The sequence below is a fragment of the Falco punctatus genome (genome assembly GCF_963210335.1).
Source record: "Falco punctatus genome assembly, chromosome: 6".
Classification (NCBI taxonomy): domain Eukaryota; kingdom Metazoa; phylum Chordata; class Aves; order Falconiformes; family Falconidae; genus Falco; species Falco punctatus.
Genome location: NC_137585.1, coordinates 72734799 through 73264222, shown reverse-complemented (window position 1 = coordinate 73264222; position 529424 = coordinate 72734799). Strand labels below are relative to the sequence as shown.

Genomic DNA, 529424 nt, shown 5'->3' with positions numbered 1-529424 from the left:
GAAGCTTTTTAAGAAAGTAAAGGAATAATATCTTGAAATGTTCTATCATTTACATCAGTTCATCCATCTAGTATAGATAAATTACTGGCCCAGTAAATAACAGCCTATTAAATCTTTATATCCAAGGCTCTCCTGTTACAGGGAAGTTAAAAGGTGGAGGTTAACAGTGGTGACCAGCTTTTACACTGATCACAGAGATCACAACTGAAGGTGTTACAGCTGGGAGCAGGCATTACAGAGGGACCCATCAGGAATATTACCCCGAGCCCATGATATTGTATAAGCTCTGTAGCATCCTGTGGACCAAAGAGTAGTAATTGTAACAACTGTTGTAACTCCAAAGTTTTCTAGATTTTGCTTTTAGCCATTCTCTCCTCTACATAAAAGCTTAGCTTCAGAAAAGCATGTAAAAGTCTACCTGACATCCTGATTCTCATGAATGTTCACGCCACTGCTATGTTTTAGAAAAAGTATAACGCAAGTGAAGTTTCGATTTGCCCTAAACTTCATCCTTCATCATCAATAATATAAACTAGCTGTTGTTCTGTGTGACACATTTCAAGGGATAATAAAACATGCTTACAAATTTAAATCCTTGCCTATCTCCCATTAATGTCTATTGGACTACTCATGCTTTTAGTCAAGTATTTAAAAGAACTTTCTTGGGTCTAGGCAGATGGGATTGTTTTTTATGAAAATGGAGAAGCTACTTCAAAGGAGTTTGACTCCGAAACATCTTACAAACTATTGATCAGAAACTCATAGAGTGTAGTGGAAAGCCTATTTATTTATCCTGAGCCAAAACACAACAAAATTGATTAAATACAAATCTCACTCTTGTAAAATCAAGTCTGAATCAACATCTAGCTTTTGTGATGTAATTCAAAGAAGAGAATGTTAGGACAGTAAAATACACATTGAAACTAAGAATCATAGGTCTTCTGGCCAGCAGAATTCCAGGGAAATTGCAACCATGGTGAAATGAGTATTCAAACAATCCTGCCATAACTGCAACAGGAAGGAAAAGCATTTTTCAGCAGTGCATCACACTGTTTAAGCCAAGACTGATCACATGCTTGGTGAACAACGAGGCAATGACACAGCCTTCTTTGTAGGTAAAATCTTTGCAGGCAAGAAGGCTGTGGAATAGCAACTGCAGTAAAGGGATAAAGCAGTTCATTCATTTTTTTAAAAAATATAGGTAATAAATCACAAATGTTCTATTTTAAATAAAAGAGTCACTGTATCATATCCAAATTTAGTAAGCCAGAGAGAACAAAGAAAAAATTACAATAGGTTGTAAAAAAGTGTTCCACTTAGCATGCCTAAATAATAAATGCAGTTGTACCATCAGTGTTTGGAATGGAAGGTTGCCTACCCACAAATCTATTTTAAAAGGCATTTTTATATACGCACCAGGGAACCAAAAATGAAAATAAGGAACATAAGAAAACTTTCAGATATATTCTAGTCCAGAAAGTCTGTAAAAATATTACAAGGGAGGCAAACCATTGACAGCAATGATTCTATCATAAATAGATGGGAAAACATATTTCTGCTTGAGTTACACTGTATTTCTGCCATGTTATACCCCATATTTCAAACATATTTCTTTCTTGTAGTCCTCCAGCGGTACAAAGGAAGCTTTCCTTCCTGGGTGCACATGCCTCCTCCTGAGTGTACACCTGTTTGTCCCTGTGCTGCCTTCAGCTACCTTTCGCACAGCAGCCAGCTGGGCTGGAAGCGACTGGTTCAGCACTGAACTCCAAAAAGCACACACCCCGTTTTGCCGTGGTAAATGACATATGCATATTAACTGGTCACTAACAAACTTAGAATATATAATGACTCAATACTACAGGCTCTTTTCGCAATGGAAATGTTTACATGGGCCTCTCGCTTCTACCTACCTATGAATTTTGGGTGGTATTCATTTTATCTAAAGCTAGATATCTATGTTTTTGGAAATTCTGTCTGAGGTAATCACTTAGCTTTCATTGTAGCATTGCCAGAAATAAATAGGCATTTTGGGGCACAATTAATCTGACTGGATAGAATAAACTTTCAGGGCAACTTTCAGGCTGCTCTCAAGGTATCCTGAAAGTATTTACATCCTCCTGGTCAGATGCCTACCTTTCTTTAGGTATGATCTTCAGATGCCTGCCTATGAATTCAACATAACTCCTTTTAGCTGAAATTTATTCATTGATTTTGGTTGCAAGAACATGATGAAATTAACGGTTGAAGAGAGTAGGAAAAAGTTCTAAGAATTAAGGAAATGCATCCAATGCAGCAAGAAGCAGGTAAACGGTAGAAATTATGTTGTTCTAGCACAGCAGAAGAGTTCTAATGAATTAGAAAACCATTCTGAAACCAGTGGTTTCACATGTAACTGCCATTTTCATATATTTATGATGTATTACAGAATTCTCGGGAATTTGTAAAAAATTTACTGTGGACTTCAGATTTTGGTTTGAAAGATAGATAACACAATGGCTCAGTAGAGGACTCAGGCTTGAGTCCATCCTGCAACTCTACAAGCTGAAATGAAGATTTCTTAAGTCTTAGTTAATCACAATTTTGGGGGAATATGAGATGTTAACTCACATTTTCTCAGTGTTCTTCTATGTACACCACAGCAAAACAAAAGGAGGACCTCAGCTGCAGTTTTTCAATACTTGTTTTAAATGTCTACTGTTTCACTTAATGGTTCTAATTCCCTGACACTGAAAACATGAATCAAGAATTTAACTCTGGAAAAAAAAAAACCAACATGGCTTAATCACCATACTTAAGCTTTTCTAGTTTTCTTCTTGGTTTAACACCCAGGTTTGATATATCTTTATTGATATACGCAAAGATATCTCCAAAATTGCACCTGTTTGTTTCTAGAACTAGAAGTAAAAGAGGCACAACATTCCTGTGTTGGATTTGAGCTAATTACACTGTCTGAGATTAAGTTAAACCTGTCAGGTATACCATGCTAGTATGCATATATTTCTTCAGGAGCCAAAGGCAGAACTCTGAATTGTTCTACTCTGTTATGTGAATGTACTGATGTGATCAAGGGTAGCTAAGGGATTATTTTCAACTTGGAACATTAAGCAACTTCTTAAAATCTAAGTAGCTCAGGTGTACAGCTCTGTCATAGATTCCTTTAAGGGGACTAGTTCCCTAGTTTTAAAAAATCCTACAGGCCTTGCCTTTTACATTCTTTGTTGAATTTATCACAACTGATGAAAACAAAGGTTAATGGAGCTCCAAAAACAGAATGAAAAAATCCACCTGGAGATTTGCAACATTTATATGACAAATTGTGAATGTTATTTTGAACGAATTAAACTTCCAGAGCATGATCAATAATGAAATTATCTGTATTGCTAATATACATAGTGTATATAGAAGTTACATCAAACTGCTTACAGAATACTTAATATGAATTAAAACTGACTGGGAATTTGCAGGTCAGATATTTTAAAATCAGAATGCAATCAAACCAAAACTGAAAAACCAGTACCTTCCACAAGTCTCTTTATTCTGTTTTTAAGGAACCTTGAAATTACAAAACAATCTGAACTTTTTGACAGATATCAGAATTTAAAATGACATTTTCCAGTTTGAAAAAGTTTCTAGATATTTGAAATTAAAATCAGAATTGTGACAGAACTATAAAATAGAATAGAATTAAAACAGAATGAATCATTTTAATTGCTGCAATTCAATAGATTTTTATTATCAGTTCCCCAAATGATCAGATATTGATATTTCACCAAGGAGAGGAAAAACCTAGAAAAGTAAAAAGGGAAAAAATCTTATGCTGATAAAAAGTAATTTCCTGTGTAGCCATGGTTCTGATTAGATAAGTCATGACTCAAGAGCTCAAAAGGTCAATGAAACCAGTGTTCTGGTCAGGAGGACACCGCACCAAAATAATAAATGAATCCACAATCCTACGTTACCTAATGTTTATGTATTTATTGTCTCTCTGATGTTCTTGATTTGTGTTGCTAGTGTAGGAATCCACATAGGAACATGTGGATGTAATATGTAAATCTGGGTATACGTTATGTCCATGAATAAATTTCTTAGTCTCACTCACTTCAGCTACTGGTTGCAATTCTTACCCATAATATCCAGAAGGTGTTTTAAGGCTCTGTTCATTCATTAAAAGCAGGAAATCTGCTGTGCTAGAAGTGCTAGAAGTCTCTAACAAAAAAAAAAAAAAAAAAAAAAATGTTATGAGGATTACAACCCATACAGAAAAAGGGTATTTCTTCTATATAATTTCAAAATCCTGTTTAATAGACTTAAAACATAATTAGGTAAATTGGGAACTTCCTTATCAACATTTTAAACTATTACAGCTATTAATGTTTGTTGCGGTAGTATTATAACTGGCAGCCATCATCATAATTTATTCTTTAACTGAATTATTGATTTTATTGATCAAAATCAAGTAATTAGAAGATACAAGAAGTACATTGTTTCTTAGTTCTTTGGAGCCAGAATTTCATCCAGAATATTTTATTTGGCTTATTTTGTTAAGATTAAAAAATATTTCTTCCTCAGTTTTCCACTGTCTTTCATTTTCCTCAGATTATTTTATTAATTTTTGGGTTTAGGGCTTTTTATTTGGTTTTGTCGCAAGTTTTCTGCAGAAGATCCTTCTGGGAAAAAATAAAACAAAAATAAACCAATAAAAAAACGCTGGGATTCAAAATAAACACTTCCCAGCTAAACCACCCTCAGCAGAGTAGCAAACTCCTCCCTTAAACATTCAGATATATGACTGTACATGAAAATCAGATGGGCATGAGGAAATTATTCCATCTGCCAAATGCAGTTTTGATCCATGTGGCAAACAGCTGCTATTCAGATGAGCAAATTTCTGAGAAGCTAATTTGCTATATCCAGAGGACCTTGCAGTCAAAGGTAAATACATTGTAGCACCTTGCACTTTTTATTTGCTATCGTCACCACTGATAATGTATAGTCTCTTATGACATACTGTTTCTTTCTCTGAGAGTAACCTACCAGGAGAGAGATAACAAGTACACAAAATATAGGATCTGAGTGGCTGCAGTTGCTGAAACATGCAGTGAGTGGGAACACAATTCCTCATAGTCACAGCAAATTACCACAGATATTTTCAGGAATGTGTGATAATCCAGGGTTTGCACAGAGGGCTGTTCCAGGAAGATTTCTTTTTGGTTTATGATGTTATCACTGCCACTCAGTGCTAACCTCTTTCTGCCTCAATGTATCTAGGGTGAAACCTGCCAATTGATTTTATCACGAACAGCTGCAAAGGCTATTAAAAATCCCACCTTTAACAATTTAGAGTATATATGAGAGGTGAGGTCTGCACTGTGTCACTGTCTGCAGCTTTTTCTTTCCTTTGAAGCCCTAAATTCTTTCTGAGTCTATAGTGATTTTTGCAAATTTCCTAAGGAGCACTTCTACAGGAAAAGCGTGCATATTTCTTACCCTCCACAAAGCTGCCTCGTGGAGGGCCTGGCTGGACATGGCCAGCAGCAGCAGGTTGTGGATCTTCCTGAGGTAGGAGGCTTGGAGTTCTGAACTGAGACACCTTCCAAACATACCTGAAACCATGACTCCAAGCCAACATGCTGCATGTCTTGTCTCAGGACAATGCTCTTGATTGTCCTTCACAACACAGGTTTATGCAATGTCTTGCTTATGTAACTTATATAAACACATATAGAAAGCTATCCTTTGTAGGTATAAATCTGGTGACTTCACTGTAGCATACAGAGCAACATCACTTGAAAACAGCAACTGGTCTTACTTGTATGTCTTTTTCATATTATTGTCTTGTGTTTAGTTTGGTGTGCAGTTTCTCTCGTGAACTTAAGATCACTCACAGAGATCAGCTCTGACATTAATTATAAAATTCAATAATAGCACATTCTTTCTTTTATTTCCACAGGTGGGCTGTGAGTATCTTAAGTGGGGAAGTCACAGGCTGGGTGAAAAAAAAAGTTTATTGCCAAATTGTTTCTGAAATAGGACTATAAAAACTAAAGGAGGGAGAAAAACAAAGAAGAATGAAGCCAGATGGTCCATTGGAAGGCAGTGAAGAAGAACGCTTACCAGTTCCAGTCTGAGCAAGGCAAAGTCTGAGAAAATGGCTGCTATGTGGGTACTTAAATAGTTAGGAAAATTTCAGTTCATTTTCTCTGTGGTACTTTTCATAAGAAAGACAAGGTGAGATGATAAGATTAATTATATTTAATGTACATATTTGTCGAGCATATTTAAAAGTCAAGTTAGATGCCTATTTAGTTTTGATTACAGATCTGATGTGACTTAATTGCTTAAATATATTCCATTATCTTTCACTCTTCAACCGGACTTAAATGAGAAGACCAATTTTTAACCTTACATAACATAATATTTTATGGAGGCTTAAATGTAAAGGGAAACCTGACTGTATTTTTGTGTTTGTAATTTTTGTCTGTTGTGAGAAGACATTGTTCCATGTCTTTTCCTATTACTACTTTCTTAATTTTATTTTTTTTTCCTCTCAGCCTTTTCTTCTTGATTGGAACCACTCACTAATGATTATGGGATTATTATATGCATGTGTTCTTTGTGGTCATTTGATTTGTGGCACTACATCATTTATCTCCTCTTTCAAAGTCCCTAAATTTGGCTACTTAAGGTCAAATTGTAGTTCTTGAAAAAATCCAGAAGGCTTTACTTTGAACTTCAGGACTTATCTTGTTTTCAGAAAAGGAATCTAGATCTTCTTATGCTCTGCCTCGGAGATTTCCCTGACAATTGTTTTCTTCAGAAGAGAAGCACATCAGGTAAAATTGTAGAACATTTATTATTTAAATAGTCCTTGACTATGAATGGGAGCCTTGAAAATGTTTAAGTTGGCATTTGTGGGTCCTTTTTTGGGGGGGAGGGTTTAGTTGACTTACTTAAAATGTATTCAGTGTAAATTCTAGAACGTACTTACTTTTAAAAGTCTCAGTTAGTGCTCTTAAATGAAGAGTAAGGTTAGTCATCTGCATTAAGGAGTTCTGAAACTCATATTTTCAAGAATATTGAAAAAAACCCCAAAGCATTAAATGGACAGCATATAACATTATGATTAATATATTTGGATTACTCTGCTTGCCATAGTATTCTTATTTAGAGAGGATTTTCAGTCTTCTTTACAAACATTATCTTGGCTTCAAAATTTTTTGGTTGGTTCTTCTGGTTACTGTTCTGTAAAGGAAGACACTATATCAAAGAGATTATGAGACTGAAAATTGTAATTTTCATGGAACCCCACAGAATGGTTGAGGTTGAAAGGGACCTATGGATGTCTAAGTAGGGCCCCTTAGACCAGATTGTCCAGAAGGCTTTTGAATATATCCAAGGGTGAAGACTCCACAACTTCTCTGGGCAACTTATGCTGCTGCTTAGTGACCCTGACTGTAAAAAAAAAAAACCTGTTTCCTTAAGTTCAGACAGAACTTCCTGTGTTTCAGTTTGCGGTTATTACCTCTTTCCCTGTCACTGGGTAGCACTAAAAAGAGCCTAGCTCTGTCTTCTTCCTTGTATTTATATAGATTGGTAAGATCTCCCCTGAGCCTTCCCTTCTCCAGGCTAAACAGTCCTAACTCTATCAGCCTTTCCTCATATGAGAGATGCTCCAGTTCTTTGATCATCTTTGTGGCATCTGTGTGGACTCTCTGCAGTATGTCCATGTCTCTCTTGTACTGAGGAACCCAGAACTGGACAAAGTGCTCCAGGTGTGGACTCACCAGTGCTGAGTAGAGGGAAAGGATCATCTCCTTTAACCTGCCGGCAACACTCTTCCTAATGCAGCTGGGGATACTCTCTTTTTTTTTTTTTTTTTTTTTGCCACAAGGGCCCATTGCTGGCTCATGTTTATCTAAGTGTCCAGCAGGATTTGCAGGTCTTTTTTTGCAAAGCTGTTTTCCAGCTAGGTGGAGTTGGATTCTAATTCAGACTAGACAGGACAATTAGACACATGAATTTGTATGTGTCTCCTTGTATCTGCATGTGACTAAACTCATTATAATCTCTGCAAATGTAGGGGACAAATTACATAATCTTTGCAAATACAGGTAGATACCCTGGGAATCTCAACTAATGTGGTAACATACCTGACCTCCCACCGTTGTGGATCTCCCATAAATCCTTTATGATATCTTCTAATCCTGTGCAATGGTCTTGGATGCTCTGCAGCATCTCAGATTGAACTAATCACCTATGTGTATGCAATTGAATCCAGTTCTTAGGTAGCATAGTCAAGAGAGTCAAAAGAACCTAGTCAGCTAATCTAATTTAGTGCCTGCATTTAATTGATGTGAATTTAGACCTCCAGTGATGGTAATAGGATCTTATATATCTAGCTTATACACATCTACATCACGGACAACTAAATTTGGGTTCAGTTTCTCTGTAAACATCAAACTTTCATTATAAAAAATGCTAGCAAACGTTTGGGCTATTGCATGTTACACAGTAAACACATCACAGTATTTTTTTAAAAAAAAGACATTTAAAATTACTTTTAAAAAGTTTTTCTTTTCAAATACATAACAAATATTTTAGAAAATAGAAATAAACACCATGTTCTTAATGAATTTTTGGATGAAATGGAGGGGGAAACTCACAGAGAAAATATGACTTACAGGTAATTAATAAAACTAGATGCTGGCCAAATAATGAAACACTTGCTTCCTTCAGTTCCATTAGCATTCATTCCATAACAGGTACAAATGATATGCCCTTCTCCTCTCAGCTCCTAGTTTGCTGACAGTAGCACCCAGGAAATTGGAACAGATCAGAGCAACTGTCCAGTCCTGCTCCCTAATCTGAATTACTAGGTATAAAGGTTTTGACTCACATTGCATTCACACCTACAGATCAGTTTGGACCAACTTTGAGACCACTATAACCAGTCAATGTGACCTGCTAATACTGTAAAGAGAAGGGGGAGGGAAGAAGAAGAAATGAGATATAAATGCCACTCATCAATACATGGCACAGAAAACCTGTGCTAGCTCATGATAGGACAGTATGTCTACTATGGGTAGGTTTAATTAATCCTTCTCAGAAGAACAGGAAGCAGAAAGGAAAACTGAAATGCAGAATGTGGCTCTCAAAGTTACATGATCTATATTAGGCCTAATCAGATGTCAGGCTACTCAGCTAGGCATTGCCTCAAAGTTAGGCTTGTGACATAGGTTTTATATCTAAATAACAGGAGTTTTTTATTGTAAAGCCTTTGTGTCCTTCTAAGTAATATTTGTCCCTTATAGAGTTTCCAACTTGGGGTCAATGACTCCAAATCACTTTTTATTTTGCCAGCTAGCAGATTTTAATTCTTGCTTCTTTCTTAGTAATTTAATCTTTTTAGGCATGCATTTTACACTTGAATTCTTTCACGCTGCTATCATTTTACTGCTGCCAAAACCAACAGACTGAATCCATGATTATTTTCATTTCCATTAATACTTCAGGGAGATTAAAAGAATCCTATGAGTTTTACCAAGATTTATCATGCATAAATACTAAACAATCTACCTATTATATCTGCTGTGGGTTTCTTCTTCTTCCCAAAGAGTGATACAATCTAGTTTTCATCTTCAGATAATCTACCTCTACATTACTTTTCATATCAAAAGCATAGTAAAGAATGACAATGCAAAGGATGTCCATCATTCTCTTCAGAGAAGTGACCTGCCTACTGAAGAAATAAAAGGGTTCCTTTGGCACATCCTGAGGGCACCTATTTCAATGTACAGAAAAAATGGTTGAAGTATGGGCATCACTCTACAAAATTCATCACTACAAAACATACAGAAAGTCTATGTTCTTGAAGTTCTTAGGAAGTTATATCTGAATGTCTTTCAATATAAGAATGATGAAAAAAATGAAAATATGAAAAAATACATTAAAAATTGATTAATAAATCAATCTTCACCTTATGAATGTGAAAAAATTAGAAAGATTTTTTCCAAAATTCTGCTGCTCTGATGCTTAGAAATCTTTATATTGTTAGTGTTTAATTTTCATGCTAAAGGTGCTCATGGCCAATTTCTTGTGCTTAAAATGCAACCTATCTTAAAATACTTTTCTGCCTTTCTGTTATTAATAGATATGCATTCCCAGAGAATAGTAATATTTATCTTTTACCGGGGCAAATGGACCGAGTTCTTTCAAGTAGTATTCATAGAGCCTAAATTTAGGTACCTGATCTTCCTCTGCTTCTGTGTTTATGACTGATGAACTATAGGGTAATTCTCTGTTATGAGATTCCCATGTAGCCTGGGCACATTGTACTGTTGAATTTCAATCTATTCCTAGCACTTCAGTCCTCTAAGTCATCATTCTTACAATGACAATGTTTATATTTAACCTGCTTGATGTCAAGAGTTCTCCTAACCCTACCTCAGGGCAAGATCCAGGCACACAGCAGTCTCATCTCTGCCAAGTTTCAATTTACAAAAGAAAGTCAGATATCTGGACCAGAAAGGAACTATGATATGTTCCAGGTAGGCCATCAATGCAAACAATTCAAGAACTGGGACTTTTGGTGGCTGTGTACTATAATGTGACCCCAGTCTAAACACACCCAGCATCTCCTAGTTAACCTACCATTAACAAGCTCTATGGAAATGTGTCTACATCTTGTTCTGTGACCACTAATTAGAAATACTAAACAACATTAGCTCCAAAGAATTGCACTTTCTCTGCCCTGATAGTTACCTTCATCAAAATCTATTGTTATCTTACCTTCACAAATTCATAATCTGTTTTATTGTAGTAAAATTAAGTTTCCTACATGAAATTATATCAAATGCTCCTTGGATAAATGCACACTCTAGCAAACAGTGGTAGCAAAAGGTTCCCGTAGGCATGTCATGATTAACTTTATAAACTTATTGTGTATTATGTAATTTTCTGTTTATTGTAAAATTTTCAGTTACTCGTTGTTCCGTGTTACAAAGGTTAAACAATTGCTCCTCAGCCACCCAAGATCTCATTTTTCTTCTTCTAAATACAAATTCTGCATTGTATAGCTTCTAGCTATAAAAGACAATCTTAAACTTGACAATTTTTTTATTATTCTTTGCACATTTTATGGCTCAGTTTTCTTAAAGGTCTGAAGTGATGCTTACCAGCCTTCCCAGATTCAGCATATAACTTTATAAGACACAGATGCAGGCACTGCCCAAAGACCTCCTACTCATCAATGGAGAAACTGGAATTTTCAGACATCAGTTTAGATCTCAAGGAGTTTGAATTGCTATTTATAGACTTTTTTTCCACTGATTTTAAAGGTGTGTGGGAAAACTAGTCTTCTGGTTGCTTTGCTTAAGTGCTTAACACTGGGGAAACCACGAAGGGCTTTAATGGGATCAGGAGCCCTAATGCCCCTGCCCACATATGGTGCTCCCCATTCCAGCCCCCAGGACTCTCAGTGCCTGCCCCAGAAAGGCTGTAGGATGCTGTCTCCAGCCCTGTCCTGCCTGTCCATAGGCTCTGCTGAGCTGGGTCCAACCACAGGATGAAGTCCAAGCCTGGCCTCAACCCATGCCTGTCCCCACAGCCCTGCCCAGCCATCCTGGACTGGGTCTGACCCTGGTTCCCTACATTGGCCTGGATCCTGCACTCCAAAGCCATGGCTTGGTGTCAGCCTGTCACTGTCCCCAATGAGGTACCCGAGGCTTGGGGCTGGGGCTGCCTCAGCTGCCACCTTGGCCTGGCCTGCCCTGGCTGCAAGGAATGGAACATGGCAGTCAGGCCTGACCTGCTGCCCTGGGGAGCCCCTGACAGACCCAGGCCCAGGGAGCCACCAGCCCCGGCCCACCCAGTGCCCTGACCGACATTGGATCTGGGTTTTACTTCCATTGTATATGACTACAGATATCGATCTCCTCATTCTGACAGTTCCTCTGTTGAATGTTGGGGTTTGGTGCCACACGAGATTGTCTTTTATCTGTACCCTTCACTGAATAGGAGTCAGACTTGCAAGTTGTAGACGTTCTTGCTCACTTATTTTCCATTGTGAAGGCCAACAAAACTTGGCTTTTTGAAATTGTCACTTTGTGCTTGCACTTTTTGACCTTTAAAGTACAGCTTCCCTTAATGATCAGTCCTTTCCCCATTCCAGATAAGCTCCCTGTTTACTTCTAATATCCTTTTTATGAGATGGTTGTTTATCCAGTTAGGCCTTTAAAAAGCTTTCTTAAAAGATTTTTTTCTCTCTGGATGAGATGTGAGTCCCAGATAATTTTTGTACCTTTGACGTACTTAGATAAATTCCACTCTTGTTGCCCATTGAAATTTTTGAGCTACTTAAGTTAACTTCATTAATTAATTTTCTTAGTTGTCAAAGTTTGTACTTTGGAAGCAAAACCCAAAAACAAATCCTTAGCTCCTGACCCATTCTGCTGAAGTCATTTAGAGGGGAATGAGCCCAGGATGGTAATACTTCCCCCTGTTTGCACAATGTATTTGCAAAGTGATTTATACTAGTCCAGTCAAAATGCAAGCACTTCTGTTGATATTGAGTTTAATTGGGCACAGTAATGACTAAAGGCTTTTAAAGGTCACTGCATCCAGATGTTCCACTATTAGTCACCATCACCCAACAAACTTTTTACAGTAAATAAAGATAAAATAAAGAGACAGTGCAACCTTCAACAAAATTAGTGTGTGGGACTGGTAGGATTATATACTTCTGCTTTCTGGTCAGCTATGTTCAATTCCCCAGAACACAAAATCTTACTGAAAATAAGTTTTACCCTATAAGGAAGAGCCATCCTTTGCTTTATTCAGGCAAGTAGGCTTTACTTTCATGAGTAACACAATTACGGTTTGAAACTTATAGTCTTTATAACAATTCTGATGTTTTACTCATTGAATAAGCAGGGTCTTTCTGAACACTGCAATTTGTGTAAGCTCTTTTCTCTGAAAGTTTAGGCAACTCACAGCAGCTTCCTCAGTGCAGTTTAGGAACCAACATTGAAAATATTTTTTTCTTAGGTTTCAAAAATTCATCATTTTAATTAAGGTTTGTGTTAATTATCTTTTGCCTTATTAATACCTAATTTCTTGATCTTTTAAAAAACAATCTTCCAGAAATTGAATAATTAATTACCATAAAACGTTTTTTATAAACTGACTTTCTCCGATATTTCATACTGTCATACAGTATTTTCAATTTTCTTCTTAGTTAATCTAAAATAATTTTTCAAAATTTTTTCTTCTCTCATCTGAAAGATGCACGTAGGCCTTTTAGATTTCTGTAAGAGCTCTATATTTACAGCTTCTCATATTACTCCAGGTTTGAATAATTACAAAGAAATTTTCACTGCTTAGAAGCTAGTGCAGGATTTAGTTTTTTGATAAATCAAAAAAATTCGATTGAAGTTATTTTAATTTTAGTGGAGCTTAAAATCAAATTATTTAAAATGTCAGTGTTCAATCTTCTCTTCTAGACATAAACTGGTGAAATTTATTAAGTCAGAGTGAATGGAAACATAACTAGGAATTGCAGCTACTACCAAAAAACCATTCATCATTGAATCCTGTGCAAATGCTTTTCAGATGCAATTAGAATTAACATAATCCAAATGTTATGAGAAGGTAACATTTCTTCGATACTTTTGTTTATCATGTCAAAACTTGCAGAAGTGCTATGAGAAATCTCTCATTTTAATCAGATATATACCACAGAACATTCCTACACTGAAGAAGGAAAGCAATGCTATTGAATCTTCTTTCCAATCCATCTTTACCATGTTTCATCCAAAAGGCTATGCTCCTTATTTATCAGCACTCTCCTTCCCCAGTGAGATAAACAGCATTCTTTAAAAGATATATTGCCATGCTTTACAGTAGAATTCATTTGCTGGAGTGATAAATCTAAAGCTAAGCCAGAATACAGTCTCATTTAATCTGAGAACATTGTCACAATTTATGTAATGGGCTGCTCTAAAGGTTAACAAGAAAACATCCTATCTTTTTTCAAATGTCAGCCAAATATTTTATAGATTTCTCTCCATCCCCACTTGTAGCCCCTTTAGTTAAATTAGCGCAGCTGTCTGAGAGATCAGATTTAAGGCCTTTCAATGTTCCCTTGATTTGAGAACAGATGCCTCAGGAGTATTGCCAGGGAAAAGGTAGAGTAGACTAGCGCAGCACATTTCCTAAGCACATTATATATACAGAATTGATAGGTGGGTAGGTAAGGGTACACTCTATCTATTAAGAGACCTTTAAAATCCTGGAAACAAGCTTACAGCACCCAAAAGCAGATCCAGATAAAATACACAGGGTGAGTGCTGTCCTTTATTTATAGAAATACCTGGTAGATTTTTGGTTGGTTAAAAAGCCAGTAAAAAATTAGTTTAACAGGATGACTCCAATTTAGCATTGATATTGAATGGCAATAAGTGTACTTTACGAAAGGAAAAATTGAGACTTTGGAGAGCTCAGCTGAAAACATGACTTCTAGGCATACAGCAAGGAAAGTCTTTTCCATATTCTTGTTATTTTACCTTTGCTAGCTGTTGTAATTTTCTAAAATTACTCTTGTGGTCTAAAATGGAATCCAGTTTTGTGCTTTGGGCATGATGATCAGAGGTTGCCTGTCTTCTGCATTTCCACAAATGGAACCCTTCAGCCATAGACACCACCACCAACACATTTAAAACAACCTAGCACTGAAATAAAGGAGCACAAACTTCCTTTTCTTGTGCTTTTTTCCTATAAAGGGTAGCTGTACTCCAAGTAGGCTGCTTGGCTTAGGGAGCAAATCACCCAAATAGGAAATAAGGCTTCTGACTGTATGACTGCTCATGTTGATGCACCAAGTGAAATTAAAACACTGTAATGTGAGCACCACTGATACCACCTCCTACAGGGAAAAGGAAATCTGTCCTCAAATCTCTGACCATTAAACAGAAGAAGAATAGCATAATTTTCAAATAAGAGTGATCCTTTTCCTACTCCTCCAAAGAACAGCCATGATTTTTCTCAAGGCTGTCTTCCATGCAAGGATGCTCGATATGTAGACCAACAATGTTCTTGGTTGTGCTTTAGTCCCTAAAGGGAGAGTTCAGAAAGTTGTCAGATAACTTCTTTCCATATCTAATCCTCTTATGGAAAATATGTCTACAGAGACAGGACATGTAATTATAAAAAATAAAGAACCATATTTTGTATGTTAATTAACCCTATCATGGCCAACTCTTGTTTTGAAAACACCTGAAGAAATGGGCTAGTGGAAGGACTGGAATAGCTAAACCGTACATTCAGCCTTTGAACTGGCAGCACCATAGCATTTCTGAGTATGTTATAGCTGTAAAACAGAAGAAAATTTAAATCTTACTGGGGATTTTATAGAATCTAAGGTTTATTTAGCACATTGTCCATTTTTACCTGACCACGGTAACTCAAGGACCAGCAGAGTGTCTGCATTAAAAAATTATATACTGTCTGTTTTTCAGCTTTTATATTGCAATACTTTCCATGTCTGAATCATCAGTAAAGATGTCATCTTTAAGGATGACAACCAGCGTTTTATAAATTAATGTCATAGTGTGGTCAACTATAGGCACAGAAATGTGTTTTATGCAAACATAAGACATTTATAAAGAGGAGACGATCATACCTAAGTGATTGAGAAAAGCTCAATATATAGCTGGAGCAGAGACACAATGTATGTTACAGGTATACACTGAAGCACCTAAAAAGTGTTACAAATAATGCAGTTTAAAGTGTTATCCTATAGTGCTGCTGTTGGCATCTGCCAAAATAAATGGAACCTACTTTACTAGATATTGTCTTCAGTTTTTCATTTGTGCTGTAAAATTAGCAACTCCAGCATTGTTGGGAACAGGGAGGAGAAAACACACTACAGTTTAAAATTTTCTGAGCTTTAAAAATGTTTTTTCAAACACTTGGTGTTTTACTACATTAGCTTAAGCATTGTGAAACATCCCATCCACCCTTGTAATTAAGCTACTGTTTATTTGTTTTTATGGAGTTTAAATTAAAACCATGATTTTTCCTACCTAAAGGGAAGCCAGGGTTGAGCAAACATCAAGAAAATCATAAAAGAGAAACTTCTGTATGATGTTGCTTGTTTTTTCCTATAAAATATAAAGGGTGAAATCCTAGCCTATTGAAGTCATTGGGAGATTTGTAATTGACTTTGAAGGGCTGAGATTTCACCCTTAAGAAACAAGGCTAAATTTTCCAAAAGCAGTCTCTGATTTGGAGTTGCCTGTATGTGCCTTCTTGATCCTTTGACTGTGCTGAGCTTTAATGCTCTAGAACTCAGAGTTGCTGACGCTCAGCACTTCTAAAATAGGCTCTCACTTGTCTTAATTTGGATGCTTAAATCATCACTGCACCAGCAATTAAAAGCTGCCTTTGGAAATTTTTACCCTACTTCTTTAAAAAGGGTTTAAAAAAAAAAAAACATACTGTGCATATCAAAAACTTTGTTATTGTTATTAAAATAAGCTGTGTGGATTAAATTGAGAGCAGCAGTGAAAACTGGCAACAGATACAATCATGAAAATAGAAGTTTTTCAGTTTGCCCTGGTTTTTGTAACCCTAATTCACTGAACATGTTTAAAAGGGTAAAAGAGCTAGTGGGATACTTCCATGAGGCTCTTAATAGATAAGAAGAGTCTGAAACTATGAAAACAGAAGTGACACGTTTACAGCGCTTGCAAAGGAGAGGTAGAGAAAATGGGTTTGTTTAAAGGGCACATTTAAATTTAGATTAGCAGTTTCATATTGTTTAATCAATTTCCTCATCACTAACTGTAGTTTTTTTCTTCCTGAAGTCATGTGCTTACCACGTTGCTATCAATCATTAGTAACAGAAACCTGTAAGAGGAATCATATGGAATTGGAAATAAAAATCCTTAGACGGTATGGGTTGAATTTTTGAAGTTGTTATACAAAAGATACAAAATTATCTCTGCTTTGCTGTCTCCAGCAGGTGTTACAAGTTTTTTCTTATGCTTATTTCTTATCCTTTATTGTAACTACAAGGCACGGCAGAAGAGAAAAAGAAAGAATTCTCTAAGAAGGAACAAAAGAGAAAGTAAGTTCATAGTCCAACTGACTTCTTACTGGGACGAATTTAAATGAAGGAATTTAGCATATCTCCATATTGGTGGAAGCATAAGAGTTCAAGGGCTGTTTGAGTACATTTTGCTTCCACTGGAAGTATGGACTATTTGGGAAACAAAGAAGTAGCCAATGTGGCTCCTTATTATAGTGCACTGTATCAAATACCTACAGAGAAATCTGAAACATCTATGAGAATGTTTCACACTTTATCCAAAATCCAACTCCTTCCTTTTTGCCACATCAGAAAGAAGGCGAAGACCATATGGTAGAATAAGTCACCTAACAGGCCAGGATAGTTATAGGGCACCAGATCCTACATCCTTGGGAAGAAAAAGGTTAGTGTGGTTAGCATCACCTTTGATTCCTTCCCAATAACCTTATACAGCTGAGATTTAGGTGCAAGTCCGGGGTAAAGCTTGAACTCCTATCTTCAGCACCTTAGCAGATGGAACTACTAACTCTGCCACTAGACCTTTACCTCAATGGCTATTCTACACCCCAAATGCAAAGAAAGGGTGTTTTTGGCAAAAAAAAAATGAGATTAATTAATGGCATGTCAGAGACAGAATACATCTAGGATACAAAATATATGAGTCAGGGATAGCCTTATTTGATGGGTGATTCTTCATCTGAAGTATTATCTAAAGTAGACCAGAAGTATTTTTTGGGAGGGGGAAGAAAAAAAAAAGAAACAACCAAGCTGATGTCACTTTTCTTTTCTCAAACACACTGTAGCAAGTAATTAGTTTCAAAATTGTGTAAAAATTGTGTCAGTTATGAAGTTTGCTGTTCAGACCATCTTAGCTTAGTGGAACATCCTCCTCTTGGATATAATTTCCCACCTCCTACACTATAATTGTTTTGAGCTCCAAAAGGCAAGTTTTTATAGTCGGTACAAATGAGGTCTTGATTAGAATGAAAATGCATATACATACTTTTTTTTTTTCCTGTTTAAAAAAAAATTCCACATCTTGTGCCTTTTTTAAAAAAGGCCAGCCCAAGAAATAGCTGAGGTTTAAAAGTTTCAACATGACATGGAAATAGTTGACACTGTACTGCAATGTACAGTCTTGTTCCAGACAAAACCAGATACATGATTTGAAAATTGCCTGATGAGCACTCTTAGGACTGAAGTTCTCTTTTTTTTTTTTTTTTTTTTATTATTATTAACTTGTTTAGGACTTTATTCTGTTTCCAGATCATTTTACACAGTGTTAGATATACTTGTGCAGAATGAAATTAAACTGGGACATAATAAACCAGTGTGGTTTCAGCGAACTTTGTAAGCAAAGGAACCAAATCATAGCATTAACTCTAAATTAATTAATCACTAAGACTTATATTTTAGTAATATATAAACTATGAACATTCTTACAATTGCAACTTTTTATTGGGTAATGTCCATTTTTACACAATACAATGAGGAAAAAAACAGTTTGAAATGTCCTTATCTTGAAAATCTTTCATATCTGTTGTGTAGAACTGCAGTTCCTAAAAGTAAATTCTAACTTATTTCCTCCTGAAAATATATACTGTTTTTCAAAAGGTAATATTGTTTTAGAGGAAGAACATCCCAACAAGAACTAGCAATAATGAATATTAAAAAATATTTTCCAGTGTGTAACACAGGTAGATGTAGACCTTTTATATAATCTGGAAAACTGTAAAGACTATAATCTGCACAGTCAAATACATGCAGATAGTACATGTTCTTATGTGTAAGGGAAATGCTATGTAGGATCATTAAAAATGTCTGCAAATGGAACATCAGCTAAATTGGACCTAACCACATTACACACTCTGATATACTAATGTCAGAAAGACCAAAAATTCTACAATAAATCCTCCATATTACTGGAAACACAATGAAAATGAAATTAGAGTAAGAATACAAAAAAACACAAGTAACAAAATGCTATGCATATATGATATAAGAAGCATTAAAGACAAAAATGTTCTGTTATAGCAGAGGACATTTTAATAGGAAAGAAGACTATAAGCTTGCAAGGCAACTGTCAAAGAATAATCTTTTATTTATTTACATATTATCTATATTCCGATTGTTGTACATGTATGCTTGTATCTACATTTTAATATGGAATTTTCAAAAAGCAAAAGGAAAATAGATAGTAATAGTCAAATAACACTCCTTTACCTTTGACTCCTTTGAAAACCCAAAGGAAAATATGCAGTCTGCTACCCTCATTAGCCTGCTAATTAGTCTTGTGAAGACAGACAGGAATGCTAAGTTGTACTGGTTTTCCATAAAGGTATGAGAAGATGACACATTTGTGACTACTTTTGCATTACCAGAAAGTGTTTTTCCAACTCAGTTATCCCACTGATTTGCCAAACAAAAAACTGTGTCAACAGTTCATGTCCCCAAAAAGACACGTTATTATGGTTGAATTTTTTTTAACAGCTTCTCCCCAAAATCTGAACAACAGGGCCGAATTTGAGTCTCCATTATATTGTGGAATACTTAATCAAGAGAAAAAGCTCATTCAACAAGGCCTTCTCAGGCAGAGAATAGACCATACAAGCATCTCTGCTTTACTAATTAACATATACTCACATGTTGAATCTTGACAACTTTGATGATTTTGAGGAAGAATAACATTCCCAAATGGATAAACAAAGTGGCACTAAGATTTGTGTCAACATTATGCAAGAGTGAAGGAAAGCACAATTAAGGTTTTTCCATAGCTGGGGTTGGCTGTTGCTAGAAAATGAGTTGTTTTGGAGGTGGACAGAGTTTCACTGATATCTTATTTGTATATTTATAAAAAAATAGGTAGGTGGATATTCTCCTAAGGCCACTACATGTGTCATTAATCAAACTTGTAATTGCATTATTAAAAAATAAAAATAATTCACAATGTCAAGGATCATTGAAGGTGAAGATTACATTTTTTTCTGTGATCTCCCTTTCTAACATTAGAGTTTAAATTCACTTTCTCATAGCGCTAAATATACAACACTTATAAACCTAATTGATCAATAAATAAATAATACTTAAACCAAGATTAAAATGGCACTAAAAAGAGACATTTTTATTGCAGGCATGCTATGCAAATTTTTTGTGTCTGTTAAAAAAAAAATATTAAATTGCTAGGACTGTATTCACAGTTATGTACAGTTGTGTAGAAATAGTAATGCCCCACATACTTTTAAGGGCACAGTTTCACTACACTTAAGAAAACAGACCTTTTTTGTTCAGTGGCATAAAAAAGCAGCATACAATTAAATAATATGAATTAGTAGAGTTATTGTACAGATATTCTGAATGGCATAGGAGATTATACTTGCTTTGAAAGCCAACTGTTCTAATTAAACATTGTATTCTGGCCTGTCATTATATTTCCACTCTAGGCATTGTTTCACAACCCAAAAAATTCTTCTTTGTTTAAACACATCTGTATATTCTATGGTTTGATCTAAAATTAGCCACAGTGATGTGTTACAATAGCTGTGACAACGTGGCACATTAGCTGTTTGTGCTTTGTTCATAGGCAATATTTGCTCAAGTTTGGCATCATTCTTCACTCTTCCAGGAAAGCCATGGTTGTGATATTTCTGAGTGAAACTGAAGTAGTATTTTAGCTCTTCTGATTATTTTTCCCTTTTCAAGGATTGTGCCACTACTTTATTGTAAGAACACAAAGATCAGCAGAAAGCATAAAAACAGATAGAGAACTTGTAAAAGGCCACCCATTAAAAAAAAAAAAAAAAAAAGCCAACAGAGAAATAAAAGTAATAGGATTCAGGGTGCCCTTTTACCCTTTAATTTTCCCCATGACATGTTATCTCATGAATCATCTCTCTAAGGGACTCTGCTGATGTCAAACAAGAACATTCAGTCACTTGTTTTTAAGGGGGACAACAAAAAAAAAGGGGGTCACACATTTCGTTTTTAGATTTGGAAAGTACTGCAGATCTGACCCAAACAAAGCAATAAAGCGGTACAAGCCATCAATCCAAGTACAAGCTTCACAGGAAGAGTACCAAAAGAGAAGGGCGGCCTTGGTGTTCTAATTTCCCTGAGCAGCATTTTCCTTTCCTTTTTCATACACACTATGAGATTATAATTCTTGTAATTGAATTGTATTATAAATGTTTTATACAGAATTGGTGAATAAAAGAGAAAAGCAATTAAACAGAGGCCTAACTCAGATATTATTAAAATATTTGCCTGATGTTTAAGCATGTGAGCAGTTCCATCAAAATTTACTCAGGTATCTCTTTGAGTATTGTGAACAACTCGGACAGAGAAGTCAGGCTCTGAAGTCTCAGGGAAAGATGAGCTGAACTTCCACCACTGTGTGATGGGAGCACACTTGTGAATATTACAATGTCCTAAATACACCTCAGAAAGTCAAGCAGCACCATCCTGGAGACAGTAGAAATACAGAGTGGGTGACAGTACCTGTTTTATAAAGTTTGCACACAGTATATTCATGAAAGAATGGAGGATGAGATTGCACAGCTAGTAGTAGCAATACATACCAAGAATAGAAATTGACTTTGTGAGCACCAGGTTACTGCCATATTAACTGTCTAGCTTTGCTCTTAGGTTGCTACACGCTAGATGCTGCAAGCTTGTTTTCACGTAGTAATACCATTGAACTTCAAATATAAGACTCTGGACAATAAATAAAAGTGCCTACTAATACCAATTAGCCCTTATGACATGTTCACCGTTCCATACAAACTTTAGTTCTATAAAAAAACAGTAACCTGAGTATTAAGTGAAACAAGTACTCTGTGTACTCCTTCACTAATAATCTGCCTGTTTAGAGCAATTAACAATTAGTACTGGTGCTTGTTGAAGATGAGAATAGGACTACTAAATTTATATTAATCTTCTCTGGGTTCTTTCCTTGTGTGTATTTTAAAATTTATTGTTTTGTTTCTGTTTCTTGGCATGGTGCACAGAGCGCATCAGTATTTTTAGACTGAGTCACCATTACAAGAAATCCTTTCAAGGATTTTCACATCTAAAAGAAAGAAGTCTTTGAAATCTGTTAGGCCTAGGAGACACCTTCCACATGACTCATTATTAAATATAGACCAGGTCCAGAGATACATCAAAACTGACAATAAAATTTCATTAGTGTGGATGCAGCTTTTTTTTGTGAAAAAAAAAAAAAAAAAAAAAATAAATCATCCAACATCTTCATGTGTCCAGAGTTCTCTAGGGTCATAATATGGATGCAGATTACTTACCTGGTAGTGAAGGAGTGCCAGAGGCACCTAACTCTACACATGCTAAAAATTAATGCAGATCAAGACTTCTGAAATTAGGTGAGGTTAAGACCACCCACTATTCCTTGACTTGTAAGACCAGCAGATGAAAAAGCAGGAAAAAACCCTTCACTTTTCATTCTTCTCTTTTTACTTTTTTAAGGGTGATTGGAACAACACAGTTTTCTTTTCCCAGGAAGGTTATTAATTTCTTCCTCAGTAGCCATCTCTCTGACCTTTCAGGTATATTCCTGGCTTTCTGTCAAAGATTACAAGTACAAGAAGGTTTCACCTTCTGTGCATCAAATTTGCATCTTTTTCATTCTCTCATGTTTCCTTTCCCAGAGTGTTCTCTTCACTTTAGTGTGTCTTTAAGAGCTTCACAGAATTGCCATGGCCTTGATGAGCTCTCTTTTCCATCTGCTGAACCAGCTGCCTTATTCTTCCTTCCTCCTCATTCTGCTGTTTCTTCTTTGTCACCATCTCTGAGTGACTATACTTGTTTTGCCTCCTTACTATATTAATTCCTTTTACTTTTCACTTACTTTCCAGAACAAATGAATTTAAGCAACATTTCAGAAGAAAATAGCTACATATTCCGGTGAATTGGAGAGGAGCCTATAACTTCCTGAAGACCGTCCAGCACATCAGTAGAAAAATTGAAGCCCATACTTGAAGTATTATGTTAAATTGGCCTGTGATTTGGATTATCTATTTACAACAAAGGTGGAGAACCGTAAGAACGGACAGGGAATGCTTATAGCTTTCAACCACTGACCTTGACCTACTGTGTTGCATTATCCTGTAAAAAGATCCTGGCTTAAGGTCTGTTTTAAAATTTGTAAATTGCTGTGCGTTAACTAATTTAGGAGTCTCAAGCTTATCATTATTTGTAAATTTACAGCTGTTCCATCCATCATCAACTTGCTAATAGGCAGTTGTGTAACTCTCAGGAGCCCACCATAAGAAGTAAAAGCAGTAGATAGCTGCTACAGCTGGGTTCCCATTCCACCTCAGGAGCTTCTTAACAACATTCTCAGATGTGTAAATGATCCATTAGCAACCCGAGGGAATTGCTACAGGCTTAAAAAGCTACCATTGTGGAATGAGATGAACCTTTCACATTTTGATGAGAAACTGCTGGAACAGAGAATCCCTGTACAACAAACCAGTAGAGCACAGGTCAGGAGAAGAAAATTTGTGAACAAATACCAAAGATAATGATGAAAAGCTGCTGAAATTTGATGAGGTCTGTTCTCCTATATAAGAACTTTTATGGGACCTGTTTTATCTCTCTTTTCTTCTAAATCTTAGAGTACTTATAACATCTCAGTTCTTGACTTCACTGCAGAATAACCACTCAATCCAGCACGAGCCATAGTAGCTTCCCTCTGACTTTCTTTTTCTGGCCTGGCTCAAAGCTTATTTGATCTTCCTGTTGTCCTTAATGCATTTAGTCATTTCCCTTCTTCTTGGCAGTCAGTTTCTCCCTGGCCCCCATGATTGTTCTTTGCCGTTCATTTCTCTAACTGCTCTGTCAGCAGCCCCACTGGCAGCTCTGTTTCCTCATTATCAGCCATTACATCAGGACTCCCCCTTTTCCATGTTTACTTTCTTGTTTATTTATGTGGATTTTTGTCTGCCATGCCTAGACTAACTACTTAGAATTTATACTTCTATGCTCCTGAACTTTTAGAGTTATGACCTCACTCATACCCTGCCCATCTAGAATATCTCATCTAGAATAATTTGTCTGTTAAGGCCAATATAATCAGGGCAAGTTGTCTATACTACTTCCTTTAATAGTCCCAGCTAACCATGCTCTTGTGTCATTCGACCAGTAGCTTCAAATAATTTAAGACCTTTTTCTAAATCCACCACCACCCACTGGAGCAAATTCAACCCTTTCTTTCTCCACAGTACTCTAACCCATTCTTTTTCTACCATCTCTATGCATTTTAATGCACATCTTTTAGGTTTAATATGCCCTCCCCCCCCCCCCCCCCAAGTTTCTGCATTAACCAATTCTTCTGCTGATGCATCATATCATTCCAGCATCTTTTCCTACTTTCCAGTCCACATATGACACAGCCATTGCCAACCTTTCAAATGGTATATTCCTTGTTGATATCTTATCAGTCTTTATATTTTTTCACCCCTATTCACTGTCCTCATGCTTGTTCCTTGATTTCATAGATCTATTGTTGGCAAACCAGACTAGCTGCCTGGTTTCACCCAAAAATTTCACTTCTAAAATTCTCACCTACAAAGAAAAAGAAAAAAAACAAACCAAACCAAAAGCCAAAGAAAGAAGAAAGAAGGCAAGAAATTGTGAAGAAAAAAAGTGAGAAAATCCAGGATCATATTAGTAAGTTCCTTCACTGGGTAATTGTATGATCTCATTGTCACGTTTTCTTCTCTCCTCGTGAGTTTCTGGCTTGTGACACATTGAGTGTAAGTGACATATTCTTTTAACATTTTTTTGTGAAAATCCCAGCAAATTCCTGGCCACACAGATAACAATTATAAATGGCAATTTGTTTGTTTTTAATATTAAAAAACAAAATTCTTTCTAGACACTCAAGTGAAAGTTCAGAATAAATTGGTAGACTTATTGACTGAGGTTGCATCTCTACTATGTAGTGGGGATACCTCCACAGATCAATCTTAAGTAGTTATAAATTCTTAAGGACAATCACTATAGGGAGAAAACAAAACAAAACCAAACCCACTCTCTTTTGAAAAGACACAGACATAGTCAGATCATATCACTTGATCTTGTCTGGTTGTTATTCTGGATGGCTGCAATACCCAAGACTGCACTTTCACTTCCTAAACATTCTTCCAGGGGCAGAATGCTGTTGATGACTCAACATCACCTTCAGAAACTACAACTATTGTTCTCTAAGGAGTTTAGTTCCCGTTCTTTTTCTTTTGGTTAGATAATTGTAAAGTGTTGTGTTTTTTTTTTTTTCCCCCTGTCTAACTGATCCAACAGCTATGTTAGCAAATACTGCTTTTCAAGCATGAAGAGTAAACACCTCTGATAAAATAAGAAATTTCTGCTATCTAGACAGTTTAAAGGGACATTGTTTTACATGCATCCACTTATTTTGTTGCTCTTCTTTTATTTATGGAGTGCGTAAATTACAGAGGGTGCTTTACCACTGAGTAAGATTACAAAGTGTTAAGAAATCCAGGAATTATCGATCTGACTAAATGATGATGACTGCAGCTAAGCTAGTTATTAAGACTCTTGTCACAGTCAGTGGAAAGAAGCAGTCATGTCAGAGTCACTATTCATTTCATTATAAGTGGGATATCTAAAACAGATATCCCTTTTTCCTGTATTTATAAAAGCAGCATGGAGTGGTTATTTTTGAAGTAGTAAGCTACTCTATACACATGTAACATTTACTAATTAAAATATTATCTTTATAATTTAACTCTTTAATGACATTGTGGGTCTAACTGTTCACTAGCAACAGATATACAGATATAGGTAACTGTTGCTTCCTCCAAGACCTTATTTTCTCATTAGTAATCTTTCAAGAAAATCAAATGACTGATCAAGTGAAAGAGGGTCAGCAATAGTTTAGCCTCTCTTTGCCCTAAATTCAGTTGGTAACTCTGACAGAAAATGTAACCAGACTGTGCAGGAGTGTCCAAAAGCCACTAATAAGCAGCCATAGGACAACTCATTATCAGATAAGAGGACTGAGGGAGAGCTAGATGTTCTTATTTTCTTTTTATTTAAAAAACCCTGCCTTTCTGCTTCACAATGTAGTGACTCAGATCTTAGAAATACATGCTAGCCAGGAAGGAAGACTGTTCTTTCTCCTCTCTCATCTGTTAAGTAGTTGCCAAAGATGAATTCCCAGTAGCCTCATAAGTATGAAATGTAAATGAATCTCTTATTTGCTGGTTGCACTCTATATATTCACCCAAAACCCAGGTTAGCTCTGAGACTGAAGAAAAAAAAAAAAAAATTGCTCGTGGAAGAATACAGAACACATTCTTGTGGTAGGCCTTACTGGATTGATGTCCAGGCTGCTTAGAAGTCCAGTATTGGATAAGAGGATAAAGCAGGCTTTTTTATTCTATGGCCATGGAAAGTTCACCTATAGCAGACTCCAAAAGCTGAGAGCTACCAAAAATAAAAATATATTTCTCAAGGTGATTTGCCACTGCACATACTTAAATCCCTTATCTTTAAATTCCTAAAATATCTATATGTTCTGATTTTCTTTCCATCTCTACATTCACCTTGACATCAAATATATTGGTGATTTAATGTAGACTTAGTCTGAGTTGAAAATGCAGTAAATCATGGTACTGCTCTGAAACCTGTTCCATAAAGCGTGTCTGTTCCACAGACATAGGGGATTTCTAAAAGAATTTAAAAGAAAATTCTTCTTTTCCATGTTTTATTTCATTCAGCTTACCAGAGTAGCAAGGTTCATGATGTCTTCCTGAAATGGGGAACAGACGGAGATAGACTGCCCATGCCATGCCAGTTGGCCAAAAAAAACCCCAACAAAACAAGGTTCAATTGTAAAAGTAAGCAGCCTAATTTGCTTCCTCTGGTTGAAGGAAGATACTGAGCATTACCCAGCTACAGGAAGAAAAGGTGAAAGGGGAATGTGAAGCTTAAAAACATAATAGTGCATTATGGCACACCCAATTTGATGTTTGTGCTCCAAAACTAAAAATGTCTGAACTTCGCTGAGAAACCACTTCCTTCTGAAGAGATCTTTTGTTCAATATTTTTCAATTTATTTCCTATTATACATTCTGTAAACTTATAACATTTGCAATTCTCTCTATGTTCATGCTTCATTCCATTGTCTCAGTTTCATCCATATTTGTTTATATGTATCCCTCCTCCCAACATAGTTAAACTAATTACAAATATGACTGGAAAGAAACAAAACAACTACCCAACTTTTTTATTTTAATGAAGATGAATTAGCAGTTGGGGGTGGGTGGGTGGGGAGGGAGTGGTGGGGGAGTGGAGAAAGAGAGAGAGACCTTTAGCCTCTGGTCTATCTGTATCAGGAGCAACCAGCTTCATGATTAATTCCTTCTTTTCGTAAGTGTAAGAAAGCTGATTAATTCCATCAATACAATGCAAAACAGAAGAGGATTTTGAGTGAAAACCAATGAGAAGTATAATGTAACACAAAATTGAAGGTTTTACATTAATATTAAGGAATTCTGCCTATGATGCTAAGGACCTTGCTATTCAGAATTCAGAGGCATAGATACTTCTGAATGCTTTGCTTTTTAAAGTCTGCTTATCAACTTCTCCCATGTTACTGAAGCCGCCATTTAAAAAGCTTGCGCTTCTGAAAAGTAACCCAAGTAAGTGTCTAAATGGGAATCTAAGAATCTAGTTCTAGCCATCTGGTTTTGAAAATGCTGGTTCAAAAGTTTCACACTTGTTGATTGGTGTCTAACTCAGAGGGAGATTTATTTGTCAACACAACACACATTCTCTGAACTTCCTGTTCAGTTTTCAAGCAGCAAAACATGTTTTCAAAATTATCATTGTAATTGGGCATGTAATTTCCATTAAGATGAATAGGAGTGGCATGTCCAAACCATGGGGCATAATGCTACAAGGCACTTACTTCCTTGATCATCGAGCCCAGAACTTTTTTTATTACAGGCAACAATATCATACAGTTCTTTCCACCAACATATTAAAAACAGGCACGTTTCATGCCACCACAATCTTATTAAAGTTATCATAAAATCTCGCTGTTCTAGTAGTTGAAAACTCTCTTCTGATGACTGGCCTAACTGTTTTATATTCACCTATTCTGTGTTCTGTCCACCTCTCTTTATAACATGTTTCTGCTCTCTTGATGTTCTTAAATAAGAATATCTATTTAGACATATTCAAACAAATTTTAGACAAATAAAAAAAAATATTTGGAAAAAAAAATCACTGTTTTGGGGGCCTGAATCATTGCTTGGAAACACTGATTTTGGCAGCTGAGAGCTTCTGACATTATCCAGGAAAAAAGAGAGTGTGAGTGAAGCCACTCAAAAAAATTATTTCCATTGTTTTGATCAAAAGCCAATTTGCTCTCCTCTCTACCAGCACAGTGTCCTCAGGTAATGAAACGCAAAGCCCTTCTTCAGCCATCGCCTATACTGCTTACAGAGATTCAGCACATTAGGCAACCACTGTGTCATTGTTTGCAGTCATTATGACGTCTGGTTTTGTAGTCCTAAAGAACAAGAAAACTTGATTCTTGAAAATGCTCGTTTAACTTGAGTCATAATCACACAGGTCACACTGATGACCATCTACAGTGAAATACTTTATACTCTATGTACGCATGCAAGAGGGAGAAAGAGGCCTGAAGAAATACCGAATTACGTGGCACATTTTGTGTGCCTCTTGGAAAACACTTGAAGTTATGGATGTAAAACACTTAGCATTATGATTATCACAAGATGATTTACTTAGTAATTTATAACCTCATGAAATAAGACATATGCAACCAGGTAATCTATCAAATTGCTTGTCTTTTAAGTACTGAACACCATCCAATTCCAACCACATGGCCTCGTTTCAATCTTGAAAAAGGGCAGAAGATTCAAAACCAGTTACATTTCTGGAAGTTTTGTGAAGATTTGGAGCACATTAGAAACAAGAAGGAGAGACTCCCCATGAAGAAAAGGCAGACAGAAGTTCACTGCACATGCATGCTTGTAGGTCAGGGCTAATTCCTCTATGTATATAAGTCTGGAACAGTCTATGCTAGGTGAGGACTAACCCCTACATGTGCCTCTTGGCTGACTGGGGGGGTTCATATTCCATATGAATGGTATCATCCCTATCTTGGGGAAGGATGTAAATCCATAGCGGGGTATAAGCCTTCTACTGCCTATGGAGTAACAAAAGAATCCTACTATGAGGTCTGAAATACATGAATCACTCGTACTAATGAGCAAAACTAGGTGACCAGATGGACTACATGATCTAATGGTATTTCCCAGCCTTAAGTAATAGAATTATGATAAAGCAACTGTATTGGGTTGGGATACAATATACTAGAGAGGACAAAAGAAATATCTCAAGTTTTCAGAACTTTCCTAATTTTGAATTACTCAGCATCACAAATAGATTCAAGTTATAAATGGCAGCTGAGGAACCCAGATTACCTCCTGAATTTGTCACATAAAGGCATTTCAAAATCAAACTTGAGTTTTCCACTCTCAAGTGTTGTCCCATTCAGTGTTACATCGTTAGGTGAAAGATCCTTTACATGTAGGTATTGAACTATCATTGATGGTCCTAGAAGACTTGCTTTCTTATGGCCTTCTTGAAGGCTAACACCCTATAAATAGCTAAGAAAAAGTAACCCTATTTACTAATTATTCTTTTTCAAATAAGAAATCCTGGAAGGATGTTTTGTAAATAAGGCATCAAAAGAAAGTAAACCTGCACTTTATTGACAGTGTCAGCAACTGCTGTAAGTTATGATCTCAAGATATGTTTCATAATATGATGAAGACTGAAAACATTCAGATTTAAATGACTGCCAGAAATCTTTTAGGAAAATATTGCATAGAGAAATCAAATAGCTACAGCTGCAAGTTTGCCAGTTTACTTTTCAAAAAATATAGGAACTTTTGAAAGCATACCTCTACCTACCTACTCCCCAGCTTTCAAGTGATCCCAGATTTCAAAGTTTCACCTTCTACAGTATGGGACAGTTTCCCAGCAGTGCCCATCATACCTGTATCTGGTCCCCCAAAAGACCGTCATGGTATAAAGATAACTAAGTTTAGCTAGTTTGAATTTGGCTTATAACTATTGGGCATTTTTTTTAATTTGCCCTTTCACACCATTGTGCAGCATGAAAAGAGAAAGCAAATTGCACTATATTGGGCTGAGTTATCATTCAGATAAAAACACTAAGGAAATTCACCGGAAACATTTTTGTATGCGGTTACATCGTTGACGTCAATTCAGAAGTTCTGTGTATCTCAAGAACAGATGTCAGTTTTCAAATGTTTTGTATTATAAATAAATTGGCTTTTGACCCGAGTAATGAGATAGCTGTACTTTGGCTGTAAATATGATTACTTATGGCTAAACAACTGCAAATTTCCAGCTCTGAGACATGTCGACTTATGGAAAAACATGACTCAAAAAAACCCCAAAAAACAACAACAACAAAAAAACCCAAAACCAACCAACCAAACAAAAAAAAAAAGAAAATAAGGAAAAGGTAGAGACAAAATATTCTGAAGGTACAACACGTATTACTGAGAATTAGAGTAAATAGGTTTGAAGAATCCTTTTTAATCAACAGTGAGAAGTATGAATGAAGATATGTTGAGATATAATGAATGAAATCTTAGTGGTTTCTCATTTTACTTTACAGTTTTTAGTTCTTTAGCGTCTGATCAGTAGGCTAAGAAAAAATAATAATGAAAAACCAAAACCCAAGCAAAACAAAACTCCCAAACTTCAAACCTGAAATGAAATGATCCAGTCTAGAAATATTGTTCTCTGACAAAATTCCTTCTTTGTCTTGAAAGCTGAAGCAATGCTGCATCACTGTCTCTTATTCAGGTGAGTGAGTTCCCCTTTTTCACAGATTGTAAAGAAGGGTTTAGTTGGCATGGGAAGCCACAGTTGCCACAACAGAAGGGGCTATGATCAGTTCAGTCAAGAGCTTGGGATCAGTCCCACAAAGTCTCACTGAAATATATCAGTCCAATCTTCTAGTCTGACAAGGTAAAATCTGAATTAAAGTGAAGGACAAAATCCAAAACTGATATAAAGCAAGCCACTACTTAATCAGTGTCTAAATCTGAATGGGGTCAAAACTGGCCTAACTCCATGCCTGTCATCTCAAAACCAAGTGATACTAAAAAACTATTACCATAATATCATTTTAAGGTATAAGTGACACTAATACCTCACTACCAACTGGCAGTCTTTCAAAAATGACCTGTTTAGTTCTTTCACCTATTTCTGTCTTGAAACCTTAGAGGATAAACTATCTGTTCTCAGATTTGATGATGCTGATGACAAAACTGTCTCAGTTCATTTTCCTTACATTCATTATACCAGTTCTGAAGACTTGTAAGGATGGAAACAAAACACAGTGAGTGAATTTGCACCCTCCTGCTGAGGTATTGCTTTTCCACAGCAGACTTGGCTTTTGCAAAAAGTTTATCCTGGAAGATGATGAATCTGTTGGCTTTGGGTGCTTTGATGTCCTCCTTTTTTCTCTTTTCAATGACTTCACAAGGGACTATCAGAGAAATGAACTAAATGTCTGCTGAGAAAAGACATTAGTCTTAAAACAATTACCTATCTAGAGGAAATACTCTAATTATAATAAGTACAGATACTAGAAATATTTCAATAAAAATTATTTTCTTTGAAAATAGCTGTTTCAAGAAGATATGTCTATGGACCTCTCCTTTACTATTCTTTGTGTGTGTGTGTGTGTTTTGTTTTTGTATCGAAGATCCAAAGCAAAAAGACTGAAAAACTGAAAACAGATAAATCACAACATGAAAAATAGTCGTAAGAATAGGAAAATCTTTGTACCTCTGCCTAAAATGTGGAATTGGAGCTTTTTAGTTAAATGTGAACATTTTTTAAAGAAAATTAAAGCACTTTCAGCCTTGCTTCCTTCCTCCACCCCCACCCCCCACCCCACCCCACCCCGCCTTAAAAAATGCTTTTTAAGACCAGTTCCCAAACATCTCTCCGTTATGGATTTAAGCCAAGGCTGCAGTGGTGGCCATTCAGGAAAGTGGAAGCTGGCTCAGCAAATTGTGTTGGCACAGGATTTGAGAGATTTTCTGTCTCTTTCTTGTCCTGGAGACAATTAGCTTCTCATTGCTTCAGTTCCACTTCTGGAAGAAAAGTGGAGATTTCCTAAACTCAAGAAGGTATTGATAGGACTGATAGCTTGAGAATTGCAACAAGCTTACCTAATAATGCAGTCTGCTAAGAGCATCAATTGATCGTTACTGGGTATCTCAGTCCAAACTCTAAATCTAAAACCATCATCTGCTGATGATTATTTACTATGATTAATTTTGGAGGAGCTGCAACTGTTGAGGTGCTCAAGGACCCAGCTGAATTCCAAAGTATCCTGAACACCTTGCACTACATCCTCATTATGTTCAGTACCTGAACAACTCAGCAACGGAGTAACACTTGATAGAGGCAGAGACTACACATACCATCTCATGCATAAGCAGAAAGGAGTTTTAAATACACCACAGATTTTGGCTATGTACATAAGAGAAGCCGCTTTAGTATACAACTGACTGTGAAATGTACTAAGGAAATGGAGTGTAGGGTTTGTTGCCCAAACGAGAGTTACAACATTTCAGCTTGCCACAGTATTATTGGCTCTGCATTATGCTCCATCACACAGTGTGAACTTCCCTAACGGCTGTATAGATTTTATCCATGGGGTCCTCCTCACACAGAACAGAAGGATATATAAACTATGAGGCATTTGTCAGCAGCTCCATTAGTGGCACTCTTTATAACTGAATTAATAGAAAGCAGTAAAGGGAAAGTTCAGTGTTCTTTTGTTTTGTTTGGAAGTTTCTGTTTGATTTTGCAAACTCTGCAGCCTAGTCTTCATAGGCTTTTACTAAAAGTGCTAGGAAAACTTAAGGGGAAAAAACTGTTGGAAGTTCCATCTGGACCTTACTTCAATAGAAATGTTATCTTATTTATATAGAGAAGAAATTGATAATGACAATGCATAATATATATGAATCCCCAGAAAATCCTTTTGCAGAGTATAGGGAACTGACATTTATTAAAGCAGAAATCCCAGATGTGTTTTTGTCGTGTTCTAAATTATTCTAGCAAGACAGTGCTACGTGCACATCCAAAAACAAATAAATCTTTGACAAACCAATCAGGTTTTGAATGCTGTATTCTGAAGAAGAAAAAGAGAAATTATATGCTCATCCCCATAAATTAGAAAAATTAATTTATTGTTGGTTGGGAGAAGATTTGTTCCTTTCTGGAAAACAGAAGGATTTGTTATATTAATAAATTCCAAACGTTTGGAAACATCAGAACCACAGAAGGCTGTACTCTTTTTTTTTTTTTTTTTTTAGTCTGTTTTAGCTTTTGCTGGGACTACCTTTACAGAATTTAATAATTCATATTTTTAAGCACCCACTCGTTTCCATTGAGGAAAGAAAAAGATCCTTAGGAGGCTGACACTAGATAGACCTAAAGCTACTTACCATAAAGCTTGACTAAAGATTATACTTCTTTGATTACAAAACTGCACAAGTGCTGGCCTGCACTTCCCCACTTGCAGTTCTCTCACCCTTTCTGTACAAGAGATGTCTTTGCTTTTCCTCATTATTTTAACTGCATTCTCAGCACTTCACTTCTTCAAGGTGTTTTGAAAAATATTAAAGAACTAATAGTATGACATTATAAATTAGTGTAACCAGTGTAACACTTCATAGCTCCAAATAGGATTGTGATTCTACTTAATGGAAGGCAATCATCTGACCTGGCCAACCTCCAGTCTAATAAAGGGGTCAGGCAGAGGGTAGCACTACAATTGTGTGATGAATAAATGATTTATGTGTGATGAATGGACATGAAATGATGGAATGTTTTGCCAAAGATCCTAAAGGATACCTGTGGCTGAACCAGGCATACTGCATGGGATTAGTCTAACCGCACAGTGAAACCTGCAATGTGAAAGCATATACCTGTCTCTTACAGTCAGTAGACAGAAGTGGGCATCGGCAGGGTGAATGACAGCTCATCCTAAAAGGAGACTTCTGAATGTTATAAAGTGTTTAAACCCACTTCTTTCATCAGTCATAGACAGAAAGCCAAGTACGGAGCTCAACAGCAGACATCTAGAATATCGACACAAAAAGAAAGGCGAGGTGGGTCATATCTTATGCTTTTATATTACAAGACTGCTCAGCTTTTCTTTGGCACTCCTTTGAAAGAAAAAAAAAAAAAGATGAGGAATTGGAGAGACAAAGAAAAGAATAAAAAAGGCAATAAAAGAAATACATATGGGCGCTACTGTAACTTCTTTGCAGACAGCAAACCATTTGAATGAGATACAGAACCCTGAATGAGCAGTGGAAATGCAGAATTAGACACTTCAGGAATAAGTCTAAACAGCTATATGGAATTGGAACCCTTTCCAGAAAGTAGTCACCTCTTCTCCTTTTTTGTAGAAAATTAGCAAGGACCGATCTGTTCTTAGAATATCTTGAACTTTAGAAAGAAACCCCTACGTTGTCAGTGCCTCAGTCATCTGTACAAGGCTCAGGCTCTCTCAGATGCCATTTCCTTGCACTTTCCTTGGAAAGTAAATGTTATATTTATAATGGCATCAGTCTTGACCCATGCTCCAAATATTTTGCAAGCATTCAGAGGTTGAGATCTCTTGCATAAAATCTCTGCAACAGTATAACACCTGCCTTTTAACAAGTCCCTTCAAGGAAAGAAAAGGCTTAAATCCTACAAAAACCTACCATCTCCATTACCTTTAACCCTCCCTTGCTCCACAGCTCCCTGCTAGCAACACAATCATGTTCTGTCTCATAAAGCTGCTGTTTATTTTTGCTATTTTCTATCTCTTTTTTCTGTGTATTTACATAAAGTTGACATCTTTGGACTGCAGGCGATTGAGGACAAGGCATCTAACTAAAGCATTGTGTTACACTAGCTGTGACATTCCAGAATACCCGTTTATGACTGATTTCACAGAGCAGAAGTGTTATTGCCTGCAACATCTTCATTTTCTTTTTTCAAACATGAAGGAATAGGTTGTGATAGCAGCTGATAGCAAGAGACAAGGAGGTAAATCCCCAAGTATTTCACACACAACCAGCGCCCCTTGCTGCTCAGAATAGTTCTGATATAGGTGTTGTCAGGTTGTTGGCGAGAAGGCTCTGCAAAACATCTCACAGGACTCCTAATCTGACAGCCTGACACTGACTAGTGCTTCACTCTGGGAATGCTCATATTAATGGAGGATGTGAGTTCAGCTTGAGAAAAGGAGATGGAAATTGGCCCTATAAAAGAGTGATCTAGCCTCCCGGACATGAGTTACCCTGATCCTAAGGGAACCCCGATCTTGTTCCCTGCCATGGATACCTGTCCTTCTCAGTTTCTTGCTACAAGGGAATCTGTTACAGGATTTCCACAGTTTTGCTGTTTCAACGGGAGGTTATCACCAAGAAACTGATCAGTGGGACCAGTGTCATCTCTTTGAGACATCTTCTTAAAAGCTGATATTTTCCCTGTGTATTTAGAGGAGCAGAGAATCATCAAACAAAAGGTGATGGTGACTTTTTTGTTTTGTTTCTGTGATAATTTTCTAAGACAAATTCTTCACACAGTATATTATTTAGAAAGTACAAATCTCCCAATGTAACAAAATTCTCAGTGCTTTGTATTGTCTTATTTTACAGGCATGTAAGAAAACCTTCAGTCCTCTACTCAGATCAGCTTTGGACTGTGTATATGACTATGGAATATGGTCAAAAAAAAAAGAATTTTTACTTTGAGTAAAAAGCAGCTGTAAGCAACTTCCAGACATGTGAACAGTGTAGCTACACATGGAGTCCTAATGACCGAATATTCAGGATTCTCAAGGTTTTGCTTTACTTAGCTTTTAATTAAGTAATTAATTTGAAGAATAAACATGAAAAAGCACTTTTTCTAATGGTCATTCAATTTTGGAAGACATCGCAGAGCAAATTTTTTTCTTAAAAAAAATATTTTAAAATTCAATAGAAACTTGCATGGTTCCTGGCAGAGAAAGAAGGCTCAGAGCTTGGCTTCACTCACCACTGAAATCAAACCAAATGCTTGGCCTTTCTAACTTTCAGAAAACTTTGGCTAAGTTTCTATTATGTGCCTCAATTTTGCCAGAGGTGTAGATATCTAAATATATTTAACTAAAGTTATTTTTCCAAGGCAACAGAAGCCAAATTTCTGTTCATATATCATGGCTGAACATCACCCAGCTTGCCTTTCACAGCTTAATACTATTTACAGGATAAACAGTTAACATTAGAAGCCACTGTAAATTACACTGGGTGTATCTAAGCACTGGTTTATTGAATTTGCATTTTAAAAGCTTGCAGTCAATTTGAATTCAATATATGCAGGAAAGTATTCAAATTATCCTTTTAGCTTTCTTTTTCTCAGTCAAAAATATACACACATAGGAAAACCAATGGCCTAGCACTAAAAACCTAAATGTTTTTCTAGACCTTATAGGAAGTTTCAATGGCTTTATAGCCTGGTAATCAGAAATGAGAAAGGCCAAAGACTGGTGAGTCATTAGTTCAAAATCAAATTGATGAATAAGAGTCATAAGTCCTCATGCAGCTAATCCTGGGCTTCAACAAAACTACAACAATTTATACCAAGAGGGACTGTCTTCCTTTTAAACTGGATCATTGACAGATAAGCTGTCAAACCCTTTTTTGCCTTTCCTATCCATGCAGACTTCTTTCCTTTTATACTCTCTGCCATAAACTTCCAACCCCCAGAGTGGCTGGGACACTGTTTTCCTGTGAGGGATTGTTTCCATTTTTAATGACTGACACTGCCTGTCTTGATACAGGTACTATGCTGACACTGCTGGAAGATTAAAGCAGAAATTGTTAGGCTGGATTTACCTTATTAACAGCTTCTGGCTTTTACATCAATAACAAAGTACTTAGAGCCAATTAGATGCCACTCACAATTTTGAGACTTGCATTCACTTCCAGGAGTGCTACCTCCAGCAGCTAGGTTGCCAAGATGCCGGTTTCCAAACCCTGCCTTTGGGCAATCCATGTCAGTGATCTGCAAAAACACAAACCTGCTTGTGAGGCTGCACTCACCGTCTCCCTGGGATGCGGCTTGTCACTCGTGCAGCATCCCAGCCTGTACCAGGCTGGCAGCAGCCTCACTCCTGGTGTGCTCCTGCTTTCACCAGGCACGCAAATGCGAAAGGATTTCCTGAGCCTCTCTACCTGACCAAGCTCCTGTGGGTGAGAGAAGCCCCATTTGTGCAGCTCCTGCCTGCAAGGAAGATAGTCTTCCCATTTCTGGAGGGCAGAAAGAGTGTGAACACTTCTCATCCATTTTATCTGCTCCTGTACTTCCCAGGGCAAATTGCTTTGTCTGAAGGTGTGGAGGCTGGCTGGCTTTTAATCAGGATTCTTAGCAGATGAAAATAACACTCCCAGACCAAGCTGCATAATAAATGTTCCCATTTGTAGGTCAGGTGTATGGCGGTTGTTTATATGAAAGAAAATATTTAATATGGTCATATATACACAGCTCTCAAAGTCACGCTACGGTTTGCTTCAAGCCAACAACATATCAGTATGGATGTCACACCACAAGCATTTATTCCTACTATACACATCAGAAGTGACTTAGCTGAGCTGCCTGCTTAACCTTTTCCCTTCAAAATACCTGAGGGAGGTGAATGGACTTAGTTCGTGCCACAATGTTTTAATATCATCTCCCACCTCCTCTTGTTAAGTTTAGGCAGACTCTAAGTTCAACCTCAGGCCCAAACAGCGCTATTAGGAAGATTTTTGTGAGTGTAGTTCACAATTGCTGTACATGTTGTCGGCACAAAGATAAACTGACAGGAGGCACTGTGCCTCCTGTCAGTCCAATGGAAGTAGGCAAGCCCTGTGGGCAGGGAGTTCCTTGTCTCAGCATTGAGTGTGAAACTGGAGAGAAGGTACACTCCTATGCAAAATGTGAGAAAAAAAAGGAATAATTAATCCTGTGGAAATGCCAGCAAATTCTCAGAGATACACATTTTACCCCAGAGGAGTTGTGAGTATGAGCTGAGAGTGTGACCCAGACATTTCAAAGCCAGAGAGCATATTACATTCTTTTGGGCCAGTCACCTGCATTACATGGGTTGCATTTGTGCAACACGGTCATGTATGTTCACATGGTTGTGTTTTGGCCCATTTCTCTGTTTTCTTCCCTTAGGCTGATTGTAACTAGAGATGGGATCAAAACTGTGAAGTACAGAGTTATGTCTAATCTACCCCACATCCAAGGGGGTTTTGTGATTAGCATTTGCAGCTTGATCCATCCACCAGCCTCATTTTTTAATTCATTCTAATGTCACAAAATAACTAGAGAATTGTTCCATATTAGGGATTTGGCTGATGCTTATACATGCCTGGTGAAACAGCTTTATCCATGCAGTCTCACTGTGGAGGTGTGCCTTTAGTTAAGGCTGTAGCCTGTGGTGAGCCAAAACTAATGTCTTGGGGAAATTTGCCTCTAATCTAGGACAATGATTTTTTTATTATTTATTTTACTGTGTAAGCTCTTTGCTTGAATTAGTCTTACCATTGAATTCCTACTTCCCATTAAACACAATTAAAAGAGAAAAATGTTTGTGGTTGTGAGTCCCAGACTAACTGCTTCTGACCTACTGCAGCCCTGTGGTGATTTGGATTCTATTAGGAGAATGTTGAAGTTACTGAGACCACCTCTGCTGCTCTACACAGATGGCATTTTGGTTACAGGTGGGAAGTGACCATCAGGTAGGAGAATTTTACCACTTTCTAATCTCCATAAATCAGTCCTCTTCTGATATACCCTGCAGCAAACACTCCAGTCAAAACTGTAATTACAAAGGCTGTTTTTATGAGACTGCAGGAGTTGTTGGTGTTATGGACATGAGCAGCATCTAATAAACACAAAATTGTTGTTGGCAATTGCTTGTGAGAGCTCAGCGTTCACAGATCTCACACCCATCATTTGTAAGTCCTACACCAGTATCTTTCCACTGCTAGGAGCAGTTTGCTATACTGTTACAGTTAGGAAAACACAGCAGCAACATCGTAAACATCAGCACGGATATAGAACATGAAGAAGATAAAGACCTCATCCAAAACTGAAGAGAAAAAATAACAATTCAATTTTGCAGAAGTTGGATTAAACAATTAGTATTATTTTGAAAAGGCATACAAAAGCACTAACTTAGTGCAAGGATAATAAACACTTTTTGTTACATGCATACATGTGCTTTTTTTCCCTGTCAGCAGGAGAAATTCTGAGGACAGGGCTGGAAGTGAAAGTGAAGGTCCACCCTACACAACACTTTCCTAAGCAGTCTAACGGGAATAAGGTCTTAACCAAGAAAGACACAAGTTACAGCCTGGCCTGGGAAGAAAAGAAGAGAGTTAAAAGTATCAACAAATCCCACAAGAGGTAGGTTGCTTGTACCTGCCTCAGTACCATCATCTAACAGATTAGCAATAACTGTCCTGAAAAGATGCCCAGCCAAGTTATTACAGACTCATAACTCCAATGTCACAGTCCTTTCTGGCTTAAATAACATAATATTATGTTGGAGTTTTCAGGTTTGTTTTTTGGTTTTGGGTGTTTTGGGTTTTGGGTTTTTTTTTGCTGTTCTTGGTTTTTGGTTTTGTTTTGGGTTATGGTGGGTATTTGGCTTGTGTTTAGTTTTGGGGGTTTGTTGGTTTTTTGTTTTTTGGGGTTTTTTTTTGGCAGGCTTAAGGGTTTTGTTGTTTTTTGTTTTTAACAGAGAATGTCCCTTCTCTAGTGTGTGGTGGAAACAGTGAGAAGAAAAACTTATCCTGATCTTTGGTGATTTCTGCAAGAAGAGAGGAGACACACTAAAGTTGCCATACTGAGTATGAACATATTTACTCTGTTATTCACCATAGGCAGAATCGTCAGCAAGCTGGTATTTAAAACACTGCATCTCCAAACTGATGAGATACTAGATTCCACACTTTACCTAACTCTGGCATTTACAAGGAAATGAAAAGGAATCGCTACCAAAGGAATGATTAAATGCAGGTACCTGAATGTGGAGCAGTGATCTCAGAAGTGTTCAAAAGAAATGAGAGTTTTGGGGTTTTGTATTATTATCTAAGTGCATGAACTTTTCAGAAGGGGAATGCCCTGACCTTAAATCCAACCTCTATTTCTTTTATTCAAGCACATGCATTACTCAAAGAGAAAGAAGCAAATTATGTACTTTAAAGCTATTCCTGGGCCTATTGCAAGAATTCTTATTTAGATAATACAAGTCACACAAGCTTTCCACTGAAGTCAGCAGGACAGCTCACACGAGATGCTCATGTGCTCTACGTCTGCAAGATACTGAGCTCATATATCCATGATTTATTTATATACTGTTATGACATTCTTGCTTCCATCTCATATTTGTATCTTCCTTGCACTTTAAACAAAGCCTCTGTTCATTTTATAAGTACGATTTTGTATTGAGGGCAAGATAGGTATTGAGTTTCAACGTTGACTAGAGTAAGAAAAATCTATCATTAATCCATTTTCACAGGATTCACAATAAAAAAAAAAAAAGTCACATATGTCTTATATTACGCCACATTCATCTTTCTAGCACTGATTGCAATTGCTGCCTTGTGGTTATGAAATACATTAATTTATTTGCTAGAAAAGTGTTCTGAGAAACTTCATGAGTCACTGAACAGCTTATAGTTTCTTGTGATTGGTGGGGCATATGATTTTGTAACAGGCAACACACTACCAAACACATCTGTTTAAAAAGGACAGTGTAAAATGTGCAGGTGCACAAGGGATGAAAAAGAAAAAAAAATAAAAGAAGTCCCCCTCCCCCCATCCCTGAAACAACTTTGCCAATTTTTGTCATTTTCTACCAGAATTCTCTCAATTTTCCTTGATTTTAAAAACCTGCATCTGGGGTCTAAGAAGCTTAGTTTTCTGTTTTTTTTTTAAAAAAAAAACTTTTTCTTCATAGAAAAATAGAAAGAAATTGGATTTGCATAAACAATAAAGGTCCAAACATGATTTCAAGTTTAATATATGGGTTGGTTTGAGCTGATTAACTGCTATTAAAACAATTGTGCTTGGTATTAGTCTGCAGTGATTCTGTCCAACAGTGGTTTAACACCATAAATTGCTTATTTACGAATGTGATAGTTTACATTTCAGAAGTAAAGTTTTCTCCTCTGGAGGTAGGGGTCAGACCCACATTTACGGCTTGATATGCAACTGATACTATCATCAGTTAGTAACTCCAAGATGTGCTGATGCTCTTAAACAACATGCTCCACATCCACAGCAGGGTCTGAGTGTGTATGCTCAGGAGGCTCACACAGGGTGCAACAGACCTTTTACCTGTGGATTAACTTCACTGGATTTATTGCATGTGAAATGTTAAAACGTGCAGTTGTATAAGAGTCTCTTTTCTAGAGACAAACAAACAAACTAGAAGAGTTATTTCATAGCCTCTACATAGCAAGTGACAAATGTGACTGACCTCTTCGGAAAGAGCCTGGCTTCACGGTGGAGTTGTTAGATACACCATCAGCTTTCCTTACACTATACTCTAATTTCACAAATTATTCATCAGCCTTCATTTGTGGATTACCTCTGACATCTGTACTTCATACAAACTGAAATACCTGTACTTCCTCAGACATATTAGAGACAAATGATTTGCTTTGGAAAGAGGTAGGAATATGGCTGCAGGATTTTCTTTACAATCTTTGCAATAGGGATATGAAATTGCTATAAAGAACAAAGCTCTTTTAGTACACTTTTAGTACATATTTCCTTTCCTAGTGAATGTTTGATGTGTCATCAAGTGTCACATAAGTCCTGACATGTCATAGTTATTCCAATAGGAGTTTACTGACAATTTTACCATTTGATGAAATACCTTTTTCTTCTTTTTTTGGTACGAGGAAAATTGTAATAGTTTGTACTGAGAGTTTAAGGTATCATTACTAAAGATGGTATGTTTTATCTTTTTTTTAAAAAGCATTAATATATACAACCCCAAAATAGTAAAACACAAAATAGTGTTATCTTGAGCATAAAGTAGCTTTGAAAAGGAGCATAACACAACCCACTGCAGACATCAATGTATTAGCTGTTAAATACTTCTATTCAGTGAGAGTATTTAAACACATACTTGGCTTTATGCATGTGCAATGTTCCCCCCAGCAATACAGTGAAACAAGTGCTAAATTTAAAGCAAGTGCTTTAGTACTATGGTTTTCAGACAATTGACTGCAACGATTGTTTGGTGGAGCAAGCAGATGGCACTACTAGAAACCTCAGAAAGCTTTTCCATAAATACCATTTGTACTTTCAGAACAAATGTTTTTTGAATTCCCACAACCAGAAGTGAAAATGAGGCTTGTGTCCTTTAACTGTTATAACCTACTATTAGTAACACAAAAGAGGTAGAGAGAGAGCCTGCTACATATATTCTACATCTATCAATCACAATCTGAGTCAAAAGGACAATCAGTTGTTAATCCACTCTGCTATCATCCACAGCACTATAATAAAAAGACAACAATTCTTCAGCTTTGCTCTGCTTAGGAGAAAACAAGAAAAAGAAGATAAACCCCATTCACATAATTTTCTTCTAATATCCATAATTTATAACTGTACAGACTTTAATTCATGTTTTACTAATTGAAATATATAAAAAAATATTACATTCAGCAAACATTCTTTCTTCTCAAGCTCTATCATGTTTTTTTAAGGTTAGGTCACCAATAGTGGAACCCAAGATGAAAGATAAATCACCTTTTAAAATATTAATCATGAATCGTAAGAAAACACGAGACAAAATATCAGTGAAGTAATTTAAAAAACATTTAGATGTTTCTATACTCTGTTTCCCAACAGCTGCATCTGGTTCTATTTCATATAAATGCAAGCTGGACATCTATAACCTCTGGGTTCGTAACAGATGTTGTCATGAAGTTGAACATTTTTACATAAGCAAAAACTAAACAAATTAATTTCAGGCCACCCAATGTTTCCAAAAGGCAATTGCCTGGCACTGCCAAAGATTGTATTACTCCATGCAAAACTACATCCAGACACTCTAGACATACTTTTCAAATTTTATTTGTGGCTTTAATTATGAATTTCATCTGTCATGTTTTCCTCTGACCAGTGGTGAGTAATGCCGTTAGATACAGAGACTGAGGCTAGTTCTGCTGTGTGTTTGTGTGTAGAAATGTTTGAAAGATGCCTGCAGCCACTGCAAGCAGCACCACGGGGGCTGCACTGCTGAGCACAGGGGCTGAAGCCCGCTAGCAGCCTGCATGGGCTAGGATGGCAGAGAAATGAGTCAGAAGTGTTGGTGGCAGAGAATAATTACCGTTCCAAATGACAAGATGTGAACAGGGTAGATACCACCTCACTGAGTATCAGCATGAACTTCAAAGACTCTCCTCGAGCCCTGCACATCATCCATGCAGAGTCTGGCATCTCTTAGTTTTATACTCTCATATGGATCACTGGCTTCAAGCTTTTTGCTGCCATTAGCCTAGAGAAACAGCAACTACCTTCACTAGGCTGGTTAAGATCCCCTCAAAGAATGGTTGCTTTCCTTAATAAAATATGTCTGCTTTTCAAAAGTGGCTAATCCTTTAATCTTCTCTTCCAGTTTTTGCTCTGAGAGGCAAATGTTTGGCAGTTTGGAAAATTCAAGCTCTTCCTTAAGCACATTATGATGCCTAACAGTGTCAGAAAAAAAAAGGAACAGGACAAAGTTTTTAACTTAAGACAAACAGACCTTTAAGTCTTCTTCTTAAAATGACTTCTTAAGTCATCTATCATGAACAACACTGTAGCAAGAAATTGAGTATCTACTTACAATCTCAATATAATGTCATATATACTACTGATTGAACCACTTTGCATTTCTGATTTCCTCAGAATTGAAACTAGCTATTTGCTTCAGCAGCTGTGAATTTAATTTTACTAAGAATTAAAGCTATGTATGTGTGATAACCTATAAAACTATAGCTATTAAATTCCCTGTAGTTTTAATAAGAGATTCTGTATGTATTGGAGAAAGGTTATGTCCAGTATAGCACTCATTCTATGTTGCACTTAAAAATGAACTAGCTTGGCTTTATTTTTGATACAGGTTCATTACACATTTTATAAACTACAGGAAAAAACCCTCAGTGCAGAAAGACGCTAACATGAAGCAATGAAAAATACCATGTTTCCTTATGACAATCGAGTCATGTGTATTTTTTGTTACTTTTAAAAGGAATTATAATCTCAGTGTTTTGGGTGGGTGGGTGGGTTTAGTGGGAAAAAAAAACACTCAAAAAAGTATTCCACTGTTGCTACTATCATCATCATCTGCACTGTTTTGGAACTTGATTCTGGGATCCACTGGTCTGTGTAAATCAGCTGAACTATAAATTGCAGGGAAAAGCTTCAGCTAAGATGAAGGCAGGCCAGAGTCTTAGTTACAGCAGGATGAATACAGCTGGGCTATAAAATACAGCATTGCACACTATTCTGTAATTTTTAAATGGCTATTTAAGCTATTAAAATAATAATAAAGCCCTCTTGTAACAGAGTATCTATTTACATGAGACAACTTCTTCCGGAAACAATAAAGGTGCCTCTCTCTGCACTGCCCAGGACAGGTTTTCATTCAGAACAAGGCCAGTTTCTATTTAAGACATTCCACTTGACTACAGATTCTAAAAGATCAAGTGTCACAGACTGTAGTTTCTCCTTCATGTCCTGCAAAGGCAGCCTTACATGCAGGCTGCTTTAAAGCACAGTTTGACTCATGTCATGTGCCACAGAAAAGCGCAGCAGGGCTGTTTGACCTTGTGAAAGCAAAGCATACAGGCAGATTGTTAGAAGTCCATGGGTAGTTTCTAAAAGGCAGAAAAATATTCATATCCACATAATTATTCCCAAATATCCCCCCAAAAATCTTAATACCTCAATCTTAGCTTAACACCTACATTCTGTAAGAGACGTGTAAGCAATTGAAAGCTATTCTCTCTGACTTACCATTTTTCTTAGGGAAATTTGAGGCATTTGAAAGCTCAGATATGATGTAGCTCATTGAATTCCCTGCTGTTAAGAGGGAGACAGAGAGACAGATACACCAGTTTGCTTCCCTTAGGTGTACAGCTCTTCCCATCACTCCTGGAGAAGCCCCAGGCAGCGCTAGCATTGCCCAGCAGTCCCCTAGCCTGGCAGGTCCACCTGGGGGAGAACAGCAGGCGCTCCTGCGGTGCCAAACCTGCCTCCTCTGCAAGCTGTGACAACTAGTTCCAACTGTTGCAAGCATGGCCCAGCTGATCCTCAAAATATGCAGTCTGTCACCACTGTTCTTCCCTGCTGCTGCCTCAGCTACTGGAGGATGCAAAGTTGGATACAATCACAAGTGGCTATGGAATTTTTGGTTGAATCTATTAGTAATATATTTTCCAAGCAATAAAATAGTCTGCTAAAACCAAAGCTGGTGCTCGATCTTACTTCCAAGCACTTTCCTTGCGGATAGGGAGACTTTTCATTCATTGAAAATTAAGAATGTGTTTTAAAACTTGACAGGGTGTGACTTGCTAGATTGGAATCGGACAGAAATATAAAAAAATCAACCAAAGAAAAACTCCAGTGATTAATAGTATAAATACCATTCTCAGAAACATCGTCTAATTTCAGAATTCCAAATCATAGCACCTAAGATCTAAAATGTGACTCGGTCAAAATTTGGGACCCCAAACACACAAATCTGTGATGCTGAATATCCTGCACAGCACCACCATCTACATAGGTAGAAATACCTAAACCTTCCAGAACTCTCAAGATTTTCAAGTTTTACCTATCTCTCCATTTATTCTCATGCCATAAGGAAGCGATAATTTCTTAAAAAAAAAAAAAAAAAAAAGTCAATAAAAGTTTAAAGCTTCTTACTTTTCTGCTTATTGCAGACCTTTTTTCAACAGTCTGACAGCAAGACCGTTCAAGGTAACCATCTCACTTGCAGGATGTTTGCAAGTGGTCAGATTCCCTGTCCCATAGATACCCTCAGACTAAAGACAGATTTAGAAAGAGATTTTACACTTTTGAGACAAGTCCTTTAAGTGGAAGCACATGGTACAAAAGATGAGTAACATCCCCTTCGCCACCACCACTACCTCCCCTCTACTTTGGAAGGAATTTAGCATTGGCCCAGACTGTGCTCCAACCACAGCCACCAAAACAAGCTTCTCCCAGGACCTGGAGTTTGGCATCTCTTCCACTATGTCTGCACAGCAATGGCTGTTACAGCAGCCGTAAGTCTGTATCATTCTCTGGTAGCTAAGTGCCTAAATTCCACATCTGTCTTCCCTTAGGTGGAATTTACTGAGCCCAGGCCTTAATCCTAGGAACGAGGAACTTGATCCAGCAAAGCAGAAGAATCAACTTTTGAATTAATATATCTCCACTCCTTGGTCTGTCTTTCTCTGAATTGAGCATCATCATGCCTCAGTTTCAAGAGAAAGGTTGTGTGTGCAACGGCAATCAAACCCTCAGGGGTTAGTCATGGGAACAGTGCTCCCTGCTGCACTGACTGTGCTGGGTGGATCTCCACCGGTCAGCCCAGGAACACAGACACCGAACGAACCACCTAGTGAATCCTGCCGTCTGTCATTTTGCCCCAAGTTCTCAAAGTTCTCATGCCTGTTATTTCCCATACTGGAATTCCCAGAAGATGCCAAGAGCAAATCCTGCCATCATAGGGAGCACCTGTATCCTTTGTGCCGGCTACAGGTAAGCAGGACAGATGGATGGTCACAACTTCCAGAGCATTTTAAGTTAGGTATTAGAGTACCTTTCAGCTGGAGCTGAACCTCAGTTGCCTGCTATTTTATCTTAGAGCTAATTGATTCCTGAAGATATAAGAGTTTATATGGCAACTGACTAACCCTTACCATAGTGAGTACTAATTGCCTGGACTGTCACAATAGCTTACAAGAATAATACATGCTAACCACACATAGCAAAACATAGCACTATTAGTCAGTGTTCCAAGCATGTTAATTACCCTTGCCATGGTGTGTGTGCGTGTGTATTACAATGCTTCAAAAATTTATGTTTAAATAATGAAGCCACAGAATGGAGGCTGAGATCACAAGAGTCTGGGTTACGAGAAGGGTCTGGGTTAAAGCAGCAAAAGTTGAAATGGAAATTCTGAGGCAGCTTCCATTCCCAATTCCCCACATTTTATTTTGTTTATAAAATAACTAATTCAGTGACAGAAAAAAAAAATAATTGAAAGATTTTCTTGAAAAGGAAGAGTAAATACCACCAAAGCTCTATACTTCATATTTTCTTTCTCAAAACAGCTGTTGGAGACTAGCAGCACTAAGATCCCATTAAAAAAAAAACAAAAACAAAAAAAACCAAAAACCAAACCAAAAACAAACAAACAAAAAAAAACCCAACACATGAAAGTAACGGATAGAGTAGCAGATGCAGCTTTTACTTACTGTGATGATTTTTCTCTTTGAAAAGGTGTACTACTACAACAGCAGCAGAAAATTCTTGTTTTAAGAATCCACCTTCTGATCATTAAAGGCAGATGGCCAAAGCCTAGGTAGAACCAGCAGCTTGTAAAGCAAACTCCTAAACTCCTCACGCTGCAGAATGAACTCATGACTAATTGCAAACTACAGTTAGGTGAGACAAATCACAAACATGTTTACCATTCCCCATGGGAAACACTTACTACTAAGTTCAAGTATCTGTTCTATAAAACATGAGAGGTACACCGGAGATCTAGTCAAGAAAGTGCTTGTGAGATCCTAAGAAAAAGTGATTCAAACCCCAAAAGAAACAGGTGTGGGTGTTCTATTTAAAGGAGAGACTTTACTAAAAAGCTTCTGGGTTTCTGAACAAGGCTTCAAAAGGAACAGTCAGCTTCTGAGGATATGATCTTCTCAATCAGGAAAAGAGAAATAAATATACATATAAAACATTTAGAAGAAATACAGTTAGAACTTAGATAAAATCATTCTCTGAAAAAAGTCTCATTTTCCTTCCCTCCTTCCCCATATACACTTTGGGAACAAAAAGCTCCTAATAGCCTTTTGGAAAAGGAGACACTGTGTTCAATGTCTTTTGCAACAGGCAGAGGAGATGTTGTACAATTCAGGGTGTGCATTTTGTTCAGTCGAGCACTACAAAGAGCAGTTGTCTAATAGATGTGACAGTGAAGGGCTTTTATAACATCAGTGTTATATAACATCTTGATTTTTTTTTTTTTTTTGGTAGATGGTTAGCAGCAATAGAGCTGCATTGGACAACGCGAAATCATCTCTCAAAATAATACAATATGACAGGGCAAGTGTATTCTGGCTTGATTTGAACCAGGGACTAGTACAGAATATCTCACTGCAGTGCAGCCATTCCCAAATCGAACTGATAAATTCAAAGATGCCTGTAAGTTCCAGAAATGGGGGAAGAAACCCTGTGTTTTCTGAGTGTCAGCTCCTGGTACATAACGATTAGTGTATTCTAGTATGGAATTTAAATTGAACGTGTACCAGGGAGGGATTTGGAGGTTTTATTTAATTCTACATCTCAATGGCCCTCAGCATACAGAAATCATGATACAATGAGTTCAGCATGTGGGGTAATCATGTAGTTAGGCAGCAATGTTTAATCTAGTTGAGGCCAGTAGTCTCTGGATGTTGATGCAGTGTCATGCGCTGCTTTGTAGCATTTCCACATGGGCGATCTGTTACTTTGCTGCATTAGAATCTGCATTTGATTTCTTACTGTCTTATCTGACTCCTGGGGGATTCAGTAAATCCAGCAGTACTTTACGACTGCCATTCTCTCTGTGCTTTGACACATTCACAGCCATGGATTAAAATCAGGCTTCTAAGGGAGTTACCACTTGCAGCCATCTGCCCTGCCCTCCTGACAGAGATCGCCAGCACCACGGTGGTACGTCTGAACACCCAGTGAAGCAACTCCTGAACATCTCAAGCCTGTTTAAGGTACATAGATCCACTTTGAGTCTAATGCTCAGCTGAGAATGGCAGCAGTACAGAAGCTGATTCATAAATCATGCAGCAATCCTTGTCAGAGGTGGGGCAACAACTTGGGCAGCACCCATCTGAGCCATCCAATTTTATTCTGCTTCTCCATGTGAATGAACCCTTGGACTGCATCAATGTTTATAACTCAGTAAATGACTATCCTTCCAAAAGCAATTGTTTCAGAACAGGGCTACTTCAGATGCTTTGGAGACTATTATTTTACTGAGTGCTTTACAGACTCTTAGTTTTTGTTGGTTACAATTTTTTTTTTTTTTTTTTACTTTTTTGAAATTTTCACAGCCACAAATGAAGCAGAAATGAGGGTTTGCTTTGCTGCACATCCTCCTTTGAACCCAAATAAGAACTGTGTTAGATCATTGTCTCCACATTGGAAAACATCTCTCTTTCAGACACTTGGATGCAATTAATATAGCAAATTCAAAAGTATTATATAGCAAATCATGTGGGCTCTTATTTACATGTTTTTATTTTACAAAGTGAACAATCAAAGTAGCTGTTGATTTTAAATGATAAACTTTTATTCTGAATATACTGTTTTTGCACAAGAATTAACACAACAGTTCTAGGATTATAAACTTTTTTATAACATTATTGTACAAATTTTTACAAAAAAATTATTTTTCCAGGCTTGTCAAGTTCCACAAAAGTGTCAAGAGAACACAAGAAAAGGGAGAAAGACCTGTTTGCCTTGTAAAAGCAACCAAGTCTTTTTTTGCAGAAACACACACTGAGCATTTCAATAAAAATACCCCAGAAAGCATGATCCAGACATTCCATACAACACAAGAAGAGAAGACAGCTTTGTCAGATCACAATCGCAATTTCATGGCATCCGAACAAGACAGTATCCCTTTAGCCTCAGTGAAGTTATTTCTTCAAGATGATGTTTTTCTTTTAAACCATAAACAGGACAGATGCAAGTAGCTGGGAAGAGGGTGAGGCTAACTTTTCAAAACTCTTGAATTGTTTTCAGACACTTTGTTTTAATCTTTTTACAATAGTGTACAACGTGTATTAACAATATTAACATCGTGGTATGAAAAAAAAAAAAAAAAAGTCTGGCCTTTGTTAAAGGCTTGGATGTTTGATGAAGCTCGGGTAAAATTTATACTAAGGAAGGAGTTAGTAAGATTTCACCTTCAGCTGACCTTCCAAAAACACCCAAGCGTGTTGCAGTGCCTTTTAGGCATTAATATACTTCTTAATAACCAGCGTGCTAACATCTGAATTTTTAGGACCAGTGGGACTGAGGTTTTGTTTTGAAATTAAGACATCCTAAGCACATTTTCTGAGCTTAAGTGTTAATGGGAACAAAAGGTCTTAATGTCTCTTCAGTGATGTCGAAAAACTCTCAACCGCAGCAAGTAACACTTGGGTTGCAAAGGTCACTTAAAAGGGATACTGCCTATTTGAACCCCGTAAGGCCAGTTTTGAAGTTAGTAAAAGGAATATTATAGGAAAACTTACAAATGGCAGCAACACTGTTTTTTGTCAAGTTAAGCAGTAAAGCCTCAAGCATTAGAAACATGAAAAAGATCATACTAAAGTCTTAAAGGTACAGGACTACAGGACCTAAAAAATCTTGTTGATCAAACCTGCTATGTCATGTTAAAAACCTGTTACAAATATGGACCACGGTCAGTGTTTTGGCAGTAATGCTGGTTGTTTAAATGAAAAACTAGAAAGAAACCTTTCATGTTAAGTCTTCAGATCATGTTTTGCACAGCACCATGCTCTAACAACTTTAATGGTGGTTATTTGTCAGACATACAATAGGCTGCATGACTTCTGTGTAAACTGAAACAGTCTCAACAGTTCCCTTAGTGCTATTTAAAGGATCTGAGCAAATATCAACAGAGCTTTTTATCTGGCTTAAAAAACCAAAACTTTTTACAACATCTTGTTATTTGAAAATGTCTCAATTTAAAGCCTAGGATCAAGTTTCTTCTCTCACAGACAAGAGGACTATTATGCATTATATGAGATTAAGGATACACTTCTGCATGAGAATACACAATTTATCCATGCAAGTTATTTCTAACAGATTGGTATCCACATTTTGAGATAGCTGAAGTTGACATTGTATTTTCTATCTGTGTTTTGTGATTTGCAGATATCTAGGCAGTGCGTTCTAAAAAATCTTGACCGTCACCTGGATATAATCAAAATATATATTGCTTTCTGCATAAACAAGCCAATTTTTTTTTTCCCTTTTAAAGTATTGAGTTCTATGGGGACAGTACTAAGCCCTTCCAGGAGGGCCAGATCCTGAGTTTTCTATCAGACAGCTATAACAGCTGGAAGGCTAAGATGTGTTTCTTCAGGTCTTATGGAGGGGCAGAGGAGAGGAACAAAAGACATTTCCCTCTCTGGATAACCCAAGAAGGCTAATGTGTCTGCATGGCACCGGCTGCTCCCTCCTTTTGTATTTGAGCACTCTAAGGGAAGTGGAGTGAGAGCAAAAGCCACAGTTGTTTCCTGTGGCAGCATGGCTTTGTGCCATCTTTATTTCTGCCTACAGACACTCATCAAATGTTTTTTAAGGAACTCAAAATATGGTCTACCAGCATAAGCAAATTGTTCCAAAATGTTAAATAATGCGACTTTTCCATGAAGGGTTTCTTTTGGGAAGCTGAGTGAAAAGTATAGTGAACTTAATATACTGACAATCTTTCAAGGAATTAAAAGAGCAAAATGCAAACTAATATGCGTTTTAAATAATCTTACAGTAAAAGCTATGAGTGCGGTATTGGCCTAATCCTACAAAACTCCCATAGAATTTCAATTGAGCACATTAAGGAAAAAAGCAGTTGCAGTCTTAGCATTAGAAAGACTCAAATCGATTTTTTATCAGGTGATAACTGGTGATAGGGTGAAGAGAAGCACAGTAATATGACTGGAAGGAAGAGCTCCAAAATTATCTTCACCTATATTATCATAATTAGCTCACCTTCCCTGAGGAGGATCTGAAGTCATCCAACACAGTTAACTGTACTTTTAACCCCATTACTTTACTAGAGATATTTTTTTAAAAAGCTAGATCTGATTACCAAACAAAAGGTCAGGTTTTATTTTTTCACTCACTGTATTCCCAAACATGAGAAAATACATAGTTGGAGCCAAGGTACATGAGAAAAACAACAAACCAGCCACGGGTACAACTACAGTAGACATCTGATCTTTTAAGCCATGCCATGGCTTTGAGTAGCTTCTTCAGTTTTCATAGGATATTAATGCATGCCCAATTATTTCTTTAAGTTTTTGGCATGATCAAAATTATATCAATCAATTGCCAGCATATACATACCAATGCTTTGCATTTTCTTATTTTTTTTAAAGAGCTAGTGTACTGTGCCATGTTAGTATTTGCATATTGCAGTTGTTAGCGGAATTGTACAATAACAGCAGAGTTGCACATTCATTGGTTTAGCTGTCTTGCAATACTGTTTAATTCTGAAAACTAGAAAAAAGCGCAAATCATATTTTGCATCAACACTGTGCTACACTGTAATATTGTAATTTACTGCACCAATCTGTATCACCAATGAGGTTGTAAAAAAACAACTTTTAAAATTATTATTCACAATCAAGTATCAATGTGCATACATATAGATTCAAGGCTCCCCATTTGTTTGGATGTCTTCTAATCTCAGCAACCAGGACGTTTTGCTGTTAAATATGCTATTTTCAATAACAAATAGCACAAAGGAGGTTTCACTCTTATGGGTGGTTTTATATGAAGGGAACAAAGGGGGAACCTGATATGAATCTTAGAGAACATATACTTCCAAAAATAAATGTGTTAAATCTGATTTTTATATACCTAAAATATCTGTACACAGGTATTCATGTGAGATCACTATTCAGTAAAAATTCCAACTCAACCCTTTTGTTATGATAGCTAAATTTACCCTATTTTCTCAGCTTTTTCATTGCACAGTATATTCAGAGCTCTGTTTCATAATATAATTTAATATGATTTGATTGCAGCTTGCAATGTTCAGTTTCTCACACAATAAAAGAATCACTCAGTTATCTTTTCAATGAACTATACTCTACCATCAAAGAAAACAAACTGAAAAACAATAATATAGCATCATCATCATCATGCAAAATACCCTTGGAAACCAACGTTCAAATATCACAAAGACATTTTTCATTCACAAGCATTTTTGTTTGAGCCTTTGAAGGATTCTACTAGCTTTATATATAACTGCATTGTGAAAAGGAGGTGAATATTACACTGAAATTAACATTTTTTCTGACAGAAGATGACACCAAGTTTAAGATGATAATTACTTTTTAGTTAAACCCTCAAGCACCTTCATATTTTTAAAAAGAGAAGTTTTCCTCCTTCCTTCCTTTAAACTGACAATTTATCGACCTACCAAAACTTAGCTGGCTACATGACTCATTTTGGAAGAGTAAACCACTCATCATAAAGCATTTCAATCATGCTGAACTTCTGATGAAGACTCGCCAGTATTTCCATTTTACTCAAATAGTTTGGACAAAACTGATGTTCAGCCATCAAGCTAAACATGATGTTCAGCCATCATGGTGCTAGTAATCTATATCGGGGAGTACGTTTTCTTTTTTCTTTTTTCCTTTTTTTTTTTTTTTTAAATAACTGTTCATGTAAAAGAATATAAATCTCCAAGATATCCAAAGCTTGAAAGAAATTAAAATCATATACATAAGCTATTGTCAGGGGAGCCCTTTTACATGAAGTCATCAACATTACCACAACAAACAAACAAACAAAAAAAAAATTAATATTCTTAGATTCCCCAATGGAGCACGTACAGAATTCTGTTTGGATGGCATAGATGATGCAGCATTCACACACGTTTAAGGATCCGACATGCAGCCACTGTGGGTGCCTTTATGAGTCTCACAACGAGTGATAACCAGACACGAGCACTGTTGTTCTGCTGCTGTCTGAATAGCTGACCCTTTTAAAAATGAAACTGAGGCTATCGTTTTGGCCGGGTCTTGATTAAGTTATGCAGGTTTTGGTTTAGCAAGGTCATAACTGGCAGTATCTGCTGCCAGATAACAGCCAAAGCAGGACCAACTGAATTCCTACCATAGACCACAGTGATGGACTCAGACCAGAGACACCACCGCAGTCGGCTGAATCTTCCTGTTGACAAGAAAAGAAAAAATCATTTAATATTCATTACAATTAAATTTCCTGAGCAGTAAACTATATTTTAGTCTTCAACATGTTGAACTATCCTTGAGGCATCCTTTTTGGTCATATACATGTTATTTTGCCTAAAATAACAACAAAATAGTTCCTGGAAGTTTGTCTGATTTTTGATACAAAGAGTGGCATTACTACATTAACTATAAGCATGGGAGGATTAAATACTTACAAAGCTTACTGCAGTCATTTATGAACTAGATGGGATACTTGCACAATCAAACATGAAATGCTATGGGGTATACCTGGAGGGCCCAATAAACCACATACATATTCCTTAAAATTACATCAATTTGGATATTTTGAGTACCACTTTATTGCAAGGCAGGATGGGAGAACAGTTAACTTCTCAAGATTAGAAAACAAATACCAGAATATGTTCATGCCCATTTTATCAACACGATTGCACATTAAGACAAATAAGCTCTGCAGGTGAAGATATGATCAAAGAGAATGAAAATCCTTTCTTTGTCTCTGATGCTGTATTCAAGTACAAGAACCAAATTTTCCATGGGCTTTTTGTACGCATTTGACGCAGTCCATAGAGAAGACACCCTCCAGTTTGAGGGCTCACTCGTAGCTGCACTGCTCTGTCACACACCCACAGACCTAACTTAATTATGCCATACAGCAGTCACTCCTCTTTTCCCCATTCCCCGTGCTGTTATTTGGTCCTACTTTGCCTATAATGCATAATATCTTCCACACTATAGACTAATTTGTTAGTCTGGCTGAAATACATTCAGCACCTGTTCTGGAGTCTGTAATATCTTTATACTTTCTTGTTTCTCAGGACTGACATAATCTATGCTTTAGCTGCCTAAAGCACCAGGACAATGTTCCAGCCACCCCCTGCACTGCTCTGTCCACTGAGTCTGAGATTCATGGGTAGCTCTGATGGCTGAAAATAATTGGTCTTCCTCTTGTTTGCACGGTATTCTCTACCCATAGTATAAAAAGACACTTTCTATTTTCCAAGAGATCCCAAGCCTCCAAGGACAAGACAGCAGTGTAGGGAGGAGTGACTCTAGGTATAGTGGGAATGGAGAAAACTTCTTGAACAGGAGGAACGTGTGCAGGGAAGGACAGACTGCACCTTGACAGTAACAGAGCCCAGCTGATGGCACAGAGTTTAACAAGTTTTTAGAACAGAAAGCAGAGGAAAGCCAACGAGCACGGAACAGCTCCTGATTCAGACTGACATGCCACTGGGGCATGTGTAACTAATTTTCAGCGTGCTTCAGGAAAGGCTGGGGTGCGGGTGGAGGTCAAAAGTACAATCAGGATACATACGGAAGGGTCATTAAAACACCATTAATTCATTGGTATACATCCTTAAGCAAAACTTCCAAGTGTTTCTACACCAATGCTAGGAAAGTAAAATTACGATGGGGGAATGAAGGCAAATTATCAATAAGCCATCCCAAAATAATACACATATCAGAAATCTGGTGGAAGGAGAATAATCAGGAGGACAGAACATTGTCAGGCTATCAACTCTGTAAGAATGACAGTGTAGGACATACAGCAGAAGGGTGGTACGTGAAGGATAATACAAAGTGTAATAGCATAAAAGTCTTACAGGAAAAGGAAAGTGTGATGGATCTCTGTGGGTAAAAAAATTCACAGTCTAGAAATAAAAATGTAATACTGGGATCGCACTGCTGCCCACCTGATCAAAGTGACAATATCACTCATGAAATGTGATGTGAGATTAGAGAAGTCACATATAAACTGGATCAATGCCTTATCAAAAAGAGATGTAGAGAACACTTTTTTGGGTGTGACAAATGACGGCCTTTTGGATCAGTCTTTCAATCTTTAGTGCTTCCCAGGGCCCTTCTCAAAATTACTAGTAGAGAGCCACTCTGTATAGCTCTAGTATAGCTAAAGTAGCTCTGTAGACCACAATGCAATAGGATTTAGCATTGTTGTGTGAGACATGAGGCCAAACAAATCCAAAACAAAAGATACCAATTTCAAGAAAGGGAAATACATGAAAATTACCAAAAGCAGTTAAAAAAATCCAAACAGCTCCAATTCCAAGAAAATAGAAAAAACTTATCAAACAGAAAAAAAAAACCACAAACCAAACCAGAAATCAGGGAAGAAAACTAGAAGCAGCATCTTAAAAAACAAGCTCCTTACAAGGATCCAGAAGAGTATTTAGCAATTTTGCATTAGATATCCAGGTAAAATGAATGTCACAATTAGAACAAGCAACCACTTCCTACACCCATCACCCCAAACCACAACTCCTATATAAATTAAAAAACAACCCCACATCCTCCACCACCACCAAAAAAAAGACCAAAACCAAACCCCAAAGAAACACCCCTGCATGAATCCGTAGGGACATTTAGTACACTGTCTCAGCGAAAAGGTCAGTATTTAAGAAAGTAATATTACTGAAATGGGCAAGAACAGGAAAGCACATTAAAATGGCAGATCAGCTATAAACAAGAAATTAGGAGGTCTGATAAAGAAATTTTATGGTCATTGTGAAAAATACGCTGAAAATTATAGTATAAAGTTTTGAATAAAAAGTACAAAGTGAAATATGGTGTTAGGGCAACTGCTTGGTAACAGAGGTGCAGAGAGGGGACTTGGGTATTACAGGGCACAGCATAGAACTTCGGTTTTGAGGGTGAAGACTTTAACAGGATTCCCACCACACATAATGCATTGTTTAAAGCAGAGAAGTCAGAGGAATCAGAAGTTTGGCATAACTATACAGAAAATCAAATAAAGCAGACAAATTAGATACAATATGTCATCAGGAATTACAGCATTCACCAACAGTCTCCTTTAGAAACTGAGATGTAAAAAAAAAGCCAAACAACAAAACAGCATCCAAATTCTTCAGGGGAAAAAAAAAAAAAAAAACCAACAAAAAAACAAGAGAAAAATTTTCTTTTCATTCTTTCCTGAAGCAAATAGCTCACGTTAGCTGCTGCTCTTTATCAATAAGAGCCATTTCCAGATGTGTCTTTGCCATCTGTTAGCCTTATAATTTAGTTGTATAATTCTGGCTAAAGTTTGTTTTTTTGGTTTTTTTTTTTTTTTTTTTTTTTTTTTTTTTGTAGTTGACTGCACTCTACAAGTTCAAAATTCCTAAGGTTTCCGGTCAACAAAAAAGTCATAAGTGAACTCTGCTGCACCAGATTTGGAGTAGGATGCTAAGATTTGAAGATGCACTGAACTTTCTGGTTTATTTAGTTTAGCTCTGTCACTTTTTGCATCTGCATTGTGTCCTGTCATGTAGCTTTATTTCTATTCAGAGTACCTATAAATAACCCTGTTGTTTCTTCCTCACAGCAAGTACCATCAGAAACAGAATTATCAGTAAAGGTTCCTTCTCACATGAATTCAATGAACAACACTGCGTTACCTCTTGGTATTTAAGATTCTTATCACTGAAATTACTTAGAAGTGTTATCTTTGAAGAAATAGCCTAAAGTAAAGCATAAGGTTTAAAATTTTCCAACAGAGGGGAGATGCCTGGAGAGTTAGAAAGGTCTTCAACAAAATTGTGCATAATAGGAAGGGGAAAATATCAGTGTAGTGAAAATGACATCCAGTATGTATACAGAGTAGATGGTCCTGTGCATATAGAATTATACAGTATTCAGCTTTCATGTCACCTCTGCATTAGACAAAATATTGGGTAAATGATGTTAATTAATTCATCCCACTACTATATGTTTTAGAAAAAAAAAACCAAAAACCAACCCATTCTGTTGCCCTTTTCTATTTGCTTTTTGAGATATATTTTTTTTTAAAACTACCATCACAATTTATGGGCACTGCTTTTCCATTCAGCAGTTATACTATGTAATGTTCCTACTGGATGGAAAAGAAGTATTTTAATATCTTTTGCTCTCTCACTAAGACTACCCAGAACAGTTTGTAAAGGATTCACAACTTCACAGCAGTGGAGAATGTCTTGGGAGCCTAATGCAGGAGAGGCATCTTCATATTATGAATGACAGAGTTAAACTATACTAGACAAAAGCATACAAGGTTTATGCACATATTTCAGTGTTGGTGAGATTTTAACCTCGTATTGATCAAAGTCATATTGCATTTCTGAGGTTTGTAGACCAATTTACAGTGGTAAACCAGCAGTTCAGCAAAGAACAATTTCTAAATATTCTCTCTGGAATCAGTTATTCTTTTGTGTCCTAAGCCAAAACAAAAATAGTAGTGGCAAAGAAGGTACAGTAAATCCTACCTAAATTAAATTTTCCTCCCCAGAACTGCATATTGTAATTTTCTTGTGTACTTTAACTGTCGTGAAAATCACAAGAAGGGGGGGGGGGGGGGGGGGGGGGAAGGAGAAAGTGTGATTACAAGCTGATTTACATAAATTCAAAAAATCAACTGTTTTATGGAAATGAAAAGGACCCTGTCATTAATTTGCAACCAGATTGAGCAAAACATCAATTTTGAATGATCTTCAAAATGTCTTATTTGAAAATACTTCCCTATTCCTGAACATTAAGAAAGCTTCTCAACTGTTTTTTGTAAGTGTTATTTTTAAGATTTTTAAAAAATTTGTTGTAACAAATGGCATAGCATCATTTTATCTTATCTTTACCTCATCTTTACCTCTGCCACTGCAGTTACACACTGAACTATTTTTAAGCAGTTTCACTGACATTTTCCAGCCCATTACATTAGTCACAGAGAAAACCTGAATAACGAACAGATCAGTTGGGGAAGTCCTCTCTTTGTTGTCTTCAAAATAATGTTCTCTATATTATTTCTCTTTGAAGAGAGAAAGAGTTGGAAAAGAAATTGGAAAGAATCCTCTTTAGATAGTTCCATTTCATCAGAGGTGTATCAGAAATTTCTTGCATTACTGTCACATGTCAAATTTGCTTGCATGCTTGAGGTAGAAAAGCGTCAAATCCAAATGTCATCTCCTTCATGTCATGCCTTACTATGATAACTCTAGAGAGGGTTATTTTACAGCATCGCACACCGTGAAAATTATTCAGCATTTGCAGAATGGAAATGAATGCTTTTATAAAACCACATCTTAATTGTTAATATCAAACCTGTATATTCATTGCTATAAATCAACATTTCCTTGAAGGCAGTGCCAGTCCAAAATTTTAAAGACACACACAGAAATATAAATACAAATATATACACATACATGTCTAAGCCTATAAACATACTAGGTACTCCTTTAGAAGTACAGTATAACTATTTAATGTACTAAAACTTTGTCTTGCAACCTTTATCATGTATCAGAACCCACTGTGCTACACTGACTATAAAAAGGATAAAGCAACAATATATACCAAAGAGCTTCTGATCTGGCCTTTGATATCAACTGATTACCTCAAAATTACACTTTTCATAAGCATATGTTTTAAATGCTTCATATTGCATGGAGAACACCTTTGCTTTTTTGTCAAGAGTATTTCAAGTCCCAATGCATGGTCTTTCAAAAATTTTGTGTTACTATCCTTTGTCTGGGCTACCACACAAAGCAAAGCTGTACAGGTACCCACATGTAGATCAGGGATACAGCCCACCCCATCACAATGTATACAGTTGTCTGGGCTGCTAAGCCCCCTCAAAGCTCCCACCAACATCCCTGCAAACTGACAGAAATAAGGCATTTCCAGAAGCAGCTAAAAGCTTGTAGACTTCTCTTCATGGCATGATTAACAAAACCAATGTACAAAGTAAAAGCAAGCTACTCAAGGGGGTGAAAAAGACGATTTTGTTATCCTTGATGAAAGAAAAAAACCCAGCTGCTGTTATTGAACCTGATCAGCTGGTTTGTATCTGTGTTGGCTTCAGTGATTTTAATAAAGCTACACAGACTAATGTCCAATAAGAAGCCATTTCCCAAATCACAGTGTTATTAAAAACAGGATGGATGAACAAAATTACCTTATAACTTTCTGCTGCCAAAAGTCTGTCAGCTAAAACTATATTTTGTGTGTTTCCCTTTTGTATTTTGGTTTGCCTTCTTGAGCAGAAAGACCAGTTTGGACGTAAAGAATTCAGCTCAAGGTGAGTCCCTGCTGCTTTATGTACATGGGACAGTAGCTTTTTAATTAAAATAAGGTTACTTGCAGACCAAAATGCATGAGTAAGAACATGAGATGTTTAATCTTCTAGATGTTAATGTGAAATACCACTGGCTTGGGGGAGGGGACCTCCACCCTTCCTTACAACCTTCAGCCACGTCTGTGCAACTTCCTAGGTTTGCTAGACATTAGATCATTTAAATACAGAATAGGAAACTTCAAAATTACTCAACTACAGCTGTTAAGCAGAACTTCAAGCTTTTTTTCCACTGATGGTTCAAGTCATATTAATTGAACCTTCCCCCAGGTATAAAGAAAACACAAAATATTGAGAAAATGAGTGTTCTGAATTGTTACAATTTTCTATCTTTTACTACACTAACTGAAAAATTACCTCCGAGTTTCCATTTCTGCCTCTGCTGGCTTTACTTTGATAGATAAGTTAGTATCTCCCTCTAGTGGTTTTCTGAGTAATAATATTGATCAGAAACCCCTCCAGTGTGCAAGGTGATGAATTTTATTCTCTTTAGATCAGCAGTTCCCTCGCACACATGTCACTAGCACAGCAGTGCACACACTCACACCATTAAGTGCCACACAGTCTGAAACGCCAAGGCTTTCACTAGGAACCTGACTCTGCACTGGGTCAACATGCAGGACTTCATGTATCCATGTATTTCATCAGAAGAAAAAATCCCACTTTCTCCTGTAATTAGGCAATGAATATGTGTAGGTTGCAAAAAATTTAAAAATAAATAAATAAATATGATTTGACTGAATTCACAGTTTAACCAAATTGATGCACACTATTGCTTACCATCATTAACATGTATTAACTTGAATGCTGTGAAAACTCATTACTTTCCTTGATAGTAACTCTTACTCGCACACAGATCGCTCACCCTTGCTATCCCCAGTATAGCTTTATTTTCACAGGTATTATAGTATCTTCTAATTACTTTGTACCTTTGCTTGTTTCTGTGGAGAAAACTTTCTTGTTCTGTTCATTTTAACAGGAACATGGGGAAAATTTTTTGCCAGGAATGTCACTGACTCAGTTGGTACATGTGCAATCTCAAACCATATAAATCCAACAGGTTCCCGTGTCTTTGTATTTGCTGTGGGAGAGGCCCTTGTGTTCTGTAATTGTGATTTATAAGGCTCCAGACAGGGTTTTTCATATTTAATTTCCCTTAATATTGCAATAGTAATTTGCTCCAGATTGTTGCTTTTGGGACTCGTTTCATTCTGTTTTCTTTTGTATGCTTAGTAAGTAAAAAAAGTCTGCTAATTTTTTAAGCCATGAACAAAACAAAAAATTAGAGAAAGTAACTGACCATCCACACCACATGAAAACTTGCAGAAAAATGAAGATAGGAGCAGACGTCATGGCAGAGGCACGACTCGTTGTGCATATAGGCTGATCCTATTAATAACGGGCAAAGTAGCAAGTAGAGGAAAGGAAAGAAAACACAGAAAAAAAGACATACAAGATGAGATATCATGCAGATTGCTGGCAGTTAGCAGAGTTAATGTGAAAGCATCCACCCAAGAGCAAGAGATTCACAGCAAATTTTGCAAATAAACTTAACTAAAACAGTCCACTGTTACAAAACACGTGACTTACACACTGATTAGCACATCATGCTAGTAAGCAAGAGTTGTACTTTCACACACAATCATATCAGGAGGATTTAGAATATTTACAATGGTAAAATAGCTTTTGGATGTTTTTTGCAACTTCATTTAACCTTTGTTGGCCAGTAAGACTTTATATTTAAAATAAAATCTGGTTACTAGAAAAATGCATTGAATACCAACTCTGTGGGCTTTTATAACACTACTGACATCTCAGTAATTGTGCCTTATTAAAGAAAAACAGATAATATACTGGAATAAAACTTGTTACACAGCAGTTATAGCCAACTAACTGCTCTAGTCTGGACAATCTTTCCTTTGCAAAAATGAGATGAGGTGTTACAAAATCATTTTAAAAATATTTTCTATAATGGCAGGTACTTCCCTGTTCAGTATTTTTTGTCTTGACATTTATGCTGAACAATTTGAATTCAATATATTTGCTTTCATACAGCATTTTGAAAGGTAAGACAGAGAGTATATTCTGGCACAGCTATAATTTTTCTTCTTAAAAAAATTAATATATACAGTACAGGGAGTACTAAACAGCATAGTTCTGCTGATTGCAGTAAAGCAATGCACTTTCATACCTGTTAAGAATGTCACCTGTTAAGAATGTCACCTAAGGTCAATACACATTTACAGAATTTCTAAAAGGAACAACATCCTAATCAAATATAATGTTTTTAATCATTTAACAACATCTTTAATGTTTGGTAACACTAACATAAAAATACTACTTCTAAGCCAGGTTTCTCATGTATTTGAGAAAGCTACTGAACTGAATTTCATAGCATTGTAGACAGACCACCAGTTTTATGCTCACTGCTGGGTTATTTTTCCTAGTGGGAATCATGTGTGAAAGTGCAATGGTTATAGAGGAAAGGCAGATAAAAAAGCAGCTGTTAATTTTATGTTAATTATGGGATACTTGAAATAGAGTGGCCATGGTCCAGAGTGAACAGTATGTGTTTAGTGATAGATAGGTTACCAGGCACCGAGGTACATTTAAACATAGTTTTTTACAGCTCTTCTAAAACAACTCTACAATTGTTTTTAAACATAGTCCTAAAGTCTTATAAGTTCAAATTTACCTGTTTGGCTTCATCAAAACAGACATCAGGACCCTTTCTGTATCTAGGTTGTTTGACCATTTCACAAGGATTTGGCCCTTCATCTGTTTCCCTGGTTAAGGAGCGTGACTCTTTTTCATGCATTGTGCATTAGCAGGATTAACGTTCTGTTTTTACTTTAGTGGGCAAAGAGAAGATTTATGATAATTCAGATAGTATTAAAATAAACATCAATAATCACAGTTCCGTGTTTAAATTAAACAAAATCAAACCAACCCTCCAGATAAATCAAAATCAAATACTCTTTTTTTAACACTGTTCTAATCAAGAAAAGAAACATACTGCATGACTTTTTAGAACCAGTACTTCCAGAACTGTAACAAAATAAAAGCTGAGGGTTTTTTAAAGATTTTTTGTATAGCCTTTATTACCATTCCATAAATATTACAGAAAATATTTGATAAAGTAGTAAACTTTCAATGGTGCTGAGTGGTTATAGCATATGTTACCACTGAGTTATTCTGCTAAAATGAAGATATACAGTAAAAGTGAAGAAGCCTGTTTGGAAGAGTAATGCTATATATTGCAGTGAAGGCCTGGTAAGAACTACTGGTTTTATTATGTATACACCTATCTTACCCCAAATATCATAGACAAGATCACCCCACTGTAGGCTTTGATAGTAAACGACAAAATCTAATCAGATCTCATTAGCATGTCAGTGATGCAGACAGAGAAAATGCTGTCCGAGCAGTGCAACAGCAGGATAGAAATGGAAGCAGTGACATGCTATTAATTAGATAACTGTAAATGTGAGGTAATACTTTAGCTTATGTCTCTGAAATCTGTAATTGCTGATATTGAAATGTTAATACTATACTCCACATTTGCCACAGGCTAACAAGGGACACAAATCATTGCGGCATAGTTGAAAAGCATGGATAGGGTAAACTGCAGAACTGTCTTACGTTGAAACCTGCTTATGTTACCATTCAGTAAGTTAAGCTGTTTTTATTCCACAGTTGGTAGTACACAAATTTAAAGCTAAGCTGGTGTTTTTAAAAAAAATGACCACCGATTCTTCATTTCTCTTAGTAGCTCTAACTTGTACTTGAAGCAATCCTATACATGCACTGTTGTGTACTACAGCAGCTTCATTGCAATAAGTGGAGATACCCAATGAAAGAGAAGGCAAGAGGACTGGGAATTTAGTTCTACAGATCTACATCTGTCTTCATTCAGATGTTATCAGACCCACCTCCCCTTTCCTTTGCCAGGCCCCAGCTGAAAGGGGAGTGAGTCAAATCGCAGAAATATTCAAAAAGACAATGTGCACAAGCAAAGCTGTACCAGCAAAAAGGAAGCAGAGTCTAATAATAACCATCTGAATAGCACCCAAAGGTCATTCTGTCTGCTTGTGTGAGGTTATGCTACATCTGCATTTCACAATGTACCTTAGTTATAGAAAATAGAGAATGGCTTACTACTGCATAGTTGGAACAAAAATAAAATAGTTCATTTAGTCAACATAAGCCCACCCAGCTGCTCTGGCTGCCATTTGAGGTCATTTATTGCTTTCTAGAATGTTTGGGCCCCACAGGGAAATGCACGTTATGTGCCCATTTCCCATCCAACGTGCTTCATTTTCTATAGCGAGTCCTGACTAGGAATTCAGACAGTGACTACAGTTAATCAACCTGTCAGGGACTGGAGTGAATTAGAATATTAGGATATGTTTACACAGCTCTGTGATGACATGGATATTGCTTCCACCCCAACCTAGCTTCCTTTTCAGCCAAAGTGTAGATGGAATTCCAGTTTTATTGATGTGGCAATGAAGGCATTGCTTGTGCCAAAGAAACTCGGTCATCTCTACCATCATCTGCTTTTCTTTCAGGAATGGGAGAGGCTGTCTCAACTAACTTCCTGACATGGACAAAGGTATTGCTAATTGTTTTCCATATTCTGTCACAATAATCCAAATTATGATTTGATTTACCATCTCTGGCGTGCTATCCTCAGGCACATATAACAGAGAAAAACTGAGGTTGAATTTCTCCTTGCCTAGAGTATGTATATGTTGGGTTTATGTATTTCCATCACCATCACCTACAGGTATCTACTGGACCGAACAGGCTAAAGGCATAGAGATTGGCATGAAGGTGGTTGCAAATTAGAACTACTTTTTACATGTTTTTAATTTTAATGCATGGTTGCAAGGACTCTGCTTAGCATGTATACCACCTATGTCTCCAGCCAGCTCTGAAGAAATTCTGTGCTAACAGCTGGATAAACTTTAGCTTTTGATGGTTAAAGCAGTTTCCACAAAACGCAGTTCTCACTGGCACTGAGCACACACTAAAGCACTTTCATCACTTCACCTCAGTGTTGTAGGCATCAGTGCAGTATTCAGACTTTTCAGGACCAAACACTCTCATGTTGGTGTTGCCCTTTTTTTTTATTTCTCTAGACAGACATACCCTTGCCTTTCCTAAAGGCTGAACAAACCCAGGAGTCTCAGACTCCCCTTGCCTGTCCTGTGCTCCAGATGCCAACCACCTTGGTGGCCCTTCACTGGACTTCCCCCAGGATGGCAGTGTGGTACTGGGAAGCCCCAAACTGTACACAGCACTTCAGATGTGGTCTTATCAGTGCTGAAAAGCTGGATGGATCAATTCTTCCAGCCTGCTGGCTACACTCTTGCTAACATAGCCCAGGATGTGACTGGTAAGGCATAGTGGCAACTGATGCTCAATTTCTTGTCCATCGTGATCTTCAAGTCCTTTCCTGCAAAGCTATTTCCAGTAACTCCACCCCCAGTGTGTCCAGCTGCATGTCACTATTCTGTCCTGGATCCAAGACTTTGCATCTGCTTTTTGGAAACTTCATTAAGTTCCTGCGAGCCCTTTTCTGTTTAGGTCCTCACAGCTTTGCTCTCTACCTCAGTGACTGCTGCCTCAGACGATTTGTGATATCATCCACAAATATCTGCTGCTACAAGTACTCCAATGGCAACCACGCTACTGATATGTACACAAACAGGCCGTTTTCTCCAAATATATTCCAGTATATCATAGTAAAAAATCAATCTGCATTACTAAATAACATGATTTTAAAGGATACCCGGCTTCTCAGCTTGCATAAGTGGCTTTGGGTCACAGGAGCGGCACAGCAGTTGGCTGTCACTAATAATGAATACTAGATTGGTGTTGGAAATCTTCTCTGCATGATAAAGTCTGTAAAAAAAGCCAACAAAAACCTATGTTTAAATGAAGCAAAGAAATCCATGTTTGAGAAGGACACACAGTATTGGAACAAAAGTAATCTGACTTCACAGATTCAGTCTGCCTGCTACTGTTTATCTTTCCCATTAATGAACAGCGAGAAACATTTATAATAAATTTTGTAATCTTTTTGACATTTCTATGGCTTCCCCTTTCAACTAGACTTATTAGTAGAAAAAATGGAAAAGAGCATAAAATTACTTTAATTGAGTTAATAGCTAGCTCTGTACTGCTGCAACAGTAGCTGTACTGAGAAATAACATCAGTTCAGCATCATTTCTTCCTCTAACAACACCGAGAAAACCCCCAACCACAAAAAGAAAGAAATAAACAAAACCCCAACACATAAACCTGTCTGTAAGAAGGGTGAGAAAGAGGTTTAGGGAATGTTTGTTCTGTATTGGATTTATATTTTTTGTATTTTTATGTACATACAATTCCAAGAAAGGCCTTTAAGTTAGTACAGTAACTTTCAATTTATAGATAATTGAATAGGCAGTATTATATCTTTAAACTAAAGATAATACGCTTCATGCCTCAGATACTAAAGGATTTTTTTTCAAGGATAATTTTCACGTACAATTGAAATTTATTAGAAAGGAAGACAGGCCTTCAAAAAAGCAGAGAAAAAAATCTTAAGATTTCTTCGTCATTAATAAAATATATTCCATCTGTCAAACAGAGGTAAATTCAGTACAGTCTAATAGGTTAATTGCTTTTAGTGGATTCTAAATACATTTTCATACACATAAACTAGTAAGTAAGACTTTTCATATGGGTTGTTACCACTCTATACAGGCAAATTTTATTACCTAGGTGTGAATTGATCAGATTATTTCTGAAATCTCACAGATGTTCATACCACTGATTAAGTACAGTAAGAGGATAAAATACCTGTTAATTAAATAACTGATGATGTGATTACATATCTGGTTTGTTTTAACCAGCTTAAATTGTCCTTTCATACTCATTCACACACTGTGGCGCTATTTTTGCAATATTAGCATAATAATTTCTGTAGTCTTTTAGTAAATTGAACTAAAGAATGCTTCTGTAAACTCTCCAGATTAAGAAAAAACCCAAAAACAAAAAAGAACAAACCACACAATCAAAACACAAATGAAAAAACTACAAAAACCAAAACCAAATCCCAAAATCCCAGCTTATGAGTTCTCTGTGCAACCAGGTACCATGCAGATACAAACTAGCAACATGGAGGAGGAAGTATGGAAGTGGGAAAAAAAGGTCTGAATGTTTTCGCTGTATCCACCATTCTCCAGTGTCCTGTCTTTCTTTCCTGGCTTGAAATATTGTCTTCAAGAAGTGTGAAACCCCACTGTTAATTTCTAAGACATTCTCAGAAATCCTAATGTATGCAAACTTTCAACCCAGCAGGCTTTTGCATGAAACACAGATCTAGGTCCAAGTCACTATGTTTCTGAAGTATCTGATTTTTTTAACATTAAATATCATTTTGAATGGGCATATGGAGTCTGAAGAGTAATTCTTTTAATCACAAAACAAAACAGCATGGTTTGCTTATTAAGACCCACAGCTCTTAAATCATGAGTGCTACTGAACAGAAGGTAAATTTGAAGATAAATTGCATCATCTTCTTGACCATCAAAAATTCCAATACATAACCAGATTAAAGAAAATTATCTCGTTCTGAATATTGCAGCATGCTTTTAAGTTTATGTAATAAATTAAAAGAAAACAAAATGTAACAGGGATAGAAATACTACTCTCATGGAGCATATACAGGCCACAAACCAAAAATTTTAATAAAATGTTTCTATAATTCTTTAATTATTACACTTAAAATATACTCTAAAAAATACAAAAAGAATGCAATTTATCGTTTTACTGCCTAGATACTTCCCTGTCTTGCTTATGTAAGGTTGGTGTAACGAATGCAAAATATATTCTTTATTCTTCTAATAGTGTCATTTTCTTTTGTAAAATAAATGAATATCCAAAAATTATTATTTATAGTTAAGAAATTTTACCTGGAGCAGTTTATACAATCTACAATCCCACCAAAGGATTTATCATCATTTTCAAAGAAATACTGAGTTTGCTCAGTGATACAGCTTGTTTTAGGCAGGGCAGCACTGAAATCATCATCTTCCATGTCAGCTGATGAAAATAAAAAAAATAAATAAATAAACAATGACATTTTTTAAGTCACAGGTGCAATGGGGAGACCCAACTATGGCAGGACTTACCTGCTTCAAGGAAACGTGGAAAAGTCAAGCTCAAAAACAGCTGCTGTAAGATAGACCTGAACACAGAAAGACAAGATACATCTGTATGTTAAAGACTCCGTCTTCTTGGTATTTTAACAGATGCTTAAAAACTCCTGAAATAAGATCTATTAACAATGACATTATCATGGCTTATTATCCTTTTGCCAGTTATTAAAGCTGTGTTTCTTTAAGCCTTACAGTTTTGACTCTGGTTTTCTTTTCACACTTTCTCCCATGTCTTCTTTCACACTCATATTTTATTCTGCTAGCATTTGTGCCCATAATTCACATAATGGAAATGTTGTCATGCCATCCATGTCCTCCTCTTACACCTCTGTGGGAAATGGAAGAGGCACGTTGGCATTCCTCTGACACTTAAACCAGCCGGAACTCCTTTTGAGCATACTTGGGGAAAATGCTTCTGAATTAGATACTTTACACTGATTAAAGTTCATTAAATTGCTCAGAAGGAGACAAACACTGGAATATTGCAAGTGTATTATAAAAATCATTACTGTAGCAGCTGGCTTTTAAAATCATCCCTATTCCTGCTCTCAAGGTACAGAATATGTTTTTTCTCCTAGATGCTACTAAAATGCTTAGGCTTAGAGAGCTCCACTTCTTTCAAATTATTTTTCTTCACTCATGATCATATTTTCCCTATTTTCTTTACTTGAAGCAAGTACCAGCTTGCCACATACATGGCCCTTTCTCCTCTACCAACTTGTTAAAACAGCAGTTGCACCAGTTACATTCCTTGACTCATTGCGTCTGCTTAAACCTTCCCAAGCTGTATTTCCCTGTCATCACATTTTAGGTTTGCTTCTACCTGATGTCTCCTCATCTCATTCTGTTCTAATGCCTACCCTGCAGAGAGAAGGGACTGTATAACTTTACTCAACCTCAAAGATTCTTTCCTTTTCTCCTTATCCAGTGTGATCCATGTGTAAAGAAACTGAATCTGCCTGTCACCTTTCCAGCGGAGGCATTGCCTGAGGGAGCTCTGGATTCACATCCACAGCTTTGCGCCTCCAATCATCAGACAGTACACTGACCATCATGGATGAGAAGAGACCCGATGCCACGCAGGTGATGCAATTTGCTGACAGAAAATAGTAATCCTTCACAAAGGCTTACCACAGAATTTACTGGGTACTGACTGAAAAGGGCAGCCTGGGAAAACTTAAACCTTCTGAGTTAAAAAAGCATGAAGGAGAAATGACACATACTCTCTGAACTAAATGCTGATGGATCCCACAGAAATTTTGAAGATTATCACTCACACCTTTATCCCACATTGTTGCTTGAAACACTATAGTTTTCTTTAACAACCTGCTTTCTCCTATTTCCCTGCATTTGCTTTTGCCAGGTGCCTCACCGAGTCCATTTTTGGTCAGCTTTTTTCACTCTGCTCGCTTAATGGCCTTCTCTGCCTGCTTCTGATCTAGATTCCATTAAAAACATGTCCATAGAACATACTTTCATGCGGTGCTTTCAAGTTAAACATCATACAAAATAAACCTTAGGTCTAAATTGAGTCCAGACCACTGAGTCTGATTTGAAAACTGATAAACGAAAGTCTCTCTGCTTGAGAAGAGCTCAAGTTTCTCTTCTGGATTATTGCCCATCGCCAGTTTTTGAGGTCTGCTGTTTTCCAAGAAAACTGAGATTTTTGCTGTTGCTCTTAACCAAATGTAACCAGCAATAAAAACCAATATACAATTTTCATAGTGCTATCTGTGAGAACATTACTGTGTTTGTTCATCTGCTATATACTTTAACTCATAAAGTAAGTAATTTATTCCATCTTGATAATTTGACAAAAAAAGTAAGCATCATTACTTTAGAAAAGGGAACAGTCTCCAAGGGGGCAATTCACACCAATGCAAAAGTATCACATCAGTCCCAATTACTTATCCCAATGTGGTGCTGAAGAAGCAGCTGACAGAGGTGTCTATCTACGTGGCTCTCAAATAGGTAAAGTTATTTCTTGGCTATTATTAATAATGCCATATTATTAATGGTAATAACCAAGCCAAAATTGATAAAGTGAAAGATAAACCTAAGTAGCGGTGCAACCCTGCCTCTCTCAAGGTCAATCCCAAAACTCCACAGCAGTCCAAATATAAAAAACTTTTCCCCTCAGCTACAGAAAACGCTAGGACAATGACTATAGACTTATCCCACATGCTTTATATGTATTTGCTTCCTTGAAATAGTTCAGTGGTGCTTTTTAATTCCATTTCAAAGAACGAACAAATAATTATCATGAAAACTTTTAACTGAACTGTGCCGCCAGATAACATATTGGTTATCCTGCAGTCTAAGCAAGACTTCTATACATTTTGTAGTAGAGAAGGTTCATTGCCCACAAATTAGCGGGTCTCATTGACAGAGCTTTAAACAAGACCTACAGGGCTTCTACTCCAGAAAATGAAGGCCAAAGAAACTGTACCTCCCCCCCAACAAATGAGCAAGAACGGCAAACTGGTAACAATGAGTGAGGAGAAGGCTGAGGCACTCAACAACTCTTTTGCCTCAGTCTCGCCTGGCAACCTCTCTTACTGCACCTCCCAAGTGGATGGACCATAAGGTGGGGACTGGAGGAGCAAAGTCCTTCCCACTGTAAGGAAGATCAGGTTCATGACCATCTGGGGAACCTGAATATACATGTCTATGGGACCTGACACAGTGCATCCCAGAATCTCAAGGGAACTGGCTGATGTAATTGCCAAGCCATGATACTTGAAAAATCACAGCAGTCAGGTGAAATCCCTGGTGACTGGAAAAAGGCAAAAATTGCACCCATTTTTAAAAAGGGTAGAAAGGAGGACCCTGGGCTACTGACCTGTCAGCCTAACCTTTGTGCCTGAGAAGATCATGGAACAGATTCTCTTAGAAGCTACGGTAAGGCACACAGAGGACAGAGAGGTGACGATACAACTAGAATGGCTTCATCAAGGGCAAGTCCTGCCTGAACAATGTAGTGCCCTTCTCTGGTGGAGTGACTACATCAGTGGACCAATGAAGAGATATGGATGTCACTTGTCTGGACTTTGAAGGGCCTCTGACTTGGTGCCCCACAACATCCTTCTCTCTAAATCAGAGAGATATGGATTTGATGGGTGGACTGTTCGGTGGATAAGGAATTGGCTGGATGGTTGCATCCAGAGGGCAGTGGTCAATGGTTTAATGTCCAGATGCAGACTGGGGACAAGTAGTGTCCCTCAGGGAACCGTACTGGGACCAGTACTCTTCACCAATGACATAGTGGGATTGAGTGCACCGTCAGCACGTTTGCAGATGACACTGAGATGAGTGGTGCGGTTGACACAACTGAGGGATGGGATGCCATTCAGAAGGACCTGGACAAGCTGAAAAAGTGGACCTGTGTAAACCTCATGTGAACCTCACGGATTTCAACAAGGCCAAGTGCAAGGTTATGCACCTGGTTGTGCAACTCCACATATCATTACAGGCTGGCACATGAAGGGATTGAGAGCAGCCCTGCGAAGAAGGACTTGAGAGTACTGGTGGATGAAAATTTGGAAATGAGTTGGCAATGTGTACTTGCAGCCCAGAAAACCAACCATGTCCTGGGCTGCATCAAAAGAAGCGGGGCCAGAAGTTTGAGGGAGGTGATTCTGCCCCTCTGCTCTGCTCTTGTGCAACCCCACCTGGAGTACCAGCGTCCAGTTCTGGAGCCCTCAGCACAGGAAAGACATGGACTTGTTGGACAGGTCCAGAGGGTGACGACAAAAATGATCAGAGGGATGGAACATCTCTCCTATAAGAGAAGTCTGAGAGAATTGGTGTTGTTCAGCCCAGAGCAGTCTCCAGGGAGACTTATTGTGGCCTTTCAGTACTTACAATGTGCTTATAAGAAAGATGAGGACAGACTTTTTCACAGGGCCTGTTGCAATAGGACATAGAGTAATGGTTTTAAATTAAAAGAGGGTAGATTCAGACTAGATAGGAGGAAGACATTTTTTACAATGAAGGTGGTGAGACACTGGAACAGGTTGCCCAGAGAGGTGGTAGATGCCTTATCACTGGAAACACTCAAGACCAGGTTGGACAGAGCTCTGAGCAACCTGATCTAGTTGAAGATGCCCCTGTTCATTGCAGAGGTGGTTGGACTAGATGACCTTTTAAGGTCCATTTCAACTCAAATTATTCTGATTCATGTGGTTTTGTAAAATGATTCATTGAAAAGCAAACATTGATTTCCTTACGGCTTCTTGCTAGAAAAAGGGAAAGACAATATTTTGAAACAGGCAGCCAAGTGATCAATAATTCTAAAAGTAATAATTTAACCTGAACCTTCACACCTGTCAATCAGGCTTAGACTATTAATTCCAACTCTGTTTCCTGAAGCTGATTTTGTAGAGTCAGAACACACAACCACAAAACCTAGCAAGAGTAGTTTCAAATTCAACTGTTGTCAGAACACAGAATTTTTCCAAGGAGTTTGGAGACATAGTTAAAAATTTTCACCATAAGAAACAGCAGAAACAAAAGGTTCACAGCAGTTCTGCAGAGGGAAGAAAAAGACTAACACAGTTTCAACCCATCAAATAATTGTAGTTTGGACATACAGAACTCCTACATACTTGTACTTACCAGGCAGCTGCTGAAGCCCACCATCCTAGATGCAAAATATCTGTTATCGTAGGCTGGGGGAAAAAAAAACAAACAAACAAACAACAACAACAACAGAGATTATGCTATTTGTATAAACACATGCAGACTTTTATGGGGATATCTGTCACCACACAAGGCTCTACTGACCACATAAGCAGAACGAAGTCCAGCTCCTTGCTTTGGTTCTTCTTCGGGATCGCAGACTGATTGATAGTCATACGATTTGTTAAAGGCATACAGGGACATGTTAATCAGGTTTCGCATCAGGCCAGGATCAATCTCACCAAAGAATCTTCCAATCTGATGAGGGAGAATATACAGAGATAAGTTAAAGTATTTCCAAGTATTTTTCTCATAAAAAAGTGAACAGTTCTGATTCACTCCCCCCGCCCCCCCCCCCCCCCCCCCCCCAATTCATCCAGTTGTGCTACTCATGTTTTTATTTCTTTCTTTGACTACTTCTCTCCCAAAAGCTTGGTTGGAGAGCTCAGTTAGACAGTAATTTTAAAGGCATTATTAGTGAGACCACCCTGCTTGGGGAAGAGCAAGAGGAATATGAGAAAGAAGGTGTGCAGATACCATACTACCTGCCCTCACCATCACAGCTACATTGGCAGCCTACTAGACCAAAGGCAGAGCACAAAGAATGCAACTTGCTAGAAGTATGGCATCTTGAACCATAAACAAGGCTGTGAAAAAGACTAACAAAATAACTGGAATTTCTGAAACAGCAAAACTTTTATGATTCAGAAATGTTATTCTTAGGGTAAGCTGAAAGTGAAATGCTGGCTTTTTTCTCTTAAAACTTCTTCCTATTGTTTTCTATGTGCTGTCCTTAAAAATATACATACCTGTTGTGTATATTCATCCCGATTTGACATCAAAAGAAATCCACCATCATCAAGGATAACACAGTCCACATGCTATTGTAAGAAAGTGAAATATTTTTGCAGTAAGGATTTGTCAAGAGAACTGTAAGAAACTATTTTTTATTCAGCACTTTGGAAGCATCTTCAAATCTATGTGGCTCATGCTAAATCACGACCCCATAGTCAAGGACCAACATTAAGTTATAACAAGTAACATCAGTGTTATATCAGTGTTTCTATCAGTGTTATAAAAGTCTGTACAGATCTAAGACTTCCTTGTGGCTTAATTATTAAAAGTTGCTTTGTAAATTCTTATTTGCGTAATACTTTTTTAGGTCTAAGAGTGCTATATCCTTATTAAATCTGATTATAACTTAATCTCAACTCATAATAAGGGACTACAACTTCACATGTGCTTCAGCCATGCTTAAAGTCCTTTTCCATTTGCACCTTTCAGTGGTAAGAATTTTAAGGACAGACTCTCAGCTGGCTAGTCATGATTATTTTCACTTGTCAAGGATTGTAGTGGGTTTCTTCCAGGTGTCAGGTGCAGGAATGGAAAGCCCACTGGTTCCCTATACTCCGCACTTTGTGAAAGATCCTTGCAGTCAGAGATTGGAGAAATAGCAATGAGACCAAACAGAGAACCTTCCAGAGTACCATTTTTGCTGTAACTTTTGCATTTAATGATCTTCACACTCCACAGAAGAATTTACAGAAGACCTGAGCAGAGAAAGCTTTGAAGCACGTGGCAGAACCTGATACTGTGATAGCCCCTGAAGCTATGCTCTCCTGCATGCTAGCAGAGCTATGGGATTCCCAAATCCTGAATGGTCTGAAAGCAGAGGAGAGGAGGATGACTAATGACTGTTGAAGGGCACATTATGTACTCTGATGCTTTTCAGTTTGCATTTACCCTTCTCTAGGATACTTCTAGTGTTCATTTTCTCCAGTTTTTTATTTTTAATACATTCCCTTGCCTCAGGATTGGGTTCTTGCTTTGAAAATTACCATTATATTTTTCTCACATTTTCTTCACATCATTCTTTATTGCTTTTACTTTATTTTAATTCATCCCTCTAGTTCTTGTAACCTCATTGCAATGATTCTTGCAACAACCACTTCATCTGACTTTTATACCCTCTTTCACCCCCTCCCCTCCTAATCTTAACCTTTTTCAAGACACAAATAACTAAGTCCTGTTTTCTGTAAAATTAATCCTTAAATAATAATGATAGAAATGTTGTCTTAGATAAATCCTGAGAGAATCAGTGAATTTTTGTAATTTGCCATATATTCATAAACTGAATATATTCTTACCATACTGTTTCTCTCACAGCCACAGATTTCACTGTTGCACTAAAAAAGAGAAGTACAGTAATCTTCACAAAAATGTTTCAGAAGAAACTGCATTTTACAGTTATATTAATCAATCAAGACAAGAACAAGTGATATGATTTTCAATACCACTAGATCAATTTAAATTAATTTTGACTGTGTGTCATTTATCACACATATCCGTGTGAACAACCCATATTCAGTAATTATCAACAGCACAATCTCTACTGTCTTTCACAAAGTCCCTCATACATCTCCCTTTTAAAGTATACTCAATATATTAGAAATAAATAGTTTGGAGGACTTGTCAGATGTCAGTGTTGTAAGTATAAAGCAAAAGAGAAAGAACATGTACATTTCCATGTGTTTGAGGTATGGAAAGAAAGACTAGAAAATATGCTGCAAAGTATCTTTTTCGACCATGAAATTTTTGCCAGTATCAAAGCATGTGATAAAGGAAGCCCACCATCTCCAGTAAGCTTTTATGGCTTTGACTACTAATTTTTTTTTTTCTCTTTTTCTTGCATTAAGTATATACATACACATGTAACTGTCCCCTTGCATCATATCCCGAGCAAAACAACTACCAGATAATGCTGCAGTCATCTCCAATTAATTCTGAGATATTCCTTTCTTTCTCTTTTTCAGTTATGTATTTTTGCCCTTAACTGTTCTGACATTTAGGCAATGCATTTGCCTACCCATTGAACTACAGCTCTAATACCTACAACGGCCAGACACTGTTATCGATTCCCTTAATATACAACTAACCAAGCAATGTTGCATCACACAATTGTTCCATAATTGCCCTTATTTTGTGCCTCTCCTTTCCCAGTGTTCCATTAATTACTTTTTTTTTTCCTTCCATTTAGCCTTTCCCCCTTCCCATTTTCACCTAAGTTTTAGATATAAGGAATGAAAGGATTAAGCACCTATTTCATTAAGTTCTGCTAAAATGCTGTGATGTTGGTTGCGATATAAATCCTTACTGTTGACTGCTTACCTATCTTTCATATTAAATAAATATAGACTCACCAAATCTTTTGCAGATCTTATTCACTGCTACAGCATAATCTTATTAGGGAGTCTATTGGCTGGAATATGTCATTTTTCTTTGTCTTTACCCATGTTCTATAATTATGAAAGCAAGACACGTACAAAATACAGCCTATTTCAACATAGATTTATTTTGTGCATTTGGATGATTTAAATACCACAACTACTTGGCAACTATGCATCAGTGTGACTCCGGCACAAAGAGCTATTAGACCTATTTGTATCTGAAGCTTTGAGAAATGCAAATAAAGTTCAAAAAAAGACTCGGTCAATTGCTTACCAGGCTCTTGATTGTGGTTTTTGTGAAATTTTCCATCCAGCTGGTTGCGTCAATTTTTATCCCAACAACTAACAAGAAATACATGAAAGTCTTTTTTAGTAAAATGAAAAAAAAAAAGTAAAAGAAAAAAGGTAACTGTAGAATCCTAAAAAAAAAAAAAAGGGTGTGTTTTATAATAACATCTAAATTATTAAACTGGAAAAGGAGAAAATATGATTTTTGCTCTGTTGTCTGACCACCAATATCCTTCATGAGACTAATAAATTAAGCACTCTTACTCAAACACAACCAGATCTTTGGCTTGATTTCCACCAGAAAGATTAAAACAGTCTCAGAGAAAAGAATGTTATATAAAGTGAAGTTCCTTTGAAATCTCAATTAAATTTCTAATTCACTGTTAAGCAACAACCAAGTAACTACTGTATTTAGAGTTTCAGCACCACTCTGTCTTACCTGCTGGTTTCAGAAGCTTCCCATTAATTGTTATTTCCACAGCCTTGCTTACCATAATACCTGTTTCATAGCTATTGGCACCACTTTCTGTGAGTATAGAAAGGGGGGAAAAAGTTAGGGTGTAACAAAAGCCTCTTCCTCTGAAACTGAAATTAATGATTATTCAAATACCCAGCATGATTAAAAAAAAAAATCCTTTTTCAAAAGCACTGATCCAGCTGTACTATGCATTTATCATCTGTAATAGCTCAGATCACAAACATCTGGATGACTAAAAGGAATAGTTTTGTTTACTTTTCTCCATTCATGTTTTGTACATGGTTTCACTGCTTCAAAAAGTTACTGTAGCCTTTTTTTCCCCTGCAAAAAGAGCCATGAATAGCTTAACACATGTGAGCAGCTCTGTTAAAACCAGGATCAGAGCCAAAGATTTTATCCTTCTGTCGTCTGTGTATTTTTCAATGCAGGGTATACTGACACCACTCACTAACCAACAATTACTTCTCTGACGAACTTCAGCCTGTTTTCAACACCGCTCAGTATGAGCAAGTTAAAAAAATGAGAAAAAGCAAGTTAAAAGTACATTCCCTGGAGCTCTTTGAGGAACAACAAAGGCTTCAGGGAATTTAGTTAATAACCTTCCTAATATTTTATTGAGAAAAGATGCAGTAAGTAAGTATGACATAAGAGCAATAAAAGATCCCATATGTTTAAGAAGGAGTATGTCATTTGTCGTAGCATCTGCTTTTAAATGAGCTTGGCAAGGTTAATGCTGCTCACATTAGTAACAAGCACTTACTATTGTGCATATATAGGTTTTAAATATCAGAGTATTCCAGGCAAGCTGGTTTTGGTGAATAACCGCCACTTGAAATCAAATTCAGAAGCAAAGTTTAAATTAAGCAGTGGTGCAGTGGACAGAGTTGTGGTCTCTGGGTCCTTATACCTGCTCCCCCAAGTTAGGTTTGGTGCTGAGGAACTATATAGAACTCAGCTCAAATAAGTTTTTTTTTAGTAGTGTTATTGTCCCTGAGTGCATTTTTCTTTCACTTCCTTTTAAAATAATTCTGCCAACACATGTCTGTAAAACACTGTTTCAGTATAATAAATGAACACCAGTACTCTGCATGTTTTCAGCTTTGTTAATTCTGAGCGTACACGGCCACCCGAGTCAATGACAAATTATGATGCCCCTTGTTTAGTGCCTTCCTAGCTACCTTTTCCTTAATAATGGATGATGTCCCAAGATATTTTTCCTTATGAAGTGTCCCACTTGCATCCTTTGTCAGTGACCTCAACTGCTATGGGAAACTTCCACAACTACACTTATATTGGACTAGCCAGCTCTGACATTTCTAAACAGCGATGACTTACTGTTGTAGTACGGAGCTGTGAAAATATAGTTGTCATTATCTAAACTCCGTTTATAGAAGCTGACTTCATAGGTTTCAGCATTTTCCAACCAATCTTCTCCTGCCCTAATCACAAAAAAATAGAGATCAAAAGAAAGACAGAATCTCATTAAAGTTCTGCTGCAGGTTTTTTCATTGCTTTTTGTTGTTGTAGTTGGTTTTTTCCTTCCCATGTTTCACACTTGTAAATGTGAGATTCATTCATATAGTCCTCAGACTTTGTCAGCTTTCACTGGTTAACTGCCAGGTATAATTAGAATTAAAAAAAAAAAAAAAAAAGAAAAAAAAAAAAAAGAAAAAAAGAATTCTTGGACCAACACAGATCTTGTCCCATAATTTTTAGATATATTGAGACAAATATAAATGCAATACTACTCACAACAAAATATAAACAAAACTTCATAGAACATGCTATCTCTTGAGAAATCACCCCAAAAGATTTTCAATAATTAATAACACCAAAACAGAAAAGAAACAGAGTAAAATTAATTGCTTTTTTTCCCTTTTTGAAGAAACACAGAATAACCTAAGAAAATAGATAAATTTGCCATTTACCAGTATATTTGTACTGGTGTCCTCATTATCCCCGGTCATTGATGTGGGCATCGAGTTCATTACACAACCATTTTCACATTCCTTTTTTGCCCTTTGGTAAAATACATTTTTCTCTCTTGAGGTCCCTGGACCATTTGGTCTGCTCTTATTAGTCTAAAAAAAAATTGCCTACAGCTTTACAGTATTTGCAGCCTTCCAGCCTGCCAAATAAATGAGTGCTTAGGACTAATTAGGGATTAGCATGGCCCCACTACTGCTGCAAGGGCACTGGTTTTACTGCTGCTTTACAGTGATTTGAAACTTGGATTACAAGGACCTGTTATGGAAATAATATTACAGATCAGTTTCAAGCAGTGACACAGGTAAAATCAAAGAAAAACAAGACTTCCCATTCATTTCATAGTTATCAGTACAGATGATTTTCATTCAATAAATCCAATATTTAACATTCCACCCTTTCAAGTTTCAAAACTGCCATAGTATACTACTTTATAATAAATATTACCTTTTGGGGAACACTCTAGTAATTCCACCATCTGTAACAACAAATTGCGCAACAACTCCATCACTGTAAACAAAAATAAGATTTAAAATGAAAACTGGCTGAAATCCTTACAAGTTCCTACATCAAGGGTTGCCATTTAACTGCATAACTGTGAACTAAATATCTATCTTGTGTAAATGTTAACTGTGTATCTAGATATACACACATGTATTTTATTATCAAACTTTGAAATGAATCAAAAAATCAGTCAATAAAAAGAATACTTACAGAGACAATTTACTCCAGTAACGTTGGGCAAGTTCATTTGTAAATCCTGCATCCAGCAAAACTCTAATAACCATATCAGTATTACCTATCGAAAGAGTTAAGACACTCATCTGAAACCATATGACATGGAGTTTCATTAAATGGCTAAAATTTAATTCTTACTTTTCAAGATGCTACGGTCACAAAAATCAGGCTATTTCTATTAGACATACTGTCTACTTCAAATAACATTAAGTATGTGATGTTAAAAAGATTGCTGTCACATTGTCGACTTCATTTAAACTTTTCCTTCAGTGTATCCTAAGAAACTATCATTGTGTTATAGGAATAAGCAAGGTGATAAGGGCACAGGTCCCAGCTTTGCAAAGCTCCTATGTTGAATTTGAAATTAACCTACTTTTAAAGCATGTTTTCATTCAAATGCTTTTTATCTCAAGTTATGCAATGAAACAACACTAAATTCTTTGTTATACTTACTCTTACATGCTACAAATTTTAAGTCAAAGCCTCTCAAAAAACCCTGTCTGCCATCTGAAAATGGGTACAAGGAAATAAACTGATTTTGAATTAGTAGCTTAGATGGATATGCCATTTTAAAAATATCTTTGAAAAGATGGTTCAGTGCTTCCCAAGCATCTTTTTCAGTAGCACTTTGCAGGAGAAACTTCTACGAATAGTAAACAGAAGTAAGCACACACTTTAATACAGGTTTTGACACTATAGAAAATAAAGCAGGGCTAAATTTGAGCTGAATAATGTAAAGGGCTCTTGGTCTTCAATGTCACACAGTAAATCGGCGGTAAATCAGTTGTTCCATGACTAGAACCTGCACCTCTGAATTTTGCCAAACCCCAGCTGCTCAGCCTTGATGAGGAGGCTGAGAACTCCTGGGGAAAAATAAAGATAAAAACCCAACTTTTCTTCAGTTGTTCAATAGAAAGCCATGACATGCCCTGTGCTTCACCCTAAGTTTCAGATTCCAGAAGACTGATATTGACCTTTTTTTTTAAAAATGCCCTAATTTAATCTGTTTTCACAAAACAGATCAGTAAGGACATGGATTTGGGTTTTGAAAAGCTTCATAAGCTTTAGCTAAAAGGCTTTTTCATAAAATCCACTGAAACCTGGATGTGTGAGAACGCTATGCGCAAAGCTAGCAGCTCTGATTTACCAGCAGGAAGCACTGTCTCATATCACCTTAATACATTAATTTAATTCTCTTCAGATATATTTACATAGCTTAGCTAGGTAAACTTGTAAAACTGCATTGAATGTCACAGACTCACCTTCCCTATTCACAAGCACAATGTCATAATGCAGTATGCAATATAAATTAGGGTACTGCTTTAAAAATATTTCTTCAGCTAGAAGTAATGACAAACCTCGACTAATTGACATGAGGATGAAATTTGGAGGGCCTTGTTGCCTCCACATTTTCCTAGAAATTAAACTGATATTCTACCCGAATATAAGCATCAAAATATGTCTCTCTCAGAGTGGTATTTATCTCTGCTGACACCGACTCCTTATATTTTACTGGATGCATTTTTTTGTTTAGGACTCCCTTGTACTGCAGGCACAGCCCCAAAGTGGGACTTGCTTACTTACCTAAAGCAGATGTTGAAGACAAGTCGGGTGAATTTCTCCTACTGTCCCCTTAATAACAACAGCAGTAGCTGTTGCACTTTCTGGCTAACTTCCGTCAGGTTGAGTTGGATGGGGTGAGTCAAAATATAACAGACATTACACTTATAGTATATAGATTATTTCAGTTTGAGGATTTGACTAGTTATTCCTTTAGGAAAGCATTTTTAGCAGAGAGAATTTCTATAGCCAGTGTTTCTTTTAGTTAATGCTGTCTATTTATTCTGGAGACTATTTTTCAAGTAACTTAGTTATTAGAAAAAAAGAAGAAGAAAAAAAGAAGAAGAAAAAGTGAATTTTGTTGTGGATTCCAAAGTGAAATATAGTGATAATTTGATAATATTTTGGTGTACTTACTTGCTAAGCCCTAGTGTATACTGCAATATCACTAAATGTGTCCTCAATATTTGCTTACAGAACTAGTGAATATAAACCTAGATTTTTCAAATTTTAACTGGTTTAATCATTTGAGGTGAGTGCTTTCATTTCCAAGATTGAGTCAAGGGACTCAAGTAAAATTTCAGTCAGTCAGCAAAGTGTCAGTGAATAAGATCATCCTGTTACAAACAACAAACACCCCCCCACCCCCACCCCCAGTAGCCTTTTGTGAGATCTCCTAAGTGGACATTCCTTCAGTTACATAGTCTAGCAGAAAGATTTTTACTGAACTGATCAGTGTTCTCTGACAGCAAAATGTTTAAAAGACTCAGGGAATGTAAGGCAAAAAAAAAGTTTATTCCAACTGTTTATGAATTATTAACAATGCTAAACAGACTTGTACAGATAAACAAATCTATACATTGAATTTTTCATGAGAACAAGACTTTAACATGATACTGATGGTTTGTTCAAAAGCATAACTCCTTATTTATTCTAAATGGAGTTTAAGGCCCAATTTCAAAATGTGAATACCTTCCCAAAGCCCAGTGCGCACCCCTGCAGCAGTTATATGAATCTGGGATCTTAAAAAACTCAAGCTCAAGCAAGATCTCTTTAACCAAATTGTGAACCAGCAATAGAACCTCCTTATCCTCTATGCTGGTTATTGGTTATTTAGGTGGTTGTGCTCCTTTTCTTTACTTCTTTGGGTTATATAAACTGACAAGAAAGAAGACTGAAGATTTCATTACAAGATTTTGCAGTCTATTTGAGAGTCACTTTGGCTGATATCCTTAAGAGAATGAACTATGTATTTAAATTACTTGGGAGTGTATTAACATGAACAGGTAGTTATTTGCTGCTAGAACAGAGTGCTGAGAGGAATGTAGAAAACCCTGGCTGCAGTGTTCTGCGAACTTCCTCAAAGAAACCCAGAAAACTGCAAACTACTTTTACATTCTCTACCTTGGGTAGAAAATTCCAACACTACATGTATTTCTACTAAAAAATAATCAGTGAAGATAAAAACCAAACTCACATGATTTGGCCATGAAAGCTGCCATTTATTGCTAATTCTCATTTATAAGTATTTTCCCAAGGAAAAAAATTCAGTTAATTGAGAATAATACTTACATGATGGACTGCTTGGAGTATTTCTGTCAATAAATTCATTGAAATTTAATAGAAATTCAGTGTTGTTTTCTGATTTTTTTACATCATTACAGTATTCTCTGAAAAACAACAAAACATCAGTCTTCTCAGATGTTTCCTTTGCTACTAAAGCAGATAAATATGGCTCAGCAGTTATGAAGTCCAAAGAGGATTGTGCAACTACAATGAGGTGAATGCCACTGCTATATCCATTGACTACCATAGTCAATATTGAATGCTGACCGTATCAAATATTTCAGGCATCTACAGGAAATAAAGTGTCTGCCTAAATCTGAATTACAAGACAACTCCATATATGAGATAAGGCATAGATTCCCAGAAAAAATGTAGAGGAAAGAAGCTGGGTTAATTAACATTGATAATATACAGCTGTGGGCTGGCTTCAGAGGCGGTGGCTTGGCTGATAAGGTGCAGCCGTGGCTGGTTGCTGCTAAGTAGTTAAATAGCTCTAAGGGGTATGGAAGAGGAGCAGCCAATAGAGAGAGATCTGGAAAGGGAGGAAAGAGAGTGTACCAGGGCTGAGAAGGGACAAGGAGAGAAGCAAAAAGCAGTGGGACTGGCCTGAAGCATATGAAGAAACAGCACGAACAGTAGATGGACCTTTGAGACCTTGCAGGGGATTGATGACTGTACTGGGGCAAGACATGCTAACTACTTATTGACATTAACTTGGTATGTGATGGTGAAAGACCTTGTTGCAGCTGGCTAGTTTTGGGAGTGCTGTGACAAAAAAAGCACTCAGGGCTAGTGTAGGCCGTGAAATTAGGAGATCATAGTCTGTAAACTAAACAAGAAGATGCCCAGTAAATTTAGATGGCTCCTGGGTTAAACTGTACTGAAAAGTATGTGAGCTGCTGATTAAAACATAGTCACATCATGCTCAACTAAGGCCAGATTTATGGGATGAGGTCCTATCCTCTGAGAAGTCTTAAAGGCAATTTTAATAGGGTACATAGCAGATAAGCATAGAAACACTCTTTTGACATATGCAGAACAGATAAACAGTAGACTACTGTCCTTTACATAATGTAATAAAATAAAGCAATATATCATTGGGTAATTCACTGAATGCAAGCAAGCATAATGAAAGTCACTGGGCATCTTGAAGGCAAATATTAGGTGGTGAGTGGCATTAAACAACTTTAATTAAAATGTAGAGCATATTCAGCAGTAAAGCAGGGAGCTCTCTTTTTAAATGAGCTTTTTATATTAAATTAATATTATGAACAAAAGAAGTCTGTTCAAGTATTTCATACCAATAAGCTATCTTATTACCCTTTACCGTGATCCTGAAAGACTACATGCAGAATCTGCCTTATTGTACCAATGCTCACGTTTAAACCAAGTTCCATATAAAGCAGGCTTTGCTCATGTAGAATAGCATAACAACTAAGGACTTGCTGGAAACTGCTACTTGGTACCATTGATTATCAATAACATCAGCCCTTCAGGAAAAATTAAATTATACAGTTAAGCTGAGAATACATTTGAAGATAGAAGACTGGTTTACATACCAATCAATTTATTCAGTGAAATCAATCTATTCATTGAAATTTAAAAGGATATTTATATGATAAATAAGAAATTAAACACTTCTTAATTGATATCGATGGTACAGTATTTCCTTTATCATAACTACCTTTTCAAGGAACTTAATTTTTAAGAACTATTTATCATACCATGTTTCCCTTGCAAATCTACATTTACAAGGGCAACAAGGACATCACACTTTCACATGAAAAAAACAGGGGACTAATGAACTTACTTGGTCAATTTTCAATGACTCAATCTTTTTATGTTCATTGATTCAAAAATTAATTAATTCTTAAGTGACAGAGAGCTTTGAAACACTATCTTGAAGTTTGGAAATATCTCGAGGTAAGTATTATTGTACCTATTTCACAAATGACAAGCTAAAGTACAAAGTTGTAAAACCTTAAAAGTCACAACCACAAGAAATGAACAGACGTGTATAAGATTTCCATTAAAACATCAATATCAGATTTTAGAGCTCTCCTTGATTAATATAAACAGGAATTAGAGCCTGAAGATGTTATATACACTCCAACAAGAAAAGACTGATCTTGTAAAACAAGAATTTAATAAGTAGTCTTTTACTTAATATTTTTTTCCCCCAAATGAGGCTTTATTGGTCAAGTCTGTATTTTGTAAATGTCATTAATTTGATCAAATGCCTATTTACTGCTGAAATAATATTTATTACTGGGAAATTAACCAACCTGGGTGCTATAAACGTATAGCCAGCTTCATCAAAATGATCAAGCTTCAGTGTTTCTGAATCTACAAAGATGAAGAGTAAATATCAAGTAAGTAAATTGGGCTTTTTGCCACCATTTTTCTTCTCAAAACATGTGATGAGCTTTTGCATGCATCCACGAACTTAGAAATGTTTATTTTTATACACTTTCTTACTAATATACTGTATATTTCTCAGTATAGGACAAAATTACTTGATTATTATATACAACATACTCCTGGCAACAATAATGTATTTAACAACTTAGCGAAGACATTTCATTAGCATGTCAACATGAAAACATATGAGATGTTTTCATTAGAATTACAATTCAATACAAAGAAATATTTGGGACACTGAGTTGTCAGAACATGAAGGAAAATGCTTGTAGTATTTTCTGCAATAAAGTCTAAAATATTTATCCATATAAGCATCACTGTCAATGCTACTGATAATAATGGCTTTAAAAGCTGGTATCACTGAACACTGATAAGACCAGACAAAAAAGGATTAGAGATTAGCAACATATTGAAATGTGCATGAAAACATAAAGAAACCTTCACATCTTGTTTTTGGTTTAGTTTTTTTTTTTTTTTTTTTTCTCCTTTCTATTGCTATGGTACCCAATGATCATGGGGAAAATCCTGAGATGAGGAATACAGAGGAGAATATCCAGTAGGAATAGAAATATAAGTGAAAAATATCAACTGCAGTAAAACAGAAGGAAATTGAGCAACAAGAATATACTTGCCCTTTTTGATTGCCACTATCCATCAGAAAGAGAAAGCAGGGAAACAGAAAAAAACAGGGTAAAGCAAAAGGGGTCACAAACCAATATTTTATTCAAACAGACCCTTGAATAAAAATATTGTACATAGATCAAAGGTTCAATTTACATACAGCTGTAGTCTGGAAAAAAGACAAACATCTTTGAACACCGAAGAATATGTCCTCCTCAATTATTTCTCAAGTACCTTCTATATACTGTGGCTATTTCAAGGGTCTGTTTTGCAGGTTATATTGATATGAGTGCAAAACCAGATGATCTAATCCATCAAAAGAACTATATTTACTCACTAAAACTTCAGTTTTAAACTATTTATTATTTGACAAAGTTACAAAATAAAACACTGATTATTAAAACTTGCCATATTCTACTTCATGTGCAGGAGCCGATGGTAGAGGACAGTGATTTAGTGCTAACCAAGTTTTCCCTAAACTAACAGTATCTATGCCTGTCAGAGAGATTCTTAGTGCTTTTCTAACATTCTATTTAACTGCAGATTTGTTCAAGTTTATCGTAACACTTGGATAAAGTTAAAAGGATGTGATGGGTCCTATTTTGTCTACTATCTAAATTAAAATTCAGCTACACCTAACAAACAATAAGCATTGGAATACTCACAAGTATAATTTCCAATTATCTCTCCAGAATCTGTAAATAGCTTAAAATTAGTCTAATCCAAAAATACATTACAAACATCCACTAAAAGATTGCAAAATGCAAAATAAAAGCCTAGCTGCAAGCCAAACCAAGCAGCGTTTTCACATTAATCTATTCCTATGGGCAGCAGAGGTAATTTGCTAAATATTATTCTGTAACTACTGTAAAAATAATGAAAAAATGCTTTACTATTATAGGCTATATCATGACACTTAGCTAAAAGAATGAAAAGAAACAGCATACAGACCCTTAAAATGACAGCAACAGAGGATACACAAAGCAATGATTCTATAGGCACAGAGCAAAGGGGAAGGGATTGTCAGTGGAGCTGGGGTACCTGCACATATTCTATTTTTATAGAATATTTCTTGTACCTTGGGTGTTGCAATGGGTTAGAATCATTGCTGCAGATTTGGGGTGCATCATGATAACATCAGCAAATTCCACAAAATTTATGAATTCTAAACATTGCTTTTTTAAGTGAATCTGAGACTTGGCAATACTGGACAAAACCAGGGAACCTTCATAGTACTTACATCTGGCTTGAGTTATTGGTTCTTCTATTTTGGCTTTAATATAATAAAAGCTGTATGATGGTAACACCAATGCCAAACTGCAATAGAAAAGACACAAGTAACACAATTATCTTATTTAAAGCAGTTTTCCAGTTTAAGCTTCTATGTGTTTTGAAAGCAATTAACAAGTTTGGGTGTTGGATCATCATGAAACGAGATTATAGTGACATACCAGCCTCACACTTCGTAATAGGCACAAGCAGGTTCATGAAGTTCCCCTGTGTTTGTTTTCATTCATTTCATTTTATCATTTTACGCCCTTAAGCATAAATGCACATTTTAATAGATAGGCAAGGAATTTCCAAATAATTGCAAATAATAAAATACATTTTTTCTTTAACACATTTAGTATCCCTACTAATTTAGTATTTGTGTAACACAAGCCAGAGTGATCATTGCCTGCAAAAACCACCACATACTACCGCACTGATATGCCATGCATGGCATAATGACAGACTTTTTGTACTAATAAACCAACTAATGATCGGATGTTTGTTAGGACAAATCGGTGTTCATTAAGAAACATATCTGTCAATATCTGAATTCATATTACGTTCAAGATGAAAAATATTTTCTTGAATCATGCAGTCACCACTAAAACCTTTGAACATCATTGTGTAATAACATTTTAAGATTGGCAAAGCATTTGCAATGTATTTTCTTTTCAATTATAGTTAGTTTTGTTCAAAAAATATAGGATTTCTTTCTGCAACTAAATTCAATACGTGTAGAGAGTTCAGTTCTAAAAAAGTTAGTAAAGGACAGGAGGTATGAGTAATCATTAAAGTGGTACCATCTCCCGTATTGCATCCTTAATTTTAGCACTCTGATTTCATCACTGTAGAGCTGCAATGCTTTCTAATGGATAGCTGCAGAAATTAACATTTAAAAAGTTGTACAATTGAGCCATAAATGAGATGACCTTTAATGATACTTTTGCCACTTAAACAGAATGTAAATGAGATGCTGAATATTTAGTGATAGCCTTCTACCAATTCTCCTCTAGGGAAATCAGTAGCGGTTTACCTGTCATTAACAGTTACTGCTAGTAGAAATTGCTAATTAAAATCTATAATTTTATGTTTAATAGGTTTTCTGCAATGTGACTCCATGGATTTATTGCTGTGTCTCATGCCAGGGAGCGCAGTAAGAATTAAGAAGTTGTATAAATCAAATGTATTTTTTTACTGATTGCTAGATGGCATAGTCTGATAAAAAAACTTTCTTTTCTTACAGAGTACAAAGATCGAGGCAGTTCATTATAAAAACAGGATGCTGAAGAAAAGATCCTACATTTGCATTCTCTTGCTAAAATGGATTTATTTTGTTTTATGTACAACTTAACATTTGCATTCTCATTGGCTGTACACCTGTGTAGAACATAACAGAAAATGGGAACCGGCTTCCAGAGGACTACTGTAATTCACCACAATAAAGATACTGTTTTGGTAGAAAAATGACTCAATATTTATACCATGTAGTTTTGAACTAGAGTAGTTTAACTTTTCTGGAACTTGGTAAACCTTAACTTGTTTTGGGTAACATCCAGTTTCTACATTCCTTCTAATGGTACAGAGCTGTATGCTTAAATGAATTTGGAATAGTATAAACACCAACATTGCGTTCAAGGGGGGACGTGCTTTCACCCATTACTCCATTTGTTCCTGCCACCATTCACTATTTAGTTTTTACATACAAAGCAGTGTCAGTGCTAAATAGTTTAAACTTGTCACAAAAAGATACAGATTTCAGAGGTAATCAGTAGCACGGTTCCTGGCCCTAAGATCTGACATGAAGGTTAGCAAAGTCGTGATATAAGCAATGGCTGTGCCTGAAAAACATTTGCACAAAATGTGTCACATTTTTCATTTAGACCAAAATATAGCATCTTCATTTTTAATATTAAACATATTAAGCATATTAAAACAAGAACATGGAGACAAAAATCCAAAGAAAAGATGAAACAAGAGGAGAAAGCATACAGTTAAGAATCAAAGTATATGGTGACATCAATTAATCATAGAAAGCATTTTTTTTCCTGCATGCTGAAATACCCTAGTGATAAATCTCAACAGCTGAATGAAAGACTGAGTTTCTGGTCCTTACACAGAGCCACAATTCTGAACTGTAAAGCTGTAAAGGAACCCAGAAAATCCTAGAGGCCTGGACAAAACATGATCTGGTCCTGACTAAGCTATTATAGAAAATGTAATGCTAAATCTATTAATCAAAATGAACAAAAAGGACATTTAACTACACAGAAGTCAGAGAACATGAATTACCTGTAATCAGTGCCATTCACAGCTGTCCATGTATATGTTCTGTTTCCTTTATCAATGTATCGCTACAAAGAGATATGGTTAAAAAATAAATTAACAACTCTGGAGCTTCAACAAGCATGGCCTTGTCTTGAGAAATACAGTGTAAAATCAAATACAAATCTGCTGAAATTCTATTTATTGTTTTGCTAAAAGCGTGAGTTGAGCTGCAACTCCTTTTCTTAAACATTTTCCAAACACATTATGCAAAAGAATCACCTATATCCTTTTTACTGAACATTAATGAAATGCAAATTTAAATAAAATGAGTCAAACATGACCTAGCATTTTCCCTTTTAAATTCATTAGCCAGGCCTATGCAAACTTTTTTCTATGTAATTTCAATTTGGTAAATCATGCTGTCTCCTTTATGGACCATTTTGCAGTTAAACTATGAAAAGGAAAAAAACTTCAAATATAAAAAGACTTTGTAGGTAACTCTTTAACAACAGAAACACCCCATGCCTGTCCTTTCAGGTCACAGTACCACTGGCTAAATGCATTTAAATTTGAGACATATATACAGAAACAGACAGGCAATTCTCATGGTATAGGCACCCCATGCTAAATTTACATGTGTTTCTAATCTTATTAGGGGGGTCTTGAATTTGTGAAAAAATGTAAATGAAGTAAATGTTTATTTTTATATAACTTAATACAGGAGGATAACCTTTACCATTTGTTTTCTTTTGGTATGAAAAATAATGTGATAGACACAGTTCCCTATAGATTTAATCATTAGTGCACCTGGCTGACATTGTTTTACTCAGTTTTCCTCTTTGAAAACTACAAGTTTATGCCAGCTGCAACATATTACTATTTGACAAACAGATATTTGTAAGTATGCCAGCAATGAAGTCTGGGAAACTGTTGCAGTACAACATTACAAACATTGGTGAAAGGTACCACAAGTATACCACAGATGTATACTAAACGCCTATATCTACATTCTCCCTTTCCCTGTGGTAAAACAAAAGCGTGAAAATGAGTGTGGTTATGAAAAAGAGGTGTCTTCCTTGACATTTATAATTTGAAACCTTTGCATTACCCAGCTTCTGATTTTCAGTACAGCACGACAGTGTAAATAATTTAATAATCACTTTGGAAAAAAAAAGAAAAATAGAAAAAAAAGGAAAAGGTAGGAAAAAAAAAAAAAGGTGCACATTTCAGTGTCTAATGCCCTGATATATTTCATATTCAAGGTAAAAAGGTGGCTGAAGAGATCCTTATGCAAGCCTATTTATATTTAATAATGTGCCTATACTATTACTTCAGCTCAAGAATAAGTAATGCTTGAACGTAGCACTGGCAGTCCCTGCAAATCAGGCAGAGCACCAAGGGTTGCACTCCGTGTACGCTGGCAAGAGAAAAGCAGTGCCCAAGGTGGAAGGGAAGGAAGAGAAGATGAGAAAATCTGGGTTCTTGTTAAATCCTGTTGCCACCATGCGGCAGTGTGCTCACTCCCCTGTCTCCCCATCCTGACCTTTATTTCCCTAACAATGAACCACCGAGGGTGGTGATGGCGCATGCCTCTGGTCCAGATGGCTGTATTCACTCGAAGTGGCTTCAGGGGGTCGACTTGGGCAACATGCTTATCTCACAAAACATAACTGATGCCGCCTAACAATCAATCCAACTGAGTGATGCCCAGGGTGAGGTGGGGGCCTCACAGCCCCTTGCTTCAGTAAAAGCCAGGAAGACCCATGTATGCCTGTACCAAATCCCCCACCCTATGCTGAGCTGTCGGGCCTCGCTTGCCTTCCAGAACTGACAATCCTTGCTAAGGACCCCTGGAACACAGTATTTGACTTGGTCCCACCTCACCATGGTATTTAGAATCCTCTGTTTTGAGGAAGAGAACTCCAACTATTGGATGGGTTGATGGGCTTGGATCTCTTCTCCCCAAGAAGGGACCTCTTTGGTAAGACTTGTGCCTCTGAACACCTGGTGAAGTATTGCTAATAAAAGTGCTAAACTCTCAAGTTGCACTTGATTGTTGAAGTAACTGCATTTCTCAGCAGCAATTCTGAATTTGTTATATCTGTCACTTTAATAAATCATCTTTTTTTTTTTTTTCAACTTTGCGAAACTCTTTCTGGGAAAGTCCTTGAGAGGGCTCTGGGAGGCAAACGTTGACTGATGAATGGACGTATCCTTTAGGCCTAAACCACTGACTAAGTCTGAGACTAGGATTGGATCTAGCTGCATCTAGACTCCTCTCTGAGGAGTTTACAAAGAAAGAAGATCCCTTCTGAACCTTTTGACTCAGTGGGAGGGCTCTTCTGATCCCTGGCCACACTCATACCCATTATGCGACACATCAGCACTGTAAACATGCTCAAAAGCAAATTGGCTGAAACCTCTCTTCAAAGATAACTCAGCAGATCACATGTCCTCATATGTCACACCCCATTTACCTTTGTCTACTTCATTACTGAGTGGTTTGAGACCACCTCATCCCCAGCTGGTCACTGCCAAAGAAACTACACATATTACTGCACTTTTTGTGACCCTTCAGTTTTCACTATTGCCCACTCCAGCTGCCCAAATGTGGCAATGCTTTTGTTCCTATGGCATCTTCTCTGTTAGTTGGAAAGCCCCTGAGGCCTTGGGAGACTCCAGCGCACCCCACCCATGCTTGCTATGAGTCCAGTCTCTATGCTGTAGTATGAGGTCATCTCCCAAGACACTGCTGGGGCCAGCTGCAATACAAAAGGAAAGCAATGCAAACTTAAACCAAAAAGTAAAACAAAAAGGACATCAATTTTAAGCCTCAAGATTACAACTGTCAGTTCAGAGCGACCGACAACATCAGCCCTTTTAATAAGAAAATATATGAAGCTATCAAGTCCTAAGTGATACATGGCTCATGCACGGACTGTGGTCTAAAGCAGCTTTGTTCTGGGTCTAGCAGCCTGGAGCTGGGAGGCTGCAATGGCCTGAAGCAGTCACCATCACTAACCATCTCTGGCTGCTCCCTTCTTCTCCCAGAGAGGTCTGAGTAGTGGAAGAAATCTTGGGCCATGATGCAAAGGAAGGTGAGGGAAATTAATTTCTTTGGGCACTTGAAGCATCTGGGATCACAAGGCTTGGGATATTCTATTCAAATAGACTGTGGTCTGGGCCATATATAACTGACATACTGTCATGCACACAGGGATGCTACATTTCCCTCTGCCTTGATGCCATAGCTGACTCCAGCATTTGCAAGTGTAACTGCTTATTCTCCCTCCCTCTTTGGGCAAACAGTTGCAGGACCAACTGCTTCATGTCTTTTTTATCACACAAACTGAGAAATTCAAGCACAGCTTGAGATCTCTTCAACAACATTGCCATGAATGCAATTTCTTGTATAACCCCAATAGTGTTACTGTAGTTTTATGACCTTCTAATTCTCCTTTTTTCTAACAACCTACACAAAGACCTTTTCACCCATAGGCTTGGAAAGGCACTCCTTAAACAAAACAATTACATAAATCTGAAAAAGTCCAAGTGAGTCTCTCCCTTCAGGAGCAGTTTATCCCCAGCTGAGATGCCAGCGGGACTTTGGACTCACTTGGCAGCAGGTCAGGAACGACCCAGTCTCCCATCAAAAGAGGGGAACAGGCTGGTGGCTTCCTAGACAGGATGAGATCCTGACACAGGTGAGGTAGCAGAACTGAAATCAGATGGGCTTTACCCTCACTGTCCCAGGAACGCCCTATTCATTCACCACCCTCCAACAATGGAACCATCGAGGAAAAGGCACATTGTTTTTGCACAGCAGGATTTCTCCATAGATGGTAAAGCAGCATTGTAAAGCCTTACTCAGGAGGCCTGGGGTGGGGGCTTCATTGTGAGAAAGCACAAAAGACAATCCTGGCAGAAGGCAAGGAGATGCTGGTGCAGGTGTCTGCTTTAGAAAAACATGGGAAGAGGTGAAAGGCAGCAGGAAGAGGGATACAGAGAAGTAGTGTGGGCACATTTAATGAGATCGTAGGACTCCACAGCTTCTAGGACCATAACTCAGAGGCACATTTTGCACCTGGACAATGTAAGTGCATAAGGCTTGAGCTAAGTTGACCTCCCTCACAGAGACTAAAGTAGGGAAGTACGACTGCTGCCTACATGATTACATGATCATCATTATCATCATTTTAGCTAAGATCATCTACAGTTACATTTGTCCACCCCCACTGTACCTGAGGTTCTGTACTCAAGAAAAGAGTCTGCACTTTCTGAAAAGGGCATCACAAGGAAGGCAGACAGTGCCCAACACAGAGTCAAAATCCCCTAGACCCTTCAATACAACAAAATACTATGACAATCTTTCTGCAACAAAGTCACAATCTTGTTAGCACAGAGTTAAATGAATATACAGATTTTAATCTGTCTCCTCACAGGTGGACACACATGCAAGTAAAGCCACTGATCTCCTCAATGACACCCACAGCTCAGGTATAAAAAATGCCTCCGATGGATTTGCAGTCAAGAAGATCTTGAGTATGGCTTGAGCACATCCTTATTTACACTTCTTTTAAAATACAGCATGAGAACCAGCACATTTTTTCAAATCCAGTGTAGATACTAAGAGGCTGAGAAACAGTCATAAGATGTCCAGCTCTGGAGTCCTCAGTACAGGAAAGGCATGGACTTGTTGGAGCAGGTCCAGAGGAGGGCCATAAAAATGATCAGAGGGATGGAACATCTCTCCCATGAGGAAAGTCTGAGATAACTGGGGTTGTTCAGCCTGGAGAAGTCTCCAGGGAGACCTTATTGCAGCCTTTCAGTACTTACAACGTGCTTATAAGAAAGAGGAGGACAGACTTTTTAGCCTGTTGTGACAGGACAAGGGGTTTTTACACTAAAAGAAGGTAGATTCAGACTAAGTATAAGGAAGACATTGTTTACGGTGAGGGTGGTGAAACCCTGGCACAGGTTACCCAGAGAGGTAGTGGATGCCCCAGCCCTGAAAATATTCAAGGCCAGGTTGGATGGGACTCTGAGTAACCTGGTCTAGTTGAAGATGTCACTGCTCACTGCAGGGAGGTTAGACTAGATTATCTTTTAATGTACTTTTCAATCCAAACTATTCTATAACTTTATGATTCTAAGTTTGTTCCCAAAGGTCTGTTGCAGAACCAAGTGACCATGAACTTGACATTGTGAAATCACAGCATGGATGAACAACTGAGGCATGTTTCAGAAAATCCAGCTCCATTTTCAGCCTCATCTAACAAAGAAAACATGTGCATTGCCACAGATTTTCACCCACAAAGACAAGTAAGTTTCTACCTTGTTTAATGCAAAAATAGACTAGGACTATGAAATATTATTTTTTTCTGTATCAGAATGAGTATAAGAATAAAAGAATCTTCTCTCAATGCAGAATTGAGTCAGAGGACTACTGGTAATGGGAACTTCCCATCATTGGATGTTGCTTGGTGTAATCTGACCAAAATTTAAAACAGAGTTTAAAAATTGTGACCATCTATTAGACATTAAATAGAATATGTGCTGGTTTTAACAGAATAAACACCCTTAAACTCTGAGGCCTGATTTCCTATCAATTTAACCTGATTAAATACTATAGCATGTGCCTTGTGAGAAGGAGAAACCTTTAATTGGAAGATTCTGCCATTTAAGTACAAAGAGCAGAGGCACTGGAGATATCAAAGTTACAGAAGATCAACAAGACAGGACAGCTAATACTACACATGAACAAATAACTGCACAGTTCCAAGCAGTTCTGCTGAGTATTGTTATGGTGTGCTTATATATAGAAGTGTTGTGCAGCGTCTGCTTGATGTTATATTTGCTTCACATTCTTCTGCCAAGTCATTAAACTATCTATCTTCATGTTGTTTTACATTCAGAGTAAAACAGTTTTTAAAAGCTGTTGTGGAACTGTAACTGTGGGGCACACCCTGGACAGAACTGCTCCTTTGGCACACCAGTCATGATTTCTTCTCATTAAGGTCCCCAAGAAGTAAAGCATACATGTAAGGATCCATATTAAATCTGAGTATTTCCTACTGCTAGGAAATGTGTCTGTCTTATTAAAGAAACCAGGAATCTTTATCAGGAATGAGCATTTTGGACAAGAAAATAAAGAAATCAAAAATCTGTTCAGAAAGCAAAAGGACATAATATAACTGTAAGATTAATTCGCTTATCCCAAAGATTCTTCATTTATGGCATATAAATATTATATTTTTTTCTCACTACTTTCTTGCCATTCAACCACAGTATAAACTACCAAACCCATCCTCACACATCTCCACAAGCAAATTAAGTCCTTTGTTTTAGGATTCATACACAGAAGTAGGCTGGGTCCATTTTCTGGTGAACAGAGTGTAAGACCTCATCAACAACTGCCTGACTAATGATGTACCAAAGCAACCAAGAAACAAAACAATTCTTCTTTTCATAAGTACATAATTTCTCTTACTATAAGCCAATACAACTAGCAAATCTAGATGGATAAATGATACAAACTGACATTACAAAATGAACATCTTTTCATCATTTCACAGTACTTTTCTTCTTTTGTTTGTTCCTGTACATGTAGTAATTGCCTGTGTTCCTATCTTACCTCATCTTGGGACTTGACCAGTGTTTCAAATGTTTTTTCTCCGCTTTCTCCATCTATCATTTTTTTCCGAATCTATTGTCAAGGAAGAAAAAGGAAAGAACAGAAAGATCTAGGGGTTGCATGTAAACATGAATAATCTTCTCAGCAACCCAAAATATTTCATAAAGACAGAAAATGGTAATGCATACGAAAGTCATAGCTCTTAAAAAGTAAGTTAAGTTTATGGTTTTCAGATTTTTCTGATTTGAAGTTGCTCTATCCAAATATATACTGAAACAGTATAGAGTTATGAAGCAGCAGTTCTGGTAGACTTTGCACAGCAAGACTGTCCCATAAAACCCCTTGATGTTGGGCACTAGAGAGAATTTGAATTCTGTGTGGATGAGAAGGATTTTTGTCTAGCATTTCTTGTGCTTCCCAGCACATCTACGTGATTCTGGTAGCAGCAGTGATTCACAAATCATTTTTACACCAGTTTGACAGTAATTTCTCTCTGAAGCAGGTGTTTCAAAGAAACTTAAGGAAGAATTTAACAGATACCAAGGAATGCTGATTAGTGTAATTATAAAAGAACAATTTCAGACAAAGCAGAAAAAAATGTTTAAAAATGTAAAATGTTTTAAAAGCCTCCATTTTATTTGACAAAACAGCAAACTATTTTTTTTAATATTCTCATTTCTGAATGTATTACAAAATTAGTAACTGAAAAAAATACAAAGGAATTAATTTGCTGTCAACACAACTTTATTGCTCGGTTCTCTCACCACAGCAATATCCTTGTGTTAGTAAGAGAAAGGGAAATACTTATAAAGTATTTCAGGTAATATATTAATATCCCATTAAGAAGTGTTCTGTTCTAAAAACTTTTACAAGCCCCCTCCCCAGGAATTGCCACTAAATGAAGAAGAATTAAATGGAAATCATGGTGTCTTTAAAAATGAGTGGAATATAACGCATTGCCCTTGCCTACGAATGATACCAGGCCCCAATTTGCTTCATTAAAACTTCACCTCTCTATAAAGTCATCATCTTGACAAATTTAACATTGAAATTTATAGCAAAATATATACCTATTCAAAATCTAGAACATAAATTGCTTTTCAGTTATTGTACAGTGAAACACAAGTTGCAACAGGTACTGAGAAACCAGGTACTCTCACCTCAACTTTAATATCATTTTCCAATTCAGCATCTAGAAAATCCAGCGTAACAGGCTCCTGGGATTTAGGATTCTGAAGCAGAAGATATTGAATGATTAAATAATAAAGACATAGTACCATAATGTTACAAATCATTCTAATCCCTTAATTTCAAAGTAAGCTACTTAACTAGGCTTACTTACCCATCTATTTCAATCTCTTATAACATGAAGTACAAGTGGCCCTTTCTCATTTATTTTATTTCATTGGGCAGAGAGGTTAATTAGGTAAGTAAAAATCGAATTAACACTAACAGCCAGTGTCCGTCTACAGTCTGTCATGTATAGGGCTCATGCTGGGAAGCTGCTTCCCCTGTTGCTGGTATGTCACACACTAAGTGGGAGAAGACGCATCAGAGGAAGCATCAGATGTGAATTTTGCATTAGGTGCCCTGCCTCCGAGAAGGGAGAGAGAAATCTGGGGGAGTTTTCCAGCTGACCGGTAAGATGGGGTAACTGTATTCTTCTGCAACGTTGCCAAAAGCAGAGTAGACTTGCTGTTATGAGGTGGGAATGAACTGTGGTTCAAGACTCAAAGCAGCAGCAATTACAGCAACCATTTTTTTTTTTTCATTGTTATAAAAAAATAAAATTCACTTTTATTGTCAGCTTTACAGGTTTTCCCTGAACACCTTGCAGCTTTGAATGTGTTTCTCTTGACAACAGTACTGTTGCCTCAATTTAAGAGATGGAAACCTGTAGCACAGAAATACTGCAACCCAGAAGCTTCAAGACCTAAGAAACATGATGTTCCTTACAACATGATGTTGACCCTCGACTATGGAGCACAGAGAAGTTTGGTGGTCTGCATCTGTAGTAACCCTGGTCCCGTAGTGGTGTGGGAAGACCACTGTAGCTCTGCTGAAGTAGCTCAGATCACCCTCCAGCCTCTGCTCCTGTCTCAGTTGTAGTCTGCATTTACTTGGACAGAGCCATCTTCCATATGAGTTCTTAGGAATCCAATGTTGTTGGTTTTTTGAGTAATTCTGGCTAAGCCCCATTGACTTTGTATCACCTGAGGTGTAAAAATCCTCAACTCTTATCACTCAGCACCCACCTAATGAAGTATCTTTAGAAAAAAGATATGGAGATATATTATTTAACCATTTACATCTGATAGTTTAGAGTAGAAGATGAAAAAAGTCCTTTTCTTTTTTTAATTGATAATAATTTACTTTGTGTAACAGGACAGTGCATACATGAAAGTATCGCAGGGCACAGTTTTCTCAGTAACTGTTTCTCATACAAATATCAACACAAAAATTGTCATCAGCTAATTTATTTCAAGACTAGTGTAATTTCTGATAGTGACATTTTTAGAGGATTTCAGTGATTCAGCTATAATAATTTATTTACAGAGTAGACTAAAGTCCCTTCTTTCAAAATGGTGATTATATTTCTCCCATCCTAACATTCCTTGGCAAAGTTACATGATAAAAGTACATGTGAATACTATATCAAAGAATGAAAGCATGTTTTGTCAAAATATCTGTAGGTATTTCCAGTTTTTACTGGAAAAAAGTAACACTGAACAGCTGCTAAAAGATATGTTTGTATCAGGGGGACTATTGAGGAACAAATATACATGTTTCTGGGTGTATGGAATCATTCCTGTTCTTAGCAATTAAGGCTTAATGTCTGCTAAGAGAACAGCCAATAATTTTTTTCTCAGAAAGACAATATGCACTAGAGAGACTGCAGACAAAGATTCCGGATATTTCTTTTAAATGTCTACTGATAACTTCAAATAAATTTTTATGTTCCTATTTATGTAAGATAGATAAAACTAGCAACTTTAATATAATATCATTAACATATGCTCTCTATTAATTCAAAACAATTTAGTTACTGTTATGCAGTTGCCTTTCCCCCCCCCAACAAATCCACACTCTTAAAATAAATACCAAAAGGAAAAATGTAAAAATAAATTTAAAAAAAACCATTTTCTTACATGCAATGGATAATGAATAGCATGGTCAAACCCAAACAGCATGCATGAAGGCATTGGCATGGCAGAGGAGGCATTTATGAAGTTCACATTCCATTCCAACACACAAAGGAACAGAGAAGAAAAGAAATGGTAAAAAAAAGAAAAGAAAAAAAAAGCCATCACATCAAATCAAGGTCAATTTTCATTTCAAATGATAACCTGGGCTAGCCATAGCTGAGGAGTCCCAAAGACAAAATAGTCAACTTTAAAAGGCTGTCAAAATTCAAGTATACATTAACTGTTTGTTCTTATTTTTTTAAGATGCTATATCACCACACATTCTTTAAAAGATACTTACTGACTTTTAATAGATGAAGAAACTAAGCATGTACAGATACATTATATGATGTGCCTGAGGCACAAAGAAATCCATTATAAATTAGCATAGAAAATTCCTAGCCCCGTACTTTAAATGGAAGAGTATTTTCCCCGCTATGTGTTTTTCCCCGAATGTGTTTTTCCCCGTATTTGGGCTCCATATTTTTTTCTTCCAAGGTTGCCATTTCATGGGGTTTATTCCAAGCCATGAAGAAACAAACTTACTGTTCAGTTTGCTCTTCTTATCCAGTCATGCATGTGACATGACCAGAATAAGCGCAACACCACCACATTCACCAGCACAACTTAATAAAACAAAACAGAAGTAAATCACTAGCAATGAAGCATGCAAATAAAGGGAGTGCAATCCATTTTCAGCATGACAACTAAAGGCAAAGATCTATTATTTCAGTGGCAAATCAAGAAGGAAACAAAGAAAGAACTGGTGCAGCAACATAAAAAAATGTTCATTGAAGTCATTGTCGTGTGTTTTGGGAGGTCAGTATTCTCACAAATTCTATGGAAGGCCTTCTTTGTGAGTTGCAGGAGTCTAGTTCCTACTCATACCTGCAGTACTAATGAAGACACAGGCTGTTAGGCTTTTAAAATAAATGACGGTAAGAAGGCAGCGAAATTTTGGGCCCCAGAGGGAGACCCAGGAGCATCTGGAGTGGATGGGAGCCCAGAGCTTCTGCTTTCTCCAGTGCACAAACAAAAAATCCAGCAAAGAGGTGGTTTTCTACATGTGGTATAAGTGCAGCCAGTTGATGCTCAGTAGAATCACTGACTTGAATTAGATCAGGATTTTACACCATGTTTTTCACTGATGGTGTTTTGCAAGCCACCAGTTTTGCATTATATATTCCCATATGTGTAAGAAATTAACACAGTGTACTGCACCTCATTTTGCTATTTTGATAATTACATAGTTAATCTATTCCTTTAATGATTTTTAAGTTTTCATTAAGTGTTTTCTGCTCAGGGATTGCAGATAACGTAAAAAAATGTTAGTAATTTTCTTTTCCCTGTTCAGGTTAATGGTGGTTAATTGTCTTGGAGTTGGGTCTGCTGAACTGAAAAACCTGATGTAAACAGTAGATAAAACGTATGCCCTACTCTGACTTCCCCAGTGAAAAATTGAACAGCTCATTCAAATTGTGTGATGTTATACAGCGTACACTGTACAATAAAACTTGGCAATAAAGTGGTAAGAATTATCTTCTCTTGACTTTTGATTTATGCAAGCAAAGCTAGCACAAGTAGTCTCTTTTTTTTTTTCCCCAGTTTTCAAATTCATTTCAAAATCTGAAGAATAATTTTTAAAGCACGGCTCTAATTAGCACCTATTAGTAAAGCACCATAATTTAATGGAATGCCCTTCACTACAGCCAATAACATGTTTTCTATTATTTAAACAAGGAAGGATGCAAGCTTCATGCTTTGGAAGCTGTCAAAGTAAACAATTCTCTAGTTAGATTTTTCCTAGTAAGCAGGGCAGAAGCTTTCTAATTGTATTTCCAGGTCTACGCATTGTAATGCACTAATCACCTCCATCCAAAGTTACCTGTACATTGGGTCTCCTTTTTCTCAAATTAACTTTTGGTATGCCCACACCAATTTGCTGAAGTAACAAAAAAGCAGTAATTTATATTTTTACACTATTAGTAAACAGTCTACTTATAGAACTGAAGTCTTCCCTCAACATCTAAACTCTCCATTGCACGTTTACTGGAAGCAGAGACTAGCCCTCATTCTGATCAAGAGTTCTGAGCTCTCTGTCAGAATTACACACGGGTTTTGTCTAGGGAAACAAAAAACAGACATACGTTAAATGGTGTGAATTAAATTAACACAGAGCTCTCCCTCCCACATACTCTGCCAGAATTAAAATACAGAATTAGAAGAATTTCACTTTTTGTTTACTGTTGTATCTGCTCTTAAAACCATCTCCTCTTACATTTCTTTCAAAACCATAAACCATAAGACAAAACACTGGACTCTACTGAATGCATCTGAAGTTTTAGAACTACCATTAAAAGGATTTTGAATAGAACCATAATGAAAATTTAGAAAAGAATAGTAATCTTTAGACCAGATTAAGAAATTGAATTATTTAATGTTTTCAAATCTTATCTAATTAAGACCAATCTTGTTAACACATGCTTAAGGCACTCACTTCAGTGACTGTTTATTTGGTGGACTATCTACCTGTTCTCTCCCAGGACAATGGGAAAAATACATGCACATATGCACCAACACACACAGAAAACTGGCAGTAAAACATAAATTAAGCACATGTTTAAAAATATAACTAACTACACAGACTTGAAAAATGGTATTTCAAGTAGTTTAAAATTACATTAAACTGAAAGTTAAAAAAAAAAAAAAAAAAGGTCTCCTGTGTTATGCTTTGACATAGTTTTCATGTGCAAATAAGAACATGTCGGGAAATTTCTTAATGATTTTAATATGCTTTTCAACCTGCCTTTTTTTGAATTTTCTCATTTGTGCAAACAACTTTACAAGTTCTAACTTTCTACTTGCTTCTTCTTATGAGATGATCATGCAAGACAATTTCCCAAAATATTGTGTTGAACCAGTTGTGATTTGAGGTAATAGAGTTCAGAAGGAAAGCAGAAGACATTCAGAAGAAGGGACCATTGGAAGTTTAATACACCCTCACCTCTTCAAAGGTAAAGACGTAGTTATGGTTTAGTTTACATCTATTGAAAAATTGCTGGCAAAGAGGGTTAAGATGTTGTTTGTTAATAAGTTAACAGCTACCAGGAGGTTCAACTAAAATTAATATGACAAGTTAAAGAAAGTCCATGAGTTCTAAATAAATCTGTCTTTGTAGTGTACCTTTGTTTTAAAACGTAGTTCTTGTATCAGTCTGAATAGCATGCACCACCCCAAACAAACTGGGAGTGAAAATGTCTAGTCTGTGTAACTGTTAATAACAACAACAATAATAATAACGCATATGCTTAATATTACATTTAGACATTATTCTACAACTTAAAACATATCACTTATAAAATACCCTTTTTTAAATGTACTCTAAATCAAACATTGGAGCAGTATGTAAAAGCATCTCTGGACTTCCATACCCTTTTAAATGACACAGAGGAACCATGACAATTAGTAACCTCATCACCCATCTCAGCCTGCCTAGGTTTAGTAGGGATGAGGTGAGTTTTTCACTCTCTAAAAAAGGTTCTTTAATCTCCGGTGTTGTGAGTTTGCACTGCAGTATAACAGCACATGAGATGCACAGAACCCATAATCATCAGTTCCTCACCAGATTGTGCCTAAAATGAGAATACTACATTGCTTCATTTTATATTCTTTCTATTAACAAAAATATACTTTCATTTGCATATAAGGAAAAGGTAAATAGACAACTTGCCATCATGTGAATTTCTAATAGTCCCTAATAAAGAAAAGATTCAGTCAGTGATGATGCATATATCAGTCTCGGAATAATTCATCAAGTAAAATCACCAAATCAAAACATTCATGTTTTAACACATGAAAACCTAATGCTTATATCCAGAAACTGGAGTCCTTCTGAATTATGAAGGCTATATAATAACTTTATTTTTCTTTTTTCTTTTATTTTTAAAAGGTTCCTTTCAAAATATGTCAAAAGGCATCTTTCTTCAATAGTTAAAATCAAGTTATTCTTTCTTCTCTTAAAAAGTATTTTTTTTTCTTTCTTCTTTTGTTACACACTTGGCAAAAGATTTCAAACATATTCATTACTTCACCAGCAAACTAATTCAAATATTCACAATGCTGCCTTCCCCCAGCTTAAGAATTAAATGAATCATTAAGATATGTAGATGAATTCTTAATTTCTTTTTCTGTCTTTGACAGTTAAAGATGGTGAAGTACTGAACAGGGGTGTGTGCTATCCCTTGTAGCTATGACAGGACTTTCTGGTGAAGAAACAAGGCAGGACAGTCACACAGTCAAGAGAGATCAAGGACTTGCTGCTGTTCTGCCACAGTAATATGGCTGGAAGGAATAAAGGCTGACGGATATGCATCCAATTTACAAAAAACCCAGTATTTCCATGCCTAAAGGCAGCAAATACAGGTCTCCATTACTTCAGAAGTTTCTCTGAAGTGTGCTAAGTCCTAAAAATTAAATTAAGAGTAAGGTGCCATTAAAGTTTAAAAGCCTTATTAACCTTATTTGCCTGTGTACTGACAATTGCATTTATCTTGGCCATATATTGCTCAAACCATCTTAATGAGAAATTTTAATACTGACAACTGAACTACATGGATATAGTTTGGTCTTCAGTACAGTAATTGGTTATTATTTCTAATTTTTATCTGTAAATAATCCATATGTTTCAATCAAGAGTGAGTTTTTAAAACTATTTTTAGTTAATTAAATTTTAACTTTGTCTTTTATATAATGCTGCATTTTTGCACTGTGAACTGAATAGACAAAATTTGCTGAAAGTATGTATCTAATGGAATTAAAATATAAGCATTTTTAAATACACCACTAAACAGAAGACTGATATGGAGAAACTCTTCACTAAAACAAAGATTAAAGTTCTGATTTCAGAAAAAGAATTATCCATTCATGTAGAATTATCTCATCAAAGCCAGGTATGCAAGTTATTTAAGAAGATACGGGTAATGTAGCAGTCCCTACAGGGTCAGGACTACAGTTAATGGATATAAAGCCAGACTGAAATCTTGGGTTTAAACTTTCTGAAATTTGAGGCAAGTTGTGTTCTAATCATATTTAGATAAAGATTTCATCTTTAAAGATGAAAGAGTTTTCTCAAGTTGAACTACTAAAATATCTGGCATTCTGGGAAGGAGTGCTCGGCTAGATTCATCCCAAATCTGCAGCTCACATTTCAGCTCTGCTAACCAGGAAATAAGCAAATAAAAGATACAAAACTACAAGTCAAATACGTTGCATTTGCCCCTGATATCTGTTGTTTTGCAAGTATGCAAGTTTCAATTTCTGAAATGAGAAAGCATCACAAAATAAGCATGTGCGTGAGTAAACTCCTCAGTTTACTTCAAGAGCATCTTGTAACACACTGCAAGTTCTTCACAATGACCTTACAGCTATACCACTAGTTGCATTGATATTAATACGAATATTAAAAACTTATTTCATATATATCTAACTGTGCATGCAAATATACATATTTTTAGATTTTTGATAACCAAATTAAATACAAGTCATTGCTGGCCTTTGTTTTCACTAAAGTGGATTTGGATGAAGCCATACATGGACCACAGATTTTCCTGATGCCTCCACAACTGGGAACTCTTTACTATTGCTCTCTAACACTTTCAACAGACCTTAGTTACTGTCATTTCTGACAATGTCCACTTATTATAGAGAAATAAATTAGAAGGTTTTGCCTACCTTTGGTTGGAGATTTGGATGAAGTAGCACATACCCATTAGGATCAATTGCAAAATAGTATCCATTTGGACAAAGCTGAAAGAAAGAAGTGAAGTTTAGCATTTTAAGGTTTTAAGTAATAAAGAAACATTAGTTAATGGTTTTCAAGCAATAGTCACATTGAGGAAAACGTATTGCCTCAGGCGTCATCAAAAATGTGAATTATTAACATGGAGAAAATAATTTCTTAATGTCTACTCTCTCAGAATCATAAACTTAGAGAATAAGTTAAGTTGATCGGACCTCTGGAGGTCACCTGGTACAACCTTTCACTGAAAGCTGAGCTAACTTCAAAATAAGATCCAACTTCAAAGTTGAACTAAGTTTCACAGGGTCTTTGCATATCTCCGATGGCAAATGTGTAGCCTCTCTGGGCAACCTGCTCCAGTGTCTAACCACCCTCATAATGACATTTTTTTCCTTCTTTCCAGTTGGAATGTCCACTGCCACAACTACTTTGGTTGCCTCTTGTCTTTCACTCTTAACCTTCAAGAAATATTGAGGCCATCTTCTCTATAATTCCCGTTAGGTAATCCATTAGGTTCCTTCTACAGTCTGAACAAACTCATCTCTCTCAGCTTCTCCATACGTACCATGTACTCCAGGCCCTTGGCCAATCTAGTGGCTGTGGGCTGGACTCTGCTGAGTGTCTCAGGGTATTTCTTACACTGTGTAGATCAAACTTGGACACAGTACTGCTGATGCAGGTGTTCTCTGCACAGTTGGTCTTCCTTACTGCAAGGGCATGCTGCTGACTTATGTTCAGCTTGTCCTCCACCATGACCCCCAGGCCCTTCCCTGCCTTTTGAGGCAGTCTGCCCCAGCCTGTACTGTGGCATGGGAATATTCCATTCTACATGCAGGACTTTGCATTTGCCTTCAGTCAAAATTGTGATGTTCCTTTGCTTCCTCAGCTGTTTTTTTCCACAGTACTAGTTATTTTCTTAGAAATTCTTCAGTCAGATGTCTAAACATATAAATCAATCATACTGAGTACAGTACAGACAGATGTATATTAAAGAACTTTTCTATAAAGAACTGCATTATTATTAGCTGAAATTATCGTGCTTTAAGCTACGTGAAAATAATTACTTGGAATATATCCCCCAATGTAAAAGCTGGCTTTTACAGATGCATCCTGATGGACAATTCACACAGAAACACATATATGGCTGGAGAGAAAACCATCAAAAAATCTGCAACAATGGAAAAGGATATATGAAAAGAAGCCTGCTGGTATTTTGACTTGCGTCCAGTCATTGCTGTATAACTTAGGAAAGAGCATGCACAGGAATCATACATAAATCATACATAAAAAGAAACCACCAAACACAAGCAACTTACCGTAAATCGGGGTGTCAGTTTCTTTATGTCCTCCAAAGAGACATCAACCCCCATTACTCCAAGAATCAGCTGATTCTGGTAAGATTCCAAAATGTTAGAATATGTTTGACATATTTACACTGCAGAATAACTGCAACAGTCAGTGAATTTTGATTTTGCCTTCATCTCTTGTTTAACAGATACAATTTGAAAAGTTGCCTATTTACTCATGTCTGTTCTAAATATTTTAAATAATATCCAAGACATTCAAAATAACACTCAATATATTCAGAATTTAGTATAAAATATGAAAATTGTTTATGAAGATGAATATGAATGCCTTCCTGGATGAATAAATAATAAATGCAAGAACAAAACAAGTGAAAGCCAAAGTGACACATTAATATTGCCATTGATGTAGTTACTAAATTACTGGCACCAACAGAGAGCTACTATTGCATGCTTAGGCTGGCAATTGATAAGTGAGACCCCAAAACAATTAACCTATTTTGGCTATGGTATATTGATGATTGAAAAAAACACCCAACAGAACAAAATAAAAACACTGACTATAACAATCAGTTCCCATCATTTGAAACTGGGGACTCAGGTACTACATTTACTTCACTTGTAATTTATTTTACTACCACAGAAAAGGAGGGCTGTCATTTAGATGGTATCACCTGAGTCCCTTCTCCATATTAAATAAAAATGGAATAGATATTGGAAGATGCATCTTTCAGTCTGTAACCTAAAATTCAGGCAGAGACATAAGTTAAGCAGATTCAAGTTCTCCTTTTGTTCCTCTGTAGTAGACAACGGCTGCTTTACATCTCAGAAAGACACCCTTTGATAATCAGTAGTCTCTCACTTTGCAACCAGACTCAGTGAATTCCAAGCATTATCTTGTAGATAAGATTATGAAACTTTTCTTTTTTTTGTTTTGTTTTTAAAGGGAAAATAAGTCAACTATTCTGAAAGTAAATTAAATAAATGGCAGTTATCTAATTTGTATTTATCTATTCTAAGTCTAGGTAATATCTGAAAAAACAAATGAAAGAATATCTTGCCTAAACTTCTGTATATTTTGACCTGAATGAACACAAGTATTACACCAAGTGTAGAGTATTTTACAACACACTGTAAAGGATATTTTAAATCTGATTTTTTAAAAGCAGAATTTGGATTTTGTGACGAGGACATAAATTGATTCCATATCAGCGAGTAATAGGGATGGGTAATTTTATTTATTTGATACTTAGATTTTAATCTAAGTACACTGTGCTATTTTCTGTTATCATTACAAACAATTTAAACTTTCTACATCATTGCTTTTTACCCTGAAATGTCATAGCTTCATAGAGTTGTTGTAAGTTCATGTGTATGTTCCTTTCTTGGCAAGGCCTAAATAATATAATCATCTACTTCCCATGTATTGAGCACTTAACACATTCCCACTGCCACCAGGTCACAGAGATGGATAAGGGAATGTCATACCCTGAAACTGAGAACGGAAAAAGGGTGATGTGCATTTTCTTGTTCCCAGGAGGTTATCAGGTAACTAGTGACGACCCCTTTGTGTCTGACATACAAGACAATTAAACTGTAGAAAGCTCTATGGAAAGACATGTTTTTCAGGGAGTTCAGCATTAAATTTAATTCAGATAACTTTTGGGGTTTGGGTTGGTTTTTTTGGGTAGTTTTGTTTGTTTGTTTGCTTGTTTTCTTTAAGTAACAGCTTACTATTTTCCCATTTTGTTCCTTTGTCAGGTTGAAGACAGGTAGAGTTCCTGTGATCACAAGGCCCAGCTCCTAGGAAATAACCACATACAGAGAGAAGAATAATGACTGTTGAGTTAAATAACAAATATTGGAGTATAATATATTAGAACAAACAAGGAGTTACTGTAGTTAAACACTAGAGTATTGAATTTTAGTTCGTAAAAAAAGAAAAAAAAAGTAATACTTCATTGATTTATACAAAAAATAATTTTTTTGGTGCCCATGTGTTAGTAAGAATAATAAATTACTTTTTAAAAAGAGACGGTGTGCAACAATTCAGGATATAATAGTTTTAAAACCCCTAAATGTTATGAAAACATGTTTACAGCTACAGTACCCACTATGCTAAAAAACCCAGATAGCTAGAGTAAAAATACAGAAAAGAAAAAGGAAAAAAAAGGAAAAAGCCAAAACAAACTTAAAAATGCTAAATAGGTTTGCAACAGATACATACAGGCAAAATCAACAGAAAAATCCAACAGGTAATGCTACTAGCTTCCATACCATCACTACTTTTCAATGGCTTGCAATAATGTCTATCATCAGTTTTGCAAAATCACATAGTCTCTTCTGGTACTGAAGCAAAGAATTTGCACTTACTTGGGATGATACAAGAAATTTCTTTTTCTTTTATTAACAGTCACAACTCATACTTAATATAGGATCCAGAAAACCATACATTTAGATAGCTCAAAAAGTTTGGCTTTCCCCACCCCACCCCCCACCCCCACCCCCCCCATTCTAAATTGTCCACAGGGAGATTTCTACCTTTATTTTTGCTAATGTTTGGGGTTTATTTCAATCTTTTTTTCCCCTCACTGATGCTTACTCTTTCCATGTATTTTCTTGAGGAACTGTATAACTTTTGCCCCTTTGTTTCATTAGAAAAAAATAAGCGAGAAAACTTTCTTAATCCACCCTGATGAAATCCATTCCCCATTTGCCCAGTCCAGTAGTGCCTTTTCGAGTTTTAAACCATCCTTCGTGAACTTAAGTTTGTGTATCAAATGAAAGGTGATGAACTCAAATGAAAGGTGATGAACTTAGAGTTAGCAGTGTTACAAACAAGGTGAAGAGAGGGAGAAGTGAACTTTTTAGGAGTATTCTAAGAAGCAAGAAATGGAGATCAATCAGAAGGAGAGGTGGGTATCTTTTAGAAAGAGCATTGATGAGATATATAATGAAACAGGAGCGGTACGTATGGGGGACAACACCCTTCCCCTGCCTCAAAATGCACAGTCAGAGAGGACAATAAGTGTGAACAAATTGTGACTAACTAGTAAACCTAAAACTATCTGAAAATTCTGGGATTATCCTGCAGAAAGTGAGGGCACAGCAACACTGTAACAGAACCTGAAGAAACAGGGCAAGAAAAGTGGTGTGAATTGCCACAAATACATCAAATTATTACAGTCTTGAAAGAGAGCCTCAAATGAAAGTACCACTTTAGGATTTCATAACCTGAACAACTGAAATACGGCCTCATGTAATATACTTCCCATTATTTTAGTCTTAGCCCCAAAACAGCTGCTGGACAGTATAAGAAAAAGGATAAGAAAATGTCCAGTGAGGCACAAGCAGATTTGCTTTAGGAATTTTAAGATAAAGAACCAGTGCAACAACTTAGGTCCCAGTCCCTCCTAAAACCAAGAATCAGGAAAAGGCTCCAGAGTGGATAAGATATACCTGTGCCTCATCTGTGCCTCTCATCTGTGATGTAAAAGTCCACAAATTTCAGTCTTTATCTCAACAGTTTAGCTTGGGTTGTCCTACTTTTTATAAATATCTATGTATGCACACACACAAATACATATATATATATATAATTCCATATCCACAAACACACATATATAACACATGAATCAAGAAAAGGTTGAAGGAAAGACTGAAAGTACAAAGTAACACAACAGAAGCCTGCAGGTATCACTCGTTTTACTTCACAAAACAGATCCCTTTCTATCCTCAGCTACAAATTTAGCTTTGGCTTTACAACAGGATATGTACAGAACATATGAACTTTCGTCATAACATCCTTTATGTTTCCAGTAAGTACCTCAACAGTAACCAAGAAAACATGGTTAATGAACTTCTGGCCATTGAAATTCCAAAGAAAAACTAGTTCCTCCGTGTCACGCTCAGTTCCATGATGTGTTGATAAAAAATTTACAGTAATGCTGAATGACAGGAAGAAGTGGATTTTGACATGACATTAGATGACCATGCGAACTTGGATAAATACATGGCTCCAGATGACCATTTTGCAGTAATTTTTTGCCTAGTTAGAGTTACTCAGAAGAAGGTTATCTAGAGCAACAGATTAGATTGCTGCTAATAATACTTAGCATTTCGTAGTTTCCTGAATATGTTTGTTTTACAAGACCAAAGTGATAAATTCAGCGGTAAGAAAAGCATTTCATATATCTTTTTGTTTATTTCCTCATTATATACACTGCCCAATTAAAGAAATCATTACCTTGAGCAAGCAAGTAATTACAACCGTGATAGTTTAAAGATCCAAGTTCAAAATCTGTACAAATTCCCAGTAACATTGACAGGTTTCATTCTGCCTGGAAACTGAGTCCTCAGAACTTTGGAAAAAGGACCTTTATAGTTCTGATTTGCTAAGATTCTTCCTTTACTAGAGCTAAACACAGATCATACCAGAGCATCCAGATAGACATTTGTCCATTGGACTTGTTTGGCTTTCTCTCCAGCTAAAACCATCGGTCTTCCCAAAACATCCAGATATTCCTGCCAAAAAGTGTAATAAACCCATCAGAAGGCAGTTATTATATCAAAGTTCAGAAACAGTATAAAAAATAATAATGAATTAAAAACAATTAAAAGATCAGAAAAAGAAAAAAAGGTCAGAATTCACCACTAATACAGGAGTTGTATTTAATTACGTCTTTAAAATTATACTACCCAATAATCAATTTTCAGTTTGAGGTATTTACTGCCAAGGCAATTCCTGTGTTTCAGTCTCAGTCACATGGACCTTACACATCCATAACCACTGCTCTCTTTCCACCAAGTGAGAACTACAACTATTTTTGTTCCAAAATTAATTGCTAATGACATAATGAAATTACAAGCAGATCGCTGAACCCAGAAGAGAGAGTGGGCGATGGAGGATGCAACAGCTAGGTATGTTAAGCTCCTACAGCAACTTGCATAACTTCTATTGAAACAAAAAAAAAATCAGACTTATAAAACCTCATAGTCCCTGTGTTCCTTCAGTTCAGGAGTATGGGTAAAGCTGGTGATCTTAGGAGATGTCAGACTTCTGGTCTGGTTCGGGAGTGGATGCCATCAAACTTGTTTCAGTCTTCAACTTTTTCTATTTGTCTGATCATATTAGGGATATTTCTTGCCAGACACTATCTGGAAAAGCTTAACAGAATCAAAGGATTCTTATTCAAGCCAAAAAAAGGACTTATTTTCTGCCAAAAAATGTCATGCCTGGCCTTGGAAGGACAAAGAACTGTTATGATATTTCTCCGCTTTTCTGGACATGTGAATGCAGGGACTTTCAGACAAAACTGAAAAGAATATCTGCTCATCTACACTGTCAGCTTGGATCACATCATATAATGCCAGGGTCCTCCGCCCTTAATTCTCCACACACATCTGCTAAAATATTCCTGCATCCTTTCTGAAGGAAAAAAGCTGTGTCTCTCCCAGACTGGTTGGATCAGTCCAGGAATCTCTCCTACAAGCAGGATGGTACCAGGTCACACTCTTCCTGTTCAGACACTCTAGCAAGAGCTATATGCCCTCCCACACATCCATGGCCTTTTCCACATAATATAAACCCTTAGGATCATGCTAAAAGCATGGCAGGAGGCAGACTATGAATGTTTAGGCACATCATAAAAAATTACTGGGTTTATAGAACTTTATAAAAACATTGCTGTCATGTCTCAGGATCCAAAAGGGACCATGAAAGGCCAGAAGGAAAAATGAGCCCCAAACAGTCTTTGTGCAGAGGTCTGCAAGATACAGATCTCATCAAATGCTACGTTGTGTGCACATAGCCTGCTTTAGAGGATGCTAGTGTGACTAGTCTATGTGCAAGCTGCCATGGGACAGCTGGCTGGGGAAACAGGGATCATATTTTAAATTGGCTTACTGCAACCAGTAAAAAGAGAAAAGAAAAAAATCACAAAACTTTAACAGAATAATTCTTCATATATAAAAGAAAGCCTTATTTTTTACTGTGGTCTTAATGTAGTGTATCGTAAAATTTAACTGATTCAAACAGAGGTGAAATGTAAGAGAGTTAAGAACAGGAATTAATCCACTTCTTTGTATTATAACTGCACCTGGATTTGGCCAACACACTTACCTGGGTGTTTATTCTTATGGCTCCAATGGATGGAATTTCATAGTAATAGCCTAAAATTTGGAACAGAAATAATGCCATCTTACTACAATATATTGCTAGTCTCTTAATCTTGAAGAATTTAATTTAGCTTGTAATTTCTAAGTTAATTTTTATAGAAATGATCACGTATAAATGGAATACTTTTTTAGTTGATGTCACCACAACACGTAGCCATATATGATGGGTCCCCATGCCATACGGGCCAAGCTAGTTACTCTTAAGCAGTGAGAGTATATAGTGTGTTTCTACTCAGATAACATACTTCTGAATTCCTAGTTATTCTCATGTGCAAGTATATTTAATGGCCATTTAATAGGCAGTGACAGCAACATAATTATATGTGGAATGCATACAGGAATACAAGTATAGCTACAGTCTGCCACAATGGTGAAGTTCATAGTACAAAAAATATAAGGCATTCTGTGGAAAGGATGAAACAATGTAATGGGTGTTTCTTCTAACTAAACATCAAAAATGTCTTTAGTCAGCGTTGATTCTATAATTTATTTGTTTTAATTAAAAATATTGCCTGTATGCACTGATAATACTGAAGACAGGCACTGAGATCCAGCTGCAGACCAAGTAAGCTGTAAGTCAAATTGAAAGGAAAGGGGACAGGACTGGAGAGGTAAGAGTACCGAGGTTAGTCATTTACTTTGCCATAAACAATGCATGACTTGATAATAAATTAAAAATTTTAAATAACGAAAAATGAAATAAAAACGTTGCTTCTTTGGATGTGCAAACAAATAAACACATCAACTTTGGACAGAATATCATGATCATTTTGCCTCAATAATAAGATGGCATAGGTGGGTCTGCCTTAAGCCAGCTGGTCCTCATTTGTTTTAGAACAAAGGAGTTCACACGCACCCAGTATTTTGAGATACAAAGACGTTGGTCAAAAAATCCCTATTCAAAAAAACAAATGTTGGTTTTCTGTAATTATCTGACAATACAATCTGCTCTTCATGAAGCTGTAGTATCTTGCACATAACTTGCCAGCGTATTGAGGGATTCATGAAGCTATGATACATAGGCTATGTATACAGGCTATGGATTCTTCTATATATTTTTTTTCTCTACCTATATATTTCTCTTAGCTTTGGTTTACATTATTCTCATGCCTGAGAATTGTATCTTAATCTTCTTCCCTGTCAGCCTTATTTTTCAAAACCCTTTGTAATTTATCCCACCTCTCACCTCGTGCTTCTCACCGATTTGTAAAATACTTTCACATTTTCAGTCATGTCTGAAATTGCTCTATTTAGAATATTGTTTGATAATTTGTCTATTTTCCATTTATCTGTATTTATCTCATATCTCTTCTTCCATAATTATGTTGTAAGTTTTTTTAAGAGACATCTTTCTCACACTCTTTTTAAATGATTCTGACCACATTTTTCATGTAGAAATTCTAGGAGAAAGCATTTTACTTCCTTACCTACACCTTTTTTACTTTTTTTTTTTTCCTACATAAAGAGATCAGGGTAAAAATAAAAAAATGTAAGATGCTCTTAGAAGCTGAAATCACAGCAAGAAAAATTTTGATATTTCCATCAAAAAAGGGAAAAATAATGCAAGTCATCTGGTCCCTTTTAAGTTTAGGAGAAAAACAGAAAGAAATCCAACCAGCCAACCAACCAAACAAAAAGTCCCTTTGTCCAGATCCCCTTAATATAAAACAGCTTTGCTTCATTTCTTATCTGTCATCAGTTCCATCTTTTCATAGATGGCTATTACAACAAGCATTCTAAAAAACTGAAACATAATATTATTATTTAAAAAAATTGATATTTTTCTTGCAATATAAACTTTTAAATAAAATTATCAGAAATAAATATACAAGCTTATTCTTTTATATATATAATTTCATATACACATTGTTTTGTCAAGTAACTTTTTGGAACTTTTATTAAAAAATTCAATAAAGCTAAAAATCAGGCTGAAGAAAAATCTGTAATTTTTAGAGATTAATAAAGATATCACCTATCCAAAGATTTAGCAAAGAACAGTCTCAAAAAACCAATCAGTACCTTTATTTTCACAGGCCATCCACTGTATGGGTCCTTTGTCATAATTATGTTGACCAACAGAAAACGTGAACACACGTACCTACGCAAGTTAAAAAACAATGGAAATAACTACATGTAATTAATTAGCTGTGACTCTCAAGTTAATGGTATTTGATTTTTTATACATTTGAACACAAAAAGAAAATGGGGAATTTTCCATTTTTTATCACCACAATAGGTACACTGTTTTATGATATTTTATGTATTCTTATTATTTGGTCCATGAGGTAGAACTCAAGAAGATTCTTCCATATATCTTTCATACTTTAAAGCTCTTACATTTGTTACCATCCATGAACTATTTAAATTTCTTTTTCCTTTTCTTAGGGTGGTGATTATAACTCTTCGTGTTTTGTTATATTAGCTGACATGACCTCCTATCAATATTAGACACTCACCAATTAATCAAAATGAACATATTTACTGCAGTAGAATTCAAAACAATGCAAAACTGGATTTTTTAGGATATAAAATAATTTCAGGGAAAGAAATACAAAATTTTCAGATACTACAGAAAATAAATTCTTGTGTTCAGACTTTCAGTCTTTTTCATATAAAACCACTAAATAAGAACAACAGAGTTTCATAGAAGGGTCAAGCTTCTGATACTCCACTTTAAGCTCTTGATATTTATTAAAGCTATCTGTTTTATAAAGAAAATTTTATTCTGTTTAGTTAATGCAATTCCAATCTATCTCAGCAACTGAGGGGAGTCATAGTTTCAGAAGAATTCACCAAGTTCTATCCAGGTGTTGGACTGAAGACAGGCTTTTCAGCTGAAATTATTTTCCATCCAAATTGTCTGATTCCAAAGAAAAAATAAAACCAAAAGCTGATATTGCTGTATAAATATTAAAAATCCTACAAGACACACAGAAAAATTACGAATAGTATGCTTCAGCTTCTGGCTGAATATTTTGCTCCAAAACTGAGCATTTCTTTAAAATGAGGGGAAAATATTTTCCCTACGGTTTTAATAAGTCGCTCATTATTATCAAGTCCCTCTGAGGAAATGTCCAAGGACCAGATTGCCTTTTCTTTTCAGGCACCTATTTCTTTATGGACCTTTAATTTACCTATTCACTTCACACATCACAGCTCACAACATGAAATCAGAATATTAATTCCTTTCTATGGAACTTCATAACTATGTTTAAAATTAAAACGTAATACAACTAATTTGCATGCAGGCTATAACTGAGTAATATGCTAATGCTTTATTTAAATAACATTCATAGCATAAATTTCAGACACTCCTTGTAAATTACTGATCATGGCTAAATTTTGAAATTATTATTTATACAAATTTTCATCACATATTTATCATGTGTAATTACTACCTAAACCTTCATTTGTCAAATGAGCAACAAAAAATAGTGTGACATAATCAGAGCTTATGTATTAACCAAAAGCGGTAGAAATAGCTCCAAATCATCAATCAGCAGCTAGCAAACAGTGAAACTTTATTAGTGTTGACCCCTGTATGCAAGGAGGGCAAACCAAGCTTTGTGCTAGTTGTCATATTTAATTAACAATATGTTTTGATTTGTTTTATCCATACAAGCCCTTTGTTTCTGCAGTTACAAGAAGATTTAAAGCAACTAGCCTGCTGCACTGCATGCTGATTCAGGTGCTTGTTTTTTTAAAATACAGGAAAAATGTGAAGTTTTTCAATAAAACTAGTAAGACTATCCCAAACAGGGTCATTTCTCAATAATGAGTAAAGCCAATTACATTTCTGGTTATGTACGCAAGTACGGGAATGAACATACATGTGTGACAGCAAAATTTTTCTCTCATAGCTCATATGGATAGAGACAGATGAAAAATGCCTTCTATTACCTTGAACATATCAGTATCAATAGTGCGAACCTGAATTCACCTGGTAAGTCTACATTTCTTTTATATTTTTAATACTGTATCACATTGTAAACTGAAGCTCCATTTGCCATCCTCATTTGTTCTTGACCTCTTTTACAAAACGTCAGCTATAACTCTTCTAATGGATCTTTCTGTGTCTACTCAATTACTGTCTATTTTTCCTAAGCTGAATATCACGATGTTATTTTCTATTGGTATCTCTGCGCTCACAAGGTCTCTGCCTCCTCTGTACTCCTGTTATTTTTTGTGGACTCACCTCTCCTCCTAGTTCAGTGTCCACTAAACACTCGATTCAGAACATAGTCTCAAAAATTATGGTACAATAAGAAAAAAACCACTGAAGGCCACTAGGTAGATAGATGAGTGACTTGATGTCTCTTTTGGATTAAAAGTAACTAAGTTAAGACAGAGTCGTGTGGATTGCTTGTGTGTGTATAAAACACGAGTCAATTAGACTAGGCTGTCTAGCATTTGATCTCAAACGTAAAAATGAAACACTGAACTGGATTCAAGTTGCGAAATGATATGTAATTTAGGGAAAAGAAGCAGCATGTTAAATCTGCAACAAATCTATAAAGAATTTAGAATTTAAATTATTGACAACAAGCAGAGGACAATATATTTGATTTACTGTTCCTTGGGTAATTAACAGAGATAAAGAACTGCAATGAAAATTGGAGTTTTTAATTGTTACTCGGTTTGGCAAGAGGGTGGAACATTCAAAAGAGTTTTCTTTTTCCTATTGCCTCATCTGGAATTGAGTAGAATGACAGACCAGCTGGAAAAATGAGTCAGCAAGTCAAATTAAACAAGCCAATTTTAGCAAAAAAACATGCTCTGTACTAACATTTTCTGTGAAAGGACCCAGAGTCAGCCAAAGGACTGAGATACATCTGTCTATACCTTTTCCTTATAGACATCTCTCCAAAGAAGACAAAAGGCTTTTAAACTAAAAAAGACAGATTTAATTCATTTTAATAGGGGATTTAGGACTGAGAACATTTGGAGCAACTAGATCAGACACAACGGCTGTGAACACCTCTCCCTTTGCCTGTCCTTCCTTTAAAGTTTAGTTTCAACCAACTAAATGGATTTCTGAGTTGAAGAAAACTGCTAAGTACTCTTTGATCCCTAGAAGTTGTCTTCCATCACCATCAAGGCCTGGTTATTTCTTCTCTGTGCTTCTCTACAGCCTCTTATGTTCTGCATAAACTACAGGTTCCTGGGTCCTTTTGCTATGACTCTTGCTCTCCACCATCCGCACCAGTGGATGGACACTTCTGTCCCCCGAACCATCTCCAAGGGAAAGTGCAATCTTGCCTCCATACAGGGGAGATCCATTTATTGTCTTCAAAAAGAAACATAACTTTCAAATCAATGAAAAATAATTGAACAACCAGAAAAATATAGGAGCTGTATACTTTCTGATTTTCAATGGGACTGTTCAAAGCAAAATACTTCTAGAAAACTCATACCTTTAGAATGGAGAAGAACTAGAGACAAGCACCTGCCAGCCATTTCTGCCAGCCCAGTCAGCTACAGCCGTGAAACTGATTTGAAATATGTCCTAATTTCTACCACCGAGAGTTCAAGAACAGAGCTGTGTTAGTTCTATCAGGAATATATTGTGCTGATAATGGGTAGCAAATTCTCTGTATTTTTCTCACTCTGAAACTAATCATGGAACAAAATACAAATCTTTTATACTTTGCATTATTCATTTAAAGTATATAGTAAAGCAATATACTTTAAAGTATATAGTAAAGCAATATACTTATTAACAAACAAAACAAGTGTAGAGTTAATGTAAGGATAGCCAATGAGTGAGTGTCACAATACGCCCAGGGAGATTGTACATTCTGCCTGCTTTGAGGTTTTAAAGACCAGACTAGGTAAAGCCCTGAGCAACCTGGCTTGGTCTTACTCCTGATGTTGGACTAGAGACCTCGGAGGTCGCTTGCAACCTACTTATCCTAGGACAAAGGACATCAAAGGAAAACAAGCAAAAAGTAGATTAAAAGGAAAGCTACAAAAAATAGAGGAAGAAGTACTGTACTGAAGAAAATACAATTGCCTAATTATATAATTAATTTGCTTTTAATTTTGTATTTCTTGCTAGCAGGAAAAGCTCATAAGCCCCAAGGTGAATAGAAGGATTCTGACTGCTACAGATATTAGGGGACAGTGGCGCTCAAGAGAGTTGTGATGGAGACAGAAATTGTGAACTACCCATGAAAATGCTGTTTTCCCTACAGATCTCAGTTGCTTTTTACCCATCTCATTTGTCCGGTTCGCTATTGGAATAAAATAAAGATTAAATTAGACTCTTCCTTTGGATGTATCATGTTATGAGTATTACAGGAAATTAACAGCCTGAGTGACGTTAATTTGAAGTGTTAACCAAGCACAAAAATCACACTTGCTATTTAGACCACTGCATATACGTGTAGGCTATATGTGTAGGCCTACAAGAGTTTGAGAAACTGCAACCACTCTGCAAGCAATTCAGAGTGGATGAACCTGCATATTTTTTGGCAAGCGTATTATTTGTCTTTAATTCTGTGCTGCCTCAGTGACAGAACTCTCAATAATCATTTATGTGCATCTCTCCATTTCTCTGCTTAGGAGGAGATTAACTGGCCTTTGGAGAGATGTGTATCACTTTGCCAGATATCAAGAGAGTTGCACGATCAATTTACTCAACTAGATCTAGGCAAGATGAACCTCATCATCTTATGTCTATCTGGTAAAAATAGCAAGCATGCATCTTCCTCTACCACTAGATAAACAAACTGACTGAGTCAAAAACTGATCTCATCAAATCATGCAACTTCAGTTTTCATGAAGACAGTATGACTTCAGAATTATTTTAATCTGGCCTTTATAATTGCAGATAAAGCTTCACAGGCAATCTCTTTTACTATAGACCAAGAGAAGCTGTGGTAAAGAAGAATAATTACAATTCTTATGAGGAGTGGCTGAGTCTGGAGAAGAGAAGACTTGGGTGATCTTATTGCTCTGTACAACTCCCTGACAGGAGGCTGTAGGCAGATGGCGGTAGGTCTCTTCTCCCAGATAACAAGTGACAGGACAAGGAAATGGTCTCAAGTTGTGCCAGTGGAGGTTTAGGTTGGATATTAGGAAAAAATCATCACTGAAGTGATGGTGAAGCACTGGAACAGGCTGCCCAGGGAGGTGGTGGAATCACCATCCCTGGAGGCATTTAAAAACTGTGTTGATGCGGTGCTTAGGGACATGGTTTGGTGGTGGGCTTGGCAGTGCTGGGTTAACAGTTGGACCTGACAATCTCAAAGGTCTTTTCAACCTAAATTATGCTATGATTCTATGAATAAATATTTCCACAATTCCAGCATGGTCCAGGAAATTATTTTTCCCACTAATGTGTTTATAGGTTAACAGATGAAAAATTGTTTGTGGTTTGAATTTAATACATACATTTCTGAAATAAAAGGACAACATACCAAGCCTATTTTTCTAAGTAAAATCATAAAACTGCTTTTGTATATTCCATTATGCACTCCATCACCTTGTAAGTATAGCTTTTAAACTACTTAACCATTTTGGTACTTTTCTGGTGAAGATCAGGGAAATGTTAATGTGGTTTTCAAGCTGCCACAGTTAAAACTGTGAATGCATTTTTTCTTTACTGTCTTTACATCCATGGCAGAAATCTAAAGACAATTTTGGATTCCACTATGAACTGAGGCTAGAAGACATTTATGACCAATTTGAAATGAGAACAGAACTTCAGAAGATGATCTAAAAACCCTATATAGTAATTAGGAAACCACCTAGGGTTAGCCAATAGGAAGCACCAAACACAGAGTTTCACATAAATTCTGGTCCGTAATCTGTCATGTTGAACGCTCAGTTCAGGACTTCCAGGGATGCAGTCCTGAACTATTTGGGTTATACCTATAAAAATAAAGCAGCTTTTTTCTTTTTTTTTTCTTTTTTTTTTTTTTTTTCCTAGGAAGCACAGGGAGAAGAGAAATAAAAGTTCTGTGTTTAACAGCAGGGGTAAGACTCACAATGATGTGCTTGAGGGAGGTTTTAGGATCCCTCAGGCTATATTGATGCAGTAAATAAAATAGGACATAACCCATAACCCATTTTCTTTCTCAGGCCACGAGGGCAAGTGACACAGCCTGGCTCACATCTCTACAGCTAAATTATACTGCCATCCTCCCTCCCTGTCCCCCCTCACCATACTGGGTGATCTCATTATAAAACCTTTTGGGAACAGGCCCTGGCTCACGCAACCCCCTGAACCAAAACCAGACGTTGTTCAAAAGAGTTGGCTGCCACAGGCCAAGAACATTACTGTTGGATGTGTTAACAATTAAACAATATGGATAGCTGTGGATATTTTACCAGCCTACACCCTGGCCTGGGTTCATTGATTAGTATGTGGTCTGATTCACTCAGATGAGTAAAATTGGGGTTTTATATGATAGACCTAGCAAGTCTCACCCTTTTCAGACTGATAGTAGCAGTGGTGCCACTAATCTTTTAAGTGAGAGTTCAATACTCATATAAAAAAAGGTCTGAGTTCACTTTTCTCAATTTGAGCGAATTCACAACTTCTATTGCTCTCAATACCAGGCTCAAAAAAGTTCAGATCTACGGTTTTTCTATGTGCCTCTCAGACTGCTTCCACTTTTTGCCCTTAACAGCAATTGGGAAAAACACAGAGATGACCTAAGCAGCTGGGTATGAAAACTAGTCAGGTGCTAAGGTTGTGAAGATTTAAAGGTCTAACTCAGAATGCAGAATAAACAATCCTATGTCAAATTAGGAAATACCAAGAATGGTATGATATGCCAACAGAAATGTATCAAGGTGTATCTTTTATATTTATGACTACATTAGGATCTGCCCCTTGCTGTAGGTACTCTCTGAAAATATGTGTAGACTTGGGGAAATTGGGGAGAAAAAGTCCATATGGGAATCAATAAGAATTTAGGTCTCAAATATTTACATGTAAAGATAATTGCAGGCTAGACTTCTTTGAATTTATAGACATGAATAAAGTATGAATACATTTGGCAAAACATCTATTCAAGCGTTTCCATAATCGACCCTCTATGCTCTGATTCAGCAAGGAATTTAACTATGCAGGTAAGCCCCTTGACATCAATGGAAAATGCTTTAACTGAGGCACATATTTAAAGACTAATAAAGCAGATCCTTAGAGCTATTTTTCTAGATGTTTATCCACAGTCAATTACTTCTCCCAGACCTTCGATGTGTATTTGCAGTATTTTCTATCAATATCTTTCATTCACTAAAATTCAACCTCAGAGTTCAAGCTGCAATGCTAACTTATGAGTTCTTAGTCTAATTATATCCTGTGTAATGACAGTCTCATAAAGAAAAGAAATAATGACACTAAAAACTAGCTCACATTACAATCTAATGTTAATTCTTCTATCTTAAAATAAAAAGAAAAAATAAGTTTGTTACATATGAGGAGATTATTGGAGAATCTCACTTGCTTTGGATATGGTTCTAGACTGATAAAATAGGCCCAAACCCATTTATTGGGAAAATAGTTCCAAGAACACTGATCTGCAGTGTATTTATATACAATTACACATCAAAAGGAAATAAACTGAAAATTACACCTGAAGTTTTCATAACACATGCACACAATGAAAGATTCATGTTCACTGAAGAAGTCTTTAAAGTGAATACAGTGAATCCCCAAAATGTTTATCCGGAATTGCAGTGTTTCAAAAACTAAAAAAATTGTATTCTCTGGCTTTCTTTGTTTCCTTACAAAGAAAACATATCTGCATGAAAATGGGGATATTTTCTAGTGCAGAGGTTGAAAACACTATTATGGTTAACATACTGGAAAGTTTCAGAATTAACACTCTCACAGAACTGAAAAATACTAATTCAGTTACGCTGTTCTACATCTTCTCAGTGCCATCTTGTGGAACTACAGCAACTCATTCCTTACTCTCTAATGGGCTAGCATGGTGTGCCCCTTCTGTTCTGCCATACAGCTAAATGTATGAAGGTATAAATACCCTGCTGATACCTACCAAGCTACCTCTGCTACATTGACTATAATTAGATATGGTTACATGATCCTTTAAGTCTTTACCTAGTTTAGACATAATCTTTGATGAGCCAGAAGTATCACAGATGTACAAGCAGAATTATTCAATTGTGTATGCTCACAATAACTTAATGTAGGAATACTACACAACAATGAGGAGGCTATGTCCTCTGCACTACACTGTCTCCACAGGTAAGTTTTTAATCTCAACATTTTCTAGGTGTAGGTATGAAACAGCTCGGTTTTATTAGATTTTTACATTAGTCTCAAGAACAGCAGTAAGGAAGAGAAAAGCTGTGCTTTCAAAAACACTGGTAGGACTTCACAATGATGTGCTTGAGTTTAAGTTTGAGAGTCAGTTTGGCTATGTTAACCTTACAAAAATTGGGCCTTGGTCCACTCTCAAGCCTTAAGAGCAACTGTGGCAGCAGAGCCTACATACATGCACAGCAGCTGAACCACTGCTCATTCCCTCTTCCCATTCCCTTGCTGCGCAAGGAGCAGTCCCAGCACCTTCTGTGTGAGTGTGCCAGCTGGCAGAGGCTGAAAAACTCCCAGGTTTAACTAACAGTTAAAACATATAAAGGATTGCAGGACACTCTCCATGCCCATGTCTTAGCCCCATGTAAATTACTAATATAAATGGTGCCTCAAGACATTTAGATTAATATGATGTTTCCAACAGTGTAATGCAGTTGCTGTATGCTTAGCTCATCCTGCTGAAAGGCAGGGATGGATTTTAGCTGGAAAACCCCAAAATAGTACTCAAGTGGTCTTCTCTGATGCAGGCTTGTGGCTGTGGCTCCAGCTCAAAGAACGCCAACATGCTGGTTGCTTTTCCTGTGATTTCTAGCAGAAGTGCTGTCCTCACCAGATCATCCCATACCACCTCAGAAATAAGCATCAAGCACTCAGTTTGGATCAGGTGGTTTTCTAGCCACTCATCCTGTCTCCCCGTCTTCAGATGAAGAAATTACACTGTCACCTTTTTTAGCAATTCAGCTGTTTAATGTTTTACTTTGATTACCCGGGTTCTATTTAGTCAGTTGATCTGTTTCCTGCCTTGGTTATGTTAATATCAAAGCCTCTTTGCTGCAATTAAAAACAATTAAATTCCTCCTTTCCCCAAGCTACTTCTCCCTGACACTCCACATTTAGCATTCCCTGGAGAAAAAGTCATTTTTTATGAGATTTCCTTGAAAATTTTGTGGCCTATATCAGGAACCAGACAAAGGGGTTGATAAAGTAATTCCCCCCATACCCAGGATTAAAAGCATATTAGGCATTTCTTTGATAGTCAAAACAACATTTGGTGGCAGCTGAGCAGCTGGAAAGGACCATATTAATTAGAGAGATATTTACAGTTCATATTGTGACACTAAGCCATCTCTTTTTTTCCTTTTTTTTTTTTTTTTTTTTCCTTTGGCCTTATAAGCCCTGGGGAAGAAATATTACAAATATGAGCTAAGCATTTAAAGGAATATTTAATTTGTCGTTGAATATTACAAACACTAATTTTTATCAGGTACTCTGCTTTTTCTTTTCATGCAAATAGTCTTTGTTTGAAAATACTGCATTAATTATCCCCTTTGTATAGTTACTCTCTCTGTTTTTTACTCCCATTACTCCAGTTCTTGTACAGCATGGAAAACAGTGACTGAAACTAAACGGTTGCAAACGCCAAACAGTCATATTAGAAGGAGGAAAATGACAGGGGGAAAGGGAAGGGCCATCGGAAATTCTCATTTCCAGCAGAACCCATTTACAGGAAATCTTACTCTCTGGAATTATCAGTTATACAAAGTTCACGTCTAATTTTACAATGGCCTCATCTTCACGGGAACATGACAATTCTAAATGAAAATAATATAGCGCGCTTGAAAAAGGGTACACCAACTAAGTGGGTGAAGGGACTTTTCTCCACGTTCACATGTTGTATCTTGGAGATTGAGCTGGGAACAGTATCTTCAGATCACCTTACAAGAGGGAGATTTAGGGATGAAAAAGCTTCAGGTTTAGTTCCCCTTCCTTTTTTTTTGGGGGGGGGGGCGGAAATTAGTAACTACTGTATAGCAATGGAAACTCACCACTGCCATATAGGACTGTGCTCAGGGCAACCTGACCTTGCCTCTGCTTGCAGGTAAGACGTTCCATTACTGACACAAGCAGGCGCTGACGATGCCTGCTGTCAGCAACTGGCAAATGTCCTAGTGTGGCTGAAAGACTGAGTCTCATGCACAATCATGTAATAGAGAACATCCTTCACAGCTAGCAATTAATGGAATCGCTATGCATGCTCGCTCATTGTACTTCTTGCCAAACCGCACTTGAAATCTCAGGATTGTCTCTGAGAAACGTTGCATATATACAGATTTATAGATAACATCTATCCTAGGGATGGTTTAATAATAAAAGAACTAATCATGACACAGTTCACTCTTACATGGAATGATGTGCATTTTCATTTTTTTTGCAATCAACTAAATAAATTGCATTTTCAGGAAAAAATAATAGAACTGATCCTATACGCAATCCACAGGTAAAAGAACCTTGGGAGTTGCCTGTGGCCCTGGTTCAACTGTAACAAAGTGTTCTGAGTGTTCTTAGTAAACTTAGATGTAAATTTTGCATTCACAAGAGCTGAAAGAGCAGAGACAATGTATTTTAGTTAAATCACACTTCAGGTGACAAGATATAAGCTGTTTTTCAGTCTATGATGTGAGATAAATGAATATTAATCATCTCTCACAAAGTCTGTCTTTTTATTGAAAAAAAAAGGTCTTCAGCCTTCTTTATAAATATGCTTTATAGAGAGAAATTTACTATAGACAAAATATTGCCTTAGAGGATTTTGGTTTTGTCTTTATTTTTGTTTTCAAATAAAATTGCATCTACAGACTAAGTCTGCAACAGAAAGCATTGAGGTTATTGTTTTTCTTGTCTACACTGCAGGATCGAGAATATAATACGGCCAGTTTGCATTACAGAATGCATTGCCTGCAAAGAGGCGGCTTCATAAAATCATTCGTAAATCAAAGTCTTTCTTGTTAAAAAGATCCATTTTTAAAAAGTCAGAATTATAAAAAAGAATAAACATTTGCAGTTTGCGATCAAGGTTCTTTGGTCAGTATGGATTAAATGTCTTCTTTTGTATGTGACTAACAATGAGATTATGAAGCACAGAATTCCCATCTACTGACTTCAAATCGAAGCTGAATATAGAATCAAGAATGGAGACACATAATAGGCTAAGAGTTCAAAGACTGCATATGGGGGCTGATACTGTTCTGAAAAATAATAGATTTGTTTTTCATTTTGTTGTGTTTTTTTTTTTTTCTCTCTATTTTTTAGGAATAAGACCTATAAAAAATTTTTGTGAAAAACTCAAGAGAAATTAATTTAAAGCTCATACTTGAATGTCATTTTCCATGACCACACAAGTAAAAGACTGCAAAGTGAGTTTCTCATTCTAGTAAAAACAATTTATTCTGTATAGCACATTAAATTCTGTGTATTAAATTATATCATGATAGTGCAAAAGATTAAAGAATGTGACTTATTTCCTGGAGATATGACAGAGCAGGATTTGGTCTTTTCTTTGAGACTAATCAGGATTTTGAATGCATATCACTTTCTAAGTAGAGGCTGGAGTATTTTCTGTTTGTTTCTCACCAGAATATTAATCCATTACTTGAAAGATTTTTTTTTTCCTTTTTGTCAAAACTGAAATATTTTCTGCAAAATACTATACAAAAAGGCCTTCTTAATGACATATCATAATTCTTACTCTTGGTAAGATTTCTCAAATAGTGTTCCTCCATCTCAGGTTGATGTTGTTCTCTCCTGGTGAGATCAGTTGTGAAGTTCTCTCTTAAAAATCAACTCTTCCTTAAAATGTCTGCAGAAATCTCTAATACTTTACATTTAAGTTGCACAGCGTTTCTCCTTCCTTAAGTGAAATGTACAGCATACCTACACTTTAGCTATCTCATTTCCCATTTATATCCTTTTCCTCTGTTATGCTTCTTGAATATATAAACACACATTTCTTGTTATCTGAATGGACCAAAATGTTGTTTCTTGAAATTTTAATTTCCTCCTTAACCTGTCATCTGTTTAGGCTGCTGCACACATACATCTTGTGCTACCATCTGTTTGTTTCAGCTGTTCCCTCATTCACTTGCTGACTACAGAGATTCCCATTCTGTAACTTCTCCCTCTGAACCCCAGCGTAAAGTCTCCTACATACTTCTGTCGGCTTTTTCCACCAGCGCATTGGCAAATCTTTTCATTCAAACATGTCCCGTCCCATTTGAAACACTTCCATCTACTAACGGACTAATGATCAACACCTGTCTACCAGCTGGCCTAAGCAGCATTTAGAAATTAAGACTTTTATCAAGTTTTAGAGTAATTTAATTCTTTTTAAAAATATTTTCAGTTGTGCTAGCTTAGTTATGTTACCTATTCTATTAAGTGAACAACTTTTGCAGTTTCTTCCCAGGAAGCTGCACTTTTAAATCAATGTTGTAAAGTAAACCTTTGGAAAACTCTAGACTTTGGGAATACACAAATGTCAGAATGGTAACTATATAATTGATAATTTTATAGAAAAACAGCTCTTAATCTTCATAACCATATTAATAATTTATTGTGTCCAGTTTTGATTCTCTATCTGCAGAAATCAATTCTTAATTTTGAAACTTTATCACTCTTAGGTTTTTCAGTTGATGGGATTTTAAAAGTCTCTCTTACATGGCACTTGAAGCAGAACAATTTATACCTTCTCTGTCTACAGCTGCACTCCTTACACTCAGGTCTTGTTTAATTATGGCACTTACTTCAATAAACACCAGAAGCATACAAAATTTTTTTTCTAACTTTAATCATATAGGTTCATGCAGATAAAACAATGTGATGTGAGCCACAATTCCTGAACATCTTGTAGCGTATCAGGAAAAAATCTTATTCTCGAACATGCCAAGAACAGTTGGATTTATTTCTTAATTTTGAGGAGGAATTAACTGAAAATCTAGAAGAAAGATCTTCTGAGTGAAAGATCAAGATGGGATTTTTATTTCAAGGAACAAAAGGTATGACAGCAGTAAAACAAAGATAAAGGCACAGAATTCAAGAAACTCAGAGAAATAGCTAGCTGAATATTGTGTGAAGATAATGTAAAGAATAAAGAATTACAAGAAAACTGGCAGTTCATGAAGAGGAATACATTAAACATACAAGAAGAAACTGCCTAATGCAATTTAAGGTTAAAAATACTTAAAAAATCAAACACAGAAACTTAAATTGAAGATTAACTGTAAAAAACAGCAGTTTGGGGAAAAACCAGTACAGAGCAAAGGAAAAAAAATAATCATTAATATGCAGTTCAAAACCAGAAATTTATATTCTGAGACATATTTACCTGAGTGCTGCATGAAAAAAAAGTCATAGAAAATACACTGTTCTTTTGATACCACTGAAGTTTCTCCAGCTGTTCCAGAGAATGTTTTAAGAAATTAAATTGCTATTATCCACAATAGGGGTGATCAGTAAGAATGAGAAGAATTTAATATATAACTAAGGAGAATTTGAGAGGAATTATTTTGTTACAGCTGAAAAGACAAAAGCTGAAAAGAAGAGTCAGATGAGGGTGATAACATAAAAATTGTTTCCTAAAATGTAAGAGGAAATTCTGGCGAGAATTAGTTGTTCTCTGTAATAAATGTAAAATGAAAAGAAAAAACGTTCTAAGCTTATTTTGCTTTAAGGAAATTTGGAGAAACCTTTCTAAACAGGTAGGTGTTGAAACAGAAAGATGTAAATACCTAAGAAAGCTGTGGAATTGAATACTTTAAAGAAGAGGTTACATAAACATCATTAGGCATGGTTTAGGCATTAAATTGCTCACTGCAGAAAGTCCCAGTCCTCAAACTCCTAAATTACACAAAAGTACAATCAACTCACATGTCATTTCTCCTCAATCCCAAATTCATAAGAACAAATGTACAGTAAATACATGGAGAGACTGAAACACAAGGAACCTTCTGATGTCTAACCTCAACCAGTTATGCCATATGTGGCATTTTGTTTGTATAAATAAGTAAAATGCCGTTTGACTGTCTTGCTTTCATCCCAAAATAAACATAATGTGCTTTCTATATTAAGTGATATCATGTCCTTGTTGCCTTGATTAATCATGTTATGCCATCTGCAGCACCAACCTCTATGTGATACCCCGAATCAATCACTACTAATGTAGTGGTTTGGAACTGAAGATCAACAAAAATAAAAATATCAAATAGCCCCCTCCGTGCCAAATTTGAAGGAAAAAAGCTGCCACTTGGGTTTTATGTAACAGATACACATGATTCTAATATGACCGATAAGGTTACTTTTCAACAAAGCTATATTAAAACTTTCATTAGCCCTCTGCAGCTCTCAACACCATCACATGGATTTTTATCTTGCACAGTAGATAAAAATGCCATGTGGTGACCCAGACAGATCCATACTCATAATGAAACAGCAGCCTAAAGAGAAACAGTATCAACACATCTCTGTGTGTGGACACATGCATGAAAAGGCTCTTCTGCATGCAGATCTTCTTCCTAAAATAAACCCCTCTCTGCCCCACTGCACTTTCTGCTGCATCTGCAAAGTCTGCAGCAATCTTACCCAGAAAACTTGTGTACATGCATGGAATGTATGTATGTATGTACAGGGGATGTGATGGTTGAATGAAAAAAAGCAGGTGAAAAAGGGAGAAGAAATATGATGGATATGACTTCCTTATTGAAGCCTTTAAGAAAAACCCTAGAGGTGATGTTATATAGTCTAAAGGTAAAGGGGTCAGTGAAAGACAGTGGACATTTTTTAAAAAAGTTATCCCCAAAAAATCACTATTTTTAATGGGGGACTTCACACACCATCAGGTAACTGGTTCAAAATTTAGATTAATGGGGAAAAATGTGTGCCTAATATCATACTGAGAAAAAAACATTAAAAAAAAAAAGAAGTTATTGCATGGATCTACACACTTACAACCTCAAATAGCTCAGTATTGTGCAACTTGACTATTACTGAAGCATATGTCAATAGTGAGTGTCACAGGAGGAAAACTGCTGATATGGAATATTTAAATTCATTATCATAGTGCATTAATCTATGTTAGAACCCAGAAGTGGGGACAGTAGCTATGTTGCAAGCCTTTCATTAATAAGTGGAGCTAAGGAAGAAGTAAAATATAGATGATTTGCCTTAAGAATAAGATATTTCTTTGATGAGCATTCTAATAACTTGATTTCTACTTTTACTTTGAAAGGAAAAGGAATTGATTGTGGTATTTATAAGTACTGACCCAAGTTTCACCCAGAATACTTTAGCTTTACCAGTTGTGCGTGTCACAGTCCATACAATAAATTAAAATTAATACCTGGAAGATAACACACTCTTAAGACAGAAGTGATTAGGGAAGGAGCCAGGGAGCCAGTCTAACCAGCTAGCTGGAGATTTCTTCTATATGGGATTTCCTGTACCATCACTCCAACAAAATTCACAGGGAGACTATCAGGAGGAATTAGAAATATCTTAACATCTGGTTGTCTAAAGATCACAGAAGGCTAATGCAGAGAAGGCCAGAAAAATATCTACAATCCAGAAAGCTTAATAAAATGGCTTAAATTTTATCTATCAAACTATGCCACATGCCGGTCAGATATAAACCAGAATTTTTCTCAATTCAACCCTTAATGTAATTACTTTATGTTACATCCTGTGTCACAAGTCTATCACATACTCAGAAATGTACACTTTGACAGCTGTTAAGCTCTATTCAAAGCTGCTATCAGTGTTGAGAAAGATGTTTCTATTTTCGGCTCTATAAGTAACCCTAGAAAGTTACATTCGTTCAGTCTGACATCTGATGAGAATCCCATGGCTACCCCAAGTGGTAATGTCACAGTCTTTTTCAAGGGTCATTTGTAGTCAGGACTAACACTTTTAGCCTTGTCTAGAATGATTCATACACCATCGCCTAGATTAACACAATTTTCTTTTGAGTTTTACTGACTTGCAGTTGCACAATAATAGATGCAAACCGATGAAGAAAAGACAGTAGGAGGGGTTTTTCTTTTAGAAGAAAGTTTTGCAAGTGCTTTCCCATAGATATTTCATTTTATCATTCTATTGCCAAACTGAATGTGTCCCATTTGGAAGAAGTCACAGCCAGCTGTACGTTTCCCAGTGGAATTACAGCAAGCTGAAGCCTTCTCCCATAGGACCTGTATCACTGTAGCAATTCTGTGCCCACCACATAGAGATATTTTTAATGCAACAGAGTTGTTGGAAAACTTCTTACATACCATTTCCTCTCAAATGATATTGTCAGAAAAATCTACATAAATGAGGTTGTATTAATAATGAGAGGTAATTCTGTGGGAATAAGACATGAGACCAAACTTACTATTCCACTCCCACCTGAGGGGTCAGATGAATCCCTCTGACCTCTATTATGCTAGGAAACTTCAAACAACTGAAAGTGCACAAGGCATGTTTAAGGTCTTTTTCTAGTCACTTGAGTTGAGCAATCCTTCAAAACACAGATTTCAGGGTGCACAATTTGCCCTGAAGAGCTGTAGCTGGTTTTCTATTTTCAACCTGAATTCAAAATTCTCAGGATGAAGAACGCCTACTGGGCCAACGTTTCAATTAAATTTATATTGCTATCTTCAGTGAAGCCATCTGTAGTATGAGTGCAAATAAAACAAAAATTTACCACCCCCATTCCTGAAATGTAGTGCGTGTGTGGTATTTCATACATCTAATGTGAGTACCCCAAATGTCACTGTAAAAGTAAACATGCTAGTTTTTAAATATCAGGCACTGCATGTAGTTGCAATCTGTGACAATAAAATCTGGCTTTATAAAGGGAAAAAGGCATGCAAAGGTGAAACACAATGTGATTTTTCACTTCAAATAGATGAAAACTAGGAATGTTCCTCCTCAAAATTGTGAGACAGAAAAATATTTCAAATATATCTATATGTTATTTCAAACGGATTAAACCCCCTTAATTTAATGGGGCAATTTTCCAGCTGCTAGTTTCTAGGCTGCTCTTTTAGTAGTTTCTAATTGTATATTGCATTCTTTCACTTCTTAACTTGAAGGTTGCACTATGGGCACTGCAAAAAAGTGTACTAAGTCATGTCATCTGATGGGCCAAAACTTATTGAAGCTTCTTGCATGCCACAGAATTGCAAAGTAACTGACATGAAGAAGAAAATACTCGTAGAGCTGAAGCGATTTTACATCAGGAGGATGAAAACAAGGATGAATAGATTTGAACAAATGGTCTTTTGTTTGTAGAGGAAAAGGAAAAAAAAAAAGTAAGTTTACAACAAAGTGTACCCAAGATGGGAAAAGACTGACTGTGATCTAAGACAATAAAGATTCATCTTTTATATACTGTATGCAAAACACACAGAAAAATGTTTAAAAAAATGCAGAGCAGGCAAGAAAAGACATCAGCTGATAAATATTTATACTATGAGTTGCTACTGTGGTAAAAAATGGAAAAAATTTTGACACTTCATTCTGAATAGTCTCTCTACAACTGATAATTATAAAATTGGTCTTACATTCAATGGACTATTTGTGAAATACATTATAAATTAACTGCAGTAAAGACAACAGAATCTAGCTTCGCATATCTTTAAATATGTCATCATTGAATATATGAAAGCAGGCTACTGAGCAATATAAGAAGGTAACACTATGTTTGTGATTATGACTTTACAAAATTAAAAGTATATGTTAGAATTATTAAATAATTAAAAATTTATATATTTATATTTAATAAAATTTATATTTAAATTTATATTTAATAAAAATAAAATTTATATTTAAATTTATATTTAATAAAAAAAATTATTAAATAAAAAAAATATATTCATGTTAGAATGTGTCTGTCAATTATCTTATTATGCCCTAGTGGATTAAGATTAATATTAAATTACACAAAGACAGAATAACAAGAGAGCTCACATGTCATCATTCCAGAATCAAGTGTAGTCTTACTAAGGAGAGCATGACCATAAATACATTTTGTATTAGTCTCATTTTTAAAAATATTAGAATGTTACGAAAGATTGTAGGGGTGGAGGTAGGGGGTTGGGGGTGGGCAGGGTCGTTCATTATGATTCCTAAAAATTAATTTACTAGTTCAGTCTCATTACAAGTTTTTCAATCATAAATTTCCCTTCAACACCACAAGGATTGCTACTGATTGAAAACTGTGAGGAGAAAGCAAATGATTTGTCAAATTATACCTGCAAAAACTTTCTTAGTATTTCTTGTACTTCCAATGTCACCTTGGAGAAAACCTATAAGGAATGGCATCTAGCAACCCAGTATTTTATTAGACAAGTAATAAAATGTAAGTGCTTACTAAAATTTTAACATTTACATGCATAGAACTTAATCAAGTGTAGGAAGTTTACCTTGCAGTGCATCTGCACTTCATTTAATTATATAAGAAAATATGCTTAAATAATCAGAAATCCATACAGTGACCATTATACCTTTGCTGTATATAATAAAAGCCAAAAACTCTCATCCACTAAAGCGAACATGAACACGAGAGTGTATTGTACTATATACAACAGTGTCTATATAAAACCAACCCAGAGCTTGGCAGAGAAAATTTACAGTATTAAAGGATGCAGAAAAATAACCACTTTAAATTGGTAAATCCTACATTTTGTCTATTATACTTCACAAAATAATCAATTTTCAGGCATGATGTGAGTAAGACTACAAATCTCAGCACTGTAAATCTGCTTTGTTGTTTGGACTGGACATTTAACTATACTTTCCTCCTAACACAGCAAATGAAATAGAAAATAATAAGAAATGAATCATACAACTTCCCCCTTATGCACGTGTTCCCTTTAGCCGATGTTTTTTGTTGTAACACTATAAAAGCTACCAAGTCCAAATTTGAAGAGGAATCTCTGCATATATTTTCAGAACAGAGCCATGCATGTCACACAAGTTGCTACAATTTCAGTTCTTCCTTTTAATTGTCAGTTTATAAAACACTTTCAGCTCAGACATGAAGATTAACTAAACCCTACCACATCATTCTATGTGAAACACTGTTATAAAGCAGACACAAAATGACTATTCAAGGTCACTGAGTGTATCACTATTTGGTGTCTTGCATTTCTAGTTCCTGTTTTGAAGGGACTGATTCAAACATAGGATTTCCAACAAAATACTTCCACTGCTTTATAGACGAGCATCCGTGGCAACTGTTAAAGTGTCTTGGTGAATTGTAACCTAACTACTAGATGATTTTTTTTGAAAACAAAACAAAACAAAAATACAAAAAACCTAAGCACTAGAAAAGGTAAATTCCTAGTTGTTGCATGAATCCAGCTCATACTTATTTAGAAAGTGATTAATCTTCTAAATATAACGACTTGCACTGAAACTTAGGAAAGAATTTAGAAAGCTGTTTTATTTTACACGCACACACACATGCACACACACTCATTAATTTTTACATCTATAAGTATGCAAAAGCCAGATCAGAAATTTGATTAAATTAAAAACTTCAACCTAAAACCAGCACAGCTAATAATCCAGTCTAATCTGAACACAAATCATCCAGTGATTCTCATGTCAAGCCCATAATGTTGGTTGACCAGCTGATCAAATTTTATCAGTAGAAAGCCATCCCACTCTTAGTTAATACATGCAAAGGTATAATTAGCCTCACTGTGAAAAACATGTGGGTTTGTTCCAGCTCAAATCTTTTCAGATTCAGATTCTAACACTGAGTTGTGGTTTTGCCTTTGCCTGATGAACAACAAAAACCACACAAAAAATATGCACAGTGAGGAGATCTGGATATATCTCGTATCATTTAACTGTGTTCTGCTTCATAATGCAAGTTTTACACTAATACAAGAAAAATATCAACAAAAAGTTTAATTCTTTATGGTTTATGGTATACTTTTGTACTGCTTGACATGAACGAGTCAAAAGGTATAAAATATTAAATATATTTAATGTTTTTTAATAAATATTATAGATTAAGAAAGATTTAAGTGCTCTAAGGTTCAATACTAATAGGTTTTTTAAAAGTATCTCATACACATACCAAAAATATTTTCATTTCCATACTTAAATGTTCCTCTCTGTGCTGTTGTACTTTATGTAGTGAAATCTTACTTATATCACTTACTTTTTTGTCTTCATTATATTTGTGGAAAATCTCTTGTGCTCTTTCTTCACCACCATCCGTAAACAGCATAATAATCTTATTGCAGTTAGCTCTAGAGACACTGTGCTGTAGAAGACACAAAGAAAAGTGTGGGTTTTTTTTAATTTCAGGCTATAAATAATAACAACTGTTGTATTTGATGGCTTTCATATCAACATGCTTACTACTTAAACATGGATTTTAGGACTTCATTCGATAACCACTTCTGAATGAAAAATAAGATAAAATAAAATAAAATTAAAATAAAATAAACCCAAAACAAACTGGGGTTTTTTGTTCCATGAGACTTAAATATGACTCATTTCATATCTAGTATAACCCAGAGGAATGAGGATCTGGTGGTTCCTCTCACCTCCCCCAACACAAGCAAAACTCTTCAGCTCACACCCATCACATCCACCCCACAGCATTCCCATACAGATATTCTGCAAGAGGCTTGTACAGTGACGGCCTCTAAATACTTTTACTCTTTTCTCATCTTTACTTTTTTTCTTATCCTTACTGTCCTTGTGGAAATTTGGGAACAATGACCCTCTAATGAGTTACTGAATAGTCTTTTTTTTTTTTTTTTTTTTTTTTTCCTGCTGGATTCCTTCCTACTCGCAGAAACTATCAAGCTCACTGACAACATAAATGAAAAATCTGGTAACTTAGGCATCCTATAGGTACATCTAAAAACCTGTACCTTATAAAATTAAAAATAATTTTGCATTTTCTATTTTTGTCATATCGCTTAAAATAAGCTCCATCTTCCACTTCTTTAGTTCTTCCCTGATTTTTTTTACTATTTTTAATACACTGAAATTAATAGCTAAATTTTAGAAAAGTACTTTAGAACTGGGTTTACATAATATATTGCAGCCAAGATACAGTGCCTAGAATATTAATATCTCTCCACCACCTACTTTTCTAATTAGGTTGAAACTCAGAGGTGATGAACTGAGCATGTTCCACTATTTCTGAAGAGCAAGCCTGGAACAGAAAGAATTGAGAAGCTGTCTCTGACTCTTAATTCAGCAGTCAGTTACTAGTAAAGTTACCGAGAAAAAAACAGTGTGTTGTGCAAAGGAAGAAAAACATCATTCCACAGCCAGAACAATAGAGATGAATATGAATTTTGGCTCCTTATGAAAGGAGCCAAAGGCTTCTCCTTTGGCATTCATCTTCTTTCCTGATTCCCTAAAAGTTAAGAAACTAATCTAAGCAAATTGCTCATTAATTTTACAGCCAGCAGTCCTTGTCCTCTGTGTTGCATACAAATGGTCCTAGCCAGACACTTCTTGGTACTTCTGAGTAGTTGGATGTGACAGAGTAAAACCCTTAGAGATTCATTGAAAGAAATTCCACTTCCCCTTCCACAAGCCTGAATTTTGCTATATGAATTTACTGTGCAGTCAGAAAAATAAATAGGAGAGTCATCCTTGCAAGGTACCCAGTTCCTCCTTGCTATAGTCTTTGTGACTGGATAGTGACTAACTTTCACTTGCTGGTAAGGTGAGGTGATCCCACTCCCCTTTGTCACTTTTTATCCTACTCTCTGATCTGATTTCTTGTTCTTCTGTAATAAAAAGACCAAAACACCAAAGCCAGCCCTCAAACATCAGCCCATAATCCTCAATATTGCAGCTCCACAGTTCTACAATGCTCCCAGAAAACTAAAATACAAAACCTTCACTTCCCATCACCATATTAAGAGATGAATAATTGTTCCTCAGAGATGATTTGTACTGGTAGTTCAATATTCAGTGAATAACTACTTATTTAATCATTTGGAAAAAAAACCAACCAAACAAACAAACAAAAAACAACCAAAAACAAAAAACAAGCCCAAAGATTTTCTTACATCTAACAACATATAAAATCCATTTGAAATCAATACATTCTCTCCAATTGCATCAGCTCACTGTGTTTCATTTGGAATTAAATAATTTATGACCATCTGCTTGTGAAACGTAACCTACAAGATATAGCTTTGGGCTGCAATCTTTTCAATATTAAAAAAGTAATAAAAGTTGAGCTGGATACTTCATAAATAAACTCACCTACATTTACAGTGATTTAATATACAGACCAAAATAAAATCAGGGGGAAACCAAAGAGATGACAAGGAAGGTGACCAAAGCCTCCTCATATTCTAAAGCTTTCCTATTGATTTTGAAATGAACACTGCTATGGGCAAATGTGAACCTGCACAAGTAAAATGTGAACTTTGAACTGAATAAAGCAGATTTTTTAAAAAATTATTTTTTTTAACTATATCAGTTACTTTTCTAGTAACTGACTGCTGAATTAAGAGTCAGAGACAGTTCTCAATTCTCTCTATTCCAGGGTTGCTCTCCAGAAATAATAGAACATGTTCAGTTTGTAACCTCTGAGTTTCAACCTAAAATTCTAGTGGCTTGCTTAGCATATGCTTATATAGTGTGAGAAAAATGCAGTGTTTTCTCTTTATCTCCTAGTACTTACAGAAAAGCATTTACTTACACTACACCATTTAGATATTGAAGTCATGCCATGGAAAAAAAATATTCAAGATTTTAGCCTCCAAACAATATTGGAAATATGAACATGAATAACAAATCATATGATATTTTCCCACCATAAAAACTTTACATCCTGATGAATGAACTTAACACATCAGTCTCTTACAAAGGATCAGGAGGAAGGCAGTATTGCCTTTACAACACGCCTTTTTTTTTTTTTTTTTTTTCTGCCATTTGCACAAAGATGGCTCAGGGAGTAAATAGAAGTGATTTTGCAAAGCTGTTAAAGTAATTTCATCATTTTTCTGAAGAGTTTGCCTCAGCAGTCCCATGGATGGCTCTGCCCTCCCATCGGAGACCAGAGCTGAAAAGGAATGTGTTGCCTATACAGCAGCTTCGCCAGGACAAAAAAACACGGAAGAATAGACGTTGGAACTGAGTCTCCATATTCATGTTTAGCTTGCTCTTGCACTTGATTGAGGCCTTTTTTTTTTCTTTCTTTCAAAACAGCAAACAGGACATGATCCATTTTATACTGTGCATATTTCACATCCCTAAAATTAACTCATTAATTGTCAGGTGGGGCTTATATCTTATGACATAACACTTTAGGAATGCTTTTTTCATCATGCGTTTCATGCCACTGACAAAGGAAAAGCTAAACCAAACCAAAAATTAACCACTCAAGAAGAGATGATTTCAAGATCATTTTTTTGGACAACTTGTAGGTATTACGGTATCGGATAAAAAAAACCCTCCTGAATTGCTGAAGCTAAAGTATTATTATTTTCAATGAAATAGCAACTTTATATAACACTAAATAACGGAAAAATATCGCATATAAATTATGGAATAAAGATTATTGATAAACACTTCAATTAGTATGTTGAAAAAAACCTTAAGTGTCTATTTCCATCAGACACTAAGTTTTTTATGGCACAAGTGAAATATTACTTTGGTATTCAGCAAAATTGTTTGCAATAACTGTGACCCAGAAGCAGTACCCACAAAACTGTTATGAAAATTTGAGCTGTTAAAAAATATTCCATTTCCATGGACCTTAAAGCAATTGGTGTGTTTGAATTCATAAATACACAACTGGAAACTATCCCAAAGCATATTTTTTATTATTTGTCTAAGCCTGTATTATATCATCCTATTATATTGTCTTGTCACCAGAGTCTGGCACTAACTCCATCACCAGCCCTTTACTCTTCCTGCCAAATGGATTTGTCAATATCTGGAGAGGACAACTATATTTCTATAACCTACTGAAATCTTTTAATTTCCCTTGATATAAACATCTACAATGTCCAGCCATAATTTACAGGATTATGTGAGGCTAATCACACCTCTGCCTCCAGTTACACGAGAGATGATCCCTTTATGAGACTGATCTCCAACCATTTTTTTAAGCATATTTTAATTTTACAAACAAGTACGCTTTGAGGTTTCCCATGTGTTCAAGTCTTCTTAATACTGCGTGTTCACAAAGTATGTATCTGGTGCTGCATCAAATGTAATACTTAATGTTAATCAAATATAAATGTTATTAGGAACATATTTGGCAAAATTTCATGTGTCTTCCTAGTTGCCTCTGCATGAGATGGGAACAGATGCATAAAAAGGGGAAATACCTTCCAGCCTGGTCCAAAACCATCCAGCAGCCTTTAAAATACTGTTCACGGTTTTACACAATCATCAGCAGAGGGAACCCAATCATTTCCCCACCAAACCTGGATGCCCCATCCCTGGAAGTGTTCAAGGCCACGTTGGACAGGTCTTGGAGCAACCTGGTCTAGTGGAAGGTGTCCCTGTCCCTGGCAGGGGGTTGGATTAGATGATCCTTAAGGTCCATCCAACCCAAACCATTCTATGACTATGAAACCCCTCTGCTAACCTAAATAGTGATCTACTGAGAAAATATACTTGGAAACATTGTATTTTTTTTCCTCCATCAAAATTTGACAAGGTTAGAAAATTTTCAGTCAGCTCCAGCCCTACACCTGCATGGCATGAAAGCACTTTGAAGTCCAGAATCTGAAAGGTTAGGGGGAAAAATTAAAATTTGTATACTGATAGATATATCACTGATATATTAAAAAAATAGTAATAAAAAGAATAGATTTCATATTTGTTAAGCTAGATCCTTAACTGCTGTAAATTGGTATAGTTTTATTTACACTAAGGTCAAGACTCAATACGCAGTCTTTATGAAGGTCAAAAGTAGATTATTTTTTTTTTAAACAGCTATGCAAACTGTTTAAAAAATTACTAATAAAACTCAACATTTGTGGTGAATGAGAAACAGTACTACTTCAGAAAGCTACTGCTTGGGTGCAAATTAGAAAGTACAATGTAATTTAAAAATGGAAACAATACATTTGATTTTTGAGGAAATTATGCTTTTTATACATGAGAAAGTAAAAGGAATTAGAATACTCTCAAGGTGCCTAATATTCCTCTATTAACTAAGTCATTTGCTCCCCTCTGTCCTGCTTAAACCATGGCCAACTATTTATGACTTGTAATAAGTTTGAAATTGTAGATTAACTAAACAGTGCTAGGAGATACTGTAGTAAAATTGAAATAATAACACTATAACATAGAGCCTTCCATTTTAAAACTACCTGCAAATCAACCACTACCGCACCTATATGCCAACTGAGAATCACAAGTTAAATAAAAACTAGCTGAATGAATGAAGTAAAAGCAGTACAGCACATTGAAAATGAAATTTATTCCCGAATCTTAGCAACCTGGTGGGTGATCTGCAAAGAAAAAAAAATATTGTTGCGATAAATTTACTTGCTAAATAAAGGTTTGCATTTCTACACCTTAGTTACACAATGGAAGAGCATGCAGTGGCCATCTAAACATTGAAATTCTCCTTCACTTTACAGCAAAGAGAAATTACTTTCATACTTACATTTAACAGCTGTTCAAAAGCATAGCTAAAGCCTTTTTTGTAGTCTGTAATTCCTTTCGCAGAGATTTTATAGACTGCTTCTTTCAGCTTCTTCTTGTTCCTCACATTAGCTTGGACAAGATGATTAAAGCAACTGACGTTCTGAGCATTATTGTTAAACTGTAAAATAAATAGAAATAGTATTAAAGACAGTTAATTCTCTTTTCTAGGTACTGCACTAGTAAAGGCTAATGTTTTCTTGATCCATAAGATAAGGCATGTCACACCTGGGGTTTAATTTCCACTACACTGAGAATGTCCAACAGTGTCTGGACGTTTCAAAATTAAAAATACTTATATTTAAAAATAAAAAAGTATTTGGTGTTGCTCTTTATCACAATCAAAAACCCTGTACTATAGTGGAAAAATTCCCTCAAATTTTGTTTCAAGCTCATGTAATGAAGACTGAGAAATGCAGACTTAGGGAAATAAAAAAAAAAACATGGGGAAGTATTTATTTCACTTTTGTTAATCACTGAAAAATATTGGCTGAATTACCAGGTGACTTCCATATTGCACGTATTAGTCAGCAGTTTTACAGTGAAACTTGCAGATCATAACCAATTACTACATACACCTTACAGAAAATGAAATACACCTCTGGGACAAAGAAACCACTTGATGGTATAGTTGTAAGAGGAGAACACATATTTGTGCTCTCTTACTCACATATCCGCAAAGACTACTCCCTGAAAAATTCATTTATACAAGATTCTGACATTAATTAAAAACATACATAGAAAATTTGTGTGCAAAATACTCCTCTGGTCAAGTAAAAATCAGTTTATGATCCCTTTAAAATCTGTCTCTCTACAAATATACATACGTACACGTATAAGTACAAATATACATACATCCCAGTAGAGAGTGATGCAGAAATACATCTCGTTTTTTAGCTACCTCTGTATTTATCTATTTGAAGTCAAAGACAAAACTCCTTTTGAAAAAAGCTGCAGCATGCACAATTCTAATTGGAGCTTTGAATGAATGTGCATATTCTTGCACATAATCTCTGCTTAACTCTATTTGAATGAAAATCTCCTTTTAACTACAACAAAGTGATTTTTTTAAGATATTCTTGACTAATATTACTAAAACTGTTGTCTTGGCCACATTTTAAACTCTTTTATCTATCCAGATTTCTTGTGTTAGCTTTTTTTTTTTTTTTATCACTAGCAAATAAGATGTTCAAAAAACTCTGTAAAACTCCACCTCAGCAAAGGCACTAAAATCCAGACTTTCTAATTTATGTTTCAGCTGAAAACAGATTATTATGCCTCTTCCTGATTAAGGGTCTTCAGTGAAAGTAAATGTAAATGTAATTTTATGCTGTCAACCTGGTGCAAAGCCTCAAAACAACTTAAAAGTCAGGCCTTGTTGGCTTAAGTCTCAATACTGTTAATTAGTTCAATAGTACAGTATAGAAGATAAGGTAAATAAGGTCACAGATTTCAGTAACTGCTCAGACTACTTATGTCTAAAATGAATCACTAAGTACCAGGCACAAAGTACAGAAAGAGAACTGTTACCAGCAGCAAACATCAACTTGCACTGTAATTGTAGGATGCCTACAATGAACAGAACTTAAAAGGATGATGGGATTAATAATATCGAACAATTTTTAATTCAGTTCAATAGGATGTTTAGGAGGTATGCAGACTTTTCCATGTCCTGGAATCAGATGCGTACAGATGCAAGCTCCTTGCTCTAAGGACCAACCAAAATATGAACTACCAGTACTTTTTATGAAATGTTCACTCTAATCAATGAGACTTTTGCTATCAAATTAGTAGGAGCAAATGCATAACAGCAAATGTAGTACAGCTTGTGGCAGAGATGACTGACAGAGAAAAGCATCATCCTCAGGCTTAGGCTTAGCCTAATTTGTTCCAGATCCTTCAAAATAGCCACAGAGCAGCAACTGTGGGGTTTTTGGCTGTAAGTGAGCAAATCCAGAGACTATTATGAGAGTGTTTGCTATGCTGGATTCTTATTTACAGTTCCACATGTAATTCCTTATTCTCACAAAAAGGATGTGTCAAAGTGCCCCATAAACTAGAGACTTTAAAGCATGAATTTGCCTCATGTTCTAATATCATTATTGTACCACAAACCACTCCTGCATGTATGTAGAACCTAAACAAGAAACCCCACTGTTTTCATTTTGAGCATTAAACAAGAAACCCCACTGTTTTCATTTTGAGCATTAAGTAATTCACAACTAACCTAATACCTTGTCATCTTCATATTGTATTCATTTTTCTAGGGAGCTTATTTTTGCTCATGGGATTCCTTGTGAGCTAATACTGTCTTTTGGCGAGATACTGATATTTTTATGGTATAGTTGCTGTTTTCCTGAGGATCGTATCAGCTAAAAAATTGTATTGATTGTTGCCAGGCAGAATATACTATGACAATACCCATATAGGAATCTTCATACATCTTTTTAATGAATAAGGACAGTTATTACTCTGTCCCAATTTTATAGCTCAAGTCTCCAGATGATTAGAATCTGTGGGAGCAAGTTATTCTCAAAGGACTCTATGCAAAGTTTTCTGTGGCCCTTTCAATCAATACGCAGTTCCCAATGTGTCACAAGGGGACAACTGTTTCCAAAAACATGCAAAAGCATGAACAAGTGCTTTAACTTTGAAAAATGCACTGTTATATTTGATCAAGTATTCTACAGAAGTCAGTTGTATACAATAATACTACAAAGATTGCTTATTTACTTTTGTTATTTATCAGGGCTTTAGTTTTCATAATACCACAACTATAAACATAGGATCACGTATCTAAATTCTTTACAGTAACAGAAGTATGAAACCAGCGTGAGATAATGATGATTGAAAATATTTTCCAATTCTCCCAGTGTCACTATGCAAACTTCACCTTTAAAAAAAATTAATGGAATTGGACTACATATAATCAAATTTTCAACTTTAATTCCTTTAGTGTATGCCATATTTCCAAGAAAAGAATATTTTGGTAAGAGCAACCTTCCATTGTGATTAATATGTAAGACTTCCAGCTGAACCCTAACATTTCCATTGTGCGATTTTAAAAGATAGTTGTTTTATAAAAGTTCTTTCCCCAGACACAAACAAATTATGGTAATTAATTTAGTTTTGTTTCCTCTCAATATCATGTGAAGATTTTTATTTGCTGTGTAAAAGCAGTATGAGATGTTCACACAACTGTAATCGATTTACTTTGATGCAAAACACTGACACACTCAATGGTGCTTCTTACAGAAGTTTCTTACAGAAGTAACCAATAAATCAACCAATGATTATTATGTACAATAACCATGTGGGAGTGAAAAACATACCATGCTCTGGAATTATTTCAGCTTGTCTTGACCTAATTTTGTAGCCATGACGGGAAAATTACTGATGTAAAGTAATTTTAAAAAGACAAGATCTGAAAATTGACTCTAATCGTGAGATGGGATGAAAGAGCAGATCTTGTACTTGGAAACTAGAAGAAAACCACTATCTGGTAGGTAGCTCTGCTCTACACAAGTCAATTTCATCTGAAAACTTAAGAGTGAAAACACTGTTCTGCTTCACCAGCAACATTATACGCAAATTTTTAATGACCTAATATAAAAGTAACCATACATTAAGTCTTATGGTCAGTGCCTGCCTTGTCTTGGTCTGTAGCAAACAGCAGTTTACATGTTCAAGTGAAAATCTAGTGACAAGTGAAAATTTCTTCCTGAAATGCCACTAACGTTAAACTGCAAATGTAAATTGCTTGCTAGCAGTCCTGCAAATGTATCAGGGTAATTATTTCTATGAAGGTCAGGTATCTAGCATATGGATCAGTAATTACAGATACAAAAATGACATTTTAAAAATACTGGCTCAAACTGTTTAAGCAGCTAACAAGTAAACTGTACTGTACTTACACACGATGTAAAGTGAACAAACGGTCAAGGTCAAAACATCTGCATCTATAGATTGACAAATACTGATGTAAAATGAAGGAGAGAAATAACACATTTGTAGAATGGAGAGCTACATTAACCAAAGCCTGCAAATTCTGTAATTTAATTGAGAAAATATATGACCCAGCTGTTTTCAAATACATCAGTCAACATTATTGTTAACGCCAGTCGACAAAGAAGATGAGAAGAGTTTTTGATTAGATAAAGGAATTAGTAGATGGAACAACAATCCTCCAAAATGAACATTTACCTGTTTGCAAGGGGGTGAAGGCAAGTCTGAAGATTGAAATATGGCTAATAAGAATGTCCAAAGGGGGCAAGAAAATTCAAGGCTACATTCAATTAATTTGAACTCCAGCAAAATACTGAAATAAATGATTTCAAGTGTAAAAGGCTTCAGATCACCCTTAAAGCTGGCTTTTCATAATACTAAAATACTTTTACTCTTTAACCAGCTGACCATGTGACAAATACCAGGACTATCCATAACTTAACCAAACTTTCAGTTTGAGTCAGCTTTCAGTTACACTCATCTGAAATATATTAGCAATAGTAGCATTAAAATTTTTCACACATTAGGATACCAAAAGCCAAAATACCTGCAACAAGCCTTTAACAATTGCTAGTCACATTATCTGTCTCCTAAAGTACCATAATAAGCTTACTTAACTTTAGATGAATTTTTGAAAACCAGTTAACAACATAATCACTTAGTATTTAACTGGAAGAAAGAACATGCAAGATTTCAAAAACCAGTTGCCTTTTCAGAAAGTCCATGTTTTTACAAAATCAAAACCTATCAAAGAGGCAAAATTGAAGTAACTACAATTCATACTTTAATGAATAAAATACTCTCTACGTACCTATATGAAATATGTCAGTTGGGTATTTATCAGGCCAGCATTTTCTACCAATTATTGCAATGAAGACAAATATATGTCACAAAAATACCATTGTGGTAGAAAGAAAATAAATGGAATTTGTGTGCAAGGTTGAGGGCTTAGTAAGTCACTTAGAAAACAACCAATGACATTTGGAGGCAAATCATTCAGTTGTTAAAATCTAAAGCCACTCTATACAGTATGCCACCACCAGGGACAACTTCTAAACTATATAAAAAACATATTCACTATCTAAGCTAAAATAAGGGGCTTGCAGCAAAACCCTTGGAAATCATGGGAAACAGGATAACCTTAGCTTTTTTTTTTTTTTTTTGAAGTATCATTTAGTATTACGGTAATTAAATTTTTCTTGTAATTATATAGCAAGGTATAGAATCTAGACATATTTTAAACTAGATTATTTCTCACTATCCAATTTATTTATATCCTTTTGGAGTCTCCCAGAACAATCGTCAGGTTAGAGGAAATGACCTATTCACAGGTTTGGGCTAGAATACCCAAGCCTGTTACTGGGGCACTAAGAGTGTTAGAGAACTTCATCCAGTTGACCTCAAACCACCAGTATAATTTTGGCCATATAAGGGGCAACTCAATAACATGAAAGATAAGAAAATAATTCAATTTAACATGAAACTCTGAACAAAAGGGTTTGAGTTTAATGCTGCTTGAACGTTGTCATTCCAGAGAGGGTCAGAAAGAGAAATACTAATCAGATGATTTTACAAGGACCTTGTCTTTATCCTTCGATTCAGAGAAGGATCAACTTGAAAAGCAATGGAAAATTATACAGAACTGCAGCAAAATACCTAAATGCTTGAGACCTTTCCCCTCCCTTGGGTACTTCCATTGAGCCGTGGGCTCCTCCAGACACACGAACCTCTCCAATTCATAGTGCCCCAAGAGTTAAACTGATGGACAAGAGAAGCGGTTGTCATTCTGAAATCCTCTTATGATTCCAGAACAGTTACTTCTGCATTGCTAAAAGCCTCCTCTTATCCAGCATCTCAGCCTGCAAATCCTTTTTTAAAATTATCAAACCTCCTTCCCCAACACCAGGATATTAGAGGATTCAAGGGAAGTGAAACAGAGATGTTGAATTATTTCTTATGTGTTCCCCCCCTAAGCACTCTGTGGATATAATGGCAGATCAAAAAATGAATAACCCTACAGGCAAAGGTTTTCATTAAGAGGTCAGTATAACACAAAAGAAAGGGGATCTGGGGTGTAACCCCTCATGGAAAAAGTCTGCAAAATGAAGAAATAAAGGATCAGTGTTAAGAAGTGGGGTATACAGGGACTGAAAAACTTCAGACAGCTAAGTAGCAAGATCGCTATCAAGCAGTCTGGGGGAAAAAAAAAAAATCAGGTGAGTTTTTTCTCTAAAAACAGAAAAAAAGGTATAATCTTAAAAAAAAAAAAAACCAAACAAAAAACAAAACAACAAACAACTGCATTTGGTTCTATAAATTACCTGCTGAACAGGTACAAACTGGCTTTTCTATTGGGAATTTTTTTTATAAATCTGCCTTTTGTGGATACCTGCCAACTTCTCCCCAGTTGACAGGTATAGCAAGTAACACATAGCATATAACTCCCAGGGATATCCGCACTTTGGCATCACAACATTGTCAAACATTACTGAGTGTCTTGGACATCTTGTGAAATAGCTCAGAACTGGTTTCATTTTATCGGTGAGAAAAGTGAAGCAACAGGGAAGAAAACAAGTAAATTGAGGCAAAGAAATGACCAGGTTTTTTTCCCCTTTCCTTTGTGCAACCAACTCCCAGACCTCAGATTTGCCCTTTAACCTAGTATTAGTTATTTTGCTATATGCCATTTAAAACACAAAGTCAAACAGGGCACAAATTCTTAAAGCATGAATTCTCATAAACAGCTTATTACTCAACCTTATTCAAAATGCACACACCGCTAATGCGGTTCATTCTGAAGGCTACAGCGCTGGAAGAGAAAGATCTGATTTCACAGGCAATGTATAAATTGATGAATGTTTCAAATTCTCTTCTCTCTATCCATCTATCCCTCTCTATATATCTAAACATATCTCTATATCCTGAGAGGTATAAGGGATATAAATCCAAAATCCAATGTCAGTAATTCTTTTGGAAAGTGTAGAAGGTTATTTAAATACAAATAAAACATTTCAATTGATTCTGCTTCTTTTATGAAAGGAAACCCAAAGCAACCCCTTCATTGCACTGTCTTAGCATTCACATTATGTGTAATGCTAACAAAACAAGCTGGCACCAGAAACAGCAGCATAAGAAGGAATGGTATGAACAATTAAAGAGTAATATCTCGAGGCATTGATTTATCTTGATCAGAAAATGCTCATTACTGTTTCTGACAGTCAACGACTTCTTTTCTGCTCTATATGATGTCTTCATACATATGTGTGTATATATATTTATGAGAAATGTTTATGTATAGGTATGTGCTTCATTGTTTTTATGACATGATCAAGAGAGCAAGCTACAATCAACATTTATCAGATGCTATGTGGACAAAGCAGTAATCCACTGAGGAAAGCCACAGTTCTCAAAAACGATAGCAATAACTTTATGTAAATCCTCAGGAAAAGAAATTGGAGAAAGCAGCACTAGCTCTGCGATTCAAATTGAAAAGCACAAAAACTTTTGTAAATCATCTCATTACCGGAAAATGCAACAACATAAACAAACCAAAACCAATAAATCAATGAAACCTTAAAAAACTTTTTCCAGTTTTAGTCACTAGGTGGCACTAAAACAAAAAAAGTTGAACTGGTCTTACAAACGTTACCTTGAAATGGGAAATTTTACACTTTGGTGTAGGTTGCTGGTGCTTTCTGTGACTGGAATCCATTTTTCATTTCAACTAAAACAATAACATATTCTTGTATGCCAAATGGGCGAAGAAACAGGAATATTAAAATCAAAACTTCCTTCTCAAAAAAAAAATTAAAAAAATCCCACATTGAACACAAGAGGTCCCAGCTCCAAAAGGATGAAAATCTATTTTTCTATACAAAGGATCCACATTACCAAACCAGGCATCTTAATTTCCAGCAGCTTTACCAGCTGTGTTTACAATACTCATAGTGGAAAAGCTGTTAAACAATTTCTTGTCTAAATGTCTTTATCTCCAAAATCTGTAAAAGTGATAACATTCTTACTGAATATTATTTAACACCAAATCTATGTAAAAGCTCAGACTTTCCCAACCATCCTTACTTGCTGCCTCCCTATTCTTTACACATCCTGGTTAGTTTACTAACATCTACTGATTCAACTTAGCATGTTTCTTTTACCATAACTTCCTGAAACTATACTTCTAAGCAACAAATAAAAATCAAGCAAAAAACTAAAACAACTTTAAAAACCACCCTTCCCAAACTTCCGACATTAAATGAGCCCCTGCCTTAATCTTTATGTAAATTGTGTATCTTTAAACATTCATAAAGTTTTATCTTTTATATAAAATCATATAAACTTGAACAAAGCAGTAATTCAGAAACTTGCTACAGAGACAAAACTTAACTATTTAAAATACCATGATCATGATAGCTGAATAAAACAGAAACATCATTCTGGGAATTGTGAAAATTGAGAAAAATATAGTCAGCTTGCTGAAGACCTAATCAGATCCTACTGCTGCTGACTTTCAATCTGCTGAGGTTTGTTGCTATGCTACTTCTACCTCATGGCTAAATCAGCTTGGTGACCCAGTTGTATCTATACGTATTAAATGAGCAATAGTGAAATAGATCTGATTTCATCAGGCTTTTCTCTTGTAGCTAAATCCAGCCTTGCTGGTTTTCTTTTCCTTTTTTTCCTGCTGCTTTAGGCTTGGTAATAGGATTTTAAGGTTAATCCCAAGAACAACTGAATCTTGAATAAGGCCTGTTAGAATCTATATTTCAGGAGTGAGAAGATATTATAAATATTTATCAGAACCCATTTAGAGAATAGTAAGAAAGCAATTTGCAAAGTTCTATTCCCATGTAGATCTCAGTACACAGAAAATTTGAGGCAGTTCAAGCAATAAAGGCTTTGTAATTTGACATGCCAAAAAATATGTGGTGTTAAACTTTAGGATTCATATCTTGCTACAGAATAATTGTTTTCTCCTATCCTGTGATTTGCACACATAGTCTTCAGGTATGCAGTACAACCCTACATATATATTGTAGAGAAAATCTAAAAAAACTTACTCTAGTACAAGAAGGAGCACACTTGCATTTCTTAAATTGTATTGGATGAAACAAAATTAGGATTATATACCAGTTCACACTATTGGCGATTCCTGAAATTTAAAGTGTATCACATTTCATTGTGAAATGTATATACAGTGTATTATAGACCAGAGGTAGCAGCTTTCAATGACAATAAAACTTTTAGATCACGAAATACCTGCTGAAAAAATTATTGTAGCATAATACGAGACAAGTGTTTTGAAAAAGACCAAATACTAGGACAAAATCTGCTCTCAGTGAGCTTTGTTAATCTTTCTAACCAATATAATTACCTGCACATAAATCAATGCGAAGATCCCACTGAGTACAAAAGGATTAATGTTCAGACCATGAAGTATGATGCTGTGCTGTGAATCTGAGTTACAACAAAGGATGTCAGTGTAGGCTGAAAGATTAATTAGCTTAGCAAGATGAGCTCATTTGTGGTCATTCCATGATGCTATGGCAAAGTTAGCATGTATTATTTACTTACAATCCTGTGTTTCTGACTGCTATTGAAAATTTCAGTACTGTAAACTTCAGTGCCTCCCAGAGAAAGCTGGCTGATCTAGCTACTGCACTACGGTAGTGCTGCAGTCCTGCAGCCTGCACTGTGTGGCACTGCTACCCAGAGGCACTCTAGAGAAGGGCTATAAGAAGAAGGCACTTTCTAGAAAATTATTTTATTGTCACCAGAAAAGTATTTTATTGTCATTCTGACTGAGGAAATATTCATGCAGTCAAATTCAAGTTGTTTAGAACACAACACACCATTGGCCAAAAAGATGAATCATAGAATCATAGAATATCTCAAGTTGGAAGGGATCCATAAGGATCAAGTCCAACTCCCTGCTCCTTGCAGAACTACCTAAAACTAAACCATATGACTAAGAGCGTCGAGCAGACATTCCTTGAACTCTGACAGTTTTGGTGCTGTGACTACTTCCCTGGGGAGCCTGTTCCAGTGACCATCTACCCTCTTGGTGAAGAACCTTTTCCTAATATCCAAACTGAACTTCCCTGGCACAGTTTCATTCCATTTCCTTGTGTCCTATCACTGGCCCACAGAGATAAATATTTGAGTGCTTAACCATTATCTATAAATTCACTGGATATATGGGGTTGCTACTCAGGGCATCAAAAGCAAGATGAACGTTTAGTCAGTGCAGCAAATTACAAGTAGACATACATGTCAGCATCAGGCCACATAACTGGGGTGTGGCAGGGGGCTGCAATGTCATCTCCATATTCCCACAGCTTGACTTAAATGTGCCTGTCACCCTTGCAGGGCAGAGCCATGTGCCTGGCTGCACACGGTGCCTGGGGCTCGCGAGCAGTAAGGAGGCTGCAGCAGCACACTGCTGATGTGTGAGATGCTGCTGCTAAGGCAGGGAAGCATGAGACAGGGGAAATTGTCTTGAAATAAGACTTGAGAAGTTGATGAGTATTTCATTCATGATTTGTCTAAGTTAACAGTTCCTTTAGACTCACACTAAACCAACACATTGCCACATATGGCTTAAAATGTTCACCTACCAAATAGATAAGTTTTATAGAAAATACATTTAAAAAACCCGACCCTAGAACAAATTGCCCCCATCCTATCCCAAATTTATGGACAGACTGCATTTTTTTCTTTTTTCATTAAGATGGTGAGTCATCTTTCCCCAGAAGAATCATCAAAGCTGGCCCAGCCCAGCCTTTTCAGAACTGGTAAGGAATGAGTTCATTGTTCGAGACACCATTCACCCACCATAAATTTTTAATTATACTCACGATGCCCCCAGTAATTGTCTGCTAGTTGTAAAGCTGACTCAGAAATGCACTTTTGGTCCAGGATATGACATGCCATAAAAAATCACAGGATCAATGATACAGCTAATGAAGCAGGGGTCACTTTAGTAAGACTTGTGCTGTATTAAAAATTAAGAAACTGGAAATAGCCAACAAGATTTATTAACCAGTGGAACCATGAGGTAGAGCTATAACCTCACTTTATATACTACTAAACTACTCATTTTAAATACTACTAATATACAACAAAGATAGGATTTATTCTGGAAACTGCAGAAGCTCATGCCATGTGCTGTTGGAAAGCCTGACTTCCTGACATTTGACAAGTATAAGAGGAGACAATAAAAATCTGTATTGATGCCCAAAGCAATTCCTCAAAGTGAGAATGGAGGTGACTTTTCTAGTCATGTGGAATCGTCAGCTCTACGGTACAGTAATAAATGTAGTTTCCAGCAACATCTCTGCTCCTGACATCCTTATACAGAATTTCAGCTTCCAATTTCCATGCACTCAAGTACTCTATTCCCGAGAATTAATACTTTGTGACAGATCTAAAATGAAACATATCTAGGTTTAAGATTTTCCCCATTCCTTTGCCAACTCTTTCCACTTTTTTTTTCTCTCTTACATACCTTTTGAACATTTTTTTCCACAGCAAACCAAAGTTACAGTTAATAACACACCAGTAAAAAAAATGCTGATATGTTAAAAGAAACAGTAACACACAAGAAGAAAAATAAAGGTGTAAAAAGCCCCAAAAGCATCTGTGGTTTTTATTCCCACTGACTCCCTTTTGCATTCTTAGGTGAGCAGAGGGAGTATGATTCAGCTCATCTCATTTCAGTGATCTTTTAATTGGGAGTCCAGCCCAAGAGTGTGGCCCAGGTTCTCCCTACAGCCAGTGGAGACAGACTGGCATTTCCTGACAGTAATTTGCCCTCAATATAGTCAGGATGACTTATATTCTGGAGGCATTTTTCATTTCCCACAACTAACTAGGGCCTATGCAATAATTATAATACAGTAACCCCCCTTTTTGACTGAGGGAGGTTGTATGTGAGACATGGGATGCAGGGGAAGAACATTTCAGGACTGCACAGAACTTACTATGGAATATGTAAGGGGAGAACCAGGGTGAGGAAAGGGATGGATTTAGGTAACTTGGGGATAAACAAGTGGAGAGAAATAGAAGCATAAGGGGGAAAATTGTTGCTCCTGTGTAAATGGCTTGCTGGTAGGTATGTTTGCCTGGCCATGTCCTGCATCACATCAGCACAGTCTGTTCTGCCTTCTTATTAAATTTCATTTCTATCTCTTTTCCTGGGTGAGGGACTATCTATTCTGCATGTGTACCTGTGTGTGGATGTGCGAGCCCAGCAACTGGAGTGAGACCATGAGTCTCAGGGCTGGTTGTGCTGCTCCATGGGGCAGCTAGAGAGACTGGAGTGTCTTCTGTCAGCAACTGGAGTGGGCCTGTGGGTCACAGGGACACATGTGTCCATGATACCACCACCTGGAATGAGTACCAGGTGCTGGTCCTGGGGGTCTTTAGGAGTGAAACGTGTGTGTGTGTGTGTCTGTTGTGTCTCTGTTGTGTCTCTAAGGGTGAGATCACAGTTGGGGGTTGCCAACTGGGACAAAGGGAGACCTTAACAGCTCTGCCTGTGTATATGGGATGGTCTCTGCCAGCAACTGGAGTGGGGTTATAGCCACGGGGGCTTGTATGTCTAGGTGGGAGCAACAGGGCAGACTGCAATCTAGGGGCAGCTGCTGGGCAAATGGAGTGTCTGAGCCCAGCTGCTGGAGGGATCCACACAGTATCTATCTAATCAATCAATCAATCAATCAAATCTATCTATCTATCTAATATATCTAATCTATCTATCTATCTATTGATACCTATCTATAGATAGATAGATATTCCCACCAGCAGCCTTCCATCCAGCTCAGCCAGCAAGGGGAGCAGGAAGAGGCTGTTGGCACTCTCTGTATTCACTTGAGTGCTCTGCATTTGTCTGTTACCTGTGTGGCTGGCCTGATATGTATGTATCTACATGAATATATGTTATGTGGTATATACATGTGCTCCATGTGCATGTGCCCACTGAGAATGCATTTTCAGCCTCACTACTAGTTGGATATGTGGCATGGAGCTGTGGCAACCTCACCTCTCTTGGGGTGTTGAATCCGGCATGATATGCTTTCCCTTAACAGGTAAAGTAATATGTAATAACAAACAAATCCCTGAATTCAGATGGCTTGGTTATTATTTAGTAACTCTAAAAGAAAAATAACTTCATCCACTAAAGGTTTCTCAAGTTTATTTGTAGCTATGTAAGGCTCAGTTTAAACGAGAAATCAGGAAAAAACTATTGAAACTTCTGATTTCTTCCTAAATTCTCTAGCAATTTATTAGGTATGGCTAGATGGCCTTTGAATACAAAGATGAGCAGTTTCTGTGTGGGATCTGTCTGTACTTTTAAGAAGGCTTACTAGCTTGAGCACAGTCCTGAGCTGAACATGGCAACTTGGCTTTTGTAGATTGTCCCGGTGCTACTTCTCAGAGAGAGACTTGACCCTTCACTAACATTGCCATGGGTTTTATGTTATATTACTTTCACATACTGGCATATTATTTGAACCCAGATAGTAAACAAAAACTGTAAACATATACCATAAGTAGTGCTGTCTGGTGGGAAAGGGTATGTTGGTGCTGGCTGACCACCAACTGAACGTGAGTCAGCAGTGTGCCCAGGTGGCCAAGAAGGACAAGAGCATCCTGGTTTGTAACTGAAACAGTGTGGCCAGCAGGACCAGGGCAGTGACCGTCCCCCTGTACTGGGCACTGGTGAGGCTGCACCTCGAACACGGGGTTCAGGTTTGGGCCCCTCACTGCAACAGGGATGTTGAGGTGCTGGAGTGTGTCCAGAGAGGGGCAACAAAGCTGGTGAAGGGTCTAGAGAACAAGTCTGATGAGGAGCGGCTGAGGGAACTGGGTTTGTTTAGCCTGGAGGAGACTCAGGAGAGACCTTATTGCTCTCTACAAGTACCTGAAAGGAGGTTGTAGGCAAGTGGGAGTAGGTCTCCCATATGACAAGTGACAGGACAAGAGGAAACGGCCTCAAGTTGCACCAGGGGAGGTTTAGATTGGATATTAGGAAAAATTTCTTCACTGAAAGGGTGGTGAAGCGTTGGAACAGGCTGCCCAGGGAGGTGGTTGAATCACCAATCCTGAAGATACTTAAAAAAATGCATAGATGCAGTGCTAATAGTTGGAGTTGATGATCTAAAAGGTCTTTTCCAACCTAAATGATTCTATGATTATACTATTATTACAGGACAGCAATGTAACACTTCATCTTAATTTCTTTATCATGGCCTATTTTGTATATGTTCGTTTTATAGAGGTACTTGCTGTGCTGTCTTATTGCACAGGCAATATTGTAGGGCTGGTTAAACTGAAGATTAGCAAGGACATTTTAAGTACACTAGGGATAAGAGAGAGCCTAACTATTGGACACATTTCTTGCTAGGTAGGGCTAAACTCTTAGAGTATACACAGAAAACAAATAAATACTCAGTAAAAATTCGCTATTTACAAAGATAAAGGCACCACACAAGGATGATTAAGTACTTTCCAGTCCATTAATAACTAAGGTGTATGATGAACAGCTGCTTGGGTTAAACACTTAAGTCAGCAGGACAAAACAAAAAGAAAAAAACAATCAACCAACCAACCAAAATCTTTATGTATTCTTAAGGCCAAAAGGGGCAATGAGATACTCTAATCTGACCTCTTGCACATTGTCTCACCACCCACATACCACTGGTTCTTAAAATTCCCTTGGTTACTTTTGTAATAGACCTTAACAATTACATTTAGTGGTATATGTTTGCTTAAAGTGCATCTTCCAGGAAAGCATTAAATATTGATATGAAGACAACAATATTTTTCCTTGAAATTTGTTGAGACATATTAACTATTCATGTGCCATTCAAATTTATTTGGCTTCAACTAGTGATTCTTGCAGTGTGTTTCTCTGACAGTTTTGCGAGTCTATGGATGCAAGAGTTTTCCCCAGTGACAGCACTTCTCAACTGTGATCAAATCCATTATCAGCATATTTATTTACGGACCCCAGAACAGCCCCCCAAAAGGTCAAATACTGGAGTTTGAGAGCATGTATGAATTCCAGCTTCTCAGATGACTCACTCAGGACTCTGAGGAGATGCTTTCAAGAACCAAGCAATCAACCATAAACCACTTCTGGTCCTCAGAGAATATACCTACAATCTTTTTTTGTAAAATCTGAGCCAACACTTTTTGTGTTAAATTAATCTTATGATCCACATTTATGTAATGCTATTCAGCCAGAACAAAGGAGATATACAGTCAGAATCTCAGTTCAAATACTCACCGTTTGCCTCCCAGAAGAGAAAGTGAACCATCAAACCATATGGTATTTAGATGAAAAGTTATCTCTAGCCATGTCACTGAAGCTGTACAAACACTTCTAGTTAATCATGTGTGATGAAGAATGCAAGAAGATTGCAAGAAGTTTGACTGCTAGTGGTCCCTCACTTTTTCTTGATACAAACTGTGTAATTTTCTTTCCTGAGGATCAGGTTCCTACTGAAGTCAATTAACCTCATGTCAAAAAAGCCACGTAATACAACATCCTCTCAACTCTAGCCCCATGTGAAATACTTTAACATAGCATCGAGTCTCTTCTCAACTTTCTTTTCAGAGGGGAAGCAAAATTAAACTGTAATTCTGCAGACAGACAAACATTTCATGGTGTTCTTTATACTACACATTTCTTGCTTCCACTTCTAGTCTCATTAATCCATTAAAAAAATTCTTTCTAACTTTTCAACAGTTGCTGGGTTTCCATAGTTCCCAGATTTTCTTCATTGTTATTTGCAAAATACTCATCTTCATTACATTTGCTAAACACATCCTCCAGATACACTTCCCATATATTTCCATAGATACATAACCTAGATCTACCTGCAATTATTAGCAATGCAGAAATTGAATACTAGATTTTCATCTTAACTTCTCTGAGTTTTGTTTAACCCAGCATCTACAGTGCTTACTAAACACAACTGTATGAATATACATATAACAATTCACTTCGTTCCTGAATAGGGGAAGTGCAAGATAAATGACCTTCCATTAAGGAATGCTAATGATTTTCCATTAAGGAATGCTCTTATGAAGCTTCTCTGTAGCTATCATTTTCTTGAAAATGAGCCATTCAATTTAAGAAAAACTGCAAGGTCATGATACAATTAGATGGACTGCTGTTAAGAGAATCATGAAGCTCAAGACTCAACTCTGAACCTGCCTTGATATCACTTTTCACTGACTATGAAAAAAAAAAACAACCAAACACCACCCACGCCCCCTGCAAAACAGTAATATATATTTGTTTACTGCCTCACATAGCTGTGAAGCTGAGGAGACTGTATACTCAACTGGAGCTACTGTGATTCGTTATCTGAAATGTTCCAGGATTAAAATACTAAGAGAGATTATGCAAACCTACAGCGGGAACTTGAGTCTCTATCTTTTTTTAATTTGTCAAATAATGAAAAAGATGGCAGGCGTCTTTATATTTTCTCCGTAATATTGTCCATCGTGGAGAATGAGAAAGTAAGGACTGAATTACATTAGCATGTCTGCTGGTGAGCCCCTTCATACAGGAGTCCTTTTCATACCCTCTTCTAGATCCACCAATAGAACTACTTCAGCGCCAGTATCTCACACTGATATCATGATTAATTTTGATTTCTTCCTCAAATAGTGATTTTATTTAGAAAAACTAACCACCACTGAAATTTTCTGGGTTAAAATAAAAAAAAAATCACATACAAAAAAAATATAGCTTACGCTATTTGAGTATGCAATTTATTTTACAGTTCACTAAAACCCCACTAAATGGAAGTAATAAAGGAAACCAACTTTAAGTCATTTTTTTAAAAATTCTGGAAGTTTTTGCTGATTTAACAGAAGTACATTCATACAAATCTAAAACTTCTAGCAAAGAAAGCATAAGCATGACAGGCTACCTGGCTGCAAAATCTAGACTCTGCCTCTATTCAATAGGACTTCAGGCTAAGATTTCCACCCATGGCATGTTCATTACATTTTTAAACAAGCTTAAGTTATTTCCCAGAAGGAAGGAATGTCTCCCTGTACCTAAGAGAATATAGGTGCAATCTGAACTGCAGAACACAGGAAGGAACATGGCAGCAGAAAGGGAAAGGAGCCCTTTGATAAACTGAGAAGCTCTTTACATAACTGTCTTTTTTCTCTGTATTATCATATTTAAATATTTTAATTAGGAAGGCATAAAATAGTATCAACTTGGCAGTAAGGGGGCAAATTAAACAGGTTTTCAACCACTGAGCTGTGGGAATTACATCATAAACTGCTATTAAAAATCAGTGGGAAAAGGGGTGTATCATCCACAGATTGCTTTTATCCCCAACGATAATTTCATAGGCTGCGTAGATAGTGTTTTCTTTGAAATCAATTAATTCAGATATCTCCTTCCCTCTGATTTTAGTTGATATGCAGAACTGCACAAGAGCAGATGAGCTTTCAATATTCCCAGAACATGATTCTCTTATCCCTAGCATGCTCATAACATTTAATTTCCAGTTCCTAAACAGTAAACACTAGTTTGGATTTTTACAAAGGCTGTATTATTTTAAACAGTCCTACAGCTCCTGACCTTTAACATGTTTGTGTAAGATGGGTTTTTCCTTTGCATGGTTCTCCGCACCTCTACAGATTTGAAGTTGAAACGCATTTCCCCTGCAAACTGCAGCCTACCCACAATCATAAACAAATTATACTCTCTGTGTCAACATTTGAAACCAAGTCACTAAATCATAACGTGCTGGGATGGAATTGCTGCCTCTATCATCTACCACTTACTGCTATCAAAGCATATAACCAGATTAGTGGGAAAACAGCTGTATTACTCATACATTTAAGCTCTTTCAAACAGCAGTTTTTCTTTCTTCAACAAAGCACAGCACTTCAGATAAGAAAAATGCAAATCCCAGAGGAAATCATGACATATTAACCCCTGGCAATCTTTACATGACTTAATACTTCATTCAACCTTTTTTCACTGGAAATAAATGCAACTATATTAAATCAGTAGAACTAATGTATTTTAACACACCTACTGTTCAGCTTTTTGTTCCCTAGGATTTCTCCATATACCAGGCACGGTTCATTAAATCATCCTGTCACTTTCTAGAAGTGATTTGCATGAGTTTAAATCCACGTCTTTCAGTTATAGGCATGAATCATCACACACATGGGTTTTGTGGGACAACATCTTGGCAGAGGTTAGCAGTAAAACAGCTCTCTAGTTAACTCAAAACCTCATTACAAAACACTCTATGGTTATTAAAGCTAACAAGCCATAAAACAACTGTTGCTTTCTTGGCTGAAAGACCTAGGAGGAAAAGAAAAATTGTAGATAAATTCTAGTTATTGCTAGTGTTCATATATCTATCGCTAATATTGTATTAACTGATTTTTTTTTACCTAGCTTTTTGGAATTTTAATTAGTCAATGATAATACCAGAATGCTTAAAGGGAAAATGTGCTTAAGCAGTAACATGAAATGTATTGAATAAGAAATAAATAAAACTGAATAAGAAAAATATAGAAATTGAAAAAGAAATAAAATTTATTTCACCTAGAACAAAATGTTTAAGATGATACCTTGGGGTTTGGATTTATTAGGAAAGCACTGGAGTTTGATTTGATTTAGACATGCCTTTATCATTATGGGTTGTGAAGAATAATGATATAGGTAATGATAAGAATCATAGAATCATTTAGGTTGGAAAAGATCTTTAATATCGTCAAGACCAACCTTTAAACCAGGACCATCAAGTCTACCACTAAACCATGTCTTTAAGTACCACATCTACATGTCTTTTCAATACTTCCAGGGATGGTGACTCAACCACCTCCCTGGGCAGCCTGTTCCAATACCTGACAACCCTTTCGGTGAAGAACTTTTTTCCTATTATCCAATCTAAATCTCCCCTTGTGCAACTTCAGGCCATTTCCTCTTGTCCTGTCACTTGTTACTTGGGAGAAGAGACCAACACCCACCTCACTACAAACTCCTTTCAGATAGTTGTAGAGAATGGTAAGGTCCCCCCTGAGCCTCCTTTTCTCCAGGCTAAACAACTGGTTTCCTCAGCTGTTCCCCATCAGACTTGTGCCCCAGACCCTTCACCAGCTGCGTTGCCCCTCTCTGGACACGCTCCAGCCCCTCAACGTCCCTCCTGAAGTGAGGGGCCCAAAGCTGAACCCCGTGTCCGAGGTGCGGCCTCACCAGTGCCCAGTGCAGGGGGACGGTCACTGCCCTGGCCCTGCTGGCCACACTGTTTTGGATACAAGCCAGGATGCTCTTGGTCTTTGGGCACACGGCTGGCTCCTGCCCAGGGCTGTCACCCAGCCCCCCCAGGCCCTTTCCCCAGGCAGTTCCCAGCCCCCTGCCCCAGCCCGTCACACTGCATGGGGCTGGTGTGACCCAGGGGCAGGACCCGGCACTGAGCCCTGTTGAACCTCCTACAAGTGGCCTCGGCCCATCGGCCCGGCCTGCCCAGCCCCCTCTGCAGAGCCCCCTGCCCTCCCGCAGGTCAGCACTGCCCCCAGCTCGGTGTCACCTGCAAACTGACTGAGGGTGCACTCGGTCCCCCCATACAGATCCCTGGTAAAGATATATAATCAGAACAGAACTGGCCGCTGTTCCCATACTGAGCCCTGGGGAACACCACTTGTGACCAGAGTATCTTTTGTGTAACACCATATCTCTAGACAGTCCTCAGATCACTTAGAAAAAAGAAAAATGAGATTATTTTCAAATTAGACAAGAATTAAAGAATCATCTGCCTTTTAACACAGTACAAAAACCTAAAAAAACATGAAGGTTTTCAGCAAAGGTATACAAGGAAGAATAAGTGGGAAAAGAGTAAACAGTAAAATGAAGAACTTAAAATTTGAATAAAGATGAGATCTCAGACCTCCTAAATGAAAGCCATGTATGTAATTTTCAAAGATCAAAACAAATGATCATTCTAATGCAATATGTTTTACTTGAAGTGTCAGGATACTCAGATAAAAAAGAAGAAACATACATGAAAAGAGTGCAGCAATTAATACCACCTTTGTAGTGGATGAATACTGTATAAAAACTAGTCCTGTGTATATGCTTTTGTGAATAATCTTAAGAACACATATTACTGAGTGTGATAATATATCATCATCTTCAGCAATGTGACCTCTGGTGCTTAACTTTGAGGCTTTGGTTGGACTGTGGAAAAACTGAGAAAGAAAAAAAAATAAAAAAGGAAAACTGAAAAAAAAAGGGAAAAATCCTAAAAAAACCACCATAATTCTGTGCTCACTGTTCTTGCTTTAAGAATGCCTTGTAGTAGTACTACAATCATTTGTTTCCCATCTATAGTTTATGATTCCCTTTCTGTTAAGAGAAATAAAATGTCAGAACACGACGACTCACAATTCCAATATGCAAGTCATACAAATATATGAAAACGTAGGTTACACAAAAGTAATTGCAATACTGAAAGAAACTTACATCAGCTTTTAAATGACAAGTGCACAACACCAAATAGTACTTTATAAAAGATTTAGAGACACCATGTTCTGTTATTTATATTTCTGTGAGTGTTGCCTTACTCTGAGGATGAGTGCAGCATGACCAAAAAGTCCTCTTTGGTTCTGCAAATAGCTGATGTGTGCCTCTAAGGTTAATTCAAAGAAAAAACGTCCTTACATATTGTAAGTTACAAACCACTGCTAAAATGCACTGTAGAAAATATTAAAAGATTGCTAGTCCTTCTTTGATACAAATCCCAGCCTTGGGTACCCACTAGAATAACACTGAACCTTAGCTAATAAAATAACCTGAGCCTAAGGAAGTCTTAGCACTAAGATACACTGTTTCTGGTCAGCTGTGAGCAAATGAAGGAAGGAGTCGGAAAGTTGTGAAATCAGGAGGTAGTGGGGGTCCAGATTTTCCAGCGGCAAAAACTGGCACAGCTCCAATGAACACAGTAATCAACTTCCAGCAGTTTAGGATTATAATCTTCTTTCTTTTTGTTTTAAACCAGTGAACCTAACAATGAGATTTCAGCTCTCTAATGTCATTACAGAAAAGCTTATTTCCTATAATAACAATAACAATAATAATAATAATAATGAACATTAGCACTTTTTCCACTGCTATTTAGACTTAAAAAAATGGTCTAATCCACTATTAAAAAACTTTAACAAAGGAAATGCCACTGCAAATAAAAGCTTCTTTCTACTACTTGGAGAGAGGTCTAGCTAGACTGACAGCAAATGATGCAGCAATAAGCAGTGTTCAAAGAGATTTCTGATAGTGATATTTCAGCCCTGCAGGCTGGCTACAACACATCTGTAGAAGTTGAAAATGGTCTCCAAAATCATTCCAGTTCCTCACCATGCAGGCTGTCTCTTGTCATTAAGACTATGTCAATGTCCCCATCCTAAAGCCTTAGAATCAAAGCTCTACAGTTCAGCAGTTTAATAAAAAAACAAAAAAGCCTTGCCCAAGGCTAGATCATGACATCCAAGGTATCAGCCTGAAAACTGCAAGTTGCCCATACCATTTTCCCCCTCCCCAAATCTATTTTATTCTGCCTTCAGCTTTCTTGAAAACCAGGAATTTGTACTTCAAATTCCAGGGAAGTGTCAGAAAGACTAAAATACCATTAAAAAAAGCAAATCCAAACTATTTTAGAGAACTACTTTGAAACTCTATTATACAGAAACAGATTTTTTAAGTATTGCAGTCAAGTTTGAAGTGTAGTAATCATAGGTCCTACTAAACTTTCAGATCATGTTCTTGAAGATCTCAGCTGCTGAAAAGCCAGCCCTGAAAAAGCCAGCATCACCTTCATCTGAAAATCCTTACAATCCTACCCTTCTCTTAACAATCCTCTGACCTGCACATCACATATGCTCTCCCCTATGTATAAATATGTGCATTTTAAAGTTCCTTCATGGATTCTCCCCTCTAATATGTTACTTATTATGGGAAAAAAGCTTTTTGCTACCCATCAGGTTCCTAAGTGTAGAACTTCCCCAGCAACACCCCTTTGGCAGGTCAGATGTATGGCTGTATATGTTCCATCATCATGCATCAATTAACACAAGCAACCCAAGTATCTGCTGTGTAGAAGAAGGAACTTCCCCTTATCTCCTCTGTATCATTTTATCTCATACCACAGTATAAAACCCGGGAACCACCAATTATTTCAAGATAATTTGCATATACCAGTCAAATAGAAGATGTGTTACAGAGACCAGAATAATATACTAGAAAGGAGAATTTGGCTACAGAGCTTTTTTAATTTACTTTTGCCCTTCACTCAAATGTATAGGTAGCAACAAATCTAGGACTTTCATTATATTTACAAGAAAACAGTAAGCCAAATGTTGTATTTTGCAATATATTTTAAGTCTCTTAGCAGCTTAACATTCAAGCACCTCATATGTGGCAATAAAACCAGTTTGCTTATGGCTTTGTTGACAATCCAAATTTTGTGGAAAGAACAGATACTCACTGAAACTACATTCACAAAGTCATCGTCAGACAAGGTCTCTAACATCTCAATGACTGAGGTGCGGATCAGCTTCAATGTCAATCCACTGACACTCCCACTCCTAAAAGAAATCCACAAGATAATAGAAAAAATGATTTAAACAAATTTTATTTTAAATGTACAAAGAAAATACAGGACACCAACCAGCACTGTCACTGATTTCACACTAAAATTGTCAATAATTGTCCTGAATTCTCCAACTCATCATGAGTATTGTTATAAAAATTAAGTCCAAAACTGCCATTCAAAGCCCCAGTCTTCTGGCTCAGATGAAGTCATAATGATTCATTATTTCCTCATTTTCATTTCAAGAAATCTGTGTTTATCACCTTCAACCAATGCATTATCTAAACATTTTATACCCCTACACACAGATTTAGAGCTTTAGATTTTCAAATACTCAAATGACAGCTTGTTTGATTCAAGGCAAAACCTAAGCCGAAGTGAAGAGATAGCAAATGTTGATAAAACTCACTGATTATATGAAAGCACTTCACTACATTTAAAAGCACTAAGTGCAAATTCTCTTACTGAGAATTTTTTCAGCATAAAGCAATCTGTTTGACACATTAGGTTCAGTGCTTCCTTGGGTCCCTCAATATTAGCAAAACAAAGGAAGCTCTGCCAAGGCAAAGAGATAATTTTTATTAATTTCTTTGCTCACTTTCTATTAATGTTTTATAGTAACCAAATTTGGCAATTTTTAAATATGTACAGTAAAGCATGTGAAGTCTGCACACATTCTCACCCTTCAGGATCATGAAATGTACTGTTATGCTTCTAGTCATTTGGGTTTAGGTTTGTGTTTTACAATGAATCTTGGCAAGCATATGATTTTTTTTAATTGATTATTTCAGTAATTAAGAAGATGAAAGCAGAATAATATTAAAGTGATTAAAACCCACTTTTTTGTCCACCATTTAAATAATTTGCAGATTTGGTTTGGGCCTTCTGGAACTATTTTTCCTGTGTATTTATTTTCTTCATACCAACATTTTTGATCCTTGCATGTAAGGACTTCTTAATCCTCTCTCCATTTCTCTGCGTACAGAGATTTGTTCAATATATCTAAGTACTTTTACCCCTCTAATATCAATACCCAGACATTAAACACTTACGCATCAACTAAAATAAGCATGTCTTTGGGAGATGCAGCTCCTTGGATATACCTGAAATAAATAAAGGTTGTGAATGACACAAACGTGAAAACACATTTGCTAGTGATGGAATACATTCTGTGATCTCTACGCTAAATCTAACTGAACCAATTAAATTCTTCTATTGTGGCTAGTAGAAAAGCATGTGCTATCATTTTCTTTCTTGCTCTGTCCCACTAAGTAAACCAAAGCATAAACTACACTAGGAAAGTCAGGAAGTAGGCATACTATTCAAAATTCACTATTTTCAGATGTTGATAACTGAAAAACATGAATGCTATTGCAAGAGCATAAAGATCTTGATGACAGATGAGTTATTAAGTAATAAAATGAGTCAGCCCAGCTTAGAGTAAAATACTTTGCCCTTTGAAAAAGTATATTCAACCAGTATGACTTCATGTATTAATACACACTACTATGACTCCAGACGCTTACAGAAAAAAATTATGAGAAACAATCCCCTGTTCTCTTGGCTTTACCAATTTAGTGATTTTTTTGCTGGTCTAAACCACTGAGACATATTTTTAAACTCTTACAAAAGTCTGGAAGAATGGCTCAGTCTAATAATCTGAATTACATTTGATTTTGGCACAAAATTGAAGTTTTTAATTGCCTTATACCTATTTGTTAACCTCTCACGAAAAAATCCATGTAATGCAACCGTACAAGACACTCTAGTGGATATTGCGTAATAAGTAGTATGATTTGAAAACTGTTTATTTAGAAGAATTAACTGATTTTTTAAAAAAGAAAATAGCAATAGGTGAAAGTAAGGACTACTAGATATAAATAATTTGAGAAATTTGTCTTTACAGTCATATGCATAAAGTAAGTGATGTGTATACATAAGTCCTTTAAAGAAAGCTTACCATGGTCTTCTGCGAACATCATACAGATCTATCTTGTTTGGAGTTCGACTTTTATCTACCCATGGGGAAGCTAAAAAGGTAAAAAAAAATACGTATAGAATAAATCAAAAACTTAATCTTAAGTATTCAAAATACAACAATATGATTCAATATCAGAGACTTTGCACTATATAAATATAAACATTTGGTATGGATAAAAATTGTCTGTATTTGTGTAATCTGTTTTTGAAATACCTACATACCCCTATATGTATGAGCATATAATACAATCTGATAAATATATATATAATTAAGACTTTAAAGCACCAAGTTGTGTTGAAGAAACAGTTACTGACTATAATTGTCCTCTGACTTCAATGGAACCAGAATTTCAACCAAAGTGCTTTAGAATATGAAATATTTTTTTTTTTATTTTTTAACAAGAAAGCACTTAATTTTGAAAACAGTTATGTTAATTACGTTGTATACAATAATACTGCATTGATCTAAAGCTCAGTTATGCATCTACACACTGACTTAAGAAAGCTTTACCTAAAAATGGAAATTAGAAAAGTAATATGAAAATATAATATCTTCTGGAAATAAAATGAGGTTGAAATATTTGTGTCACTGTTAAGAAAATGCTAAGATTAGTAACCATTTGCAAGCATTTAATCTAAGCTTTACTTCAATTTTCTGCAAGGGTAGGAAACTTTTCCTTACTAAAAACAAAATAACCCTTTCAAAACCCTTTGATATCTTAACAAACACAAATAAAAATGTGAAAAGTTACATGAAATGAAATAATGTTCTGCAAATTGTTCTCTTACTGTATGCCAACAACATTGGAGGAGCTATTTCCTGATGTTAATAATTTTCCTGTCTAGGAAATAAAGAAAGATATAGGCAGCTCCAGGATTCTTCCCAAAAAAGCATTCATCAAAGACAAATGGGAAGAATTATGATAACTCTATCCATTTAATATAAAAGAAGCCATCAGCTCAGAATAGCTGTCTATTTTTGATTTTACTAAATGTACTCTTTCCTAAGTGATCATAACCTGATCTGGTACATCAGTTACCAGAACATTTAAATCAAACATAACCGACAGTATATATATATCAGTATACAATTATCAGCCACTGAAAACACTGTATATTGATGCACAGCACAAGAACCTCAGACTCTATACCGTTATTTTCTATGATCTCGGACTAAACCACCTGATGGGTCCTTTGCAATCTAAAGGTATAAGGGTCTTTGAAATTTCTGAAAATGAGGGAACAGAATTTTTGGGAATGTTATATGTCAATTTTGTAACTTAAGTATCATTATTTAGGTACACACAGGCTAAACTCAGCAGTATTTTATGAGTCTGAAGCCATGGTTAGCACGTTTGATCATGGACTTTTTGTGTCCGTCCAGACTAATGTATCCATTGGAATTCCATCCAAAACCCCATCCTTGACATACATTCCCTAAGACCTGCAAAATCTGCATCCAATGAACTCACTTCAGTTTGTATTATAAGTGGTTTAGGTAAAATAGCAAATATAAATCAAGGTACTGACCAACACTGCTGTATCTTCACCCAAACTTTCAACCTTTCCACAAAAAGTTATTCCATCCAATAACAGCTTATGCCCTATCATATATGTCCCTCTTAATCGGCGCATATCTTGGACAGTCTTAATTAGCAGAGAATTATCTGAGCATATGCATCTGGATTTATTTCAAAACAACAGATAAAAGGTAATTTATACTGCTACCTCTTAGTCATTTCCACTAAGTCAATTAAAAATTTTCTTTTTTAGTTATTTTTCCGTATAAATGGTAAGTCCAACTCCTTAACTGCATTCTCCAAAGCAAATGGATGGTGGTTCAAAGAGACTTTGAATGCAGGAGCTGATGGACCGTGCTTCTAACATCAACCTCCTCTGCTGTCACAGTGGATACTTACATAGGTATTAATTCAAAATTGAATCCATTTTCTAAAGGCTCACAAAATAACAGATTAGCTCCTTTGCTAACATAAATTATCTACTGAAAATCGTCACATGAACATTTAGCTACAATTTATCTTTTATAACCTTCAAGAAGATGGTAGTGTAACTTCACATACTATTTTGAACTACAATCTAACTTTTCTAAGTTCTGAATGAAAATTTACTGAAACACGGGTTAAGATTACATTTTGTCTGTGTAACAGAAGACAATCTGAGAAATAATTCAGCTACATTGTTCTTCAGAATTTGCAAGCTACAAAGATATGTTAATGTACCTGACAAAGTATCGCTTCCTTGAGGTCAACACCAGTTGCCTGGACAGAACATACTTCAGAATCGGGCCCTTTAGACCAAACATAGTGTGGCAAATCTTTCAGAAATATGAAGAGGCAAAAAAATGTTAACTTAACCTTGCGAGGAAACACCAAATAATAAAATTTGAAATGCCTGTAACTTTCCCTAATATTTCCAAAAGCACCAAAAGGTTCTGTATAACAAAAGTTGGGGCTCTTTTAACTGTAATAAAAACCAGAAAATCACTTCTTGAAATTATGTTATTTTTCTTTCCTTCTCTTTATGGAGAGAATGCTCAGAAATTCTGGTTGAGACAGAGAAAAATGAAGGTTCTGAAGACATAGCTTTCCAAATCACTCTTCGGAGGAAGTCCTTCTGGCAACTAAGCCTTGCATTCAGTTCTACCATAGTTTTTCAGTAATTTCCTGGATTGCAACAAAATTCAAACTGTCCTGTTCTGGCTACATATGTGTTATTAAGCTAAAAAGTACAACGGAAGGGAAGACGTTCACCAGAACGAGAGTAAGAACTATTGAAATGGTCCAGTTATACACAAAAGAAACCATGAATAAACCACTTGGCACACTACTTACAGCCTGTCTAATCCTTTCAGAGATTACTGTGAGTGGTAACACTTGTAGTTTTTCATATTGGAGAAAGACTGAATGGTGAACACAACTGTTAAATTCTACTTATCTTTCACTAGCTTGGCCCTTTCAGTACACGCAGCCTGTAAAGATCGTCAGCAGCTTCACAGAGATCTGGAGAAGGTCTTCAGAAACATTACTTCTTACCATACCACGAAACTGGTATGTTCTGTACCACATGTCAATAAGTTTCTTTTTCCTAATTAATATATTACCTTCTGCAGGACAAATATTATAACAAACGCCTACATGCTTACATTTCCATGTGAGGAATTTTTTTCTGGATTTATGGTGTGACTGCAAAATTTGTCATCAGATATTACTGGGTGCTGGATCATATAAATATTAATTAAGGAATTACAATGTTTACTGAGAAAACTAGTTCTATTGATTTTGTGATGTACTCTACAACAGTTTATATAATCTAGTAGTAAGTCTCTGCATAGTGAAACATAAATAAGAACTCAGCCCCTAGTATCTAAAATTTCATTCACACCAAAGAAGTGCTGAATTCCCTCTTCAACCTCAAGAATTAATATGATTAAATTACTCATTCATCCTAAGCTCTCTCTGGACTAACGCCTTTAATTTTAGATGGCTTTGAATGGTCTCAAATCTATTCACTGGTTTTGGTAACGTTCCAAGTATTTAAGGATCTTATTGAAATTGCTATTACTAGGAAACTGAAATTCCCCTAAAACGTTTATCTCCAATGATCTAATTTTGTATCCTGATTTCATCTTTTAAAAAATCATTTTTTAAAAAGATAATAAATGCTCTCTATGCAAAAATAAGTTATTATGCACTTTATGATTATACAGGAAATAATCAGAAGGGATAGAGACCACTGAAAAAGACATGTATTCCTTGGTCCATATACAGATCACACTATAAAGCCATTGGGGGAAACTGGCTTACATCTTACTGACAAAAGCCATTATGTGGTCTAAGATGAAAGCAAAATGAAATACCTCAAAAGATGATTACACGTTTTCCTAAAAAAATATATAAATAAATAAAATTGAAGATCAAGGATTTAGAGATTTACAGTTTTATTTATATAACTTATTGTTTAAAACATGCATTTTAATCAGATGCCTTGAACCTGGCTCACCAAACGCCTTGAAGAAGTCAGCCTCACTGTGTTTCATTGCTGCATACTAATATCTTTGAACTATTTCAACACTACACAGTTGTCTGTTGCATACATTAGGCTTTAGTCATGTTCTCCTTTGATGATTTTCTTGTTTGGCATATGGTTAGACTTGATATTTTATACATTATTCATTGGATTTGTTATCCCTCCCACTTCTGCTGTTTGTATTATGGAGATACAGGCCTGGCTACATTTCAAGCAAGAGTAAGGCATACTCTTCTGTTATTTCTGCACATGTAGAGTGGAAATCCTCAGTTTTGTTGATAAATGCAAAAACGATTAATGCAGGACAGAGGCTGTCACAGGATAAAGCCTAAATTAAAGTATTCTACAGGAAAGGCAGATCTTGGTTACATTTGCCCATTTTTAATTCATGAGATGATTCCAGAGGCATAGGTGATTGTCATGGGGGAGGCCTTCCTGAAAGTCCTGCCAAGTAAGACCCGTTACATCTGTCCTACTCTGCTAGTTAGGTATGCATGTGCAAGGAACAGAGACACACAGATGAATTATTAACAGTTTTACATCCCTGTAATGCATTTGGGGAGAGGCCTCATCTCAGAGGGTTACTAGGTAGTCAACCTCAACATAGCATGTACCAGGTTAGTCAAACAAGTATTTGTTAAAGTTGAATTTTACCTTGTTACTTCTCAAATAAACATTCATATGGTTATTCAAAACATCCATAAACACAGATAATGCAATTCCCTGTGCCAGATTTAGTAAAGTTTTCCTCAGATGGAGCAAAGATACAACCTACAGCCTGTAGTTTCCCTTTAGTTTCATTTCATACCTCTTCTCACCTTTTAGTGAATTTACATGAACAAACCTGCATTCAAGTACATGATAACCCACACTAGCTCGGAAACATGGTGTTACTCAGCTTGCAGCTCAGAAAGAAGTCATGGAATTATTTTTCAGTAAAAGGTGGAAAGTGGTGAGACATGATAGCTAAAAATAATAAACTGATATAACTTCAACATCCCCTAACATTAACCATCATAAAGCATTTTGCACCACTATATTTAGGACTCAGGATATTTCTATCATATGATCCTAGATTGTTTACATTGGAAAAGACCTTAATATCATCAAGTCCAACCATTAACATAGCACTTTTCAATACCACCAGAGATGGTGACTCAACCACCTCCTTGGGCAGCCTGTTCCAACACTTGACAACCCTTTTGGTGAAGAAATTTTTCCTAATATCCAATCTAAACCTCCCCTTGTGCAACTTCAGGCCATTTCCTCTTGTCCTGTCACTTGTTACTTGGGAGAAGAGAACAACACCCACCTCACTGCAACCTCCTGTCAGGTAGTTGTAGAGAGCAATAAGGTCTCCCCTCAGCCTCCTTTTCTCCTGCTAAACAACCCCAGTTCCCTCAGCTGTTCCTCATCAGATCTGTGCTCCAGATACTTCACCAGCTTCCTTGCTTTTCTCTGGACACACTCCAGCACCTCAATGTCCCTCTTGTAGCAAGGGGCCGAAAACTGAACACAGTGCTCCAGGACAACCACAGAATCACAGACAGAATGGTCAGGGTTGGAAGGGAGCTCTGGAGATCACTTAGTCCAGCCTCCTGCTAAAACAGGGTCTCCCAAAACATGTTGCGCAGAGTCACATCCAGGTGGGGTTTGAATGCCCCCAGAGAAGGAGACCCCACAGCCTTTCCGGGCAGCCTGTTCCAGGGCTCTGTCACCCTCACAGTAAAGAAGTTTTTCCTCATATTCATATTACACCCCTAGTGGATCTGCATGGCAAGGTTTTGGTAGCAGAGAGGCTACAGGGGTGGCTTCTGTGAGAAGCTGCCAGAAGCTTCTCCTATGACAAATGGAACCAATGCCAGCCATCTCCAGGATGCTGGCCAAAGTCAAACCAATCATTGATGGTGGTAGCGCCCTTGTGATAACATATTTAAGAAAGGGAAACAAAAAAAAAATCCATGCAACAATCGCCGCAGAAGAGAGGAATGAGAATATGTGAGAGCAACAACTCTGCAGACACCCAGGGCAGTGCAGGAGATGCTCCAGGTGCTGGAGCAGAGAGTTCTCTGTAGCCCATGGTGAGGACCATGGTGAGGCAGGCTGTCCCTCTGCAGCCCACAGAGGACCCCACACTGGAGCAGCTGGAAGCCCAAAGGAGACTGTGACCCTGTGGGAAGCCCACGCTGAGGCAGGTTTGCTGGAAGAACTTGTGACCCCACAGGGCACTATGCTGGAGCAGCCCATTCCTGAAGGACTGCACCCCATGGAAGGGATCCACGCTGGAGCAGCTCATGAAGAACTGCAGCCTATGGGAAGGACTCACATCGGAGAACTTTCTCCAACAGGAGGGACCCCATGCTGGAGCAGGGGAAGAGTATGAGGAGGAAGGAGCAGCACAAGCAACATGTGATGAATTGACCATGAGCTCTATTCCCCGTCCCCCTGCACTGCTGGAGCAGAGGAGGTAGAGAAATTGAGAGTGAATTTGAGCCTGGGGAGCAAGGAAGGGTGGGTGGAAGGTGCTTTTAAGTTTTGAGTTTTAGTTCTCATTACCCTACTCTGAATTGAATGGCAATAAATTGAACTAATTTCCCCAACTTGAGTCTGTTTTGCCCATGACAGTAACTGCTGAGCGATCCCCCTGTCCTGATCTCAACGCACAAGCCTTTCGTAACATTTTCTCTCTTCTGTCCAGTTGAGGAGAGGAGTGATAGAGTGATTTTTGTGGGTACCTGGGTACCACCTGGGTATCCAGCCAGGGTCAAACAGTCCTGCTGGCCATGCTATTTCTGATAAAAGCCAGGATACTATTGGCCTTCTTGGCCACCTGGACACACTGCTGGCTCATATTCAGCCAGCTGTTGACCAACACCCCCAGGTCCTCTTCTAGCAGGCTGTTTCCAGCCACTGTTCCTCAAGCCTGAAGTGTTGCATTGGGTTATTGTGATCTAAGTGCAGAACTTAGCCTTTTGAATCCCATATTATTTGCCTCAGCCCATCAATCCTGCCTGTCCAGATTCCTTTGCAGAGATTTCCCACCCTCAAGCAGATCAATACCCCCGCCCAACTTCCTGTCACCAACTTACTAAGGGTGCACTTGATCCCTTTGTCTACATCATTGATAAAGACATTCAACAGCACTCACAGCAATACTGAGCCCTGGGGAACACCACTTGTGACTGGCTACCAAGTGGATTTAAATCCATTCACTACAACTCTGGGCCTGGCTTCATAATGACACCTTGGATTAATAACTGATCAGTACCATCCCCCCCAAACAGAGATTGTTCCTGACTAGCTCTGTGCTACCACAGAATATGTTCAGTCAAGAATGAATGCAGCCGTTTCCTAACTATTTTACTTAGATAATGACTTCAAATTGTCAAAAGGTCAAATTATCTCCAAGTAAAACCTCATCTAACATAAACAGCTCTGTGGAATGTCCTCTGTAATTTTTACAGCACCATCACCATAAAAAAAAAAAAAAAAAAAGAAAGGTAATCATCTCATAAAGTTTTGTTCAGAATATATTACTTATGTGGTTATGGGCAATGCAGTTTCATCCCAAATCAGTTCAGCAATGATTTTTATATGGGAACAGTCCATACACAAACACATGCATTGCTTTATTGGTCCCAATATGCCAAAATAAACAAAAGCAATTTGAATGTGTAACAAACACTGCTGTCCGCAACCTAAAATTAACCTCTCAAATGTATCTGTGTTGTCTCCATTCAGAAGCAAGTATTTCTGCTTCTGCTGATGTTACAGAAGGGTTAAGGTTTAATCTTAAGAACTCAGAAGTAGTCATGCATCCTAAGTTCGAACAGCTAGTGTTAAGGTACCTTGTTTGTTTGAAAGTAATCTTTGTATACTTGTATGCAATAAATCCAGACTGATATGGTTTAAGACCATATATGCGGACTACAAAGGAGAACTCTAGCCAACTGAATAGAGGAAAGGGCAGATTTACAGACCCTTGAGACCACTGAAGACCTCCGCTCTGGACAGCTGAGCATGCATGAGGGAGAGGGCGAATATTGTAATTAGTATTGGGCAATCTCATGAATATGTGTGCCTTTTACAGGAAATGTTTTGAATATGTATACATGTACTGCATAAAAAGAGCTACCTGAGAGAAGGAAGCTATGCACATTAGGTGGAGCGAACCCCTGTGCATCCAGCACTGCAATAAAGAATGGCTGCTTCTTAATGCAACATTGGTGTTAAGGAGTCATATTCCCTATTTCAGTGACACACATATAAACTGAATTTCATCCTCAATACATGTGTTGTTTGCATTGGTTTCACCCGGACTAGCTACAATCCCCGCAAAGGAGGATGGAATATCAGAGCTTGGTGGATCTGTTTGCACAGAACAACAACATTCAGCACATCAGATTTGAAAAATAAGCCAGAATTAAACATATTGTAAGATTTTCCATATCATGAGTATGGTTAGATCCAGACATGTCAGCCCATGTCCTTTCCTCCCAGATTTCAACAATAAAAAAAAGAAAAAGAAAAGAAAGAAAAGAAAAAAAAATGTGAACAATGCTCAAAGAGGCTTATTTCAATGTAAAAAGTAGAACTATCAATTTATACACTAATTGCACTACTTGATAATTTATAAGATGGATTACTGAGCAAGTGTTTTGGGTTTGGTTTGGTTATTTTACTTTAAAGGTTCCTTTAAATGTTAAGTTGTTAACAGGAACTAACAGCTATTAAATACAAAACCTTTTGCAAAAAAAAGAAGGTGAAGTTCTCAGTTTTTCAAGGCTTTTCATTCATTTTGTATAGATTTTTTAGGCTTTTTACTCTCTTAGTATCTGCTTCAGTAATGACTTTCTTTGGAAAGTTCAATATTATGGCCGCAACACTATTGCTTACCATTAATGCTTAACACAAGAGCAGCTGTGCACAGCAAGTCCTTCATCTGGAGATACACCATTTTATTTTATACGAAATTGATTTCTAAAGCTCTTCCATTATTAATTTGTCTAAGCAGGGAATGCTCCAGTAGCTGAATGAGACCTGCTCCACTGACATCTGGAAATAGGTTCAAGATTTCTTTATTTTTTACAAAGGGAAAGCAATAATACTAGCTCTTCTCTATCCTTATTTTAATCTAAGAATCTCAAGAGCTTAAGGAAAAAAATATTTTTCTGGATAATTAGCACCACAGAATTATATTTTCTTTATCTATGAATTCCTTTATTTAACACCTTTAAGCCCCAATTACATAGGAATATCCTAGTAAAATACTGGCATGAGGGATCTAAAGAGATTTTTTCTCTAATTAATTGAAGTTCCTATCATAGTGTACTTATTTATTATATAGATAAACAAAGTAAGGCTAAATATAAGCCAAATCTAGAATAAAAAAGGGAAAGAATACAATCTAGAGTAAAAAATGGGAAAGAATACAATGGCTCTTATCACTGTACTCTTCAGCACTGATATTACAAAGATCCTGAGAAGATTAACACATCTGCTGATGTCTAAACAATGCTATGAATTTAGGTATGGGTTAATAAATATAATAATAGCACACTGAATCTTATAGAAACTTGGTGTTACCCATATTCCTGGCTTGAATCCCTAACCTGTGGAGGATCACTGAAAAAGTCATTTTACCTCTCGACACCTGTTTCTTTAATCTGCAAAATGAAGACAGTGATATTTTTACTACCTTTAAACCAGAACGGGTTTTGGGGATGAAAATTAAGCTGTGTGTTATATTCTATGGAGTTTATATATGCCCTGCAGTAATAGCACAAAATAATGTCGGGGTGTTTGAGAACATGAAGCCTCCTAGAACAGGACTGGAGAACCTTGTAGTCCAGAAGAAAGAAAACAGCATCCAGAGCTGTCCTTTGGGAATGGCTGCCAGCATGTGTTGCCCCTTCAGTCACACTGTGGGGCTGCCTAGAGGATTCTAATAAAACTCTGACTTGTTCTGTTTACTAGTACAGATATATCTTTGAAGCCGAGGGAGCAGATGAGCTTAAGAAATACCTTTATGAATGATTAAGACATGCTCAGATATACTTAAATTAAGATTATGTAGGCACTCAATTCCAACACTGCAATCTTGTTCGGTATCTACTAATTTCGCTAAGAATGATTTTAACTTCACAGATACTTTGCCACTTGAATTCAATACTTCTCGAGTAAACAGTCATATCTCCATAAATAACAGGACTGCAAACATTCTGAAATGCTACTTCATGGCTAGTTCACCTGGAAGTCTGCCAAAGAGTCAGTCTCCTTAGGAAATACTATTTCTCTTCATTAGTATGAAGTTCCCAATGTTCACCTAAGAATTCAATATTGTAGCACCTCTTACTGGCTTTCTTGTAGTTATATGCATCTGGGCTGTCCTCTACCCATTTTATTTCTTCTGCTACCATTTTTCTGTAACACAGGTAAGGTCAAACGAAAATGACAAATACGTTTTTAAGTTATGTGATAAGAAAAGGGCCACAGAACTGCAGGCTGGAGGCTACTTTTTCCTCTATGGAAAAAAAAAAAAAAAAAAGAACAAAAACCAAACCCCACAAAAACCAACAGAGAGAAGTCACAGAGCTATGCAGAACTTTGGGAGAGTGGAAGTCGACAAACATACCGTATTGGGAAAGCAAGTTTTAAATGTAATTTCCCATATGCCTTTGTTAAATGCCCAGATGGAAGTGGGAAAATTTGGAACATCTGGGGACAGGGTAGTATTTCTTTTTCAGTTTTATTTTTGTTACGAATTGCCTCAGCTTTTCATACCTTGACCAAGTGTGGCAGATTTCCACCTTCAGCACACTGCAAACCAAATACTGTCACACTGACTTTATGTTCAACATTTCCTCATAAAAAATCCTGAATCTATAAATGTATCATCATACTACTGTTATTGCTATATAAACCCCACTAACTGGAATCTGAAACCATCCATATCAGTACTACTCTTTCAAGTACTACCTTTGACAAATTTTATTTAGCATACTTCATTTACGGAAGTTGGTGTTGCTGATAAAAGAGTTTTCTTACTAAACATTCATCTAAATCAAGGTTGTGTTTTTGTGTGAGTAATCCTTTGCAAACTTTCTTAAGTGTATTTATTGCTATAACTAGAAAGCCTCCTATATCATAGTTAACCACAAATAAATGTCAGCTGTCTGCAGTCCAAAACAAAATGCATTCTTTACTGAGGGTATTAGCCTATAAAAAAACTAAACAACCCCACCCCCACCCCCCCAACAACAAAACAGAGAAAGGTGGTATCAGGCAAAAGTACATCAATACATAAAATGTTTTTAAAATTTGTTTAAGTAGTAATTGCTACAGTGAAAATAATATGCTTCCTATTGCAGTATTTTAGTGAAACATTGATTAACAATTATAATCCTCATTACCTCTATAATTAAGAAGGATTTCAGGTTTAAAAAGAGGAACTCATTTGTTTGTACCTACACTTCCAAGTATCCTGCCAAAAAAATGATATTACATTGTACTTTGAGATAACTGCTTTCTAAAACCCAGCAGTATAATTAGCTAGGTAGATACCTCACAAAAGGTAAGTAACTTAATAACTGTCAAACCATATTAAACTATTTAAATTACATTTATTTGTTTTTGTGTAACAGATTTGTTCACTGCTCTGTGGTTAATTATAAATGAAATCTGCAGTTTGATCTATATTAAAGCACCTTTCTGTCTACATGGAGTCAACAAAGTTCTACATGTGCAAGCCCACAGGGAATGAATTCAAGATTTAAAAAAAAAAAAAAAAAAAAAAAAAAAAAGAAAAAGTTTCATTTTTCAATTTCCTGCCACCAAAGAAAAAATCTCTTTGGAAACAATATCATTAAAAAAACAAACAAACAACCAAAACCTGACCTACATTATAGATTCTAGGTGGACCTGCTTGAGCAGGAGGGTTAGTCCAGGTTACTTCTCTGATTCTATGATTATTGCCACTTATGCTTAGCTTTAAAAAAGGCATCATCTATTCTGTATTAGACAGTCCATATCTGATGAATGAGATCCATCCTTCCAGAATATTAATCCATTTCAAGTGTCTATTTGAAGTATCTTATCCTCTGAGGATGACCATATTTTCCCTTTTCTTTTAAAGCATTCCAGAAAAGAAACTTTTGGTTATTAAAATACCATGTTGTGATATTTGCTGGTTTATGTCTTTGCAAGTTTCAATGGGATTGGAACAAATTGGTAATTTCAATGATCTTGCTGAAATGCTGTAGGATTACTGCTTTCACTTTGAGTCAAAAACTACTGAAGCACTATGTCTGGACTAGAATTAGGCAAGTGTCATCTTAAAATGACATCTTAAAAGCTAATATGAGTTTCTACAATTAGAAGTATAAACTCAAAAATTAGGCAGAAAGATGTATATCTACTATCTACTACTGAAAAAGTGCTTCAACATTTATAATAAATTGTGCTCTCTTGCCATTTCACAGAGAACTGAAATTTTAAAATTGGTGGCTAACAGTTTTCCCACTGAAACTCTTCTGGTTTTGTTTACTGTTTCCAAAAAATTTGCCTTTCAGAATTCCATATCAAATTTCAGGAGGGTTTGCTTTAAAAACCCCACAAAATACATTTCAGCTTTCTTTCATTTAGAGGTGAAAAGCGAGTCTTATTTATGAGTTATACATAAATAGTGGAAAACGGTTCCCTTGCACAACAAAGGCTAGTAACTTCTACAAATATTTTTAAACCTGGTGGATTTTAAAACAACTAGAATTGAAAACATGAATTCAACACAACTGAGCCTTAAAACAAAAACAAAAAGGAAAGAAAAGTTATTTATATGACCAGTCCTGTCTTGCCATCTGCAGATAACTCGGCTAAAATTCTGTTTGCAACTTGAATGTTAAGAAACAGGAAGGGTTTTCTCATACAGGTCATGTGGGACATGTTCAGAAAAGCTGATTGTAACTTCCTATTTAACAGAAAAAAAGAAGATGTAACTAATTCCCCAAAATGCTACCAAGTAAATCAAGATCCTTTGTTTTCTGAGATGAATCAAAATAGCCCCTGAGTATGCACTGGACAGTAGTGCAGGATAATGACCTCAAGGTCCCTGTGGCTGCAAGTCAGACAGAACCATACAGATAACAGTATCATGTCTAACAGGATGCAACACATATTCACTACACGCCTTTACATCTGGGTCTGGCTTTTCTGGTCAGACTTGTCAATGTAAAATGTAACTGAAATTCTGATTTCAGTTACATACTGGCACATGGATATTTAAAACTGCTGATATCTTTTTCTTTTTTTTTTTTTTTTTTTTTTTTTTTAATTCCCAGATTTCAATGCAACTTGAATTTAATTTTACTGAATCTAATCTCATCCATCACGTCGTATCTTCTTGCTATGGAAATTAAGTTTAGCAACAAAACCTTAAACAACAGAAATCCCTCCTGTATAGCTTTATGAGAATGTTTTATTTACCTACATATCAGTCACAAAGGATTTTGTGCATACTGATTACAAGGATAAATCTATCTGCAAAAATGCCTCTTGTATGATATGCTTGTAACATGAAGACATTACAGTTGGCTGTGAAAAAACTGTGCCTGAGCCATTTGATTTCAATGACTTCACAATTCAACCAGTCTGTTAACTTGTTTTAACAATTTTAACATACTTTAACTGTTGCTATGAATTATTAAATATATATATAAACAAAGAAGAAAATAAAATAAATGCTCAGAAAATATCCAAATTTTGGCCAACAGTATATTAAACCTGTAACATTTCACATTTTTAATGTGTTAGTAGTAGGTCTGTGTTAATGACAGATGAAATGGCCAGTTGCAACTTGAATAGAACCATAAAATCATGCAGAATCCAAAGTACTTGCAAGCTAACTTCATTACATCCGGTGTAATAAATTGAGATTGTTTGCAAACTAGCACTGCATGGCCTGTGCCTAGTTTTTGCACTGATGGATAAACATGAACAGAAAACATATGGAGTCTTCTTTTCATCCTCCATCAATAAGGCAGCAAATGCAATTTAGTTTCTGAGCAGAAGGAAGTTGTCTGGTGCTACTTTCACATTTTTTCCCCTTTAAGCAAGAGGGAAATTTTTAAGCGAAGGCAGAAAAGATTATGGAATCAATTGTAGTCTCATGCAAACATGATGAAATCATTCTGTTCCTTAAAAATGAAGGGCCTTACATGCACTAGCAGGCTCTGCAGGCTCCTAGGCGATTGCTGCCTGCGTTCAAGCCCATGTTTATAAGGTGCAGATGTGTAACCTGGGAGTGCTGGTGTGGGAAGAGGGAAGGGACAAAAAGCTGCAAGAAATCTCCTGGAAACCTCTGTCTCTTTGTTTCAGAGCTTCATTTAAGCTCAGGCCCTTGCTCCTTGCCCAGCCTACACTGTATGGATGTCTGTGTACCGTGCTGTATTTTGCTTATCCTGACGCTGTGTCTTGTCAGTGTGGACTTGTTGGGCTGACATGTGAAGCTGACCCCAGGACAAGCACTGCATGCACCAAGAGGTCTCAGTATGTCCAACATTTTTAACATTGTCTTTGCCACACATTAGTATGTGTGTTGAAGAAAAATTAATAAACAACTCCCTACTTCCTAAAACAAGCACCGAGTACACTGTTACTTCTGAACTGACAGTAATTCTAAAAAATAGAGTAAGACTGGAATTAAGTTGAAAAGCTTTCTCCATGTGGATGAGTACCTTTGCCGTGGCTAATCCATCAGCTGTGCACTTCCATACTGGCCCAGCAGTGCTGGTACTCCTTGATACTCTCTGATACCATGGACAGATACTGAAACACAACTAGACATTTTATGAAAACAATTACACATGATGTTGTTTCTGTTGTTCTGAATGACAGTATTTAAGATTTATGTGAGAATTTCTAAATTTTCTTTCAGAAGTGGAAGAAAATACAGAGTGAAAAGGAAAACTGCTGTGATGAAAACTGCTCGCCCTCTCCATCTTCTATTTATACACATTTGTAAGATTCCTCTAAGCCTCATCTTCTCCAGGCTGAAAGCTAGCTCTCTCAGCCTCTACTCCAAGTCCTTTATCATCTTCGCTGGTTTTCAGTAAGTCCCTGTCTCTCTTCTACTACAGACTCTAGAACTGGATCTTCCACTCCATAAATGTCTCACCAGTGCTAAGTCAAGGGAATCACCTCTTTCACCTGCAAGAAATTACTTGCCTAATGCATCCCAGGCTGTTGTTGGCCATGTACAACTTGTTTGTCAGGGCCTCCGTTTTTTGTTTGGTTGTTTTTTGTGGTGGTTTTTTTTTTTTGTTTTTCTTTTTTTTTTTTCTGTAAAGCTGCTTTTCAGCTAGGCAATCCCATGCAGGTACTGGTGCCTGTAGTTGTTCTTCTACCAGATGCAGAACTTTGCATTTCCCTATGTTGAACTCTGTGATTCCCGTCAGCTCAGTTCTCCAGCCTGTCGAGATCCCTCTGAATGGCAGTAAAGCTATCTTACGTATCAGACACTCTCAGTTTTGAATCACCTACAGACTTGCTGAGGGTGAACCCTGCCCCATCATCCAGGTGACTAATGAAGGTGTTGAATAGCACTGGCCCCAGTATTGAATCCTGGGGTACACAAATTTTGACTGGCCTCTGGCTGAACTTCATGTCACTTCTCATAACCCTTTGAGATCAGCAATTCAGACAGTTATCAGTCCACCTCACTGTCCATTTATCTAAGCTGTACTTCATCAGTTTGTCTATGAGAATATTAAGGGAAACCATGTCAAAAGACTTCCTTTTGAAGTCAAGACAAATAACATCACTGCTTTTCCCTCATCCACCAAGTCTGTCATCTCCTTGCAGACAGTCATCAGGTTGATCAGGCATGATTCCCCCTTTCACCTATGTTGACCAGTCTCAATCACCTTGTCCTCACTATGCTTTAAAATAGTTTCCAGGGGACTTGTTTCATTGCTTTCCTAGGGACTAATGTGAGTCTGACACATTGTAGTTCCCCAGATCCTCTTCTTGCCCTTCTTGAAGATACAAGCAACACTTGTTTCCTCAGGAAAGAAGGAACCTCAGGAACTTCTCCCAGTTTCTGTGATCTTTCAGTGATTAAGCAAGGATGGTCTTGCAATGACGTCCAGCAGTCCCCTCAGTATTCATGGGTGCATCCCATCAGGTCACAAGGACTTGTACATGTCTAGTTTGTTTAAATGTTCCCTAACCTGATCCTCCTTCACTGAGGGTAAGTCAACCTTGCTCTAGAATTTCCTTCTGACCACAGAGGCCTGCAATTACTAAGGGCTGGTCTGATGACTAAGGACTGAGGTGAATAATGTAATGAGTAACTTGGCCTTTCCCATGCCTTTTGTCAACAATTTCCCTGCTCCAGCATGGAGCAGCCAGACCACATTCTGCAGCAAGTCCTTATTTTCCTTAGTCTTTCTTTTGCTGCTAGTGTTCCTGTAGACCAGGGGTCCTCAAACTATGGCCCCCAGGCCAGATACAGCCCCCCAGGGTCCTCAATCCGGCCCCCAGTATTTACAGACCCCCCCACCCCACCGGGGGTTGGGGGGGGGCGTGAAACCAAGCAGCCGCAGATGACTGCCTGCCACTTCATCCGCATGCCGCCCCCCTGGTTAAAAAGTTTGAGGACCCCTGCTGTAGAAGCTCTTCTTGTTGCCCTTCATACCCCTCACCAGGTTCAACTCCAGGGGGCTTTGGCTTTTCTAACCATGTTTCTACATGCTTGGACAGTGTCTTTATATTCCTCCCAGGTCATCCGTCCTTGCTTCCACCTTTTGTACATCTCCCTTTTAAACTATGAATTTTATCAGGTATCTTCCTCACCTGAAGATAAGAGATTCTTGTCTTGATTCTGGTACAACTCCATAAATGTATGCAAAAAGGACAATGCATTACAATGCTGAAACCATCTTTTGAAAGAAAGACTGATATGTGATATATAACTTTAAATATAAGAATGAGTATCTATTACATCCTTCTCAAAAGTTCCATTCACTTTATTTGTTTATACTTTTGAGCTCTTCTATCAAAATACCATTTACTTACTCTTGAGTTGTTCTGAGCTCATAGAACAGCTAATAGAAATCTTAAAATTGCTATTGGCATCTTCATATCAAAATGGATGGTTGCCAGCACAGTAACAGAGCTTAGCATTTTGCTGCATAAATATGCTGCCACTGAAAATAATGAAAATGTTGATACTAAGTACTGTCAGTAATATTTAAAAGTATTTGAGGCAAGACACACATTCTTAAATAATCTAAAGAAGAAAAAGTTCTGTATGAGGAAACTCATAGTGATTCTTTAAATCAAGCTGATTAAAGACCTAACTGAAAGAGGTGAAAAAAGAGGTTTGAGGCCCATGGAGGTCTCCTGCACCTTTGGGTTTTCTCCGCCATTTCTGGTTTGATATTTGAGAGTGAGAGCTGAACAGAGTATACCCTAGGGGAAAATAGTTAATAAACAAAAAGAAGTAATGTATTAATCTATCAAGAGAGACGCTGAGCTCAGTGCAGTCTCTGATGTTTCTATTGGGGCACCTTGTATGGTAAACATAGGAAGAAGCTGTACAGTTAGTTCCCTTCTATGCCTGGCATAGGTTCTGCCATCACTGCATGTATCGACATGTATGTGTGTTTATGTATATATATCTAATACTCAGCTTCTTGCATATCATTATCTACCTAATATCTTCCTAAATCTGGCTTGCCTAGATATATTTTCTTCTCCTTCAAAAAAACCACAAAGGTAACACTACATAGAATATGGTTTTCTCCTCAGTAAAAAAGACATTTTGCATAAGGAACATTTGATGGACGAATGAAGTTGTAACATTTAAGGAAGCAAACACTTTGGTACCATTACTTCCTCTACCTGATGCTGTTAGTTATTTTTGGTAAATTAAGTTTCTTATTCTATTGCAACTAATTACTATTGTATCTAACCCTAATAACATATAGGGTATAAAGAAGGTCTGAGGAAAGGAACTGCCACATGTCTCAGTCTAGGTCACTGTCAGAAGGAAATTGTCCCCTGTCTTGTCCTCTCGATAGAGACAAGGGAACACAAATGTACCAGAGGCAAATAAGCACAGCTGAAAAGTATGTGAAATCATATATGTGATGCTAGAGGAGTGTACTACAGTGCCAAAAATAGAATATATGTAGAAAACAATGGGATATATGTAATAAAAAAATAATCTTATATTTCACACATACTTTCCACCCATAGGTTCACTCAGAAAGATCCCTTCATGCTGCTGGTTACTATGGTGACAAGGACAGCCCAGGTGCCTACTCAGGGCAGAAGTGATGTAACATCTAGCCCATTACTCAAGGCAGTGGGATACTATCAGATAAAAACATTAGTTCCAAGAAACCTGTGGCTGAAGACACCCTCTATAGCTTAGAAGTACCAAAGATTAATTTTTTTAAAGAACAAAAACTGAGTTGATATATTTCAAATAATAATGAGCAGATTTATCTATGCATTTTGATTTTGATTTTTTATACTTCCAAATTCTTTCAGAAATATAATCACTATGGAGAAATTAATCAACTTTGAAGCAGGGTTACCTAAGGCAAATATAAGGAAGCAATGTTTTACAATTTATAATATCATTTTCAAAAAGCAAATGTGAAAAACCCATTCCAGCATATGAAACTTAATTTCGTTTTCAGAACATTTGTGTGTGTCAGCAAATTGAGAGAAAGAGTTCACAAAACAAGAAAGATGGACAACCTTGCACAAAGACCAGTTCTAAAAATCTAAAACTCAAACAGCTTACCAATTTGAGCTATAAATAGAAGGAAATGGGAAGAAGGCGGCACACAGAACAACACACACACAATTTAAGGACTGTCAGACTTCTCCAGGTTACTGTGTGTGTAAGTGCAGAATTTAAGAATTGGGGAATTACCCAGAATTTTATTATTTCAAATTCTGACAGGACTAGACAGCTAATAAGAACTTAGGCATTTAGGTATGGAATAAGCAGGAGGTATGAGGATTTGAGTTTTATACTAAATTTAAATTTGTGTTTAGACAGATTATACACAAGCAACATATCTACCTTCAAAATAGGGACAGCAAGCCTCTCTCATTTTATAGAGGTGCTCTACGGAAGAACACATAGAGATTCTGAAGCTCCTGTGCTGTGCTGGTAAACAACTGGACTTGACAATTTAGCTAGATATACAAAATTGTTCAATATATGAGATAATCTTGCACTTGAAAATTAATTTCCTAGATATTGGCACAGAGATGCATTTAAGAAACACTTCTTTCTCAGCACTTGGAAAACATCACTATACAGTAAGCAGTGAAAAATGGTGACCCCAAACAGAGTACTAATATATCCCAAAAGCATTGAAACCGAACACTTGGAAATAAAAGAGATATGAAATTAGCATTTTCAATGTTATTTTTTCTGCAACATCTCACTGTATTTATTTCGTGAGCATCTAGCATGACAAAACAAACAGGATTCGATGCTATGCTATGAAATAGTCTTCCTGTAAACTAGCCTAAGGCAGTTTTTCTGTCTGTGCTAGCAGTTGTGCTAATGATATGGTAACAGCTTCAGAATAATCCCTTTCACCCTCAGAAACACAATCAATCCTGTATAAAGAGAAGAGAAAGGTTCTTAGAGTTCTTCCTTAGCCTGTTGTAGGCAAGAGACAAGACAATTGTGTGTAGTGGACTCATTATTCTGTCACTGATAACAGCCTCACTTAAGAACATCAGGAGCACAGCCAGTACGCCTCATCACAAAGAAAAAAAAAAAAAAAAAAAAAAAAAAAAAGGCGCCTTTCCATTAGTTAGGACACATCAAGTATCAAATTAAGGCTAATGATGATCTAAATACAGTAAAATAAACATCTATTTTAATTAATTACTGTGATCCAGTAATGGGATTCTTCAACAGGTGGAACAGATCCTGGCTGCATTCATTGACCTCAGGGAAGACATAATTGTCAGAGACCCTAGATTCTGCAGGACATAAAGACAGCATGGTGCAATTGCATTTTCACTGACTTTAACCATAAGATTACCTGTCTAATCTCCAAGCTATTATTTTTAAAAATAGAAGGCACAAATATCTCACTCGCAAATATTCAACTGATTATTTATACATAACAGGAAAAAAAAAGCAAAAATAAAATTTAACTTTTCACTTTTCCAGAAGACATCTTTTGTTCCTCTTACTGTAAGAAATACTAGTTACATATTTCAGCCCCAGTCTCTTCCCCCTCATACTAGTTTTATGCCAGAATAATTTCACACTCCTTGAGTTACTTCTAATACACAGAAGTTGCATCTATGTAAGAAAGCAAGTTTTAGTTATTCAGAGTATTTTAAAAAGGCAATATGTGGCATAGGACAGCTCTTCAGGAGACTTAAGTTACCTGGGTAATACCTAGCGAGGCCTGTTGCGCTACCAAAAACCTGCCATAATAAAGTGGGGTCTTCCTCTCTGTTCCGCTTGAACACATCATCCAAAGCAGCAGTCCAGTTGAGTTCATTTAACACTATCGTAGCTGTCAAAGACAAAACATAATTCGAATTACAAAGTTACATCTTGACACAAGCAGCAATGACTATGAAAAGGAAATTGAACTGTGGCAGAAAGTAATAACATTTCATTTAACTAATTCACACAGTAAATTTAAAGCAGCACACTCTTCCATAGGAATTTTCTTCATGTTTCTTCAAATTCCTCACGCTCTCTTCTTCCTGTTGCATTATGTGTATGCAATGACTGTTGGCTTATTTGCTTAGCCAATGTTTTCTACAAATACTTCATTTCTGACACGTCACTCTAGTTGCACTTCCCAGTTATAGGAAAACAAATGCAAGCATATAAAGCTGGTGTTCACTGATTATAACACACTGCAATAAGAACAACTAGAATGCTGTCAACAAAGATAGGTATGCACCTCTTATAAAGATAACAAAGATGTCCCTTTCCAAATGGAAACTCTAAGAGGATTATATGGGAAAAGTACAATGATGAGTTATTTGGATTGTAATATTAAGGTAGGACTGCATGCACAACAGTATTCGTTATCGCATGCTTACAAGATTTTAATGATCATAGATGTGATCACTTACAGAAAGATCACCAATAAGACCGTTAATATTTTGAGCTGGGTCAGTTCCACCAAGAAGATAAAATACAAGAAAATTCGTATTTCAGCTAAACACTATGTGGCCAATTATACAGAAATTTACACTCACAAAATTGTCCTGGACTAATGCTTTTTTTAATCAATAAAATATATTATAAAATCAGTCAAATAAATAATACATTAACATGTCCTATGCCTTTTTGAAAAGCTGGGAAACTTACTCTAAAACTGATGAACACTGCTACACTAATAGTCAATTGACTACAGTCAATAGTCAATTAATTTTTTTTGTGATACAGAATACTTTATAACTTATGATAAATCATGTTTTTTACTTCATTTAATCAGCCATGAATATCTCATTAATTTTAAAAAAAATCTTAAGAATGTTACAAAGTATCAAGTATTCAGTTAATTAGAAAACGCAAGGACTTTTTGTTGGTTTGGTCACTAATTCTTTCTTTTGTGTCAACTAATGGCATTGTAAATAATGTTTCTAGAACTGAAACACCTAGATTAGCAATCCAGGAGTGGAACGGGAACTCAAGGGGAAAAAACATTTGAAAACAGCTAAAGATGTAGGTAGAAATCCTACAAAAGTTAACACTGTAATACAGATTCTGCTTACACTATAGTATTGCACATGGAAAGAAAATTCAGCTGCTCTTGAAAAGGGGCAAGTCAAACTGAAATAGAAACATTTCATGTTTAAGGCACCTGAGTGGCATCACAGTAAAAACTGGTATGTAAGTCTACATTCTAGCCCTCTGCTACCCTGAGAGAAAGAAACAATAAAAATAAGGACAGATGGAAAGTTAACATTTGCCAACCCATTTCCAAAGTGAGGTTATTAACAGTTACTAGAGAAATGAGATCACAACATTAAATTTTATAGGCTTGTTTTTAAAGGTTAAGGAGAAAGTTGCTACACCATGTGTTTTGCAGAAAGGTTTACCTGGCATTTTTGAAGTAGTTTCAAGATGATATTACTCTCTCAAGATACAGCTTTTTATAGAAATATCAAATAAAATTTCCAACTCTTGAGATTCCCTGTAAGCAATAAGCTTGTACTATATACCTTCCCTTTGTTAAGTAGATAATTATAAATACATACATGTTTACTTAAGAAAGAGGAATAATTCCCTGATGAACCATAAGAAGTTAATTATAATTTTAAAATGGTTACTGTTCAATTATCTCTTTTAGATCTTGTTTGAACTACTGTGTAATTAAGCATTGTGTACAGACTTTCTAAACTTGACTTTGTGTCAAATCTTACTTCCAGAAGTAGCTCCACGAAGTCATTAGAAGCTCTGTCATTTACTTAAAAAAGTTTCTTTTCAGCTTGATTTTTTTGGGGTGTGGGTTTTTTTGGTTTTTTGGTTTTTTGGGTTTTTTTTTTTTTTGGGGGGGGGGTTGGTTGATTTTTTTTTTGGTTTTATGTCACCATTTCTCATCTGATGTATAGAGTACTTGGACCAGTGGAAGTCTATGGTGGCATTTAGAACACTGGACCTTAGGACACTTACACATGGGAGTCAATAATTCTTATCTTTTTGCCAGCTGACAAAGCATTTAGGTTTCAGGGTCATCTATGAATTCCCAAGTCCCATAACAATATGAACTAACACATTTCTTTGGCCTTGTGACCTGACTTAAAATTGCTGCAGCCTCTTCCCCAGATCTGTTGGTGACCTCAGCACCCTAGTCAGGCCACCGATACCCCTATTCAGAAAAATCAAGAAAAAAAATGCTTTTCTAAATTGGTGACTGTGCACCCCGTGTAAAAAACTCTTTACGCATGAAACTTCATACAATATTCTGACTTAAAATTTCTGCAGCCTCTACCCCCAGATCCGTTGGTGACCTCAGCAGCCTGGTCAGACCACCGATACTGCTATTCAGAAAAATCAAGAAAAAAATATTTTTAAGTTAATCATGCTCATAAATGCTTTTCTAAATTGGTGGCTGTGCACCCTGTGAAAAAAACTCTTCAGGCATGAAATTTTATACAATATTCCTAAAGAAAGAATTTCCTTCAGACTGTAAACTCACTAATGAAAAAACTATATTCAATGAAGATAAACATCTTACTATACATTTACATATAATGTTGCAGAGTGTCCACATAACATCACTCAAACATGTATAGGAGTTATATATACATATATGAACTTATATGTTTACACACACCTCAGCACATGCACAGTCATACATATATGCTTGTCTAAAATACATACATATACCAAAAAAAGGGGAAACTAAGGAGACAATCTAAAAATAGTAAAATAATTACATAGCAAAGTACTGAATTAATATACTGAAACTGATAATTTCAGCATTTTATTAGAATTGTTGAAATTAGGCTATAAAGTAAGAAAAATAGCTTACTAGGTATTATTTTTAATATTTGTGGTGAAGTGATGCTTTATAGTCAGACTCAAGAGTTTTATAATCTTATTTACAACCCATTTTCCCCTTCCTCCTCCTCTATAACTTTCTCCCAGAGAGAGATACGACACTCTAAAAAATTCCAAGAACTTGCAGCAAAGGAAAAAAAACCCAACCCAATAATACATGAGGTTGAAATTAAAAAAATAAACAAGGTGGAATCATGATGAGCAACCAGAACGGAGCATCTTAATAGAAGTAAAACAAAATAAATCTGGGAAAAGGCTACTAACAGCAGGTAACATATCCGTTATATACTAAAAAACGTATCTTCCCGCACTCCAGAAATTCATAATTAAGTGTACAAGTCTCATTTCAGAAATAAACTTTAACAGCACACATATAAGGTTCAACATACATCACCTTCTTTTCATTCACTTTCTGATTATGACAACTGCAATTTGTGCTTGGAACAGACACACAGAGTTTATTTGTTGGACCGATATGTAAATAGTTGATTGTACAATCATTAAAACGATTCTTCCTGGAGCAGTTTGCTATTTGCAATTCAAACTTACTCCCTTCATTCAGGGTTTTTTTTCCTGGAGCAGTTTGCTATTTGCAATTCAAACTTACTCCCTTCATTCAGGGGTTTTTGTCTGCTTTTTTCCATTCTGTCTACAAGTACACTTGATGTAGAATGCACCCACATTTGTGTTAACTAATCCATTAATGGGTAAATAAGGGAAAGGGTGCAGGCAATTTTAGCTTTAATCATTTATTTCTCTAAGTGTTTTTCCACAACTTATATACACTCTTTTGCTTCTGCTGAGGAATACACCCTGGACTTCAAAAGACAAACTGTAAATCAAGTTCCCTACTTTTTTTCTTTCTTTTTTTTTTTTTTTAATGTAATACCTCTGGTAATAGGCAATTTCAAACCAATACCTCTAGGTTCTGGTTTAAAGCCTACAGCAATGGATTTTAAACTCACTGACCAAAAAAAAACAAGCAAAAATGCTCATAAACAGCAACAAAACTATTTTTCAAATGGTTACCGCTAAAATATTATGATTCTCAATTTGCACATAAAAATCAATGCAGTGCTATTTTCACTAGCTCATAGTAGAGACCATAGCACCTCTCAGAATACCCTAATTTGAGAGATATGTATATATATTGATTTCATTAATATAGTAAGAATTTGATTTTTTTGTTACTATAAAAAATTATGCATTTTTCTAAAAGAAAATGTTTAAAGGTGTTCTAGCCACAGCTACTGAGATGCTGTATATCCTAGAAACACTTGCCTCTCCTTTTATTAACAACCATATGTGAAAGAGCTTTTGACTGATAATTGGCAGAAAATCTAGTTGGAGATAACTCTTCAATAAGCTTATTTCCAATTCTGCTAAAAGAAGTCTTTGAAGATTAGCACTTCAAAGTACTTCAGCTGCTACCTTTTACTTGATATGGGCAAGATGAAAAAATAAAATTTATCATCCCACAATAGGAAACATCATTCTTTCTGGCTAATTCCACTGAACTCCATCCATCTTTTCCTCTTTTCTCTCTTCTTTATGACATGGGGTTTAGGAGCCTTGACAAGGAATGGACTCAATTTTCCTCTGCAAATGCAATCAATAAAAAATAGAGAGCACTACCATGCCCTCTTTAAAAGAACTGGAATACACTTCTGATGATTTATTCAATATATAGGCCCTGGCCTGCATACAAGGCAGAGCACAACTTTATTTGAAAAGCCTGAGAGCTATTTACTATAGCTGAAAATACGTGAACTGCTGTTCCCTGATGCAGCAGCTACACATACACTGGGGAGAACACAAGGGAGCTCCTCAGCGGTTCATTAATCTTCTAGTGTGTAGAATGTATTACCCTTCTATGTCCTCTTAAATGAAGTGGACTCATTTATTTCTTTAAAGATAACACTGACTAGTTATTGTTATGAATGAAATATACATTTGCAATCAAATATTATGGTATTTGAAAGTGGGCACAGAGGGACAATACACTTGCAAGTGCGTGGTTTTGTATGTATGTGTGCAGACACAGACACTTCCATCTGTAGCCATGCTAATGAGATATTATAGAAACTTCAGTTATACCTATTGAAGGTATAAACTAGTCTTCTTCATGATTTATGTGTTTCATTATTTTTTTCAAGATTACACTCCTTCCAGCTTATGTTAAATTACATAGATTGTTATGCTTTCTCAGCTGTCACTGGAAAGTTGCACTCCCATCTCATTTCACATTGGAATAAGAGGGATTTAGACTTTTGCACTGGCTAACAGATATGTGTATGTATATATATAGGTCTATAAATATACACACAGACACACAGGTTTTCTACATAATTCCCAAATACAGTAATTTGAAGAACTATTCTGGTAGTCACTTGGAACTTCAACCCTTCAAATTATACGCATGTTTTAAGTCTACTTCTCTCATGCAAAGTTCAACATAAGCAAAAGGCCAGAGCAAAGGAACAATATAGTGGCTCCAAACTGAACACTGTCTCCAAGGCAACTGGTCTTCCGAGTGGAAATGGAAATCTGAATTTAAATACTTAGGGTTTCCACAGAAAACCACAGGAAAGCATCCAACTCTCAGTTATCCGAAACCACTTCACAGCTAATTAGAAAACAGCTAAAAAAGAGTAATAGGAAAATTCTGAGAGCTAGGGGAACTGGGAAGTGTTTTATCCAACCCCTCTACAGAGGTTAAGCAAATAAACTGGAGCACAGTGTGAGATACACATGTGGGTTGTAGGAGTGTGTATCTACAAACTGTGTGACTTAAATATAGTTTGCACACATAGTACAGAGTACCAAATTTATCAGATTAGGTACATACATTGTAATAACTTGTATTTAGTGTGAACACATCCACCAGCTGATTTGAAGGTGGTCTATGTATTTATTTATTTAACTACATACTTTGAAAGGTAAAGAATTACAAATGGGAAAAATATTACAAATTGAACCGGCTTCATTCATTTTTATCAAAACAAGGATTTACGAATGCAAAGGAAATGTATTCTTTTTATTCAAAGCATGAGAGAAAAAGACAAAAAAGTCTTAAAATTTAATATACAATAGGTATTATGTAGTAGTATTTCCAATTGGATAGGTCATAACTTTAAGTGATGCTCTGATAGACCTATATATATAAATTAGTTACAAAATCTTGCTTTGAAAGGAGCATTTGTATATTTTATCATAACAGAATTTAAAATGAAAGGATAATCAGAACTGTTTGGGTAATACACATTCAATGGTGCATGAAAAGCAAAGTATTAAAATACAATCTTTAGCATAAGGAACAACAATGAAATCAAATAATTTCCACATCTAAGACTGCTGAAAGAAAATTTAATATAGATATTTGACAGTCTTAATTAAAAGCATAAATGATAAAATGTCATGCACTTTTTTCTTTAAATGAACACATTCCCTACTCCCCATTAGATATCTGACATTATGTTCCAGACACTTCTATAAATAATTCTCTGAAGAAGTCACAGAAGTCTAGCATACTGTTGTGTCTGTGTCAAATCAAGTAAATTAATTGGCAATGCCATATGCTGTCTGCTGACTGGCTTAGCTGCCACACGCTGATTGCTAGAGAAGCACAGTAAAAGCTCATTAAAATAAGAAACGCCCAGGAGAAGGAAATAAGAATAAAAATGTCAAAAAGAGAAGATGGAATTAAGCTTCTATTATAGCTCAAAAAAAAAAAAAAAAAAAAAAGTTAATACAATACAGAGCCATAGACTCTTCAATAAACACTCATAACTTTTCAACAAGTTATTTAACCCTATAAAACACAAAACACACCCATATTATATACTGCAACCTATTGCTGATAACATTATTTGCACATCTTACAATTTGGGAAAAATGAACAAAGGATTTTGCCTTGCTTCCTCTAGTATCAAAATACACCTGCATGTATTCTAGAATGGGATAATACCCAATGTAAACAACCATACAGTACTGGGAAGATGGCAAGAAGACAAAATATATGAAAGATACCATTGATTAGAGTGGTTCTGGAGGAATTTTAGATTTTGTAAAGTTATGTACATTGTAAGAACATAAGTAAAAAAAAACAGAATTAACTTATTAGCATAATTACAGCACCTCCTGATTTTTTTACTATTTAGTATGTTTTCACAGGTGACTTCAACATAGGCCCTCTAATTTGAAATAATTTCTTCTTTAAAAAAAACAGATAAAGTATTATTTTTAAATGAGTATGCTGTATGTATGTAAATATCAGCCATTAAATATCAAGAAAACACCCACTTAGAAAGTAATGATGACTATATTAGACATATTAACCCTGGTCTTCCTTCACTTTGCTCTAATTTTTTGTTAGCAGTTCAAAGGATATCATAGTGACACTCAAATTAAACTTCCTATAGACATATGCTTGATCTTTAATGAAGATTTCTCTCTATGAAAAAAATTAATTAGGTGTTAACAAAAACAAACAAAACCAGTCAAAAGTCTGTCTAGAAATGCTGTTCCAGAATAATTTATTAAACTTTGTCTTCAGTCTGCCAGGGCACCACAACTTCAATAACTTTCCAGTCAGTAAAACACCTTACAAGATCAGTAAATCCTAAGCAGCAGCTGGGTTAAGTGAAAAGGAAAACTAGAAACAGACCAACTCAGGCAAAAATGTTCTCTCTCCTACCTCATGCTTTCTGTATTTTTAAAATTATTTTGTTGATTCCCATTATAATTTATATTACTTATAATCTGAAAACTCAATTAATTCAGAAATGGATACTATCACATGTTAGTTTTATGTAAATCACCTATTAAAAAGTTGTTACAAATTTTCTTACAACACATACATTGTCAATCAACAGCAATTCATTCTGTCCTCTCCCCAGTCACACTAAATTGGAAAGCACAATCTCAGTGAAAAATAGAGATATGTTAATACAATAATAAAAGATCACTTGACACATTGTCAGGAATACTGTGTTTGTTTTGTCCATCATGCTGAAGAGATGAATTGCAAAGTGCTGGAAATGGCCACAAGATACGTGGTGAAGAACACAATCTGTCTTCTGAAAGGAGACAGTGGTTGAGTAATATAACCCAGAAAAAGGAGGAAAAGCCCACCCTGGAAAAGGTTATGTAAGTGTAAGGATGGCGCCAGCACAATAATAAATGGGTATAAAGTATTTAAGAATAAATTAGAACAGGTATTTACAAGGTCTCTTTAAGAGCAGAAGGGTCTTAGAATGGTCTACTGCTAGAAGACATGAGCAAGTAGCCCAGACCTGTTAAGCCAGAGCTTGAACAATTTATTAAAGGAATGACATAGACTAGCTGGATTAAGAATTGGGTTTGTCAAGCAAAAAGCTGCCCTATTCTGATATATCACCCTTTGTTACAGATAAAGAAAAGGTCCTTTTAGAAGCTGAGGTTAGTAACTGTAAACAATGCAGTTTTATGCAGTATTAAAGGCAGCACAAGGTTTTCTTATTGATTTTTATTTAATTAATATTAAATGTTTGCAAATAAACTATGGATCATTTTCTACTACATTAATATGTATCTGTGTAGTTCAGACAGGCATGTTCTATATATTATAAAATCTGTATTTTACGTATAATATTAATAATTATATATTATAAAATTATTTTCTCTATATTCTATAGATCATATATGGAGAACATACATATATATCATAGACAATATTTCTTCCTGTGGTTTAGGGCATTTTAATAAATATTAAAATAGTACAGTGGATTTGGGTAATGAATTCTAATCTAATCCCCATATAAATGAAATATTAATGAATAGCAGGCTGGTTTAATCTATCTAAATATATCTGTGGCAACAGAAATCCAAGACACACCAAGTGTGAGGGGAATACAATGCACAAGTGGGAAACGTGAGAAAAATGATGATGAGACAAGGTCCGTTTCATCACCTGAGCTGGTACAGATGTGACAGCTTCTGCTCCTTGTTTAATATTGTAAACATCTCACGGATTAGTCTTGCAGACTAAAAATAACGAAACTTCCACAACCTTTCTTTTTGTTGTTTTTGGTGGTGGTGGTTTTTGCCAAAGGTTGCGCCAAAGAGAAAGAGGACAGATATCTTCTAAAATTCAGCTTCCCCAGGAAGAAGTGTTTCTCCAACAGATGAAACATCTGTCCCACATGTAACTGTGTTCTGCCTTCTCAGAAGCAGAACATTAAAATAAAACAGAAATTATCATTCTATAGCCTGGCATCATCATAGATACACCCTGACTGTTAATTAAGCTTGGTTTGCTGTTTCCCAGGTTATATAAAAGGAATATGCTCTCTTTAAGATCAAAGGCCTATAGGGTACTTGAAAGGTGAAATCCCATAGCTTGCTGCCTGCACAGAGGTTCTCCTCTCTCTGAAGGTGCTGCTCTTTCTTGCTATAAACAAAGACTTTGCCTGTATCCTTACAAGAGGAAAAATATACCATTTTAATTTCATCTATAGCATCCGATCTATGAGGAATGAAACAGCAACCCCCACTTCTGCGCTTCTGAGATGCCAAGATGAATTCCACTCTTGGGGTGAATCCTGGCCCCCCTGAGGTTAATGGCAAAACTCCTCTACTGCACAGGGAACTGATTTCATCCTTCATCTTCAGAACACTGTAACCCTGCAGCGTTCAGCTGTTCTCTCTGTCCATAGCGTTTTGTTGGTCTGATGCAATAAGCAGATCACAGAATTAGGATCCAGGACTTACTACTTCAGACTTTTTAAGCAAATGAAAAAAACCCACCACCCTTAAAAATCATGTCATAAGAAAGACCCAAGGATCTTTATGAATGCAGTGAAATTAAGCTGCTTTGTAGTTTTTTCGTCTGTTTCTGTGCCATGAGTGCTCTCTTAGGTTTCATCTGAATTTTCTGTATTCACTGTTTTACTTACTCAGTATAGCAGTTCTTTGTTCTACAAGGTCCAAGCAGAAATACATTTTTCTAATTCCATGCTTGCTGAAGGTCTTGTTCTTAATTTACTTTGTGATTACATAAAACCATAGGAAGAGGCAGTAAAGTTGCAGAAAAAAAAGTGGAAAGGGGTGAACAAAGAAATCTTACTGCCTTATATATACCTACCTTATTGTTTATGAAGAAATCTTACCACCTTATATATATGTAATGGTTTAAACTTTACTAAATTTTAGCTTCTTCAGCTTCCCATATTTAACGAAGGGCCATAAACATTCCTGAATGAGTAAATACTACATAAATAGAGCTTTTAAAATCAGAGAAGCTGCTGCATTTAAGGTCTATAAAGAGCATTCCCAATAACAGGAGGAGAGCAATGTACTAAGGAAATACAAACACAGAGAGAACAACTGCTATAGAGTTAAAAAATGCATAAGGAACCAAAACTCTTAAGAATACTTTATAAAGACCTCTGACACCATACAGTGTTTTAAGCAGCTACTTGCAACCAAAGTCAGGGAGCAAGGATACAGAGTACCACATTTTCTAGGATAAGGAGGAGGATATAAAAATACAAATCTGGATTTAAAAATAAGACTTTAAGGAGTCATATCACATAGTAAAATACAACAAACCAGCCGCAGTCTTACAGGCATTTCTACACATATTTAACTTTCATATTTGATAAATGAAGGAACAAAACTGAATGCCAAGAGTTTAGCACTAGCTAAATCCCATTGTGCTCTGACAACCTGTATCAATTCAGAATGTACTCCAGGGAAATAAGGGTCCAAATCTGTTAACAACCCATTGCAGCAATTATTTCAAAAAAAGAAAATGACAGACCTAGTGGTGTGGGTTTTTTCATATCACTCAAAAAAAAAAAAAAAAAAAAGACTGTATGAAGCAAGACATATCATGAGAAACTCACTACTTTGCTTTTCTAACAGCATACTGGTTTCAGTTTATCAGCCTATATAGTTTCACCTATATCAGTCAGTAGTGCAGTGCAGTGGAAGCAGGTCTGTATATTGAAACAGTTGGTGCTGTTACGTGACATTCATCTTAAACAGGATTTGGAGATTTTATTTTCTGCTATACCTAATCTGTGCTGTAGCCTGAATGCCCATTAACACTTGATGCAGACCAGGTGCACCGTGAGAGTGCACCTTCTCTCTGGTTAACTGCATCAGAAGGGAATCCAGCTTTGAGATGTCAAGTGCAGTATCTTGGGCCAAACATTTTTTTCTTCCAAAGGGCATTTCTGATCCAAACTAAAATGCTAACATAGACAGATTCAGCTCTCATCAAGCAACAATGAAGAGTCAAATAAATTAGATAGTTGAGAATGAGAACAATTTGCTTTTTACTGATAAAGAAGTTTACAGTCAACAGAAAATACATAGCTTCATATCGGGTGTCATTCTGTCTCAAGCACAATGTCACCTCACAATTTCAGCACCCTAGTCACCTTTAGGGCAGATGTGTTTGGAACCAACTATAGCTGTATCTTCTGTTATAACTGAAAGGAGTGGACACTTAACTTTAGCTTACAAGTTGGTCCTAAGCATGATAAACAAAAACAAAATACTTACATACATACGAAAAAAAATACACATTTACCAATACAGCTTCTGATATAAAAAAAATATTTCTTTTATTGGGACAAATACCCTTTAGACTAATGGCCAGATTCCCACCTGTTGCAAGTGGACATATTTTCACTAAAGCTGCTAATATGGTAGTACATACTAACTGAAAATCTGACCGTGTTTTTCTAAATATTTGTTTCACCATTACAACTTGCAGCCCAAAGGAAAAGTTAGAAAAATTGGCACTTTAAGGATCCAGCAACACTCTACAAAATAGTTGTATCTTACTTTTGTCAGTTCCTCTAAGTGCTTTATGCATATAACAATGGTTCAGAAAATAAGACACCAGTAGTAAAGAAACCAGAGCTGGGGCCTTGGCTTATGAAAACAGATGTAACAATATTGAAGGTATTGGTGCTAAGCCAATTTGATGCAGATACATTTAACTTTGATTTTAATACTGACTTTCAGAAGAATCTTTGGCATATCATAATCTTACTAAGCATCTTCCTCAGCTATGGAACCACAACAATTTATTTATTCTAAATGTCATTTTCAGGTCAAGTCTTTCATATCTTCAAGGTGTTTTGAGTGATTTCTTGACATTATCTGCCACTTTGGCACAAATGCAGCTTTATGATGTATGTAGTTTCTGTATTGCTTATGAGTCAACATCTGACTGCCATTTTGCAGTTGCGAACTCATATCAGAAGAGTCCTATGCAAAAAAATCTACTTCATGAATTTTTTTCAAAGCATCAATCCAACAACTGGAACATCAACTGGTGATGTTCACCATTTCATCCAGTAACTGTATTCACTGATTTAATTAGCATTACATTACCCTCAGTGTTGCAAATAATGCAATCTTCAGTGAGATCTCCAAGTAAGAACTGAATTAGCAAAGGCATCAGCAGAATAAAAATACAAATTTACTGATGAGAGCAGTCTTACTGATACTAATGTACATTTGAAGAGCTCTCAAATAAAATTCAATTTTTCACGTCAATATATATATATACTTTTTTTTATTATTTCACATCTTCAGGCTTCTGATCAACAGCAGAATTTTTTAAAGATTTTTTTAGAGTAAAGAAATAAAAAATACTAAATTTAAAAAAACTTTTCTTGTTTTAAGGAAGACATATCTATTTTTGCAAAAACAAGCAAAAATATTTTATTCCCTCAGTTATCTACAAGATAGAACAAAGAAACTGGCAAGATACAAACATTCTGGGTGACAGACACCTACAAACCTACTTCAGGGACAACATTTAAAGAAACATTCTAGGAGTAACAAAAAACTTTTTTTTTTTTTTTTTTTTTTTTTTTTTTAACCAATTGAGATTTCAGGTGTATGACCTGGTGAGTAATCATCCGGTACTTCTCCCCTTCGGCCCCCCTTCTTGACAACTCATGCCATAGCAAAGCATAAAATACTGTCAAAACAATCCAGTTCACACTTCGTGACAGCATAGAACAAGTAGAAAAAGCAGACAAGCTATCCATCATCGGCTCAGAAGACTATAACCCCTAAGGCAAGGAAATGGAAAACAGAAATGCTGTAGCTATGTAATTTGTCATGATTAATTAGTTATTTATTAATGTATTATGATTTCATTTTGCTAAGTACAATCTAATCACATAAGCAGGAATCTTTCATGCCTTGAAAATTTTAAAATGAGAATTAAGACCTGATGTATTAAGACAAACATGAGCAGGGGATTAAGGGAAGAACTGTCTCAGCAACAGAAAAAGAACAGAGGCTACAGCAGAGCTCTGCCATACCCTTTGTGAAAATACAAAAAATAAAATAAAATAGCAGAGCTTATCACTACATTTTTTAGAATTCCCTGAGTCTGAAATCAGGACATAATTTGCCATTTCATCCAGTGACTGTATTCATTCATTAAATTAGCATTACATTACCCTCAGTGTTGCAAATAATGCAATCTTCAGTGAGATCTCCAAGTAAGAACTGAATCGGCAGAGGCATCAGCAGCCTAAACCTAAAATTTACCGATACTAACATACATTTGTATGCTAGATTGAGGGGTTTTTCCTTCCAATGTGAATAGCAAAACTGAATACCAACACTGACAGTCACTATATCAGCATATATTACGTTGTCAGATTTTAATATTATTTTTTTAGGTAGGCAGTGTATATCTAATAGGAAAACAGAGCAATGTTCTAGTGTAGGAACTCCGGCTTGCTCTTCTTTAGACCACTACATAATAAGAATGGTCATCCACCTCATCGTTCAGTTCAGTGACTTCAAAATGACCTCAAGTACTGAAATTAAACACTCAAGTAGTATTTCTGTCTTTGGAAAGCTTAACTACCAGAATGCATGAAAGATGCTAATGGATCATTCATGAAATATCATAAATCAAACAATATATCTGAGTAAGCAGCAAAGAAATCTCAGTGCTATTACAATTCTAATCTCAAGAGATAAAAGATGAATTTAGCTCAGTGACAATCAGCCCGTCATTGAAAGTTCAACAGCATTTACTGCATTATCTTTTTCTTTTTCTTTCCCATATCTCTATCTGTACATATTGATAGCATTTGAAGTATTTTTCAGTAGTCAATACTAGTGTTAAGAAGTCAAAACAACCTTCAGAGAAGTGAGCTTGAAACATCAGTAATATTTACCAGTGCCATAAAGCAAAATTTATATACAACTCCTGAAAAAGTTGTGTCATTACAACTATTCTCCAAAACCCCCACACAACAATCCTTCTCCACAGAGTCACGCTGTATCTGCTAATAGGAAATTTCTAGAGCATTCTTATAAAAACCTCAGTGGCGGGGGCAGGATAGGGGAGTGCAAGAAAGGCAAACTTTCATTTTAGTCAATATTGACTATTTACTTCAATAATGTGGAACATCTTTATTTTCTTCAAGACTACTGAAACACAAGGCCTAGAAAGCTTTCTTGTGTGTTTCTTACTCTCAATTCAGTACTATCAGTGTACTCTTGGAAGACAAGGGACTCAATAATTTATAAACAAAACTGAAAGAACCATCTAGGAAAGATTTTTAACATTAAAGCTGTGCTCAATCCATGCAGATACCCAAAACCCATCTGGACATGGCTCTGAGCAACTTGCTCTAGTTGACTCTGCTTTGAAAAGGGGCTTGGACTAGATGGTCTCCACAGGTTCCTTCCAGCGTCATCCATACATACTGTCATTCTGCAATGCCATCGTTACATGTATGTACAGAAGACCTCATTGTTGTGAAGGCTCTGCCAGAGCTGGTAAATAAGAACTGTGTACTCAACGTATAGGTAGAAACAAGAAGAGCAGACACTGACCGTACGCACATTTGATGGTATGTTGTGTCTGTTTATTAAGTGCCCATCAACTTGGAATTCAGCCTTTGCTGGACGTTATTAGTGGGAAGGAGAGGAAAGATGTTTAACTCCCTCTCTGATTCTGTGGCCTTGTCCTATCTGAAATAATTCAGGAGGAAGAGGAGGAAGAAAATAAGCTCATCAGAAAGCCAAATATTTACCACTTCATGATTAAAAAAAAAAAAGAGTAAGGGGAGAAAATGATTGCAGAAAAACTCCTACAAATGGGAAATTAAATCCACCACCCACAGACACAGAGACCAGACTTTGAGCTTAGTCCAGCATTTCTTGAATATGGTGGCTGGGACTTTCTGCAGTAAACACACAAAGAAGAAAGTACAAGCCACTGAAAAGAGATAATGTAGAAAATTTGAATTTGAAACTACCCCTTCCAAAGATGCAGACAATATTCTTTAAAATTCTGTACCAAAATGATTCCTTTACTTTCCTAGCACCTTCCTGTGATTTGCAGTAATTTGCAAAACCTACTAAAGAAAAAGAACTAAACATTTTTTTGCCATAAGGAGACCAAATAAAGCATATTTCAAGTAACTTTAAAAAATTAAAAGCATAACAAAAGCAGCAAGTACACTAGAGTAATAATATTCTTTAAATACCTTACCACATGCCCTGATCTTACTGATGCAAAGATCTGCATTTTCCTATTCTACATATTTTCATATTAATCTTATTTTTTTTGCAAACATCCTCAGCTTTTTTGGTTTTGTTAGTTTGTACTGCATTTCTTTTTATATTGACCACATGCATACAGGAACCATTCACTTACTGGTCAGATTCTATTCCTCCCTATTTTATATTCATCTTATTCAAGCAAAGAGCCTTCACTTCACTTGTCAGCTTCTCTTGACTTTTTTTGTATTGATATTTTCAAAGTAACAGCTTTCTGCTTATCATTTCATAGGTATCACGTTCACTTTTATGTTGAAGTAATCATTTTGATACTTCATTGTCTTTCTCCACATTATAGCATTTTTGCTAAAAGCATTTTAAAGACTTTACTTCAACACTGTTAACTGCTCAGAAGGACCATCCTAAAGCCCAGTGATGACTTTGTTCAGTGTCTTTTACAGTTCTAAATTCATCACACTTTTGGATGATATCCTTCTGTCCTTACACTAAACACTGTCCACCCTTCATATTATCCCACTGATTTTGATGAGAGTAAAAATAAGTAAAACTTCATCGTCGTGTACCTTCTCTCACACACACACACAAAGCCACACATCTGTATCCAAAACAATGTGGCCAGCAGGGCCAGGGCAGTGATGGTCCCCCTGCACTGGGCACTGGTGGGGCCGCACCTCGGATCCCGTGTGCGGTGTTGGGCCCCTCACTGCAGGACAGACACTGAGGGGCTGGAGCGTGTCCAGAGCCGGGCAGGGGCTGGGGCAGGGGCACAGGGCTGGTGGGGGGGCAGTGGGGGGAGCTAGGGGGGTTCAGCCTGGAGAAAAAGAGATTCGGGGGGCCCTTGAAAACTACCTGAAAGAAGGCTGTAGGCAGGTGGGGGTAGGTTTTGACTCCCAGACAACAAGCAACAGGACAAGAAGAAACGATCTCAAGGGGCACCAGGGGAAGTTTAGATAGGATATTAGGAAAAATTTCTTCACAGATAGGTGCAAGCACTGGAACAGGCTGCCCAGGGAGGTGGTTGCATCACCATCCCTGGACGTATGTAAAAAACACGTAGATGTGGTACTCAGGGTCATGGTTTAGTGATTGACTTTGCGTTGCTGGTTGCGTTGATGATCTCTGAGGTCTTTTCCAACCTAAATGATTCTATAATTCTATGATTTTATAATTCTATGATCTGTGTTATGGTACAAGTAGGCCAATTGACTATTTTTACTTAGTTATGAAGACTGTGAAAATCTTCAGAAAAGCAAAACTTTCCACCATGGTCAGGAATTATTTCTCAAAAAATAACTAAACAACTATAATTCTCATCCATGATTTCGTCTCCACTTAATTACACTTCTGTTAAGCTCAGTGAAACCCATTCCTCTGGTGGCCTGAAAATGCTGGTTGCTATTAGGTCACAGAACTGACCCTTGAAACAATCTATTTGCCCACACACATTATCTCAACTCCACTTAAAGCTAAAACAGACAAAAATGTGTCCTAGAGTAAAAGTGCACAGAGCTTGAAACTTCCACTCTGCAAGCAACACAGCAGCTGTAAGAAGGATGGAGCAGGTGCCATCCTCTCCGGGCTATGACTAATATGGCAAGGCAGCTTTGAGTGACAGTCAAAAAGCTCAGTCTGGCCAGATATCATTATGGTGGAATTTAATTTTTAGCCATATAATACTGGCAAACAAACTGGCAGCTGGAAGTTGCTTTGTTGAAAAGTTCTAGCTTAAGACTTAACTCCTTGTTTCATTGTTTTCTCAGTAGAGTACGTACATAACCAAACCCTGCAAGTGAACGTTGAATGACTGAGAAGCCTATATTGTTTGGTAATAAGTTATTTCAAAATTACAAAAGCACGCAGTCTGACAAGTCAAATACAATATTCTTGGTATATATTTACTGAAAGATTAGTAAATAAATTTTTAATTTTGGAAAAAGAAAACCCAACCAAAACCCGCACCTTCCAACAGCAACAAATTTGGTAACAATTGTTTAACACGCATAGTGTGACTCTTGGTAGCACACAGGATCTCAAGATCAGCCCACTAGTTTATTTTTTTAATGCATAATTATTCAGATCTTTTCAGTAATAGTCAGAATAGCAGATAATAAACAAAAAAACAGTAGAAGCACTTTAAAAGAAAGGAAAGACTTTGATAAAATTGGAATACTAAAGGAACAAGCAGACAACTCTTTCAGGTCATGCAGAATTTCAGAACAGCCAAGCATCAGGGAGCAACCAATTTTCAAGAACAGAACACATTTCTGAGTCTTGCTGATGGCCAAAAATGCCTTCCTTTAACCAGAAGTTATCTATACAAATAAAATGAAACCCACAATTAATCTTAGCAATTTTGGTAATCAATATTTGCCCTAGCTAATGTATTCAAAAATCATAGAAAGTGATTTATTAACAGTGAAACAATTTCAATAATGGCTTACTGGGCTACATTAAAAACATATTTATTAGCAAAAATGCCACAGAGAGAACTACCCTGACTGAAGAGTCATGAAAAATATTTTTCTCATGGTGAAGCCACAGCATCTGCATGGCTAACTTTAAAAGGATTCTTTATCAATGCAGTCATCATGGTTGGTGACATATATACAGATGTATTTCCAAATGTTTTTTATTTCATACTTGGATGCTATGAAATGACATACTAAAGCAAACATTCCTCATTTTACAGCAAAGCTAACCTCACTGTCACGGTGCTGAGAGAACTGGTCCCAGTCCTCCAAAGCATCCATCTATTTATAGCTCAGACTGCAAATGGCACCTTAAATTGACTTTATATAGTAACATAAGGGTTAGATGCAGGTATGCAGATTCTAAATCCTGTACCTGCACATGGAAATAACCAGGGGCAGAACTTTTCCAAGGGAACATAACAATGAAGCCATTTTAATCACCATTCTTTTAGAATAAAATCAGAAATTTATCAAAACTAGAAAAAAGAAACACAGACCCCAGAAAAATAAAATGGGACTTGACAATACTTCTGAATGATCAAGACTTGGCCTAAAGGTATCTAAAGAAGATGATGCTTTTTTATTTTTTTATTTTTTAAAGGTGATAAATACACTACTGTAAGAATATTCAGTTACTTTTATTCTAAATGGAGAACCGTTATCTTGTTTGATGGTGCATTCCACTGATTTGATGTATTAGGAAGCACTCTGTATGGCTCACCTGATTCATCTATAGTGGAACCTGAAAACATTAATTTCTATACTGAAGCCAGCACCAGAATGCTATTTGGCCCAATTTTCTGCCTACTTGCAGTGAACAAAGTATGTTATTTATTGTAATGTGTCTGTCATTACTATTACATATACATTAGACAATAAAAGATAATTACTGTTCTGTGATAAAGTTAAACTGTTTCTAAGTCACTGCATTTCCAGTTACTGTAAGTGGAATCTTATTCCTTCATAAACAATCTGCATAACTGTAATTTGTAGAGAAAATAAACCATGGCATCACCTTTTGAAACAACTGCATACATTCACAGTGGAGAGTGTAAGAGATTGTAACAGAAATTATAAGCATTTCAACCACAGAAAACTCAAAACGAAATGGTTTTCTTCTAAAATTTGTTTCTGATAGAAATTAAATATGTCTAACCTATATGTACATATGTGTGAAGAAGGCAGAACTCCTGGCTGAGAAAACCCGAAGATCAGAAATATCAGTGAGAAAAGGCAGGAATCAGAGGGTGTGATAGAAGGAAGGAAGAACAAGACTGGACATAAGCCTGCTTGTATCAGAGCAGCTAAATCAAGGAACTGAGTGATGCATAGATAATCAGTGGAAGAAGGCAACTGCAAAAGCAAGGCACAGAGCAGCTAGTGAAAAAGCAACAAATAAATTTGCTGTCTTCAAAGACACAGAGGAAAAACAAGCAGTAGCAAATTATGGAAACTGGAGAGAACCGGGTAGCTAATTCAAAAGGAAGAGATGATACTATAATTCCTCAGAGACTGCCTAAACCAGTTTTTCAGGATTTGAGAAAGAGATGTCAGGATGATATGTATATTAAGTTGAAAGAACGGGAGATGGGAGACTGGAAAAATCACACTACCACTACCAAAAGTCTTCAGAAAACAGTACTAAGGATAATAGGCTTATTATAAGAAAAGTTCCAGAAATCAGACAAGTATCCTGTCTCCTGGGAACTAAAATATACAAAGGCAGAGAAGATCCAGCAAGAGAGAGGATACTGGTTCTTTTTCATGCTGGAATAAATAATTCATTTTGAACCTCCTTCGTGCATATCAGAAGCAAGCATGTCAGGTAACAAAAGTTGTTCAAAGTGGAGGCTCAGATAATCCTCAGAAAGGAATCTTCTTGTCCACAGAGTTAAAAACAATGGCTCAGAAACCAGTGTCATCACAGTTCAGCTGACCACAATAAGCACAAAAAGTATGTGGGTGAGTAAAGCTCTCAAGAGTTTCCAAAGAATTAGTGAGGAAAGTTGGCACAATTTTTCACCTAACTCCACACTTCATGCAAAAAAAACAAAGAAGGAAATTATATAACTGCAGCAATGTTAAAAAAACATTTCAGAGTACCAAATGGTACAGTACAGTCAAAATACCAGTTGTGCCATATCCACAGGAAATTTGCTTTGGCTATAAGGAAAGAAAATGTTAAACTGTGTGTCCTAATTACAGTATTTTGGACAAATCCTGGAAGAAGTAGAGCTTTTAGTGAAGGATACAGAATTGAATATGGAAAGGATCAAACACAATGAAAATTATGACGGGAGCAGAGGAATGTTCTCTATATATAGAATATATATATAATGCTATAATGTAGTAGCATTATATCTTTGGTGAAAAAACTAAAAATGTTTATTCTTATCATGAGATTTTTTTCAGTCAGCTGAGTGAAAACATTGTCAGATGATATGGTAAAAAAGTCTCAAAAAGAATTACTGGTGTCTGTTAAAAGCACTTAGTCCCACACTTTTATAAGAAGATTGATAAATGAAACAGGATACAGTGAAAATCTTACTATCATGGCATATAAATAATCCCAATAAAACTACAAGTAAGGAAAAAGATTCAGATATTTTCAATCAGAAGATAGATTTCTTTGTGAAATGGTGATTAAGAAAAAAGGAGATGTTATTTTTAGGCTTATGTGACAGATTGTTTTGTCACAGTTCCTAAGTACACATCAGCTGCTACACATGGCGTAGCTGAAAAGGAAAGAGGAAGGTGTCTCCTAACCACTGCATATGAGCTCCAGACCAAAGTTCTCGAAGACAGTAAAGATTGTTCTTTTGCATCTCACAGTATTAGAATGGAATAGAATAAAATGGAATATTTCAGTTGGAAGGGACCTACAACAACCATCTAGTCCAGCTGCCTGACCACTTCAGGACAGACCAAAAGTTAACACACATCATTAAAGTCCAATTGCCTCTTAAAACACTGACAGTCTTGGGGCATCGACCACCTCTCTAGGGAGCCTGTTCCAGTGTTTGACAACCTTCTCTGTAAAGAAATGTTTCCCAATGTCCAGTCTGAACCTCCCCTGAACCATTCTCATGTGTCCTATCACTGAATACAAGGAAGAGCTCAGCACCTCCCTCTCCACTTCCCCTCCTCAGGAAGCTGTAAGGGAGTAGCTATTGCTACTCATGGGAATGTTTTTGGGGAGAATGATCACAGAAAAAAATCATTTTATGTTAAAATCTCAAGAGGAAAAAAAAAAAAAAAAGAAACAAAATAAGGAGAAACAGCTGAATCGAAAACTTAAAAGACTAGATAAGAAATACTGAATCAGCTTAACAGAATACCATAAATACCATTTACTATTGGTATTTCAAGAGGAAAATAAGGAGATGAATATGACACATTATCCATAGATAAATCACCATGTTAAACAACATAACAAGAATGAGGGTATGGCTGAGGGAGGAACAGATCAATGAGGAAAATTACATCTTAGAAGATATCAGAAAACAGCATGGTGGTGTTTATTTTGCCTCCTTTTTTTTTCTACTTCTCTTTGACTCATTAAAAACTCTCAACCAACCAAATGAAAAAAGCTAAAAGCAAGGATAAGAGGTATAAAATATATTTCATATAATGAAGAATCGATTCAATAAGGATTCTTTCAGCCTACAGGGAGGAAGCCTTAAAACCCCTGGTTTTACGTACAAGAGGCTATAAAATGACTGGTATTCTGGAAAATGTAAACATGGAAGAAGCACTTACTGTGTCTTTTAATACAAGAATTAGGAGAAAATAACAACTAGGAAAAAAATATATACTTCTTTGTGCAATGCTAATCCTTTGACACACTATACTGAAGAGAGTGACTTAATATGGCTTCAAAAACCTACTGGCAGAGGAAAAAAAAGTTCCTGCTGAGGAACATGAAATACAAAGACATTAACCTTGACCAGGAAGACCTTCAGCCACAAATTTCAGCAGATTGGAAGTATATGAAGGGTATGTGCTTGTCCTACTTTGAACTTTTCCCTGGAAGTCTTTCAGTAGCTACTGATACTAATGAGATGTTTAAATAAATTGGCAAATTTTCCCATTTCGTATTTTGACAGCAATGTACTGCTAGTGTGGGAATAAAATACACACGATTTCTCCTGTGTTTTTTCCTGTGACACACTTTAATGATGGCATTGATATTCTACTTAGTACTTAAGTTTACTAGACGTGGAAAGCAACTGGAAAGTATTTTGTGACTCATATCTCACAGTGCCAAAGGAATCGATGATTTGTAGGATGTGGACTTTTTAACTGGACATCTACTCCCCTTGGTGAGATCAGCATGGGTGACATAGAGCTACGGCTGCAGGAATCTGAACTGAATCATGCTTATTGTCCCTTTCAGCACTGTGCAAAGCACACAAATTATTTCTGCATACACCAATAATTTTTATAGAAGCTTTAAGTACTTGGTTTTTTGAAAAAAGAAATCTAAGCTATTAGGTCAATAATTATTGACCTATTATAGCTCAGAAATAGCTATAATAAAGTATCACATTTAAAATATCAAAATCCCTTAATCTTCAGAATTTTTTGCATACTTGCTTCTACCTTGCTAGAAAAATTATTAAAATAAAAAGGAATAGCTGTCCATTATCAATTTGTACCTTCATTCATGGTAGCTCTAAACAACTACACTGAATGACTAAGGGATCAATAATTATTGACCTAATAGCAATAAAAATACTGGATTGACTGTAGAAATAACAGGAAGAACTTTATTACTAAAAAGTGTTCAACACGCAAAGCTGTTTAAACAATAACTTCAGATGAGGATCTTCTGCAATGCAGTTAAGTGTTTCATGAACCACCCCGCAACAATTATATCAAGTGGGCAGTGAATTATTCTGCCCTCAGGAATTTCAAGTGATTTTTCTCATTTCTAAATTGTAGAAAAATACATCTCATCCAAGTGGAATATACAAAATATGAAATACATTCTTGCCAAGAATTCCTCTTTTTAGTTATACTTTTTACACAATGCGGTTTTGGTACCGTGATACTGTGCCTGAGCAAAATTACATCCCAGAGCAAGAACCAGATGTTTTCACAGTGGCTCTAGATATACAAACTAATCCAGCTCATTAAAGACTACTCCCCTGCTTACTGAGAAAAAAAATTGTATTCTACTTCCTAAAGGGAACTACAAGCTGTCCATTAGTGGTCATCAGTCTTTTGATTAGCATCTTCCAGAATGCAGTTCAAAGCTCAGGATAACGTATTGTTTTATTCTGTGAAGCTTACTATCAAACATGTTCTCTGTCAGTGCCATCTAAAATACAGTTGGCTTTCTGGTTGTTTTTAAAAAAATAATAAAAACAAAACCAAAACAAAAAAAAAACAGAAATGAGGGAGGTAATTAAAAACAAAAAAAAATTATATTAGAGTTTGCAACTATGTAGTGTCCTACTAGTTATTAAAGCACAGAAAGCAGAAAGAACAAAGCCATTGATAGGATAAGTATGCATGTAGCTTTATACAACACAAAGTAACAACCTGCTTGAGAAATGTACACTGATAAATTGCCTCTCTGTGAATAAATACATGCTTTAAGATAATGCTTAGTTAGCACATTGGCAAAACCAAGCTATCAGAAAGCAAGTTGCAATATAAACCTAACTAAAAATGCTATGTATGTTCTCCCCTACGGTCAAATCAATGGTGCTTAGTGCTGTCTGCAAAAGGTGAATTAGCTCATTTTTATAGTGGAAAGCATGCATTAGTATAGTTGCATTCAATAGACGCATTTGATAGTCTCACCATAGCTTGACTTCTTTCTAATGCATTTGCATGGTGTTACGCTTATTTCACAAGTATGGATGTAGCCATCTCAAAAGGGAGAGCAAACAATGCAGTTGCTTGGCATAGGGAAGAAGATATTTGGGTATGATCGATGTTTCAAAGGCTATTAAGTCAAAATAAAAATAAAAGCTGGCAAATATACCACAACTGAAGTCTTCCTTTCTGCTAGTAACCCTATTTCCAACAGCAACTATTTTTTTTTCTCTTTTCAGAAACCCATGGATACAGATTCTTAGCTATTGTAAAAGAGGATGCAGAAACTGAAATTACAACACTGAATAGAGGTAAAATCTGCCTGAAACATCTCTTAGAAAGTGCATCTTCCAACAGTTCAAAAAAATTGGAAGAAGAAAGGTCCAGATGTACTTCAGTAGTAGTGCCACTGCACAAGACATGCAAGCTAACACAGTCATTGATGTTCAAAGATGATGCTTGTACCAGAAGTAGAGCTGGTGAGTACATCTACAGGGATTACACACACACAAAAAAACCCCACCAAAACCAACCAAAAAAAAACCCCACACAAACAAGAAAAAAAAACCCACACAAAACAAAACACCGAAGACAGAGGGAGGTTTAAAGCAATTTCACTTTTTTAGTCTAGCAAGATGTATAGGAGTAGGAGAAGGGACTGCTGGTCATAAATATATCAGGGTAAAGAAAGTTCCTTATTGCATGGCACCAGCTTATATCCTGGACTTTTTTTCCTTTGAAATACTTATAGTCCAAGTTAAATGTACTTCACTGAACTCTATGTTAATTATAGTTTAACTAGACTATTTCTTAAAGTTTTTCTGCAACATATGCTGTCACACTGTGCAGTTTACCAGCTGTGTTGACACTATAGTTTCAACAGTCCAATATGTAAACCCTTCCTGCTTCTCTTCAAAGCTAATAGCAGAGAGCACTTTTCAACACAACAGCTAATAAATCCCCACGTGTTAGAAAACCAACCATAATATGTATTTCTAATTATTGCATAGTGACCACACAGTCTACGTATGACCCAAAGGAATCATTTACATTTGCAATTACATCTTATTCTTGACAAAAAATGTTACAAATACATGGAGCTGTCACAGTTGTGGCACACACTTTATTTGCAAGAAAAAAATCATGATGTTTTAAACTCTGACAAAGAAGTTCAATATGCATCACAACAGCAAGAGGCATTCATCAAGTCAGAAATGCAAGTGCTGTGGGAAACAGGCAGAGCCTGACCTCATTAACTGAGATGTGGCGTTGGGCTGCTGTGACTAACTGTATCTCAACCTGCACAGGATCATTACAGTAATCCAGCCTGATGCACTGAAACTCAGGAATAAAACACCTCAACTTGAACAAAGCAGCTGCACTGAACAAGTAGGCAATCACCTCAAAGATCCTGAAACCGTTCTAAACTTCAGAACGCTCTAAACTTCAGAAGATGTAAAAAAATAATGTTACTACTACTAAATACACCCAAATTAAGGGTTTTGGGGTTGGGAAAGGAGTTCTGTGTTTTTCTGAGATAAATAAACCCTCAAATTTTAAGGGGGTATTATGACTTCTAAGTTTTTATTTAAAAAAAAAAAAATGGAATTTGATTTTTTAAAAGGTTTGTGTTAACAATATATAATGCTTTATACTTCACAAGTTTTTTAGGGCTCCTCCCAACTGTCTCAGAGCTTTCTCCTTATATTAGTTGCATCATGAACAGGTTTTGGACTTTATTTGTTGTTGTTCGGCTTTTGGCATAATCACCCTAAGCATCATCTCCAGAGGCCTGAAAATGAAGTCATCAAGACCAATCATCCTCTCAATGACATAGACATTCTCATTCAGTTTCTGGCAATGGAACTATGATACAAACTGTTATGATCAAAATTAAGCTTTTTCTAATCTGCTAAAATGGTGTAATTTAAAAGCAACCTCTTCCTTCCTTTTGAAAAACTAAACATCCCTATTCCTAAGAAGCACTCCATATAAATTGGTTCTCTCAAAAATATTATACCGATGACCAGAAACCAATAATACACTGAAATGAATTAATGTGCACCATGTAATAATCATGGAGGAAAAGTCTATGGCACTGGAAAACTGAATTTTCTCTCAAGTACATAATGAAAGATATTTTTAAATGTGGCATTCCCACCCTCAAAATAACAGAAGTATTCATTTGAAGGATTTAGGGAAAGAAATAAACATGATTCATAAACATGAATCTTCTCTTCATGATGAACAATATTGCTTAATTGGTATACACTAATATACATAGAGTATCGCCCATTCTAGAGTAAGATAGAAGTAAAGTGATAGTCTTAAATCACAATGTCAGATTTAAAGCTGCCCAGAATCAGGGTGTAACTTTTTCTAAAATATGAATATTGCTGGAGGGAACTTCTAACTCTATGCTGCCTTAGAAGGACTGTTCAAGTTTTGTTTTAATATTTAATGAGTTCTCTATGATATTTCAAAAGAATGACTAGAAAGAGACCATTATAGAAGTAGTCTCTCTTTTATGGATGACATGAAAGGGATACGGATAGTTAAATTAACAGTTAATCAGGGCTTCTGAGAGAATTTGACTAATGCATTTATCATTAACTTTACAAACATGTTCTTGCAAATCAATGACGGGGTTTTTTTCTTTTCTCTTTTAAAATAGGATTTTACTCCATTTTTTCACTCATCAAAGCAAAAGGTTCATGATATTTGTTGAGAACCCTTATACTGTGAAAAGAGAAGCCAGTATTCGATCCTTTTCTTTTTCTGTGAGAAATGTTCCTATTTTTCTCAAGTTATTCTTATGTAATTTAAATAATATTTTATAGCAGTTAAATGAAAAAAAATATTAATTTTCATGTTCTCAGATATAATCTATGACTGTATTTAAAGATACTCAAAAGTGATGGCATAGAAGTAGTGGATGCGGGAATGAATCACCTTATCTCTTAATGGATTTCATAAATTAACTAAAATCAGATTTTGTTTCTTCCCCTGTCTTTCTTCAGAAGCTCTATGAACACTAACTTCTCAGATAGATAACTATCTGAGATCAAAAGTGTTTCTGTGAGGCCAGATCTCAAAAAAACCCCAACAAAACACTAGGAGAGAAATACTTCAGAACCTGCCACATGATGAAAACAAACAGACTTCTGATACTTCAAATCCCATTACTAATTTAAAAAGCAGACAGAAATCCATACTCTTGAAGTGCATTTGAAGAATGCTTCCTGATGCATTGCTAAGTGACTGGGAGATTGACTATGTGCTTTTTACTTTGAAGGATGCAATTTCCCCACTTACTTATGCGGGTGCACAAAGTTTCTAATAGCTAGTCATAAATCCCGCTTTAAAAAGAGAAAAGGTATAATATGTTTTAACATAATAAACTCAAGCCAGACTTCAAAAATAAAGTCTTCTATTTGTCTTAATCATTTAAGTGCTACACAAAAATATGAAATGATTAACATACAAAAATGCACACAGTTGCATTTTCTATAAACCTGAATAAATTTATATAAACTAGTTCTTTAAAAATAGCACCAACAGTTTTGACTTGTGTACTGTATAGAATTTTAATTATCATTATGCTATCATAATGCTATCAGGGAATTATTAGAATAGAAAATTCTGAAAGTGAAATATTTCTTAGCTGAGTAGACATGAAATAAAATTCCAAAATCCAGCATAGAAGAGAACCACCCCAAAAGCTGTTTTATAGAAAACATTCTCTCTAACAAAGAAATATATGTATATGAAAGAGCCAGATCTTTTATTATACAATTACTCATTAAACATTTTGCACCACAGAAAGTCTCTCTCTGCTGCTGTTATAAGGAGTAAGGGAACCTTTAGCCTTTCGGGGCTCTGTGTTAAGCGGGTCTATAGGGCTTTACATGTATGTTGAGTAGGTAGAAGAGGGTGCCTCCACTTTTTCAAGATTAGATAAATTAACAAATTAATGAAAACATGTTATCTTCTACATCAAAAAGCTACATTGTTTCAGGAATATTAAAAAAAAAAAACACAACCAACCCAAAAAAACCTTTTTTCATAGTTGATGTCATAATTTTGCTCAAATTTCAAGTTGAATCTGATAATGGCTTATTACCAGCACAAAGAAGTTACAGTTTATGTGATGCACAACATGGTTTTATTGTCTCTGATTTACTTTCTCTTTGCTTCTGTTATGATCACAATCCTGTTACCGTATATCTTACCCTCCTATTTGCCTAATGGTGATGTTAAATTCCAATATTCTGATGCTGAACAAAACATGCAAAGAATTTGTCAGAGATCACAGAGAAAAACTACATGAACAAAAGAAGTTACTTGCTGGATTATATGTAAGGAATATATATTACTATATGCAAGCAATATATGATATATTACTTTTCTTATATTCCTTAGATTTTCAGAGCAGTTTACTATGTATTTATGTTTATTTATGTACTGTGTATTTTATCACACCTCAGTATGGCTGTTCCAAACAATCCAAGATACTCCAGGAAGTTACCAGTCTCTGTGGAACAGTACTACAAGCTTGATGCTGCTCTTTGCCTTTCTAAGCTCCTACAGAATAGGATCATTTCAAAGGGAAAGAAAAGCATAAAATACCTTCAAATAAATATTAGAACATGAAGAAAAATAATCTCATCATATCTAAAATGAAGCAATGGTGGTTTTGCTATAACATACAATAAATACTCTTGTTAAAGCACCAATAATAAGTGTTGATGAGATCAGGCGTACTAGAAAATCATAAAGAAACACATCTGTTTTGTTTAACATTTCCAGAGTGTGCATGTTCCCTGCATATCAAAGAAAACGAGAGAAGGGGAGGGAAGGAATAAAGGAAACAAGCACACTCCTTAAAAATAATAACTGTGGTTTTCTATTTCCTCTAAGTGTGGTCCATGTTTTGGACAACAAACCTGGTTTTGGAGCCAAACAGCTTTTAGCTATGTGAAGCTGCTAGAGCATGTAATTCATTCTGAACACAGCAGACTGCTTCAAAGAGGGGGAAATGCTAACCTCTGTATCAGTAATTTGCAGTAATAGAAAGCTGTTACTAAATCAATGTCTCATCTGGAAAATAAATGTTTCCATTTCACCTTGCACTCAAGCAAGTGGCAAGAGGCTATTACTCTGTGACTTTCTATTAGATCAGCACAACCTCAGACATCCATGTACAGCAAACACTGCCTGAAACAGTAAAGACTCTTTTCTGGGTTCATCCTCAAAAAAAACCCAGTGCAAAGAGATTTTTTGCAGGTGATCAAGACTTTTACCACAGTCATCTTTGCAACCTGTCAGCCTGGTAATCCATAGATAAATCAATATCCAATTTGTTTGAGACAATCTGGACAACTTCTGCTTTCCTAGAATTCTTAACCATGTAATTAAATCCCTATATTACAAATATTTAATCTAAGAACAGATGCCACCTAATTGCCAGATAACTTTTTGATTTCATGGCATGTTTTCACAAAATAAGGGGCAACAACTATCATCTTAAAGATAAACAAGAGATGCACAGTGACTCCTCAACATCATGCAGCTTGTTGAGGGCAGACAGGTAATTCAGATGCAGATTTCTCAAGGACTGTTAGGGAGGTTTAAGTTTAAAAAGAAAACAAACAACAAAACAAAACCTCAGAGAAATAACTCAAACTCTGAAAAACTTTCCCAGTTCTTTTCCTTTTTCAAAACCAGAACACAGAGAACAAGCTAAAGCGAATAAAGTAGTACAGAATTGGAGTCAGCCTTTTAATTGTTGTATAATACAATTAATTAGACAGAAAATACTACTAATTTAATTCAAGAAAAATTAATCAATTATTTTCCATGGATACACTGTTGGGAGAATGAGTTCCAAGACCCCTGGAATTTGAGGTGTCAGGCTTTCATAATGGAGCTGTAAGGTAGGAAGACCCATACAGCTGAGCTCCACAGGAAAGCAATTTTCAAAATAGCAAGTCTGAAGTAAGCTGTCAGGTTTCTGAACTCCCTGACTTTAAACTTATGTCAAATATCAGTATGGAACTCCTTTTATAATCAGATACTACTAATATTAAATGGATTCAAAGAAGATTGTAAAAAGATGTCTCATAGAGGAGACTGTCACTCATAAATTGTCTCTGAGAAACATTTTACCGAGATGTGAACAGTATTTGTATACAAATATTCATAACTCATAACATACTCTAAAGAATGCAGAGAAATTACAAGATACAGTAAGCAGAATAGAATATATTGACACAGCATTTTTTATGCTTAATGCCTAAATGCAACCAGTCACATCTATTTTATACTACAGGAATACTGAAAGCTGTTGTTTGATCTGTTATAGTTATAAAGAGCTTTTGTTCCTTTGTTCAGGTAACATTGCCCAGGGAACAATAAAGCTGTGACATGTACCTAAACCTGTGTCCCCTGAGCTGCATGTAGCTGCTATTAGTTGAAGTGACTGAGTGTTCTCCCTCTCCATGCTTGCCAGGGGGTTACCCAGGGCTTGGGCTGGTGCTATGTTCAAACACAGAACAGCTGAGATTGGAAGGGACCTCTAAGACTACCTAGTCCAAGCTTCTGCTCAAGAAGGGACAGCTAGGGCAGCTTGTCCAGGATTGTGTCCGAATGTGTTTTGAAACCTCCAAGGATGGAGAGTCCAAAACTGGCAGCTTGTCCAGGATTGTGTCCAGATGTGTTTTGAATATCTCCAAGGATGGAGAGTCCAAAATCTCTCAAAGCAACCCATGGCAGTGATTGACAACACTCACACTGAAGTTTTTTTGTCTGTTGAGATAGAATTTAATGTATTTTAATTTATACCCTTTGCCTCTTGTCTTGCCACTAGGCCCTACTGAGAAGAGTCTGGCTCCATCTTCTTGAGTCCTTCTCAGCTGGTAATTATACCGATGGACAAAATCCCCTTGAGCCTTCTCATCTCCAGGCTGAACTACCCCAGCTCTCTCAGCCTCTCCTTATCTGAAATATATCTGCTTAAGACCCTTAACAATCTTTGTGGCCCTGCTCTGTACTCAGTCCAATATGTCCACGTCTTTCTTGTACTGGGGTGTCCAGAACTGGACACAGTACTCAAGGTGTGGCCTCACCAGTGCTAAGGACCTCCAGATTCTTCTCAGCAAAGCTGCTTCGTAACCAACCAGTCAGCCTCCAGCGTGGACTGGTGTCTGGGTTATTCCTACCCAGATGCAAAATTTTGCATTTCCCCTTTTTCTATTTTCAGGAGGTTCCTGTCAGGCCATTTCTCCAGCCTGTTGAGATCCCTCTGAATGGTGACACAACTCTCTGATGTATAAGCCTCTCTTCCCATTAAATTCCTGACTGTGGGAGAGAGCGACCCATTCGCAACATCACTAATTCAGTTCTGCCCTATGCAGTAATAAGTACCTGCCATCTCCCACTTGTGATTTTTTCCTGGGGCACTCTTTCTTGATTATCCAGGCATATCCAGTACATTGCGACTTTTGGACACATGAAGAACTTCTCTATAGATCTACAAGGGCTTGCACCTCGCTACCTATTCACTATTGTAATGCTCTTCACACAAATGCTTCTTTAATATCTCAAAGAGATATGGATGATGTTTGGGATAAAAGAGACTTAAATTCTGTGACCCACACAGTTGCTTGGAACATTTGGCTCTTCAGTATTATTGAATCTTAGTCTTACCACACAAGCCCCAGCAACAACTTTTTTAGAAATACATGCTTGAAATTAAACTTTGCCCACTTTTGACATCAAAACATTCCATATTAATTTCAAATAACTTATTTTATATAGAATCAAAACTTTTTGTGAAAGTATAGTCTGTACACTGTAATCTTCCTACAAGACAGAAAAAAAGCTAGGCACCATCCAAAATGCTATTACTCTCAGAGAACTGACTAAGAGCATGCAGATATTATATCAAAGTAACTGCAATGTTATTTTAACGACTATTTTAGTATTTTTTATTTTTTCTGCTCTATTTTAACTACAAATGTGACTATCTTAAAGTTCTCAGTATATCAAATGATCATTGGAAAAGTAGAAAATATGTTAATATGAAAATATTAGCATCTTTTTATTATTTAAATGCTTCAGTTGAAATCCTAGTCCAACTGAAATCAATACACTGGGTTCCAACAAGATAAAGGGACTTTGAGCTAATTGATAATCTTACTGTATCGACATCTTTAGGTTTCTTTACAAAATTAGACTTAATGTTACACCCATGTTAAGATAAACTATTCACTTGACCTGCAGTTACCGATGAGCAAAATACTGTCAAAATCCAAATTTAGATCAAGCCAAAAATACTGTGTAAGAAGGCAAGGAAGCATGTCACTTGATTAGGAAGTTGAAAAAACAGTAAAGATGTGCTACAAGTCTTGCAAGATATGCAACAATCTGAGAGATTTAGTGTGATATAGTGACATCAGATTTGCAGATGAGGACCCTGCAAGACTGATATTTGATGCTACTTTTTTAATTTATTTTCATTGCGTCTGTGAATGCATTACACTAAAATGTATAGGTAATCTATACATCTAAATTTTAATTAAAGTTATTGTTTAAATATGACTTGTAGTTATTAAATAATAAACTATGTTTTCAAGAATTTGTGTAGAAATCTAGTGCTACTTTATAACTAACAATGATAGACATAACTTTCTAATGTGTTGATATTGTTACTTTGTAATTCAGTCACCACATAGTGATGTAAGAGTGTCACAGGCAGTACCACAGACAGTATTTCTCTGCATAATTATTAAATGCAAAAAAACATAGCCACAAAGAAATTCTGGCAAACATCATTGGTATCAAAGACTGCTGATGTCAGACTGATATACCATTTACATCCAAACAAGTGACTGGCTCTTTTCTGAGAAATAACACGACACAATTCTCCTAGCGACTGTATTTCAGTGTTACAGTATCAGAAATATCAGTCACAGGGACAACTGCGCTGTGTCTCCTGGGTCTGATTCATCACTAAATCATTTCTACATTACGTATGTATCATTCAGATATAATAAGTTTGGAGTACCTTCATTTAGAGAAGCAGAAGGCAAAAACCTATGTCTTCTGAACTACAGGGAGCAAAACTCAGAGACAAATGTAGACGTACTTTTATTTGGACCCCTGGCAAATTAGCAACAAAACCGACAATATTTAATATTCAGTACATTGTCCAACAAGCTGAGCACTCCTCTTCAGATTCAACAAAATGACACTGATGCAATGTAAAAAAAAAAAAGCACATTTGTTGCGTCCAGGTTGACTGTGCAGAAACTTCATTTAGGTGCACAGTAAAATGCTCATTCCTGAGATTTGTATTTCAAATAAAACAACAGCCCAATCAAGGCTTCTCTCATCCCCAGAATAAAAATGACAAGGAAAGACCAAAGCAACATCATCTGGCACTGCGCACCCCACCAGCTAAGTAGCCCCTATGCTACTTCCTTCTTACTTCATTTATTTTCTACTGTCCCAAGAAAGTGTTTTAACTGTGAATGAGGCTAACATAATCCTATTCAGTAATTTTCTAACAAGGATTATCAATACTGCTCTTCCATAAAAAACACAGGAATATAAATAATCTGCAAACATCTGTTACTGGTATAGCATTGCCACAAAAATCTGTTTTCATCCTTCTGGGTATATGCAAAACAGAAGATACCAGCTGACACTACAGTCTCTTTGGACCTTCACGTAGTGAACCAGCACAATTGCAGGCATGTCGGGAAAGAAGTTCACATGGTAAAGTATCAATGTTTAAATCATAAGGCTCATAAGATGCACTTGCCTTTCTGCATTCTCAACCTTCATTACTTCTTCCTTTTTGCCAAGCTCTATATGATTTTTTTTTTTTAATTTGTTTTGAGTCATCTTGTCAGCCTGTTTTGGAATATTTTCTAATTAAGATTTCATTACCTTCTTTCCTTCATCTCTGAATGGTCTGTCACTTGCTATACCTATCAGGCTGAGCTACCCAAGTGCACTTTTGATTTTCAGCTGCCAACTGAGAAGGCCAAGGTCTAGATTTGTTGCCCCCACCCTGCCTTCCCATTCTTTTTCCTGTGGTCAGCAACTATTTATTCTTTTTCCACATCATAAAGTAAGGTGGTGACCTGAATGGGCCTGAATGTTTTCAAATGCTACTAGAAATAAATGGGTACCAAGGGCACGCAGCCCTTCACAGCAACAGGCCAAAAGGTTAAAAATTGTAAATAACTTACCATGAAATACTCTACAGAATGAACAGTTATACAGATAATTGTTTTAAAGAGTGGTGTGTCTAACTGTATATATATAAAAAAATCATTTAAATAAACAACTTGTAAGCTGAAGGATGACTTGCAATGAGATGCATGACCTTGTTTATTAGAGGTGACTAACATTATCATGTTGATTAATGGAAAAGACCTAGTCTCATTTTAAAATAGGTGCCTAGGTTAATTGGTTTTGTACAGGTTGAAAAATTGTGCATTTAATTGAAGGAGGTCTGCCAGGCAAGACCTGGCTCCAATAGAAAGAGCAGATAATGGTCTCAATGAAATGTCCTGTCTGAGCTTAGAAGTCCTGCTAAGAGACAGATATTTCAAGCACAAATGCACTTTAACACATACATAGCTTATTCAATTTCATCAACTAACTCAGAATGCAGCGTAAATCCATGTAAAAAATCTACTAGATAATGTTCAGGGGGTTTTCTCAGTACATTTGTTCATTGAAAATTATCCTAAGGAGACAAAACTGATACATATTTATACATAAAAGGACAGAAAGGAATATTGTTTTAAAATTGTTGGTATTTATTTTCAAAGATAAAATAACCAACTATTAAAGAAATTCAAAAAAGAAGACAAGAAGGGAGAGGGGACTCAAGGGGCAAAGGACACACTGAAGATGACAAGATGACAAGGCTGCAAGATGTCCATTATCTTAAGCAAAAGTATGACAAAAGATACTTGTTTATGCAATATTACCCAATAAGAATATAAACAATTACTAGAAATGCATTTAGAGAAAATAGAGAAATCCTAAAGGCAATATAGCAAGACAGAGGACAGACAACTGACGATAAACAGATGTTTGCTGAACCAGAGGATCAGAAGAATGAGCTGTGAATCATAGATGCCTAAAAGTTAACAAAACATGACTGAGGTAAAAGCAGAGGGTCATAGTGACTCCTGGGAGAGGAAGAGAGCTAAGGAATACAGAATCTTCACAGTGGACTGAGAAAAATATTCATAAACTACATGCAAGTGGGAAAAAAATGGAGGAAATGCAAACTCAAGCAGAAAAGAGGAAAAGGTGGCAAAGAAAACAGAACCCATGAAAAATGAGACTAAGCAGATAAAAAATGGAAAAGAGAGGACAAAATTTTCTTCAGAAAGAAAAAGACAGGAAGAATTTTAGATTTTTATCATAAGTAGAAAAAAAAAGATATTATGAGTGCAGATTTCTTGGTAGAATGCAATATGAAGTAATCCAAAGAACTGAAGTTTGCATCACATGCCAGTTAGCAAATATCCATATTTCAGGGTTAAAAAGATCTCAAAGGGAGTTACTGGCATGTGATTGTACAACTACAGCTCAGTTTCTCAGTGGTAACTGGCTGTCCACACGTGCTTAACCTGCAGTAAATGAGAATTAATTTTTATCTTCCCCATCAGCAAAAAAGAAAGGAAAAAAGGTGTGAAAAATCATGAAGATAAATGGTTATTTTATGAATAAGATTTGTGAGGTGCATTTTGGAATCTTCTGTTTAGGAAGAATACACACTAGAAGTTAAAACTGAGTTTGACTCAGTGTTGGACACCATTTTTAAATCAATACTTGCAGAATTGTAACAGAGCTAAATCACTTCTAGGGCAGAGCTTCATGCAAAAGTAGAGGGAAAGTAGATGGACAGACCACAGGCCAGGCAAGATGGAAAACCAATGAAACCAATGTGTTATCATAGATAGAAATAGCAATCTGAAAGGAACTAGCATCAGACAGATAAATAACTATATCCAATTTGGCATAAAACAACTTTTGACACAGAGAAGCAACTAAGATATTTGTATGCAAGACCATAAGAACATAGTAATCTAACCTGAATTCCAAAGTTACTGATGTAATATATTCAAATTATGCACAAAAGATAATGTAATGACTTGAAAGTAGTTCAATAGTACTATTTAAATATCTTTACACATATATATACACCTAGATAAATACACACATAAAGAAATCCCTACATTCAAAATATACTGTCCAGACTCCACAAGATACTACCCCCACCTCGAATAATGGGGGGTGGGGGAAATATCTGTGATTTATGTATTGCCAGAGAAAGACCTTGTTATTAAATTACACATTATTCCTTCCTAATAGTTATGACTGGAAATGAACTCATATGGCAGAAAGAAGGGGACCAACCAAATCAATGAGTCAGGTAGTGATAAATAAAGAACCAGTGGCCGTGTCCCTAAGTTACATTCCACATGTAACTTTTACCTTAAAGTAACCTTTAAGGGCTGTGATTTTGGACATACCCACAAAAAGCCATTCTCTAGGGATATCCAAACCCACATATGACTACATAATTGTTCCCAGTCTTTCCTTTCATTATCTGTCTTCCTCACTTCAAAACCAAAGCTAAGCATATAATTTGGGAAGGTGATGCTCCTTTAACAGTAATAACAACTACAATGCTGGATAATATGGTAATGCAGATGCTAAAATTATAGTAGAGAGATATATTCCCATCCATTCATCCACTGTTGCAGTGTCTTAGTAAACACCACAGCTAAATTTATCAATAGGGATATTTCAAATAGTATCCATATTTATTATCTTTCCTTTTTTAATGTATTATTCACCATGGTTAGTATTTTTCAGAACTAAATACTTTGAATCTTAAATTTTATCTCCTGCATATCTATAACAGCTTTATGTCATTTTGTTCTGAAAGAATCAAATGAATTAAATGTTTTTAGAGTTTGGGATTATAAGGATTTATCATGTAAGTCTAGTAAAGTCCAATAAACCAGGGATATAATTTTTAACTCATAGCTAGGCTGCCATCAACAGAGCAAAATTTGCAGCTATAGTATCACAGGTTGGAAATACAAAACTTCTGAAATGTGAGGACAAACTATTTAGTAAAGAGTTTTACAAATTTAAACATTTTTTATACTGCAAAGCTGAAAACTGGATTTCTTTCCAGGAGAAAATCTTTCAGCACTATGTTGATAATAAGTGTATTAAACTGTTTCAATATTAAGACCAAAACAAACCACCAAGACATTTCTAAAAATCTTAATGAGCAGAGAGATGGTTCTATAGGAAATATTTCACACTTCCAGAACAAAAAAAAGAAAATCACAGTACAAAGATACTATTTTTAGTTTTCTTCCTCATAGATACAAACTCTTCTTATTCTAATATATTATTTCTGTATGTATAGAAGTTTTATCTATGCATGCATCAAGGCACTTAGTAATGTATTTTTGTTATTTTATGCATCTTACAATATATTACTGAGTTTAAAACATCTTGTCCTCATCCTTAAGGATATGTACAAGTTTGCGCTATGCATGTGCACGTTCAGCCCAGACACCACCAGTGGATACTGCAGGGACACTGGGGTAGAGGCAGACATTGCCTGCACAGTCACTTTAGCTCTTCTACAGCTCTGCACAGGGTCACAGAGGGTGACCACAGCTCAGAGCATAGTTGGCAGCTTGTGTGAGAACAGAGAAAGAACAAAAAAGGTGGTAGGCCAGAGTTCTTCCCTTCTCCTCTCCTTCCTCTTTCCTTACCTCACATCTCAGAATACTGAAAATAACTGAGTGTAAAAAAGGAAGGGAAACTTGTTTGAGAAGAGAGGAAAAAAGAATTGACAGGCACTCGGAGTAACCAAGGAACACTCCCAAAACCCTCACACTTCCATTTGAAGCAGGTTTTAAGCTCCTTTATACAGAAATCTTTTTATTGTTTTCCCATGAAATGCTTCACACAAATTGGTATTTTCTTGTACGACATTAATTACTTCAAGCAATTTAGCACATTTTTCCTAGTAGTCAACTCATCATATCTACTTGGCATACTGAAAAACATTTAAACCTTTATTTTCATTTTGAGTTTGCAAATGTAACAAATATTTCTTCCCACACTCCCTCATATTTGTCTGGAAACATTTTTGAAAAAGTGATTATACAGAAATTCCTATAAATCCTAAAAGACTTATATGTGCTGTGAATTTACACTGATAGAAAACTTGAGTAACTTTCTGATGCTCTTCCCTTACTGCAGAGCAGGTTTGAGAACACAATCACCATCCCTGGCATTGACAGAGGCTTTTAGGTGATGTAGCTGAACAAAGGATTGAAGTGGCTTTTCCCCTTCCATGAGGACTAATTTAAGGCTTGGACAATGCATACACCCCATATCAACCTATTTTGCAGAGCTAAGCCAAGTCTGTAACATAAAGAATCCTTGCATTGGCTTCCTTATAGGAATTCCACCCCCCAGCATCAATCAGTATTTCAAGATCTTTGTTAACATTGTCATCTTCTTCTTTAACATGTCCACTAATAAAGATCTACCAATATTCAGTGTTCTGCTTTGCAGTTTGCATTGCAAAATGCAAATGCCACCATTAGCTATTTTTACCAGAAGATTGCCAATATTACTGTACAGCCAACTTTCCCCTCTTGGTACAAGAGGATTCAACACTAATTGTTATTCCAAGCTGTGCATTAGAGAGAAAATATTGCAGAAGGAATGGAAAGGAATCTGAGAGCAGCAGTAATCATCTGGCCTCCAGAACATATTTTGGCAGTTTGCACAACTTAAACATTTATTCAGTCAAGCAGCCTAACAGATGCTGGAATCTCAGGACCTGCTATGATGTCCAAAATAACACTGGATACACAACACATTTGATATTCAAGAAATCTGTAGTGAAAGGCAACTATGCTGCATGATAATCAGCCTTGTTGAACCTCCTACAACTGGCCTCAGCCCATTGCTCCAGTCTGTCCAGACCCCTCTGCAGAGCCTCCTGCCTTCCAGCAGATCAACACTTTCCCCAGCTCCGTGTCACCTGCAAACTGACTGAAGGTGCACTCGATCTCCTTGCCCAGATCATCAATAAAGACACCAGACAGGGCTGGCCCCAGCACAGAGCCCTGGGGAACACCATTTGTGACTGGCCACCAGCAGGATGTAACTCCATTCCCCACCACTCTTTGGGCTCTGCTGTTCAGCCAGCTTTTAACCCAGCTAATAGATACCAAATAAGAAATAAAATCCCTCATATTGCTTTTAAATGGCAAACCCTTGATTAATTTCAAATAAACTTCTCTAAGTTTAGAGTTATAATATTACAAAAGACACACTTTCAGTAGAAATTAATGTTTAGAAAACTTCATCTCTATGAAATTCTATGGTATTTAAGTTCCAAATTTACTTCTGAAAATGGGAATTCTGCTATTTTATTTTTACAGAAACATTTGAAAATTGAACTCAAAATTATTAAGGTAAGACAAAGTCTGGAAGAGTACCTAGAATTACAACATAAATACATTTTATTTCAGATGTGCCGCTACTTCTTTTCATATTAAGAACATTATGTTACATTTAATGATATGTTAGTCTTGTATAAACTTTCCAGGCCTACATATATTTGCAAATATTCAGATTGAGAATATGGTATTGTAATATTTTGGTGATGCATCATTATCAGGCAGATTACTTTAAATCTACATTGATAAATCCTACTACAACTGGTACCTTCAAAACAGCAAGCACCTAACCAATTTCTTGACAATTCTCCTTGTCTTTCAGGACAGCCAGCCTTTCCTTATCCTACCTTACGATCTTAAATTTTGATAATTTAAGACAAAAGTCATGCTAAACTAGGTGGCAGGCAAATACACTAGACCACCCATCCAATAAAACTAACGTAATCACAGCACCAAAATACAAGTACCTCCTCATGATGCAAGATACCGTTCAAGTTGTTTGGCCTCCTGAATTCTGACAGAAACAAACTTTTTCATCATGTTAGAAAAGCCATTTATTTTTGCTGCTTCTTTAAAAAGAACTTAATTCAGTGAGCTTCAGTAAGCCACTTGGGGGAAAAGAAAATCATAACTGTCAGAATATAAAAAGCAATACTAACCCTAGAGTTCTTTGCTTAAGCTTCTGCATCAGTGTTTTCCTTCCAGATTTAATATTGAACTAACCAGGCAGTACTTAGGGACTTAACAGCAACTAACATTTGCTTTATACTTACCCCAAGCCATAGTGTTTGGTATTTACAACAGGATGACACTGAAAATTCATTTAAAGGTCCACTTCACTCATTACATTGTTTTCACAAATAACTCACCAATTAAAATAATGGAAAATATTATTAAAAAAAATTAGAAGAAGCAGTCATCTCATATACCATCTGCATGAGACATACAGAGCAATATAATCCAATTTCTATTTCCAGATTTAGAAGGTATGAACACACACACAAAATCAGACTTGAAGCAATCATTTTTCAATCTCAGCTGTAGTAAAACTGCACAATTAGTTTATCCCTTAGAAGAAACCATGAGAAAAGCAGTTCTGAATACCTTGTTTCTCAGCTGTAACCAAAATATATCAATAACATTAATTTTAACATATTTCAAACAAAGCAATTTAATTAATAAAACTGTCTTGCCTGTCTGTTTTTGCAGTTTAAACTAAAAATATAAAAAACCCAAACATTAAAAAAACCAAAAAAAAATGTATTGTTCCTTTAGCCATTTAAGGAATGCTGATGTAGCATGCCAAAATATTTACACAACACTTTACTTATACCTTGATTCCTGAATAAATCTCATTTATTATCTACATGTAAGATCTTCCAAGAATAAACGACAGTGCACTTTTTCACGTTTTTGTTTGGAGTTGTTTGGGTTTTGTGGGTTTTTTTGAAAGGGAATATTCTTGCTGCCATAGTTTAATTTCCCAGCATTTCTAGTTTCTTCCCAAAGAATATTTTTTCTTTTCAAGCCTGTATACCTTTGAGATACCAAAGATATGCAGATATTGTTCAAGAGTACAAAAATTCTAGTTACACTGATAATATTCCAATGAAGATAAAGATCACTAGAGTATGAAAACAGAATTTTTCAAGTTATTCATAAATGTTTTGACTGCCCCCTAGTACTAAGCACGATTATGTCAAAATATCAATAACTGAATATTTCCATATATGATGTATTACTGCAGGTAAAATTGATGTCCACTAACAAACTTGCTATCAAAAAAATAATATACATCTTTGAAGATTTTAAAGAGCAGCAAAATTTTGACTGCCATCCCAATAAAAGGAGGGTATGAACAAAGAGTATGCATATTTAATGATTATTAAGCTAAAAGAACCATCAATTAATTGTAACTCTAGTTATGACTGTTTTAATGGGTTCTGAGCAGGGGAAGCCTTTTTTCTTGCTAGTAGTTGTCCAAACATATTTAAAGTGATGTCATCACGTTCAAGATGCATTACTGTGAACTTGACATTTTAATCAACTCTTCAATCCTAATCAAGTAGTGACATGTGGAAGCAGCATTTCAATTTCTGATTTAGAGGAAGTAAAGCAGGTGTAACTACACACACAAAAAAGCAATCCTTGTTTGTGTGCTTTGCTTAACACCTTTCATAAAACTGTAACACCAATACAGGCTGAAACCTAGAGCAACCATTGCAGCAGATGGTACATTATGCATCTCAAAAGCAAGGGCAATGTGTGATGGTATCCACTAGACAAATTAACCTCACTCGCCTTGTGCTGAGGATTTCCTCTTACTTGTAGCCCACAGTTCCCATATTCTGCTTAGGGATAAGCAGGTTACAGTTTTAACAGGGATTTAGAAATAAGATTTCTGTTATTACTAACAGGAGATGCATGACAAATTCCCAGTGCATGTGGCAGAAAGACAGCCTGAGGGTCTGTTCTGTTTTCCCCAGCAGGCTGATTTTATTTCAAAACCTAAATGAAACTCTTGAAAAATAGTGAATTGAAACCATGATTCGAGTCTATTTTATTGGGATTGCGTCTCCTGTGGTGGGACTGTAATCCTCAAACAGGTAAATAAATTAATTCCCTAGACTTTCCCCTTAGGTTTTGGCACCAGATAGAGGGAAAAGCAAGCATAATTTTTGTAATATTTCTTTCTGCAGTTAAATAAGCCACAAAGTAATAACCTGGCTATAGTGCATGGATATTTTGTAATGATGTACCATGCATTTCTATAGTGAAATAAAGGGGACTGCTTCCCAAGAAGCTCATCACTATATTTCTAAATAAGCAAATCACTACTATATATAGGAAGCCAAATAATATTATTTTATAGCACATACTAGTTTCTCAGGTTTAAATAGGTGGTGCACCACTGGAGAATTACTGGCTAAACAAGTTTCAAAGGGCTAAATAGGGAATGTATCCACACATTCAGAATTTCGTATGACAAATTCAATATTTGAATCATATTTTTAAAATCACAAATAATAACTGCAATAAAAATTAAACCTGAATAGGGAAGAAAGATTGTAACACATAACATATTGCTTAAGAGTCAGTGATTCTCAAATTCCCAGCTCCATACAGAAAAAAAAAAATCATTAACATGACGAAGTGTGATCAACAGATCCAAGTGAAAATCCAGATTTAGGAATGCATGTGGCTTTACCTGTAATTGTCCCTCTCCCCTAAAGACAGCAACCTGCTACTGTAAGAGGCAATTGAACAGAAAACCTATCACAAGGAAGCGTAGGCAAGTCATTGAAAGCCTGTTCTGTGAGATCCAGAAAGCAATTCTTTGTTTCTCTTGGCATCCTACAAGACATATACAATAAGGGAGGAAAAAATGAAATCTGCTTTCCAAGGTGTTATTCAGCCCCCAAAAAATTGGCTTCCAAGCAATAAAAGTTGTAAACTGTGTCTCATCCACTGTTTCTCAGAAGGATTTGTTGTAATATCTGTTTTGTAAATGTTCAGTATCGGACTGTGATGTAGACAGGGAATTGCAGATTTATTACAAACTATTTTCCAAGTGTACAGCTGTTCCCTGCTATAGTGGGCACAGAAACCTCTATCAAGAAATGACAGGTTAGCTCATGCGAACAAGAAGAAAAATGACAACAGTGCTCAAGATACTTTATCAGTCTTTCTAGGGTTATAAAAATTGCCTGAGAATAATATTGCTTGTGAAAAGAAAATTAAACTCTAGTTTTGGAAATCTGTTGGTGAATGACTACACGCCAGTTGATCACCTTGTCTCAGATGACACGTGAACTTTGTTACCGTAAATAAAACCCAGTGACAGTTTTGTGTTTATTGATATGAAATATGTGGGATTTAGGTATTCTCAGGCTGTTAACTCTGAAAACCAAGTTACCCAGCTACTCAACAAGGTGATTTTGCTAACACAGAATTAGTCTTCCTGGTCATTTTCTAGGTTTCCACATCTCTGGTAATTGACATGATAGCCAGACCCGAGGAATCATTAATTTCTCACGAACCACATATCTTGCACATGCAGTTACCTCTATCAAAAAATGTATGTTTCTGTCTGTTATTGTCATTTCATTAGATACTAAAGTTGTACCTTTCCTACGGAAGTTACAGCCTGTTTTTATTTTTAGGTTACTGTACCGTACAGTAACATTACCTAGCATGCATTTTTAAGGGAAGTAAGCATCCTTAGAAATACCATCTAAAACATTCAATTCAACACAACATTTTACATACTGTTATGATGACAATCTTATAGAAAAGTTCACATGGTGTTTACAAATATCCTAATAATTGGAGGTAGGTTATTATAACATTTTAACAGCGAAGTATCAATCCTCTTAAAACAAAACCAAAGGAAATGGCCTGTCTTTTCCCTGTAATCCTGCAATTAAGGTGCTCTTTACCACTTATTAAGCAAGAATCACAGAATAATCCTCTAGGTCTGTCAGTCAAGCACACCATATAAGATTACGAGCTACTATGATTCTTTCCCTCATCATACTGACATTTCCATTTTCATCCCTCTGTCATTTATATAAGCTGCACACAACTGTGGCCATGAATTTTAAAGACCTTAGGTCACATTAGGGTCTCTCTCTTCTTGATGAGATTTTGAAAGACAGGAAAGACTTGAAATTAGGACCCTAAATAAAATATAAAAACAATATGGATCTTATTTAATTTTCTTCCCTTTTTTAATAAAATGTGCAGCCATTTTAAATGCTGAAATGTCTTTTTATTGGATAATGATTTCTTCTTGATGACAAGCACAGAAAAGGGAAATTATTTTGATCTTGAAAGATAATTTAAATACTTAATTTTGAAATACAAACAAAGAATCCTCAACTGTATATGCATATATATATGTACTTTTTTACATTTTTGAAAGAATTTATTGAAATTCTCAGGTAGTCTGTTACTGCAATTCTAGAAACACACTGCATGCAATATAAGTACTACCATCTCACACAGCATGTGATTTGCCTGAACTGTATATGCTTTTGGGATACTCAGAAATGTTTTCATTACTTATCTCTGCCTGAGGAAAAAACCATGTAAAGAAGAGTACAGAATATAGAATTGTTGTACTAAATGAGAACACACCATAAAGAAAGAATGGATAAGAAAATTAGGATATGTTAAAGAGTTTTGTTTCACCTCCAGTTCCATTTCTGAAACTTAGATCCAATCCTAATGGATCTCTTTTAACTATGTGTCCTACTAATTCATAAGATTAATCATATGCCTAACACAACACATCTCCAAAGTACTATTGATAGAAGAAAAAAGACAATAACAGCAAATCGGTACTGAAAATGGAGAAGAAAATTCTTTTAGAGGTTGCTTGTTTTTAAGAATGGGGCATAAATAATAAGCTTAGCATTAAAATAAAATAACTTTCTTCAAATGCTACTTACAGCCTTCATAAATATCTGTTGGTATGTGGACAGCTGCATGCTGGTAAGACGTTTGCCGTCGGAAAACAGGATCTTCTTCAAATACTGGTCTGATTCTCTGGCTGCCAGATTCAGTGTCATTCTTTTCAGGCTTTTCAAAAGAAAGACATGTAAAGGGAAAAATATTACAAAGTATGCTAGCATTTGCCTCTATTTACATAAAAGACTCATAGCCTTTCTTCTGTAACTGTTTTGCATTTGTGTATTAACACACTCATCTGCTCCAGGTCCAGAAACATTTGTGTATACTTTAAGTTATAACTTATCCAATGCAACTTAGTGAAATGAAGAGCTGCAAAAGAAAAGTAACACCCTAACACCTTACACAACTGAATTTCCTAAGTGCATGAAATCTTTACACCCATAATACAAGACAAATACATCACCTTTTATTACTTATAATAATTTGTACTGAATCTTAAATATAGATGCTGTATCTCTCATTATTTCCTTCAGTAGATTATATAGTAAATCACAAATCTTGAAATGATACCACTAATACACATTTCATAAATATGGTTTTGAGAAACCGTGTGCACATCCAGACAAAGAAAGGAAATTAAGCCTTCTTAGGACTGCTGATTGAAACAGGTTTTGTTCATTTGCTTATTTTAATAATAAGTCTTGATGAAATCTCACGTACTCCCCTGGCTATAGCTGTCTGGGCAAAAAGGTCCCAAAATAACCAGGTGCTCACCACCACATGCCTGTCTTGGGTTCCCATCCTCTCTCACCTGTCTGCACCCCAGTTTCTTGATTCCTTCCAATTCACTTAGTCATTTGGACTGTTTTTTTTAAATTTTGAAAAGTGAAGGCTATTACTAACTAGCTACAAAAACTGCATGAAGTGTGGAAACCAAGGAGGTGGTAAAGACCAAAGGGGAGGTGGTAATGTCTTTAATTGGCTCAGCTGCAGCTGGAATAGGAGGCATGAACAGACTGCCACTTAAATCAATACTGAATCAACTATGATACCAAATGATTACTCAGGCCAGCAACTGTAAGTAATTATAAGCTATTTTTAATACTATAGTCACCAGTTTTTGAAAGTGTGCTATGCTTGAAAAATAGTGCTGACAAAGAAACACCTGCTTCTGTCAATCAAGCAGCGTGTGCTGAGGTTATTCTTTATACACTACCACTGTGTCTACTACCCCCTGTCAAAGTATAGACAGCTAAATTTTACCTTACCCACAAAGTAATCTAATTAAACCATTATGTTTCCTCATCTGCATCATCACAGGGTTACAAACAAATGTCATACTAAATGTAGGTTCAAATGTTGCCTGAAGTAAGCAGCAGTCTCAGATGGGGTTTGAGGAGGTGGTTTCTTTTGGAAACACGAAAGGCAGAACTCATCTAACCAGTGACATCCATTGATTTCAACAACATAGCAGTGTTGAGCTCATCACCCCAGGCTGCCTTCATAGTCAATGTAGAGAAATGGGCATTGTTAGAATGCAATTCATCTCATCTCAATTAGACACCTATTTTTTGCATAACATGAATCATGCCCTAGAAGAACTTCTTACTTTCCATTGACTATAAAGGTAGCCCTTGGGCATCTAGATATAGAAACCTGCAACACAGCTCTCTAGAATTGGGTGAGATGATCTCACAATACAAGTCTATTAAACCTGGAATTAAAAAAAGGTCAGTACTAGTTTTATGCAGCATAGCTACTATATCTTATGCCAAAAAGTTAAACTTGTTACCAGGTACTTAACCCCACTCTGGTGGATAAGACAAAAGGGAAAGCCTAACAGTACTCAAAGTAAGGGATGGTCTCTTTTCTTTAAGCAATCTGTTACTAGTTAAAGTCCAGGTATATTGTGGCATTAAGTAATCTAAATAAAATGTTATCTAAAAACATTATTTTCTTTGGAATACCTAGGATCACATGTTGCCTTTTATTTTCACGTGTACGGTATTATTTTCATTAACAGTTCTAGTGGACACAACAACCTCTGTTTCTGGAGGTTGCCAGAGGTCTTCTGGATATGTTACATTTGCATTTAGATGCTTCTAAGACAGTAACATTTCGGTTTTGTAATGTGAATTAGAAAAGCAGGAAATACTTGTACAATGCAGTTTGAAATACTTTGATTCAGTGTGCCACTCTCTTAAATCTGCCAGACAGTAAAATCACATATTGGGTCTGGCTGAGCCCGGTAGCAGACCTCATAGTGCTGTGCTTTCATTTGTAGCTAGAAAGGTGGTGCTAACACACCAGCGTTTTGGCTGCCGCTGAGCGGGGCTCCCACAGCATCAAGACTGCCTCTCCAAACCCCCTCACCAAAGGGCAGTAGGCTGGCGGTGGGCAAGAGGCTGGGAGGGGACACAGACAGTACAACTGACCCAAACTGAGCAAAGAGTTATTCCATACCATATGATGTCATGCTCAGCAATATAAGCTAGGAGAAAGGGAAAAGGGAGGGAGGGTATTTGCTTGTTATGGCATCTGTCTTCTGGAGCAATCACATGTACTGAGGTCTTGCTTCCCAGGAAGCAGCTGGACATTGCCTGCTGACGGGAAGTAGAGAAATAAATCTTTCCATTTTCCTGTGCTTCTGGGTGTGACCTTTGCTTTTTATTATAAAACTGCCATTATCTTGACCCATGAGTCTTTTTTCATCTTATTTTCTCCTTCCTGTTGTGCCAGGGAGGGGAGTGATAGAGTGGCTTGGTGAGCACCTGGCATTCAGCCAAGGTCAGTGCACCACAAACCATTATAACTTACTTTGAAGTGTGCAAACTGGAGCCAAGATCAGTAATAGTTTATGCATTCTATGATTTGAAATGACATGACATTATGATAGCTTCAGATAATGTAATTTGGCTCAATTTTAACATAGGTTTTTAGTGGGTTTGGGGTTTTTTTGTTTTGTTTTGGTTTTTTTTGTTTTTTCTACTTAATCACACAGGATTTTTTCACCTCCAGAACTGGAATGCTATACATTAAGCAAATTCTGGAGTTCTTTTCGTAAGTTACCTTTTGGCTTCATGCTGCTCAAAATAATGAGTTTGTCTAATTCTGGAAATGCAATCTCAACAATCCTTCACGTGAGAATATTTCTCCCTTGCTTGAAAGCCATTTGATTTAGAAAAACCCTAACACTCTTGTTCCTGAAATTAGTACCAATGACTACAAATTCTCAATGCTTTCATAGAACACCTCAGAAAACAACCTGGGACCATCAAGCCACATTATTACAATAAAACACCAGAATGAGTGGGTGTTGAAAGATTTCTCCAAGTAATTTTCCACAAGAAATATTTGGAAGTGAGCAGAGATGCTAAAAGGGAAAGGGGGTGAACCCAAAGGACCAATCTAGCAGGTCTTCCACAGAAGTTTTCATGCTGCAGTATATTTAGATTTTTTGATTGAAATTCCTGAAGCATCCGAACATAAAGTTATCATGTTTCTTCTTGGTATTTCAATTTCATTCCAAGTAATAGATACTAGCTTTCAGCTTCTCCTATCACTCATCCCACGGAAGAAGCTTTATGCCTTCTGCCAAAATCCAATTAAATTTTGTTGAAACAGAGGGTTTAAACAATTATTGTGGTTTAACCCTGGCCGGCAACCAAGCACCACACAGCCAGTTGCTCACTCCCCCTCACTCAGAGGGATGGAAAGGAGAATCAGAAAAGGAATGCAAAAGTCAAGGGTTGAGGTAAGAACAATTTAATAATTTAAACAGAATAAAGAGGTAAGAACAACAATAATAATAACAATAATACTAACAATAACAATAGCAGCAAAATGGAAAGGTGGGGGAAAAAAAGAGTAAAGCAAAAGCTGTGCACACAAGGAAACCAAAGCAGAGCAAGGAATTCATTCACCACTTCCCACAGGCAGGCAGGTGTCCAACCATCCCCAGGGAAGCAGGGCTCCATCACGCCTAACAGTTACTTGGGAAGACAAACGCCATCATGCCAAATGTCCCCCCCTTCCTCCTTCTTCCCCCAGTTTATATACTCAGCATGATGTCATATGGTATGGAATACCTCTTTGGCCAGTTCGGGTCAGCTGTCCTGGCTGTGTCCCACCCCAATTTCCCGTGCCCCTCCAGCCCTCTCGCTGGCCAGGCCCAAGGAACCAAAGAGTCCTTGATTTAGTATAAACATCACCCAGCAATAACATCAGTGTCCTTATCAACATTGTTCTCACATCATAGCCAAAATACAGCACTGTACTAACTACTAAGAAGAAAATTAACTCTATCCCAGCTGAAACCTGGACAACAATCCACCTGAATGCCTTAAACTTTCAAACACAAAGTCTACTTCCCACATTTCTATTACAGCACCCACCAAAAAATTACCGAGATAAAGACCCAGTCTGTTATTCTTCCTACCAATATTCCATGATATCAAAACAAGAATATGAATTTTAAAAACTCTTCCCAGTTTAATTTATGCAGGTTAGCAGATCTACCGGAGCTACATAAAGTAACATCGAAGCTTTTTCATCACTGTTATTGAGTTTTCCCGGGCATATTTTGTGACGTACAACTCTGATTTTGAGAAAATATATCTATGTGCCCCAAAAAACCCAGACACACCAAATAACAAAACCCTTTAGAAGTTCCGTGGTTTCCTTCACATGGGATTAATTTTGCTATTAAATCTGATGATGTCTAAACTCGTTCTGCATACGACAGGCAAGGGTTACAGGCAAATTAGCATGGCACTCAGTTGGGTCACCACCTCCTGACCAGCCAGCCTGATGCTGTGCCAGGACTCACACATCCAATGTTTATAGTGAATCCTTACTGTAGAACATAAAAATTGTTTGGTTTTCATTTGCCAAATTTATGAATTTCAAGTAACCTACGTGTAAATGGGGGGGTGGGGGGGGGGGTGGGGGGGAAGATAAAAAAAGATTAAAAAGGGAAAACATTATTATGAAGTATTTTACTCTGCTATTTCTATGAAAAGCCTGACAGATTGCAGCATTGGTTGGTACAGTTTTAATACCCAGCTAAACTTTGTTTTCAGGAAAGTAGCAAAGCACATATTTTGAAGCATGTGAATACAATTAATATCCAACTCCAACCAATTTCTCTCTCAAGTCAGTAGCTGAAATGCAATCAATACTGGCACGGGGAAATCCCACAGGGGACAGTGGCTGAAGATTAATTTTCTATCTATTCAAACCTGGCCTTCACTTATCGAATTATATTGTTACCTACCACTGACAGTCAGCAAAATAACACGCTCATTTCTCTGCAATGAGTCTCTAGACCAATTTCTCCCTCTCTTGTGAGGTGGATGAAATCCATTTCTCTTTTCACTTCACATTTGTGGCATTTTAAGGCTTCTTTTTTTTAATAATAATAAATAGAGTATTTTTTTCATGTGTCTACCATTCACCATCAGAATAAAGGGAAATTGATATAGCAGCTAAAATTCAGGTAAAGTGGCTTCTGTACCTGTTCTTTGTGATCTTGGCTAAATCACTTTTGGCATGACCTAAAATAAACTGGAGATTACTTCGTCATTCTGTAAGCCAAATATATAGCAGAAATAATGCAACTTCTCTTTCAAGGGCTTCATGAACATAAATTAATGTATGCACATGAGGTAACTGGCAGCTTTATGCCAAGAGGTATCACTACCAGATGCATATAGAAAAGCAAACAGCCATTAAAATAAAATGAAACAAGGTCATTTCAAGAAACACGGACAGTTTAGCAGCCTGTTTCACTACAGCTGAACGTATCCTGACTCCTTTCCACAGCATTCAGTTACTTATCATCATAGCCATAGGAAGACAAGCCGATTTTGTATCTCTGCTAGTAAGTTTTCATCTAGTTGAAAAGCACTGCTTACTGTAGAAATGAAAAATATTTTTTCCAGAAATATAAAACTTACTGGATTTTGCTTCTTGCAGCTGTTGAAAACTGAAGATCAGAAAACTGGTATTAATTTTAAAAATATCATCAGTGAAACACACACAAGAAACCCCCACAACCAAACTAAAGCAAGCTTCAGTTGTTTTCTGAAAGCAGACTCTTTTCAGGAACAATATTGAAATTGCTCAACAGCATCAGGACAAAAGAATAGAAGGTAGCTTTCTTTTAATTCCTGAACCAATAACCAGCAAGAAACAATGTCACTTGCCTGCTTTCATACTTGCATAAAATAGAAAGGAATCAGTTACTAGTATTTTCCATTGCCCTAGTATCTAGGGACTGTGCTTTGCATAAAACTTTGCTGTCTCTATCAAAGCCATTTTAGAGAATGAATGCAGAGATGGAATTATAATTGTTATGGTTTTAGGGGCATCAAAATCCTTGCTCTGTCATTTGTCTTTCCTTGCAGATATGCAAAAGTTTTATATTTTCATCTCTAGCATTCTGCCCTTTGTTGATCTCTGAATATCTGTTGAAATTTCTGAATGTAAAATTTTAAGCATTTGAGTCTCACTTGACTATGCTTCTTTTAGTCTACTCCCAGATCTACTCTGTACAAATGAATGATATCATATATAAAATAAGCATAGAATTTTTCCTATGCTCAGTTCCTTACTCAAAATCAATTTTGCTGTTTTGCTGGGTTTTCTTCTTCCCTAAGGAAAGTAATCCAATAGAACTACGTATGCAGCCCCTCCAGCACTACCTGTGGCCCCATTAAAAAGTTAAAGCTGGACCTGATGGGAAGAGTAAAATGAGACGTTACTTGAAGCACACGGCTCAACATGCCTGCAGCAAGCAAAAGGATGGTAACAGCTTTTCTAAGGACAAGATAGAAGTTAATTTTGAAAGGGCAGCTAGAAAGCACTTCTAATAGCCATAGCACATTCATTACATTTCAGATAATGCCATAAGTGCATTGCCTTCTGATAACTGTTTTTATTTCCTTGTCAATAGATGTGATTTTCCAGCTGTGGGAAAACTGCCAAGTGTGTTTACATGGTTCTGACAGAACTGCAAACAGTTTACTTTGTTTCTGTATGTATTGGTGGGAGATTCTGTCTTCATTCGGCTACACAACATTTTTAAGCAACATCCTTCTGTCTACTCTTAGGGACAAAATTCAACCAAAGGAGTTACAAATGAAGTAAGAATATAGCTGGCTCAGAACATAAATATGCTTGCTTTATCTGTTAGAAAACAGAGAGATGTTTAACAAAAATATATAAATATGTTCATATATTTAAAGATATGAATACATATATATAGGGTCTGGGTAGCTTCAGATGTAGGGAGAGAGTTTTGTATTTGCAACTGTCAGTGTGTCATGCTCAAGGGCTATTTATTTAAAATACATACAAGCTGTTGTGCTTTTAGTGTTTCCATATGCTTCTAACATATCAGTCGGTTACTGTATGTCAGTAAGAAAATGAATGGAAATCCGGATTGAATATTTACATTAAAAAAAATAATTTCTTTTATAGCAGTTATTTCCAGCATTCGGCCAACTGAATTACTTTAGTATGTGTCAAATATAGAGTCAAATTAATTAAAAAGCATTTATTTGCCTCTTAATCCATTTTTATGAATGCAAACTATCTTTTGTTGAAAACCATTTCTATACATCTAGTTACAGACTTGTCCCCATCTACTGTATACACAACTACATTATTTTTCATGGATGGTTTGAAACCTGCTTTATGCATTCATTTATCTGACTGACCTTCATGTCAGAAGGTTCACAGCTTTGATCAGAACTTCTAGATACCCACAAAATTATTATATATCCTAAACATAATACTGTTTTCTTCTTCTTTGGATCCCAACCTATTCACAAAATTCACTGAATCATTAGTTTGGTTTCATGAATAAATGAATCCTTGATGTAATTAATTTATCAAATGTAAGGACTTGGAAGCCTGGTGACAGACTTTAGCAGGGCCTGCAGCGTTAGGACAAGAGGTAATGGTTTTAAACTAAAAGAGAGTAGATTCAGACTAGATATAAGGAAGACATTGTTTACAATGAGGGTAGTGAAACACTGGCATAGGTTGCCCATGCCCCATCCCTGGAAACATTCAGGGTCAGGTTGGACAGGGCTTTGAATGACCTGATCAAGTGGAAGGTGTCCCTGCTCATGGCAAGGGGGCCGAACTACATGACCTTTATAGGTCCGCTCCAACCCGAACTATTCTACGATTCTGTGAAAATCTGGCTGTCTTGTAGCATTTCAGGGAATTACATTTTAGAGAAACAGATGAAAAGGATTGGGTTTTCCTTATTTCTTCAGGTGGAGAGAGTTTCAAAACAGAATACCAATCTTGTGGAAATCATCCTGTTTGAAAGAGTTGACATTTCATCTATAAGTAAGGGAATTATAGTTTCTTGTAAATAATAAAAGTATTTTCTTAATTTTTAACAAAAAGGAACATTATCAAATTATAAGAGATCATTTGGCAAGAAGCTAAAAAAAACTATTAAAAAATAGTAATAAAGGAATTAATGAAAACTATAACAACAACTATTTTGAATTTCTAATGACACCACCAATATTTTATTATCCATGTTGTGAGGAAAAACACTAAAAGGATGGATACTATTTTAGTTTTGAATCATATCCACAGGACCTATCCTTGTATTTTATAGCTATGGCTTACAAATCATTAAATGAAACTTCTATACAATTCTGCAGGTAGAAAACAAAGACACAGCCTGTTTTTAAGAACATGATGAATAATTATGCAGTTAGAAAAGGTAGTCACCATATGACTGATCAAGTATTAAAGGAATTCTGTGGTAGGCTAGTGGTCCAAATGGGACAGAACATGGCAATATATCATATTAAAAATTCAAACCTGTTTAACTAATACTTTCCCCAGTGGAGCTGAACTACACACCTGCTCAGTTTTTCTCTTTTAAACTGAAGATAAGAATTCAAATTTCGACAGGATTTACCAAATGGAATTTGTTCCACTTTGTAAGCCAAGATAATTCCTCCGTCTCCTTGATGTTTACTTGAAAACTAGAAGTATAAATTGCCTCAGTCAGTCTATTCCTGCAGCTAATGCCCACTGAGCTCAGGGAAACCACCTTCTTGCAATCACAGGCCCAAGGCAAACAAGCCACAATACGTGTGCCCCTGATTTGAGGTGGCAGAGACACTGTTCTGCAAGTATAAGGCTAAGGAAGTTAGATCAGGCAGCAGGGTGAGGCTGAAAATCAGTCACCTAATGGTATTAGTAGTTAACGCAATTTCTTTTAGAAACCTGTGCAATCAGCTTGTCTTTTTTAAAACCGACATGACATTGTAGTGAGTTAGAATTAGTATCTGTTGAAACCTTGATTTCTTATTTAATAATCAGAAAATAATTGAAGGTTATAGTTTTTTCTCATTACTACAGCTGACTTTCACAACAAAGCTGTGTAAAGTCTGCTGTAGTAACATCAGTAGGCAAAAAAAAAAAAAAAAATCATTTATCATTAACTACAAAGTCAGGTAAAATGAAATATGTATTTTAAATATTTAAGCATGTAAGACATATAAGACAAATTTATCTTCCTAAAGATCCATGTGACACTTCCCCACCCCCAAGTCATCAAGAACCTCTCCCAGTCCCCACAGTGTTTCAAGGATGATGGAGAGCTACCTCTACATGACATCAGCACCCTTGGATCCATCCCATCTGCCTCCATGGACTTGTTATTTGTCTGACTAGCTTCAGTGGTCCATAATTCTATCCCCTCCATTCCTGAAGGTTCAGACAACATTCTCCATACCCCCCTGGGTTGTACATCCTGGTCATGAGTTCAGGATTCATGATGCGTAACCCCATCTTGAACATCCAAATTTGGTTCTCTTCTATAAGGGGCGATGGCCTGGGAAAACCCAGGGGTTCAGGACCAAGGTGTTCACCAAGAGTGATTTTCCTACCCACGCTTAGGTTATCATGTGTTGCAAAGAAATGCCTACGTCAGTACCGACTTTAATAGTGGCTTTACTGGGTAAGATGATATCATTAGCCAACACTAGGAATACAGGGTCACATTAGAATAAAAGCATATCTTACTCAGATTTAAATGTTGTGAGCAATTCAGAAAAGCCCAACCTGTTATTGAAACAAACAAAAGCCTTTAAAATTCATAGCCTCCTTCAAATCACTGACCATTCACATGCTATTAGAGTATTCAAACATATATAATACAAATATATATATATATATTTTCATTGTTTACAAAAGTCCCACAGAATATTTGGTCATCTACAATTTCAAGACCAAAATGCACTCTAGATAATTTAGATTTTTCATACATCACCCAATTAAATTTCAAACTAGGAACTGTTCTACTATTCTTGAATAAATTACACTACCTACCTTTTACCACTCCCATATCTGATTAAAGATCATATCCCTCGAGAACAAGAAGTGTTAAATCATCTTAATGCTTCATTGGGAGTTAGTTATAATACCAACGGAATGTGAACATTTAATTAATTTGATTTTTTCGTCTCATGCAGTTGTCTTTGCCATGCTTTGCTAAGCCATCAACTGATCCTGTTTCACAGCACATTCTTATCTTCAGTCACACAGGTTAGGACCAGATTTCGTACATCCTGCAGCATACTAATTGGTCATTGCTCTTTCTTCTTAATTTTTACCATCTTCTGTGTCAATAACAATATTAATAACAGTAAAGCCTTGCTTTGAAAAGAAGGTTGGACTACATGACCTTCAGAAGCCATCCTAATCCACTTTTTTTCTGTGATTCTCTGAGTTAACACTAACAGGGCTCAAAACACTATACAAGCATCACTCATTAATTCATGCTCACAAATATAATGCAGCTTTTCACTAATTAAATGCCAAATGTATCTAGATAGATAAAAGTGGTAGGTAACACTAACCATGCACTGACCTCTGGGATACGTATGGACCATAGACTTTCCCTGCAGAATAAATACCATATAATTCAAGTAAACTGCCATAACAATATGTAACTGGGTTTTTTTTAAAAAAATCCTAGTGTGGCGAAATCCTAACAGTGCAGTAAATTAGAAGAATACAATTCACAGAGACTGAAAGAAATTTTAGGAGGCTGTTCTGCCCAAGAAGAGAAGCACACCAGAAGGAAAAAAAAAGAAAAAAATGGTTTTAGGGTCTGAACAATATAGTTACACACTGGCTTAAAAGTTATTTGCAATATACACCATAACGACAGCTGCAAGAGTAGCTTTAATTCACCTATTCATATACCAACAGTAAAACCTCTGAAAGACTTCAGTCACAAGACAAAAGCAGAAGCAGAGATGACCTTTCACATCCATGTGGGTAAGAAATGTTTCTGAAACTAAACCCCAGATTGCTTCCTACCCAGCCCTACTGAATGCATGACTCCGGTGCAGAACTACAGCGTAAATGACCTTGCATAAAGTGAGAGGCTTCAGTTCTAAAGCTCTGCTGCTTTGCCATATTTATGGCAAGTACTGGAAACGATATGTTACTGAAGAGCACTGCAGGAAAGGATAACACTACATACAGTAAGGAAGCCTTATACTTCACAGAACAGACCGATCATCCACTTTACTGACAAACACCTACAAATGAAATTAGATATGGTTGTATTCTTCAGTCTTTTTTTTCATCTATTCTAAAAAAAAAAAAAAAAAAAAACAAAAAACCAAAACCAAACCAAAAAAAAACCACCAAAGCAAAACAAAAAACAGGGACAGAGCTGGTTGAGAATGGGTATGCAGAAAGGCCAGGGAAAGCGATCTGGCCCTTTGCAGACTGCATTGGGCAGTTCAGAAATGCTCTCATTTGCAGAGTCAGGGGTAGGGCAGGAACAGGCAAGGAAATGCATTTCAGATCATTTATACTGCAGGCAACTCCCTGAAAATCCCAAAACAGGGCAATGCATAGATTATTTCCTGTTTGGGGATATATTCAGAATCATAAACCACTCTGAAAGCATCTCCAGGAAAGCCGTTACGGTACTACATCTCTGAGTAAAGCAGCATTTTATGTAATCTGAGGAAAGCAAACCTACATATTAATATCCCAACCACCTAATGATAATTGTATACACTTCCCAGAATGCCTCCTTTCCCCCATATACAAATTGAATATTCAAGAAAATTTTGTAATTATGATATTTACTGGTCTCAGCCATACTTAGATTAAGGGTTCATTTGGTCATTTACCTCAGCTGGTATATGAGTAAGCAGTAGATCAGAACCACAAAGGATACACTTATCAGCCCACTGTCTTTATATTTATTTTTTTTTACTTGAAAAATATCACTCAAAGGTTTTGGTGATTTAGCTATCAAGTCTAAATATAATATTTTCATAAGATTTAGTAAGTACTCCATTCAGGATTCTTGATATGTGCCTACTTTCACCTTCAATCAATCACATGAAAACATCAAATTTAGTCATTCACTTTGGTTTGTACCACTTAAAAATCTCAATGTGACCCACACGTTTCAAAGTGACATCAAAACTCTCGTACAACATTGCTAACTGCAACTGGGCAACAAAGAGCTCACTGAAAATCACTACTTGAACATTCTATAACACGTTCAGTTTTTGGAGCTGCTTTCATTTACCAATAATCAATTACACTGCATTCACTGCAATTGTTGCCACTTTTGCATTTGATATTAGTAGGAAATATCCTGAAGGAAGAAATTTTCCATTAAATTGGTGAATCACTAGCTTTAGGGCTGAATTCTGATCTTTGATGTGGCATAAACTTAGTCTCCATTGGGAGACTTCAAGCGCTGCTCTTTTGTGCAAATTTGCCTTCAAGGTAGGATTCTCTGCATTAAGAACATCCTCATCTTTTTTAGGACACTGACAAGTACAGTTATCACTCTTGCCATTATTATTTCATAACTCGGTTTCACAGGTAGGAGATAGCTTTGAGGCAGTTATATATTTCATTATCATGTATTTTTCATTGCAGCCTTGAACGTATATTCATTTGGGAGAAGACTTGCACAAATTTGAATAAAGGAATAGAAATCTGACACCTAGGTTTTTTTAATGGAAATAGTAACACACACACACAAAAAAAAAAAAAAAAGGCCAAGAAGCCCTGCTCCCTGTGGCAACAGATCATTATAATTTCAATAAGAAGCTCAAAGGAATGCCTTTTTTCCCTACAGGTTGGACTCAAACTTGCCTATAATGCCTTGAAATGGAAAGACCTGACATGTTTCCCAGTGATATTTTGTAAAAGGCACACATTCCTCAGTGAAAAATGCAAAAAGTCTTGCTACTAAAACAGACAATGTCAATCATGCCCTCACTATCAGTTCCAATGCTCATTTTCCAAACAATGGCATCCAAGTCACACTGTTTGAAATTGTAACACTGGATTCCAGACATGAGAGACGTAAGTGCACAGCAAAAACATTGGAGTACACATTTTCTTAAAAGACCTAGAAGTCAAGGTACCATGAAATTACAATAAATAAGAACAGTAAGTCCTCTTGTATAAAAAGGGTGAACAAGAGATGCAAGAAAAAACACACTTTTCCTTCTCCTCCCCATATACTAAAAATAAGATGCTTTCTGCTGTCTTATAACAGGAATTTTCTACATCTTCACTGCAGCAAGTATATATTTTAACCATAAAAGTTTTTCTTGTTATACACTGCAGTGTGAGAGATACAAGTCCTCGAAGCATAATTAAATTTGTCACATAAAACATAAAAAACAAATCTACAATTTAAAGGCAATTCATTTTCAAACCTATCAATTCAAATGAAATTTTGCCAACATATGTACTGAAGTAAGTATGTTGTATGATATCTAAAACATAGCAACTTCAAAGGTTAAGATATCTGAATATATTATATACTTGAGAAACACAGGACAGAGGCTTGGAATACTCTCAGGAATCAAAACGTGCAACAAGCAGGAAGCATTTTCTGAAAACACAAATAGGTTAGGACTTCTATGGGAATCTAATTTTTCCCCCTTCATTTCACAAAATTTTAAATGTGTTATAGACTTAATTATTAATGCCATGTACTATGGGCCAGTACCAAAAGGTGTAGGTTAATATTCAAGATATTTAAATTAAAATTATTTTTTAATTAAGAAAAATTATAATATAGCTGAAAATATGACATTTATTACAGATTAGAAATTAGTGTTCTAATGAAACTTCTCTAAGGCTTTAATAACGTTCCCTCTATAGGTGTGTCAACAGTCCTTCTTTAACAGTCTTTCATAAAGTAAGATAAAATTCATGCTAGCACAAGTGTTCTTTTCCCCTTATAGCTTAGTTCAGTCTAGTAGTGAAATACCCTAGCAAAATGTCACCCCTGTTGTTGTAAATTAAAAAAAAAAAAAAGAAAAGAAAAGAAAGGCTGGAATCAGGCATTCATTTGTATAGCTAATACCCAATAAGGGGGGGGGGGGGGGGGGGGGGCGGGGTAAGAAGGAAGAAACAAAACCTCAGTAAAATGTTGTATTGTCAAGAATCAGAATAACTGGCACAGGTGCAGCCTAAGTCAAAGAGTTCAATTTCAAAATATCTCCATCTAACATAAGGCAACTAATATTTCAGTCTATTATACAAATTTAGCCATTAGCCCATTTTGGTACCATGATTCTCCAAGAACGTACAAAATATCCTCTAAAAGAAGTGTGAACTGGTGTTTTCCAGTGAAATTTTCCCATTTCCAATTCTACCACACACCATCAGGAGATGTGACATTAAACAGAAAATACGAGAACTAGGTATGTAAATACATGTAAATATTATTTAATCTGATATCTGCAATATCGTGGCCTGCTGAAAAACCCTAGTAGGTTCAGAAGGAGAAGAAAATTAATCTTAAAAAAATAGCTGTAATTTACACACACGAAGAGCAGCAACAATAAAAATAATCCCTAAAGAGACCTGCTAAATACAAAAGCTACTTGTTCATGTCAACTTGAGTGCAGGGGTGTACAAATCACAGTTATTGTCAAGTTATCTAACTAAATTTTCCAATCTCTATGAAACACACTTTGCCCACTTACTCATCACAAATGAGAATAGCTGGGGCAAATTCTTTATGACTCATTTTAACAATTTTTTTTTTTTCATCTTCGAAGTAAAGAACAAAGAGAAGATAAAATGAAACACTGCACATCATAACTGTGATTGTAACATCACAGGTAACTATGTGAAATGGATGCAATGTCAAACCATATTGGTTGTTGTACCATGAAAGCAGAGGGAGTAAGAGCACCACACTACTTTAGATAAAGAAGTTAGCTGGAAACTATTGCTAGGCTGCCCTACTGCAAAAGTAGACTACGTCTTCTCCAGCCTAGCACTTAAGCTCATCCTAAATTATTTGAGACTAATTTCTCACTGGAAATGCCTATCCTTCACTGTCTATGAAATGCCAAAAAATTAGTAGCTTCAGCTCAGGATGCTTTGAAATCCACCTGTAGCTAAAACCAGATTGTAGGACATTGATTTTGTTATTTGTATTCTGGCATCCAGAGCCAATCGAAGCACTGAGGTAGAACTCTTCTTACACATGCAGATACAAGGGAGATTTCTAAAGGTGTGTATTATCAGAATAACATTTAAAAGACCTTCCAAAACCAGAGGAAATTTGTATCTGCTGGATGACACATAATAGGTAAAGCAATCCCTGCCCCAGCTTTCTCAGGGCTGGTCTTTACAATCAGTCTCACTTTTCAGCCCAGCAACTGGCAGGTGTTGGACTTGCCGAACCCGGCATCACCATTCCAGTCTCTAGAAAAGTCTCTTTATACCTTTGAGACTTGATCCCTGGAGGACCCCATCTGCCCTGCCCCAGCTCCAGACCTTCCTCCCAACTAACAATGTTCAGGTGCAATCTCCCCCTTAAGGGCTCTACCTGACCCAACAGGCAGCAGCTCGGACACTGGCTTATAAAGAAAACTCTTCTTTTCTGCTGGCCAGCTGTAAAATACCTTCAATACTACACTTGTTTGCTGAATAAATCTTATCATTCTGCCATTTTTCTATGTATGTAATGAGGAAAAAAAGCCAGAAAATTCCTGAATTCTTCTGGCAGCAGGAGAAAAAAAATCAGCATGTCTTTGATCAAATCTAGAGTAGCTTCAGACTTGGTTTCAGGTAAACCCGGGCTAATTCACTATCAGGTTTTCTTTCACTAAATTAATCATAGCTGCAAATCACAGCCAGTTTAAGCCAATTTTGCAACACCTGATACCATAAATAGCAGAACTGTAAATGTGCCTCCTGGATAACAATTCTGTTCTCTGGTGCCTCTGCCCAGCATATAATTTGGCCATATATTCATATTGAAAAATAATAAGAAAAAGTTTGGGGAGTGGGAATTATTTTTGTCTTCTAAAAAGCATAGGATGTGTACTTTCTGAATGAAGCAAGTGGCAGGATGTGTCCTGTATGAAAATTTTTTTCAGCTCTCCATTTTAAAATGGGAGATGGATTCAGCAGATGGAAAGGGAACAGGTTATAGCTTAGCAGGCAAAAGATTATTACAATCAATTCCTATGTTCTCCATCTATGCATTCCACCTGATATGCCCACAACTGTTGTATATATAAAACCCACCAGGATTTTTTTTGAAATTATGTTTAAATTTACACCTAATCATCCTTTCTTAGTTTTACAACATTTTTCAGCTTGATGTAGATATATATTTTTTCATCATTACTATTTACAAAAAAACCTCCTCAATAGCTGCATTTATGCTGCAGTTTTAAACTCAGAGAGCACGAATGTTTCACATATTATTCCAAAATAGCAAAGCAACACTGAATTAGGAATACTACTATGTGGCAAAAACAGTTTATCAGTCTTAAAAGATTTCTCCCTGCAATTTTTATAAAATAAAAAATGTTGTCGTATTTAAACCAGCCATAGGCATGCTCCAGATTGCTTCCCTTCCCCCCCCACACACACACACACACTGACCCTAATTAGTCACAGAGTGTATTCACATTTTGTGCAGATACTTACTCTGCAAAAAGACCCATAACTTCCACAGCTTTAATGTTAATTAAGTAAAATCCAATAAAAAATTCTATTATCACTTAATACATGATCAATAACTGCACAAGAAGTACTGCTCTGTTAGTGGTGACTGCAATCCAACATGGGACTGCACGAAGGGAATCTCTAATAAATCACTTGTGTTAACTGGGGACACTACTTTTACCACCAGATGCAACTGGCTGGTCCCAATTAAAGCCTAATGAGTAGAAGCTGCAAACTTCCAGGGGGTGTGGCTTGTTTCATTTTAAAGAAACATTTATTTGTTCATTTGTAATACTTAAGTCCTTTCCATTCAAGCACTGAAAAAAATCAGTCTTCCTTTCTTTAGGCTGTTGTACCTTGTGCAGGAAGGAGTTTATAAAACTTCGACAGGAAACTACACTTTAAAAAAGTAGAAAAGGAGCAAGATGCAAAGAGAAGATCAGAGAAACATTAAGGAAGAATGAAAACTAAGCCATTGAGCAATTCAGTGCATAGTGGAGAGATGGATTACCTGAACACATGGAAACACTAAAAATAGATTTAGAAATAATCTATAAAAGAGATGTGGAATCAATAGAAATAAAATGGAGATCAGTACAAAAAAAGAGGAAAGAACTGAACTGTAAAGCAAAAATTACTATAAACAGGGTGGGGTACAAAGGACAAGAAAAGAAAACAGGCAAAGCCATATTAAAATTTATGGGAAAGGGCATCTGAATGTGGTACCACTCAGTTGTCCAATAAAAGCACCGCAGCATTTGTCCAAATACTATACAAATTCTTGACACCTGCAAATTAAAGTGCGTGACACAGACTCCAATATATCAAACTGAAAGGGTTCTAGGAGAAAGGACAGTGAATGAAAACCTGAGAGACAGGTATTAAATTACAAGTTTGGCCATTATCTTCCTATGAGAGATGAAAAATGGGAATATAATGCCTCCTACCTTGTTGTGAGGATAAAACTCATTAATTATCATGAAGTGTTCACACATTACATACAGTGCTGGGGGGGCAATGAGCAAGTAGAATCTAATTGCTGTTGTAGGATAAAGAGTACAAAAGATATATTACTGATTGATGGACTAAGGGGTTACAAATTGATTGTTTTATCCGAAAGGCTGAGAAATCCAAAGGCCAAAGAACAATTGATATTCACATGCCTTTTTAAAAAAAAAAAAGTCCAAGCAAACACAGTCATTAGATTCAAAAAGGCCCATAAAGATGACAGATGAAAAATGAGAGGGAAGGAACTCCTGAACACAGCACATAAACAGAAAGAAGGAAATAAAACTATACTGCAGCATATTAACATACACCAGAAAAAATACACAGAATTTAAGTTAGAAGATTGTTCTTCTGATAAATCTATAATTTTAAAAGGATGAGTGGAGACAAATAAGATCTGGCAGGCAGGACCTGTGAGATTAATTACTTCTAATTCTTCAACATCTAAAGGTTAAGATCTAAAAAGGTCTGTTATAGGAACCTGGTCACCAGAGGGAAACACACTCCTAGAAGTGATTCTGCTGACCTTAGACGCCTATCTCAGATTAAACTGAACAACTCTCTAGAGATATGCACAGTGACTCACTTAGATACCTAATTTTTAAAAAATACATTACTGCTACTAATTATTCCTACTTACACTGAAAAAGAAATATAATATCATGTCCTGGGATTAAATGAAGGCTCACAGCAAAGAAAAAAAAATATGAATGTTAGAGACAACAAAGAATGGATGGCAAAAGCAGTTTTACTAGGCAGTGCTTTAAGGATGATTCTATTAGGATCTTTCTTTAAAAAGATACCACCCAGGTACTCTCAAGTATTTTTTCAGGCAGGACTGGGGAGAAGTGTCTGTGGTGTTTGCATACATACTTGAGACTTGGATGTAGATTTTCTCAGAAAAATTCAGATCACTGACCATTTTATGCTTACTGCTTTTTCTTTCAGGTTAGATTACTGATCACAGTGAACAGACACTAATACAGCTATTTCCACACTTAATGTGCTTTATCAAAGAGTATTTAACTGATTATTACCACCTTAATGAGATGCAAATAATCCATAAGCATACCCACAGCTTTTTATTCCCAACAAAGTGCTACAATTTGAATAATTTTTCTTTTCTTGGATTCCTAATCTGCTTTATCTAATCATCCTCAACTTTCCTGACGAAGGAAGAGAATTCTTACATTTCAAATTTTTAAAGAAATATTTGCATAATAATTTTAACACTAAAAAACTCAAGACACAGAAGAGCTTTTTTTAGGAGGTGAATGTTAGTGATTCCTGAAATACAGGGCCTTTTAAAAAGATATAAATCTGCATGTATAAATTACATCTCTAAAATAATTGGGCTTTCTCTATATTATAAATAAAATTTATTTTGTTTATTAATAATTAATACTGATATTGCAGCTGAAGGAGGATAATGTTTAGCATCATTATGAAACATTCACCTTTTCTAAATAGTAAGAATTATAGAATCATTTAAGTTGGAAAAGATCTGTAAGATCATCAAGTCAAACCATTAACCTAGGACAGCCAAGTCTACCATTGAACCATGTCCCCACATGTCACATCTCCATGTCTTTTAAATACCTCCAGGAACGGTGACTCAATAAGTATCCTGGGCAGCCTGTTCCAATGCTTTACAGCCCTTTTGGGGAAGAAATTTTTCCTAATGTCCAATCTAAACCTCCCCTGGCACAACTTGAGGCTGTTTCCTCTTGTTCTGCAGTTTGTTACTTGGGAGAAGAGATGGACACCCACCTTGCTGCAACCTCCTTTCAGGTAGTTGTAGAGAATGATAAGGTCTCCCCCACCCTCCTTTTCTCCAGGCTAAACAACCCCAGATCCCTCAGCCGCTCCTCACTGGACTTTCTCTCTAGACCTTTCACCAGCTTCATTGCTCTTCTTTGCATGTGAGGAGGCAGAAATTGAGTATGTATCTGTAGGCTGAACAAATCCAGCCCTTAGCAAATATGCTAAACCAATTTATCAGTGGCTGAGATATCTGAGACTGACCTCTCTTTTCATGGTGTAATTGGAACTCAGGGGAAACTTGTTAATGGTATCTCCTTAAGTGAAAACATTTGTTCTGATCAGCTAGCCAAGAAATCTTCAATGATTAACAGAAAGCACACGCTCTCAAACAACCAGAGTTTATAAATACTGTACTTTCTAGGTATCTTTTCCCTTTGTATTATTTTCTAAACTTAAAATTTAATAAAGAGATTAAAAGCAAAAAAAAAAATATCACAAAACCTCCTTTTTTTTTTCCTTCTCCCTCTTTACCCTTTTGTTTTGAGGACTGTTATGAGGGAAATATAAATACCTACTTCAACAAATATAGCCCTAAAAACATACTGCCAAGTCAAACAGAACCACAGTCTCTATGCTATATTTTTATATTTCACACAGTCTAGACAGCACAGATCTGCAAAACATTTTAGCCCCACTAAGCTGAAATTTGTAGGGCTTAAGATTTGTCATTGTGATTCAAAACATTTCAAAATAATCTAAGCTGGTGTTGGGTTTTGTTATTGCACTCTGTTTTGCTGATGCCATGTTACAGTGTAACTTGACTTTTAACAGATTGGCCTTGACCCACAAGGAACTATTCTTAACTTGACAATAGAGGTTATTATAAACTTCATTCCAAGAGTTCAAAAAGACATAAAAACTAATAAAACTGAAACAGAAATACAAATAGGACACCTGGTGGTATAAAGGGGGGGGGGGGGCTTGTTTTTTGTGGGGGCGTGTCTGAGGAAAGTCAGAAAATGAGAGTAAACTCTGGAATGGTATTTCCTTTCCTGCCTTGCCTAACAGACTTGGAATTATGTTTTATAAGCAGTCACTTCCAAGACCTTTCCCAAGATTATTATTTAATCATAAGAGATACAGCAGGGTCTTCTACTTCACACCATAATCTACCATCGCTATACGGTACATTTACATTAAAAATCCAACATTTAAGCTTTCTAAATCTGTTTCCAGAAGTGATTAGCACCTGCAGTCCCAGTGAATTTAATGAGAAAAGACCAATGTATTTCAAATTTAGGTTACTTTTAATGAATTTTACTGAAAACATGCACATTTTAAAACTCGGCACAGTAGAATTTGTTGCATCACAACTCCAATACCCGTAACTCTATATAAGCATATCAAATAGTTCTGCTTGACATGATCTATGTACCTTATTTAATTGCCTTACAGCAGAAGCATCAATTACAATAGTGATGCCATCAATCTCTAAAGATTACTTGATTAAAAAGTGCAAATGAAGCATGCTGACAATTCTGATTAATGTATTTACAAATATTTTTTCTATGGTTTTATAAATTAAAGCTGTAATGAAGACAAGCAGTTGTATTATCTCAAGTGAAGGTGAGGATAACTTGTCTTCTCCCTAGAAGACATTAAGATTTCTAATAGTTAAAGCTAGCCGGGAAACTTCAAGATGAGTTTTAGTAGAAACAGAAACTGAAATATCATACATTTTGTCTAAATATTGGGACTGGATTTTCAATTTCCCCAAAGCTTATTACATTCATAGGGGTTATCAGAAAGGGCATGAGAATAGTTACTCAGCAATATTTTACATTTGCTTTCCTTTCATGTAAAAAACATGTAAAAAATTTCTTACAAAGAATACAGAACAAGATCATGTGAGCGTGGAAAACAGGGCCAAAAGATGGTTCCTTCAAAGCAAACTATTTACATTTATCATTTTGATTCTCCAGTCCTGTAATTATGATTTTATTATATTTCAAAAAGGGAATGATGATGCTGTCTGGATCTTTTTTCTCCCAGTATATTCCCTGCCTGATCAGTAACTCAGACTGTATGAGGGAAGGCAGACTTTGAGAATTAGAACATAAAATATTATCTAACTCTTGAAACTTTTGAAGACATTTCTAAGTTTCTTGGTTTATTGCTTCCACAAAATATTTAAATGATAGTCTTAGAGTTTCATTAATATTTTCAATCCCTTAATTTTCTGAGTTTACAGGTAATGAAACAAAAAGAAACATATTACTTTTACTTACATCATTCTGATCATCTTTTGCATTGTAATAGATTATATCATTATTCTGTAAGAGAAACAAAAGTAATTGTTAGTTTGAAAGTAGAGAATAAAGTTTGCTAGCAATTTTTATTAATATCCATTTTAAAATAAAACCACGTTTATTTATACATTCTCCTTGAAATATGATGGAATCAGACTTTTGTTGCTCTCTTGTTGCATGTAATATTTCACATGCTTGTGTTGAACTTCATTCATTTAATGCTTCTTCCCTGATAAGCAATGTAAGTCACTGAAAAAGCCAGCTAGAAAAATATAGACAATGCTGGACAAAATCCAAAGCTCATAAAAGACTTTAGTAAACTGTTTCTTTTACAGACATTTGACTTCTTCACTCCTCTGTTATGTGATTTATGCACCATGACGTCTAGCAGGCAATAGATACAACACATGGGCACTGCTAAGTGGGTTAAGTATTTCTTGCACACACATTTATTGTTATGTTCACCTCCCACAGTGAAAATAAAGTCTGGGAAAATACATCACTGGAGAGTCTGACTATTGCATAGAGCGGATCCTGGCAGCTCCGTGGAACCACTGTATGATGTAATTCAAGCAAAGCAATGAAGGAGAAGATTACTAGTTTCCATGAAAAAATCAGTCAGAAGCTCCACACAGTGCAATGTCTACAGCTGTTTGAAAACTGGGTATTTCCTATGGAATATGGTTTTGCTCTCTCTTGACATATTTATGAACCATTTAAACCCTTAAAGATTAAGGCTCACTGTAGCAGCTTTCCACTAAATAGAATTGATGTAATGTGCCCTATACAATTTTGAATGAAAGTAAGCAATTTTTGTGTGCATTTCTATATGAAAGACAAATATGTACATAGTATTTTTAAGTCCCATTACAGATTTTGAATAAAGAAAGAGAAAAAGTTACATTTCTCCATGTCCAGAACCTTGTTTAAAAGAGGCAATTGGCAGTTAACCTCCAAAAATAGCCTTAATTTATAGTTTCAGTTCTGTTTACAGTAATACCTTTGGATTTATGTTTCTAAATAAAAAGCGGACTAGAAAAATTGTTTTTCTGTTATAGATTCCAACAGGAAGGATTGATTTCAGTAATCTTTTTTCAAGTGGGTAAGCCAACAACAATTACTACTTGCACTAAAAAAGTACCATGACATGTGCTACAAGGTAATGCAGTTCATCTTTATAAATCGTTTTCCTTACTCCATAAATAATGACATCATTCATTCTATCCTTTTTAACCTTTTTGAGATCCTAACATGAAATATATTACAGATGAGCTAAGTGCCAGTTTGAGGTAAATGCTATTAAAACAGAATCATAGAATCATTGAATCGTTTAGGTCAGAAAAGACCTTTAAAATCATTCAGTCCAATTGTTAACCCAGCACTGCCAAGTCCACCACTGAACCATGTCCCTAAGTGCCATATCTACATGTCTCTTAAATACCTCCAGGGATGGTGACTCAACCACTTCCTGGGGCAGCCTGTTCCAACACTTAACAGCCCTTTCAGTGAAGAATTTTTTCCTAGTATCGGATCTAAACCTCCCCTGGCACAACTTGAGGCTGTTTCCTGTTGTACTGTCGCTTGTTACTTGGGAGAAGAGGCTGACCGCCACCTCACTGCAGCCTCCTTTCAAGTAGTTGCAGAAAGCAAGTTATCCCCCAAGCATGCTTTTCTCCAGGCTAAACAATCCCAGATCCCTCTGCCGCTCCTCATAAGACTTGTGCTCTAGATCCTTCACCAGTTTCATTGCCCTTCTCTAGACATGCTCCAGCACCTCAATGTCTTTCTTGAAGTGAGAGGCGCAAAACTGAACACAGTAAGTTGAAGTCCCCCACGAGAACAAGGACTACCGATTGTGAGACTTCTCTCAGCTGTGTACATAGTATTTCAGCTGCCTCTTCATCCTGGTTGGGCGGTCTATAACAGACTCCTACCAGGATATCTGCCTTGTTGACTTTCCCTTGGTTCTTACCCATAAACTCTCAGCCCTATCATCACCATTATTACGCTGTAGAGAATCAAAACACTCCCCAACATTCAGGGCTACCCCACCACCTGTCCTTCCTTGCCTATCCCTTCTGAAGAGTTTATAGCCATCCATTGCAGCACTCCAGTTGTGCAAGTCATCCCACCACGTTTCCATGATGGCACAATTCTATTAGGCCTTCTTTTGTATTGACCCTTATCTAGATATCAGTCTATTTCTCCACCTCCTCCCCATTTCTCGGGTTTACCGTAACAGCATATGTTGTCATAGAATCATTTAATGTGTAGGATTTTAACACTGTCCTCTAAGTATACACCTTTGTTCAACTAGTTAAAGAAAATTATTCTTTGTTGTCACAACTATGTTTTCCCCTATCTTTTATGTTCATATTTATTTGTTTAAATTGGTCAAAGCTGGCATAGCTTTGCTGTCTACTTCTGCTGGACTAAACAGTATTTTTTAAATTACCTATTAAAGAATTATGTTTCAGAAACACGATACATTTACAAGTTAATTAAAATAGCTGCCCACCCCACCCAACCCCAGTGAATTAGGTATTTTCTTAGGCTATTTATATCTTGTAGTTCATTACCCTGCCTGGAAATATTACCTATTTAATGCATAAACTAACACTGACATTGGTCATAGCTCACTACTCTTAATATAGAAAATATGAGATAGACATTCCTACAACACACTGAATGCTGTACAGTTCACAAATTAGATTTACGGATCAGTTAGATCTTTAGAGGACAATTTTTCATAATTTAACCACTTCTAGATGACAAGAATAAATTGCTTTGTTGCTGGTTCTCGAGTCAGTAGTTTAGTTATTTATTAACTTCTTGACACAGAATTTGAATCTTCCCATTGTTACACACTTCTGCCACCAGGTAATACTGCACACTTATTCAGCAAGCCTAAGATACAATGTAAATATCCTAGAAATTTACTTTTGTTCTTCATCCAGTAATGCTATGAGAAAGAGGGGCAAATACTGTTACTTCTGTTCATGAATGAAGGGATTTAGTAAGACAGTTCTGAAGATGAATTTATGGAAGAATGACTTTAGGAGACCATATGCACAAATTAGAAACTTCAGCATAGCATCAGTATACAAGTTTACAAAATTTACAGTTGGAAATTTGAAGGGTAATTTTCACTGTCATTAATTTCCCTTTCAAAGCAACAGTTTCAGTACCTGACAAGGACAGTCCAGGTCATAAACATTTTATTTGTGACTCTTACTATTTTCTTTTATTTTATCCTAATAATCTTTTGTTGTTGTTCCACACTTTCATTAATATTATTTCCTGCTGAAGTTAGATTGTTCAATTGTCTCTATATTGCTTTTTATTTCATTTGTACTTTGTTTCCCACTTCGGGTATAAAACAATTCCAATGAGAAACACTACATATTGGGTAGTATTAATGGCTTCCTAAATTTTACCACACAGAATCCAAAGTTTCTGGTCTCTGTGAGGTTTGTAGCTGGAGATTTAAAGAAAAACACAGATTCATCAAACTGAAGAAAAGCATGGGAAAATACAGTCTTTTAGAATATCTGCAGAGGAAATTTGGATTCACACCAACACTAACACTTGTATTTTGATTCTCTATGGAGCAAGTTTATATACACAGCCTATTGATTCAACTAGTTAAATGCCTAATCTCAGTTCATGATTATGTGAATGGAGCTGAAACTGGCTTGTCATCACAGGAAATAATACTTTTTTTCTACCAAATTCTTTTAAGAACAACACAAAGGGATTGCATTGCAACAAGACATACCTGACTCTACAGATAATTATGTAAAGTAACTAGTAATAATATATGTTTGTAATTTTGTTGGTAAAAGCTGTACATTCTCCTTTACCCAGTGACAAAGATGAAAACTCTTTGTCATCACTGCCACGTAATGGCTTCTGTAGGAAAACTTGCTCTGTATCTCCTATGCTACAATTCCAAGAATTTCCATGAAATATGCACCCCATTAACTGGTCAAACCTCTTTTTCAGTGGAAACTTTGTATGTGTGAATTTTGAAGTATCTGCTTTTCCACAAGAGATGTTTGTATTTCATTCAGGAAAGAAAAAACAACCCAAAACCTGGAGATCTTAGGATCTTAACAAACATTCAGCACTATCTATTCAGAAATGCTGTTTTCACTGAAGCTGTGATTAAGATTATTTATGCCCTCAGGTATGTACATAAGGATTCCTAGATACTCTGTGTAACCTAGATCCTGTGATGTGGCCCAAAATGGTGTTAGGCACACAGGGGAGACTGAAGGCCTGAAATGAATTCTAGAACTTTGTGAGACACTATAATGAACTACCTGAAAATAAATAAATTATATTAAAAAATAGGGTGAGAGTGAGAAACCAGTTTTCTGCAGCTTTTCATATATGAAGAAATTAATGTAATATGTTCAGACAGACATCACAAATACCATTTTTTTCTAAAAGTAGCAGTTCCAAAACAATTGTAAATAAAGAAGACAATGAACTCCCTCAGAAAGGAAAACAGAAGACTTTTTAAAGGTCTCCATACTTCAGACATTTTTTTCAATGAACCACTGGCGGCAAACCTAAAAGTAGTATAGTAGATTATACTGCAAATATATATTACTGAAAAATATGATTATTTGAATTTCGGTTTTAAATAGCATACTTCCCATGACCTCTAAGTATATTATACAAAATGTGTTAAGGCATCCAAGAGGCAACATATAAAAGCTCCTTTATATTGCAGTTGACCTTCTAGTAGTGATACCTAAGAGGATTATTTTGTTCTGCAGGTAATGAGGTAGAGTAAGAAATCAAAAAATGAGAAAAAAACCAAGCCATATTACAAATATATGTCTGATTTTGACTGTTCTGTTAAGTTTAAAAATAAGTTCTTAGAAATACAGATACAAATTTGGAGAACATTTTAAAATCATATCAATCCCACACAGTTTTTAAAACACATAGAACACTAATGAAAGAACTGGGAGTTCTGTTGCTCAGCATGCAGCAATAAAAATACTAATAATACCGAATAATTTCATATTTCATAAACATACTGGATGAAATTACTGTCAATGCCTATAAATGCTAAAAAAAAAATTCATTAACTGTTGTAAAATCTATCTGCATTAATTTTAAAAAACATTTTCTTGTATCTTCTTGGATAAAGATGTGCATTAAAAAAAGTCCACTCTAATACCTTTAGGTTAATTAAGGTTTAAACCCAACCTAATAAATCCTATGACAAATAAACCAGGTAGTTTTAGTTTAATCCCTTATACAGCCTGACATGCAGTTTAAGGCACAATCAGACTCTTCAGAAAAGAAAGCTAAATACGGCCTACCGCAAATGAAAAATGACAGCTATTTCGAAAAAGAGTAACTTTAGGGAATGAAAGTCTGCAAATAGGGGAAAAAAGGAAAGAATGTTAAGTATTAACAACCTCTTTTGTTATAGCTTTGTAATTTTACGTAAGTGAAATGGCACAGGTAAAATAAGGGGATTACCAGGTAATAACTTTATTTTTTCCCTTCAATATCCATGATTAGAAATACTGATTTACCTTCTGGCTTTAAAGTGAACACAAAGTCAGGCAATATAGTAAATTAGTTGCAATTACTTTGAACATGGGCTTTAAGAAATGGATTATAAAGTGCATTTCCAACAGGATCTTGAAATAGGACTTAGAAACAAGATCTTTTAAAAATCAAAGTATTTTTAATTAAAAAATTACAAATATCAAACAGTTCAATAACATCCCAGTCTAGATATATTTCCCCATATTACCCATAATATGGGGAAATGCATCACTTGGGTTAGACATTTTTCCCCAAAACATAATCTGATCAAAGAACTACTTTCTCAGAATATTAAATTCTATACACTAATTAAATCTTCCAGATATGCACCATAATTTATGATAAGCCTTTTTCATCAGATCTGTGTAAAGCATTTTTCTCAAGATTCTACTGAGACTAATAATTGGAATGAAAAGATGAAGGTGAAGATTACAGGACATAACATAAAGGGGAATTAAAGGTACTGCATACTCTTTGTCATGGAATACAGTTTCTTTTAAAAGGTGAGAAAGATCAACTCATTCAGCATCCATTTACAGGTTATTCCTTCACTGAAATTATCAATTTGGAAACCTTCAAATTTATTGACAGTTTTCATGAGATGGTCACTTGTCCATTCACAGATACATCAGGGTGATAAACGAGTAATATATTAATCATCTGTAAGCTATACAGGGGGACTATAACATAAACCCTCACATAAACAGATAATTTATCAGACAAGTAATGTACAGATACATCCAGAAAAATATACACTATAAAAAAAAAAAAAAAAAATGCATTTTCAAGCCCTTGACATCAGTTCTGTGGGGTTTTGATCCAAAGATTGCAGTGCTGACAGTGGACAGAATTGAGGTATTAATTGAGTTAAAAACTGAGATCGTGAAAAAGTTCATTGAAATCTGAACTTGGAAGAACCTAAACCTCTGGAAGTACTTGAGTTTCAAACATTAATATTCTCTAGGTATCTTAATATCTTATTTCTATAAGGACCTTTACAGAACCTGAGGCTTCACATCTCGCAGAAATTTAGACCCTGCTTCATACCTTCACAGTCAGGACCCATAAACTGAAGCCTCTCACCCCTGTAACTTGAGGTGATTCCCATTATTGAATACATCATTCTTTTCAATATGTAATAATCAATGACATCCAAATACATTAGGTCAATAAAGTCACAATTAGTAAATGGAATGGACACTTGCTCTGCTATTATCTCCTCTTCCCCTTTCTTTCCTTTCTTCTGACCACGTGAATAGTATAGTTACAGGGCAGGAGTTTCCTATTTAGAAAAATTACTATGAACGTTATTCTGAACTCTGAATTCTGCATTAGAGCATACCATATAGCAAAACCAGTATTTGCTGCCTTTAATTTGACTGATGATATATTTTGTAAAATACATTTGACACAAGTGGTCCGGTTAAAACTTTGAAACCTATACAGTGAAAATAAAACTGAAAAATTAAACCCACAATGTTTGTGAAGAAATATATTAAGATAGCATGTATTTAAAAAATACAAAATCTATTTAAATGCATATCCTGTATTCACTGGACTCTTGTTGAAAGGTAAGTTATTTTACCAAATCATGGTATATTTGATGGTTTATGGAAGGCACAATATGAAAATACTTGTAACAGTAAATATGTGTTACAAATAGGAGATCATACATTATGCTATTATAGCTTTTGAATACTTAACAGCTCACAGGAGCATCACGTCCTTGCCTTGATCAAGAGCCAAGTGCAACGAGCCATGGCCAAAGGCACAAGGCTTTGTGTACACACAGCAGTGCAAACAAGGTGTGAATTTAATGAGCCTTGGTACAGACTGCGCATCAGTGAATGACAAGGAACACCTGAAATGCTGGAAAAACATAATTTTAGGGACTGACTTGACTGGTATCCTGTGACACTTTCCTATAAACCCCCCAGTAACAGACACTGTAGGGAAACACTGCCACGTGGATGTCTGACATGCCAGGAAAGTCAGTCATCAAGGTGGAACCAGCCCGCATTGGTGGCAAACCACTGCCCGGAGCCCAGAACTGAGCCTGGCCAGAGCAAGCATCCCACGTACCCCAGGCTGGGTTCTGCCAACTCATTGGCGCTGTGACCAGTGCAGGTCTCTGCTAACATTGTGCATGGTTGTGTGTGTGTGTGCAAAGGTTGCACTGCCACAGCCCATCCATCACTCAGTCCACTTAATAACATGACCTTCACAGTGACATGTTATCTCGTGTTTTTTTCCTCACTGTGACAACATCCAATTACATGCTGATTTTAACCATGCCTGATTTAATTTGTCTTGTGCAAATTACAATTAGTAAAGCTGAGTAAGAAGGTTTTTATACCATGTTCAAAGCTCAGGAGAAAACCCTGCTATTTTACACAGAGTAAAAAGAGTTGGGGTTTTCTTTTATTTTCTCCTCCCAGTGTCCATATCATGCTACATTATACATTACTTAGAAAAACCAGAAGTAGTTAAAAGCATTACGTTTGCATGCACAGCCTCAAAAAGAAGCATAAAATATACTAGAAAGAGTACTCCTGCCTTCAAATCTCTAGAACTGTTCATAGAAACTGTAAAGAATAGGAAAAAAAATTCCATGTCAAATAGAACTCATCAATTTTCAGCTAATTTTCACCGTAAGATTGTTACAAGAAACTGCCATTGGATTACTTAAGCTGTCAGAATGATACTTAACTTCCTGAAAAAGATTAAGAATGCATTTTAAGTACTAACTGCAATTTAACTGTAGAATGAAAAAACAAAAGCGGTTGAATGAATCAGTTTAAATGTAATTCAGCCCACAAGGTGATGAGAAATACCTGTCAGACAACCTGAAACAGATTTGTCTGTTCTTCTGAAATAACACAACCTATTCCATTAATAATTTCTGCATAAAGACATACTATATACTTAATGGCCAGTGATCAGCAGACAATCTTTGTTGGACATGCAGATAATTAGTAACACAGCAATGGAATTTTGTTAATTTGCCTACTGGTAAGGATAGTCTTTGTCTTAATGAATTGTTTTTAACGCTAGGGATTTTATATTATGCTTTTAGTGCAACTAGTGGACTAAACAAATCAAATGTCGCAACCAATTAAGTTGCTGGGGTTTTTTAACTGAATTATCAAAGGCCAAATACTTCATGCAGGAAGGAAGAACTAGTGGCTGAAGATTTAATAATGCAAAACCATATTGATACTACACTCTGGTATAGTTGATTATAACAAAGAATTACTGTTTCAATTAGTCAAACTGAAAAATTCTCCTCAAGGTTAATATTTTGATGTACAGTAAAACCACAAGCATCACTATGCAAGACTATATGCAAACATTAACCATGTACTAAAATACAGCTACAATTCAGCACATCATACTGACATGGGGACAGATGCCAAAAGAACATAACTTTAAACTTCTAGCCTTTCAGAATTCTGCTGCAACATTCCTGCAGTGGAATACTTTATTCTTGTTATATTCATCAATCATTTTCATATTGGTACGACATTTGGTGAATGGAAACTTGTACATACCTAGAAAATGGAAAAATAACTTTCAAGCTGGTACCGTCTTCAAACTTACCAAGACTAATTTAAATGGAAGACTTAGTTCTTAGGAAAAACGTTGTTAGAGTATATTCCTTTTTCTAATAAATACTGGACATGTTAATATAAGGTTCTCTGTACCTAAGACTATCAAGCTATCTGTCCCCACGTGGCTATGCAGCCTTTTACCTTCTGTTACTGCTCAGTTTTCCTGATAAAACAGATACCAATAGTAACAGGTACAGAACAGAAGAGTACTTTAATTAAACATAAACATCTTAGAAAATAATTAGACATGTCTATAAAGAACCATTCTGTTCATTTTTTAGAAAAGAGGTAAGTTTAGTAAGGCGAGTACCACAAGTCTACAAGCACTTGGGAAGAAGTATCAGGGCACCCATTAGTAGCAAGACTTACGTGTCAAAGCTATTAGAATTTATATTTTTTTATTTATTTTCAGCAGATGAAAAGTTGTCTGCATTGAGCAGATGGAGAAATCTGTCATTTCTGAAAATATAATTTCCCCCACAGACTTTAATGGGAGAAAAGAAAAACAGGCTTCTATCAGGAAATTTCTGTTTTTCTGGCAGTCTGCAATCTATTTGTGTGGGTTTGTTTTGGATTTCTCTCAAATAAAAAGTACCAATTAATTTTAGAAACATTGTGCATTATTTGTTTTCTTCCATCCTATGTGTACCCAGCAGCTAAACTACCAGCCAGGAGCTCCATATGTAAGGTAGGACTATGGAGAATAACTCTTGGGATAGGAAATTCATTCCATCTTTGAATGGCATTATTCAGTAGAACAGCTCTATATGACAAAAATAAGGCTAAAGGCATTAACAAAGCTTCAGCTCCGAATTTCTACATTGAGGATTCAAAGGACCAGTGGCAGGATCCCTGATGCAAACCGTATCACTAGTAACCAGCGGGGCAGGATAAGAAGCTCTTGCTCTTATATCATCCCCATTATTTTAAGAGTCAATTACTTGATTGTCTAGACCTGCATCCATTTGAAAACAGTCCTGAAATGGTTTTAATCTTATTTACCAAATTTTTTAAATTACTATTTTGAAATTGAAAATATTGTGGATGGTTTATTTTTGAAGAAAAATATGATATAGAAGTAGCATAGCAAATACCATCCACTTTGCACACAACTCACTTCACACTATGTTCCCAAGACTTTTTCAAATAATTTTATTTCAGTCTGAGCCAAAATTCGTTGAAGTCAATCAAACAGACTCTGGAACAAGCCCAGTATTGGACATATGTTTTATATTATGAATAGGAAGTCACATAATATTACTACAGTCCCAATGGACACAAACAGCAAAAATCAATATACACTCCCATTCAAGTAGAAGAAAAATATATAATATGCATCTGGCCTATCCTAGCAGGGGGATAACAAACTGTAATGATTCAAAAAGTTATTCTCTCTTTCTCCTACCAGCCAAATGTCCCTTATTATTCTTACTGTCTCCGCAAAGAATGACAAAAAAAATCTAGGATTTTATGTATTTGCATGTGTCAAAATTGAACAGGAAAGAAAACGAAAAGGAGACTCTTCTGGACTTACTGTGTTTAAAAAAAATGGCTACATATATAACGAGATACAAATAACCATTTTCCATATTCTTCTTCCAGTCATCTAAGTCAAAAGCAAAGTAGTCAGGGACAGCCCTGAGACAAAAAAAATCTTTTAAATCCTTTTTAATTTTGGTAAATACAGTCTTTCAAAGGGTTCAGGAAACCACTAACCTTCTCATCACAGTAACTTCCTCAAAGTATAAGCATCTGTGAATAGCTTCTTTTCATATGGCAAAATGCAATCCATTACAAAGGAGATTTCCAGGTGGGAAAATGAAATTAATTTGTTAGCAGCTAATTAACCTCTATATCACACTATCTAATCTGTTTAATTAAAGCAGCAAAGTACGTTTATTTTAATTCATTCAGCATTGCTTTCTATAGCTGATGAAAGGACATAAAAATAAAATAATAAAGAAAAAAATGTCTAATCTGATTGCATATTATCTAGATTGTAAATACTGGGACTAGTATAGTACAGGAGCCTAGTTAAAAAATTTGGACATAAGCTTAAATCAAATTCATAGGAAATTGGCATTCTGAATTCATACTTATGTAAGCGCTAGGATGCAATGAACTAGGCTACATCTTTTGCACGATCATAACTGAACATTGAAAACATGCCAGGTCTCCATCTCCAAAAAATCCTCAAAAAATCTTTCAGGAAATTATGTTTCACTAAGTAATGGGTAAACCTGTAATACAATTTGTCCCAAAGAAAATTAGTTTACATTTGTCACATTGCTATTCTATTAATTATAGCCAAAAATAGGATCATGTTTAGGAATGTTTCAATTAGCAGTTACAAAATATTTACAAGGAATTAAAATTTAGGCATATAACACTACAGCGGAGTAAAAACTCAAAGAGTACAGCTTCTCAGTGATCCATAATGGTGACTGAAGACAGAAGGAATATTCCAAAGCTTATCAAACCCAGCTGTGCACAGAGGTCAGCAGTTCCTAAGATATTTCTCTGGACCTTCATCATCTCAAACTCCAGAACCTAGAACCTGAGGATAAATGCTCATGCCTGCATTTAAAATGACCTTTCTATCACTTTTTGCATGCAAATTCATATTCATATTAATTTAGCCCACATTTGGAGTCAGTCAGCTTATAAAACTATTTAGTGCTGAGCAGAGCCACAAGTAATGAAAAATGCTGATAGATCACAACAGTAGGTGAGGATATTCAGTGAAGAAACCTTGACTCACTGCTTACGTTTTTATCAGACAACAGCCAGGTAAGGTAAAATGTATAAAGAACAGACTACACAAAAGTGAACTACACAAGCCATGACTGCCAGTATTACATAAGTACATTTATACTCTCCTAATCCCTCTGACTTTGTAATGTGTTAAGCAATTGTTGGCCATAAGTAGATGAATTATAACTTTTCTATTTCAGTAATTATGAACAAATATATAAAATGCAAAGCACATTCTTAATGAGGGTTTTTCTTGCTTTTGGCAATAAAATGGAAACTATCATCCTATAAACAAGGTTATTCTCCTTCCAGTTCCACACTTGTACTCTCAAAATAACCTAAATGTATCCAACGTAAGTCTAAAAAACTTGCTCACAAGCAATGTCATGAAGCATGCACTGAAGCTATGGAAATCCATTGGTACAATAGGTCAGATACAAAAAGCCCATATTTTTAGACTAGAATGCCTTCCTTGAACACTCAAACATTCAAACATTCAAAGTTTGCACACTGAGTTTTAAATCCATCATTTACGCTCATACTTCCTTGGGAACTGCACAACAGTTAATGACATTAAATCAACAAATAATATGAGGGGAAAAAAATAGGTCATGGGCTTTTGTAGAATGTTACAGGAATATTGAATTATCAGTGCTGGTAATTATTTTTAAACTTGACCAGGAACCACCATGTGATCTTAAAGACTATGAAGGCAAGGCATTTAAACACAAAAGCAGAATTTGCTTATAAATATGGCCATTTTAGCAAGAAATTAAGTTTAAAAAAAAAAAAGCAACCACATTATTTCAGTATATGTTTGGGTCCAAACAAATTCATTTGAATTTGTGGTTCAATCCCTTCAATATTTTATTAAGCTAGTGAATATAATATATAGCAATCTATATATAATATACATTAATAAAATGTAAAAATACTTTCCCTACTGAAATGATACCAAACAAAACCAAATAAGCATTATCAAAACAATGCTTCTTTCATCCTCCTCTTTACATTTTCACAGAAAACTGAGATTTAATTCTGATAAACATTGAAACATCAATTACTACAAAATACGTGTCTTCATCTTACTTTATAAAAAATGCTTTGAAATGAAAGATGAAAATGTGTAATTCAATTTTGTATTTACATACACACATTTGCTTTGAGAATATATCCAATGGTTGAAAGAATTCCACAGAAACAGAAATTTCCTCCTCTATTTAATTTTCTTCTCTATTTCTCTCTTCACAAAGAAATCATACATGGAAAGGAATATATTACACAAAGTCACTGCAACTAAATTCTAAGCAAAAATACCCAGACAACATTAGTTTTTTAAGAATCTCACTGGAACAGAAAAAATGCCTACATTTTGCATAGTTTTCCTTAAACTGCAGCTGTAGAGGGTTTTATATATCTTTCTATCCTCTTCTTTTCCATATGTAAAAACTAAAATACAAAGTGATTATAAATAGTATTTCTGCAGGAAAATTAAACACACACTTTTTATTAAGCACACACCTTTTTTTTTTTTTTTCTTAGTATTAAAATACTCTGTAACACAAGAACAATGAGTTTTCATATATAAATTCTTAAAGTCTGATCCAAACTTTGGATCACATCTTACACAGCTGAGACTGACCTGCAAAGTTAATGATATCAAATATTTTTTTTTAAAGCATTTGATTTCTTTCCCTGTCTGTATCAATTCTTTGTTTGGTTTACTCAATCACTTAAAGTGTGTCCGCAAAAAAATACAGTTACAACATACAAAAAAGTAATTGCTATAACATATCTTATACAATTTGCATGAAAATTAAAAAGAAACACCAAATCTCTTCATTTCCTCCTAAATGTGAAAAGTACCTTTCCAAAAGGTAATAAAGTTCAAAATATGTCAGGCCATGTCTTCTTTTCAGACAGCTTTGGTTCATGCACATAAAAAATACGTCTGGCATATTGGTTGTTAATTATTTTAATGGGCCTCTTAGAAAGACAAATGTTACCTACTTTGTTAAGAATTTGTTTTAAATAATTTTGCTAGATCTCTAATGTCTTAGAAGGCAAGTAACTGTGGACAGCAGTTAGCAGGCTTTAAGAAATATCCCATGCTCACCTAATTAATAAAGAACATAAGGAATCATAATTTAATTATTCAGCTTTGACATCCGTTTTGTGCATGTCTTGCACTCCATCACTGCAATAAAGTAAATGTACATGAGTACACCTTTTTTCAGAAATAGTTCAGTAGCATGAGACAAGCCAGAAGCTGGAAAATGTCATTCATTTTATTATTTAACATAAAATGATGAAGATTTTTCCAATTAATCACTACAAGCAAAAGGACTATATAAAAATAATTAAATTATAATTACTTTTCTACTTAATTATTGGATATGTTACACTGGTAGGCTGGAATTCATGCAGAAGAGTAGTAAGATTTAAAAGCTGTAACAATATCTTGCTGTTATGTTTTCATTCTCTATCTTAAGAACCGCACTAAATGAAAAGTTATTTGTGTTTCTTCCACAGATAGCAACAGGGGTTTTCACTTGCCATGTATCTGGTGCTCATGCCACAAACTGCAAAGAAATACAGATACACAAACTTCTGAATAAGCTGGTTCAGATATGAGAGCAGGCTGAGGTGCTTGGATGAGCATTTGCACTGATGTGACCACAACCTGTTCAATTTCAGGGAATCCCACACATCTCTTGACAGCAAACTCTGCAATTTAAAAAGATTTCATATTCTTTTTTTTTTATATATACATAGTGAAAGCATATGACTTCTTTTCAGCACCCAGACCTCTCATTTTCTAGAGCCAGTAGAGGGGATCTTTTTTTGGTTTGCTTTTTTCCTTTGTACTGTGAAACATAGGTAAATAGGACCCAAACAAGTGTTCTTTGAAAACAGAGAACAAACAAAAATAAAGGAAACCAGATGCTAGCTACATCCTGCAATGCTTTGGTGAGAGATGCTCCAACAGTTCAGTACTAAGCAAAACAGAACGGTCCAGGATACAAGTAGGAGGGGAAAAATAAACAGAACCAAAAGCAGATTCTTCTTTAATTGTCTTGTGTTTTCATATAACTTAGGTAAACTAACTTCTACCAGTAAAAATTGAGAAATAGTAAAAGTAGTAATAGTAAAAAGCAAGATGCTCAAACACAAAGTTATATAAAGAAAAGCAAGCAAGATTAGAAATTGATGTCTAAAATGCATTATGGTTTATTTCATGGTTTTATTTGGCAATTAATCTGGAATTGTGCATACAACCAGAAAAAAGGATTGCATATTTTTAAACCTGGCTGTAGTCTTTTCTTTTTCTTCCCCTTTGGAGAAATTCCTTTTTCTTTTGGGGTTTCTTGGGGGTTGTTTTTTGTTTGTTTGTTTGTTTGTTTGTGTTAATCTTTTCTCTTAGTAAAATAGGGATAAGAGCTAATGGCATCCTATATACAACTTGCAACAGTAAGAGCAGTTAGAACCCAACATTTGCTAACATTGACGTAGGGACAGGTAGTCTCACTGGGCCCAGAAGGCCTTCAGCGTGGCACCTGGGGCCTCCTGGCTGCCCAGGAGCCCTGTTTCAGCTCAGCCCAAGTCTCTCAGTCCCCGCCTCGGGGTCGCATTAGCAAGGCCTGTCTCCAGGCCCTGCCTTGGCCCCATCTCCTAGATGGACCTCTGCCCAGTGACAGGCCCCTTGGGCGTACACTGCAGCTCAACTGCAGCTCATCACTTTCCCTATCCCCATCCCTTTTTCCTTCTGATGGTAACTCCTAGATGGACCATGAATTTGGTCCTTCACTCATCATGGCTGGAACCACCAGTGGACCCCGTTATCAGCACACAGCTTTCAATCAGGCTGCCTGCAGCTCCGGCTGCCCAGCTTTAGGAGGCCGTCCCTCGGCCCTCACTGCTGCCCGCATGTGAGCATCTCCTCTACTTCCCAGCTTTTTCCAGCCCTGCTGTAGCCACCTTCCAAACTTCTTTTCTGAGCCTAACCCAAATTTTAAGTAAATAATGGTACTTATCATCGCTTACTATAGTTTCACCCAAAGTTCAGCCATCACTCAAACCATAATCTCTGGCGTAACAGAAGATTAATATTAGGTAATGGGAACTTTGCAGATGAACTAGAACAAAGACGTTTCAAATACATAAAATAACCATTTTCTGTCTCAAAGAACTGAAGTAAGCCAGTATCACCACCTTGATACCTCATTTGCTCTCTACCATTTTATTTTACTTACAAAACTGACAATGTTATTTTGTAAGCTCAGATCTTAAGTCGATGGCTGCTTTACCTGACTCCACCTGCACCCCCGTGATGAAGAACGGAAGCTGTAGGGGTTTTGTTTGCATCTTTCTTTGTTTTCCAGTTTTGTACTTTTTTTCTTTTTAATTGGAAAGAGGCTTTGGAATATCTGTGCCAGCATTTTTCCCCGACTAATTTCCATACTTATAAAAGAAAGGCCACCACATTGCCTGTTTCCACTCACTGCTGGATAAGAAGCTTTAAAAATTGAGTTGTAATAATATCAGATATTATTTCCCTTTTATTTAAATGTAGTCATTTCTACCAAAAATGCCCCCATACCCTCAGAGCCAGACTAAGCACAGGCAAAGCTGCCAGCTCTACAGTGCATCCTATTGCAAGGGCAGTGAAACATAGCCAAAGGATGCTTTGACTATACCAAAATCATGGAAAGCCAATCTGGTGGCTGCTGTCTGTCAGTAGGATGGAGAGAACAGCAATCTCTCTTTGGAAGAATGCTCTTTTACTTAAAACCAGTTTCAGCCCAAGCCTGCACACATGCTCCCAGCGGCATGAGCAGCAAGCCTGGCTCCTGGGAGATCACTTCTGATGTTCCAGTTTTGCCTGTTTCTTCTGACTCCCCCTAATCCTGCCCAGAGGCAGAAGTCAGAACAGTCCTGCTTTTAATAACTCAGAGAAGGAGTCAGCTGGTTCTGAATTTGTAGAACTTCCTAGTTCAGAGATTGCACACAATTTCAAAAATACTTTAAATCTAAAGTATATAGCTCTTATTTTAGACAAAGAATTATTGAAGTTCACAGCATCCTAGCATTCCTATCAGAATCTGTGTTAACACATGTAGGCTTGGGCCCTTATACTTTGTATAATTCACTTTAAAATTCTTGTACTGCTCAGCACTTCTTTGAAATTCATCTCTTTTCTGGAATTCGGCTTGGACATAGGGACAAATAACAGAAGATGTGAGGAAAGGCCAGTGAGAGAAATTCTGAGCAAGAGAAAAAGCTAGCTATTGTGAAAGGTGAAAATAAGGCAGGTATTTGATGAAAAAGATGGGCAGTCAGAAAGGTTCCGGCTTACTTAACCAAAAAGGTTACTGAAAAAAAGAGCTTAATACTGGAATAACATAATGAAGAAAAGAATAGAAGTACATTGGAAAGAATATATTACACTGATTTGAGTTTAAAGAAATGCATCATTTTTTCTCAAAATTTATCCTGTAATGCCTGAGGGCTATTTCATCTCAGCTCTCAACAGCACCATTACACAGTATTACAGAAACATGAACTGAGATTTCAGAAAGCCAAAGGAATGAACTCTTAAAACACTACAGGTGCTTAAGAAGGGATAATTGAAGATGGGAAACTTGGGCTGAAGAGCAAAGAAGAAGGGATGCTGCAAAAAAAGGGTGAAGTGTCTTGTCAAGGATGATACCATGGTTATATCCAGAAAAGACACAGATGTAAAAACTGAGAAGAAAGGCAGAAAGCAATTGCAGCAAAGAAGTCATTCCTAAACCTTTCCCATCAATGGGCTTCTTTCCTCTCACTTCCCTTTCCCCTTCTTTTCACACAGTTCAGGGTAAAAACTTTGCTATCTGCCTTGCCAAAGATTGATTTGTTTTGTTTTTACTTTAGGAACTTCACTGAATGTGATGGGCTGATAACTCTCACAGCTCCAGAAAACTATATAAGCAGAAACCATCCTAACTTACCTACTCTTTACCTGGGGAAAGTCCTCGAAAACTATTTCAGCAGATCTTGTACTGCAAATACCTCTAAACACTTACACCATGTTCTAAGATGCATTATCAGCATTATGATAAAAACCACTATTCTGATGAGACCAGCAGTCTGTATGCTATTCAGACACAATGCACTGGAAATAACAGACATGCACAAACCATAGATACTGGTGCAGAGTAAGCATCAGCCAATTGTGCAAAGTGAGCCCAAGGGCCAGAACACCTTTCCTGCTGTGCTCCACAATGATGCTATTCATACTGAACTCAGTGAAACCACCTATTATATTTTCTGTGCTTGTATGTTCATTTCTGCTCAAATATTCCTGGTCTTTAAAACATGACAGAGGTAAAAATTCAAAAGCATAGGCACATACTAGTTTAACTGCTTGTATTCTCAAAGTATCTGAACCCACCAGCTTTAGTCCCTTGCAACCTGCAAAACAGAGACTCACCTAACACTGTGCACCTGCTTATATACATAAATACAAACGTACTATTAGATGTCATTTTTGTGCATATGTACATGTAGATACATACATAAACATATGTACAAGTATACAGCTGAAAATTTATACAATTGATATATGGATATACATACCTCCCTCCTATTTATGTAGGACTAGTTTAAGACTATACCTTGCCTGATTCTTATAATATCATCTCAACCTTGTTTAAAAACACTGGGAAATAGGAAAAAACATATTAATATCTGAGAAATGTGTAAGCTTTAACTCTTGTTACCTTGAAGTAATAAAGAAAACCATTCAATCTTTTTCATATTAAAGCATTTAAAACTCCTGCAAATATAGTACTGCAGAGGTCTCATGCAGATAAAAGGTTTTGACATACTCAGTTGTATTTCTTTTAACATCTGCTTATCAATGTATAGATGACATGAAGAGATGAATAAATTAAAGTGCATCCTATTCCTCACAAACATAGCCCAAGTTGAATTGGATGTATGGATTTGCACTGCTCTACTCTTACTAGTACACATAACCACTTTAGTGAACTATTCTTGTGTCAGCAAAACCTACTGATATGAGTCTGTAAATAAAATCCAGTCTTGCTGTCCATGTCATAGTTCTTTTTCATAAAAGCAGTAGTCATAATTCATAATCATAGCACAACTCATAATATCATAATTATTTTAATAAAAATAGTAGGATATTTGCCCTACTCTGTTGGCAGAATATTTGAGAAACTCATTAAACTGATGGAATTTTCCTTCAACATTCCTTCTTCCAATTTTCAAGCTAAATTTATCCATAACTGCTATATATCTACTGCTCCAAAGAAAATTTGTTTTCTCTTGAACAGTATTTCCTCTTGGAGTTTATTCTTGACACAGAGTGTTTGCTGATCTGTAACCACGGTACTTTTTAGGATGGAGCACACTTTATTCTCCATAGAGAGCATGATGTCTGCATTTCAAAATAAAACAGATCAGTCCTGAACACAGACTGCTGTTCACCCACATTGTGCTTGTTACAGCTGCCCCCGAGACACCTAAGAAATGTCCATACTCATTCTGCGGCATAGCGTGCAGCAGGAACAATTCTCAACTGACTATGCAGGCAAGCCTATACAAGGTTATACCCTGTGTCACTCTCTATATGTCTCCAATGTTATCTCAATGAGTTTTATACCCTCAAATACTCTTGCATGCCTTGATGTAACTGATGTAACAACTGAAGCATGCAAACTCCCTCGCTTCATGCTTTGATAATATTATTTTCTACGCTGCATCACTTTTTTCACATTATTTCAGCAACTTTGAGAAGAAAAGTACAAATGCACACACATATGACTTTAAGCCTCCTAGATACTGTCAAGAGAAGTCAAAACAACAAACCTAGTTTGAACACTGACAATCTATGCCACTTGGTCCAAAAGTCAGGTCCATAGATTTGTTTTATTCAACAGCATTTATAGATGTAAGTTTTAGAAATGTGGTTCCATCCCAGTCTTGAACGTTTTTTCTTAAAGAAATGCGTCAAGGAGCCCAAATTAAAACTCTCTCCCCTTCTGTGCATGAAATACACTAACAAGAATGGGTTAAGCACAGGAAAATACACAAATTTGAGATTGCTTCTGCTACTCTACAGTGACTTCACCCACAAAAGCCTTTCATAGTAGTCAGGCTGGCATTGCTGAACCTCTGCCTTTTGCTTCCTACCCTACACTTTTTAGGAGTTATAAAGTGCCAAATGAGCTATGGCTTTAAGCAAGTGCCAGGCTCTACTTAAAAACTGTCTATGATCCTCATCTCCTGCATTATCCACCAATTTTCCGTTTTACCATTTGTACATTTAAACAGCAGCTCTCCACCTTGAATGCAGAATCTCAAAACATGGTCTAAATTAGCCTTATGCAGCAATGTACTGATATACTTTACAGATATGTTTCATAAATGTCTTACCCAAAGAAGACTGTACATAAGAGTGTTGCTTTGTAGTCTCATAGATATGTTGTGCCAGGCCTTACTATGTTCTCCCTAATATTAAACTTTATGAATGATATCCAGTTTAAGGAGAGCTTTGAGGCAGAATTGCATTGTGGTGGAGAGAAAAGAGAGATCAAGAGGGACTGGAAGTGTCTGGAATTCAATCGCCTATATCCTGTGCTCCTCTGTAATAAGAAAAATAATCTCTTTCCAAGTCAGCTATCAGCAGAAGAAATGGAAACAATCATCACTTGAGATTAACAAATGTACTGATATTTTTTAAAAGACTTCAGTCTTAGTCCAGCCTGTGGTTTTTCCTTGTTATCCCCCATCAAAAGAAAAAAAAATAAATTTCAAAACACCCTCTGCTGCAGTAAGACAAGCCTAGCACACTACTACCTGCATATGCTAGTAAAACAAAACTAAAATATTCTATCCAAAAGGTAGGGAAATGCTATGGCAAGACTACGTACTTCTTCAATTAGTATATTAGAATACTTTAAGTTTAGAAGTCATTTAAACTACTATACATATAGCAATCCAGATGAAATTAATCTTGCCTTTATAGAGATCATTCGGTCTGGTAGAAAACTTTTGCTGGAAGTCTTCATTCACTTTTTAGGTGGAAAAAAATCACATACAAAGCATAAAAAGTTTTAAGATGGGAAAACACCAGAATTTTGTACAAGCAAGAAAAATAGCAAGAGAGCCAAGTTCCTTAGTTTTACTGTTTTCATGTGTAACTTAAAAAATGCAACCTGAAGTTGCTCTCTTGAGAACTTGTAATGCCCAAAGGAGTAAGAACAGAATCCTATCTGAATTAATTATTTATCAAGGATTATTCATCCATTTTTAAAAGCAAAGATCTGTTCTGGATTTGCATAGTCATATTTATATTTATTCTTCATATTTTCAAGACAGTTACAGTACACTGCTTCAGTGCAGTATAATTTGGGACTACCAACTGGGAAAATGAAAATAGAATGAGTGTTTTCCGTAAACACATAAATTACAGGCAGTCATAGAGTTGGCCTAGAGCTCTCAAGACTTGCTAAATCCTTATGTCTCTCCAATGAGACCTAGAGTTGTTTGTGTATTTATTTACAGTTCTGATTTGCTCATAGCTGATAGCAAAAATGAACTGAAAAAAAGTAAACAAATGGTTAAAAACTCACATTTCTGGTCAAATCAAGTAGAGTTTTTTAATGTTTCTTTGCATGATGTAGAGGCATATCAGCATATTGCTAATTTTGAAGAGTTTCTCTCCTCTGTTATATATATCTCTTGCCTTGTGGCCACTCATCGTCATTTTCAGGACATAAAAGAGCCACAACTTCACCTGTTGTTTAAATACTAATGAGAATTACACTCTACTCAGTGGATGGAAGGATAAGAATTCCCAAATCCCTTGAGCAAAACACAGCTCTTAATAATAGGATTGTTGAGTACGCCTAGGCATTTTAAAGTCTACGCAGAATGAAACTCCCATTAAAATGTCTATTGTATTTCAACTGGAAAATAGTACAGACATCAAACTTTTTCTATCTTCTGTTTTCTGTTTTGAACGACTGCACAAGCCACTGTTCTTGGACCATCGCTTCTTGGTAGTGTATTTTAAAATACATAAAGTTTGGAAAATGAGGTAATTTTTTATTTTCTAAAGTCATTAGGCTTTGTCTCTCTCTTTTTTTTTTTTCTTTATTTGCATGGTATTTCATGTGACATCTGAGGCCTACAAACTTTTAAATACACAAACTTTCAAACTTCCATGTCAGCTCTTTTTTCTAAAGATGATGATTTGTGACAAAAACAAGCTGAATTTTCATCTAATATCTTACAGGAATCCTGTGGCAAAAGAATAAGGTAAGTTATCAAGGCCTTCATGACTCCTGTGTTTCTGTCATTAGAAAAAACAGAAGGAAACGGAGTGAGCTAGAGATCATTTAGGCAAACTCGACACCCACAAATCCATGGAACCCGATGGGATGCACCCCAGAGTGCTGAGGGAGCTGGCAGATGTTATTTAAGACACTCTCCACCATCTTTGAAAAGCCATGGCAGACAGGAGAGGTGCCTGAGGAGTGGAGAAAAGCCAATGTAATTGCAGTCTTCAAAAAAGGCAGGAAGGAGAACCCAGGAAACTATAGGCCAGTCAGCCTCACCTCCATCTGTGGAAAGGTGATAAACATTTAATCCCAGAGCTCATTGTGAAGCATGTGGAGGAAAAGAAGGTTATCGGTAATAGTCAGAATGGATTCACCAAGGGGAAGTCATGCCTGGCCAACCTGATAGCTTTCTGTGATGGAATACCTGCCTGGGTAGACAAGGGGAGAGCAGTGGATGTTTCTGCCTTGACCTCAGCAAGGCTTTTGACACTCTCCCACAAGACCCTCGGAGGGGAGCTCAGGCAGTGCGGGTTGGACGAGTGGGCGCTGAGGTGGGTTGAGAACTGGCTGAACGGCAGAGCTCAGGGGGCTGAGATCAACGCGCAGAGTCTGGCTGCGGGCCTGTAGCTCATGATGTTCCCCGGGGGTCAGTGCTGGGTCCAGTCCTGTTCAACTTGCTCATCAGTGACCTGGATGAAGGGACAGAGGCACCCTCAGCGAGTTTGCTGGTGATACCAAACTGGGAGGAGCGGCTGACGCACCAGAGGCTGCGCTGCCATTCAGCCAGACCTGGGCAGGCTGGAGAGATGGCGGAGAGGGACCTCATGGAGTTCAGCAAAGGCACGTGTAGGGTCCTGGCCCTGGGCAGGGACAGCCCCGTGCACCAGCACAGGCTGGGGCTGACCTGCTGGGAGGCAGCTCTGCGGGGAAGGGCCTGGGGGGCCTTGTGGGCAGCACGTTGCCGCTGGGCCAGCAGTGTGCCCGTGTGGCCAAGAAGGCCCCTGGGACCCTGGGGGGCATCAGGAGGAGCGTGGCCAGCAGGGCAAAGGAGGGGATCCTCCCTAGTGAGGTTTCATCTGGAGTGGTGTGTCCAGTGCTGGGCTCCCCAGTTCCAGAGAGACAGGGAGCTGCTGGAGAGGGGCCAGCAAAGGCTACGGAGATGATAAGGGGACTGGAACATCTCCCTTCTGAAGAAAGGCTGAGAGAGCTGGGCATGTTTTGCATGAAGAAAACTGAGAGGGGATCTTATCGATGCATACAAATATCTTAAGGGTACGTGCCAAGAGGACGGGGCCAGGCTCTTTTCAGGGGTGCCCAGTGACAGGACAAGGGGCAACGGGCAAAAACTGCAGCACAGGGAGCTCCACCTGAATATGAGGGAGAACTTCTTTACTGTGAGGGTGACAGAAAATATGAACAGGCTTCCCAGAGAGGCTGTGGGGTCTCCTTTGCTGGGGACAGTCAAAACCTGCCTGAACATTGTTCTGCACAATCTGCTCTAGGCGAACCTGCTCTACCAGGGGTTTGGACTAGGTGATCTCCAGAGGTCACTGCCAACACCAAGCATTCCGTGATTCTGTGAAGAAAATTACAAGTATCTCTATCTCCAAATACCTAACCCACTCATCTTAGAATTTCAGAAAGGCTCTATTTTTAATATGCAATAATGTTCGTAGTCCTAAGCCCCTATCTATATATTCCCAGCATTTGCCCCTTCTGACAGGAAACATTTAAAAAATATTTTGGGACAAATATGCTTTTTTAAAAAAAAAAATCTCTAAGGTTTGCTAATATGAATGGCATTCCTTCTATAAGAATCAAAACTTTGTAATATTTTCTGAATTTCTCAGTCTTTTAGAAGTCTGACTCCATTATGAAAAGAACGTTACTGCCTTAGTCCATTGATTTAACTTTTTTGTGCATATTCAGTCATATCTTTTTCTTTGTTTAATTAAAAGAAAAAAAAAAAAACCCTTCTCTCCTCTTATTAGTAATTTAAGACCAGCAGAATTAAGTATGTTTATATTCCTTTTTTTCAAAATATTGGCACATTTCCTGAATTCAGTGTAAAAAGGGGTCAGGATAATATGAATGTGATGGCCAGTGCGGGAAATGTGTTTGCCTCGGAGATGATGGAAACAAAGGAAACTAGTTAGATATCAGTTATACTGGCAAGAAAGAATCAAGGAGAAAGATAGATAGTTAGGAACTGAAAATATTTTGTAAAGCTTACAGACAAAATAAACAGCATCTTTGAAGTCCATTTCTAATTGATTTCACTGATTTACCAAAGGTAGTAAAGCACTGCTAAAGAATTTTATCACAGATTTACATTAGCAACTGAATCTGAAGGTGAAAACTAAAATAAAAAAAAAAACTAGTCAGCTTCATCTGTTTTATGAATTCAATGAACTCAGAAAATATGTACTACTGCAGCCTGTAGAAAGCTTTTCTTAACACTTCTCTATTGCAAAATAAAGAACCTACAGGGTGTTAATAAATTGAGTACAATAGTACATCTTGCTTTTAATAAGATCTTTGTTCAGAAAGCACATTAAAGACTCATTCAAAATGAAGGTGATAACGCATATGTATGGTGCCTTAATGATGAGAAATCACACCTTCCTTTCTTTTTTTCTTTCCCAGCTCCTTCCCACTACACCTTTTTCTGAAGCTGCACATTTGTTTTTTAAATGAGTTGCCTGGTCAATAAGTAAAAAGTGTATTAGATGTCTTTTAACATATTTGATTTTTCAGATAAAATGGAATGCTTGAAAGATTCAACAATGATTGAAGGTGTTCACTTTACTCTAAAAGCTTTTTTGGCAAGTTCCCTATGAAGGAAGCACTTCACTGCCCAGATGAGATCCTTGCAGAGATTTATGTTATAAAGTTATACTCCTATACTCAGTGTAAGCATATTAAAAGATGATAAATAACCAAAATCTAAAGACCAAGACACAGCAGAAAAGGTAGCTCCTCTACAGTTACACATTTTAAATCCCTGCTTATATATAATCTCAATTACAATTGTAAAGCTTCGGTATCAACTTCCTAATTGGTTTAAAATTACTAAAGTGTAAAAAAATAAATAAATCAAGGATTAAAACTGTGATTACAAATGTGTTCAAATGATGAATCACACTAACACTTATAGTGGGGTTATCCTTATACAAGATCACATTAGATCTTATATAATGGAACAAAGGTATGGAAAAGCTCTCCAATGGCAATCCAGATTTTGAAGGAAGTCAATGATTTCCAGAGAGCCTAGGAAGTTCTAAAATTCCAGGCAAGCTAGCAAGAGGCATTACCCTTAGAAAGTTTTCTAATAAACTAGTTTTATTTTTGCCTTTAAGACATATTTCTCATATCTAACTAGTGCCTCCTAGAAATTTTGAAACCAGAATGCATCATAGAGACTTTGGGAAAATAAGAATTTGAATATTATGGACAGGATGCTGTGGAAAAACAAGTGGGCAGTGTCAGGGAATTTCCTGGCAGTGAATGACAGACAAATCCTGCACTCATCTAGTAATGCCTATGTCACATGTCTCCAGTCTTCAGCATGGGTATGTTCACAGTAAATACCTACATTAAGATGAATCTCTTCTTTTTAATTATGGAGATCCTAGGAAAGTACGGTGAGAGTGCTTTAAATGATGTAACTGCAGTATCTCCCATCTCGTTTTGAGAAAGCACTATTGAAAAACTTGCAGAAATGCCTGTTCCTGCAATACTCACAGTGCATTTTTTATGACTCTAAAAGGTTCGAGTGATTTGATAAGCACCAAATAAACATTAGAACAACCCCTAAAACTACCCAGTTTCAGCAAATCGGATTCATTCTTATTTCCTCTGCACCTCACCTTCCTACCACTCCCAGTGCACACGGAGCTCTGTCCTCTGAATAGAAAGATGCCAAAGTGCAAACAATCACTGACAGGAAAAAAAGGTGACTTCAACCCTTTCAGTGAGATGGACCACATTTAATTTAAATTATACACAAATTAAAGCTATATGTCACAGAAGAGAACGTGCACACAGCCCTTCAGAGAATAAAAAATTATCCTCCCTAAAACCTTCACCATCTGCCTGTCAATTTAAATCAATCATTTGCATACTTTTTTCCAAATCACAGAGGCTTCAGAAGTGTGAGGCCTTACCCAAAATGAATCAAAATCAATGGAAGATATATTTCATTGGGTTTTGGATTAGAGCATTCTGCGAAGACACAGACAGCTATGACACTTTGCCCATGTTTAGTATTGTTAAAAATTCCACAAAATTATGAAGTATATCTGACTTTACTGGGAAAGGATTGCACACACACTTTGTGCCTGCAGGGACCAGTTCCCTGTACCCCAGGTCTGGAGCCAAATATAAACAGTTTCATTTCCCATTGAGGCTCTTTGCATCCAAGAGGACTATCAGAGGTACAAGCCATAAAAGAGCTGTATCCTCTCTCTGATAGCCTGAGAGAAAAAGTATTCTAGTTTTTCTCCACAGAGTTTTCCCCTCTTTCAAGAGACAAAGTATGTTTACTAAACTGCCTCTTTAGAATGAAGAAGTATTAAAGCTGAAAGTTTGGTGTTCTGTTTGTTTTCCACTTGAGGCTTTTAAGATGAAATGTTTTAGTGTTGTTATGACAACTACAATAAATTACAGACAGTCCTGAAAATCTTCAATCTGCAAGACACATCAAGCACAGAGAGATGTCTACTACGCTCTGCTCTTGCAGGTCACCTCTTAGCTCAGATCCTGTGATGCCAGACTTGTTTTATCTGTTATCGTTTTTATCTTCCATTTCTTTGCTGTGCAACTTTTCACTACAGTTTTATGCAGTCAATATTTTTACTAGAAAAAAAAATCATAAATCCAAACTAACATTTCCATGACCTTTTGTCTTTACTTTTAAACCCAGTTGATACTTAAACACCAGCCTACACATTACCATCACAGCAAATGCTGTCTCAGAAATACCAGGACTCAGAAAATCATCATTTACACAGAATATGAAATGGCACTATCAGTTAAAAGATAAGGCATATTGAAAGTATTTTTCATGTAGCACTTCAATGTGATAATTAATCCCTAAAAGTCTGAATATCAGTCTTCATATAAGTAAGTGGATGCTAATAGGCCATCCATAAAGATTTCTCTTATTAAAATACAGATGAGATATTCCTTATGTTTATACATGTGTAAGTACAATTAATATTGCAACCCAACTGGAAACAAAATTGCATTAGTTAACCAACCATTGCAAGGCAATCAAATGTAGTATCAAATGTAATTGTAAAAGAACCATTTGGGGAATAACAGCAATTATTTCATACAGAATTCTCCCCTCCTTCCGATCCTTGTAGAATATTTTTCATGCATCTCTATGCCAGAAAAATAATTGGACCATCACAAGTGTCAAAACCAACCCCCTTTCATTCTGCAGCATACAAGAAAATTCAAACAGACAAGGCTGTTTCATTTAGAAATATTGGTTTGTATCTCTGATTTGTAAATGTATTAATCTAAAAGCATTTAAGTAGATTTTATTTCTCCACCTGTACATGCAGCTAGGGAATTAGGCAATATCGTTGGAGCAGGGAGCAGAGAACGGCATTTCTTTATTTGCCTGAAGCTAAGTGCTTCGGACTTGCCTTCATAAACTTCACAAATATTCTCTAAAGACTTACTAGTTTTCTATCAGGTAAGTATTATTTTAGGGCTGTAGATGTAAACTGCAGTTCAGATATTTCAATTGACTTTGTGCTTAATCAGGAAACAACATGTTACAATCCAGTATTTATTTTTTTCCTTTTAAATTCAGAAGATACTCAGTATTATTTATTATTCTTAATTAATATTCCTTTGAATAATTTTGCACTGTTTAGTAAATTAATGAGTATTGCCAAAATTATTTTGATATTTAATTATCAATGTAAAATACCAAAATCCATTATGATCTTTAATTCTGTCAGCTGAAAACTAATGGTAAATATGCAAAATACATGCTCTTAACTCATTTTAGCTTTTTATTTTTGCTCTTGAGACATTCAATATACACCTGAGAAGTGTTCATTTATTAATAACAAGAATATATATAGCCCCCAGTGTCAATCTGTGTTTTTAGAAAGTTATGCAAGGTAACAGCAGGATAGAAATATGAAAATACTTTAACACCAGATATTCACTATTCAGTAAGTTGCTGGGTCACAGCTTCCCAGGTTCATATTAATATCAGTCTGAGATTTCTATTAGCACAGCTATTTTTGCTTTTGGTAAACATGAACAGATTATCTCAGATAAAACCAAAATAAAATTTAGTAATTCTTAAACTTTGGTAAAGATTCCTTTAACTGTTGATCCTGGCAAGATCATGGAGCAGATCCTCCTGGAAACTATGCTAAGGAACATGGAGGACAGGGAGGTGATTCAAGACAGCTGACATGGCTTCATTAAGGGCAAATTGTGCCTGGCAAATTTGGTAGCCTTCTATGATGGGGTTATAGCATCGGTGGAGAAGGGAAGAGTGACTAACAGCATCTATCCGGACTTCTGCAAAGCTTTTGATACTGTCCCACACAATATCCCTGTCTCTAAAATGGTGAGCCACAGATGGACCGCTCAGCAGATAAGGAATTGGCTGGATGGTCACACCTAAAGAGTTATAGTCAATGGCTCAATGTCTGGGTTGACACCAGTGGTGAGTGATGTCCCTCAAGGGTATGTATTGGGACCAGTATTAATTCACATTTGTCAGGAACACAGACAGTGGGATTGAGTGCACCCTCAGAAAGATTGTGGATGACACCAAGCTAAGTAGTGCGGTTGATACTACAGGGGGATGAGACACCAGCCAGAGGGACCTTGGCAGGTTAGATAGGTGGGCCTGTAAGAACCTCATCAGGTTTAACAAGGTCAAGTGAAAATTCCCACACCTGGGTTGGGGCAATCCCAAACATGGATGCAGGCTGGGCAATGAGTGGATTGAGAGCAGCCCTGTGGAGAAGGACTTTGGGGTACTGGTGAAGAAAAAGCTGGACATTAGCTGGCAATATGTAATCATAGCCCAGAAAGCCAAACATATCCCATGCTGCGTCACAAGCAGCATGGCCAGCAGGTCAAGGGAGGTGATTTGGCCTCTCTACTCCACTCTGCTGAGACCCCACCCGGTGTACTATGTCCAGTTCCAGAGCCCTCAGCACAAGAAAGACATGGGCCTCTTGGAGCAGGCCCAGAGAAGGGCCACAAAGATGATCAGAGGGTTGGAGTACCTCTGCTATGAAGACAGGCAGAGACAGTTGGGGTTCTTCAGCCTGGAGAAGAGAAGGCTCTTGGGAGACCTTATAGCAGCCATCCAATACTTAAAGGGAGCCTACAGAAAAGATGAGTGTAGGACAAGGGGTAAGGTTTTAAACTGAAAGAGGGTAGATTTAGATTAAATATTAGGAAGAAATTCTTTATTGTGAGGGTGGAAAGACACTGGCACAGGTTGCCCAGAGAATCTGTGGATGTCCCATCCCTGGAAGTGTTCAAGGCCAGGTTGGATGGAGCTTTGAGAAATCTGGTCTAGTGGAAGGTGTCCCTGCCCCTGGCAGGGGGGGTGGAACTAGATGGTCTTTAAGGTCCCCTCCAACCATTCTATGACTCTACGAATCTATGATTTACCAAAAAGACCAAACTTAAATTATTACTTTTGTTTTTCTTTGCTTTGACTTCTTGAACTAGCTGGAATTTAATATACTACAGCACTGGAAACATTGGAAGAAAATTACTCTCAATCAACAACAAACAGTAGGGAACAGGGATTGTAGCAGATGTGGATTTCTGTTTCTATCAATGGTTTAGTCTCAACTTTTTTTCTAAAAGGCAAGCAAATTCTCTCCTTTAGACAATTTGACAGTCTTTACATGAAATCATTAGCCGAGATAACAAAAGCGGGGCTGTGGGACCAAATCTCAATCTTCAAAGGTTTTTCCCTGTACTAGCTAATTTCAAAAGACCTATCTGAGGATGCTGAACTTTTATTATACTGCAACATTAACATACAAATAAACTTTTAAAAAATCTTTAAAGCTTACACACTTTTTTTGCTGTGAACTGTGCAATAAACACTAATATTTTGAATAAGGTGCTAGAAGAAGCACTTTGGCAGTCTTGATTGACATATACCTTCTAGTTCTGTATAGACCTTGGTATTATGGCCATCCCTCTTTGCCCTTTCACTTTTGGATTCATTCCACTGAAGTCAGCCCATATATACTTCCCCAGAAAGCAATGGTTGTGATATTTTCTTCTTTAAAGTCCATACATAGGTCATTGTTCAGCTGCAATCTGACTGTCAATGACATTGCTGATTGAGAGCTCATTAGAAGCAGAAATAGATTGTCCCAGAGAGTTTCTTTCTACAGTGACTCATGTGCAATGCTGCTGGAAGGGCTTTTATCTCCCCAAATCTAATCCTGGATGAGAAATGAACCTCATACAGCATGATGTCCACTGTTCATAATGCTATCAGAAGTACTTTAAGAACCACCATCTGCAGAAAGTTTTATAGTATATCTTCTGTTTTCCATCACAGCCATTACGAGAATGAATCTTCCAGTGAAAATTAAGTTTATCAGAAAGATATGTGTGCAAACTAATTTGAGCAGGCATTTTCTAAAAAGTAGGCCAGAAGAGAAGAAAGATTACTTCTGGCAAAAATGGAACAAATTAAATTATAAGAGGCTTAATACATTTATTTGAAATTTAATTGCATAACCTAATGTCAAGGTTATTATATGGTGCACACTGTTCTCATTCAAATTCAAAACAGAAAGCACAAGCTCAGTTTGCAGTTACTTTATTATAAATCCAACTGCATTTTTTATTTTATTCTGACCATAGTCTTTACCTAAGCCACAACATTATTATAAAATCACATTTCAAAATTACTTTGAGATCTCTCCTTGGCAATGAATTCTGATAAGACCAGAAGCCTCTCTGGTAAGACTGACTTCTACTGCAAGTAAAGGGTAAAGAGAAAACCAAAAGCTGTTGACAGTGTTGTTGATGTCATGCTGGTTGTGTACAGTAAGAAGCAAAACGATTAGAGCATCTGATTGTATTCACACTTTTCTGCATTGAGTCCATCAAACCTGCAGGTTTTGTGTTCTATTCAAAACAGAGACACATTATCAGAAAAGGTCTCTGTAGCATTCTCAGTATTGTATCCCTATGGAATATGCAATCTGTGTTTTACTGGGTTAATACTTTCATTCTAATGAAGGTGTGCCTGTGCAGAGAGCATGCTTAAAAGCATTCAGGCTATGTCCAGACCCTCATTGCACCCCTAAAAGTCAGTCACTCTTATCTGAATTATTTTGCCTGACCTTAGGGTGTTTTTTTTTGTCTGTTTGTTTTCAGATCTCCAAGTGTCTGAGGAACATTGGATCAGAAAAGACATTATAGAAAAGCATTGTGTATTTAAATGTGTGCCACTGTGATACTAGTCAATGTGTAAATACAGTCTAGGTTTGTAGCAGCATCGCATAAAAGCACCATCTGCTTTTATTTCTGAAGGAACAGGAAATGAAGGCATAAAAAATGACTTTGACCCTTAGCAGGGAACTGTAGCCTAAAATTAACAGTCTTATAATCATGCCGCACTATATTAATTTGGCTTCATCGGTAATAAAGAATTAATGTACGTTTTACAATCATCACACTTGTTATTCAGTAAGTTTGAAATGACTGAAGAAGACAATTTAGTGTTTGACCAAGCTAGGGCCTCTCTCAGTAGTACTAGAATACTGAAGAGATGCAATTATTAAGTATAGAAAGGGATTAAAAAAATAGTCTATGACTCCCAATATAGCATGTAGAAAACCAAATCCTTCTCTATTAAGCTTTTTCCTGCTTTTTTCTACCACATCAGGAAAAAAAACAACTTATAAAAATATTTTCTACGATTCTGTGTTTCACACACTTTTAACTGATAGTAACCATCACTTAGAGGTCTTCTCTGTAATCATTCCTTGTATGTCAAAACAAACAGATGGTCTTGTGCACACCTCAGAGCCACGTCACAGTTCTCTAAAGCTGCCTATGAGCTTCTGAAGTGAAAAGTCCACTTTATTCTCTAGACACCTGGACTGTGACTCTGTTTACTCAATAAAATAAGATGCCCATTCATAGTCAATGACTCCTTCTGTCATGGCTATATAAACATGTTTGTAAGAAAGTAGTTAACATTTCAAAGAGAAAAAATACAAGGTTAAAAGGAGAAAAACTGAAACTTACCCCAAATTCATCCCTCCACTGATGTGATGCTTGGTACTTTTCTGCTTCTTTAGCAAGGCGCTGAAAACCAAAGAGACAGAGGACATACAGTTTAGTCTTCACTGATTCTTCATATAGCAAAGTCTTTCTTTTTTTAGTTTCTTCATATACATGTTTTCTCTGTATAAGTTTCTATATAGCTATGCTTTTTTGCACTTTGTTTTTCTGAAATTTGTTTTACTGAAAATATGTGTATTTCAGTAAATATGTGCCCTCTCATTTCAAAAGTGCTATTCTGTTTATTATTGCTTATTTAAGTACTCTAATCATGCATTAGAAAACTCAATGCTCATTCCAATGTCGTTTAAGAAGTTCTAATTAAGTTCAAAATCCACCAATATCCTTCTGAAAAGACTTTTTCTTTACATATATCACCTTGCCTTATATGCATTACCATCCAATGACAAGTATTTATTAGAATCTTAAAACCCAGTATTATGGACATTTATTTCTCCATTAAATTATTTAGCCTCACTTACAGGAAGTACTGGCATCCCCTGTGATTATTAGGGACCCATAAAACTCAGTAATTCGGACCAGCTGTAGTCTGGTCCCATGGACTGAATACACATCAGCAGTTGCACAGTAACAGACATGCTCCTAGAGGGAATTTTTCTTGTTTAAATTAAATTTGAAAGAAATCCGTTTTGTCCACTTAGCCCCATGGGAAGCAAAGCACAGTGCACAGGAATGATGCTGTTTCAAATCAAAATCTTGTACAGACACATCCACTGGGTTGGTGACATGTCCCTCCTTATATAAAATCATAAGCCTTCAAAAAAAAATCTATTTGTACATGCTTATGAGAAGTTTATTACAAGTTTGCACATCAAAATTGCCGAGTGTAATGCAGGCTCTCCAGTTGAGCTGCACGCCACATCCCCAGTGCCACAGCCCTGGAAGTAAGCAACCATCCTGAAAGCAAGCAAGCCCACTCTGAAGAGGCAGCTACCTTATACAAATATTTGTAGTTCATGTGGACACAGCCATGTTCTAATTGTTGAGTGCCCACCCTCCAAACTAAATTATTATATAGCCCAACAGAAAATTTAGCAACAGTTTCTGGAGATTCACAGTCCTTTTATAACAGAAAGAGTCTGGAAATATCTACCAGATAACTAGGGATGAAAACGGTTTACTGTGTAACGATATGTGCACAGTGAACCTGATGATCCTTTTAATATCCAGACCAATTCTACAAAAAATGAACTGGTAGTCTAAGTCATATTTTCAGATGAGTCAACTGTTAGTTCTCACTAACAACCAGCAGGAGTATGACCAGAAAGTTCACATGAGCTGGAATCACAGAGACGGTGCTGCCAGAACCTCACCCCAGCCACATCCAGGATAGCAACCCCTATGTTACCTTATCCCATGACAGCAGTCCCTCTCCCCTCTCTAACAACTATCAGGATGATAAATTTTACAAAGCAAAACTTAGGATCTTTTCCTTTTACATTTGCAATCATTCTCTATAAACAAAAAACACCAACAAACCTGTGTGCTCTGCTGCCAGAAAATAAGTGTCCCCACACACTTGTCTTATGGTCAATGCCCATGAGTTTTAGCTAACACAAAGCTACTAACATCTTACAGGCATTGCCAGCTGGAGGTACCCTCCAGAGTAGGCAAGTACCACATGTACAGAAGAAAAATTAATTTGATGCACTACACTGTGAAAAAGCACAGTACATCTCTCCCTTGACTGCACTGGACAAACTCCTCAGAAACCTACAGTATTTTGAGTTTTCTGGTAATTTCCTAGAACAATTCTGTCTGTCTAATTTCCTCACTCAATATAGCCAGTCCTGCATATAAATTTACATATCCTCTGGTGAGTTCAAGCCAATTAAGTGATGTTTCACCAGTCTGTAGCAAAGCAAAATATGACACTTACTACACATGCAAACAGCTGCAGTCAACACTGTGCTTGGATTTCCTTCACAGTCTCCTTCATTGCCTTAAGGTACCCAGAGAACTGCAATTGTTTTCCACAAAAGACAGTAGAACCCAAATGCACAAGCTGATAAATGGATTATGAAAAGAAATATAAAGAGCATTAACATTACTAGGAATTTTGCATTGAAAGAACTGCAGCTGCACTTCAAATTCCCCAGTTCCATGAAAAAGTGGTAGATTCCTCAGCTAATTCACACTATAAAGCATAAACACTAAAAGCAAATAAAACCAATATAGTTGTTTGGGGTTTGATGTTTGGGTTGTGGTTTTTTTTGTTTCAGATGGGGTGGGAGGGAAAAGAGTATTTCCCACCACAGAGATACTGTACTCTTACCCTCCTTGATAAATTTTTCAGTCAGGTTTAAGTTAGAATCCATCTTAACTGTCTAAGTAACTTGCTAAAATAACACTACATTTCATTTCTACAGCTCTTTATACCTTGAAGTAGTTTCCAAAATGAGAAGTTGTCATTTGGGGTACATGTACCTCTGCTAAAGGTAACGAAGCCCATACAAAAGCACAAACAACCAGCAACAGAGATACCGTAATGAACAATGAGAAAATGGCTGTTCCTTGACTCCAAAAAACTAAACCCCGACACCTCATTGGAAGTACACATGACCACGAGCTACGCCTATACACACTGGCTCCAGCAACAGGCTGAGACACCTTTTGGATGTCTTTTTGACTGCTTAACTGAAGAATCTCTGCAGTTTGCTGTACTGCATAACAATCAATTTAATTTTTGCATCAGTTATTAGATCAATTTTCCAAATTGGATCCAAAACTTTAGCTGGAATGTATCCAAAAGTTTAGCTGGAATGTATATTTAGAATTTATTTCCTAGTATCCTATGTCAGAGATAGAATTAAAGCCTAGCCAACTTAATATCAACCCAGCATTGTTTTCCCTGAAACAGATCATCTTTCATCAACGATTCCTATAAATGCTACACAAATTACTCATAGTCAGTGTAGTAGCTGTTCGCCAGGACTAAAATAAATCTGTAAGTTGAGTGGTCACAAGAATAAGTCATTTGATCTCTCAAAATGGGGATAAATATTGTATTTTTACATTCTATTACTTCAACAAAACAATCCTGTGATGGACATCTATGTAAGTTACATGTGCAAAAAACATAGAGAGGCATTTCCCAAAGACCATTCTACTACAGTATTCAGGCTACCCTGCTCACCTCCAGCAGAAGACTTTATCAATGTTTATGTGCAGGCTACCACAAGGGCATGGATAATGCAAGGCCTCAATTTTCAAGAAGTGGGTATTTTAAAATATATGGGTTGACTCATAGTAAGTCTGCATGCACAAACCAGTATCATTCTCTCCTATGTAACAACTTATGTTTTTAGGAAAGATAAGGGAAGAGTACTAAATTTAAGGAAAAAAAACTATATTGTGAATCTAAGGTGTTCTGAGAAGTGTTTGATTTCTATGCAAGGAGAACCTTGTTGCTACAACATGGAGTCTAATAACTGAGACATTCACCCTTTCACAGAGAGAGCCTTGTTATGAGCCAGAGTAAGAAGTCGAAACTCCTGGCTCAAAAATATCTAGATTGTGAAGCCAAGTCATTACCTATGCCCTTTATTTTGACACAAGAGGAGACTAATTTTTCATTTTTCTCAAAGAAATCATGCCTGCTTCCTTTTGAGGTATGCAAACGTCAGGTCTTGCCTTCCCTGTTTTGATGGAAGAGCCTCTGGAGAAGGCCAAGAGGAGTAACACAACAGCAGGCTGACACCTGGCACTTCCCATTTTCCCTCTCGTTACAATGAGGGTTTAATAAGGTAACACCCTCTTTAACACCATGATCCATGGTGGTTCTCTACAGGTTTCTCTAGAAAATACTAAAATGTTGGGATTTTTTTTTTTTTTAAATGTAGGAAAACAAGCAGAAATGGTTCTAAAACAAACATGCACAATCATATTTCTGCATTTGGGTTTTAACAATTTCTTACTCCATGTCTCTATATGCATGCTGTGAGGACAAAAGGTGTGAGATGTTCCCAGACCCTGAATGAAGCTCTGCTTAACATCATATTTTTACATAGAGAGGATGAAAAAAGAGTCATCAATAAAAAGGGGAAAAGGAACAAAGCTAACATGTAACAGAAACATTCTGGCTTACTTGAAGGTACTTAAAAAGCCCTACACCGAACAACCTGTTGGAGAACAAGGATTCTCAGACTATGGCAACGAAACTCAAATTACTCTAAAATAGTACATAAATTGAAAAACCATGACCAGAAAGAAAGCACTGCAAAAGCTAACAAAACGTAGTAGCATCTCTTATGCTTTTGGAGGATGCCCGGCAGCTGTGAGATGGTGCTTCTAAGTAAGAGACCAAAAGGGATGATGCCAGATTTAGCCAGTGCGAATAACACAGTAGCTGACATCAAATTTAAGGTGCTTGAACACAGTGATTAAACAAGCATTTGTTTAATGAATGTTCCTAGATTAAACAATTATTTCTACCTTATTTTTAATTTTATTTTAACTTTTTTTAGTGAATGAGAACTTTTCTCTCCCTTGCTATTTTCTAAATAGCGTGCAGGATGCATTATTTTTAGAATACTTAGCTCATCAATAAAAAAACAATCATCTCTTGAAAGACAGCCACTGCCCAAAAATAAGATTTTTATTCAAACTTTCAAAGAAGTCAATAGTTATCTTCTACTATATTTCCTTAAATCTTTCAGAGAATGATTACCTTTAAAGCAAAATAGCTATTGGGAAAGATAGATGAGATGCAAGTGTTATTTACTTCACCAGCCTATCAACTTTTCTTTAATTTTTAAAGGGATTACAAAAGATGACACCAAAAAAAAAAAAAAAAACCAAAAACCACAGGGGGAAAAAAAAAAAGGAAATGTAAACCAACAACTAAAAACCCAAAGCCCAGCTGCCAGTCAATCTCAAAACTATCAATTTTCGAAGGTCTTGTCTCCAGGTTCCAAGTGCATCCTCCTATCTCTGAAAGACAGCCTTTGATGTAGCACGAACTGCAAGAGAGCTGAAGAATCTTTATCTGATCTGTAAAGATCAACTCCCTAGAAGGCCTATTCATCTTCCAGCCTTCATTTTTGTGAGCATATGTCATATCTTTATCTCCTCCTAGACAGCACAGAATTCTGTCAGCTAATGGCCTAATTACAATTATATTCAATACAATGAAATAAACTTTTTTTTGTGCTTCTTACTCTCCTTTAAGTATTTTGTCTTTAAAATAATACTTGACTACCCCCTGATATATTAAGCTATTAAAAAATGTGTAAGCTTAGAGTTATTAGATATAAATAGCCTCGCAAAGCTTTCTAAAATACCAAATCTATGGATTTTTTAGGTCATTTTAAGAATATAAATACCTAGGAAGAAAATACCAATATCAAGCTTAAATAGAATGAGGTAAAAAAATACAATGAACTTCTAATCCTGATTTCAAAATATGATCCAAATATCCAACCCTGTTCTGGCATAAACACTGTAAAAGCCACAAGGAGTAAGTGTAAAAGCAGTTTCAAACATGGTTTTCATTTATGTATCTGAAATACACATATTGTTATTCTGTGGATGATTATGAATTACACATAAATTGCAAGAGAGAAATATGAGGAAAAGATTCAGTATGACTAGAATAAGGTGTCGGAAGTGCCAATGGAGGACTGATACTGTTATTTTACTACAGCTTTAATACAGACTGACAAAGTTTTAAAGAAATCCATTTTCACCTCAGTAAGCTGTTACATTTGTGTGTTAAACCGAATTAGAATTTTTTCCACCTTGATTCTACTGGCTTTACTCGCATGGAGTATGTTACATTTTCATAGTAATTCTTGGTAATTAATTACCCAAATACCCATGAATTACACTATTCATTAGTTTCCTGTTACCCTATTGTATAAAAAGATCACCCGATTTGGCTCAAGGGGGTGTGATTTCAACAAGCGACACTCGCAAACTGGAAAGTCAGTAGCCAAAAAACGAGCGTGGGAGCGCTAATGATAGCAAGACCATAACCCCCATATAAACACATGTGAATTTGCTTTTCTTTGTCTTTATTTCCATTCCCCCAGTGGGACATGGGAGGGGTTCACAGGGACTGACTACCTTTTTACATGTAACTCTTCAGAGGATTTGCTATATGACCTTTCTTACAAGTGGACATTCATAATAATTGTCAGCATAAAAGATGATCTGGCTTTGATCTGGTGATCTGGCATATTTTTTTGTGTCGTGGTTAAACCCCAGCCAGCAACCAAGCATCACGCAGATAAGACGGTCACAACTGTGAAACAATGTCTTAGACTAAACTAAAAACATACCTAATTTTGATGATTTAAATTGTAACCACAAGGTTTAATATCTCCTCTTACAAGTAATTTTTTTTGCTTTTAAAAATCTTTTGATTGCTAACACTGTAGCACGTTTCTATAATAACTCCTATTTCCCTACCTCAAATAAGAACTGTTTTCCTGTGCAGTGCTCTATTCCATTATGTAAATAACATCATCCTCAGTATAAGTGTAACCAGATTTTTAATACTTACACAGATATTTTTTTACGGTGACCAACAGCAAGATTTCATTTCATGCTGATCCGCAGTGTAGGTTTGTATCATTTATTTACACTGCAGAGTCACAGCCTCTTTCCTACTCTGGCATCTGCTGTGCCACGTGATGGCAATCTGGTCTGTTAATGAGGACATCTGAAGCATATAAGGTCACAGACAAAGAGTATGTTTGTAACTGGCCCCCCATACTCAACATAGACCTGGTCTGATGTATTCCTTAGCTGCTCTCTGGATCCAGTTTCACTTTTGTTATCTGAGGCAGTAGATGAGTCATATTCATAAGGAAAAAGGGTTTATTAGAGGTCTGCTGACATGGTGAGACTTACCAAAGCACTCTTCATATAAATTACTGGCCTAAATTTACACATAATCTAACACAATCAGCAATAAGCACAATCTTTGAAAATGGTGATATTATTATACACTGGACCACAATTCAAAATACCACCTCAAATGTTGTCTTCCACTATTAACCATTACCCACAACCTAAAATGCCAGATATTTTTTTTCTAATCCAGCTGTAGATTACAAAACTGAACTTTAATTAAACAATAAACAGAAAATTACATATTTTGTGTGCTTGTCTAATTGGTTTCAAGCCATTTCTGCTTTATGCACATGAACAGTAATTCTATTTCAGACCTTCTTAATCAGTTTTTCTAACAAGATGACTCATATCCAACACAAGGCTGTCATGTTGGCTAAAAAGAAATCAAATAGAAAAAATTTATTATCACCTTCTATATATTTAGAAGACAGGGCTTTAAAGAGTTTCTCTATCTGTTAACAACTACAGCAACAATCATCCTTTATGATTCAAGACAACCTTTATCCCTATTGTTTAATTAAATGAGTGAAGGAAGAATCAGGCTGATTCTCCACAAAGAAATTTTACTCTTCTAGTGGTTTTCCAATTCCAAAGCAGAAGACTTAAAATAAATGAAGCCACTCATCTAAATAAGATCAGAAATCAATGTCAAGCCAAATCTGAACTAAAGCACTTGAGATTACAATATTGCAGGTGAAGTTAATGCTTTCTGACATCAATAATCATATTGATTTTAATAGGGAAAACTGAAATAGGGACACCCTAAATGAGTCCATCACACATGTGGCTTCTGACATTTAAAATGTCATGTGCAATCACCTGTCTATGACAAAACTGTCATATAAGAAAAGTCAAAAAGGATAAAACCAAAAGACCATTTGTAACATAACACTTCTCCACTACAGAAAAGCAGCCCTTCTCTAAAAATGAACTGGAAAGAGCTCTTGTCTTCTATTTCTTCCTTTCTCTTATTGTGTGGATTTAAGAATTTACCTAGTAGTAGCAAATTATCAAACACAGAAGGCAAAAGTGACATAGTACCAGTACTTCTTCTACTCCTAAAGGAGTGCTGAGTCTTTTAAATATATTACACTATAGTATGATTCTCAGTTACATTTTAATAAAAATCTAAAATTTTTCAGAAGCAGTCAAATGTGCAGTTAATGTCAGTCTTTGATTCTGTCCTGAAAAGAAATCACAGAACAGCTGGAACTATATACACCATTGAAAATCATCACTGGAGAAAAAAAAATAATAAATAAGCTAAAAATCATATATTCAAACTTCTGGAAAAGCAGGATAGCTGGATATAAACCTAGGTGAGTGCACAACTTATGGAAGTTGCAGGGGGGGTGCTGCTAAGTACCAGTCAGTAGCTGTCTGAAAACTTACTGGTTTCCACCTCAGCTTGGTCTCTAATGTTCGTAACCCTGCTAAGCAGTAAGGCCATCCATCGGTACCAGATGGAGAGAAAACTTACGTGAGCAGGCAATGGGATACATGAAATGCAGGTGCAAGATCAGTGCTGGAAGGCACCTCACTGAGCACCAGAGAATAGGACAAGTCAAGTACAGCCACAATGAAAAACAGGGGGAGCACAATATTGCCTTCTGTGAATGGGGCACTGGGTCCAGTCCATGAGGTGTGAAATATGGTTTGTATAAAATACCTTACAAACTTAACATGCTGCAAAATGAGTGTATAAAATATATCTGTTTAACTATTGTTAAACAGCTACAAGGAATGTAGAAAATTCTCTTCAGAAGTAGAGAAGCAGCACTTTTTTTAAATTCTACACTCTCCACGTTTATGGGGGGACAAAGGGAGAAGGGAGATTTGAGAAGCTGGACAATATTGTGGGAGCTTGGTATTGCCAAAATGTTTCAGTAGACAAGAAAGTAAGATAGAGAGAACTGTAGATAAAGGCATGAAGAAAAATGATCAGAAAAGAAGAGTAAAAAATAGTCTGACAAATGCATCTTGACATCCAGCAGTGAAATTTTGCTAGTGATGTACAGAAACAGCAAAAGACCACTTCTTTTAACATATAATTTATCCTTCTCATTTGCAGAGGTTTCAAACCCTTAGAGCTTATTACATTTTCACTCTAATAATTCATATGCCTTAAATGCAAGTCACATTAGTGTTACATTTTTAAACAACCTCGAAGTGAAGGACACATGCTGAAACCATTAGACCGAAATTGCCAACTGCTCTGACAAGTCACAAACTGCATACCACCACCAGCTCCAGTTCACTGCCTGCCTTAGGAAACTCTTTTAAGCTTCACAGCTGAGCTAGTAACTTCACAGGCATTGATTAGAAGATGACACATACATTAAGTAGGCATGCCTTGTTACCCTGCTTTTTCAGCTGTAGCGTATGTGTAGTTTTTAGCTACCCAGGCAGACAGGCAGAGATCAGGACTACGTAAATTAATTTTAGAAATATCAAAATTAACCTGCTCCAAAACAAGTGTTTTAAAATGTCAACAGTGTAATTTTCCTTTAACTTAAAAAAACACTAACTTGGATGCAGTTCAGCTTGCTTCACAGCTCCTTTAACATCTCCATATGAAATATCCAGTAAAAAAAAAAAAAACAAACACAAAATACAACCTTTAACTGTTTAAAAATTATGTTGCAAGTTCCATTAAAATCTGGCTAAGATCCAAATGGGAACAGACACAACTGAAATACACATGCAACTGCTTTATTTCAAAGGGAAAAGTAGGAAAAGGAACAAATCAAGCAAATACCTCCTTACTAAGGACGAGGAGAAGGAAATATTGATATAGGCTTGCATCATTTACACAAGAAAAACACTAATGAAGTCAGTTATCTTTAAACAAATAGGGGATGCCAGTGCAGCTACATTTTGCCTCATCGTATACTCAAATTGAACAACACATTTAACAGAATATTGTACTTTTATATGAGTTCAAAAACAACGTATCATGTTATATTAACATACATTTGATATAACTGGATAACAATATTTTATATATTTCAAATATATCAAATATTCAAATTATTGTTTGCAGTATTATTTTTTTGTTTAAAATTATAGCATCTACTACTTAATGCAATTCACAGAAGTGGAGTATTACTAGGTATGAAACATTACATTTAAAGAAGTAGAGTGATTTCTGGATTTGCTCACACTTTGCGTGCTACAAAGGACATTTGGAAGTAATGCTGTTATAATCCCAAAGGAAGATCAGAAAGCTAGCAATTTAAAATCTCTGCTGAAGAGATAGTCAAATGTTTCTTTTGGTAACATGATCAGAAACAGCTTTAAGCTGTCTCAAAATTGTATGGATATCTATATAAAGAAGAGCAAAATTCAGAATTTTAAGAAATAACCAAAGTGAACAGAGCTCATTACCATCTCTTCCTCTGTAGAATATGAGTAAATTGTAAGACACATTCATAACCTAAACCAGCACGATAAAGTCCAAAGTAGTTAATGATCTATAACAAAACTGAAAACTGAGATAGCACTGAAGTCTTCAGTAGCATTTCCAGAAACGGTGCTATGAAACACACAACTTTATTCCTAACAAAATTCAGAGCTTGAATGGTAGAACCATAATGTGAACTTAATAAATAAAATCAGCATCTTCATCTAGGTTCTCAGATATATAAAACAGAATTAATCTTCATTTGACTGATTAAAAATCTGTTAATATATGAATCCACTTCTTAAAAATATGATGTTTAAAAAAAAAAAACAAACAACAAAACAAAACACAACTGAATAACAAATGTGGCTTTAACAAGGCAAGATAGTGTATTAACAGCTTTCCATGTCAAGGAAAAAATGAAGCAGGTGGTAGGCTATAGCTGCTGAATAATCAACTTGATCTCATCCACAGTCAGTGGGGTGAGAGCCAAGGAAAGATGTTACTGCTGGCAACAGCAGAAACAAATGATACATTAATACTGCATGCTATTTTCAGGCAACATTTCCCTAATGGAAGTAATTCTAGTCAAAAGAAATAAAAAGTGTTTAACTGTGAGTCCTGGAGAAAACTGAGTATAAAGGAAAATGAACAACTTCTGGCAAACTGGAACAACATTTTTTATTTTCCCAGGGATAATATGTCAATCATGCAGTCATGCTGGAAACACACCAAAGTCTCAATGGCTCTTACACTGGGCTTTGTGTTGGGGTAAAAAGATACCCAAAGCTCCTGCATTTCCTTCTTATTAAATAGAGCGTAATGACATGCTATTTCTAAACTTTCCCAAAGCATCTTTTAAAAGAGGTGCTGCACTCCCAACCTTCTCTCTCTGCTGCACAGGCTCAAGTTTCAACTTTCAGCCACAGCCATGTGATGTTTTTAAAAACCCTTTGTCAGTAATTCCTCTTCTATAAAGGGCTAAAGGTTATTTACTATTTTCTTACCCTCCAACAGAAAACTCTTTCAGATTGTCATGTAAAACTACTTTAAAACTAAAAGTAGACAAAAATGTAAGAGTTGAATGCTGAAAATGCTGTCTCTTACCTTTCCTCAGTCCATTTAGCTTCTGTAGTATCTTCCCAAATCTTTTGAACATGGAAGAAACTCAGCACTTTTATGCTTCCATTCAGTTTATACTCACATACACCTTCATTTCCCTGCTCTCAAATGCAAGTTTTATCCTAATATACCTGCACAGTCATAAAGCACCAGTTGCTGAACCTATAACTTGAAACATTTTTAGTCAATGTAATCATTTCTCATCTAGGCACAGGTCCACCAAAGGTATATAAGTGTTAAGTATTACCCATAGGGTTTGCTATTATAAGATCCATATGAATATATTGAGCATTTCAGCAAATGCTTAAAATGACCAGGTTCCATACCAACTGTTCCTTTAGGATAAAATCCTGACCCTACTAAAGTTCATGGGAGGACTTCCACTTTCTTCACTGAGATTTCCCTCCTGCTGCCTCAAGCCCTGTGTGTCTGATCATGAAATTCGTAACTAAAGATACTCTTCTAGATTCAGTGATCACCAATAGTCATGCATTGTTTTGGATGTTGTTTCTCTTCAGCATCCCTTTTGTCATGTCTATGTCATATATTGGACAATGCACCACCTTTTTCTGCACTAGGCAGTAGAGCGTGTTTCTGGGCATTCTTGTGATTGCAAAGAAAATCTGACCTGGTTCGGGTTTGCCATTAATAGTTTAAGTAAGGGGTTTGGTTCATATTTTGGCACTATAAGATCTAAAAAATAGACTTATATGTGAAAAAACATTATTTTTCATCCTAAAGCCCACTTTAAAAATTAATGCTGCATATTGTCATGGCTGCAGAAGTATTTAATAACTTTTCACCACCTCTATGAAGCAAATATTGTTAACAGGTGAAATGATTTGACCGAAGTCACACAAAACATTAGTGTCAGGTGCTAGTAACACCTAAGTCCAGGAGACATATTCTTCTGGTGAATCCATTATATTTTCCTTTCAGTTATTTTCCTCCTTTTTTTGTTTCTATACATGCTATAGCTATGCTTAAAATGTATTTGGTTGATTGTAATATACGCATTTGCACCAACATTCAAATAATTTCCTTCCAATTTTTTAAAAAATAAATTAAAAACATTAGGAGATTTTCCTAGTGTTACCCTCACAGGTGACACATTTGAAAACTACTACAAGTGGTTTGGGTTTATCCACAATGACTTCCACCAAAAGGTGTTTAATTAGGATGTCTCACACTCTTCTGTGTATGAAAATCTAATTGCCACCTTCTAGCTCAAAGAACAGAATCAAGAATCATTATCCCATCTCAAAATAGCCTAAGCGTCTTCCTCATGTCACTCCCACATCTGGTGTTACTTCATTATTTTTTTTCAGCCTTGCATGCTTCTTTTCTATAAAGGAAATATATTGAACTGTACCACAAATTTAGCACCCTCCAAGCAGTGTGTGTTCTTTTATTCCAGCTAGAGCTACTTAATGAAAATCATCATTAGAATCAAACTGTGAATAGCAAAAAGAAATACAAAAAGCTAAAACATAATTATAAAAAAAGAGAAACTAGATAGACATGTCAAGCATGTCACAGTACAAGCATATCTTAATGCAAAATATGGCAGTAACTTGCCAGTCTGGATGTTTGATGCAGCTAATTGAGTATGGTGCCGTTGACCTGAGTTGCACTTAAAACCTCATAGACCCTGCCCACAGGGAAAAATTTCTTCCACAGTTATGTTAAACTGGCACATTAGATGGCAGAGATGATTTTCAGAAATCACTCTGAATCTTAAATTAAGAGACCTGAGCTGAAATTCGAAGGGCTCTGGCAGATTTTCAAAGATTTAGAATTTATTTCAGCTCTACAGAATGCTCCTGTGGGATTTCATGGAATTGTCTTTGGGCTATATCATTAAGCTATACTGGAAAACAGATCATTTATACAAGTGGAAATGCAGATTCTTCTGGGCTCTTCCCTGTCATATGAAACATAAAGATTTGAGAAGTGAGACACTTTGTGCTCTCATTTAGGTCATGGGCAACATTAAATGTTGAAGCTCTACTACCGAGCTAGAAAGTGAGTCAATGCTAAGAACAAAATTGTCTTATTCTCCTGCATGAAACCAAGCTCTAGATTTAGATGTGCATACCGCATTAGCATGGATTGAAAATGCAGCTTCATCTTCATGTTGCATCACAGAATGACTTTTGATTCATCATCCCATAAATGGCAATAAAGCACATTCACTCGAATATAAACAGAAGCTTCAAGCAAAGAAACCCTAATCTTAAAGCCTTATTAAAATTAAAGCTAAGTTTAATCATATATTGAACTCTTCACCTATGTCCCACGGTCAGGTGGATTTAGCAAACTGGAGCCTAGGGTACAAGGAATTGCGAACTGAGAAAATCACCTGCAATGCAGCAACATGAAGATTCAGGTAAGAAGTGACAACAGGGAACAATGCTACCTTATGATACTGTCACCATGGAGGTCTGGTTTACAAAACCAGACAGCTTGACATTCCTTGACAGCTGAACAGTTCAGTTGTGTTAGGTTAGAGATGAAAAATAACGAAAATTAATTTTCTGTAATAACTTAAAACTGTAAACTGCATTTTCAAGTTTCAAGTAGTAGTAGTAGTAGTAGTAGTAGTCACTTGCCAAATCAGATTTTTGTCACAAGTCTCACGATACTTTCCTCCAAACCTTAGATCTTGGACTTAGGTATGTTATTCTTATTTGTTTAATTTCATGTATATCTCATCTTCAGCTTCCACAGAAAAAAAAATATTCCAAAAGCAAAAATTTCTCAGATATATAATGCAGATAACCCTGGGGCACGGAGGACACAAACCATAAAGGAAAAAAAAAAAAAAAAAAAAAAAAAAACAACAACCAAAAAACCCCAACAAACCACATAACTTCAGATTTATTAAAATCTCAAGCTTATCAAGATCATACCATAATTTTGAGGGATCTGGCTTTTTCTTTAAAAAAATAAAATTAAAGAAATCCTTTGGAACTGGAAATACTAGCAGGCACAGACAGATGTGTGATGATAGTATAAATCAGCTTAACAAATAAGAAACTATATGACAATGTAGCAACCACTCCAGCTGGCTTCTGGACACAAACCCATCCCTTCCTATTAACTCAGCTCGGGCCATACCAGTGAAGCCACTGGTATTCTGACAAAAGCTTTCCATGGGATAGCCAGCAACCAACCCCCCAAGTGCCCAGAAAGGTGAAAAAAAGAAAAAAAAAGGAAAAAAAAAAAAAAAAAAGAGTGGGAACTTATGCCAGCTCAGAAATTTTTATAAATAGAGTTCAAAGAGAAGCTACTTAAATGTAAAGCTGCTAGCGATCTCAGTCCATCAAGGATGCTGTTGCTTGTCTAACAAAAACCAAAGAGTGCTCACATAAGCATTCAGCTGCTGGAAAGATCACAGCTTTGATTAGCAAAGTAACTGGAAACAAAGGGGGGAAATGGCACTGATGTTCTGTGTGGTGTTTTCATCAAGATGCTGTGGAAGGCAGATTTACTTACACACTCCATGCTTGAGTTTTACAGGTGCTGTGTGCTCAATAAACTGTGGAATGCCACACTGTATTATACTACATATCTCCAACTGAGTTGGTAGAAAACATCCTTATACTGCATTTACATAATAAAGTAAGAACTGTATCATAAAACATATGCTCATTTTCCAAAATGTGTATCTAAAGTACACATCTCTTGCTCTGAATGCTTCCTCAAGTAAAAAAATACACATTAAGTAATAATAAAAAAAAAAACCAACATTTTTAATATAAATAGTTTTGACATATCATGATTTTGGGCCAGAGCGTATAGGTCAGACAGATGCTTTCTTTCCAGTAGCATAATGGGATTTGGTGTTTGGAGTTCTTTTTCTAGTGTCTTGCTCAACTGACTAATTAGTTTACTAGTTTGCAGCATTTTTAATTTCTGTGCTTTTAGCCTCAAGACAACATAAAGGAAGGGGGGGGGGGGGGGGGGGGGGGGGAGAGACACAAAAATTTCAAAAGTAAAACTGACAAATTAACAAAAAAAAAACTCAACAAAAAAGCCCAAACAAACCATCAAAAAAAAAACCCACCTTACCTAAAGTAAGGCAATCTGTAGACTGTTTAAATTGATCCTTCTGATTTCAGAGTCCTCCCCACCTTCAGAAGATCATGATATTCTAAGGGTGATATCTTTTTATTCCCCGAATCATTAGTCATTCTTTTGGTGATTTTCTTGCATAGGTAATTTTACACATATTCTGTAGCTGACTGATACCATACACGGGTAAGGTGAGTTGACTGCAGCCATTATAGCTAAGGTTGCCAAAATGGTATAATGACTTATTATAGTTACATAAAACTTTTTGACTCCTTACACGCTGAGGAAGAAAACCACCTTCTGACACCTGGATATAGAAGTTCCTTTACACTTTGAGCAGTGTCAAATATGAGACATTGTATGAGAAACTGGAGAAAATGGGGTCTTAGTGTTGCATACAGATTTCTTTTTAAGGCCTTCCTTTCCTCCTCTATGATTTACATCAATACTTTCCAGATATAGTTATACCTCCATCTGAATATTTTTGTCAAATATGAGCAAAGCTAGTTCAATCATTTTTTTAAGTAGAAGGTAAAGGAACGAAACACCTTCCTCCCACTTAGGGCAACACCTTGCGGTGTTAGCATGAGAAGGCTTCCTAACAGTTACAATCAATCTAGAACAGTGATTATTTCCAAACAAGGATTTTGCTTCACAGCATTTAAATAAAATTAAAGTTTTGTTAAACTGAATATTTTCCCAGGTTGATATAAAAGTTTCACAATGATTAAGCTTATTTCAGCACAAGGATGTCTCTTCTGACTAATCATCTCATGTATTTCATGTGCAACCAGAAAGGAATTTACATTGGATAGGTATTCATGCATTTGGTTTTATACACAAAGAACTCTTCAGGCTTTCCTTGAGCAATAACATTTGCAGTGATTTAAGAGCTGAATCTTCAATATATCTGTGAATTTTCAATATATATTTTAGTATTATTATCCCTATATTTGCATAAATCTAGTCAAAAGTCTCAGACAGAAAAGATGGAGGTTATCTTTGCTAATAATACTCAAAATATCTATTTTTCAGAGATGATGTTTCTAGGTACAGCACATTTGACAATGTCATAGAAATACTGCTCTTATTTTTAAACAATCAAGTTGTCACATTTAAGTGGAATTCACAACATTGTATCAAAATCTGCCCTGTTAGAAGTAGCTTATTAGACAGATTTAGGTTTAGGTTTGTTTAAGTTTTGTTGTTGGTGGTTGCTTTGGTTTGTTTTGATTTTTTAATTTATGGAAATAGCAGCCATCAGATACCATGATTCCTAAGCAAATTATGTTACTGGTGCAAAGAGGTAACATATCGGTGCATGTCTGGAGAGGCATGGAAGGTAAATCTGAGCCGCTGCAACACAAGGTAGCCATACCGTACTAGAGATCCAGGTAACTTCCAAAAACCAGTAAGATCTCTCAGAACTATACTGCATCTATAAACAATTCCAAAAATTTGGCATAAGCAGAATCTCCATGTTTTTAATCAGAGGTGTAAACATCTCCTGCTACCTTAAAATAGATGAGGTGAGCCCAGATTCGTTGCCCACTGAAACCTGACATTTAAGAGCCTGACCTGAGGAAGGTCTGTGGCAGAAAAGAAGCCAGAAAAGTTATCATTCCCTACAGAACTATTCCCTAGCTGGATAATTATGAACAAAAATAATTGCTCTGCATTATAAGCTTGCAGCACTGTCTTCTCTCTTGTCTTGAGACAAAACAGCCATTTATGGCCAGAAAATAAGATCAGATTCTCAAATAGGGTAATTCTACTGATCTTCAGTACAAAATACTGAATTGGCCTTTTAGGAGTAAGTCCACATCATCTAGAAATTTACTGTAAAGGTAAGGTATATGGAGATTTCAGTACAATCTCATCTACACTACTATTATTCAGTTTTATTCCCTTGTCAACTGTAATTTCATATTCTGCATTTAGAACTCTATCATCCCTAGGCATATAAAGATTTAATGTTTGTAACAAAGATTCAATAAACCATATGTGTTCATGTGTATACAATGCCATTTCTATCTCAGACAATATATGTGTGCTAATATATCTGGGTTTGAGAGATTAACAGCTCTCAAAGTACCCAGATTCAGTACTTAAAAAGATTATGAAATCTAGTATTATGGTTGCCTTACAAACAAGTACTTTAATGCATATCAAAAATACTCTTTACTAGTGTATGTTAACCAAACTGTTCCATACTGTGAAGAAACCTATCATTAGTTACTACAGCACATGTGCTCAGTCTCGTAATCAGTCAGGGGACCCATTTCTGGGCAGGCACCACAGTCATCACTGCAGAATTGGAATGCAGCGATACAAAGGAAACTTTTTATGCAGCTGAAGACTTTGCATACCAGAACAGAATAGGAATCCCTAAAGAATAAGTGTTCAAACACAATATTAGAGCACATCTTGAAGCGTAGCTTAGCTAATAGCACAGACTGAGCTGAATTGATTTTCTTCAGTTATTTAAATATCATTATATATGCCCTATTTAATTCCCTCTCCATTTAAATTGATACAAAATATAAAACAACCTCTAAATAATTTAGTGTGAAAAAACATACGAGCTAATTAAAAGCTAAAAATTGAAACTCACACACATTATAAACTCTTCTATTTTCAAGACTTTTTTTTATTTTATGTTTTTTTGTTTTGAAACTGTCTTTTGTTTTGAAGAGACAATGAGTTTTTGTAGCGGGTTTTTTTTGAGAGCAAAAAGTACTTAGAAAGAAGCCCTTAGGTTTGATTTTATGCTACCAATAAGGGTTTGTGGGTTTTTTAATGCTGTTGAAATTGTAATTAAATGAATAAAACCTAAATGTTGCATTCTTAACCATGCAATGTGATTTTCCATAATTACAATTTAAAATAAATGTCATCCTGATTATTAATCACTGACTTTAATTATAACTTGAGCACTTAAATGCCACCTTCAATATATTACCAAGGTCAGACTTTGCTGGCAGTTGTCACTGGAAAGGATGGAGGGGGCAGCAGAAAGAGGGTGCATTAACGTAGCATCACTTTCCATAAGCAGACCCATGTGCCTCAGACATGTAGATGGCAATAATTAAAACCAAAAAATCATCTCCTGTAATTCATGAATTGCACTACCGTCTACTTCACTTTTGTTCCTAATACATTTCACAACAGATATTCGTACATTAATATGTATAACAACATAATTAAGCTGAAGCTCTTCTTGGTCTTCAACAGTTTTCAGGTAAAGATCTTCCTGAGAACATAATAAATGTAAGTAACATCTAATTAACTTTTTCAATTCAACTTTATTATCTAGTTTCAAAATTTTAAGAATTACCCCAAAAAGATTTATGATCTTCTGTTACTCCAAATGAAACCATATCATTCTCAATATTTTTTCTTTTTAATTTTTGTTGACACTTTTTTATTTTTCAAAAGACTTGTTTTCAAATGCAGAATAAGACACCTATGTTCACATTCTTGCTCAGTGTCACATATAGAGTTCTACAAATAGTCAGTACACAGTTCCAAAACTTTGCAGTTCTATTCCTACTCTTTAGATTTTCAATCATAAAATCTATTAATGAAAATTTCTTTTTGAAATATAAAAATTGAGTCACATTTTTCTGATAAAATAGAACTATGGTTATTATTTCCATGAAATAAAGAAATGCTTAGCTAACTTTATTCCAAATATCACTATTCTTACTTAGCTGCCTTATTAGCAAGAGCATCCTGGAGGCAAAGCTTTTCTTGAACCCATTATCATCTATTATCCAAAACATTCTCTTCACTCTTTCTCTCACACATACACACATACATTGGTGCCTGCAATCATCTAACCTAGAAAGCCAAATCATACAGAACCTGGCAACACCCTGACTTTATATTGTCAATTTGAGCCTCAGATCTCAAATGCGAGAAGAGACACCTACCATTTTTATTTAGACAGCAGTTGCTTTGTAGCTTAATTAAAGCAGCATCTGACAGTTCAGAAGATAAGAATTTGCTTCTCCTGCAAGGTTTGACAGCATCCTCAGCTAAAATGTGATAATGCAACTTATGCAAGAAATAGTGAAATGTGCCACTAAACCTTAGACCACAGAGGTCTTTTATTTCCACTAATTTATTTAACAGAAATACATGACTGCCAACTTAGTAAGTATATCTGTCTAGGATCTTTTAATTGACATTTTAATATACTTTAAAAGAATGCCTGTAATGAGTTTTATAAATATTAGCAAAACCCAAGAGAATTATTTTCATATAGTAACTTCCTGCACTTTAGACCTATTTTAGGGAGTCTGTACACATTTACAATTAAATACCAACACATTAGTAATTCAACTATAATCCAAGTGGTCAGGAATTTTTCAACAATTTTTGTGAGGATTTTTTGTGGGACTTTTTATTGTGGTGGTTTGTTTTTGTGTTTGCTTTTTTTTTTTACTTTATAAACAGACATTTTTTGCTGAATGAAGAACTTTTATTGAAAGTCCAAAGTGTTGTTAAAAAATAGCTCCTCACACCTATAGAATTATTAGTCCAAAGAGGCACTACAGAAAAGGAAAAGGGGGGGAAAAAGGGAAAAGGGAACAGGAAAAAGGTAAAAGGAAAAAGAAAAGGGATTACAACAATGGGGGAAAAAAGGAGATGGGAGAAAATAAATTAAAAAAAAAAAGGGGGGGGGAAAGAGAAAAGGGGAAGTAGGTACATGTTTAAGATACATTCTTTGTGGGTCGAACTTATCCTCCAGATCAAAGAAAGCAAGCAACTCTGATCACAGATCTTAAAACCTCAGTTAAAGGGCCAACTGTGAAAGATACATTTCTGCTAGATTCAGAATAGAGAAAAAGTGGCAAGTATGCATCTGACAGTAAGACTCACCTACATCTGATAGTTATTCTGGGTCTTGGTGCCATTACGCAATATAACGTATTTTACATGGATCGTTGTATCACATCCTTCAGTGTAATGCAGTTAAAAGCAGCAGTTTCCTCCCTCTGGCATGTACTACAGATATAAACAAGAACTTCCATTCACCCTAGTTTATATGAAATGAGAAGAGATACTCTTCATCAGCTTCCACACAAAGAACATGTGTGTGTAAAGTTTCAGCCCTTTTAGATGTGGCTAAGCATACCTTCAGAACACGCTCTGGCAGAAATAGTGTCTCTTACTTCCAACTGACTAAAAAAGAGGATATGAAGGAGCTATCCTATGGAATACACAATTAATTTTATTCCATTTCTTTTTTCTTCTCCTCCAGCTAGCTGACACATTGCAACCCTGGAGAGAAAAAGAAGAAAAAAAAAAAAAAGGGGGGGGGGGGGGAGGGGAGTGGAATTCCAAATTCTGTGATTTTTTAGACTGAGCTTGTACTCCCTTTTCAGCTTTCTGGCTGTCAAAGGATGACTCCAGGAACTCCAGCAAACACAAAGCATGCTGTTCTGCTTTCCGGAAACAACAAATGGAAACAATGCTGCAGCCCAGTCCTCTGGGGTGTCTGCCACACCCCCAAGTCAGAGACCCACAGGGATGGACCTGTGGTTCCTGTCAAGTCTCCGGAGTCAATCTCAGGGCCATACCAAGTGCTAAAACACCCAGCAAACTCCAGCAAAGTGTGAAAGGTAGAAGTATCACTGGCACTACATTTGATCACACCACTAATACCTCCTGGCGTAGCACAGACATGGTGAATGAGTCCTTGACTCTGCTTATTCCAGTCCCTTCCACAAGAAAAAAATTGGTAGCATGTTGTCAGCTTGCTATGCGCTGCAATTCCGGGCAGTCCTAAGCTGTCAGCACAAGAAAGCCACGAGTCCATCTCCCTTACTCTCCACCCTTGCATAGCTGGATGAGCACTAGGAACTAGCCTTGCTTTAAATGCTAGTTTTAGACACACGTGGCTGTCACTGTAAACACACATTCCAATGCTACCGGGTTTTCTCAAAGTTCTCTTTTGCATGCATGGATAGAGAAAGAGGCCAGATTTAATGTGAGACTAAATTACAATAAATTCACCATAATTGTTTTTTTAATGAAATACTTCCTTTGTCAGGAAAGCAACTAAGGATAAAAATCATAATGAATCTCCATACTCTGCTGCATACAATCTCTTGGTCGAAAAGCATCCAATGAAAATGAAAACGAGAGATGGAAGCTGCTCAACAATGCTGAAGGCATGCTCTCTTGCTTCTTTTTATTCAGTAAAAGCTTTTCAAAATTCCACACCCTCAGAGGTGCTTGCATTTAGTATAGGGGCTCGTCGATTATTTATCACAGAAAGTTCTGTCAGACTGGGATTAAGATGTCCTGAAATTCCCAGAAGGGTAATTCATCATAACACAATATGGTGTGTGAATAATGGACACCCACAAAAGGCTCAGCTGACATGATGGAAGTGAATGATAGGTGAATTGAGGTCACAGGCTTGATGCGAAGACATCGGACAATGTATACCCATGCTATCAGTCAAGCCATTTAAAAGGAGAAAGTACATGAATATGAAATAGAAAACAAACAGATTGGCTTTTGTTTCCTTGTTCCTAACAGCTCAAAGAAAATAGATGCTGGAGCTAATGAACACATCCACACCATGTGCCAGTGCACTTCTACAGTGGCTGTTACAGCTCCGACTCAAAGAGAAATATCCTGTAAATGTTCTAGTTATAGATTAATAAGGTCAAGTGTAGGGTTTTCTTTACTAGTGATAATGTGGTTAATTTCTGCCTTTTTCCACACCCGACACCCTTATAAGAACTATGTACTAAGCAAAGAAAGTTAGCACCTGTCAAAAAACCAAGTTAAATGAAAATCTTGACTGAGTTCAATCAAGGTTAAAAAATTCTTGGTGTTCCAGTGCAAAGGACATTTCACAAAAGAGGTCACTATATCAGAAGAGAATTTACATTCCACCCCTAACTGTAATACATTAATGTTTCCATGCAGTGCACTCCTCCCTTTCAGGTGCTTTTGTTCAATAACAAAGATGTTCTTTAACTTTCTTGCTCTTTCCTACCAACAAGACAGGAATAAAGAAAACATTGCAAATACTACATAAAAGTGTTTGCAGAGTCCATCTGTTGTTCTATCCCTGCCATCCCACTTCATACACTTATGTATTTCAATGTATTTAATCTCTGGTATTAATGACACATTTACAGATATAGCAAGTGCATATAAAAAATAGCCCCATGTTAGTGTATAGTCTAGTCTAATCTAGTCTGGCCTTGGAGTGGATTCTCAAAATGCTTTGTTTTCAACCAACCACCTAGATGCATCTGTGTGTTACGCCTGTCTTCCAATTTACTGGAAATTAAACATAATTCAGTATCAATCAAAGCTGGTAAAACAGGTCCCAGCTGTGGCTTCTGCAGCTACCTTGCCTTCAAATATTCCTATATATCAGTCTTACACCAGAGCCTGCCTCCTCAATCCTTCTTGCCTGAAGATGCCTTTCAGGAGTCTCCATAGCATAGCCCCAGCACTGAAGAACCAACATATATTTCACTCAAGACAGACACGTTGTTTTCAACTTTTCAACCACTCACAATTCTCTGTCTAAGGCATAAAAACTCTAACCCATCCTAAGTATTCAGGAGTAATTAGGCACCACGTCCAGAAAGTCAGTTATACAAATTATACCTTGACATCTTTTTCTCCCTGGGCTTAATTTAAGATTCCAAGTTTCCCATTTGACTGCACACTAGCAAAACCCTTGTTTTCAGAGATCATGAAAAATTCAATAAAGCTTTGCCTTCGTGAAAAGAGAAAAGTAAATTGTTATTGGCTCTTTTTGCTTTTTTGTTGGATTCTTACTGTTTATAAGGACAAATACAGTGCAGTTTTAAAACTCAAATATGAATGAATATAACAAATAATTGCATGTTGAGCTGTTTTTACCACAAGGACCAAGGAACAGAATTTTTTGCTTTATAGCGCTGTTATTTTGTGGCTAACCTCCCCTCCCCAAAATGTTTCTGTTTATCAAGATATCTACCTCTTTATTGTTATATCCGTATTAGCAAATAGCATTTTACAGTGGAGCAGGGAAAAACACTCCATCTGTAGAATAAAGCAGTTGGTGCTGAGATCCTACATCCCTGCCTCACTGAGTTGACTCTAGACTAACTACAGACCTGTGAAATTAATGCTTGTAAGATGTTGGAAAACATTAGAGATAACCCTAGACATCACTTTCTCTCCCTTCCCACCTCTTTCTCTACTGTTTAACTTAGCCAATGTTATTCCAAAGCTGTATCAGTTACAGAGCTTCAGCTCAGAATATTAATTGCTCATGATTAACAGTGCTAGAATAACATTAATACTTAGGCTGCCAAGTCAAGAACTAAAAAATCGGGAAAAGACTGTAAAAGCATATTTTTCCCCTTATACTGAGAAAAACAGGTATTTATGAAAAAAAATACGATGAGTATATAGGCATTCAAGGAGACAAAATACCTGAAAATTTTATTTTCACCCATAAATGACAATACTGTATTAAATGGTATTGCAGTCTGTCATTGTGAAATTCACTCTCTAGACTGACAAAGTATTTGATGAAACTAATTTTGATTGTCTCAGACCATTTACTTCCTCTCTGCTCAGTAATCCAATTCTCTGATATTTTCAGAAATGTCAATTAGATGTTATTAGATGTTTAGGTTATTAGATGTTCACATAACCTAAGTAAAACCAAGCTAACAACCAGAAGTTTGACTGTCAAACTGTGGAATAGGCTGCTTAAAAAAGGGCAACATATTATTTGCAATACCAGTAGAAGCTTTAATATATTTTTCATTATTTATCTAGTGTATAAATGGAAGCTTTCTATCATTCTGAAAGTAACATTTCTGTATATCATTTGATTTTAGCCATGCAAGACTGATAAATGTTTTAAAATGTATATGAAATATAAAAAATAGCACAGCTTTATATTATTTTGCACTTAGCTCTACAAATCTGAGTTATTAATTATTTATATTTTTAAAATGTAAGTGAAGCAGCCACCTCCAGCTGAATTTCAATTGATAAATGGTGAGCTTACATTCTAGCACATATACGTATACGTAGCTGCGGGTTGTAATGAAAGTGAGGAAATGGCAAAAGAAAGATGTATATGCCTGACATATGGTACAATGCTCCTGCAAGAAAGCAAAGAGAAGACATTTTAATGCAGATGAGCCTAGACAGATCCTTTATAAAAAGGCAAGTCTGTAATAGCAACAGCAATGCATAAACATAAGGCAAGAGAAAAATTCTATAACATCATATGAACTAGTAGTTTGCTTTTTTATGTGAAAAAGATGTCAATGCTGTGACCACTTGGACCTATAAAGAACAATACATAATGTGTTATACTTGTATGTAATATGTATATAAAAGAATACAAGAATATATAATGTGAATCCACTCAGATGAGATTATTAATAAACTTTAATTTGTGCTGGCATCGTATATACCACCACACACAAAATAAATGATGTTAAAGGACCTCTCAATATCAAGCAATGCCTGAATTAAATTTACGTTTCCAGGACTCTTTTTCATGTGCGTTGATGTTAGCAGGGCAAGAGAACTAGGAAGAAACGTGGATTAGAGTACTGGTACCTGGTAAAAACTGAGCCCAAACCAGCAGAAGGAGACTTGGGACTGAAGCCATTTCTGGTTATGGCAGCCTGATATAATGACCTGATCAGGTCTAAGAGTTAAGACATACTCCAGTGTATGTCTTATGCACATAAAAAATAAGTGATCTTTTCTGGTCCTTTGTCACTTATTAGATTTACACAAGGATAACAACAGGCACATTCAAATGCCATCCTTCCCTGCAGTACTAGTTTCTGTTCCAAAAGCACAAGAGAAGAAAGATTCAAACACAAAACCTCAACTGTTTCTAACATGGAGACAAAAATGGCTCGTCATGTTTTCCAGCTTTGCTCCTGGGAATGACTAAACAACTTCTAAATTTTTTAAAAAAACCCAGCCTGATTCAATTTTAGAGAAAAAGTTCAGAAAAAAAATAGTTAAAATTTCTGGTAGAAGTAACCAATAATAGATTTATATAGTAGAAATAATGGTCAGTACTTAAAAACAGGGACTTTAGAATTACAATGTAGACTTACTCTGAATTGCTACTTGAACACAGTTAATTGAGATTGAAAAGAAGGAATATGCAGCAAATATGCACATCTGGTTTTGTCACATTTACCTTCAACATCTTTATAGCTCTTTTTATTCTCCAACACTTGTGTGACATTTTAACACAAACACCTGAGTTCCATCAATTACAGCACATTAAAATACTTTATATTTGAAAAAATTACCATTCACAAAGAATTACATCCTTTATTCATTTTTTTCATAGTCATCCTGCCACCTCCTGCCCCCAATTAGGAAAATTTGGGTCTTTTTATTCTTTATTTACCCAGATAAATCCTAAGTAGATTTACTATGTCACAGTCATCTTTACATTTCCCCTATAAATATCCTTGTAATAAGAGTCTTACACTGTTGTTTTTTTTAAAAAACAGATTAGTTGCATTCATAAATAAATAAAGAAGAACTATTAGTTAATGGAAATTATGCAGGTATGTTCTGGTTAGAGCAAAAGTTGGTGTGGCCTAGAAGCCTGTCTCTTAAAAGGAGTGAACCTCCTGATCTAGAATTTGTATCTTCATCACAGCATTTAATAGTCATTGAGGGAATAGCTTTTTGTAATCCATTTATATTCTGAATTTCACAACATCTAGAATCTAATTGTGTTCTGTAAAGAAATACCAAAGTATCTTTCGCTTGTTTTAAACAAAGCCAACACAATAATTTTATTTGGTGCTTCCTTGTTTTTAATACTTTAAAAAAGTATCAAATAAATTCAAAGTCACCTTCTCCATGTAATTTGTGAAATTATACATTTCAGTCAGCCTTCCACCACAACCTCCCCAGCCACCTCAGTCCTACTTTACGCAACCTAAAGAGTCCAAGCATATATCATCTCTTGAGTAAACTCTTCATCTAAATGTCACAAGAATTTGTTTACAACAAATCATTACTTTCTTAACGTCCTGTAAATGACCATACAAAATAATTAGGAAGCTTTGCCATTCCTAGTACGCCATCTCTAGATCTGATAATTCACTACTTCAACTCCTTCGCTACTTTTAGATGATGGTATTTTCAGAATATGATATTATTCAACTGGAAGGGCACTATTTAGCTTTCTGGGATGGTAGCTGGCTCTAGGTGACCCTCCTTGAGCAAAGTGGCTGGACCAGATGACCTCCAATGTCCCTTCCAACTTCAACCATTCTATGATTCTATGATGTAGCTTCAGGTTAAGATACTTTGGTTTAGGTATTTATCCCCCCCTAATGTTAGCGGAGATACAACCAGTACAGTCATTGGTGTCTAAGCAGCATTTCAGCTGAACATAGGTGTCCACGGAAAAGTGAGCAGAATGGCTAACTAGAGTGAATTTAGAGATCTATAACTGAAGCTGGATCTCTTTCAATTTCAATAATAATTCTAGATATAAACTTAGAGATAGAAGACTACACCACTCTGCAAGAATGCATGGGGATTACTTAAATCCTGTTTATATTCCATATGTAGATCCCTAGTGTTGTTCTTGAGAGATGAATGACAGATGATAAAGATTACTGCTATGGAGCTGGCATGAATAAGAACATGAATTCTGGTGGTGAGGTTTTGGTTTGGATTTTTTAGGGTTATAGCTCTAGGGCAGAATTCCAGTATTTTTATATTCTTCTGTGAATTTTCTCTATTTTGAGAGATCTGGGTCTTCTGACAGTTTAATTTTGATTCTGTATTTTCTGCTTTGTGAGTCCAAAAGGCAATATTGATCTGTGCCTTCAAAATTTACTTTCTCTAACAACATTTAATATTAGACATTAAGCTGAGACCATTTGTCACTTTCTTTCACTGAAATGAGTCATCCTCTGAACATTTCCTTTGTTGTTTTTAAGGTCTAATAAAACTATTGATTTATTGTCAACATATCATATCTTCTCTGTTAATGGAATCTATAGACTTTATCCTTCCTCATTCTTTAATTGCCATCGATGGAAGTTACAGACTGTCTTGTGCTCAGCTCTGAAGGGCAAAGGGCTGTTGTGATAACAATGACATTTATTTATTTTCTTACTCCTGTCTTTGTGTTTTGACATCTTTCCCTCACAATGGATAATGGTTCCCTTTCAGGAGTTAGAATAATTTCTTCTGAAGATGCTATTTTGTTTGTTTGACTATAAGCAGAGAGGCACATTATACTCAATCAATTTCAAACTGATTTCAGGAATCATAAAATAATTTCATTTGGGAGGGACCTCTGGTTGTCATCTGCTCTGGTGCCCACTCAAAGCAGGGTCAACTTCAAAGTTAGATCAGGTAGCTCAGGGTTATACCTAGTTGTTTTTTCTGATTTATCTCCAGGATGGAGATTCCAAAATATGTCTGGGGGGGCTTGTTCCAGTGTTGACTATCCTTTTTCCTAATATCTAATCGCAGTTTCTCATGGTGCAAGATTTATCCATTACATCTTGTCTTTTCCCTGTGAAAAATTCAAAAGTACACCAAAAATGAAAGAATCTGTATTCCAATAAACACTCCCAATTTGTTAAAAATTCACATTACGCAAAAAGCCTCAAGGGAAGTAAGCATGCCACTTTGTGTGTATGTATCTGCTATGGTACCTTCCATAACTATATTTTAAGAATTCACCTCCCTCTTACCCTCATTCTCAAAATACCCTATTTTACTGAATTAAGTTTCTTTGATTCTTGACCCTTTAAGAAGACAAAATATTTATATAAGATATCAAAAATCAACCACTGCAGAAAGAGTAAATGCAGTTTTCATGACATTTACTAATAAGTTTCAATAATGACCATATGTTCCTCTTAAGATTTCAACAAATTTGAAAAATCAAATAATCAGAAGAAAAAATGGGAAGTTTTCAAAGACAGAGGCTTTCAAAGTATGTCTGTAACCATCTCTCCATTGTAGGAACAGACATACATCTGCTGTTCATCCCAATTAAAATTTTATGGACAAGTTCCTTGAAGTTTCTGTAGAATTTGCATTTTTAATTTACTTTGGGTAATTTCATCATTTAATTTCAAAATCATAATGAATAGTCCCCATGTAGTTTGGATACATGAGTATTTTCATTAGCACTTTGGCTCCAAGCACAAACCACAGGGAAACAGGCACTGTAGCATTTAAAAAATTACACAACTTTGATTTCTTTCAAAGTAAAGACTTTTGAAAGAGAATGAAGAAAACTTCCTGGTAAATTTTACTCTCAGTATGTGACTCTTCTGATTTAATATAACTGCTCCTTTATGTAATACAGTAAACAGTGATATGCAATAGGTATCAATACATTAATAAAATAGCAAGCAATAAAAATAAAAATCATTCAGGTACACAACTGGATTCTTTGTATGACATTCATCAGAACTTACTGGCTGCGACACTTACCTAATCTTTTTGCATGGTCAATATTATTTTATTTTATTTTTTGGGTGGGAGGGGTGGCAGTGGTGGTGAGGAGGGAGATAAGAAAATGAATGCAATTATTGTTCTTGTCTTACAGGTAGGTTTCTTGTAATGCACTAAGAAATGCAGGTCAGGAGTAGACCTGGGGGGAAAACTGCTCTCTTGATGCATCCAAACTTCTTGGTATTTCAGAAGGCAACCACTTTCTACTACTGGTTCCTCAAAGGATCCTCTTTTCCATGTCCAAAGGCTGATATTTACTGAGGATTTTGAAAATTAAGTAGTCTGCAAAATGTTTTCGGGGGGATGGGATAACACCACGATGTCAAGAAAGAGGGATTCAATAGCTCAATTCCCCAGCCTGCATAACAGTTGCCAGTATTTTGCTCTGAAGTCATGAGAGAACTGGCAGCAGGTCAGTAAAAAGAAGCAAATGCTTCTTCTAAAGGCAACTTATTCCATAACTAATCATGACAGGATTCGAGAGGATTCACATTCTAAATCAGTACATTAAAACATCTTTTTAAAAGAAAAACCCTCTACAAAATAAATGAAGAAATTAAAAATTCCAATCCATATTTCATACTGTGAAAACAGGAACTCAATAAATGCATATTTAATGAATACAGCAATAAAAGTACAGCCAATTTTCCATATTCATGAAAAGTGCTGCTGAAAATATTCATCGTATTCATCTTCAGAAAAACGTAAATGCTCCCGTTCACATTATGTAACATTTTATAAAGAGAGAAAAGTAAAGGCTTTTCTTCTCATGACAGTGCATTCATCTAGTGTGTCTTATCTGGGCAATCCAGTCTTTTTTCTCTTCATCTGACTGTATCAGACTGTTTTACCCTTCCAGTCTGTTCTCAGCTTTGTGTGCGCAACTATTGACTGGCAGCAGTAGCCTTTCAAGCAGACTCTGTGGAGTTATTTGAAACATTTAATGACAGTAAACTGCTCATAAGTAAGTTTTACCTAATAATTGACCTCAATGGTATAGTTAAACATTTTTTTGACTTTGCCTTGGGACTCTAGCTGCCCAGCACATTCAATTATTGCCTCTAATCGGTGCTTAATTATTAATATGTTAAAGAATTTGACATTTTAAAAGGAAAGTGGCTGAAGAATTTGCTGCTTTTAATGTAGCAGCTCTTAAAGCCACACAGAGCACCTCCACTCTGTGGTTCTTCAGCTAGTGAGCAGCCATTGCCTGCACATGGAAAGCCAAATGCATCACTCTAAGGAGCCACATCCTGATTTCTGGATGCCGCTTGCAGGCTGAACTGATGCGGTGACCTCTCAAAGCTAGGCCATGCCACTTGAATACAAGAGGAGAACCATACCTGCAGATCTACTGTCTTTGCAGATTTAAAGTCCTTCTTTGAAAACATCAGCCATGATAAGAAATAACTTCCAAAGAAAGATATTACATTGGAAAAACGTTTGCTTTTAAAGACCTGTCCATTTTACAGTGGATTTCAGGGACATCTGCAAGTCTTCTAAGAATTTAGCTTTTCAAATGTTCTCCCACTCAGGGTACGACTCAGCTACAAACTGATGGTTAGAAGAAATTTCCTTACCATCTAAATATTCCATAACTGACATGAACATTTCTCTGAAAAAACTGGCACCAGGCACTATCAGAGACAGGATCCTACAAAGAGCAACCATTGGCCTCATTCAGGATTGGCAACTGCTACATTATGGTTGACATGTCTTAGCCTGGTGCTCAAAAATCTCCACTACAGCTCCTGTATTAGGACAAATGGCCTGATTCATCATAGCAAAGGAATATTCCTTTCCTTGCTGAACAACTAGATGTTGTGTATGGTGGAAACACCATTCTTCCTTCCCTCAAGAGTCTCACAGATCATCAATGCAATCTTAATTTTACCAGACTGTTTGCTTATCCCGAAAAGCTTGGTACTTTCTTTTGTTGCTTTGTTTTATTTTCATGTACCTCTAACAGGCAGCAATGATGCTGAAGCTGCTAGTCAGAGCCCTTATTAATTGTGTTTCTCTATCCCTCACTTCATCCACAGTAATAACATGCAAAATTGAAATACCAGTGCACCAGCCAGAGCCCAATCACCAGCCTGTCAGATGTAGAAGGGTGCTGCTCCTCTTCAACTTTTCCACTTCTAAACCACCTAAATATGCCTCGGTGGCACAGCCAGCTGCCGTCCACCCAACAACAATCTTTAAAGACAGAAAGGCCTTGATTCAAAGCAGACCAGAAGACCCTCGACACCTGTGTAGACTGCTGTATTCACAAACCTTTTAATTCATGGCACTCCCAAATGATGGAAATTAGCTGATGCTGAAATGCATCTAGAAAATAAATTTGCCCTGTCTAAATCTCCACAAACACTCCATAGGAGAAATATCCCAGCTTTGCACTCAGATTACTAGTTGTACTAGTAATCCTGTCAATTAATTTCAATACCAGTTCTTTTGATAATGGAAGCTGTTGCTCCTTTGAACCTCAGAAATGCTACAAGGTCAGTGTTACTCCTGCCAAATACTCATTGTGTTAAAAATCTTCCTATTAGGAATCAAAACAGAAGAGATTGCATAAAGCTAGATTTGGCTGCTGAAAAAAAAATATTTCCATTCTAAATGGTAATGCAGTCAAAAAAGACCCAGTTGCAGGGATCTCTGAGTTTCCTATAATTATTTGTAGGGGGGGTGGGGGTGGGGCAGGGAAACTCACAGTAATTTCCCTAAGAAGGAGAAGGGAAAAAAGAGAACCGAGTTACCTGTCATTTTCAAGTGCTTGCAACAAATTCCAGTTGAGAAAGCTGAGTTCATTTTCATTTAGAAGCAAAGAATAACTATCGTAACTATACATGCTGCTATACTTATCAATATTATAATTATCGTATTTCACACAGCATTTTTTACTGTTTGCCTCCCTCGGTTTTTTTTCACTGAAGAATTTAAATTTCAATTCCATCTGGTACAGCAGAGTGTTCTGCACGTAAAATAGTACTCAAATGTAACAACAATGCTTTTATGTGTCCTTCATGTACTAATCCTTGCTTTCTAATAGTTGAGCTTTTATCACAGTCTATCCTTACTCTGTAGTTGTTTATTCATCTAATGGCATTTATAGATATTAATTGGATATCAGAAAAGAAAATATTGTTTCAAAAGTATAGCACAAGTTGATGGTTGATTTATTAGAAACAGAAAATAAAACATTACACAATATAATCTACTGAATTACCAGGTACTATGTGGACCCTGCATTTATCTTATTCTCAATATTTACAATGCATATACATACAACAAATATTTCAGGAAATTAATCAACATCACGGTGGTTCAAACAGCCATTTCTACAAGCTTTCATGTACACTTATTCCGTACTACAGAAACAGATCCAGTTCTATTTATTATACACTTCCCAATATTCAGAAGAACTATGCTCAGTTTTTAGCTGAATATATATCTGAGCTTAATTCTAACCTGTTTATTCTGTTGGAACATATTGATTCTATAACTTTTGGCAGTAAACTGCAAATCCCCCTAGAAATAGCCATTAGGCTGGATAATAAATCAGTGCCTTGACAATGGCATTATATACCCATCGCAGTAAAAAGCAGCTGCAGATGACTTTCACAGTCTGCCAACATGGCCACACGTTACTCGAAACAGGCAGTGACACTAACTCACACAACTGCCATGCACCATCCTCTGCCAGGCCAGCCTGAGGACCTCAACTTTTACAGGAAGAAAGTTTTTCTCAATAAGAGGGAATGTCAGTCTCTTTCTAACTTAGGCAATAAATAAAGAAGGATAGTAAAATGGATTGGATGGGGAGGAAGGAGAGGAAAAATCATTTTCCTTAGCAACACTGAATTCCAATACAGAACAGCCCGAGTAGTGCCAGCCCCCCAGGGTTTGCCGGCAATGATGGTGTGGGACACTGACACAGTTCGATAACCTCGGAATTTTGTTATGCAGTCTGAAGCTCCCTTGCTAAGTTCTCCATGTCTGAAACATTTTAGAGTTTTTCTTTTTAACCCATCCCTATTCAGCAGAAGTGTACGTTTCCGACTCTCCAGTTGTAGTCAACAGGGTTTAAGCACACATTTAAGCATAATCCCACTGCTGCCTAGGAAACAGGTCTTGAAATCAGGACAGGATGCAACACTTAGTCCTATATTGTCAGTTCTTTTGAGAAGATGTATGTTTGTTCTGTATTTACAGAGCCCATAGCACATGCTGGACTTTGGTCCCCTGAATATTCAACAGTGATAATCATAAAGAACAATTCTACATGTCCATTGACCATGTGATATAGTCAACTGTCTTATTTTATTCCAACTACCGCATAAGTATTTATTAACATGAATGGTTTAAATCCACTCTGTTGTGTTGCTCACATCTTGTTTGGTCCTGCCACATTCCTACTGGCATTATTGCCACTTTCTGTTTCTTCAGGTTAAGGACATAATTTTCTTCTTTAGCTGGAAATTGCTGTCAGTGTAATGAATTACTTGCACTGCACGTGCTTAATATTGTAATCCTGGAAAGCCATTGCTGTATCTTGCACATCTCGAGGGAAAAAAAAGTTTAAAAACCACCACTGAGATAGACAGGGGAAAATCCCATCACAATCTCCCATTATGAGATGCGAGGACAATCAACACAGCTTAGTTGTGCCTAAAGAATATCTCATCAGTCCTTAGTGATTTTCTATTCACAGCAGGTATCATGTATTATGCATCCAGTTCGAAGCATCTGTCGATACCTCAGGCTGCAACGAAGCGGCTGCAGTTTATTGGCAAGCCCTGGCTGGAAGGGTTCTCTAGGGAAGCTCAAATATTACAGGCTTGTGTTAAAAATGCTACTGGAACAAATACATTCTTGCTTGGCTGCAATATTAAAAAGTGCTGCCTGACCAGTAATTAAAGATGCTGCCAGATAACACAAAATGTGTTGGGCTAGTTAATGTATGCAGATGTCACTACAGAGAGTGATCTCATAAACAAAACAAGAAACAAAGCACTAGCACAACAAATTAACCTTTATGGGTTAAGCAGTCTGTGAGCAATGAACAGGGATAGAATATTTGTGTGTTGGGGGGGTTTGTTTGTTTTTCTAAATTAAGTCACAAAAATATACTAATATTTTTGACAAACAGCATGAACATGAGCATAGCGTTAGGGTTTCCGACCCCAGATTGCTCTACAGCCACTGTATACCAGCCATTATCCTCATTTCTATATCTGAGGACTGTACATTCTTAATTCTTACTGTAAAACAGTTTATTGGGTTTGGTGCTGTACCCAGTATTATTAGTTTGTGTCTGTCAGCATTTTAATCAGATGTCACATTATGCAAAAAGTGCTGATAACACAGACTACCAGCCCTGCCTCTGCGCCCTGCCTCTGCATAACACACCTGCCAGGATGTTCCATGCTTAGTTAGGCAATGCTCCTAGAATGCCTCCTGGATTTAAAAAAAAAAAAAAAAAAAAAAAAAAAAAGGTATTAATTTATTGTAAATAACAGTGTAATAGGATGTTATCACTGTATCTCTACAGGCAGCCAGCCTTCCGTAATTGGTGAAAGGATCATAGAAAACCAGAGCAATCTTTAGCACTGCAGCTAGAATGAACTGGATAATTTGGGGTAGAATATGGTAGAATTTTGTTTTTCTTGAGATAAATCAAGGATCTGGCATCACAAAGACTGATGACAAGCAGATTCATACTTGTCACAATTATAACCTGGAAAGTTTGCAAGCATTGCTGCATATGTACTAATATTCCAGTTCTTCTGAAACCATTCTAAGCTACTTGCCTTCCACATCCTTCAGCTGTTAATTCTTTAGGTTAATTACAGACTGTATCTACGAGTATTCTATAAACAGTCATACGAAACAAATAATAAGCCTGATGTAAACCAGTCCTAGGTGCTTTTTGAGGAGACAGACTTTTGAACCAATACATCATTACCGTCTGCCTTGTCAACTCTTCTTAGTTCATGCATTATTTACCTGCTAAACTGTGGTGACAGTGGTGGAGCAATAACACTCAGTTTTGAACCTCCAGCTGCCATCTATGCAAAACAGGCTGAATGCCAAAGAGATATGAAATATTCATGCTTTCACTTTTTTTTTGTAACTGACAACAGCCTAAAGCATAGGTGACTTTAAAGGCTCAGTATTTTGGTCATTCATTTACCCCGTCTACTCAAAATATTTAAAAAGTGTGAAAAGCAACATAAGTATCATTATTTTCCTACTAGTATCTCTTGATATAGAAGTTGGTCTTTAATTTATGGATTCATATAATTTATTTTTATTATTCGTGTTATTATTTTAACTAGTCTTCAATTTATTGATTTCTCTAACAAAAAAAAAAAAAGAAAAAAAAAAAAGATTAAAAAAAGATGTAACTTCTGCTTGTAACCTGACTACTAGATACCAGATTAAAAAAATTCTGGGAGGTTTATAGATTTCATCATGATGAGTAGGAGTTTCAACAGTTTTAGTATTTACCTTGTCTAGTCATGTCTTATGGCCTACTGAGCAATCAAAACCTGACTTCCCTCACACTTTGTTAGCATCACTCCTACTTTCTCCTCAACCATGTTCAGCTTTTCTCCCTGCTAAGATGTTTCTATGTGGAATTCATCATGTCATGGAGACCTTCAGCAAAATGGCACATGACAGATATCTATGAAGTTGCATATGTGTATATGTTTCTACCATGAAAGTGGCTTTGTCTTCCTCATCTTGAAATAAATATTTTAAGTATTTCAAATAATATTATTTTAAGGTTTTTCTCCATATGAATGAAAAATTTAAATTGCAATTTAGATGCAATTAAAATGTAGATGATTATATGCTTTGCCTTACCCCATTGTCAGTGAAAATAAGTAGATTCAAACAAAAGGCTTCTTTGTAACAGAGTAATCCATAGTCTACATTTAGACTTCATTGTTTCCTAGATTTTGTAACTGATGGTATTATGGACTTGTAATATATTCATGTTTGTTTCTCCTATTAAATTGTAAAAACTTTGAACAGCCACCATGCTCTATTCTGAATTTAGTAAAGCATTTTGGTACACTGCTAGAGTGGTTGTAGTGAAGTTTTCATCTTCTAGGGAAGTCACACAATTCCCTATTTGAACACAGACATAGCAGAGTAAAATGTAAAAGAAAAACACATCTCACATAAAGTCAGTTTAAATTTATAAATGCATTATCTGATATTTTTATAGAAACACTGAAAGATGTTTTTTAGTGTTTCATAAGCAGAAAAAGATCATATAATTACCAGTTACAACTAACCTCAATGTCACACGTGTCAGATTTACTGAAACACTCTGATTTCATTTAGCCCCAAATGTCCCATTTTAAACTGTCATACAAAATTTCCCAAGTCACTTTCACAAAGTGTCAGTAAAAAGTACTCTTAAAGGAGCTGTCAAGGTTTAAGAGTGTCAAACACAACCCTGTAAAGAAATATTCCGATAGGAGATACTTTGTAAACCATACCTTCCCCATTTCCTCTAAGCTAATGACATTTTTGAAAGAAATGTAATGGTCAATTATCAAATAAGAATATATTCTACTATGTTTACTTAAATTGCTTAAGTTCATCATACTGTGAATTGTCCCACTCAGGCTCAAGTCCTTTCTTGCTCCACCAAGAAACTAATGTTCTGAAATTCTTTCACAGCATGGTGTTCCTTTGCTGTTGCACTAGCTAAGCTTTACAGATGGTCACATTCAGAAGGCGTTAAGAAGTCAAGACAGTCCTTTCCTCCCCATGTTCCTGCTATAAGAAAATGTCATCAGAACTATGAGCAGCTGAGGAGAGGATTTTATGTTTCCTTGGACCTCAAACTGAAAAAGCACTTCTGTTAGAAGAAAAGCAAAGTGAATAATAGTGAAGAAGTTCATTAGGCCAAAAGAGAGTAAGAATAAAATTTCAGCAGTAAACACTGAAGTACTGAGGTAACAAGACAAAGCTCAGGAAGGTTGCACAAATAGATGTAATTTCACACTGCAGACTGAAAACCAGGAAAAGTTTAAAAAACTGAGTGACCAAACCAAAGGAGAGAGGAGGAAAACTTGCAAGTAAAATACTGGCCATTTTCAGTATTTACTAATTCTGTATCTGGGGCAAAAGCCAACTGTTTATTTCCCAGTCAATACTATTAGAAATACAGAAAGTAAATACATAAAATTTAATTATTCTAGATCTGACTTCAATCAATAAAATGACTGCAGATATCTACAGAAATATAATACTGCAGATCCAATATTCACATACCATTTAGCATGCACCAGAAAATAAAACCCGTCTCTGCAATAACCACACTGCATCTTCATTTATATCACTAAGCGTTTTAGAAAAATGCATGAGGCAGAAGTCTGATAACAAATTCACACAGGAAGTTTAAAAATTCAGTAGTAAAAGGCAATTGAGTACATTTAAACTTACTGAGTAAAATCCCCTGTGCATAACCTGCTATGGCTCCATTGATTTCATTTAGCAGATGATGGACTCTGATATTCACTGAAGTCAATAGAGTTGAACCATTTGGTATCATCTGCAGTTCTTGCCCCATATGCATAAAAATAAGAGACTTTGCCTGCTTGGGTTCTGCACTGTTGAAACTATCAGCTTCTTTGGACTCCATTGATTTACACTAGTGGATCCAAAATCACAATCAGATCTACATTGCCTTGCAAAAAATACGGTTGCTCAAAATGCAAGTATTTTCAAGAAGGCATTGGAAAGAAAACATGAAAAAAATGGAGAAAGGTTGAATCTCTTAACCTTTTTCAGTCCCTAGAGCAAGCCTTGCCGTCCTCAAATCAAAACCTCACAAAATTCTCCTTTCCAGCTGTGTCAAGACAAGCTCCAGAAGAACCCCAACAGAACCTCCTCCACTGTTGCAGGTATTCTTTGTTTTGAACCTTTGATCACCTCCTGTGGTGAGGTGCAAGCTCCAGAGAGGAAGGAACATGTTCTTTCTCTTTTGGATTGGCTGAGCAGGCTCAAGGGGAGAGATGCTCAGACTGAGCGCTGTTCAATAGCAGACCACCAAGCGAAGCAGTCAAGATAGAAGCAGCATTAAATAGTGGTCATGAAAGCTCCAGAACAGGCTCAGAAACTTCAGCAAGGACCCAGATGCAGTCTGTCAGGCCTCCAAGACAGAACACACTTCTTAGGAACCAGAAAGGCCTAACAGAGCATCTGTGCTACAGTCCAAGGAGTTGTCAAGTTAATTGCAACCAAACATGGAAGAAAGGGTAAGAGCTGTTTGAAAACCTTATAGTCATACTGAAAAAAAGTTAATATTTTTACTATTGAAACATATGAAGTTTCACTTTTTCAAGTTTAGAAGCCTTTTGGATTTCTTTGGGGAGCATACTGTAGGAATTAAAGATTAAAGTTGTAGGTAAAACCAGATTCTTGCATCAGTCAGTTGCAAGCCATTCTAATTCTATATAGGGTTGGTAGGAAAATCCCCAGTAAACTGATACCGCTGTTATATTTTCATAGCTTTTTCCTTTAGAAATGCTTTATAGAAGGACCCCTGCATGAACAGAACTTTTGAAAGAATATTCTTTCATCACAGTTTACTCTGAAAATCCCTATCTATGATCTGAATCCTGAATGGCAAAGGATATGCCATTAAGGAAACGTTCATAGCCATTAACTGGTTTTAAAATTGCTTTTGCTTTTTTTGCAACACATGGAGGAAGTTATAATTCAATTTGGGAGGAACAGAAAAATAAAACTGGGCCTACTTGATCCCAAGTCCCCACACAATATTTCACATAGATCTGTAACTGCCTCCATCCCAGAGCAACTTATCCATCATGTTGTTACTATTTACTTATCCGCAAGGCCATCTGCTCTACTCACTGCTCCATATCCTCCGCATGACAAAACTAACTAAGATTTACAATGACAAATGAGACCCACTACCACCCCAGAGATATTCAACTGAAAAGTCAAAATTCCTAGTGGACACGACAGAAATTAAAAGCTTTCTGGTTGCATCAGTATTGCATTCAATTGAAGGTACAATTGCAGGTACCCTGTAAGGGCAACTTGGGAGACAGACACCATTACTGAGGTTGCCTCAACTAGCAATGCTTACCCAAAGCTTTCTTCTCTGGCCTCTGCTGGAAAAAAAAAACAAACAACTTGTGTTTTATATATATATATATATATATATATTTAATCTTCTAGTATGTTCTGTTCTGTATGATGTCTAGTTCTGTTGATATGATCAGCATCACTCATATCAGTCATATGAACATATGTTCAGTTTGCTGAACTAGTGCTAAACATTCAAAACTGTATTGAGCCCTAAAACATCTCAGCTAACACCAAATACTAACCAGTTGCATGCTTGCATACAATTTTATTTATCTTTCATTTAGATTTTTTAACTTACATCCATTTATTTTCTGCTGTGTTGGGTTTGCACGACAAGGTTTAGGTTGCAGAGAGCTGTGGGGGCAGCTGCTGTGAGAAGGTACTAGAAGCCCCCCATGTCTAACAGGGCTCATGCCAGACAGCTCCAAGGCAGTCACGCCGCTGGGCAAGGCCGAGCCTGGGAAGAAGGGAGGGATGGGGGGATGTGTTTTAAGATTTGAGTTTATTTCTCATTACCCTACTCCGATTTGGTTGGCAATAACTTAAATTAATTTCCCCGAGTCAAAGCTGTTTTGCCCGTGCGGTACCTGCTGAGCAATCTCCCTGCCCTTATCCCACCCGACGGGCCTTTCCTTCTGTTCCCTCTCCCCTGCCCAGCTGAGGAGGAGGAGGGATGGTGTGGCTTCAGTGGGCACCTGGTGCCCAGCCAGGGTCAACCCACCATGACTTTAAAGAGATTCCTTAGCTAGTAGGCGTTTTCAAATTCCATTTAATTCCATTAACTTAATACTCATATTGAAAATAAATTATCACCAGATATACAATATGTTCTCCCACAGAAAATGTCACTTAGCCAGTTAAGAGGCACGAGGAGCATTATGTGACTTAAGGTGTCATTCACAAAGCAAGTTCTCCTACCTGTTGGTTTCCAAACTACTCACATAAAAAATACATGTCTTTATGCATCTGGTTAGTAAATGCATTCTCAGGGGTGCTTGTTCTTCAACATGTTTATGAATAGAAATATTTATTTACATACTTGAAATGAATAATTCAGTAACCATACTCAAAATAATTGGGTTTTCTTAACTTCTATGAATCACAACTCTAAACTAAGTAAAGGCCAAAGACAGAAATCTAAAGCTTGTTGAAATATATTTCAAGAAATTATACAAAGCCAAAGTTAGACAAGTTACTATGAAAAGCAAATTCTTCATGTAAGCATAACCAAGAACAATAAATAGTCAGCTAGGAATCCACACAGACTGCACCTTGCAGCAAGTCACTCACAGTTGTAACCAGGTGTAAGCAGCTATGTGCCTCTGCCTTTCCCCACATATACATAAAAAACCTGTTGCACAGCTAAGCATGCAAAACTTGGGAAACAGCAGAACCGAGGCTGCTCACGTAATTAAACGGTGTCCCTCTAAGGACCATACGCAGTCTCTAATTAAATGTTCATCGTTTCAAACGTCTCTTACCAGACCAATTAGACAGGGTGGTTAGAATTAATATTTCATTTCAGTTTCCGCATTTAATATAAGGGTTTGTACCATACTGACCACAAACCACTCAGGTCTGTTTTGCATGTAGAATTCTCTTCTGCTGGTTAGCAGGTCCAATACATCTGATACAGTAGCTGATACAGTAAAATGCCAAAATTTCCCATATTTTTCAATAACATTGAATTAAATTCCTGGGGCAAATATAGCTATATTTTTAGTTTGTATACATATATATCAGATACATATATGTTTAATATAATTGTAAATATAAATATTGTTTATGTTTATTAGGTATAGCAGATTCTTTGTTCTACCAAATTTTCTTCCATACTATACACTGAGATAGGTATAGAAAAACACAAGTGTCATGCCAAACTGATAAGCCACACATTTCTATTGCAAACTATCGTAGATAGACTAACAAAGGAGAGCAAGCAATAGCATAATCTGATTATTCACTTCTGGAAGCTTCCTTCTGTTCACTGAAGTAGCGCCAGGTGTAAACTGTGACTTCAACCTGGAATGTACCATGATTCTCTCACATCTTTAATATAACCTTAATTTCTTTCACTATCATTTTTTATTTGTTCTTAGACATGGAAATATTGATACTAAAGAAGAAAAAAACCTGCTTGTTAATGAAGTAAACATAGTACAGGTAGACTAATACATAAAACTGTTAGTAATACAGTTATTTTAAAATATGTATGTCTACATATGGATTGGAATGGAATAACAAATAAATTATAAAAGATAATAAAACAGCCTCTTTCTTACTATATTAACTTCAAAACCTGTAACTTCACAACATTCCCTTGGACTTGATGTTCTGATACATTATTTAACCAATGAGATTTCCCAAGTAACTCTAGAATTTATTAATACATGATCTCATTATTAAAATCATTTTGTGTTTCAAAATACAATCATCTATAATATGTCTCATTATATCACAGTCAGAAGAGCAACTGATAATAAAAAAAAAAAGGGAAAAACAAAGCTGAGTTCAAAGCTTTGTTGATTTTCTTAATTGCTAGTGATTGTAGATCTTTGTGCAGCAGTTCTCCAAACAATAGAGAATAGTAACTCTAGGATTTTTTTTTAAACAAAAAAGTCTGCATGAAGTTGAGAGAAACTTTAAAATACTTTGGCTGAGCTTTGTAATTATGCTTGGATCAGAATATTCCATGAAAAATTTTCTAATTTGATACAGTAATAAAAAGGGGATAGCAAGTAAACAGGCCTAAATACGTCGGGACATAATGATTTATAACTCCTGCCATTTCAACAACCCACCACCTCATTCACATCTCCTATCAAACTGTACACCTGAGCATAGCCACGCATCTCACTAGGAATTTAATAGATTTATCCAAGTGTTAAGAGATTAACACCTTCTTCCTTCGTCCATAATCACCTGATGATGGACTAGAGATCTGATTGACAGAACAATGCTCAAACGGGGTAACTACCTGGAAAAATATGTTACATTCTTCATTTATCCATATTCCTATTTCATATTCATAACCTCTGGGTTAGGGGCGGACTGGACCAGACATCCTCAGGAGTTCCCTTCCACCCTGAATTATTCTACATTTCTAAGAAAGTCAAAGATGTACACAACTAATACAACTTCTAACAACTAAAGCTTTTAAGTATGATCAAAGTTGAAAAATATTTAATAGGCAAAGGTATTGCTTTCTCTCCGTATGCCAGGCACTGAATTTCTGTCTTAACTATGTGTTGTGCAAAACCAATGAAGTATTCTCTCTGGGGTATATAAAATAGTAACATTTGACAAATTTACATAAACACTGAAGCTGATGTAACATCAGAGCCAAGAAATCCTTCCTCAGTCTGACTTTCAGGTAGATCACTAGTCCTCGTAAACATTGGTGCTTCACGCTTTAAAATAGAAGCAATGCAAAGCAATAGAAAAAACAGGGCAAACCTTTTTCAGGTTTTCACACTTTTTATTTTGAACATTCCTTTTTCTGCAGAGTGATGTTAAGGTAAACAGTCTTAAAAACAGAGGAAGAATACATCTGCAAAGACATAATAAATTTTACAAATAATTTTCAAATCCATATCTCGTTTATATAAAATCAGGAAGAGTTCTTAAGCGTTTACTTGGTAGAGTCAAATTCATTTAGATTTTTACAACAGCTGTTCATCTGATGACTAAATGAAAAAGATACAGCCTTTTTATCACAATGGCAATTTTATTCAGTAGCATCTATTTCAGATAAGGGTAATACTATTATCCTCCACTACTCCAGGTTAAATACTACATAGGAGTATCTCTTCTCCCTCAGTCCTATGAACCTTTCCATTACAGCAGCATCACATAGCAAATTCTACAGCATGGTGCATCAAGCCCTGAAAGCAACAGCTTCTGATCTGCCTGTCAGCATCCACTATCCCATTTTCAGGGGCCACAGCTGACACCAAAATCTCATGTGTTCAATACTCCATTGACTTCCACGTTTCCGTATTTTTCATACAGAAAGCTAGGGACAGAACCAGGGTAGGGGACGCTGGAGCAGAAAAGACATGGTATGCATGCAGATGGTTTGACACACAAATATTTTAATCAGTCAGTTACTCATATCCAGACCTTGGCAACGCATAGGAGAATAATTATGAATGTGAAATTAAGCTAGACAGTATGTAAGTACTACAGGAATGTGTGGCATGTTTTATGGTGCACAAAATACCAAATTGAGATACTAGGGGAGGAAATTAACCATGATAATTAATGACATTGTTCCAGAACTCAAGAAGCATGGAGATGAAGTGGCTTTCAGCATAAACCTCTTTTTATCCACTATGTAGCTTTCCTATGTGTGTTTTCCTTTTACATATATAGCTAGCTTTGTTGGCAGCATGCCAGCTTTGGAAAAGGTAAATACAGTTGTTGCTTTAACAGCAAGTTTTATGATAAATTATCCTTTTGGATAATTGTTTCCCCGTAATGTTGAACAGTACAGATAATGGCCATATTCTGCTGGTAAGGAAGATGCTTTGCTCTACAGGTGAGTTCCATGTATTCCTTCATGTTTATAAATATCTAGGTAGCACACCTTGTGGTGGAGGAATTGGTTAAGAAGTAAGCCAGCTGTCTTCCTGTATTTCATTTTTATGCTTTAAAAAATATATATACCATGAATGATCTATCTGCAGGACCACTTGACAGCAGAAGAGCAAACTCCCTTGTCTCAAACCCTGCCCTGGATAAGATACTGCTAAGGATGATATTGTTCAGCCTTTAGGCTATGTGATCAAGTAAGGAAGAATACAGTAAGCATCTGTACCTGTGTAGTCACTGTAATGGAGAATATATCTGCTTCCATAATTTTACTCTCTAGTTTACTTTTACTTTTCCATCAATACAAGAACATAAATAAAAGTGTCTCTCTGAACAACCAGTTTTCCCAAAGGTGTACACTGATGACATTAGTCTGTGTTCAGATTATCAACACAACTGTGAAGCAGCAGCTGGGAAGCAGCTCTGTTGAAGAATCAGGCTTGGAGTTTTCCTAGAATTTTGTTTATTTGACTTGTATGGATTTAGAGGACAAACAGAGACTTTAACGCTAACTTTTTCCCATCCAAAGAGAACTGGAGTAATATTAAAAATCACCTTGTACAAAACAAGTAGGTAGAAATCAGAGTTTTCAAGTATATTGCTAGCAATCTATTTAATTAATTGATAATCCTTCTTGTAATAAGGAAGAGTCATTCTACTTGGGACTCCGAATATTCTTTTCCAGCATTCCTCTATAAAGACACCAAGAAATACTCTAATATTGACACTCGTGTTAAGAGATACTTAAAGTTAATATGCTTTTAATAGCACTGGCTTTAATAAATACATGATTGCCATACTTCATTTTCCAAAGGCATCTCTTTAACAAGAAAAATACACCATCACAGGAATTAAAACTAACACCAAATTCTGCCATTGACCCTTATCACACCATGTAACCTCCTGGTGCTTCAGGTTGCCCAGTAAAAGGAAAGCTTGGGGTTCAGTCTTGTTTCTGCAGTGATTTATGAAGGTATCAGGGACAATGAGTATGGGACTGTTATGGGGGAAATTCAAAAGACAGGCCCCCACAGAAAAACAGAGAAGAAAAAAACCAAACAAAAAAAAAAAAAAAAAAAACCAAACCAAAAAAAAAAACCACCTTTAATTATTCTCCATTAATTGAGTTGCATAGAGGGAAGAAGGGGTCTGTTTGAGGGTTTTTTCTTTCTTTTTCATAGCTTCACATTAACAAGTTAAATTTGATTTACTATAAGGAGATGGACTAAGTAATAACTGACAGTTTGTCATGACATAAACTGGGATCATTTTTAGCAAGTTACGCTATTTTGATGATGATGAGCTATATTTATGATGATGAAGTGTTAACTTCTCTCAAGTTCATTTTTTTGAGTGCTTTAGTACCATTGAGTTATACAGTTTAAAAATACATGTATTTGTCAGCATTACTTACCAAATTAAATTAATCTCATGACAAATGAAGATAGCTGCAACAATAGCCTCAATTCAGAGGCAGAACTAACACTGCAGATGTATTAAGCCTGATGAAACAGGCTTAATAAAGGCTTAATCAGACACTCATAAAATATTATGCAAACAGAACCCAGCAGAAATTGATATTGTGGCTCAGGAACTAAAGTACCATTATAAATAAAATTTCCCATCACCACGGGATTTTTATTCAGCTGTGATAAAATCAGACACACTACTTATCTGTGAAAATTAAAAATGAAAAAGGAAGTTGCTTAATTTTCTGAAATATCTAACATTTCTTGTCCACACTTTGTCTCTAACTTATTCTTTTCTATTCCTTTATTATCCCCTTAAAAAATTTCAGATGTTTCCCAATTTGTTACTAAACTTCCTCCAGAATTTGATGCTTTTCACAGCCTGTCGTAACGGAATATATTGCTCATTCACTTTATTTATGAAATATATGATTTTCCATGTTGTTACTTTTATGACCAAGGTATATGAATATAAGAAATTTACCCAGTATTAGTTAAATTTTTCGCCGATGAAACAAACAAAAAAATAAGGTGGGCTTTTAGTTAGCCTTTCCACTCTTCAGCTTTTTATAATTATTTCTTAATAAATTTGACAGAGAAATCCGAGCAAATTAGACAGAATTTAAATGTAGTTCCTTCCCAGTAAGATCTGGCAATGTAAGGCTGATAAAACACTGGAAACACAAACCCAGTAAATAACATACGCTCATAGCAAGAAGAAATTGCCTATTAAGTTTAACTCTAAATGAAAGATTGTACCAATTAAATTAATTTTCCCTCCTCCCTGACAATGATGCAAAGTTTAAAATTGCCAAGTCAATAAGTGTTCCTTAGGTGCTCCGTAATGCTCACACAGTGATTTTTTCCTGAGAGTAACAGCTTCTCATTTTCACTGCAAACTTCCTTTTGCTTCCAAGGAGCAGATGAGCATACTGCATGCAATGAATTCAACTCCCCGAGAGTATTATGGTCAATCTCAGATTACAACATCATCTACATCACCATAGCAGAGAGAGAATACTAAACTCACAGCTGGGCTTATTGCCACTTCCAGAGACATGCTTGGGGATATCACTGCTCTATCCGTAACTGTTTTTCTACCTTTGGTCTATCACATCTATAAATGCAAAATAACCCCAAAACTTTTGAACCTTAGCTTGTGGCATGTATTGTGGTGATCAGCACAAGTATTCAGTCTTAATCAGGGACAACGTTAGCACAAATACCTGCTGCATTTTTAGCACTGGTTCTACTGATCAGGTTCAAGTGCCTTTTGGGAAGGCTGTGCTACAATAAGGTTTTAAATAAGGAAAAGACCATATTGGACATATTACACCTATTGATGAAAGCTGTAATAAACTACAGAAAAATCAATAGAATTTGTAAGCTTTTGGTCTTTACATCAGGCTGTGTTCTAAAGCATAATGCAGAACCCTGGCGAAGCTTCACTCTACACATGGTTATGATGTGATCTGAGGGGTACATGCCTTAACTGTATCGCTCATCCCCACTAAACCAAAACCTGTAATTTTTCTAAAGATTAGTTTTAGAAATCCTGCCTCACTGCTTTTAGTTTCAGTTAACTTCCACCCAAATTTTCTACTAGTTTTTTTTCTCACTTGTGTACTTTCAGAGTTAATCATTACTAGTAATGTTATCAAACAGAGGAGCATCACTTTACAACAGATGAAGAATTCTCAACTGTCAATTATAACTCAGCCCATGAATTAGAGGTCATGCTGAGTAAGATGCTGTCTGGGTACTTGGTTTCTTTAATAAGCCTTGTTTTCATATCTGCCCATTTCCCCAGAAACCCACTCTTATCATTAAAGCACCTAAGCATCTCCCAAATAATCTCCCAGAGCTAATTATAATAGATATTTTCTATTACATCTTATCTTTAATATGGATTGCATAGCTCACGTTACAATTTAATTTTAAAGTGCTTTATAATATCTCTTACAGACAAAAAGCAACAGATTTAATAGACACACATAAGCCTGGTTTTATACTAAAACTGGACATCATGTGACACTTCAGTGAGCTTTAGTAGCAGCACTGTGTAAACTATGCTTACGGACAGAAACAAAGGAGAGTCTAAGTCAAGAACTGTCAGCTGTCATATCACAGAAGATAATTTAAAGGATGCTGCTATAAAATTAAATCTCATGTGTATTATTATCAACTTGGAAAAGATCACTGATTAAACACATGATAGCAGCCTATAAAAACATGATTGGCACAGAGAGGATGACACTCCTGCTCTTCCACTACAAACAAATTAAGGGAGGATGCTTCAAAACAAATAGAAGTAGAGGTTTCTTCACACACCAGATAGACTGCAGAACTTGTCACAGATTACTGAGAGCGCTAAAAGTTTACATCTGTTTAGAACAGACTGGACATCTTCATGGGAGGAAAATCTGCTGAGGGTTATTAATGCAATTAAAACCATCTGTGTCCAGGGAAATTCCTGGACTGCAAACTGCTGAAGGCAAGGAGAGCATTTTGATGAAGTACCACTGTGTCTGCCCTGGTTTTATACCCTCTCCTACATATCCACTTCTGATTCTCAGAGAGAGGCTACTGAGGGATGCGCTGTGGGACTGCTCCAGGATGCCTTTATTGTACTGAAAGAAGCCAAGAGGCATATTCTAGATATCCACCCTTCAGTAAAAAAAAAAATGCAGTAAACTGATTCTGGTAAAAAATTATGTGTGCCAGAAAGTAGTTATCTTTATGGCCGCAAAACCTTTCCCATGCATAAAACTACACCCCCCCAAAAAAAGCAGACGAAACAAATCCCATGTCTGAGGTCCTTAGCTAGGAACACATAGGGTAATTCTGTCTTATGATGGAGAACAAAAGTTCTGGTCAGCTCCTTCTCAGTAGTAATAAGTTATATCTTCTGTGCACTCAGGTGGGAGTGGGCAAAATAAATATACTGATAGCAAAACACAACCTCTATCATGTCTCATTGCCTCATTTCTAGGGACATAGTAACTAGCAATATATAAGCATGATGTCACATTAAAATAAATATATTCAGACCTCAGCATTCATATATCTTTGCCACAAGCCTGATGGCTAATACAAGAAAAATTGAGAAAAAAACAAGTAACAGCAAAACGATAAATGCCTCCTGCTTTATTGACCAAGGATTTTGGGCACAGATCAAAAAAGACTAATTTAAAGTCCAGACTAACAGGGCAAGTTTAGGACAACAAAAGGCTGTCAGGCCCTTCCCATTAAGCACCGCTAAGTTCACATTCAAAATTCAACTCTTTGGTCCTTGTTTTGGGTTTTCCTTTCCTCCTTTGTGAGGCATTTTATCAGAGATTCTGAAAATAAATGACAAGTAAAGCTGTAGTGTGAACATGATGCTATGCTACACGGTGATGTTTGCTTAGGGACCAATGAAATCCTGGAATTTATGTAACACTATTTTTCTGAAAAATTGATTCCTTAGTTTTTTACAGACTAAGTCAATTATTCTAACCAGCAACCTTTTAGGCTCTTCTCAAGTGCAAATACCTTTGAAATAAAATGTAGATACCCGCTGCTTTCTGGTATGAGACTTTCTCACACCAGTTCTCAGACACCTGAAAGACACAGGGCAGCAAGTATGCAAAGAAGCATTTCTCCAGCAGCTATGAACTCATGAAGCTCAAAAAGGATGCGGTATGGAAAAGGGAAGAGTCAATGACCTGGGACCACATTGTGGCAATGGGGCTCTGCCTGTATAGGAAGATCCATTGGACTTTTCCACGGCAATTATTTAATTTGCCTGTCTTTGCTAGATAGATCTCTGTGGTGAACCAAGAAAATGGTTATTTCAGTACTGCAGTAAAGTCCTCAGCCACCTTTGAGTCACAGCACCGCAGAGAGGGAAGGAAATGTAAATACACATACAAGATAACGATTTGTATTTCAGCCAGCCTATACGCATTTTCCATTAATTCTCAGCATGCTCAATATTCTGTATAATACCCCTGGTGGCCTCAGGATAATGTTCTGTCTGTTAGCTCCTTTTTCACGGCTCCTATTTTCTCGTGGTTTAAGGCTCTCTGCCAAGGCTCATCTGGATTATATACATTATTTCCCACCAACAGAGGGGATGCTGTGGTCTATCAGGTTCATACACAGTATGTTATCAATGATATTTTACATCTTCCTAAACAGAAATCTGCCTCAAACCACAATGTGTCTCTGTTAATTAATAGGGTTTTCATAAATTTCTATTGAAGATGTAACTGGCTGATTGTTTTTATAAATAATGAGATAGCTAACAGATAACAGATGCTAATTTTATCCTTCCTGCCATTTGGTACTTCACATATTATTTCTTTGTAAGACCAATCATGATTCATCAGCAGAATACTGAGTCCAGTTTTAACATTAAATTTACACATTATCAATTATAAAAATATCTCAAATGCAAAGTAAAATATCTTTATATTATTTGGACAATATCCTAACCAAAACATGCTTTACAAGATATTATTAATGAAATGTTTCTGACTAATCTTATTAAAATATAAAACCTTTCATTCCTAGATCTTCACCAGCTTTCCAGGAAAAGGCTTATTTTTGAGACACACTGAGTCCTTGCTTTTCAGCTTTCCTGAGAATTTTGATTGTGAGTTGAGAGAGGATTCACAATGAAGACCAAACACCTCTTACTGCATGAACCAGAAAATAAATTATTTCCAGGGCTGAACAATCATTCCATGGCCATAGCTTACAAATATTGAAATACATGTGGATCATAAACATGTAGATGAAATCCAAGATTTAGAATGTCATGGTAATTTATTAAATGTTATCAATTGTTTTGGGACACATGCCCAGCACGTGGTTAAGACACCTATTCTTCAGTTGCAAGGACATAATATGCTTAGTATTATTCTGTCCTTATTTTCAAGTTGCAAGCAAATAAACCAATACAATTATAGTTTCTGGAGCATTTCCTCTTCATAGCTTTTTTGCCATAATATCCTTTTGGATCAAAATGCTGTTTTCAGAAACTTCTTTCCTAGACAGGCTCACACCTTGAAATATGTATCTGTACCTAAAGAATAAAATCAAAGCACAGAGGAAGAAATGACTCTCACTCAGAGGACAAAGCTAGAGTAAGAGTCGTCTTTCACCAGCAGAGAGGCATGACCTCAAACCACAGTAACTCCCAACCTGGCTGTCTCACGGAGTTATCATATGCCAGTCTTTTCAGGGTCAGTGGCTGGTGATAACATCCTAAGAATTCTCTAGTTTCCTAACTGTCTGTGACACTTATGAATAAATATCTCTTTGTCTAACCTTGCCACATTTATCAAGCGTGTGGGCTGCAGGAGGATGCATTAGTGGCTCTGAACGCTCAGTTTTGAGCATAAAAAGAAAACATATCATACCAGCTATGTACAGTTCATTAGTTAGATGACTGGCCAGCTGTAACAAGATCTGCTCCTTGCAATATGCTCACAATAAAATCATTATTTTTTCTAATAAACTTTTATTAGCCAATCTCAAGAACCCATCTTCAGACTTCATCTTTCAAGCGCATCACTTCCAGCACAAAGGTTCTCCTGGGAATATTTTTTTCTCAGTTTCTCCGATATCATCCTTTCCTCGCATTCCTCCCATGGCTTTGCTCTCTACTACATCGAGTTTAGCAGAACCTTGTCATTTCTCTTCAGGATTCTTACTGTAGTTTTGTAAGGTTTTGACTGCCATCACCTTTTCCTCCTCAGCTCCCCCCCCCCCCCCCCCCCCCGTTTCGTCTCCAGGTCATGTTATGCATAGCTGCAAGTTCCACTGCCACTCACTAGCTACTGCTGATGACTCACAGCCTCACGCATTTATTACAAACCTGTAACTTGTCCAAACTAAAATATTCCTGAGCGTGATTGACAGTTGACTCAGTTTTGGTGGCTAAAATCAGACTCAAGCTTCCTTCTTCCCCGTGAAACAAAGGAAGACCATTCAAACCCTGACAAAAGGCAGGCTCTGGCAGTATCCTGGGACAACTTCCCATTGTCCTGTTCACCCCTTGTACATCGTCTGCTCTCATTTATCTTAAGCAGCTGGGGCAAACACCCTCATATTAGCTTTCTGCTTGCACAGCCCCTGCTCCAGCACGGGCTACGATGCTAACACAGTAACGCCTGTGGCAGCCAGAGGCAGAGGTTTACCTGGCCTCCAGCATCCCCGGCAAAGGCCGGCTGGGTACCGAGCACGCATAGTGATTCGTACCTGGGGCTCTCTGAGCGGCTCTCACGGGGGGGCGGGGGAGGGGGGGGGGGGGCAAGGGGGGGGGGAGGGGGAAGGGGGCGGGGGACAGGGTGGGAGAAGAAAGAAATGTGTAAATCTGTGTTTCTCAACCGGCGCTTGTACCACACGCCAGGCCGTGGCCGCGACACGCGCTCCTGGGGCGCCACCTGCCGGCCGTGCCCGCCACACGCGCCGCCGCCGCGGCCGGGGCGGCCACAAAGAACCCCCAAAACACCAGCGCAACGGTAGCGACAATAGCAACAGCAACGGCAATTAATAACGGCAACCATCATCACCGCCACCACCTCAGAGCCCGCCAGGAGCAGGATCGCCACCATCACCTCAGAGCCTGCCAGGCCGGGGCAGGAACCGAGCGGACCCCCACACCGGTGCCGTGCCGGGGTAGCCCGCACGCCCCTGTGCCCAGGGCTACTAGGGCGGCCGGCTCTGTTGCCGCTGTGGCTGAAGCAACCTGAACGAATCGCAACGCCTTTTACTGCTCCCCCAACCCAGGACTGCCACCTCCAGCAGCGCTGAAGGGCAGAGCGAGGCCGCTGGTGCCGGCACCTCAGCAGCCGGGCCCCGGCCCGCCCGGGTCGCCAGCAGGGGGCCGGCTGCCTCCGCTCGCGGCGGCGCGGCTGGGGGGGCACCTGGGCACCTCCGCCGGGGAGCGAGAAACAAAGACCGCCACCACAGGGATCCAATTTGCTAAGAAAACCTCTAATAAATAAGAATCAAGCAAGCAAATCTGGACAGAAACACCAGCAAAGTCTCAGGTACACAGACAGTCCAACCCAAAGCAGTCAAATCCCACCCAAGGGTTGCGATGTGTATGATTTTTAAAAACGCATACCAGTGTGTTCGAACTGAAATACGGTCATCACAAATTGCTCGGGTAGTGCCAGTTAGAAATTTTCACCCACACAGAATAATAATTCGGCTGTAAAGCCTTTATCTAGAAAAGTAAAATGTAATTTTCAATTGTATATATTCAGTATAATTTAGAATGATAATATAACAGAAGACACAAATGATACTATGAATGATAATATAATCAAAATTATTTTGCCTTTTTTAAAAAAAGTGAAAATCCTTAAGTACCTATTCCATTAAGTAGCAACAGCAACAACTTAAAAATCATAACATAATTTTATTTTCAATTTTATTACTCTTATCTTTTGTGAATTTTTCTCTTCTCTAGGAGGCTTTACTACTACCAGAGTCTCAGTGCAGATTTTATTTGCAATCCATTTTTAAGTAAGTACTCCAGCAATTTATGGCTAATTTCTCTGCATCTGCTAGGAAAGAAAGGATTCGATTCCTGCAGCATGAATGAGCAGCAGTAGCACTTTTCTGCATTTATCTCTTATTCAAGAAGCATATAGCAGGGACAGAGAAAAACTTAACCAGTCATCCCTTTCACTACCCAGCGGTAATTGCAGCATTTATTTTAGCACTTAAAACTCAACAACCACTACATCATCCAAAAGCACAAGTCCCATTGGGATTTAACAGCACAGTAAGAATTCTGAACATCATTGATATATTATAACATGAATTAAACCCTTACTGTTCTTAAGTTTATAGTATTTTTAGTAACCACTGCAAGCGATCGACAGTATATGCATTTTAAGCAGCAGCACTGAGTCCATGATTTAATGTTGCACATTGGGATTTTCCCCCCTGTGTGTAAGCCTACAATAGGACAGCATCCTCGGCAGCACACTTTGTGTACATTACTTCATTTCTTTCCCAGGCCAGACACTTTTACTTGGCTGAAGTATTGTCCCCATGTAGTGTGGCAAAACTCTTTGCACTGTCACTCAGTGTCAACAAGACAGGAAGCCATCAACTGAAGACAGCCCCTCCTGCTTGCTTCTGCTGTGAAAAAGAGCTGGAAGGACATGATACTCATGCTTCAACTCACTGGGCCGGGTGAAAAACAAATATAAATTACCATCTCCATTGCATGCAATAGTGTTGGCTCAATTAACACTAACTGAAAATTTGGCCCTGAATATGTTTATGGGGACAGGGTTGAGTGGTTGCTTTTATAAATCTCTTTTTAAGTCAAAGGTTCTGTGCCGCGCTACTTCAATGTGCACGATGCTGCAGCACACCTGCAGCATTAGGCTAAATTTCTTATTTATTCTATACCTATATTATCTTTTTTAGTAAAAAGGTTAATGTACTTTAAAAAAAAAAGTAGTAAAAGCTAATGGACCTCTTTAAGCTGGTGGCATCAGGAAAAACATAAGCAACATCTCTATCAACTAACATAATTCAAGTCAAATGCGCAAGTGTGAGCTATAAAAGTATCAACTTGCACAAGCACTGCTATCAGAATCTGGGAAATAACACAACCCACTAGCTGTTTTACAAACCAGATTACATGACTGGCAGACTATATTGGCATTCATTTGACACCTCGGTGGTGAAAAAGGCTAAGGGATTAAGTATTGTACCTGTAGCCAGCCAGCAGCTTTGCACGCCACCAGGTGGATTTTAACTATTTTCTGAGTTTTCATTTGCAGTATGCAAAATTTGTGAAAAATTCTTCATCCCAATATCCTAAAAATACTTTATCAATGCTATGATCTGTGTTATGTGTTGTAAAACATAAAACTATGCTAAGTTTAATGGAAGGACAATATTTAAGAATGGAAATCAAGCAATAAATATTTTATCCAGAGGACATTTTAAAAAGAAAACCATATATTAATTGTATGCTAAAATTTCTCTTAATTAATAATTAAACCAACACACATAAAAAGGCACTTCACAGCAACTGAGAGTACCTCAGCCAAAATTAGCTGACTACGTGGCTCTTAACAGCAGTGAGGCTGCTCTACTGATCTAAATCTGAATGCTGAACTGCTGAACCCATTTTCTGGGATAAATTTAGCTGTTCTTTGGTGTTCCACTTTTCTTTGGTACTTGGATCAGTTATGCAGTACATAATTATACCAGTGCAGTTAGACAGAGCTTTCCATCTGAATGTCTCAACATGCTTTTCAGACTTAATTACTTTGGACTTGGAAATCCTTCATGACGTAGATATTATTAGTCAAATTTAATAGAGGTGGAAGCAGAGCTACAGAAGAGGGGAGTACCCAGAAAAGGACTGAATTGAAGCCTCAGTCTCCTGAAATCTACTTTTTGTTCCCATCTTGCTTTTGGAGACATGAAATCAAGATGCTCTTCAAGTTTAGCTTCTGGACATATTAGAAAATACCATGCTCTTGACAATGGTAAGTAGCTTGACACCTACTTTACACATAAATCCAAGTAAAACCCAGACACTAAATATAGTAATTCCTCATTGTCCCCACAAGTACTTTGACCCATATCCATTCCCAGCGGATGCCTAACACACACCTAAGAACCCAGCCCTGGTGTGACGTGCAGTGTTATCCTTCCCACAGCATCTCTTAGTTCTAGGAGTTATGAACTTACAGGGAACATAAGACCAAGCTGCATTTTTTTCTCACCCTTAAGAGAAAATTCCCACCTGGCACCTCTGTGGAGAGATCCTATCATTTTGTTCTATGTGAAAGACACTTTCCCCTATCAAGCCATTTTTTAGCAGAAAACAGACAAAATTATAAGATTGGGTTTTTTTCAGAAATAAAACTAGAAAACAGAAAACCCCCTTCAGCAGTAATTTTTGGCTGTAGATGCTAGTTTAGCTACTTACATAGTAAAGAAGAAAAAGATTTAGACATACTTATATTCTCAAAACATTTTATCACGTAAATGTATTTAATAATCTTGAGAGACCGTAAAATCTCAGCTGTTTTGCCTGACTTTCCTTATCATCTGACTACCTTTGGGGCTTGGACAGAAGAAAAAATAAAACCCAAATTCTCATTTTTACACATGATGTTTTATCATATTTTTCATCCTGAAGGATTTCTAAAATGCAGTATAAACTTCAGAACTGGAGGAACCCTCTCTGCTCAGCCCTAACAGCTGAGAATACCACCTCTCTCACCATTTTAGCACCTTGGCTTATCAGGAGGATGGAAAATTGCATCTCTGGCACCTGGAGCCTTGACACCAACTTTTCAGGATCAGGAAGCTGGCTTTATTTTCATATCTGGTTTTCTGGGCTGTGGGACTTTCATTCAGAGCACATGGATCAAATGCAAAATAGATGTTGTCTGGTAACAGCTGTGCCCAAGCTAAGGGAAGAACTGAAAACAGTAACAACTATTAATGCTACATGCTGCTTGTGTTAACAAGCCCAGCTGAAAAGCAGGGCTTATTAGGTGGAATACAGGATCATGAAAAGGAAGGATACCTGCATAGCAATGTGCTGTATTAAATGGTAAATCAGTCATGCAGAAAGAGAGCAGAGAGGTAAAATGCTTATTAGCATTTCCCAGACATATCTTGCTTATCTAGGTCACTATAAAGTACTAGCTACTTCTTTGTCTACCGAAGATCTAATTCTTTCATAATACCTAGAAACACGTGATGGAGTAAAATAGTTAATTATTTGTAACTTGAGCGGTAGCGTCTGTTGCTCATGTGTACCTACACAGTTCTGCAGTGTTACTTACAAAGAAAACTGAAAACAGAATACACCCTCATCACCCTGAACAGCACTTGCCTCTTTACACCATCTTGCATTTTGCAAGCAGTGTGGGCTGTCACCACACAGAATTCATGGAGATCATAGGACTGAAGGGATTCAGCAGCACAGGAGATGAGAATTGCAAGGGGAAGGTCTCCATAGGAGTGGCAGGAGACTCCTCCAGCATGTTTTTCCACAAAGCAGGAATGCTAAATCCTCCCCTTAGGTTCAACCGTACAAGAAGGGCATACCTGTTTATAAGATCAATTGCATCCCAAAGTTCTCAGGCAAACCCAGACAGCTGTTTTCTCTAACTCACAATTCTAGTTAAGAGTCAGGGGTAGCTCAGGTTCCTGGATAGAAGAGAAAGCATTGATTCCTCAAGGATATTGTTACGGATGCGAAAAGAAAGTAATCTCAGAGCCCTGCAGTGAATGTATAGCCATAGTTTCAGGACTGGCTTTCTCTTTGCTGTTACTGTTTATATCAAGCGCAGATGGCTAACTACCAGTCATTTGGATTCCTGGATTAGCATTTAAATGCCTGAATATAACAGCATCACAGGAATACATGAAGGTATGTGTGATAAAACAGAGTATACTGATGCCCTTAATTTAGTAACCCTCAGCTTAACCTTTGACTTCTGTTGTGCATTTATACATATAATGTTCCACCCTTATAGCTATGCAAGCAATTGTTAGTAACAAGGATTAATCTTATTACTGGCTTCCTCAGTGTTAGGATGTAGAAGCACTGGGAGATACACTGAATGTTTAATGATGCATGTGGCGTGCAAGAGAAACTATGTAATTTACTGGGAAAGACACTTGAGCAAGGAGCGCTCAAGCCATACATTGCTGCTCCTCTTTCAAGAATAAAAAGAAAAAAATGGGGGTTGTTCATTTCCTGGCCCACACTTCTTTCCCCAGCTAAGAATTCTGCAATACAAAAAATCCACATTGCTCTAAAAGTGTGGGTCACATGTAAAACAATATTAAACTTGAGTTCTTTTGGCATTCAGGTATCACATTTGAGACTAAGGTATAGTTTCCTACAAGCATAGCTGATGGATCAAATGCTATTAGCAGCAGTCTGTGCAAATTGTGCATGTTTCAGGACCAGTGAATGTTACCTATAAAAAGGATTTGAGGTAGATAAAGCTGTATCTCAAATTGTTCACACACTTCTGAGCACTAAAAATACTTGTGAGTGCAAAGCGCACATTCAATATTTAATAATACAGCAATAGAAACAAAAACAGTCTGAACCCCGCGTGAAGGTTAGAATGGAAATAGCTCTGGAGCCCATGGTGGAAGGCAGCTGCAGGACTCTGCCCACAGACTCAACAAAATGAGCTGCAGAACCCAGGGGAACTTACTGAGCAGTGAGCATCCTTCAAGCCTGCCCAATTAGACCAGTCTGCAAGGACTTTAACAGACTGTCTCATCTTTTAAAGGAGCCAACAGAACCTCAGGTAGTATAAATTACTCTTGTCACTTCAATTCCACCACCTATTTAAACCAATTTACACTATTTGCCTTAGTGAGCAAAGCAGAAATTGACCTGGGAATAGGTATTATGCTGTATTTGCAGATTAAAACCTCTTATTCTCATGAAAGAATTGTGCCTGTGATGCGTAACCCATTTTGCCTCTGATCTAGCTTAGACAGCCTGCAACAGCTGTAGTTTTGAAACATGTAATAGCATTAAGCACCATGAAAACCATAACTATATAAGCAATATCACAGAGCTAGGAGACAAGAGATATTTCCTGTCATAAGCAAAGGTTTTGTTTAAATACACTATTACACTAGCAAAATTAAAATCTGCTGGAATTCACTTGAAAGTAATTAATACCCAAGTTTTATATTCACTAATGAAGTAAATGGAAATTTCCGTTGCAGAGAAGTCATGTCTTCTAATGCCCACTCAATATTTTTTCTGGTAGTACCCATTACAGCCCTATGAAAGCCCTATTATTCAAACATTAAGTCTTGCTTGCTAGGACAGGTGTGATGAAGTGTTATCACAAGAACATTATGTACTTTCAGGAATATTACCTTCCCAGAGCTCAAAATATTTGGTTTTAAAGAAAAAAAAAAGATAAATGAATATAAATTGACAAGGCCGAAAAAATATTTCCAAATGGTCTGAATTTAGAATGAAAACTCTGCTATTTCAGTATAAAATTAATGTATTAATCCTGGAACACAGGCTAATTACGTTATGGACATATCATAAAGTAATTTGTTTGGAATTTTTTTTTTCTGCTAATATATTACTGCTACACAGGCTTTCCTTTTCTGACAGACTTGGTGAACTCTTCATAAACATATTTTTCTCCACGTGCCTGCACTCAACATCACTAGCACTTCACAGCAGGCATATGGAGTAACTGATAGCTTAAAGAGTTCACTGTCATGTTAGATTTCACTTCAGAGTTGACCTCAAGCAGTTTCCGTGCTGAAATGCTTTGTGCATCTGCAGTTACAGCTAGGCACTTGTATTTAGAAATGCTGATAAACGGGCACCTTGTATAAACAAAAGGCAACGCATTTTGTACAGACTAGTAGTACTGCTAATAATTCTTTCCACTACTCTACTATGGAGTCTAAAGCCAGAAGGGACCACCTGAAGTGGAGCAAAGGATTGAAAAGAAGTGAAGGGGAACAAGCGAGTAGAGGAGAGAAGGAGCGCATATCTGGATGCAGAGAGGTGCAGTCCACACTGTGGCATGCTTAGAAACCTAATGCAAGAGGCTGCAGAAAGGCTGGGATAGAGCTATGGCACAGCGGCACACATCCTTTGTTAGCAGGAAAGGCAATGCTGCAGCATTCCCTCTTCCGGGCCTGACACCTAAACATAGAATTTCAGTGCTCAGGAATGGCAGCTTGCCAGCATACATAAAGTGAGAGTTGGTGGAGATCCTCCCCATACATGAAGCTCAGTAAGGAGGAGCAAGCGTATCAGAAGCTAGCAGAAGTATGTGTACAGTCCTCCTTAACATCCCAGATATAGAAGCTTTTTGTCCATTTATTCATCACTTTCTATACTCTTTGAATTATCTCCCACAACTTTTTTTTTTTTTTTTTAATTAAAAAAAAAAAAAAAATCAGGCACTACAGTGCATAAACCACCATTTCAACATACAATATAAAAGTTTCCCATCCATTCATCCCATATCTGTATGTTGCCTGAATTTTGCAACTATTTCTCATGTATATATGGTGTATAAACATATATACACTGGTATATATACCAGTGTTGTATATCATATTAAACTGGAAACTGTTCTTGGACTCCCTTGACCTCTATATACTTTCTACAGCCACTGCTTTTCTGACTACAGCTTCTTCTTTCAAATTCACTTAATCTCCTTTTTTTTCCTGGAGGAACACATTTATATTGGGCCATATTGACTCCAAAGGACCACACTAAACCCAGTCTGAAGTAAAACCCTTAAACTGCAGCTATTGTAGATGTAGGCAGGGCATCAGTCAGCTCCTTCAATCTACTGCTCTGCTTCTAGTACACCTTCAGCAACTGAATCATGATCTTCATTTCTAGATGACTGGTTAACTGGTATCAGTTTTACTAATTCATTTTGTTCACTTTTATGAATCATGAAAATACATTAGCGCTCTTCCAGACTTCTGCAATCTCTCCATTATTTAAAGATATATTAAAAATGAATACCACTAGACCAGATGTTTTCTCAGCTTATTCCTAGGGTTCCTAACGATATATGAATGTATGCTATGTTAAAGACATTTATGTTTTATATTTTTACTCATATCTTTAGTTTATTCATTAATTAGTGTTTTATTGCTTTCCTATCAGAGGAGTACATTGTTTCCTTCTCTGAATCATAACGCAGCTATTCTGATTGATTAACATTGATAGTTTAATATCTGTAGCCATTATTCTGAAAACCTACAAAGCTGTTAAAGCTTAGCCAATGAGCAGCCAAAAATTCAAGAATCATGTGTCTAGGAGGAAATTGGGCAAGAAAGAAACTGAATCCAAAGCCTAAGGCACCTTTGGCAACAGAGACACACATACAAGCTACAGCAGTGAGGACAAAGCAGGCACAAAATGTGCATTCTCTAAGCCCCTACACAGATTGTTTCTCCTTCCTGAAATTTTGGAGCATGCAGCCTGAAAGGATTCTTATGATAAGCAGGTGGGAGTCTTCTTGGGCTGCTCTCCCAAAATCCAGCTTTGAAATTCTGCCTGGCAACCCTTGCAGCACGGCTGTTTGCTGTTTGCCATGCACCTTGCTCTCTCCCACATCTGTAGCACCAGATTTTTCAGGTCTCCTGTATCGATATTGTTGTCTTAATTATGACATTTTATTTGAATCTTTCACCAGTTATTTTTCTTCTGGGTTATAAAGAAACAAAAACCTGCAAACACAGCCCTTCGATGTCTGGTATTCTGGAGGTTTGGATGGAAGGATCCTGCCGAGAAGAAACAAGCTTTTTTGTCACTTGTCTATATTACAGTATCATCTGGAGATCCCCAAACACTTTCAGTCTAAACTGGAACAAACACATGGCAAATGGCACTGCCTACTGTGAAGAGCTTACTGCTTCAAAAAGGATGGAAAAAGAAATATAATTACATCATTTTTCAGTACCATAAAGTGATTAAGTCAATTGGTTTAATTATGAAACACAAGATGCCTGGCAGAAAAGCAACTAAAAGCTGATCTCCAGAGGTCTTCTCCAAAAGGCTACTCTTCTTCCATACAGATTCTTTTGTCACTGATATTTAGAGTCCTATGATTATGTCCTGTATTGCGTTGAAGTTAACTTTTTTTGAATGAGAACAGTGAATCACTTCCACTATCTCAAAAAAGATCCTTCCTTCTACTGGCATTACACGTTGCTGAGGATTGGTTGTTGAGTGCCTTTACAAACAAAGGTCTCCAGAGCTCTCACTCCTGATACAGTAATTACAGCTTAGAGAGGCTGGATAAGAATTTCATAGACTTTGAGGATCATATGATGGCAAAAAAATAATAATTTTATTTTAAAAACCTAGAAGATAGTGAGTAATAGCTGCTGGTTTGATCTGCCAATTTATTCCAGCTATCTGAAGCAGGAATTTTATCTTTAACTTACATCAGTCCTTCCCAGATATATTCACCACTGAAAACAAGAAAATTAATTAAACTGAAACAAGCAGACAAATTAAAAAGACTCACTAAATTCACTACAGCAGCTGATGAGGCCATCACCAAAGAGAAGATACTAATGAAGAAATATTTCTTGCAAAAATATCCATCATCCTGAAATTGTTCTGTGGAAAAAAAAAAACCAAACCACTGATGGTTGTCTTCTGGAGTGTTTTTTTTCTAATTTCAATATTATTTTTAAAAAAAGTATTTTCCTGCTCATTTCCAATAAAAGTAACTATTCAAAAGGAAGAGCAAAATTGGCCACTGCAAGGGCATACTTCAGTCTTTTAACACATCTAGGACTTTGAGATAACTTTCTTGTTCAGGGTAAAGTGTAATAAAAGTCATCACCAGATCCTCAATGCTAGAAAAGATGAAAAACCACAGCACTTATCCTTTGAGGCTGATGCAATAAATACAAAAAGTGTTACTTTGAGTCTTCATATTGCAAACAAAAATTACTATCCTTAATGATCTGAATCCTTTGCTCATATCTCTTTACAGCTCTAGGCACTTCTGCTGTCCTCTCTTGCAGGGAAGTGTGAGCAGATCCATCCCCTGCCAGCAGCAACAGCCCAGGAGAGCTTGGGAGTCGTGTCAAGCAGCATTCTTAATACCCACCAGTTAAGTGGGGATAATAGCACTTCCCTGTCCCACAGTAGTTTGGGAAGACAGATATAATAGAGGGGCTAAATACGCAGAAATGTTAAATCCCAACCATCCTTGGGGAAGTTACTTCCCAGATGAAAAGACTTTACTTCCAAGATATTTACCTTATGCTTCAGTTTAAACCTTCGCTGTTGTGATTGCATTCCCCTTGCTCCAGTTAGACCCCACAACCTTACCCTGAACAGGTCTGCCGTTTTCACAGATGCAATGCAATATTCCCCATATCATAACTCCTCCCTGAAAAAATATTTTAGCTCCAGTACTTTGTGTAGATTTTTTAAACCTCTGCTCTAAAATCAACCCCTTCTCACTTAATATTACTGGTGGATTTGTACATATTCCTTTGATTTCAATCCAATCTCTCAATATTTTAACATGCCTATAAATCTACATAATGTGTGCCCTTGTTTAAAGTGTATCAGTGGTGTGATCCCACTACTCGAATGTAAACATATTTTACCCAGTTTTTGGTATTATTATTATTAATAATTATATGAGAAATCTTTGTCTATGTCAGCATTACCTGGACTTCTCCTTCCTACATTGGAATACAGAATATTAATCATTACATTTATCAACCTACATTCTGCTGAGCTGAGTTTCTTTCTTTTTTTTTGGTTTTGTTCTGTCAGGCTTCTTTCTGCCCCTCTGTGGTTTTGTACCTTCAATGGTATTCGAAACCAACCTTTGTATCACATGCAAATTTAATGAACATGCTGACTTTGTCCTTCTTCCAGTTCATTAATGATGATGTTAATCCAGGCCAAACTTCACATCTCCCCCTGTGATACTTCATTAGACACCCCTCCGTAGCTTAACATACCTAGCCAAATTTATTCTTGTTGTAAACAAAGGATAATCTCAATGAATTTTAAAATCTTGCACCAGTGTATGCAAGCAATGACTCTGGCCTGTGACCTTTCATCATTAGCCTTTGTAGACATGTACTCATTTGACAATGGCATGAAAATGGGCAAAGACAGTTGGAATTAATTTTGCAACTAAGACTTCACACAACAGCATCCAACATATCACTAAATCAAGTGCACTACGGTTGCTGCTCTCAGTCTCACTGAAAGAAAGTAACACCACTCATAAGAGGTATTCTTTTCTGTTAGGAATCACAAGTCTTCATTATACTTTTCTCACTCCAAGCACAGCAAACCTGCAGCAATCAGACAAAATCTATCGCATTGGATAGTCAGTTTGACTATGGCTGTGTAACTCTATAGCATTTCTGTTGACTTTAAGTGGCGTGACATTCTACATTGCTACAAAACCATTTTTAAATAAATAAATAAATAAATTTGGCTGACTAACCCAGTCTTCTATGCATTTGCCATGCACCATTGAAATCAGGAAGTACTATTATGCCAGCACTGATGATCGAAGAGCAAAGCCACACAGGCAGAAGCACACAGGACATTTTATATTCCAAAGCAAGAATTGCAGCCCAAATAACAGATAAATAAGCTCCCTACATGGGAGGTACTTAAGCATTTCATAACAGATCAACACACTGCATGGCAAAGTGCCATGGGGTGACAGGGTTCATTCTTTGCCTCCCAAGCTCAGCTATTACCAATGCCACTGCCAAGCCCAGCCCACCTGAAGAGACCCAGACTCACCCCCCGCCTGGAGACTGCCCTAGACAATTAGCTAAAAGCTGCTCACTGTCAGAGAGGGATGAGAATGAAGGTATACTCCATTCTTTTCTTCCAAGTTTTTTCAGTTTGTAGAAACCAAATTTGATTGATGTTAAGCCCAAGGGAAGAGTGATGAGTGAATATGATCCTGAAGCCTAATCAATAGGGAGCTCAGCTGAGGGCCAGGAGACCTTCTTGCTTTGTACATATTGTTCAAACATCCACTTGATGTACAATATAGCCATCCCTCGTACAAACTAAGACACCCTGTTGTACAGAGTGTAACTGCTTTAATATCTTCTCTCCAACAGCAACCAGAAGAGGATATCCAGGGAAGAATATCAAATAAGGCAAACCAACAATGATACTTCTCCAACCTTCAATAATTTGCCATTCAAGCATATCCTAAACCCCATGTGGTGCTTTCCTATTTAAGAGCCTTGACAGGTTTTGCTTTATGAAGTGACTCAGCACCCTTGACTGTAACCTCAATGCATTTGTGAAGATTTCCAGCCATGAGTTCCAGCCTACATGATGAGTCCTGCCTCCTTTCCCCAGTTCAGCCTGTTAACCTGATAGTTTTATATGATGCCTCCTACTTCTCCTAGTGGAACAAACAGGCTGGTCTTACCACATTTACACAGTTTGCACAGGTGGTAGCTGGATGTGGCCCCTCAAGCAAGCAGTTGGAAGGCATCTGTTGCCTTGGAATTAGCACGTATTACAAAGAGCAAGTGAGGTACAAAATGTAGTGAAGAAAGATGCCAACAAATTATAAGTGCTGTAAAAAAAAAAAAAACAAACAAAAAAAACAACCAAAAACCCCTCTGATTTTATCAATTATCAGTGTAATATGAAAACAATTGACTCTGCAGATGAAATATCTGGTGAATTTGGAAATCCCTTTAAACTATCAGTCTTTAAAAGCATTTATGTGGTTCATAATCTTTCTCCTCACTTCTGCCCATGTACTGCTTTTCACTTTACTTTTGTGACACTAAAAGATGTACCCTAGACCAAATACCAAAGACCAGTAGTGTCCAGAGAATAAAAGGCATTAAAATAGCCCTGTTTTTTTTCTTTCCCTTCCTTCAAGTAAGGCATTTTGTTCATTGTCAACATGGCAATGCACAAAGCATGCCGGTGCAGTAAGCAGAGCTTTCTCGGAAACAAAGGATAATTTTTTCATGTCGTTGATAACAAGGGAAAATGGTTACTCAATATAAAGTCAAATAAAGAATATATCTGCAGGTAGAAGAACAAGCTGCAATTCTGAGCAGTCACAGTATCTCAATTAAAAGTTGCACAGTTCTAAAATGTAGAGTTTCATTAACCACCAATTAAACAGTTCTGCTAGAGGGAAAAGGAAAATGAGGAATGAAGTGTAAAACATTGCCCATGCCCTTTGTTACGCAGAGACATTAATTTCTGGTACAATGAAAGGATATCTATCTCAGTGCAAAGCCACTGTCCAGCTCTTTTGTAATTATTTTGTGGCTTCTTTTGCTAAATACAAAAAAGAAGGGGGGGGGGGGGGGGGGGGGGGGCGGGGCAGGGAGAGAAAGAACAAAAAAGTATCTCTTATCCCCTTTCACCATCTATAAGCTTCCTGTATACACCATGGGAAAAACATCTTTTAACAGTTTACAACCTGTATCACTAAAGAAAGTCTAAGTGCCAAGTAAAGTAAATTCCTTTTTTTAACCCATTTCCCAAAGAGTTTCACACAGAGGTTCGCTGCCCCAGGTCTTAGATTACCTGCACATCAGTTATTAGACTGGTCTGTTAGTCAACAGCAGTCCTTAATTAACCCCATCAGATCCACAACCAATTCTTTAGGAAAAAAATGAGCTACAGATTCCTCTTTATACTACTTTTCTGTCTCATTTCTAGTATTTTTAAGAATTTTTGTTCTAAGTTAATGAGTGCAGGGTTGGTCCCCAAATACTTAGCCTTGTATTTCCCAGTCAGATTAACTGCCAATTAGTGATAATTGGACTTGGCAACATTTCTGTTGATGGACACATAAGTACTGTGAGACAGAATGAGAGCACTAATTAATTTCAGATAGGTCACTCTGGCTGTCAATTTTTCTTTGCACTCTAGGTATGTCCACATAATTCTTCCTTCAAATTAAATTGCTCAGAAGCTATTCAGTCTCAAATGTAAAATTGCACTGAAGAGTTAAAACTGCTGTAGTTAAATCTGAGCAAATATTGACTTTTCTATGTGGGATGGGCCCAGTTGCCAGGTGGGATCTTTTTTTTTTTTTTTTTTTTTTTTTTTTTTTTTGTGTGTGTGTGTGTGTGTTCATCTACTCTGCAAGTCACTGCTTCAGGATGAAACCATCCTAGTCTGTTTGCAGTTCCTTTCATTTCTCACTTCCTCTGCAGGCTGCTGCAGCATTTGAACTGCAAAGACTTCCCGGCTTAAATCAAAAGACGTAGTGAGAAGGGGAAAAGCTATAATTGTTAGTTTAATAGGTTCTATACACATATTTCTACTAGTATGGGGCTTTCAAAGGCTAAACAAAACCCTAAAATTTAAGTGCCTTTAAGAGTTACTGCACTTATGTTTAATACAAATGAAAGAATGAATGGGCCAGACCTCAGAGACCCCATAACATTTTTGAAGTCTAAAATGTAGCCAACTTTCACTGAGAAATTTTAAAAGGTGTTCAAGAGGAGGCACTTCTAGTTCTGTGGAGCTCTTGCTGTTAGTACATTTTCAGATGTGTTTCTCCAAAGTGAAATTGTCCTTCTCTAGTTAAATTCTAAATCAGGAGGTCTTTCAGTTCTTGCTGTAGTTTTCTCTAGTCTTTCTTAATACAGCAGAGTTGAACAAGTCTTTCAAACTTTCTCAGTAATCTAAGGTCATTTCCACCTTTTTACCCAGGCTATCATTAAAGGTCATGAAGAATCCTAGCAAAAAAATAAAATAAAATAATGTAAGAGAATATATTTTTAAGGAAATATAATTCCGCAAAATGGTTTTAATTCATTGCTGGTTTTTGCCTTAGTATTTTACAACCTGAAAATATACTTTATGCACTAAAAGTCTTTACAGACTGCAATTATGATTTACTTTCAGAAAGTGGAAGTGACACTATTAGCTGCCACAGAAGTTAAAACAACCACCACAATAAAATCCAATTAAAGATTTTACTATCTCTGTTTGATAATTTCTTGGACAGCATACCTTCTTCCCTTCAGCCACTTCAGTAAGTAGAGTGACTTCTTTCTGGAAGTAAATATCCTAAATATTAGAAGTCTGACAACAACCATCATTCTTAAATATTCCCTAGAATGAAAGAATAAAATCTCATGCTTTTAAGTCAAAGAACAGGTCTGTGAAATCCCAATTCAATATAATACTTGAGGGGAAGGTTAATTATTTCGTTTTGAACTGTGATAATCTGTTCCAATTCTGCTTCAATATTTGGTAGATGACAAGGAAATGTGCAAGTCCTTGATTCCTTCTCCAATGAACACCACTTTGCTGCTTCAGAGCTCTGAGTGACACCATCATGACCAGGATGGTTCAGAACCTTCACCGAGGTGTTTCCCAGTGGAAGAAGAAATTCTACAGTTGATAAAAACTTTTTTTTTTTTTTTTTTTTAAGTGGTGGCTTTGTTCCAGTGTAAATAAGGAAGTCTGAAAGTGATTAATTTCACCTGTCTTGCCTTCTTTCACTGCTGTATAAGTGTAATTCTGTTTTATTTTTACTTTTGACATCAAGTAAATAAAATACATTGGAGGTTTGGAAAATTTCTTTAGTTTTAATCTACAGAAATTTTTAAAGGTTCAGAAAATTTGTGAATGAAATATACACAGAAAAATCTTGATTTCTTATCAACTGCAATGAGGATATAGACCATAGACTCAATAAAATATATATTCCATAGAGTTAGGTGACAGTTTTACAGTTTTCTCCCTCTCCTCCTCCAGGAAAAAATGGGTCTGTATTTTGCTGTTCCTTCAGTGCATATACCAAGCTGACAATGTAATCTGATTTGTTTAAGATCACGTATGAACAGAGATGGTGGAGTCACGCACCCTACAGAATTTACAATGTAAACTGATGTACATGCATCACAGAAGACACAAAGTGCAGCAAAACAATTGTTGAGTGCTGAAAAAGTAATCTATGTTTAGATTTAATTTAAGTTTTATGTCATGTCATTCATCCTTTCCATGACAAATGAAGATAAAAATAGCATAACTTTTCCATTTTTTTCCTTAGAAAAAGATATTTCTGATTTAAGGTATAGTTTTTGTGGTTTAATGTGCATAGCTAAATTAGTTAGTCTTTACTCAGCAATCAGAGTAAACCAGTGTAAGAAAGAAGACAGTGCAGGTATTTTTGTTGTTGGTGTTGTTTTGAATCTTGGAAGATTTTATTCCTATACATAAATCTATACATCCATATAAAACTCATGGATAAAACCCAGCCCATCCATGATTTGCTTCACTAAATATCAAGATGGGACAGGTGATCTCGTCTACCTAGTGGAAATTTCCTTGTGGTGGAAATTTTCCTAAATTTCCACCAGAGGTCATTGAACACCCGAACAGAGGAATGCACTACAAAAGACCTCTTGAAGGAATATCCACTCTATGCAACGTAATTTCCTTAATATACTGGCTACACTGTCATCTCCAGAGAGCTGAACACTTTGCCGGCGTGAACTGTACTTGCCTTCCCCGAGAGCTTGCCTCCCGCCCTGGTCACTTGGGATACAGCTTGCTCAGCAGTCCTTAGAAGGACATGGGACAGCAGGGGAGCAAACCCTTATGTCCTATGACTGCTCCATCCTGCTGGCTATGGTTCCCCAAATAAAGGCAGTTTCTATTCCTTGTCTTGTGGATGAAAACAGCTTCAGACACACATTCAAGAGACATGGGGCCCAAGACAGCAGGCAAACAAGCACCCAGTTTTAACTAAAGAAATGTGTTAAACATCCAGGTGGAAAAAGAAAGCCCTAGACCAGAAAGCATTCCACATTTTTTTTGTTCATCATCCAGCCTAATAAGAGACACTGAACCGCCTCAAAAGCCTTTCATAACTTCTTTCTGCTGGCAACAGTCATTCATGATTGTTGAAAATAATCATCCATGCCAGGAAAAGTTGTGGTCTCCATTGTTGGAGATATTCAAAAGCCATCTGGACATGATCCCAGGCAACTGGCTCTAGGTTGCCTTGTTTGAGCAGGCAGATTGAAGCAGATGATCTCCAGAGATCCCTTCCAATCTCAACCATTCCATGCTTTTGTGATACACTCCCCACACCCCCCACACCCCAAGATGCACGTCCATGTGTACTAATGGATTAGCTGATTACACTGAGGCAAAACTTAGTTGATGAATGCCAAACTCCTTAGCACAGTCTTGCTAAATTCCCTATATACAAGCTCCAAATGCCTTCAGGTAGTGCAAGAAAACCTTGGGAAATAAAGTTTATCTCCTAGGCAAAAAAACCTCTAGAAAAATTAAATGTTTAGTGAAAGGCAATGGCATGTTACTTTACTTTTTTTGTTTTGAAAAATCACAAAGGCTTTATAAACTATTAAAGAGGAAAATGTGAAAACAGAATACAACAAAACAGATGTCACTGCAAAATTAAGGCTCCACAAGCAAATACTCAAAAGTCCTAAAATGAAAACCTTAGTCTAAATGTGTGACTTTACAACCACCCCCAGTGAAATACATCTGATGCATAATACATTTTCACTCAACACATAATTAGCTTTTGGAACTCATTGCACCAAATTAACATTGAACTAAGACCTTGGCATAATTCCAAAAGATATCGGGCATTCCTGTGTAGTATTGACATGGCCCTGTTCAGCAGAAATGCCCCACTAACCCATACGGGAGGCAGGAAAATACTATTCTTCCAGCTGATGAAAATCCAAACATAGAGCAAATAAAGTGTCTTGCCCAAAGTCAAATAGGAAACCTCTGGAGGACTAAGGAGTTCTCAAATGTTCTGAGGGGTGACAAACACAAAGTTTTCTGTCACCATGCATGGGCATCCATTTTTTTAACCACATCCTTTGGAACCACTGCCACTGATGGTGCAGGGACGTTCATTACATGAACCTACTGAACATTGCCCTTGGGAAGCACTGAGCATCTATCTGGATGTGCTAAAGCAGAGATGGAGGTGTCTGCAGCTGGGCTTCATAACCTCATGGCCATTCCCTCTCTTCTCCCACAGAACCAGCCCCACCAACTCCATCAGTCTGAAGTAGGGCATTTTCATGAAATACTATTTTGCCCTTGGTTCTCCCATTAAATGGGGCACCTCCAATCCCAACCCTTCTTTCAGCTCTGCACTGCGCCAGTCTCCTTCCCATGCACAGAGTCAGGGACCACATGGAAAGGGCTCTCTCTGAAGGGCTGCATCACACTAGTGCTCAGCACAAGCACTGCAATGGCACAGTTTAATAGCTTGCTATGAACACAACCTTTCCTCTTTAAAATAAAATGCTTTTTTGTGGTCAATATACATTAGATTGTGGATGAACCAAAGAAGCACTGTTTTGCTGAGTCTGGAGTAGAGAGCTGCTGTGGGGCAGCCCTCCAAAGCCTGCATCAACAAGCAATGGCATATCCCCAAAAAGACATCTGCTGTTTGAAGCTTCAGCCTGGAGCCTAAAGCCAAGCTTACTGAAGAATAAGCAATTTTGCACTGTAAGATTTTTTCTGTTCATAACATCAGGAATTGTTTATTTTTTAAATAGAAAACTTTCAGTTTCAAGCATTTGGAAATCAAAACCAACCTATGTGTTCTGTTCAGCTTTATTTGTAGCTGTTTCAATGATTATTTTTATGCAAAGTTCTCCCTAGTCACAGAGTGATCGATAGCCCTTTGTAGAGATCAGTAATGCAAGTTCTAATGTTGTTAGACAGCAGCTGACACTCAGACTTTCATATTTCAGTTGTGAGGGCTATAGAACTTAGACCATCTACATCTCTTTTCTATTTTCTAGAATATATGTCCAAAATATACCATCAGAAATAATACCTTTTTACAGAGACAGGGAAAAAACAAAACCCAACCGAACAAAATCCCATACACAATACAGTCAAATTTACAACTGAAAATCAATCATTATTAAAATTGGTAACAGCATGAAAAATAAAGGATGATTTGGGGGTTCTCTGAGCAAACTGGATAATAAAGTCAATCTATAATTAAGAAGAATTACCAAGAAATGACCAAAAAGCAAGAAATTTTACCTGTCAACTAGCAATTACTATTTTTCTTTTCTGGCTGCTCTCAGCTTATGGTCTGATACAACTACAAATAACTTTGCAGAAACAGAAGGAGAAAAGGATGATCATCTGTCTGTATAGTATATTATATCTAAATATCTAATCTGATAAATAATATTGGATTTGTATTACTGGATTATTACACATTATTCAAATGAGCTCACCCCCTTCCTGCAGTCCTCTCCCATCAGTATCCACCAGCAGTGCTGTTCAGACTGTAACTTGCCACTAAATGCCTTTCCCCTTTTTGTGGCTTATACCAGATCACCTGTATTTTCTTGATTTACCTAACATTTTCATTCAGAGATTCGAATTACTAAACTAAATCATCAGATAAAAATGTTTGGGTTTTTTTTCTTTCACTTATTGATACCTTTCTGTCAAGTTAAATCCTTACCCTTTTAGACAAAATTCTCATTCTTTCTTGCTGTATACCAGTCTTCTATCTTACATCATGACTATGCTATCTGACAATGCAACAAAATCAGAAAATACATTTAAATAAAAATGTTAGCTCACTTTCACAGGCTGTTTTATTAAATTTAATTACAGAGCACACAAAAAATTAAGTCTATCAAAAATATTTCATGACATGGAATAAGGAAAAGAGAAAATAGTGTACTAGTAAGGCAATTTCTGCTAGAATTACTGCTTACATTATTATCTCCAGCACTTTCTGAATCCATGCTTTAAGTTAGATTACTTTCTGATTTTAATAACTTTTCTTACAAAATTATTCTGAGGTAGAATTACTTTAGAATGACTTTTTCAATCAATATCAACTCCTAACATTTCCTTTTCTTAACTCATTTCTCTCAGTCCTGTACCCTCAGTTCTACTACGACCAAGGCAATCAAGAAATTTCCTTAGGTGTATGATACTCGTGTTCTGAAGGTGATTATTGGGCAAGTAAGCAGAACATTTTTTTTCATGTGTCACTTTAAAAGTTAGTTTTTTCTCTTTTTGAAGACCATTTGTGTAGAATCATAAAATTACTAGCTTGGTAGTGACCCCATGAAGTCATCTGACCCAAGACCCTGTTAGCCCAAACCTAGTTAGCCCAGGTTGCTCAGGGTTTTGTCCAGCTGAATGTTGAACACCTCCAAAGGTGGAGAGTCTAAAAGCTGTCTGGGCAACCTGTTCCAGTGCCTGGCTGCCTCCGTGGTAAAATGTCTTTGCCTACGGCTCACAGGAATTTCCCATGTACCAGCTTGTGTCCTTTGTCACTTTTCCTGCCACTGGGCTCCATCAAAACACATTTGGCTCAGTCTTCTCTATCCCCCTTACCCCCATTATGCAGCTGCAGACAGCATTAACAAACTTTATCAGGTTTTTGTTATTGAGGCAGAATGGGCCAAGTTCTTTCAGCTCTGCCTTTAAGTCCTGTCCTTCAGATTGATTTTAAATTACTTTCCAGTTCATCTTGTTTAATTTGGTTTTGTAGTGGCCATAAATAAATGTGTGTGTGTGTACACACACATATATACATATACACACACGCATAAAAATTTTTATCAAGAATGATGGAATACTCAAGCACCAAAAAGCAAATGGCATTATGGAACAGCAAGTTGTCATTACACATGTCACTACATGTTCATGCCTGGAAACAACATTCAAGTCTTTCTTTCAAATTCTTCTACTTCAGTGTAGGCAACAATGACAGACTAGGAAGAGCCGGGCTGTGACCTCACCCATAGTAAGAGGCAGCACGGAGGTGTCCCACAAAATGGGCAGAAAACAGAAATCTGAAAGTGATTCACCATTTAGTCTTGTTTCTTAACTCCACCCGCTGAGGGAACAATTTTTGCCAACACTTTTTGTGAAATGGCCTATCTTTGCATCTGGTTACCCATCCTTTGCAGCGATGGTGGGAAAGAGCACTCTGGTCTCCCTTCTCCTGCACACCTGTCAGAGCGGGATGGAGCAGCAAGGTTGGATGAGCAACACGGAGAAAGGCAATAGAGACTTTACTATCCCACCATCTGACAGGTAAAGAGAAACCAATCGAAGGCATAACTTTCCCCATTGCCCTGTATTCCCATAAGTGTATTTCTGCTGTGATTATGGGAAGTAACTGGCAAGAAGCCACCATGCACATTCACAATCAGCAAGGACCTGAGAAGGATATGCAGGGATGATTTTACTCACTTAGGATGGGTGAGCAAGGACAAATGAGGCCAAAAAGGAAGACAAAACAAGGAGGCAACTTAACTGGCCCAAAGATAGACCGTTTTCCATGTCACGCTGGAATACAGCACTCACATGGTTCAGAAGTTCTGTTGTGTCACTACATTTGGTGTCTCATTTCTGCAGCTACAACTGAGAAAATATGCAACTGAACTACAGAACATGCTAGGTTCCCAGCAAGGTTTGGCACTGCACACAAGACAGCACACTGGCACCCAGCCGACAGCAGACTATGTTTAACAACTAATGATATACATTACCATAGCCTTGACACTAAAAACACATATCTAGTGCCAGTCATTCTGCTGCCATTTAAATTCATATACGTCTTGGGATGGTTTCCACCCATGCTGGCAGCCAAACTGTAAAGAATAAGGAGGCCACACTTTGTAGATAAATAAAAGCAAATGTGGGATATACCTAAATGGATTTGACAGATTGTAGGAATAATTTAAAACTATAAGAGTACAACACAGAAATGCTGGCATTATCCATAATGAGGATGAGAATTCATGATTTATGTGCTATTTGCTAGACCAGAAAAACAGGAGAAAGTACCATAGATGTTCAAGTCCTTCAATTTACACAGCAGTAAAACAACAAAGTATTTGTGCTTAGTGTTCATTTCGTGCCTTTTCATTTGTAAAGCCCTAAGCTCGCTGCACAAAAAAATGATTCTGAGCATGAAGCACAAGGCGATGAAGCAACTTTTTTCTCCTCACACAGAAAACCAGCACATAACTAGGAGGTGAGATGGCAAAAGACATTGTAGACCACCATATCCCAAACTGTGAAGAAGCAATGCAATTCACGTCACTGGGATCCTCCCTGAGGACACCTAGTAAGCAGCACTAAGCATCCTTCCTAATATCCACTACTAGCCATCTGCTTGTTATTGGCACAGTTCTGTAAATAAATGTCAAAGTCTGGAAAGGATGAACTATCTCAAGAACAGATGAAAACTAGAAGGCCTTTTTAACATCTGTAATTCTCTTACTTTGCTTACTAGAAATGTACCATATTTAAAGGACTACTAATTTGGGCAAGATATTTTATTTACACAGCTCAGTCACAAAAACAGAAGAGTACTAGAATAGAAGAAACAGCAAATATTCTACATCGATATGAATTTTTGTTCAAGAAACAAAACACCTTTAACAGTAGTCTCCAAACTACCAATCACTTCTTAGAATATCCCACTGTTCTTCCTTGTACTTTTTTCCTCCTTTTTTTCCTTATATCTTTTCCTTCTGTAACAACTGATTTTTATCTTTTATCACTATTACACTAGAAACAGTGACCATCTTTCCCTATTTTGTTTACATAGTGCATTGTAAAAGTATGGAAGTACAGCTTGATGCTATTACTTGAAAAAGAAATAACCAAAACCTCCACCAGTGAAATCCACTATTTCAAAAGTCTGTCCTGAATTTTAATTATTTATTGTATTCTGTATATTGTGGTTGTCTCCTTTGATGACTAAGGAAAACAGAATATTAGTAAAGAAAAATCATGTAGAAAAAAGCGGTTGTTTAAGGGGAAAAAATATATACAGAGAGGAAAACTTGTAAGAATCATTTCAAAAAAACCAAACTCTAGAAACTTCAAAGCAAATATTGGTTTCAAGCACTCTGTCACCTTCAGTGTGCCAGGCTAAAGCACAGTGCAATGAACATGGTCTGTGCTCCACCAGCTGTATTTATTCTATGTTCAGGTAGCTTTTCCTTAAAAAAAGCACCATACGGTATGCCATTTCAAGAACATTAATGTAAAATCTTGGAAAAAAAACTAGCAAGAAAGGTGCAAACCAAACATCCTGCCTACTTGTAACATAGCCCAATAACTTCACAGATAGAGATAATACTATTATATTCATACCACAGTAAGAAAATCATATGATAAGTTAAAACTGGGAATATTATTACGCAAATTGCCTGCAGAAATTATAATTAGGAAAGGTAAACATATTACAAAAAAACTGTATTAAGCTATATTGAAGCCAAATGGTTGGGGGAAAAAAAAACATATAATATGGCAGAACTGACTCCAAGGAGGCAACTTTATCACTCTTATAGAAATAAAAAGGTGTTAGGATTTTGCATGAGAACTGTGGAGATATTAAATTCTGTGGAGAGGCAGAGATACAAAACATGGACAAATTAAATACTTTGAATGGATATTAGTGACCCCAAAGAGGCAACTGTGGTAGTGAGCTGGTAAAAACATTAAACAACATGTAAATAGAGGCTTTAGTTAGTACTCTTAGTATTGCATTTTCAAGCAGTTATTTACAGAACCTCTGTCTTGGGGATAACCAAAGCGATAGACTTTGTACAGGTCTGTGGCTGTCCATGGGGTTCCTCAGCTCTTTCTGAAGATAAGGTTGCTTTAATGTTGTTGTACGTGGGACACCCAAAAAATCATAAACACTCCAAAGCACAAGCCTTTATTGAAAATGTTGATTAGCTAGAAATAGTAACAGCTTGTGAATACTCGGAACCTCTCACTGATGAAAACAGACTACTACACCACCTGAGCAGGAAATGACCTTTTAGGAATTCACTGTAGCAATTATTCATTAATATAGCGTAAAACATTAATTACCATGGGAGCATTCATTGTAAACCATGAGCATGCAAGCAAAGACAGTTGGAAGTTATTTTACTTGTGCATAGTAGGCTTGAACTGAAACAATTGGTATTAATGTGATGATGTATCTGTATTCTTATTGTACAAAATAATACTACCTCTCAGCTAGCATGGGTTTTAAAAGTGTTGGAGTTTGTTCCTGTGCATTCATGTACCTCTGCCAACAGAGCAACAGAACTGCATCTTAAATAATAGAGGGAGTTAGGCTTCATCAATCATCACTCATTTAATTTTAAAACTGATTAAAATAATAACAGTGGGGTTCTGTACCTTCTGGTCAGCCTAAACATGCATAAGCATCCATAGATACTTAAAGAGAAACTAAGGAAACCTGAATTACAAGCGCTGAAGCTATGCACTAATTGAATTAACATATCTTCAAAATATCATGCACACTCCATTTTCATGCTGACTCCAAACATCAAGCAAGTAGGTGTACTTCCTTCCACAGGGGCTGCACAATTATTTGCCAGGATAACCAAACTGGGTATGTGACATCCAAATACGAATACCTTGTGTAAAGGACTCCAGCTCCTCCCTATGTTCATTTATAAGTGTTTGTGATGATTATTATACTAATGACCACATCTTCAGTAGACTCAGAGCATGAAAATGCACTTCAAAAAAAGGAAGATACATGCAAAGCTTTTTATTCCAGAAATTAGGAGAAAACAGTTCACCCTTGCTCCTTTCCATCCCTTCACCATACACCAAAATCCAGTAAATCTGTGATTAGTGCCACAAGCACCTCTAGTAACACACAGGGACTGCTAGCTTCGCTAATTAGATGACCTGAATTCACCAGTGATTGCAGCAAGAAAAAATGATTTCTCATGCTTTAAAGACCAAGCTTTGAAAGGACTAGCATCAGCACCCAAACTGTACCTGAAAACAAACAAAAAGACAGCCTTAAAGAGACTATTTCAATGGTATGAATTTGTATTTCTCAGAATACCTTCAGATAAGTTTTATAAAGACAAAAATAGAAGGGCAGTTAAAAGGCTTCATTTGGTTTGTCTTGAATCTCGTTTATTAGAGGGATAGATCAAATCTACTTAGATATGTGCCCTTAGTATCACAGCACATTATAAATAAAAGCCTCCTACATTATTTTTAGACAGACTCCTCATAATATTAGTAGAATACTATATGTCTTTACTGCTATTAAATGAGCTCCCACTGATTTTAAATTTCATTAAGCTCATAAACTCCTCCAGTTGGCAAAGAAATTACATTTCTTGATTTCCAAAGCTGCATAATGAGTCATGACCTATCCCTTCCCTTGCCACCTCAGAACACCTTTCTGTTGGCTTATCTCCCCCATACTTTTTATTTTTCCCCAACACTCATATGGGTATTTGCACATACACACAGGTACTATTGCAGAGCATTCAATTTTTTTTTTTCCAGAGCTCAGGATGCTTTATCTAACGGCAGACACTACAAGGAAAAGCAGCAGAGGAAAAGGCAGTTTCATATCATATTCTCTAGTCTTTGATTAATCTGCAAGCCACCCATTTTAATGACTCCTCATAAATAATTCAATTTCTAATTATGCTATAACCCCCCTAACCTGGAGAAGAATAAAGAAAGGTAAAAAGGTAGGGGAAAGGGAGAGGAGAAGTGCATGTGTTGGATCAAACAATGCCTGCAGCAACTGAGTTACTCTTGCTGAGCTGTTCTGCACAGGCAAGGTGCACCTCCTTGCTAAACCTTTGTTTCTCTAATAAGCATGACAGGATACAACGTTGGAGTTGAAGACAATAATTCTGGAATGTGCTGTTTGTCCACCCGCTTTTCGCATTCCAAAAGGTACACACATGAGTGAGATGTGCTCCTGCTCTGGATGACCCTACTGACCCCTCCTCTGCTGCTGGGACCAGCCCCAAGCCCTTGTACATTGCCCTGACCACAATGGACGGGAGTAAACAAGCCACAGAAGAACCTCTATTTTCGATTCTTGCTCCTGATTTTTCCTCTTTGATCTCCTTGATAAGGGCTGGTGAATCCAATATTGGCTACTGTATTTTCCCCTGCAAGTCACTGCCTGAATAGGTGGGATAGGAACTGCCCCTCTGCCCTCCTCCAGGGCACATTCCTGTTCCCCTGTGTGCAGATGAGCCAGGATTTTGGGAAGAAACCAACAGTACTTCAGGAAGAAACCAACAGCTATCACCACCTGAATGACACCTAGCTTCTGCCAGCATAGAAGTTCTGCAGCTCCCTTTGCACCCAGGTCTCACTGTTCTACTGCAGAAAACTGTTGCCAAATCAACCACCAGCTACTGACATGGGGTTTTCTTTTTTTCCTTTTTTTGCTTTAATCAAAATGCATCTGACATACAAAAAGCTGGTCAAGGTACAACTGACAGCACACAGACAGCTGAATGATCTCCTCCTACCTACAACTATTTTTTAATTGCAAGGAGGTCTCTCAATACACAGCAGAGCATCTGCTCATTAGCACTACAGCACTATTTCTCCTACTGACACTTCCTACCCCTCCTCCTCTCCAATCTTTAACAACTATTCCTAGAGCACTTGCAAATTGCAAACTCTCTGTGACCTGTGGGTTTGGGTTTAGATTGTGCATATTAATGCATTTCTTTCTAAAAGTTCCTTAAAAAAATAATGAGCAATCCAAACTCACTGTGGCTTTTGTCCAAAATCCCCGAGATTTATTCTGAATGGCAGCTATTTGGTTTGTCCTGATTCCTTCCTCAAACAGTATTGTATGTTGATACCGTACGCAGAGCCTGTGGGCTTCCACATTTTTAGTTTTAGAATCCAGGCTACAGAATTCAGCCCACACCGTTACTCAGGCCAAAGCTCATTATGTCAAAGCCGCTGCAATGGTATTTTATGGAAGATAATGATAAATTGCTACATGTTTATTAATTAGCTGGTAATCAGAAGGGTATGGGAATTGCCTGCATTACAGAATGCAGTGCATTTGATTTAATAAACACAGCTCATCTGAGACCACAACTTTTGAATTTTCTTGTTTGTTTTACATCCAAATATGCAGTAGTTAATAAAAGCCAGAAAAATAAACAGGTTGGTCATCTTTAGTCTTGCTGAATATCATGATATATGTGGCCCATCACCATAGTAATTGAAGCTGTAGCGAAGCTGTTGGCAAGCAACATTTCCAAATGCATTGATGCAGGCACATATCCCGACCCCTGGGGCCAGACCTACACACCTGTTGCCATTTCATCACCTGCAGACTCTTGGGTGCCTGTGGGAAGGGAATGGGAGGCACGGGCTAAAGGCAGTCACCTCACGTGCCTGTGCCCAGGCTGGGTGTAGCTAGCATGACTGAATGTCAAATGCACCGATCTTCACCAAACCCTTTCAAATTAACACTGCAAAGTATTTCCTCTTCAGAGATAAACTAACAGAGAATTAAAATCTCTGTATCTACTTGACATGGCTTGTCCCAGGAACATCCTGAAGACTGAAAAGTCAGCCTGAAATCAGATAACCTTCAAATCACATCTCTCTGGGATTTCTATGCAGGAAACCTTACTGACGCATCCCATGACTTTAGCGAGTTTAGCCAGACAAGGCTCAGTGTACTGGAGTGACATGTGCACCATGCAGGCTGTCCTAGCATCCCACCTATGAATGCTTCTGAAGGCAAGGAACATGAAAGACAGGGTATGTTCTAAGACTCCACTTGTCTACACTTCCAGGACAGTTTTAATGAATCAGGCAGAACATACCACGGATGAGTTATCTGACTTCACCTGCTGAAGTATTAGCTGTCTTGTCTGAACTAGCTATCCATGCTCCTTCTACAGAGAGGGCACTTCCAGATATCCCCTAGAAATACCCACCTCTCTTCAATTTCTAAAGAGGAAGGGAGATGTGATTAATTTAAAGAAACACCAGCTTAGACAACTTTAAGTCAGACGAACATTATCCTGCAAGTAACTAGATTGAAACCACAAAAGAAATCTGCAGCAAAGCAAAATCTTCAACCAGCGTTCCCCATGACTGAGACTAAAACTTTAAATATTGGGCCACTGTTCCATTTGCACACACAGGTCCCCATCCAACAGAAGCTCTGGTATAAATATGTGCTGGTTGTTTTTTTTTTTTTACATTATTTCATTTTCACATAGAAATCATTAAGTCTGTTCATAAGCATAAAATTAGCATAAAACACACTTGGTTCTTTTCAAGTCCAGGGACCAAGTGAAAGCCAACAGAAAAAATCCCAGGGTTTAATATTATAAATATTAATTTTGTATTCCTTAGACTACCTTAAAGAATATCATGGTTATGAATACCATGTGTATTGGGCTAGGTTCTTCACAGAGGCACACACTAAACACTCCAAAATCATCAGTGGTTGCATTCTTGAAGAATAACTAAATGAGTGCATTCTGACAACCTCAATTAGTGGTTTGGATGTTTCGTGCACTGGTGATGCCCCAAACCAATCAATACGTGTGATTCAGAGTTTGTACAAATTTCACGCTTGCCAAACACACCACCACCACCCCTTACAAAATACACACCTTTCTTAATTATAAATTTCAGACAGAACTGAATGACACTGGAGGCAGTTAATTTTTCTGATATTTTTCTTTCATCTTATGGTATCTTCTATACAAGACTGCCTTTATCAGAAACATAGGGATCTATTCTGAATAGTAAGGGAACTATTATGTTCTATATAAACTTCAGATCTCCAAACCCTCAACTTCTCTTAAAAATGAAGGAGTAAAAAAAAAAGGGGGGGGAAATAAAATAAAACAGCAACCATCAAAACCTACAAAAGAAAAAAAACACTCTTGGAGGAGAACAGATTATTAATTTTAATGTAAGTGTGTAGATTTGATGTGACAATTGTTTTTTCAGGAAATGCTCATCAGATAAACTCTCTGGGGTTTTGTGAGCTGGTTCAGTGTGTCAGTTCTGGAAGCTCATTACAAACATCAATCCTTTATTGCTGTACAAGTAAACAAAAGGAAGCCCTTGGTACAAAGCTCAATGGGTAATCCAGAACATAAATATTGGGTGTCTGGAAGATTATGCTTCCTGAACAAGTTCCTCTCATCTCATTACTTAAAATACAAGAATGCTAAAGACTGCCATACAGATTAAAGTTATATAAAGAGAATACGGTGAACTCCATGTGTGTCTTCCTTTGTGTATGTGAACTTGCATAGCAGGCTTCAGATGCAGCATTTGAATTTGATTTTCCACATGGGTCTAGGTTACCCGAGGCTGAAATCTCACCATCTGTTCAGAAAATACCAGCTTTAAATGGCAAAAGCTTTACATTTTTAACTTTTCAGATGGTGAGGGAGAGTGCAGTACCCTGTAGGCATGTATCTAAATCAAGTCCTCTCTCTCCCCAAAAAAATCCTGTTCACTATTGGAGCTAAGGTGAAACCAAAATCACGAAGACAGGTTGAGAGCTTGTTCACACAGGAGTAGTAAGGAAACAACTCCAGGTAACTTTTAAAGTGGGTAAGCTACATTATTCTTAACTTCCATTCAGACAGATTTAAAGTAGACATGGTTACCGTGGTGGTAGTGGTTATTGTTTAATAATAAATGATAATGATAATAATGATGATGATAACAATAATAATGTTGTTATCATTATTAAGGCAATAAATCCTATCAAATGCAAGCCTAGCAAAAAATATATTCCTCCTACTAGGGAGAACACATGGCTTCATGGTGATAATCTCCTCAACCTCCCAGCAGCGAGCGTGTACCCACAACAAAGTCATGCTGAGAACCCAGAAATCACCTGCCACAAAAACACCTGGCAACCGTGAAAGCCCCGCACTGAGGCTTCCTGGTTTCAAAAGAGCTAAAGGGTAACAATATAACTAAGATCTTATCTTTTGGTCAGTTCAAATTCTGCAAACATTTAAGATGTAAATATTTACCTAGAAAGTTTACTTCAAAAAAAACAGAGCATTTTTCTAATTAAAAAAAAAATTGAAAAGAGGAAGAAAGATAAAATACAACAAAATGAGAAAGAAAGCAAAACTAAGCAGGTGAATTTAATTTTTTTTACAACTTTTTAAAGTAAAATAAACAAAATAAAAAATTAAAACATAAAAGAACCCTTCTGTAAGTGGTTATTCAACTTTCTAGATCCTTCTGGAAAGACAGTGGCCACAAATGCAGACAATGCAGCCACAGCGCAAAGAAAAAGATGAGAAATTTCATTCCCCATTCGATAATGAATATTAAATATAAAGTGGCAAGACGATCATGAGGGCAACACACAATAAAATATGTAAGAATTAATTATATTAATGGATAAGGAAGAAGCTTTGTAGCAGAAGCAGAGTTGATTTTGAGCTACAAGCCTTAGAGAGAGGGGGTTTGTATCCACAGCCCATGTTTTTACAGGACTTACGCTCCAGAGGGATTTCGCCTCTGCAAAGACTGTTCCCAGGTTCCTGCCTGTGAATTTTGGAAAGTTCCAGCACAGGATGTCAGATGTGTTAACAGAGGGATGTCCGAGAACTCCTAGGTAAGTCAATTCTGTTTTTAAGTGAACATGCAGACTGAAGTAAAATGCACAAAATTATGTGTACTCACTAAGAAGCTATTATGGTTTATCAGGAAGGAAATAATTCCTACAACTTTCCATATGCCTAAGCCAAAAAATACATTTAGAAGCGTAAACACATCTTCTAAAACAAGCAAATAAATTAATGACTCCATCTGAAATCTACAACCACACGCCCCATCTGGTGAATCCTGCGCCATTAGATTCACAGCCCTTCTGACAAGTTCACCAGGCATCAGCACTCGGGGGGGAAAAAAAAAAAAGTTTCTTTTTCCTCCATTATCTAATTGGTGTCTAAATAGTTCAGACAATAAAACAGAAGGCTCAAGTAAGCTGAGCACGCGGCTGCCTTTGCCTGCTAGGATGGCCTTCATGTTTCCTGACACTTCAAATCTCATACAGTGACCAAAAGCCTCATAAAACTGTCTCCTCCTTTCTGCTCTCACAGGGCTGCGCAGTCACTTTCCCAGTGCAGTCACAATAACCCAGGAACGTCAACTCCCCCCGCAAATGAATCCTCTTCTGCTGCCTTCCGCACCAGTTGCTACCTCAACTGCAGGACACACTTCTGACATACAAGGCCTGTTATTCACAGGAAAAGAACATACTTGAAAGAGGTGGCATGAACGGTTCCCCGAGTTCACCTGTAGGATAAAGAGTCTCGCTGTATTTTAGAAAAATGATGCAATTTTTAGAGATATCTATGAGTTACCATCCTTTTCCTCTCCTCAATCTATTTCTTCAGGAAACAAACACTTCACAAGACCATATTTTTATGAACTCACATAATCCCCATTAAGACTGGGAATGCTGAATAAACATATTCCTAAGAAAATACAGAAGTCATATTAAAAAAGTGCCACATTTGAAAATTATTTCACTAGATCCAGTTCCTATAAAATATCTATAGTACTTACATTTGAATTAAATGTAACGACAAATTCAGTTTCTTCATTTCTTATTCACTTTAATCCAGCTCCAGAAGCTCTAGCTTGAATCTTATGATTATTCTTTCGGCATAATTCTGCAGCATAGCCTGCAGCTGGGACATATTCCACAGGATACCTCTGGCTATGAACTTCATTCGAGAAATGTAAAGGGAGACAGACCATAAAGCTTCTGTTATGAGCTGGGCTGGGACCACAACATCATAAAGGTCCCATTTAGACTCCAAACCTGTGAGTTTCGTCCTTTAGGGGTGAAATCAAAGGCAAAATATATTCTTCGCTACTGTTTGAACGAGGTGATAAATTCAATTCTGTACTCAAAGAAAAAGGGACTATTGGGTGGAGCTTACAAATTAGAGTTTGTAAGTTACTATATGCTTCATTTTGAAAGCTGTATTTGCTCCTGCTGCAGTCCAGCCAGCATTCATATCCCGTGGACAGGAAGGCTTTTATGTTAGGTGCAGAATAAAAGCTTCCCTAATAATTTAATATTTAATGATCTCATTCATTAAGATTTTTTTATAAAGCTGAAGTAAAAGCAATTGTATTTTGTTATTAAGTTCCCAGCTACATATTCACAACGACACCTTGGGAATGAGCACAGGGCATTCTCTTACCTTTGTGATTCCAAACTAGGTTTGCATTCTTACATGGAACAAAATGCTTTATCAATAATTCAAATAACAAAGTCTGCTGGGTATTAACTTACAACTGAAAGAGTAAACAAGCATTAAAGCTTAGCAAAATTGATTGACACTGCATTAGCAAGAGGATCCCATTCTACAGTATTAACCTGGCTTTAAGTGTGAGATATCACCTGCAATGAGGTCCTAGAAATGTAGTGGTTCCAAAATATACAGCTCATCTTCTCTGTGGAAGGTTGTCAGATCACAACTATGTGCGATCACAGACCAGAACTGAAACAAGAGTAACTCCTCCCATCCAATCCTTTGTGAGAGCAATTAAAAAAATCACAGAATTTGTCCTAATGTCCTCTCCAGCATGAGCAGCCTTGCATAGCAGCAAAATACCTTAATGCCTGAGGAACACGGCATACTGAATGACTGAAGTTTATTAAAGGAGTTAACAAGCATTACACAATCCACAAAATATATCTCAGAAATGGAGCCAAGGACCAAAAATTGTGTTAGTTACAAGAAAAAAAGGAGGACTGTGAACAAGAAAAATACATTATTTATGAAAGCACAGAGGAGAAGTTTTGGAATCTATAGGGTAAGTACTGAAGTGGGTGCAGGGATAAAGAAGTTAATACTACTACAGCCTGCTTTTGCAGAGACCAGGAAAAGCAGCAGGGTCTTTTTTTGCCAGGGTTGCTCTTTGGCTCAGTGATATAACCAAGAACTATAGGTGAATGATCATGAACAAAGGAGGCCAAACAATCCATACTTTTCTTCCCTATGAATTTCCATATATGTATTGAAATGCAACCTAAGGCATGCCCCTTTGAGGTATTTATGTACTTAAATATTCTGTCAAAAAACAAATGTTACCAAACAAGATTTCTGCAGTGCTTTGTAATAATAATATCTTGATCAACTGTGGAAATGAAACAGATGCTACCCTGAAAAATGTCTCTAGTATCAATAAAAAATAATACAACTTTTGGTTACAGGCTTCTTGGGGGGGGTGGGGGTGGGGGTGGGGGTGTAAAAAAAATCTAGCCATTCCCTGATCTTCCTATTTGCAGTTGAAAGACAAGATTTAGGACTCTGCTTCCTGTCTCTCCCAACTTCTCTTCAAAACTTCCTTGGACTTTTACTTCCCTTTTCCATGGGGATTTTGAACTTTTTCCTTCCTAAAAAAATCAAACTGATATCAGAGTGAAAAGAAGCAGGGTTGTACTGTATTGTATTGCTGGGCAGGAAAGAGAGGGATTGCCATGCTGAGAAGGGGTAATCAATGACTTGCCATCTAATTGGCAGCTGGTAACAAGCAGAGCACATGAGGGGTCAACAGTGAGGTCAATGTTGTTCAATATGTTCATTGACAACCTGGATGATGAGACAGAGTACATCCTCAGCAAATTTAAAGGTGATTCTAAATTAGGCAGAGTGGCTGACATGCTGAATGCCACAGCTTCCACCCAAAGAGACCTTGAGAAACTAGAGAATTGAATCAAATGAAACACCTGGATCAACAAGGTCAAAGTTCTGCACCCAGGATGGGATAATCCCATGCAGCAGCACCACATGGGAACTTACCAGCTACAAGTGCCCTGCAGAAAAGGACTTGGGGCAGAGGACACATCAAAAAAATGAGCCAACACTTGGCTGTCATTGAAAAGGCAGCAGATGGCGCATCAGCTGCGCCAGGAGCAATGTGGCCAGTAGATCAAATTAAGTTTTTATTCTCTTCTCAGCAATGGTGAGGCTGTGTGTCCACCTGCACTCTTCCCAGTTCAACAGGGATGTTGAGAAATTAGGAAGGGTTCAAAAGAGGGCTAGCAGGATGGTCACAGGACCAGACCATATGACCTAGGAGACAGTGAGGGTTTTATATTCCAGCAAAGGAGAGGCTAAGGAGTCACCTAGTAGAAGCTATATTGGCAGACAATATAAGGGCCAGTGACCACAAATTGCACCTTGAGGTGCTCAAGTTATACATTAGGGGGGAAAAGCTCACTAAGAGAGTAGCACAGCTGTGAACCAAGTCACTCAAAGGAGCTATTGAATCTCCACCCTCAGAAGGTTTCAAGGCTTGGCTAGGTAATGCTGTGGCTGACCCAGCTGTAGTGCTGGCAACAGCCCCACTTTGAGCAGGAGCCTGGATTAGGTGACCTCCAAAGGTCCCTTCTTGCTAATATTTCTGTGATTTGATAGTCACCATGACACGGACGCACTTGGCATGTGGCAGAAATATTCAATCTATAAACTATTCAGCCTCAGGAAGAAGAGCCAATGAGGTCTATATTTCAAAGCTGTATTTAGAGAAACATGCAGCATTCTCACCTGTGAACTGCCACCTGGGAGCGGCACAAAAAAATGTAGGACTGAAGGGGTAAGGGTACAAAGGGAGAAAAGATTCAGAGTCTGTGGGTAGAAAAGATGGAGATCTCTAGGACAAGAAACAGGGGAACAGAAGCTTAGGGGCAAAAAAATGGTAAAAGATAAGAAAAGAAGCCAGACGGAAGATTTGGAACTGCTGATGGAGGCAGATGGAGGGAAACCTCTGGAGGTTCTTCCTGATCATGAGGACTCAGGCTAGGATAAGCAGCATAAAAGAGAAAGGCATGACTTTGAATGCTGGGAAACACAAATATAACGAGGAGGCAGGTTAAGGGGGAGAGAAAGGGAGGGAAAAAATAAAGAGAGACAACAAACAGAGCAGAAAAGTAAGTGGCAATTATATTTGGTGGTAATTAAGCAAAAGACTTTCTACCTAAAAGAACACATTTCCCTACAGAGCCCTAAGGAGAGTTCAGGATTCCCAAGTTTCACTAATCTGCTGTGAGCAAGGATTTGTGTGAAGTAGCTAACTCAGAGAGTGACAACCTGTGAGCGATTTCCAGAGGACCAAGTGGTTTAAGAGATTGCCTGGCATGGAGAGAAACTTTCCATGGCAAGACACAGATGGAAGCTGATGCTTAAAAGACAGGATTTGTTTGTTTACCTTAAATGCTACTGTGGTCATGATCAATGAATCAATAGCTTACAAAAAAAGATCAAAACAAGCAAGGAAAAAAAAAAAAAAAACAGAAGAAACCAACACATAATTGATGTGTCAAAACCAGATATTGAAAAACAATTTTTACATTTTGTCAGTAATATAAATCAACAGACTCTGATGCAGAATTAATTAAAAGCTACTGCTGACTGCTAAATTAGTTCTTCCTAAACTCCTAATTGATCAGTCAGAATTTCTAAGTAAGTTAATCAAAGAGAAAGAATTTATTTTGGCTATTAAAATCATGCCTGTAGCAAAGGCCACAGGTTCTAATCTTTCCCACTGAATGCTTCGCATACAAGACAGCCCAATTTAACTCAGCAATAAAGATTTTAGGGTGCATAGTCTATCTAAATCTATCTATGGGACTGATTTTTTTTTTTTAATTCTAAAAGAAGGTTGACTTAATCAATATGGGGGAAAAAAAGGAGCTTTTTAGTATGATCTTACCAAATACATATTCTAGAGTCTACGCTTCAAGACAGAGTAAGGTTTGCAGAAACTCTGCATCACATTTTTTGTTATGGAGCCTGAAGTCACACAGCAAGTCGACAAACTTAAATTTGCTCTTCTAAAATTCTAAAATTGCTCTTGACAGTCAAGATTTAAGTACTGTTGAGAAATTTACCACAAAATGTCCCCAAAAGTGCCTCTGCTATTCTCAGAGGTTCAATGCCATGTGCTAATGTATTGTAAAGGCTCTCACACCACGGTGCTGAAGAAGTCTTTTTCTTTTCATTTTTTTCATTCTCTTACTGTGTTGAAATATAACCTATAAATTTAGCTTTTTTTTTTCTTTCAGTTGGATTCCTCCAGCCTCATGGGAATTTCAGTAGCAAAGCATTATGTCTGCAACTTAATCTTCATCATCTTTTCTATCTCTTGTGTCCTTGAGCTCATGTTACAGGTCTAAAATCTATAGAAGCTACATAAGAGGCAAGAGACGCAAAGGCCTGAATTAACATCAGATGACCTCCCATGTGTCCAGTGATTTTCAATTTATTTTAATTATTTAATTCTGAAAGGTTTTTCAGTGTCCCCGCATTTCTTGGAGCAGCAATCTGGTGCCTATTCCTCGTTTGACAAGAAGCTTAAGCAAGCACCAGATTTCCAATTTGAGATTTGTTCATTAACTCCAAATTAAGAAACGTTAAACTTTTTGCTAATTTAAGAACTCACTCAATCTTAGCATTTCAGCCCCAAACAACAATAACTGCACACAATCACATCTTTACACACAGAAGTTTTAAAAACCAGAGGTACGTATCTTGTAAAACAGCTGCTCTTGTGAGTGGCAGCATGCATCCAGATGAGACTGAGGACCACATACTCCCTGTAGTTTTGGCTCCAACCCAAAAGGAAATCTATAGAAACAGATCCTAATGCTGGGGGATCAGATATGAATTCAATGAAAAAATTTCTGCAAGGCTCCAGTTGAGCTGACATTCGGTATGGATCTATGGCATTAACTCGTTCCTGAATACAAATGTTTCATTGCCCATTCAAACCAATTAGCACTGGATAGTCTGACTCTAAATGCTGCCCTTACTCTCCTCTTCTCTCCTTTCATCATATGCACTTTGTTATTTCAGGTTGATATAACATCTGTTCAGTTGAAAAACCTTGCTAAACAAAAGAAGAGTATGGTAGAGATTGTTTTTACTGCCCAGTCTTCTCCTGATATGCACGACTGCATATTTTTCCATAATGAACATTTTTATCACACTTCCTTCAAAATATTCCTAAGTAAGATAGGTAATACCACAAAATAAAGAGAGAAGCAAAGGCTTCTGTAGCACAAACACAGTTACATAGCACAAAGGCCTTTGCATCTGTTATTATTTTTAGATTCCCGTTTCTCGTGCCTTCCTACATATGGTGTAAAAGAACGAGAAGCAGTGGCACTGGCAGCACATTATTATCTCTTTTTGGGTTTGCTCCAATGCAGGTTGGCAAGACAGGGAACTTTTATTATCTCGCTTAGAGACTGTAAAGAGAACATCTGTCTTCCACACACAAAACCCATCAGTGCACCCTGACTGCAGAGAGGGTCTGTGAAAATTGACAACTTGTAGAACTAATCAGATTGCTTGTGATTTTGCTGCCATCTGACGTATTCTCACAAAGGGAACTTCTCGTCTGTCTCTCCAGAAGCGAAAAGTCTTTTGCCAGCATTCATACCAGAAATGTGCAACCAACTCATACTGGCAGTGATTCTTTTGATCCCATTTCTCAGCTTTTTTTTTTTTCCTTGTCCCTCCTGCATTTTAACAGATTCTTTGAAAAAATGCTAATCATTGGCTCCCAAATTCTCTATTTGTTTACTTGCAATTTCTGTACTGATTCATTCCTCTTTCATGTTCTATTCATGTATGCTTTCTGAAAACAAACAGAGCTGGTAAATGATTGATATATATTAATTTGTAGACAAATACTCAATCCTAAAGAGAATTTTGCAGACTGAAAGCTATGTACTTGCAGCTTGACAGTTTTTCTAACTTTCCACATCTGTGGCAACAACAGGTTTTCAACACAACTCTGCATCCTCAGTCACAAATTGTAAGAAATACTGAAGACATAAAATTAAGTTTCCTCTTAAATTCAAAAATGGAACACTGCATTTTTTTTGATTTGAGGATCCAATTTCTAATGAGATAATAATAAATACAGAAGGACCATTATGCAGCTTTGAATGTAGTAAGTCCTCTGTATATGAACTCTAATATTCCATGCAACTTATGGGTCAAGTCAGGAAAGATCCATTAATTTCATTTGAATGAATCCTGACATTCATCAGCTGAAGAGTTGGCTCAGTAACCATATCCCTGCAGAGTGTGATCATGCAAACAATAACAAATCAGGCTTTAACAAAGACACAAGCACTACACACTGTTCTAGCCACCAAGCAGACATTCCTCAATGGCAATGCCAATTAAGCGGCGATGTTAACCTTACTATGTTAATTAAACATGAGAATTTACAAAGGACCTACAGCAAGAGAGCTGTATCTCTCAAGAGCAGCTTTCTGAAAGAGTAGAGGAGTATGTAATACTTTTGGATTCTTCCCAGCACATCTCCAAGTCAACAAACCTTCTTTTCTTCAGAGTTATTTGTAATGCGAAGATCCCCCCCAAAAGGAGGAGTTAGTGCAGGCTGCCTGTTGTTCAACATTTCCTTCTCAACTCCGCTGCTCTTCTGGAAAGGCTAGCACAGCTGGTCATGTAAGGTGAAACCACATTTCCCCCGTCAGGTTCCTATACAGATTCATCATTCCTACACTGAGCTGTATCATTATCCCAGGAAGGGGCCCTTCTTCAGAGAACCCATGGCCTGCATGTGCCTTTTGTGCTCTCTCCAGTGAGACAAGTACCATCTAGGAGGGTTTAAGTCTGCCATTTTCATTGAGAACCTGTCATTATCTTCCGAAGGTGACACTTCAGGCTGTTTAACTGATGAAAGGCCAAAGGCTCTCAATGGCACAAAGTGACAAATCACAGACAGCTAGGGGAATATCTCGTCACCGCTGATTCACATAAAGATACTGCGTTTAATGACGTTTGCACAGTACTGCCATTTAATGCCTTCTGCAACTCAGGCTCTGTGCAAGCATTTCACTTAATCAGTTCTACTCTATTCACTTCTTCAATACACAGCTAAATGTCCAAGGCAAGTCTGATTATTTTCTCCTTATGCTGTAGGAACCTTTACTGCTCAGGACCCACTGGACTGCTCTTACGATCAGCAGTGGGAACTGTAGATAAGAGGTGAAGTCTATAGGGGGTGATTAATATGTATCAGTGCCTTCTTTATTAATAGATAATGCAATAATAATTCTAGGAACATAAAACAGTACATTCTCTGTCTTGCAATGTGAAATAAATCACATCAGGTTCAAAGGTTCTTCCCTTTGAAAACAAAACAAACAAAAAAAATGCTTTACAGGCTACTGAAATGTAACTACTTCTTGCAGCAGAAAACATTTTGAACCCTGCAGCAATACCATGATACACTATGACGCCATTATTTAGGGTAGAATAAGAGGAGGTAAAAGATATCATTTTTCATTCAGTACTACAGGAATGATTTGAATAGAAAGCACAGTTCAGTTTCCTAAAGTGGAATTTGTCTTAGCTGGCTACATCAAGTTACTGAAGTGTTTTGGTCTTATAAAAAGTGCCCTGGAATCTCTAACGATTATAAGAAAAGACTTCATTTCTGTAGCGTAAATAAAAACAAACACAAAAAAAACCCCAAACCAACCACACAAAAATAAAAAATAAAATAATAATAAAAAAAATCTCTTCCAGCAATCTCCTTCTTTACTACTTTGTTCAACTATGTTATAACCATGTTATAACTATGTAATCTACCTGGACTTCTGTAAGGTCTTTGACATGATTGCCCACAATATACTTCTCTCTAAACTGGGGAGATAACAGATTTGATGGGTGGACCGTTTAGTGGATAAGGAATTGGCTGGATGGCTGCATCCAGAGGGTAGTGATCAACAGCTCAATCTCCAGATGGAGATCAGTGACAAGTGGTGCCCCTCAGGGGTCTGTACCGAGACCAGTACTGTTTAATATATTCATCAATAGCATAGACAGTGGGACCAAGTGCACCCTCAGCAAGTTTGACTATGACACCAAGCCATGTGGTGTGGTCAACACGCTGAAGGAAAGGGGTGCCATCCAGAGGGACCTTGACAGGCTTGAGAGGTGGACCCATCTGAACCTCATGAGGTTCAACAAGGCCAAGTGCAAGGTCCTGCACCTGGAACAGGGCAATCCCGGTATCAATACAGGCTGGGGAATGAGGGGATTGAGAACAGTCCCAAGGAGAAAGACTTGGGGGCACTGGTGGATAAAAAAGTGGACATGAGCCAGCAATGCATACTCACAGCCAGAAAGCCAACTGTATCCTGGGCTGCATCACAAGAAGTGTGACCGGCACGTCAAGGGAGGTGATTCTGCCCCTCTGCTCTGCTCTGATGAGACCCCACCTGCAGTGCTGTGTCCAGCTCTAGGGCCTCCAGCACAGGAAAGACAATGGATCTGTTGGACTGAGTCCAGAGGAGGGACATGAAGATGATCAGAGGGCTGGAGCACCTCTGTTATGAAGACAGGCTGAGAGAGATGGGGTTTTCAGCCTGGAGAAGGGTCCAGGGAGACCTTACTGCAGCCTTTCAGTACTTACAATGTGCTTATAAGAAAGATGGGGATGAACTTTTTAGTAGGGCCTGCTGCAATAGGACAAGGAGCAATGTTTTAAACTAAAAGAAGGTAGATTTAGAATTGAGATAAGGAAAATATTTTTTTTATGGTGAGGATGGTGAGACGCTGGCACAGGTTGCCCAGAGAGAGGGTAGATGCCTCATCCCTGGAAACATTCAAGGTCATGTTGGACGGGGCTCTGACCAACCTGATCTAGTTGAAGATGTCCCTGCTCACTGCAGAGAGGGTTGGACTAGATGACCTGTAAAGGTCCCTTCTAACCCAAATTATTCTGTGACTCTATGATTCTATGATAAAATGGGGTTTGCTCTAAAACTATTGCTTCAGCAGGGACATAATATTTTACACATTGGAATTTACTTAGATGGCAGGCTGCAAACAAGGACCAAAGCACTGTAGCAGGTTTAGAAGACACAACGTGAGCACTTCCTTCACATAGCACTGCTTAAACTAAACAGCCAAAATTTTCGTCAGGGTTACTTTGCCAAGACCCCAACTCCTGGCATCAGATCTCATATTTCACCCTTGATAAAGTGGCCATAACAGTAACTACCAGTACTGACTGTGTTAAAAACCAACAGGCAAGGCAAGTTCCCGTAGTCCTAAACAAATCAAACATGACTTTCTGGTCCTGATAATCATCCGTGTCCCCACAAACCTTTAAGAGGGGTCCCAGTACAGAAATACACTTAGACTTGCTGGCTCATCTGTCCTGTTCCTATAACCTCCCCTGTGTGTACACAAAAACCAGCAGAAACTAGAGTTAGTTCCTAATTTTTTTTTTGGCTGTAGTAGTGTCCCATCAATACTTTCCCCCTCTTTCTGTTTTAAAGTCTGTTAATAGAGGAGAAAGTGGATAAAGGAAGGAGACAAACAGGGAAGGTGAGATTCATGTAACCAGGAGTCTACACCTGAGGCACTTCTATCTCTATCTCATCTACTGGTAGGTATCTAAACTGGACCAAATTAATCATGCTCTAGACAAGGTTATTACTCTCCTCTGCTTCCAAAGTTTGCATAGATGACTAGCTCACATGCAGACTTCTGTATCACAGAAACCAGAGTTTCCTTACAAGAAAGTGTGGTCAAATAGTCCTAATCTCCCTAGGAAATGAGGCTCTGCATTGGCATATATGCTCTAAATCCTGAACCCCAGCAAAAAAGATTATTCAGTTAATCATAAGGAAAAGACTGAAGCACAAACTCCACCATGTGGGCATTAAACAGGCATTGAAAACAGGATGTACAGAACACATACATGTGCATATTCACTAAATATCAATATATATTCAATAAATATCCTTACCATTTGAGGAAACAAATTATATCTAGTTATGGAAGTTCCACTGATTTGTGAGCACAGGTAATTCAGCCTGGCATGTGAAGTAATGTCGTCTTTCACAAAACTCCAGAAAACCACAATTTCTGAAACCAATTTTGTAAACGCTAAAGGTAAATTAGACATAAGCCTCATTGGAGTTTTCACTGACAATTTTTGGTGGGTTGTGTCTCCATAATATTGTTAACATACTTCTGGTTTTCTGCATTTTACATTTTCTGACAGGTTTTTAACTTGAGCTCTGAACTAAGCAAGACCTTTTGTTCTCCTGAATTCAGAAAAAAAGTGAATGCAAGAAACAAGCCAGAGTAATTATGTTCCCCTACAATACAGTCTCCCTTGAGGGACCAATATGCCCACTGTTATGAAATATCAAATCACAGTAACATTTATCTGTAGGAACTGAAGCCTTATAGTATCACTCCTTGCTTCAGAAATCAATAAAAGACTACGATGTTTAATATTTTATTGCTTTTTCTAGTAGCAACTTTCTCAGTTTTGAATGAGTTACTAGCTGTTCGTAAGTCACAAAATCCAGATAAGCTAGGACAGGATTTAAAGCAATATTTTAGTCTGTTACCATAGCCTTCATGTAAGCTGTAGGAGAGAGGAGTTTATCGAGGTCTTGCCTAGTGGATGGCAAATCAGGCTTCCAGTTCTTACCTCTTCAAAATATGCTTCCTCTTCAAAATATTTACTGAAAGAAAGAGCTTGTTGGGTGTCTGATGTCTGCTGTTAAAGGGGTCAAGAAGTAATTTATGTGCTAAAGGCTCACTCACTGTTAATGAGATTTACTGTTCTACCAATTAAGTACTGCCATGCCACTTACTTTGTGAGACTTAGGCTTTGGTCTGTATTTGGAATATATTCAGTTAGATTTAGCATTTAGTCTTATCAAATTATGGTGAACTAAATAAAAAATCCATATGCTTCAGGGTATAAAACCGAGCTTCTTCCTCAATTTCTAACCAAGAAACACCAATATAGAGAATATCTATTCTATGCCACCAGAAAACACATATTCCTAATCCCTCCACCCTTCACTGTGAAGACTACATCAGTCAAGTCAATCAGCAAGGCCCCCTTGCCTTTCTGATGTGCAAAGCATAGTTTATTAGGGTACCAGTTTGACGATACAAGATTTTCAACTGCTCACTGTTGCCATTCACACTTTCTGTTCTGCAGTCTTTGGAAATCCCTTGGCTGCTAATCTGCAAGTAAACCATCACCAAGTTCTCTCCCCCACACCACAACAGAAATTACTTTGTAGTTAGTTCTCACCCATCTCAAGCGAATCTCACTAAGGTTTATGGACACAGCCCTGAGTCTGCTTTCTTTCCAAGCTCGAGATCCCAAACCTAACCATAAAATCTTTATACCTGTACTGTAAAGTTAATAAAGATTCATTTACTGAGCAATTATAAATGACAGAACACGAGGATCAAGACGACTAAGAACATAGACAAAATAATCAATCTCTACTGTGATATTTTTTTCTTTTTCTTTCATCTTTTTGGATTGATGTTGTCTGTTTCAAGTTTCCTCTTGCTCTCCTTGCACATCAATTAACTGTTGATTCTACCTGAATCCACCTCTGCTGTTTATCTCCTTGAGTTTCTTCTTTGTTTTCAGACTATGTTTCTGACTTCTCTTGTATCTTCACTGCCTTTATGGCAGTTTGCAGACCCCTGAGACAAATTTTAATTATATTTAAATTGACATTGATATATAAAACCACTGTTGTGTAAGGATCAAGTGTTCTGTCATTCTGTCATGGGATTCTCTATTTACTGTCTCTTGTGTGACTTTTACTTTTGTAAAGAAGACTGCAGGTTAAATTCCCCTATACAACAAAAGGACACAGCATGATATTTTTCTGTAATTTCTTTAATTAGCATCTTACTGCTGTTTCAATTGTCTGAATGCACTTCATCCTTTTAATGATAATGCTGCTCCTTGACTCCCATGAACAGAAGGTAAACAAATTACCTGAAGGTCTCTGGTGTTGTTGTAAAGACCTTTTTTTTCCCAGAACCCAGATCTTTGCTTCAATTAAACCACATTCAAGGTTTTTACTTCTATATGAGATTGTGAAAGTAAACATGAATTGTTGCAGTGATAACAACTTTGATCTTTTTTAATCAATTAGCAGCTTATGGTATTAAGGGCTTTCAGAAACCACAGAAATCATCAGATACCATTTTCACAGGAGTGAAAAATATTATTTGTCCTCCGCAATAAATCATTCTATGAGGTCATACTAGAAACAAAACAAAACACTTGTGTCCGCGGCGTTAGGGGAACATGACATTTCTCCTCTATTCCCTAAAATAAACATCCAAATGACAATATTAACTTCATTTTTCCCCATATCCACTCTGTAAAGTTATCTTGAACAATCTGAGAAATACAAATGGTGTAGGACAAAAATACAGTTTTCAGGCTGGAGAATATTCATTTGTGTGTTATCAGAGCCACCAGAGGAGAAAAAGAAAACCACACCTAAAAAAACAAATGAGAGAGAAAAGGTAAAGAAAAACAGATAGAAAAACAACAGGGAAAGAAATTGGCTAGAAATACTTGCTTTGCTCTGGTTTTGAACATGGAGATCAACCCTACCTCACCTCCCTCCAAACAAGAAAGATGGCATGATGTCCCTTATGCTAATGTGGGGCAGTCTGACCACTCTACAAGTGTCACAGTGCAACAGCCAGCTCACAGGGAAGCACAGGGAGATAGCAGTCACAGCCTGGCTAACAGGGAGAAAGACAAAAACATCAAAATGTCAGCTAATTTACAACTCATTTGCTGTTTATTAAGCCTGTCCTTTACACACTGGGTTGTTGGGGTTTTTTTCACTAAAATACCGCCTTCATCTGAGGACACTCATAATTAGCATGGATACATTTTCTTTGGCTTCTGGAACATGGCCTCAAGAGCAACTCCCCAGGGTCTGAAGTGCAAATCAATTAGTGTATGGCCATGCAGCCTTCTCTGACTTTCTTCATCTCTGCCATAGCTAGATGTCCCATGGCACATTTAAAAAGCTTGATTTGCTATCAGCTAAGTTTGTATCATGCAGGCAGATCCAGACAGAATACTTCCTCCCCTTAAATATGATGTAGTGGTTGCTGTGGCTGCCCTGTGGATGCCCCTTCCAATTCAAAGAGCTGAATCCCTGCTGAATGCTCCTTGCTTGTGTTTGTGCACCCATTTTTGTTGCCTCATTGTTGCCTTTTTAGACCAAAACATCTATTCAATGTGTTTCCCTGCACTGCTCACATAGTGAAACAAGGCAAGGTCAGAAAGGGATTGAAAATCAAAATTCTCAGCAGGAGCTAACCCTGCCTCTCAAATTATAATGTAAGCCACAGGTAGGACCAGTGGTTTACAATGCATCCAATGGTTCCATGCACTTAATTAACATGCAATTGCAAATTGCTGCAAATTATTGGTACTTCTGATATGCAAATAAACTCTCTGTGCTTTGGGATTGGAATTGCTTACTGGGAGGCACCTTGGGTCAGATTTCCAAGATTCATGATTCTGAAGATAAACATCTGGTCATATAGACATAAGCATAAGAGTTTGGATGTCATCCTACAACTGAAAATGAGGGCATTAGGGATCTAATTTTCTTCTGTGCTTTTAAAATCCCATTGTGTACCTTCTTGCATATAACTGTTCCATCTTGGTAAAAGGCACCTGGCCCTTCTTTTCAGCTTCTGCAAGTGAACCCTAGAATCATAGAATCACAGAATAGTTTCAGTTAGAAGGGACCTTAAAGACCATCTTGTTCCAATGCCCCCTGCCATAGGACAAGGTTGCTCCAAGCCCCATCCAACCTGGCCTTGAACACTTCCAGGGACAGGGAATCCACAGCTTCTCTGGGCAACCTCTTGCAGTGTCTCAGTACCCTCTCACAGTAAAGAATTTCTTCCTAATATCTAATCTAAATCTACCTTCTTTCAGTTGAAAGCCATTACACCTTGTCCTATCCTACCCTTGTAAAAAGTCCCTCTCCAGCTTTCTTGTAGGCCCCCTTTAGGTACTGAGAGGCTACAATAAGGTCTCCCCAGAGCCTTCTCTTCTCCATGCTGAACAGCCCCAGCCTTCATAGGAGAGGTGCTCCAGCTCTCTGTTCATCTTCATGTCCCTCCACTGGACTGACTCGAACAGGCCCATGTCCTTCTTATGTTGGAAGCTCCGGAGCCTGGATGCAGTATTCCAGCTGGGGTCTCACAAGAGCCAATTATAGGGGGAGAATCACCTCTGTGCACCTGCTGGCCATGCTTCTTGTGAAGCAGCCCAGGACACAGGTGGCTTTCTGGGCTGCAAACGCATATTGCTGGGTCATGTTAAGCTTCTCGTCCACCAACACCCTCGAGTCTTTCTCCTTAGGGCCGCTCTCAATCCATTCTGTGCCCAGACTGTATGTGTTCCTGGGATTGCCTTGATCCACATGCAGGACCTCACACCTGGCCTTGTTAAACTTCATGAGGTTTGCACAGGCCCACCTCTCAAACCTGTCAAGGTCCCTCTGGACAGCATCTCTTCCTTCCAGTGTGTCAACTGCACCACAAAACTTGGTGTCATAGACAAAGATGCTGAGGGTGCACGCGATCCCACTGTTCATGTCACCAGAAAAGATGTTAAACAGCACCGGTCTCAATACCAGCCCCTGAGGAACACCGCTCATCACTGGTCGCCAGCTTGGACATTGAGCCATTGACTGCAACTCTTTTGAGTGTCACCATGCATCCAATTTCTTTTTCACCAAGTGGTCCCTCCACCAAATCCATGCCTCTCCATATAGAGACAAGGTTGTCACGCAGGACAGTGTCAAATGCTTTGCGCTAGTCCAGGTAGATGACATAGCTGTTCTTTCCTCATCCACCACTGTAACCCTGTGGTAGCAGGTCACATTGGTCAGGCAAAGTCATTTGTCAGGCATGATTTGCCCTTAGTGAAGCTGTGCTGGCTGTCACCAATCACCTCCTCACTTAAAAATCCCTTGAAAATGATGTATAGGGGACTGCAGAATAAAACCCTGTTCTATGAAATCAGCCTCCCCATTCTTCATCATTCTTCAATGCTTTGGCAGCTTACAGGGAAGACGACCAGATTTGAACTACCATTTTCAGCCTCCTAAATCAACCTCAAATAATTGTTTTCATATAAATAAATACAAAAAGACCTCCCAGGAGGTTCAGAGATGTCATCATAAAAGTGCCTTGAGCCAGACACATTCAAGTTGAGCCAACAATAGATGAACACCTGATCTGTTGTAATTGCTTTATTAGTCAATGAGGTGGACATGAGAGAATGCTTCCTTTGGCTCTACCAGTAACACAATTGATATCCAATGGACAGGACTTTACAGCTTTGATTCTCAATTGATTGGGGGAAATATAATTCTGGAAAACCTATTGAGCCTAGGGAGGTTACACAGATATAAATTATGCCCACTACCTAACAAAGCTACTAATGAAAACTAATACTGTGCTTTGAGGATCAGACAGAAGCCTGCTACTTCTACCTGTTCCATTTTTAAGTGTTTGTCAATTTGGAAAATCCGTCAAATACATGAAAGAATTACTATTTATACTTGAATGTGTCAGAGCTTGAGCTTTTCAAAGAGAATAAGGGCTTGCAGGTAGTGCAAAAAGGTTACAGGTCACTGCTGGCATTAAAAAGAAAAACCCACAAGGTAGATGAGTAAGAAGGAGCTAAATTGTAAAGAAATTTAAAAGGATCATATGTTTTTCTCTGCAGCAGAGGGGGAAATAGCACTGAAGGGACTGAAAAACAGTGAAATGAATCCTCCACTCTGGCAGTGCCTATTTTCCAGCAGGCACAGAATAAGCCTACATTCCTAGCTTAGACTAGTCAGCTTTCTTAAACAAAGCTTAATTTAAGCAAAATAAATCATATACCAGGGCGGGTGTGTGGGTAGGTGTGTTAAATTTTGTATTCAGTATTTAATAGATAGTATAAACAAAGTGACCTCAAGGATAGCTTATGGGGAATGCTATAAAAGCAAACCTGTTTACTGGCACGTCTTTTGTCAGGGATTTATACTTTCTTGCATGTAGCTCTAAAACGTATTGCAGAGGCAATACATATATTGCACACAGTTCACTTGGATTCCATGACATAGCAATGGTTCAACAGGAGCACAAGTACTGACCATTGGTGTATCAGTCTTCATTTTGAAAACCTGTGAAAAATTGAAAACTATCTGTAACCTTCCTATCTTTGTCAGGTTATCTGAGTCCGCTACCTTTAATATACTGTAGGCTGCTGCGAAATACTTCCTCACAAAACTGCTCGTGGGGCTGAGAAAGCAGCTATAGACAGTTTCTAAGCCCTTGCCTATGGAATTTATTTGCTGATCACAAATGTTTCCCAGTGGCTTTTAGTGTAGCACTCCATTTTTATTGTGGCCATTACAACTGCAGATAAAAAAAAAATGCTTGGAAAAATATCAGAGCCTAGACTTTTATTCTATTATTATAAAGAGTAGATATTGCAACAATTCTCACTGCAGATAAAAAAGTTTAACTTGAATACTTTTTAAACATTGTATTTCTATGTCTCTTTTTCAGACAACAGCATTTTCCCTTTCATTAAGTGACTTACAAACTTAGCCAGATCACTTATGAATTTTAGATTTGTAACATAGGAGACATTCACAGACGCAGAAATCCCTCTAGTACGTGTTGATAGAAACATCGCTCCATCCAAACAACCTACTTACAGGAACCAAATGAAAACTTGGGTCCATCAACATTTATCACCTTCTGCACTCACTTGCCTGATCTTTACTCAAACAAATCAAAAAGATACCAGAAACCTTTGCTAAGATTAGATGCAATTTGAAAAGATGGGAGTTTACTCTGATGTGGTGAGAGCTTCTAATTATGCAGCTATTTACTATCATTAATTTAAATCTCTGTAACAGAATGGAATTCCATAGTTTCCAAGCTGATAAAGTGTCAGTAAAGAAGCAATTAGCAGTATGTTTGTATGAACATGCTGAGTATCCAAGAGTATAGAAACAAGTGTAAAAATCTTTTCTAGGCATTGAGGCCACTGCAAAAATACATTCTGTTGAAAGCATGCAGTAGTAGCATGCCAGTAGGAACAATGTCCAAGTCACTGCACAAGAGTAACTTGACACACAATCTCAATGGAACTACAGGAAGAAAACCCTCCGAACTGAGCATAACTCAACAGCTAAATAATACATCAGAGCATGTAGTAAAGCATCCTGCAAAAGCACATCTCATTCCCACATCTCTGCCACTTCATGCCCTTCTTATAAATTCTAATGCATGGCCAATAATTGACAGCTGTAGTTGCAGCTGAGACCACAGTGAAGATGCCTTAACAGAAGTATTTCATTTATACAACATAACCAAGAAATTTACTAATAATTCATAAGACTATCTTGACCATAACTAAGTAGTGAGAAAAAATAATAATAAAAAAGCACAGTATTGTGTTGTGATGTAGCAAAGAGTAGTGAAGCACAAAGCTGATGAGCCTTTTATAGCAACTTATGCAAGCCTCCAAAGCTCAAACCTGTTCTAAAGAGTGTAGTTTATATATATATAAATATATATTAATACAGTTCTGAACCACTAGTTCAGTTTAGGTCCATACAATCTGACAAAACTAAAGTAGCACTAGTTCCATCCCATGTAAACTCCTTTAATATCACCGTAGCCTGACTGCAGCAAGGATATGTGTCACTACCCCGTCCCTCCCTTACCTTGAGAGTGAAATTTTGTAATAATAGGAAAGGCAATTTTGAATACCATAAATATTTATATGCAAAACATCCCCACCTGCTTTCATGTTCACCGAGTTGGAAAATACCAAATCCTTAACACCAAGACCAGTGGGGTCTCCTACATGAAGAGTCTTTGCAGTAGCTTAACCTTAATTTCACAACCGTAGCTAAACAAGGTGAACACACACAAAGTACTCCTAAGCAAGAAACACTCAAATTGCAGGTAGAAATATGGCATGATCAGAAATATTGTGCCCATTTAACATAATATTTCAGTAAAAAAATAGTGGAAATTCTAAGTCTAGGATAAACCAGACAACATTTCTTTGCATTACATGAATATGCCGCTATTCAATGCTTCCATGATGTTTACTATTATATTCACTACTACAATCTTTTTACATTTTTTTAATTCCAAGCCAAGGAAAAAAATATGATAGTAATACTATTACATGCTTAATACTTAATACTTAACCCATGCTTAATTCTGTACAAAATCAGGAACATAGCCTGCAGCCATAAGCTTTGCTTACAATACATCAATGATTATCTATGCAAATATGTGGTTTATGTGAAACTATGGCATCTACTGAAAGCCCTTTTATGAAATATTAGAACAGTTAAAAGCATAACATGCTTCATTAAAAAGTTAAAACCATGAAATCCAAAAGTTAAAGCACCTTATAACAGTACCTATGCTCTACTCTCGCAGCTACAATGGCACATGATTACAGCTAAGCTACACCACAGTTTGTAACATTCAATTTTCCTCATTTTCATCTTCTGTAGTCACCTCTTTTTAGCATATACTTAGCAAATGCAAAGACTGGATGTAGCAAGCATTACCTTTAGAAATTGATAACTTAAAATTAAGATGCATATCAAAAATCAAGAGTTGAAGTTGTAATACACAAGATACAGAGAAAATATAAAAGAAAACCAGAAGGCATAGGATTGAGGGTAAAATTACACCACCTGGGTTTCTGCTTGTGGAGAAAAAACAGAAATAAATTCTTAATGATTTTTTTTTCATATTATAGCCTTAAATGTGAAGTTACTACAGTGTATTTTCATTACATGCACACCTTTATACACATTATTTTCAATGTTTTAGTACACATATGAAGACGACAAGACCACATTTAGATATATTACCAGCTTTTTACAAGGAGCTGAAGCCCATGAAATGTGTCATGAGAAAAAATACTCCCTCTAAAACCCTTCCTAGAATTGCAAAACGCCATGAACTAGTCCTTTGACTTCCATTCCCCTCCATTGCTCATGAAAAGAATGTCCTGAAGATACTCTTCAGTTATTACTTCTCCTGGCATATAGCCATTATAATGTATACAGGCTGTGAGGAAAAAAAGCCAAAAAGAGGATAGCTGGGGGGCCAGGAGGCAAGGACTCCTCTGCTGGCCCAGTGGGAAGTCTGGCATGTCATTAATGCTACGGAAGAGGACACGGTCTGGAAATGCTGCGGAAGTGCCCTGTGGGACCGTGTGGTTTACAAACATCAGTATCATCTATGTTGCTAAACGCTGATTCTGTTTGAAACCTACCTGAAAATATTCACCCCTAGGATTTCAACTCAATCTGCTTTTATCACCTTGGGAACAGGTAAACATGATCCTCTAGCATTTTCTGTTCATTCACATTAATTTTTTTAAAGACCCGGTTAAACATAAATACATCCTGACAATGCCAGAACACATGTAAAAAAAAAAAAAAAAAAAAAAAAAAAAGACAGGGGAAAAAAAACGAGAGGGAAAAAACCCCAAAAAAATCCAGAACAAATATCAAGGGGGATTGCTCACTGCCTGCTCAGCAACAAGAGCGTTACAGCCGCCCACTCCCGCACCATCCGCCCAAACACATCCAGCAAAAACAAAATTATTGCTCTACGGTGCTCTGACTCAGACATGGTACTTGGGGAATAGCCACTGAATTTAGCAGCAGAGGCTGTCTGTTTAGTACTTTACACTGGACTGAGCATTAGTGAGTCACCGCTGCTGTAACACAAACCAACTTGGAGATAGCAGAAAGAGCAGAGGAGAAGAAACCCAGCCATAGCCCCCGTGCGAGCAAAAATTGAAGCTGAAGGGTTATGTAAGGTTTTTCTGTACAAGAGGGCAAGACCTAAAGCATCTTCACGATCCTTTTGGTTTTGGCCAGTGTTCACTGCTAGCACCTGGGGGTGTGTGTGGTGTGTGTGTGAAGTCTCCCTCGTAACAAAGTGCAGTCTGCTGAGATCGGTGACAGGTCACAACACAGCAATATTTGAGGAAATATTCTTGAAATGTTATCACCAATGAATTTCAGGTTTATTAACTACATGTAAAGAAATACACACTTTTCCTCAGCAATGTCAGAGGTGGATATAATGAAGACGTTAACGGAGGAATCTAGAGGGAAACACCATTGTCCCATCCTCATATGACCCACTGAACACTATACACCGACCGCGTTACTCCAGGACGGGAACCCCACTCCCTTCATTCTTCATGCTGCCCGTCCTAGGAAGACCACCGCTGCACAGAAACATTATCCCTTGCACTAATGCAATAGGGCACAAATCAACAACTTCTTATCTTTGGTCTGGAGATAATTTCAGAATTCATGGAGTCAGGAGAGTGCATTACAGACCCAAGTTCAAGGAGAAGTACAAACTGTTGCTCTGTTTTGTTCAAATATTTAAAGGGGGGGAGAGGGGTAGATAATTGCTTCACCATTTATTTTAACACCACATGAAAAGTAGCAATATATGAACAATTAGATTTTCCATAATTATACCTGTCATATTTGCATAGAACAGAATTTATTGCCTAGGGGCGGTTTTAATTACAATCAAGTGGTGGATGATTGAAGTTTTAATAAGAAATAGTGAATTGAAAAAACATTAAATCCCCAAACAATTGCCATCTGAATAATCTTTGTCTCAGGCTGTACTGAACCGTAAGACTGGCAGAACTTCCCTTGTTATTAAGAAATGAAAAACTTGAAAGAGGTTAATGATGTCACTGTTAACTAAACATAGGCCAGGTGTTAAAAACTCACACAATGCATTTCTTTCAGTTTGTGAGGAATGAATCTGATGCTAACCAGAAAAGAAAAAAAAAGAAAAAGAAAAAACAAACCAAAGCAAACAAACCAAACCAAACACCTAAAACCCCACTAGGAATTCAAACACTTTTTTTTATGGAAGGCACAGTACATAAAAGAACTGTTATACAAAAATTGTATTTTCTTATAGCTAAACTAGATACCACCACACTTTGTCTGAACATGTTGTATTCTGTACTCACCTAAAACAGTGGCTTCTAAATTATTTCTAATTGTGAGACTACTTTCAAATCAATATTGATGTTAACTATTTTGAAAATTAATATTAAATAAAAGTGAATTTCCTTGGCAGTCACAATCCAATGCAAATGGGTGAAACACACCTGTAGATTCATTCCCCTCCCTTGGGAGGTGGTGTTCTACATTTTCTACTGATGGTGATTTTGTTTGACAAAGATCATGTCCATCAGCTTGGAAAAACAAACTGACTGGTTTTGTGTTTGCAAAATATTAACAGAAATTTGTAAATGTGTGTGGAAGGTACCAAAGACATGATTTATAAAGGGCAGAAATAAAATAATATTTTTTAAAAAAAATACAAATTAAGAGACTAGAAAAAGACTAAGGAGTACGTAGCCAAAAAACACTAATTAGAGAAAATCTTAATTAACTCTGCTGGCACCAAAGGTTCAGAGAACCTGACCAGAGGCTTCCCTAGGTAACAGTATGTCTGACTTTTGGGCATTAGCAGAAGTCCAAGAGCAGCTACTTAATGCTGCAAATACCCACCCACAGTGCTTAACTTGGAGGTGCCATGCCTTGTACACATCCTGACCAACTGCCAGACTTTTTGAGATGCCTTGCAATATAAAGATGGTGATGATACTGAAATTATACAAAGATTTTACTCTTATCTAGCTGAGCACTATAGAAACTAAGAACCGAGCCCTCCTGTGTTATCCTACCTCCTGGCTCCATGAATCCTCCATTCCTCACATGGTGGCTCAGCACTGGTAGGATGGAGGAATAATCAAGGCAGAACAGTGTATTTATGTTCAGTGTAGCCTGAAATAAAGTGATCAGAGCACTCTTTTGAGGGTGGGAGACAAACATAAACCTTCTTAGACTGAAGATAAATTTGATCTCAGATTCCTAATTTTCTAGACATTTGAGTCTAGACATTTCCATTTCCATTTGAGTTCTGGAATGTTCCAAATGTGTTAAAAAAGAAAAACTTACAAAAAAACAACCATAAAAACAAACAAAAAAAATCAAACCAAACAAACAACAACAACAAAAAAAAACAACAAAACCTACATCTCTGTAACTACCAATCCTAGGTAGATTTCAGTTTCAGATTCTGAGGAAATGAAAGTGTCACCTTGCAACACTGACCCAAATGGCAGGACTCCAGACAGAGAATTTCAGTTGCATCTCTTTAAGACATCCTGTGCTTAGCATACGTATCTGTCCTTCAGCTGCGCTTGTCTCATGTCTGTATGCCACATGGTCCAATGGAATGTGAACCTAGGTGACTCCATGGTTTTGGTTCCACCCAGACAGTCAGGTGTGTTAAAATCAGACACACTTTGGAGACTTTTCAGTCTTCGGAGCTAGTACAGTGAGGGTCCTGCTGAACAGTAGCAACAGACGGTAAACGTGTTTGTAGAAAGACCACTGAGGACCATTCCACCTCCATGTGAGTTCATAAATCAAATCCAAATATGTAGTAAATTTCAGCTGTTTAAGAATCTAGTTGAAGACCCTAAATATGTATTTGCTAAGCAGCTGCATACAAGGGAGTGAAAAATGTTCCTGGACAGCCCTTGGACTTTGAAAAAAACATATCTTCATCACATTGCCACATCATAACATGTGTCATCACCTTGTTTCTTGCAGCTTCCCAATCAGAGGGAATCTTTTAATTCAGCAAAAGAATTAACGTATAAAACATGTAAAGTACCTCAGCCTCTATTGATTAATAAAGCTTTTGGCAAGTAAAGCTTACATTTGTTTATAAAAAAATTTACAGTCAGGTCATAGAAAGTTAGAAATTGCAACTTAGACCTTCAGGAAATAGCACAAAATAGTTTATTACACTGCTTTCCTTCAGCATATCCTGCTTTCCAGGCTTTTCTGCAGAAACTTATGGTGCAAGGAAATTGCTGGGTTCCTAGGGAAATTTGCCTTTTGTACTAACAAGCACCTCAAAAGTCAATGTTGCAAAGCAAGCTGGCAGAAGATCTCTTAAGGGAAGTTTTAACATGGAAATTCTTCCAGAAAGCACAAAAGGTGTCATAAAGGTGGCAGGTAGACACCTTAAACTGGTAAGGGAGAAAAATGTATGAAAGAAAGATGCCAGGTGAACACGCTACCTGAATCTGCTTTATACTTTCATGAAGACAGAAATTCAGTATTTCTTCTTAACTAGCTCTGCAGCAAGCCGTTTCCAAGGATTCAAGCTCTGCTGATCTGATTCCTGTACCGCTTACTTGGAAGAGCCCCATATTTACCTGCATTCTTTCCCGAGGGTCCCAATTAGCTGCATGCCTGAAATACTGGCACGAAGTGTGCTACCAAAATGCTTGAGGAAAAACTCAGATATTCCAGGAAACAATTTGTTACACTACTGAACCCAGTAGTACTGTTATCCAGTCCTACGGTGCATTTAAGGATACTGCAGCTATGTAAGAAGCATTATGGCTATGCTGTAGATGGCTACTATAAAACTCAGAAAACAAAATCCTTTACAGAAAGGGAAAAAATATGGAAGACTGAAAGAAAAGACTACTCAACTACTCATTGTTGAATGTTAAATTATCAAATTACCTGGCCAGCAACCAAGCCAAATGTGGGGGTTCATCTTTTACTTATGCAAAGAACAAGACTCTGAAACGAGTTTAAGACCAGATTCTGATGCCCATTCTGCAATGCAATAAGTCCTTATTGCAGCAAGATTTCTGCTGAGGTTGAAAGTTAGTCTGATGCGTGTACATATTTCATCAGTCAAAACTGGCATTTTTAAATTTAATCTTACTCTGGCTCCACTGAAACAATTATTGCATTTGACTCAATCTTACTAAAAATTTGACCAAGAAAAAAGGTGGAAAAAACATCTGGAGAAAACAGTTTCACCACAACAAATTTCTCATTAGGCAAGGAAAAAAATAGATTTAACTACATTTACCTTTCAAAAATAAAAAATAACACCAAAAGTAATTAAAAGATTTTGAATGTGGATAGCGTTTATTTAGACCTGAATTTATTTTATTTATTGATTTAAAGTATTTTGTCTGGCTGGTAGCGATTTACTGTTGATTTTTCTTGTTAGGAAGTACCTGTTGGAATGCCTACCACTACACACATAGTTGCAGCATCTAAGCATTTTGTCGTGATCTTTTGATCTTAGGCCTGCCAAAGAATTATGTCAGAAGTCAGTAAAGAAATGAGGGAAATCATGTGCTGAAAGATGAAAGAATGTCCCATTCCATCCTATTCTATTCTAATTACCAGTAATGTTCTAGAAGAGGACATGCAACGTGATGCAGGCCCCCCAGATATGGTAGAAGAACCTCCTGCTACAAAACAGTTATGCATCCTCTGTAAGATAGCATGCCAATGAGAGACTAGAAAAGCTAGGAGTCCTTCTGGTAGACAAGAAGGCTGACAGCAGACATGGCTGATGTTATATACCAAATGCCAAAACAGTGATGTAACAGTTCTGGAAATACCGGACCAGGAAGCACTCATTGCAACTAATCAGAGATCAATTTAGAACAGATAGGAGAAAAAACTTTTTTACCCATAAATAGTGAGGTCTTAGAGCCATTTACTACAGGATGTCATGGAGGCAGGCTGTACACGCAGGTTAGGGCTAGGCAAACTAATTGGAACGTTCGCTAATAAATACTGAAGGGAACAGAGATGCCCTCTGAAATTTCTAATCAAAACACTGAGAACACAGAGGGATTACATGCATAAAGGACCATAGACACTGGCAAGGCTTGTGTATTTTCCTTACCTAGCATTTCTGCATGCCAACATCAGGACAGAATTACTGACTACACAGGCTACCTCAAGCCAGCAGGACATTGCCTATGCTCTTATACCATAAACTACCCCCAGCTTCAGTTATCACTCCCACCAAAAAAAATTAGGTCTTAGTATTTTGCTGGAGGGGAAAAAAAATCCTTGTGGACCTTGAAACTGGTGATAAATATAACTTGTAGCTTCAGCTAGCAGGAAACCTCAATGGTTCTACTTTAACAAATAAATGTTGTTAGTTCTCTCATATACTTAAATGGTACCAGGTATCACCAACTTCATTCAAAGCAGAACAGAGCCTTTATAAATCTGTAATTTCCACCTTCCACATACCTACTAACAGGGAAGAAAGGAAAAAAAAAGCAACAAGGAAGATGAACATGTGAAAAAGGCACAGGAAAATAGAGGGCATGTCAGATACTTCTTTCTGATGCTCCCTGATAAAATCTCTGCCTTGCCTCAAAAGATCTGTTTCCAACATTACACATTGATTATCAAAATGAACATTGCTATGAGCACAAAGCAGTGGAATGGCAAGCTTGGAGACCCAAAAGTCCTTGACAATTTTATACATAACCATTAGGAAGGGTTCCATTTCCAATAACCTAGCTTTCACCTGGATTTATGCTTTAATTCTGTTTTCTGAAATGCAAATTGAACCAAATTACAATCGAGATGTTTCAAGGACATATTAAAACTCTCTAAATTTCTTACAGAAAATGTTGAAATTCAAAAGAGTTGTTATATACCATTTTTTTTAATTAAGATGGAAATAAGACAAATCTCATCATTTTTAAAAACTGTTTGTATTAATAATGCATTCTGTCTAGTAATAAAAAGTAGTTGTTCTTGTTACAAAATTGACTTCTAAGCTGTTAGAAGTATGGGAAGTAACATTTCCTAGAAGCCATCATTAGTCAAGGAAACCTGTGGAAACACTAGATGTCAGCTGGACTATGGTATGAAGACCTACTTTGCAGAAACCATCTTTATTATTTACTTCACAACTATTATACAAAGTAGTCTAGAACACACAGGCTAAAATGATCTTATTGTAAGACAATGCATTTTTATACAGCTGAATGTATCATTAGAAATAGAACCAGGAAATTACAGATTTCATAGCATATTCAGAAAACAGTGACTGTGTCTTGGACACAGGTACCCTGAAAAGTATTTAAGAGGTGAAGTCGGTGAATAATTCAACATGAGTTAGCATGATGCTGTAGCAACACAGTCTAATCTGAACTTTTAATAATGGGGAATGCAGAAAAAGAGAAGCAAAGGGCATTTCACTGGAACACATACTGGAATCATGCATAGTCAGGTATCAATACTCTTAAAGAAAAGATACTGAAAGACAGGAGAAGATCCATGAATCAGTCCCAGAATTATTCAAGACATGGGGAAAAAGGCCTCAGAAAGGCAGAATCTAGACTCAGAGAGCTGTGTAAAATACACAACTACTATACAAGTTTATGTGCAATGTGTGTTTGGACCACTGAAAACATCACTTACATTTTGTTCTTTTCAGTAATGTTTAATAGAGGTTTCAGCAAGTAAGCAGAGCTTTTTATTTCAAAGAGGATTTTAAAATTTTAAGATACAATTTTATTGTGGTTGAAAAAGTGAACTTAGTGGAAGAAAGACTAGGAGTCTTGCGAGAGTTGGCTAAACAGCATTAGGGTATGGAAGCCAACACCTGCAATGCTCAAAGACTTACATTCTTTTTCACTCTGTTTAGACAGGCAACCTTCCATTAAACCAGAAAAATGTGAGCAAGTTAAGCTACTAGCATGAAATACTGTCATTTTGAAAAGTTTGTTTTAGCAGGGAAAATCATCCTTCTGTAAAATTTCCAACAAGCTACCGCGGAAAACAGTCTTACACCAATAAACGCATCAACATGTTTCTTGGGCAGACAATCTGAATGGAAGTTATCGGACCAAGAAATAAGCACTAAAATAGTTCTCTTCACCTATCAGGCAGAAGCACATACAAAGAAAACAAAAATATCTGGAGAGGAAGAAGCTGCCTGAGGGTAAGCCTCAGCTAAGAAGGGTAGCAAAGCCCTGGAGACAAAAACTGGGACAAATCCAAGAAAAGCAACAACAGAGGTGTTGATTGTATTGTTTTCTTTTTAAATCTGAGCTTCTGAAGCTGAAAAAGTAACTTTATAACCGGAGGAAACCAAATGAGTTATTTGGAGCAAGATTTCACCTTTCACAGCTGCTGCATCACTCCCCCAGCTTAGGGTAATGCACACTTTAATGAGGCTATGCACCTGCAGAACATCTTTCACAAATAAAATTTCTGTATCCATAAACCTAGACAAAGAAACCTGCTTGTAACAAACAAATGAAGAATCCCCCACCAGGGAGTTTAAAAAAACAAACAAAAAAACAAACAAACAAAAAAAAAAAACCCACAACACAACCTCTGGAAAACTAGTCACAGGCATTTATTTTGTAAGCAACTTTGCTCAAATGAACATAAGGGTACTGAATGGGAAAGAACTGCTACAGCTATCGGTGCTCCTTATTTTTCTCCATAACAAAGGTGAAACCAACAAAGAAGCTATGCTATCAGTGACAATCTACTGTGTATGGAGAAAGAAAAGTTAAATTGTGAAGCTGATCATCCAGTAATATTATTTGCTACAAGCTCTTTTTAGCTTTCATCGCCTCAATCACACTTATAAGCTCTAACTGCAAAAACACTGTGCTAGCAGGACAGAGATTCAGCAGGTGTCTCTCTAAGCTAAGCATACTAGATGCCATTTCAGCACTATATACTGTTCAGGTCCACAAAAATCAAAATGATGACTCATGGCTACCTATGAGGATATGAGAAGTGGGAGGGACGAGCCGCTCTTTATCTGTCAACAAGAATACAAGATCTGCAGAAGGCAAATAAAGTCAACCGTGGAAAGAAAAAGCATAGAAACAGGCAATATTTGTAAGAACTTTCATTGCAAGCCCTATGATTTATCCTGCCCGACTGTTATGATGCCTTGCAAGGTATGTGAGTTATGTGATTCTATCCTCTGAGGCATAATGTTGCATCTATACAACCTGGATTTTGGTTAATAAAATAAGACTCAAGGCAAGACAAGTGAAAACAAATTCAAACGTCTGACATGTGGACAACTTGACAAATGTTTGACTTCACAAGTGTCACATCTCACTAGTTGTCATTCTAAAACACATTTGCTTCAGGAACTACAAGTGACTTTCAGAATAGGCTACATTTACATCTGGAGATACAAGCAAAGTTCACATAGGCTAGCAGACTCAGCATTATGGTCTAAAAAAAGCATATGTAGAACCTTTTTTGCTAGTGTGCAAATTTCCAGTGAAAGTAGTTTTAAAAGAAATGCAGGATCAGTCTTAAACTCACCTACAAATTCCCTGCCTTATCTGAGGCAGCTATTTCTGCTATTTGGACCAGTTCTAGTCATGGCCTGAAATCTAAATCTAATGCTGCAAAAAGGAGATGACAGTATCTATTCTGAATACTTGCAGGAAGCATCCAGAAATAAAATTTAGAAATTTTCCACCTCGGTGAGTTACTCAGTATGCAGAGAATTGATGGAGATATAAAAAGTAAACATATAAATAGGCCTAGAATCCTAACTCTGTAAAATTCTACCAAATACATAATGGAAAAAAACAAAGAAAAAAGACATACCATCATGTAAAAACATACACTATGCATGATCTTACAGTCCTTATACAGGGAAAAGTCTATTTTATTTGTACTTTTCCAAAACATCGGTATTTTTCTGGTAGGATAGTGGCACAATTAAAGCCATCTGGTTTGTGATACTGGTACACACTTTGTGTAATCTTTTCCTATAGCGAAAGAGCCATCTCCAGCTTGAAAGGGAAAGTTAAAATACAAGAATAAAAATTTTAAAATATTAAAGAGAAGAAACAGCCACAGCCTGACAATTCCAAGGCAAAAATGAATGTGTTAGAGTGAAAAATAACACAACCTGTGCACACAGCACAAAAATGTGCATAGACAAAACCTCATTCTTCTGTTCAATCAGTAATAGGCTCCAGTTAATTTACTCTTTTCCATCTGTGAAGACTTTCTCTTCTTAAAAGTCAGACCTGAAATTATTTTGGTAAACAACCTAGTACACAAAGTCCATTGCCAGATTCTTTATGATGGCCAGTTTCTCATATAAGAACTAACAAAAAATACTGACAAAATGTGGGAAAACGTTGCTTGCTGGTAGACTAACCACAATTCAAGCTGTTTTCCTTATCTGAATTTCTCCAACTTGAGCCCACTCCAATACAACTGTCTAACACTGCCTGTAACTGGCAAGTGAGTCAATGCGGTAGAAACACCTGGAAACAAAAAACAGAAGTCAGGAGAAAACAGCAGCAAATTTATCAAGGCATGAGTAACACTTCTTTTTTGTACTGAAATCAGTACAAGAAAACCCCACAAGGCCTATGTTCTTAAAGCCAGCTAGGAAAGACAAGGACAAGACATTTTATCTTTATTAACCTTCCAATGCTACCACAACTCAAAGGTAAAACTGAGACCTCTCCCCTTCTCTGTTGATTCTACAGGATATCACACCCACACATAAGGAACTAACAGGAAACATGAGTTGCCTCCATCAACTCAAAACCTAGCTCATCACTGCCTTCTAATGTCAAAATCACAGTGTTTACTGTGTCATCATTTGCAAAATAATGAGGGAAGTCAGAATCACAGATTGCCCTCAACTCTAGAAGGATCCAAACTACACCTCTGAAGAATGACCTGCTTTTCAGGCAAGGATTCTGGCCCTTACAGTCTGACAATAAGTGGATTTAATATATTTGAAGAGATTATATTGAAGGTGGAAGGAAGCTGTTACCATCAAAATGTGATTTTTGCACAGATTTTGCTATGGATTGCAGGACTTTAGCCTTGTGATCAGAGGACTTAAATAGGAAAGAAAAGAACTGAGTTGCAGATCCTCCTCCCTGTTCAGATGTTTTGTCTATTTACCTTTTAGATTAGAAGATAAATGGAAAAATACACATTTCCCATATGCACGTAGATGCAATTGTAACATACCTGTACAAATGTGTTCAGATCCAGATACGTATCCATATGTATACACAGATATTTTCAGCTAGAGACCTAGCCCAGGTCCTCATGGAGTGATTACCTCTAAGCTTTAGAATACCATGTGATGTGGTGGATTCCATTAGGTGTGACTATGTAGGCTTCTTTGGAATTTCAAGTGGAGCTCAGGAGACCAGTGGCTGAGTTGCAACAGAGCTCAAAAGCAGTGGATGCTGCCCACTGTAAGTTCTGCCAAATGAGCGGTCAACTCAAATTTCTCTACAGAGTATTTTTAGAGTGGAATCTTGTCAGTATAGGCAATTAGCAGACCAGAAGACGGGTGCCCCAGAGAGTTTTAAGGATGTTAGGTTGGTTTTAGTCATCCAAACACAACTCAAGAGTTTTGGATCCCTTCCAAAAACCAGTAGTATCAAGCACACCTACAAAATTTATTTCAGTTTTATAGGTCTTCCAGGCCACAGAAATATTCCCAACCCTATTTAAAGTGCACCGCATCTCTGCCCAGGAATCTCAAAATACGTTATAACACATGTTTATTTAAACTTCCCAGTTGTATTGTGAGACATTGAAGCCTTATTTCAGGCGGGCAGGGAAATACTAAGAGATCTGGACACATTTTCACAGCTGTGTTGAAATTGCATCTAAACTAGCAGGTAAACATTCTGAACTCCTCATTCACAGACACAGTTGTGCACCTTGGACACTTCCCAACAGAACGTAGAGGGAACCTGTCTCCTAGCATACAATCTGTGCCTCAGTTTCCATGGAAACTCAGTTTCCTCAGATTTCAAAAAAAACAAGGCATAAAGGCTAGAACGAAGGCATAAAGCCTCTAGTTGAGATGTCTGAAGAGATCTAGACAATAAGGTGCAAATCTGCATGTAACTCATCTTTGTCTACACAGCCCCCAAGGAACCAAGAGTATTGACTAGTAGCCTCCCTTGAATGACCTTAATGCAAGGGTTTAATAGTTAAAGCAAAAACAAATGACCCTACAGCAAAACAAAAAAAATATTAAGCAGGAATTTGCCAGTGAAAATATGGATGTCTCTCATTCTCCAGTGAAATGTATTTTAGTGGACCTTGAGTGTTTGCTTCAAAAAACGAATATGCTGTTGCCTTAGAATATGGGCAGTAATGGAAGAAAAGTTTATTAATAAATGCACTGAGTGTACACCACAGTGTTGATAATAACCTAATGACACTGAGGCTTTCCAGAAAGAGATATTTCACTGTGGAAAAGAAGATTTGCAGGGCAATATGCATACATCCTAATTTTGGATAGGAGGACAAGTAGGATTCATCTCAAAATATTACACAAACACATAGCCAACAGTTAAAGGATTTGGGACTGCAGAAAGTAATCTTATCTAAGCATAAAATAAGATGTTTTGATCCTGTTTCCAAATTTTCTGCAGGCTATGCTTGCAAAGACTGTGTTCTTTGTTCATCATTTTCTCCCTTAACTTTAATTTTCTATTATCTAAGAGATTCAAACTTGCTTAATCTCTTAAATTCAAATATACCAGCAAAAATGAGCAAGAATGTAAACCAGCAGATTTTCCTGCCATAGAAGATGAAGGATGCTCCCCAATATCTGTTGAGTAATGGGCTGCTCAAATAAGCAAAGGCAGGCCCAGGGCTGCACAGCTAATGACTTCACACTGCACAGGAGTGAAGCTGCACCTTAGATCCAGTGTGCGGCACTGGTTCAAATATTGCTTTAACATAAGTCACACTTCACTTCCCTCACAACACGATGCATGAACAGCAAACAAAACCCCAGAACAGACTTTTGCAAAGCACTGAGTTTTTTAAATATACTTTTCTAAAAACCACAATTTGTAATTTTAAATTTGAAAGTGTGACAACAAAAATTAGGATCTTTGCATTATTGAAGCAAACTTAAGCTTACTACAGTATTTTACACAAGTAAGGAAAACTATGCGTCCATCTCATATATTAATGAGTTTTAAAGGGTTTGTTTATATAGACCATAAGAAAATGTTTGTAACTCCTCAAAACATATTTTATTCATATATTACAACATCAAGTACCCTATTGAGTATTTCTAGTGATACTCAAATAAATATTACTATTGTCCAAATACAAGTATCCTCACTTTCTTGTATATAGAAAAGTTTTTGTTTAAATTATTTAGTTTCCACCTGAACTGAAAGATTATGATCTATTAGCACAATCTACACAGCTCCAGAAAGCTACAAACTGATGAATGGGGTAGGAACTTTGAAACAGAGGATAACTCCAGTGAAAATGAACACTTTATGTGCCAGACTGCCTAATGGGTTGGGTGTACTATTTATTGGTACACTTGGAAAGGTTGTGTACCTGAAAAACATCTAAGAACCTTTGCAAGTTTTGCCTGTAGTTATTGCAGGACATGTTTTCCATGAAATCCCCACCTGTCTTTCATTACACACCTGGAAATGCAGGTTGCAACCGCAGCACAGCTAGACTGTACACCATCTTTCAGCAAGTACACAGAGACAGAATGTTAAGTTGCCTGTAATACCATAGAATCATAGAATATCTCAAGTTGGAAGGGACCCATAAGGATCAAGTCCAACTCCCTGCTCCTTGTAGGACCATATGTATACCATATGCATATGGAAATACTGTAATATTGAAATAGTGTGTGTTCAATAGGGTTTGGCCAGGCAAGTATGCAACAGTAAACAACAGCAAACCACAAAATAAACGCTCACTATTTGAACAACAGGCTCTAATGCAAGACACTCCTCAGCATCCTTGGCTATAAGACTGTTGTTTGCCTACCTCCCTCCTTACTACTCATACCACTCTTTTCCTCCACTATGCCTTGCTAGAAAGTTTTCTTTTCATCTTTTTTCTTCTATGGTTAATATCGTCTAGTAATAGCTATCTTGAACAGCCCTCTGAGTTCAGATTTGGACTTTACCCCTTCTCCTTCCCCAGCTAGGTAACTATTTCAATGAGCATTTTTAAGCTTCTCCCAAACATAAATTCATACACATGAAAAAATAAAAATAGACTTGTTTTTTCCTTACAGTGAGACAAGTCATCTTTGTCCAGATTTTCATTATAATGCTTTCTCGTACAAACCAGAAATGAAATCACAAAGCTTTCCACATTACTCAGGCCTTTTGTGTGCAATGCACAGAACCACTAATTTTACATTTAAGTCATATGTAGAGAGTTTTCTAGCACAAGGTTGCATGAAAATACAAATAAATTGGAATGCAAGAGTTACGCCTCATTTAAAGGTGCTCTTGTAGCTCAAGGGAAGCCAACTTACTATTAGAAAAGTCATCACTAATATTTGCTTATTATACCCTTGCCCAAAGATTGTTTGTGTAGCATGCTTAGAGAAAATCATGGCATCCCTGGGGTATGCTAGTCTCTGAACAAAGGCACTCTTGATGTCATTCACTGGCACCTTCCTCGTGGCATCACTGGAGGATGTATGATGCTTTTGCATCATACTCTTTTCAGGATTCAGGTCTTAATTAACACGTTGAGTCATATTAGCCCCAATGGTAAAACTTTCTGTGCAATCATTAGTAACAGTTGCATTCAGCTCTAATCCTGATGTCAGAGAAAATATGACCCATCAGATTTAAGACTACTTACATTTCAGATAAGTAATTCAGCCTCACTACATAAAGTTTACAAAATGTCAGTGTAAAGACAGTCCTTGAAAAGAAGAAGAAATAGAAATACACATGGAAAGTCAAGAAATTCTCTTAGCAGAAAATACCAGTTTAGATGCAGGAGATAGGAAGTGTGTCTCCTGTGTATAAAAATAATCCAAAGGAAGATTTAAAATCTGAAATCATTGAAATCTCTGATATATATCTGGGATAGCTACAAATAGAAAAGGCAGTGTAAATATCTGAGCCATTAGGAGCTGATAAGGTTAGATGATAGCACAAGAGAAACCAACATGAAGTGATCCGAAGTTAATAACAATGTAGAATATGAGTCAGCAAAGAGATCTGACTAGGACTGAGATTAATAAAAGGGTATTTTTCCCCTTAAGTAATGCTTCTTTGGCCTTTTCCTCTTTTTTTCAGTCAGACCAAGTTGCTGGGTACATAAATATACATCAGAAATACATTTTTTTATAGAAATAATAGAATTCCCCAGAAGAGCTAGCCTTGACAATGGTCAAAAGAAATGTCTGAATCAGAAATCAGAAGCTAAATCAAACAATGAAAATATTATTAAAAAGCTTAATCACCTTAACAATAATAAAAATAATATTTAAAAGCTTAAGCCAGTTTTACTGCTTTGAAAGGTTATACGCACTTTTGAATGCATTGGCTCTGGCTGTGGCTGGCAATTGATACAAAGGGAAAAGGCAGTTTTCTCAGGAATCATCTATGAGCAACCATCCTTAGAAAGTTTTCTTAAGAAATTAATTTTGAAAAATTTGTATTTGTTTAAAAAATGTAGTTTTAAAAAAAAAATTAAAAAAATAAAGAAAAAACCAAAGTAGGATATAAAGAGAGAAACTGAATACCGCTTGTTTAAAAAAAGCACAGTAGGTTACCATACATACATTTATATATATATATATATAATTATACATATAAAATTAGGAAATAAAAAATACACAAATTTTACAGAAAGTTTCAGCAAGACAAACTGACAACCTCTGTAAGATGTCTCCATCCTTCTTAAGCTGGAGTAGAGGAATGTTTGTAACAGGTCATTTCAATCACTCTGCTGCAAAAAACGATCTTAGGTATGTGTTGTAATCATGTAATTAATGTTTGTAAAATCTGGTGATTCTGGGGTGGGGTGGGGTGAGGTGGGTGGGAGAGGTGGGTGATTCTGGGGGGGGGGGGTGAGGTGGGTGGGAGCGGGAGGGTGTGCGTGTAATTTAAAAAAAAAATCAGAGATGTTCCAACACTGAATAGAAGCATCATTGATCAGTATTTAAAGGATGGCAAATCAAATTCAGACATGTGAAGTGTGGGAGGGGAGCTAAGTTATTTTCACCTGTTTGGGCATGAATTTCATCCTGCGTGAAGTGGCCAGATTGATAAAGATGTCATGCAGAAGTCTTGCTGACATGCATCCTGAAATGATAGCATGCAGCTAAAAATAGTAAGTATTGTACATTCGTCGGAGCATTGGTGGTAATGGCAACCCCAAGCATTAAAGACATCATGAGTCACACCCTGCAAAATAATAAAATTGTTTTAAAGTCATAAGTCTTTAGCCACTAACACATCTGGAGGACTTTTTATTTGCCTTCAAGATGCATGGGCTCGATAATTTAAAATTATCTGAGAAGTTTGGAAGATTTCTTTTAAGAACAACAAAGAGCAACTGGACTGAAGGAACACCCTTCGCCTAATTTAATCTTCTTCTACATCAGGGAATTGAATCATATTACCCTCTTTAAAAAGTGACCATGGGCTTGCCTAAAATGAGTTATGAACCCTTCTTCTACATTCACAGAAAAAAACTGTTCTGGAATCTTTTCTAAAGTAAGTATGACATACTTATTTAATTTTCATAAGAGTTTTAAGATCAAGCCACCACACCCCCCCACAAACCCCTACATTAATCTTGAATCTCAAGAAAATATAAGATTTGGCTGTTATAACTTAAAAACATCAGACTTGTAAGGGTTAATGGGGAAATGGTGGAAAACCTCATGTGTTCACAAAAGTCTGCAAATGACAAAATATTTTACAATAATAATGCAAAGTCCACAGAGTGCTACATAAACACATGCCCACTGAGTTAAAACAGGAAAACCAAGCAATAAAATAGTATCTATTTTACACTCATTTGACTAAAGCAGAGAAGCTTTGGCCCAGATAACATGGCCCAGATAACACTGATGTATGTGGCATGTTAGGGAAGCTATGAGAACAGGAAAAGTCCACTCCTGCTAAGAACAAAAGGCAGGAAAACGGGTACCTCCTGTGGTACCCATGCACAGACAAGAGACTGAGCAAAATCTCATCACCTGCAAGAAGGGTAGTCCCCAAGACATTGTGCAGCAGCAGTTTCACTCTCAGACTGATTCTTCAGCTGCATGAAACTGTACTGATAAAAGGACTGCTTGGGTGGGACTCGTCTCCCCCAACTTCATAGACTGACATTATAGACATTTACATCGAGGCTCCTCTGACAGAGAAAGAGTACATCTGGGCTGTAGTTCATCCCATTTTAAAGTCTTATTCGGAACATGTCAGGTCAATCCTGACTGAGAAGTGCCTATTTTATTCTACTGAACAAAAAAGGAGCTTAGGACGACCAGCTGCGCAGATGTCTACAGTTAGGTGAATTAATCCCTCTTCCTTCTCTCTTTCACTTTAAATGACATGTCCAAACTCATCTGCAAGTTTATGTGGATATGTAATTGCTCAGGGAATCCCAGTCTGCTGTTCCATCCTTTAAACCTATTTCCAATAGCTCCACTCTGCAAAAAGCATGTTTATGAATTCATCCGGATCCCCCCATGCACGTTTGGTCAGTATGTTCTGAATATCACTCTGATACAGGTCAGAGTGATGTGAGCAGGAATCCTAAAAAGCAATTACCCAGGTTTGGTGTCTTATAGAAGAGAAAGAGACTGCTGGAAAAAGCACTTTAAAGAAATAGCTACTTCTTATTTAAAGCGTAAAGACATGTGAGGTTACCATACTGCATGGTTTTCACGCTCATAGTTTGAGATTAACTGTGTTGATACAAAACATGATTGAAATACAGATTAAATTAGCAAGTCAGAAATAGAATAGGTATGGAAATGAGTCTGATTCACACATGGCTACATTTGTTGAAGGAGAACAATTAGTTGCTACCGTCAAGAAAGACTGAGTAAACCAAAAAGACGAAGAGACCAAATATTAACAGATGTAATCAGCAATATAGCCAAAATGAACATCATGACTTCAAAGATGCCATTATTTTTAAATCACATTTTAAAAAAGCTCTACTTCTTGTTTCCCCAAGATCACTAGTGACTGTAGAGTACAGTGATCTTCATGTCATAAACATTCACGTGCGTCACTTAAAGAAATATTTTCCAATCTATTTATAGCTTGATTTGTTACTTGGCTGTGGTTCCTAACCTGTCCATCAGTATTACAAACATCTGCCCTATGCCAATGACTTAATGAGTTCATTTTCTACCATGAAGTCACAAGCCATCTTTCTTCATGTCCTGTCCTGTACACATCAGGCTGACGTTGCCCGTAAGTGCATAGGCAACAAAAATAACCATAAAACCATGTTTCAATAATAAATAACATTTTTTTAAAATGCCAGATAGAAAACCTAACCCATTAGTACTCACCACCAAGGCTTTAGACCTGTTGCTCAGAAGTTTTTCAATGTCTCTGGCTGCAATTTCCACTAGCTGACGAGGGTTGTTGGCTTCTACAGTATACAAATTTTTGTTTTGCAAATAAATCTGTAAGGGGGAAAAATGGAAATAAATCAATATGGCAACAGACATTCAAAGTAAGCAAAGCTACTTGACAGAACCAGCACCAGGCTGTCCTCTGTTCTTACTGGAAAGCTTCAGAAAGACTATTGCTAGGAAAATCAAAATGTGCCTTGTGAAATAGTTCACCTTTTTGTCTGAGAGGTAGAAGGTGCCACTAAAAATCATTTAATAAATCTTCAAAACTGACTGTTTCTAGTGACAGAGTATTCAGCTGCTAAATGATCGAGTAATCTGATTCCTACAGAGTGCTGAAAGAGAAGTAAAATGGAAATCCTTTAAAATTACTTAAGTAGAAATCAAACACTTATTGCTGAATTTAATTCTTCCTTGAATGCTGAGCAACAAACATACCATTTGCAGTAAAACATTTCAGTTATGCTAATATAATCAGTTTAGTCCCTTATCTATTTATTCATGCTATAATGTTAGTATTCATGAGGGAAGAAGAGGAAGAAAACAAATAAGAAAAGAGGAAAAAGGGGAAGAGAAACAAAAAGGGGGAAATGGGGGAAAAATGAAAGGGGAAAAAATGGGGATGGAAGACAAGAAAGGAACTATAATCATGTTGCTCCTTTGTGATGAACAAAGGTTATGGCTGTTGAAGAGCCATTAACTGTTTCCAACGCAGAACACATATATATAAAGGGAATCATTTGATTAGTTAAACAAAACCCTACAATGAAATGCACACAACCACAAGATGTAAAGAAAAAAGTAGCAGGAAATCCATTTGCCTATCTCTAGCCTACTGGAACTGGATAAAGAAAAAGTATACTAATTGGGGAAACAAAATTAAAAAAAAGCGCAAAAAAAAAAAAAGTGGATACCTTATGGCTAGATGGGCAAATGGGGAAAAGTAATTTATGCAACCAACAGATGGCCTGAGTTTACTCAAGTACTCTGCCTCTCCGCAGCACTGCCTGGTGGGGGCTGTGCTGTCTCCCGAGCAGTAATTTCAAGCACAGGCAGGAACGGGTCCAGCGCTAATGCGCTGGCTCCTGTCCAGCACAAGAACCGAGAAACTGCAGACCAGACTGTGTCTACCAGCCTGGCCAGGTTTCTCGGGTTAAAGCTATGGAGACCTTAAAGAAACTCACCGGAATATGCCTCTGGTGCTTGATGGATATTTACCACAAATAAATTTCTGACAACTACTGGGCATGTCTCATAAGCTGTCATAGGTTTTCATCATGTTTGAATTTCACAACACTTATGTTGGGTTTGGTTTTTTTTTCCTTCAGAAGTACAGTCTATCCTTTCAACTAGTGAGTGAGTAATTGCAATATGCTTTAATTCTTCTTATAGTAGCAATTATTTAAAAAAAAAAAACACAGTGCATCATGAGCAGAAAACCACTACAAAAGAAGATCATTTGTAATTAACTCAGACTATAGTTTGGATATTTCTGAAGTGTTTGATTTTAAAAACTGCTACACAGAAATTTATCTTAGGCATTACACAAAATATCTTTCAAAATATCTTTTCTTTTTTTGACAGATCTTAGTAGTAGAAGTGGCCTATAGGCCAATAATTAATCAACAAAACTGGAAATAAAGACATTTTATTCTACAACTGATCACTACAGAATTTTACACATTTTTCTCTGAAACACATTTACACGGTCAGCAGTGGGATTCAGAGTTAAACTGACTGTAGTGACCAGAAGAGCCTTACAGTCCTACAGGCAAGGCAAGAGTAGAAATCAGTTTTCTAGATCCAGATGGTTTGAATCAAGAATGTAAATTTCAGAGAAGTATCTGAATTTGAGTGACCGTCAAATCTTGCAAAACTGACAGGTTTTCCCATCATCAGCAAATATTCACCCTGATCACGTAAGGAACAGACACAGGAATATGGGTGCTACCAGGTGTTCATGTCTTACTCTTTGAAGAGAAATGCAGTGCCAAAATCTTCAAACTTTGTTCATGACTGTGTGAAGTACACTTGCGTCAAAGGTTACTAAATATATAGAAGAATGGTCACAAGATTTTGCAAATAGGCTAGAAAGATATAAAGTAACTTTCACAGAAGTTTTTAAATAATACTTTTCAAAATCATATTAAAGAATTCATTTATTTTGCTTGTGAAAATATTTTGCTTTGTTCAGTTTTGTTCCTAGTTTCTCTTTTTTTTCAGATTTCTTCATGCAACTGCTTTTCATTTGCTACCAAATGCTGAAAGCAATACAAAAATTTAAATATAATCCTTTTTCATTTGGGAGTTTCAATTAGGCAAAAAACATCTTAAAATTTGGAGAAAGCAGTAGTTTACTGCGAAGGTGCCATTTCATTGTAATTGGATATTTTACTCAATGTTATAAACAAACATTAAGGAGGCCACAAGCAAAGAAAATACAGAGTAGGGACACAGGCAAGTAATGCAGGTTTGGAGCAGCTGGAGGACAGGGATAACTTGGAGCCTGTGCTGACCAGCTGTATTATAAGGGTGAGAACACTGTAGTGCTAATTCTTTGACAGCTTTAAGAGCTTTAGTGAAATATAGTTTCTAACAGGCTCAGCAGAGTTAAGGTGATGGTGCTCTGCATCCATCCATGACTTTGCACCCTTACCAATGAGAAACACAAAAGGAATAATTTATTTCAGTCTAGAGCAAAGTTACAGTAAGCCATACTGGTAAGAGATTGAGAACCTGGATTGAAAATGTGCTCTTTCATCCCTGTATCTAATCCGTCCTTCTAGCAAATATATGATCCTATGAACCCCCAATTTGAAAGCACTCAAATTTTTCACATACCCCACTCCTATAGGGAAGTTGTTCCCACGCTTCCAAGCCTGAATGGTTTGAAAGCTGCAGACTATCAAAGTATGGTCTAAGTGAGTACATTTGCAGGAAAAAAATAAACATTCTCATTTTTCTTCTCCAACACTAGCTATGAGCACAGTTCAAAAGCTTGAATGACTTAACGAGGATCAGCACCACAAGAGACAGGAGTCCTATTCATAATTTAACTTAAAACTTCTATAACAGGCATCGTGGGTCCTACCACCAACACAGCCTGATTCTGAGGCTGGCTTCACAATCTGTTATTTGTCAGTAATCAAAAAAATAAAAGGAAAAAAATTCAGAACAACCTTCCCAAAAAAAATCCTTTGAGTTTTGCACAAGATCCCACATTGAGTTGAGTCTGTCTTTCTCCTCCTCTTTGTTTTACCCAACCGCAGGGCTCAGAGTACCTATCTCCCTTGCTTCTACCACTGCTAGAAGATTTATCCCACAAGTTCCTAAATGAAAGGCATCAAAAATAACTCAGAACTTCACACACTTTATTTTCCTGAAGGGTGAGACCTGTCTCAGCTACCAAGGAACAGTGTAAGAAATATTCACTAATTATTTAAGATGTGTGTACATAATTTATTTGTTGCCTGCTCCCCTTTAATTCAGCCATGGCACTGCAGCAGTTCAGCACAACACACAGGGAAATGACAATGTACTTTAGGATTTGGCACCCTGTGACAAGATTTCCTTCTCCAAGCCTCCCACCTAGCAGTCAAACACAATTAGCAAAAGCTCATCTCAAATAGCCATAAACGGTCTTATCAGCAAAGGTGTGATCATTCATCTTTCCAAATGCAATTTGGCAGGCTCTGTGGCTTGTTAAGGAGAGCTAATTTGAATGCCTTTTATTAAATTGCTTTGACCAAGTGAATGGAAGTTTCTGTTGGCTTTTATGTCTAAAATCATTTTTGGTACTTTAATCACTAATGTTTTGCTAAAAGCTCTCCAAATTGTCAGTAAATCCCTACCACTTCTCACAGAATAAAGCCTCATTGCATGACTAAGTAAAACCTGTAAGGTCATAGCACAAAAAATAATGTTTTCTCTGAATTCAATAGCCATGTACTTCTTTATTCTGGCAAGAATGCATTAAAATTGCTTTCTAAATGCTCCATATTTATTTTTGGTATAAAGAACTGCAAGGTTTTAGGCGAGAGAATATGATAGGGAGTCACATTAGGATGAAACAACAAAAGGACGATCACTGAATGTAGTGAAGATTAGAAAAACTGCCAGCTCCTCAGGAGAACATGCCCTTCTCTACCCAGTCTTCAAGGACATGTTTATAAATTTCTCACAAAGAGACATTCTCCATGCTTTCTAAAGGGAAAATCAAACATTTCTGTACAAATTGAGAGAGAACGAACGATGCGCCTGGCTCTTGCTATGTTGTGGCAGGCATTGGGGCCCCCTTTAACATTGAAATTTTATTTCAATGGCCCACATGCTTTATTGCACTCAGAAAAAGTTCCTGAGAGTAATAAATTCTCTGTGGTTTGGATCCGTAGTCTTGGCACTGTTTACACAGACTACCCGAATAACAAGGAATAATAATTCATGTTGAATTAATCTAAACTACAATAGAATTCCTTTGCCTGTTTTTTGTTTGTTTGTTTGTTTTGAAACTGTCAGTCTCCCGGTTTAAGAAAAAACAGAGGTTTTTCTTCAGGCAGTGTTAACCTGGCTGAGGGCCTAAACATGAGGCATGAATATGCCAATCTCAGTTTCATCATCGAATACTTTCATGGACACAGAAATCATATGAGACAAGATCTTCAGAAGTTCAAACCCAGAATTTCAAAAGTTAACCAAAACCACTGTACCTTTTCCTGTCTTGAAATATGCTTTGGAATAGAGAAACAAAATAACTCAACAGCTCCAATAATACCTCTCCATACAAGGCAAATCTATTGATGTTTTTATTATTTCAATACTATTCACAAGATCACTTAGTTCAGCTAGGCTGATGGGACACCTCTGTCCATGACCAATGCTTTGTAATCAGTCTGGACCAGCTGATGTTTATCATGATGTTAAAACTACAGTTCAAAGCTACTGCTGAGCATGGGATCCCAAATCAACCAAAATATTGTGGTAGGTCTTCCTCCATCTTTTCTGAAAGTCACTACACCAAAATATTAAGAGTGCTTGCGAAATCTTGTGCTAAGTTTTACAAGCTTATAAAGCAATTAACTCATTAAATATTTTTTTTTAAAACCCCTCAGAACAGAGCAAAACTTAAATATTTTGTAAACTATTCTCTTCCTGCCCACTCCCTGCTGTTGGAGAGCATCTCCCATGGCCAATTCCCCCAGTCCTTCCAAAAAGTTTCTTGCTTTCTACCACTACAGGGTACTAATAGGTCTCAATGACCATGACCTGACTCACTGAGGACCTCCACGCACACCCCTGCCCATGGCCTCCATTTCAGCCCAGTCCTTGGCTACGGGAGATGTATACCTGTCTCCAGCACCTAGCCCCTTCAATGGACCTTGACCCCATACTATAGTTAGTCCATCTCCTAGATAGACCCCTCAGATGTCTGTTAAATCTTTTCTCCAGACCTGTCTCTTGGATGGATGTTGGACCCACACTGTAGCCTTGTCTCCAGCCTGTTCTTGGTTCCATCTCCTTTTATTCCTGACTGGAGGTCCTGGGAGAAACCTAGATATGGTGCATTGCTCGTCATGTCCAACTGCTGGCAAACCCTGTTACCAGCATCTAGCACCCTTAAAACTGTGCAGTGAGCATTCAAAACTCTCCTCCATCCCTGGGTTGAAACTACACAAAGTAAACTATATTATCATGGCATTAATTTCACAGAACTAGAAGAATTGGTGAACATTTTTCTCAGGCGCTTGCATGACCTAATCTGACACAACACCAAAGCTGGTTCTCTGCAATGTGTAATTCTCTGCTAAAACCAGGAAGAAATGGAGAATGATGCTTGCTCTTTGCTGATGGTTGGGGATTTATGTAGCTTTGGGATTTCTAAACCTAAGGCTTAGCAAGCACCCAAGTCACCTTTATAATTACTGAAAAGAACATGCGCTTCCAGAGGTTTATTCATCCCAATACAAAGCATTTCTATCCACTCTTTACCTAGACAAAGGACAGTTATCTTACAATTCTTGATTAAAGTAAAATCCCTGCCTCATAAATCCTATCAGAATATTAAATTAAAAAATAGCTAGTGGGATAACTTAAGAGTTTTTCTAATTTATACATCTACTTCAACTTGGCCCAGGACATTGGTCAGCTCTGAGCTCATTCATTGCTCTCTGTTCTCCCTCTCCCATCCAAAAAAACCTCCCCCCCAAAAAAAAAAAAAAAAACAAACCACCATAGACTGACCCCCAAAAAATTTAGTATTTCATCCTGGGGAGAAAGGAATCATCCCGCTTGAAAAAGAAAAATCACAATTCTTACTGAAATCTTGAGTAATGTTAAAATTTTCAAAACAACTATTTTAACAAAATTACATCGTGAAAACATATATATGTGGTATATATTTATGTGTAACACCCACATATTCATTAATTTTATTTTTTTCTCTTTATGAGTACCATGGAGTTACGTGTCATGATATCTTTCATGTGAGAAAAGCAGAGAGGGGGGGCATTTGACAGATATTCAAACATATGAAGAGATCTGGGGAGCAGGAAAAGTCAGAAAACAGAAATTACACCTTTGATCCAATGCAAGTCATTACTATTGCCAACTTTTTATTATTGCAGATACTCAAATTTTTACTAGTCACCAAGAACTATATAATCAGAGGCAGCAAATTCTATCTTCTTACTACTGTATCCTATTTCCAAAGTTATATTGATACCTTCTATTTCTATTATATGCCAAGGATTGTTTTTTTCTCACAAGACAATTCTTTCCTTTGAATCACAAGCGATCCATTGTGGAACACACTAAAAAATGCTCCTGCCCAAGGAGCATTCTGTATGTTCAAAGAAATCAGTCTGAGCATTTTAAATATGTCTTACTCTCTGCTGCATGTAATGTATGAGTACAGCTGCTCCCTAGCAACTCACAGATGCCTTCATTCTTGAAATTCATGGCAACAACACAAAGGAAAAAGACCCACCCCAATAGTTCACTTTTGCTGTCGCTTTTCAGAATCACTTGCCTCATCACCAACTGCTGTAAAGGTCTGGGATAACAAGTGACAGGGCAGCTGACATGTTTAAAACCATGACTCATAGTAGTGGTGTACACATTGGGGAAAAAAAAATTATCAGAGCTTCTTCATTCTTAAATAAAACATTCAAGGCTGAATTCTGCAAGATAATGGGAACGCTTACTCCTCAGTTAACCTGCGAGAGCGTATAAGCAATGCCAGAGTCAACTGGCTCACTCAGGTGCCTACTCAAAGGAAAGCAGATAATCAGGGATACTTTGTAGGATGGAGTCATCAGACACTGTTGATAATTAACAAAGTAGTCTAGAGGACTTTAAAATTAAGAAGTAATTTTTGTAATTGACACTGTATTCAAACCTTCATAAAACATGAGTTCAGTTTTATACCTCTGCTACTGTAAAAACATCAAAAACAAATCTAAAATTCCCCCTTTGTGAAGAAAATTATACTTTAAAGCATTCAATTTTGTTTCATAGTGATAGCAATAATGTATTAAGTAACAAAGGCTACATCATTTATTGATTGCACAGCGGGTTTAGCTCAGGCTTTTAGCTGAGACTGGAGGAGAATGCAAAAATCCCAACTCATGAGTACAGGTACAACAAGTGAATCTTTCTTGTAACAGAAGAACAATAGGAAGAAAGTGTTTCACATTTCTGCTGCATTTCTGGAATATTTTGAGGTGGGCACTTAGGCACTTTCTCCACCTGACTTACTTGTAGGACATTTTTTCCTGACTTGGCTGTTCTTAATGCAATTTAAAACCTACTGACTCCCTCCCCAAAGGTAATTTTAAGTTGCAGGGAACTAGCAGAGTATTTTTGATGTTTGGTCCTTACCACAGGACTTATTACCTATAAGTTCATTTTTTCTGTTTTGGTGGTGGGTTTTTTTAAGGAAAATCTTCAATTTTCTCTGAGCTTCTACAAAAAACATCTGAACATGAGCACCGACAGGACAGATTTTATTAGTGTTAAAGCCAATGGAAAATTATAAATGAATCAAGAACAATGCTTTGCTCAAAGATTATCCAGATCATCAAATAGTAATTAAAACAATGGTAATATTCGGCTATCCCTTCCCTTGAGCCTGAGCAAGCCCTGCTAATGCAACCACATATTCTTAGTGACTTACAGCTGATTTTGCTTGCTTGAAGAAGGAACTCTTTCAAAATGTCGGTTTATTGCTAAGGGAGCAGAGGGAAAGTAGCATCTGCAAATAATAAATGAGGCTCCCTGTGTTTTGGCAATCTCTTTATTTCCATTTGAATTACAAAGAGAACTTGCAGATATGATTTCAAATTTCCCAGCCTGCATTTTTAAAACTGATTTAATTTTCCTGACATCTTGACATCAGTTAGCAATGTGTAAACTCAAAAAAATTTAGTTTGGAGGATTCTATTTTTAATGCCTGCAGCTTTGGTATTTGGTTACACATAGGACATAGCAGTGGCAGTGGTATGCCCCAAATGGGACATACTTTTATAAATACTATGTTATTAAAAAATAATAATGTGTTACTGTATTTTGGGAATCTCTAACCAGACTAACCCATCTCTGACATTATTTTAATTCTGGTAAATGGACTTCTACTTCTCAATGAATACCTGAAATGCCCATATTTCACTGCACCAACTCCTTCACAATTTTGTTCTAGAACTAATCCTGACCTCACTTCCCTTCACTACACCCTACTCAGACAGCAAACTGGTGTCCTAGCCTTAGGGATGAGGCAAAATGCACAAGTGTAAATTGTGTACAACAGCCAATTTATGCTTAGAAAGAATTCAAGCATTTCAGAGCACCAGCCTCATGTACAGCCAAACTTTCAGATGAACTATCTATTTCATTACACATTCCTAGGGGCATTTAAAAAAAATGGAGTTGCTTCCTTGCTTTCTGATCTTTCTCGTTCTCCTTAGAAAAACAATGTAACAAAACTGCACTTTTGTGGAAAACTGCAGTTGTAGACCTACCAGAACCACTCATAAAAACAGCCTGAACTCAGGGAAGTTTCAGCAAATATAAAACTGTTAACGTGATGAGGATACAAGAAGTGCTTCAACAACTTCAAAACACCAGTTTTGTTTAAATTTTCATTTCAAGATGACATCAAAGTTTACTTGTATTTATTTTATATGGGTAAATTCTTCTCTGTTTTATTTTGTGTTTAAAAAAAAAGCAGTTTAGTCTTTTGTTACACTGAGGACAACAAAAAGAGAGAAAAGGAGAAAAGAAAGGATACTCCTACTTTTGAGATCAGGTCACAGTCAGCCTCACTGGGTATCACAATTTATTGTATGAATATGAAAGTTTCCTTAATTCCCATGTTTGACTCATTTAAGCACTTGCTTTCCTTTCCTAGAGCACTAGAGAGTACAGCCAGGGCACACAGCAAACAGTTTTACAGCTGCACAAGTTGTACCTACAAGTGTTGTGGTATTATTTACGTTTTCCATTTTCAGGGGTGAAGAAAGATGGAGATGCACACCAATACATTAATATTTTATAGGTCACAAGTCTCTTAAAATTCAGGGTCAGAACAGCAACAAACTCATCAGAATCTATAGCAATCAGAACTTTCAAATGAAATTCAGACTTATCAGGTCCATAGATAAGACCTCCAAAGAAATATAAACCAAATGTATTAATTTGGGTTGCTGTTCTTAAAAATCAAATTATCTTTAAAAAAAAAAAAGTTGTTGCATTTCTTCTTATATTTTTCTTAATCATAGAACTCTCCATTACTTCAACCTTCACAAGGGTAAATGTAGTATATCCTGGAACGTGGCCATATATCCCCTAGGTCCACCTGGTAGTTCATCAGAGAATAGCATGAGGTACAAAACTCTGCCTTTGGCTAAAGCATATTCAAACTGAATCCAACCTGATAAATACAGTATTACAAACTTAAGTAAATAAAGCTAGTAAAAATAAATGGAAGTTTCAATTCTATGGATCAGTTTCACTTTTTTAAAATAAATAACTCCCACTTTATATAAAGCCTTTGCTAATTCATCCCATTAACTTTATGATACTAAAGAAACAGCCACAGAAAAAACATGCAGATCACAGACTAATAAGAATGAAAACATTTACTGCTAACTTGTTTGTCAAACCACCTGTTGAAGCAGGAATTTCAGACCACCTGTGGCAGTAAGGAAGACGCATCCAGATAAGAATTTTACATTAAATTCCAGTAAGCTGTTGAAGTCTCCCCTTGCACAGACCTCTATACAGTTAATGAAGAGAACAAGGCAAGCTACATATGATACCTTCTATAGGTAATAAGTTAGTGGCATGGTAGCATGCCTCTATCTGTAGAGCCTCTAGAACATAACACTAACTTAGCTAAAATCTGTAATGAGTCCAGTGGAAAACTACCCCTGGGTTATAATTTCTTCTGGCAGAAGAAAGCTTTCCTGAACATCCCTGCTCCAGGGCAGTTCAGATCAGAGACCAGTCTCTCTTACAAGTCACTCATCTCAGTTAAACTCTAGAGACTGATCCAAGACCTGAAAAGCTAAAAGCATGGACTGGGAATCTGCTGCCAATCTGAGTGCTTCAGCAGACTCGCACCATCTGTGCATTAGGCACAGAGACCTCACACTGAGCAATGGATGAAATGTGCTCATACAGAACCTCGGCTGGGTGTTCCACAAGAAAGAGCTAATTATTATAAAACAGCATTCAAAAGATTAAATAAATAAAAAAATTTCTGACAGTTGCTGGTGGATTTATTCTGTGAATGGAACTCATTGCCACATACCAAATATCCGCAAGTAGCTCTCTTTCTTTTTGGAGGAAGAAACAGTATTTCTATCTTGGTATGAATATCATTTAAAGGCCAAGTCAGTCTATATGGGTTCACTCTACAGCTCCTGGGACTGCAATAACAGCATGCCTCATGAACATCATGCATGGATTGGTTTTGCAGTGATGTATCAAAAAGGAAACAGATTCAAAGACTAGATTTCCTTGGAACTGCCTCTCTATCTGCTGTTTCGTTCAATTATGCTATTGCTTGAAAAGGTTACGCTGCACAAGATGGCAAATTTTTTGCCGTTAACAGTCATAGCAAAGCTCCAGTGTGTTTGTCACGTCAAAGCTCTTAACACAGACTCACATTTTTAATACACTGTTTATGTAAAAGAGGATTCTCTTCAATCGGTTTGGAACAGACAAGTTTACGCATTGCTATAAGGCATGTTCTCTACACTGAGGTCTTCCTTTCTGGGTACTGTAGGGATCCCTCCCTCCTGTCTCCTGTCCCTAGAGGTATTTTTGGAGCTGGAAATCAGAAGCATACTTGTAGTTTATTAGATTAAAAGAGCTGTCAATTAGCTTAGTCATGGGTCCTTGCTGTGAAAGGTCTATGCAAAAATGGAAGCTGTGCATACTTCCATCAAAATGGGACCATGTATTTATTCAATTCTGTAGTTCAGTAGGCTCTTCACCTTCTTTTTTTTTTTTTTTTTTTTTTTTGCATGCTGAGGTAACCATTTGTAGGTAAAGAATGTGACTTTACACTTTGTGCATTTTTTTTGTCTTTACTAAAACAAAATGTTTACTGATAAATGAAGCCAGTGAGATCAGATGTAGCAAAATAAATATTGAAGTTACATCTATTAAACTACTGTCCATTCCTTATTATTTTTTACTAAAAGTCTGTTTGCTCTGTAGAAATCACATATCATTCACACCAAAGCACCTTCATACTACCTGACAGCACAGAGTTCACAAGTACGCCAAAGGTACATGAATCTTTTTAAATTGAAAGGACAACTACATGACTGTTTTGTGGGGGTTTTAATTTAGAAACACAATACTTAAAACATTAAAAGGGCATATACTAAGATGTGCTTTTGCTGAAAGGCATTTAAAGAAGCACATTGGACATCTTGTACCTCCCTAAGAAACATTTTCCTGTGTATCCCATCTTCCTGCTTTCAAGTCTCAAGTTGATGTATGTACAACTTCTTATAAACATTCCCTTTGCTCTTCTAGGGGGTCAAAAAAAATATCTCTTAAATCTGAAAGGATCCAACAAAACCTTTTCAGCCAGGCAACTGCAGCAGCAGTAAGACCAAGCTATAGCCTCTCTTCCTTGTGTAAAAATGTTTGGGTTTTTTCAAAGTACTTTTTACCCACTTGAATTGTAATTTAAATGTTATTAGGCATAAATGTAGAATTAAACGGAGCCTACTCTTAAGAAAGCTAGAGTTGGACCTTTTGCAGGGGTCTGTAGTGATAGGACAAGGAGTAATGACTAAAAAAACTTAAAAAGGTAGATTTAGATTCAATATTAGGAAGAAATTCTTTACTGTGAGGGTGGTGAGGCACTGGCACAGGCGGCCCAGAGAAGCTGGGGCTGCCCCATCCCTGGAAGTGTCCAAGGGCAGGTTGGATGGGGCTTGGAGCAACCTGCTCTAGTGGAAAGTGTCCCTGCCCCTGGCAAGGGGGGTGAAACTACATGGTCTTTAAGGTCCCTTCCAACCGAAACCATTCTACAGTTCTTCGATTCTTAGCAAATGTAAATCAGTGTAATCCACTGAAGTCAGCAGAGCTCTGCCAGTTTTCAATGAGATGAGTATTCTGGCAGCTTGAATCCTCACTTCCTGCCTTGTTAAAGCAATCTTTGTATTACTGTAATGAGGATTACACGGGTATTAAATCCAGGCTGGAGTTCTCTCGGATCTCACCTAAACTCCTAATAATGTCAAAAAAAAAAGCGCAGTATTTAAAAATGTATTTTTAAGCTATTTTTGGAAACCATTGCCGGATAACATAAATAAAACTTGAAGGACACAAAGAGGAACTACACTTTAAACATGATCAATCTTACTGATAACAGAACTTACATCTAGATTTTACTAGCATTTGTGTTGATGCATAGCACCAAAGTAGTAATTCACCACAACTAATTCAGAGGAAGAATGATCTGGAGTTAAAATTCTAAATTGAAAAATACAAATCTGAGCTCAATTCTTGGTTGGATCAGGATTCTCTCCGTATGGCAAATATCAATTAGTGAGGAAAGGCACATCTATAAATTAAAGATAATGTTCCCTCTGTGCACCATACTAATAAAAATCAGCTCTCACCTGCCTCTCCATCTCCTACACATATCCATTTTTTCTGTCATTCTGCTCTAGCTATACTGGTTTGCTTGGTTAAGGCTATGGATAAGTGTAGCCTCAATGTAGAACTCCTAATCTAATGACATTCAAACTTACTTTCCCAATTTTGCTTACTATAGGCATTATATTGCATTCATCATTGCTAATAAGAGAAAAGGTGTGTGAAATGTCCATTGGCATAAACATCTTCATATTTTCAGAAACACAGTTACTGTTAATTTACTAAAGCAATTCTAAAGTATTTTCTCTTTTCTAAGATTATGTGGAATATCTATGCATGTATTATCAAGTATTCTCGCTATACAGGTATTTTCAAAAGTTGTGATTAATGAAAGTTGCAATGGCTCTATTATATGTGCGAAAGTGGCAGAGTGGTTAGTGACTAGGACAAGATTGTGATTCCAAGTGACTGTAAGAAATTTGTCAATGAACAAAAAGAAAATGGAATTCTTCTGAGAAGATTCCTCTCCTTAAACATGATTCCATTAAATTGAGTACATGTTGAATGTAAACACCTTTAATGCAAAAAAATACTCTCCCTAGATATATCTACATTCACACTGCAGAATAATCGGATTTTTATGTAGGTACTGATCCCAACAGTTCTGCTATTCACCTAAGTCCCTCACTTGATTTTAATGGTGGTTTAGATTTTAAGGTCTGCCAATTAAAAAAAAAAAACCCCGACATTTCAGGCAGTCCCTCTCCATAATGGCCAGAAGAAAATATTTCACAGTTCTCCAGAAGAGACCACTGTGTAGCATAATTTCCTGCAGCACAAAAACCCACAGACATCCAACACACATACATGCACATACAGCACCAATGAACCCCGAGATTCCTTCAAGAAGTTATGGAAATACTGTAAACTTGCACAACAAAGCAGCTAATTGAAAAAAAACGTTTTTTTAAGAACTAATTTGCTCCAGCTGAAAATGTAGTAATTGTGCTGCTTCAAGAGCTATCCGAGTCACTTTAGAGGTCTTCATAGAAGACTCAAATGTATGAAGCAGGCAGATTGTAACTTCAGCTGAACCAGTAGGACTTCTTTCCCCGCGTCCAGGGAGAGGTCGACCAGGCTGTGAGACCGTTTTAATCTGTTACATGTCCTTACTATGAGCTTTAACCTCATCAATTGGTCAAATTAAAATTTAATTTCTCTAGAACAAGGAAACACGTTTCTCCTACCAAAAATCTGTCTGACCAAAGTACAGCTTTCCAATCCTACACACTCTGTTACCACAGCTGTCCACAGAAAGTCATGTCTACTATTTTATGATAGGAGCACTATGCTCCTTCTATTTGTATTAGCCATTCTGCTTTTGGAGGGAAGAAGGGCATTAAAAACAAACAAATGTCTGTCTTTTCTAAAGTTTTCCAAAAACTTGAAGACTACAGACTTGGTCAAAAAAATTCTGGAGTTATATGAAATAGTAAGCCAGAAACAAAGCAGAAAATTCAGTCTGATTTACGTATTTTTAAAGCTTGAGCAACTGAAGGCAAGTTCTGTGAATAAAAGTGACAGGCATGCAAGCATACCGTTTTTAATGTCTTGTAGTCTCCATTTTTCCAAGACTATGGTTTGTTTCAGAAGAGATCTGACTAACATTAACAGGCAGCAAGCGGGGGGCTGGGAGGGGGGAAGATGTCATTCAAAAACGGGACAGTGACAATAGCCTGTATACAAGAAGAAAGTGGGAGAGACTGCAAAGCTCACACCTCGTAGGGCTTTGCATTCTCCCTTGCGGGCAAGATAGCTAATTAAAACCTTGTGGCTAGAGAAGGACATCATGCAATTTAGGTCAAACAAACAGCTTTGATATAGACAGATATTTTACATGGAAACATCCCCCCTTTCATGCTTTTAATCCTAGGATTACAAGCACATACTGACTACCTTTGTGGATACCCTCTGAGATAATTATTTGCTTGAAGTGCACTATAAATCTTGGCCTTTTCTGAAAGAAACTTACCTACAGCATTCACAGACTAATGCATTTTTTTCAGCATGAATGTCACTGTGGTATACCTTAAGTGAAGCGGGTAGCACTACATATTATTATGTTTGCCCAACAGTTTTCATTAAAAGACTGTTTTAGCAGCTTGTAAGTTTGCTGAATATTAACTAAAACTAACATTTTCCCCAGGGAAAAAAAAAGTGAAAGCATCAGTCTCATGGCTTTTCATTATCGACTTTATTATGTGGTCTTTGCATGGAAATGCCAGGCAACAGTTGGGACATTAATACATTGTTTTGCTCAGTTTAGAAATCCTCTTTCACTCTTTTCCCTTTGAAATACCCTATTGCCCCCACACTGTAGATTAAGAACTCAGCACATGGATTCAAATATACACTTTTTAATCCTTGGTGTTTAACGAATTTTAGCCCGAAATAAATGTGTAGGTCACTGTAGAGATTTTATCAGCTAAATCCCTGATAACCTGCACACAGATGTATTCCAGCCCTGAGAGCATCACTCCTAGAGAACGTCACACCTCCTCTGCAGCTGAAGCTCAGACTCACTGTGGTCTCTCAGGCAATCCCTACACCCTTGCAGTCTAAGCAGTGGGAGAAAGAGGAGATGAAAATTGACTGAAGAACAAAAAGGGCAAGAGTTAGGGATATGGGAGTACGAGATAACAGACTGGAAAGTGGCAAGCAAAGAAATGGGTAGAGAAGCAGAAAAAACATCCAGGAGAAAACTACAGGTCTCAGACCATGAACTAGTGATGGAGGGAAATGTGAGAAGGGGGAAGAAAAATACCTGTGGAAAAGATGCAATAGCAATATTGAGACAGGCTGGCCACACACATCTGAACAGAATGTTTTAGAAATGCTAATGCAAACCAAAGAGTCCAAAGAGAGGTGTTGAACTGGAAAAAGCTGGCAAGATCCTAAAATAGGGATAAGAAGCCAACGTAAGGGAGAAACACAGACTGGCCAGGCAGCAAAGGCAGAAACTGAGAGAAACATAGAATACATTGAGGAGAGATAAAGACGGCCCATGCGGCACAGCAGGAACGCAACAGAAAGTCCAAGGCAGATCAGAGGTATGATGCTGAATGAGGAAACATTCTGAAAAAGACACAGCAAGCACAGAAGAGAACAGATCACACCTAGACCAGATGACCAAAAAGGGCCCTTGCTCCTCTTAGCAGAAACGCCTCACCAAAACCTGGAGAGATGATTCGAAAGCCTTGTTGTTCCCTGTATGCAGAGACATGTGAAATCCACCTGCAAAAACCACCATCAGTGTTCCATGCTGGACAACCCTTACAGTTCCAGAAAGCTCAAGTGACAGACGTTTCTGTGTTAAGATCCTATGCTGGAAACTCACGTGTGTGTCAATCTCATGTTTTGTGTTAGGATTTCAAGAATTAATTTTCAGTTTGTTTGGGGTTTTCCAAAGTTAAAAAGTGCATCTAAGGCATCTGCCTTAAATTGTGTTGCAATATGAAGCACTCAAATATTAGAAACAGCCAGAATAATATAAACTCTGCAATCTTCATTGATGTTCCTCAGGTACATGCAGTGACACAGCCCTTCCTTCTATAGGACAGTGCTGATATCATCTAAACTGTAGCTTCCACAATGTAAACATGGACATCTGAGCTGGTCATCTAGCCTCCTCTTACAGTCAGTAAAAATGTCCTTCTAGAACAGGATTCCTATGAGATGTGGATGTCTGGGCAAAAAGTCATTAAGGTCATTAATATATGATGTTAAATCTGAGAAACTTCACACACGATTTTTCCTTGTTTCTTAATGGCTTTGAAAACCAGCTACTATTCATTTCATGGACCATTGGGGGAGATTATGACTTCTGAAAACCAGATTTCACAGCTCCATGTTCAGTTCCCCAGCACCAAGGGCTTTTGTTGGCTGACAGGATAACTTCTTTCCTGATGTAACAGCAAAATTTCCCTTCATTATACAGTCCTACATCAACCCAGAGATCATCAGTACACAGGAGGAGCCATGAGACTTGTGCAGGGATGGGGAGAGGGAAATATATGATCATGTGGTTGCATACTGAGTCATGATGCATACACACAAAGTTGTACAGGCATCATAATCCTGACATTTTCTGAATTGTGACTCCATTCTCCTGGAATCTCAGATATGTTTTTACCTTCTATGAATGGAATATAGAACAAAAGTTTCTTCTCTGTGACAGAAGAATTGTAAATTCTTCCCTAAAACACACTTTGGGTTAAATTTGAACACCTGAGTAAAAGTAGTTTTCATTCTCTTTGATGTTTCTTCTAACCAAACTTGCCTCACTTCAGGAAATATGTGTCAGAAAAATAATCTCCCTTGTTAACAGAGAGCAGAATTTTCCACTGCCATGAACAGTTGTTTCCTGGATACTCTATTTGACAAACATAAAACACTTGCTTCAGGTGGAAGTGTTGGTAAAAGCCTTATGTCTGGTATTGCAAAGCTGATTAAATATGAGGAGTAAATGCTGCAACATTAAGAGTGTGAACTGATGGATGTCTGTGTTATTCACTTCTCTGTCAGTAAGCGCTGCAGAGTTTAATTCCCAAAAATCATTTTATTATGTTGGGAAGAAATAGTTGTAATGCTTTGATGATGCACACCATTCACTTCATTTTATGCTTACTGCAGTCTAAGGTGAATCTCCTTACTCACCTCAGCAAGCTGGTCCACTCCACTTGCTGTTCGTGCCAATGTTACGAGATCTTCTTGCATCTTATCTACCCATGATTTTATCCTACAGAAACAAACAAACAAGACATCCAATCAGATCACTGGCAAATGGAACTTGCATACAGTTATACAGCACAAGAAAAAAGCAAAAAGTCAGAATATGTTGACAAAATTCAATACAAAATGTACAAGACTTGTCTTTGCTAAAAAATAGTAAGCTTGGAATGGACCAAAATATTCAAGCTACACTCCAATGGTGTTCTCTTTCACTGACTCAAATCTGAGCCACTTGCTTTGTTCTTTTACTTTTCATCAGCTGGAGTTTGCCTGATGCTCTGCAGGACAGACACTGTCTTCACCACCAAGTATATCACTGTATCTGCCTCTTGTTGACAGGTTACCTTCTTTTTTTTCCATTTTTCAATAGAGTCTCTACCCAGCCTTGATGACCTGATTCTTCTCATACAGTTTTCTGTGGTGGGCACCACACTATGCTAGCTGTAAACCAAGCATGCCATCGCATCTATTACTAGCTGTAGCAAAGATCACCACAAAAGAGCTGGTATGCTGCCTGCCAGGGCAACCTGACTGACCTGTGCCTCACTCCCAACAATGTCTTTCCCGAGGACCTTGAGGTGTCTCTCTCAACGGATAGCACAAGCAGAGAAAGACAGCAACTGGGAGCAGGCTGGCAAACCAGAATGAATCTTCTCAGACACTCCAAGGCTGCAGCGGGCATAGGTGGCACATGCTGTTCTGGCAACATGTGCCTGCTCCTGGCTGCTGTTTGTCACCAAGGAACAGGCAGGGATTTGCTGCTGTGCGTGCTCAGCTCCCTGTGCCCAGTAAACCTGACTGGCACAGCACTGGATCTGATACAGCTTTTAAGTTTCCGTGCCACATCACATCTTGTATCAGGTAAGGAGCCCTGGTGCAAGTTTATTTCAGTAAGGTCCATGTTCAGAAGGTTGTGTCACTTGCCAAGCCAGAAGGCTTGATCTCCAGCTCATCCATCATCTCATCCTTGTCATTATCAGAGCCCTCTGCTCTGAAACCTGGAGCAGGTATGTACATGTACCTTAGCCATTTCCTAGCCTTAATCTGAATGACCCAAGGAATGACCGATTATTTATGAAAGTACAAAAGACAAGAAAAAGAGACTCCATTTTTGCTGCAACACAGAAAATCTAAGAAAGGACATAAAGGACTGATTTTAGTCATTCTCTCCATGGTCATTAATGTTTTTTTGTTAAACCATAATCAATATCTTAAAAGGGAAAAATCTCTATTATGGAGTTGCAACTTTGCTGCTTTCATTAAAGGATACTTCCTCACGCTTTAGAACAAAGCAATTAGTCATCCCAACACGAAAGACTTAGAGCTGTGACATCCAACATGAAGGACCTTCTGGCAGTCCAAAGTAACATGCGCACAGATAGAAGTGGGACATACAGAGGAAGGTACTGAGTTTTAGAGAAGCGCCTGATTTAAATCCCTCTTCTCAATCAATAATGGGTCTCTCCCCAATTTCAGAAATCTCATTTGAATTCTATTTCACACAAGCAGAATACTATGACACAGTAAACAAGAACTTTTCGAAGGTTTAGCTCAAAGTGTCTTTGAGGCCTTCACAAAAACTCTGTAGCAGAAATTGAAACTAGCAAGTTGTAACCATGGTTCCTCTTTAATTATAGCTTCTGCCCATGGTACTACTGTTTTCAACCTCCTTCCAGCTTCTGGCCTGGCTTGTTTGACACTCATCTATTGTGTTATATCCTTTATTTTCTATTGTGTTGTATCTTTATTTTTCCCTTCCAAACCTTTAGATAAAAAACAGATTTCACTCTCTCTGTACGAAACTTCTATTATCTCCTCACTGGATTCCACATTACAGACATACAAAAATGATGTCTTAAAGCATCCTGAATTAAAAAAAAAAAAAAAAAAAAAAAAACTAATGAAAAAGTTTTGAATTGAAATTTCACTACTCTCATTCACCACTAAGCAGTTTTAATTGATCTAGTTCCCAGGAGCGAGAATTTTTCAGAAGACTATCTACCCTGTAAAATACTCTCAGTGCACTCAACAGACTGCTTTCTAGTTCAGATGGCAGAATGCAGAGTTATAATTAGAAAATTTTGGGAAGACCATACTGACTGAACAGTTACGTACGCCAAATCAGTAATGCAAGAAGAGACCTTATCACACACGTTGTGATTATCTAGACTTCCACAAACAATTTTATTTAGCTTGCAGGTATCTCTTCTAATTTGGGCCAAGGTTTAACAAAACTCTTTAGAAAGACTGTAAAATCAATGCTTCTAAATAAAATACTACTAAAGTCTTCACAGAAGGAATTCTGCTGTATAAAATACTTGCTGGATTCTCCATGAGGAAAAAGGATACACAGAAAATTGTGGAAGTTGTAAAAAATGTAACACGGAATGTGAAAAATGCTTAGTAGGACAAACTCTTTGGTGCTTAAAAAGGATTTATGGGTAATAGAACAGTTGTTAAGAATTCAGTCATCTCATTGCCGATTCATACTAAACTGCTAATCAATTCATAAGAGTAAACCTCTTCACTATCAATAGAGCCTTTTCATAAGAAACTGTAGGAGTGCATATTGGAAGAAGGGCTTGAGCAAGTGTCTTCAATGGAACCCTTGCTGATATGTCATTTCCAGAGATATCCCCTCCATATTGCGGCATGAAAAGAGGATTTACCTCAAAATGGGCCTACCTGTTAACATGGTATATCCCCCACTCTCTTCGCAAATCCTGGGAAAATCTGGGAGCAGTAGCAGAATGACTAAAAGACGAGAGACTCCATGAGTTTGCCCTTCAGTGCCCCACCAGAACTCTCTGCTGCAAGGGTCAACATCTCATTAAATGCTTACCAAAAAAAGGATGCTAAAGGAGAGACCTGCAGACAGACATGATGTTTTGTGTCCAAAGGCCCCTTTTTTTCACTTAAGAAAAATCTACACAAAGGGCTGCTCAGTTTAACACTTCTACTCTTTGTGTGATTTGACCAATCTTCAGGCTATTTTGCTATTTGGTGAATGTCTGCTGCACCATTTGAGTCACTTTGCTAGCCATCTCCAAGCCAAGTAACCAGTAGACCTCTTCAGGTTAGCGTTGATTTTTTTTCCCTTGAGATTCAGAGGCTAATAGGTACAACAGGTCAACAGAGTCTGTATTTGCTTCCTATTTTTGCATTGTATCACCAAGAGTACTCTTACTGCTTTATTTCTTTGCTCATTCATATCCTACAGCTCTAACATGGACACACGAAAATGATGTATGTTGGGATTTAGGGACCAATTACATTTTCATTAACTATTAAAATTTATTTCATCATTGTTTTAATGCTCCCAAACCTTCCTTTCTACAACTTGCTTTCCAAAATCTGATGTAAAATAAATCAACTACCTGGTTTACAACTCCACAAAGCCCTTATATTATAAAAACATTTAGTTCTGCATAGAAATCAGTTTGGTAAAAGAGCCTGTATTGATAAGAAAAAGGGTAATGGCTTTAAGCTGAAAGAGGGTAGATTTCAAATGGATATCAGGAAGAAATTCTTTACTACAAGGGTGGCAAGATACCAGCAAAGGCCGCCCAAAGAAGCTGCGACTGCCCCATCCCTGGAAGCATTCAAGGCCAGGTTGGATGGGGCTTGGAGCAACCTGGTCTAGCGGAAGGTGTCCCTGCCCCTGGCAGGGGGGGTGGAACTAGATGGTCTTTAAGGTCCCTTCCAGCTCAAACCATTCCATGTTTCTATGATTATGTTTACCATGGTTTTAAGCCCCTCTTGTGTATCTGTGAGAACAGCCCCAATGCACAAACACAATTATGAGCAAAGTTAAAAAAAAGGTATCATCTTCCATTTGTGAATGGTTTCTGTTGTTCTATGTGAAAAGATGAGGCATATGAAAGGTGAAGAAGTGAAATCCATTACCCAAAAGTGTTTTCAAAAGCATAAAATAAATAATTGAACACACCAAGATTTTTTTATGATCCATTTCAGCTATAAAAACTCCAGGTGTTATTTCTAAGAGGAGTCAATAGAAAAAATCTGATTTTTAAATTGACTTTTTTCATTTCCCACTGCTTTGTATTTTTACTGGATATATTCCTCTTGGTACTAAGAGGAAACTGGAATGGTGAGAGCATATATTAGTTAGTTAAACTTGAAATTTTGGAAGAAGTTACCCTTAAAAACATTAATTACTTATTACTATTGTGATTTACTATTACTTGTAAATTAAATATGGATCATTTTCCTCTTTAAATAGCAAAAATATTCTTGAATTTTTCAATAAATACTTCCAATATATTGTCTAGAATTTTTGCCTTCACAGTTAGCCCACAATTTCTGCCTTTTGAAGTCAGTCACCCAGACTATTTTTATTTTCTTTTGTTTTAATTTGCAACTGAAAAAATTTTCTGTTTCAGTCGATGGAAAAAGGCATCTCTGGAGCTGACCCATTCTATTCTCAGCCAGGTGAGCTGAACTACCCATCTCCTACCTTACCTCTATCGGAGCCCTAGACAACATTGATTCCTTGTCCAGGTTCTCCAGCATAGCTGGGCTACGTGCTTGACTTTTAGGCAGTTTAGGGTAGACAGTATCAGTTTCTAAACTGGAATAGGAAGAAATCCACCTTCATTCTAATTTAATAGTAATTTCCCTCCCCAGCGGTAACTTAAATGTAAATAATAATGCTTCTTCCGGTACTGACTGTCTATTTACTTTAAAAAACTATTTCCTTGCATATTCATCTTAGCCTATTAGATCTTCCGTAGTGGAAACTTTCCTTTTTTTACTTGCGTGTACAACAGCTAGTATGGCAGGGTCCAACATAATAAAAAGTAATAACTTTGAAAGGAATTTTCTAGATTATTATTGAAATTACAAATGATAAAATAGCATTCTACAACTCTGAGGAAGCTCAGTATAATTACTCTTGCCTTCCCACAAGAATTTAAACATCAATATTATTATTTATAACATCAGTATTTCAGCTTCTCAATTCTCCCATCTCGCCACCAGACAAAAGCGTGTATTTGAGGTATTTCATGCTTCTCAGACTGTTTTTCCAGAAATGGACACAATCACATCCTATAATTTTCCCAGGAAATTTTGGCAGAATGTCTGAAATACAACTTTTTGATTACTTTGTTTTTCAGTTAAGGAATCATATTATCTCTTTGTATTATTTTATTTTTTAAAAAAAATAAAACAAGAGTCTTTAGGCACTGAAATACTTGCCTGGTGCTCCTTTTAACTGAAGCCTGTAGTGCACTATCTGTCTGACAGCTGCTCATGGTAAGAGTTTATTTAACAATTGGAAAGCTGTCAGCAAACGTGAGCTCCCATGACTTAAAGAAGCAGCAGTCATTTTTTTCTGCAAAGAGCACCAACAGAAAGCCTGTAGGAAAGATTAGCTTAGTCCTATTATTATTAGCCTGGCATGAACATTGCAACGGATGTTCCACTGAAAGGTGATAACATTTTGCAGTACAATTTATTGTAACCCTCTTCTCCCCCACACAGGTCTTCTCCATATCAAGTAATAACTAGACAAAAGGCGTATGTACATGCCTTTTCATAACAACTTCTAAGTGATTTGAATTAATCAGACAGTCCCCTTTATAAAGGCAGACAGACATGGGTCATTTACTGGGGAATTAGAAGGTACAACCCTGCTGCTGTCACCTAGGCTGTGATCAGATTGATGAAGAAACAGCTAGAACACTACAGAGCCATCCATCCACATTACACTATTAGCCAACCTAGCATAACAGCTATTTTGACAGCATAGAAAGCCTTGGGGAGGTTAAAAAAAAAAAAAAAAAAAAAAAGGGGTAACTATCTTTCCTAAAATCAGAGGATTCTCACAGGTACACCCGTAGTGACACACCGAGTAGAACTTAATATAGCAGGTGCTAGACTAAGAAGTCTTTCTTTTAACTCCATTAAAACCTATTTTTATGTTAAACCTGTATACAAATCTACAGTTGCAAAACAGCACTGCTCAGTTACAAAGGTAAAAGAAAACAAGATCTAGATGTAGGACAGCCTGGCAATAACCTTTTTCCTGCTGAAACCGATGCAATTTTTTTCTGCTGACTTCAAGGAAAGTAGATTCATGTAATTCTATGCCACAGCTTCGTAGACCACTCACACTAATTTAAGGTGCATTAGCTGACTTCTGCTTGCATAGTGTCATAATCTAAAGGGGCACACGTAGAACTTAACTCTGCCAAATGAAGTCACTTGGTATGTTGAAGAACTGCATCCAGCTCTCTTCAGTTAAGATTACATTTTGCTCAAGTTTCTGAGTAGTTCCACATGCAAAAATAGCATCAACTGAAGTTATGAAAGCTGTCAGTAGCAAAAGGAAGAAGTGTTTTCAAAATAAGTGAATATTTCTTAGATTAGCAAAAAGGAAAAAATACATAAGACATTGCTCTTAATTCAATAGAAAAGTGATGTCAGCAAAATGAAGATAAATGAGATTAGACTCAGAAATAGCGAGAGAACAAGCCTTGCTATATTTTTTCAAGATAACCCCTCTCTATTTTCCTGTTCAGAAGAGCCTTTGCTTTCAAGACCAGATGCTCTTTTAGAAGATTTGCTGAAAGAGGGGGGAAAGGCTACAAAATTAAAATAAAGGCAGGATTCTTAACCATTCTTTGTCCCTCCTAGGCAAACTAAAGGGCAAACAGAAACTGTTATTATAATTTATAGAAGGCAAGTGAAAGCAGAACCTGTTATAATGGAATTACTAACCTTCTACACAGAAATTATCCGTGTTGCTGCATTTATACTTCCTACTGCAAAACTACTGAGCTTTAATACCACTATATATTTTGATGACCTATTAAGCTGACAGTACTCGTATTTCAGGTATGTGGGCAGATGGATAGATTTATAGAGAACCAGACTGGAAAGAGTAATAAAGGCAGGTTTTGTGAAACACTGAACAAATTGTCATAGTGTGCTAAATCCCACTGATTCTAAATCAGGGAGAGAAAAAGAGTTGGATACAGAGACAGTGATGCAAAGATCACTAAAATCCCATGGTTATCAGATCAAGCTCTTGAACTTTGTGGTACTGGATAGCCACAAAATGAATAAAAGAGTGTTCTATCAAGGCCTTCAAATCAAGAAAAAATAGTCCATATAAGCATTAGAGAATTTTCCAGATTTTACTACAGGATTTGTAACAGTTCAATTAGATGAAACAGTGAAGGAGATTTAGATTCATCATCTAGAGACACACTCACCTCATTCTGCAACTTCTATGGTTATGAACCCCTCAGGGTGGTGTACAGTTCTCCAGTACACCTTTCTCTGTTGTTTGGAAACTTGCTAATGGACTATGTGAAGGTATGACGGTTTACAGCTATAATATAAATACTATACACAGTAAACAGCAATTTGCAAGGACGTTAAGGATCCATAAATTTAAGTGAAAAGGGGGCATGTGCTGCAAGTGTTGGGAGATCCCACCTTACTCCAATGCAATAATGATACAGCCATGTATATCCACTGCCAGCTATCTGTTAAAAAACATATCACACAATTTTGTAAAAGTGTTTGGAAGAACTTTTTTGTAATAAAAACAAAGTACAGATTAATTCATGACATTTAGCTACTGCATTGAATGAGGCAAATAGGGAAGCCACGCTATCTCTGTGCATGCAAATGGATGCACAAAATGCATCATCTGCTCCATAAGCAAATATATTTCCTCTGTTGATAAGAAGAAAAAAAATAGTACTTTGTTCCTTTGCCCTCTTGGTCCTATCTGCCTAGATGTGTCAAGCTGATGGCTATGTAGTCTGTGAGGACTTTCCAGATACAAGACAACCTCAATAGCCAAGACCAAACAGACCCTCTTTGTCTTTCTTGTTTTCAAAATGTAAAATCCTTGCTTGGAATAGTTAATTTTACATTTGTAAAATTGAAACATTTGGGGAGTAATACATCAGTTTTGTGTCATAGCTGTCATTCTGCAGAATGGGTCAATGCAGACAGGATTGTCTCCTTTGTATCCTATAAACTCTTCAGGATACACTTGATCTTTAGCAGCAGACATTTAAAGATATAGACTTCAGATTTTTAAGCTCTTAATTCACATGTTTAAGCCACTCAAGTCACAGAAGCTATTACAACTTTCCAATTTTCTTGTCTATATAAATGTGGTCGCTCTCCATCGTAGCCTTCACGGAACAAGAATGCAGGAGCATTCGCTAATGACTGCTTTACCAGCTGCTCTTTCAAGGAATCCCTCTGTACCACAGATAAGCAGGGATCTAGGAACCCAGTGATGCAGCATTGATACAGACAGTAGGAGAAGGAAAAGCGCCTTGATCAGGCAACAATATTTAAGTCCCACCACTGACTAGCTGGACAAAGACACCTGCAAGTCAATGGCTCATGGAAAGTGAAAGGCAGAGCTGTCACATTCCAGTGACTGCCTATGTCCTAAAAAATGCTTTGCTTCTTAGCATGAAGCAGCAGGTTCCAGGATGGAACTGGTCAACTGTGGATGGCACCATGAGCTGCTCAGTGTTTTCCCCAGTGCCTAGAAAAGCAGAAACCTTCCTCCATCCTTGGCCAGAACTTCTGGGCCCAACGAAGTCTTTTACCGCAACATCTCTTTTGTAGCCCTAAAGCACAGCTTTAACGGTTGTTTCGTTCTCACCTCCCAGGAAAACCTTGCCTAAATATCTCCATCAGAAGGCTTAAAGGATGGATCTGGGAAGACCACCCTCTGGCCCAGAGGCTGGACCCATGCTCTACTGCTCACTCCCATCAAAACACCCTCCCCTCATGTTTCAGGTCAGTTCTTTATTTGTAACCGCACTTTCCACTTCAGCAAGCATGTGGTAGATTCTGCAAAGCATCCAGATGGTAAACAGGAGTGAGTGACCAAGTAATCCCTTAAAGATGCTGTTCACTTTCAAAAGCCAGGATCGGGGCATGGCCACATGATTTTATAAGCTTGTTCAGTACATACCAAGCGGCTGACAGGTGTTTAGCCACACATGTTGGGAATTACAGCTTCTGATTCACAAATATTTCCCGTCACTTTGCCAAAAGTGTTCTTTTTGAGTCTAAAGCTTCCCAGCAAATAACATGAAAAATATCCTGTAATGGAAATTGCTGTTGCACAATTATAATTTAATAATTTAAACTCAATCTTTAATGTAAGCCTGACATAGAATCAGCTGCAAAATTACTATAAACTGTAAAAAGAACTCCTTAAAAATTATTCTGCTTTAATTATCAAAAATTATAGTGCTAAAACAGTTTACCAGAGAAGAAATAACAAATCATAACAAGTTTTCAGCTCAATTGACTGTCAGTAGTCCTCAGATGTGTTTCATTAAATGCTTTTACAATCAGATATACATTTAGTACCATTTATTACTCTAGCATCAAAAAAAAAAAATAATCAAAATCTAGTTACCATTTCTGTGGCTGAGAAACATCAGTTCAAAATGAAGAATCCTTACTTTGTTTCTAATCCATACTAGATGAAACATTATCACTTTATTTTAAATTGCAATGACCTAACACATGTCCTAGCATACAGATCTCATGGAGGAGCAGTCGCCAGAAGACCTGGGTGTATTTGCCCCCACTGAAGTTCCCCCAGAATAGAACCTAAGAAGCCTCTCTTTGCTTCACCTCTGATAATTAGCATTTAATGAGCAATCAATGCAATCTAGACTAAGTTCATTACTCTACTACAAACACTGGTACTCCACTAAAATCATACATTCAATTTGGTAAAAAGGAGACTGAAACTATATCTCATATACATCATACAGTTACTCCAGTACTGTAGTAACGGAGCTTGGATTAGAAGCCGATCCCTACACAAAGTAATATGTAAACACTGCTAATTTTTTATGTTTTTATATTATTCAGTAAGTCTGTTAACAGCATAATGCCTTCGGAGACTAAAAAAAGCATGTCTTAAGAAAATGATTAAAAAATAAATCTCAGTGTAATGGAACTTTACAAAGTGCTTAACTACACATTTTTGCTAAGGCATTTCAGGCAAAAGATGATTTTATCAGTTGTGTTTAACATATCACATTCATACTTCAATCATCATTTATGCTGAAATTACTTTTCCCCAAAACTAATAAGCATTACATTTTAGCCTCAGAAAAAAAAAGTATAAGAAAATTAAAATATAGCATATTTGATACCAGTAAAGAAGAGATTAAAGGAACAAAGAAAGAGTTTCATACAAACCAGGAACATATTAAAAAACTTACTTATGCATATTCATCCACACATACATGCACCAATTCAGGTTAGTGAAAATTTCATCTGAGCCAACTCGTTTGTGCCATTGCAGTATCTTCTGTTCATGCATCTAGAATGCCAAAGCTACATGCATGCACTGCACTTGTGTTCTCTCCATACTGAATGAACTATACAGACCAGTACAACAAGGCCCATGCATTTATCTCCATAAAGCATTCAATTAGCATGTTAAAAAAGCATCTGACAACAGATGAGGTTCACCTGTCTGAAAGAGGGAAAAGCATTTGAGATCAGGAGTTCACAGGGCTCATCGAGAGACCTTTAAACTAGACTTGAAGGAGGGAGGGAATAAAACCAAGCTCGTCAGAGGTGAGTCTGGGGGTGGCATGCAAATTTTGGAGGTGGAATCCATGGCACAGCTGAAATGCATCTATGCCAATGCCTGAAGCATGGGCAACAAACAGAATGAGCTGAAAGCCATCATGCAGTGGGAAAACTGACACACTTGCTATCATGGAAGCATGGTGGGATGACTCACACAACTGGAGTGCTGCAATGGATGGCTATAAACTCTTCAGAAGGGATAGGCAAGGAAGGACAGGTGGTGGGGTAGCTTTGTATGTCAGGGAGAGTTTTGACTACCTAGAGCTGAATGATGGTGGCAGCAGGGTTGAGTGTTTATGGTTAAGAATCAGGGGGAGGGGCAACAAGGCAGGTATCCTGGTGGGAGTCTGTTATAGGCTACTCAACCAGGATGAAGAGACAGATGAAATATTCTACAAGCAGCTGGGAGAAGCCTCACAGTCACTAGCCTTTGTTCCTGTGGGGGACTTCAAACTACCATGTCTGCTGGAAATACAATGCAGTGGAGAGGAAACAGTCTATGAAGTTCCCGGAGTGTGTGGAAGATAACTTGCTGACACAGCTGGTGAGGGAGCCAGCCAGAGGAGAAGCCCTACTGGACCTGCTGTTTACACACGGGGAAGGACTGGTGAGTGATGTGGTGGTCAGAGGATGTCTTAGGGACAGCAATCAGGGGATGATACAGTATTCCAGTTCTCAGAGAAGTAAGGAAGGGGGTCAGCAGAACCACTCCCTTGGGACTTCTGGAGGGCTGACTTCAGCCTGTTTAAGAGCCTGGCTGACAGAATCCCTGGGGAGATAGCTCTGAAAGGCAAAGACGACCAGGAAGGCTGGACATTTCTCAAGAAGTAAGTCTTTAAAGGCGCAGCAGCAGGCCATCCCCATGTGCCAGAAGACAAGCCGATGAGGAAGAAGATCAGCCTGGTTGAACAGAAAGCTGTGGCTGAAACTCAGGGAAAAAAGGAAAGAACACACACAGGACAACCAGCGGATCAGGACCAGCCAGCATGGGTTGATGAAAGGCAGGTCCTGCTTGACAAAACTGATCTTCTATAACAAGATGACCCACCTAGTGCCTGAGGGAAAGGCTGTGGATGTTGTCTACTTGGGCCTTATCAAAGCCTTTGACACTGTCTCCCACAGCACTCTCCTGGAGAAACTGGCTGTTCATGGCTTGGATGGGTATAATTTACACTGGGTAAAAAGCTGGCTGGACAGCAGAGCCCAAAAGGTGGTAGTAAATGAAGTTACTGGCAGCTGGTTACAACTGGTGTTCCCCAGGGCTCAGATCTAGGGCCAATCCTGGTTGACATCTTTATCGATGATCTCAATGAGAAGTGTGCACCCTCAGTCAGTTTGCAGATGACACCAAGTTGGGGGCAGTGTTGATCTGCTGGAGCACAGGAGGCTGGGCTGATAGGCCAAGGCCAGTTGTAGGAGGTTCAGCAAGGCTGAGTGCCAGGTCCTGACCTTGGGTCACAGCAACCCCATGCAGTGCCACAGGCTTGGGAAAGAGCAGCTGGAAACTGCTTGGGGGAAGAAGGAACTGGAGATGTTGATTGACAGCCAGCTGAATGAGCCAGCAGTGTGCCCAGGTGGCCAAGAAGACCAACAGTGTCCTGGCTTGTATCTGAAACAGTATGGCCAGCAGGACCAGGGCAGTGATCATCCCCCTGTACGTGAGGCCGCACCTCAAACACAGGGTTCAGCTTTGGGCCCTTCACTGCAACAGGGATGTAGAGGTGCTGAGGTGTGTCCAGAGAGGGGCAACAAAGCTGGTGAAGGGTCTGGAGCACAAGTCTGGTGAGGAGCGGCTGAGGGAACTGGGGCTGTTCAGTCCAGAGAAGAGGAGTCTCAGGGGAAACCTTATCACTCTCTACAGATACCTGAAAGGAGGTTGCAGCAAGGTGGGGATCAGTCTCTTTCCCCGATAGCAAGGGACAGGACAAGAGGAAACAATCTTAAGTTATGCCACAGGAGGTTTAGATTGGATATTAGGAAAAATTTCTTCACTCAAAGGGTGGTGAAGCGTTGGAACAGGCTGCCCAGGGAGGTGGTGGAATCTCCATCCCTGGAGGTGTTTAAAAAGCACATAGATGTGGTGCTTAGGGACAGGGTTTAACAGACTCAGCAGTCCTGGGTTAACGGTTGGACTTGATGATCTCAAAGGTCTTTTCCAACCTAAATGATTCAATGATTCTATGAATAGTTTGATCTGCTGTTTGCGATAGGAACTTTTTCATAATATACATGAAGAAACCATAATATCTAGGTATAACTGTGTGAAAATACAGACTACATAATGTCTACATAACATAGCAGCATAATACGACTTTACCGTGAAATGGTATGATCACACTGAATTCAAAGCCTGCATCAGACTGACAAAGAAATACAGGATCAGATCTTAGACTGGAAAAAAAACTTACTGAAGTAATATAAATTGTATAGTAGTTCAGATATATAAAATCTGAACTTTTAATTTTACTCTATATTTATTTATTTATTAGATTATCTATCATTGAATGTATACAGAGTAATCTTTTTTGGGTTAGGTTATGCAGCATTGAATGTATAAACTTCACAGGAATGCCAAGATAAGCTTTCAGAGGAATGACCGTGTGTCCATCTCATTTTGTCACCAGCTACACTTCTGAGGAACTGAATGACAAAACTTCCCTTGAGTATAGCAACACATGGATACATTCTTAAATCTCTGTATCTCACTGTCTTTCAGGGAATCGTGGTATAAATCAGCACCCATATTAAAAACCAGGTGGTTGGTTTCAGGGTTTTTTGGTTTGCTTTGTTGTTTTGTTGGGGGGGGGTGTGTGAGAAAAATGGGTATTAATGTACTTCACCACTCCTAGAATATATTAGATAAGTGGAAATAAGGCAATGACACTGCATCAGCAGTGAGCTCAGTTGCTCACTTCTCTATGTTCATCTGATTGATGTGGGGTTTGGTTGTAGCAGCACAAGTCCAACAAGCAGGACTGACACTAGCACCAGCAAATCATTGAAGTACCCTGTGCCAGAGGCTTTCCTGCGGCAAGGTACATGAGCAGGTGAACAATTCCACCTATGCGAGTGGCACTAGTCATACAGTTTCAGTACACAGCTGAACTGGGAGTCTGCACTGAGATCCTCTAGAGCCAAGTCTACCTTTTCTGGGTTTGCCACTTATCTACATGTAAAGTTAAATGTAAAAAGGGATGCTTCAAGTTACATTTGTGTACTCTGTGTTTTTGCACTCTGGAAGGTAGGGCTTGATTGTATAGGAAAGATTTTCCTTATAAGTCCATATTAAATCATCATTATTATTTAAAAGATATGTTATTTATAATGGTCATTTAATATGAAAGTCATTTGGAAAATATTCTAGGATCAGTTAAGCACTGAAAAATGCAACAAAGTTTCAAAAAAAAGTGTAGGGTTTTTTTACACAACTACGAGTTGTTTGCTACCAAGCTTCAAATTTTATAACCTCCTTTCAAATGCAGTTTTCTGTGATGTTGATCCCTCTTGTTTAATGAAGATTTATGAAGGATTCATAAATAAAACATCTATTATATCAGATAGCAGAACGCCACCTTCTGATAAACCCATGTAGTCTAAGAAAAAAAAAATACTCCAATTATACTCCACCAATGCAATGCTACTCTTTTTTCTAATCATTATATTTCCCCAAATTATTATATACTTTAAAAAAAATTTTGTTGTACAGTGTACTCCAAAGCATATTACTTGAAAGCTGCTCATCCAAATTAATCAGCTGTTTCATTTGCAAACATATTCTTCCTTTCAAAGCCTGATTTCCAATGTGCAAAACTGTCACCTCCCTAACATGCCACTGCTGTGGCATGTGTAGTAATAGAATCTATAGTAATAAAGACACATTTCTTCTGAAAGATAGGCACTACCTGCATTCAATGCTTCCATTTAAAGCAAAAAGTAAAATATCACAAGAGACGCAAAAGATGCAAAGCAGAGGTTACTGTACAAGCAAAAGACTGGCACAGAATATTAAGTTTCTACAGAAATTAACATCAAAATTAGCATAGCCATGCTGTCTTTAAATTCTTTCCATTTTACAAAGTCGCGCTGAATTACATTGAGTTTTTACTAAAGGCGCAGCTGGCATGTTATGGTTCCTGGGATGCAAATGCATATTAATGGCTGTTTGAAAAGGATAACAGTATATGAGAAGATAACCAATGCATTCTATTCCCCCTTTTCAGGAGGTTATCAATCTGTTCCCACACACACTGCAGTTTTCTGTCTTGAAAACAGTTTTGAATTACAATTCATTTACAATTTTGAATTACAAATCCATTACAATATGAGGTCCAAATCCATTAACTCTTTGTACATTAGCAAGACTAGGGAAGGTCAGGACTCCTGATCACAGGGTCAGGACACTGTCTGCACAGGCCAGTGCAGGTGGACCTTAGATATATTAAAATCATGACTAAGTTTCTCCAGGGTGTTAGACAGACCAGCTGTATCAGAAGTGCTAGCATACTCTAAACTACCAGAAAAAAAATCAATGCAATTACCCTGTAAAGAACAAGCAGCAACCAAAACCATATTTTAGTCTTCCACTTTACAAAATTAACCTTTGGAAATAGCTAGTGTCAGGCTTCACAGGCCAAGTTCAGTCATGACCAGCTGTGCAGGTCTTGTATTTCTGCTGTAATCCTCCAATAGTGATATATAGTATTTTTCTTCAATCTGCAGAAACCAGAGATTGAAGGATAATGCTAAATGTCATTATTGGAGTGATACAAAAGTCTCAGCTTCATTCTTTAAAATAATTCTTGCAGATAGCCCACAAATTACTTTCATAAACCTTAGAAAAATAAAAGTTCATGCTCATGACATTTGGGCTTCACTTTTGAAAGCCTGTTTGATGAGACTGCAAGTATTTGATTCAGAAAGCTCAGGCATAGAAATGGTTTCTAACTGTGCAAGCAGGGCCAAAGGGCTGTAAGGGTGAGTTCACAGTAAAGCTGAACAAGAATGATATTAAGTGTAATTCGGCTTTAAAACAATGTCTTCTCACAGAGGCTTTGCTCTCCTTTCTCAGACTGGAATAAATGCTCTCAGGTCAAGAGGCCACAATGCTTGTCAGTGCATTCAGTGCACATGGAAAAGACAGGCTATTAAGGAAGAGTTGCTGATGTTTACCTGGGAGCCAACCCTCCCCTCTTCCGCTTGTCCCCTTCCCCAATTTCAGCATATTCTGTAATTAAGCATCAATACAATGCAATATCATTGATGTAGTAGTCATTATCGGGAATTACCTGTTCTCCTAGCAAATCAGAGTGTACAGAAAGGGTTGTGTTTCAAATGGGAGAACTTAACTGCCCGATAGTCCCCAAGAGGGATGTACAAATAGATCAAGACATCACACACACACAACCGATCTCAGCTGTGACACCAGCTTTTTGTCACTCCCTCATCCATCTTTGCTTACTAGGGTTAATGGTGCCTGGAGTCAACACCAGACAATTTAATAAATAAGAGCAGTGGATGTGTTTCAAATGAAGCATACCAGAACGCCGGATTTAGTGACATTTTGATTAAAGGTCCATACATAACAAAGGCTTTTTATGAGGCAGCTGCTTAAAAGACAATCTATTTGAGTAAAAACAGAGCAGGGTAGCTGGTATCTCTTGGCAATTTACTGTGAAACATTTGTTTGCTTCACAAAGATCTGATTCACAATCATTGTGCTTGCATGGTTGGTTGATTAAATCAGTATCTCTAGCAGTCATTACAGTGAGCAAAGGAAAAAAAGAAGTCAATTGCTAAAGTAATGCCCCTCTGTGTTATGCAAAACAGATAAATCACAACAGTGTATTCCATTGCCTTTTCCAGCACCTCATCCTCTGTTTCCATTTCCCAATATAAAGTACCAGGGTTTTAAAGTTACAGAGTCATAAATAGTATTTAATTAAGAAAAGTGTTAATCCAGAGCAGTGGTGATAGCTGTTCTGAAGGGAGTGCACTACTAACATTTAATAAACAACTGCAGATTCACTAATATTGATCTAGGAAAAGACTGCTTTGCTTTTGAAACAAAAAGAAAGAAAGAGAAGAGTATTGAAAAAACAACAGTAATTTGAATCTGATCATGCAAAAAATGCAAGCCACTCCTCCCAAGGCTGCCTCTCCCTGTGCTGTCATCTGCACTGTGACAAGCAAAGAGGTGCCTTGGTTTCAACCTGGGCGATCAGAAGCAACTAAAAGAGTATTTAAAAGGCATAGATACAAAGTATTCAGGCAACAGAAAAGAAGAAAATGGGAAAAAGCCTGGCAAGCAGGGGAAATACCAACTCTGGAGGGTCATGCTGCATTTATTTAGGTCTGGATGGGTGTCAGTAAGTAAGAGAGAGCAATAGCTGGCATGGACAGCAAGTGAGAATGAAGGGACAGCTCTTATACCGCAAAAGCACAAACTAAAAGATTGAACTCCTTAATTTAGATAAATTTAAAATTTTTATTTTATTTATAAAAAGCTACCCTAGGCAGTTTCTAAATTGCTCAGTGAAAAGGCTGTCAATATGATTAGAGAAAGATGAAGGAGCCTTTTAAACTAGATGCAGTTTCTGCATTTCTCTTCATTGTCATGACTGTAATACAATTTTGCTGTGACAACATACCAGATTCCAAGGATACATTGAATGCCTCAACAGCTCTGAATATGTAACATTCCCCAGATGGAAGGGAAGGCAAAAACTTTAGTACAACTGTGTTCTCATGTTCACCATAAAGATAATTCTGAAACTGCAGAGCCATACCTTTGCCAGACACTCATTCACTGTCACAATCTGTACAATTTTCTTCTTCATAAGCACATTTTTTAAAATTTTCTTCTTACTTTTGTCTGAATCTGACATGTTAAGCTAGTAGTTTCTATATCAAAGTTCTTGCCTGTTCCATTGCATGCATGTTAAAATAAACCTCACTGCACGGTAAGGTGTGCGCCATTTGCTTATTTTAAAAAACCCTCTCACATGAGGTATTTCTAATGAATTAGTGGTACCTGAAACATCTTACACATGTGTAAGTCAAAATTGCCTGCAACAAGCACTAACCCATTATCCAAATTTTGTCAAGAGATTCTATTTAGACTGCACAAAATAAAGGTCAGAGTCTTCTCCAGATAAAAGCTGATTCGTTATGCTGTGACCATGAAGCCAGCTTTAAACGTAATGCCTGTCCCATTGCCCATCTCTTACATCTTAGTTATTAATGTTTTAGAGATATATTGGAATGTCCCAGATTTTCCTTGTGGATTACAGGCATTATATAAGATGAATATAGCAGTGGGATCCAAACAGGACCAGATTTCTTCAGTGCGATTTGAATGATCACACCCTGATCAACCTCCTTCGAGCAGTCTCCATGCGCCAAGACGTAAGTTTCACTGAGCTTTTATGAATACAAATAGTTGTATGTCTCTCCCTCCACCATCTTCACTAATGTTTTCTTTATTTAAGAGGCTGTTAAAGGACTGCATTCAGAAATCATGAATCAGGCTTCAGATTCAAGAGTGTGGTTTGAAATGTATTTATGCTTAAATGTGATATTCACAATAATTTTGTTTTATCTTTGCTTTATCTGGGTTATTTAACAGAGCTTACAATGGTCCTTTAAGTATTAGCCCAGCTTCAGGAGACAGTAAAGGCAACAAACTGCTTCACTGATTTTGTTGCCTGAAAGTAAAGCAGCAGTAACAGGCAGGTGCTTTATGTGCTGACAGTCAAAGTATGTTTATCTGGCATGAATTATGAGTGGTTTGACTCATATACCCTTAGTGTTCTGTTACATGATTAACTCTGTAGATAGAGGGTATATCTTCACTGTAACTTCATACACTGCTTAGTGCTTGCGAGTATAAATGAAGTTTCTGAATGTTTTCCTAGTACAAGGCTGAGATATTTTTCAATGCCTAAAGGATCTGTATACTCCACCCTCATTACATTAATGACAATCTGATGGGTATTTGTGCAATCTGCTTTAGATTATCCTGTAGCTTTTCAAAACAGCTTCTTTGGAAGTTTCTGCCTCTTACCCTTGACTGCATGGGGATGTCAAGTGCCTGTTGGGCTTTCGGAGCTGCACCTAAGGATTGTTATCATGGTACAGGAGCTTTCACAAGCATTTAAATCCCCATGGTTGTTTTGCAAAAGAAAACACTCCATAACTAAAATGTCAGCCTGCAAGGCCCCCCTCTTAAATTCAAGTGAGAGTTTGAGAATGGGCCAATCTACCACATCTGCAACACCTGACCTGTGTGGGTGTAAAAGGTGGTAAACAAAGACAGAGACATCTGACTACCCCAACCGCAGAATTATCACATCCTTTTTTCTACTAGCAATCATGACTGCTGAAGGCTCTCAGGAAAGCATTCAGAGATCAACTGATGTTTAAAAGGCCCTTAGTCCACAACAAAGTAGCACAATCAAAATTTGATCCCTTTATATCCGTTTCTAAGCATGTCCCTGAAACATTATCTCTTTTCCTTTAAAATACCCGAGTGCAGTGCCATGTGAGATCTGTTGCCTGCAGTACAACTGATGATACTTTAGATAAGAAGGATGAGATAGCTTTCAGTTTTACAAAGGTAACAGACCACTTTCATTAAAGTTTAGAATTTGTGTTTAATATTTAATCAACTTGATACTTTGATTTATGTAGGCTACTGTATATCCTCCAAAGGAAAGAGGAGAGTACTTGCACAGAAGAGCATTTGGGGAGAAAAATGTTGACATTTCTACTCAAGTTAAACTCTTAATTCTATATAAATCTTTTATAGTTCTTCTGTTTCCCTGAATAAATTACTTTCACATTGCAAATACCAAATCAGACATTTCTAAACTGTGGTTTATGATAAGCACTCATCATAAAACACTAGCTTCTCCTCATTTCCAGTATAAAACCAGCACCAGTATCAGACAACAGGAGAAGCAGTAATGCACCCATAATATAGGTCTATTGTCATGTTCTTCAACTGTGTAGAAATCCTTTATTGAGACAGCGAAAAGCAGTTGTTGATAAAACAAAATGGAGGCAAAACGATGTGCTGGAAAAAGGCCAAAGAAGAAGTGAGTAATAGATTTATGCACAAAAGTAATTAAATTCTTAACAGCGCCATTTTTGGATATCTACATGCTAAGTACACAGTGTCAGATGAAAGTGAGATGAAAGGTCTATGTTTATAAAATATCATTATACAAGGGTTTCCTCCATACACACTCCCTTTTTATAGTATACTGCATAATGAGATATTAAAAACGTGAATAAAAATGTACTGTAGAAGTATTTGATGGCTATTGGCCTTTCTATACAAGCAAGGTGTTTGCAGCTCGGTTGCCATACTCTTGACAACAGTTAAATACAAAATAATCAAGTAGCATGTTCTGGACTAGTAAGCTGTAAAACCTGTTGGTATTCACTGTCGTCATAAGACTGCAGTATGCTCTCTTCTCCATTTCTGATGGGATACATTGAAATTGTCTCTTGCTCCACCTTAAAATTGTATATGCCTGAGCAAGTGCACATTTACTACACTGACTTTTGACTTTCACCATTTCCTTTCAAATGCCAGTCCAAAAAGCATGTCAGTACAAGAAGAGTCACATCATCACTCACACAGTCCATTGGTAGTAGTCTCGGGGAGGGAAAGTGGGCAGATTGATTTTGTTCCCACAAGAAAAAAGTAAGTGACCTATGAAATGTGAAGCTGACCTTTTATTTGTTATCAGTCATCTGGACAAGTAAAAGGGACCACCCTCTTTGTTATGCTTATTGGCCTTTTGTCAGCTACATGTTCCAAATTGGTATTTCCTGAAAGGCTAAACAGATTACAAACGACCTGCCAAATCATAAAGGAAATCATGGCAAAACCATGAAAAGATTCATCACCCTTGTCATGGATTCACTAGACTTTTGAGTAATAAAGTGTGATCAGAAATAGCTTCATCCTGCAAAACTCTAACCTCTTCAGGCCCCTAATATTCAGAGAGAAGCAGCAAGCACAACCATTCAGGCGCAGTTGTAGCTCTCCACATCCATTCAAATACTCAGTACTCACCTGCTTCAGTAAAACAGGTATCTCATGCTACATTATTTTGCACTACTTTTACACAGCTGTAAGTTAATTAGCTTTAGCAGCTTCCAGAATAAGAGTTAAACCAAAATACAGAAACCAAGTCCTACTTTTCCATTGTGAAAAACTGACATTATCCAACAAGGCATTGAAATTTCAAAAGAAAAGCCAAAGAACAGCTTTGTATGTGGGTATAGTTAAATTATAAGCCATTATTTCTTCCTAAAACCACCTGATAGTGGATTAAGGGTGATGCTACCTGCTCCTTTCCAAGCTTGCCTCTCCCACAAGCACAGGACCACTCATTCAGGGACAACCAGTTCTCTAGTTTCCCCAGGTGCCATGTCACCTTTAGGCACTCCAGGCCAGCGGGTCCCATGGACTGGTCATAACTGATTCCTCCAGAGCTGTGTCTATTCCCACCCCCTCTAGGGAAATATTACTCATCTTGTACAGCTGCAAAATCTAACACTGGCTTACTCACACGGCACTTTTTTTATTCATGGTACCATGCTAGCAAACCTAACAATTGGCAAAGCGCTGAGGTTAGCTGTCTTGTAGCTTGAATCCAAAGAATCCGAACTATGGCTCTATTTTATACACATTTACCAAGTTCCTCATGCATTAGCTCATGCATTCTTCCAGGGGTTCTCACGTTCTATTATATACATACCATTTAGTTCATTGTTTCAGACATATGCTAAACCCATCAAGCTCCATTTACTAGCAAATAGCACATTTTGTTTGTGCTATGTATATTCAAATGCCTTTCTAGATGTTTCTTTGTCTGTACATCTTCTGCTACAGGTGGTTTGTGTACACTTCTGTTGGTCCTTGGTAGTCACTTCTGTGACTATGCACAGCCTACTCGATAGTTAAGTGTCTAAACGCTTACTCAGCCATACACTCAAGCTCCCATTACTTAAAAGAATTGCATATAGCAGACTCAGTATTTTTCAGACTCAGGTAACACTGATTTAGCCTTAAGCAAAGAAAAGCTACTACAGGTCCCTTTCAGCAAAATTCTATTCGTCCAGTTAAACTCTTACTACAAATCTTTTCACTGTTTAAGGACTTAAATAATACTATTCTCTTCACTGAACTCAATGAAGTCTATCTAAACAGAAAGAAAAAAAAAGAAAAGAAAAAAAAGGAGTTACCAGTAGGTATTTCAAGAACTTATTTTTACTTTTCAAAAAAAATTATTGAAAAGTTTAAAGCAAATTTACACATGTGCTCCAGGCAAAACCTGACCATTTTCATCCTCCCTAAAAATCTGTTTTAAACAAAGCGAAAGGAGAGACAATTTAAATAAATTAAAAAATGGTACTACAGTAACACTAAGCTGTTGCTGAAAGAAAGCATATAATTTCTGTGTTGTCTGTAGTGTCATTTTTTTTCAGGCAGCTCTGTTTCCAAAAGATGCTGAGCAGCTATAAAATATTTTCATTGTCCACTTTTACAGGTTATCTATCGTCTTCATGATCACAATTACTTCCATGGCTCTATATAATCAATTACTTTAAGTAAAAAGCCATTCGAACTCATGACACAAACACATTAAAATTGCATCACTTAATAAGGAAGCAGCTTGAGGAAAATCACCGCACATACCTAAAATGTTCAACATCGCCTTTGGATGTCAGCACTAAACAGCCAGAATTCCTTGCACTGGAATGAATGCTTTACAGCACGGAGTAATGGCATCTGTAAATATGAAGCATGACATGCTGGAAGCATCTGAACAACAGTAATTGCAGCTTCTACCTGAAATTCTTTTGGGGAATTTGATGAGCTCCAGCTTCAGTACCACAATGAAAAATTGGTACTTTAAGAACGGATGGGGGAATGGAATAATGAAGTAATGAAAGAAAAGACTTCAGGGGACTTGGTTTTTTCCTTCTTTATTCTGGGCCTGCTCCTCTACAAACAAAAAGTGTCTGCTATAAAACGATAAATCTCTTCAAATCAAAACAATTTCAAAGAAACATAAAATAGAGGGATGGGGCGGAGAAAGGCTATGAAACCTTGCTGGGATTTTTCATCACTTTCAAAATACTCACTGATGTCAGTAATGTCAGGATTTTCCCAAGAAAAACAGGAGAGTACAAAAACATCCTGAATAACATCACTGAAACAGAAGCTATGTTCATATTAGCAAACACTGTGGAACATCAGGAGCAAATCTGGGAAGCAAAGCATTTATGCTGAGGACCAAATGCCCAAAGCAGGTGCACTTGGGGCATTTTACTTTGAACTTCATTATAGTTTGGGCCTGTGGACTGGATGCCTGTGAGCAGTTAGAGAATGCTAATTGTGCTCCTGAAGCACAACTTCCAGTTGTTTATCACCTGGAATAAAATTTGTGTACACTAAGATCACTCTGCAATGTGAATCCAACATGTACATTCCTGACCTGAACTAAAATGCTAAAATGCCCAGAATCTACAGCTAAACTTACTAAGGTTTTGCGATATTCCCTTTCTCACAGTCCCAAGAACTCCAACATACTCCTTCTTCACTTACAAAAAACATTCTTTATAAACTGAGACCACTGTAAAATAGTTTGCAACATAAAGATATTATTTTTACACTCATTTTATCCTTTTATGACTCTTTTTCATAATGATGGCCTTCACTGCAATCATTCCATCAATTCATAACTAAAGCAAAATGCATTCAGCTACCAATAAGAACATGAAACATCAGAAACATTTGTCTCCAGTGCCAGAATTGCTGTGTTGTTCTGAGGTACCCACATGAGAGCTGGGGATGAGGGTGCATTGCCTACTTTGTCAACACATCGAGTACTATGAAAATAATTTTACAATGCGTATTTTTAACACTTGTTATCAATCTAAAAGGGAAAGTCCACTTATGTAGGTATCTCTATAGATGGCTAATTTGTTCTTCTTATTGTCCTGTGTGTGTGTAAAATAAATTCTCCTTAGATTCCTTTCATTTCTCAACACTATCCTTGAACTGAGAAGCCTAAAATGGGTACTGTAGTGCAGCTGCAGCCTCGCCACTGCTGGGAACATGTGCAAGAGTGATGGAGCTTACAGTACAAGTGGGATATGGGGTGAGTTTCAAACCAGTTCCGAGTTACAACTGTGGTGTACCAGGGCATCAACGCTGTGCCTGCGTACGCATCCAGTGTAGCTGGGCCACTAATCCCCTGAGTGGACCAGGAACTCCTGCACAGACGGGACCATGGACTGACCTGAGTCAAAGGACTTATTTTAGCCAAGGTGAATGACTGAATCCCAGCCACCTCCACAGCAAAGTCACTAACTGGTGCAGGAGCTTTCCAAGTGGGAATTTGGCCAGTCCTGAAGATTCCCCCAAGAAGCCCCTGCTGTACCCAAACTGATTTGGATGTTTCACTGCACTGGTCAACATCCTTTGGGATTAATCTGGCCAGACACCCTCCTAGGTGGTTTCTGCTGCAGGTTTAACTGAATTGTACGTGGTAAGTAATTTTTAAACATTCATCAGAAACTGGTCCTGCAGGTGAAAGTGTGGTCCTGTAGGACAGCCTCTTGTACATAAGTCAGTCTGTTAGGGGTTGTTTTGTGTGAACTTTAAGATAATTTATAATGATGCATCACATTTGCACTTAACTGGTCATGTAGGACACTTGTCACTGGATATAAGAATTCAGCAGAAGAATGCTCATTACAAAATTATGAAAAAGCAACTGTAAGAAGTATTTTAAAGATATTGTAAGTGTAATGCAATTATAATATATAATAAAAATAAATTACTTTGAATTTTAACTTTCAGTAACAAAAAATAAACACAGAATAAATATTATTTTCACAGCAGTTTTAAACAGATAACCTAGTTCTTTAAATGGGTGCATATGTGTGTATATGTAAATAGTAAATATCTGCATATACACACAAACATAACTTTACACAGAAGTCTTTTGCAATGATTCATGAATACATCAAATGATTAGTTCCAAATACATTTTAGCAGTAGAAGAAAAATGTAACATTTACACAGTTCAAATTCATAGTTATTCTGGAAAATGTTTAGAAATAAATATGAGTACTTAATGGATGAAGCTCCACTATTTCTCTTTCTCTAACTACTTTTAATGTAAGAGTTTTTCTCTACTCTCATATTGAAAGGTATTTAGTGAATTAACGTCTTTATTTCTTTTAATGTATGTTGAGCCACTGCTGTAAATAAACCTGCATGAATATGGTGGGGCAGGGGGCAGGGGAGCACTTACATAGACATACCTTTTGACACATCACTCTGTCAGAGAATAAGGATCTGGGGTTTTGTATAACAATATTGAAAATCCATTTTAATATTTTCCCATCCTTAACTTAGTCCTTAATCCTGCAAACTCTTCTGCACAACAAGCCTTATGTACCTGAATGAAAACCACAAAACATCATAAGAAAAATTAACTTACAGTTTCCCATGTGGAACTGATTACAGAACTACTCATTCAATCTACAAAATAAAGCAAAGAAAAGCGAGTATGGCAGCATCATTTTTCCTGCACAAGCTAATAATTATGGCCAAATTTCTACTCCTCTTATCTGCAGTGTGTGTATCTACTCATCAGTTTACTGCTATTCTTCACTCACCGCATACACAATTTCTACCCAAGGCATGACGAATCCAGTGCAAAGAAGAGCTATGTAGCAGGCATTAGAGATCTTCAATGCACACTGGAGAATAGATTTTTGTTACTGTTTCAGTCTGCACTTTCTTATGTGGCTACAGATTATTCTGATTAGCAATACTGTCATCTTGGAGCACAGTCGGAGCTGTGATGTGTCAGCCTAACGGAGAAAACAGAAGAGCTCTAATACACTTTAAAAGGACTAGCTGTACGAAGGTGTTGAAGTAGACATAAAATTACCTGTGCTATAAAAAAAAACATTGTTAAGGCAATTTCTAACATGCTATTATAAAATTTGTATCTATATAAGAAATTAGAGTGGTGCTCCAAAAAGCTAGAACAGGTTCCATTTGTATTATAGCTAAAAAAACTTTGCCACATAGGAAAGAATAGAAAAACTGTAATTTATTATGATTTTCTTAATTTGACTCCTGAAAATAAAATGGGCATTCCACAGGCCTTTAAATCAATGCAGGGACTTTAAGCATTATCAGCATCTACCACATCTAGTAGTGAGGAAAACCCACAGTTGATTTTCATGTGAAGAACTTAAAAGCATGAAGAACTTAATCTCCATGTCAGCAAAGCACTGATAAAAAGACTGACCTCTTACAAGATTATCAAATTTGGATAATTAAGGAGATAAGGTGTGGTACAGGAAGGGTGACAACTTATACGAACAGGGGCCTGAGTATTACATAGAGTTTCAAGAAAGTTTGAAGAAATAAAATGGAGACAAGCTTGAAGAAGGAGGCTTGGATGAGCATCACACACACATGGGTAGTAACAAGCAGCTTGCTGAGTCGGAAGAATGCTGTTCTGGGGTTGTACAACATGCTACAGCACCAGCTATGCATTTTATTATAAGTAATTTACTTCTTCTGCAATAACATGTGGAAATCCATAGACCACATTATCTGGCTACAAAAACAGAGAGTACACAGATGACCTCTGCAGCAATAAATCATGAGTAAAATGTGAATAATTTCCACCCTAAAACCTGTGTTAGGATTGTCCTACGGGCAGGCTGTTGCAGCCTGCCTGTCCACACGGTCTACTAGCCAGCACAACACTGTGGCCAACATGGCTATCTATACTCTGGCTGCCAGATTGCTTAGTGTTCAAGCAAAATGAGCTTCTATTTGCCCACATATGTAGTCACAGCCTAAGGAACACCTCAGTCATATCCAAAACTTTCATGTTTCCATCAGCTTTTTACACTTGGGGTGCAAAACAGAATTGCCATGTGTCAAGCATGTGCCACGCAATCCATACTGACAGACCATATCCTTACAGGTGAATACCTGAGTGGCTCTTGCAATCCAATTGTCTCACATCATTTCACCCTCTCAGCAAAGGATTCTGGACATCTAACAATGCAAAAAGAATCAAACTAACAGACACCAGTTACAAGGTAGATGTGAAGCAACTAAGGGGAAAAAAACCCACCACCCTAAAACTCAAGTGCTAATGCTTACAAAGGGTTAGCTGAGAGCAGAGGTTTGACCTTCAGGCTTAAGCTTTTTTAATTCTTACTAGCATTTTCCCTCTTGAGAAGTGATGCCTGGTTTAGTGAGGATATTTTATTCATTCCTGATGTTAGACAGAAACTCAGCAGTTTGGGGTTTTTTGTTAGTACACTAGAGTACAAAGGGGAAGGGGGTGGGGGAGAAAGTATCCTGCTAGAAATCTACACCTCAAAGGAAGATAACCACTCTGCTAACAAATTACTCCACTGGAATCTCACCATATGTCGCTTGCACTGTACCTGTTGATATTTAGGCTTAAGGCAGCAGCAGAGAAGATTTAGAGAATCCCAATGCTGCAGCAGAGGTGTATTTTTTTTTTTTTTTTAATGTTCATATTTAAGAAGCTGACCTTCAGGAAATTGCCGGGCATATATGCTCACCTTCATGCAGTGTGGTCAACTCTTTTGGCAAGCCAGAGTCCTGAGACTGAAATATCACTAAAGGAAGAATGACAGAACTTCAGGAATATTATGATTTTTTTCTTTCTCTCTAGAACCTGTACCAATGTTTTACCTGTCATGGGAACATCACTCATTCAGTTTTGTCTTACTGGCATCGGTTCCAAAGGGCTTGTAGTTCAACTAGCTCAGAAACCAGCAGCTTCTTGATCAGTGAAGAGTAATACCACGACTCTCTCATATTGGCCCTGTCAATATCCCACAGCCTTTGGCCTCAGAAATCATTTCTTGAGGCAAAGGGACATTCAGATTACAATGCTGTGCACTCCTTAGTCTACTTGCTGAGAGAATCATGCCACTCCAGGTCTAGTGGTATCCATGCTGGTATGGGACTGATGGAGTTAATGCAGACCTCCCAGTTATCACTACTACTGGGTGGAATCAAGCAGGGATTCAGCACCAGGACAAAGAGAGTTGTGGTTCCCAGGGACAATATACCTCCGTGCCATATGACACAGCCAAATCTTCCATCCTCATCACATTCAGAAGAGTAACATGCTCTCTACTGCATATAGGGAATCGCTCTGAACTTTTCTACTTTCAAGCACTGACGTACAGGAATTTCTCTACAATTGCTTGGGAAAATGCCACAAAAATTCATTATCACATTGTAAACAACATGCAGTACCTGGGCACTAATTTCTTGAAAGCCCTTGCACAGAGACATTTCTGACAGTAAGTTTGGTTTAAAAATGTATCCCAAGCCCTTCATATACAAATAATATTTATTCATTAAAGATAATGAGGAATTATAAAAACCAACGCCTTACCTTTAAACAACATTGAAAAAATAAAAACTTATGTTTTAAAACCTTAGACTTTCCTTAAAAAGTTTCTGCTAATTCCTTTCCAGCCTCGTTCCTTTTTTATTTGTCCATCCCAGTTGTTGTGTACTATATGCAATGGAAAGTACAACATATCAGTTTTAAGACCAGTTTGAGTCTGAGAAGTTTGTCAAAAATGGCCTTTTCCTATTTATCATTTTAAAATAGGTAATTGTTTGCCTTCAAGTGTCATCCTGGATTGACCGGTTTTGTTTATTTTTTTTCTTTTTTTCTGTAAGGGAAGAAACCTGAAAACTGAACTGGGAGGGATAGTTGGAGAGGTCTAGACAGATAAAAAAAACCATAACAGAATTCTCTGGACAGCAAAGTAATTTTTTTCAATTTACTATTACACAACAGTTTAACTACTGTGCCAGCTGCTACAAAAGGTACCAATTCCATTACATTACCAGAAAATAAAAGATATATTGTTTCTGCTTATTACATTCTGTAATTCCACATCATGACACGGAAATTATTCATCTTTCTGTCTGAAAAGGTTTCAGTCTTTACTATGATTTCTAATTCCCAGAATTAACTGTCTTTTCTTAGGGAATTTAGTTTGTGTCTTATACATTTAATGCATCCCTTCTATAGAGCCCTATGGTCAAAGTCAAGACACATTCACAAGCTAGGTCTTTATGAATCCCAGGACACTCCAAACTTGACATATAGAAGAAGCTTCTGTAAGACTGGGTGATAGACATAAGAAAACCTTCTCATAAAATACAGAAAGATATAAAAGAGGGGATAAATAGGGGTGTTATGCTGCTCAGACTCCAACAGTCTGAAGAACAGTCAGGAAAGATTGTTTGCCTCTTCTCTTTCAACCTCTTCAACACAAGACTGGCCTGAAAAACTATTCTTATTTTAAAAGGATGAATGGAAATAAAGTGCCTACTTCATGTAGCTAATCACTGCTCTCTTCATCTTTTAAGTCTGAGTCCTTACCGAATTCTGTCCTTCAACTGGTCAGGAATATCTCTACTGATATGTAATCCCAGAGCTGGAAGAGAGGTCATGTGCTCACAGTGGAAATTATTGTGTAAGGTGTCACGTTAACCAGAAGGTCAAAATAGGTGATCACACTAATCTAATGGTCTGGGTCACCATACTACCTGCTGCAAGTCTAAACAGCTTGCTGGTTCTCGTATTTTAAGTTCTTTATCATTTTTCCAGGAAAGAAGTAAGGTCATGTGATTATGAACTCTAGGACATATATCTCCAACATATAGAGTCTACTTTGCCACATTTCACCATCACACCATAAATACACCATGAATGAATTTCATTCCATCCTCCAAGAAAGTTATTACAGGGTCATTGTGATGACAGTACAGTGATGGTTATGACACGTATGCATCACAAATCTTCACCTACGACCAGCTCTTATCCCATTGAGCTCACATGGAAGACAGACCAAGCAGAAAACAGTCACCTGCACTCTGTTACTTGTTGTTATCATTATTGTTGTTTTGTGATGAAGTCAGACTCGTGGACCGTAAGCCATATTACTATCCTCTGCATGCAGTTATGCCATCTGTGTGTTAAGGCCAGAGCATCCCATTTCACAGATAACTCACAAAATACCAACCCTAAGATAATACAGGTGGATAAGACAGTTTAAGAAAACAGCAAGGTAATATTGCTGCATGTACCAGGTAATCCTCGCAGCACATTGCCAGACTAACCACTGTCAAGTTTGCTGATGAATCAGAGCAAATGAGAAGGTAAAAACAAACCTGAGGAGGAAAAAGGAAGACTGGCCTTGAGATGATTACAGGTAGACTCTCTATCAAGAATATGGACACAGATAGACTCTCAAGAATGTGGACAACAGAGGAGAAAACACTGTCGAAAAATTTAAAAGGTGGCTGACAGCAATTACCATCATGGACAAACAGAAATAGAAACTATCTTTCCTGCAGAACAAACTAGCCAAGCTGAAAGGGCCAGCTGTAATGTCTTGTTTGAATATAGATAAAGTAACAGAGTCTTACAATTTCAGGTTTTCCTCCCTTCTGTAAATAATCCTTTGAATTCAGACTTTACCTGAGCACGGTCCAAATAAAAGTAGAGTCAAAACTTCAGTATTTGCCCCTCAGCAGACTGCTGTGGCCAGGGAAGAGCAAAAAGCAATCTATTGACCTTTGAGGGCTTTTGTTATTAAATTGCAATGACACTCCTACAGCTATGAAATGTTGATGCTTCCTAACAGTATAAGGGTCTGTATCTCCTGAGAACAAGGAACAGCACTTACACAGAGTCAAAGCCTTTCCTGCTTCTCACCCCAACGCCCCAGCAACCAGTCTGGGGGTGCACAAGAAGCTGGGAGGGGACACAGCCAGGACAGCTGACCTCAACTGACCCACGGGATAGTCCATACCGTATGTCATGCTCAGCATGTAAAGCTGTGGGAATAAAAAGGGCAGGGGGGATGTTTGGAGTGATGGCGTTTGTCTTCCCAAGTCCCCGTGACGGAGCCCGGCTCTCCTGGGGATGGCTGAGCACTGCCTGCCCATGGGAAGCAGTCAATGAATTCCTTGTTCTGCTTTGCTTGTGCATGTGGCTTTTGCGTTACCTATTAAACTGTCTTTATCTCAACCCACGAGTTTTCTCACTTGTACGCTTCCAATTCTCTCCCCATCCTGCCAGGAGCAGGGGGAGTGAGCAAGGTGCTGTGTGAGGCTTAGCTGCCAGCTGGGGTTAAACCACGACAATAATTTTCACAGATTCCAAGGCTGTCCCTTTAGAGCTCTAAAATATATGCTGTCTGGACCTGCACATTTACAGACTGTGTAAGTCTAAGTAACTAATGCTTGGTTATGCTTCCTTGGGGATATGCAAAGGTGACAGTATGACAACTGCTTGGGGATAACAAAGTTCAAATGTTCTGAGGTTGGAGACATGGATTTTGGCTGATGAAAACTGAGTAGTCATCTTTTCCATTAAGCCACAGTCTTAAAGATAAACCTCACGTTAAAATCAAAAGAATTGAATTTGCATTTAGTTTTGCACGATGTAGTTTGAACAAGTCCTTTTTAAGTTTTGCTGCTGCGGGCCCTGTACTTTCCTGTTCTTTTTTTATCCAACTTTACCATTACTTTGACATTTTCCACATACAGATCTGAATCCTTTTGTATGCCTCCACCGCTGTGATAATGTGTTGTTATCCCCTTTTTCTTACTTTCTCCCTTTTTCCCATTTCTTACTTCTTTTTCTGAATCGTCTTTTGAGACATGCAGCTTTCAGACATGTGCAACTGTAATCTCTACTATTTTTAAAGTCTCATTGACTATTAAATTCTGTGTGACAAATGTGCCCTTTGGGATAAATTTACAAATCTAGAAAAAGAAAATGCATAGTAAAAAAAATAGTTGCATTTATGGTTCAGTCATTTAAAAACCATGATTTTTATAATAATTTCTACCATAGCAGCACATTCATGTAAAAATCCTCTTGAATTCTGTACTACAAAAAATCCAAATGCTACTGTATAATAGTTAAATCTTCAATTAGTCTATTGAGCTGCTCAGATTGAGGTAGGATTTTAATCTGACAAAGCTCCTGCCACAATTTTTTTGCATGGGATTTTGCTTTCAAGAGAAATCTTTTGATATGTAAATTTATTACTAGATCCAGGCTCAAACTCCAAGCAGATCAGATGTGTTACTATTTTAACAGTTTGCTACTAATCTCATTATATTTACTACATTTTGTTAGAAATCAACCTCCACATTCACTTGACTGGACTTCATAACCACATACCAATCTTGATCCATGAGAGGCTGTCATGAATCTAGCAGCAGTAGCACAGTCCAAGAAGAATTGCCAGGACCACTGCATGCCTGAGGAAGATGACAAGCTAAGAGAGTGAATAAATCCAGAACCAGGTACCAGAACACTAGTTTTATGATCAACTGTCTTCTAGTGTAAATGGAGCAGAGTACTGCTTCTTGCTTTTATTTATCTGTGGAGAAAAGGTGCTTAATCTTTCTAGCTGCTGAAAGACAAGGAGAGGTTTCAGAGCAAATGTGGCAGCTTGTATGGGAATCTCTCTGTTTAGTAATACCTGAATCACACTGTTCCTGCTAGGGCAACTAATTTTACTCACTACAAAGCTTGTGTCGTAAATATACTTTGTGGTGAACTTTTTAAATGTTGGTTATAATGGAACTGCAGAGGATAAATATTTTTATACATACAGATACTAGCCTATGAAACGTGTTACCTACTCATCTCAGTGCATTGCAATCTAAGATTAATTCAGCATCCGTGTGTTGTAAAAGGTGACAACAATTTGCAGTTCAGAAGAGACTCAAGGAAACCAAGTGCCAGCCTAAGGCTCCAGAGGAAATGCTTGGTTCTTGGATCTCTGCAGATTTAGGCTGTTGCTATTACCCCTTCCTTGCAGAAAGAGGGAAGAAATATGTCCTGACAGCACAAAGAAGCACTACGGCTTTTTGTCATGATGCCTGATGTCAGAGCCAAGCAAGAGCAGCAGCTGAGAAATTCAACTTTGTACATCACATGCTAGTTCAGGAATGAATCGTATCTGCCAGCTTCCTTTCCCGGCTAAGTTGCACGGCAAATGCACTGAGGACACAGACAAGGTTCGTCCCATCTCACGCCTCTACCAGTTTATATCCCTTGTGCAGGAGAAGGGACCAGCGCAGGGAGGAACAGACAGCCTGCTGCAGCAGCAGAATCACAGTCTGGCCGGATGGACTTAGACTGCATCTACAAGAGGTAACAGAGCACATTAAAAAGAAGGAAAAAGAAAAGGAGAGACAGCTAGTGACATCCTCCAGCAAGTATTTTGGAATGCCTCCAGCCATCCTTCAAAGGTGGCCATATGCATGTCAGATACCGCAGTTGCTTCTCATAGCTGCACTGAGATTGCTCTCCACCGACACTCACAACACTTGCACCATGTCCAGGACTGACATTTTGCTCTTGAAAGACTCAAGAATTACTGTGGGTCTGAGGGCCCCTAAAAGTAATAGTTTTTTCCATGCTAGAAAGCATGGATGAGAACAGCTAGATGAGGAAGTTAGCACAAGCCTTGCACACATTGCTGTTCTCCAACGTGTATTTCAGTCCCTCTAGTCGTCAGGCTGACACTTTGACAAGCGGTAAATGTCTCCTGATGAAAACCATTAAAAACGTGGTGACTGTTTATAAAGTGCTATGTTTTGGCACGTCGCCCTAAGCCACACTGTATCAACACAGCTCCAGAAGAGATCCTCTTTGGGGCTCTTGCTGGAACTAGGAATAGAAAAATTTCTGACACCTCTTTAAAAGTTGAATGTGCAACACCAAAAGGTAACACATAAAGTGCAGTGAACACAAAGCTGTGCTGTCTTGCCACCCTTTTTCAGCTGTCCTTTGAGAGCTACACAGTTCTGGATTGCAAGGGCTGCAGATCCAGGCAGTCCTTATACGGGCTGTAAAACTAAGTGAAATACCTTAACTGTCTGTTGCTTCCTGCAACATAATGACATAAAAGCAAACAAATCTTCCACAAAGGACACACATAAGAATCAGCATTTTTGCTGCTGTGTGATTAGTGATAAGAATCTAAATTCTTAATGTTAAAAGAGCATATAAAGAGTAAAAATAGAGAAGTTACTTGTATTTTTATCTTTAGATTCTTAGCAATTTCAGAGATCTAGTTTACATTCCTTAATTAAACAACCCTAGATTAGTTTGAGCACAAGTGATTCATAAAATCTTACAAACATCTGTTTACAAGGACTAATTGCAAAACTGTGACCCTCAAGCTGTTACGCTGCCTGGTGGCAATGCTCTCCTAGCAAAAGTCCCTATAATTCTCCCCATCCCATTCCTATGGTTGGAAGGCATGCAAACAAAACATACCTGTTTGGACAAGTCACAGGTGGGAATCTCTCTATAAGCACCCCACTAAGCACTTTGCAGAGCCGTAACTCTAGCGTATGTATTTTTTCACTTAAGAGGACCATGCTACTCGAGGATCTGCCACACCTGTGCTTTGGCCACCAAGGGATTAATTCTTGAACTAGACATGGGATGACTGCAGTCAAGGAAGTTTGCAAGCAGGGTGATAAGTATAAGGGCTATCAATGGTTTCAGGTGCACAGCTACTCAGGACAAAGAGCACTTTCCTGTGGGGTTCTCTTTTTCCTTTAACTCATGGAAGCAGAACCCATAAATTTAACGTATATTTCAGTTTGTCCTGCATTTCTATCTATGGCTGATGGGTTTACAGCTGCCCTGGTGTTGACACTTGAGTGTAACACCACATACTGCACACATTGGTTTCCCCAGGACAGGAGCAAGCAGGTGTCAATTATAACTGATGCCTGCATTTCTAGTGAAGTCTTCCCTGAAAAATAGACAAGGCAGTCTCTCCTGGAAAGTTTTGCTGGGGACACCATACTTTACGCTGCATTTCAGATTTCACGGCCTATATGAATAAAGACTCACAGGAGAAAGCTATGAACCTATACCAGACCTGCTATGCCTTTTGCAGCCTGTACCACCAACATCTTCTATCCTGGTAGAGCCATTGGATCAGCACTGGCTCTCCAACACCAGGGGAGCAGGATGGCACAGCTGTTGCCACTCTTTGCCACAATAAGGGACATCTGGGTAGTTCCTGCCCTCTGACCATCATTTGGTGAAAAATGCTGTGCACAGGTACATCACCACCAAAGAATTAGGCTACACATTCTGAATAAAGTACTCAAAAGCTCTGGGTCTACAAAGTGTTTGCAAAAAGCACACATAAGAGATGTTCGCATATAGTCTGATTAATAAAGATTATAATTTTAATCTGTAGGACCTGTTTTCCTGAAATACCGACCCTGTAATCTTCTTAGCAGAGGTATCTGAGTATCATGTAAGAGCAATAGCTTTACAAAGAAAATAAAAAGAGGTATCAGAAGAGATATAGGGTAGGGTTTTTTCATTACAAAATAATTTTTGTAACATCTAAATTAGTCTAATCTTCAGCACAAAGAGAAACATTTAGAAATAGGAATCTTTTAAAATTATACCTTTTTTCCCCAAAGGAAAGGAAAATGGGAGGCATATGTCCGACCTACAGGTTCTGAGATCCTGTAAATCCTAAGCCAGAAATGACAGAAAAGATGATACTATGTAATTGCCACGGCGTAGGTTTGCACTCAGACATGAGGTTCACAGTTCTTCCTTGCTTCTTAAAACCGCCATCCTGCCCATCTGTTTTCTGAACCTTACTTTGACAGTACTGAATTTGGCCTCTTCCATGTAGCTCTTGCCATGAAGAAACCTAGTTCACAGGATACAAACCCAAAACATCGCTGCACTAAGAGTATGGGAATAACGCCTCATAAGAGGATTTTGTTCACCATTACCTGCAAAAGCAGGGACTAGAATTCAAAAATGATGATATATATTAATTTCACTCTAACAAATAAAATACTTGATGTCCCCACAAGGTCTGAAATTGCATAAATACAAATTCTAGTAATATAAGTACTATTTAACAAGAGTAGAGAAAACCTTTTAAAAACTATCTAGCTCTTTGAAAGGTAAACACTTTGTTTGCTTAAGGGACTACCATACAGCTTGAGAGGATAATTCTTATATAGCACATAACGTACAAGATCTCCATTATTTATACAGCTAGCTCTTAGTCACAAGTCTGTGTCAAAAACAGTGAAGGGCTCTTTCTCTCTGGGGGAAAATCATAAGCGACTGTGCTTTTTTTCAAGATTTATACTTCCTATCTGTAACTCTGCTGCCTGAAAATGCCTGAGGTTTGTGCATCATCCAGCCTGACTGCTCTTGCCATGACTAGCACAGAAAGGGGAGAGAAAACCTACCCTGTACCCAAAATGCACACATACAAAAGTGAGTATCACTTTGAAGCTACTTCAGCATAGGCGATTATGAACTCTGCTTCTAGAATTCCCTCTCTCTTTATTTTGACAAACATGTATTTGTATCACTATCACTGCCGCAAACCACCCCTACCTAATGATACAGATCCCCAGTGGTTCTTTTTGTTCCATATATTTGCACTTCAAGCACAATATTACCAAGCATGTAACACGATCAGTGGGTCTATTTTTATTTACACTCAGTCATTCTGCTCACAAAGTACCCTTACATCCTCTTGGTAACCTTCTTACATCCTTAATCCAGTTACAGGCACTACTTCTTATCCGCAGCTTCATCCCAGTAAATAGACTGATAGATGGATAGAAAGATCAAAAGATCAACAGATAGATAGGTAGGGAGATAAAATAAAGGTTTTCATTAAGAAGGTAGATTCCTCACTCTCACAATCTAAATGTCTGGGGGGGGGTGTCCTTATCTTTTGCTAGGAGCAGTTTTAGCATGACTTTTCCTGAACAAAAACTACCTTCTGCTTCACGTAACTTCAAGGTGTAAGACACAAGACAGGAAATATTTTCACATAATCCTGACATGGACCTGATTTAATGCCTGTGGAGTGTGATGGAAAAACCATCTGACTTGATTTTTTTATTCTCTTTGGAAAACGTATCTAGACAATGAAAACACAAAGGTGAAAGTTGAGTAGTACATGGATTCTGTCCTGGATAAAGGGTGAAGAACAACTGTGTGGACATACAGCCACAACACTGCTCCTGTGTGTTGCAACTAAAGGACAATGCTCATGAGAGCAGACTACCACCTCTTCTGTCTAAAAAACACCAGTCTGGCAAAATAAATTCAGCAGAAAAGTTCTTTTCACTGTATACAGGGAACTATAAGCCAAAGGCAGACAGATTCTAGCCAGATCGCTAGCCAACTAGAAAAAACAGTGCTACACTGAAAAATAAAGTTAGGAGGGCTGAGGGGAGAATAAACGTCTAATTATTAGATGCACAAGCGTTTTTAAATGAGCAGTTCTGCCTTCCAGCCTGGTGGCTCACACCTCAGCAAAGGTATGTTTGCCTACCGTAGCAGCCCCTGGGTTGCAGCTAAAGCTGAGCTCAGGTAGCTGCATTATCACCTTAGGGCAATTCTGGTTTGCTCCCTTGGTAAGTCACAGCCAGATCACATGAGTTCACACTGAAGAATATTCAGTTTCCCTTGAACACGAAAACTCAAGCTCATAATCTACTAGGATTCAGCAAGTTCAAGTTCTGATCTGTGAAATGTAAAAGAGCTTCCACCCAGAAGGTACATTAGATGCAGTTTGGATTTTCAAGTATAAAGTTTGAGACTATCTGTATTGAGAAAGTGAGACCTATACATACTAGTATCCCTTATCTCAAACCTGAGAAAGCATCCTTTTCTTGGAAACATCTTCTACCTTAAATCATTTTCTCCTTTGCTCAGGACCAGCCCTGCTATTTTACCTAGCAGCCCTCTTCCTTCTTTCTGGGGGTTTGAATCACTCTCCATCAACCACCTAAGATGTCCCAGACCTGGCAGGAGCATGCAATAAAATATATCAATTTATAAAACAGTAAAAAAGAAATAGGGGAACAGGTTGTTTCTCATGGCTGGGTATAGGGAGAACAGGTTACCAAAAATATAACCTTACATAAGCATAACAAACCCATGCTATATTTTGCCACAGAATATCTCACAATCAGACAGACCACATGTAACCACTACAACTATCATGAAGAAAGCACTACTGCCTTTCCGAGCCACATAAAGGCCCTGACTTCACTTGTGTTCCTCTGTTTAACACAATGCTTAATATTCTAAAAGTGTATTACAATCATAAAAAATAAAAATCAAAGCAAAACAGTATCAAAAAGGTTATCACATGCAACTAACTTGTCACAATTACAATACTGAATTACAATTAAAATACTGAATTTTAGGATCTCTTTCTTTTCTCTGTAGACTGAAAAATGTATATGAATATTAATGAAAACTGGCAACAAGGAAGAGAAAATGTGAGACACCTGCTTACAGACTAATACAAAATGTGTAAGCTGTCTTTAATGCAGTGACAGAGATGGGGTTTTTTTTCCAAATATCCTAATTAGAACTGTTTACAAGGATAATATATTAAATTTGGCCAATTAGTCTTTAAGTCTTTAATAATCAGTATTGTGCTGACCTCAACGGAAGCATAAATATATATACATGATGAGAAATGTTACTCTGTGTTATTGAGCACTATAAGCATTTCCCACCACGCACCTAATTTCTGTGTATAGGAAAGTAAACCCCAGCTAATCAGTACACATGCAGTTAAGTCTCTTCTCCTGAGGAAAAATAAACAGGAAAAAGTGTAGTTATTTATGTCTGAAAGCATGTTCCTTCATCTAAAAACTGGAGACTGTACTTACCTAATGTCAGTGTTTTCCCCAATGAGATATTGCTCCATTAACTAAACTGCTATAATATGAGAGTTCTTTAGAAAGCATTTTTCTCTCCATCACAACAGCCATTCCTGACAACTATAATTTCTGAGGCATGCTTGCTTGTGGTATTCTTCACACTATAGGATAACCTGGTTTGCTAATAATTTTAAAGAAAGCTTGTATTTGAATAAATTTATAAACATTTAAAAGACACATCCTTCTGGAGCTTAGCTGGTGAAAAGAAATGCTAAATCAGTGCTTGCTGATCGCTGAAGCCAACTGACGGGTGGCTTCTATATTTAGGATCCTCCTTACACCTGTCAAGAGACAGAGAGACAGCCAGCGAAAAAGAGTGTGCACCACAGGAAGCAATCCAAAGACCCATCTCTTGTAGCAAGGAGCTAAAAATAAAAGCAACAAAGAGCAATAAAGAAAACAGAGCAAAATCTTATTATTTATATTACCCCGCTGCTCCGTGACATGCTGTCAGCAAGCGCTCGGAACAGGGTACGGACCTCATTAGTTATCAGCGACTACGGCTTCCCGCAGGAAGCCACAGCGACACTCAAAGCTGGATACAGTCCAACTGTGTCAAACCTGTGCTCCTCAGGTGGATCCCTTTCCCTGCCGCTCCTTAGCTGAAAGCATGAGGCCTTTGCAGCAGCATTTTCATTCCAGAGTGAACTCCGGCAAATATTCATTCCCACACTTAGCAATGTCACCGGCAACGGGCTTTCCAGCTTTGACTGGCATCTGAGTACAGGCTGCTCTCCATTTGCTAATCTGACAGCACTTCTCTCTATGCTAATGATAGGTAGATATGTATGCAAACGTAACAAAAGGAAAATCACGTTGGTTTCTTTAAATAACACCATGCAACCAATTAATAAAACAATCCTATTGTAAAGGTTTCAGCTCCCTTTCTTTGTTTTAAACAGAATAAGAGAGTACTGTGTTTCAAATGGAAGGGCATCCAGCTGTAAAAGGGGTTTGCTTTCAACACAGGGATGCTGCCTTCCTCCCACCTGAGGTACACCATTCCTTTCAAATCTTTGATGTCCCAGTAAGCAGAAGTATTTGGGTTTACACAGATTAGGGATAAAGAAATAGCACTGCTGGGGAAGTATGGAAAACCATTCTATATAAACTTACACACATATCCCTTTCTAAATGCTACATGGTGGTTCCTAAACAAAGAAATGGAATTTCACTCCACCTTGCCTGACTCATATCATAACAATCCAAGAAACCTTTTAAATAATATCTGATTCACCACCACACTCCCTGCATTCTTTTTCAGAAAAGGAAATGAAATGGTCTTCAAGTATTCCCCAGTGTTCAACTGCATCTATTCCCGTTCAAACTTAATTTAAGTTTCAGTAACTATTACTTTCTCAGAAAGCAAACAAAAAAGCCTTTTTTTCCAATCAATAGCTGATGAAATGCACATTTATTTGTTAAAAATTAATGATGTGTATATTTGGGAGAGAGAAAATGCTCAGTCCTCATGGAAGATGTTAAATACTCAGAAATGTGGATGTTTCAGTTTGGACACATAGCACAGACAGCAACTGCAAAAATACCTCTGAATCTTCTCAAAAGTAACTCTAGTTATTTCCCTACCAGCTAGTTTTAATCACTGGTCAGTAGTTACACTTAGTTCATCTGGTGAGTGTACATAACTAATGCTTATGTAGATATTAATTTTAATTATATAAAGGCAAGAAGCAAATTAATATAAAAGCACGTGGATGATAATGAACTTACATGCAGCTCAATAAAGAACTAAGGACACATAGAGGAAATTTGTATATGATCAACACATGCATGCAGTAGTTCCATGTAACTTAATGTCACAGAAATAACTTCAAACTGCATAGGGCAAAATTATGGTATTACTGATGTCAACATGAATTTTGCAATCTACATGCATGTAGATTTCCACCATAGTTTGAAAGACAGAGGATTAAATGATTCAATACTTGCTGGAAATCAGATCCAGAGCAAGTCGTGCCTGGCTTGATGCAGAGTAGTAATGACATGCATGGTGCAGACCGATCAGCTAAGGCAAAGATAATCATGTGATATGCCTAAGGTCACACAGTTACTAGCAGTTTATAAAAGGACTTTATAAATTTAAGTTTTACGTGTAGTTTGTATTTTTAAAATCTTAGTGCTTTTTTTTCTTTGGATGTCACGTAGATTAACATTCATTTGCAATTCTGCAGTTACAGAATGTCCTACTAGTTATTACCATACATCATAGTGGGAAAGTATAATACTGCTGTATAGTGTCTATAATTATGCTAGCACATAGAAATAAGGCAAAGCATGTATCAACAGCTAATACATATTGTACACTACTCCCATCAAAACCAATGCAACTCCAGTGTACTCACACAAAGGATGTCAGCCTGAAGAGCTGTCAAAGATTCACTGAACCTGAGATACAGAAATTTAAGTCTCTGCCTGAAGACAGAATGGGACCATACTAGATGTACTGTAATAAATCAATGCATCTAGGTCCTATAATAAGCTCACTGTGCCCAGTCCTACAAATACTTCTTTACTATTTGTAGCATAACTGAACTGTCCAGAAATATTCACATGCAAAAACATCTGCAGGACAAGAATGATAAGACAGATCTACAAAGTTTTATGAAGTCCTAAAGGGTGACAACATATATTTACAAAGGACTAAGAGCCTTGTAGTAAGTATCGGGCAAACTATTGTTCCGTCCTATCTATCACTAACAGTGGCACCTATGGCAGAGGTTCTACCATTCTCTTGGGTACTAAACCAAATAACCATTTAACGTCTGCCTGCATTGCAAGTATGTCTGTCCTGCGTTGCTAACAGCAATGAACACATAGGAGAAGAAATTACAGAAAGTTATTTGGCTGTCTTGCATCATGTTAGAAGAGCACACACATTAGTATACATGATATTACCCCCGCCATTATTTGTTCCTCTACATTTATTATCAGAGAAAACCCTCAGGAGACATAAACTATATTGCTTTATCGTTACTAGGGATGCTGTTCCCATGCCAAAATTTCTAAGAATCTCTGCCTCATAAGCTTCTGTCATAACCAAATCCAAAATAATATGGCATTTGTTTCCTGACTGGAGCTTCCAAGTACTGCGCTAATAACAGAGACACATGTATATTGTACATGCATCGCTGCTGTTTGAGGTCTGTATAGAGGAACAGTCAGTCACCTGGTCTGGGATACTGCATCATTCACATATGTTAAATTGAACTGTATATAATAAATTCAGCCATATTAGAAATTATATTTAGGAATGCATCTGAGATATAATAAATGATGCAATAATTCTCTTCTGTATATAATTTCGATGACTTTTTGGAAGTCTTTTACCACCACACAAAAGTCAGGGATGACAAATGATTTCCATGCAGCTTTAGCATTATTTTCTCCCATAGCATGATAACAGAAAAGGCCAAGCTTAATTTCATTAAAAGGTGTGACCAAAGACAAAAGTGGACATAAGTCATCATCACAGCACTTCTTTGGAGTAGGTTGGCAACAAAGATCTTGTATATAGAAGCCTTTAAAACTATCCACAAATCTTCTACTGAAAGAAGTCTTCAAAAATTAAGAAAATATAAAATCCTAGAATAGTTTGGGTTGGAATGGACCTTTACAGGACACCTAGTCCAACCCCGCTGCAGTGAGCAGGGACATCTTCAACTAGATCATGCTGCTCAGAGCCCCATCCAACCTGACCTTGAAAGTTTCCAGGAAATATGTTGTATTAGTCATTTAGTGATAATTCTTCATATGGACTAGCCAATGCAGTACTTGATCCAAAAATCTGAAAGTCAAAGTCTACAGCAGAAGTGTTTTACTGAAAATCATATTATGATGCTATTCCATACTTCTACCTCCTAAGTGAACTTAAAAATGAAAAGGGTTTTGTTGTTTAGGGTTGTTTTTTTTCTTTTTTAGTAATACAAAAGTTGGAAAGAAAACAGTTAAGCAATGGGAAAAGTGAAGCTCCCAAGTAATACAGGAGAGAGCTTTTGCTCTTTCTGATTTCTCTTAGTATAAAATTAGAAGCTTAACAATTCAGAAGCACCATGAAAGCTTTTAGAGAATGAATCCACAAGCTACCTAGCTGTACTATCAAGGCATTGTGTATACTTAATTTTCCTTACTTTAATTTGTAGGTTAAAGTCTGCGAAGCAGCTGATAGCCTGAATAGGTGTTCATCTTTGCCATAATTCTGATAGCAATTTGTACTCAGACTTCTATTCTGCTCTGATATGTAATAGCAAAAATCAGCACTTGCATAGCATATTACATTTTGAAAGCATTGTCCAAACAATTCTCTATGGCCTTTTGAAGAATTCACAGATGAAAGAAAAAACTGGATAAGAATAGAATAAAACAGATCCTGAAACTCCTGATTTATATTTGTATACAAATAGCTTGGAAGCCTTAAACCAGCCCTAACTTACTACTTTGACACCATGTGAATTCAAACCATGTCTAGTTTTGAGATGCATAGAATGAGCCTTTCTTCTCAAAAAAAGTAAGCAAAGCAATGATAAGGCATTACATTTGTATGGAGGCAGACAAGTAGTGGTGAATTACTTTGGTTGACAGAAAAATCAGGTGGCCATTAAACTGCTGGCTTTAAAGCTCCTGAAATTTTTACTGTATCATTTCAGCATCATTTCAGCCTCTCAGAGAACTACACAAACAATGCAAAATAGCAATACTTCACTGTAAATTGCCCTTGTTTTTGCATTGATTTTGTTTAGATAGACATTGAGTGCTAAAAAGATTGTGTAATTGCTTCATTCCGAAAATAGCTTTATCAGCCAAGAAAGCCTTCATTAGTTCATTACCCAATTTTCCCAGGTGAAAGAAATGTCACATGGAGGGTGCATGTCCATGTTAAATCACATAGTAACAAGCTACAAACTCAAATCTGTCTAAATTACTGTTGAATTAGAAGCTCCGTTCCACAACAACAAACAAAACTCTGTACCTCATACAGTCTGTATTTGCCTATCATACATTTGTTTAAGGACTTTGGACTAAAACACGCTTACAATACTGCAAGTTTAAAAAAAAAAAAAAAAAAAAACCGCACCACAAACAAACAACAAACCAAACTGTTTTATATTATTATGTCGCAGATATTGTGGGGATGTGTCATTGTAGGTAATAAAGAACTAGTTTATTTTAAGCAATCTTTGAATGAGTCGTGCAGATGATCCCCAGTATGCAGGTTATCTATTTGGCCACTAAGAAAGTCTTGAATAAGTTCTATCCCAATACAAGTCATTAAGTGTCAGTATATGAAATTTGGATCTGGTACACCACAAATCTAAAAATTCAGGTATTGGTGAGTTCTCTTAAATGTTGATAAGGTTGCTCCCAAAGTCACCACAAGATTAAAGACAGAGTTAGCTACACAAGAAGCATGAGTGTCTTACCCACGTAGGTAACCAGGAGGGTTAGTATTTCTGTGCTGTACTGCTGATACTTCCTGTTTGTTGATTTTCAGGAAAAATCTCTGCTAGGAAATAAATAATTCCTGCCCAGTGAAGGGCTGTACCAGTTACTGAAGGCACACGGCATAAAACACACAGGACCAGCCAGCAATTTCTCTTTCTGCAGTGAAACAGTGTCCTAGCAATAGAAAACATCCACACATATCTTAAAACTCTCTCTGCATAGGGTATCCTTACCACAGCTTTTGGGTTCAAAGAATAACTTTTGGCTAATGCCTTACTTTCAGTTCTCAGAGAGAGACACTTCTGCAATCTCTCCATGTAGTGGAAGCTTTTACTAGGTTTTCATTGCCAGAGACAAGGTATGCCCTTTGCAGCTTTACCAAAGTTATCTACAAAATCCATCTGTCATGTTAGTCTTACATTAGAGTTGCATTTTGAATAATTAGCTATAGAAAAAAATTCTTATTAAGTCAAAATCATAAAAGCTGTAAAGTCAAATAACCAAAATAAGAATTCATCTACATTTTAATATGTAAGCACATGCAAGCATAACTCTGTCCTTGTATATCTATTTCATGTCCTCAATGGAATGTGTTTGCAGCAGAAAAAATAACGGTTGCTTTTGTAACTGAAGATGGGATCACAATGAAGATGTTTAAAAAAAACAATTTAAGGCCATAAGGCAATTTCAATACCTTGATTTCCTAGTATTCAAGTGTTTAGTTTTACAATCAGATAACTTACTTTTAACGTAGATTTTTTTAAAGACTGATAAGCACTTTATTCTATAAACAGATTATTCTCACAGAGAGTTAATGGGACAACTGTACGGGAGAATACTATTCACTAAAAAGAAATAGACCTCCAGGTAATTAGATATGTGGAACAAAATATTTGTTCACCAACATTTAACCTGTGCTTGCAAAGCTGAAGCTTCACTACGGAATACATAAAGTGTTTTTAGAAGCACGGGTATCTACAAGAATAACAGAACATTTTTGTGCAAAACTACCTTGCGGGCCATGTATTTTATTCTGTAAATAAATGGAGTTATGAATGGAAAAATCACTATCAGCAAAACATTTGCAAGCAAAGTATTGTTCTATATATCCACTATAATATTCTTTACGGTCATTTGTTAACTGTATCTCTCACTGTTCATGCAAGGAAGCAATGGGAACTTTTAATCCTAATTTCTGCAGACTAGGAGAGTGTATCTATACTAGGAACATTTACATAGCATATGAGTAAAGATACTCGCCAAGTGCTTCCAATAGCAAAACACCAGAATTTCACCTTGTGTCCCAATAAAGTACCAACATCATCTTTCAGAGTAAACCCAGCTTCACTGGAAAAAAAATACATAAAGTTTGTCTGTAAATTTCATACTGATTTTAAACCTAATTACCTGAAAAATCAAGATTTCATACCAAAAGATGAATTAACTATTCAGTTGTGCATAATGAGGGGTTAAAATAAATTACTTCTATCATTCCTACCATTGCAAATTGCAATGCTGAGCTCTAGAACTAATTGCTTAAGAAAAAAAGAAAAAGAAAAAAAAACACACAAAAAAGTAAATTTGTGAAAGCCACTTACAGTTCTCCTGCACGTTACTAGATGTTGCAGTATTTTGAAAAGGAAAGTATTTCTTCCTTACAATTCCATACTTACATAAAATTGTGTTTGTTCCTAATCTGGGGGAACATCTTTCAGTGCCTTCCAGCACATTAAGGAGTTCTTTTTCACATGGACACTTGCTCAGTGGGGCACGGACAATGAAGTAGTGTCAGAGCTTGTAATTTACAAGGAAGACAAATGACCACATCTGATATCACGCATGGTTTCTTTGTGACATCTTACTAGTCCCTTCTGTACAGTCTAATACAATCATGTATTACATTTTATTTTATATAATTTTTAAAATCAGGCCTTGACAGTGATGACTCATTCCGTTGTGATGAAACCTGTATGTGTTTAATCAGAAATTATTTTATGTGGATTCATCCTTGCTCTCAGGATTTAAATGATACAGGACTGATACTCATTTTGCTGAAATTACACTGGTGCAAAGAAGGATTAAATTGGGTACCTAATCATTTCCAGACACATTTAGAGTATACCCTGAGACATACTCTTAGTCACGCAACAAACCAATTAATCCTTCATGTATTTCTAATCAGTCAAAACTGACTATAAGGACCAGATCCTGCTTTCAGTTACTGCAAAGCTTTTCCCCATGCGTATAGCACAGTGAAATCTCCTTAAGACATGTTCCTGCACATATTAGTGATCCTCTCCCATCTTATATATCTACCCACATAATTCAAAATACATTCACAACAGGTAAAAGTCTAATCCAGAAAGATGCTAAAGCAAGAAAAGTAACTTGGTAAATAACAAAAACCAAAAAAAAAAAAAAAAAAAAAAAAAAAAATTGGTAAGGGCTACGCTTCTGTTGTTAAGTGTTTGTGGCAAGCCAAAATAATTGCAATGAAAACTATGTTGCTCCTGCTTGAAATCTTAACAGCCTTAGTGATTATCAGGTAATTAGTGATTGCTGATGATCATCTTAGGCATGCTACTAGCCCATAAATGGAAATAAATCAATGCCGGGCCACCTAAATAGCATTAATTACATACTTTTATGACCATCTTTGTTACAGAAGCAGGACATCTTGCAATATGCAACACATTTATTCAAGCAGGATGACAACTGGAGTGTAATTCTCATTTTAGAAATGCGAACAGAAGGAATAAAACCAGCAGTAGCCAGTGCTGCAAAGGAAGAGGGCAGCAGATGAGGTGAATGAACTCAAGTGTCATGAGCCCTTGGCTAGTATTGTACACACCTATTGCCTCTGTTTTAATTAGCAAGTACAAAATATTCACAGTACAAATTTCAGATAAACTGGGCATCTACAGCTCCAAGTGATTTCAACAGTGGGAGCAACGATTTGCAGCGTGGCATAGGAGTGCAACTAGCACGCAGCATTGGCATGAGTCAGATATGCTGGCTTCTTTTCACGATACTGTCTGCAGATTTTTGCTGACTCCTGTTCGTTTCTAAAAATGCTGTTAAGCTTATGTTTTGCAATCTGTGTACATCCAAAAAGTACAGATCTTGGGAATTAACTTCTTCTAACTCCCCAGATCTCAAGTTACCAAAAGAAGCAGAAATGATGGTACCTTTTCTAAAAAGATTTTTTTTTTTTTTTTTTAAAGAGAGAACTAGGTAAACCAGCGGTATTATCCATCCAGGAAAGGTTTGGTTTCTGAGGCAGGGTGGGAATATAGCAAACACACATTTTAATAAACAAAGCTTAACAGCTTAACAACACTTATCAACTACAGAGAGCTTTAGAACCATTAGCTAACAAATTAATCTTGACAATAAACCCTTGCCTTACTAAATGGTAAGATACTGCTGCAGTCTTCTAGTTTACTGACAGAAATTAGTGTGGAAAAGTAAGGTACAAAACTTAAGAAATAATGCAATGCATTAGAAGAATAATAAAGGCAAATAAAACAAAATGAGGCAGATATTAATAGAGACATACAACGGTAAAGAGCTCAGCCAAGATACACACAATTCAGGATGTGCATCATAGAAACCAAAATCAGATTATATCATGATTAAACACAAGTAAATAAAAAAGCCTATTACCTCTTCTATTTCTATTCCTTTTTTTTTCTTTTTTTTTTCCAAAGTTGGTGCCACAGAATTTTTTTATGAGGAAAGTCTCAGATCAAGAAATAATTGCTGCATTAGGAAATACAGGCACTGCTAACCATTCTACAGAAGGCTAACTTTCCACAGAAGATGATGGTACAAGAAAGCTCTTTGCTCATTTCACTTAATTTCCATTTTGTCTCACCACGCACTCCCACCTGTATGTCTCGTCACTTTGACCTGTCTTTGAAAAAAAATCTGATGACTTGTTACATCCATATGTAAAAAGAATAAAATTACATATGTGGCTAAGAGAAAATACGGACATTCAATAATCTCTGCAGGAATTATTCTAAATACCTACCAAATAATACTGCACTATGTATTATATTTTATTCTAATTCAATCTGCTAAAAGAAGTCTGCCATATACTGCAAAAAAAGCAACATCTGCATTAACATCTGCATGACGAACCACCACATTTCTGGATTAAACTCATAAAACTGAGTATCCACATAACTCATAGGGCAGAGCAACACCCAAGTACAGAGTACTGCTGCCAAGGACAGGGCTGTATTTAGGATCCCCAAGAACTCTACCAAACAGACTATTGAAATCCACACCGGGGGCAAATGATTACTGCGAGGGTTCATTCAGCTGTTTACAAAATAAACCATTTTTCCCAGTAGTCCACATCAGAATATCATAAATCAAAACTTGCCTTTTAATGGCTGTTGAACCTTCCCCTCCCCTCAACATTTTGACTAGTCCAATGGGATATTGGGTCTACTGCCAATATATTTTCTTAAACGACCTGGGATGGACTATCGGCAAAACTTGGGGCATTAGATACTGGCTACCCAGCGCAGATAGGGGGGGACTGTTTTTTATTAAAAAAACAGGAAGTAAAAAGCGGTACAGCGATTGGCCCCAATGTCATAATCAAAAGCGATAACCAGCAAAGAAAAGAAAGCTTGCCAACTTCCACCCCCGTTCCAACCGATCCCTTACCAACCAAGCAAATAGTTCCCTCAAGCCAACCAAACATGAACTCTCACCATTTGCCCAACAAGCCATTTTTTAACGTGTTAGATGCCACCTTCCGGTCGCTGAATCAGTCAAACCCGGATCTCATGAGTTCTTGTTGGTTATGTTATGACGTGTATCCTCCCTTCTATGAGGGCATTGCCCTCAATGCCTCTTTTGACTATTCATCAGACAGTAGTCCAACCCAGTGTAGGTGGGACACACACGGAAAGGAATCACCTTGAAACAAGTCAGGGGCCTGGGCTTATGTTTTGGTAATACCACCCTAGCAAGCTGGGATAGTGCTGTTCGTGCAAAAACCATTGTTGTTGACAAAACCCGTAAATGGGCGATCCCATCCACACCCGGAATGTGGATTTGCCACCAATCGGGAGTAACCCCCTGTGTGTCCCTTGAACTTTTTGATGACTCTGCTGACTTTTGTGTACAAATTCTGATTGTTCCTAGAGTCCTATACCATCCAGAAGAAGAAATGTACCATTATTGGGGAGAAGCTAATAGCAGACTTCAAAAAAGAGAAGTACTGACAGCTGTAATGATAGCGACGCTGCTTGGTTTGGGAGCAGCTGGCACGGCCACGGGAGTGACCTCCCTGGTGACCCAGTAACGAGGCCTGTCTCAACTACAAGCCGCCATCGATGAAGACCTACAAAAAAATCGAGAAATCCATGACCTTTTTGGAGCAATCCCTCTCCTCTCTTTCAGAGGTTGTTTTGCAGAATAGACGGGGATTAGACCTCCTGTTTATGCAACAAGGAGGCCTTTGTGCCGCCCTGAAAGAGGAATGTTGCTTCTATGCTGACCACACCGGAGTGGTTAGAAACTCGATGGCCAAATTGAGAGAGAGATTGGCTCAAAGAAAAAGAGACAGGGAAGCCCAACAAGGGTGGTTTGAATCATGGTTTAACTATTCACCGTGGCTAACCACCCTGATATCCACCTTGATAGGACCGATTGCAATGATCATGATGACATTGATCTTCGGACCCTGCATATTAAATAGGCTCGTGTCCTTTGTCAAGAGCCAACTAGAAAAGGTTAACATCATGTTTGTAGAACACCAACAACTGCTTTAAACATGTACTTGGTCAGTTTTTTCCCCGGTTATCCCCATTTATCCCAAGTTAGACTCCATTACCCCCAGTTACCCCCCAATTACCAGTTGCCCAGTGTGCCTTATATTTGTTATCGTGAAATCATTATTTGTACTCTTTTTTAGAAATATTTTTATTATTACTATTTTAGCCTGTTTAGTTAAGCATAGGGAGAGGGGAAATGTAGGTAGTTAGGGCTTGGCGGCCGGAAGATGTCACGCTGTACGGAAATATAGGGCCCCTCTCCGGATAGCCAATAGCTTTTAGCTTATGACGTAAGCAGACGGAAGTGACGTTGTAAACCCAAGTTATATAAGGCCGCGCCACTTATCAATAAACGCCATTTGCCATCCACCACATGTCTGTGAGCTGATGGCCCGAGCAGCCTGGGGTTGGTCGCCGTGCCGTTCCTGAACCAGGTCCCCACGCCTCCAAAGGCAACAGTCTACATGTGCCGGAGTCAGTCATTCACCTGTAAGAGTGGGGGAAGGAACAATAAACCCCCTAACTTTATAATTCACACTTCCACTCATCTCCTTCCCGTGGTATCAATAAATGCAATCTTTCCAGCTCACACTACAAAATGTTTCACTTCATATTCTTTGACACAACAGCCACGGTAACTCTGTTTCATCCTATGAAAAAGATTTGAATTTCTAATCAAGAGTCAAGCTGGTGTGGCAAATTTCTACTCATTCCAAGAACGAAGAAAACTTCCCTTTTACTGGTTTGTTTAAGACTACCTTAGCGCAGAAAGAAAAATGCAGCGCGGTATTAAAAGCAACGATTGAGAAAAACAGGCATGCCTTCATTTAAGCTTTAGACCTGCCACACTTACCCAGAGAACATCTATAACTTTCTTTTTATGCCTACTTGAAAGAAGATTTAGTCCATGCTTAGGAAAATATAATAAAAATCCCAGTAAAGATAAGGAAGGGAGAGATTATATTGCTGGGGAATGTTTTAAGCTTTTAGACCAGTCTACTAGGGAGCGGCACAGGGAAATAGGAGCACTTGAGTTAGAAAATTGTTTGGAGGAACCAAGTCTAGCTTTTCTCCTTAAAATAAAAATTAACATAATTTAGCATCCGGTTGCAACAAAAACTAGAAAAAGAAATACAAAGACTGTGGACTCAGCAACTCCTTCGTGTTCTTATTTACTTCACAAATCAGGTCAAAAGTGAATCAGAATTTCTAATAAAGGATAAGTTTGAGAGTCTTTGCCCATAGACTTCAACTGAAGCTTTATATGCATGAGGGCTGCAGAAAGGACCACTGATCTAGTATATACCTCCATGTTAAAGATAATGATTGCTGTGCAAAATATTATTCTTAGCCCATAAAACGCACAGGACACATTCTTTTAAAAAATCCTCTTTTTTGCATCCCTGGCTCAACATTCATGGCTCTGGGGAAACAGGAAATTTCAAAATTTAAAAAATGAAAAATGCTTAAATCACTATGTAGAAAATCTGTTACAAAGTCAGACTATAGCTCCTGTCCTGACCAACTCTCAAATGAGAGGGAGAAAGAATGTACTTTAAGAAGAGGATGAAAAATCCAATAAAACATTTTTTATACTAATCAGCAATAATATAACTTCACATTCATATTCTATGGGTATTTCAGGCCTGCCTCAGATTAAAAAAAAAAAAAAAAAAAAAAAAAAGTCTGACTTTGAATTACTGTAATTAACTGCAAAAGCTTGCTGATTTGTTGATGCAAAGTAATGTCAATCTTTTTCATAAACTTGTTAGAATCTTTGTAAATAAATAGCAAAAATTATACAAGGAATGGAAATTCAGCTTTTTGTCATTGGTTCACTGTTGGCGTGCTGAGAAAGGTGTCGTAAGGAGGGAAATAAGTGAAAAACTGTGATCCTTTCCCTAGCATCATTACTGTAGCATTACACTATGTGTAATAGTGAGCCATATTCTTGTCACAGTGTGCTTGTGAAAGAGGGAGTGTATTTTACATTTCGCCCTGAAAACTTATTAAGTCTGGGAGGAAGGAAGATGTGAAATGTAGAGTTTGCTTAGAACCAGATTAGGTCAAAAAATAGTTTGGAAAGCACTGGAGAAGGAAAAGACAAATCCCTCGAGCTGAATAGCTGCAGGCATGCGCCATTAATTTTTAGCTATTAAAAAGTGCTGAGGCATATTTTGAAAATCTTCACTCCTACACTGAAATTTTTTTCTAACAAGCAGCATAGTCTGGCCCTAAATTGAGGATATCCAAGCCATGAACACTACTGAAGTATGTAAAAGCAGTTGAGAGTGACTTCAACTACCAGTGTTGCATATTTTCACCTTAAAGCGTGAGCCACCCCTGCATCACTACTGTATGCATTATACAGTACTTCTCGACAGAAAAATCACATTCGGCAAACAGTGTTGATTCCAGTTCTTTTTCACAACTGGAAATCAGAAGGGAAAGAAGAATCACAACACTGTAATAGCAATGACCAATTTGCTATAGTAAGCAACAGCACAATTGATGCCAAAACTGGTTCCTGGTCTGATTCTACAGAACAAAGCATTGCTCAATATACATTTGAGAAAAGTTGAGTGGGGTCAGGCTATTTAATAGATGTAACAAGCGAAATAAATCAGAGCTGTAATCTCAAATGCAAATCATTTAAGTATTCCTTGATACCTGTCTTGCAGAAGCTGTAGATGGAATGAACAAGCTGATGCAGGAATGGGCTAAGAGTGATCTAAGACACAACACACAAGCACTGCCCAGGGTGGAAGTAGAAACGCAGTTATTTTGTACTTCTTAAGTTCTGTGTATTTTCAAGGTGCTAGATACGTTTTACTGGGACACCAAGGACATTGAGCTGTCATTCTTTCTATCAAGAAGTCTGATTCAGCATTTGGAAAAGACATAAATCAAGTATGGCACCTGGCTCTACCAATTTATAGCTGCAACAATACCAATTTATAGGTCCAACAATTTTATTCCAAAGTTGTGTTCTGGTAAATCTTTTCTTCTATTAAAGCAGATATTTTAACAAGGCCCTAGAAAATATTTTCTGCAGTCCATAATACCAGCTTTTGTCACTAAGGTCTTTATAAGCACTCTAAGCATGACATGCATCGCAAGCATACAGAGATCAAAAGCTCGTGCATTGCTGCAAAGAAGTACAAAACAGTCTGGGCCCAAATTCTGCTTCCACTATTGTCAGCAATGGAGAGAGTAATTTTTCTCTTAAACTCCTAAAATGCTCCTAAACTGCAACCCCTGTCTCTCTGAAGTTTAAGTCAAACACGGGTCTAGAAGATAATACTACCTTGGGTAAAGGATTCTCACAGAAGGGAAGAAAAGAATAAAGTCATAAGCACGTTAGATCACAGTTATCAGTGGGCAACTATAGTCTGTTTTGTTTCTTTGTTACAAAAGATTATAGTAATAATAATTTGACCATGCTTCCATCAATTTAAAATGCTCTGCTAGATAAATATTTTTAAGATCTGTACAACAGGCCTTCTATTTAACAATGAATACATTTCAGACTAATGTGCTGCCAAGCTCCAGCTCTCTTTCTAGCAGCTGAATTCTTGGATAAAATCATTTTGCAGGGTATGAGCAATGCAGTTCTGAAAATAGCATCACTGCAAAATGAAAGATGGCAAGAACCTCTACAATACTGATTTATTTCAATGAAATTATATCTTTTATGATCAGTTTCTATTTTGATGTTTTCAGCTGAATTTTCATACTTAATACATGTAAATCTACAGAACTTGTTAATTTCAAGGCCCCAGCATAAATGTCCAAGAGGGAAACAAACAAACAACCAAACAAAAAAAACCCCACAACATTCACAATTAACATCCTAAAATATGTAAAACAGAAAAAAGCTTTGTGGATCCAAATAATTTCCATTTATCACCACCACACATACAGCAACACTCACGAAAATAAACCAACACCAATAAGCAAGCTGTTTCGCACTTAGCTTTAAGTATGTTTTTACTAGAAGAACGGATTGGAGTGACACTTTTTAAAATATCGGTGGGGTTATATATCTTCTGTAATGTTCAGCATTCTGACGTGTGCTGCTGATAAAACAATGAGAGGTGATATCGCACTTCCCTGATTCTAAGTAATCTACATCTTTTGGCTTTCCAATTCACTGATCTGAAGGTACTCTTCAGCAGATTTTTTTTCCTAATAATGAAGGTTTTTAAATAATTGGAAAATACAATTTGCACATTATAAGGAGCCTGATATTTTACAATCCATTAATGCAGCTGTCTTTTCTAATTAACATCAGCAATAAAATTGGCATTCTTCTATCACAGACTTTATGCTAAAAATGAGATTATATGTATATGAGATGTGTCAAAATCCCTAAATCCAATGGTAGAAACATGAAAAGAACACACCATAAATATCTCCTATCTACGTTTGGTTGCTGATTTTATATAGAAAGCGACGCTGTGTAACAAGCCCAGCTACATTCTCAGCAAGACCTACACTTGTTAAGTCCATGTGCAGAAAGCAAAAATACAAATGTCCCAATTGTGCAAGTCCTAATTCGTGTGACTCATATAGACTTCCCTGAACTCTTCTAATGACACTGAAACAGTAGAGATGATTCATGCAAATAAAATATGGGAATACACAACTTCTTTTCTAAAAATTTCCTGACTGCATACATATATATATACACACACATGTTCATATGCATATTTTTTTTACCTTATGTATACTATTTTTATCCACAGATGTTTTACACCAATTCATCTAAGTAGCAGATCTGTCTTCAATATAATGTATAATTAAATATCTACACACAGAACAGGTGACAGAGGAGGAAAAAGGATAAAAGATAAAGAGAGAAAATTAGTGGGGGAGGAAAATTAGACAAAATTAAATAAAAACAGACATTAAGCTATATCCAGAATAATGTAAGTACAGAAACAGTCCCATTGATATTGAAAAGCTTCATCTGTAGGTTTATCAAAATTAAAATATCCGTTTTGTTTTCTTGGTTGTTTTTTCTTTTTTAATCAGTACACACAGGTTTATCATCAGAAAGCAGTCTTTATATCATACATTATTCACTATCAGTAAAAACATCAACACTGCTAAGACATGCTATGTTAAAAGTATACCTACAAAATACAACATATTTTTAAACTTGAGACTCTCTGTTTTGATGCAGTACAGATAAAAGAGCAGAAATAAAGTGAGTCTTACACTACCATTATCAGGAAACAAACAAACTACATTTATTTAATAGTATTTTTTTTCTCAAGTCTGTATAGATGTGGATGATAAATATATACAGCTACAAAGAAAGAAGTGCCTTGCGTACTATGTTTGCAGTAGTATGGTTATAGTGACAGGAGTACTATATACAACAATATTCTCATGAGTTCAAAATATCTGCTGTACTGCGTGTATAATTGAAGTTCTTGGAGTTGCTATGTTAGAAGTAAGAGCATGAGATCTTGTACCAACAAACAATAGATCCCTAATACATGGTGCAATGAAAATTATACATTTTAATGAAATGTATCGATCAGCAGCTAAGCCTTACAGCTAAAGATCGAGACACAATTACCACTATACTTAAATAGTTCATTAAAGAAAACTCTTCAATATTTTGCGGTAAAATATTCCAACACAAGAAGTAACAAATGCGATTATACCACCTGCCCAGATTTTCAATGAAGGAATAAGGCTCCCGTTTCATACAGCACAATCCTTCACTTGAAATTCTCTACACATTGTTGGGTAAATATATCAGCGCCTTTTTGCCTTGTCAGAGAGGCAAAATTAATCAGATGACTGAGATTCTATCCAACAGGCATTGCTTAAAGCTTCATGCTTAAACCTTCAGCATTTTTTGCTAAAAATGTTTCATACTTCTATACTACTTATTGGTGATAAGGACTTCTGAATGTTTTAGTAAAAGCACGTTAAAATATTTATTGATGCAGAAGGAACAGACGACTGAAAGAAAAGTGATTGTGCAATAAAGAGTTGATGAAATCACAAGCTATATAGCTCTGAATATGCACATTTTTCACACAACAGCTGGGAAATACTGCTTCCTCAGATCAACTTTTCAACTAAGAGAAAAAGAGACTGAAAATAATGGGGAAAAAGCAGGTAGCTAAAAACATAATATCAGCAAACCTTCAATTCTTTGGTTATTAATATCTTTTCTTTCCTATATTCTCTTCTCCTGCATGTTTGTGGTTTTTTCTTATTTTTAATATTCTTAAAATCTAAAACCTTTCATATTCAGGGCATTTGGATTACTTCTCTTTGTTCTTCCCAATTTGTAATCCCTAGCAGGAAACTAAACACTGCTGTCAAGTCTTAAAAAAGAATCCAAAAATTGTTTTCTTTTTCACCTGTTACATTGTTACTTTTTGCAAAGCAACTCTCCCTGCATCAACTTGTTGTGCTGTCTTCTAAAGGAACCAAGCCTTATCTGCACTCTCGTTCAATTTCAAAGGGGAAACATTACTATGAAGGATGGACAGGTGCTATAGATTGTTTCTACCATATTTCAATGGAATAATAATGAGAAAAAAAGAAAGACAACAGCAAGACGATGGTGTAGAACAAGCAATTGCTGTTGACTAGCATCATATTCCGAATTACTTAACCATAGGTATAGTTATAATTAAAGTTACAGAATATGTTTCCCTGTTGACAATTTCTATTATCATGACTGGGAGTAAAGGTAAATTCTGAAGGGAATTAGCAAACATGGGCAGCGGGACAAAAACAGTTTTAATCATGTAATGTTATGCTAAAAAGTGATCTAGAGTCATATTTGAAATTATACAATATTTTTTATACAGTATTCTTTTGATTCCATTAGGTTTCATACTCCTTTTTTCTCTTTTAAAACTAGCAAAATATATGTAGAAGATAAATTGTAATTAGGTGTGTATGACAACCTTATCAGCTCAATAAGACACAGTAAATACAGGAGCTCAAACACAAGAAAAGCACCGACTTAAAAAGCCCTGGCTTTGTGTTTTGTCACTCTCGCTTCTACACGGCACATCTTTTACAAACTGCAGCACCAGAACGTTTTGAAAGAGAATTTTCCCTTCAATGAAAGGCTGTATTTATTCAACTTAGAAGATATTAAGTGGTTACTTTGTACTTATCTTTGTATTCCTTTCTTTCATTTAACAGTGCGAGCACCCCTTTTGAGCCTTTCATAATGGAACCGATACTCAGAACTGAATCCAATTATAACAACCCACCAGCAGTACTAATTGGCGAAAATGCATTGCTGGTAATTGCTCTAAACTCATCCTTCTGCACAGGATGAACGAGGGCAATGAATCCTACCCAGCGTTAAACAATGGGGAAGTCTACCATTAGCACTGTTTTTCTTATGTAAAATGCATTAAAGTGAGTCATCCACTTAAAAGTTACCTACTGGTAGCTTTAACCCAGATTCAGGAACTAAGGTAAGTGCTTAAAAAAAAAAAAAAAAAAAAAAAAGTGAGAAAGAGAGAAGAAAAAGGAAGAAAACACCATCACTAGTACATTGCGTTTTGGCGTGGTGGGTTTGTTTTTTTCCCCAATCTGTAGGCGATGCTCCAATATGATGCATTGGCTTATTTTTGCCTTTCTTTTATTGCACGCTTTCGTTATGCGATCTTTGCACTGCTCCGGGCAACACTTTCACGCTAATACGTACGCAGTGCTTTAAAGATTCCTATCTCAGGGCCAGACGTACAGCCGCTTGCAGCGAGAGCAACGCCTACAGCTCTCGCAAAGGTGCCTTCGCGGCGGCCGCGTCCCCGCAAGGCCGGCGCCGGAGGGAGCCGCTCTCCAGTTGTGTGGCTTTAAGCAGGCGAAATCCCCCCGGGGTGGCCCACGCGTGCGCACAGCCGGCACCCACCGGCGGCCACGGGTCGCGAACAAGCCCCGCAACTGTCACCAAAGCCCTGCAACTGTCACCGAGCCCTGCGACTGGCACAACACCCGCGGCGTGCGCTGGAGCGCGGCCAGGGAGGAGGCGGCTTCAGCACAAGGCTCCGAACCCGCCCGCCCGCCGCAGGACGGCGAGGAAATGTGCCTTTTGCTCGGATTTTGGTAAAATTGCGAAAGTTTTAATTTGGGGGTGTGGGGGTGTGGGAGAGGGAACGGCGTTAAGAGTCCAGCCAGGCTGAAATACCCGTTGTGGGAGGAGGGGGCGGGCTCTGTCACTCGAAACTTTGCTCCCGGAGCGGCGGAGCCCCGGGGTGCGCGGGCGCGGGGCGAAGCCCTCCCCTCACGACTGCCGCCGCCGGCCGTCACCGGGGCGCGCTCCCCCCCGCCACCACCGCCCCGGCGGGGACCTCCGCTGCCGTGACTCTTTCCCAAGGCAAAGCAGCCGAAATCCGGCAGTGTTCCCTCGCCGCCACTTCCCGCCCGGAGTTACTTTAATCCCCGTTGTACGCCGGCCGGCGCCGCGCCCCCCGCGGCACAGAGGGCCGCCCCCGCGCCCCCCGCCCCGGCCCGGGCCCCGCGGGGACTTACGTGGTGGCCGAGGGGAAAGGTCCCTCCGAGGAGTGGTTCATCACCAGGGACTGGAAAAGTGTCAGGCTAAAGACTAGGAGCCAGCCAGCAGCCATCTTCCTGATCGAAGATCGATCCCCCTTCCCCAAGTCGGCGAGACGGCAGTAATAATAAATTCAATTACGGTGTGTGTGGCGGTGGGGGGGGCAGGCCGTTGTTTTTTAAAGCCTCCTCCGCTCCCCCCCACCCGCCCCCTCGCAGGAGGCGCAGCCCAGGGATGTGAGGCGAAGCGGGAGCGCGGCCGAGGGTGGGAAGGAGGAGGAGAAACGATGGAGATCTGTGGGTGGAGAGGGGGGAAGAGGAGAAACGGAGATACTCTACTCTCCGCTACTCCAGCAGCAGCTCCGGCTTCATCTGATCCGCCGCCATCAGGGCTACTTTTGTAACAGATCCCCGCTCGCTCCGTCTGTGTCTGTGCGTCTCCTTCCCCGATTTATTCCCCTGATTGCAGAGCAGACTGAGGAGGAGGAGAGAGGCAGGCGGGGTGGGAGCTGCTGAAGGGAGAGGAGGAAAGAAGGGGAGAGAGAGTTGGCGACGGGCAGCTCGCTCCCGGCTCCTGCCTTCCCTCCGGCGGCGGGGGGAAGCCGGGGCGGGGGCGGGCGCGAGCCCTGCGCGGCCGCGCTCCTTACAAGGCAGCGAGGAACTCCCGGGCCGGGCCGGGCCGGCCGCCCCCGGCGCCGCGTGCCGCACCTCCCCGCCGCCCGCACGCTATTTTTAAAACAGCTTCGTGCCTTATTTTAATCCCCCCTCCCCTCCTTTAAGCGGCAGCCTCACACAGCCCGTGTGCCACCAGTCCGGGCTGCATTTTCAAATATATTGTTGACCGTGTGTATATATAACACTCCACACGGATGAACGCCGCTGTGCCGGCCGGTGGCCGTGGCGGCGCGGCTGGGCGCGGAGGGCTGCCCCGCCGAGGGGCGCCGAGCGGAGCCGGCCCGGCCGCCCCCGCCTTGCGCAGGGTCCCGTCCCCGCCGGTCCCCCAGCACTGGAGGGATGCGGGGGCACGGCGGGGAGCCCTCGGGCTGCATCCCCGCCCCAGGCGCATCTCCAGCCTAGAGCGCAATTCCAGATCTCTTTGAAAATTCAGAGGACAAATCCCCTCCTCTCCCTGTCCTTTATTTTACCCACGTTGACACGTGCCAGTCTCTGTGGCAACTATACGTGCTTGGTACGAATGGAGAAAGTAACCCAGGAATATATTTCTTAGCTTATTTACTAAAGCAATTAAAAGTTCAGTGACCATGTTTATTTGCTATTCGATCTGTGGGTTGTTATTTTTGTTTGGTTTTCTTTCTTGTTATGCGTTTACATATTCTTACGTATTTAATTAAGTACAATTATATGATTATATTTTAATATCTTTAATTAGTCCAACAGGTGACAATGAAAGAGCAGACCCAGTACTCATGTTGTTTTCATCTCCTTTCTACTTAAGGGCGGCATCATCTTGAATGTATTAACTCACAACAGTTTCTATAAACCAGAGAAGTGTTCATCTCTATTTTAAAAGTGGCAAAAGGACCAAAGCTGAGATCCACAAATGAAGAATTGAGTGCTCACATTTGCCCAGGCATGAAGCCAGCGTGATATTTCAGTTGCAATCTGTAAAGCATGCAGTCAGTCATCTACATTGTTTCTGGATTGGAGCTGGCGCTTCAGAGCTGGTGGGAAGAACTCCCAGTTGTCTTCACCTATCCACCTACCTGTATGTACGTAGGATTCAGGGTTTGGATACAAGTCCGAAATAGCAATTTTTAAAATGATACCACAGCCTGTAGACTCAAAACAGGCTGAAGGGTATCTGTAGCCCAGCTTTTGTAGGTCTCCATAGGTTTTACAGTTTTGCCACATCAAGTGGCAACACAGCTCATCTGAGCATCCCTGCTTTCTTAAGAGGGGTGCAGAGGCACCGATGGCTTCTGCTGCGATGGGTAACTGCAGAGTCGTGGGCATGTGACACAGCGGTCCTGCTTCATAATAGCATGTATCAAGATGACATCCAGGGTGGAGAAGACATTGGGGAGTGGAGTAAAGGTTTGGAGAAATGCACAGAGGAAAGAGGCTTGAAATGTGGGGTACTTCAAGTTGCACAAGGCCATGACAAATTTACTTCTTAGAGTGTCATTTAAGGCCTCACCTCACGCTTGGGGCCCCACACTGTTTAAGGGTAGTTTATCCAGTATCAAGAGGACATCAGTTCAGTTATGAGCATGAATATTCCTAAAAAAACACTGGTTCGGCTCCTTGATAGTACTCTGAAGGTAGGCACAAGTTCATGCATAAACTCTGCTGAGATCCACACACTGGATGTTCTTCTGTTAGTTGTATACCAGAACACCTAAAGCCTCGCAGTGAACAACACTCCTTCAGAATAAAGGATGGAAATGCCCGACCTGGCTCCTTCCCTACCTGAAGGATCCAGCACTTGCCCATGTCATCTCTGCTGAACAGAAAAATGCTCATGTTCAATTCCCAGCTGTGCTTCCCCCAGAGGCCCACACACTGCTCGCCAAGCCATGGGCACTGAACTGGGAAAGAGTTCTCTCGCACTGAAGTGGGCAAATGGAAAAGGGTGCACACATTGGTTAGGGCAGGAGAGGGTACAAATGACTGTGCAAGCCCACATGGGAAATGGTTTCAGTAGGTGGGAATAGCAAGACCACTCTCCCTCAGATGTGCCTTTTCAATATAATCTAGGAGGGACTAAGAAAGATCAAAGAATGATAATGTAAAATAATAAATAGAAAAGTATAGGGTTACACAGAAATTTTTTTTTCATCATTAGTACAATTTTCTGTAAACCTGCATTTCTGACACTGCATCCATCATTTATAGAGCTCCTTAGGGCAATAACTATTTCTACTAATAATTCCAACAACAATAACACATGGCTAGCAATGCAATGGTGCAATGCATGGGTGGGTTGGCACCCCACCTAGTACGGTAAGGTCTGGATTGTGACTGTTTCACCAGTACTAGTACACTGTAATGATAGCTGAAATGTGAAAATTATGCTAGAGAAAACATCGCTATGTTTTAATATAGCAATGTTTGAAGCATCAAATCTACTGTGCTATTTACAACTGCGTAACAAGGCTCTCTGCAAGGTAATCCTACAGTGAACGCTACTTACATGCGAGTGAATGCCTGTGGAGCTCACTGAAACCCGAGGATGAAAGAAAGGCGAAAAGCTATCTACATATGGCTCCTGCGTGGAAGAGAAATAGACAGGTTAACTCCAAACAAGCCAGCTGAGGTTCTGAGGAACAGCCAGGGCTGGAAAAGGGAGCTTGGCAAGGGCTACCGATGTGGCATTCATGGGAAGATTCAGATCTGTGATATACGACTCAAGTTCAGCTTGCAAGCTTTACAGGATTTACAAGCAAACTTGGACTGGAGCCCAGTTTTGAGAAAAGCTGGTCTCAAATAACAATTTTCCTTCAAAATTAAGTGAGGCTTGAAGCTGGGATTTGAATTTTTGCCTTTTTTTTAGTCTGAAACTTAGGAAGCCAGTGCCACCTTGAAGCACGGGGAAGAAAAGAATGCAGGGGTTACTCCAGAAGTAATGTGTTAGTTATTAATTACTCACTATTTTGTTTCACCTAACTATTTATGACTTAAAAATGCATTTATATGCCAGGTATTTAATAGAGATGCAGAATGTTTAGAAATGTTGATCTCATCCTACAAACATCCATAGATATGAGTAATTGTACTCAAATGAGTTCCCACTAGCTTTTACGGGAAAGTGTGATTGACTTAAAGCATAATACTAGCAGAATTAACTTTCCTGCTATTTCTTCATCCTCCCATAAACCAGAAAAAAAAAAAAAAGAGCACAAATGTAGTTTCATCATGAAATTTTAAAAAGCCATTAAAACCTCCTAAGCGATCAATTCCTTTCCTCCTTTGATGATTATATTATTTCCCTACGCAGTCACATTTCAAACAATATTTTAAACACATGGTTTGTACTTCACAGCAATGTTGTACTGGAGATATTCTTATAATTTATCTGTGTTAAGGTTCCTAAAGATCTGTTACAGCTGACAAGTGTTCTTTTTTAAGCACTTAAATATAGACTTGAATGACAAACCATGAAAGTAAATCTTTTGTCATTCTTACTTCACCTCATTCTAAATTTATGTCCTGTCATGTCTGACCAAGACCTTTCTGTGAAGGAGCACAGGAATGATAGGGACTGGTACAATGAGAGGGGTCTTACAGAAAGCTTACTTTGCACCTACTTGGTAGACTTGACAGTACTGCGCTTATGGTTGGACTCAATGATCTTAAAGGTCTTTTTCAACCAAAATGATTCTATGATTCTATTGTATTCTATGGTTCTGCTGAAATTACTGGGAAGCATTCTATTGACTGTGGTGGTCCATAAATCAGAAATAAAAAATCCTATTGCAGAAATACAAAATTTATTTTGCATCGAAGGCTTCTTCTCGGTTCAGTGTATCAGTAACAAGTATTAATCCACGATCAAGCCTTTCTCTTTAATTTCAAGTTCTGGATATATTATTTACATTTTCACAAATTAGTTATCCTATTGCAAATCCAGCATAAGAGACAAATGAATGGGGCCTTCTGTCTCTCAAAAATATTTTCTTAAAAAATATATTGGGTTAGAACCAGATTCAAATTTTATCATTATGGTTTTATACTTGTATATAAACTCCTCCTTCAATAATCAGCATTGTCATAAAACTTTTGGAAAACAGTGGCAGTTTAAGACTTAACATACACAGTCATTGCAGCACTTCTATGAATAGTTACCATGCAATGACAAAGTGTCTTAAGTGTCATTTTGGGGGGGGTTATATTCAATAATTAGGTAGTGGCTGTTATTCTTGCTGGTCCTAATCTGCAGTGTGTTAGGTACACTTCATCTTGTGGTTGGGATGACAAGTATTTTGCTAGATGGAACCACAGATGTCATTCAGTTCAGCCAAAATGTGCTTGCTGAAATACTGCAAAAAGTATGACAAGGTCTTAATGCGTGTCCAAAGAAGAGCAACGAAGCTGGGGAAGGGTCTTGATCACAAGTCTGATGGGGAGCGGCGGGGGGAACTGGGGGGTGTTCAGCCTGGAGAAAAGGAGGCTGAGGGAAGACCTTATCGCTCCCTATAGCTACCTGAAAGGAGGTTGTAGCGAGGTGGGGGTCTCTTCTCCCAGATAACAGGCAACTGGATGAGAGGAAACAGCCTCAAGTTGCACCAGGGGAGGTTTACATATTAGGAAAATCTTCACTGAAAAAGTTGTCAAGCACTGGCACAGGCTGCCCAGGGACATGGTGGAGTCACCATCCCTGGAGGTATTGAAAAGATGTGTAGATGTGGCGTTTAGGGACATGGCTTAGTGGTGGGCTTGACAGTTCTGGGTTAATGGTTGGACTGGATGATCTTGAAGGTCTTTTCCAACCTAAACAATTCTATAATTCTATGATAATCAATGCCACGGTGATACCAAAATACCATTTTGTTCTTGACATCTAGTATCTTTATGTCTGTGTGTTACACAGGGCAGGAGCAGGTAATCGTACTGAATAATTCTCATTCTGTTTCCTTGTGCAGGACTGACTAGAGAGCACAGGCAGCCTGATCTCAATTTCTAATTTCAGGGGAAAAAACCTTATTGAAGGCTGCAGCAGATGGAAATGCAGGATCCAGCCTGCTGCAAGGGAGCTGAATTGTTTTACATATTTGAATTACATATCATTTTATATTGTAAAAACTTTGTGAGCTATATCCAGCAGCAAGATAGTCAACGTTGTTTTGTTCTCACCCTTGTTTTTATTCACATTTGAGTAAGCATGCTGCATCTAGTACCAAAACTTTCCCTATCTGATATAATTTCTTTTTCTTGTTATTGTCAGGTTTGAGGAAAACATTCGCCCTAATTCTAGTCATGAGAGCAGAGATTATGCATTTTCACACTGAATGTTTCTTTTGTTTGGTTGGATTTTTTGACACTGCTGTTAAACCAACAATAATTTTAGGAGAGTTTAATACTGAAACTTAGAGCTCAGCATAGTAAATATTCTCTCTGTGAATACCAAAGAACACTATGTTAAAACAAAGTGCCAGGCAGGTAAAACTTCAATCATTGTGCTGGTTTTCGCTAGGGTAGAGTTCATTTTCTTCGTAGTAGCTAGGATGGGGTTGTGGTTTGAATTTGTGCTGGAAACACTGTGGATAACACAGGGGTGTTCTCATGTTCTCGTCACCGCTGAGCAGCTCACACGGCATCAGGGGCTTTTCTGCATCTCACCCCATCCCACCAGCCACCAGACCGGGGGGCACAGGGAGCTGGGGGGGGACACAGCCGGGACAGCTGGCCCCGACTGACACACGGGATAGTCCATACCGTATGGTGTTATGTCACTATATAAAGTGGGGGAGGAGGAGCAAGGGGAGGGGTGTTTGGAGTGATGGTGTTTGTGTTCCCAAGTCCCCGTTACACGTGACGGAGCCCGGCTCTCCTGGGGATGGCTGAGCACTGCCTGCCCATGGGAAGCAGTCAATGAATTCCACGTTTTGCTTTGCGTGCAGACACAGCTTTTGCTTTACCTGTTAAACTGTCCTTATCTCAACCCTTGAGTTTTCTCACTTATACTCTTCTGATTCTCTCCCCCATCCCACTGGGGCTGGGGGAGTGAGCAAGGGGCTGTGTGGGGTTTAGCTGCCAGCTGGGGTTAAACCACAACACCCATTTAAGGAGGAAGCATAATGCAAAGTGTATTAAAGTATCACTGATCCTGATACATCTACGCAAGATATTGTAGCACTATGTGGAGGTAGTTCTTTGGTCCTGAAAGTCTCTATGTTCATTGCAGTATTATTATTATGCTTCTGGGTTTGGAAGGAAAATTAACTTTTTAGTTCAAGAGTCACTGTGTTGTATTTCACAGTGTAATGTAGAAGTGCTTGTTGTAAATCTCATATTGATGTTGTGACACTAGTCACAGAAAACCATAAATGTCAGTAATCTTGCTGGAGAAAACCTTCAATTATAAATGTTAAACTGTGGTACGTTCAGAGCTTGTGTAGAAATATAACTTCTAAGAACACTCTTATACAAGTAACATATACGTTTTATATAAGGATGTGATTAAGTGACACAATATTTTTGTACAACCTTGTCTATCTTCCACCCAGCCCCTAATCTATTTTAGCTTAGTTTATTCTATCCCTTCCATTGACTTGAAGCAGATACAGTTCTTTCTTGAAACCAAAAGTATGTATGTATTTCTTTTTTTTCCTCCTAAATCAGGCAATTTCCCCCAAAATTTTCACCCTGTGAGACTCATCCTTACACCAGTAGAAGCTTTTCTAAATGTAAGAATGCTGCTTTCCTGAAATCTGATATCTTGCAACTTTATAGGTCTAAAAAAAGAGTACATCGTCCCACTGGAAGGAAAGGACAGCTGCTCCCTGGGATAGCAAACCGAATAATCACAGCAAACCACTGTCAGCCAAATGCAGTGAAGCCACCTCAATTTCTCATACCTGCTTAACCTCATCAACCAGGTGATTATGAAAGCTGCATTCAGAAGTTATTGTTGAGATTTTATTTAGCAATATTTCTGAAAAAGAATGAGTACTATCATGCTGCCCAGCCACAGACACTGCTTTTGGAAATTTAACAGGATGAGCTAAAGCTTAGTAGGAAAGTTGTATCTGACTCCCATCTTTTGGGAACATGGTTATTACTGTTCCCATTCTGTACTTGGTGAGATACACACGGACTACCTTCAAGAATAAAAAGATTTCTTTTGTCTTATCCAATAAGTAACAACAAGTAAGTACTGTGCTCTTAATTAAATGACTATTGTGTAAGTGACTTGTGTTTCCAGCTAAGAATGACAGCCTGAAAGCGTGTGAGTGTTGGTATCTTTGGACAAGGGATCGTGCATGAATGAGACATGGTATTTGTCAGAGAATTGCCTCCAAGAACCATTTACAGAGTGGCCTCTGCATTCAGTGTTGGATCATCAACCTCCTGATGCTTTTAATTCGACAGCTGGGAAAAACTAGTGATGCCAGCTCCATCTGTAGTAGATCAACACAGACCAGCACCTCCACAGAAGGATACATCCCATCCTAAAATAGGTGGCTGAGATGGTATCGGTATCCCGTTTCGTCTGCTTTGCAAACTATTAGTGAATACAAAAATAACTTAGAAGGAATGCGGGGCAGGGAGAGGATAACCAAAAAAAAAAAAAAAGAATACAGGGAAAGTAAGAGTTAAGAACAGGAAAGTACAAATGAGGAAGGAAGGTTGTGCATGTGGAAATGAAGACAGAACAATAAATTTATGTATCATAAAAGGAAGATAAAATTTTTAAAAGGAGCGAGTGAGATGGAGAAAAGTAGAGTGAAACGAGAAAACAGGAACACGAGGAGGAGAAAAATTTATTAGGAAGATGAGATGGTAAGGGGAAGGAAACAGTGCTGAAAAGGAAAAGAAGCAGGTAAGCAGGAAGAGTAACAAAGACGAAAAAGGGGAAGAAGAACACTGGCAGAGGTTTGGTCTAAACATACTGGTGCACACATGTCCACTTATTATTAAAAGATCACAGATTAGGAATCGTAATGGTAAAAAGAAGACACACATTCAGCAAGTCTGTCAGTATGCCTGGGGAGCACACTGCAGCATGCTGTGACTTTGCCGTGGCCACGCTGTGCTGGATCAGAAGCCAGGCAGGCCCGTTATCTGGGATCAGGCCCATCCAATACGTTTTGCCCCTAACGAGAGATTATTAGCTCAGCTAATGGAGGCCACATAGCTTGTGGTTTAGGAGCACAAGAGCCACTGCTTGTGCTCAGGGTGAAGGCAGAACTCTCTCCTGTATAATGCAATATACCTCAGCCCGATCATACAGCATCTGCTACATATTTTACACCAACTGCAAAAATTACTTAAGGTAAATTTGAATCTCTTGTGCACCCATATTTTCTAATGAGAGAGGCTAATGGGATAGATGGTAGACTTTATGGCAAGTACTCTTAAGAAATAATAAAATAACAAATAAATATTTATAATATTCCTTCTCCAATCAAGCCTAAGGGCAGATAGGTTCTCTCATCTTTCATGGTTTCTTAAAAATCTTTAATTGGCAGTTCTTAAAAAATTCCAGTTCAGGTTTTAAAGTGACAAGTCAAAAGATAAAAGCAGCTGTAGGTAAAGTTGCACATCTGATCAGCCCCTGTCTCTATAATTAAAATGAGGGAATGGATTTTAAAGTTACATTTCAAGCTTCTGCTATCATTTTTGCAGCAAGTGAGTATTTTTACATTGTCTAAAAGTGTAAAGTATTTTGCGTTTGCCCATAGTATCTGTATGGGTCTAATTCTTTCCAGAATCACGCTCTATTAAACTATGTGACAATAATGTCATTTGTTCATATAGGTCAATACTCCTTCCGTTGTCCAAACTATTTCAGCCATAATGTATCAGTGTGGTATCGTTAAGCCCCCTTGTAATAAATGGCTCTGCGCAGTCTGCAGTGCTATGCAAAGCAAATAGGGCAGCTCTGTAGAATTCACTCCAAATGCTGGGATTAGTTATGTTTTAGACTTCATATTGCACTTGCATATGTTATTAATTACTGCCACTCCCAATTTAATAGCTGTTTCCATAGTAACTATGAGATTTTTAAAGGTGCGAAGGGAAGTAAACTGAGTAGTTGGTTTGGTTTTGGTTTGTTTATTTTTTCTAGAAGGAGGACAAAGAAATCTGACAAAACTTATATGTGTCTGTATTTGTATATATAAACATATATTTATATACAAATATATGTTTATAAATCTCCAAACTCTAAGCAGTGCAAGATAAACAAAAAGTAATAACAGAGAGGATCATGGATGTTTTCAGAAACCAAGCTACTTAAATATTCAATTATTTAAATTAACAATCTGCTCTCACTTAATCCTTTCCAGTTTAATCCTAGTTTGCACTTTTTGGTACAATCTAGAAAGTCCAGTGAAGTCAGAGTACGTGCAGTGCAAGTAAATGTGGAGTTATGTCTGTCTCCAGCATCACAGATTTGCTAAATACACTACCAGAGGCACTGGCTTAGAACTAAAAGTTTTAAAAACTTAGGTCCCTATTGTTTGAAAGAATGAAAACCTAATCATAGACTTAATATTTTATGTGAATTATAAATTAAATGCATGACTGTGTCTCCTCCAAATGAAATACAGCTTTTTACATCTGCTGCCCAGCACATTTACCAGAACAAGAGCAAAGTGTATCATATCAGCTAACGCACCCAGTACCTGTTATTATCTTTGAGTCATCTCTAAATTCTGTCTTCAGACAACACTTGCTATTGGTTAAGAAGTATTCTGAAAACATCTAGGTAGCATGTCCTGCCAAGTGGAGATATGGAGACTTTAATATTTACTCTCATATCAGAAAATAAAATAAAAATAAAAGCAATAACTGAGAAATTATAAATTATTGCAGCTTGAAACTACTGTGGGGAAAAAAAAAGGTGAGAATTATTTTGATATTTCAAGATGTTATGCTGAAGTAACAGAAATATTTCCTTTTCAAAGGACTTTTCAAGTATTTCTTTACATTTATAACAGTTGTTCTTAAAGGTAATTAAAATTGAAAGAGGAAACAGAGAAAATATGTTTATTGCCAAAATTCACATTTTCTTAAAAAGATAAACACCCTTCACTCTGGGAAACTACTAGCACTATTTCCTGTAAGTAAATGTGAAGGTCACTTACCATACTCTAACTCTTAAAATGTCATATAAAAATTATAACAATCTGAGCTGCATTTCCATCAACAGTTGTGATACAAAACGTGTCTTTAAAAGTCCAGTTCTCTCTGCCTTGAGTACAGAAAGCCTTTCCCCCACTTTGAAATGCAGATGACTGACTCCAGGAGTACCACAGGAATTCTCCACTTTTTATTACCAAGGGAAGCCCATTGTCAAGTCCCCCATGTGCCCATCTGTGCTCTGGGAGTGAAATGGGAGCCTTTGGAAATGAATAAGCATTTGTCCTGTGCACTGCTGAAATGCTGGTTTCAGAGTTTTAGTAGGTTAGGAGTGATGCCCATGTTGTGACTAACCTTCAGAAGGGTACAGAGCACCTCAACCGCTTATGTTTAAAATTGTCATCCAAACATCTAGCTAAAGCACACAGTAGGTAATAATAATACAGGATATAATAAAATAATTAAGCATATGGAAATAGAATCTTTTTTTAAAAAGGGGGGCTCTTAATGTTTCGCAGGATAAATCTGGACTGAGAGTTTTCCTTTTATAACACAGATCAATGTTTCCCCAGTGAGCAGGGAAATTCCTGTAGGACCTAAGCATGTTCTGCCTCCCACGCGACACTTTGCAGCAGAAATCCTCTTTGAGGAGAAAAAGTTCCTCTCCATAAGAGGCTACTGCTATTTTCTTATCTGCCACCTTGAACTGGATGCCCACGTGCACAGCCCTTGAGCTGCACCACATCTTGCATGACGTCCTGTGGAAAAGTCACCTTACCAACTCCCCAGGGATTGCCTGAGACCAGGCTAAGGCACCTGCTAAGAAAAAGCAGCAGCAGCAGTAGATGGGGCCACTGTTCATTATTCCCTGGAAACAGAGTTCCTTTGTTTCTTTTTGACCTTGGAAACTTCTTCTGCCCTTGTCTAGCCTTTTCTTCTGGCCAGTCTCCTGCGGTCTGCATTCTAGGCGTAAAAAGAGATGAGAGGGAGATCATTTCTGAAAACATGAAAAGTCTTGGGAAAACATTGAGAGGAGGACATAACCTTGAGAGTACCCGAGTAAAGGAGGCAGATAACCTAATGCAGGGTCAGAAAAATGAAAGGAAAAGGATTAATTAAAATGTACTAAAAGAGTTTTGAAGATGAAAAAGAAATATAAGTGCTAAGTATTTTTCTTTGTAACCGAAGCTCAGCTGAAAATCAATGGGGAAAGCATGGCTTTTCTTTGAGTGATGATTTGCATATTAATATTGTGATAGCATTATGCAATAGTATATAAGACAGATTGGGTAAACAAAGGCTGTGACCAAACATTTCAGCTTTTTCCCCACGTCTATTCAAAGTAAAACTGGCAGAATGTCACACTGTAGGCTTGTCCTTGATTTGTTTCCAGTAGAACATTAATTGATGTGTTCCCATGTTTTGATATGTGATTTACAAGCTCTATAACTCAAAGGGTGATTACAGCCAGGCTAGCAATCTGGATGCCAAGCTTCATTTCAGTGAACTGTCCTGGGTATTTCACTCTAGAAATCATGCCTTTCTAAATGTGTGGGAGACAATATTAAGCAGTGGCAATCAACAGTAGTTTTCTGTTGGTGTAGCGGGAGGGAGTATTTTGAAATAGCTAGTGCATCTGCTTGGTAGCTATTTTTCTCTCAAACTGGAAAAATCTCCTATGTTTCAAACAGAATACTCACAAAATACCCAGAAATCCAGAAGTCTTCACTAAGAACATTCTGTATTTTTTAAAAATCTGGTTGGTTTGTTTCTTTTTTAAAGCAATCAAAATGAATAGAATATATACAACCAGGAAAAAAAAAATCACCCCAACCCAAACAAAACCCCAATTTTCTTCCCCTAGTACTTCAAAATTGCTTTGCAAAACTCATGGTAACCCAGAAATTTCTGAATTACAGTTTAATTCCAATACAATCTACAGTGGCTCAGCTGTGACCCCTAAATAGCAAGGTTATAATGGGAACTGTGAAAAATTCAAGCCCATTATTGTAATACCCTGTGTTACTATAATATTATCTATCCATTTCATGTTTCATGTAGTTTTCTAATATTATTTCATTTGGTGAAAGATGCTTAACAGAAATAAAATTGGAAGCAAGTTGTAGAGAGTTTGTGTGTCAAAGAGAAAGTACTGTGATTGTACGTTTATTTGACCAAAGGCTACTTCCAGTACAGCAGCTTTACAGGTTAATGTCTCTTTGTTATAGATCATTTCAGCTCACACATCAACATTAGCCAGAAAATGGTATTAGGATTGAGTAGCAGGGTACTAGAAGATGGGTAAGGCACACTGCTATAACTTCGCAGTGAAAACTGGCACATATTAGCCAAAAAACTGTGGAAGCAACCAGCAGCAGTAAATTGGTGATAGCAAAATGTTTAATATATTGAAAACACAAATGCTAGTTCATCATTTCATACATAGAGCCTGCTGTCTGAAAACTGGCTATAAAGAATTTGCTTTATCCAACTTTTAGGGGAGCACAATTGCCCTCTTTTTACCAGTGGGATACGTTGTCACTTCACTGGGATCCTATGCCAGTGCAATCCTCTTTTCAGCCCCCTTTCAGGATTTGTTGCAGAGTCACTGTTTATGGAGACACTCTTTTACTAATGCCTTTTGCAACAGGTGCAACTGCCTATGTGCAGGAGAGAGGCTGAGTCTGTTACTTCTTGTACAAACTCATCTATTTTGTTTCTCATCATGGTATGTGACTGATATTTCAGTGAAACATTTAATGATGTGAAGAATACTTGTTCTTAGTATATATACTTTCTTCTTTTCTTTTTCATGTGTTGTTTTATCCATATAACTTTGCACTAGAAAGCCAAGCACACCTTAGTGTGGGGTCAGGAGAGTGGCCCAGCCTGAGGCTTTTCAGTCCTTCAGGCAACATGAAATTTTGATGTGGAAGCAAAGTGGCTTCTTAGCAGATGAAAGAGCTTATGAGAGTTTAAATAAGGAAAAATAAATGGAAAGTAGCAGTGTAGTTTTGATGTGGCAGGGAGAGTGGTATAACTCAAGAGAGGTCAAGTTTGGAAGACAGGGCTAATGGGAAGAAAGTGGACTTTGCAGAAGTTCAGGGAGGAGAAATGAGACTAAGAATTTGTGGGAGGACATAGGAGGCTGTATCTTTCCCTGATACTTCTAGTAAGCATATTGCTATGTCTGAGAAATGAAGTTGCTGCCCTTGGCCTTCATTTCACACATTTAACTGGTCTTTAGTTATCTTTGAATTGTACCTTGCATGGAAAGTCCTGGTTATTGGGTAATGAAGCCCTTAAATTTACTAAAGATTCTGTGGAAATTACAACATAGAGAGGGGAACATATCCAGAAATAATTGCAGCTTTATGTACACTGTGTCCAATGGTCCACCTCCTCAAGCACTGAAGTTTGCTTCAGTTTGTATCTAGCTGAGCAAATGAAGATGCAAATAACCAAGACCAGGTCATCCTGTGGCTTAGAGCTTCCTGCCAGCTGGAGATAATAGAATTAATTTCTGCCGATTCTGCTGTATGAAAGGAGGATGCTAGGAGTTAGCAAAACATGCTCAGAAAACACCATGTTCCTGAGGTCAAAAAGTTGTAGAATAAAACAAGAATTGTCAAAAATCAAACTGAAATTAAAAGAAGAACCAGAAGTTTCACTACTTTCATAAAAGAGAGGAGTGGAGGCATTATACAATGGGGTTAAGGGAAAAGGTGAATTAGCTATGGCTATTTTAAAATAGAATTTTAAAACAGGTAAAGAATAGATTTGAAAGAGAAAGAGTGAAATGTTGAGGTAAAATGTTGGTTGAACAATTACCTTAAATATTAAAGACTTATTCCATGTAATATTTTCATTAGTAATCTTGGCGTTAAGTATGTCAGCCCACATGCAGCCAACAAACCTCAGAAGTCCTCTGTCCCCCTTAGATCAAACACAGAGGAACCCAACCCTCATTTCCACTCCATATTTTCTGATGCTTGCTTAAAGACAGGTAGATAAACTTTTGTCCACCACCTTCTCAAAAAGATAAATTTCTCAGGAGTGGAGAAAAGTCAAAGAAATACAGGTGCTTCTTCTTTTTTTTTTTTTTCTTTTTCACTGATTCTTGGCAGAACAAAATGCTCTCTGACATAAGTTGTTCAGCCCTTATATCCTGATTGTTTTCTAGCAAACTATTTAAACAATTTGACTTTCAAATAGATAAATTACCATTGATACTATTTTGGGGCAAGACAGTTGTTTGGTACACTTGAATGCTAAGTCAGCTCCTGGGCTATGTAAGCAAAGGTTGCTAAGATTCAGCTATAAACTGACATTCTTTCAGACTGATGTCAGAATGTGACATTCAGTAATATCAGATGCAATCTTCATCTCATTTTAAAACTGATGTGTGAATTTATGCAAGCCTAGAGAAGGATGACCAGTTAGCTTTGCTTCAGAGGGATTAAATGGTCAGAGAGGAATTGCACGCTTACACTAAAACATCAGGAGTTATAAACTGTTAGTAACAGCCTCTGTCAGAGCAAGGTGTCCTCTCAGGAGAGCTATGGGGACTCAGACATTTCCCTTCAGACAGAATTTTCATATGTGGTTTTGTTCCAGGTAAGTATTAAATCCCAATCCTTAAAAATGTCCCACGCAAATAAAGCAGTAAGCTAAAGCCAGCTCAACAGTGGTTTGATTTTACATCTAAAATGTTAACACTGATGAGAAATGCAAATGCAATACTGAAGCAGTATCACAATTGGATTGAATTTGCTAAGTGTTTTGGAATTTTTGCTGAAAAAAAATGGAGGAGTATATTTCAGAATATGTGTAACATTTAATGCTCCGCTCTGTGCTCTATTTTTACAACAGCTGAAATAAAATTCGAATGATTTAACACGAGACTTATGTAACTACAAAATTAACTAAAATATTTTTATTTAAATGGAAGAATTAAAAAAAATCTTAATTTTACCCCGCAGCTTGGGCATTTTTCAGTTTGACCTCGTCTAATTGTTTCTCTGTCAGTCAGAGAATCTCGCATTATTCACTCAGCTCTTTCCCTGAAATGATCTTCCTTGTGATGTATGGCAGAATTAGAAATGAGGCTACCTCTAGCCTTCTGTAGGCAGAGGAACAAACCCAATAAACTAAAGATCCTGAAGCCAAAGGAGGAATAAATAAGCAGAGAAAAAAGATAAAAGAAAACCAACCAACAAAAAAAAAAAACCAGAAACAACCCAAAACAACATGCAGTACCTTAAATTACCATTAAAATGTCAAAAAGCTCTTACTATGGGTTGGGTTTCACCCCAGTAAGAGGTTTTTATTGTTCAGGCTGCAGGGTTTTTTTTATGATAGGAAGTATTCAGGGCAGGTTACCGACAGAAAGAAATAGGGTGACTTCTGTGCATTGGCCTCACTGCAGTGTCTGCTGGGGTTGGAGGCAGTTGGTGGGGAAGCCCACCCTGGGATGGACAGGAGAGGACTCCACGTGCTGCACTGTGCATGAGCTCTCCTCTGCTCCTGCCTTGCACGTCCCATTGTCCAGCATGTGGCTTTATTAATCATTTGCTCATTTTGCAGGAACCAAGGAGAAAATTGGGAAAGATGAGCGTGTTTCTTTGCAAACTCAAGGCCAAAGGAAGAAAGGAGACGAAGGGCTGAAATAGAATCTGTAATTTACACAGCTGCAGTGCCACAAAGGCAGGGGGATGGCTAATACTTTGCTTTTCCTCATTGCTTTCACTTTTTTTCTACTTTCTAACTCTTCTTTTTTTCTACATTGGAATTTTTTTTTTTCTTTTGACAGCTCAAATCACTTACCCAATGGAAAAGTAAAGAATAATATGGGGTAAAATTTGGAGACAGATAGCCATGGATGTGCATTGTCTCACAAGCAAAAGGCATTTTATTTTGTGAAAATCCTATACAACATTCATCAGTTTTGGAGCTTATTTTATATGCTGTTATATGTTAACTTTACAATAGAAAAAAATCTATTGTATTTGCAATTTTGTTTTTTTATTGTACTTGAAGTTTTATTGTGATGCCTTTCAATTGTAGGATAATACAGTGCTATGATAGCAAATATTCTATCATATGATTTCACAGGGACACTGTGAAAAAGCTGTAGTTATAAAATTCTATCTGTTCCATTAAAAATGTGTTGGAACTGTTGCCTGTTTCTTCTATTTAGATACAATTTTTTTTATTATTTTTTTTTTTGGTAAAGCAGGCTTTTTTGAATTTGTTTATTTGTGCAACATCCACCCTAACAGTCACCATGTAAAGCCAATATATTCTAGCCTATGAATTACAATAAAAAAAAGAATAAATAACAGATGTTTCTAAGTACAGTAGAATAGACAATGGTTGATAGCTGAAAGGAAAAATTCATTAAGTACACCACAGAGAGCTTTGTCTACAGAGGTAAAATTTTTATGTGTTGAAATTTATTTATTTGTTGTTAATAATCGTAGAATAGTTTGGGTTGGAAGGAACATTTAAAGATCATTTAGTTCAACCCCTCTGCCAGGGACAGGGGCACCTTCCACTAGACCAGGTTGCTCCAAGCCCCGTCCAGCCTGGCCTGGAACACTTCCAGGGATGGGGCAGCCACAGCCGCTCTGGGAAACCTGGTAAAGTTTCTCACCATCCTTCTAGTACAGAATTTCTTCCTTATGTCCAATCTAAAACTACCCTCTTCCAGTTTAAAATTGTCACTACAGGCCCTGGTAAAAAGTGTTTCTCCATCTTTCTTATAAACCCCCTTTATACATTGAAAGGCAGCAATAAGGTCTCCCTGGAGCTGCCTTTTCTCCAGGCTGAACATCCCCAACTCTGTCAGCCTGTCTTCACGGCAGAGGTGTTCCCAGCCCTCTGATCATTTTCATGGCCCTCCTTTGGACTCGCTCCAACACATCCACATCCTTCTTGTACTAAGGACCCCAGAGCTGGACGCAGTACTCCAGATGGGGTCTCATGAGAGCAGAGTAGCAGGGGAAAAATCACATCTTTCAACCTGCTGGTCACACTTCTTGTGATGCAGCCCAGGATATAGTTGGCTTTCTGGCCTGCTGGTGCATATTGCTGGCTCATGTCCGATTTTTCATCCACAGTATCCCCAAGTCCTTCTCTGTAGGGCTGCTCTCAATCCACTTCTCCTCCAGTCTGTATTGCTGTTGGGAATTGCCCCGACCCAGGTGCAGGGCCTTGCATTTGCCCTTGAACTTCTTGAGGTGAATAATGTTAATTGTCTGTTTTCATGGTCCTAAAAAAAGGTGCCTAATTCCTGGAGCCTTTAGTTACACTGAAGGAAGTCAAAAGCTCCTTTGAATAAAGGCTAAGGTCCTCAGGTCTACGTTTCTAAGCTCTGTTCTTCCAGCGTGGTACAAATCAGAAGAAAAAATGGTTTAAGTAGATACTGGGAAAAATCTGTTGACAAAGAAGCTTTGATATATAACCATTAACACACCCCTCTCTTGGCTTTTGGGTCTTGCTGTGGTTTTGGTTTTTGTTTTGTTACAAAATTATTGCTATGAAATATTTCTGCTTGTAGGTTCTTCTCAGGCAGCGTTTCTGGGGATTCATGGGATAAGCATAACTTAAGGCTGTTTCAGTTACCAGAGTGACTAAACTTACTCCCAAACACAAAACGTGGCCTGACGTCAGAGTTCAACAGTGTCCAGCTGGCCACAGCTCAACCCTGGGAAACTTTTTTGCAGATAAGAGGTATGTCCCAAGAAGTTCAGAGAAATGCAACTGGTATAAAACCCCAGATGTGAAGCCCAGAGCAATGCAACCCCCAGTCAAATGCTGAAACGATGCTGATTTAGTTAATTTTCATTGCTGTGTTCATCAGTACATGTAGCTTTTGCTAACAGGTTTCCTGTTCAAACACTGTTAGTGTTAGGAAATGTTTAATGATAGAAATTTGTTAATGCTGTGATTTGAGAAAGCCTGAACTGGTGGCAGTGGCTTTCCCAGAGGATGTGGCTAAGTTATCACTAGGGTAATTTCTAGCTTGTTTGCTGGCTTTTAGTAGAGTTTCCTGATGGCAGCAAATATATGGCAACTTTTATATTGGTACTAGTCATGGCAAAAATAAATTTTTATTTTGGGAATAAAATTTTCCCCAGGGAAAGGAAGGATACCTGTGCTCATTTTAGTTGAGTCTTGCTAGTAGAAAGACTTAGCTTCTCAGTGGATTTCAGATGATTTTAATTTGAGTTTAGGCAGTTTTTTCCCCTACCCATTTATTCATCTCCTTACAAAAGAGACTCTCTGGGTTCAGAGGCAAATGGCAAGTTACTACTTCTATCTCCAGCTAGCAAAAGTTAATCTCACTATTGCCAGAAAGAGCGTATCCTCCTAAAATGGGTGCCTCACTGAGACATCTGAAGTAATATTACATTAGTCTGAACCAAAAAGGCAGGGATTAAGTCCAAGCAGTTTACATATTATCCAGTAAATATATCCTGGGATCACGCATTAAACCATGAAGATAAAATAATTGGTCAGGTAGTTCCTATATGAGTTCTTCTATACTGTATGTGTAATATTGCTTACAAGCTCATCTCACTGTTGTGCTGATATGAACAAAATTTACTATAAGGCATACGTATGGCGGAGAAGTATGAGAGAGCCGTGGGAAGATGGAGAAAACACACAATGGGGACTGAATTAAGGTTGCAGAGGTGGCTTTTGAGTGCTTGACTCTGTAACCTTTGTAACCTTAATAATGTCATTTTAATGCATACTATGTTTTGTTTAATGCTTCTGAGTAGCTACATTTGGAATGAACTCCACCACCTGCACTGAAGGAAGCAACTCAATAGGTCCTGACCCAGCATGGCCTGTTGTGATCAGCCTGTGTAAGGTCACACGCATCACCCTTAGCCCTAGAGCTGATGACAGGGTGCAGAAAAATTCTGTCCTGTTTCGGGAAAGCCTAATTGCTCACTTTGTCATGTTGATCTTGTAACGTGTCTCCTGCTCCTACTGCTACTCAGTAATTTTCTGCATAGAAATACCCTCTGTGCACTGTCACCATTCACTCTGTGACATGGTGGAAGTACTGTACAGACTATTTCTGTTGGATTTCACTAGGGAATGTTATTTCTCCCTGGAGCTGCTTCCATCAGCTTCATGCTATTTCTGTCTCCAAAGAAACAATTCTAAGCAGCACCCTTCCTACTGGTATCAATCCTTTCCCCTCCTCCCTCTCAGAGCTGGCAGTCATAGTTGACCCTGTGCCAAATTAAAACTCGAGAGGGTTACTATCCAAAGCATTTGATATATTTTAACGCTTCAGGATCCTTTCACTGTAATTTCATCCTATACTTGAGCAATGCGTTGCTCAGCTCCTGAATTGCCCCAATTCAATGTGCCCAGCATCCCGAAGCACTGCACTTGTGTGAGGGCAGCTCTGTCAATTAGAATATCAGTCTATGACAGCAGCATGCTATTACGACTTTATGGTCTTAGATGTCCTGAGTCAGTACAGCAGTGGTTTAACAAGCTGCGTCTTTCTCTGCAGTCCTGTGGGCCATTTGCTTGGATACAGAGAGGGGAGGGGGGATGGGAGGGGGATGGGAAGGACCATTAACCTTCTCCATGCCTTGGATAGTCCTGAACTCCATGAGTAGAACCCCAGCTCTAGTCTGAATCTAAAAAGCAGCATTTAACTTTCGTGATCTCCTCACCATTACTTTGAAGGCCATTTTACTTAATTAGAAAAATGCACCCAAATTATGTCCACATCACTGGCATCATATGTTACCCTCAGTGGCCCCACAGAAAAGAGAAACATCGTTAAACATAAACTCTCTTTCAACAAATGCTATCCTGTCAGCAGTTATTTCATGCAATGTTATCTTCCTTTCCTCCCTATTTACCTAATGACTTGGTGTTGTTATTTATACTACTTCTGTGTTGATTTATCCTACCACCATATGTTCACTTACTTTAGATTTGATGATAATCATCTTTTGTGGTACATGCACTTCCATGTACTAATTATTGCTGAGATGCAGTTGTTCGGTTTTCAGAAATGAAAAGGCAATTTCTTTGTATTTTTTTATCATTCAGAAATACAGGCTTCTTTTGCAAAAGAAGGGGGAAAAAAAGTTTTTTTTTTTTTAAAAAAAGATTAATCTTTAAAATAACATAGGAATACAAAAGAAGTAAGAAGGTGAAACAAGAATAATCTGTGAAATATTCTCCATTTCTAAAACTTTGCTTTGATAGCTCTGACTGCTAAATGTAACTGTTGTATAATTTCAGAGGATATTCAAATAGATTGCAGAACCTATGACAAGAAGAAAACATCTAGGCAGATCTGTATATACTTAATGGTGAAAAGTAACAAATACTTGCTGTTATACTATTGTTATCCAATCAATAGTATAGCTCAGACTATTCCTGTATATGTTGTATTACATTATGCTAATATTTTAGGAATCGTAAGCCAGCTGGCTGATACAATGGTCAAAGTGGGTTTTGTGTGGCATGGAAATTCATAACTGATGATCTTCACGGGGGTTTTGTATTCTGCATTCACTCCATTTTGCAGGATGGAGTGCCAAAAATGAAGATTTTAGGTCTAGAGAAAAGGGTGCTCTTAATTCATTGATTCACTTTGCAGAGGGACAGGAAATCTTTTAGCCAATGTTTTTTTCATAATCCCATAAAACCTGTCCTTTAGCAGAACAACACATCAGAGATGAAAGCCATAGAAAGCCACTTCTTTCCTGACTTTCCTGTGGAAGGAGTGAGGGCATACCACTTTGGCTGGTCACACATTTCTGAAGAATTTGATTTGTATTGATACATTCGGTTCCTTGTGATGTTACCCGGGAATTTTTAATTGCTCTGCAGCAGCCATCAGAACTGCAGTATCCTTGATGAGTCTCTTTCCTTCACTGACCTAGCACTAAACAAGCTGCCTTTTGTATACCAGACTGCAGGCTGCATCAGGATGTATATATTAATATCTTGATGTTGAAAACCGTACCCTCAGAACAGAAAGGAATCAAAGCTGCAAAGACTAATTGAGTACCTGAAACACCTGCCTCTGTTTTGTCTACAGAGGAAGTTTAGAGAAGCACTCTACCAGTCAAATCCCATATTTAATCACAAAGGGTTTTAAATAATTTAGTTTTGATCCACCAACCGAGCTGAAAAACATTGGGAAATATTTTTATTTCACCCAACTGAAATAAAAATATTTTTTTAACAAAAAAGACTGTAAATGAAACATTTTGAACCCCTAAAATAAAGGAATAAAACTTCAGCTTTAGTTTTATTTCGAAGTGTAAAATTAAGCTTGGAAAGGAACCCTGTTTCAAATAATTTATTTTTGCACATGTTGAAAAGAAAATATTTAAAATAATAGAAATTTAAATTTGTGTATCAGGGTTAAAGTTGTTTATAAGTTCAGTGCAGATGTCTGTCTATATTTGACCTATCTGAAACTACAATTTTTGAGAATTATATATTCACTGATCTTTTTTATTCAGATCTCATATAGCACAAATATTATACGGAATGGAAGTTTTAGTACCTCTAAAAATGTGGCAAAACCAACTTTTTTTTTTTTTAGGGGAATAAAAGATTGAATTTCTTTTTACTCTTCAAATGAAAATAAAAATCATCTTTAGTGTTTTTACTTCTAAGGATTCTATGGGTACCCATTCTTTCAGTCATGGCCTGTGATCCTGTGGTTTGTGCATTCACGTTATTATTGTTATAGCTGACTATAAGCATGACTCAGTAAACTTCTGAGCAAAATATGACTACACCTAAGTAAGTGGTTATCCAAATGTTTAAGTGTTTCGAATCAGTATGTTTAACCTTTCTGATTTCATCATTTTTAGCGTATCTCCTAACAAGAAGGGGAAATGTTGGCTTGTCTGTGAGATGAAAGAATGCAGCTTCAGAGCCCAGGCAACGTGCATCTCTGAAAGAGAAGGGAGGAACCATCAACGTCTGCATCATGGAGACCACTGACCACAATCCCCACCCAGCCCTTGCCAGAACAGCATCTCTCAACAGCACCCAAGGAAATGTTCTCTGTGCTGCATGTGTCACCTCACAGAAACACAAGCCTGAGAGCCTGCAAGATGCAGGAGCTGGACCTCAGCTCTTCCATCTCCATCCATAAAACCAAACTGCTGGAGGGCTGTGCAGAGCTGTGGTTTGCTCCCCAAAGCTGCTCACATGTGGTGTAACCCGAGCACCAAATAATCTTGGACTGGAAAGATACACATGCAGTAAACTCGCCTTAAGAAAATAATTTCATCATTGAAAAATTTGCACATCCAAGATTTTGCACGATTCAAAGGAAAGATATTTTCATAAATACCTGAGGATTTGAGGGCTGGCAGTTGTAGTATTTGTAGAGTTGTTTACAATAATGCTTTTGGAATAAACTTCTGGATTAATCTTTTCTTCCATAAAACCCCAGAAGAATTTTGTTCCATAAAACCTACAGGAGAATTCCCCAGTTTCTCCATTCTCTGAGGCATAGAGCTGGGAGGAGAAGATTTTCTACTTTGGTATGATAACCAAGATGCTCTTAAACATGAAAGTTCCTAAAAACAGTTTTAATGTGAATAGTATTTTAAATCAAGGGTGACATTTTTACTTTTGTGCTAATGATATCATTTGTCAGATATTTTTTTCTCTTCTTAACTAATTTAGAGAGGTGTTGAAAGCTTTTTGTAAAAGTAGTATGTGTCATATCACTTGGATGATAATGCTGAATTTCTTGCAGAATTTCATATAACGACTGCAGTTGTATATCGTCGTATAGCTCTGTTCATTACCTGAATAGATAACAAAATTGCCCTTCAGCCATCACGGCTCTTGCATCTTTGAAACACATGTGTTGATGGTTGAAAGATATCTCAGAATATCCGTAATGAGCAAAAAGCCTGATCAGAGAAGTGGGTGGTATCCTATTCACTGAGGTGCTACAGGCATATAATCAATAGGGCTTGGAGGACGGAGGTCATTTTTATCTCCTAAATTATCTTGTTCATTTATATGTGAATCAGACATTCATTAGCATTTAAATATTTTTGACATTTAAGACACTCCCCTATTTCTATGAGATTTTGACACAGTTTCATTGAATATCTTTTTATAACCTGAATCTAGGAAATTATTTTAACCATTTCTACATATTCTGTCAGCTGTGGGCGAACCATCAAGGATTTAGAGGCTTGCTTGTACTTAAACACTCAAACGTACATGTTTACAAGGAGCTTAAGCCCTGAACAAGGCATTTACTGTTACATCTTTTTTAGAGGCAGTTGAGGAATCCTCTGAGGCAGAAAGCATGAAACTTTCTGTAACAGTGGCTGCTGCAAGCAACTTCCAAACCCAAGTAGGCAAGGCAGAAAAAGGAGGGAAGAAAATACAGTACTGTGTCTGCTTTAAAGGCTGGAAGCTGAAGGGAGTGTTTCAGCTCCCCAGAGGTCAAGGGAGGAAGCCTGCAGCAGACTACTTGAATGTTAAAACTTCTGTTTCTAGGTATCTCATCCCAGGTGTGAAACGACTCTTTATGCTGATTCAGATTTTACTGAGAGACCTAACGCCAGTAATAGAAAGCAAGAGAAGCCACAGAAAGGAAAACGGCAAGTTACATCTTTGTATCTGGGTTGAGTCTTGTATTTTGGACTTGATCTCTATCTGAAAATAGTTTTTCCTCAAATCAAGAAAGCTTCTCTGGGTGTCTGGCTAGCACCTGAGTGGAGGTGCTGTTATGCCAGGTGCACCGTTTGTAGCTGGGTTTCTGAAGGAGTGAGAAACTTCAACCATTTTAACAATGACCTGCAATTTTGTTTTATTTCAGCTTGTTGAACTACGGATTTCCTACAAGCATGAGTATCTAATACTTAAAGTTGTATCTAAATACAGCTGAAGGCTTCTGTCAGGGCTGGCCCAAGACACCTGGTGCTTAGTTTACAGGTGTCTGTTATCACTTCCCCATGGTTAGGATCAGCTGGGGTTTGTGCAGAGGGAGCAAAAAGAAGCAAAAGGAGCACTTTTATAAGGAAAGACAAAGGAAACAGCTACAGCATAAAGACCTTGAAGTACATCAGCTGCAGCATCTCCTGAGAAAGACTTCAGCACGTTTCCTCTCATCAGCTACCCACTTCTCCCCCTCTGCCTGGCTACAGCTGTGCGAATAAAGCATTCTTTTCCCCTGAAAGTTCTGGAAATGAGAAAAACAAAGCACCTTTTGAGGTCAAGCCAAGATTTATTTTAGGTTCTTGGAGAATCAAGAGGTTTGGGTGTTGTTTTTTTTTTAAAAAAAAACAAACAAACAACAAAACAAACCAAAAAAAACCAACCCAAAATGCTCTAGCTTAAACAAAACATTACATTTGACAGGGAGGAAAACACTTTGTTTTCAAGCCTTGTCCTCTTAAAATAAGTGTCATAATGAAAACCATTTTGAATTGAAGAAAATAAACAAAAGCAAGCTTTGTTTTTTGGTTTGTTTGCTTTTTTTTTTTTTTTATTTGCAATGTCAGGCCTGTATGATTTTTTTTTATTATTCAGTTGTGGTTTAATGCAATTAGGAATTTTGTGAAATCAGTGCACATTTTGGAAATCTTTTTAGTGTTCCCACAATTGTGTTTTTCTTTGAAAATAATCCATCATAGTGGTCATAGGTTGCATTCACTTCTGGTCCACAGACCTGTGCTGCCACAGACACTGTTTCTAGCTGATCCAGTAACTGAAGTTCCCTACCAGTGAAAGCCCCCTTACCCACTACTTTTTTTTTAGGGGAAAAAAAAAAAAAAAAAAAAAAAAAGCGGCAAACCCTTCAATTTGCAGGACTTCAAAAGAAAACCGTGAAATCTCTGTTCTAGAGTAATAGGGAACTTCTGGTCCGTCTTCTGACCTTTTGCCTCCAGTAACTGAATGTTTTTGATACTGAAGTTCCTGCAGTACCTTGGTGAACTCCTGCTCTATGACCCTCTCTTCTTCACAGCATCCCAGAACTGGCTGCCTGCAGAACAGAGTGGGACTATCAAAACAGGCAACTAAATTCCCTTATCTCATTTTTAAATCCCCATTATAAGAACACAAATACACACATTTTTAAAAGCATTTAAAGCTAAATTAAAAACAAAACACCAACCAAGCAACAAAGCAACCTTACTAAAAGGAACCGAGGAACTGAATCTTCAGTTCTCCAGAGGACGAGGGCAAACTCTGGTTGCTTCTAAGCCCACTACTAGGAGGTTTTTGTTTCCTGAGGTTCAAATACAGCCTGCCTCACCTTTTTTTCTTCAGGTGTGGAGCTCTGCATGCCGGTGTAGGCTTTTCTATCATCCTTATTAGTCTTATATGAAGCAGCTGTTACCTCTTTCTGAGCAGCAAGCAGGTTGCCAGACAGCCTGAGGGGCTAACCATCTGACATCCATATTTTGTTCACAATAGGTCCATGACTCATGCTTTCAGGGGAATACAGCGGTAGGTAGGTTTTGCCTCCTTTTGTGTGATGATAGATGCAGTTTTATTTCCTACTGCAGCTGGACAACCAGTACAGTAGCATTTCTTTTCTGAACCACCACCCCACCACCACCACCCCCCCCCAAAAAAAAGTATTTAGCTGCACTGTTTCATTTATTGGTAATGCATGCTCATGAAACATTACACAAATAACATTTCTCTTTAGTACCTTACAATGAACTCACAGCCAGTTCAATTCAGGAATAAGACAAAAATAAGCTTCCTAGTGAAGGCTTTTGACTTCTATGGTTTTTAACATAATGCCTTGTGATAAGACCCTCCTGGCTGGGCAGGAAGGCACAGTATAGTTTGTATTCTAGTTATGCCCATGTACCTCGAGGTGACTGTGCTAGGCACTGTGAGGATGCTGTGAGTTTGTTGTTCTCCAGGACAGCTTACAGCCTCGCAAGAATGGTGAGAAGCAGGCTGGAAGGGTGAAGAGGTGTGCTCAGGGGCAATCAGCAAAGCCAGATGTAAGCACCCAGCTTTTGATTTCCCTCTCTCCTGTTGACTGCCTGGAAAGTTTTTTTCTCTTTCAGCAAAAAAAAGGATGGAAAATTAAAGCTCTGACAATCCTAAGGAAAAAGGTAATTGAAATCCACCAGAAACAACCTTTTTGCTCTTAAAATCCTAAAGGATTATTTTTTTCCACCCCCAGCTTTGTGCAAGCTCCTTAATTCTTGTCAATACTTCAGATCCATCTCTCCAATTTATTCTTCTCAGAAATAATTTTTCCATTTAAGTAACTGAAAATCACCCCTTTCTTTACTGAATTTTTCTTCTTTAACTAAACCTTTCCTGTGTTTTCATTTGCTCTCCTTTATGCTCCATACATTCCTTGGCCTGGAACCATTCCTTTTTCATCTGAACTATAGGATACATGCAGTGTTATAAAATAGCATAAGCCGTTTATATAATGTAAATTCCACTGATTAATTGATTCTGAAAAGTCCTCTTTGGCTGATGAGATATGCACATTAAAGAAGAGACCAAGAACTGGTTTTGACTTTCAATGTACCCAACTCTGTTCCCGTGACTGAACTGCTCAGAATCACACTCAGCTGTGGGATTGCACATTCAACAGGGATATATTGAAAATGAAGCAATAAGGCAGCCTCATCAGTGCACCCCTAGTCTGAATTAGTACATGAGAAATAAATCATCATAAACAAATCACTGTGAATAATAATATACTTCAAAGCATTGCCAGGTTCATTTGATTTAAAAAAAAAAATGTATTAATTAGGAAATGTAAGGAAAATTTAATGATGACTGCTGTTTTAATAGAAGTCCACATTTACACATCCACCTTGCTTCTGAGTATCTCCCACTCTCCCACCACGTCAGAAAAATGAGTGGGCTTATTCAGAGCGTTAGTTTAGAGAAATACCCATTTCCCTTGTTTTCTCCACATGCCAGCTGTACATTTGCACTTCGAGTAGTTCTGAGCTTTGGCAAAGCAGATACTTAGAAAACAGACATTTTGCTCCTTGCCTCAGCACCTTCCTTGAGCAGACACCAATTCTCAGCCCTTTTTTTGACTTGTACTTAATACATATGTTTAAAAACATTGGATGTCTCTTTCTTCACCCTCTCAGCTGTAATTTCCACGACTTTTCACTTCAGACAATGATTTTTAATATGAAGTGGATATAGCATTGTGTAAAGCAACAGAGTTTCAAAAGATGAATGCATAGCCTTCGGCACCAAGAATCTGAAGTTCTTAGGATGTTCTGATCAAAGCCTTCATTTCTTTTTCACTCCAGCCAAAACATAACCTGGCATCAACACTGAATAACTTTCTTTTGAATTCTCTAGAGAATACTATTGTGGTCAGTGTTCAATGAACTCAGTCCAGTAGCTGCATAAACAATTTTGTTGCTGTGAACTTAGGTATGCATGTAGGATAGGAAGTGTGATGAGATTACTGATGGTCTGTGCTTAGGGAAAGAGGATTAGGGCCTCTACTGGGACTGTTTCCTAAGAGAAACAAGCCCCCTTAACGATGAGCTCAAAGAGCTGATATACTCAAAACATACCTATGGGCTATTAGTTAACAATTATGTTTCACTATCCACAAGTTAAATATAAAAGATTCCAATTCAGAGACAGTGGAGAGGTCCATTGATTTTAGTACAATTTGCATGCATCTCGGGATAACTGGATCTCCAGAAGAACTCCAGCAAACAGCACTGAAACAAACTTGTGGGGGGTGGACTCAATGTTTTAAAGAGTAAGATATAAAAGAAAGTGAAAACAGAAGTGCGAGTGATCCAGGACTTAAAGGTCTGAGCCTGAATTCCTTGTTACTTTAATGCTATTTACCATGACCTATTGATGTGCTCTCAGTGTCAGAAGTCTGCTTACAGTACCGCATCTAGAGAGGGACAAAGAGCTGAAGATTCTCATTTTGATCTCTGCCACAAATGGATTACATAAAAATAAATCAAAACTTTGGAGTTCATTGTGCAGGTTTTCTTTCCTAATTTTTTTTCTCCCCATTCGTCTTTCAAACTATAGTTGATGTGAATTTGCTGGAGCAATATCACATACACACACACACAAAAAAAAATAAATACAAAAAATAAAACTCCGGATATGACCTCATGTGAGGGTTTTTTATTTCTTTCTTGCTATTTAATGTCAGAGGATAATCTGTCATTCTGTCATAGTGCAGCACATGCAGGAAGGTCCAATGAGTCCAACTTTTGTCATCTTGAGCACTTGATCTATGATGTAGATGATAACACTGGCAGTCTGTAATATACGATACTTGGTTGGTGGTTTCAGAGAGGATGCTTTATACTTTCCTAGCAGCCTCTGTTATTAAACTCTTCATAACATTTACACTAGTTCAGCTGCTGAAAGAAAATGAATGAGTCTTGCAATGCCCTGGAAATGAATAAAAATGAAAACTGAAAAAGACAAAAGCAGCAGCTGTGAGCTGTGGTCTCCGGGTTGCTGGGAACTCCCCAAAGCATGACATGCAGACATGCCAGGAAAGGCTCTTTTTCTTCTGGATAGTTGACGTGTAGTCTGCATGGGAAAACAGCCATGCAGGGTACTTTGTTGAGATGGGACTTGTTATCCTGTTGTCTGTCCAACTCATGCGGTTTATGAACAGCTTCTGACTGAAGAGCAAAGTTTTGCTTGGGAACGTTCTGTAGCTGTGAAGAAGTATTTGATGCGTGTCCCAGCAGCCACATCACTGTATTTACCTGTCATCTGTGTTAAGCTGCCTCCCTCAGCTCCACATCGTAATCAGAAGCATGAAATTCCAGGATCCAGACAAAGACAATTTTAATATTTTTCATCCATCATAGCTGTACATAAGGCTAAAATCATACCACCTGGCAGGACCATACTACTTTCATTGCTCAGCACAATGCTCAGCACTATAAACTGAGTGATTAGCATATCAGTAGAGAAGAAAGGTAACAGTTAATGCAGACCTCCTTACAGCTCAAGTGGCAGCAACCATGGGTTATTGCCTTTTTTCTTCCCTAGGATAGGCACCATCTGAGTTTATACATTGGCATGTAAATACATTCGTGACATTATTATAATGACATTCCATGACAGTTTGTTTGTCTGGAAACACTGAACACAGTATTTTAAATACTCATTAAAAAGAAGATATGACAGCTCTACCTCTTGCCTGGTAGTTAGAGCGCTGTTCCTGCATTGCAAAACCTTGGTTTGAGCAAAGTACATGGACAATCAGTATGAGATTCCAAGACCGGTTCCCTATCTTCTCTTCATCCGGCTGTGCAGCAGAGCAAAACAGGTCTCTTTGAAGTACTCCTAAGTGTAAAATACAAATATATTCACTGACAAAGAGGAAAAGAGAATGACCCCACGACTTTGTCTTTGACTACAAAAGTGAGGAAAAGATTTTCTGAAGTTCCATTCCGTTTGCCAATTGAAATTGCTACAGCTGGAGCTGCCCACCCTGCTCTGAACACTTGCACAATTACACAGAGGCTGTGAATTTCAATCTCCTCATACAGACAAAGGAACTGAACCTGAATTTCTGCAATGAATATCTTAACAACTGTCCTTCTCAATAAAATAGGATGCTTCCTCACCATCTTTTTTATTTCTCTCAGAAGTACTCATAACAAAACTTTTTACATTCAGTCAAAGGAAATGTGTAACTTGACAAAACTGTGGTTTCCAATTTTTTTTCTTTCTATTGAGAAGATTGCTTTTTATTCCACTTCATCCTTCCCACATTCCAGGTCAGACTGAACTGAAGTTATTTTGATTTCTCCTAGTCAAATGAGATTTGGAGCAAAGTAAGGTGTCCATTTATCTGTTTTCCAAGACTGGTCTTGGATCTCATTGTCCAAGAGAATGTAATGGAGACTGCTGCAAATTTGCAATGACAATAAGAATCAATAAAATCAAGTGAATGACTGCAGCAACCCCCAGTAGTGTGAGCAATTTCAGTTTGACAGGAGCAGATTTGAAGTGACTGTTGTTGTGACTCACAAATGAGGACGCTGTGAAGCCACTGGCTACTGCATGCACAAATCACAAATTCCTATTCATGAGATTTGGCTGTCCAGGTGGAACCACTCCTTGTTTTATTTTTATCTGTGAATATTTGAAATTACCTGCTTCTCTCTTCACTATGTAATAGTGCTTTTTGTGTCTTGTGTTTGGTTCTTTTAGTTTTCTTGATTGCAGGCAAGAGGGCTGCACGGACACATACAGATTGCAAAACAACTGCACTTATGCTTAGTAAGAACTCTGCTTGATGAATGGATTTGTTGATCACTGCATTTATTGTTTCATGGCTGGACACAATGTTTTGTTTTAGGGAAGTTATATTCCCCTTCCTCGTGCAGATTACCAACGCTATCTCCCCTTTGAAGGAAAGAAAAGCAGCAGCACTTGTAGCTATTCTGCTTCTCCATGGACTCTGTGCCATCAGATATGGTTTAGGGACGTTCTTTATGTTCTCTTCATTCATTCCCAGATACATAAAAAAGATTAGAGAGTCCAACATTTGTCATAGGATTAAGTCCAAAGGAGAATTGTTCAACATAAATGCCAATATCAACCAGCATAACTCCTTCTCTGAAGAAATCAATGTCTATAAAGGCAAAATAGAAACATGAGGTTCCCCATTTTTGAGAGATCCCAGGGACAGATTGCAGTCATCTAGTGGTAATCTGTACCTAAATCTTTCTCCACTGGCTGCAGAAGAAGGTAGGCACATATTACTTCATTACAGGCCTAAAGTTCCCCACACATTTCACATCCAACTTAAACACATACAAAGATGTGAATAACACCGAAAGAGACAACTGTGTAACTTGAATGTTGTCTTGTTTAGCTGTTAAGATTTCTTAAAGTGTCGTCTTGGATACAGGCACACTGCAGCACAACCTGAGCCCTGTATTGCTTGCGTTGTACCTACCATCTACCTCATGTTACCTTTCCTTTTTATTCCTTTTTTTGGGGTGATTTAACACTGCATGCTATACAGCATTGATAAAATATAATAATTTTAAAAAAACAACCCTGACACTGAAAAGGTTTATAAAGAGCAGAGGTTTAAAATCACTCTATTGCCATTGTAAAGCTGATATTACTGGCAGTAATGCCACGGCATTTCTAACCAATTCCAACATGAGCTGGCACTCTGTACAAAGAAATATATTCAGACTGAAAGACAATACAGGCACAATATATTCTAGTATAAACTTCAGATTAAAAGTATTTATAGGCTTTATATCTGCAAAAGATTTGTAATCACTTATTAGAATTTGAGGATAAAGCATAAATGAGTAGAGTTTCCAAAAAATGTATATTGATTAGATGGTTGGATTTATTGATTGGCATAATTTCTGACATTAATGTACAAATCATTGTGCTTGTTAATTACACATCAATACCTGATTAACCTGAAGGTTCTGAAATCACTCTTCCTCCTCATTTATGCTAATAGAATATCCATGAGCCCTTTGGCTTTGATATCATTCATGTAAATACAGAGCCACATGCAAATCCATCAACATTGGACATACAATTTGTGCCTAAATTTTATGTATCTAATGGAGTGTTCTATCAAAGAAGGAGTTAATATAAATATATATTTTTTTTAAAGATATTGAAAAGTTAAGATCCCACAAATGCTTCCAGAGAAAGATCTCTTATATATAAGGTGCCTGACTTACATGAATAGGATCTCCCTCTTGGAGGCCTCAAAAGACACGTTTCTTTCCTTTGCCTTTACTGAGAAGATAGACACTGAAGACTTTAGGACTATGGACCTAAATTTATCTATAACTGAAAAGTCAGAATTAGACAGCAGCTACATGTGTGGCTTCTGATGTATTTCCTCTGAAGTTATTTCCTACCCTAATAAAAGCAAGTGTCAACATTACCCTGTGCCGGCAACTAATAAATGCCACGATGTTAAATGGTGACAAATATTTAATTCTGGGGGCATTCCATCCTGTGAGAATGTGGTGGAAGGAAATCATGAGCAAATTCGTCTTTATACGGTCAGGGCAGATGTTCACAGATCTTCTAGAGTTTAAGGCCAGAAAGGACAATTGGATCAATCAGTTGGATGCTTTGTATGCTGAATACCATTTCATTGCAATGTTACCTCTCTTTTTCTCTTAATAATGTATGTCCATTTAAACCATATATTTATCTTCCCATCTTTGCTTTGAGTGAGAAGATATGAGCATAAATGTGCATGTTTGTATGTGGGATTTGTTCCCTACTGGCCTCCCAAACATGCCTTGCCCTGGCACTCAAAGTTTTTTCAGCCAGAATTTTTGAAAAAATATTTATTCATTGTCTTAAACTGCTAAAAATGTAAGTTTGGGGTAAAGTTCAGGGGTCTAAGTTTTTGTTGGTGGTGGGTTTTTTGTTTTGTTGGTTGGTTTAGGGTTGGGGGGGGGGGGGTTGTGTGTGACTGTGGTAGGATTATACTCACTGTGAGTAAGAGCATTCCCCTTTTTATCCAGTTATAAAGCAGATAGAACATTTAACTCCCAAGCCATGATAATTGACCTGTGTGGTCATTCTCACCAAGACACAGTAAATAAGTATTTCATGCAGAACAGAACAGCCTCAAAAGGAGGAATTGGACACAGATGGATATACTCAGTGGGGTGATGGCAAAGTATTTTTAGGGGAGATGTTTCAGAGTGTTCTGCAATAAAGGACCAGCGTGAATCGGGAACATTTGTGTGTTAAGTAAGCATATATGGGGGGTGTAGTAGTACTTTTCTAATTATCACATTGGACTTTACAGTTATTTTCTACTTTTATCTTACTTATATTTTGCAAGAAACTCATCTACAGCTAAGTGGAACTAAGAGGTGAACAAATGCAGGTGCTTTCCTTTCTTACCAGTCAGCTTGGCCAAGACAAGGAGATTCCCTTGTGCGTGCAGAAAGGTCCACTTTGCATGTACACCGCTCCTACAGTGATACCATTCCTGTGGGAATACTATTTCTATGCATGGAATTCTTCAGGCATTGTCATCCTGAGGTAGCACCCATCCTTGATGGAACAGTGAGCTCAGAGGCTGTGATGAAAGGTAACTTGTTACCAGATCATGGTGATACAAACATGCATACATGAAAATAAGTCTCTTTTGGGTCAGAAGGAATGATTTTTGCTGGGGTAAGTAACTAGAGTTTCATTTGCTATTTTCAATATGTATAAAATGTGTGCATACCCTGAAAGGAGTCCCCAAAATAATTTTAGTTTATTTTTCATGCTAAGTACATACATCGGAGATAGATACATGGTCAGTACTGAGGCTGAAAGAGTCTGGGACAACACTGAAAGTAGACAGCCGACTGTAAAGCAGAGTAGGTCAGGCTGTTAAAATCAAAACTAAAGAAAAGGAGAAGCTATGTTACTAAGGGATATGCCCAGCAGTTGAAAATCTCTACTGTGCTTTTATTACTTTTAAATAGAGAAAGCAAATTAAAACATTTCATTAAATGCAGAGATTTGGTTGTCATTCTGACCAGGCATGCATTTAGGCAATACTCTGGAAGCATCTGCTCATAGGTACTGCCACTGCTCCCCTGTCACCACAGTCTACGTGTGCCTCGCAAACACTAATGAACACTGAAATTATTCTCCCTCAGTTATAGGGTTCCTGAACTGTCTGCAACATTTGTGACACTACCTTCCTCCTAACGTCATTTGCTGGTGAAAAGTTTTCGAACCTGTATTTTCGTTTTTTTCTCTACCCCAATAACTGACCTTGAGTCCTTGGTCAAGACTTCTCTAATTAATCTGGGATTCAAAATACGTCTGCTCTTGTCTCCTCACAAACTGACCTCGCAAAATGCTAAATCAGAAGTGAGCTCATTAGCATTCAGAACCACCGCAGATGAACAAAGGAGGAACATTACAGAAAATAAAAGGCAAGATATTAAAAGAAGAGCATTGTGGGGAGGAGAAGGAAAAAAATAATTTCTTAAGTGGACTGGAGAGAAGGAGTAGGTGAAGGAGGCCACTCTGTATCAGAACATCTTTGCAATGATCTGTCATTTGGCAGGTAGAATGAGATTGCCTGTAAATTTTTTTTCATTTTAGCTTGAATGCAAGGACTTATTGAGAAGCACATTTAAACCGGATGAAAAGCATACACAAAAATGCATGTACATGGTGCCATTATCTTAATGGACGCACAATGAACTGGCAGGTTTTTCTTCAGCATAACAATGCCCACATCTTGAATATTTTTCATTTTTCCCTACTGGTATTTTTCTCCTTCTTCCTTAACTAAACCACCTAGCAACCTTTCCCTTCAGTAACTTGTTACAACAGTCCCTGTCATTAAAACGGGGACTTTTACTTATTATAGCACCTGTGATGTTCTAAGGAATGTCTAGGACCATACGGGAAGCCTTGATTTTGGTTACTTGCCTGGAAGAGAAAGCATGTGAGAAGGCAATTGACAAAATTAATACTTCATGATATGAAATGAGTAATTTGATTAATGACTAAAGACTGATTTCTGTTGTTTGGCCAAGAGAACATTGCAAGAGTACATCATACACAAAGTATTCTACTCTAGCTAAGTTGGGGATTGAAGTAAATTTAAAAATAAACCAGCCTAGTTGCTAAGATATTCATCAAGGAGGTGACGGGAAGCCTGAATTCCAGACTCCTGCTCTCTGAATTATTTTTACTTTTACCAAATGACTGCCTAATGTAAAATGTATAAACAGTGATGGGAACAGTTACCAGAGTTCAAGACTCTCCTGCTGACCTAAAGACTATATTAGGCCATCTGTACAGGGTGGAGTTTTTTTCCTCTTTTTTTTTTTTTTTTTCCCCCCCTTCTTTCCATTCTGTTCCTATGAGTCTTACTCTCTTTGTTAGTCAGTAGGTCAAATTTCAGCAGGAGGGGTGGAAGGTGACATACTGAAGCCATATGGTGGTTAAGGCTTCTTGGGGGATGCAAATTACATGCGTTTGAATCTCTTAAATTGAAGACAGATAAATAGGAGTCTAAGGCACTGATATCTAATACCTAACAGAGATTTTTGGCACCACACATTCATCTTGCTCCAATTTGAATGAAAGTGGCTCTGGCTGCTATAACTTGTATTTCCTTTAATATTTTAGTTACAATTATAATAAACCAAACAGGCCAGACCCTGTCCTGTCAACCTGTTGGAAAGTAATACCACATGACCTGTGTCCACATGGCAAGATTCTCTTCCCCTCCCGGACCATGGCAATTTCATCCACGCTATTAGGAACACTGTAATGGTTATGCCATCGTCTGCACTGCTCCTCAACAGTATGGACTGTTAGCAGTTAAATACCATGGCTCATTTCCTACTCATGGCCTGCTGCTACTGCTTAAATAGTAAAGATGTCCCATTTCCTGTGCATGGTGGTCATCCAACAAGGCTACTACATCTGACCCTTTGCAGTACTGAAGCGTTGCTTCACCTAAATTTTAGCTAGGTAGGTTTGGAAGGGACCTACTTCCCTGGCTGTCCACTGTGCAGCTCTGCTTATGTACTGAAGATAAACATAAAGTCACTTATGAATTCATCAAGTCAAATGAAAGCAGTCAGTTTAGTTTTCTTGTATATTAGGAAGACAATGAGTACTAGCTCTTTTGTTTTTCTAGGTGGGAATTTTGGATTTAGATGGTTAAAATAAGCAAGTTCTATTTACGTACCTGAGGTTGACTTCACATCTGGCTGGTAGACAAATACATTCCTAGAACTGTATTCTCATGGTAACTCTGGTTTAGCAGCAGATGAGTTTTCTGTTCTTATTAGAAAATTATTAATATATTTGCTAAGAAACCATGAGTCGTTGTTGGGTAGGGGGAAAACAAAAGACCAGATTGATCAAAACTCTTAACTGAGATAAGGCAAAATATCTCTGAAATTCAGTAGTGTGGCCATTTTTTCTTTATATTATTTATTTCCAAACTTATCTAACCTTTCATGAAAGTGAATTAGGAAAGATTTAGGCTGAACTCGGATATACAGATATATATATATATATATGTTTATAATTTTTTTGCTAAGAATGAACCTCTCAGGGTGGATGTTTTCTTTATTCCCAGAGGAAAACCCTCAAGCTACATTTTGCAGTTTCCCTCTTGGGGCCAATTATGTAAAGGGCATCTACCCTGTGTTTCAGAGGCTACAATTATCAGTTGCCAAGCTTGCTCACATGTTCAAAGGACGATCTGCACATGTGTTTGCGTTAATTTTCAGCTCTCATGAGCACACTAATTCAAAGAAGGGCTAACTGAGCCACTGTTCAAGTTATATTCCCTCGCCCTTCATGTACAGCAGATTGGCTTTGCAATTCTATAACAGGGATTTTAAGCCTCCTCAGTGAACAAAGCACATGATATACATTAATAATTGTCTGTGGTAGTCTGACAGACTCAAAAAGGATATAAGAAAAAGGACCAGCATGAAAAAGGAGTCTGAGAGAAAAAGACCCAATGGAGTTTTGTACTGATTCGGTCTCCTTGGAGTGAATATAGCTGTCATCATCTCTCCTGTAGAAAATAAGCAGAAAAAAGCCAGCTGGCAATTATTTCTCAGGATCTTATTTATAGCACAAGGGAATTTTCTTTCTAAAGCACTGTTATTCTTTTTTAAAAACATCTTGTTACATTTGTGTATTAGCTTTTGAAAAATCATAGGAAAGTGTCATAATTACTAATTAGAATGCAGTTAAAGAGCCATTAATGAAACTCCTACATTGGTCTTTTATGCAGAGAATTGATGAGATTTTTTCCTAAGCAGGCACAGCTCTGAGACAGATTCATTAGCTGGTCTCTAACATGCACAATACAGTTAATGAGCAGAACATACATGCCATTTATTCAGCTATATCAAGTGATATTTACTCATTTGGGGAAAAGGCTACATGTTAAAGATAGTTGTTATACGATTGGAAAAAGTTATACATTTGTAATCGAGATGAAAGTTAAACTTTGGAAGAGATTATTCAGCTTGTTTCATAAATTCACTATCATTTCATCAACTCTTCATAGTTTGACCTTTTTTTCAAAATAATGACTAAGTAAATCTTTCAAATATGTGCTTCAGTTCAAGTTCAATAAGCCAAATTTTGGGGAAAAAAATCATACTGCTTCCTGTTGCTGTGCAGAATAGCAAACTGCATGAGCATAATGTTGTTTTAAGCCCATTACTTTTTCAAACAAATGATAAATAGCATGGTGAGTGATACTGAACAGCTCACAGATCTTGGGTATATTGTGACAAATGCAATTGTAAGTCCAAAGTTGGCTTGGTAGGTCAGACCTTAGATGCTGTAAATTACCACAGCTCTATATATGGAATTAAACTAAACTTCCCCAGCTAAGATGTTGTCTCTGTTTTTTGACCGCATTTATGGTTATCCTGTGATTATTTTTCATCATAGGTGTGAATAAATCAGATGTTCTATATAGATTTATGATTAGTAAACCAACACTTGCGTTGTATTTTGTGCTTACAGTTACAAAACTGGAAATATATATTGTTTTAAAGGATATGGTACCTGGTGCTGTGGCTTTGCAGTAGCTTACTTGCAATTGTGTTACTTCCAAAAGGGGCTGCTAACTAAGGGCCTCAGTCAGAAGTATGATGATCCCAATAAAGGATATCTCACCAGTACAACACCACAGTATCCTGTGGTGTATCCATGAATCTTTTTGATCCTCACACCTAGAGACATAGCTGTTTTGCAAAGCAGAAGAGAAAAGATTAAAGGGAATTTGAAGGTTCATAGAGCTGGGACCTGGAAAAAGAGGGGGGAGGAGGATTTAGAGGAAATTTCAGGCTTTCAAGGCAAGATGAAGAGCAAACAAGAAATCAGATTGTCAGAGGCACATGAATCTGGTGCCCTGATGGACAGGAGGTTGCTATGGATCCATGTGTCTTGTACCAATCAGTAGAGAGGCTGAGTTTTCATTCCCAAGGGACATGCTCACACGCTGCATCATGTACCTTACCAGCACCCACAGAAACACACAGAGCGCCCATAAAAACACGACTAGTGTGGACTGCTGGGATGCAAATCACTTCTGAATACACACACCCAAAACCAGGTCTATCCGACAGCTTGTCCATACCGACGGTCTCCTAAGCTGCCACCTCTCAGACCTCCTGGTTAACCCAGTATCCAGCGCCCTAACTCCCCAGTAGCTGCCTTCCAGACCTCTTACCCTGCTCACCAGCTACTCTGGCTTGGGGTTTGATGGCAAATTGCACTCACATGGGCAGTCCTGCAATTCCTTAAGGAAACATACACTCGGGTCACTTTGGTTGCTGGCATCCAGACCTACCGGCCCCTGTGACCTGCAGTTCCTTCTCCAGTTGCTGGAAAACACACATATACACAGAACTCCATGTGAAATCACACTGAAAGCAGGAATAGAATTTAATAATCTTATGTGGTGGTTAGGCAGAGGACTTGGCCAGACAAGCCTACAGACAAGTGACTTATTTGCTCTCAGCCATCCTCTTCACCCCCTTTCTGCTCCTTGTTCCCCCTCAGTCCACCCTGACAGCTACATTTCCTTCCCTTTTATTCTTCCCCAATCATCCCATAACAAGTCTTGCATATTCCCACAACCCCCTTAAAATACCTTATAATGTAAATGTCATACAACCTCCAAATGCTTTTCCCCTGCTTCCCATGAGGAGTCCTATAACCCTATAGGCAATAACCCTCTTAATTCTGCAAGTTATTCTGTGAGGGAGTACCTTTGGCTGAACCACTTTGTTGGGTTTCACACCAAGGATGATGGACTGAGTGTTCTCCTTGAACAGCCCTCGGAGCTGCCTGTTCGGTGTACCTCGTGTGATGCGGTGTAGTTCCTCTGAGCTGTGCCAGGCCTCTGGATTTGTGGTGACCCACCTCTAATCCCACAGTTCAGGACTGAACAGTCTGTTCCTGCCACTTTTAGGTGGGCACTTGAAGGACTGTACCTACGTGCCAGGAAAATTAAACTGTAGAAAAGGCGAGGGGCATATCTATAGGATTTTTTTCTTTTACTCTTTTTATATTTTGCACTTCTGACCAAGTGAAGATCTAATTCTTCATTTCAGAGAAGCTCTTCCACTTTGCATAATATAATTAATATTAGGAAAATGATTATTCATTGGAACAGAGAATGAGAACATTAGGGCAGTTACCTTGGAGGCCCAGGTTGCAATCCTTCTTCCAGCGAGTACATAATTATGCGCAAAAAGCATGGTTCGGAATAGCACACCTCAGGACCGGTACTTGTGGCCCTCTTCAAGAAGGCAGAAATCAAATAAACGATAAATTTGTTCCTGTGCTCCCTGGCAGACCTTGTTCGCCCCAACTGCTACTCTCCTGAGTACAAACAGCATGTTGCTATCATTTTGCTACCTGTTGTACAAGGTGAGATGTGAGTCACAGATGTTTCTTTCTTGGTGTGTACTGTATGGGATAGACCTCACCTGTGAATTCTGCTAGAGGTTTCAAAATAGCTCTTGGAGCTTTCAGGAATCAATGGATCAGTACACGGCCAAGGGCAGAAATACAGGTCCCAACAGGGTCTTTAGTTTGCTTAAATGTACTACTGAATGTTTGGGTGTAGAAAGAGGGTAGGTCTTTCAAGCTCTCCTACTCCATAAAACCCTAGAATCAGCTGATGGTGTGACTCCCATGAGCCAGGCCCACCATTTTAATGTTCCGGTGGTACTATGGGCACTCAAAGCTGTTGGCACTGTAGTAAATAGCATTAATGAATCAAGAAAAACTGAAAGTATTAATTAAGTAAAAATCTGTCCAAAAAAAGCAGCTATTTTTATAGCAGTGTCACAGTGACAATCAGCCATGTTCATGCAGGAATTAATACAATGAATAAAGGCAGCTGAGATGATAGCTTTAAACATCTTGCTGCAGTTCCAGCAGGTGTCTAAATTCTTTAGACAGCTCCTTGTAAAGTCTTGCCCTATGAGGCATTAAATCTGAAATGTTGTGCAGCAAGTCTCTATCTTCCATGCATGCTGAATTATCTGTGTTTCTACTTGAAGTCACTGTAGCACGTGTGCACTTTTTTCTTTTTTTTCTTTTTTTTTAAGCTTGATCAAACGATGTCTGAACAATTCAAAACTCGGCACAGATCAAGGGAAGCAGCATGGCTAAAAATATCGCAAGTCCTGAATACACACACATTTGACTGTAAGGTGTGACTTCAAAGTCCATCTGGTGAATCAAATCTGTTCTTAATGTTATGAACTCTGTTAGCTCTGTGGTTTACTATTAACTGAAAGTAAAAAGTGCAAAAAATTAATTCACAACAAATGGGGGCTTAATGGGTTCAAGGTTTCACCCATAGATTCCTGTTGCTGACAGAAATGGGTAAGTTTTTCAACAGTAACTGCTAATCTCAAACGCTGCAGTTTGGTGTCACTGTTTAATGATGCTTACTCTTTACAGAAAGCACTGGTGACTTGCTTTCTAACGATTTGGCTTCTTTAACAGATGATGTGATAGCAACATTTTTTCCACCATTATTTTCTTTTCTATAAGTAGCATTTCCATGTGGAGGTAAAGTTGTCATCACTTTTGTGGTTTGATCTGCCCAGCTGTAATGACATGTGTGTGCTATTAGCTATGTCTATCAGATGTACAAATCTCTGTTCTAATAGCAGCTAATGGCCAGATAGTACCATTGATTACTAAGCAGAATTGCCCATTGATTTCACTGGACTGTCTGCTGGAAAATCAATAAAATAACGTGGCCCAAATTTCACTGAAAAATATCTACAGCCCATTTTACTTGTAATAGAATTAACTGTGTGCAGCAAACTACATGTCAGGGTATTTTATGGGCCTGCTCATTGTGAACTGACTAAATGTAAAAGCCATTAGCATTCCAGTATGGAAAATAATGTAACACACAGAGGGGGTATAATTTGCTTTATCCTTCTTGTGTCATCTGTTACACTGGTGTAAAGTGGGTATAAAATGCTATTGTTGTGGTCCAGGTTTTTTTCATTCTCACTAGTATAAAATTACTTGGGGTTGTGTAGAGTAAGGGTTAACTGAGAAGTTCTGTATAAAGTTTTATGCTATTTGTATGCCAGTTTTATGAAGGAGAGAACATTTCTGTAACTTACTCCTGATGTATCATTTCCATTACTCTTTAGTAGTGCTGAGACCAAAGATCAGCTCCAAAGCATCTACCTTTTGTTATATGCCCTTGATGCTATTCAACATCTACAGTGGAAGGATGGCCCGACACTGAGGGTACCAGCTCTGTCATTTCCATAGCCCAAGTTCAGTGCTCTGTTTCTGTGCCATTTTTGCAGTGTTACTAAACCTGTGCAAAGCAATACCCCATAGAACTGCTGGGCTAGCTCTATCTGAGCTATTGTTTTGAGGCTGGCAGAAATGTGAATTTGAACCCTGGAATTTTCATGACATTTTTATAGGCCATGTGTACTAATTACCCATGGATCTTTCCATGCTTGAATGTCAATGCACAGCCAAACACCATCTCAGCAGTCGGAGCTTCACTTTCCCATCTGTGAAATGGAATTAATAATACTTTGCTATTTCACAGTGGTACTGGGAGGAAAGTACATATAAGACTGTGAGATACCCATATACCAAGCTAATAAAGGTGTTGGAAATCCTTGGAATATTTTGTTATGTTAGTTGATTATATTAATTTGATATGTCACTTTAATTCAATGTAAAATATAGAAAGTCTTAAACCCTTTCCCATGCAGAATTTAGTCTGATTCTATGATGCAATGGAGATGTAATTGCATTCTTCTCTTGTATTTCACTGATAAATGAAAGTCTTAGTGATGGTGTTTTCTGGACTCAAACTTTAAGCATCTGCCAACAATTTATTTTTTTGCCAGGCCACCCTAGCTTTTACAATCCAGACTTGGGCTCTATCCCAACTACTGCAATCTGACACCAGGATTGTTGTTGGGTGGGGTTTTTTTAATTTTACTAAATAATGCTATTTTTCTAAAACTGGAAGATGCTGCGCCATGTGACGTAGAAGTCAATGGAGTAACAGTCTTTTCTTTGCATCCCAATGATGCGAGGCAGAATTTGGTGGATTGAAGGCATAGGGGCAAAGTCTGGCAGACAGACTTTTGAACTGCCAAAAGAAGAAAAAGAAGGCAGAGTGTGGTCTGCCTCCTCTAGACTGTCCTTTCTGCTGTCCCAGGCAGAAAGGACAAAAGGGTTTGAGATACTGAGAGAGGAAAGGAGATTCCCTGTTACACGGTCTGTGTACCACAAAACCACTGCAGATCTAACAGCCTGCTAGGACTTAAAACTGTGCACTCATTCCTATTTTTAGGACATGCTGAAGCACTGACTATGGATTATTTGTTTTGTTTTGTTTGACCCTAACTTCTCATTGATTTATTTTTGCTTTACCAGAAACAGTTGGCAGAGCAGAGAAGTCAAACACTTCTTTGAAGACAAAATAGCTTACGACAAAAGTAAACAGAGGCAGGGAGAATAAAAAAAAATCCTGGAGAGGATGACAGAAGGGAAGAAGTGTTTGGAGTAGGGAGGATGGTGCCAGAAATTGTATATACACCTCCTTTTTCCTTAAGAGAAATTCCACGTGTTGCCAAGGGCTCAGGCCAGAGCAGGATAACCTTTTATTGTGCTCAGGAGAGAGAGAGAAGACAACCATTCCACCACTGGGACTTGAGCAGCCTGCAGACTACATCTGCTATGGTCCTTGTACACAGAATTTCAGTCAGTTTTGAGAACTGTTCTTTGCCTTCGCTCAAAAAGCAGTCAGGAGTAGCTCAGTGCTGAAGATACTGTCACCGCATATGATTTTAGTCATGGCAGTAGGTAAATACCAAAGGTGATGCACAGTTCCACACTTTGATGCTACTAATCAGTCAGTCAGTTATTTAAAAACTAGCCTCTAGCACAATATTTAAAATGTCTGTATCAATGTTGGAGGCTTCTTCAGATTCAGTCTCAGACAATGAATAAGTAAACTTAGCCTGAGGCTCAAAAAGTAAGATATTTTCTTAATTTTATAGTGATTACTGGATGGTAATTACTTTGTACACTCCTGAGTGAGTAAGATTTGTGATGCTTCCTTCTGGGCAGCCATATTTTCGTCATCTTGTCATACTTCTATGTAAGGACCAGCATCCATAAAAGCATGCTAATGGCATATATGTCCTACCAGTATAATGCTTCTGGTATTACTGGAGATATTTCTTCACTTGACTGGGACAAAGGCAGGTGAGCTCAGGAGTGTGTGATATTCTAAGCTAGACACTATGGCTAAAGAGCTCCCCAGTCTACAGAAAGTAACTACACAATGCCTTTCAAACTGAAAACATGGTGATTTTTTTTCAATCTTTAACTATTTTAAGGTTTCTCATGAGAGATGGTACCATTTTCTCCATGGTGTAACCAACAGCAGACATGACTTAATTGCCCTCAGAAATCCATTTGGAAGAAAAAAGACAAAGTGAAAACAAGAAAATTTCCATTAAAAAATAGGTGTGTCTCGGAGGGGTCCATATGAATAGAATTATGATTTTCTGTCAATAACAAGTGACATTTCTTCATCATAGGGAACACTGAAAATCAAGAATACTCCTTTTTATTCTTTAGGTAAGTTTCAAAAAGTGAATGATAGCCAGCAAAGCTTTGCAGATGAATGTGTGTGACATTTACAGTGGCTGGCTCACCTCATATTTCCTTTTATTAGTTTTGAGCTCATATTTACTGTTGTTTTTTAAGATCTTTATATCCCCCTATCCTTCCTAACATAAGGACATATTAGGCATAAAACATAAATCTACCACTGGCTTTATTATGAGTTGGCCCCATAAAGGCAGATTTATATTTTTGATTTTTCTAAATAGTGACAAAATCAAGCTTCTGATCTAAGAACTTTCTTTTAATACAGTCTCTCAGCTAAATGAGATCATAGGTGAGGACACTTCCTCTAGTAAAAAAGTCAATAGTCATTATAGAAGGTGTTCCTTTTTTTCTCCTTATGGAAGGTCAGCAAACTCAGCACTAGATTCAATACCAAAGGTGGTATCAACCTGCAAACTATACGGATACAGTGTTGGCAATATTCTGTATGCCTCCTTTTCACCTTTCACCAAGTCAGTACAGGAGAAAGCTGCAAGCTCACAGATGTTTTTTTCTGCTGCTGTCATGGTTATTTTCAAATGCATTCTTAGATCATGCATTCCTCAGGGAAGGTTCTTTCCTCTTCTAGCACAAAGCTGATCGCTTTGCTGCTGTCCTTTTGATTTAGAGAGAAAAATCCCATGTCTGATGTACAACTTTGATTTCCTACTAATTAAAATTGCAGTGTGGGAGCTCATCACTCCTCCTCCAATCCACCCTGCTGAGGTTCAAGGCTACCTTTGGAACATTTCCACCCCGTGACGTGTTAAGATTGAAGAGAAGTCCTTGTTTCTGTTTACATAGTTCCCCCAAATTTACTAAATGCTTTCTGAATCCACAAGCAGGTGATCTACTTTAAAGCCGGAACCATGGCTAAATAGAACACATATTTGTACTGTCTGGGTAACGGGTTAGTGTATCACCGTTATATGGTAGGTGAGTGGTCTGACTTTTCTGTCTTTCAAGTCTCTTTTTTCTGTCTTTCAAAAGTACGGTGTCATGAGAACTTCTAGTACTGCAAAGATCAATAACAAATTTTCACTTTTTTGTTAGTTTTGGAGAAGCAAACCGTAACAGTTAGGTTTTCTACAGCATCATTGTCACTGGACTGAAATCATTCCCCATCCCAGTAATAGAAACTTGTTCACTGGCAAAAAGAGACATCCCTGGACTGCATAGATTAGAGATTATTAGAGACCAGGAAAACATTTCTACAAATTGATGTGGGGGGCTTGAAACAAGATGGTTTGGTTTGGTTTGGTGTGGTTTAGTTTGGTTTGGTTTAGTTTGGTTTGGTTTGGTTTGGTTTGGTTTGGTTTGGTTTGGTTTGGTTTGGTTGGTTAAAAGGCGGTCCTAGAAATCCACCATTTTGAAAAATCTAAAATAAATCTTTTCTTCCTGTATCTCGCCCCAAAAGCTCTTGGCAGCTTCACTTTCACATTTCAAGCCAAAACTAAAATTGACATTAGCTTGGAAATAGGCTGCCAAATAGTATTTGCCTCCCCATCTTTCCTTTCCTGCCTCCCCAGGGTGACTGTCAGTGAGCCAGGAAGGCTGTAGGTCAAACATAAAGCCAAAGCATTTGATTCACACAATTACTCTCCAGGACTGGGAACTAGAAAAGCAGGGGTTTGTGATGCTTAGCTAGAAGTATCCTACTCAGATAATTATTCTCAATTTGCTACAGACAAATAATAATTATTTAAAGAAGCCATCCATCCAGGTTCCATACATGTCTTCAAAACCTTAATAGAGAATAATGAGGAAAAAACTCTCACACTCATATTAGCATGATATATGAACTAATATTCATTGTTAAGCAGAGGACTGGAAGTTTACTTTAAAATAAAATACTGATTTGGAAGATATATGTAGTCCTGCCTGTGTTGTACACATATTTCTCTGCTTCACAGTGTGGAGCAGCCACATCACCATACCTCAAGGAGGCAAATAAAAGCACTGTAGTTTATTAATCACTCATTTTCTCTAGTGTATAAGCACTGAGTTATTTAGCATAGTCACTTCTCTTATTTTGACACATTTGGGAAAATTCACAGCATCTAATTGGCTTTCAAACTCCCACTTCTACCTATGTGGCTTGTTAATCTGTCATTAGTACATGTGGGATGTAAAAGAAAACATGTAGCACAGGAGTATTGACTGGCTCAAGAGCTGCTAAAAGGTTTCATGTTGCACTCTAAGTGCCTTTTTCATCTTGGGTTTTTTTGGGTTTTGGTGGTTTCGGGGTTTTTTTGGTATATACAAAATAAAAAATATCTTTATCTTGGCTGCCATAGACATCACTCTGCT

General features: G+C 37.2%; 1 protein-coding gene and 1 long non-coding RNA gene across 17 annotated transcripts; one reads left to right on the top strand and one right to left on the bottom strand.

Annotated features, from left to right (window-relative positions):
• Positions 1 to 49810: 49810 nt before the first annotated feature.
• On the bottom strand, positions 49811 to 484097 carry CACNA2D1 (calcium voltage-gated channel auxiliary subunit alpha2delta 1). 13 transcript variants are annotated; one of them, XM_080392369.1, is made up of 41 exons: positions 482619 to 484097; positions 424215 to 424296; positions 406317 to 406433; positions 285531 to 285590; positions 252932 to 252976; positions 230891 to 231020; positions 185895 to 186026; positions 165395 to 165464; positions 164487 to 164537; positions 163330 to 163429; positions 140754 to 140912; positions 135303 to 135407; positions 115045 to 115123; positions 112970 to 113019; positions 111283 to 111372; positions 108583 to 108651; positions 106861 to 106935; positions 105478 to 105552; positions 101633 to 101689; positions 97723 to 97794; positions 96563 to 96634; positions 89953 to 90014; positions 87632 to 87708; positions 87057 to 87086; positions 85635 to 85695; positions 83356 to 83453; positions 80200 to 80284; positions 79933 to 79995; positions 78835 to 78938; positions 77461 to 77547; positions 77008 to 77075; positions 75654 to 75692; positions 74316 to 74387; positions 73612 to 73764; positions 73444 to 73496; positions 68800 to 68855; positions 68581 to 68710; positions 66411 to 66523; positions 63309 to 63391; positions 61914 to 62002; positions 49811 to 54460 (listed from the first exon to the last, which is right to left on the bottom strand). In XM_080392369.1, the coding sequence occupies exons 1-41, from the start codon at positions 482711 to 482713 to the stop codon at positions 54424 to 54426; spliced, it is 3345 nt and encodes a 1114-aa protein (XP_080248495.1). In that variant the 5' UTR covers positions 482714 to 484097; the 3' UTR covers positions 49811 to 54423. The 13 variants fall into 13 exon arrangements, with proteins under 13 accessions (XP_080248495.1, XP_080248501.1, XP_080248500.1 ...); XM_080392375.1 differs by lacking the exon at positions 87057 to 87086 and having other exon boundaries at positions 87617 to 87708; XM_080392374.1 differs by lacking the exon at positions 61914 to 62002.
• Positions 482052 to 512810, top strand: LOC308065847. 4 transcript variants are annotated; one of them, XR_013928940.1, is made up of 4 exons: positions 482057 to 482192; positions 490053 to 490198; positions 498993 to 501140; positions 505286 to 512810. It is a non-coding gene; the product is annotated as an uncharacterized lncRNA (long non-coding RNA). The 4 variants fall into 4 exon arrangements; XR_013928941.1 differs by having other exon boundaries at positions 490053 to 490469; XR_013928939.1 differs by having other exon boundaries at positions 482052 to 482192; positions 484096 to 501140.
• Positions 512811 to 529424: the final 16614 nt, after the last annotated feature.

Coding starts and splice junctions, on each gene's coding strand:
- CACNA2D1 (XM_080392369.1), bottom strand. CDS start 482,713: ATGGCTGCTGGCTGGCTCCTAGTCTTTAGCCTGACACTTTTCCAGTCC. Junction 165,465..185,894: donor CCTCGCTAGGTATTACCCAG/GTAACTTAAGTC, acceptor TTACCTTTTTAG/CTTCCCCATGGGTAGATAAA. Junction 63,392..66,410: donor TATGCAAGCTGAGAAGCCGG/GTATCCTTTAAA, acceptor CCAGGGAAACAG/ATGAAGGGCCAAATCCTTGT.